Here is a 567,465-nt window from a genome sequence, read left to right on the forward strand (position 1 = left end):
CTCTCTCAACTCATAGTCTGCCCTGACGACAAGAAATGCTGGTGACTTCTAAGAATTGTTTGAGAGCCAGACAAGTCCCTGTCGTTAAGCTGCTTATGCCTGACAGACGAATCAGCAAATGCCCAGGGCTCAGCGTGATAGCTCCCAGGTAGCTGGACACGATAGAGAAGGCTCAGCAGGAAAATAGGACTTATCCTAACAAACCCCACCACAGACATGTGACCTTCTGGTTTTTGCTTGTTTATCGTACAGGAGGCCCTTTGCAAAGTGCTTTTACAATCATTATCTCATTGTACTCCTCCTAACAACCCTTTGGGATCAGAACACTTATCTCCATTTCACAGATGATGAAACAGAAGTTCAGAGAGGTTAAGTGTCTTAGCTTTGTTCAGTGAGTTTTTTTTTTTTTGTCTTTTGTCTTTTTAGGGGCACATCCACGGCATATGGAGTTTCCCAGGCTATGGGTCTAATTGGAGCTGTGGCTGCCAGCCTACACCACCGCCACAGCAACGCCAGATCCGAGCTGCGTCTGAGACCTACACCACAGCTCACGGCAACGCTAGTTCCTTAACCCACTGAGGGAGGCCAGGGATCGAACCCAAAACCTCATGGTCCCTAGTCCGATTCGTTTCCTCTGTGCCATGACGGGAGCTCCTGTTCAGTGAGTTTTGACCCGAAAAACTGTGTTCTTCATTTATTGTTTCACTGGAAGTTGAGCCACTGCTCATGAGACTGCAGGCCTAAGATTTCTGCCTAAGAATCCTGACAGAGGAGCATGTCCAACTTGGTTAAAACTCAGGGAGCTCTAGGGAAAAAAGAAGTTGAAAGGAAGAGGAGAGTGGTTGGAGGTTACCCCCTTATCTGAATGTCTTGTGAGAATGGAAGACTAGGAAGAGGCAGGGCATAAATTGTAGCGAGGCCGGGCTTCCACACTGGGAGATGACAGAGGGACTTTGATCCCAGCCAGGAAAAGGGATCATGCAGAGGTGAGCTCCTCTGTGCACAGGACGACCCTGGCAATGAGTGCATTCACAACAGAGAAAGGGCTATGATACCCCAATCTTCCGGAGTCTTGACTGACAAGGAAGGCATCGTACCCTTTGAACAGAGATTGCTCTTCAGGCGATGAGAGTGGGAGGCTGAGAGCAGATCAATTGAAGAGTTTTTCTCATCAAGTGGCCAGAGGCAAAGATTCCACCGAGCTAAGCTCCATGATGAAAGGGGAGCCGAGAATGACAGCATGTCAGGGGTTAGGGTAGGACAGGGAAGGTCCAGAGGAGGCTGGGGAGGGCGTGCGGAAGACAAAGCCAGGGTGCACCCGCACACTGCGCTGGCCTCTGCATTGCTGCCATAAGCTCAGTCCCTTCTCCGTGAACAGCTCCTACTGATTCAGCCCCCACTAAGTGCAAGCCCCTGAAGCCAGTCTATTTCTTTCTGTCACCTGGTGGGATTCCCATAGTCACCATCTGGGACAGGTGCACTCTGATCACACCCACTCTACAGGTGAGAAAACTAAGGTTCAGAGAGTCTGATTAATTTCCCCAGGGCCTCATGGTTTTTAGCAGGTGGCCCGTCTTGGAGAAAAAAAGCCAGTCCCGTTCTGGGCCAGAGATAGAGGACGGGACGACAGAGATGTGACCAGCTGAGGAGCAGATCCTGAAGGAGCCCAGCAGAAGAGGATGGATTAGAGAGCAAGGGCAGGTCCCCAGGCAGACCCCAGCTCAGTGTCAGCAGGGGAAGAAGACAGATTAAGGTCCCGAGGGAAGGGAAGGAAAGTTGCCATGAGCCCCTTCTCAGCCGGCAGCTGTGAGTACCCTCTGGTTTGATACAGAAGTAAGGTAAGAATTTCAAAGTCGCCTAAAACCCTGTCGTTGGGTGATATATTGTCTACCCTCCTTTCCCCTTCTCTGTTTGTTTTTTCCTTAGCCCTTCTCACCACCTAACATACTATATATTTTGTTAGTTTATGCCTCTTATTCCCTAACGGCATATGCTACAAGACAGAGGGTTTTTTTTTTTATTTTTCCCTTTGTCCACTGCTATATCCCCAGCACTTAGAGCAATGTTTGGGACTTAATTAGCCCTCAAAAACAATTTGTTGAATGAATAACTATGTAACAGGAATGTCATGACAGGGTCCCCCAGGCGTTGTGTGCCTGCCTCCACTGCCCCGCTGATCTCACCTCCTTTCGGTGTTCAGTCCTGCAGTCACTGATTTCTGCAGTGAGAGCAAGCAGGGCGAGGACACACAGGTGCCCTAGGAAACAGGAGCAAAAACCAGATGCTGAGCACTTTGTTTATGCTCAGCCAAGGTCATGGTGGCCGTTAACAACCGTACACATTGCCCAAAACGCAATCTCGGAGTTCCCGTCGTGGCACGGTGGTTAATGAATCCGACTAGGAACCATGAGGTTGCGGGTTCGGTCCCTGCCCTTGCTCAGTGGGTTAACGATCCAGTGTTGCCGTGAGCTGTGGTGTAGGTTGCAGATGCGGCTCGGATCCCGAGTTGCTGTGGCTCTGGCGTAGGCTGGCAGCTACAGCTCCAATTCGACCCCTAGCCTGGGAACCTCCATACGCTGCAGGAGCGGCCCAAGAAATAGCAAAAAGACAAAAAACAAACAAACAAACAAACAAAAAAAAAAAAACGCAATCTCCCTCCTGAAGCTTGATTAAAAGAAACAAAGATGGACATCCTCCTGCCTCCACAGTGTCCGGAGCCATCTCAGAGCCTCTGGGGGACACTGTGCCCAAAGGGCCCCCTCCATTCCGATTCTGTTGTAAGAAGGAAAGAAGAGAGTTTAAAGAGACACCCCCTCCCCAGACCCTCACATTCAAAATCTTCAGTGAAGCCGTCAAACAATCAGATGCCATGACTTTTATTTTTAAACAGCTTTCAACTCAAGAAGGTACTCAAGTCGTGTCTCGGGTCAGGGGAACTATTTGTTCTGGGGAATTTTACTGAAGGGAAAAGGTTCCATCTCCCCGGGCATCTTCTTTAGAGTCTGGGTCATCAAAGTCATCCTGCAAAGCCCTCTGACTTCTGAGCAGAGGCGGGCAATGCTTCTGGTCTCCTGTTTGATGGACAGGATGTCGGCTTTACATTAAACACACGAGGCGGCAAGAATGCTCTTCGCACGCAGCTTGCTCACTTCACTGAAATCCAGGGCGTGCCCGGCGGGTTTGTGTCTGGTTTGGAACACTTGGTGCATAGTCACCTTTTTAAACCAGGCTATGTCTTGGCAGATGTCTTCACTTGACTGATTTTGGTCAGACACTGACTATGAGAAAATGTGACCTGAGTTTTAACAGTTCACCTCAAGATAGAGCTTTCGAGAATGCCACTGATTCTGACATATGCTCTGGACTTTTTTTTTTTTTAAATGAGAGTTGCAACATTTATTTCAGGTTCAGTCTCTCTCTTTCTCTTTCTTTCTTTCTTTTTTTTTTTAGGGCCACATTCGCAGCACATGGAGATTCCCAGGCTAGGGGGTGAATCAGAGCTGTAGCTGCCGGCCTACACCACAGCCACAGCAACACCGGATCCTTAACCCACCAAGCGAGGCCAGGAATCGAACCCACATCCTCATGGTTCGTAGTTGGGTTTGTTAACCATAGAGCCATGAAAGGAATTCCCTGGGTTTTTTTGTATTTTTTTTTTCTTTTTTGCCACACAGGCAGTTTGTGGACATTCCTGGTCCAGGGATTGAACCTACACTACACAGCAGCAACCAGAGCCACAGCATCAAGAACGCAGGAGTTTCAACCCACTAGGCCATCAGAGAATTCCCTACTCTGGATTTATTGATGGAGTTTGGAGGGAAAAAACACAACCAGATTAAACATACTCATTGATTGTAAGATGTCTTCTGATACCAGGAGTGTTTAAATATGAACAAGAATGCATCCTTTGTTGGAGTTGCTGTTGTGGCTCAGTGGTTAACAAATCTGACTAGGAATCACGAGGTTGCAGGTTGGATCCCTGGCCTCGCTCAGCGGGTTAAGGATCCGGCGTTGCCGTCAGCTGTGGTGTAGGTTGCAGACGAGGCTTGGATCCGGGGTTGCTGTGGCTCTGGCGTAGGCCGGCGGCTACAGCTCTGATTAGACCCCTAGCCTGGGAACCTCCATATGCTGCAGGAGCAGCCCAAGAAATGGCAAAAAGACAAAAAAAAAAAAAAAAGAATGCATCCTTTGTTAAAAGAGGAAATTTGGGAATATTAGGCTTCACTTTCAGATGAGTGAGAAAGAGTAAAAAATATGAAACGATTCACCCAAAGAAACTCTAAAGTATCTTCTATTCTCTTGACCAGAATACAACACTGCCTACCATAGTTTGTGTGAGTGTGAGAAAGAAACTTTGCAGTTAATGGCTTCGATGAGAATTCGCAGGAGGAGTTCTTGCCGTGGCTCAGCGGAAATGAATCTGACTACCATCCATGAGGACACAGGTTCGATCCCTGGCCTCACTCGGTGGGTTAAGGATCCAGCATTTCTGTGAGCTGTGTCATAGGCTGGCCGCTATAGCTCTGATTTGACCCCTAGCCTGGGAACCTCCACACATGGCAGGTGCGGCCCTAAAAAGACAAAAGAAAATTGGCAGGAAACGACACTGGGTGAAAAATGGTTCTGTATGTATCTGTGTACCGTCTCCTGGAGAGTAGCCACCCTTTTTTTTTGGTCTTTTTTTTTTTCTTTTTGTCTTTTATGGCTGCAGCTGCAGCATATGGAGGTTCCCAGGCTAGAGGTCCAATTGGAGCTGTAGCCACCAGCTTACACCAGAGCCACACAGCAACATGAGATCTGAGCTGCATCTGTGACCTGCACCACAGCTCATGGCAACGCCGGATCTTTAACCCACTGAGCGAGGCCAGGGATCAAACCCGTGTCCTCATGAATGCTAGTCGAGTTCACTAACCGCTGAGTCATGACGGGAACTCCATCCACGCTTTTTGACAAGATAGGTGTGTCTTTTCCACAGAACTGAGGTAGATCTCCTAAAAACCTTATTTTTATTTTTGGCCGTACCCCGAGCATGAAGTTCCCAGGCCAGGGACTGAATCCCGACTGGGGATTGAACTACACCACAGCAGCAAGCCACAGAGCCACTGCAGTGTCAATGCTGGGCCCTTCACCCTCTGCACCAGAAGGGAACTCCCTGAAAACCATATTTTTCAAATGAGAACTCCCTGCAAATGAGGAAGACCTTTCTCTTCTCCCCTATCATCCTTAGGGGTTAAGAGAAGCTGCAAGATAAGAGCTGGTCATGACCTAGAGACCATCACACAGACAGGAGGACTAGGTCAGAAAACATGATGCAGAGAAAAGGGGAAGAGAAATACGGGTTCCGTCTCTCAGCTCATCCCTTCATTTACTCATGCTTTGTTTCCCTCAGCAAATATTTACTGCTGCTCATCCAGAACCAGGTTCTTTGCAGTGTGCAGAGGAAATGGATCAACGAAACAGCCCTACCCTCAAGGAACATAGACCTAGAAGCAAAAGCTGGTAACTGCTCATTATCTATGAATTCAACAAATATTGATTGAGTACCAAGCACTGGAGAAAGAGCAGGAAAGAAATAAAACAAGGTCCTATCCTTACGAAGTTTACAGGCTAGTGGCGGGGGGCGGGGTGGGGGGTGGGGTCGGACATATTAAACTCACAACTGTTCGGGTCACTGATTGCCACTGTGGCGACCACAAAGCAGAAGTAGAGGGCACCAGCAGAGTCTATCAGCAGGGGTGGTGTTGAAGAAGCAGCAGGAAACCGGGAGAGAGCAGATTGGGAAGAAAATGACAGCAAGGAAGGACTCCAGAGGCAGCACCTGGGCCCAGTGGGTGTCAGCAGGGCTCAGGTCAGAGGGAAGCCAGGACAGCTGAGATAGGAGGACAGGAGAGAGCAAGCCATCTCTCCAGGAAGTGAGAAAAGACTTCATGCAAATGGGTGGGGGTCCTTAATTTTTTTTTTCTCTTTGCGGCGGCACATGCGGCATATGGAAGTTTCCAGGCTAGGGATTGGATCAGAGCTGCAGCTGCTGATCTACACCACAGCCACAACAATGTGGGATCCAAACTGTGTCTGTGATCTACACCACAGCTCAGGGCAACACTGGATCCTTAACACACTGAGAGAGGCCAGGGATCAAACCAGCCACCTCATGGATACTAGTCGGGTTCTTTACTGCTGAGCCACAGCGGGAACTCCTGGGTGGGAGCTCTTGAAGCCATCCTTCCTCCCTTGCTTTCTTGCTGACCAAGAATAATGATTGTGTGCGCCATGCTGGAAGCGTTCTGTTATCTTAGTTACCCATTGAGGTCTGTATCATAACCCTCTCTATACAGACGAGCAGGCCAGAGCCCAGTGTGGTGAATGCCTTGACCCCCATCAGACCAGGGAGCTCTTGTGCGGCTGAGTGGGGATTGGGACCCCGATCCACCTCACTGTAGCCACTGCACTGTACCGCCCACTCTTGGCTGTGGGAGGGGAGGCTACAAACCACACCCTTCAGCCCCATTGTCATTTAACAGGTGAGGAGGGAGGCTCCCATCACACAGGCAGTGAGGCTCCCATCTCCCAGGGAGAGGGTTCTTCCCAGACAGGGTACAATGCTAAGCTACTCTGCAGAGTCGTCAAGGTGAAACTCTGACCCACTCGGATGTTCTAGAAGTCAGTGGATGGACCACTTGGGACTGTTTGGAGAGGCAGACACCCACTGCTGGTCCAGAACAACTCAGGTGGTGAGACAGGTGGAAGGGGCGCATCAGTGGATCCTGGAGTTCCCCTTGTGGCTCAGTGGTTAACGAACCCGACTAGGAACCATGGGGTTGCAGGTTCGATCCCTGGCCTCACTCAGTGGGTTAAGGATCTGGCATTGCTGTGAGCTGTGGTGTAGATCGCAGACATGGCTCGGATCTGGTGTTGCTGTGGCTGTGGCGTAGGCCGGTGGCTACAGCTCTGATTCGACCCCTAGCCTGGGAACCTCCATATGCCATGGGTTCGGCCCCAGAAAAGACAAAAAGACAAAAAAAAAAAAAGAAAGAAAGAAAGAGAAAAGACATCAGTGGATCCTGGTGAAGGGAGCAAGAGTGAGGAAATCTCAAATAATCCATATAATTTTGTTTAAGAGCTATTCATGACTTATGTGTGTCCTGTAAGATCTGACAGGTGCCAATAGACTATAATAAGCTTTGCCAAACTCTGGGGATTTCGGAGTGGGCCTGAGCTGTTTAGTTAGCGTAGCCTGACTTCTGGCAGAAGGGGTCTCCCTGTGGGAGCCAGAGGACAGCCTGGGATCAGGTAACCTGGCTCTCTTGACACTCCAAGTGCCCAGGAACCTGCAAGACATGAGAAGTGGCAATTTGGGCCCTATCTGTCCAAGGAAGGGAAGAAGAGAGAAGGAGGGAAGCGAAACTTTTACAAGCACTTTACACAGTCTCAAGTAACACGTGACGTGGAGGGGATGCTGGAAGATGTGTTTTAGCCCTGTGCCCTGGAAGAAGAGAAGGTGGAACACAGATATTGGCTAACTAACACCAGCTGCCACAATTGCCAAAGCTGACACCTCCATTATGGCAAAACCCCTCCTTGACTGGATTGAAGGTTAACCCCAGACTTTGACAAAATGTGAATTTTATCATTCTATAAATACTATTAGGGACACTGGGTAATGAGTATATTAAAATGACACCCACACATCACTCTCTAGATTCTGATTTCCAATCGGCAAATTAAATCATTTAGAAATGCCTCAAGGATCATGGGAAAACAGAAATGCATTTTCCCTAATTGTGAAGTGACAATTTGCTAACCAAAATAAGTTAGTAGAGATCATGACACATAATCAGCTAAACGGCAAGAGCAGGGCACTGGAAAAATATATGAGTTGCGTGACCCAGTTGGGTGGAGGAGCAGATACAAATCTCTGAGGGAAAAATACCCGGCATCCAATGGACAGCTGGTTAAGAACTTTGAGACACTGGGCACAAAGTTTAAATACTAAGGAACGTTTTAGCTTTTATAATCCTTAATGCCACACAAATACTTTATTACAGCCAAGACGACACCAATTGTTACCAACAGATTTAGCAAAAATCAGTTAAAATGATGAGCCCCACAGCTGGTCTGTGAAGAAACAGGAACTCACTCATGTGGGCTGTGAATCAGCCCAGGGGTCCTGCAGAAATCTGGCCTGACAAGATGATACCTTCCTTTGGCTTTGGATTCACAGAACTCACTCTTAGGGACAGATCTTAAGGAAATGGTGAGACTCTCTGCCCTGGTGCCTCCAGTTAAGAACTGGTTACCTAAAATACTGTTCAGCATATTCTATTGCCACCAAAAGTTCCTATTTGTATCAGAGAGACAAGGGTGCTCATCCCAAGTCTGCCATTTAGCTGTGTGACTTTTTTATTTTTATTTATTTATTTGTCTTTTTTGTCCTTTTAGGGCCGCGCCCACGGCACATGGAGGTTCCCAGACTAGGGGTCTAATCGGAGTTCTTGCTGCCGGCCTACGCCAGAACCACAGCAACACCAAATCCAAGCCGGGTCTGCGACCTACACCACAGCTCACGGCAATGCCGGATCCTTAACCCACTGAGCGAGGTCAGGGATCGAACCCGCAACCTCATGGTTCCTAGTCGGATTCGTTAACCACTGAGCCACGATGGGAACTCCTAGCTGGGTGACTTTAGATATGAAACTTAACTTCTCTGAACCTCAGTCCCCTCCTTAATTAATGGGAAGAGTAATAGATTGCTACCTCCTGGGGTTATGTCTTAAAGGAGGTCAGGCACATAAAGTGTCTACAGAGCGCCCTGAACATATTCAACAAGGGTAGCTGTGGCTAGTGGACCCAGCCTTTCCCATATGCAAAGGATGAAGTAGGCATCAAGAAGCCTCAGCTTTATAACTTGAAGAGGAGCTGGTATCTTTGACTCCTCGTTTATTTTTATCACAAAGTCAGAAAAAGGAAAATAAACCTCAGCCACAACTTCTCAGGAGTCCACCAAAATGGGAAGGGAAGGTCTTCAAAGGCTGTTAAATTCGCCTGACAGGGAGGAAAATGCTGAGCAAGGATCCCACTCCCTTGGGTATCTGGAAAGATCTGGACATGCACATTTTTTAGAGACCTGGTCTGTGACAGGAGTTTCCTACTGAAACCAAGCAGGGCCCTGAGGGGGGTCTTGGGCACAAAAGCCTTTGTGTGTCCCTCCTTTTTTGTTTTTAGGAAATAGGCCTCATTCAGCCTCCCTCTTCCCAGACTTCCAAAAAGTAGGTTCAAACAGTTGCTAATTAGAGAAAGGAAGGGATACAGGGAGGAGGGGGGAACAGTTAAAAAAAACAATGGTGCAGGCTGTAGGCAGGGTCCTGGTTCCTCCCCCAGGAATATACATAACAATACCTTCCAGCTCTTCTGCAGAACTAAGACCCCCAACGAATGAAATGTATTAACTACTTCATGAAGCATTCCTCATTCCAGAAAGAGGACCACCAGAACCCGTCCCACCGCCACTACGACACCCCTTTGAAAAATACAAACTTGCATCTAACTTTACCTTGGATCTGTTTTCCATTCCCCAAACTACAAAACCACCTCTTCCAAAGGAGGACACAATCTTTAAGGTATTAGCCTGCTGTGGCCGCCTTTGGCTGGCTAAAAGCTACTTTTTTTTTTCCTCCTCCACTAAAACAGGCCGTTTCGGCAACAGTATCCCCAAGTTTGGACTTTTCACATCCGTTTTGAGGGAAGAGGAAATCTGCCCAAGGTCCTCAGTTAGGACTGGGTCTGGTAGGTAGTAACCACCCCATGAGTAACCACTACAGGGTAGGGTGAGGAGCAGGCATCTAAAGGGCTGTGGGAGAGAGGGTCCCAGCGGAGGGCAGGCGCAGGCCCCGGGGTGATGGCGGGTCGACTGTGCTGCCTCTCACCCACCCCGTTCCCGGAGCGCCCGGGCGCGCCCCGCCGAGCAGCCCTCCTCCCACCAGCAGGAGGCGCCCAGGAGAAGGCGGGCGGGGAGGCCACGGTGCGCAGAGCTGCCGCCGCTCCTCCCCCCGTCGAAACCAAGGTTGCCGCTAGCCCATTTGTTTGCAGCGAGGCTCCTGGCCGTGGCCGGGACGGGAACCGGGATCCGGGATCCGGTGTCCCGGAGAGGGGCCAAGCCAGTGTGCCCCGCACCCTGGTCCGCGCCTGCCCGGAAGCGCCGGCGCCGAGGGGGCGGGGCCGGGAAGCGCTTCCGGGGGCGGGGGGCGCGGGCTGGGGCGGCAGCCGGAGCGGCGGGGACGGGCCTGGCGCCGGCGGCGGCGGAGGGGGCGCCGCGGGCGGGCGATGTGAGCGCGGCGCTCTCGGCAGGTGAGAAGCGCCTGCGGGGCTGGCGGGCGGCGGGCTAGGCGCGGGCGGAGCCGGCGGGGTGGGAGGCAGTCCCCGGCCGCTGTCCCGCTCCCTCTGGGCGCGGCGGGGCGGGAGCCTCAGCGCCTGGTCAGTCCGGCGGGCGGGCGGCGCGGGCAGAAGCCGAGGCCGGGTGGGGTCGGGAGGCCCCGGGCACCTGCTTGGGCCAGGCGCGCGCCCTGGAGGGGCCAACCCTACTCGGCCCTGGAGTCCGGACGCTGTTCGCGGGGCTGAGGGTCCCGCTCGACCAGCTGCCCCCGGGCTCCCCAGCCTCCGCCCCGGGCGTCTTGGGATCCCCTGCTTCCGGGCCCCTTGGCTCCAGGGGCGCTCTCTTTTTGTATGAGGAGGCCGAATAGTTAAATCCCCTGGAGACCTGGGCCGGGCCATGGGGTCGGCCCTGCTGGTGGCCTCCACTGAACCCCTGCCCCACGCCTCCGCCTTTCTCCAGGTAAACAGGCGGCGACGCGACGTGCTTGGCCCTGGACGACTCCATGGTCACTCTCACCCTCAGACGGTCCTGCTTTTACAGAGGGCTGGGCTGGCCTGGGGGTGTAAACAGTGTCCTTCTAGGCTAGATGGCTGTGCCTTAGGGCGTCCTTAGGCTGGGAGTCTCGGTCTTGAGGCTTTCAGCATGTCTCTTCCATGCTGGGCCTCAGTTTCCCCATCTGATCAGTAAGAGTTTTAGATTAGTTCTCTAAAGACTCCTTCAGCTCTGCCATTCTCCGTATGTCTGAAATTGGAAGGGCTGTCCCTGGTTCAAGATATTGGACCGTTTCACTGAAGACTTTTTGCAAATGTGGACTTTTTAGCCACTTAATACAATTGGTTTCACATAGGCTTTAAAATGAATCCAAGAATCTTCTCTAAACCTTTCCTTGTCGTAATTCTTCCTTTGCTTTTGTTCCTAGTAGTAGTCAGTCCCATCCTGCAGAGTTTTTGCATGTAAAAAATTTTTTGTTGTTTATATTTGCCTATTTTCTCTTTGTTCCCAGTCAGGCCCTCTTTGCTTCACATCTGGATTATTGCAACAGCTTCTTAGCTGGTCTCTGACTTCAGAAGTTCCCCCCCCCCACCTCCCCCATCCTTCCTTTATGCTAATGCCAAACTTAATATAGGAAGTCAAAAAAAGAGTTGAGTGTTTGCTTGCTTATTAAATGTCAAGATGCTGTTCCATGTGGTGGGGGGAAGAAGTAGAAGGCACACTTGCAGCCTCCAAGCGGTTTACCCTGGTGCTAAGACTTTACCTGGGAAAAGGTAATTGGTTGATAAGACAAGCCTGTGTGCTTTAGAATTAAGTGGGAGGCGAGATGGAGAGGTCACTGTAGGCCAAGTGGTCAGGGAGGGCTTAGTGACGGGGGTGGGGTTTGAGCTGGCTGCTAAAGGATGAGTAGGATTCAGATAGGAAAAGAAGAATCAGGCCCAGTGATCTTATGGAGTTAGTGAATAGACCAGTCTCCCGGTAGAGAAGGGTGCGTAAAGGAAGGGAACAAGAGGATAGATTGGTTGGGCTAGTTCCTGAAAGAACTTGAACACTAGGCCAAAGTTGAAACTGTTCTAAAGGCAGAGGTGAACGGCGGGAGACTAGGGGTGGTTCATGATCTTTTGCAGGAGGGGGAGGGAGAGAGGGCTAGGAGATCCGCTAAAAGGCCCTGCAGCATTTATACCACTCTTCAAAGCTGCGTAGGTCCTCGGCCTGCCACCTCGCCCACCCTGCCATTTTAGGGCTCCCCTTGGTTTGGCCTCTCCTCGCCTACCTGGACCTTATTCCCTGCTTCTCCTTCTCCCAGTCTGTCTCCTGCAGAAGTGAGTTTATGACTGCCTCTACGGCTTTGCTTCTCTTCCCCCTTCTGAAGTACTGGCCTCCTTTTTCTTCTCCTCTGTGTAAATTCTCCATTTCACTTCCTTCAAGCCCCTGCTGAAGATATACTTCCTCCAGAGGGTGTTCCTTGACTGCCCTACCCCCATGCCTTTGTGGCATTCAGAATCTGAAGCACAGGATTCAGCACTTGTTCTCTGGTTATTGAACTTGCTCTTGTTCCGACTGGAGTGGGCGTTTTTGAGGGCATTATGTCTTAATACTTCTCTCGAAACCCTTGTAATATCTAATACTGTAGCTGGACTTTTATAATAGATACTCAAATACTTCCTGATTTTTGTTGGTAAATGACTTCTTAAGAAAAAAAAGGAAATGCCTCCCCTTTTTAAAGGAGAATCTTTTATTACTAGTTTTCTCTGTCATATATCATTTATGTCTAATGCTGCCATTCAAGGTGGATGTGTTCAGCTTTCATTCTTAGCGTGCAGATAACGTAAAGCGAATCTTTGAAACATTAAAACGTTTATTTACTCTGGATTATGGGAAAAGAAAAAGTCGCAACTCTTCAGTTGGAGACTGTGGGGAAGGAACATCAGCTTCGGAATCAGACGCGTCTGGGTTTGAATCCCAGGAAGGCTGCTTACTAGCCAAGTGAACTTGAACCATTTATACAATGTCTCTGGGCCTCTGTTTTCTCATCTGTAGTGTGGGGGTAATATAATCCCTTTTGTAGGATGCTAGGAGTTTTAAAGTGAAGAAAAGTATATGAAGGAGGTAACAGAGTTTACAGCACCGAGTAACTGCTTAATCCATTTTCATCATCATCATGATTATTATTAGGTGTAAATTTATCAAGGCGGAGAAATGATAGGCTGCTGAACCTCATTGTAGCTCCCGAGACTTTTCTACGTGCCTCTGGATCCTGCTTCTACCTTCCACCTGTCAAAAATGTCAGTACCACAAACCTAGAACGCGTCATTATGTTTTCCCCATTAGTTTTCATCTTTCTTTAAATTCTGCTTAATGTTTTTCAGACTTCTTAATTGCGTCCATTTAATGTTTTGTAGTTGACAAACTGCTGAATGTAGCTTAGTGATGGACATCAACTGAAGGCAGTTTAATTTCGAATAGTTATTTTCTGGTTGTATTGATGGCGTGGAAAACCTCCTGGATGAAAGCAATTCAAGGTGAGCATTTCTAATCCTTTTATCATAAGAGGCGGGACTTAATATATTTTCCGGGTCCAGTGTCCCCTGAAATGCCAGCGATAAGCAGACACGATGCTACTCCTTGACATTTTTTTGAGTTCTTTGCCTTAAAGCTTATTCATTCATTCAACTGAAACACATCTTTCTATTTCATGATAGGATTTTAAACAGCTAATTGCCCACTTCTTAGAAGTAAAAAGAATGGACATTATGCGGAGAAATGGCCGTAAAGTACAAGAGATTGTAACCTCTTATTATTGCTATGTTGGTACAGTCGATAAATCCCTAAATGAGAAAATTTGTTTCCACTCAAAGGTGATCAGTAAGACTCCAGCTCCAGTGAAAACCCCACTGTAACTGGATTAAAATCTTATTCCTGTAGGAGATAAGAATTATGGTTCGGGAGACTGTCAAATCCAGGTTCAAATCTTGGCTCAGCTGATCATTGGTGATCTCAGGAAAAGTTCTGAGTCTCTCTGAGTGTGTTTTCTCATCTGTAGGATTGGGTAGCTACAGCATCTATCTCACTGTGGTCATGGATTCAGGGAGCAGGTAACGAGCTTACTTAGCATACAGTACACAGTTGGAGCTCAGTAACTCTTATTGCCAGTCGGGTTAAAGAGTCCATTCCCACCCTGCTGGGAAGCTCAGAAGAAGCGTCTAGTATTTTGTACTGACTGAAAGACAATCCCCACTGTCAAACCAAACCGCACTCTCAGAATTAGTGTATCTGAGCAGACTTGGAGAATGTTAACGCCTTGGTAGGAAATCTAACAGTTTGGATAAAAATGTTCTTTCAGGCTCACATGAATTAATGCAGTAAGAATTCTAGACTTGTTTTCTTTTAAATTAGGATGAGTGCTTCATGAATATCCATCACGGAATGCCATTTTATTTATTTTTTTCTTGCACTGGGTTTCAGCAGCACCAGAATGTTTCATGCAGCCCTGGTGTTATTCGGCTGCTGCTTTCTAAAGGATTAGATTATAATTTATGACAGCTCAGTTTTAGTTTCGATCTGGACCCAGGCAGAAATACCTAGGAAGGTTATTTTTATATAGTTGTTACTGCTGTTACCATGCCCGTTGTCCTCAGTGCTTCCATCTGTAGTCTTTTAATGACTTCTTGTATGAGAATGAAAATTAGGGATCTTCAGGTCTTCAGTGCCTGAGAGTCTAGCTTGAGTTGTGTCTCTGGTACAGCAAAAGACTGAAGCCAGCAGGTGCGAATCTGGGTTTGGAATCATGAGCATCGTGATTGAGAATAATGGGTACCTCCTGGTGCCTTAAACAACTTCCAAATTTGTAACCTTCCTTTCCTTTCTTGGAAGTGTCGCAGGGTATTTTTAAATGAAGTGGAGCGAATTAGAGTGTTTATGGGTTAGATGGGAATGAGCCACCTTGCTAAATTTTTTCCTGCTGGTGAGACAATCTTACCTCTTTTGGCTCCTCAGCAGGAAACATTGAAAGCTAAGTAAGTGTGCAGCTACGGTGGCAGTGGTAGATTTTGAGTCACCAGCTTGGTTTAGGTTGCATCCGCTGACACATGCTGGGAGCCTCTCTGCCAGACTCTGGGCACACAATCCCTGCCCTCAGAAAGCTCACCACCAGAGCTGTGAGCTTGGCAGCCCAGGAGGCTCAAACAGTACATCCCAGAGTTCCTGTTGTGGCTCAGTGGAAATGAATCTGACTAGCCTCTATGAGGGCGAAGGTTCCATCCCTGACCTCGCTCAGTGGATTAAGGATCCGGCATTGCCATGAGCTGTGGTGTAGGCCAGCTGCTACAGCTCTGAATCGACCCCTAGCCTGGAAACCTCCACATGCTGTGGGTGTGGCCCTAAAAAGAAAAAAAAAAAATCAGCACATCCTGACTGCTTAGGTTTTACACTTTTACTTTTGTTCTGGTTGTCATTACAGAGAAATGGTCCCAGGGCTTTACCCAGGGCTATCGTAGAGGGGATTTCAAGGCCCATGTGGTGTTTTGCCCAGATGATATGGAAATGTCCTTTCTTATCTTGAGGTTCTCTTTCAAATGGGTTAGCAGTGTGGGAAGATGTCACTAGTCCAGGTTCTTGTTTTCATTGTTTGTTTCCTTTCAGCTTAACAAAAGGCATGATGCAGAATTTGACTCCTCAGTGAAATGATGTGTTAAGGAGAGGGCTAGGTATGGATATTTAATCTTTCAGGAGATCCCGTCTTTCGGTGGGGGCAGATGACTGTTCTGTTCTCCAGTGTCTTGCCTGTTTGCTCTCCCTGAGTAACCTCCTCTTACCACATCGATCCTTGGTGTGGGCCAGTTTTTGGTTACTCCCTAATTGTGCTTATTGGACAGCTCTGCTCTCATCCTGGGGGGCAGCCTAAACTCAGCTTGTCTGAGGCGGAACGAGCTTGCCTTCCAGAATGGATAACATCCCTCAGTCTCCAAGCCCTGTGGAGTCCCTCCTTGGACATGCCACTAGAATTCAGTTTGCGTTTTCCACTCTAGCGTTTTCCTCTTTCCTTCGTCACTCCTTGTATCTTGGTCCTGGCCACTTCCCCAGGCACAATGCATCTTCACGCCACTGTTCTTTGCGTCTGCCATTCTTTCTGTCTGTTCCCTTTGAAATGCAAAGTCCTGTTCAAATATTATTTCCACCATGAAGTTTTTCTTTGTTCTGTTTTGATTTTTTAAAAAATCTCTTTGGTCAAAAGTAATTAGTCTTGTCATTTTTCTCATTGTTCTTTGTTTCTGCCTCTGTAATTAATTGTCTGCCTGATACAGTAATTATCCATTTCCAGCCCATCTTTCTCTAGTTTCTCTGGTTTTAGAAATTACATATTTTTAGGTAAAATCCTGTAACATATCTTGAAAAAGCTTTTAGTGAGAATAATATAGCTATATAATAAAACAACTCAAAAAGTATAAAAGTCTGTTTCCCATTCCTCTCTGGTCCTTAGTCCTCATTCCCGAAAGTCACCAGTATTAACAATTTCATGGTGTTCCTTCCAGAAAGGAAATAGCAGCGTATATTCATTTTTCTTAAAAAAATAGCATGAGGGGAATCCCTATATACATACATATTTTTCTTATCTTGCTGGTTTGGGCTAAATCTTAAAGCTCTTTCCATATTGAAGGATATAGATCTGTCCTTTTTAGTTAGTGGGTAGTATTTTTTTTTTTCTTTTTATTTGAACCAGTCTATCCTCTGGGTTTTGAGATTGTTTCCCACTTTTTTTTCTGCTATAGCAAATAAAAATGTGCAGTGCTTGTTATATATATCCTAACATGCTTTTGTAAGTACTGTGTATTAGTTTTTTCTGTTTTGTTTTGTCTTTTTAGGGCTGCACCTGCGGCATATGGAAGTTCCCAGGCTAGGGGTTGAATGGGAGCTGCAGCTGCTGTCCTACCCCAGAGCCATAGCAATACCAGATCCTAGCTGTGTCTGCGGCCTACACTGCAGTTTACAGCAACGCTGGATCCTTAACCCACTGATTGGGGCCAGGAATTGAACTCACATCCTCGAGGATCCTAGTCGGGTCCTTACCAATGAGCTGCAATGGGAACTCCCTGTAATTCATATGTTTTGACCATAAATAAAGCTAAACATCTTTTCATATGTTTTTTGGTCACTTTTCTTTTTCTTTGAACTATTGGTATTTTTTGCTCCTTCTTCCATAGGGTCTTCTATGTCAGCCCATTCTTTTTGAATTATAATATAAATTAGAGAATTTGGAAAGTAGCCTTGTGTTGAAGTTCCCGCTGTGGGTTAAGGATCCAGCAGTGCCATAGCTGTGGCATAGGTCGAAGCTCCAGCTGGAATTTGATTCCTGGCCTGGGAACTTTCATGTGCCACAAGTGTGGCCAAAAAGGAGAATTAAAAAAAAAAAAGGAGAGTAGCTCTTTGTCAAATGTGCATGTACTTTCCCTTAGTATGTCATTTATCTTTTGGCTGAATTGGGGAAGGGTTTTTTTTTTTCCGTTTTTTTGGCCACCTTCAGGCATGTGGAGTTCCCAGACCAGGGATCAGATCTGAGCTGCAGCTGCGTCAACGCCAGATTTTGAAGCCACTGTGCCAGGCTGGGGATTGAACCTGCATCCCAGTGCTCCAGCCGATCCTGTTGTGACACATCAGGAACTCCATTATCATATATTTCTATGTTGTCAGGTCTATTTATCTTTGTGGCTTCTGGGATTTATATTAGGCTTGCAAAGACCCCTGTGTGTTACTATAAATAAATTCACCCATGCTTTCTTTTAGCTTTTTTTTTTTTTTTTTGCTTTTTAGGGCTGCACTTGCCAGCATATAGAAATTCCCAGGCTAGGGGTCGAATTGGAGCTGCAGCTGCTGACCTACACCACAGCCACAGCAACTCAGGATCCGAGCTGAGTCTGTGACCTACACCACAGCTCATGACAATGCAGATCCTTAACCTACTGAGCGAGGCCAGCAATCGAACCTGCACCCTCATGGACCCTAGTTGGCTTTGTTTACTGCTGAGCCACGAAGGGAACTCCACTTCTAGTTATTTTTTGATGATAGTCACATCTTTTAAAAATACTGCCCTGAGACTTTAGTGACATCAGATGGAAAACAATAGGACCCTCCTTACTTCCCTGGTGCCTTATAAAAAATTAGTAAACATGCAGCACCTTTGAAAACTTAGGGAGCAGGCAGAGCCTCCTCACTTGCCCACTTGCATCTCTCACACGGATCCTATCTTAGTAAATCTATTTCTTGCTATCAAAAAAAAAAAAGAAAACTTGGGAGCTGTATTTTCCCACTGGGCGTTTTATTTTATGTGAACCTGTAGTGATCATACATAAGAGCACTCATTGCCTTTTGCCTCATTTGCTGGAGCTGAGTGGGAGGGTGGGGTGGAAGGAAGAGCAGAGCGTCCATGAACTACTCTCTGTTCACCCTTCCCGGGCTCAGTGTGTGTGGTAGACAGCTGGTTTCCCTGTCTTTGCAAAGTGGCTTTTTAAATGTATTTATTCTTAGCCTCGGAGTCTGGATTAGGGGTATCATTCCCTTGTTTGTAGCATTTCAAAATAGTGTCTTGTCCTGATGCCTGGGTGTGGTCCTATGTTCTGAAACTTTTTTGGGGTGGAAACGTGCAAAGATTTCAAGCAGCTCTACTTGCTAAGCCTTACTGGCATAAGGTCTTGCACCAGATCTTAGTTTGCAGAGCACGCGTGCATGTTTTTGCCGGGACCCCTCGCCTTCACGTTTTACTGCAAGTCTGTGGGTCGAGTATCCAGGCTGACTTGTATGGGGATTTACAGGACAGTGCCTCTCCCCCTCGGCTTGTACCCGCACTGCCTCCCTGGGTGATTGGCCTCCCTGCCCCCATTGCCCAGTCTGCCTTAACTCCCCGCATGTGTCCTGCTTGGTTCTGTCTTGCCCTAGCTTTGCTTCTGGCTTCGGTGCTTTCAGACTTGGCTTCCTCACTTCTCGGTCCATCCTGGAGAGCCCCTCACCTCACCGTCTACTCTTGCTTTTTGTTTATTTATTTATTTTTCTTTTTCAGCTGCACCCACGACACGTGGAATTCCTGGCCAGGGATCAAATCTGAACCACAGCTGCAGCACCTCTGGATCCTTAACACACTGTGCCACAGCGGGAACTCTTGAACTTGGGCTGAACCTGTGTTGTCTGCGCCGCATTTGCTCTCTGCGACTTTCACCTTCGAACACTGAAAGGACCACTTACTTGAGCCTTGTATCAGTGGTTTCTAATTAATGGATGCTATAGCAGATAAAGTTAGCTGTTTGTTTAAAGCAGGTAAAATCAGCCAGCCTACAGGGCTCTGATGAGGATGAGAGGATAAAGCTGTGAATAGGGGAGGCAGAATATGCTGCAGCTGGAGGGCCACCTGGGTCTTCTTTCTGCTAACAGCCCTTCTCTCCACTAGTGACTTTGATCTAGAGGAGAGGGAGAGCTTCGTCTTGAGAGAGGGTGCTGTCGTAAATTCCTAGAGCTGAGACTGCTCAGTCTCTCGTAAAGTTGACGTGTGTTACTAAAATGCCTCCTTTTGCCTTTTTTTTTGTCTTTTTGCCATTTCTTGGGCCGCTCCCGCGGCATATGGAGATTCCCAGGCTAGGGGTCCAATCGGAGCTGTAGCCACTGGCCTACGCCAGAGCCACAGCAACGCGGGATCCGAGCCGCGTCTGCAACCTACACCACAGCTCACGGCAACGCCGGATCCTTAACCCACTGAGCAAGGACAGGGACCGAACCCGCAACCTCATGGTTCCTAGTCGGACTCGTTAACCACTGCGCCACGACTGGAACTCCTCCTTTTGCCTTTCTTCTCTGCCTCTTTCCTCCTCACAGAGAGGAGGGAGTAGGAGCCTTGGGCAGCAATGGGAGGATGTTTGCCACCTGTCACTGTCCCTTTCCCTGGCCACCATCTACGGCAGGAGTGTAACCTGGAGCAAGTTTTCTTTTCCTGTCCTGCTTCCTCTGCTGATCCTGCTGTTCCACTTGGGCACATTAAACAAGAATAATGGGGAATTCCTGTTGCAGGTTGAACCCAAATAGTATTCATGGAAATGTGACCTCTCTCAGTGGGTTAAAGGATCCAGCGTTGCCGTGGGCTGTAGTGTAGGTTGCAGACACAGCTCAGATCTGGCATTGCTGTGGCTGTGGCATAGGTTGGCAGCTGCAGCTCCAATTTTACCCCTAGCCTGGGAACTTCCATATGCTGTGGGTGTGGCCCTGAAAAGCAAAAACAAAACAAAACAAACAAAAAAAAACCCCATCTAGAACAAACAACAAAACAAAACAAAAAAACAAGAATAAGGGGCTAATGTCTAGGGGGCCTGGATGGCCAGACAGTCCTGAAAATGTTAGCCTCTCAGAGCCTCAGTTTCCCCCCCTCTCAGGTAGGGGTAATAATAGCTGCCTTCTGGGGAAGGTCAAGAGGATTTATTTAGTGAAATAATGCATATAAGACCTTTAAGCCATGCCTAGCATAGAGTATTGAGTAAATGTTGTTTACTGGTGATAATGATGGACTTTCCCAAATAAGGCGGGGGAGGCTGAGGAGTGTGGGGGAAGGTGGCAGTGATCCTCCTGAGTTGCTGAGACCAGTGTAGGTGGCTGGACAAATGTTGGGACTGCCCACATCCGCGGTGGTTCTTCCCAGAACCTACTGTTGAGACCAGTGGTGGCAGTCTCAGCTGGCCGGGGCAGGGGCTGGGTGTCAGGTGAGAGCTGCTTCCGGAGGTGTGAAAGTACATTTAAGTTAAAGAAATGAAGAGCGGGAAGTTTGTGTGTCCATTGGTTGAATGAGCAGCAAAAAGCTATGACGAAATAAAAAAGTTGACAAGTTTGAATTTCCGAACAAACCATTTTCAACTGATATCCTTTCCATATGTGTTTTTTAAAAGAAATTACTTCTTTTTTTCTTTTTTCCTTCTTTTTTTTTTTTTTCCGTCTTTTTAGGGCCGCACCTGTGGCATTTGGAAGTTCCCAGGCTAGGGGTTGAATTGGAGCTGCAGCTGCCGGCCTGCACCACAGCCACGCCAAATGTGACCCATGTCTGCAACCTACACCATAGCTCACTGCAATGCCGGATCCTTAACTCACTGAGCGAGACCAGAGATCGAACCCGTGTCCTCATGGATACTCCTTGGGTTCTTTACTGCTGAGCCAACACAGGAGCTCCTCAGGATGTTTTTTGTTTACTATAATGGACAGAAATACCTGTGATTAATCTGTTGAACTGAAGAATACTGAGTCTGATGTACTTAGTGTTTTCTGATGTAGCTCCAAACTTAGTCTAAAAGAAAAACTAATATAAATCACTTCTATGCCTTATCAAAAAGCAGTTCCATTCCCATCTCTCTCTGAATTTGGACAAGTCTGCAGTAAGCCTGTATCAGACTGCAAGACTGGGACTCTTACTCATCTTTGAATTCCCTTTGGTTTTATGCATGTAGAAGATTGAAATTGAATATTTCCTATAAATGTAGAAAAATAATTTAAATTCCCAGTCAGCATGCCATTTAGTGATTGCAATTAAATCCAATACTGGCAGCACATTCGACAAAAGGCTAATTTTCTTAATTTGCAAAGAACTCTGACAGTTCAATAAAAAAGGCAGATGTGGGCAAAGGATGTGAGTAGGTAGTTCAAAGACAAACTTAGACAAATTGCCATTGAACATGAGAAAAGCTGATCAATCTCATTTATAATTAAATCACATCAAAACAATGAGATACCGTTTTTAACCTGTCAGTGTGGCAAAAGTGAAAAATTCAGTTGTCATTCTTTTTTTTTCTTTTTTTTTTTTGTCTTCTTAGGGCCACACCCGTGGCATACGGAGATTCCCAGGCTAGGGGTTGAATTGGGATCAGAGCCACAGATGCCAGCCTACGCCACAGCCACAGCAATGCCAGAGCCCAGCCGCGTCTGCCACCTACACCACAGCTCACAGCAACGCTGGATCCTTAACCGACTGAGCGAGGCCAGGGACTGAAACTGTGTTCTCATGGTTACTAGTCAGATTTGTTTCCACTGAGCCACGATGGGAACTCTTCGATAATCATTCTTGACCGTTATGGGGGGAACTGACACTTCATGGGCTGTCGGTGAAAGTACAGTTGCTGCCACCTTTGGGGAGGTGGGCTGGCATTACCCATTGATGTGAAAAACTAATGCAGCAGCTCCTCTGCCAGGAGGAATACTTTGACTGAATTGTCTCCTGCTCTTGGTGTCTCATGGGGACTGATGAAGTACATCGTGACACAGCCATGAGGGGAATACCAGGAAGTAGGTGAGTTTGTGCTGCTATGGAAAGGTGTATTAAATACATTTTTAAAAAGCAGAGTGCAGGAGTTCCCATTGTGGCTCAGTGGTTAACGAATCCGACTAGGAACCATGAGGTTGTGGGTTCGATCCCTGGCCTCGCTCAGTGGATTAAGGATCCGGTGTTGCTGTGAGCTGTGGTGTAGGTCGCAGATGTGGCTTGGATCTGGCATAGCCATGGCTCTGGCAAAGGCCTGTGGGAAGGCCAGCAGCTACAGCTCTGATCAGAACCCTAGCCTGGGAACCTCCATATGCCGTGCATGCAGCCCTAGAAAATACAAAAACAAACAAACAACAACAACAAAAACAGAGTGCAGAACAATTTATGCAGATTATGTTTACAGTTTTTGCTGAAAGAATACCAGACAACTTTTTGCCAGTGATTATCTTTGGGAAGAAAAGCTGAAGAAGAGTTTTGCTGTCCATTTTATATTTTTCTGTACTGTAGTTTGAAGTTTGACCACATGCATATGTTTCATTTTAAAGATGAAATTAAACACTAACTTAGGTATGGGCCCACTGACATTCTATGCAGGGAGAAATCAAGACCCCCAAGGAACCACTGAGAACCATGCTGGGGAATTGCTGATATGGAGGGTAGAAGGTTCTGGTCGACCTTGGTGTCTCTGTAGGAGGTTCTGGCTTTCCTCTACTTCCATTTATCGCTGGATCTGATAAATCTGGTCGATGGGTGTAGAATTGTGGTTCATTATGCCTTTTATTCCCTTTAGCCTAGTCATGTGCCTAGGACATAAATACTCTGTCAATCCTCCATATGTCAGCGTTGAGAAGCCTCTTACTCAAGGGTGTTGCTTGTTAGCAGCTTTAGGCAGGAGTCTGAATTTTGTTGTCACTGCCGAGAGGAAGTGGCAGTGTCAAGGAGAGGAGAGGAGAGCACTTCCTCTCTCGTTTTGCAGAAAAATGGAATTCCTCTCTTAGGTGTTAATCATGGTCTTTTTCTCGTCGGTGATTTTCTTTCCAAGTGTAGTTCTCTACTTTTCTTCTGAGAAGAAGATAAAAAGCCACACACAGAGAGGAAGGCTCATTGTGAAGCTATTTTCAGTTTGGCAGACTATTTCAGAAATGCTTTTTTGTTTTTATGTATTTATTTCTTGTTGGTTTTCGCCTGGGACTCCAAACCTTTAAAAAGCCTACGGAGTTCCCTTGTGGCACAGCAGCTTAAGGATCCAGTGTTGTCACTGCTATGGCTTAGGTGGCTGCTGTAGCCTGGGTTCGATCCCTGGCCCAGGAATTTCTGCATGCCTGGAAAAGAAAAAAAAAGCCTGAACCTACTTTCCTTTTGCCCTTTAATTCCAAAAGTCATGATTTACACACCTTTGTGTCCTGAAGATGCTGTAACAAAAAGGGAGCATTTGACCACTTGGTAGGTGCCAGTCTGTCCGTGTGTCTAGAAGGCAGTCTCTATAGCCATGAGTGTGATCTCTGGAGCCAGACTAAGTCCATGTGTTAGCTCCGGGACCTTTGGCAAGAGTCTTAACTTCTTTTCTTCAGTTTCTTCATCTGTAAAGAGGGAGCAATCATAGTATTCAAAGTGATATATGTAATTAATATATGTAAATTAATATATGTAAGAAGTTTAGCACAAGTTTGGTACTCATTACATGTAAGCTATTATACACATTCGTTGCATGAATTTCCCTCATTCAATTATCATAGCAGTCGTGTTGAGCAGTAGTTCTTTCAAGACCTTTTCTAGATACAGAGATCAAAGTTAACTGACTTGTTCAAGGCCACAGAGCTATTTAAATGTTCATTGTTATGATTTTCATTAGAAAGTGGCACAGAGGATTCCTATCCAAGTCCAGCTTCAAAGCCTGTTCTCTGTTACACCCTCCTGTTCCCCTAAAGAAAGTCTGTAATAGGTGACCTTGGTTGCCGCGTGCTAAGTGCTTCCATAACTCCTCATGAGGCAAAGAATCTTATTACTGCTACTACCGTCATAAAAGAAAACTGAGACTTGGCAAGTTTATAAAGTACCTTCCCCAAGGTTTTACAAGTGGAAAGCAGTTATCATTTGAATCTACATCTGACTCCAGATTCAGGCTTCTAATAGTTATATTATGATCTTCATGGTCTTTTATTATTTTAAAAAAACTGGATGAGATGCCTTAAGTTTTTTTTAAGAGTCTAATATGATTCACTGAAAGGCCTTCAGCCTGCCTCATCCCCCTCCCAAGAGGCCCTTTGTTTTTGTGCATCGTTCCAGAAATATTCTGCTCATAATCTGTATATGAAAATACTGATACAGTGAGGAGTATGAGTTTTCGTATCACTTTATACAAACAGCATACACACTGCTCTGCATCTCACCTTTTTCATTCAGCAAATCTTATAGTGATTGTATATTAGTATGAAAAGAGTTTCCTCATTCATTTTTTTCTGGTTGTCATTCCAAGTAATACAAGTTCTCTTACAGAAGTTCAGAAAATACAGACAGGAGTTCCCGTCGTGGCGCAGTGGTTAACGAATCCGACTAGGAACCATGAGGTTGCGGGTTCGGTCCCTGCCCTTGCTCAGTGGGTTAACGATCCGGCGTTGCCATGAGCTGTGGTGTAGGTCGCAGACGCGGCTCGGATCCCGCGTTGCTGTGGCTCTGGCGTAGGCCGGTGGCTACAGCTCCGATTCGACCCCTAGCCTGGGAATCTCCATATGCCGCGGGGAGCGGCCCAAGAAATAGCAACAACAACAAAAAGACAAAAAGACAAAAAAAAATTACAATAAACATATTAAAAAAAAAAAGAAAATACAGACAAATACAAAGAAGAAAGTTAAAACATCTTTACTCTTACATTAATGTAAATATTTTGTATACATTTTTAAGGTATGTATATTTAGTGTCATGTTTACATATATACTTTTAGAAATATCTTCCTCTCTATTTTATGGTTACCTGATTTTTTTAACAGCTTTTTTGAGGTATACCTTACATATAAAATTCATCCATCTTAGGTGTACAATTCAGTAACTTTTAGTAAACTTAAAAAGTTGTCAAACTTCAGAGAAAAACCTAAAAAAAAAAAAAGTTGTCAAACTGTCACCATAATTCAGTTTTAGACCATTTCCGTCACCCATAACCTCCTGTTGATTTATAGTTCATCTGCTACCTCATTTTTTTTAAACAGGTTTTTTGTTTTTGTTTTTTTTTGTCTTTTTGAGGGCCACACCCTCAAAAAGAAATGGAGGTTCCCAGGCTAGGGGTCTAATCGAAGCTACAGCCGCTGGACACAGCCACAGCAACGCCAGATCCGAGCCGCATCTGCGACCTACACCACAGCTCACGGCAACACCGGGTCCTTAACCCACTGAGTAAGGCCAGGGATCGAATCCGCAACCTCCTAGTTCCTAGTTGGATTCTTTTCCGCTGTGCCATGATGAGAACTCCTGCTACCTCCTTTTCTGCTATGTTATTAAATATGTATCCAGCAGATATTTATTGAGTATCCACCATGTGCCAGGCAGTCATCTGGCAGGTGGTTAATAAAGCAGATAGAAATTCCCACCCTCATGGTGCTCACCTCTTGGGGAGCTCACTTTGTATTCTTTGACATCGTTTTAATAATGACACGGTCTTCAGGGTGTGGGTGTGCCAGACTTGAATAAGTCCCTCGTTGGACATTTAGGTTGTTTCCATTGTTTGCTGTAGTAATTGAATATAGTTATGGATAAATTCTTGCGCTTATTTTCATGATTTTTTTAAATAATACAAAGTGCTGAGTCAAGAGAAATTACTACTTTAATTAAGGCTTTTGTTATATTTGCCTACCAGAAGTATATGAGAGCACCCCGTCCCTATTAACACTGTCAGAAGCCTTGCGTTTTTTAAGTCTGGGCAGTTCCAAAAAGAAAAGTTGTGTCTCATGTTAATTTTTATTTCTTTGTTTATTGATGATGTTGCTAACCATTTCATCCCTCTATTTAAAGGCTATTTTAAATGATTTTTTAGCATCTGTTCATATTCTTTGCCCATTTTTCAGTTATATTTGGCTTTTATTGATTTATAAAAGTTTGATACTTCTCTGCTGTAGAGGTTATATTTTTCATAATTTGTCTTTTTTTTTTTTTGGTAAAGGGTATACTTTTATTTATTTATTTATTTATGGTCTTCTTTAGGGCCGCTCCTGCGGCATATGGAGGTTCCCAGGCTAGGGGTCCAATCGGAGCTGTAGCCGCTGGCCTACGCCACAGGCACAGCGACAGCACATCTGAGCAGCGTTTGCGACCTACACCACAGCTCACGGCAATGCCAGCTCCTTAACCCACTGAGCAAGGCCAGAGATCGAACTGGCAACCTCATGGTTCCTAGTCGGATTCGCTAACCACTGAGCCATGACGGAAACTCCATGGTAAAGGGTATACTTTTAGATGTACAGAAGTATTTTGTTTGTTTTTTGGCCACGGCTGTGCTATGTGGAAGTTCCGGGGCCAGAGATGGAACCTGCACCAGAGCAGCCACCCAGGTTGCCACATTGACAGCACCCGAACCTTAACCCTCCACACCACAGAGGAACTCCTAAAAGTTTTTGCTTAAATAGTTAAATCTCCCTTTCTTCTGGTATCTATGTGTGTGTTTAGAAATGCCTTCTCTTGAAGTTATTTTCGGGTATGTTGTAAAGAAGGGATCTAACTCACTATTTATTATGTTATCCAAGCAGCATCTATTTCAAGAAGTCTTTCTTTTTCACTGGCTGAAAATAGCCCCGAAGGGCCCACCCTAGTCTGATTTCTACCTACCTGGATAGCCTCATGTGGCCTCTGCCCTTTCTCCTCATCCCAGCTGGGCCACAACGCTCTAATATTTCCTTCTTTCCCAACTCCAGCTCCCATCTCTGGGCATGTGATTCTTTCTATCTGGAAAACTGGAACATTTCCCTGCAGCACTCCCCCTGCCCCCAATATCTGGCTAGCCTTTACTCATCCTTGAGTTGAAATATCACTTGTTCACATGGCCTTGTCTGACCACTCCTCCATTGTGAAAGATCTCATAGCTCTTATCACAGTTTGTGAGAGAATTGTAGCTCGCTTGGATCCCTAATGCCAGGCATGCAGAAGACCCTTGATATATACTTAATGATATGAATGAAGTATAGCCTCCTTAAACATTTTGACATCTATATGTTTGGCTGTATTTTTCTTTTTTGAAAAATTTCTTCAGCATTTATTCTCGTAGATCTGTGCTGTTCAATGTGGTAGCCACTGGTCAGGTGTGACTATTGAGCACTTGAAATGTAGTTATTCCAAATTGAGATGTGCTATAAAAGTAAAATATACCTTACATTTCAAAGACTTGCTATGAAAAAAGAGTATAAAATATCTGGTTTGTAACTTTCTAATATTGATGTTGAAATGATAATGTTTTAGTTGTATTGGGTTAAATGTGTTAAAATTTATGTTTTGGAGTTCCCGTCGTGGCGCAGTGGTTAACGAATCCGACTAGGAACCATGAGGTTGCGAGTTCGGTCCCTGGCCTTGCTCAGTGGGTTAAGGATCCGGTGTTGCCATGAGCTGTGGTGTAGGTTGCAGACACGGCTCGGATCCCGCGTTGCCATGGCTTTGGTGTAGGCTGGCGGCTACAGCTCCAATTCGACCCCTAGCCTGGGAACCTCCATATGCCATGGGAGCGGCCCAAAGAAATAGCAAAAAGACAAAAAATAAATAAATAAAATTTATGTTTTTACTTTTAGGCAGTGTAACTGCTAGAAGACGTTATACGTGGCTTGCATTATCTTTCTGTTGGACAGCAGTGTTCTAGATGAGTTTTAAAGTCGTGTTGTCAAGTTTCTTTTTCTTTTTCTTTTTTTTTGTCTTTTTTGTTGTTGTTGTTGTTGTTGCTATTTCTTGGGCCGCTCCTGCGGCATATGGAGGTTCCCAGGCTAGGGGTCGAATCAGAGCTGTAGCCACCGGCCTACGCCAGAGCCACAGCAACGCGGGATCCGAGCCGCGCCTGCAACCTACACCACAGCTCACGGCAATGCCGGATCGTTAACCCACTGAGCAAGGGCAGGGACCGAACCCGCAACCTCATGGTTCCTAGTCGGATTCGTTAACCACTGTGCCACGACGGAAACTCCTGTCAAGTTTCTTTAAGAAAGTTCTCCATTGGGAGTACCAGTTGTGGCTCAGCAGTAACGAACCCAACTAGTACCTGTGAGGTTGTGGGTTTGATCCCTGGCCCTGCGCAGTAGGTTAAGTATCTGCTTAGTGGGGTTAAGGATCTGGCATTGCTATGAGGCTGTGGTGTAGGTCGCAGACATGGCTTGGATCTGGCATTGCTGTGGCTGTGGTGTTGGCCAGCAGCTGCAGCTCTGATTCAACCCCTAGCCTGGAGACTCCCATATGCCACAGGTGCGGCCCTTAAAAAAAAAAAAAAAAAGGTACTCCATTGGGCTGCATTATATTTATACATTAATATGGGGGAGAAAGTGCCTGTCTTTATAGTAATCACATACATCTTCCTGCCAGGAGCATGATATGTGTCTTCATTTATATATGTCTTTGTCCTTATTAAAGCGTTAGAGTTTTCTTATCGTAGGTCCTGTTTTTTATTTATTCCCCAGATGTTGTATAGTTTCTGTTACTATTGTTGGTTGTTACTTGTCATTAGCTTACCTAACTGGTTTTTTATGAATAATAGTTTTTGAAACTCTACACTTGTTAGATCCTGATTCTAACACATTTTTTTCAAGTGATTCTCTTGTGTTCCCCTTCCTTCCTTCCTTCCTTCCTTTTCTTTCCTTTTTTTCTTTCTTTCATTTTATGGCCACACCCAAGGCATGTAGAAGTTCCTGGGCCAGGGATTGAACCCGGGCTCTGTAGCGACCCAAGGTGCTGCAGTTGGATTCTTAACCTACTGCACCACAGCAGGAACTCCTTTCTTATATTTTCTATGTAAATAGCCATATTTCCCTTGAAAAGTCATTTCACTTCCCCTTCTCTAAAGGTTTTATGCCTTGATTTTCTTGTCTTGCTGCTTTGGCTGGAACTTAAAGAACAATGTTAAGTAAGAGCATTGGTGAACAGGCAACCTTGTATCCTTCCAGACACCCTAAAGGAAATTACAGAAGTGTTCACCAGAGTGTGAGTGAGAGAACACTAATTCCTCGGAATATTAATACTTGTACCTTGAGAGAGAGTTTCACAGTTAAATGAGTTCCAAACCGCTGAGTTAAACAGAATTCTTGTCTCCAGGACTTTTCAGATGGGTTATTATGCTAATAAGTTTTTTTTTTTTTTTAATTCCTGGGAGGTAAGGATATTGAGCTTGGGACTGGAGTTCTACTAAATACATTTTGGGAAATGTGGATATAATGTTTCCTTTTTAAGGGTGATGTTGCCATTGGTTTGCAGTAGATACTACTTATTATATTAAGAAAATGTTCTATCCCTAGCTTACTTTGAAAGGGCATTTAACTTTCCAAAATGCATTTTTTGGCATGTACTTGATTTGGCCATATGGTTTTTCTCCTTTGACTTATTGAGGTTGCAGATTATATTCGTGTATGTCCTAGCACATAGCCATCCTTACATTTGATCATAATACATATTCCTTTGGTAGATTATATATTTGCTAGTATTTCCTGTAGGATACTGAAGAAAGTGTTTAGTGAAGTCCCTTTACTTAGGTAAGGCTGGCGGTCTTCTCTATGCTATTCGCCATCTTTTGCTATCAGATTTATGCCATACAAACAGAGACACTTGAAGTGTTTTAACATGCATCTAGAGCAGTGTGAAGGGCCTGAAGATCATTTGTGCTTTGGAACTTCTGTTTCTTTTTAATTTATTTCTGCCCATTTATGTCACACTAAAAATATGTCCATTCTGTTCCGACTGCAAATTGATTTCAATCATAAGTGTAGGATAAATAAGGGCACAGGATTTCTCTTTGACGAAAATGTTTTAACAAATTGTCGTGATTAAAAAGAATTCTGTGAGATCTATCACACTGATTGATCTTTTTCTGCAGGAGTCTTAGGTTAAGTTGCACGTTGTGTTGTCTTAAAATTTAAAACTTTGTCATTAAATACTGTTTGGTATTAGTTACTTTTTTGTTTTCTTTGTTTTTTTTTTTTTCCTGTCTTTTTGCCATTTCTTGGACTGCTCCCACGGCATATGGAGGTTCCCAGGCTAGGGATTGAATTAGAGCAGTAGCCACCAGCCTACGCCAGAGCCACAGCAAAGTGGGATTCTGAGCCGCGTCTGCGACCTACACCACAGCTCACGGCAACGCCGGATCCCTAACCCACTGAGCAAGGCCAGGGATCGAACCCACAACCTCTTGGTTCCTAGTCGGATTCATTAACTACTGAGCCGTGATGGGAATTCCTGTTTTCCTTGGTTTTTAGTTTGTTGTTCCTTTTCTAACCTCTTAAGCCATTCCTTTTTTTTTTTTTTTTTTTTGTCTTTTTAGGGCCCCACCTGCGGCACATGGAAGTTCCTAGGCTAGGAAGCTAGGGGTCTAATAATCTGAGCCACAGCTGTTGGCCTACGCCATAGCCACAGCAACGCCAGATCCTAGCTGAATTTGCGAGCTACACTGTAGTTTAGGACAACTGTGGATCCTTAACCCACCAAGCCAGGTCAAGGATCAAATCCACATCCTCATGGATACTAGTTGGGTTCTTAACCCACTGAGCCACAATGGGAACTCCTCATTCCATTTATTTTTTTTCTTTGTTTAATGATTAAAAAAATTTTTAAGACACTGACTTTGCCTGTTAAAATTCATTATTTCAGGGAGTTCTTGTTGCTGTGGTGTAAGCTGGCACCTGTGGCTCCAATTATTAAACCCCCTGGCCTGGGAACTTCTATATGCCTCGGGCACTGCCCTAAAAAGCAAAAATTAAAAAAAATTAAAATTAATTTTCTGGCCTTATTTCAGAACTCCACCATTTTATTGTGAAAAATTTCAAGCACAGAAAAGTTGAATTTTACAATGAACACTTACATACTCAATCTAAACGCTACACTTATTCACTTTTTACTTTGCTGTATCGCATATCTTTCATCTCTTTCTTTTAATACGTTGTCAAATAAGTCGAAAATATAAGTAGACTTCATTCCTAAACCCTTCTTGCTACAGATTGATGTGAATTTTCTTATTTTCTAAATAATCTTATTCATGATTCATTTTCTCTTTGATTCAGTACTTATTGAGGAGATGTTTACATTTCTGTTGGTTGTTTTTTTTTTTTTCTTTTGTCTTTTTAGGGTTGTACCTGCGGCATATGGAGGTTCCCAGGCTAGGGGTCCAGTCGGAGCTGTAGCTGTCGGCCTACACCATTATACCACAGCCACAGCAGTGCAGGATCTGAGCGAGGCTAGTGATGGAACCTGTGTCCTCATGGATGCTAGTCAGATTCATTTCTGCTGAGCCATGATGGGAACTCCTGTTGGTTGGGTTTTAAAAACAAAAATGTAATTGTGATCTAATTTTGTTGTGTTTTGGTCAGAGAACGCAGCCTGGACTATACACCGTTCTGTAGTTTTGAGTGATTCAGTGCTGTGGATTCTAGGTAAGGGGCAGTCAGTCTGTCCTGAGCTCACCAACACTGTGAGCACTGGCAGGTGATGATAACGCTCGTGGTGTGTCTGTCATTCTTCTTGCTCCTGCTGTCTAAAAACTCTTCATTGGAAGAGACCAAGCTTTGCTCTATGAATTATCAGCCCAAAAGGATATAAAGGTGCATAGAGCTGAAGGGGAGAAAATGCACATTAGGATAACAACTCAGGGAGTTCCTGTCGTGGCTCAATGGTTAACGAACCCGACTAGCATCCATGAGGACGCAGTTTCAATCCCTGGCCTTGCTCAGTGGGTTAAGGATCTGGCATTGCCATGAGTTGTGATGTAGGTTTTTGTGGCTGTGGCTACAGCTCCGATTCTACCCCTAGCCTGGGACCCTCCATATGCTGCGAGTACAGCCCTAAAAAGACCAAAAAATAAAAAAATAATAATTAAAAAAAAATTAACAACTCAAATTCTAAACTGAAAGGGTTTTTATTTTTTAAGCTCCATTCAGTGTATCTGGTGTGCTGTATACTTGAAAAATACCAATTGGAAACATACAAATAAGATAGAACATTTTTTAAAATAAATTTACTTATTTTTTTACAGAGTACTTCAAATCCTCCAAGGTAGGCGAAATAGGGAAATCTGTTTCTTGAAAAGGATACCCATTCTCAGTTGGAGCTAAAATGACCCTGTGGCATAGAACATGTTTTACCTTGATCAAGGTGAATGTTAGGCCATTAGAACACTAAGTTAATTAATCATTAGGTTATTTAGCTTTAGGAGAATTAGCCAAGACATGAGAGACTGAAAATAAGCAAGAAGAAAAATGATTAGACAGACCCTGGTGGTGGTGGTGGTGGCAGTATTTTTGCAAGTTGTGTTTATGCCGCTTGTACTTGGCGAGGAGTCACTGGTGAATTATGAAACTCTCTGTTTCCTCAGATTGCACTTCATGTCAGTAGAAATGGACAGCAGCAGTTTTATTCAGTTTGATGTGCCCGAGTACAGCAGCACCGTTCTGAGCCAGCTAAACGAACTCCGCCTGCAAGGGAAACTATGCGACATCATTGTCCACATTCAGGGTCAGCCATTCCGAGCCCACAAAGCGGTCCTCGCGGCCAGCTCCCCCTATTTCCGGGACCATTCAGCACTAAGTACCATGAGTGGCTTGTCAATATCAGTGATTAAAAACCCCAATGTGTTTGAACAGTTGCTTTCATTTTGTTACACTGGAAGAATGTCCTTGCAGCTGAAGGATGTTGTCAGTTTTCTGACTGCAGCCAGCTTCCTTCAGATGCAGTGTGTCATTGACAAGTGCACGCAGATCCTAGAGAGCATCCATTCAAAAATCAGTGTTGGAGACGTGGACTCTGTGACCGTCGGTGCTGAAGAGACTCCAGAGAGTCGGAACGGAGTTAAAGACAGCAGCTTCTTTGCCAACCCGGTTGAGATCTCCCCTCCATACTGCTCTCAGGTACGGCAGCCCACCACAAGCAGTGACCTCCGGATGGAGACTACGCCCAGCAAAGCTTTGCGCAGCCGTTTGCAGGAGGAAGGGCACTCGGACCGAGGGAGCAGTGGGAGCGTCTCTGAGTACGAGATCCAGATAGAGGGGGACCACGAGCAAGGGGACCTGCTGGTGAGGGAGAGCCAGATCACCGAGGTCAAAGTGAAGATGGAGAAGTCCGACCGGCCCAGCTGTTCCGACAGCTCCTCCCTGGGAGACGATGGGTACCACACCGAGATGGTTGATGGGGAACAAGTCGTGGCGGTGAACGTGGGTTCCTATGGTTCTGTGCTCCAGCACGCGTATTCCTACTCCCAGGCAGCTTCGCAGCCAGCCAGCGTATCCGAAGCTTTTGGAGGATTGAGTAATTCCAGCCCATCCAGATCCATGCTGAGCTGTTTCCGAGGAGGCCGTGCCCGCCAGAAGCGGGCCCTATCTGTCCATCTGCACAGTGACCTGCAGGGCCTGGTCCAGGGTTCCGACAGCGAAGCTATGATGAATAACCCGGGCTTTGAGAGCAGTCCCCGGGAGAGGAGTGCAAGAGGTCACTGGTACCCGTACAACGAGAGGTTGATCTGTATTTACTGTGGAAAGTCCTTCAACCAGAAGGGAAGCCTTGACAGGCACATGCGACTCCATATGGGCATCACCCCCTTTGTGTGCAAGTTCTGCGGGAAGAAGTACACTCGGAAGGACCAGCTGGAGTACCACATCCGGGGCCATACCGACGACAAGCCGTTCCGCTGCGAGATCTGCGGGAAGTGCTTCCCGTTCCAAGGCACCCTCAACCAGCACCTGCGGAAAAACCACCCCGGCGTCGCCGAAGTCAGGAGTCGCATGGAGTCCCCTGAGAGAACAGATGTGTACGTGGAACAGAAACTAGAAAACGATGCATCGGCCTCAGAGATGGCCCTAGATTCCCGGATGGAAATTCACACGGTGTCGGATGCTCCTGACTAAGATGGTAAAGACGTGCACCCACACAAAGCACATTAGTCAATGCCTCTTTGTGATTTGCTTTGTTGTACCCTTTGGTTGTCCCAGCCGTCTGGAAATCTCCTGGTCTCTTGGCAGTTTTTCTGAGGTTTCTGGAAGGAACACCTCATTGTGCTTATCCTTTCCCCTGCCCTCCCTCCCCCAAGCAGTTCAAAGCATGAAGGGCAACGTATCCAGGGAAAACAGGGCTGACAGTATTCCTCTTTGGCTGAACTCTTCATCCAGAATCTGCCAGTGATTTAGCTATGCCAACTGGTTGACCCTCCGTTCTCTGCCAAGGGGCACACGCTCTCATTGTGCACTGGCAGCAGTGCGTTTCCATGGAGGGAGACGGGGGTACCGTCAGCTGATTCAAATGGGTAACCTTTTCTAATTTAAAGTTACTTTTAGGGGGTAGTTAGACGATTTATATATATATATAATAAAGCGATTATTATATATATAGTATATATACATTCTCAAATTTGATTTTATTCTGGTTGAGGTGAATGTAAGAAGAATATATAATTTAATACAATGTGAACAGGGCTTTTGACTCTGTCTCGTCCCTACCTATGTTAGGGTTTTACCCCTTTATTTCCCTTTCGAAAGAATGTTAGTAAGTTTTCATATATATTACTCATTGTGTCCAAAAGCAAGCAAAGCAAATCACAGTGTTCATAGCTCTGCTTCATGACAAACACATAAACCAAATGCCATAAAATGTACTCAACTCTGGTTGGAAACCATTTGGAATTTTTGTTAGTTGTCCAGTAGGGAAGCTGGACAAGCCGTGGTGCTGACCTTTTTACATATTGTAGTGTTATATTAGCCAACCCCAAAGGAGCAGTGGTTTTCAATGTTTTTACTGGGCCTACAAATAAATCTACCTTCATTCCGTACTGTAGAAACATACATACCAGGTAACTAAATCTGAATCACTCTCTACCGTGAGTTAGTGCTCACACTAAAGGAAAGGGATTTGTAGTTCTGTCTACAAAATTCTCCAAACAGTGTTGTGGGTTTTTTTGGGTTTTTCTTTCTTTCTTTCTTTCTCTTTTCACACAGCCAGTTCAGGTGCACAGCAACTTTTTCTACATGCAGTTCCCAGGGAAACTGCAGAACTTGGAATTTGTACTTTTTGTAAAGATATACTCTACGGGAATTGCAAGCAATATATCTATCTTAGTATTGTGTGTGCTGACGAGAGCCTCCGTGGCTCCCCCACTCTCAGTGTTTCCTGCTTCAAGAAACCAACAGTCAGAAAGCCCTCTAAGATACTCTGTGTGTCACCAAATCTCTGTGTGTCACCATTTTTTTGGTCACGTGGTGCTATTTTTTATGTTCTGTATCTCTTAGGTCAGTATAGTTGTAGAAAATGTGAAATCTAACGGTAAAAGTGAATTACAGCTTTTTTCCTCTCGAGTTTATAGCTTGAAAAAAGACCTCAAAAGCATGTGCTGGCAAACACATTACTGTATAAAAACATACTCCAGTCCTGTTTGGGGAAGGTTTTATTAGTACTTTAGGAAGTGTCTTCAGTTTTATATTTTGTTCACCCGTGTGCTTCTGGTATACAAAACGGGCTTTATAAGATTGCTTTGGTACTGTATACTCCGACAGAGTAGTTTTTAGAAGCAATTTGGTGGTGGGTTTGTGCTGCAGGCCGCGGGCGGGGGAGTTGTCTGCGCTCCAGACTCTTCTTCCGCTGGAGAACCTTGGTCCTAAAACTCAGAACCAGTGCGTCTCCACAGAACGGCACAGACCACCTGAGAGAAAGACAAAAGCAAAAAGCCCCACCTCAGGCTAGGCGTTAAAGAATACGAAAATAGATGTTTGCTGGTTTTCCACATGCTTTTTTGGCTCTTAAAATACCAAGAATGGAGTTGGGGTGGAGGGTGTTTGGGGATTTTTTGCTTTGTTTGTGTTTTGGGGGAAAAAATCATGCAGGCCCTCGTGCGGGATCACCCCCCACGCCACCCCCGCCCCGGGGCGGTAGCCGCGCAGCAGTAGCGTCTCGAGCACATGGGATCTGTCCACGCGTGGACTGCCGCGCTCCACGTCAGTGTTACTGCGTCCAGACACGCGAATTCTGCTGCTCCGAGGAGCGGCTTTTGCTAATCGGGTATAGAGTATGCCTTTTCCTGTCAGACTGCCTAAGTAAGGGGTCTGTTCTCTCCCTGAAGCACTTGCTCCACTCCTGTCAAAGCCGTGTGCCTCAGGGGGAGGCTGGACCCCAAGTGTTTACCCACTTAAATATGTTCGGGGGTTTCAGGTAAATGTTTGTGATGATTTTTTTTTTCTCCTTACATGAATAAGTTTGGTTTTGATTTTTTTTTTTTCAAAGAATTAAATGCAAAAAATTTGTATTGTGATACACATTAAGTTTGTGACAAGAAATGCCCAGATCAAGGACAGAAGAGGTCAGGCTCAGGGAAGGACCTCCTTTTCACTCAGGCTGAGGGCCTTCTGAGAGGTCTCCCAGAGCATCCTCTAATAAGTGAGACGAGTTCGGAGGGGAGGCCCTTGGGGCAAGCACCTTGAATGTCCTGGTTCTTGTCACTGTGTCAGTCTTAACCTTCCTTACATGGAGTTCTTTGTACTTGTAAATTTGTTTTAACTGGTTTGAGTTTACCAAAGAGTGACTTATCCAAAATTGTCTTTGACAAAAATAGACATTGCTTTGATTGTACAGTTCAGGTTCAGACATTGTAATGGGACTGTTATAAGGGGCAGACAATTGATTGAGTTTCTCTCTAACGATCATGATTCCACATCTTGCAAGTTCCACTTGCTCCCATTCATGTTGCTAACACTTTCCCCTTTCCACTGCTAGCAGTGTTAAGAAAGAATTCTCAAGCCATAACACAGTACTGTAAGGTTCCACAGGGCTTCGAGGGAGGCAGCACGCGAAGCAGCACAGGGCCGGGCGGCCTCTCTGAGCCCGCGCGCCGGCGTGCTTCTCCGTGTGCACGGCGAGCGAGAGGTTAACTCCATTCACATCAGGCAGCAGCACCTAATTGTGCCTTGTCACCTGAGGATGTGCCAGGATTCACGTGACCACAGAACAGAAACATTCTCTCCCCGAAGTTCACGTCTCCGCAGCCGAAGTCCGCTGTGTAACTCCTTAGAGCAACTCTTTTTGGAAAGCAAAGTCCCTATTTCTGTACAGTTTTAGGTGAGATGTTTCGTTTATAACAAATGCAAAAATCAGTTAAGATGAAAGTGATATGTGAAGAAATCTTTTACAGTAAAATATATCCTGAATTCAGAGAGGTTTGTTCATAATTGAGTCTCTTCTCGAGCTACCTTTTCAGCTACATAGACAATGTGAAGACAGTGACAGCGTCCTTTTCTCTAGGTGTCTAACCTGTTATTACAAACTGTGAAAGCAAAGAATTTTATACTTTTACTGATGTTTGTGGTTTTAAACAGTTACTTTCATTCTAATCAGTTCTCTCCCCTCTCATTTCTACTAAAGCTGTAAATACATTTAGAAGTTATATTTGTAAATACAGTATATGAAGCCGAGTTAATTTGGGGGTCCATGGAAAGCCTCCCAGTTGGCTTTGCCTTGGCAGTTTTTTTTTGTTTGTTCGGGTTTTTGTTTTTGTTTTGTTTTGTTTTGTTTTGAAATAAACAGAAAGGATACTGTCAGTTCACTGTTAAGCAGAATATACTGTAGAACCAAATTGGTAATTTCGGAATCTTCCAGAGCATGAATAGATGTCTTTTCTGATGATAGCAGTTAAAACCAAGTCTTTGTTTTTCCCTTAGCCCAGACCATAGGCCTGCATATTTTTGTGTGTGGTTTTGTTTTTACTTTTGTTTTTGCAGCCTAGATTCTAGGAAGAATTTGCAGGAACACAAAACAAGGGCTTGGGGGGGGGGCGGGGTGGCGAAAATCATCTATGTGAATGAGCTTTACTTTAAAGAATAATCCATGTATTTTATTTTAACAATGTTTTCCATTAGTTACTGTGATTTTGTTGTTGTCGTTGTCATCGTTATTGTTGAATTCTGTAATGGTTTCCTGTGAAGCCTCCACTGAAAGGGACTCAAATATGCAACACCTAAACTATTTTCCAAGGGCACATGCCCCTTGAATGGTGCTTCTAGACTGGTCAGGGTTATTTATTAAATTTTATATATGAAAGTATTGGGGAATTATGTAAATTCTTTATATGAAACTATCTAGTTCATAAATCATAGATTTCATATTACTCAGTGCAACTGAACTGAAAGTTCAGAAGAGTCATTCATATTGTTCCAAGTTTGTAATGGTTGTCACATGTCACATCTGTCTTTTCAGTAAGTGCCAGAGTGTTTTCCACTGTTTCTGCCCAGTGCTTGGCTTCCCGGCCCTCAAGAGAACCCCATTCCCTCTGGTTCCCCTCTGGGTCTGGCACAGACAGGGCTGTTGTAGTTCTCGATCAAGTCCTGGAGGAAGCCTTGCAGCAGATTCAGTAACCAGACCTCTTGCTTCCCCTCAGTGACAAGTATGCTGTGAATTCAACCTTTGGACTTGCTGCCCAAGCCTTTGGTTGCTGCCCTGACTATAGTAAGAGGTAAACTTAACCTGGTTTATCCGAGAATGACCATTTTCCTAATGTGAAAACCATCTCTCTCACCACTTTTATTAGTAGGGCTAACATTTTTTTCCGTTATAAATGGTTGAGCAATTTGAATGACTTAACACAGTGTCATTATCTTGCAATATAAACTGGTAACCTCACGACTCCACACTTCATCACCACATGAAGTAAATGAAGCTAGCTAAGCGGATGCTGTATCAACTAGTAACTTGCCATTAAGGATTATTTTATAGCATGAATTTTAAGACTATTTATTCAAATGATATTTTACTCTTGTATTCATTTTGTTTTAGATTTGTGACATGAATATTTCAGTGCTGCTTAATTTTGTTCTGAATTCTTGTTTCTTGCTTGTAAATGGCTTTTTTATGGTATAAAGTCAATGGAAATTGCTGTTTGTAAATAAAAATGCTGCTAGAGCAAATGTGCTGTGGTCGCCCTCTGTGTTTGCCCCTTTTGGCCTCCTGAGTTTCACAGCCACTAACAAACATCTGCAGTGTCATAGTTTCTGTAACCGTTGTTTTTGAAAGGTTAGGGTTTCATAAGAAGCTCTTGTGCCACTGTGGTGCTAGAGAGAGGAGAAAGCAGCAGATAAATGTCTGGTCATTCTCTTGTGCGGCAAAGACTAGCTCGTCACGGGTCAAGGTCTGCACCCAGCGTCGCTGGTGGATCCTTCCCTGCTTTCCTGCAGAAATACCCCTGGCTCCCTCGAATGTGCCCTTTCACCCCCACCACAGAGCCTGGAGGTGCAAGTGCCCTGTCTCCAGCTGTCGGAAACCCAGCAGCACCCAGGGTCCCTCCTGGGCACAGAAGCCTCTGTGTAACCCCCCACTTCTTGTTTGTAGGAAGAAGTCTTCATATATCTTAGCCCAGGCCTCCCTCAGGCAGGGAGCCTTTCCCTACAGCAGCCCTTCTAGGTCAGGCCCCTGCCCTTCGGTACACTTTGTTGCTCTGAGAAATGGGTAATTGTATATTGATTCATGAGATTATTCAATTAATGTCTCTCCCTCTAGCCTCTAAGTTCCATGACAGCTGGGATCTCCTGGGCCGTCTCCCTAACCTGCCTATCCTTAGCACAGGACCTGGCACCGCTGCAGGTGCACAGCAAGGATTGAATGAATGAGAAAATGCGGAGGTTCTGGGAGGGTCAAGCAGGGCTGGGGTTGGGAAACGGGTCAGGATTAATCTTGGTTCCTGTGCTGTTAGAGCTGACTTGCTCCTTGCTTGTCAAACGGGGTCTCACCAGGGCTCCTTTATAGTCGAGGGGGCAGCGCGAAGGTGCACAGTGTTAAGAACCAGCTCCGCTGCTAGCTGGGGGCCTGGGGGTGCCGCAGGTCCCAGGGACATGATGGAGAAGGTGCATTGACTTGTGAATCCGGAGGTCCCGCTTGTAACCATACCTTTGTCTGACACCTTCTTTAGTCCCGGTTGGCCTAAAATGATGGAGTTGTGCTCTTGTGACTCAAGTAAGTTGGAAGGCAGTGACTTCTGTAGGTTTGCTTTTCCCTAAGGCTGGAAAAGTAGCTCAGTGTCAAGAATCAGGGATGAGCCTCTCAGGCAGGGATGGAGGAGTAATGGCCAAGGAACGTGGTCCTGGAAATGGGAACACCACTTGAAGCAGACGAGCTGGGTTGGAGCAGATGTGTACCCCACCTTGAGCTGCACTGCCGGCAAAGCCATTGGCAGTAGCTGGCTCTTCACTTGTCCTGAAGTCACGATCTGCGCTCACTTTGGTTTCTTCTAATTATAATTCACACCACCGGCCAAGCCTGCCTGGCTTCTGGGTGTCTGTGATGTCCCTTAGATGTCAGCAGCCACCGTTCCCCTGATCATTTCCTCGAAAACCCCTCAAGCTTCAGTGACTCATAATTAAGTTTCTCCATGATGTTTTTTTTTTTTTTCCCTCTTGTTCTGCAAGGCAGGCCTAGCCTGCATAACTTTTGTCAGCAAATGGGGCTCAAAACTTTTCAGAACACAAAGTAAATGGCAGAGAGAGGCCACCTCCCTGGGAACCAGTGTTGCAGAACTGATCGACTTGGGCCAGTGCCTGTGGAGCCCTCACCGGGTGATGGCTGTGCTTGGCGAAAGGTGTACAGTAAAGCTTGCTGGTCCAGCCTTCATTGATGAAAAATGTGTGATTATTCTAAAATAGCATTGGAGGCAGGTATATGGGTTTTGTTTGTTTTTAAAATCTTTTTTGGCTGTCCCACGGCATATGGAGTTTTCCAGGCTGGGGATCAGATCTGAGCTGTGGTTGCCGAGTACACCGTGGCTGTGGCAATGCCGGATCCTTTAACCCACTGTGCCGGGCCAGGGATGGAACCTGTGTCCCAAGTGCTGCGGAGACTGCCAGTCCTGTTGTGCCACAGTGGGAACTCCAGGCAGTGTATGTTTAAATTAACTGGATTATAAGGCAGTCACCCCCGGGGCAACATGCCTGAGTCTGGACCGACAGAGCTGTCTCTTTCCAACTCAGACCTGGAACAGGTGCCGCGTCCCTCATCTCTGAAAGAGGGCCCTTAAACGGACCAGGGCTTCTCTTGTTCCTGCCTCTGCCCTAGTGGAGCTTGGATCGAATCAGTCTGGCTGGGCCTCTAGGGGGTAGTGACTTTGGGGCAGCTGGCTAGATGTCACTACTGGCCATGCTGCCACCTCGGGCTGTGCAGATAGGCCCACCTTGCTTTGCTGTGGAGGCAGGGAGGGCCAGGCAACTCAAAACCACATGCTCATCCCTACTGGCCTCAGCCATGGCACTCTTATCACCCCATGGGCACTCCTCTCTGAGTCCTGACAGAAGATTTGCCTTGTCCTTCCTCAGGTTCCCCTGGACCCCTTTTGTGGCTGTGCATAGCTCAGGACTCTTGAGCTAGAATAGATCCTGCAAGTTTGCTTGCAGCATCTTCAGGTGACATGTGTGCGTGTTCTTTAAAATGTGCAAATCAGAAGGGCAGTCTTTTTTTTTTTTTTTTTTCCTTTCTTTTTTTAAGGCCGCACCTGTGGCATATGGAAGTTCCCAGGCTAGGGGTTTAATCGGAGCTACAGGGGCTGACCTACACCAGAGCTCACGGCGACACCAGATCCTTAACCCACTGAGCGAGGCCAGGGATCGAACCCGTAACCTCATGGTTCCTAGTTGGATTCGTTTCCACTGCGCCACAACGGGAACTCTGGGTAAGTCGTGTGGCGTTCCAACCTCTTCCCCAGAATGTACACGTGGGAGGGAAAGACCCTTGCACTCCCCTAAGAGTGGGGAGGGCCCTCCCAGGCTATCTCCACCCCGCCTCCCGGTAGGAGGACTCCTACGCTCGACCGTATACGTAATCCCCAGTTTCTACTTGCTTGTGGACACTGGCTGCCTCCCAAGGGACTCCCCTTTGACAGCTTGCCATGATAGAAAGTCCCTCCTTATCCTGAGCCCCAAAACTTGCCTGGCTGGAGATGGAGCCTTGGCTCTCTGGTCTACACCACAGGACCTGGCATGATTTAAATACTCAAGGGCAGCATGCCGGCTCCCTCCAGCCCTCTCTTTGGGCCTCTCTGGGCTGAATGTGACTTGAGATATTTTCTCTAGATTTGAGTCCTGAGGATGTCTTTCCCCTCTCTGCCCACCTCTCTCCAGGGCTTTAGTAAATATTATTCTGAGACGTTTCTGACAGAATCGTGTTGGAGCAGAGGTAGTGGAATCCATAACTTGGAAGAACACATTTTTGGCAAAAAAAAAAAAAAAAAAAAAATTGCTTTTGTGTGACTGTTACTTCAACTAGTCTGTCTGCCAATGTTCCACTCATTACACATCTGGGTGGCTGGAGCGGTTTTCAGTTGTTTTTTGTTTTTGTGGTTTTTGACCCCTTAGCTCCTTCACTCTCTTTACTTTCCCAAATATTAATGTGAGAATCAAAAGCCATCTTTCATTGCAGAGATCGGGGCTCATAGGCTGGACTTCTGCGCCTGAAATTTCCCAGGAGGTCTCACTCCGTTCCCTTTGAGAGCGTCTTCTCCCTGTGACGGCTGACTCTCCGGGGTGCTCAGGCTTTCTGACCCTCCCAGGCACTGGTGCTACCTCAGCCCAGCAAAAGGGGTTCATGGCCTGCGTGCAGCATCCTCGCAGAGGGGAGGCATGGCACCAGTCCCTGGCTTTATACCACTTTGCCTTTGCTCTTTCAACACAACTGAGCCCCCCGCGGGGACCTTGCTCACTCCTTCCTACCTGTCGACCCCTGACCAGGCTGCTGGTAAAATGGGACTGCGAAACGTGCTCCCTAACTGGAGTGCTTGTTCCCTTCTTTCCGTCCATTCCTCGATCCCTCTTTCCCCAGAACAGACCTCCAGGGACCTCCAGCCACCACGCTCTGCTGAAGGGCCCCACTTCCAACTGCAGTCAGGGGATGACCAGCTGTAATCCCCGTGAGGACTGGAGACGTCCACCCTGAAGGTAAGGCCAGCACCTCCCTGCTTGCAATTTTACTTGTGCAAATGCTGTCCTTTATAAAGTGTCCTTTGCTATCTGGATTTAAGCCCAAATGGAGCAGTGTCCCTCTCAGGGGCTCTGTGTGGATAGTGGAGGCTTATAGCCTCATTGATTCCCATCAACCCCCTCCCCCAAGGGAGCCCGCAGCAGGGCCTGGTAACCCTGAGAACTCTGGAATCTCTCGAAGGGCAGAGGATCTTGAGTCTTTGTCCTGAGCACTAAGATGACCACTCAGACTCCAGACCATAGAACTAAGGTGGTTCCTGTTGTCTCTGAAAAAGGTTACATGGTCATGAGCCTTTGCCAGCCCTGGGGCACTGGGAGTGAAAAAGCACGAAATGCAGCTGGTTCTTCCCTGGAAATAAATTTCACTCACTGGCTGGAGCCAGTGGACACATCTTGTAAATAGAGGCCTCGGCTTTAGGGCTAAAACTGCCTGTGACTGGTTTTGAGTTCTCTAAAGAACCTATATCCTGCTGTAGGAAGGAGGACCAGGAGAGACCCCGTTTTAGGGAGGAGGCCCAGCTAAGTGAAGAGGGGGAGCAAGATCATGAAGCAAATTCAGGTGAATTACATAGTGAATGATAGAAAAATGAAACCATGAAAGAACTCGTTTAAAAAAAGGGCGGGGGTTCCCACTGTGGCTCAGTAGTAACGAACCCGATGAGGATCCATGAGGACTTGGGTTCGATCCCTGGCTTTGCTCGGTGGGTTAAGGATTTGGTGTTGCCGCGAGCTGTGTGGCTCAAGTCACAGATGTGGCTTGGATCCTGAGTTGCCGTGGCTGTGGCAAAGGCTCTAGCTGCAGCTCCAATCTGACCCCTTCCCTGGGACCTTTCATATGCCATGGGTTTGGCCATAAAAAGATTAAAAAAAAAAAAAAAAAAGATGAGGGAAGTTCCTGTCGTGGTGCAGTGGTCAACAAATCTGACTAGGAACCATGAGGTTGCGGGTTCGATCCCTGCCCTTGCTCAGTGGGTTAATGATCCAGCGTTGCTGTGAGCTGTGGTGTAGATGGCAGACATGGCTCGGATCTTGCATTGCTGTGGCTCTGGTGTAGGCTGGCGGCTACAGCTCCAATTAGACCCCTAGCCTGGGAACCTCCATATGCCGTGGGAGCGGCCCAAGAAATGGCAAAAAGACAAAAAAAAAAAAAAAGATGAGGTGATGGCTCATTTGCTTTTGCAGCAGGGAAGATCTTTTTAAGGATAGGACCAAAAAAAAAAAAAAAAAAGGAATTCTAGGGGGAAAAATAGGTTGATTACATTCAATGTAAAAAATATGTTTAGGAGTTCCCATCTTGGCGCAGTGGTTAATGAATCTGACTAGTTACCATGAGGTTGTGGGTTCGATCCCCAACCTCGCTCAGTGGGTTAAGTATCTGGCCTTGCCATGAGCTGTGGTGTAGGCCACAGATGCGGCTCAGATCCTGCGTTGCTGTGGCTGTGGCGTAGGCCATCAGCTACAGCTCTGATTCGACCCCTAGCCTGGACACCTCCATATGCCACAGGAGTAGCGCAAGAAATGGCAAAAAGACAAAAAAAAAAATGTTTAGCAAGGCAAAACAACAAAACAAAACGCTACACGTTTAGGATAAAACCTTTGCCACACATAGAACAAGATTTTTTTTAATTAATAAGAAAAAAATCTAATTTTAAAAAGGGAAAGGAGGAGTTCCTGTCATGGTGCAACAGAAAAGAATCTGACTAGTTACCATGAGGTTGCAGGTTCGATCCCTGGCCTTACTCAGTGGGTTAAGGATCTGGCATTGCCATGAGCTATGGTGTAGGTCACAGACGCGGCTTGGATCTGGCGTTGCTGTGACTGTGGTTTAGGCAGGTGGCTATAGCTCCAATTGGACCCCTAGCCTGGGAACCTCCATGTGCCACGGGTGCGGCCCTAAAAAGACAAAAAGACAATAACAGAACATAAAATAAAAAGGGAAAGACCTGAAGAAGCAATCCCCATAAGAAACACTCAAGGCTGATAAGTACAGAGTGAAGATGCTTTATCTCTGCAGAAAGCAATCAAAGCAATAATGAGGCCATTTTTCTTTCTTCTTCTTCCTTTTTTTTTTTTTTTGTCTTTTTGCCTTTTCTAGGGCTGCACCTGCAGCATATGGAGGTTCCCAGGCTGGGGGTCCAATCGGAGCTGTAGCTGCCGGCCTACGCCAGAGCCACAGCAACACGGGATCCGAGCTATGTCTGTGACCTACACCAAAGCTCACAGCAATGCTGAATCCTTAAGCCACTGAGCAAGGCCAGGGATTAAACCTGTGTCTTCATGGATGCCAGTCAGATTTGTTTCCTTTGAGCCCTAACAGGCACTCCCATTTTTCTATTTATTCAATTGACAATATCCAGCATTGATGATGGTGGGGGAGAAATGAACACTCACAGCCTGATGTTGAGAATGTAAGTCAGTGTAACATCTCTGGAAGGTAGATTGGCACCACGTTTCAAAAATTTAAATGCATATTTTCTTTGATAGCGTGGTACTACTTTTAAGAATTTAACCTACGAAGAGAGTCTAACAAGTAACAGAAGACATATAACTTTACTCATCCCAGTGTTGCTTCTAAAATGTAAAAGTCATAAGCCCTTATAATATCCAGCAGTAAATCTCATACATTCCTAATGTGCTATTGTAAGAATTCATTTAAAATGATAGTATCAATGTATAAAACCTTTAAGGCATGGAGAAATATCCACGACATATGTTGAATGTGGGAAAGCAGCTTACAAAAGAACATATGTTGTGTGAGACTACGTAGGTTAAAGTATACACATGTATATAAAACATATGATATTATGTTACATAATAACATGCACATAATGGCCTCTATATTTAATACCTATAGATCTCTATATTTATCGAATGAGATCATGCATTTAATGAGATGAAACAGAGTAAATGCTTTATGAATGCTAGCAATTAGGACATGAGGGTGGATAGGCAGCCACATGTTCAGGTATATTTTATTTCAAGCTAAGAAATTCGGATTTACCCTGTGTCCATGGGGAGGCAGTAGAACTCAGTTCAATGAATACTTATGGAGTGTCTACTGTAGAAATGCCAAAATCAAAAAGGCTTTTTCACAGAGAATATTGCTACAGAGAGTGAGGTTTGTGTTAAGGGAAGGTCAGCCAGTTAGCTCCAAGGGGGATTGCTGTGGGGACTTCATCAGGGTCTGGGGCCAGCTCTTAGCCTGGTCCCCCTAGAAACCTGACTTTGGAACATAGAGAAGTGGGTCCGCATCTACGACTGGCTTACTGACATTAAGGGTAAAGACTGATGTCTCGAATTAGGGTGCTGCTCTATTTCAATGAGACATAAGCAGTATGCTCAAATGTGACGTGTTCAGCACATTAGTTTTCAGCAGACCTCCGTGGGAAGCTCTCACTACTCTTGGTGGTACCAATCGATGAGGGCTGCCATTTATTAAACATTTACTAGGTGCCAGACAATATCTTAGGCACTATGCATGCATTATTTCCTTGAGGCCTCAAAACAACTCTGTGAGGTGGGTACTATTACTTATTATCTTCATTAAATTTTTTTTTTTCTTAAATCTCATTTTCCTAATACTGGAGCATTGAGTCACCATGGGCCTGAACTGCCCATGAAGAACTGGATATTATCTGATCCACTGAGCCCTAAGGTTGGGCATGGGCAGCAGAAACCCATTATCAAGTAGAAATGGTATACGAGAGGACTTCCTGTTGTGGCTCAGTGATAACGAACCCGACTAGGATCCATGAGGACGCGAGTTTGATCCCTGGCCCTCCTCAGTGGGTTAAGGATCCAGCGTTGCCGTGAACTGTGGTGTAGTCACAGACGCATCTCAGATCTGGCATTGCTGTGGCTGTGGTGTAGGCTGGCAGCTGCTGCTCTGATTCAGCTCCTAGCCTGGGATCTTCCATATGCCACAGGTGTGGCCTTAAAAGGATGAAAGAATGAAAGGAAGGAAGGAAGAAAGAAAAGAAAGAAATGGCATATGAAAGGTCAGATTTAAGAATGTCTAGAAGGTTCTTTTTGTATGTTGCATGAATAGGTAACTATATACCCATAGGAAGAAAGGAAGGAAGGAAGAAAGAACGAAAGAAAAGAAAAGAAAGAAGGAAAGAAATGGTATATGAAAGATCAGATTTAAGAATATCCAGGAGTTCCCGCTGTGGCTCAGTGGTTAACGAATCCGACTAGGAACCATGAGGTTGTGGGTTCGATCCCTGGCCTTGCTCAATGGGTTGAAGATCCGGCATTGCCGTGAGCTGTGGTGTAGGTTGAAGACGCAGCTTGGACCTGGTGTTGCTGTGGCTGTAGCGTAGGCCAGTAGCTATAGCTCCAATTTGACCCCTAGCCTGGGAACCTCCATATGCTGCGGGTCCAGCCCTAGAAAAAAGACAAAAAGACAAAAAAAAGAAAAAGAAAAAGAAAAAAAAGAATGTCCAGAAGATTCTCTTTGTATGTTGCATGAATAGGTGACTATATACCCATAGCATCTACTCCTGCTGCGTGGCCTTCTCTACCTTAATCTAAACTTAAAGCCTTAATCTCCACCTGTGTAGGCACCTTCTAGATATGGACTGCTGAAAAGTCTCAGTGCAATGCAAGAGTACCTTTGAGAGATGGTGCAAAGAGAAATCCTTCCAACTTCTTCGATGGTCAATTTTGCGTGGACTGAGAGATGACCAGAAGTGTGGGTATATACAGATTCATGGGCAATGGCTAATGGTTTGGCTAGATGGTCAGGGATTTGGAGGGGAAATATTACATCATTTCCTATGCATTTATGAAGCCCTCTGCTTCAGGGTCTCACAAGGCTGAAATCAATGTTTTGGCCAGGGCTGTAGACTCATGTGAGGCTTGACAGGGGAGGGATCGGCTTCTGAGCTCACATGGTTACTGGAAAAATTCAGTTCCTTGCAGGCTGCTGGACTCTGGGCCTCAGTTTCTTGCTGCCTGTTTCTCCTTCATAGGGAAACTCACAACATGGCAGTTTGTATCTTCAAAACTAGCAAGAGAGTCTCCTAGCCAGATGGTTTATGACTTATGTGAAATAATCACATACACCCTAAAACCTTTGCCTTATTCTACTGTTTCTTTTTTTTTTCTTTCTTTTTTTTTGTCTTTTTCTATGGCCACACTCACAGCATATAGAGGTTCCCAGACTAGGGGTCTAATCAGAGCTGTAGATGCTGGTCTACGCCAGAGCCACAGCAACGCAGGATCTGAGCTGTGTCTGCAACCTACACCACAGCTCACGGCAACACGGGATCCTTAACCCACTGAGCAAGGCCAGGCATCGAACCCGCAACCTCATGGTTCCTAGTCGGTTCGTTAACCACTGCGCCACGATGGGAACTCCCTTATTCTACTATTTCAAAGCAAGTCAGGTCCTGCCTATACTCAGGGAAGGGTATCACCCAAGCCCATAGACATCAGGAGGTAAGGATTATAGGGGCCTCCCTAGAGTCTGTCTTCCTCAGCTTCCTTGTTGATCAGCACCTCTAATGAAAATAGCTTCTTGCTGAGTTCCCGTGAAGTGCAGTGGGTTAAAGATCCAGCATTGTTACAGCAGTGGCCAAAAAAAAAAAAAAAAAAAAAAAACCCAAAACAAACCCAGCTCTTTGAACTGTCCCAAAGCTTGGCTCTCCACAAAGTACCATCCTATATGGAGGCATCGGGCCTGACCTTTATGACTTTTCAGCCCTCCTTTCCTACCATGGCTCAAAAATTCCTTCCCCTCATTTAGAGCTGGCCCACTCCACAAGCACATCCTACTGTCGCCGTGGTGACCCATGAGCTCTGGTAGATGATGCAGCTAAGATCCTCTCCACACTCTGTTACACAATGTTTGAGCATGAGGATGAGATGACTGATCAGACTTTCTGATACCTTTTTTTTTTCCCTTCCTCCCTCCCTCTCTTTCTCCCTTCCTTCCTTCCTTCCTCTCTCTCTCTCTCTCTTTCTTCTTTCTTTCTTTCCTCTTTTTCTTTCTTTCTTTTGTATTTTTTGAGCCATACCTGTGGTGTATGGACGTTCCCAGGCTAGGGATTGAATCAGAGCCTACATCACAGCCACAACAACTCAGGATCTGAGCCACATCTGCAACATACGCCACAGCTCACAGCAAAGCCAGATCCTTTTTTTTTTTCTGTTTTTTTTTAGGGCCGCACCCATGGCATATGGGGGTTCCCAGGCTAGGGGTTGAATCGGAGCTACAGCTGCCGGCCTCTGCCACAGCCACAGCAATACCAGATCCGAGCCGTGTCTGTGACCTACACCACAGCTCACAGCAACGCCGGATCCTTAACCCACTGAGCGAAGGCCAGGGATCGAACCCGAAACCTCATGGTTCCTAGTTGGATTCATTTACTTCTGAGCCACAACAGGAACTCCCAAAGTCAGATCCTTAACCCACTGATTGAGGCCAGGATCAAACCTGCATCCTCATGAATAGTAGCTGGGTTCATTACTGATGTGCCACAATGGGAACTCCTCTGACAACTTTTAAAAACAGCTCTTTATTGAGATAAATTCATATACTATATAATTCACCCACTGAAAGTATACAAGGCAATGGCTTTTAGTATATTCACAGAGTTGTGCAATTACCAATTTTGGAATATTTTCATTATCTTAAGAAAGTCCATATGCCTTAGCCATTACCCCCAATTCTTGCATCCTCCCACCCTTAGACAACCACGAATCTACTCTCTCTCCACATAGATTTGCCTGTTCTGGACATTTTATATAAATGGAGGCTATATCAAATTTTATTTATCCATTCATCTGTTGATGGATACTGGGTTTTATTTCCACTTTGTGGTTATTATGAATATTTGTGTGCCAGTTTTTATATGGACTATGCTTCAATTCTTTTGGGTATATACCTAGGAATTGTTGGGTTATATGGTAACTCTATGTTTAACTTTTCGGATACTACCAGACTGTTTTCCTAAATGGCCGCAGCATTTTACATTCCCATTAGCAGTATTTGAGGGTCCCAATTTCTTCACCTCCCCACCAACCTTTGTTATTGTCCATTTTATTTGTTGTAGCCATCCTAATGGTACAGGATGTGAAGTGGTATGCTATTGCGGTCTCGATTCGGATTTTCTTGATGGCTAAAGATATTGAGCATCTTTCCATGTGCTTGTTGGTCCTTTGTATATTTTCTTTGGATAACTAACTGTTCAGATCCTTTTCTCGTTTTAAGATTGGGTTTACAATAACTTTTTGATAAGTCGCAAAAGAATCCATGTTCACTGAGGAAAACCTAGACGCTATGCATGAGCATATTAAAAATAAGAGACGCTCTCCCAAAGCAATAGAAATAAAACCAAAAATAAACCAATGGGACCTAATCAAACTTAAAAGCTTTTTCACAGCAAAGGAAATCACACACACACACAAAAAAGACAACCCACGGAATGGGAGAAAATAGTTTCAAATGATGCAGCTGACAAGGGCTTAATCTCTAAAATATACAAACAACTCATACAACTGAACAGCAAAAACCTGAACAACCCAGTTGAAAAATGGGCAGAAGACCTAAACAGACATTTCTCCAAAGAAGACATATGGATGGTCAACGGGCACATGAAGAAATGCTCAGCATCACTAATTATCAGAGAAATGCAAATCAAAACTACAATGAGGTACCACCTAACATGGGTCAGAATGGCCATCATGAGTAAATCTACAAATAAATGCTGGGGAAGGTGTGGAGACAAGGAAACCCTCCCACACTGTTGGTGAGAATGTGGAAAACAGTATGGAGGTACTACAGAAAACTCAATATAGAACTACCATATGATTCAGCAATCCCACTCCTGGGCATATATCCAGACAAAGCTTTCATTGAAAAAGATACATGCACTCCTAAGTTCAATGCAGCACTGTTCACAGTAGCCAAGACATGGAAACAACCTAAATGTCCAATGACAGAGGGATGGATTAAGAAGATGTGGTATATATACAAAATGGAATACAATTCAGCCATAAAAAAGAACAAAATAATGCCATTTGCAGCAACATGGATGGAACTAGAGACTCTCATACTGAGTGAAGTAAGTCAGAAGGAGAAAGACAAATACCATATGATATCACTTATATCTGGAATCTAATATATGACACAAATGAACCTGCCTACAGAAAATAAACAAACTCATGGACATGGAGAACAGACTTGTAGCTGCCAAGAGGGTGGGGGAAGGAGTAGGAGGGAGTGGGAGCAACTGGGAGTTTGGGGTTAGTAGATGGAAACTAGTGCATTTGGAATGGATAAGCAACGAGATCCTGTTATAAAGCACAGGGAACTAGATCTAATCACTTGTGATGGAACCTGATGGGTAATGTGAAAAAAAATGTATATAAATGCATAACTGGGTCACGTTGCTATACAACAGAAATTGACAGAACACAGTAAATCAACAATATTAAAAAATTTAAAAATAATAACAATAAGAGATGCTATTTAGCATGCACATATTACAAGCACTGTGCTGAACTTCCATGCTCGCCCTAAGGCACACAGGTAGAAATAACAATAGCTAATGTTGGAGTTCCCATTGTGGTGCAGTGGAAATGAATCTGACCAGTATCCATGAGGATGCAGGTTCGATCCCCGGCCTTGCTCAGTGGGTTGGGGCTCTGGTATTGCTGTGAGCTGTGGTGTAGGTTGCAGATGTGGCGTGGATCCCACATTGCTGTGGCTGTGGTATATAGGCTGGCAGCTGTAGCTCTGATTTGACCCCTAGCCTGGGAACTTCCATACGCTGTGGGTGTGGCCCTAAAAAGCAAAACAAACAAAACAAAAAAGCTAATGTTTATTTATTGAGCTTCTGTTAGGTACTAGCCATTCTTTCTTCCATGTGTCATATCATTTAATCCTCCCAGCAGTTCTTCTGAAGAGATGCTATTTTCAGCATATTCATTTTTCAATAAAGAAATTGGGGGAATTCCTGCTGTGGTGTAGTTGGTTAAAGATCTGGCATTGCCACAGCTGTGGCTCAGATTTGATGCCTGGCCCAGGAACTTCTCTGCAGGTGCAGAGAAGAAAATGAAGGAAAAGAAACTGAGGCCCACAGATATTGAGTAACTTGCTCACCTGCACACAGCTTGCTGGTGGCAGGACCAGAGTTCGGAGTCAGGCAGTCAAAAGTTCCCAGCTTTTGCACTCAATCCCCACTCTGTGCATTTCTGAATCCAAAGGCTCTGAGCAGAATAAGCCATTGCATCACATTGCCTCTTGTTCTTTCTCTCTCTCTCTCTCTTTTTTTTTTTTGGTCTTTTTGTCCTTTTTAGGGCCTCACCCGCAGCTTATGGAGGTTCCCAGCCTAGGGGTCTAATCAGAGCTGTAGCTGCTGGCCTATGCCAAAGGCGCAGCAATGGCCAGATCTGAGCCGTATCTGCGACCTACACCACACAGCTCACGGTAACGCCAGATCCAGATCCTTAACCCACTGAGCGAAGCCAGGGAATGAACCTGCAACCTCATGGTTCCTAGTCAGATTTGTTTGCGACGGGCCGATGGGAACTCCCCTCTTGTTCTCTTTAAATAGCTAAGTGTTTTCTTTGATGATTATTTGTTTTTTAATGCAACATGGCAGAAATTTCTCTCAAAGATCCCTGAAGATTTAAAAGTGGTTTAATTTCCACTGGGTCTATTTCTTTTCATTTGTTTCTCTTTTTCTTCCATAAGTAGCCAAATCTTTTCATACCCTGATGTTACTGCAAAATGAATTTGAAAATTGTCGAAATGACGTTCTACTTCTCGGTGTGTCTAAGAATCATTTAGAATAACACAGGACATAAGGCCTCCTTTCTGTGGGAGGAGAACAGAGATTTTCTGTGGTTCTAATTTACAGGGCTTCACAGAACTGGCTTATACTGTCTTTGCAACTTATTATCTCTGAGACTTTAATCAAATGACTTAACTTTCCTGCTCACTTCGTCGTGCGCAGCACAGAGTAAAGGATCTGGAAGCAGAGCGACAAGGGACAACCTCATTTCCCAGCTTTCCATTTGTGTTATCTTGGGCAAGTCCCTTCACCTCGAGGGGCCTAATTTTGCCCAGCTGTCAAATAAATGGGTTGCATCCGAGGCTCTTGGAGGTTTCTTCTGGCTCTGACGTTCTGTGTTCTGTGCCTACCTCCGAGTTGTAAAGATTGGGCATTAAGGTGATGTTTCTCACGAAACCATTTTGTTGTTGTTGCTGAAAACACATAAATCCTAGGTAGGGGTTTCAAGGGGAAAATGTATGAGGCCTGGAAGGATGTTTGGGGATAAGATGCACTGCTATTTCTAGGAAGGGGATGGGCGTGACGCGGCGCTGAGGCGGTTGTGAAGGCAGCGGAGCATCCCTGCAGGCGCAGATCTCGTCTGAGGGCTGTAGCTGAGGCCGAGGCCGGGGAGGACCTGGGTTGCAGCGGCTGCGCACTGGCTCGCTCTAGCCGGCTGATTTGCGTGTCCCCGCCTCTGCGACGAGCTGGTTGGGGGGGTCTGGTCTGGTGACGCGCGCCTATTGGCGGGGCGGCCCGCCGCTCAAACCCAGGTGCGGACGGTTCCTACTGCGGCTGGGCACCGGCTCCGCTCCCGCGTCGGCCCGCGCTCCCGCTGCGCCCGGCCCGTCCCTGGCCCGGCTCGGCCCGGCCCCGGCTTCCTAGCGAAGGCATTGCTGCCGCCTGAGCCGCTCCCAGGGTCATGAGGAGGCGGCGGCAGCCACTGCGGCCCGCGTCAAGGTGACCGGCCGGGACTGCGGCGGCGGCGAAAGCGGGCGGTGAGAAGAGCGGCCGGCGGGGCGGGGCGGGGCGGGGCCGGGCCCTGAGGGCCGAGCCAGAGGGAGCTGCAGGTGCGGGGGGCGGGACCCCGACGGGCCTCTGGGGCGGGGAGGGGCCTCGGGAGGGAGGCGGGACCGGGGGGTTGTGTCTGGCAGGTCTGCGGGCACCGGCACCGGGCCGGGGGCTTTCGGTGCGTGGTGAGGGTGGGGGTTTTGGTAAGGAGGACAGCGAGTGTGGGGGCGAAGGTGAGGAAAGGCCTCAGGTGCGGGGGGCGGGCCTGGAGAAGGCAGTTGGGAGGGGCCGAGGGGCTGCAGGTGTGGGGGCGGGGCCAGGTGGGACCACAGGTTGGTCAGGGGGCGGGGCCTGCGAGGTGAGGCCCAAGCCGCTGGAGAGGGCCGCGCCTGAGGACAGCACAGGTGCAAGGGGCGGGGCTAGGGAGACCTGCAGGGGCCGGGGGCGGGGCTCCAAGTGGTTGCAGGTCCGGAAGCCGGGCCCCAGGTGAGGAGTCGGCAAAGGGTAAGTGGTCGCGGGTGAAGGGAATGCCGCCCTCTCTGCTGTCCCGGGAGTTTGAGCGGGAGCAGGCGCTTTGGGTTCTCCCAGGATTCTGGAGGCTTCGAGGGCTGCAGGTGGGCCAGAAGGGCCAGCTCGGCCTGCCCATGCCTCTCCTGAGCCGGACTTGGGTCTCAGCTGCCCTGGGTACTAGACCGGCGGCTTCCCCTGTGCCACGCTGTGTCCTTAAGGGCGGCGCACCTGTTTTCAGTCTTTGGGCCGGGGGTGGGGTGGGGGTGGGGGTAGGCCTAGATTGGGGCGGAGGCGCGGTTGGCTTTCATTTCATCAGCGGTGTGTGCTTCAAGAGTAGTTTAGTGTGAAGCTTGAAGGGCTTTAAGTTGCTGGCCCCTGGTACCAGATGCTGCTGCAAATCTTAACAGGAGTAGTCTCCAAAAGACTGAGATGGCAGCCTGGTGAGCGGGAAGAACAGGAAAGAGGGTGCAGAAGCATTTGCCTCTGTTTGTTACCGAAGACAGTCTTGCACTTCTCTGAGCTTTGTTTCTTCCCTTGTAAAGTGAGCACCATGGTCCCTGCCTTGTGTGCCTCTCGGGGGCCTTGTGAGGAGAGGATGGAGCACTGCTTACTGAGCACACCATTGGGTAAAGTTATGAGTTTCTGGCTTCTGTGCGGATGGGCAGGTGTGTTTGGAGACTGAGGGTCTAAAGAGGAGCGGATTTCTTATTGGTAGACCATTTTCTGGTTCAAGGTTGGGGTAAGGTTTGTGGTGGGACGCACTTATGTCACGATGACTGCTCTTCCGGTGAGGTCACGGAGGGAGCGGTGGCAGGGAGCAATGGCAGATGAAAAGCACAGGAACATTTCATTGTTTGCTGACCTTTAGACCCCAACCCCAGGGAGGACTCTGAACTGGAGCATGAAGCTTAGACTTGAGCCTTATGGAATTCTCCCTCCCCACCCAAGTATGAACACACATTTTACCACGTTCCCAAAGGAAGACACCCAAAAGAGGGGAATGCCAGAACTTCTTTAGGTTCCTACGGGGCAGAGAGAAGAAGGTGAGATGGTGGGGCTCCTTCCTGTTTAGAAGTGTCCCATATCCATGTGTGTGACCTTTGATTGTGCAGTGCCTCTGCTCACTAGCTGTGTCACCCGTTCCTCCTGCCTGTGTTGCATGGACAGAACAGAAGGCAGGAGGAGGCTTCTCCTTAACTGGCCTGCATTTTCTTCACTTTAGAAGCTTTGGGGGACCAACCTCCACACTGCTGGCCTCTCTCGCTACTGCATGGTGTGGCAGTGGCCCAGTGGCATTACCGGGGTGGCATCTCCGGGGTGGGTTCTTCCTGGGGCCTGTGTTTTGTGGCAGGCACCCAGAGGCTCTAAAAGCAGCACGGGGGAATTGTCCCATTCTGTCCCCGCAGAAACTATGTAAATGGCTCTCATCGATTGCTGCACTCTGGATAAGCCTCCTGCTCTGTGGGTTAAAAGGAAAGCCCAAACTTGGTGGTTCACAAGAGCTAGAAAATGTGTTGGGTAATGAAGGGGATGGATTTTTTTGACTGGTGTTATTGGAGCGACAACATCCAGGCTTGAGAGAGAAACTTTGCTAATGGCAAATATTGCATCCAGGGCTTTCTGTGTTATAGCTCCAGTATACCTTTTAAAATTGATTTTCCTTTTCAGCATGGAGAGTAAGAGCTCTGGCTTGGAAGTCAGATACGTCTGCTTTTGAAGCCTCACACACCAGTTTCTTAGCTTCTCAGAGCTTTGGTCTCCTTATTTGTAAAACAAGGATGATCTTGTCCACCTTGAGAGGCTGTTACAATGAATAAATGCAACAGGATAAGTGAAAGCACCAGCTGTATCAGGCTGTCCGTGTTAGGATCTGCTTCTGCCCCTCTCTGACTGAGTCTTTCGACTCAGCAAAACAGCATGGCGCGTGTAAGGAGAGCAGGACTGGTGATTTTGAGGCCTTTGCTTTTCATGTAACCTCCATCAGCGCCCATCCCCGTCCAGGCCTCGGTTTTCTTAGCAGAGTGAGGATGGTATTAGAATACGTGGACATCAAGAGTGATCCTAGGGAGTTCCCGTGGTGGCTCAGTGGAAACAAATCTGACTAGCATCCATGAGGGCGCAGGTTCAGTTCTTGGCCTCGCTCAGTGGGTTAAGGACCTGGCATTGCTGTGAGCTGTGGTCTAGGCCAGCAGCTGTGACTCCGTTTTGACCCCTGCCCTGGGAACCTCCATATGCCGTGAGTGTGGCCCTAAAAAGACCCCCCCCCCAAAAAAGAGTAATCCTAGCTCTGACACTCTGCTTAGCGTGCTGTTACGTTTTCCCAAAACATAGGAGGGGGGAAACTAATGATCTGTTTTTTTTAGTTCTTCTTTTAAAAGTACCTGTTGAGCTCTTTGCCTGGCATATAGTAGGTGCTCATTAAATACTTGTCTAAGGGACAGATGAAGGACTTTAAGAAGAAGGTGTGGCAAAGTGTCCCTGCTGCTGATACATATGTTGTATCTGTACCTTCAAAGTGAATCTTATTTATTGCAGGGAAAAAATCCTGCAGCACATCGTAGTGACGTTAGTAAATCTCAATAAGAAAGACAGAAGTTGTCCCACAGTCCTACTTCACCATAAATTAAGTTCACCTAGTTTTTCATAAACATACATATTTTTTTCATGATTGCAGTCATATGTATGTGAGCATTTGGGAAAGGCTTGGCAGTAAGTGGTTTCTTTAAATGGTGTTTTTATTTTATTTTTTTAAAAAGCCAAAAAAAAAAAATACATGGATTTTTTAAAGGCAAGTAGTTTTGGGGGGTGGGGGGGATAAATTGTAAAGTAAATGTCTTTCTTGCCTCAAGCTGCCAGTTCCCAGTTTTCTCCCTGGGGGCAACGACTATTACTGTTTTCTTTTTTTTTCTTTTTTTTTGTCTTTGTTGTTGTTGTTGTTGCTATTTCTTGGGCCGCTCCCGCGGCATATGGAGGTTCCCAGGCTAGGGGTCGAATCGGAGCTGTGGCCACCGGCCTACGCCAGAGCCACAGCAACGCGGGATCCGAGCCGTGTCTGCAACCTACACCACAGCTCATGGCAACGCCGGATCGTTAACCCACTGAGCAAGGGCAGGGACCGAACCCGCAACCTCATGGTTCCTAGTCGGATTCGTTAACCACCGCGCCACGACGGGAACTCCTGTTTTCTTGTTTCTTGTATATTCTTTCTCTTACACAAAGAATAGCATCCTATACATACTCTTGTCCTTCACTTATTTACAAGATCTATTTTGGAAATTGTTCCAACATTGGGAAATGTTCCAGTTGGCACATACAGTGCCTCCTTAATACATATTTTTGACTAACATTTTAAGCACTATTTTGTATGTCCACTCTCCCCCACCCCCATGGTGTTTACTCAGTAATGGTTACCAGTCCCTGTTGAGAAGACTTAACAAGAGACAGCCCTTGTTTTCCTCTAGGAAAGAAATGGCTTTGGTTCCAGAGAACAAAAGACTAAAGGGCAACAAGGCAGACGACAAAGAGAAAGGAAAAGGGATTTGTTCACTAGTAATTGAAAACTGATTTCCCTTCAGCCCCTGATTCAAAGTCCAGCACTGTCACTTAATGGCTGTATGACTTGGGGCGGTTTACCTAATCTTCCTGGGTTTCAGTTTCCTTATCTGTAAAATGGATGATGATAATAGGATCTGCCTTTTGGGGGTTTTGTGTAGAAGAAATGAGATCATGGATGCAAAGTACTTACAGTAATCAGTCCTAGTAGATGCTCAGATGGGGTGGCTGTTGTGTTATTATAATCTCAAGTAGACTCTTTCATTCTCTGCTATCAGATAGTTACTGGGCAGTTGAGGGTGAGCCCAAAGTCCTTGCCCTTGAGGTGCATGGAGACAGGCATTCAAGTCACTGATTGCAGAACAGGGCCGGTGGTGGGGAGGAGAGCAGTAGCCGGTCGTGGAGGCAGGAGGCAAGGACTTCTCCTTTGGTGATTTAACGGCCTCCCAGTTCAACTTTTCCCTCTTTTGTGAAACCTAGTCAGTTCTTCTGCAAGCGACCCCTCCTCTCTGTGCTCTCTTGACTTTTAGCGTGTGCATCCCTTGGTCGGAGCAGGCACCTCCCTGTTGCATGCATTGTTCTATGCCTCTGTTTCCTCCCTGCACAGGGAAAGTCTCCCGCTGTCTTTGCTTCTGAGTCTCTAGAGGAGGCTCTTGGTGGACATTGCGATGGACTTCTACTCAGACAAGTCATAGTACCAAACGTTGGCAAACTCTTACTGATAGGTCCTCAGATCTCTGGCGAAACCCAGACACTGGGCTCTGTTACTTCATTCCCCAAGTATCCGAGTGCTGTCTGAGACACACGTGTGCCAGGCCGTGTATGAGCCGTAGGCTTCGGGTCTGGCTGGTGATACTTGTCCTATGAAGTCTCCAGGATGGGAGACACAAAGAAGTGTTTGCTCCAGATGCTCCAGGACAAGCTGGGGAAACAGAAAGAAGGACGAGTCTGAAGATGAATATCCCATGCTTGTTGAAACCTTGCCTTTCCGCAGAAGTGTGGCTGCTGACCCTTCCCTTGAGGTGGGCTTGTGGGGGAGTAGGCCTCAGAAAGCTGAGTGGGTGGTCTGTAGATTCTGATCAGGGATGGGGGACAGTTTGTCGGGTTGGCTTATGCAAGGGGCATTTCTGGGGCCACTTTCTTATTTTTTTTTAAATATATTTTTTTACTTTTATTATTCAATGAATCTGAATATCTGTAGCTGTGTAATGATCATCACAATCCAGTTTCACAGGATTTCCATCCCACAACCCAAGCACATCCTCCCCACCCCCCAAACTGTCTCCTCTGGAGACCAAAAGTTTTTCAATGTCTGTGAGTCAGCCTCTGCTCTGCAAAGAAGTTCAGTCTGTCCTTTTTTCAGATTCCACATGTCAGTGAAAGCATTGGATGTTGGTGTCTCATTGGATGGCTGACTTGAAGCCACTTTCTTAAAAAGAGGAGGCTTCCCTTCCTTCCCATGGGCATTCATCCACTAACCTTGCTGAGCTCCTGCTCTGGGCTAAACTCTGTGCTGGGTCCTGGGCACATGGAATGAAGGAGCTCTGTCCTGTCCTCGGGGAGCTGATGGTGGGTGGAAGAGTCACACGCAAACAGAAGGTGACAGAGGACAGCGAGTGAAGTGGCCAAGCCGGGGAGACATGGGTTCCAGTCCTGGCTCCTCCACACACAACCTCTGTGCCCTTGGGCAAGTGTCTTCCCCCCTCTGAGTCTCAGGTAACTGATTTGTAAAATGGGCGTAGCAGCGTTACTCTGCTGGGGGCTGCTGTTGGCGATTCAGTGCCGTAGGCTGTTTAGTAGGCTGTTTAGTGCCTGCCTGGCAGTGATGCTTGCAGAGTACTCACTGTCCTTGAGCTCTCCTCCCTGCTGGGGAGCACCAGCAAGCACCTGCTTGGCTGTTTTCTCCATGTTCTAGTGTCGTGACGACGGTCCTCGTCGGTGGTGAAGGTGATGACCGAGGTGTCTGGGAAGCCAGCTCCGAAGTCAAGTCCTCAGGACAGTCCTTCCGGGCCCGCAGGTGTCCCCTCCCCCCTTTCTTGCACGAGCTCTTCTCACAGCCAGAACCACCGTGACCACCTGCATCCGTCAGTTCCATGGCTTTTCCCCGAAGGGAGGCGTGAGTCAGGGCTCGTCTATCCTGCACTTACTGAGGAGAGCAGAGACCCTGAAAACCCGGAGAGGCAAATCCTTCCCCAGTGTTTCTGCAGTACTTTCAGATCCATCGTGTTCTTTGGAGACTTCTCTCCTGAGCATCAGAGAGGCAGATAGGGCGGCACTAACAGCAGACTCTGGAGTCAGGCCCTGCAGGTTTGGGTCCCGACCCCACCTCTCACAAGCCGTGGTTTCGGGCAGGTGGCCACTCCTCCAGTTCCTCATCAGTACGGGAAGTGCGATGGTACTGCCTCCGCCTGGCTCTTACAGGACTTCAAGGAGATGGCAAGGAGCAGGGCTTAGCGTAGTGCTTGACCATCACAAGTACCGGTCGACAGGAACCAGAGTTGCGTTCTCTTAGCCCACTGTGAGAGGGCCTTCAGAATGCTCTTTTTTTTTTGGGGGGGGGGGGTGTTCATTTATTGCTTATGGGCATTGGGTGTTATTGCACAAGGAATGTATTAAAGCTCAGCCGTACTTGGTGACATGGGTGGTGATATGGGCTAGTAGGAGCACCCGGAGTGGCAGGCAGAAGTCTGCCTGCACACACGAGCCTTGACTCCCGCCAGAGCAGTGAGGGGGAGCATGGAGTCACCCAGAGGGTGGGCCCTGTCTCAGACCCATCCAGGAGCTGAAGGCTGGTTTCCCAAGTTCTTTCTGTTTCACTGTTTTTCTGTGATTCCATGCAAAAGATGGGTCTTTAATGTGAACTAATGCAACGTCCTATTTTCCCTCTTGAGGATTTAAATATTTTTATTACCAAATTTTATTTTAAGGTTAAGACAGTTTTCTTGAGTAATCAGAAGAAAATGGAAATGTTTGTCCTCAACCATCATGGGTTTCTCTGAAAATCATTTTATTAGAGACAAAAGAAAAAGTAATGAGTGTAATTAAATCAGTATTTATTGCATACAATATATTCTCACCCACTCTTGTAGAAGCTTGATAAGTAAGTCAAGGGAAATCTGTGCTTTTGATACATTTCTGACTAATTCAGTATTTATGGAAAAAGTGAATACATTCAGGATAATTTGCTGTGTCTTTTTGTAGCAGTAAAATTTGTTATGTGAAATTAGTGACGGTCACTATTTTAAGATATTTCTGATTTTGTGCCCTTTCTGTAGCTGTGTTGTGTTGTTTTTTTTTCTCCAGCATTCTCAGTCTGCCAGCATTTAGGATTGCTCCCCCGCTGGGCTCCCACAGCACCGTGTCCTAACACGTAGAACGCTGTGTGACCAGCCACGGCTTCCTGTGACTCCCCGACCGGACCTGGCAGAGACAGAGTCTGCTTTTGTTCTTCCCGCAATGTGCAGGCCTAGCTCAGGGCTGGTATAAGGCAGCCAGAACGAACCGAGTGTGTCATTGCCTCTGCTTAAGACCCTTCAGTGACTTCTGGTTTTTCTTAGAAAAAAGACCAGCTTGCTTGCATGGCCCTCGGATTGTAACACTGTGCCCTCGGGGTGACTGCTGGTTGCATCCTCCATCCCTGGTGCAGCGTGTACAGTCCCCTCGCATCATGGACCACGGCTGCTGTGTTCACCACCCTGACTCCAGTGCCTGGCAGAGCGTCTGGCACGTAGTAGGCCGTCCACCAATGTTTGTTCACTGGACACAGGAAGTCAAGGGGGAGTGCCCGGTGACTGATTTGAATCTATAAAATGAGGCGGTTGTTGGGTCTGAGGGCCCTTTGTTATAAAATGTCTCCACACTTTGCCGAGTCTGTTTTTTCAGCCTGTATCAGTTTTGCAGGGTAGGTGGGACAGGCCTTGGTGTGCAGAGGAGACAATAGAGGCAGAGGGAGGGTAAACAAATTGCCCACGATGGAGCTGATGGAGACGCTGAGGTCTCCTCCTCGCAGGGTGGTTTCTGACACACCCTGGAAGAGTGTCAGGTGAGATAGGGAAATAGGGATTCCCTGACAAAAGTTTCTCTTGGTTTTAGTTGTTTTTTTGTTTTTGCCTTTTTCTAGGGCTGCTTCCCACGGCATATGGAGGTTCCCAGGCTAGGGGCTAATCGGAGCTGTAGCCGCCGGCCTACACCAGAGCCACAGCAACGCTGTGCCGAGCCGCGTCTGCAACCCACACCACGCTCACGGCAACGCCGGATCCTTAACCCACTGAGCAAGGCCAGGGATTGAACCCACAACCTCATGGTTCCTAGTTGGATTCGTTAACCACTGCGCCATGATGGGAACTCCCGGTTTTAGTTGTTTTAATTTCCTGATAATTGAACTTGAGTTCAATTTGAAGCGATGGATTTAAGGTCTGGTTTCATTCTAGGGACCAGGAAACCCTGACGTATCAGATTGATGGATGCAGTGATTGATCAATAACTGAGATTAGGATCTTTTCTTTTTGGGAAGCTTTTTGATAAGATTAGAAGTTACTGGGAGTTCCCGTCATGGCGCAGTGGTTAACGAATCCGACTAGGAACCATGAGGTTGCGGGTTCGGTCCCTGCCCTTGCTCAGTGGGTTAACGATCCAGTGTTGCCGTGAGCTGTGGTGTAGGTCGCAGATGCGGCTCGGATTCCGCGTTGCTGTGGCTCTGGCGTAGGCCGGTGGCTACAGCTCCAATTCGACCCCTAACCTGGGAACCTCCATGTGCCGCAGGAGCGGCCCTAGAAGAGGCAAAAAACAAAGAAAAAGAAGTTCCTTGGTGTTTGATAGGTTGCGTCACTTTGCTGTTTTCCAAAGATGCTTGTTTTTGGTTAGCCTTTGTCTCTAATTTATCTCAGGGTGTACCTGCCATGGGGCTCTTTGGCGGTGAGCACGATTGTGGCCTCTCTGCGTCATCAGATGTAGTGTGTCAGTCTGTTCTGAAGGTGAGAGGTCATTGAGTCGTTCTTCCCACTCTCCACGAAGGTGGGGACTTTGCCAGGGTCTCGTCCTGATTCCCCACCCGCAAAGCCCATGGACGTCCACTTGTATGTTGCAGTTTCTCAGCAGCTGCTTGCAGGTCACGTGATGTTGCTCATAAACCAGGTCTGTGAAGAAGCATGTATCTCTGATGAAAACCTCAGCTTCGGGGTCCTCTCTTGAGTCTCTGGTGTGACTGAGGGGAGCTAAGACCTGACTTCATGCCCAGCTCCAGTGTTCGGTGATGGTGGCTGCCTGAGAGAAGGCAGCGCCTCTTGTGGTCTGTTAACAATACATGTGTTGATCTGAGGGAGCTTCGTTGTGATCTCAGCCTAAGAGGGGCTGAGAGATTCTTAGAACCTCCTTTTGTCAATACAGCTCGTATACTCGGGGTGGCCTGGTATTATAGGGAGGTCACTGGGTATGAAGTCCAAATGCGAAGTGTGTCAGTTTGCTCTGATGCCTGCTTTCCAAGTAAACAGGAACATCCCCAGTGTGGGTGTGTATCCTTTCTTCAGCAGGAGAGCCCTGGTTTGAAGACCTGAGATGGCTTTGTGAGCGTTGAGTAAAGAGAGCTGGATGTTATTGAAGTATTGAACCAGTTGCCAAAGGCGGCTTTATTCCTGCCTTCGGACCAACCTGCCGGCCAGTCCGTCCATCCATCCATCATCTACCCACTCACGCATGCAACCCTCCAGTTCTTGTTCAGGGCCTGCCGAGTGCTGGGACTGTGCTGAGTGTGGGGCACAGTAGAGGGAAAAGACAAGTCTTTTTACTTGCCTTTTGCTTAACGAAGTTAAGTAGGTGTAAAAATAAGTATGTGAAAGATTAGTCACAGCACTAACAGTGACGGCAGAAGAGGAGTATAAGGTGCTCAGAGGCCACACACTGGATGGTTTCACCTGACCAGGTGGTCAGGGACAGTGTCCCAGAGGAAAGCTGAGTTGGAGGTGGCCAGGTGAAGAGGTGGCGTCTGCATGTGTCCTGGCCTCAGTTGGGGCAGGGGCAGGGGCATGGCGAGTTGAGGAAGTCACAGAAAGCTAGGTGGCTGGAGCACTGAGCATGAGGGGGACTCTGCAGGGCTCACCCCTCAGGGGTCACAGCATTGCTTTCTGGACCTGGGCTGGAAACTCCTGACAGTACGGTTGCTAACTGTTCTTTTTCAGAACTCCCGTCTATCACCAAAAGCATCTGTTACTGGAACATTCCCTGCCGTGGTTTCAAAGATAGCAATTGGCCTTCTTTTTATTGCTTTAATGATTGGTTGCTTCCTTTGCTTCTGGAGGGGGTGGAAGAACACCTTGATCTCATTAGCAGCTTCACTCATGAAGTAAACATTTCCTGAGCACGTACCTGAGCCCGACACTGCAGTCCTTGCCCTCGGGAGCCCCCTGACCTGGCAGATGGGAGTAAACCAGTGACGATGATGCCGCGTCAGGGCTGCTAAGTAGTGGAAACAGAAGCGCAGGGCACAGAGTCGGACTCACAGGATCTCAAAGATAGACGTTCTGTTTCCTAGGCTGTAGGCAGAGGAAAAACAGTGACAGGGGTCCGGGAGCGGGACAGAGTGTGCTGTGTCTCAGACGTGGTGTGCTGTGTGGGGTTGCGGGAGTGCGAAGCTCCTGGTGAGGGGACCGGGGAGGAGCTGGCGGGAGGCGGGTGAGAAAGGTGGCTTGGGGTCAGTACCCAGAGGGACTCGCAGGCAGTGCCTAGGAGTTTGCATGTTATCCTGTGGCCAGTGGCGAACATTCCAGACTCATAGGAGGGGAGAAACCCTTTCAGTTATAATCCTGGTGGTGTGGAGGATGGATGGTGTGGGAGGAGACTGGCGTTGCGAGGTGGATGCGGGGCTCTTGCACCCGAACCTGGCCTTGGGGGTGGAGAGGAGAAAGCAGGTTTGAGGGAAACTGAGGTAGTGACTTCTCTCCTTGGAGATTTAGCAGATGGGAGGGTGAGCAGTGCCAGGGTTTCTCTCTGTCTCTCTCTTTTTTTTAATACAGCCGCATCTGTGGCATATGGAAGTTCCCAGACTAGGGGTTGAATCGGACCTGCAGCTGCCAGCCTACGCCTCAGCCACAGCAACACAGGATCTGAGCCCCATCTCTGATCTACACCACAGCTTGTCCACAAGGCTGGATCCTTAACCCACTGAATAAGGTCAGGGATCGAACCCATATCCTCACAGATACTGTGTTGGGTTCTTAACCTGCCGAGCCACAGCGGGCACTCCCAGGGTTTCTCTCTGTAGTGACGTGGGGCACTGGGCCGGGCACAGGATAAGGAACATGGAAGGCGTGTTGAGTGGGGCAGAGGAAGCAGTGAGTGTGGTTTTGGCTGTTTTAAGTGTGGGGGGCCTGTGGGACAGCGCTCGGCAGCGGGCTGCTGGCCCAGAGCTCCGGGAGAGTCCTCGGCCAGGGCGCTGGTTCTCCGTCCTGGGAGCAGCACCATCCTGTGTGGTGTTTGTGGGAGAGGATGGTCATTGGCGTGTGGGAGGGTTTTCACAGGTGCTCCTGATGTGCCACCGGTCTGGAGAGGGAGCCTGGGCCCCGAGGAGACAGAAGTGCTGGATTACTCAGGAAGGCTGTGTGAGGAGCAGAGCAGCCTGGCTGGACTGCCGGGTGCCAGCCTGCGGGGTGGGGCACAGTGCAGGTGTCTGGGAAGGAGCAGGAGGGGTGGTCAGTGAGCACAGAGTGACCTCGGGAGGGGCTGGTGTGGGGAGGGGTGAACCCCCAGCTCGCTCTCTGCAGGGCCTCTGCCCTGAAGCCGCGAGTGCCCTGGTGCCCCACCCCCATGGTCGCTCTATTTTCACTAATGTCAGAGCCATTCCCACGTGAGAGAGGTTGTTTTAGTTACCATCACCCCAGGGTACACAAGCCTCTGAGGGTGGCTCTTGGCTGCAGCCAGTCTTCTCCAGCCTCAGAACCTTTGAGAGCAGTCCACTCACAGCCTCTGTTGCTGGTTCTTTGGCTGAAATCCCTGGCTCCTGAAGCAGGAAAGTTGGGGCCCCATCCAGCATTCTGGGGTTTAGGGTGGGTCTGCAGCCTCAGTGGGAAGGGGAATGTGTCTACGTCCCAGGAGAGGCAGCTGCCAGACCTGTTGGAGGAAGTTCTGGGAAGATGATAAAACCATTCATACTGGACGAGTGTGCTGTGGGAGTCCTGTGACCTGGGAGTATATCCTTGGTTCCCCCATGTGTCTTGAGCTTGGGCAGCAGGGGAAAGCCTGCTGTGGAATTTCTAAGACGTACAGGTAAGGTCCCAGAGTTATTAGGGCACCTGAGATCTACTCAGACTGCTGGTGGAAGGAGGGTCCCACGTTGGCAAAAGTGAAATTCTATCCACCCGGTACACCAGCTGTCTGAGATCAGCTAACAGAACCTGGTGAGAGTCTCTAGTCTGAGAGAGCTAGTGGGAAACTGATCTGTGATCCAGCGTGTTCTGTAAGTATCACCCTGAACCCAAAGACCTAGGAGTGTAGCGTGGAGGCTGAGACCTGCTTGCCACTGACCCTGGTGCTGAAAGCCACAGCAGAGGAGCAGTGAGGCAGGATCAGGGGTAACTCGAGGGAAGCAGCTTCCTTGATCCCAGGGCCAACCACCCTGGTGTGAAGCCTTTCACCCACCAGGAAAGGAAAAAAAAGAGAGATTACCATTCGCTGAGTTGGGAAACCCCAGTGCTTAGGCAAAGAGGAGAAAACAGACCGATAGACAGGAGTGCATGTACTTACACAGAACATAACATGTTCAGCTCTTGTGGGATGGAACATAGAGAAATGGTTGAGAGTCGGGGGCAGACTGAGCTGAGTTCAGATCCCGCCTTTGCCCAAGGACTCACTGCTGTAGCCAGGTAGGATACTCTTATAAAAGTGTGTCTTTGGATAAGTTATCCAAACTCTTTGGGCCTCCGTTTTCTCACTTTAAATGGGTATTATAACAATACCCACCTTAGGGAATTATTGTCAGGACTAAGTGGTATATTACTATGGGTAAGGTGCTCAGCAAAGTACCTGTCACAGAGTATTGGTTCAATAAACGACAGTAATAACAGTGATGATGGTGGTATCGCCATCATCGCCTGAGTCCCTCGGCAGGTGTCTCCACCGGATTAAACCTCACCAGTACAGCAAGTGTATGAAATAAAGCCTTTCAGCCATAACAGTGTCGGCCATGTGAGTGGCACCACACTGGTGGGAACGCTGAGAGGACAAGCATGACGATGGAGAGTCACAGGAGGGTTTACCTGAGAGGAGGCGAAAAAGCACCAGGCCCAGGAACCTTGGTTAAGGGAGTTTTACTGGCTGTGAAGAAGAGAAGCAAGAGGCTTCTGGAGGCGATAAGACGGCGCAGCACGTCAGCCTTAGTCTTGAGTGATGGTAGAGATTATCACCGCCTCTTCCGTCTCCTTCAGGATTTGGTGGGCGCTGGCGGACGTGGCCTTAGAGATTATTTACCTGATGTCTCTTTGGCAACCCCAAAGTCTCATTTTTATGACTGGACTTATTACAGAATAGCCTCTTACTGAATGTGTTTTGAATTGATAGGATGAAAGTCAGTCAGTCAGTCAGTCAATTTCTGGCTCTTTCCAGGGGACTCTAAACATAGCAATAGTGACAATACTACATCCCCAAATGTTGGTAAAGATTTAGTGCAATTCCAATTATATATTTTATAAAACCTGGTAAAACAGTGATCTTTATCTGGAAAAATAAATTAGTTAAAAAAAGCAAAAAAATTAAGGCAGTGAAATGGCCTCATTCTTCCTGATTCTATTCATTTCAACAAGTGTTTGAGTTGCCTGCTCTTCGTAAAAGCAGTGCTTGACTCTTGGGAGGATATAAAAGTGCGTATCTATCATGATACATATTCTCATGTAACCTTTTATCATTTGCTTTATGAGGGAGCCACTTCTGTAGGTTGAGGTATACATGACAGAAGACTCAAAAGTAATGAAGACATAAATAAGATAGAAGTTTCTGCCTTATGTGTGAGAAATCAGGAGGGTATTCCGTTCAGAGTTTTGAGCCTACGTGGTCAGAGACCCGGTTCCTTCTGTCTTGTTGTTCCATCCTGAGGTCATCTTGGGAATGGCTTCCCAGACCTAGGTCCCTTCATGGCCTGAAATGGCTGCTGGAGCTCTAGCTCTTGCATCTACGTTCTAGCCCTCAAGGGCCACTTTGCAGAAATTGTGCATGACGCTTGGTCGTATGGCCACATCTGGCAGTAAGGGAAGCTGGGAAGTGTAATATATATTCAGGGAAACTGTCACCTACAAACCAGAAGTTCTATTACTGAAGAAGAAGGGAAGGATGGATGTTGGGGACCAGCCTCACAGTTACTGGCATTTAACACACGTGGAGCCTCTGAGTCATTGAGATTATTCCAGTGTTACATGGTCTAAAAATGGTTGAGCCTTCAAAACATTATATGATAGCAATTCATAAACCTCATGGTGCTTGGGTAAAAGCAGGAAAATAAATGATCGGAAAAGAAGTCACTTCATTGCTAACTTCCACAGGAGCTTAATGTATGAGACATCAGGAAATATACAGAAGCAAGGGAAGGAATGATTATTTTGTTGTTGGGGCATTTGGGTTTCAATGCTGAAAAGAATCAATTAAGTTTAACCACATACTGCCGTGGATTCTAAATGAGTTTAAGGACAAAAAATGGAATTAAAGATGGAAGATGAATCGTGTAGCAAGATCTGAGAGAGGCAGTTTACAGGATTTGGGTAGCAGGGGACACAGGAGGGAGAAATTTTCCTGTCTCCTTGCCATCTTTTTGGATGTATAACTCCAGAGTTGGAGGCAAAGGACTTTATTACGAGTGTAAGCATCAGTGCGTGTCAGTTTCCCTTCCCCTAAGTCCCATGGAGGTGACACTGAGGGCCAGATGGATGCTGTGCCTTGTGTCATAGCTGAGAAACACGGGCCTGGGGAACCTCTGTGGCAGGCCGTAGGCAAGCCTGCGCTTTGTCCCTGAGGGAGACATTACCACATCTCTCAAGGCTGCTTGCTGCAAACACAGCCCTGCGAAACGGCCTGGGCGAAGAGCGGTGGGGACCTTGCGTTCTTGGCACAGCCAGCAGGGCAGGTTGGAGTGCCAGAGGCCGCAGAGGACTGAGCCTCCCAACAGGTGGCCGTCAGGATTAAATGGGAAGCTGTGTGTAGACGCGTGCCGCCGCGTGTGTGGTGGGAAGCTCTTGGTCAGCGTCATCCCATAGAGCGTCTGTGGGCTGAGGAGAGGCAGGCCCAGCCCTGACGCTGCCAGCTGGCAGTCTTCCCACCCGGTGCTCAGTGTTGAGACAAGACTAAGGGTCCCGGGTTGATGGGCAGTGGGGAGGTGGAAGGGGAGAGAAAGGCTAATCTCAGTCGCTTGTTTAGCTTTTGCCTCTTGTACACGTTTTGTACCCAGTCCATCCCTGTGGTGTGCACTCTGGGTAAATTATCTATAATTCTCTTTTTTCTTATGTAAAATCAAATGAAGTCTCTCTTGAACTTAATGTTTGTGGTTTTCTTAATTAGAAATAAAGTATAGTGAGTCTTTCCTAAGAAATAGGGTATTATTGGGAAGTTCCCTGGTGGTCCAGTGGTTAGGATTTAGCACTTTCATTGCTGTGGTCTGGGTTCGGTCCCTTGGGATGCCACATCAAGCCGCTGCTACCATGGGGGTGTGTGTGGGGGTAATCCACTAAAAAATAGGATGTTTAGGAGTTCCTGTGTGGCTCAGCGGGTTAAGAACCCAACTTGTCTCTGTGAGGATGCGGGTTTGATCCCTGACCTTGCTTGGTGGGTTAAGTATCCAGCATTGCCGCTAGTTGTGGTGTAGGTTGCAGATGTGGTTCAGATGCAGTGTTGCTATGGCTGTCGTGTAGGATGGTAGCTGCAACTCCAATTCGACCCCTAGCTCAGGAACTTCCAGGTGCCGTAGGTATGCCTGAAAAAGAAAAAGAAAGAAGGAAAGAAAGGAATGAAGGATGAAAGGAAGAAGGAGAGGGATAAAGAAAGAGGATGTTATTTGTTTACACATATATTTAGCAAAATCCTTGATAACTGGTTCCAAGCTAATGAAACTTCAAATCTAGATGATGTGTAAAAGTGTTATAACCATGTGGAGCTAAAGGATGTCTGAAGGCGGCTCAACTTTCCAGTTTTATAGAAAAGGAAACTGAAGCGAGAGAAATGAAGACCCTTACTAAGGAGCGGCCACAGTTGATGGGTGAAGGAGGTGGTGCTGGACCTTAGCTTTGAATCCCCAGGGTAGATAGAGGGGCTATCAGGCCAGGTCTCATCTGTCCACATTCAAGAATGAACAAATAGAACAATTAGAGAAGACCCACTGAAAAGCTCTAGAAGTATAAAGGGAAATAAACAAGGCATGCAAAAAATGGAAAAATTCAGACTTTGGGGAAGAATTTCCAAACTTTTACTGGTAAACCAAGGTAAATTTCTTTTTTTTAAGATTTAAAAATTAAAAAAAATTAGAGTATAGTTAATTTGCAGTGTTGTGTCAATTTTTGCTGTACAGCATAGTGTCTCAGTCAGTCTTGTATAATTACATTCTTTTTTTTTTGGTCTTTTTAGGACCACACCCAAGGCATATGGAAGCTCACAGGCTAGGGGTCGAATTGGAGCTTTGGTGCTGGCCTACACCACAGCCACAGCAACTTGGGATCTGAGCCATGTCTGCGACCCGCACCACAGGTCATGGCAATGCTGGATCTTTAACCTGCTGAGCAAAGCCAGGAATCGAACTTGCATTCTCACGGATACCAGGCAGATTCATTTCTGCTGAGCCACGATGGAAACTCCTATAATTACATTCTTTTTCTCATGCCGCCTTCCATTATGTTCTACCTCGAGAGACTGGACATGGTTCCCTATGCTCTCACTAGGACCCCATTGCTCATCCATTCTAAATGTAATACTTCGCATCTACTAACCCCAAATGCCCCTTACATCCCACTCCTCGCCCACTCCCCCCGGCAACCACAGATCTGCTTTCCCTGTCCATGATCTGTTGAAATTTCAAACATCGGGAGTTCCTGTTGTAGCTCAGTGGTAATGAACCTGACTAGTATCCATGAGGATGTGTGTTTGATCCCTGGCCCCTCTCGGTAGGTTAAGCATCTGGTGTTGCCGTGAGCTGTGGCGTACGCCGGCAGCTATAGCTTCCATTGGACCCTTAGCCTGGGAACTTCCATTTGCCTTGGATGTGGCCCTAAAGAGACCAAAAAAAAAAAAAAAAAAATCAAACATCGTCTTCTTTGTCCTCTCAGAGAGGTTGTAGATGCTATGAAAGATGAAATGATGAGTCAACAGACCGAAATGCAAAAGGAGCTTGTGGACTTAAAGAACATAGGGAAATAAATCACATATACCAGTGTCGAAATTAGTGGTGCTGCAGAAATTCAAGGAGTCAGGAGGACGAACTGCTGATCCCGCAAGGAACAGGGAGGCAAGAGAGGAGCTCCCAGATGTGGATGGTGGACAGACTGGAGACCAGAGCAAATGGAACAGAGGAAATCCTCATTTTTCCTGAACTGAAGAAGGACCTGAACCTGCAAATGATAAGGACTCATCATGAAGCAGGCAAAATAAGCTTAAAATATCCAGGTGAAGGTTTTTGTTTTTGTTTTTTAATTTCAAGAATAAAGAAAAGAACCTTTAAATCACAGAAAAGAACCTGGGCTGGGCTCAGGCTTGTCTGCAGCACAGGTGCCATTGAGCCTTGAGGGAAAAGGGTTTGTGACTCAAGGATTTCATACTCAGCCAAGTTTTAGTTCACATTTGATGGTAACGGAAATTCATTTCAGTCGTGCAAGGATACATTGTGTGTGTGGCTTTTGCTGCACCCACACACATTCCTGGAGAAAAAAAAAAATTACTATAAGGCATGCTCCATGCTCCAGTAACTGAGAGATGAATCAAAATAAAAGACCGTGAATGGACAAGTCAGAGTAGGAAGGGATTGGCAGTGAGACTCAGGAACCATTCAAATATACTGTTATTTCTAAATAATTGTTGCAATTATGATTATAAAATAGAATATAAATGAAATGCCTACTAAAAGAAGATATAACATTAAACCATAATTCACAGAAAAAGCCAGAATAAAATGTCCACTGAAGCCAGAGGTCATGCACATGAACTCACTCTTACCTGAACTGTACAGATGTGGGGGATAAAAGATTTGAAAGCTCACTCCATTCTCTCCAGCATGTCATGTGCTTTGTCATAAACAAGTAAAATGCGGTGCAGGTATACAGCACCTGGGCCCACCTTTATGGTGCTTCCTGTGGGTACCATCTCGTCCAGCTGTCCTGGAGAGGTTTAGTTGGCACCTTCATTCTGCAGGATGGCGCATAGCTGGTGGGAATGTAAAATGGTGCAGCTTCTTTGGAAAACAGTTTGGCAGCTCCTTAAAAATTAAATGTCAAGGTACCGTGTGACCTTACAATTCTCCTCCTAGATACATGCCCAGGAGAGTTGAAAACATACATAAAACTTGTACCTGCATGTTCATAGCAATATTACTCATAATAGCTGAAAAATGGAAGCAACTCAGATGTCTATCAGTTGATGAGTAGGTAAACACGGTGTGGTATTTTCCATGCAGTGGAGAACTATTCAGCCATAAAAAAGAATGAAGTTCTGATTTGATCCCACAGCATGGAAGAAACTTGAGGACATTCTAAGTAGAAGAAACTAGACATAAAAGGCCACATGCTGCATGCATGGTCTCCAGAGACAGAAAGTAGATTGGTGGCTGCCAGGGGGATGGGGAGTACGAGTGAGTGCTCGTGGGTACAGGGTTTCTTTTGGGGGTAATGAAAATGTTCTGGGTTTAGATAGGGGTAGTGGTTGTACAACTTAGTGTGCTAAAAATTGATGAATTCTATAGTTTAAAAGGGTACACTTTATGGTATGTAAATTAATTTTAAAAATAGCTCTTTTCCTCATTATTAAATAAATAAATTAAATTGTACAAAAATGAGAAAAAGACCACAAAAGCAGCCATCATTTTATTGTTAATACTTGGGTATGTATATCTATATCTATAGGTGTATCTCCAGGCCTTTTCTTTTTCTTCTTCTTCTTTTTTTTTTTTTTGTCTTTTGAGGGCCACACCCATGGCATATGGAGGTTCCCAGGCCAGAGGTCCAATTGGAGCCGTGGCCGCTGGCCTACGCCACAGCCTCAGCCACACTCATGCCAGATCCTAGCTGTATTTCCCACCTACACTGGAGGTTAGCAACACTGTATCCGTAACCCACTGAGCAAGGCCAGGGATCCAGCCTGCGTCCTCATGGATGCTAGTCAGATTCATTTCCGCTGAGCCACGGGACCTCCTCCAGGCCTTTTCTATGTGTCTGTTTCAAAGTTGGGTTGATAGACCGTTTTATTCTTCCCTTCTTGTCATGAGTCAGGTGTTGGGATTGGCATGGTCCACAAACATGTTCTTTTTATTAGTATTTCAGCCTCTTGAGGTGTTTATGTTGGAAACAGTATTTTGCTGCAAATGGAAACAGTACGAAGGCCTGGGTTCCTGCTCTTACTCACCCTTCGGTTTGTGAGCTTGAGAGAGGCACTTAATTTTAGTCTCCTTTAAAAGTGATTGTAGTACTTATTTTGCAGTAAGTAAGTACTTATTGACCAGGATGGCTAAAAAGAAAAACAAAAAAAAAAAAGCAAAAAGAAGCCTATATCAAGAGCTGGCAAAGATATGGAGGAGCCAGAACTCTCATGCCCTGCTAATGGGCATGGAAATTGGTTTAGCCGCTTTGAAAGCCTATTTGGCATCATCTCTCAAGCTGAACATTTACTTACCGGTGACCAGAAATTCCACTCTTGGGTCTCAGCCCCACAGAAATACATTGGAATGTGTTAGCAGGTGGCACGCTCAGGAATGTTACAGCAGCACCACCTGTAATGGCCCAGACTGGAAACCCTCGCGGTGTCCGTCAGATGCAGGCATAAACCCCACAGTGGAAAACTAATCAGTCCGAGCTGGTGAACGTCTGTTCCGTGAACAATCAGGATGAATTTCACACACGTAATGTTGGTTCAGGCACAAAAGGTTATGTCCTGTGGTTCCATTCGTATAAAGTTTAAATGGACAGAAGTAATCTCTGCTGTCAGAAAGCAGAATGGGGACCACCCTTGGGAGGCAGGTGGTGATGGGGTGCGGGTATTGTGGGCTTTGGGGGTGGGGCTCATGATGTTTCTGCATCTAGGTGCTGTTGCATGGGTAGGTTCCCTTTTCGCAGTTGTATTGCCCTCATGCATTCTCTGTACCTGTGTTGCACGTCCCTGTAAAGTTTATTTACAACTGAAAGGAAAGGAAGCTTATCAGTCACAATGCTCCCCCTAAAATTATTATTAGTAATGAGAATGAAGATTTTTTTGTATTGATGAATAAAATCATTATGTTAACATATTTCATCTTTATCTCTTCCTTTGATCATTTGCGTTTGTTTTGTGATATTTGTGTATAATGTGTTGGTACCTTAGCACAGATATTTAATTTACAAATAAACAAATGTATTTGTTTGAGGTAGTTGCTTAACTTTTTTTCAACTCTTGGCAGTGAAGATTCAGAAAGTTTGATGAGCTGTGGCTCAAGGTCGTAACAAAAGGGGCAGCCTGCACAGAGGCCTGGCTGCGGGAAGCGCGGAGTGAGCTGGGATCCTCAAGCAGTTCTGCCAGTGGTCGGTGCTTGGGTTGGTTTCTTGCTGCAGGTGGTTTCTTGCTGCTGGAGCATGAAGGGGACAGTGGGGGAGAGGAGGTGGCCTGAAGCTGCTGGAGAGGGAGGCAGGGCCTGACCTCTGAGGGCCTTGGGCTCTTGGAGCCCGGGGGAGGGGCTGCAAGGAAGCTCTGGAAGGTGAGAGGACAGAGGGACGCGGCCCGCTGAAGAAAGGTGCCAGCAGGGGTGGCCCCAGAGGCCAAGGTGATGGGAGGAGGAGAACAACTGGGTGATTATTTGAGGCTGAAAGATGAGTTTCCGGAAAGAGGAACTGGTGAACTGTGCTGAAAGCTACCAGGAGGCCGGCCCCTGGCCTCAGCGATTAGGAGGCCCTGCTGGCCCTGGGTTGGGTGGGGTGTGGCCAGGAGGCTGGTGGGGAGGAAACCGCCTGGAGTTCAGGGGTCAAAGCTCTTTGGAAGACTGGGCAGAACTGCAGTTGTTCTCGGCAGAGGGAAGGACCGGCAGAGTGGAAGGGCCTGAGGGTGTGAGGGGGCCGCTGGTCCTGGGTCTCAGGCAGATGCCTCTAACTCCGAGGTGGGAGTGGAGGGCCAGGCGCCGACGCAGAAACATTCAAGTTGATGGAGGGAACTGAAGTCCACTTTGCTCCGCGAGGGAGTCATGAGGCTGCCCACCTGGGTGGGCGTGGGGGATGGTGGTGGAGAGGGGGTGCTTTGGAGGATGGGAGAAAACCAGCCACGGGCCCTCCACTGCTGCCTTGCCCTGCTCTGAGGGCAGGGGGTGTGTGCCCAGGCACCCTCGTGTGCTTCCTGAGGCCCAGCAGGGTGCGCCTGCCCACGGAGTCTGGGCTCCTCTCTGGGGCCGACCCCAGGCAGACCCTCGCATGCTGACAACAGTCTGTGTCCAGAGCGTGGTGGGAAAGGAGAGCTGTGACCAAAGAAGTTAATTTCAGGGATTTGGGACAGGCCTTGCTGCCTGATAGGCTACTGATATTGCATATTGATCTCTGGGGCAAGTTGTTAACATTTTAAAGATCACGTTCAGACCAGGTCTTGTGGCACTGTTGTGGGTCTGACCTGGCTGAGCTTTGAAAAACAGGTCTTAATATGGAACATGTGTAAAAATCAAGTTATTCCCCCGACTGTTACAGTGGCTACCATTGGGAAAGAGACGTGTGGGGATGGTTTATCCTCTTGGCCTGAGGTTTTGAAGCCCAGCGTGTGTTCCTGGTAAGTGGGTTCTCTGACCCTCATGGGCTATGCCGTCTTGAGCAGAAGGCCAGGCTGTGTGGGCACAGAGGAGCCTCGTCCCAGCCAAGCCTGGGTGCCGAGAAGCACACAGTGGCTTTTGGGACATCGAGCCGCAGCTGTGGAGGGGGTTTTAGGGGCTTCTTCTCGCCAGGTTAATTAAGCTCTGGCGTTTTCTCTGCTGGTTCTTGTATCAAGGGTTTTTCCCTTCCTTTCACTCTCTGCCTTCTCCTTGTGCAGACCCTCTTGTTGCCATCCTGCTTGCTGTCATCCTTTTGCTCCTGATGGTCGGAAGACAAACGTTCTGTATCTACCTCCCCAGTGCAGGTCACTTGGGGGCCTCCTTTCTGTCCTGATCCTTGTAACCTCCCCACAGACCCCTCCCCTCCCTCTCTCTCAGTTGGGCTCCCCCCACCTCGCTTTTGGCTGTCCTTGCTTCAGACCCTTCATCAGAAAGGGCCAGCTCATCGTGTGCGTTACACTTGGCCGTGGGCGGATGGGCGAAGGCACATGAAGGTGAATAGATGCGATCCCTGTCTTCAGGAGACTCTAATCTCCTGCTCACCCCTGCCTCCCTCCCCAGCCCTGCTGTCCTTGCCCCCTGAGACCTGGCACCTCTTCTAAGAATGCTCCCCTGCACTCCCCAGCTCACCGAGGCTGTCCTTCTTTTAAACTGTCATGACACTTGTGGGACCCCTGCCATGGCCCTGGCTGTCCACATTGCTTTGGACTTTTTTTGATGTCCCCTATACCGCCTGCCTTATCTCCTCTATCAGACTTTAAGCTCTTTTAAGGCAGGGCTGTGTCTTGCTCCTTGTTGTGTTCCGTGCAGTCCCTGCTCAGTGTCTTACACACAGTAGGTGCTCAGTAAGTGTTACCAGATTGGAACCATCACGGACTCTTCTGTGGCTCCCAGCATCCGTGCCTTTTGTGGCCGTGGTCCTCAAGTCTTGAGATGACAGAAAAGAATGGGGGGAGAGGCAGAGAGTATTTGCCCAGAAGAATCCTAGTGGGTTTTCTTCAGGTAGGAGCAAGTCACAAAAATGCTAAAAGCTGAAATATTACAGTATTTTTCAGATTCTCCTAGTAGCCTTACCCTTTTATCAACCTACTTTCATGAAGAGGCAGAAGGTAAGTTTTCCGATGCTTTCCTGCCAGGACCCCAGTCTTCCTTCCTTGGTTTTGCATGATTAACCACAGTGTAAATAATTCATATAATGTTTAGAAGAAGTAGTTCCGTAAAACTTATGTTATCAGAGGGATTGGTTCCCCTAAGGAGGATACTGGGAATAACCATTGCTTTAAAGATAAGAATCTCTGACGGAGTTCCCGTCGTGGTGCAGTGGTTAATGAATCCAACTGGGAACCATGAGGTTGTGGGTTCGATCCCTGGCCTTGCTCAGTGGATTAAGGATCCGGCATTGCCATGAGCTGTGGTGTAGGTTACAGACGCGGCTCGGATCCCGAGTTGCTGTGGCTCTGGCGTAGGCCGGCGGCTACAGCTCTGATTAGACCCCTAGCCTGAGAACCTCCATATGCCACAGGAGTGGCTCTAGAAAAGGCAAAAGACGAAAAAAAAAAAAAAAAAGAATCTATATGAAACCTGAGACTCAGAGTTAATTTCCCTGAGATCACACAGCGAGTAAGCGGCAGAGTAGAGATTTTGACTCCAAGTCACTCTAGTCCTAGAAATGGACTTCCTCTCCACTGTCTGGGCTGCTTTTTTTTTTTTTTTTTTTAAGGCCACATCTTCATCATATGGAAGTTCCCAGGCTAGGGGTCAAATCAGCTGCAACTGCTGGCCTGCACCATAACCACAGCAACTTGGGATCAGGGCCACGTCTGTGACCTGCACCACAACTCATGGCAATGCCGGATCCTTACCCACTGAGTGAGGCCAGGGATCGAGCCTGCATCTTCACGGAAACTAGACAGGTTCATTACTGCTGAGCCATGATGGGAACTCCTGTCTGTGCTTTTGAGTCTGATTAGAACTGGATTTCACAGGAGGGGCTGTAGCTGCCCACTTGCTGCCTTTGCCCTTGGAAGGACTGCCCTGTGTCGCTGATCCCAGGGGATCTGGCTGGACTTACTCCCAGTCCATGCAGCTGGGAAAGGACTGCCTCTCCCCTGTCCTCACCAGGGCACCAAAAGGCAGAGGGCCTTCTCCCCACTTCTCAGCAGGAGGATCAGAGTTTGCCAGCTCCTTTCTCTTGGGTCCCCTTGAACAGAGGCTGTCAGGTCGCCCAGGGCCTCAGGCTGGCGGCTGGCATGGAAGAGCGAGCAGTCTGCCGTGAACAGGGCTACATGAACCCGCACCTTCCAGCAGGCAGAGACACATGACAGCTATGCGGGGACTTGGCTGTAGAAGTCGGGAAGCCAAGCTTCCTGCTTGGAGCAGTGGCTCCTGTGAGGCAGGATGGAAGGAGAGGATGCGTAAGAACTTCAATTCGCGAGGAGAGAACTCCCAGGGGGCTGAGAGTCCCGTGTGCCACAGAGGCTCGCTGGAACTAAAAAAGATGGCTTTTGAATTTAAAAACCAGTAGAAGAACTGAAATTGGTGGTTTGGAAGGTCAAGTAGAAGAAATGCATCACAGCCCAAAAAGTGATAAAAAGAAATGGAGATAATGAGTTACAATGTAAGACGCTGTCCATGAGGGGAGTCCTCGGAGACCTTGTGCAGGGCCCTGGCAGGGGAGGCCTGGGCGTTCTGGAAGGACAGAAAGGAACAGACGGAGGTAATAGTAGAACAGTGGAAGAAAATGTCGCCGCATTGAAGAAAGAGTGGATTTTTCAGACGCCGTGGTTCCATGCATCCCACAGTAAGACCAGCGCCTGGACCTATTTTCTGATAAAATTCCTAAACTCCAAGAAGAAAGAGAAAAATCTTAAATGTTTCATAGGAAGAAAGAACAGGTTGTTTTCAAAGCAGAGAGAATTAGGCTCTCCATGGGCTTCCCATATGCAGCCCTGGAGGCTGGAGGATGGTGGCCCCGTGTCTCCAGACCATTGGAGGGAGGGGGCCACAGCCCTCCCCATACCAGCCAAGGTGTCACCATCACCGCGAAGAAGGACATTTCAAACATGTGAGGCCATAAAGCAGTCATTATCTGGTGAGTGTGCCTGAGGAAAATGCCCAGTGAGGTTCTCTCACCCAAAGACAGAGCAGAGACTCGGGGGTGGGGACGCCGAGAGGGCAGAAGACCCTCTAGTGCATGCAGTTTAATCTCGACCGACATTGCTGCTGTGAATTGGAATTTTTATTGTGTGTTTTTAAGCATATTGATTGATGGATTGATTTTGTCATTTTTGTCGATTTAGGGCCCCACGCATGGCATGTGGAGGTTCCCAGGCTAGGGGTCCAATCAGAGCCATAGCTGCTGGCCGCATCTTGCGACCTACACCACAGCTCATGGCAACCCTGGAGCTTAACCCACGGAGTGAGGCCAGGGATCAAACTCGCAACCTCATGGTTCCTAGTTGGATTTGTTTCCGTTGCACAATGGGAACTCCAAGCATTTTTAAAATCGAGGAAACTGTATAGGAAAACATAATAAGCTGAAAATAAAAATTGTAAACCGTCTCTGTGAAAACTAAGGCTTTGGGAGAAAGGATGGGTGAGTGGGGAAATAAGTGTTTCACTTTTAACAGACTTAAATAAACAGGTAAATAAAACATAAAGGCATAGTTTTTAATGTGTGTTACAAAAAGAGAAATAAAGGTTCAGTTTTGACCTTTGGGGATCAGAGAGTGTATTAGTTAGGACTAGATTTTGTTGCATGTAGTGGATAATCCCTGACTAACAGTGGCTTAAACACATAAAGGTTTATACCATTTCATGAAAAAGTAGAGAGGTTGGTACAGTGGAATCAGAGTCATCACAGAGCCAGGTTCCTTATATCTTGCTGCTCTTCCAGCCTTGCCAGATTGGCTTCTGACTCAAAATGGCTGCTTGAACGCTAGTCATCACATCTGCACTCCAGAAGCCAGAAGGGGAAAAGGGAGAAGGATGTGCCCCCTCCCTTTCAGACACTTCCTCAGACGGCTAACACAGCACTGAAGTTCACACCTCCCGGGGCAGGCCTTTGCCGCACCAGATGCAGGGGAGGCGGGGTGTGCTTAACTAAACGTAGGAGTTCTCTTGCTAAAGAAGAAAAGGAGAAAAAAGAAGTTGGAATCTCTGCCTCAAAAGATAATCACTAGCAGAATGTAAATGAAAACAGTAGGTTTTTTTTTTTTTTTATGTTTTTAAGTGGCAAAAGTTACAAAGATTGATAAAACCAGTGTTAGCAAGCAGAGGGGGGAACTGAGGGCTCCCTTACATTGCTGTTGGGAATATGAATTGTTCTAACTTTGGGGGTGTATAATCTGAAAATATTTACGAGTATTGAATATCCATATTTGGCTGCCCAGAAGCAACACCTGCAGAAATAAAGCACCAATGCAAACAGTAATACAAAGTTGTTTTCTTCCCCACTGTAGTGGCAAAAAGGTGGAAGGAATAGGAGGGGGAGCCCCCATCCACCATGTACTAGGCAGTTACTAAAAAGGAGCCCGCTCTCTCCACGTCGACACAAGCGAAGTCCATGGTACAGTGTTAGATTTTAAAAACAAGTTGCAGAATAACGTCCGTGGCAGTGGGTGCAAACTGGCGGCCAGTAACAGTGTGTGCCAGGCACGGTGCTAAGGCCTTACATCATTCTCTTCTCACAGTGAGGCTGCCAGGCAGGGACTGTTGGATTGCCTCTTTTCAGAGGCGAGTTTGAAACGCAGAGGCTCAATGACTTTCTTACGGTCATCTAGCCAGTAGACACTGGGCCCGGGATGTGACCTGGGCTTCAAAAGCTGAGCTTTTACCACCTCTGTTACCCTACCCAACGAGCGCTGTCTTATCTCCCTCTCGGGTGCTCTGTGTGGCCAGTTCAGTGCTTTCCAGATGTTCCAAACGGAAAACTTGAAGCGGCGTTGGTCAGCCACAGGCCCCATCTCTCCTTATTGGGTGTGATATCTGCAGCTTCGCCAGCGACGTGATCTGCTGGGCCCTGCAGGCGTTTGAGGATATGAGCCTGGTTCCTGGTCTGAGTCCCACTTGGTTGCATGTATTTATGTTGCTTGGCTCAAAGGCTGGGAGGATTACAGTCCTGGCTGCCTGCCGTGATTACCTTGGTGCGGGGGGTAGGGAGTCGGCATGGGGGAAGGTGGCTTCATGGCTTTTTATTTGGGTTTGGCTTATGGCCACAAAGATAAGTTGCTTTTGTAGCTTAAGCAGGAAGTCCAATAAAGTATAATTTAAAATGATGAAATCAAGAAGCAACCCAGATAAATTACTCTACTTTTTGGTCATTTCTTTTGAAATTGTCTTTGTAAACATCTGCCAGCAAGGAGACTTAAGTTTTCTTTTTTTTCTAAGACAGGGGTTTAGGCCATCAGTTGTGTTAGCATCTGACAGCTTCCGTTTTTGAACATCTCGTTCTTTTTTTTTTTTTTGTCTTTTTGCCTTTTCTAGGGCTGCGCCTGCGGCATTTGGAGGTTCCAGGCTGGGGGTCTAATTGGAGCTGTAGCCACCGGCCTGCACCAGAGGCACAGCAACGAGGGATCCGAGCCACATCTGCGACTTACGCCACAGCTCATGGCAACCCTGGAGCTTAACCCACGGAGCAAGGCCAGGGATCAACCCACAACCTCATGGTTCCTAGTTGGATTCGTTAACCACTGAGCCACGACAGAAACGCCCGAATGTCTCATTCTTGAGCTTAGGCAGCAGCACTGGTCCTCCCTGGTCATCGTAACCTCACAGGCAGAGATGGGAAGCCCGTGGAGTGAGGTTGCTCAGAAGAGGGTTTGTGGGCTGCTCCTGACGCCGTCTGCGTGACCCTCTTCTTGGAAATCTTGGGGAACCAGCCGAGCATGGCCACAGCTGTGACTGTCCAGGGGGGGATGAACGGGAATTCAGGACTAATGTGATGAGGGCTAAGGAGCGGTCTGGGTGATCTAAAAGCCTGTAGACACGACATAGTCGGGGGGGCGGGGGTCACAGAAGGGTTCCCAGAGGAAGCGACATTGAGAATGAGACTGGAAGAGAGTAGGAAGGAGTGGGGAGGAGAGGAGGGACATGGGTGGTTCTGGGGGAAGAACCAGCCCCTGAGCACACCTGGCTCACCTGAGCACACCTGAGAGACCGCCAGCCTGCTCTGGTGACCTTGTGGCACCTGTCCCAGTCTGCGCACCTCTCCTTCCTCGGCTGGAAGGGGTGGAGTGGGGAGGGGGTGGCAGAGGAGATGCACACTCCCAGGGCGGGGCCTGTCACTCTCAATGGCTTGGTTACCTCTCAGCTCCAGCTTCCCCCAGTGACCTTGCCTACCAACCCTCTGCTGTGAGGACTGAGGCCCTGACCACCTGGGGCCAGGGCTGCAGAGTGTTAAGGCACGTGTCACCCACTTTGAACTTAGGCCCCTCCTGGGTCCTGAACCTGAGCACAGAGTGTTGCTGCTTCCCCTGCTCCTCCCCCCGCCCCCCGGGTGTTTGCATCACTTCTCTGTGCCTCTCCCAGCCTCCCCAGTCCTGAAAGGGTGTTCTCCCTGAGCCTTCTTTTTGGGGGTCTGGAGGTACTGGTGGGTGGCTTAAGCTTAACAGTCTTGCCCTGATCTTGCCCCTTTCTCTGGTAGGCTGGGGGGCGTAGTTCATTTCTATTGAGAACACAGCTGGGTGTTATGCTGTGAGCTGGGGAAAAATAACAGTATTTGAGCACCTGCCCTGTGCCAGGCACTGTGATCAACACTCCACAGAGGTGGCTTCAGTTCGGGAACTTAATACATATAAAACGCCTAGACAGCTGCCTGGCTCCCACCACAACCCCTCGGTGCCAGCCGGTGCTGTTGGTTCTCCTCTTCACCGTCCTCACCACAGCCACGTATCCCACTTTGCAGAGGGGGAACCGAAGCCTAGAGAGGCACTTGCCTGCTGTCACCTGGGTTTCAAACCCGGAGCGCTCTGAGGATGAACGAGCATGTGTCACTCACCTTTTGGAGCTCGTGGTCAAGCAGGGAGAAGCCCGGAGAGAGCACCTCCTTGTCTGACTGACAGGTGCTACAGCCAAGGGCGCAGGGCATGCAGAGGGCCTGAGGGAGGGAGGGAGGGAAGACTGTTCAGGCAGAGTCCTCGCTGAGATCAGCATCCCTTCCGTGTCAGCCACGGGGTATGCCTCTTTCCTCCGGGCCTTGTCAAGGCGGCGCTAGTTTAGTGGTCTGTGCACGTGCTCAGTTAGTGGTTAATCATCTGAGGGCCCGGATGTGCTGCTCCTCCCAGCCAGACTCCTGGGACCAGTGCCCCAGGCTCTCCCACTGGGGAAGACGCTTCCGCCTCCAAGCATTGTGTGACTTGAGGTCTTGTCACTCTGTGAATCCCCCAGCCTTCCTGGGGACACATGTGCAGGGGGCCTTGGGTTATAGTTTGGTGTTGCCCACCCCACCTCTCCATTTCTGTCCTCAAGTGAGTACATTCGGCTGCCGCATTGGATGGTTCCACTGCGGTTAACACAAAGGAATGAAACATCTTCATAGAACGGTGATTGGAAATCCAATCTAAATAACTCCCTCCATGATCTCACCACTCCAACAGATCAGACTGTTTGTGTTTCCCATTTCCCTTGCAGTCCCTGTCTGCAGGGCAGGTGGGTTTTTAACGCAGTGGAGTATTTTCCTCTTTTTCTTTTGAGGGTGATTGGAAATGAGATTGAGCAGTTAGGCAATGGCCACCAGGTGGCGCCAGAGCACCAGACATCGTTGCCGCCCTCTGATCCCTGCCCACGGGAGCATCCTTGAAGTGCTTGTCTGTGCAAGTTCGCTTTTAGTTTTCCCTCCACATGCTGTGTTGCTCACACATGTTTTCCAAATTTGTTTTCAAGGAAATAGAACAATACCGAAGTATGCAAAAACTAGGACGTAAAAGTGCCATACGGGGACACCTGTAATAAGCTCTGGCATTGACTTAAGTATACATCCTTCTGCACTTTGTGTGTGGTCACAGATATGCATAAATATTTTGAAACATGCCCACATGTCATCTTCTCAGTGAGCACTTCTCAGACCACCGTCCCCATTTAAAATTGCAAGCCTGCCCCTCCCCACTCCGCCTGTACACTTGCCCTGCTTTTCTTTGTTCTCTTTTATCACCAGCTGATATGCCATATATTTTACCGAGTGCTTTATGCACCATGTGTTTCCTACACTAGAATGTACTGGGGGATTTCTGGCTTTTTCTTTACTGCTTTATGCCCAGCACCTAGAAGAGTACCTGCCACACACTAGACTTTCAGGAAATACTCGTTGCGTGAATAAGAGTCCTGAATAATGTTCTGAACCTGTGGGCATTTTTCTCTGTCCACAGAGAGTGAGTCAGAGCTCTTTGGGGGGCTTCCTTCTGTATTAAGAGAACTTCATCTCACGTGGCATTTCAGAACCTTGTCCTGTTTACTGACTGACTTTCATGATTATACAGAAGTTGTAATTTTTAAAAAATTTTATTTTTTGGGAGTGGGGTAGGGTGTGTGCCCATGGCAGGTGGAAGTTCCTAGGCCAGGGATTGAACCCACCACAGCAATGACAACGAACTAGACCCATAGCAGTGGTAATGCTGAATCCTTAACTCACTGTGCAATGAGGGAACTCCCAGAAGTTTTATTTTTATTTTTTATTTTTTTTTGCTTTTTCTTGGGGCTGTACTTGCAGCATATGGAAGTTGCTAGGCCAGGGGTTGAATCAGCTACAGCTGTCGGCCTACACCACAGCCATAGCAATGTGGGATCCGAGCCACGTCTGCGACCTACACCACAGCTCATGGCAGTGCCGGATCCTTAACCCACTGATGGAGGCCAGGGATCAAACCCAAATCCTCATGGATCCTAGTTGGAATCTTTAGCCTCTGACCCACGAAGGAAACTCCCCAGAAGTTTTAATTTTTAATGCAGTTAAATCTGCTAGTAGTTTCCTAACTTTTGTATAAACCTAGAGAGGACATCTTCACCCCAAGATAATATTAAAAAAAATAATGACTTGTGTTTCCGTTGGTATTGTTATGGCAATTTTTTGATTTGGTTAAATCTTTAATCTGTCAACATTTTATTCTGATAAATGATAGTGGTTAAAAATTTTAAATAACCCCCCCCCCAAATGAATAGCAGATTGTTTCATCAATGTTTATTAAATAATCCATCCCCCCCCCCCATTTGAAATCCCGTCTTGATGGGATGTTGGTTCTCACATATACTTCATCCCGTTTCCTGGACTGTGTTCCCTCCTGCTGACCATTCCTCTCTCTCTGTGCCTTTTATCCTCAGCTGTGCCTTCCTGGAAGGACAGGTCCCTTCTCATTATACTACTTCTTCTTCTTCTTTTTATTTTTTTTGAGAACTTCTTAGCTATTTTTAATTATTCTTCCAGGTGAAGTTTTAAATCAACTTGTTGCATTCCGCAACTCATCCCCTTAGCATTTAGAGTGAACTTGAATTTTATTTATAGATCCATTGGGAAGAATTGATGTCTTTACAATGTTGTCTCTTACTCAGAAGGCTCTGAAATATCTCTCCGTTAAGTCTTTTTTTCGTCTATTAGTAAAGTTTCGTAATATGCTTCCAGTGGTTTTTGCACGTTTCTTTTACAGTTTATTTCTCTCTATTTTCTTCTCTTCTTAGTAGGCCCTTGTGCCATTGCCTTTTGTAGCCAGATATTGTCTGGATAGAGGGGACAGTTGCTTTTATGGCCAGATGTCTGACACGTAGAGCTTTCTCCTCCGTGCGATCCCATTGGCTTCAGCCTTCTAGGAATTCCTAACTTGTGCTTCGTCCTCATCATCGTCATCGTTATCATTCCCTGTAGTCCAGCCGTGCGACAGATTTCTCGTTCTTGTTTTTTCATTTCAGCAAGAGTGGAAGGGGGATGGCAAGCGCGTGGGCCTAGTTCCTTGTCTTGAAGCCAAAATCTGCTCACGTAGTTTGATGTGAAGATGTCACCGTGTGGGGTTCTCCACGAGACGTGGGGTGACATTGGAAGACAACCTGAAACTAGGTGGTGTTTCCCTTAAACTCAGCCCACCCGGGGCGGCGGGCCCTTTGGGCCTCACGGGCTTTGTCCTGCTGCCCTCGCTGTTCCCACTCCTCTTCTCCAGCCTGGCCTTGCCCACCGTGCCTTCTCTCTGGAGACAGCGTCCTTCCTAATTTGGCGGGGAGCACCCGGCTGGACATGACGGGTCAGGACTCAGTGGTGCTTGTCAGGAAGGCCCAATGGTGTCCTGTTCCGCCGACCTACTCCTCCCCTCGAGGTTTCTGAAGCACCCGGTTGCAGGAGGAACAGCGGCAGAGAGAATGAAAGGACCCTCGCGAGGAGCTGGGCTGGTGCCTGCATCCAGCACGGGGTGCTCTGGGCCAGCTGGCTGAAGCAGGTGATGGCTCCCAGCCCAGTGGGGCCTTCCTTGGCCCCAGGCTTCCTCTGCATCGTAGGTCCTTGCCCTCTGGCGGCAGCAGCGCGCAGGCCATGCAGGCCAGGCGGCACACCCTGGGGTGCACGAGGGGGTTGGGGCGGGCTGAGCCCAAGAGGGGCCCTGTTCACTTAGTGGCTCTCAGAGCAGCACTGGGGAGGAAAGAGGGCCCTGAACAGGTGTGGGACCTGTGGCACCTGGTGATGCTTCCACCGGATGGGACCCAGTCAACGTCCCAGACCACCTTCCTCTGCCCTTGGCAGGGACCATGTGTGACGGGCAATAAAATGCCTGAAGCTCAGGATCCAGAGAAGCAACCCTTGAGTCCCAGTTTGTATGGGCAACGGCCAGTCCCCAGTGTTAGGCCTGGTGGTGGAGATTGTGTGTGTGTGTGTGTGTGTGTGTGTGTGTGTGTGTGTGTGTGTTGGGAGGTGGGCAGTGGGATGGGATGTGAGGGTGTAGAATCTCTTTTGAAATGTTAACTCTTTATTTTGGAATAATTTGAGACTCACAGAAGTTTGCAAAGCTGTGCAGAGTATTTGCACAGACTCCTCAGGCAGCTTCCACGTTAACCCCAGGTTAACCTGGGTCGGTTAGCTTAGAGACGACACTGTGAACTAAACCAGCAGCCTTTTCCAGTGTCACCAGTTTCCCCCCCAGTGTCCTTTTCCTGTTCCAGGCTTCAGTCCAGCACCCCTCTCGCTGCATTTCGTCGTCGAGTCTCGTGAGTGTCCTTCCGGCGGGACCCTCCCTAGTCCGCCCAGGTCACCTCAGTCTGCACCAGACGAGGCCCGTGGTCTGGCTTTGAGCTCCTGCTGCACCTCCCTGTGGAGTCAAGGCCAGAGACCTGGCCGGGCCCCCAGGTAGCGTCCCAGGTGCCTGCCGCCGGCTTTCCCCGTGGAGGTCAGGCTCCCCCGCCTCGCGGGCTGGCCTCCTCCAGCTCAGGCCTCCTTCCCGCAGGGCGGCGGGCGCAGCTCACACGGCCCCAGCCTCGCTGTCCTCGCTCAGACCTGCTCTGCCGGATGCCCTCCGCCCACTCCAGGTTTTGAGCCTGCGAACGTGCTCAGGAGCCCCTCAGGTCCCCAGAAGACCCCGGTCTCCACCTCCTGCTCGCGTGTCTTGGCCCCCCTTTCCTGCCCCGCAAGCACTGGAGAATCCGGAGTGCCTGGGCTCCTGGCCCGTCGGCCTTCCCCTGTGGTGGCGCCCAGGGCGCTCTTGCTGTCAGATCCCAGGGCCGTCCCCAGCTCCGGCTCGGAAGGTTCTGCCGTGACTCAGGCCAGTGGCCAATTCTATCTCCTCTCCCCGCTGCCGGCCTCGGTGTAATGAGGCCACTGTCGGGGTGTAGTGACTTGTCTTATCCGTCAGGGTGTTTCTCCAGCTTCTTTCTGGAGGAAGATCTGGGGTGCAGCTGTTTTCTTCCTGCTGGGTGTGCTCTGCACACAGGAGAATTCACTCTTTTTAGGGTATGTCCTCGAGTTCTCGATTTATGTTTTAAGGAGGTTACTCTGTGTGGAGAGTAAACCACGAGGGGGTGGGGGTGGGCAGGGATGCCGCCTAGGAGGCCGTCCTGTCGTGCAGAGGCGTGGTCAGCACGGAGGTGGTGAGGCGTGGCGTGCCCCCCACAGGGGTCATCCCTGCCCATGGCTGCCCAGGCAGTGCAGGGCACCCCTACTCTTCCTGTCCCACGTGACAATGCCTGCCTTTCCCCAGAGCAGAGCTTCCCTGGACCTTGATTAAGAGTAAGTGGGTGACTGATAAGGGCTGTGCGGAGTCGGGAGAGGGAGGGGCACTAGGTCCCTGGCCTGGCTCCTCGGATCCCTATTGTGCAAAAAGGGATGTGCCACCACCCAGGCTTCCTGAGCGGAGGGCACCCGTCCGGATGCCCCAGAGCTGTGGGTGCTGTGGGATGTCCCGGGGAGACCACCTGATCCCTTCAAGCCCTCCCCCGTGAGTATCCCTGGGCCTCCTGTTCTCCTAAGAGCTGCCTCCCCTCCCTAAGGAAAAGTGGCTGCAGGGGGGCTTCCTCCCCTCCCCAGTTTTCTGCAGGCTTGTGTTGGAAGGGAGGAGCCACTGGTTTCAAGAGTAATTACACGTCATGGGTGAGGGAGGGAGGCTCCAGCCAGCCTTTTCATGGCAAGTCTGAAACAAACCCACCTGCCAGCCAGAGGATGGGTTTTCTCTTGAGAACCTGCTCCTCGTGTTCGGAGAAAGGGATATTTTGCATCCATGTTGCTCCTTTTGCCTGAACCTTAAAGGCGGTTTCTTGGGGGCTCCTGCGGAGAGAGCCTGGCCCTTGCTCTCCCCTGCCCCAGGGAGGGTGAAAGTGGCGGCGAGGGGTGTTGACACAGATGGCAGCTACCCTTAACGACACACCGTGCCAGCCACCCTGTGAACCCTTCGGCCCTCTGTACCATTGGTGCCGCCGTTCTCCTATTTTACGGGGGGAGAAGCGAGGCTTGGCCAGGTCAAGCAACTCGCCCAGGGCACAAAGTCAGTGATAGGTGAGACCTCAAATCCTGATTTATCTGTTCTCCAAGGGTGCCTGCTCCTTCTGCCTCAGAGACTGCCCCGCAGCTGTCATGTTCTTAGCGCCTGCCAGGCCTGCGGTGGTAGCCTGTGAGCCGCTGAGGTGTGGGGGTGTTGAACCACAGCTGTCCTAAGCGCCCCCCCCCCCCCCCCCCCCCGCCACCACCACCGAGGCATAGCCTGAGTGCTGTCAGACTGAAGAAATTGTGCTATGAGTCCCTCTCACTGTTTCCACATGGACGTAAAGACGGCTGGGATTGTTGCATTCACTTAATAATGTTGGTAGTTTACAATAGCTTTTGCCTTTGATATCTCAATCAACAGATATCAAAAAGAGAACTAAATTTTTTTAAAAAAATTGGTTTACATTTATTGAATATTTCAGTTAAAACTCCTTTTTTTTTTTTTTAATACCTAACTTGCTTTTATTTTACTTTTCTGGCCATGTCCGTGGCATGTGCAACTTCCTAGGCTAGGGATCGAACTCCCACCACAGCAGTGACCTGAGCTGCTACAGTGACAACACCAGATTCTTAACCCATGGCCCCACAAGGGAACTTCCTTAACTTGTTTTTAGTGTTGGAAAGGAAGATCTCTAATATACATTCAGATGTGTGTGTGTGTGTGTGTGTGTGTGTGTGTATACATAATAGACACACACACCCTCATATCTGTTCAGAGGTGTCTGTGTGCGCAAATGCTGCCCTGTACTATGTGAACTTGTAACCTTGGGGACAGGGACTAGGGCTTGTGGGACTTTCCTTTTTTTTTTTTTTTGTCTTTTTAGGGCCACACCAGTGGCATATGGAAGTTCCCAGGCTAGGGGTTGAATCAGAGCTGCAGCTGCTATCCTACTCCACAGTCACAGCAACGCCAGATCCTTAACCCACTGAACAAGCCCAGGGATTGAACCCACATCCTCATGGGTACTAGTCAGGTTCTTTACTCCTGAGACACAGTGGGATCTCCCAGGGAGTTTCCTTTTTTTGTTTTATACCTAATAATTAAGTTTATGTAATTTTAGCATGTGCATGCATTGCTTTTAAATGAAAAATCCAGGAAGCCCTCCTCGGTTGGGCTTTCTGAGGACAGTGGGCCTTGCTGGTTTCTGCCTCCCCAGCCTCCGCACAGCACGGGAGTTGCAGGGGTGCTGGGTCAGCGCCTGTCACATGGATTCGTGGATGGCTGCGGTCTGTGCCAGCCCTGCTTCAGCTCCATAGATGTAGGTGCTTCCCTTCACCAGGAAGGTGCCCCTCCTTTGCTCCAAGTCTGCTCAGTCTCACAAGCTTTCTCTCTTCTTGATCCATCTGCAGACCCTCAGTCTCTAGACCCAGCCCTCTTTCCCAGCACCACTGCTTTCTCTCCCAGACGGGGGCGCAGCCACCGTGGGGGGGCCTCAGTGGTGCCTCCTCAGCTGTCCAGCCCGCCCAGCCCATTATCTGTCCCTCCGTGGGGAGGGGAGATGTTGGATGTTGCCCATCTGGTGGGGTGGCTTGCAAGGAGCGGGGAAGGCGGTGCGGGTAAGCGCGGTGCTGAGGGATGGCATTTCAGGTCTAGCGTGTGCTCACGTGGCCAGGGTCTGGCCTCGAAAGCCGCCAGAGGCGGCTGCTTGCCAGGAGGAGGGGCCGGTGTGGGGAGGGTCTGGAGGAGGTGGCCATAGCAGCCCCGCCAGCCTGCTCGAGGGGGCCCCTCCTGAGCTCCTGGCAGGTGGTCCAGCTCCAGAGCGATGGTGACCCTGGGGAAAGACAGCAGAACCAAACGGACAAGCCCTGGCTGTGGCGCGCACACATGCGCTCGCGCGCACACACACACACACACACACACACACACACGCGCGCGCGTGCACGCACGCACACACATGCACACACACGTACATTTACTGGCGGGGAGTGAACAATTGGTTGTGGGCAGAAACCCTCTGGTTTCGTTTTGTTTGGATGCAGAAAGGTGGAGCAGCTCTGAGCGAGCCCGTGGAGAGCAGCGAGCCCCTCATGAGGGCACAGGCTCGGCCCCATCTTTGGATTTGCCTGAAGACATTTGGAAGACTTGACTCTCTTGTAATTGAACATTCCTGGATGTGTGTATTTTCTTTGAAACAACCTCCATAAGCTTAGGAAAAAGTGGTTTGCCCCAGCCTGTCTCCTGTTATTTTCTTGGTTTCCTGAACTTGGAACGTTGTAGGAGAATTCTCGAAGTCTGGAAGGAAACCAACATCACACATGGGACTTTCCTTCCCCTCTTCAGGGGCCCACACATATGAGACTGGAGTCTGTCACACAGCAGCAGGAGGCGTGGGATTGTTCTGTGGTTCTGATACAAACGCCACGTTCCTGCAAGGTTACATCGTGAGAATCGCCTTTTCTCCTGCAGTGTTTTGGTTTCCAAGGAGGCGTTGGCACGAATGTGTGTGTGTGTGTGTAAGAGATGAGAGAGGCAGAGGGAGGGTGGAGTGATAGGATTTTGGTGTGGGACAGACCCTTCCCTTTTTGCCAGATGGCCTCCTGTCTGGCAGGGGCCACAGTCGGGCAGGTGTGTGAAGACGTATCCCTGACTCACAGTGTAGTTTCTCTCTCTGAGCCTCAGTTTTCTCATCTGTAAGTGTTTTCTTTTTTTCTTTTTTCTTTCTTTCTTTTTTTTTTTTTTAAATAAATACACGTAAGTCCTTAGCCAGAGACTGAAGGATTGTCACGACGGTAATGGGGGTCAGCCTGTGTGTGAGCTCCCTGAGGCCGAGGGCTGGCCTGATTCCTCTGCACAGAGCAGGCCTTGGGAAAAGGGTCGCCCAGTTTGCTGAATGGATGAGGGAATGATCAGGAGGTCATTTGTTCTCTGGCTGTAGTGTCAGGGCCATCTGTTAAAGCTACCTCCTTGGGGAGCCCTGCCTGGCTTACGAGCAACCGTATTGGTCTAGGGTACGGCCAGGTGAGGAGGGGAGCCCACTCCCTGTCTCCTGGCCCGCTGGCATCCTCCTGTGCCTCTGGCTTCTGCACAAGCTCAGAGTGCCTGCTGCCTGCCCTCGCCTTGAAACATTCCCACTTGTCCTTTTAAGACCCAGCTCAACGGCTCTGCTTAGTGATGTCTTTGACACTATGATCCAGGGTGAATGTGTGACCTGATCTGCCATATGTCCTGTGAGCATCCCGTGCCCCTGCTGCACTGCTTGACCCTGGAAGGCAGGACTCTGGGTCCCCACAATTGGTCCTCCAGGTCTCAGTGGGTGGATGTTGAGCCAACAAATGAATGGACTGCCGAGCAACAAGGCGGTTGGGCCTCCATCTACCCATTCATAACAGCCCCACACGTAGAAGGCATTCATCCTGGGCTCTTCTCTTTTCTTCTCCCCTCATGTGCAGTCAGCCCATCAGCAAGTCTTCTGTTTCAACTCCAAAACCCTTCCCAAGTCCACCTCTGTCCCCCACCCCCTCCTGGCCGCCATGGTCAGCAGTCTGGGCCGCCACCATCTCTTCCCCCCAGCTGGCTTCACAGCTCCCATTTTTGGCCCTGGCATCTAGTTCTCTGCACAGCAACCGCCGTGATCTTCAAAAACAGTGAGATTGGTCCTGACAGTCCCCTGCTCAGAACCCATTCCTGGGCATTCCAGGTAAAACCCCGCTCCCCCACGGCCCGCACGGCCCTTTGCGCTCTGTGGGCAGCCTGTCTGCCCACTGCCTCCCACTGACTAAGCTCCAGTGTGGCCAGCTTTCCCCATCACAGACCTGTTAAACTCCTGTGCCTCTCAGGGCCTTTGCACTTGCTGTAGTTTCTATAGAGACAGACGCTCCTGCTGGTTTTTATGGCAGCCTCCTTCCTAGGGCTTCGGCTCAAATATTGCATCTTCAGAGAGTCCTTCCTTGGCCACTCTGGGAAATACCGTTTTCCACCTTATTTTATTTTTCGAAGGCATGCCTCAGGATCTGAGTTACCCTCTTAGTTCATGTGTGTTTTCTGACTCCTGCACTGGTATCAAAGTTCTATGGCACCAGAGCCTGCTCACTTCGTGTCCCCAGTGCTTGGAGCAGGGTTCTTGACCAGCCATCTCTCTGAATTTGGATGGAAACACAGTGACACCTTTGTTTTCACTAACTTCTACCTGAAATTTAGCATTTCTCTCTCTGTTACTAATATAGACAAGAAATCACAGTCATGTTAACAGTACCTGAGACTTTGTCACCAGTGGAAATCATGGCTGTTTTCATATCACATAATAATTGTGGGCATGCACCTCACAGTGTCTTTGCTTATAACTCCTTTGAAGTTATGGTAGTTATTAGACCCCCCCCCAATCGATCTCACTCACTAGTTAATGCGATAAAAAGTGTATATTCTCTTATGTGAATACCCACAATGCGATATTACAAATAGTTTAAAAATAATTTAATAACTTATTTTAATAGAATCGTTTCCCGTAACGGGGCCCACAGGCTTCACCAGACTGCCAGAGGGTCCAGGGCCCGAGGATGGTGGGAACTCCTGGCTAGAACAATGTCCGCACAGAGCAGGAGCTCTAGAACTCGATGGCTGGTGCATGTCTTCTCCCATCAGGTTGAGCCCCCTGTGTTTCAGGGTCAAGTTTTGGTGGCTTGGCGTGAACTTGGTATTTAGGAAATAGCTCTGGTCAAGTTCTTTTGGAAATCTACAACTGAAAAAGAGGCGTTTATTATAGAGCCCCAGGGGTGGGAACCTTTTCTTTCAGACACAGGTTCTCCTGCAGCCTCTCCCTGTGCCTCTGCCTCCTCCCAGCTCTGAGCAGCCTCTCCCAGCACTGGGCAGGGCCTGGACGCCCTCTCCTCCTGAGGGCATAGCCTCAGTTCCGCTGACTGGCAGAAACCGGCACCTCAGGGTCCCGGGTTCCTGGAGAAGTGGGTGGCCACTCTGGTCCAATCAGGCCGGCTCAGGAGGCAACATCCACATCTTCAGGGACTTCCTCGCGGGGTGGGGGACGGGTTCCGAGGGAGGGGCCTGGGCAGCCTGACCCTCCTTTGTGGAAGTCTGGCCCCTGACAAGGAGCGGAGCTCGGCCAGGCCTTAGGGACTGCAGGTGGACCGACGAGGGTTCCTCAGGGCCCTGGGAAGGATGTTCTCTGCTGCTCAGTCCTCTTCTTTCTTAGCATGTGACATGTCACCTGTCTGAGAGTCACTGCCCACAAAAGGGGCTTTTCTGACAGTGGTGAGACAGGCAGAAATCAGGTTGGAACCAAGCACTTGTCTTTCCAGCTCAGGCCACCCGTAGGAAGCACCATGGGTACCATGTGTCAGCTGTCACACTGTCTCTGGGTGGGGAAGGGGGATGGGCCGAGGAGAAGCCCTGCACTCAGACCCCTGGACTCAGCCTCTGCTCCCCCGGGGGCCTGGAGCCCACAGTTGGAAATCTTCCCAGCAGAGGGGCCTGTGGTTTCACAAAGCACCATGCTGTCCTTTCTTCGGCATTTTAGGTTGTTTGTTTGTTTTCGAAAAAAAGAATAGGCATAAATGAGTGGAGTTGCAGGATTTGATTAACACTGCTGGTAACTAATGGCCTTCACGTGCGTTTTCTCATCCTGCCCTCACCTGTGTTCACTGACCGGGGTTTGGACTCCCTAGTCCTGCCACTTAATGGGCAGTAAGTTCCACCACCTCTCTGGGCCTCAGTTTCCCTGGAACCAGAATAGCCTCTATCTCATGGGTTTCTTCTGAAGATCAAGTGAGCTATTGAGGTTGTGAGGTTGCACCTCACACAGCATCAGCATTCCCTGGGACATCGTGGGCACATGGCGGAGTCAGGGGGGCCCTGAGCGCACCACCAAGGCTACTGCAGAGATGGGCAGAGTTGGCAGTGTCCTTCAGACGGGAAGTCGAGAGTGGGCAGATGCTGTCATGGAAGAGGGTCTGAGCACTATGGTGCCTGGGTTGAAGGGCTGCATGACCAGGGCAGTGGGGAGAGCCCGGCTGAGCAGATGGGGCTCCATGTCTGGCCTTCCCTTGGGGATTCCTGCAGAGTGCCGACCAGACCACCTCAGCCTGGAACTGGAGCACGTTGGATCCCCCCAAGGAGGTCAGGCTGGCTGTGTCCCACTCCGTCTCCCCGTGGAAACCCTGTCAGGCTTGGACTGCGTCACTTCGTTCAGATGGATGAACTGGTTCCATCCAGCCAGCCGGTGGGTTCTGGCACAGCACAGCCTGGCGGAGTTGGTCCCGACCCCTAGGCCAGGGAGCTACTTTGTCCAGTCTGAGACAGCCTGGCAGCTTCACCCCCTTATGTGCCTTGGAGCTGTTCAGTTTCTGCATTCCCCACTTGGAAGTCTCAGGGCTTTCTTGGGGGTTTCTGCTGGAGGGTCCCGCCCACTTGATTCCTAGGGGGCTTTGCCTCCGTCTCTTCTGCCCTGGAAATCCTAAAAGTTTGTTTACTTAGTAATAACTTGCCTTGAATGTCATTATGTGCTAATACAGTTTGGTTTTGGTATGTTGATATTTCTTTGATTATTTCAGAGGGACATGGAAATGGGGAGTTAAAACATGTGAGTTCAGGTCACCATCATGAGACAGAGCTGGTGGCTCTGCATTTACTGTGGTTAATTTACACCCTGGAAAATCCACCCATTCCAAGTATACAGTTCTGTGACTTAGTCAATTTGTGGGGCTGTGTAACTGTCACCACATCCACCTGTAGCATTTTCCCTTCGCGGAAAAGCCTTTGCGCTCTTCCACCCCCAGCTGCCCACTGATGTACTCTGTGTCTCTATGAATGTGTCTCTTCTGGACGTTTCACAAGAACGACCTCTTATAGTACAGTCCTTTGTGTCAGGCTTCTTTCACTGAGCATGATATTTTTTGAGGTTTATTCATGTTATACTTTGTATCAGGGTTTCATTTCTTTTTTATTGCTGAGTAGTATTCCACTGTATGGAATATCACATTGTGTATCCATTCTCCAGCTGGTGGGCACTCAGATTGTTTCCAGCTTTTTGGCCGTGATGACGAAATGCCCGTACACATCTTTGTGTGGACATATGTTTTCATTTTTTAATAGGTAGTTACCAGGAGTAGAATCACTGGGTCATTTGATAAGTTTATGGTTAACTTTTAGAGAAACTGCTAAACTATTTCCCAGAGTTGCTGTGCTTTTTGCCTTCCTGCTGTGTTTGACGGTTTCATTTCTCCACGTCCTTGCCAACCGGTCTTGTCCTTTTGATGCGAGCCATCCTAGTGGGTGTGAAGTGGCATCTCACTGTGGTTCTGATTTGTGTTCCCTCAGTGGCATTTCCCTTACTAGCCACTCATGTGTCTTCTTTTCTAAATGTTTCTTCTCATCTTTCCAGCAGCCGCTTCTCAAACCTGCCCCAGCCATGGATTCATGGCCCCTGGTGATGGCAAGCACGGCTTCTCCTGGGACAGGAATGACTAGTTTCTCAGCCTGCCCCCGTCCCCTACTCATGAAAGGGGATCTTGACCTTTCCTGCTCAGTTTTCACTTTGAGGAAAAATGGACCTGACCAGTTCTCTTCTTTCTTTCTTTTTTAGTGTGAAAACTACCAAGCATTCGGGAAAGTGGAGAGACTAGGACGATGAACTCCTGTCAGTGAACGTCGGTTGTTCACGTGTTGCCCTATCTGCATTTTACAGACTCATTTCAAAGTGTGTTGCAAACTTCCTTTGTCCCTAAATTGTCGCGTGCACCACTTAAGGATGAGGCCCTTCTCCTGAGCCTCCGCACTGTTATCATGCCCGGGAAGGTTATCGTCTGACAGCTGTATGCTGCTTCTCCGGGTTGACCCCCAAATGGCGTGTATAGCCCAGATTAGTTCTTTTGACTGTTTGGGGGAAGAAAGGAGGGAAGGTAGGAGGCTCGAAGACGATTGTTGAGACAGTTGAAGGGAAGAGAGCAGAGCCGTTTGGGACACGTGCAGGGACAGAGCCCGGGGGTGGGGCGTGACCTTGCTTTTTGGCCGCCCGACTTGTTTCTTGGCAGCACACTTGTGATGGGCCATGTGGCTGAGGGCTCTGGGAGGGTTGCAGAGTCCAGGTCAGGCCGGCACTTTCGTCTTTCCGAGCCACCTCTGTAACATCTTTCCCAGAGACGCCTGGGCCAGACCTTGTTCCCCAGGGTTGATTTTCTAGTGGGCAGCACAGATTCAGCATGTTCTAAATCGCCTTCATTGTCTTTCCCCGCAAATCTGCTACGCCGCCTCTGTTCTGATTCCCGATGGGGCACAGCAGCCTCGGGTACCTTGAGCCAGAAGCCGTGCCGCCTCAGCTGGTTCTCCATCACCCGTCATCAGTTTCCATTGCGTTTCTATCCTTGCTGTCTCTCTGCGTCCTTCTCTTTGACGTCACTGCTGCCACCTCGGCTCGGAGGACCCTTGTCTCTTGCCTGATAGCTGCAGTTGGCTTCCAACTGGTGCCTCTGTCTTCTTCCTTCCCCCATTACCTCCTGCTCCCTTTCCTGCTGAGAAGCTGGTGGTGCCTACAGTGCCGTGATGTTCGGTCATGTGATACATGCCCTACTAGATGTACATACACATCGGCGGAGAGCAGCGCAGCCGGTCCAGCTGTGATAACCAGGGGAGGTGACGTCTTCGCAGGGTCTTGAATAATGATGGTTTGGTGGGACAGCATGAGCAGAGACACCAAAGCACGAGTTCCTTAACCTCTCTGTGCCTCACATTCCACGCATGTAATTTGGTGTGATGACGGGACCTACCCGAGGACTGTTGTGCGGGTTGGATGAGTTAGTGTGTGTGAAGTGCATGGCCCATGGCAAGAACTCTGTGACTCTTAGCTGGTATCCGTATTATTATCGATGAAACAGTCTGCTGCGCAGTTTGTCTTCCTCACGCGCCTTCATTTTAAAACAAAGGTCAGGAGTTCCCGTCGTGGCGCAGTGGTTAACGAATCCGACTAGGAACCATGAGGTTGCGGGTTCGGTCCCTGCCCTTGCTCAGTGGGTTAACGATCCGGTGTTGCTGTGAGCTGTGGTGTAGGTTGCAGGCGCGGCTCGGATCCCGCGTTGCTGTGGCTCTGGCGTAGGCCGGTGGCTACAGCTCTGATTCAACCCCTAGCCTGGGAACCTCCATATGCCACGGGAGCGGCCCAAGAAATAGCAACAACAACAACAACAACAACAAAAAGACAAAAGACAAAAAAAAAATAAAAAAATGAAACAAAGGTCAAAGGACTTGGAGAATAGACCTGTGGCTGCCCAGGGCAGGGGGGTTGGGGGGGGAGAGGGAGGGAGTGGGAGGGTTCCGGAGCTTGGGGTTAACAGGTGCAAACTACTGCTCTTGGAATGGATTTACAATGAGATCCTGCTGTGTAGCATTGAGAACTACATCTAGATACTGGGAGGAAAAAGCATGTACACATGTATGTGTAACTTGGTCCCCATGCTGCACAGAGGGAAAATAAATGAATAAATAAAATTAAAAAAAATAAAACAAAGGTCATCAACTCTAGTGCCTACAAGGGCCAAGTGGCACAGGCCAGGTGGGGTCTGAAAGGCACTTGCTCCGGGTACAGGGCCAGGCGCTGCTCAGCCCGGCTGATGGTTGTCATGCAGGTCTGGGGGCCCAGTGCTGCCAAGAAAGTCAGACATCCAGAATTCTATGAGAAACCTTCCAATTTTTAAACGTTGGCGATTAATTAAAAAAACACTAAAATGTGTACAAGCCTACCAGACCACATCTGTGGGCCATGTCTGACCTGAAGGCCACCAGCCTGTAACCTTTCTTCGAGGGTCTCCTCTGAGGCCATGTGCTGGAGTCCAGCGCAGCCCTCTCGCAGGGTGGGAGTCCGTTGGTTTGACGCTGGTTTTTACGAGCCCCTTTGCCTTGCAGGACTTCTCCAGACAGGTTATGTCACCGACAGAGGCTGCGCTGAAGCTCCCTGCGGCCCAGAGACCATGTACAAGAGGGATGGTCTGATGGCTGGCGTGTTGGTCACCTCCGCCACTCCACAGGTACGGAGACGCGGGCCTGGGCCGTGGGGGCGGGGCGGGGCTCCTTCCCGCTGACCCGGGCCCCGCGTCGAGGCCTGCGGGGCCGCCGGGCTCCGTGAATACCGCCATTCTTCGCCCTCCCGAGGCCCCGGCCGCGCCAGGCGTGAGGTTTGGGAGGCAGGCAGCTCCGAGGATCAGTGTGTTTTCCGAAGTTGTTCTCTTCAAAGAAAAACAAACCCCTGCCCAGTCCAGTCGTAGCAAGTGCCACATTCCATCTTGGTGGCAAGAAGGGAGCAGACCTTCCCCAAGAAAAGCTGCGGCTGATTATAAATAAGTCACACATTCCGGAATGAAGTCAGACCGAAGTGATTCCAGCTGGCCCTGGGCACCTATTTACCTTGCTCAGTAGGAAACGGCCATAAGGACTGGTGGTCGGAGAGTGGCCTGGGCTCAGGCCCCTGCCCTGGGGGTTTGGGACTTTGCCTTCCAAGTTCTGTAATGGAACAGAGGCAGGCAGGAGAAGCGGGTGTCATCCGAGGCCCAGGGAAGCCACCACGTCAGCCGCATAACCCTCGCGCCTGTGACAAACCGGCCAGGGGGCGCTCTGTGTTCTGAGCTTACAAAGGCCCTCATGTTCAGGCTGCACTTTTGGATTCTGTGCACTCAGCTAGAATTCACGGGAACCAATTCATTTCTCATAACCCTTTAAAAAAATTCCTTAGTTCGATTTCTGGTTCTGAAAGCAGACTTGTGGGTACCTTTTAAAATTCCCCGATGGCGCCAGGATAGGTTTAAATAAAGTTACTGCATCATCATCCCCACCGCCCCTGAATATACTTGGGGCAACGTTTGATTAAATAAGGCCCCTTGTATGAGTGTGTGTGTTTGCGGCAGGTGCAATGGGGTGTTACAGGAAAGTTATAAATCCTGAAATTCCAGGAATGGCCTCTCTTTGGTAACAAGGGGAGCCAGACTCTATTTCCATTTACAATTTACACTCTGTCTCGAGTAAAACTCCTTTCTTTTCTGGCCCCTCTCTGTGTATATGTATGTGTACATCTGTATGTACATATATGTGTCTGTGTACAAACACACATGCACATGTGTATCCAGAACCCGGTGAGTACTCAATACACATTTGGTGCGTGAATAGACGGATGAACACATGTGTAACTGAAGTGCTCAGTGTATTTTGGTGACTGAATGACGTGTTCATGCAGACACCCACGCGTGATTCAGTGCTTACGGTAGACCGGGCAGCTTTTTTTGTACATTCCACGGCATGATCTCACTTAATCCTCACGACGACCCCATCAGGGATGTACTGTTGCTTCATTCCCGGTTTATAGATGAGGACACTAAGGCAGGGGGCAGTGAATGAACGGGCTTCAAACGACACAGCTGGTCCGCAGCGGGTGGGGGTTCACGGCCAGGCCTCCGTGACGCTGGAGCCGCTGGTCCTGACCGAGATGACGCTCGGCCTCCGCAGAAGACACTCCGTCCCGTGTCCCCTGATTCAGGCTGCTCCGTGGACAGGGAGCATGCAGGCGCAGTACCGTTTATTGGTAGTCGTTTGCTCAGGATGTGTAAGACTGAGGGATAGAATAGATGGCCAACTCCGGAAGCATTCCAGATTAGTCGTTATTGGGAGTTCCCGTGTGGTTCAGCAGGTTATGAACAAGACTAGTATCCATGAGGATGCAGGTTCGATCCCTGACCTCGCTCAGTGAGTTAAGGATCTGGCGTTGCTGTGAGCTGAGATGTAGGTCACAGGCACAGCTTGGATCCTGTGTTGTTGTGGCTGTGGTGTAGGCCGGCAGCTACAGCTCCGATTAGACCCCTATAGCCTGGGAACTTCCATATGCCATAAGTGCGGCCCTGAAAAGGAAAAAAAAAAAAAAAGGAAAGAAAGAAAGAAAAAGCAGAAAAAAAAAGATGACTCTTTATTACTTTTCAGAAATTTAACACAGCTTCTCCTCAGGGTAGGATGCCCCATTGCCCATGGAACTTGTAAAACAGCCAGGCCTGAGTCTGTCTCCCCCCACCTGCCCCTCCCCGGCTCCTGAGAGGGGATCCTGCCAGTTGCTTGTAAGCTTCCTTTTATGTGACCTGTGCTACGCCCCCTGGAGCAGGTTCTGATGATGCCGCTTTACAGGTGGCAGCTGAGGCTCATGGAGATGAAGCCGTCAGACAGCAGCTAGTGTGGAGCTGGCGCTCTAACCAGGCCTGTCCGACGGCAGAGCTCAGAGCCGCATAAGATCATCTTAAGAGTTTTCGGTATAGGGGACTCATTTGTAAAGCCTTTAAATGACACAGGCCTATTGAAATCTACAGGTTTTAAGTTTCTGTTCCTTCTTTTAACCTCCTATTTTCAGTTGTTGACTATTGGTTTCCCTCCCTGGCCTACAAACACTCTAGTTTCCAGTAAGACTGCAACGTTTTTCCAGATATAGCCATTTTGGAAAGAGTGAAATAAAGAGGAATTAATAAAAGCGTATTCTCTAAATCCTGGTCCAAGATGTTGAGGTTAATGGAAACCACAAAATCCCTCTTCATGGGTTGAGACGAATAAAACCATTTACGAACAGGGCACAGTTTTTGGGTGGTAAGTGTGACTGGTTCCCCAAAGTAGAATTTGATGAAATTAAATAAAATTGAAGAGAAGGTATATTCAACATTCTGGGATCCCCACAGCGTTGGGTTTCACGAAACTGGCCTCATTTGGGGAGTTTTAACTTCCCTTTTTACGGGAGACCCTTCCTTTACATGCAGGGCCAGTGGTGTTCTTTTTAACTCGGCCCTACTCAATAGAACTTTCTCACCATCTCCAAAGCCACTCAGTTACCTCTCACCTCATCAGCGAACAGGCTTTGGATTCCAAGTGGCTTGTACATGAAATAAGCCTCAAGATCCAGTTTAACGTTTTGTGTAATAATTTCCTGCAATGACTTCAGTTAGAAAAAAAAAAAAAAAGGTGAAACCAGGTAAAGTTTGAAAGACCCAACAAAACAAATGGTCTCCTCAGGCCTCCTAGGATGTGAGGGCTGGGAAGGGCCCTTTCCTCCGCCGTCCCCAGGCGGGGGAAGCAGCTGGGGTGTAGTGATGGAGGGTTTGCGTCCTGAGACCAGAAAGACACAAACGAGGTCTCCTTCTAGCTGAGATACCCCGGGAACTAGCACCGCCTCTGCTTCCTTCTCCGCAGAATGGGAATAACACTAGTGTCTGCTCTGTCTTGAGAATTACATCCCATGCATCTGCCGTGCTTCACACAGTGCCTGGGATAGAGTAAAGCCCTCACCAACTGAAGCCTTTGTCATTGTGTGGTTCTGTCGCTCTCGCATCCTCAGTGCTGAGGTTCGGGGGTCAGTGATTCTGGAGTTAGCCGGACTGCTCAGGCGGGCCCCTCTCTCCCTGTCCTCTGCAGGGTAGCAGCTCAGACTCTCTGGAGGGCCAGAGCTGCGACTATGCCAGCAAGAGCTACGATGCCGTTGTCTTCGATGTCCTGAAAGTAACTCCCGAGGAGTTTGCTGTAAGTAGCAGAACGGATGCGGGTGGCCGGGGACCACAGCGGGGTGCTGGGGGGGGGGGTCACTGCTCTGGGTGGAAACAACCCATATACCCAACAGCAGGGAAATTGCTGAATAAAGTAGTCTTTATGAAAGTCCATGAAGTGTTAAGAAAGGATGCTGCCTATCTAGAAACTTAACCGCCGTGGAAGAGGTACACAATATATATGACTCGCAAGTGAAAGGAGCAAATTCAGCACAAGTTATGGAGAATAACGCCGTTTTTGAGAAGTGTGTATAACACATTCATGTTGCTATTTGCATACAAAAAGGTCTAGATTTGCTATTTAGATATCTATAAATATCTGGAGCTATTTGAATAAATAGCCAAACATACTATTTATTGTAGTTTCTGATTATAAGAGTCTAGGTAATTGGAATTAAAGTTTTCTTCTTTTTGTGTATTTGCCCTTTTCAGTATTTTTAAATGACTGTTTTCTATACTGATAAACAGTATTGTTTGGACAATTTTTGTAATTCATTGTTTTTTAAAAAACTGTTTTTTCTTCGTCCAGTGTGCTGCTGCTGGCCTGACCCTGTGGTTCTTTGCTGGCTCTTTTTTTGCCATGACTTGATTTCATCCTTTTGTGCTTTGAGGGCAGAGGGAGGTTGTTGGCTTTGGGGTGACCTGGAGCCTGCGTGTAAGCAACGTCCCAGGGCTGCAATTCTCTTCAGAACCGCAGACGTGTTTCCCGCTGCGCCCACTTCTTCCTGGTCCTCTTGCTGTAACAGGTTTCGTGCCCCTCAGGGTCCTCTGGAGCTCAGTGGGCCCATCTCTTTGCTCTGCCATCGCTGACGCTCATGCTTACTCTGTGCCAGGCCATGAGAACCTGGCACATGCATCACCTCCCTGAGTGTATCAGAGGGATCCTTTTCAACCCTGTGGCAGACTCTCCAGGGCTCCCTCCTTGAAGAATGAGACCCAGAATTCCTTGTGAGGCCTCCAGTGCTTGGTTTGACCCAGCCTCCTGCCCCATCCCCTTGTCCCCCAGGTACCCGTGGCTGCCTCTTTCTTCCCTAGACTCACCTGGCATCCCCCTGCCTCAGGGCCCTGTGCGTGTTCTTCTTCAGTCCTGATGGCTCTTTCCCACGTGTCCCCCAGTCTCTGTTCAGATATCAGTCCTTGGAGAGGGATTTCACCGGCTAACACAGCATGTCTCTGTCACGCTCTCTTCCCTGACCCTGCTCCGTTTTCTTCACACCCCTTATTACTACTCGACATTGCATCTTCTCACAGTGTTTTGTAGGGTCTGTCTCCTCCACTAGAATGCAGACTCCCTAAGGACAGGAACTTAATCTGACTTGTTCAACTGCTCTTTCCTCATTGCCCAGAATAGTGCCCAGGTCACAGTAGGTGCTGAATAAATGCATGTTGGTGAAAAGAATTCAGTCCACAGAACAACCCGATGGGTCACATTAGTAAGCTCTCGATTTTCTAATAAACTAAAAAAAAAAGAAACCTGGGAGTTCCCATCATGGCTCCTCGGTAACGAACCCGACTAGTATCCATGAGGACGCAGGTTCCATCCCTGGCCTCGCTCAGCGGGTTAAGGATCTGGTGTTGCTGTGGCTGTGATGTGGGCCGGCAGCTACAGCTCCAATTTGACTTCTAGCCTGGGAACTTCCATATGCCGTGGGCATGGCCCTAAAAAGATAAAAAATAAAAATAAAAAATAAAAAACAAAAAAACACCTGGATTATATAGCCAGATGTGGGCAGAGTCAGGTCTGAAACCTTCATCCCCGATTATTCACCGAAGGCTGGATGGTAATGATAAGGGAAGCTCCCATTTTGAACACGTACTTTGTCCAGGTCTTGAACTAAATGTTTTACAGGCGTTAATTTACTATGCTTTTCACAGCAGCCTTATCAATTAGGTATACTTTTTATTCCAAGTATACTGATGAGCAAGTCAATGCTTAGAGAGGAAAGCCGCCTCTTCACACAGATGGTAAGTCTGGGCTTTAAAACCAGGGCTTCAGACATTTGAGTCTAGCAGAAATATAACCTGAGCCACGTATGCAATTTAAAATTTTCTAGGGAGTTCCCATGGTGGTGCAGTGGAAACGAATCCAACTAGGAACCATGAGGTTCCAGGTTCGATCCCTGGCCTTGCTCAGTGGGTTAAGGATCTGGCGTTGCCATGAGCTGTAGTGTACGTCGCAGACGTGGCTCAGGTCCCATGTTGCTGTGGCTCTGGTGTAGGCCGGTGGCTACAGTTCTGACTAGACCCCTAAGCCTGGGAACCTCCATATGCTGCAGGTGCGGCCCTAAAAAGACAAAGGACAAAAAAAAAATTTTTTTTCCCCTAGTAGCCACATTAAAAAAAAGAGATGATATTATTATTATTACTACTACTATTATTATTTGTCTTTTTCTAGGGCCGCACCCATGGCATATGGAGGTTCACAGGCTAGGGATCTAATCGGAGCTATTGCTGCTGGCCTAGAGCCAGAGCTACAGCAACGCCAGATCTGAGCCATGTCTGCGACCTACACCACAGCTCACGGCAACGCCAGATCCTTAACCCACTAAGCAAGGCCAGGGATCAAACCCGGAACCTCATGGTTCCTAGTCAGATTCGTTAACCACTGAGCCATGACGGGAACTCCGAGATGATATTATTTTTAAAAATATTTTTTATTAGAGTTCACATTGTTGCTCAGTGGGTTCCCGACATAGTGTCCATGAGGATGCCGGTTCGATCCCTGTCCTCTCTCAGTGAGTTAAGGATCCAGCGTTGCCACAAGCTGCAGCATAGGTCACGGATGTGGCGCAGATCCTGTGTTGCTGTGGTGGTGGTGTAGGCTGGCAGCTGCAGCTCCAATTTGATCCGTAGCCCAGGAACTTCCATATGCCGCAGGTGCGGCCCTAAAAAGGGAAAGAAAAAGAAAAATGTTTTTTACTTAGTACAGTATATCTTAGTATATCTAAAATATTATCATTTTGACCTATAAGCAACATAAAATTATTGAGATGCTTTGCATCCTTTTGTCAGACTGAGTCTTTGAAACTCATGTGTGTTCTAAACTTAGAGTGCTGGCCATGTTTCAAATGCTCAGTGGCCATATTTGGCCAGTGGCCACTGTATTGGACAGTGCAGTGCTAGTCTGTGCCCTTAGCACAAAACTGTACGGCCTCTCCTTTAGAAGACTTCATGGACCTTGCTGGCTGATGGCTTAGCGTCTACATCTGTTTGCTTTTGTTTGCTCATTGTGTCTTTGAGTTGTGTTTTTTAGCTTGGCGAAAGGAATGAGGGAATAATGAGGCTTTCAGTGGTCCCCCATGCCCCTAGAATACCGTTGTCCAGCAGGACCCCTTGGTGAGACTTTGGAGCTGGTTTTCTAGTCTTGGCCCTGGAGTGTTGCTCAGCCTGCCCCGGTCCATTTTCTGAGGCTGGGTAGACCGTGGGGAGGACGATGAGTGCTTGGAGGGTGCACTGCTGAAACTTTGCCATCCCGGCCAGAGCCAGTGTGTCTTCAGTTGAGATGTGAAGCCAGGTCCTCTGAAGTCTTTGGTCTTTGGGGAAGCATTAGAGTTGCCAGGTATTGGAATTGAACCAGACCACCTGGTATTTTAGTTTCCTGTGTAACAATATGAAAGGAAGAAAAAAGCCAGACACAAAAGTCCATTAAAAACTCATTTGGGAGTTCCTGTCGTAGTGCAGCGGAAATGAATCTGACTAGGAACCATGAGGTTTTGGGTTTGATCCCTGGCCTCGCTCAGTGGATTAAGGATCCGGCGTTGCCGTGAGCTGTGGTATAGGTTGCAGACGTGGCTTGGATCTGGCGTTGCTGTGGCTTTGGCGTAGGCCGGTGTCTACAGCTCCGATTAGACCCCTAACCTGGGAACCTCCATATACTGCAGGTGGGGCCCTAAAAAGACAAAAAAAAAATCATTTGGGTGATTTTGGGGAGATGGTAATGACAGCAGCATAGTTCTTTTTTTTTTAGGGCTACACCCAAGGCATATGGAGGTTCCCAGGCTAGGGGTCAAATTAGAGCTGTAGCTGCTGGCCTACACCACAGCCACAGCAATGCAGGGTCCGAGCTGTGTCTGTGACTCACACCACAGCTTATGGCAATGCCGGATCCTTAACCCACTGAGCAAGGCCGTGGATCGAACCTGCATCCTCACAGATGCTAGTCAGATTCATTTCCACTGAGCCACGACAGGAACTCCAGCAGCATAGTTCTTTCTTCTCTCTGAATCCCAGCATAAAAACATCCAGAACAACTAGAGAGCAACCCCCAAAACCCATGAACAATATTTACAATAAAATTAGGTAGCAGGTTTTCCCTCTCAAACCCAAAAATACAAGTGGCTGGGGATACACCACCACCCTCAACAAGACCTGTGGAGTATCAACTTTAGTATGAGAGAAAGCAGAAGGAAGTATTCGTGCATTCGAGAGAGTAGAGAATAGGAGAACCCCGAAATTGCCAATAGGAACTCACCAGAACGTTCAGCTGGTCAGTAATGAGAACAGTGACTGAAATTGAAAGGAATTCTCACCGCTCATTGATGGATGGGTGAAAGGGGTCTGTGGACTAGACCCTGTGAGCTCTTGAGGGCAGCCGGCAGGGCTCACTTTCAGAACAAGGCTCCATGACAAAGTGAAATTCAGTATGGGAGTGAAGTGCAAATGCTCAGCATAAAGTTAAGGAAAGAAAAGGTCTAAATAAAAGTGGGTGGGGGTGTGGAGAGGGAGGGAGAGAGAGAGGGAGAAGGAGATAAATCTCAAAAAACAACTGCATGCTGTTCACTACCCCATGAAGGTAACCAAAAGAAGAGCCATGTGGGGTCATACAAGCTACCTTGAACCCGGTTCCTCTCTAAAAAGTTTAGGAAAACTAATTTGGCATGAAATAAGGAATAGAAAATTAATTATTGATGTCAGATCTTTCAAAGTTATTAGAAGAACAAAAGACTAAGGAGAAATTCCTGTGGATAATGAAAGCATGCCAGAAAGACATGTCACAAAACAGATGAAAACTGTAACTTTCTATTTCAAAATCAGCTACACGAAGGTCACACTGTTATACATGAACAGTATAAATTGGAAATTGAAAAATCTCAGAGAAATGAGGTGGCAGAGTTAGGAACGCATTGAAGATAAAAGTTATTTTGGAAATGAGAGTTGAACGAGAAGGAACGCAAGAGCAGGAAGACATGATAGAAAATACCTTAAGGGAGGAAAAATTTTAAGATCAAAATAAATGAATAGACTTTGAAAAAAAGTGAAAAATATTGATGACAGGAAAAGACGATCCAACATACAGATAATAGAAATCCCTGAAAAAGGAGAATAAAAAGGCAAGGGAGGGAGTTCCTGCTGTGGCGCAGTGGGTTAAGGATCTGGCTTTGCCACAGGTGTGGTGTAGGTTTCAGCTGTGGCTCGAATTCCATCCCTGGCCCAGGAACTTCCATATGCTGCAGGTGCAGGCACCCCCCGCCCCCGCCGCCCCCACCCTGCCAAAAAAAAGGGCAAGGGCATTGATTAAATACTTAAAACTATAAGAAGATTTTCGCAAAATGAAAAAAGACTTACACCTACCTGTTAAAAGGATGTACTCCGAGGCAATCCAGAATGGCCAATATTAAGACATGCTATTGGTAAACTTGCTGGATATTAGAGGAAAAGTTAAAATCCTTTGGGCATCTAAGCAAAAACAGGACTTATAATAAGAGAAAATATTAGATTACCATCAATCTTTTTGAAAGGAACGTTTTTGGCTAAAAGAGAGTAGAATAACCTAGAAAAAAAAAGTGAGCCAAAGTTTTTCTATACAGAAAAAGCCCCTTTCGCGTGTGAAGGACGCAGGCAGACTGTTGCGAACATGCCAGGCCTCAGAGTATTACTCCTGTGAGCCCTTCCTGAGGAATCTGCTAGAGAACAAGCTTCGGACAATAAAAATGATTTACAGAAACATCACTATAAGATTAGTGGAGAGTGGTAAACATTTATTTCCTGCAGAATTAAGACCAAGTGAGAATTAAAAGGGGAGGGTGTGTAGAATGCAATGTAATGGCTGGATGTCCCTACATACAGTATGAGTCTTACAGTATAAACTGTAAAAAATGGGGAGAGTGGAGAGAATATACGCAAAAATTTCATCACTTTTCTCAGTAATTACATTGGTGGTGATAGCATTTGTTTTGCTATGCTGAGACTGTATTGCGTATAATGGAGGATAAAGTGAGTAATTATTGGATACAGTAACCCTTGAAACCTTGCGTCCCTGAGATGAAGATTTTTCTTTTTTTCTTTTTTTTTTCTTTTATGCCTGTACCCAGGGCATATGGAAGTTCCCAGACTAGGGGTCGAATCGGAGCTACAGCTGCCGGCCACAGCCACAGCAGTGCCAGATCCAAGCCGCATCTGCAACCTACACCACAGCTCACGGCAGCGCCAGAGCCTTAACCCAGTGCGTGAGGCCAGGGATTGAACCCTTGTCCTCATGGATCCTAGTCGGGTTTGTTAACGGCTGAGCCATGAAGGGAGCTCCAGATATTTATTTATTTATTTAATTTTATGGCTGCGGGTGTGGCATATGGAAGTTCCCAGGCCAGGAATTGAATCAGAGCCACAGCTATGACCCATGCTGCAGCTGGGGCAATGCTGGATCCTTTTACCCACTGTGCTGGGCCAGGGATCAAACTCCTGCTTTGGCAGCTACCTGAGCTGCTACGGTCGGATTCTTAACCCACCGTGCCCAGTGGGAACTCTGGGACTAAGGTTTTCTTTTTTAATGGCCACAGCTGTGGCATATGGATGTTCCTGGGCCAGGGATTGAATCCAAGCCACAGCTGTGACCTGTGCCACAGCTGCAGCAATGCTGGATCCTTAACCCACTGAGTCAGGACAGGGATTGAACCAGCACCTCCACAGCGACTCGAGCTGCTACAGTCGGGTTCTTAACCCTCTGCACCGCAGCAGGAACTCCCTAAGATTTTTGATATGGAAGAAAGGAGATGCAAAGAAGGTTAAGTAAGAAAAAAATGGTGTCTGGAATTTGAATAGGAATTATCAGTATGGATTATAGATTGTGGTCTTGAACTATCATTTATCACAAAACCAGGACTTCCCAGAAGAACTGGTTGATTCCAAGTCTGGGACAGGGAATGTTCAAGATGAGCCTGCTACATCTTTCCAGTATCAGTGAGGAAGCTGTCAGGAACGACTAGGGTCATGTAAAGAGGACTCCAGCAACAGCTAGAGGAAGCTCCCATTGCCTAATGATGGGATAGCTTGAGCCTCAAAAAGATAATAATTGCAGCTGAGTGAAACCCATCAAACAGTGGGTCATCTCTGGATGACAATGGGGACCAGTTCATTATCTTAAAAACTGAAAAATATAAGGAAAGAATCCAGTATTTGTTCTGCCTTTCATCCTCAAGCTGTACTGGTTAACCAAATAGGAGATGAGGGAGGGTATTTCTCTATTAAATTATTTCACTTTGTAAGTGATGGAATTGGACTGTCAGCGTTTTATAACTCCAGTGACTTCACCACTGTAAGCATTGAACGTCAATGACCACTGCCTCATAGCACGAGAGACACTATGCCTCCTGACGGAGCAGCACCACACCACCTCCCAGTACTTCCAGGGGGGCTGAACCTGTGTCTTGTCAGGTCTCTGGATCCAGCTGCCAATTTGCGGGAAATGCAAGGACAGAGAAACAAGCTGACCTGCACTGTGAGTGTGGGGAGCCTTGTAGGTCAAATGGCCTGGATTCTCCGGCATAGGTCCGTTATAAGGAAAGTAAAGGGATGGAGTGGTTAACCTGTAAATTAAAAGAAACAAAATATATTATACATCAGATTTTTAAAGAGCAGGCAAGATGTTACTGTGATGTCTTGGTATATGGTGGTAAAATTATAGAGAAACTTGGGGAAAGTCAAGGTGGCGGTTACTTTTGACAGGAGGGAGGGACTTGTGATTAGGACAAGGCACGTGGAGGAACTCCGGGGTGACTTTTTTTTTTTTCTTTATTGTGATAAACTACGTGTAACACAAAATTTACCATCTTAACCATTTTAAGTAGTAAGTACACTCACATTCTGAGCAACCGACCTCCAGAGCAGTTTTCTCTTGTAGACCCCAAACTCTGTACTGTACCCATTAAACAGCTCTCCACCCCCGCACCCCCGCTATTTACTTACTGTCTCTATGAATTTGTCTCCTCTGAGTAGTTCCTGTAAGTGGAACCATACAGTGTTTGTCTTTTTGTAACGGGCCCGTTTCACTCCGCTTAACGTCCTCCGGGTTCATCTGTGTTGTAGCATGTGTCACAATTTCCTTTCCTTTTAAAAAAGGTCAAATAATATTCTGTTGTGTGTATGTACCTTTTTTGGGGTCCACTCAGTTATCGATTGGGGTGGCTGTTTGTTGACCTGGGTGGTAGTTACAGGTGTTCACTTTATAATCATCAAAGTATGCATTTATTTAATGTGGTTTTCTGTAAATGTGTGTCATTTCATAATAAAAAGTGTTAGAATCATTTAAAAGGTCCTTATTTTTCTGGTGGGGAGCTTACGGCCAGGTCTCAGTCCTTCCCAATGGCCAAAAGCAAAGCAGAAAGTCCTGGAATTTGTCTTTATCACCAGTAGATCCTGGGCGTCCTTCCAGGTCAATATGTATAGATTTAATTCTGTTTTTAATGGCTGCATTAATATTCCAGAGATAATTTTTTTAACAACTTCCTTGTTGTGATGGCCTGTTAGATTACTTCCAGATTTTTACAATTACAAGTAATTGTTCAGTAAACATCCACAGTCATATCTTGTATCTAAATGTAGATCTTTCTCTATATCTTCCCATATGCCGGTGCTTCTCCTCTGTTGGTATTATGATTGCTGTGTCAACAGTATGCTCATTTCACTTTTTAGGAGATAATATCTAAATGCAGTGGATGACCCTGGATGCAGAAGAAAATTGCTGTAAAAAACATTGTTGGGATGATTAGCAAATTTGAACGTGGACTGTATATTAGATAATACTGTTGTACCAGCGATAAATTTCCTGGATGTAATGATGTTATCCTCATGTAATAGGATCATCTTGTTCTGGGGAAATAAAATGCTGAAGGATTTGGGGTGAAGAGTTATCATATCTGCATTTTGCTCACAAATGGACCAGAAAAAAAAATGTGTGTAGCTATATAATTATATACATAAAAATAAAGTGAATGAGGCCAAATGTTAACAATTAGTGAAGCTAGGTGAAAGGTTATAGAGTTTATCATAGTATTCTTGCACATTTTTTATAAGTTTGACATTGAAAAATAAAATGTCGAGAACTTTTTAATGGGTTACTACTGCCAGATTACTTTCCAAAAAGAACGGAGCCATTCATAACCCCGTTAGTTGAGATGGCACTGATGGATGACAAACGGTGTCCTCCTGTTTAATTTGGATCTTCTTGACGAAAATTGCCAGACCCGGCGGCTTGGGGAGCAGAAGCAGGAATGTATCTTCGGGGCTGATTGCTTTTTGTTCTGCAAACCCTTCTGGTCACACATTTGGATTGACCTAAACGCAAATTTGGGAGTTCTGGTCATGGCTCGGTGGTTAACGAACCCGACTGGTATCCATGAGGACGTGGGTTTGATCCCTGGCCTCTGTCAGTGGGTTAAGGATCTGGCATTGCCGTGAACTGTGGTGTAGGTCGCAGATGCCGCTCAGATCCCTCATTGCTGTAGGCCGGCAGCTACAGCTCAGATTCGACCCCTAGCCTGGGACCCTCCATATGCTGAGGGTATGGCCCTCAAAAGACAAAAAAAAAAAAAATCAAAACCAAATTTAAAGATATCTTCCATTTACTAAGACATAGGACCAATTTGCCAACAGTTTTTTTTAGTTTGGTTTAGTTGGACACTGGGAGAGCCTTGTATGAAGGTTGTAGCTGGGAAGAGGGGATTTAGTTGCTGTGAGAGGGAGGAAACACTACATTCAACAGATGTGAAAACCATTTGGCCACTTTGCTGTCATTTATGCCCCGAAAACCACCTTGTTCTTTTTCTCTCGGGCCACACTGTGCTGGGCTCCACTAGGCCTCTCATTCTGAAGGCTTCATCTCTGCAGAAACATCCCGTAACATGTGGAGATTGGCCACTTCTTTCAAAAGCCTGTATTTTTAGGGGGCCTAGGACTGACTAGGAGGTAGGAGATGGGAGAAGGGTTGGGAGGAAGGAAGGCATTGCCAGGTGCCTAGCTCTGTTGGACATCCTATTTTAAGGGCCTATTTCTGAAAATAGGGAGAAGCCGTTAAGAGACCAGCTCACAAGGGTCCGTCTCACAGATGCGGACTCCCACTTCAGCAGAAACAAGACAGCCTCGCCTGGTGTTTCTGTTGAGGGTGTGCCACCGCCCTAGGAAACGCCTTCCTCTCCAGGAAGCCAGGGCATCTCCCCGGGGGAGGGGCTGAGGGAGGGGCTGGCCTCCCGAGGCTGGGAGCCGGTGGGACGTGAAAAGGGACAGGCCCGGACCTTGCCCTTCAAGTGCCCACCCTACCCATACCCTCACTTTCGGTAGAACTGCCTGCCTTGAAGGGTTCCAGCTTCTGGGGAGGGAGAACTCATCAGCGACCTTTGTCACATGTGTTTGGCTTTTAGTAAAATGACACGAAAACCATGCATTGATGTATTCTTGCTCTGACACTGCATCTTTTTTGGCTAAAACTGAGAAGATAGAAATGGGAGAGATTCTTCCGAAAACCTTCTCTGATGGTGTTTGGGACCAGCCAGTCTGTTTTAAGTCTGGTGACCTCCGTTGTTGTTTATCTTGAATAAAATACCCGAACACATTTTCTGATTTATAGTCTGAACAGGGATCAGAATATTTGAAACTTGGACCATCCCCAAAAATATGCAATGTAGAGTCATTGTTTGAATACATCATTTGGAAATTCAATAGCAAACCCTAGAACTGATGGCGGGATGGAAAGGACGTTTTCTCATTTTTGCATTAGCAGGATTTGGGTTCTTTTCCTAAATGACATTGCAAACATCCTGCCGGTTTTTCCAGATTGGGAGTTAACTCTCACTGCGGGAGAGGTTTCCAAGGCCCTCTGAGATTTCGGCTCAGATCTCCTGTTTTCACAAGACCTCTCTGTTCCCTGGGATGGCAGAATTAATCCACATAGGAGGAGCACTTGGCTAACAATCTCCATGAGTCTGGCAGAGAAATGCCAGTCTGTTGGCATTGCTTAGAATGGCGCTCTAGGCCTTGGAGCTCTGGGCCAGATACACGCCCCCACGGGCTCTGGTGTGTAGTAGGCACTCCCATTGTGCTGACGTCCAGTGCCTGCTGGCCGTGGGTGAGTGGACCCAGAGGTGGAAGAGCTCAGACTCGCTGGTGTTGTCCATGTCTCTGCTCTGCTTCCATTAGTGGCAGCATTTCATCTCTGAGCCCATGGTGAGCACCAGCTCCTGGAGGGATGACGAGACTTCCCACTGAAGCCACCTGCTAATTTCCCTCCCTGCTCAGCCCTGGAGATGGTACCCTGGGGATGGTATGCTTTGGCCTGCATCTTGTACTTTCAGGAAATGCAGTCATCTTGGACCACCTTTACATGGTCACCCAGAGGCAGCTGCATTCTTCACCTAAGCCCTGGATTGTGGTTACAGTCGACAGACATACCATGAGTGTTGCCATTTTTCTCCAAGGTGTTCTTTTTTAAATTAAAGTGTAATTGATTTACAGTCTTGTGCCAATTTCTGCTCTACAGCAAAGTGACTCATTCTCTTTCTTATATTATCTTCCATCATGGTCTGTCCCAAGAGGTTGCTCCAATGTATTCTTTTAAAAAAAAAATCTATTTAGTAGTCATATCTTTTTAAATTTTTATTATTTAAATTTTAAATGATTTTTATTTCTTCCATTATAGCTGGTTTACAGTGTTCTCTCAATTTTCTACTATACAGCAAGGTGACCCAGTCGCACATGCATATATACATTCTTTTTCTCACATTATCCTCCATCATAAGTGACTAGACGTAGTTCCCAGTACTATACAGAAGGATCTCATTGCTTATCCATTCCAAAGGCAATAGTTTGCATCTGTTAATCCCAAATTCCCAGTCCATCCCACTCTCTCCCCCAGTGTATTTTTTTTTTGTCTTTTTTACCATTTCTTGGGCCGCTGCCATAGCATATGGAGGTTTCCAGGCTAGGGGTCTAATCGGAGCTGTAGCCACCAGCCTACGCCAGAGCCACAGCAATGGGGGATCTGAGCCACGTCTGCGACCTACACCACAGTTCACGGCAACGCCGGATCCTTAACCCACTGAGCAAGGGCAGGGATCGAACCCGCCACCTCATGGTTCCTAGTCAGATTCGTTAACCACTGCGCCACGACGGGAACTCCTCCCCCAGTGTATTCTTAACATGAATTAAGACATGACAGTATTTGCTGACTTGATATAATAGCCTCCTTTAAGTATTATTTATTTATTTAATTTTTTTTTTTTTTTTTTGCTTTTTAGGGTGGCACCTGTGGCATATGGAGGTTCCCAGGCTAGGGGTCTAATCGGAGCTACAGCTGCCGGCCTACACCATAGCCACAGCAACATCAGATCTGAGCCGTGTCTCCGACCTACGCCACAGCTCATAGCAATGCCAGATCCTCAGCCCACGGAGCAAGGCCAGGGATTGAACCTGCAACCACATGGTTCCTAGTTGTATTCGTTTCTTCTGCGCCACAATGGGAACTCCTAAGTATTTTTTTACTCAATGAATTTTATTATATTTATAGTTGTACAATGATCATCACAACCCAGTTTTATAGCATTTCCATCCCAAACACCCAGCCCATCCCTTCTCCAACCCCAACCTGTCTCCTTTGGTGATTGTAAGTTTTTCAAAATCTGTGAGTCAGTATCTGTTCTGTCAAGAAGTTCATTGTATCCTTTTTTTAGTTTCCACATGTAAGTGATAGCATGTGATGTTTGTATCTCATTGACTAACTTCACTTAGCGTGATAATTTCTAGTCCATCCGTGTTGTTGCAAATGCCATTATTTCATTCCTTTTTTATGGCTGAGTAATAGTCCACTGCATATATGTCCCACATCTTCTTTATCCATTCCTCTGTCCGTGGATGTTTAGGTTGCTTCCATGCTTGCCTGTTCTGTATAGTGCTGCAGTGAACATTGTAGTACATGTATCTTTTTGAGAGGTGGTTTTCTCTGAATAGATGCCCAGGAGTGGGATTTCTAGATCAAATGGTAATTCTATTTTTAGTTTTCTGAGGAATCTACATACTGCTTTCCAGAGTGGTTGCAGCAATTTACATTCCCACCAACAGTATAAGAGGGTGCCCTTTTCTCCACACTCTCTCCACCAGTTATTGTTTGTAGACTTTTTATTTCTTTTTTCTTTTTATTTATTTATTTTTCCACTGTACAGCATGGGGATCAAGTTACACATACATGTATACATACTTTTTCATTCCATTGTTGTGTTGTGATGTTTATAGACTTTTTAGTGATGACCTTTCTGGCTGGTGTAAAGTGGTACCTCATAGTAATTTTGTTTTTTGTTGCTCTGTCTCTTTTTTTTGTCTTTTTAGTTCCACACCCATGGCATTTGGAGGTTCCCAGGCTAGGTGTTGAATTGGAGCTAGAGCGTTTGGCCTACGCCACAGCCACAGCAATGCAGGATCTGAGCCTTGACTGTGACCTACACCACAGCTCATGGCAACACTGGATCCTTAACCCACTGAGCAAGGCCAGGGATTGAACCTGGATCCTTGTGGATACTAGTGGGGTTCGTTAACTGCTGAGCCACAATGGGAACTCCATTAGTTTTGATTTGCATTTCTTTAGTAATTAATTAGTGATATTGAACATCTTTTCTTGTGTTTTTTGGCCATCTGTATATCTTCTTTGGAGAATTGTCTGTTTATATCTTCTGCCCATTTTTTGATGGGGTTGTTTGTTTTTTTATATTAAGCTGCAGGAGGTGTTTATATATTTTGGAGATTAATCCCTTGTCAGTCATTTCATTTGCAAGTATTTTCTCCCATTCTGTGAGTTGTCTTTTCGTTTTGTTTAGGGTTTCCTTTGCTTTGCAAAAACTTTTAATTAAGTCCCATTTGTTTATTTTTGTTTTTCTTGTCATTACTGTAGGAGGTGGATCTAAGAAGATATTGCTGTGGTTTAGTCAGAGAGTGTTAGAGTGTTTAAGAGTTTTATAGTATCCAGTCTTATATTTAGGTCTTTAATCCGTTTTCTTTTCTCAATGAATTTATTACACTTATAGTTGTACAGTGATCATCACAATCCAATTTTATAGGATTTCCATCCCACAACCCCAGCAAATTTATTTTTGGGTATGGTGTTAGGAAGTGTTCTAATTTCATTCTTTTCCATGTAGCAGTCCAGTTTTCCCAGCACCCCTTATTGAAGGGGCTGTCTCTTCTCCATGGTATATTCTTGCCTCCTTTGTCATAGATGAGTTGACTGTAGGTGCGTGGGTTTAATTCCAGGCTTTCTGTTCCACTGATCTCTGTTTCTGTTTTTGTGCCAGTATGGTTTTGATGACTATAGCTTTGTAGTACAGTCTGAAGTCAGGGAGCCTGGTTCCTCCAGCTCCATATTTCTTTCTCAGGATGGCTTTGGCTATTCTGGGTCTTTTGTGCTTCTAAACAAACTTTAAAATATTTTGTTCTAGTTCTGTGAAAAATGTCCTTGGTAATTTGATAGGGATTGCATGGAATCCTTTAAGTATTTTTTAGAGCAACTTTGAAGCATGGATATTCAAACAAATTAATAGTCCCTTACTTACTAGCTCATGTATTGGGCAGGAACCATAAGTTCATACACCAATACATGAGCCCATCTATGGGACTTCCCTGTTGCCAAAAAAATTATGTTAGGTAGACATAAAGATATAAATATATAAACATATATATGGTCTTTGTGAAAGTTTAAGAGGTACAGAATGCCTGGCCCCTGTATATATACCCAAAGGTAAGTGCGCGTGCACGAGCACACACACACACACACACACACACACACACACACGTGCATATAGAGAGAGCATCTGTTAGGTGCCAGGTGTTCTGCACCTCTTGTCTTGAATTCTCACAAAGATCTTTTAAGATAGGGTTTATTGTCACAGTTTTCTAGATGTGGCACCTGAACCTGGGAGAGGTTAAAGTCACATGTCAAAGAGAATATTTTTGTTAAGTAATGGTGTCCAGACACATGCCCAATCTTGTAGATTCCAGAGCCCGCATCTGCTCACTGTGTCGTGTCCTCCTAGAGGCTATTGTGTATAGTGGACAGGTGTCCTCTCTCTTTACTGGGCATCTAGAGGCTCTCAGCTCTCCTTTTGCTGGCCTGTCACAGAGGCTTCTATTAGCTGTTACCTGGTTTCCTTTGTGACATGGAGATAGGTAGGTCATGTGAAGTCAGCCTTGACCACACATTGGCCTGCAAAATTGCCAGCAATGGTACCTTGTCTTACTGTCACTTAATGAGCTTCTAGTCATGGCAATAGCCTTTTAACTGGGTGTGTGTTTTCTGTATTAACAAAATTAGTGCTTCTCAAGCTAGCTGTGATAAAGGACCAGCTTTTTCATTTCCAATCTGTTAAGGACTGACATTTTTTAAATATGCAATAAAAATGTCATGAGGATCGCTATAAAAGTTTCCAAATGCTTGCTCTCAAATTCTGTAGTTATCTCATTGTGGGCTAGTGGAATAAGCACTTCGTAGTCCAACACTGGTCTGTGGGTGCATCTTGAATAACATTCTACCATATAATTTAGAGAAGGCTTAGCCCTCAGAAGAAATACACACTTTCTATAAGCCACAATTTAAAAAAATTTAAATTTAGAGTAACAGATAGTGTCTCTGTTTAGCATTGTAATTTTTAATACTGCGTCTACAAATTTTTTAAATTGTGAAAGCAATTGAGGCTTGAAACACAAACTCAAATAGAACAAAGATATCCAAAGTAAAAGTGTTCCCCTTACTCCCGGTCCCACCCTCTAAATGACTGCTATCAATTCCTAAATTGGAAGTTCACCTCACATTCATGAAAGAAGGGAGGATAGAGATTTATGAAGAGGGAAGGAATGGGCGAGGCATTTTCAACATCTGCCCCATTTTTTACTCTATTTTGATTTTTATTCCAAGGGGGGAAGTAAAATCTGTAAGAATGTGTTGTTGCTCCATATAGTTTCAAAGCCACATGACCCTATCTTTGATTTCCAGCTTTTTCTAACCCCGGTTCTCTTTTGTTGCAGAGCCAGATCACATTGATGGACATCCCTGTGTTTAAAGCCATCCAGCCGGAGGTCTGTACCTCATCCTTTACCCTGTACCGCTGCGCTGTGCCTGGGAGGGGAGGGTTTAGTTGGCCACCAGAGCGACTCAGTATCCTGGTTTCTCTCTAGAAGCCTCTGTAAATGCATGCGGTGGATTTAAGCCCCTTCTAAGGAGAACATCCAGGAATTTTCCATTCTCGAAGGTGTTCACTCTCTGAGCCAGGTGCTTGCGTTCTAGAGAGAAAGTCACTGCATCTGGCCCCCTCTGGCAGGGCTGGGGGCAGTTGGTGCCCATGACCTGCACACCTGAGTCAGGCCTGGCCACATGGATTCCTTTTCCCAGGAAGAAAAGGAATGCTCACTGTGGCGGCTGAGATGAAAGGGAACATTTTCCAGAGCTTTCTTTCTGTTGATCCCAAATTCTGGTGGTTGCCTTCTTTCTAATTTTGAAGCCAGTTGCCACAGCAAGGCACATATTTACATGAAAAGCATACATACATTTTTAGAAACAGCATATTCAATAAAGAGAAAAAAATTGATTTGGGTTTTGGGAAAAAAATTCCTGGAAATGTTTAGCAGCTGATAACGAGGCTGTAAAGTTATTTTTCTTAGGGTTCTTTTTTATTGTTGTTGTTTTTAGCAAGTAATAGAAAGCCATTTCAAGTAGCTGAATAGGCAGAAGAAGAATTTGTTACAAGGCTAAAAGGGCCCTTTTACTTATTTACTTATTTTTTAATGTAATGATTTTTATTTTTTTCCCATTATAGCTGGTTTACAGTGTTCTGTCAATTTTCTACTGTACAGCAGGGTGACCCAGTCACACATACACGTGCACATTCTTTTTTCGCACATTATCCTGCTCCATCATAAGTGACTAGACATAGTTCCCAGTGCTACACAGCAGGATCTCATTGCTTATCCACTCCAAAGGCCATAGTCTGCATCTATCAACCCCAAATTCCCAGTCCATCCCTCTCCCTCCCCCTCCCGCTTGGCAACCACCAGTCTGTTCTCCAAGTCCATGATTTTCTTTTCTGTGGGAAGGTTCATTTGTGCTATATATTAGATTCCAGATAAAAGTGATATCATATGGTATTTGTCTTTCTCCTTTGGACTTCACTTAGTGTGAGATTCTCTAGTTCCATCCATGTTGCTGCGAATGGCATTATTTTGTTCGTTTTTAACGGCTGAGTAGTATTCCATTGTGTGTGTATATCACATTGTCTTAATCCAATCATCTGTCACTGGATGTTTAGGTTGTTTCCATGTCTTGGCTATTGTAAATAGTGCTGCAATGAACATGAGGGTGCGTGTGTCTTTTTCAAGGAAAGTTTTGTCTGGATATATGCCCAAGAGTGGGATTGCTGGGTCATATGGTAGTTCTATGTATAGTTTTCTAAGGTACCTCCATACTGTTCTCCATAGTGGTTGTACCAGCTTACATTCCCACCACCAGTGCAGGAGGATTCCCTTTTCTCCACACCCTCTCCAGCATTTGTTATGTGTGGACTTATGAATGATGGCCATTCTCACTGGTGTGAGGTGGTATCTCATGGTAAAAAGGGCCCTTTTAGAATCTGTGGGCACGGAGTTGGGGCATCCCGAAGAACCACGCAGAATGCAGGCTGTTCCTCTGCCCCTCTCCTTGCCTCTGCTCTTCCCTCTCCTCTCTCCCCTGCCTCTGTTCTGTCTACCTTTGTGGTCCAACCCAGCCTCCCTGAAGGGCCCACATTTATGTGATGCCCAGGAAGCTATCTTCCAGACTGGGACCAGCAAGCAAGTCCATCCCCACTGAGTCCCGTGTCCTGCACTGGTTCAGAACTCAGGCCAGGACTATGTGGCCAAGACGAGTGAGCACAGCTAAGGGGGCCCAGCCTTGTGAGTGGGGTGCAGACTTCAGAGAAGAGGGGTGTGGGCGGTGGGGGGGGGGGATCCATGAAATTCATGATGTGAGTTCCAGAACATCCTTAGCGTGATGCATTCTTCTTACAGTGTGGTGGCTGTTAAGATGTTGAAAAAACAGTGTATTTTCTTGAAATCCATTCAAAGGATCCAGGCCTTCTGAGAGCAGGCGTCATCAGGGGAAACCTAGTAGTGCTAGCTTTGCTCAGCACTCCACGTGAAGATGTGGCAGTCGCGTGTATTGTGTTCATTAGCTTTGAGGGGCAGAGCTGTGCTAGCTTTTTTGCACTGGATGACTTCCAGTTTTTTTCTGTTTTCTTCTAATGTGGCATTACTTGTTCTTTCTAATTAAAAAAACAAAGCCAAAACCAACCAACCAAACAAAAAAAGCTTCAACCAACGCACTACCTCTTGGAGCCTGCTGGGGGAGTATTTGTGTGATGGTTGCCTAGTTCTCAGCAGAACCTAGTTCTGCTCCTGTTCTCCGCTTAGCTTTGGTCTGGAGCAGTTTAGCCCAGTTTAGCTGTATGGATCTTTCTCCTGAGCAAGGTGGGCAGCCTGGCCCGCTTGGAGCCCAGGGAGGCGGGGATGGCAGCTCCGGCTGATTGCAGGAGGGAAGGGTGGGGAATTCTTCAGAGGCACAGCTAAGGGCAGACCGAGACTTCCCACAGGGCAGAGGGCACTCACTGCATGTCGGAGGGGCCTCGTCCAGGGCATATCTTGTTTCAAGTCATGACAAGGTGTTAAGGTGGAGCTAGTTTGTTTCAAGAGGAGCTTGGAGCCATGGTTCTCAGTTGGGGCTGCACCAGAATCACCTGGGCCTTCGAAAGACTGGTGCCCAGACTCCACTCGAAACCATGGGATCTGAGCCTCTGGGTCAGAGTTTGGAACCCTGTCAGCCCCACTTTGTAGAGGTTTCCCAGGTGATTCTGATGCAGAGTGAGGGTTGAGGCTGGGTTGCTTCCAGGTACCTAGAGAAACCCGAGACTTTTAGGTCTTAGATCTATGATATGCTAGCTAAAAGCAGAAGAGTTTGTTCCTGATGGTCATTGTCAAAACTGTGGTTCAAAGAAGCACGCTGGGAGCTCTCCCAGCTTTCTTGCTATTGTTACTGTCGTTAGACTGAACACTGGAATTTTTCCCCTCGGTGATGCCTGCCACATTATGGCTGGACCACCCCAGAGCTGGAAGCACATGAGCACGGGATACTTGTAAGTTTGATGTAGTCGAGACTTTCCAGGAAGCAGAGGCCAGCATCTGAGAGCAAGACGGGCACAGCGAGTGGTCTGGACGCCCAGAAGATCAGGAAACCTGTGGGCTGGTGCTTTTCAGTCCTGGCTATGTGCCAGAGTCAGTGGAGGAGCTCCATAAAAATCCAGTTACCTAGGCTTTATCCTTGGAGATTCGGATTCCACAGGGATAGCGTGGGCCTGGGGGTCTGTTTCAGTCCATTACAGTTGCTATTCTTTTTTTTTTTTCTTGTCTTTTGTGCCATTTCTTGGGCCGGTCCCGAGGCATATGGAGGTTCCCGGGCTAGGGATCTAATCGGAGCCATAGCCACCGGCCTACGCCAGAGCCACAGCAACACGGGGTCCAAGCCGCATTGGCAACCTACACCACAGCTCACAGCAACACCGGATCCTCAACCCACTGAGCAAGGCCAGGGGTCGAACCCGCAACCTCATGGTTCCTAGTCGGATTCGCTAACCACTGAGCCACGACGGGAACTCCAGTTGCTATTCTTTTTGATGCATAGAATTATCCTGTTTTTAAACAATGGGATTCCTTTCATATCATCTCCTGTAGCCTTTGAACATGATCCCATTATTTTTTGATAACTTCCTTTCTTTTTGATACAGCAAGATATACCCATTTCCTGCTGAAGACCTGGAATCGGGCATTCCTTCAGAGGTCCTGGTTTCTTTTAGTGGAGAATGATACTGAGAAACCACAGTCTGCATGAGAAGATGTTCACTGCGCCCGGATTGCTCTTGCTTTTAGGCCTTTTTGGTGGCCAGGGCTAGGGAATACTTAGTTTTCAAAAGGAAAAGTCATGAGTTCATGATGGAGTAGGTGGTGGTGTTTCTTCCCCAGTTCTTCCTTCGCCCTCATCCTTGTCATGTCTCCCCTGTGGATGGGGGGAAATGCATGGACTTTGGGCTCGGTTCTGTGACCTGGGCACCCATGATGCTGCCAAGGGACTGAGCTGGTGAGAGGCGTGAAGCTCCCCCCAGCCCTCTTGGCACTCGCGCCCCTCCACGAGGGACCCGTAGCTCCTGCACATTTAGTCTGACTCCCCAAGTGAGGACGTTAAAGATGACCTGACCCCAACCCAGAGCCTGAATTCCAGCTTAGCTTGACTCCACCCAGGCGACCCCAGCAGAGATCGGCTGAACTGCAGTCCCTCGACTGACCTATGAAATAAATGTTGTTGCTGTGAGCCTGAGGTTTCAGGAATATTTGTGATAGCACACGATCAGCTGGAAACACGACCAAAACAGTGTTGATCTTTCCTGTTCAGATCTGACATCCAGGATTGTTAACTTAATTCCCTTGGTTTTTGCGTGTTCTCTTTTACACTGACACTTTTGGTTCCTGGCAACAATGAATAATTACCTTTTTGTATTATCTCATCATATGTATAAAGGAGTTTTAAAATGATAACATCAGTATTACAATGAACCAGCAGGTGACGTGTTAAAGTTGAACACTTCTTGGCACTTCTGTTTGTCTTCAGTCCCTTTTCTTCCTCTCTTCTCTCCCTCCTACCCCTCCCGCACCCAGATGGGCCTCCCTCCCTGGCTTCCCCCCATCGTCTTTGGCAACACCCAGGCAGAGGCGGTTCTGTTCACTGGGTTCTGGAGGGCTGCATCCTGGTGGAATCCCAGTGCCTGGAATGTGCTAGATGCGCAGTGGATGTTTGAATGGGTGGAGTGGGAGGGAGTGAGAGGAGAAGTGCTGTAGCAGAACATCCTCTGGCCCCGTTCAGACACACGGCCAAGGAGGGGGAACGTGATTGCTGGGGTGCCTGCTTTGCGGTATAACCACTTCCCCCAGAGCAAGGCTTTTGCCTGGTGAGCTCAGTCTTTGAAGATGCAGATTCCCAAACGCTGTTGATAACCGAGGGTAGAATGTGGCTTCAGCGAGTTTCTGCAGGGGGGACCGCAAGAGCATTGGCCCAAGACTTAGAGGAAGCCAGGCAGACAGTGAGTTCAGGATTGGCAGAGAGCAAGGAAAATGGAAGTTTGCAAACATGGAACTGTCATGGCCCTGTTCCCTGGTGACTCCAACAAGTGACCAAATTTATCAAAAGTTGGCCCGTTACTACAGATACAACGTCGTAGCGTAATAGCTCACAGCTGTGTTAGCTGTGTACGTAATAGCTCACACGTACCCGCTGTGGCCTAGAACCCCATCACCACCGCGGGGGATTGGGTTGCAGGCCTGGGGGGAGTCCTGGCTGCCAAGGCTCGGGGAGAGGGCTGTGTTGTGAAGGAGGCCTTTCTGAGGGGTCCTGGTGGCAGCAGCCTGTAAGAGGGTACATCTTTAGGGTGGCATTTTGTCCCCCCCGAGCCTTCCCTACAATCTGCTTGTCATCCTGCCCACCCCTCGGGGCTGTGGAATGGAAGGCCCAGCAGTTTCTCAGAGCCCGGTTGGAATGTCAGAGCTGTTTTTGTCATTAGTTTTAATGTGGAGCAGCATCGCGGGGGAACTGCTGTTCTTAGAATGTGCTGAAAACGCGCACGCTCTGTGCTTTCCTCAGCCCGGTTCTATCCAAGCCCGGCTGCCGGGCCCACCGAGCACGGACTCGGTCTGGCAAGGCTGGGAAGGAGTCCCAGCTTCACCCTTCCTGGCTCTTGGACTTTGGACAAATTACTCATTCTCTTTACGCGTCAATGTTCGCATGTGTGAAAGGAGGGAGACCATGGTTTTTACCCAACAGTGGGTGTGTAAGACCCCCGCACAGTGCCTGCGTGTGGCAAGTTCCCGAGAGCTTGTGGCTGGGATTTCTCACCCGTGCGTGGTTTGAGTAGGTCCTGTGCGTTGCGCACATGAGCACCGTGCTCCAGAGAACACGCAGTGATGCCTGCGAGGGAGCAGAGGCCCGGAGGAGTAGCGGGTTGGCTAAGAGCACTGTGCTTGGTCCCCTTCCGACCTGAGTCACATCTGGTCCCCGGGATGGGGGAGACTGAGGTCTAGGTTACACCATGGCGCCCTCGAGTGCAGGCGGGGGTGGACTCGCTCTGCCCTTGCAGTTGGGACTCTGGCGCTGAGCCTTGAAGGCCGTAAGGGATTGTATCTGATATGCGACTTGGGAAACAGAATGGGAATGGGGAAGGGCATGTCAGGCAGAGTGCATAACTCACCGAAGAGGCGGATAAGGTATTTAGTCAAGTTTAACATGACCTGTGGTTGTGGCATCTGGGGAGGAGAGAAGTCGAGCCTGCTGTTCTCCTGGGCCTGTGCTCCTCAGGGCATCGTTGCTGGGAATGTGGGCATGCCAAGCCTCACCAGAGGCCAGTGGGTCATTCTCTTGCCAACTGGCAGCCGAGGGTGAGCAGGGTCACAGAGGCATGTGGATGGGTGTCCAGCAGGCCCAAGTGTGATGGACACAAACTGCAGTGGTACTGCATTCAGGAGGTGGAAAGATTCTCCACGTGCCTATGTTTTTTCCATCTTCTTGCTGCCTCTGCCGACACTGCCGCAGCCCAGCTGCCAGATAGCCCGGTAGTGAGACTGACCTTCGCTCATTCGCTCATTCATCAGTCTGTGGTGCTGCCTGTTGGGGAGACAGGGGCAGGGGTGGGGGACGTGGACACAATTCTGAGAGAGCGACAGGCAGACTTGTAAACACACAGTGGACCAGAGTATCTGGGGCATCAAGGAGAAGGTGGTGGGTGGGGTGGGCAGGAGGCAGAGCTCTAGCTTGTTAGCCTTGGGGATTCACCGAGAGGTTGCAAAAGGGGAGTGTCCTGGATGGATTTGTACTTTAGAATGTTGGTTTGAATTGCCAAGACGGGGCTGACTGCAGGCAGCAGACTGGCTGGGGGGCGTGCAGCAGCCTGTGGGAGGCAAGGGCGGGGGCGATGGAGAGAAGGGGCCCGGCCTTAGACCCGTCAGGGGGCTGCCATGAGAGCCGAACCAAGAAGACCCAGGAGAAGAGGGGTGCGCTGTGCCATTGGGGAGCAGAAGGAAGAGCAGGGAGCAGGGAAGGAGGCAGAGGCAGTGGCCCTGGATGCAGGAGGCCCAGGCAGCCCGGTGTCCTGGAAGTCAGGCCGTGTGGTCGGCAGCGGTTCGTCCAGGGGAGGGAGGCCAGGAGGTCATGTGGGCGAAGGATTTCCTAGTTCAGGGTCAGAGGCGGGGTCGCTCTAGCAACCACGCTTTCGAGGGCGAGGGCTATGCCTTTGGGTAGCTGTGGTGGTGGGGGGGGCATGGAAGCCTTTCCGGGAGGAGGCTGAGGTGTGACCCAGTTTACCGATGTGCCCGGAGATGACGGCAGGAGAGTGGGAGGAGACTGTGAGCTAGAGTGGAATGTGAGAGAGCATCCTGGGGTCGGGAGCTGATGGCAATGTGGGGGGGACATGGAAGTGTCCAGAAAGGCTTGGGGCTCCCCAGAAGACAGTTGCGGGCCTAGACTGAGAGCATTATGAGGGAAGGGACCAGAGTGTCACCAGCACCTGCCGCCTGGGTTCAAGGCACAGGCCTGGTGCTGAGTGTCGGTGGAAGGCAGGCCAGGGGTGTTGGGTGGGCACACGTCCTCTGTCCTGACCCCTTCCTCACTGGGGCTCTGGAGGGAACCCGGGATTTAAAGGGAAAAGAATGAGGAGGTGGGATGTGCGTTAACAAATGTTTTGGGACAATGGAGGCCATATCCAGTTAGAACTCTTTTTTTTTTTCTTTTTCCTTTTTATTGTTGCACACATGGCATACGGAAGTTCCCAGGCCAGGGGTCGAATCAGGGCCACAGCTGATTCGGCACATCCACAGCAACACCAGATCCGAGCTGCATTTGCGGCAACACCAGACCCTTAACCCACTGAGCGAGGTCAGGGATCAAACCTGCCTCCTCATAGGGACAATGTCTGGTCCCTAACCCTCTGAGCCACAGCGGGAACTCCCCAGATAGAACTCTTGTCCCTGAGCGGAGGTGGGGGGGGGCACTCACTCTAGGGAGACTGGGTTTCACCCTTCCCTGAATCAGGGCTTGAGACCTTGGGCCATGGCTGGACTAGCCTCTGCTGGTCTGCAGAGAACTGACCTGCAGGAGTGGAAGACTCCCCGCTGACATACAGTTTCCTCTGGGCAGGCACATGACACGTTGCAGTTCAGGAAAACACTACTTGTGGGTTCAGGAACCTGACCCTCTGGCCTTTTGTCTGGATGCCGTTCGCTTGCTCTGAAGAAGCGGGCATTCCAGAAAGCAGAGGTCAGTGTTGGAAGTCGGACAAACCCTGTGTGTCTTCGCTGCTCCTTGGAATCACAGCGTTTGGCTTCGGGAGAAGGGAAGAGTGTTGCCAGCAAGGCAGTTATTTGTAAAGAGGAGATTGGTTTCGCTGACATCATTAAAACCCCTCTTTCAGGTCACATGCTGTTTTCTCAGACCGTTTCCCGCCCCTGCCCCAGCCCAGCCCAAGTCACTGCCGCCTCCTCTGATCCCATCTCCCCACATCCAATCCTGCCCCCAACCTCCTCTCTGCCTTGGGAGATGTCTTTCTAAAGCTAAAGCCTGACTGCGTTCCGTCCTGCTCCTAGGATGTAGACTCGTCTCCTCTCCCAGGCAGCCAAGGCTCCAAGGGATGGGCCAGCAGCAGACCTCCATTGTGTGCAAATGTCATGGCTGAAAAGGCAATAATTAGTGTTTCCAATCTGTCTCCCACCTGGATTATAAACTCCATGGCCGCAGGGGTCATCCAGTACAATTCACTGTGTCCTGCCATCTACCCAGTGCTTGAAGTTATTTGCTGAATATATTAGGGTGTAGTAATAAAAATAATAACAGTAAGATCCCATTGCGTCCTCTTGATGTAAACACTACACTGGCTCTCTCTGTAAAAAAAACAAACCCGAATTGGGTAGTGGGGGGGGCGGCGGTCCAGGTGCCCTCGGAGTGGGGCCACGGCATGGGGAGGACGGCTCTGGCACAGGGCTTTCCAGTACCTGAGCAGCTGTCTCTCTCCTTTGTCACTGCTCTGAGTTTGCATTTGTTATTTGCTTCTCGTTTCCTAGTAATTGCTCTACCCATTGCAATGATTTAGTGTCACAATCGAAACAAAGTGGAAAAGGGCTTTCCCCCAGCTCCATTCATGATGGAGACAGAGGCTGGAGTCCCTCTCTGGGCTCCCCAAAAAGGCCTGCTTGAAGGGTGGGGAGAGCCGGCTGGGAGTCAGATCTGACCACAGACATAGGCCAGCAGCACATTTGATCCGATGAAGCCAACACTTCGCAATTTCCAGACTCATTATTATTTTCTTCCTTCTTGAGTGTGGGTATGACATTTTAAATAAATTAATAACACAAAACAGAACCTTTGGTGAACAGCTGCTTTTATCCCCGGGGGCTTGGCGCCTGGTTGTGACTTTGTGAGGAAAATGGGCTTTGTTTAGACTCTTGCTGCAGGAGCAAGGGCCTGATCCTGATCACAGGCAGTTTGGGGTGTTGGGAGGCTCACACTTTGGAGGCAGGGAGATCTGCGTGTGGAACCTGGCTCTGCTGCTCTCCAGCTGCGTGAGCCTGGCAAGTTTCCGCACCTCCCGGGGCCCGTTTCCTCATCTGCAGCATGGACATGATGCCCACCTCATGGTGTTGTGATGCTTGAAGGAGATCATATAGGCAGATAGCCTGGCACAAGGCAGAAACTCGGCAAGTTATTTCTCCCCTCGTGAGACATGTCAGCAATGCAATAAGGAGAAAAGCAATGACAGGCTATTAAGTAAGCTTAGAAGGGACCTGGGCCCAGCAGAGTGTCAGCCCCTCCAAAGGAAGGATGTTTTGTCCTTGCTCTGTCCCTTACTCCAACCACGGTGGCACGTTATAGGACCGGTACTTGTTGAATGAGAGGCAGGGAGAAGAGCATTTCCTTCTGGGCTCTGGACTGAGGAGGATTAGGTATTATCTGTGTGACCAGGCTTAGGTCACTTAGTCAGTCTAAGGCTCAGTTTGCATATCTGCTAAATGGAGCTGATAATATGATACCTCCAAAAACTGGACCTGAGGACTGAGATTTTTCACCTTTCTTGAGGCATAATTGACATATAGTAAGCTATGCATGCATTAAGCCAGCAATTTGGTGAGCTTGGATGTATGTATATACCTGTGATGAAAGGCCAGTGGAAAGAAAATCCCCCTCTTGGAAGAGGCGACACCCCAAATCACTCACGAGAAGCGGTCTTGATGCAAACAGCAAGAGGATTTTTATTCCAAGCGCGCTGGGGCCCACAGTCATACGCCACGCAGGGGTAGAGGACTGCGGCCCCGAGTGTGGAGTCGGGACAGCTTTTATGGGGTTCACAACAAAGCCCGCGCTTTTACAAACTAATCATTTTAAAATATCACAAACCAGTCAATTCAAAACTTCGAGAGCCCGCGCTTTGTGGACCAATTAATTTTAAGTTGTTCTGGAGTTACGTGTTTGTGCCTGTCCCTGGGTGGGGGAGACATATTGTCACCAAGATATATTTATCAGGACTTTCAACAATTTGTGGTGCACCCGATCTTACTGGGGTCGGTTAGGCGATTAACTTCTCCTCTTTTTATCTTATGCAAGCAGCTTTACAGAAGCCAAACAAGCAGTTAGTAAGTTTTATGCATAGAGGCACATTCTCAGGGGCCTGTTTTTCCCCTTCCACATAGTTTTGTACAGAACAGAAAGCAAGCCCTAAAACAGCAAAAAGTATGAACTTTTACCTATAGGGAACAGGGTTAACTTCCTGGGTTCTGGGAGGGTCAGGTTGCATTTTCATCCTTTCAGTGAGACCATCATCAAATCAAGAGAATAAACATATCTAGCCCTCGTCCAGAAAGTTTCTTCATGATCCTTGTAATCCCTCCCTCCTCCCCACTCCCACAGCTCTTTTTTTTTCTCCATATTTTTCTTTTTTTTAATTACTCAAATGAATTTATCACATCTGTAGTTGTATAATGATCATCACAATCCAATTTCACAGGATTTCCATCCCATAACCCAAGCACATCCCCCCACCCCCCAAACTGTCTCTTCTGGAGACCAAAAGTTTTTCAATGTCTGTGAGTCAGCCTCTGTTCTGCAAACAAGTTCAGTCTGTCCTTTTTTCAGATTCCACATGTCAGTGAGCATTTGATGTTGGTGTCTCATTGTATGGCTGACTTCACTTGGCATGATAATTTCTAGGTCCATCCATGTTGCTAAAAATGCCGGTATTTCGTTCCTTTTAATGGCTGAGTAATATTCCATTGTGTATGTGTACCACATCTTCTTGATCCACTCCTCTGTCGATGGACATTTAGGTTGTTTCCATGTCTTGGCTACTGCAAATAGTGCTGCAATGAACATCGGAGTGCATGTGTCTTTGCGAGTTGTGGTTTTCTCTGGATAGATGCCCAGAAGTGGGATTGCTAGAACAAACGGTAGTTCTATGTTTAGTTTTCTGAGGAATCTCCATACTGTTTTCCACAGTGGTTGCACCAATTTACAATCCCACCAACAGTGTGCTAGTCTTCCTTTTTCTCCACACCCTCTCCAGCACTTCTTGTTTGTAGACTTTTGGATGATGGCCATTCTGGCTGGTGTAAGGTGGACCACTCTCGAAATCAGGTAGTAGAAGCCCTTAAACTGTGTTCTATTTCAGAATTATTTTGGCTGTTCTAGTCCTTTACATTTCTATAAAAATATTAAAATCCACTTGTTAGGCTTTTGAAAACCTGATAGGCTACTGATGATTGGGTTGGAGCTGTAGATTTGGGGAAAATTGGCATCTTAATGACATTGAGTCACCAGAACCATGAACACAATATATGGCTCCATGCACTTAGGTCATATTTAATTTATTTCAGTAATGCTATATACTTTTCCGTGTGTAGGTCTTATATATCTTTTGTCAGATTTATTCCTAAGTATTTCATTTTCTATGCTGTCATAAATGTTACATTATTTAAATTAAATTCTAATTACTTATTACTAGTTTATAGAAATACAAATGATTTTTGTGAATTGACCTGTATCCTACAACTTTGCTATACTCACTTATTCTCATGGCTTTTTTTTTTTTTTTTGGTGGATTCTACAGAATTTTCTATACAGATGATGTCTCTGTGAATAACAGTGGTCCAATTTCTTTCTTTCTAAACCAGATACTTTCATTTCTTGTCTTATGCACTGACTATAATCTCTAGTACCCTGTTGAGCAAAGTGGTGAGAGCAGATATTCTTGGCTCATTTCTAGTCTTAGAGGAAATGTGGTCTTCATTGTGAAGTATGATGTTAGCTGTAAGCTGTAGGTCTTTCATAGATGGCTTTTATCAGGTTGAAGATATTCCCTCCTAGTCCTAGTTTGCTGAGATTTTTTGGTCTGGAATGGATATTGGATTTTATCACATATTTTTCCTATATCTATTGAGTTAATCATATGGTTTTTCTTTTTCAGTCTGTTACAATGGAGAATTACATGATTGGTTTATTGAATATTAAACCAGCCTTGCATTCCTGTGATAAACCCCATTTGGCCATGGTATAGAATCCTCTTTGTATGTTGTTGGATTTGATTTGCTAAAATTTCATCAAGAGTTTTTGCACCTGGGTTTATGGTGAGGAATACTGATCTGTATTTTTCTTTCCTTGAAATGTCTTTTTCTGGTTTTAATATCAGTGTAACGCTGACCTCATAAAACAAGTTAGGAAGCATTCCTTCCTTTTCAATTTTCCAGAAGAGTTTATGTAGAATTGGTATGATTTCTTTTGTAAATATTTGGTAGATTTCACCCGTAGAGACACCTGGCCATGGAGTTTTCTTTGTGGAAAGGTTTTTGTTTTTGTCCCTTTTAAATAGACTATTTTAAGAGCAGTTTTAGCTCACAGCAAAATTGAGCAGAAAGTTCAGAATGTTCCCTTATGCCTCTTGCTTCTCCACAACAGTTTTCCCCACTGTCAACATCCCCATTAGAGCAGTGTATTTGTTTCAATTGATGAACCTACATTGACACATCATTCTTCTCCAAAGTCCATGGTTTACATTAGTGTTCGCCTCTTGGTGTTGTACATTTTATGGGTTTTGACCAATGCATAATGATGTGTGGCCACCATTATAGCATCATATTGAATAGTTTCACTGCTCTGAAACTCCTCGGTGCCCCACCTAGTCATCCCTCTCTCTACCCTTAATAACCCTTGGCAACCACTGATCTTTTTAGGGTCTCCCTAGCTTTGCCTTTTCCAGCCTGTCATAGATTTGGAATCATACAGTTTTATGGCCTTCTTTCACTCAGTGGTATGCATTTGAGGTTCTTCCATGTCTTTTCATGGCTTGATTGGCATTTCTTTTTAGCACTGAATAATAATGGTCTGGAAGTTCCATCATTTATCCATTCACTTGTCATACTGAGAGACATCTTGGTTGCTTCCAAGTTTTACCAATTATGAATAAACTGCTATAAACATCCAAATGCAGTCTTTTTTAAATGTGGACATAGGTTTTCATCTCCTTAGGGTAAGTACCAAGGAGCGTGATTGCTAGATTATTATGGAACATTTTTAACCTATGAATTCAATTTCTCTAATAGATAAGGGATTTTCAGGTAATCTGTTTGTCAGTGAGCTTTGGTTGTATTTTTCAATGAATTTGTTTATTTTATCTAAGTCATTAAATTTATTCCTCTGAATTTTTTCATAATAGTCCCTTGTCCTTTTAATATCTGTAGGATCTGTAATGATTTCCCCTCTCTCATTCTTGGTATTGATAATTTGTCTCCTTTCTTATTTTTCTGATTGGTCTGGCTAAGTGGATCAATTTTATTGATTTCAAAAAGAGAGCCATTGGTTTTATTAATTTTTTCTATTGCCTTCATGTTTTCTAATCTATTAATTTCTGTTCATATTTTAAAAAATAATTTTCTTTCTTCTGCTTACTTTGGGTTTTAATTGCTCTTCTAGCTTCTTCTTCTTCTTTTTTTTTTTTGCTTTTTAGGGCCGCACCTGGGGCATATGAAGGTTCCCAGGCTAGGGGTCTAATCAGAGCTACAGCTGCCAGCCTACACCACAGCCACAGCCACGCCAGATCTTCAACCTACTGAGTGAGGTTGAAGTGATTGAACCTGCAACCTTATGGTTCCTGGTCGGATTCTTTTCCGCTGCTCCACAATGGGAGCTCTTTTTCTAGCTTCTTAAAGTGGAGGCTGAGGTCGATGATTTGAGACCTTTCTTCATTTCTAATGTAGGCATCTAGCACTTGACATTTTCTTCTCAGCATTGCTGTAGCTTCATCTCACACATTTTAGTATTTTGGACTTACATTTCCATTCAGTTCAAAACATTTTCTGAATTTTCCTTTTGATTTCTTTTTGACTCATGAATTATTTAGAAATGTGTTAATTTATAAATATTGGGAGATTTTCTAGGGATTTTATGCTATTGATTTCTAATTCCATTCTGGTTAAAGAACATACTTTATTGGCTTTGGATTATTTTAAATTTATTGAGATTTATGTTAAGACCTAGAATGTGGTCAATGTTGATAAAGTGTTGAGTGAACTTGAAAAAATATGGGTTCTGCAGTTTTTGCATAGAGCATTCTATAAACGTAATTGAGGTCAAGTAGGTTCATAGTGTTATTGGAGTCATCTATATCCTAACCGATTTTCTACTTATTTGTTCTGTTAATTATTGAGAGAAGAGTATTGAAATCTCACATTATAATTATAGATTTGTTGATTTCTCTTTAAATGCTCTCAGTGTTTGCTTTATGTGTTTTGAAATTCTAGTATTAGCTGCAGAAACATTTACAATTTTTATGTCTTCCTATTGAATTTACCCTTTATCATTATGAAATGACCCCCTTTATCCCTGAAACTATTCTTTGCTCTGAAATCTACTTTGTTTGATAATATAACCATCTTTCTTTTTTTAATTTCCTTTTTTTTTTGGCCTTTTTAGGGCTGCACCCATGGCATATGGAGGTTCCCAGGCTAGGGGTCGAATCGGAGCTGTAGCTGCTAGCCTACGCCTCAGCCACAGCAATGCGGGATCTGACCTGCGTCTGTGACCTACGCCACAGCTCACAGCAACACCAGATCCTTAAGCCACTGAGCGAGGCCAGGGATTGAACCTGTGTCCTCATGCATACTAGTCAGATTCGTTTCCGCTGAGCCATGACAGGACCCCCATATAACCATCTTTCTTTTGATCAGTGTTAACATGTGCTGTGGTCTGAATGTACCTTCCAAAGCCGTATGTTGAAATCTAAATTCCCAAGGTGATAGAATTAGAACATGGGGTTTTTGGCAGAGCCCTCATTATTGGGATTAGTGCCCTTATTTATTTATTTATTTTTTGCCTTTTCTAGGCACGTGGAGGTTCCCAGGCTAGGGGTCTAATCGGAGCTGTAGCTGCCGGCCTACGCCAGAGCCACAGTAATGTGGGATCCAAGCTGCTCTGCAACCTACACCACAGCTCACGGCAACGCCGGATCCTTAACGCACTGAGGAAGGCCAGGGATCAAACCTGCAACCTCATGGTTCCTAGTCGGATTCGTTAACCACTGAGCCACAACGGGAACTCCGGGATTAGTGCCTTAGAAAGAGACCCTAGAGAGCCAGTTCATCCCCTCTACCATGTGAGGACACAGTGAAAAGATGGTGTCTACAAACCAGGAGGTGGGCCCTTGCCAGACACTGAGTCTTCCAGCATATCCTGGATTTCTCAGCTTCCAGAACTGTGAGAAATTAATTTCTATTGTTTATAAGTGACCCCATTTATGCTATTTTTGTTACAGCAGCATGAACAGAGTAAGACAACATGATATATAGTTTTCATCCTGTTACTTTCAGCCTATTTGTATCTTCATATATATATATATATATATATATATATATATATATATATATATTTTTTTTTTTTTTTTGCCATTTCTTGGGCCACTCCCGCAGCACATGGAGGTTCCCAGGCTAGGGGTTGATTAGGAGCTATAGCCACCGGCCTACACCAGAGCCACAGCAACGCAGGATCCGAGCCCCGTCCGTGACCTACACCACAGCTCACGGCAATGCCGGATCCTCAACCCACTGAGCGAGGCCAGGGACCGAACCCGCAACCCCATGGTTCCTAGTCGGATCCATTAACCACTGAGCCACGACAGGAACTCCTGTATCTTTATATTTAAAGTAGGTTTGTAGGAAGAAGCATATAGTTGAGTCCTGTTTCTTCTTCTTTTTTTTTTTAACCAACTTGACCACCCCATCCTTTAATTGGGGTGCTTTGACTATTTATATTAAATTTGATTATTGATATGGTTGGATTTAAATCTATTCTGTTTCCTCTTTTCTTGTCTTCTGATCTCTTTGTAAGTAACTGGGCATATTTTATGATTCTGTTTAATCTTGTTTATTGGCTAACTAGCTGTGATTTCTTTTAGTGGTTGGTTTAGGGTTATAATATATATCTTTAACATGTAACAGTTTATTTATTTTTAATTAAAAAATTAAAAAAAATTTTAAATTACTTAATGAATTTTATTACATTTATATGTGTACAACAATCATCACAACCAAATTTTAACATATAACAATTTACTTTCAAGTGATAATATACCATTTCATATAAAATATGAGCACTTTACAGCAGTGTACTTCTCTACCTCTCTCCCATTCTTTGTCATATTGTCATACATTTTACTTCTACGTATATAACAATGTCCACGAAACACTGTTTCTGCATTTGCATTAAGTAATTATCTATTAAGGTCTTTTATATTTTAAAGAGATTTAAAAAGTACTGCAGTAAAGTACACAAATCTTAAGGGTATACAGCTCAATGCATTTTTACAAAGTAACAAACCCAGTAGCTGCCACTGGATCAAGATATAAAACATTCCAACAGCCCAGAAGGCTCCAAGTCATTAACTGTCCCCAAATGTGATCACTATTCTAACTTCTACCACTAGTTTTTCTGTTTTTGAGTTTTATATAAATGGAATCATATTTCATGCACTTTTGGTCTATTTCCATTTAACATTATGTGCATGAGATTTATCATGTTGGTGTATAACAGGAGCTTTATCCTTTTTCATTTCTATATAGTATTCCATCCATTGTATAGCAGACCTCATTTAATTTATCCTTGCTAATGTTGATAGATATTTTGGCTGTTTCCATGTTGGGGCTATTATGGATAATGCTGCTACAGACATCCTTGAACACACACATATATATACATAATTTTTTTTTTTTTTAGCTACCCCATGGCATATAGAGTTCCTGGGCCAGGGATCCAAGCCACAGTTGCCATGGTGGATCCTTAACCCACTGTGCTGGGCTGGGGATCAAACCTGTGTCCCAGCGCTCCTGAGACTCCACTGAACCCATCGTGCCACAGTTGGAACTCCTGAACATGTCTTTTGTTGGATATAAACACCGTCTCTCTTGAGTATAATTTCCAGGGGTGGAATTGCTTGGTCATGAGGAATGTGTATGTTCACTTACTGGATATAACCAAACTGTTCCAAGAGTGTCTTCCATTCCCATCAGCCGTGGGGAGGGAGCAGTTGTTCTGCACCTTTGCCAGCACTTGGTATCGTTAGAGGATGGCGCAGCAGCCAACTTGGAGCTCCCCTCAGTGCATTTCCCCTCTTCTGGGGTCTTGGGCCCCCAAATCCTGAATGCTTTGGTTTCTCTCAGAGATCTTTCTCTCTCTCTCTTTTTTTTTTTTTTTTAGGGCCGTACCCAAGGCATATGGAGGTTCCCAGACTAGGGGTGAGCCTGAGCTACAGCTGCCAGCCTACGCCACAGCTAGAGCAACGCAGGATCCGAGCTGCGTCTGTGACCTACATCACAGCTCACGGCAACACTGGATCCTTAACCCACTGAGCGAGGCCAGGGATCAAACCCGCAACCTCGTGGTTACTAGTTAGATTCGTTTCTGCTGCACCACAACGGGAACTCCTCTCTCAGAGGTCTTTAAATAGCCAGGTTTTTGTTGTCGTTACCTTATCCAGTTTGTATGGTTAATCAGAAACTAATCAGAAGCCTCTTTATTTTGAAAACTGTCTTCTGCAGAAAGAAGTTATTTTTCTCAAATCACATTATGGTATCATTCTACTCCAAAAGTGTGTAGGTTGGCATTCTACTCCAAAAGTGTGTAGGTTGGTATATGTGACATACCACATATGTCTGGGTAATGACAGTTTTCATTGTCACTATGTTATGTTGTCTAATATCTTCCCTTTGAAAGGGATTCATGAAAGTGTTCCTTGCCTTTATGATTAGGTACCTCTGTTTGTGTTTGCAGTGATCCTAGTTAAAGTCATAGTATGTCAAATAAAAAGAACACAGTGAAGCTTACAGAGTCTCTAGTGTCACTTTCATAACCAGATGTAGAGGCTGCAGTGGTAGGACTCTTGTCAGTGATCACATGACACCTGCAAAGGGGAACAACCCCTCCCCCCCCCCAAAGGTTCCCAGGGAAGGGGAGATCTTATTGGGGAAGAGAAGGCTTGACTTGGAAAGGCTGGACATTTTCCAACACTTGCACTTTCCCAACACAAAAGCCTTGTTTTCAAATACCCTCCAGAGTTGCCTAGCGCACTGCCACGCAAGAGAAGTCAGTGCGACAGGAGAGAGCTTGGCGAAGCCACGTAGCCTGGGCCTGACTGAGCCGAGCGGTGGCCCGGAGTGGAGGAAGGAGATGGTTGTCTCCGCACACCAGCTCCTGTTGCTGCCTGCTACCTGCGTGTGCTCATCATCCTAGAAAGATTCTTATACCGCAACGCCCTTTGAGAAACTTGCAAGTCTTCGAGGATGGAGAACAGTTTCCTCGCCAAGCTCAAGTTTGACTGAAAGGAATGTCAGGGCTCTTCGTGCCTGGACGAAGCATCTGTTTCATCTGGCAACACATCTGGTCTTGTAGCCCGGATGAAGCAAGACGGTCCTCCTGCCCCTGTGGCTGGGCCTTGCTGTGCCACTGTCCTGAAATCCTGCTTGAAAGCCTGCAGTTTCATCGGCGCTGGGGCCTTGGGTTCCTGCCTCCTCAGGAGATTTTGCTATGAAATGGAGCGGAACATGGAGCTGCTTCGCCTACCCAGGAGTTTGTTCGCTGGCTCCCCGAAGGGCGAGCCTTGAAGTACTTGACTGAACTTCAGACTGAATGTTCTCCTCTTCTTTTCCTTTGAAAATAAAGGAAAACACACCAAACAGAGAAAGGGGAATTCATTCACGACTTGGCTTCCTTACGGGCTATTTTTGGCCATGTGAATGAGGTAACCTTTTCAATTCACCATTATAGATGTTTCTGGAAAATGGGCAGTTTTGGCCATGCTGCCCTCGAGGAGGCTTGGCTGGACAAGCCCGTGGACTTTCTACTGCTGGGAGAAATGTTTACGCAGTCCAGGCGGGCCAGAGTCCTGCCGAGCCCTCAGCAGCAGACGTCTAGAGATCCCTAGAAGCACTCTCTGCCCTTCTCTTTGGAAGGCTCTTTCTGCTCAGCAAAACACGCGGAGGGAGGCTGGATTCACTGTCCTTCCTTGCAGGCAACCCGTCAGTGAAGGGGACCGTCCTTGCTTTCCTCGGTGGGTCGAGAGAGAAGGAAGTGAGGCCGGTTCGAGTCACTTGGCCGCCAGCTCTTGGAGAACAGTGCCGGTCCTTGCTCCCCGACACTGGCTGACTCTCTGCAGTGGGCTCTGGGAGTGAGGACCTCCTGTGGCACGGCCTTCCTCTGGGGGTCAGGGATCCACACCTGTTGGCAAACAGAAAGGGCAGGTGGCCTGAGCATCAAGGTGTCTGTCAAGGTGTCAGGGAGCGTTGGGTATGTCGGATGTCAGGGGGGTTTCACAGTTGCAACTTTGTGTTCAGTCATAACATCTACAACTATACATATTGAATGCTGACTGTGTGTCCGTCGCTGTTCTAATAATTTTATGTGCATCAGACCACTGGATATTCACAACAGTTGTGTGAGGTGGGCACTTTTATTCTCTCCATTTTCAAATGAGAAGACTGAGGCCAGAGAGCTTAATCGCTCTGTCCAGGGTCAGAGTGCTGGTCAGTGGTAGGGCCAGATTTGAACTCGGCTCATCTGGCTGGAGGGACCAGACGTCACCCCCTCCCTGATAACCGCCTCTCTCATGCCAGACTGCAGCAGGCCCCCAGGACAGTTTATGTTTGCTTGTAGAGGCACAGTTTGGATTTCTTTTGATTCTTTTCAGGCAGTTGGTGTCTTTTTTTTTTTTTTTTTTGCTTGAAAAAATAAGAAAAATCGTCTCTGAAATGATTTTTCCTTAAATGTAGCAAAAAATAGTGTATAAAATTTCATACAATTTTGCTACTCACGTTTTACCGAGGAGGGAGCCCATAGCTTTCACTGGATTCTAAAGGACCCAGACACCCAAACCTAGCGTGTCTTTGTCACTCAAATGCTTGGCGTGGTGCTGGGCACATCGTATCTTTTCAGTAAATTTTCATTGACTCACTGAATGAAAAGTGTCCGTGCTTGAAGAGTTGAACCTCCACCATCTGGAAAACTCACTTTGTCAAGTCTACTTTAGTTCCCGTAGCTGACACAGGATCCCACTGACTGAGTCGGCAGCTAGTTACTCAGCCGCCGCTCTGGCCGGGAACTTCCTCAGGCGCCGCACGTGCCAGGCAAGCAGGTTCTTTGCGCTGTTCCTGGGCATTGCTCATGGTCCGGGGGGAAGACAGACAATCTGACAAGGGCCTCGTTAAGAACACTTAGGGCTGCTTTAGGGGGTGTTACCTGTGCCATAGGAGCCCCGGGAGGTGCGTCCAGCTTGGCCTGGGGTGGTGTGGGGGCTCAGGAAGGCTTGTCTGTGTGCGCCAGCGCCTGGGGTGGAGGTGGAGGTGGTCGGATGCCGGGGAGGGAAGAAGTGTTCCTGGCAGAGGGGCCGCTGAGAGACCGTGTGCAGAGTTGAAGGCACCCACGTGGCTGGCAGAGGATAGCAGACGATGGGAGGGTGTGAGGGGCCCTTGGGGAGTTTGGTGGGTGTTGAATTGGAGGTGCCGCGAGACACTGCAGGAGATCCCCAGCACCAGGAGCGTGGCGATGCAGCTAGAATGCTGCTTTCTCAGAAGGGTGAAATCGGGCGCTTCTGTGTGCCCTCTGGCAAGACCCCAGGAGCTGCTGATCCTGGCCCCGTCCAGAGGAGGACCCCGAGGCTTCTGAAGGGATCTTGAGGGAGACTCATTAGTGGTCAGAGTGTCCCTGGAAGTTGGGACATTTAGTGGGACCTGGGAGAATGTAACCCCTGAAGGGGCCACCTTGAGAGAAGTGGCCCTAGTGATAACCAGAGCAGCTGGGATGGGGTGACAATGAGAGGATCCCTCGTTGCCTAGAACCCTCCAGAAAGAAAGGGAAGGGTCAGGGCTCAAGCACCTTACCTTTAGGGGGGATTGCGGCGTGTAATGATTAGAGTGTGAGTTACATTTCAGACAGAGCTGGGTTCAGATCCTGATCCATCTCAAACTAGCTGTGTGAATTCGGGCAGGTTCTTAATGTCTTTAAACCTCTGTTATCTCATCTATAAATTAGGAGTATTTACTCAATGGGGTTGTTGGGAGGACTTGTGTGATGATGCATTTTGATCCTTACTTAGCCTTGTGGCTGGAGCATCACCCAGGCCCAGTAGATGGTTGCTGCTGCTGTTCCTTATTTTCCTCTTTTTCTTTTTCCCTAAATCATTGCTGTTATCATCATCCAGATGTCTCTCTGAGGTGGATGCACACTGGTCCTGAATCTTGAATCCCAATCCTATGGATTTAGGACGGCCAGATCTTTCCCTCCAGATCCGTGCAAGTCCTTGGAGGCTTACTTCTAGCACATGCATCATTCTACACTGAACCACAGGGATGCGACAACACCTCTGCAAGCTCCTCCCGGAGATTCTGCCGTGCCAAGTGCCAGGGAGCCACCACGGTTAGGCTTCTTGGAAGGGAAACCTCGGGAGCCATGCTGACAACTTTAACATTATTCCTAAAATACCCACTAGATGCACCATCACGGTGGGCCCCTTCGCTGATCCCAGCCTCTTCCAGCTTTCCTAGCTCTTTGTTCCCCTCTTAGGACCATCCATCTCCCTTCCCTGTGCAGAACAGTTCAGGCCGCTGGTGCCTGCAGCCCAGTATGCAGCCTCAGATCCATCAAGGTACTTAGCCAGACTGGACACCTCCATCTAACAGGACCGCCATACCTTGAGGACTGTGGGTATAAATAGCTCCTTTGGTGGGGTGAGGGGAAGAGGTTCAATTCCTTTTTTCTTTTTTTGCTGTTTAGGGCTGCGCCCACAGCATATGGAGGTTCCCAGGCTAGGGGTCAAATCAGAGCTACAGCTGCCAGCCTACGCCACAGACCCAGCAAGGCAAGATCCGAGCCATGTCTGCGACCTACAACACAGCTCACAGCAATGCCAGATCCTTAACCCACTGGTGGGGCCAGGGATCAAACCCATGTCCTCATGGATACTAGTTGGGTTCATGACCACTCAGCCACAATGCGAATTCCCTCATTATTATTTTTGTTGATGGTCGCAAATGCTTCTTTCTTTTTTTTTTTTTTTTGCTTTTTAGGGCTGCACCCGTGGCATATGGAAGTTCCTAGGCTGGGGGTCAAATCAGAGCTGCAGCTGCTGGCCTTTACCGCAGCCACGGCAATGCCTGATCAGAGTCGTGTCTGTGATCTACACCACAGCTCATGGCAACGCTGGATCCTTAGCCCACTGAGCAGGGCCAGGGATTGAACCTGTGTCCTCGTGGATACTAGTCGGGTTCATTACTGCTGAGCCACAACAGGAACTCCCACAAATGCTTCTTTGTTCTTGGCCCAGGGAAAGAACAGTTGGCAGGTGAAATCTACTCAAGGGTTGAGCCGAGAGCATAGCTTTTGGTGTATGGCCCACCTAGGTTGACGCAGCCTTGCCACTTGCTGCTGTGCAGCCTCAGGAAATTCACTCCACTTCTCTGAGTCCCAGAACCTCTGAGCCCAGGCTGGCTTTCCCTTCTTGAGAGCTCTATACCCTGGGACATACGGCCCCGGGGTGCCTGTGGGATGGATGCTCTCTGAACCTCCACCCTTCCCACTCCTGAAGGAGTAGCTCCCAGCCCTGATTTCATTGACATTTAGCCCCTCTGGAGAGAAGCAGGGAAGCAAAGCCGTGTATCGGGAATGTCCAGACTCCCTCAGAGTTGGAAGCCAGGTCCTGGGTCTATAGTTCCTGGCTCCTGACTCTTCCAGGGATGTTCCTGGATCTATGTTCTATTGGCTTCCCTGAGAAAGGGGCTCTCTAGGGCTCGGTCAGGCCTTCCCTCCCCTTCACTCTCTCCTCCGCTGAGGCCACCCAGGCTGCCGGGCTGTGAGAACAGAGCAGTGGGAGGCCAGGTGAGTCAGGATGTTTTTAGTTTCAAGTAACAGAAAACAGCTCAAGCCAGCTTCACAAAGGGAATTTGCCAATAAAAGGGGAATTTGTTGTAAGCCTTGGGGGCTGCCTCACAGAACCTGAAAGTGGAGAGAGGCTGGAATCCAGGTCCAGAAGCCTGGCCAGACTCTGGTCTTCCTTCTCTCTCCTCTGTCCTTCCTCATCTCCCTTTTCCGGGGCTTCCACTGGCTCCTCCTGGATCCCTGGGAGGCAAGGGGGGCGTGAGATGACAGCCCTGAGCCCTGAAGGCCGATTCTTTTCTCTCTCCCTCCATCTAGAGTCCGGATTCATACACAGGGAACTATTCATGGCCCAGTGGGGACCAGGTTCATGTCACTCAAGGTGCCTACCCCTGTGATGGGGCGGAGGGCCAGGTGCAGTTCCCAGAGAAGAGGGAATGGTTAAGAGCAGGGCAGACACCCCAGAGGGTCCCCTTACTCTAACATGCTGCCTGCCCCTTGGGGACCTTCTTTCTGGCTGTGGGACCCTGTCTGCTCCGCTCAGCGCCCTTCGTGTTGGTCCAGTGCTGGCCTCTGCATGGAGCCTGGGTGGGGAGGTGGCTGGGAGGACTTGGTTAGATGAGCGATGGCTTCTGCACATTAAACCCTCAATGGCCCATGTTTAGCCAGCCTTTATTTGCACATGGCTTAGGTCAGATGTGGGCCACCTGGCCATTAAGAGGCGAGCGCTGCATGGCTCTTTGGGGTTAAGAAAGCGCTCCTTATGCAGGAGCTCATTCTGCATGTTAGTAGCTCTTCCTGTGGTTTCCGATGTGCGCCTCCTTGGGGGATGAAAGCCCGCCTCTGGAGACCCAGACAGCCAGGGGCCAGTCTGGGCCATCTGGGCTCTGTGGAGGCTCCCGCAGACCTCCTCTGCCGTGGAAGGAGTCCCACAGGGCTGCAGTCCCTTCCCCCTGGGTGGTCGTGGCCGTGACGGGGCTCCGCCTTGGCTGGGCAATGAGGGGTCTGCCCTGGGGGCTGGGGATATGTGTGGTGGCCCCAGACCAACAGCCTGTTTTTTATGGAAGTACCTTTCCATCAGACACTTAGAATTCACTAGTGTGTATTAGACAAATTACATATCTATCTGGGAAAAAGCTGACTGCATTTTGAATCCATTATTTCTATCTGGCTGATGGTTAAAAAGCCATTTCTGTACCGTCTGACTAGGTTTGTAACCTGTATGCAATTGAGACATTTAGGTTGATGTGTAAGAAAATATATACAGTTTAATAGGATTTTTGCATGCCAAGATTGAGGCTGAATGTCAGAGCATAAATATGGGTTTGTATGTAATGGGGAAGTTCAAAGGCAGTCCCTCTACCCCAGCTCCCCTCTCACAGAGTGGTCCTGGCAGCCCCTTCCTGCCAGTAAATATTTGGGGTTGCTTCCCTGGCATGTCGACATGGGTGAGAAGAAGCCAGATGATTTTATGATCTATAAATGCAAGCACCAGACATGCTCTGAAATTCATTAGTGTTTGCTTGTCATTACAAATAGCCTGGGTTGTTTGCCTTCCGACTAGACGGGCGGACAGTCAGGGCCCAACTGCAGGGCGTGGAGGGCTCTGACGCTCTGACTCTCTCGGGAGATGAGCGTTTAAAGCAACTCTTAATTTATGGCTGGAGACTGCTTCTTGCTCTTGCATGTAGGCCTTGAAAGTTTGACTCTTCAGATGTAGAATGCCTTTTCCTTCAGTGGAAAATAAGCGATTCTTGGATAAAACCTACTTGTCAAATGAGTTCTCATCTCTTGGGTCCGCCCCCGCCCCCCTGCCCGGCACCCTTTCCTTCTTCTGCATCGTGGATAAGCTTTTGGGAGAGGGCGAGCCTCTCAAAACACTCCTCCCAGACACTTGTGTGTGCAGCAGAATTTGCAGGTCGTTCCCCAGCCCTGTCCACTTTACAGAGCACAGCGCTGCCCCTGGGCCCCCTTCCCTCCTCTTGGGCCTGAGGCCCTCGGGGTTCCGGCTATGGCCAGCCCCTGCGCACAGCCCCTGCGGTCCATTGCAGAGCCTTGAAGGTGACTGTGAAGCTGTGGGAGGCTTTGCGCTTCTGCCATCTGATGTGGAGTTGGGCAGAGCAGCCCTGAGCCGTCTCCACGGCGTGTTTGCTGAGGTCAAGTTATAGGCAGCCCTTGGAGTCTGAGAGGCTTCTGGAAGGCGGACGTGCGGGGAGGCCAGTGTCGAGGTCTCTGGGTGGATTCGAATGCGGCTCAAGGAGATGTTCTTCCCAGGGGCCTTGGCGCGGCGGCTCAGGCGTTCCTGGGCCCGCGGAGTCGGAGGCCCCATCCTTAGTGTTCCGTTGTCCACCACATAGTGCCTTGAGGATGAGTGAGGAATCCCTGGTCTGACGGGAAAAGTAAGAAATATATGTAAATATGACAAGGGCCACACCAGTGGGAACAGACTGAGCACTGTCTGGGAGCAGGGCCAGTGCTTGCAGCTGGGGCCACGGGCAGAACATCCTGGAAGGGGTCCTGTTTGTTCATAGCCTGGAGAGAGCAGTGCGATTTGGATACAAGATGAGGAGAAAGGGCATTCCAGGTAGAGGGGACAGCCTGAATCTGGTAGACAGTCGGGAAGAACGGGGCCATGTACCGAGACTGGCGAGCAGATTCGTTTGGTCAGAGCAAGGGGCACGTGAAGGGGCAGAGCCTGTGGGTAATTAGGCTAGAGAATAGGGGTTCTGTTGTGGAGGCCTTGAATGCCATGCCCAGGGCTCTGGGGACTGGGTTCTGTGGGCACTTCCTTCAAGAAGCCTGCTCCGGTCCCGTGACTGGCTCACCGCCAGTCCGCTGCTGCTCAGCGATGCCAGCCCCCCATTAAACGCTCTTGTTGCACCCTGAGCTTGTCCTTGGGCACTTAGCGGCATGCCCATAATTAGTGCCTGTCATCTCCTCTGGCAGGCAAATGCCACGTTCACTGCTCAGTCCCCCACGCCTTGCACCGTGCCGGAAGACTGGCTGGATGTTACTGGTTAGATGGGGGCTGCAGACAGAGTTGAGGGGCTGGGCAGCCTGAGCTGGGGATCAGAGCCATGGCCTCACCCTCTGTCCTACAAAAGGGGGTTCCACGCCATCAGAGGCTGATGGCTCTGGCGTCTAAAAGCTTCCTCACAGGGATATTTAAGTAAGAATCCCTGTATAGATCTGACACTTGAAAGGTGGCTTCTGTTTTAGCTTTTCAGGAGAGGAAACAGCTGCTCTGAAGGAGCCCTTCCTCCCGACCTGCTTGTGCCCCGGCCACCTCTGGTCACCATCAGAGGTCACGCAGCCTAGTCCCTGTAATAGGTCCTGCTGTGGCGCCGGGGCTGGAGTTTATCAAAAGTCTCGCTTTGTGTTCAGAAATCCAGGGGCCCCGAGTTGCCTGTGAGGGTTGGAGAGGAGACTCGCAGTGTCTTCTCCCTGAATGCACAGCTTTGTTTGATGAACGAGGACTTACTTCTGTGCCCTCTCCGGCAGCTCGGCCTTGCTCCACGCTGAAGTCAGGCCTGACACTTGGGGTGGGGGTGGGGGCATGTCCTCTCGGTGGGACAGCCTTAAGCCCCTGTGCAAAGTCCAGGCTCACCATTTCCTACAGCCCACCCCCGCTCCAGGTCAGCCTTTCCTGAGCGAAGTCTGTCCGCTCTCAGGTCCCCTCTCTGGTTCCCTCACCGCACACTTCAGTCTCACTCTGGGCCCTTTTTGTATTAAAAGTCCAGGCTCTGGTGTCTTCCATTTACTACCTAGATGAACTTGCATAAATGACTTCATCTCTGTGAGCCTCAGAGTTTTGCCATCTGTGAAATGGAATAGGAAAATCTACTTCATCGTCTGGCTTTAAGACTTAAGGAAAATAGGAGTTCCCGTCGTGGTGCAGTGGTTAACAAATCTGACTAGGAACCATGAGGTTGCAGGTTTGAGCCTGGCCTCGCTCAGCGGGTTAAGGATTCGGTGTTGCCATGAGCTGTGGTGTGGGTCACAGACATGGCTCGGATCCCACGTTGCTGTGGCTTTGGCATAGGCCGGCGGCTACAGCTCTGATTAGACCCCCTAGCCTGGGAACCTCCATATGCCACGGATGTGGCCCTAAAAAAGACAAAAAAAAAAAAGACTTAAGGAAAATAAAATAGTTGAAAGCACACTGTATGGTTTGAATCCCAGTTTTGCCTCTTTTTTGCTGTGTGACCTTGGCCAAGTGAAATGCCCTCTCTAAATCTCAGTTTTGCTTGTGTATAAACCAGGGGCAGAAATAGCCTTTGCTGGTGGATGCCGTTGTTGAAAGATCAAGCAAGAGGCGTAATGTAAGCAAAATATTTAACCAAGTGCCTGGCACACAGTAAGCAAGGGGTTAGCTGAGGTCGTTACTGTTTTATTACCACTGTTACTATTATTCTCAGCCTGCGATCAGGACTGGGTGCATCCGGAAGGACCCTGCTCACCTCTCAGAGTGAGGCGGAGCCGTGGGGCTGGCGGGGGGGTTATCGCAGTGGCTTCACACCGTGTTCTCTTGCTGTCTGGTGAAACATGGGTCCCGGGTGTAAGGTAGCCGGCGCTGCCTCTTTGGTGTCTGACCGGCTCATGGTGTCTGCTCTGGGCGTGTAGACCTTCAGAGGCTGCCTTTGTTGGGAACGTGGAGAGCCTGTGGGAGGCTCCGCCTGTGCAGGAGGAGACCCCCCTCCTGCCCTGGGCAGCGAGCACCACCCCGGGACCCTCCCAGCCTCCCTCCCTGCCCTGCTCCACCTGCGCCCACAGCTCCCCTCCCATCCCACCTGGAATTTCAGCCTGACCGCTTTTGGATACCTTTCTTTCTTCTCTCTTCCTCTTTCCTTTCTTCCTCTTTCTCCTCCCTTTATCTTCTCCCCTCCTTCCCCCCACCCCCTTTCATTCTCTCCCCTCTTTCTGGAACCTGGTTGGTGCTTTTTCTGCTTGTCTGCCTGCGGCCTGTTTCCTGTCTCCTGACCACCACCCCCCACCCCCGGCCATCCTGTCCACTCCATCCCTGGGGAACAGCGCAGTGCCCGGAAGCCCCCCCCCCCGGCCCTTCTTGACTGTGTTTCTCAGACTCGGCTGCCCCACACCCCCTCAAAACACTTGGAAAGAAAATACCGCAGCCCCGTAGTCTCCGGGGGCAGGTCTTCCTTAATAGTGTTTTATAAAGCTACACGTGTGACCTCGGCTTCTCACGGGCTCACGGAACCAGAGAACTTGGAGGATCTTAAAGACCGCTGAGGACTACCGTATCTTTTTTTTTTTTTTTTTTTAATGGCCGAACCCACATCATATGGAAGTTCCTCGGCCAGGGATTGAAGCCAGGCTGCAGCTGCAACCTGTGCTGCAGCTGAAGCCACTCTGGGTCCTTTAACCCACTGCGTAGTAGGGTGGGCATCCAGCCTGCCCATCTGCAGCGACCCAAGCCGCTGTAGCTGGATTCTTAACCCACTGCGGAGGGCCACTGTGTTTTACAGACAGGACACACAGCCACCCTAGTGGGAAAGACTGACCCAAAGTCTCAGAGGAGGTGCAGGGCACAGCTGAGCTTAGAACCCAGGACTCCTGACTTAGGAAGACCCCTTAAAACCATGAAATGTCACTGCGAGCTGTGTGTCTTTGGCCATCTTTTTCTGAATATATTTCATTCCGTCTGTAGCCCATGTCCCTCTGCAGCCGCAGTCGGAAGTACCTAATCCACTGGTGAGAAGCTTCACCCTCCTTTGAGGGAGCAGGGGAGTAGAGGTGGGGACAGACCTGGAGGAATAGGGATGCAAGGGACCCCTTATTTAGGTTCCGTCCTCCTCTCTCTGTCTCCCTGCTTGTCCCAGGCTAACCCTCCTCTCTGGTTCGTAGCTGGCTGCCTTGGTCCCCACCTCACCCCGGCCCCGCTAACGAGGCTTGCCTTTGGCTCTCCTGCCCGACCTCTCCTTTTCGATAATTACAGCTGGTGTTTGGGTGCCATGCCTTCATGCACCGGTTAAAGCTGTGTTGCCCAAGACGGCGGCCCGCAGGGGGCTACCAGGCCCTTGAAGAGCGGCTGGTTCAAATCGAGGTGTTTTGTTAAGTGTGAAAAATGGACCAGGAGTTCCCGGTGTGGTGCAGCGGAAACAGATCCAACTAGGAACCATGAGGATGTGGGTTTGATCCCTGGCCTCAAGCAGTGGGTTAAGGATCCGGCATTGCCATGAGCTGTGGTGTAGGCCGGCAGCTATAGCTCTGATTAGACCCCTAGTCTGGGAACCTCCATATGCTGTGGGCGCAGCCCTAAAAAGCAAAAAAAAAAAAAGAAAAATGGACCAGATTTCAAAGACTTAGTACCAAAAAAGAATGTAAACTATCTCATCAATAATTTTGCATATTTTATATTGATTACAGGTTGAAAAGATAATATGTGGATATACTGAGTTAAAATAAATTGTTAAAATTAATTTCATCTCTTTTTTTCAAAATGTGGCTATGAGAAAATACAAACTATGTGGCTTGCATTATGTTTCTCTTGGCTTGCACTGGGTTATAGCTTCTAGGCCTTTCTCAACCAGGGATTCACGAGAGGATTAGGCCGAATGCCTGAAGGTCCATGGTGTGTACAAATGTCCCATCTTAGGAGACTTGAGAAAAAGCACTCCAGTCATTTTCTGTGTTCAGTGGTTCAGATAAGGAACCTGGGTGAGAAAGGCTGCACCACCTGGTGTTTCTAATTTTAATTCAAATTCCTGTAGTGTTTCCCTTGTTATATAATGATGGCTCTTGGTTTGAGATAGACATTACTCAGCTTCTAAGAAGTTCTTTTTTTCTTTTTAAAATCCCAAAGGAATGGTGCATTTTGCTGATCGCCTTTTCAGTTTGTGAAAGGAACATCACACTGCTCTGAGGATTTATGGATGTACTGTTGTTATGTGACTAGTTTTCAGAATATTAGCTTATTCTCTCATTACTTAGACAAACCTGCTAGGCCGTGTAGAATGATTCTTTTTCCTCCTTATTCTGTATTCGTTAGGTGTTAGGGTTTGGGGCTTCTTTCCATCACTTTTTGTGCTCTGGAATAAAGTATTTAGCATAGGAATTAGGTGTTACTTAAACACCTAATTATGATGTCTGACAAGACGCACTGGTAAAACCCACGTGGCCCTGGAACTTGTGAGTTCACTTTTCCAGTTTCCGACGTGGTATTTAGCATACTCACCAGACATCGAAAAGTTTTGGTTGGCCAAAAGATGGAAGGCTGAGCAAGGACCAGGTCAGAGGCTGCCTCTCCCCAAGAAGCAGGTACTTCCAGAAACTTCATTTCGTGTTCCAGGCAGTGTTCTGGATGAGTGCAATTTGCAAAGATCAAGCTTAAGAAGGGTTGAATTGTGCTGGGAAAAAAAAGAAAAAAGCACCGTGATTACATAATTTAAATTGCAGTGGATACAGTGAGCAGCAAACTAGATACTGCAGAAAATCAAAGGGGAATTAAGAGACAAAAAAAATTTTTCTCCTAGAACTCAGAGGGAAAACAAAAGGAGATGGAGAAAATGTCTGTAACAACGTGGTGAGAACAGAACCACAGACACAGGGAGAGAGAGTGTGTGCACGTGTGGGGATGGCCCTGCACCTGTGCGTGGGGAAGGAGCTCTGTCCTGGAGACGGAGGTGCTCCAAGACCAGGGGGCCAGGCTTCCGAGACCCACAGACCCAGGTTTGAATCTTGGCTCTCATGTTGACCGCATATGTGGATTTGAGCAGATTGCTTAACTTCTCTAAGCTTTCACGTCTTCATCTGTAAATCGGGGCAATGATGGTATCTATCTGATAGGGTTGTTGGGAGATTGAGTGAGCAGTGGATGAAATGACTGACACTGTGCAGGATACTTCGTGTAAGTGCTCAGTAAAGCTAGCTGTTGTTTTTGTCATTTGTATTGACCAGATGGTAAATTCTGGTTCCTCTGGGTGTTTGGCTAATGCATGATCTAAATTCTCTTCTTTGGACTTTCTGTGTGAAGGTTTTTGTAAAGAGTATGTGCTAGGTCCCTGATCAAAAAAAAGTATTCTTTTTAAAAAGAGACTATCTGAATGATATGATTTGGAAAAGACATTTCCCAAGAACACAGAGCAAGGGGATGGAGCACAGTCCCCAGGGCGGGAGTGCGAAATGAACGTGTGGCCCCGCGGGCCTCGTGACCGGCTCGGGAAGCCAGGCGGGCTGCGCTGCCGGCCGCCCTCCGTTCCGGGGCCCTTCCTCTGTCACATGGACGGGAGGCTGTTTGCAGGGTTGCAGTTGGCCGCTGCCCTGCGTGGACAGCTGGTTCTAATTGTGCAGAGCTGCACAGCACTGGGGCTGGAAAAGGAACGTTTGAGGAAGTTTGCCTCATCTTCATGACCCTAAATGTACGTGTGGGCTAAGTGGATGGCGGTTTGAGGACTCGATGCACCAGGAGTGACTGTAAAGGAGCCGCTGGCTGGAGGCATCCACAGCCTGCACGTGGAGAAAGCCGAGCCCCTTCTCCTTGGGCAGCGATCCGCCACCTTATACATACACCCCGCATCTGCAGAAGGTGTCTGTTTGTCCCCAGCAATTCTTCCCTGCTCTGTGGCCTGTCAAGCCCGGGGTTCTGAGGCTTTACGGAGGCCCTGGCATTCATTTCTCTCCAGGCCCGCCTCCTCCCTGTCTCCACACACTCCCCCAAGGCTGTGTTTCTTCCAAATCACCAAAGCGAATGGCTCTGCAGGAGAACGCTGTATTGCCTGTGCGTGAGATTCTAGTACCAGCTGGATTGCAGTACAGCAGAGGGGCACGGGGTGGGGTTGGGTCCACTGTGCCACCTTTGTCCTGTTATCAGGGCAGTAAACCTGCCTCACACACAGCATGAGGCTCTTGGAGCTGCTCACTCCCTCGGCAGCCTTCCCATCCCAATCAGAATAAACTCCAGTCCTTACCTGCCTGGTAGGGGCTCCCACCCACTTCCTTCCCACCCTGTCCCCGCCACCACTCTCCCCAGGCTTAGGCAGCCCCAGCCGCAGTGCCCACCTTGTGCCATCAGAGATCCAGGGTCTTCACACTTGCACTCCTTTGGTCGCGAACCCTCTCCCTAGGTCTTGGTGGAGCTTACTGCTGACATCATTTGTGGTCTCCACTCCAGGGCCAGTTTATCCGCCAGGCCCCAGGGCATCCCCTCCAATATCCATTCCTTCATCCTGGTTAACATTTTCTCAAAGGACTTACCGTCATCTGACTTATCACAAATTTCTCGTCTCTTTCCCCTCCAGTAGAACGTAAAAAGCAAGAGCAAATGTGCCTTGTTCCTTGCTGTGTTTCACGAGACATGCTTTACTCTGTAGATGTCTTCCAGAAGCTGTCCACGACTGTCGCCCCTTTCCTTTTTCTCTTCCTTCTCCCCCTTCCCCCTCTTTCTTCTTCTTCCCCTCTTCTTTCTCCATCCTCTTCTTCTCCTTCTCCCAAGAAAGAGCTAAAGGCAGTCACCCCGAAGGCGTGGGTCTAGGAAATGTCTTTTTGGGCTTCAGTCTTTGGAAATGAAGCCGGAACGTGCAGCTGCCATTTGTTGCCTTGACTTACAGTGCTTTGTGTTCATGTCTGACCCCCCCACTGGCCATGCACTGGGCTCCTCAAGGCCTCGGCTGGGGGTCCTGGGACCCTCCAGCCCGGGGCCTGGCCCTCCGTCCCCCTGCCCCCTTCCTAGCCTTCTTCTCTGATCCTTCCCTTCCGCCTTCTCCCTTCTTTCCTTCTTCCATCCTTTGCCTCCTTTTGCCCTTCCTCCTTCCCTTTTCCCTCGCAGCTGGTTTTGTCCCCGTGGGGAGTCAAGGCAGCTGCTGGCAGGAGCCCCTCGGTGGCGCTTTCCGGCTCCCTCCTCGGTGCCTCAATTGAGTCAAGCCCTCGCGTTTCCGAGAGGACAGGCATGTTTCCTGAAGGCCCCGCTGGTCGTGGCTTTCACATGCTTCCTCCATCAGAAGTTACAGAGGCATCTCATGGTCATGTGAAAAATGCTAGGTATTTATGTTAAAAATGTTGATACCGACAGGTTGTAAACGGGTTGTGACTTTATAAAAATGTTATGTATTTCTGGATACTGACTCCACTGTAAATATTTAATTTTGGAAGTTTTGCAGTGTGTAATGCTGTAAGATGTCACCTATTAAGTTTTACTCCGAAGTGATCCTGTGCATGATATTCACATAGCGCAGAAGAGCTTGTAAAGGAAGCCTTTGATCCCTTACCCTGCGCTCCCCCCGACCCCAGAGGTTTTTTTTCCTTCTACTGGTTACTTTTGGAATGTTATTTGGTGTGCTGGAACCTCCTCAGCTTTGTACAGGGTCTCTTGACCGGGCTTTTCCTCTTCTGTCCACTCGCCACTTGCTGTCAGCTGTGCTTTTACATTGTGAGAGTAATTAAATTAACGTTCTGACATTTCGCAGCTACACCCCACCTTTTAGATGTGTTGACTCTCCAAGTTTCAAAGCAACAGACAGCACTCATCGTCCTGGCTCAGTGCCCGGCTGGGTGGTGCGCCGAGGTTGTATCTCATTCTCTAACGACCCCGGGCTGTTCAAGGACCCACAGTTTCCCTTTGCTTTCCGACCATCAACTGCCTAATATTGTGGGAAAGAATAAAATATTTAAATGTACACAACTAATAAAATATATATAACACTTAAACATTTTAATATATGCTATTTAAATATACCTATGCTGTTTAAACATACACACATATGCATAGCCTTTAAGCACAAACAGGAATTTCTTATTTTTTGTTGTTCCCGGAGGTTATAATTGCTTTTCTTCCATCATTTGCCCTCATCTCATGTCGTCGAACCTTTGCAGGTTTCTGTTATATTTTTATTTTCCTCATATTTCTAACCGCATGCCTTTTCCCCCCGAGACCTCCCTTCACAGCCCTTTGCCCGACGCCAGTTTGAAGTAGCTGCGCTTCAGTCCTTTTGCGCTGTTACTGCTGTACTTCCCTGCACCGCCTTGTGTGCTTGGTAAAAACTTCAGGGACGGAGATGAAAATTTTCTTTTTTTTTTTTTGGCTGCTCCCGCTGTATGTGGAAATTGCTAGGGATTGAACCCATTTCACAGCGGTGACCCAAGCTGCTGCAGTGACAGTGCCTGATCCTCAACCAGCTCCACCGCAAGAGAACTCTGGCTCCAGCAGTTTGAGATGTGACAGCAAAACCAGCATGAATTTCTTTTTTCTTCTTCACAATTTCATAGATAGAAGATCCTTACTGCAGATCCTAGCAACCTCAGCTAAGAGGTTTTTCTTTCCTTATTTTTAATTTTTTTGTTTTTACTATATGTATATATATATATATATTTTTTTTTTTTTTGGTGGTCTTTGTAGGGTCGCATTCATGGCACATGGAAGCTCCTGGACTAGGGGTTGAATTGGAGTTGCAGCTGCTGGCCTGTGCCACAGCCACAACAATGTGGGATCTGAGCAGGGTCTGCAACCTACACCACAGCTCATGGCAATGCCAGATCCTTAAGCCACTGAGCGGGGCCAGAGATCGAACCCACATCCTCCTGGATATTAGTCAGGTTCGTTACGGCTGAGCCACAAGGAAGACTTCTTCTTTCCTTATTAAGTTGAGAACTTTCTCCTTTTCATTTAAAGGAAGCACTTTGCAACTGCTCTTTGGCATATCCTAATTGCCAGCATCACTGGTCGTGTGCTTCGGGGCCATTTTAAGTATAAGGGTTACTTGAACAAAAGCACTGTGACACCACAACAGTCAATGTGATAACCAAGCTGGCCACTCAGTGACTAATGGGCAGGATATGCTGGACAAAGGGATGATTCACGTCCTGAGTTGGACAGAGCCGGAGGGCGTGAGCTTTCACAATGCTTCAGAATGGGGGTGCACGATTTAAAACGGTATGAATTGTTTATTTCTGGAATTTTCCATTTGATATGTTTGTACCTCAGTTGACTGCAGATAACACACTGCAGAAAGTGGAACTGCGGATAAAGCAGGCAGGACTCCTGCACTCTCACAGAACCATCAGGGTCCAGGGCCAGGGTAAGCACTCGCCTAGCCCGTTAGGACTTCCTGGTGCCCCGTTTCCTCTGCCCCTGGCAGCCACTGATCTAGTTTCTATCCCTAATCCCTATAGTTTTTGGGTTTTTTTTTTTTTTTGTCTTTTTAGGGCCACACCCATGGCATATGGAGGGTCCCAGGCTAAGGGTGGAATTGGAGCTGCAGCTGCTGGCCTACACCACGGCCACAGCAACACCTGATCCGAGCCTCATCTGTGACCTACACTACGGCTCACGGCAATGCTGGATCCTTAAGTGAGGCCAGGGACTGAACCTCTGTCCTCATGGACATGAGCCGTTTGTTACCACTGAGCCACAACAGGAACTCCAGTCCCTATAGTTTTTCTCTTTCTCAGAATGTCGTAATAATGAAATCCTATGATATTTTTGTGTCTGGTTCCTTTCACTTAGCATAAAGCTTTTGACATTCATCTGTGTTGCCGACCGGGTCAGTAATTCATTCTTTTTTATTGCCGGGTAGTGTTTGGTAATGCGGACAGATCACAGTTTGTTTGTCCCTTCACCAAAGGATGGAAGCCTGGATTGTTTCCAGTTTGGGGAAATCGAGAATGCAGCTGCCATCAACATGCACACATGGTTTTTGTGTGGACAAATGTTTGCATTAGTGAGATTGCCGGGCCCTTTGGTGAGTGTATGCTTAACATTCAAAGAAACTGCCAAACTGCTCTCCCAAATGGCTCCACCGTTTTGCGAACCCAGCAGTGAGGCCTGAGGGCTCTGAAATGCCTTGCTCCTTAGACCCCACTGCCAACCCCGGAACTGGCACTGTCTCCCCACGCTGCCTCCGTGGGTCGCCCACTCCCTGGGGTGTTTTTAGAACACCTTTGACTAAGCGTATGACTGTCCCAGCAGTTCTTCAGAAGATTGTTCCAGAGGGTAGGATGGGAGGGATGGGGAGAAACACGGAGGGAGGAGAAAGGAAAAATGGTTGCCACTGAGCAAGGTGCTAATGTGGTGTCATTGATGGTGCCAGCTGGGTGGTGGTCCCCGAGGTCAGATTCGGTGACCTTTCCTTGAGGTGGTGCATTTTCCATGGGGACCTGTTTTGGGAATATGAGTTGGAGGAGACTGCAGTTAGAATTAAGCATGTGTGTGGAAGGGCCACGTACAGCTGCCCGTGGCTCAGTGGCTTAGACCCTGCGGGGGTCTTCAGGGAGGACTCGTCCTGCTCCCAGGTCTCCTCTTCCAGGGCCTTGCCTCCTCGACCCCAGGCACAGTCAGGGTCAGGCCTTTCTCCGGCCACCTCAGGGCATCTGACTCCCCAAACCCTAAGCACGAAGCTGGCTGGCACTGCTGGTGACCAGAGAAGCTTCAAGTGAGCCGAAACCAGCGTGGACTCCTGCTGTCACCTAGGAGCGCTTGCACATGGGGCATTCAGACAAAGTGGTTTTTACGTCAGTGAGGGGTTTTTTCCGTGGACAGTTTCTTTGTGAGAAACAGTCTTCTTTGTCAGATGGAAAGCCCAAGTGGATCTCGTGCCATTAGTTGTTTTTGTTTAAGACAGCCTGTCGGACAGCCTTTTGCTTCAGGGCCTGCTGATTTTGAGGTGCTCATGGGAAACCAAGGAAGGTGTGGCCAGGGAGGCAGCTGAATGTCCTGAGAGAAACTCCGGCCGGACATGGGCACGTGGTTGAAGCCCTGGCAGTGTATGTGCTCTCCCAGGAAGGGACCAAGTCGTACAGAAGAGAGAAGACGCGCCTGTTCAGGTTCAGGGGGGACTTGAGTCGGGGGAGTGTCAGAAAAGAAAAAGCAGCTGGAAAATCCGACTGGGAATGGGGGCGGGGAGGGGCTTGAGAAGGGAGAGGACCAGCAGGAGAGCACAGGGCCGAAGGGCAAGGACGGAGAGAAGAAGCCACGCGGAGGCGTCGCCTAGCCAGGCAGCTGTCACTGGTAGAGAAAAGAGCAGTTTCCGTGGAGCCGGGGCCGGGAAGGAGGTGGCCAGGGAAGCGGGTTGGAGCAGAGAGAACCGACAACCCTCTCAAGACCTTCACCTGGAAGGGGAAGAGAGGGAGCAGGAGCTGCAGGGGGCAGGAGGTCTGGAAAAGATGACTCTTTATTATCACTGCCGTGGTCGTCATCGTCGTCGTCCTTCGTGGGAGAAGCTGATGCACATTAAAATGCTGGCAGGGAGAAGAGCGTGGGATGGAAGAGGTGGGAGATACAGGAAGGAGAGCGAGGCCTGTGAGCAGGGAGAGGGCAGGGAGCAGAGCCCGGGAGGAGCGCGGTCCTGGCCCCGAGGGCAAAGGGCCTCTTCCGCTAAAGCCCGGGGGCGGGGAAGCGGGTACATGGGGCTTCCGGGGGGGGGGGGGGGGGGGGAAGCTGGGTACATGGGGCTGTTTCGCGGCAGAACGCTTTCTTCTCACAGCTTCTGTTTTCGGCTTGATGAACCCGGGAAACGGCCACGTGACAGAGGAGAGATCCCGGAAGAAGCTGGCGAAAGACTGTCCTCCTACCGTCCTTTCACTCCCAGTTGACCTCCGCCGAGCGCTCAGAGCCAAGGCCAGCCTGCGTGAGGGCAGGGCCCCAGCGCAGCCCAGGGGCAGCTCCCTGGCGCTCCCGCAGGCAGGGCTACCAGGGCCTTTCCAGCCGCAGTCTGACCCCTTGTCTCCCTTCTAGAACCAGCCCTTTCTCCTCTGGTCCATTTTAACTTAATTGCACTCAAATCAGTTCCTCGGCCTGGACCTTTTTTAGGCATTAGCAACTGGAGGAGTGTTGTTGTATTACTTCACATTTTCCAAACCCACTTCACACAGATGGAATCTCTTGTGCTCCTATAAGGCCAAGCACAGAAGAGGAACAGTGCCAAGGAGGCTGGGCCCGGGCCTCGCTTTAGTGCAGTTAGAATGGTCTTATTTCTTTTGACATCTTGATAAATCTTTCTGTGCTGGATTTGGGAGATTTCAACCCTGAGGAATGCTCGTACCCCGTTTGTTCATTCAACAAACGCTGCCTGGCATCTGCTGTGAGCCAGCCTGTGCCCTGCGTGTCACCTTCTTTGTCAGGCTTTCTCTCTCTTGGTCTCCACCCCAATTCTACACGTTAGGTTCAGCATCCCTGTTCTCCTCAGCCGTGAAACTGATGCTAGGAGAGGGGTCACCCAGGAAATGAGTGACAGGGATTTGGAGCAAGGTGTTCTGGCTGTTAAGTCTTTTGCTCCTTTCCTTTTATCAAGATAACCTCTCAGTGTTTCACTCTGTTGAGGTTTTAGTTTTAAATGTTATATGTCTTCTAGTATGAAAGGGTCCTTGGAGAATTGTCAGAACCCAAGAATGGCACATACGGTTTTGAATCAGGGTCTTAGAAATGTTCAAAGCAAACAAATTTGGGGCAGGAGTGTAACGTCCTTGCTCTGGTTCCTGTCTGCCTGACATCCACAAAAGGAAAGAGAAGTAGTAATAGATTTTGTTAATATTTCCTGGCAACAAGGAGGGTTTGGTGGAGGAGAAAGGAGGGCGTGTTTGGCGGTAGGGCTGCGTCGGACACAGCGGGACCCTGGGAAGAGGAGGGGCGATTCCCTTTCCCAAGTAATTGTTATGTACCAGGTGCTCTGTGTGCGTGGGCTTGCATCTCGCTGGACTGTTCGAATGAGCTGTACACGTGCCCATTTTAAGATGAGAAAACTGAGGTTCTGAGAAGCTAAGTCTCAGGCAGCTTGTGTGTGGAGGGCGACGTCTGTCCCGGGTCTGTCTGTCTGTAAGGTCCACACTTGGTCCCTTTCCCGATGCCTTCCTGAGTGACCTGCAGTGTGGAAACAAGCCCCACACGCTGAGTTAAATGAACACTAACACACATGTGCACCCACCCACACACATACGGATATATATTAACTTCTGCTGTTCATTAAAGAATTTGAGAAAAAACAAAAGGAGTAACTATCAGCTAGAAATTGGGCAACGACCATGCCTCAGTCCTTGGGCATCCGCTCTTTTACACGGATTATAACCCCTTCAGTTCTGGGACCGGCCTTGGAATCCACAGGGGAGAGAGGCTCTTGTCCCCACAATTACAATTCGAAAGGGGATGATATCTCTGTGCAATCTGATTAAAGTGTGTGTTCTACAGGTGGGTGGGGTGCGAGGCGTCAGTGGAACCGAGGCCGGTCACATATACATTTCAGAACAAGGAGAATCGTGGTAAACCAAGCTTCATGTCCACCTGTGAAAAGAGGAGGAGTCAAAACATTCATTCAAGAGGGTGAATAGTACTGAGCCCTCTTCTTTATTAAAATGGATGTGAGGAGAATTACCTGCGAGAACAAGAGAGGCTCCTTGTCCCGCACCCACGTGTGGGGGATTCTTGGTGAATGGTACCAGGAGTGACCATTGTGGTCATTCCTGCCACTTGGGGTCTAAATTGTGAGGGTGAGAAGGACTTGGCGGGTCAAGGCTGGCTGCATCTTTTCATGGGGGTGACCAGGAGGATGGTGCCATTTGCAGAAGTGAGGCCACCAGGAAGAAGAGCTGTGTTTCTTGGCTCCTGGTTGGTTCCCACGTGTTCTCAAGTTATTCGTCTTGTATCCAGAGCTGTCCTTTGCCTGCAGTCGGCTTCCCAAAGGCCTGCCAGCAACTTCTACTTGGGTCCTGAGATGCACTTGAAGAGCCTGGCACTTCAGGCCTAGCTGCTCAGCCAACACGTTTGTCCTCAGCCATTCCCACAGCACCCCCTGACTCCCTAGCAGACGGCTCATCTGTGTTTATTACAGCTGGTGGGCAGCTGACTCACTAAAGTCCTTATAAAAGTTCCAGATGTGGGGCAAGAAACGCTGTTAATCACGTAGAGGCCTGATGTGAGTTAACAGGAGGCCTTGTAACTCAGAGGTAGAGAACTTTGGAATCTACCACCTCTCCTCCATTCTCTGCCAAGCACAAGCTGGGAGTATGGGGCATTTGGTTAATGGCGTTTCCTTGGTCCTTTTATACCCCCCCCCCACCCCAAGTGATCTCGATAGATTGCTCCTGTTATCTCACTGACAGGTACAGTTTAGGTCATGGGAGTCTTCAAATTATAATGCTAAACCTGCGGAAAAGAAGCGACAAGGCACCTGAAGAAGATATGAAGGGGACCTCTAGAGATGGGAGGGGCCGACCTCAGGAAGGCGCCTGAGGTCATCCTAGAAGCTCTGTAGATCATAGGGGGCTTGGACCAGGATGTTGCCTGATTCCAGGGATGGAGGATGTTATGTGGCCAATAAAATCTGAGAATCTTCAGCCAGATTTTAAGTTAGCCTAGGGGATGTGTCCTGCTTGTTAAAACATTATACCCTCTCTCAGGCAATTTGCATTAATAAGGGACGTCTGGTCCCAGGGAGCTGGCAGAGTGGCAGTGGTGGGGGTGAGAATATTTTGGCATCAGAGTCCTGGGAGATGTGGCCGGGGTTGTGAAGAAAAGTATACTGTTTCTCACCTTCACTTCTGGGGGTCCCAGGGCACCCCTCCACCAAGGAGGAGACTTGCTCCCTCCCTGGTGAGGACATGGCTGTTCCCCAGCTGTGTGACCGCATTCCAGTTAGATGCCCCACTGTATTTGCGTCCCCACTGGAATCACTGTTGAAATTGACTCTGTGCTTCGCAGGAACTCGCCAGCTGTGGATGGAGTAAGAAGGAGAAACATAGTCTTGCCCCCAACGTCGTGGCCTTTACCCGGAGGTTTAACCAGGTAAGAGCACCCTTGCATGTGCCCATCCAGATAGCAGTCTGTTATCCCCGGTAGGCTGGGAGCCCCTCCAGGCTTCAGTGCCAGGCGCCTGGCTCCAGGTCCAAGCTCACTTCCTGAACCCCCACCTTTGTCCATGCTCGTACCATCACGGTCTTTTTCACACAGCGGGTGGAACTGAATACACCTTTCCCGGGTTTAAGTCATTGCCCTGGCTTCCAGTGTCACTTAAGCTAAGGTTTGAGCCCCTTAATGTGCCCTGCAAGGTCGCGAGTGGTGGATCTGGCTTCTGTCCACCCCCCAGCCTCATCCCGTGTCCCTCTCCACGACTCTGTAGGCTCTGGCCGTTCTGACCTTCTGCCTCTTTCCAGCATCAGGCCCTGTCAGGCCACCATCGTGCTGTCCTCTCAGCTCAGAATTCTTCCTCCTTGTTCAGCTCCTAACCAGCTCTCAGGCTGAATGTCACTTTCTCTAAGAGTCTCAGGTGAACCCCCAGCCTGTGTAATAAGTTCTCCCCCTAATACGGTCCCTCATTGCACCCTGTGCTTCTCTGTGTGCGCCTTTCCCCATCTGTCCTCATTTCGTGAAACCCTTTCGTCTCCGTCTTCCCTGCCAGTCTGTGGGCTCCAGAGGGCACGAACCTCATCTGTCTTATTCATCCCTCTGTCCCCACCGCCTTGCACAGTGTCAGGCCTGTAGTAGACCTTCAGTGAATATACGTGGAAGGAATGGATGAGGTGCTCAGGAAACGCTTCATGTACTGAATTTCTTTGAATTCCTAGTGGCCCGGTCGCTGGCCCTGTGCGTGCTGCTGTAAACCGACCTAGGCCAGTCGGAGCCTTCGCTCCAGGTGTGAAGCTCTGCATCCCTGCTTAAAGGAGTGATATCGGGGACTTGGGCCCCCTGAGCAGGGTGGGCTTCCGATTGCACAGGCAGACCTGCCAGAACATGATCTTCAGTAGAAAGTCCCCTGCAAGACCCCTTTTGAATAGGCCAGGCCTCTAAATGGGGCTGTTGACAGCTTTTCCGCTTTCTTCTTCTTTTTCTGGTTTCAAATGAGGACAGTTGGCCTGGAGGTTGCATCGTGTGCGTGCCTGGGCCTCCGGGTGTTGGGCCTGGGTTCCCTTTGGGCCCTCCTTCCAGCTGGGCCGTCCCTCTCGGAAATGCCAGCTCGTGTGCCTCACCATACTCAGCTCTCCCCAGGCTTCTCTGGTCTCGGCTCCCACGCCGAGCCCAGCAGAGCCTCAGAGGGGCGCCCACTTGCAGACTGACCCTCAAGGCCGGGGTTCCCCTTACTGCTGTCTTATGAGGTACAGCAGGAATGAGGACGGCCTAGAGGCAGCTGCCGTAGGGACTGCACACAGTTTGTTTTGAAAAGAGAAATTCTGAAGCCTTTTTTTTTTGTTTCTTTCTTTCTTTTCAAAATCTTTTCCTTTTCAACTGAGCTTAATCTTTTAAAAAAAACCAGATGTGTACACACTATCAGGGGATTCATAGTTTCCTCAGCAAAATGATTTGACCGGGAGCCAGCCGAGTCCCACCTCTGCCCAGCCGCAGAGCTCCCGGCGGAGGGCCACTGGGGGCTCTGATGTAATCTGCTTTGCACGCGGAGGCCAGGTCAGCTTGGCGAAGGGGCAGCGCAGCTTGTTCTGCGAACAATTGTATTGTGTCCAGCTCAGACCAAGTGGGTGAAGCGAGCCAGAAGTAACGTCCCGTGTTCCCATGCTCTGAGAAATGGTCTCCCCGCTGGCCTGCCGGCCACGCGGAGAGCGGTTCCTGGACGCAGCTCTGGCCGCTCTGGTTTGAACACTGGCCAGCGGCCAGGCCGTCCGCCACGGGGGCCGCTTGCCCCCGAGATGAACGGACTGGCCTCCCTTCCTGGCAGAGAGTCGCAGGTGACCACAGCGCTGCTCCTTAGACTCCAGATAAAGGCAGGCAGGTCACTTACCTCTCTGAGTCTCAGTGTCCTTATCTGGAAATGAGAACAATAACAGTACTCGCCCTGCTCTGGTGTTAGGAAGAGTCAAAAGAGAAGATCCAGAGGAAGCACTTGGCATAGTGTCGGGTGTGTCGTGGGCATCCAGACGTTTTGGCGTTGGGGGAGCGGGGAGGAGAGTGTGAAGATGAACGGACTGGAAGGAGGTTGCAGGCGACAAGAGGCTCCTTGTGGCCGAACCAAAAACCCAGCAGCCAGGTTCTGGTTGGCCCCCGAGGACTTGCCTGCTCCTCCATGGGGCCCTAGTCCCCTGGGCTTTGTTTGTGGGGTAGCCAAGATGGAAGAGTTCGGCGAGTTCCTTAAGGTCTGTTATGGGCCAGGTGTGTATCTTGGCCCCAGAGAGCTTACCGTAAAGCCAGACATTCTCCACCTTTTGGGGATCATGGGTCCTTTTGAGAATCTGACCGTATCACCTACTGCCCCTAGATCAATATGCAGATACGTAAATTTGCATTTACTTTGAGTGAGTTTGCTGTCCCCCGGCCCTGAAGTTTGTGTGTGAATACTCAAGGGGTCTGTGGACAGCAGGCTGGGAAGTTGAGGTCACGTGGAATCAAACAGACCTGAGTTTGCACCTTAGCTGTACGGCTCACTGCCTGTGCGATCTCGGGTTGTCTTTCAGCCTCTGACTGTCCTCATTTATAAAACAGGAATCATTTCAAGTAGTTTTTGAAGCTGGCATGAGAATCATGGATGTACAGGCTTTAGCCCAGCACTTCACACATAGTAAACAAGTAATATTAGCTTTGAAAAAGGTAGCGGCGTAGTGGGAGCTACAAGCTGAAAGGAGGTTAGGGCTGGGCCTGAGCAATGGTGGTAGGGTTGGGACTGCATCCTAAAGAGGAAGAATCAGGAAGAGATGGAGAGAGAAATGGGAGAATTTGGTTCCGGTCCAGGCTCTGCTGCTAACCTGCTTGGAGGCCTGGGGCCAGTCCCTTCCTCCATCTGGGTCTCAGGACCCTTATACGTTAGAGGAGATTGGACAGGGCAGAGGCTCCCAACATTTTGCCCTGGAGGACTGCGTTAGCTTTTCTCCTGGACTCATTTGTGTATGTAGTTCTGATAACAAAACCCCAGCACAAACCACACCTTAATGGCTTATGCAACAAAGTCCAGGGAGAGATTGGACTTCACATATTACTCAGGGCCTCAGGCGGCACTGCAACCTCCATGCTGCTCTCTCCACCTGCAGGTCCTGCTTCCCTCTGCTCTGGCTTCCCCCAGACAGCCTGTTCCCCTGTGGCTGCATTCTGAGGACAGCCCTGCAGAAGGACCTGCCTGTTTTTCAGGAGCTCCATTCAATGTCCTAGAATAGAGATTCCCGAGTTGATGGCCCTGGCTTGTGCCCCATCCTGTTCATCCTGATCTCATCACCCTGACCAGGAAACAGGAGGCTCTGGCTGGCCGGGCCTCAGAAACAGGCCTTCCTGTGGAGGTAGAGGCAGGGGCCTAGGCCACAGGGACTCGCGATTCCTTGTGGAAAGTCAGGATGCTTGGCCAGGAAGAGGTGATGGCCAGAAAGGAAAACCCAAGGGCCCTCGCGGACCCTCTTCTCCCTGGCACTCTTCCGTCCTGCTCTGCCCTTTCTCTCATCAGTCTGGCGAGAGCCCATCACTCTCCCGTCCACCCTCTGGAGCCCCAGGTGTCACTAGCCTAATCATTGAATGTTCCTGCTCCTTCTTGGCTTTAATCGAGGCTATTTAAAGAATATTTATTGAGCACTTAGGCTCAACTTTCCTGAGTTAGATACCGTGCTGTCATTTAACTTGCATTGTCTAATTCTGTTTTCACCAAGCCCACTGAGGGAGGTATTTTTAACCCAGTTTATGGTTGAGGAAAGCTGAGGTTCTGGAAAGTGAAATAACTTGCTCAAAGTCACATAGTTGGTGAGTTTCTTCCCTCCCATTTTTTTCTGCTCACGACTCCAGTAGAGCCCCCTGTTCTTTCAGGCCTCATTTATCGCAGGGCTGGGAGACAATATTAGCGTTTTCCTTTCCAAATACTACCTCCAAATAATTGTTCTTTCCTCATTATGTAAATCCTCTTTTCTTTGAAGCTCATTGCTTTGGTTATATTCATTTATTTATTGAATAGATATTGATCGAACTTGTACTAGGCTCTGTGCTGGGTGCAGGGGGTCAGCGGTAAACTAGATGTAGCCCATGCCATCCTTACCTCATAGTCTAGCAGGGGAGACAGATGTGCTAGGGGAATTGGTGCTGGGATGGGGAGACCAGAGGAGAGGCTTGGGCAGTAGGAAGGGAGGCCAAGAGCCTGGATTGGAGTCCACCCCTTTAATCCAGGTGAAGTGGCTGGATCAGGAGACCGACTGAGCGCCCTCAGTGCTTGATTGGCTGTGGGGGGAGATGACGGGGAGGGGCAGAAGAGGGTCCTCGTTGGTCCTTGGCAGCACCACTCTGAGACAGTGAGCACAGAGGGAGGAGCAGTGGTAAGAGAAGAGACGAGTTGGGTTTGGACATGTGAGTTCAGCCATGCAGCAGGTATTTGAGTCTGGGAGCTGGGGAAAGATCCAGCCTGAAGATGCAGATACTGGAGGCGTCTGCCCTTGGAGCCACAGGAGTAGCTGAGATCAGCCGGGGAGAAGCAGAGGCCCAAGTGAGAACCTGAGGGCTCAAGGGGAGCGCAGAGGAAGGGGGGCCAAGTCAGAGCAGCCCAGAGATGAGAACACCCGAGGAGGCTGGCGAAATCAGTGTTTCAAGGATAAGGGGATGCTACGGGATGGGTCAGTTAAAAGGACGAAAAAGAGTGTTTTGCACTTAGCAGCACAGTGGTCGTAAGTCAGCAGGAGCAGTCTTGTGGGATGTGGAATGGAAGCTGGGCTGTAGCAGCTTGAGCGGTAGGAGATGAGCGGAAATGGAAAAAGCAGTGTACTTGATGCTTAGATCAGTGGCTCCCGAGGAGCAAGATGAGAAGAAAGGAGTGGCTGGAGGGGCTGAAGACATCCAAGGAAGTGGTTTTATATTTCTTGTTTCTTTTCAGTGGGCAGGGCCTTGAGGATGTTCATATTTTGAATGGAAGGAGCCAGTAGACCAGGAGAAGTCAAAGATGAGGACAGAGAGGGATTCTTAATGAAGTCCCAGCGAAGCTGGGAGAGGCCGAGACCTGGGGCCTCTTCACTGTAAAAGGCGAGTCTGCGGAAAGGAGAGACACAGACGTGGGTCTGCTTGTAGGTGTGGCGCAAGGAAGCTCAGGCTCCTCTTTCTCAGTGAAATAGGAGGTAAAGAAGGGGGAAGCAGAGGAAGCTTGAGGGGTTTGGGGAAAACTCGAAAGAGCCGTTCAGGGGAAAGAGAAAGCCGACTGTGGAAATGCAGAAAGACTCGTGGGCTGTGCCAGTGGCCTGGATGACATAGAGGTTGTGGCTTTTGCTGTGATCCCAGGGCATGAGGGTAGATAGTTTTACCTACTGAAGGACTTCCAGGGTTTTTTTGTTGTTGTTTTGTTTTTTGTCTTTTGTCTTTTTAGGCCCGTACCCGCAGCATATGGAGGTTCCCAGGCTAGGGGTCTAATCGGAGCTGTTGCCACCGGCCTATGCCACAGCCACAGCAACGCGAGATCCAAGCCAAGTCTATGACCTACACCTCAGCTCACGGCAATCCTGGATCCTTAACCCACTGAGTGAGGCCAGGGATCGAACCCATGACCTCATGGTTCCCAGTCGGATTCGTTTCCACTGCGCCACAACGGGAACGCCAGGACTTCCAGTTTTTGATGATTATGAGTAAAATTGCTATAAATATTTGCATGCTTATGTTTTCGTGTGGACTTAAGACTTCAAATAAACTGTGTAAATACCTAGGTGTACAGTTGCTGGATCATGTCTGTACCATTTTGCATCCCTACCAGCAATGAAGAAAAGTTTGTGTCATTTCAGGTCCTTGCCAGCAATCGGTATTGTCCGTTTTTAAAAGGTTAAAATTAAAAAAGTTTAAATTGAAATTAGAATGGCTAAATTCTCACAGGCGTGTGGTAGTTGTGCTTTCCTATGCTTTATCCCACCCCTGCCAGACACTTCTGTGTGGTCCTGGGTGCCTCGTGAAGAGCGGGGGTGGGGAATTGCCACCTAGGGTATCACAGTGCTCAGAGGGGGAGGGAAAGCCGGCGTGTTGCAAGGATCAGGCGAAGCGTGCTATGCGGGCTCTAGGCGTGAGAAGACTCAGGGAGGAGGTCGTCAAGATTTCCAAGTAATGGAGGGGTTCTTGCTGGGGAGCCGATGAAACAGAACCATGGGGCCTCGCTGGGCAGTGCAGAGGCCGGGGGATGGAAGTGGGGAGGCGGCTGCTTTCTCCTGGTACAAGGCGGTTCCCTACCGGTGGAGGCTCAGGCAGAGAGCAGACGGCAGTGGATCACAGTGCCAGTAGGACAGCACCCAGTGGATGTGTGTGTGGTGGGGGTGGGCAGGGGGAGGATGGGGCCTCTGAGTGCCCTTCTAGCACCAGGTTTCTAAGGAAACTGAGCACAGGCTTATGATAAATTTGTAGCAAAGTAGATTTCACGTAAGAAAAGATAGCATCCTTAAACCTGGATTTTTCTTTACTATATGCTTTGATCGTTTTAATTTGTGGTTGGTTAAATAAAGGTCTTAGTGTTCCTGACAATTCCGCTTTATTCATCTGCAGTACTGTGGCACAATTTCCCGGGAATTACCTCAGTCCCCAGTGGTTAAACTCCAGTGCTAGTTGTAGCACCAAAGCCATAATAGTGATCATAATAGCTTACGTGTTTTGTTTATTTATTATGGCCATGCCCTTGGCATGTGGAAGTTCTCAGACCAGGGATCAAATCCATGCCATAGCATGACCCAAGCTATAGCAGTGACAACACCAGATCCTTAACCACCAAGCCACCAGGGAACTCCTACCAGCACTGTGACCAAGTGGTATTTATTCCATATAGGAATGACTGATTTAACAGTTGAAAATCAATTCAGGAGTTCCCATTGTGACACGGCAGAAATGAATCCAGCTAGTATCCTTGAGGACGAGGGTTCAATCCCTGGCCTCACTCTGTGGCGTTGCCATGAACTGTGGTGTAGGTCGCAGATGCAGCTCGGATCCCGAGTTGCTGTGGCTGTGGTGTAGGCCAGTAGTCATAGCTCCGATTCTACCCCTGGCCTGGAAACTTCCATATCCGTGGGTGCAGCCCTAAAAAGAAGGGAAAAAAAAAAAAGGAAAGGAAAGAAAATCAATTCATGTAATCAATCCACTGTCTTAACAGGCTGAAGAAGAAAAATCATGTCATCCTGTCAATTGACTCAAAAACATTTGACAAAATTCAACGTGCATTCATAATAAAACCTCAACAGATTAGGTGTGGGGGGATCTTCCTCAACTTGATAAGGGACGTCTACGAAAATCCCGCATTGTACTTCCTATTGAGACACTGGGTGCTTTCCCCTTAAGACTGGGAACAAGGCAAGGATGTGGTCTCTCACCACTTCCGTTTAACACCGTACTGGAAGTCCTGGCTGTGCAAGAACACAAAGAAAAAAAGATACACAGATTGAAAAGGAAGAAATAAAACTGTCTTTATGGATGACATGATTGTCTACAGAAAGTCTCAAAGAAGTCTAATTTAGAAACTCCTCGAACTAATAAGTGAGTTTAGCAAGGTTGCAGGGCATAGGATCAATATATAAAGCTTTTCTATATACCAGCAGTGAAGAATTGGAATTTGAAATTTAAAAACCAACAGCATCATATGTCATAACACACACACAAGAAATACTTAAGTATAAATCTAAGAAAGTATGTATAGATCCCATATACAGAAAACTGTAAGACACTGATGAAAGAAAGAAAAATAGATGGAAATAGAGAGATAGTCCATCTTCATAGATTAGAAGACTCATTATTGGGAGTTCCCTGGTGGTCTGGTGGTTAGGACATGGCACTTTCACAGCCTCAGACCAAGTTCAGTCCCTGGCTTGGGAACTGAGATCCCATATCAAGGTGCTGCATGCCGCTGCCAAAAAAAAAAAAAAAAGACATGATTGAGATGTCACTTTTTCCCAACTTGATATATAGAATGAATTCAACCCCGATGGAAATCCCTGCAAGCTGTTTTATAAATATCAACAAATTGATTCTAAAGTTTATGTGGAAAGGCTAAAGACAGGATAATCAGAAAAAGAACAAAGTTGGAAGTCTCACTCTATCTGATTTCAGAACTGATTTTAAAGCTGCAGTAATCAAGATAGCATGGTGTTAGCAAAAGAATAGATACCTACAATGATAAAACAGAGAAACAGACCCACACAAATAGAGTCAACTGATTTTGACAAATGCGTGAGGGCATTCAGTGGAGAAAGGGTAATTTCTTCGACAAGTGGTGCTGGAACAATTGGAATATTTTTGTGTATGTGAAAAAAAGAATCAGATACAGGACTTTGGGCCTTCCATAAAAATTAACTCAAAATTGATCATACACCTAAATGTAAAAGACAAAACTATAAAACTTTTTAGAAGAAAACAAGGAGGAAAATCTATTTGACCTTTGGTGATGAGTTATAAGCTATAATACCAAAGCACAGTCCATGAAAGAAAAAATTGATCAGTTGGACTTTATTAAAATTAAAATCTTCTCTTCTGAAAAAGATACTGTTAAGAGAATTAAAAGACAAAGCAGGAGTTCCCGTCGTGGCGCAGTGGTTAACGAATCTGACTAGGAACCATGAGGTTGTGGGTTCGATCCCTGCCCTTGCTCAGCGGGTTAACGATACGGCGTTGCCGTGAGCTGTGGTGTAGATTGGAGACTCGGCTCGGATCCCGCGTTGCTGTGGCTCTGGCGTAGGCCAGTGGCTACGGCTCTGATTCGACCCCTAGCCTGGGAACCTCCATATGCCGCAGGAGCGGCCCAAAGAAATAGCAAAAAAAAAAAAAAAAGACAAAGCATAGACTGGGGAAAATATTTGCAAAACACATATCTGATAAGAGACTATATATATATATATATATATATATATTTTTTTTTTTTTTTGTCTTTTGTCTTTTTAGGGCCTCACCCGCAGCATATGGAGGTTCCCAGGCTAGGGGTCTAATCAGAACTGTTGCTGCTGGCCTACACCAGGGCCACAGCAGTGCCAGATCTGAGTCATGTCTGCGACCTACACCACAGCTCACCGCAACACCGGATCCTTAACCCACTGAGCAAGGCCAGGGATCGAACCCACAACCTCATGGTTCCTAGTCGGATTCGTTTCCGCTGCACCACGACGGGAACTCCCAAGAGACTATATTCTTAAAACTCAACAATAAGAAAAGAAAAAAAACCAAGCCAAAGATCTGAACAAATACTTCACCAAAGAAGATATACCAAGGGCAAATAAACATGTGAAAAGATGCTTGATATTATTTGCCACCGGGGTAATGCCAAACACTACACACCTATTAGAATGGCTAAAATACTGAAAAAAAAAAAATCCCCCAAACACCCCCCCCCCCAAATCTGACAATACCAATTGTTGGCAAGTATTTGGAACAACATAAACTCTCATTTGTTGTCAGTCGGAATGAAAAATGGTATGATCTGGCAATAACACCCCTCAATATTTATCCAGTTTATTTGAAATCTTGTGTGCACACACACAACACAGCACACAAATATTCATAGCAACTTTATTGACAGTGGTCAAATACTCAAAGTAAGATGTCCTTCAATACTGATAAATTCATACAATGGAACAGTATTCATCCAAAGGAAAAAAAAAAAAGAGAGAAGAAGCCATCAAGCCATGTAAAGACATGGATGAATCTTAAATACACATCGCTAAGTGAAAGAAGCCAGTCTGAAAAGGCAACACAATTGTGATTTCCTCCTTTACTTTTTTCTTTTTCACATTCTAGAAAATGTAGAAAAAATTCTGGAAAAGATAAAACCCTAAAGACGGTAAACAGATCAGTGGCTGCCAGGGGTGTGGGAAGGGGAGAGGGTTGAGTAGGTGAAGAACAGGCTATTTTTTAGGTGGTGAAACTATCCTGGATGATTCTGCCATGTTGGATACGGGCCACTGTGCACACGTGAAAACCCATAGAACGTCACAGCACTAAGAGGAGACCTCAGTATATGCAGATTTAAAAAAACTCATGGTGGAGACTAAGGGGTTCTAGAATGGAAGGCATTTATACGAAGTTAGGTTCATAACGAATGAACCTAACTGCGTTATAAATGTATATAGCAACCTCACTGAGAAGGGTGAGGGGAAAGGTGCTGGCTTAAGTAACTCTGGAAATGAGGGAGCCTGAGAGACGAAAGACGAAAGGCACGGTGTATAAGCAGTTGCTCTGATGAAGTTGTTTCCCGAGGGGCATGGGTCACAGTTCTGGAGCCGCTGTGCCTAAACACCGGAACTGGACAATTAAGGAAGTGGATGGCAGATGGTGGGAGCCAGCTTTCCCCCACCTGCTGGAGTGGGAAGTTAGAGAGGAGCAAGGAAAAGAAGGCTAGAATGCTCCATATGGCAAGTAAGGCCTTGCAGTTGGTGACATGGAGACATTAGCCTGAGCTCATATTTAGCTTAATATAGATACGGACGGTTACATATAGAAATATGTATAGATACATGTATATTCAAGAGTTAGCATGTACACACACACACACACACACACACACACACACACACTTCCTTGCTCTGTGATCTGAGAGGACCTGGAAGCAGTGATACTCCAGTAGCATAAGCACACCTAGCTCCCAGATCTGGGGTTCTAATATCACCATCTAATGAGAGGAGCCAGGGCTCCTTGGAGAAGTGGCTGGTGTCGGACTGGGGCAAGGAATGTACAGGATAAGCCTGTAGCATCTTGTAGTGGCAGAAAGCAAGAAAGTGCTCAAAAAACCAACCACAGCCATGCTGGGGTACGTCGAAGCTAGCGCTCAGCGGCCAAATCTGGAACAATTACAGCCACAAAATAAAGGACAGTATTGGGTTAAAACCCAAAATGTAAAATAAATATCCATGAGTTCATTCTGATATAAGTAAATAATAGAATAAATGAATTGGGGAGACGGGACAACCCTCCTGTGCAGAAAAATTCCAGAGTCTGTGTAGCTATTTTGCCCTCAAAAAGGTGGAGCACAGCTGCCTCCCTCCTTCCATAGTGACTTCCTCCCAAAGTTTGAGGTGATAGCATCATTTATGCAGCCAGTTCCCTACTGATGGGCATATTCTTTTGCTTTATAAACAGTGCTTCTGTGAACTCTTGTAAAATGTTAGAGAGAGAATATTACTTTAACCTTTTTTTTTTTTGGTCTTTTGTCTTTTTAGGACCGCATCTGTGGCATATGGAGGTTCCCAGGCTAGGGGTCAAATCAGAGCTGTAGCTGCTGGCCTACACTGTAGCCACAGCAACGCAGGATCCTTAACCCGCTGAGCAAGGCCAGGGATCGACCCCGAGTCCTCACGGATGCTAGCCGGGTTCGTTAACCCCTGAGCCACGACAGGAACTCTCACTTTAACATCTGGAACGATACAGTCAAGTGGTTCTTCAAAATGGTCCTGTGAATTGGTCCCCTAAACAGTGTATAGCGGTATCAGTCTCCCACTCTGGGCACAGTATATGACTCGCAAAGGGCTAATGTGTTCTCTTTCACGTAAAAGACCTCTCACTAATCAAGAGTTTGAGGACACGTGTCCAATAGAAAGGTGGGTGGAGGACCTGACCCAGGTAATTCACAAACAGATAGTACAAGCAGCCTGTTGATAATTTGAAACAAAAAACTGGGAAAAAAAAAAGTGCAAAAAATGTCACCTGCGTAGTCACGAAAGAATGCAAAAGAGCTACAGTGAGCCATCAGTTGTCCATTAGGTTAGTAAAGTGAAAAAGAGCTGTGATAACTGGTACTCGCCTGTGTGTGGGAACATGGATTGGCTCCAACTTATTGATGGCTCAGCAAATAGACCTTTGGAGGCCACGTTTTTAAATTTATGCTTTTGAAAGAAAGGAACACATACTTTTATTTACTCCACCTTACAGGAATTCATCCTCAGGGCTTAATTTAAAAATGCTTAAAGATATATGTATAAATATGTTCACCACAGCATTGGCTATCACAATAAGATAGTTAGGAATAATCTCTCCAACAGCAGGAGGTTCCTTAATGATGATATATCCCTAGGGTGAAACACTTGGCTGCTGCTAGAAAATATATTCATATTCTTATATATCTATAAAAATTCTTGTGATAGTATGATTTGTGTATACCAGTGTAATTGAAAAAGACAGACGTGTTCTATGGCTCAAAGGACTAGACAAACGTGTTTTCTTCTAAGACATAATAAATACATGTTTTGAGAAGGTCACATACCTTATCTTGGGGTCTGTATGTGAGAAGGAGTTCAGTCTTTTTTTTTTGTCTTTTTGTCTTTTCTAGGGTCGCACCCATGGCATATGGAGGTTCCCAGGCTAGGGGTCAAATCGGAGCTGTAGCCACCAGCCTATGCCACAGCCACAGCAACTCGGGATCCGAGCATTGCTCGATCTGCAACACAGCTCACGGCAATGCCGGATCCTTAGCCCACTAAGCAAGGCCAGGGATCAAACCCGCAACCTCATGGTTCCTAGTCGGATTCGTTACCCACTGCGCCACAGTGGGAACTCCAGGATTTCTGTCTTTTGTGCTTAACTCTGTTTCCCTTGTTTTCTTCATTAAGCGTCTCTTAATTTTGTAGTTAAAAAAACAGAATGAAAGATGCTCAAAACTATGCTGATTCTACTTTTATAATGTCTTTCTCTCCGGCCCCTTCCCTCCATCTCCTTTCACATGGCCCTAGCTCAGGCCTCCTGATGGGTCACTTAGCTTCCTGATGGGTGTCCCTGCCCACGTCCTGTGCTCAGAAGCCTCCGGAACTCTCCCTGTGCAGCAGCGGAGTGTCCCCTTGGTGCTCCAAACCCCGAAAGTCTGGCCCTCGCTTCCCTTTGCAGCATCAGGGTCCCTCCCCACCCCCACCCCACAGGGCACCTGCAGCACCTGCAGTCCTGTCGGCCTATTCAGCTTTCCCTGGTCTCTTGGCCTGTTGAAAGTCTCCTCCTCTTTGAGGCCTACCTCCTCTGTGAAGCCCCCTGCCTCTAGTTCCCTGGCTTTGAACTTCTTTGATGACCATGATTGCCGGCTGCCTTTCGGCGCAGTGACTTCTGGAGGGTCCTGCCTCCTCCTTTGGTCTCCTCCCTCTCAGGCGAGGACGGACATGTCTGGGCTCACAGTGTCGCGAGCACACAGTAAGCGCTTCATGAAAGTCTGCTGAATCGGGCTGATCCAGAATCGCCTCTGCAGGCCCTGGAGTCCACTCTGCCATGGTCCCTAATTATGCCTTAAATACGTGTGATTTGGGGGCACGTTAAGAATCTCTTAAATTTACGTATAAACTATCACACGAGATTTATGTGGCATGAACATGTGCATGTATTAAAATATAAGGTTTGTGGGCATCTCACTTGGTATCCAGAAAATCTTTCTTCCATCACTGGCTAGTAAGCATTTGAGTCTGAACTTAATTTTAGGCAGTTTCTTGGAAAAACCGATTCTGTGGAAACCCAGGCATGTCCTGCAGGCAACTACAGATAATTATACAGAGAAAACTTTTCTGTAATATTCCTGCTTAGTATAAAAAGCAAATTTTTGGTCCTTGGTTCATTTTCTCTTGTTTTCTCATTGGAAAGTGACAGTTTGTCAATAAGAAGAATTCATTTGGTTGCAGCAGTAAACTTACTTTGTGAACTCTGGGATATCCTTAACGATTTTATTCTTCGTAAAATTTAGAGGTTTTAGATGTCTGGGCTTTCATCCCACCCATGCCCCATGCTCTGCCCATCTCTCCTCCTTTCTTTGTGTGCTGTCATTGCACTCTTGGGCATCTGTGTTTCACAGAGCTCTGTTGTTATAGTAATGAAATGTAAACAGGAAAGCAAACCACTTCCCAGTGTTTCTTGGCACAAAGCCCCTTCTGTTTTATTGAGGAATCGTGCGAGCCCACCAGACACTGGTAGATGACTCTCTTGTCCCCACCAAAGGATGCAAAGGGCTCGGGAATGCTGATTTACGTGAGAGGTCAAGCATGAATGATATTCTGAATCCTGAGTACCAGTATATCCTTTTGGTATATACTGTCTCCAGAAGAATGTGCCCTTTAACCTGCATTGCTTCACGGAACTTTGAGAGATACTTATAAATTATTGGGCAAACCTCTCTTAGAAAATTAACTTTGTTATGGTTAGGCAAGTGTCAGTGAATCCTTCTTGTCTTGGGGCTGGCTGGGGACATGGATTGCATGGGGCCATTTGTCCATCCATCCATCCATCCATCCATCCATCGTCTCCCTACGACTGTGATCCTGCTGAGCAGGAATCTGGTCTGAATCATCTCAAAATTCCCTGAAGCACCTTCAGAGAGACCCATGTATCAGGGAGGCCCAGTAAGTCCCCTGGATGATGCCGGAAGTACTTATTTCTCTCAGCACCACTGTGTGTGTTGGAGAGTTGGTGCTGAGAGCAGGGGACCCACGTGCAGGGTTGGGTGTCATAAAGGAACCCTCAGCCTCGTGACCTCATGCAACCTTAGGGTGTGTTCTCCAGTCTCCCAACCTCTTGGAAAGCCTATGGAAGTGGTGGGCAGGACAACTTGGGTGGTCTGGCATTAAACAGCTTTTCTGGTGTGTGTGTGTGTGTATGTGTGTATTTGACTCTACAGGTCAGTTTTTGGGTTGTACGAGAAATTCTAACAGCACAGACTTTAAAAATAAGGGCAGAAATCCTGAGCCATTTTGTGAAAATAGCCAAGGTAAGCTGTTTTCTTATTATTTTTCCCCTTCCTTTCCTTTTTTTTTTTTTTTCTCAAAAATGTGTTTCCTCAGTACTTTGGGAGCTGATTTGCCCTGGTTTTGCTGGGCAGGGTTCCGACGGGGCTGTGACCTGACTTCCCCAGGCAGAGGCGGCTGTGGGACCAGCCTGGCCGCCCGCTCGTGCACACAGAGCCAGCTGCCCCTCCACCTGGTGGCTTTGGCAGCCGACCGTCCTTTTTAGCTGGCCTTTCACAGATGCTCCGCAGGCCCCGGGGGCCACCCCTGGGATCCATTCATCCTCCTCTTCGGGTTTAGCCAGTGCTGGGCCGTGATGGCTTGCAGTGAGCGTCAGTGTTTATGATACCGTCACATCCTGTACGTTTGGTCCCCAGGCAGCAGAGCTCACCCCACCCTATCCTCTGCTTAAGCCTGGGCCCTGCTGCCCCCGACTCCCACCTCCTGACCCTGGCCTGCCAGCTGCGGGGCACAGGCTCAGGTCTTTATCCCATCTTTCCCGTCATCTCTCCCAGCCCAGGCTGTGATCCCGCGGGCCTTCCTGGACCACTCCCATCTCTGACACGGTCCTGCCCGCTCCTCCCACTGCACTGCGCCCCGACCACAGGGCTTGCCTGGACCCAGCAGAGCCCTGTTCTGCCTGGTTCACCACCTGCTCATGCATCACGTTGTCTTTCCACCCGGGTCCCAGGCCAGCTGACCTTTACTGAGGCCCTGCTCAGACCAGGCGTCTGAGCAGCTGCTTTACAGGAAGGATTGCATTTGACACTCACATAATTCTTGTCCTGTTTCCGGAGGAGGAAGGGGAGGCTTAGAGAGGTGAGCATCTATGCCTGCGCCCCACAGCGAGTCAGATGGAGCACCTCTCTGTGCCCTTGTGGTGAGGGGCGTGGAGACTTTTATGTCCTATGTCCCGGGTATTCTGAAGTGCCTGGGGCTGCACCGGGCTTAAGGATACTTGTTGCTGTCCGTGAGTTCATCTGGGCCACGAGAGAAAGTGGGACAAAGTTCCAGCCCACCTGGTGCCTTCAGCTTGGAAATGAGCTTAGAGTCTCTGCCCAGAGGATCCGCGATGATTCCTCCTTAAGCCCCACCGTCTCCTGGTGGCAGATGAGCCCGCTGGCCCCGGGCCCTGGGTGTGTGTTCCTGTGCCAGCCCCTCTTTCCTCTGGGCCTTAGTCTCCATCTATGACCTGGAAGGGGTGGATTAGACGCTCTCCCAGAGAACCGTCCGCTCTAAAAGAAATTCTGTGACAGGCACAGCAATTCAGATTCAGTTCCCCCCAGAGAATCGATGACGACACACAGGAAACAGTTGGGGAGTGTTGCAGGATGTGTGAAAGGAAGTATTCACCTGCGCGGTAAGGCAGGCCTCCCCAGTGCGGACTCCACGAGGACTCGGCCTGAGGGCTTTTCAATTATTTGTTCATTTTACTGGGCCCTGCCCTGTGCTGTCCGGGGCCCTTGGGATATGATGGATACAGCTTCGCCCCTGCTGGCAGGGGGCACATAGTCCAGGGTGAGAGGGGCCACGTAAAAGCAAATACAGCCCAGCGTGCTGAGGAGAAGCACGGGCTACTGTGGGAGCACACGGGCGGGCCCCCAACCTTCCTAGATCTGGGAGCATGGTCAGGAGGGACATGTTAGGGGAAGTGGCATCTCAGTTTGGAAGGACCCAAGACGAGCGGTGGGGGTGGGGCGGGGGGCTTGGGGACCGGTCCTCCGGCCCAAGAACCAGCCAGGCCCTGGCCTGGGCAGTTCACGTGCCCCGTCCCGTGCGGCGGAGGCGCTGTGTGTCCTCCCCCCCTCCTAAACGGGAGGATGTCGAGGCCCAGGAGGCTTAGGTAACGTGCCAGAGGACTCGCGAGTGGTGGGAACCGGGCTGGGAAGCAGGCCTCTTGGTTCCATGGAGCCTGCCGGCTGCACAGACCTCCCTGCCTCCCGAGAGTGGGAAGCGGGCCCCGGGTCCTGTTAGCAGGTTTCCCTCAGCATAAAACCGAGAAGGGAGCAATTACATTTTTCTGCTCTTACTCTCGTCTGTGTCTCCTTCTGCTGCCGTCCACGGTCAGGAGCTTGTCTGAGACGGAATTACATCCAAATGTTCTCACTAACTCGGGGTCTGGTTCAGAGGTGCACAGTCAAGCAGCTGGGCAGCCGGGGCTCCGTCTTCCCAGCTGAGGGGGGATTATGCAGATGGATGCCATCTCTCCTCAGCCCCCCTCGCTCGGGTGTTAAGGTAACCACAGAAGACCCACAATGACATTGTTGGCACAGCTGGGGTTTCCGTTTGCAGTAGCCTGCTGGGACAGTTCAAATTCATCTCAAAAAAGAACAGAAAGGATATTATCCAACCTCATCCCGAACTGTGTTTCTGTCCAGCAGCCAGACTAGTCAGCTTATGAAATTTTGCAAATGTTCTAGATGCAGACTCACCTTTTGACAATTGGGAAGAAAAAGAGCATATGGTTTCTATGAACTTCCTAGAACTATATTTTTCTACATGGGATGTTTTTAAGTGTAATTGCATTTCTTAAATATGACAACATTTGGTAACACTTGAGCATGTTTTTGTTCTGTTGTTTATAGCAGCAAAATGATTTATTCCATATCTTTTTTTTGCAGAAACTTCTAGAACTCAACAACCTTCATTCTCTCATGTCTGTGGTGTCAGCATTACAAAGCGCACCCATCTTCAGGCTGACGAAAACCTGGGCTGTAAGTTCATCTTCCTAAGTCTGTTCCTTGGGTTTGGGCTGTCGTGTCCTTGAAGCCCTGCATCCCCCAGGCCCCAGAGGCCTTCCTCTGTCTGCCCTTTGCCGAGGACAGAGGATTACTGTGGGCTAGTGCAGTGTTCCCTGGGCGTCCTCTCTCTCCGCTTAGGGATAAGGACGTTGGGAGGACACTGACGGGGCTGGGGTCAGCAGGCCCCCCGAGCACTGCCTTTCCGGACCCGACAACCTCCTGTGGGATGGCGGGGTCTGTGGCATGACTTCTGCCCTCCGCTCCAAACTGCCCTTGGGAAGTTTTCTGGGCTGATGGTTTGCAGCTGCCCTGGGTTGCTGGCTGTACAGCTAAGCGTTTCTCTGGAGAAACCTGTGACCCTCGTGTAGGGAAAAATTATTATTTTTTTTTCCTGAAGGCCATGGATAATTTCAGCTCAGAGGTGGAGTCTGATAGTTATATAATTGAGTCTGTAGGAAAGTTTTTCTGCTGTAAAAATACTTTTAAAATATCTCAGACCTCTTTATCCTCCTTCGCTTGGCACCGTGCCTGACAGGGGGAAGTGACTGCTATTTCCATAGCTCATTAGCATTGGCCTCCTGGCCCGCCTGGTCCCGGGGTCTCTCGCAGCCACACAGCCCAAGCCTTTCAAGACCTGTTTATGTCCCACCGAACTGAAGGAAATTGTCAGCTGTGCCTCTGCAACTCATTTCCGAACTTCTTTCGGCCAGTCTGTGGGGCTGGCCTCTGTTTCAGACTTGGCTAGTTCAGGGGCCTTTAAAATACTTGGGATTATGTTGTGGGTGACCAGAAGTGAGCCCTGCTTCTTTAAATTGCAGTTTTCCATAGATCTAGCCTCAGCAAAGTGGAGAGGGAGGCGCTAGCCTGGAGTCAGGAAACTGGGTTTGCGTGCCGGCCCCGTCTGCGCAGAGCGATGCTGAGGGATTTGTCTCCTTGGATCTTCTCAGGGGCTGGCCTGGATCTGTGGTTCTCCCTCAGGGCCTCGTGGAGCCCCCGCAGGTTCCTTGGAGCTGCCTTGGGGCCAGCAGGGGCTGGGGGAGAGCAGGGAGGGCGCTCAGCCGACTGCCTGGGCACGGTTTCTGCCAGAGCAGCTCTGTTTTTATCAGTTTTATGTCCTAGGCTTCTGGGTGAACTTGAGTTGAGCAATGGCTTGGGAGGTCGAAAGCAAGTTGGAAGCCGCTGTCTCTGTGGCTGCTGCCAGCCCTGTGATTCCTTGAGTCCATCTGAGCTGTGAAGCTTTTTACAAAAGTTGCTTGGAGATTCTTTCTCAAATGAATTTTCCATCATTTAGATGCCGCTATGGTTTCTTGGCCTGCCAGGAGCTGTGTGTGTGCCGGAAGAAGGAATGGCGATTCTCACAGTGCGCAGACCTTACTGTCAGTCGCGCAGGGACTCTGGGCGGTCCCCATAAGCTGCACAGGCGGTGAGGGCCGCACAGCGATGCCCCCACTCAGGCATGGGCAGGGCCCATCCAGGAAGCTTTGGCCAGTGTTCTCCGCAGGGTGCTGGGCCCTGACCAGGACCTGGGGCAGCGTCAGGCCGGAACGACCCGCAGGACCACCCCGTGTGGCCTGACAGAGCACTGCTGCAGGGCGGCCAAGTCATCACTGTGATCGATGAGTCTTTGCTGCGATGACAATAAATCTCCCACGGCTCCCCAGAGAGCCTGGAGTGAGTTATCCACCCAGGACCCATTCGAAGGCATGGGCCTCCTATCTAACCCGCTTCCAGCCCATGCGGGTCAGCTGTTCTTCCCTGCAGACGGGCCAGGCGCTGCTCTCAAAGTTTTCCCCGTGGTAACGCATTTCCTCCTGACAGCTGCCCACAAAGGCAGGCACTGCTGTTCGTTATCCTCCTTACAGACGAGGAAGCGCCGGCCCGGAGCAGCGGGGGGCTTTGCAGGGTACCGGCTGAGAGGCAGAGCCGGCTTCGGCCCAGGCGGTCTGGTTGCAGAGGCGCCGGCTTAAACCACCTCACCCCACGGAGCTCAGCGAGAAGGACGATTCCAGTCCGTCTTGTCGCTCAAAACAAGAGGGCAGGGCCTGTTTAGTGTTTTAACTCCTCTATCCTAAGTCCTCTGATAGGAGCTTTGACGACGAGAGCAGTTCGCTATTGGTACTGTCCCAGGCGGCGGAGCCTCTGTCCTGGCCGTGGCTGCTGCTGGCCTGGCAACTGGTCTCTGGTAATTTCTGGTAATGAGATTAGCCCTAGAAGTGTTGCCAGAAAAGAACTCCTTTCCCTCTCCCCACTTGTCCCTTGATCTGGGAAAGGGAAGTCGGAGGAGGGCCCACCAGGGAGGGGACACACGGCCAGCGAGCCGGAGAGCTGCTGCCAGGCCCTGAAGGTTGCCTTTTGGCCACTCATTCCTTGGTTAGTTGTGGCGTCTGTTGCTCCCAGTCCCCTGGCGTTGGGCGCTGACTGTGACATCTCAGTGGGCATCTAGCAAGTGGGAGCCAGGCAGAGGCCGGGGAGCTGAGATGGTGTGTCACCAAAGGACAGGTGACCCCTGGCACCAACAGCTCTTCTTTTTTCTAAGAAATCTCCCCATGGTCCCCTAAAGGCTGAGAGCCAGGACCGTTTCCTTGGTTACAGAGGGCCACTTACCAGGGCAAAAGGGGTGGGGGAGGCAGCATCCCAGGAGATAAGACTAGAAACTGACAACAGTGGTGTGAGGGGGAGAGGAGGTGCTACATGCTGTGTGGATTACATGACATGACATTTCCAAGGTCGTGTGTTGGGAGCTGTGTGTTCTGGGCAAACCCACCTCTCAGTCTTTGTTTGTTTGTTTGTTTTGTTTTGTTTTTTGTCTTTTTGCCATTTCTTGGGCTGCTCCTGCGTCATGTGGAGGTTCCCAGGCTAGGGGTCTAATCAGAGCTGTGGCCCCCAGCCTATGCCAGAGCCACAGCAATGCCAGATCTGAGCCACGTCTGTGACCTACACCACAGCTCACGGCAACGCTGGATCCTTAACCCACTGAGCGAGGCCAGGGATCGAACCTGCAACCCCATGGTTCCTAGTTGGATTGCGCCATGACGGGAACTCCAGTCTTTGTTTTAGACCAGACTCTCCGCTTTTGCCCCCCGTCCTGTCAATCCGAGGAAAGTGGCTGGGCCAGAGCATTTGGGAAATAGTGGGGCCCAGACTCACCATCTTTCTCCCTCATTCTAATCACCCCCAGCACAGTGGAATCCACGGTGCCGTTGTGTTTCCGACACTCTCTCTGTACCTGTTGTGGCAAAGCGCACGGGGGTCTGCTCTGCAGTTTTTTTGTTTTTTAGCCGCATCTTTGCCATGCAGAAGTTCCCGGGCCTGGGATCGAACCTGCACCATAGCAGTAACCAGAGCCACAAGAGTGACCGGCCCCTTAACCTGCTGAGCCACTAGGAAACTCCTACAGTTTTGTTTACAGGTCTGCCTCTCTCTTTGATTGCTTTCTTCATGATGAAGTCAAGAGTTTTTCCCCATGTCCCTGGTGCCCAGCCAAGCATATGCTGGTTGTTTGAGTTGTGCTTATTGTGCATCCTTCTTTTGCTACTTCTTTTTCTGGTAATGAGATTAGCTGTAGAAACGTTACCAAAAAATTGCTCTTTCCCTTGTCCCCACTTGTCCCCTGATCTGAGACTGGTGAGATCTCATGGGCTCACAGGGCAGCGGGCGGCGGGAGCAGGCACACCAGCCATAGAAGCCCCAAAGGTCAGTGCTTTTATAGTCTTCATTTCTCAGAGAAAGAAACTGAGGTTCCAAGAGTTGCAGTGACCTGTCTGAGATCACAGAGCTAGGGAGCATCAGAGCCAGTGGGATATAGCTTTGTCTTGCTGGACACATGGTCCATGTTCTTGGCTGGTGTGCTGGATGCTTGTCTGTGATGGAACCTGATGTTGGAATCAGGTTGGACACAGGACAGGGGAAAATGCGCACATGCACTGCTTGAGATGTGGGGCTAGGGGGAGTTCCCTTCATGGCGCAGCAGAAACAAATCTGGCTAGCATCCATGAGGATGCAGGTTCGATCCCTGGCCTTGCTCGGTGGGTAAAGGATCCGGTGTGGCTGTGAGCTGTGGTGTAGGTCGCAGACGAGGCTCAGATCTCGTGTGGCTGTGGCTGTGGCCAGCAGCTGCAGCTTCGATTGGACCCCTAGCCTGGGAACATCCAGGTGCTGCGGGTGCAGCTCTAAAAAGACAAAAAAAAAAACAAAAAAAAAGAAGAAGAAGACGAAGAAGTGGGGCTGGGGAAATGAGTCTGGTACACAGCACCTGGGGACAGGGTGTGGCCAGCTCCCAGAGTGCTGTCCCTGGGGTCGCATTGAAACCCTGGTTATCTGGGAAACCTGGGTGGAAGAGGTCACAGGTGTGGAGGAGATCTGCCATTCGGTTTCAGCAAGGGCCAGTCGGTCATTAGCAGGCGGGCCAGGCATGTCATCGGCCTGTCCACGGCTGGCTGTTGGCCTGTCCATAGCTGGCTGTGGAGTACCAGCAGTGGGTGAGCTGGGACAGGACAGAGGCTGACATGGTGCTTAGGCCTGCTCATAAGAGGCCCCCAGTAAATGCTGGCTGGATGCACAAACAGAGCGGGAGTCACCTGCTCCTGCCTGGAAAAGCGCAGACAGGGTCTGATTTATCCTACGACTGGGCCACTTTGGAACATTGGCCACTTCAAAGCCATGAGACATACAAGAAGTCCTATCAGCAGTTCTGGTATCCTGAGCACACATATCATGCAGCTCTTATTCATTCTGCAAATCAAGCCTTTATCAAACACCCCCTCCATGCCAGGCTGTGAGGCTGTGGTCAAGGCCCCAGTCTTCATGGGCTTCTGTGTTATCCAGGTGAGACAGACACGTTTTTGAGGGAGAATAAACATATGCCTAGTCTGGCTGGTGCAATAAATGTTCATTGCATGCATGAAGGAATGAACCAAGGGCTGTCAGACGGCAATAAAAGGGATGCTAGAGACTAAAAGAGGAGGCTGCGAGGGGGACCGAGCCAGTGTTCAGGGGAGGCCTCTCTGAGGCCTGAGTGACAAGAAGGAGCCAGCCATGCCAAGAGGAGGGCACAGCCAGTGCAAAGGCCATAGTGAAAGAAACTCCAGGCTAGTGTGGCCAGAGCGTAGCAGGCCTCAGGGAGGTTGGTGATCGGGCAGCGGGGGCAACTGGGAAGGGCTCAGCTGGGGAGGAGTCGGGGGCTCTCCTAAGTGCATTGAAGGGTTTCAAACAGGAGACAGACATGATCTGGTGGCTTTTTGTTTTTTAAATTGCTGTTGCTACTATGCGAAAAACAAACTGAGTGAGGGGTGCAAGGGGGCCAGCACGGGAATGAGCCGGGCTGGGGGCTAGGGCAGAATCCAGGAGTGAGGTCGTGTTGCCCAGCGTCAGGGAGGTGGCAGTGGACGTGGAGAGACGAGAGCGATCGGGGCGGCATTCGGAAGACAGAGTTGGCAGGATTCACGACTGGTGGGCCCTCAGCGATGAAGTAAGGAAGGGACCAAAGGACGCTCCTAGGTTTGGGGCCTGAGCAGCTGGAAGTGGGTGAAACCTTTTCTCTGGTCAGGGCGCTCCCACCAGGAGACTGACTTAGACAGGAGTGACCTGGGGCCATGGGATTCAGTGTGGGCAAGTCACTCTGTAATTACAGCCCGTGCTGCACGTGCACGCGTTGTGCTTGCTCTGTGCACCTTCCTGCCCAACTGACCCAGAGAGCTGGACTCATCTGCAGCAGCAAAGTGAAAACCGAAGTGCTTGGAGGGGAGGGAATCACAGCCGATGGGTCCGGAGGCGGGTCGGAAGGGTGGTGACCTGGAAGGGGAACCTCCAGGGAGCAGGGCTCTCGCTTCACACATCCAGGGGCTCTGAGAATGGCCACAGAAAGGCAGGTGTGTGGCGTTCATGCAGGAGGTGCCTCTCCTCCCGGTGGCTCAGGTAGTGCCTCTGGGCCCCTCTGATGTTGGTGACTCGTTGCTTCCCGGCCTGGGCTGCCTGGCTCAGGTGGGAGGCAGGATGTGGGGAGGGGGGGAGGCTGAGGAAAGTGACCTGTGCAGCCTCCGATCACCCCTCCCTCGGTAGCCCTGCCCGAGCTGCTTCTCAGAACTGTGAATTCTGCCAGTGTTTGCACCTTCATCTTCCTTGACTTTGCCACAACATCTGTCCCCCTCTTCTTGAAAAATCTCTCTTCACCAGGCTGGGTTTTCTTCCCGCGTTCTGATGGCTGACTCTCCCTGCCTGCTTTCATCCCTCTCACCCACTGGACCTAAGTGTCCTGCGAGGCTCTGACCCGGCTCTCATCTTCCCCAGTCTGACAGCTGTCCCTTGGGGATCTCCCCGATTGCTGCCACCTCTGCTCCCCGGGGGGCTGCCCCTTTGCTCTCTCCCTGCAGCCCTAGACCCACGTGCCCATGCCTGCTCCACGGAGCCGTCTGCCCGCACGTTCCTTTGACAGCTCACCCTTGGCACGTCTGAGATCAGAGTTTGGTTTCAGGAAGTGAACGTGAGCGCCAGGAGACCCTGAGCCGACTTTGAGGCGATGCCATAGACGGCGCTGACGAGGAGTAAGCCCCGCTCCCCCAGCTGCCCGCTCCAAACGCCCCAACACAGATTAGCCAAATGAAAGACCAAGCAGCAAAGCTGAACCGGAAGCCAAGAAAGGGAAGTCACCACGTGCCAGAAATAATGTTCTCAGGGTCGGCCCAGTGAGCAGGGTTCACAGAGGGCGCTGTGCGGAGACCTTTGCTGCCGGGGGCTGGGGTTCTCGTGCTTGCACGTGGTGGCGGGGGGTGGTGGGTGGTGGTGGAATTCAGCTCCTCTCAGGAATCAGAGAGCCAGCAAGTGCCCCCCACCCCACCCTGTCAGAAAATCTCTGTCCAGCCTGGGGGACCCCAAAGTACAGAAGTGGAAAAAGTCCCTGTGGGAAACTGTCACCCCAGGCCGTACCTCAGGTAGCTGTTGGGTCTCAGGACACATGACCTGAATTGGTATGGGGCCACAGGCCAAGAAAGGAGTGCCAGCGTCCCATAGAGAGAAGGAGGGTGGACCCTTGAATCAGAATCTAGGGCTCAGCCTTGGACCTGCCTTTTCTGATAAGGATTGGAAGACTGAATATATGAACAAAATGTTTAGAACTATGCCCGGCATGTGGTAAGGGCTAGATAAGTGTTGGCTGTGGCTGTTGTTGTTGTTATTGTTTTCAGCTCTTCTTAACGCTCCTCAGATGGGCTGGCAGAGTCCCCCGCCCCTGTAAGCCAGGCCCTCTGATCTATGACCGGAAAGCCTCGCCATCTCCTACCTGGTTTCCTTGCTTCCAGTCTTACTCTCTCCCTCACACCACCTCCGGAGTGATGACCCTAAAACGTAGCTCTGGTGTTTTCACGTCCCAGATTAAAGACAGTTTTTAGCACTCCCAACCCTTTGCTCAGTCAGGGGGTCTGTATTCATCACTCTTCCAGAGCAGGGCGCCCTGATGCAACCATGTTTTTCTTGTTAAAAAATTGTTGCAATTTTATTATATGCAATTTTATTATATGCTTAGTGAATAAGTTAACATGAAATTTTACCACGAAGTTTTTTTTCGTCTTTCTTTTTTCTCTCCCACTTTTTCCTCTTTGGTAACCATAATTTTTTTTTTTTATGTCTGTGAGTCTCTTTTTATGTCTGTGAGTCTGTTTTATAAGTAAATTCATTTGCATCATATTTTAGATTCCACATATGAGTGATAGTATATGGTAGTATGTCTCTCTCCTTCTGACTTACATCACTTAGTATGAGAATCTCTAATTCTATCCATGTTGCTGCAGATGGCATTATTTCATTCTTATTTATGGCTGAGTAGTATTCCATGGTGTATAGATGTACCACATCTTCTTTATCCATTCCTCTGTCACTTAGGTTGCTTCCATGTCTTAGCTATTGTAAGTAGTGCTACAGTGAACCCTGGGGTGCACATGTTTCTTCAAATTAGAGTTTTCTCTGGATAGATGCCCAAACGTGGGTTTGCAGGATCATACGGTAACTCTTAGTTTTTTAAGGAAGCTCCATAATCTTTTCCATAGTAGCTGTACTACTTTATGTTCCCACCAACAGTGTAAGAGTGTTCCCTTTTCTCCACACTCTCTCCAGCATTTATTATTTGTAGACTTTTTAATGATGGCCATTCTGACTGGCATGAAAGTGATACCCATCGTAGTTTTGATTTGCATTTCTCTAGTAATTAGCGATATCGAGCTTCTTTTCATGTACCTGCTGGCCATCTGTATGTCTTCTTTGAGAAATGTCTGTTTAGGTCTTCTGCCCATTTTTTTGAATGGGTTGTTTGTTTGCCTTTTTTTTTTTTTTTATTTTTTTGGATATTAAGCTGTATAAGCTGTTTGCATATTTTAGAAGTCAGTCCTTTGTTGGTAACATTGTTTGCAAAGGTTTTTTCCAGTCTGTAGGTTGTCTTTTCATTTTGTTTATGGTTTCCTTTGCTGTGCAAAAGTATTTAAGTTTAATTGGGCCCCATTTGTTTGTTTTTGTTTTTATTTCCATTACTCTAGAAGAGTGATCCAAGAAAACATTGCTGCGACTTATGTCAAAGGGTGTTCTGCCTACATTGTCCTCTAGGAGTTTTATAGTATCTGGTTGTACATTTAGGCCTTTAATCCATTTTGATTTTATTTTTGTGTATGGTATTAGAGAATGCTCTGATTTCATTCTTTTCCTTGTAGCTGTCCAGTTTTTCCAGCACCGCTTATTGAAGAGACTGTTTTTTCTCCATTGTGTATTCTCGCTTCCTTCGTCATAGATTAATTGACCATAAATGTGTGGCTTTATTTCTGGAATTTCTATCCTGTTCCATTGATCTGTATGTCTGTTTTTGTGCCAATACCACACACTATTTTGATGACTGTAGCTTTGCAGTATGGTCTGAAGTCAGAGAGCATGATTCTTCCTGTTCTGTTCTTCTTTCTCAAGATCGTTTTGGCTATTCAGGGTCTTTCGTATTTCCACATAAAAGTAAAATTTTTTCGTTCTAGTTCTGTGAAAAATGCCATTGGTCATTTGATAGGGATTGCATTGAATCTATAGGTTGCCTTGCCGTAGTATGGTCATTTTAACAATTCTGTGGGTTTTTTTGGCTTCTTAGGGCTGCACTTGTGGCATGTGGAGGTGCCCAGGCTAGGGGTCTAATCAGAGCTACAGCTGCCAGCCTGCATCACAGCTATAGCACTGCCAGATCCGAGCCGCGTCTGCAACCTACACCACAGCTCACGGCAATGCTGGATCCTTAACCCACTCAGCGAGGCCAGGGATCAGACGTGCAACCTCATGGTTCCTAGTCGGATTCATTTCCACTGTGCCACAATGGGAACTTCTCATTTTAACAATACTGATTCTCCTAATCCAAGGACATGGTATATCTTTCCCTCTGTTTGTGTCATCTTTAATTTCTTTCATCAGCCTCTTATAATTTCTGGAGTACAGGCCTTTTGCCTCCTTAGGTGGGTTTATTCCTAGGTATTTTATTCTTTTTGATGTGTGATGTCATCATTTTGATGCTGCTCTTTTTAATCTATCATTTTAACATTCATTGCACTATGTCTAGTTTTATAATAATGAATATCTTGCCGGTCAATTTTTAACCATCGTTTGAATTTATAACCCTGGATTTCACCAATCCCTTAGATTTAGGGGAGATACTGAGCTTGGGTGAGAGAGAGGGTTGGTGTGTCTTGATGGGTGTTTTGCATTTGGGAACGTGGCACTTGATGAAAGCCCGTGGGTAGGGAGAATCTTGGAGAGTACAGAGGACAGAGTAGAGCATTTTGGGCAATAGCAGCAAATATCAAAAGGTTTCGTACCTCCTTCACCCCTACTTCCTGACCCTAAAAAACACAAGCCATAAACCCTTCAGCTGTGGCCAGTGGAGCATCTGCTGCCACCAGCAACATAGCAACCCGGTGCCCCAGGTCACGTGCGGAAGAGACGCAAGAGCTGGCCAGAGGAATTTCCTGTTCAAACACGGCCACAATCAACTCATTCTTCCGCCTTTGATTAGTATTCACTGTTCATGCTTAGCCACTTGTGATTGGCACCCTGTTGGCAAGTTGAGTTGAAGAACCCGGAAAAGTAGAAGAAGCAGTCAAATTGGTCATCACATGTCCACAGTATCCAAAATGGCCAAGTCAAGGGCATACTTGGCCAAACGGCGCGCTTCCATTTCTCTGACCTTCCCAGGCTTGTCCAAGGCAACACTTGCCTGCATTTCTGCCAAGCTGATGCTCCCTTGAGCATCCCTGTGTGTTCCTGCCTCTAGGCCACTGCTCAGCATTCTTTGGCCTCTGGGGTCCCTCCAGCCCCACCTCTGCTGGTTGACATTCTTCAAGAGTCATTTCCAGGCCCGCCTCTTCCTGGTTCCTCCTTTCCGCAACGGAGCTTGTTCTCGCCTCCTAGAGCCCTCTGGTAGTGTTTCTGACCCTTCCTCACCTTAACCCGTCCTTTTCATGGCTCGGTGACCTAGTCAAACAAATGAGGGTGCACATCGGGTGCCCGACGCCTCCCTCACACAGCCACCTCTGGACCCAGGATGGGACCTTGGCAAACCTCTGTTCAAGGACCAATCTCATCCTCCCAGCCCTGCTCTTGGGACTTAGTGTGAATGTCTCCCAGGGTGGCCATGAGCAGAATTTTTTTTTAAAACAAGAGCAAAATTGTTGGAAACATGATTAAAATTGTCCTACAAGATTATACATTATGTCTGTATGTATGTGTTTATGTGTCTGTGCATATAAACTGTTGAAGGATAATTTTTTAGAAAGATAAACATCATGACTCACATAAGTATAAAATGAATACTTGTCAAAGATTTTGTTTAACCCGTTAACCGGTGGAGAACCAGTAAGATATTATAACCGTGTCACATGCGGACCAAGAGCACTACCCTTTTATAGTCAGGTAAAGAATGTTGAAATAACTTTTCAAATGGATAGAAAATGAGTCAGCATTCCCCCGATGACAATCAGTGGGATTCCTTGAAGACATAACTTGCCTTTCTATGGAGTGGAATTATTCGCCTAAATTTTCTACAGGTTAACATCTATCTGTATGGAGTGCCTTAGTCCAAGACAGATGTGGATAGCAAGCCAGGATGTTTACTAACTGACAAAGTCAAAATTTTCCCTTGTGTCACTTACAACAGACTCCACTGCAGGTAATATTTTACACTAGGTATACGACTCTGTAGTTTATTTTTCAGAAACCAATGGTTTGTATCTAAAGAGGTAAAAATTACTTTTTTTAAGTGCCCTAGTTTCATTCCGTACTCATTCCATACTCAATCTGTTGAATCCATTGGTCCATAGATTATCCACAGCACTAAAAATTCTTTCCATACCGACAGTAGACACTGGAATTGAAATAGAATTTTGAGCCACTTTTAGCATAGTTGAAGCTCAGGCTCTTTATTAAAAAGCATTTCCACGTATCAAGAAATGTTACTTTGTTGAAAAACATTTCCACGTATCAAGAAATGTTATTCTCTCAAGGCAAGGGAACAAGATACCAACATCCTCATAAAGAGGATTTGGAGGGACTTTTTTTGTTGTTTGTTTCTTCCATGGAGACAGCTTCCAGATTTGAACTGTTCACCAGAAGAGGGGAATTTTTCATCGTTAGTCAAATATGAGTGCCACATACAGCCTCTCGGAGCATGATAAGGGAAATTTCCAAAAGCATCCCACTTCATCAGGTATTTGAGCAAGATTTGTGATCTTCCTGGCTTTTGACACTGTGGTTTATGAGTCCCTTTTATCCTTTTCCCCATGAGAATGATTTAAAATCAATATGTAGGGACTTGACTTTTACCTTGTAATTTTAGCTCACTTTGCGTACATGGTTATGCCCCTTTCTCACTTCTAATGTGTGTTTTTGCATTTTGCCTGACTTGTTTTACTTGTTTTATTGCTATTTTTACAAAATTTGGTTCTTGGGTTTAGTTATCATGTCTATAGGTTTGGTGTTTAGTTTTACCTTTTTAAAAATCAGTTCCTAATTTTACCTGGTAATCAATTTCTCCTATTTCCCGCCCCCCATTCTCCTAGCTTCTTAAGTTGAATGTTAACTTCATTTATATTCTTATTGTTTGAAAGAGTTAACAGGTAAGAGCCATGCATTTTCCTCTCAGTACAGTTTTGGCCTCATCACATTGTTTAATATAGTGATCCATACATTCTATATATTCGTGGTTTGTAAATAGTCTATAACCTTGCTCTTAAAATACTTATTACAGTCTACCCTTATTTTTATTTATTTTTAAATGATCTTTTTTGTTATAGTTGGTCTACAGTGTTCTGTCAATTTTCTACTGTATAGCAAATTGACCTAGTCACACATACATATATACATTCTTTTTCTCACGTTATCCTCCATTATGCTCCATCATAAGTGACTAGATTAACCTTGCTTTTTATTTCTTCTTTTACCCCGAAATTATTGGGGTGTTCAGAAATTTCCAAGGAGTTGAAATTTTTCAGTTGTCATTATTAGTTTTCTCGTTCTTTTCTTCAGCAAATCTTTAGGCAGTGTTTTCTCTGGGTCAGGAGCTAGATGGGGGGCGCAGGGAATAGTGGCATGAATACAGCCAGCATGGTCACCGCCTTCATGGGATTAATCATTTGCTGAGTGAAACACAGACGTAATCACACAATTACTCACAACTGTAATGAATATTATGGAAGAAAACCTCAGGGTGGCCCAGTACTTCTAAACTCAACTAGAAATAAAGTTGCCTGTTGTATTTAGTGAACTTTTCCTTAATCTTATTTCCTTACCTCTTTTCCTGAACACGAATACTTTAAGTATCTGTTTGACTCAAGTAGGCAGATAATTTGTTTTCTTGCATGTAGTTCTAATGGTTTCTTCCCGAGGCTTCCTGTAAGCACTAAAATCTAAAGGACTCTCAATTCGTATGAGGTTTTCAGTTTATGGCTCTACTCGTAATAAAAGTTTAAAACATATATAAGTAGATGCTGTTATTTTTCGAATAAACAAGCCCTCCATTTAAAAAATTAAACCTCTGAAGGATTTATTCAGCATAATACATGCACATTAATTTTAAAACTCACTAAGTACTGAAAGGCTTAGTGAAACATCTAATACTCATTGCTGTCTCTCTTTCCTTACCCCATTCATTGCCCAGAGGCAAACACTCAGAGTTACTGAGTGCGTTTCTTCTGGTAGTTTCTGATACACTTCCACCAATGTATTTTTGCTACAACTTCTCAACATTCACTTTAGACAGTATTCGGTGACTTCTTTGTATGACGGATGCTGGTTTATTTTTCCTGAAGCACCTTCCCTCATTCTTCAGACGCACTCATGTCACTGTAGTTAAATCACTTTTGTTAAAGGAGGCGTCATGTTTTAATTGTTGGGGGTGTGTAGACACGGTCCTCTGTAATGGTCACGTGGTTAACTATGGATGACGCGGCCTTTCTGGAGTCCTCTTTGATTTCCCTGGCATTTCTAATTCCCTCTTCAGGAAAAATCCTTAGCCTAGCTACTGTTATCTACTGGGTCTTTTATATGTATACACAACCTACGCATGTAAACATATCCCATGTTGTGCAGGATCTTACTAGATTTTGTATGTATCCATTCTCCCCCAACACAGGTGCGGTCCTATCAGGTTTCCTATGGAGCCTTCTCTTTCTCTGGAGACATATCTTCTGGGGTTGATAGGATGTAGACCAGTCACTCTTAGGTCTTGCTGCTCATCTGTCATCCCAGAACCTCCCTTTACTTCTGCTAGATGGGATCCACTGTTTCCTATATCCCATATCTTCCTGTACTTGGTTTATTTTTTTTGTTTTGCTAGGGGAAGGTCTCAAGTAGTATTCAAATACATGCATGAAGGACAGATGTCCTGATTTTTTCATGTCTTCTAGCATCCTGTGTATTTCTATTGAGAAATCAGATGCCATCCTGAATCTCATTTGTGGGCACAGCATGACAGGCTAGGCAGATAGGCTAAACATGCCAGGGGGCACGGGCAATCCCTCAGCTGGGCCCCCTAGACCCAGTGGAGGGAGCATTGGGCACCAGTTTGGCTTAGCTGCGGTATGGGGATAACAGGATTTATTTGACTGCTGGATGAGCATGAGTGACTGCCCAGGAATTCAGTGGGATTTTAGGATGCATTAAGAAAGAGATGACCTCCCAGCCAAAGGGTGAGGAGCCTGCTCAACTTTACAGTGGGGCAGTTCACAGCTAAAGGATCTGGTTCCGATCTGGGTAAATATGTTCATTCAGTGAATTTCTCATCCTTAGATACTCATTTCAAATACTTCTCTCTACATAGCTTTCCTCGACGCTTCCCTCCTGCATAATTTGCTTGTCGTTTTGTCTGGGTTCTTAGTCTCTATGTACTCATTTTCCATGTTGCTATATTATACATTTCTTTCCTTTATTGAATCGAGTTCCCGAAGGATACTCTGACAAGTCACTTAATCCTTGTGATTATGAACCTGAAATAGTTCTGGCTGCACTTTGTCCCTGGGCTATGTAAAGATCAGATGAGTTGTATATTACGGTGCTTTAAAAACAGCAAATGGGAGTTGGTGCTACTTCCTGTCCACTTGTTAACGTGATGAATAACAGCCTTAAATTAGCAAGCCAGTTACGCGGCCAGCATCCCTAGCATCTGTGCAGCATCTCCACCCTGATGTGTCCCGAATTTCTCAATTGGGAAAAAAAAAAAAAAAAAAAAAAGCTTGCTATTAATTCTCTAACCTCTTCATCATTGGGGCCTTCTTTTCAGCTTTTTCTTTTACCTCTCTCTCCTCTCTGAAGTTCTCAAGCTGTCACTGCTCTGCCGGGCTATTGCACAGCTGCATCCTCTGTGACTCCAGAGGCTCAGGATCAAGAAATTGGCCAAGGCAGCCTGGGTTTCCTGATGCACCAGACATGGCCTCAGTGTGGGATTTGCAGACCTGGGTCCCAGCAACCCAAAGGGGCTACTTGTACAAAAGGCCAGCTTCCCCTGGTTCTGGACTGTCACTGTTCCACTTCTCTCCGCTGTATGATGGAGCTCTTGACCCCTGGCCTACTTCAGTGTGATGGATGCGGCAAGTCTGCTGGTCCTGGTCCTTGAACCGACCCCTGGGGTCTCAATACCAAGCTTGACCAAGGTCGCTCCTGGCCTAGTGTCCCTCTCCATTTATACTCCTTGGCTCAGCCATGGACCTCAAATCCCAGAGACACTGGCCCTAGAAACTAAGCTGGGGGGGGGGGGAGGGTCTCCGCATTAGCCACATGGTGTGCCAAAGCCAGCCCTCTTTGATGACCCTCCCCCAGTTCTCTTTTCAAGCCTGCTCTCCTGGCCTAGCCTCCTTTCATCAAAGCCACTTTATTCAAAGACCCTTATTGCCATTTCCCGGCACTGGGCCTTGACTTGGGTCATGCAGCATTACTTCAGTGTAAATCCTTAGCATCGAGTCTGGAGAACCAGGGTTCAGTTTCTGTTCCTTCCTTCCAAGAAGCCTCCTTATGAACACTGAGCCATCCCTTTCCCAGTGACCAGTTATACATACCACAGGTCTCAGTCACAAAGGGTTTCCTTCTCTCATCCCTAGGCTGTGCATACCTGCTTATCCTGTGTTTGCATAACTAAATCACCCCTTAGATGACTGCATCCAGAAAAGAAGTTTGGCTTATTTTGACTAAAACACCATCCCCAGCGTAAATATGACACAGCCGTCTGCCATAGGGAATCTGGGAGAGAGAGCCCAGATTGGAGCTGTGACCTGGCTCTACAAAGGCTCAGCGTGTGCAGCTGGGAGCATGTGAAATTTCCCGGGGCCTTCAGCAATGGCAAAAATGTTGAGCAGAGAGCAAGAAGCTGTGGACTCAGAAAGAGACCTGATGTGGCTGTGAAATAGCTCTGGGAGACCTTGAACAATTTGCTTTGCTCTCTGAGGTCCTTGCTGTTGCAGGGTGTACGCACCCATGGAGGTGGGTGCTCTGCTGGACAGTCTGTCCTTCAGAACAGTAGATGTTTGGGAAGTTCTCTTCCAAGTGTGACATTCTTGATAACATGATAAAGTCGAGGCTATGAGCCTTTTCATCTCTACATGAAAGAGCCTCTTAAAATTCTTGATTGTACCCAGGATTCTGCACAGCGTAGACGTGTCATTTAGGACAGTTCCTGTCAGTCTTCATCCACAGTTACTCCTCCTTTTTTCAGGCTCCTTCTCTCTCATGGTCTGTGTGTTTGTTTTCTCACTCCAGCTTTTGAATCGAAAAGACAAGACCACCTTTGAGAAACTGGACTACCTGATGTCTAAAGAAGATAATTACAAGCGGACTCGGGAATATATCCGAAGCCTGAAGATGGTCCCCAGTATTCCCTATCTAGGTAGGAGTCTGAATTGGATTATTATTTTTTAAGAAACCTGCTCAGTGCCAGATAAGATGGTTTTTACAGTTTCTAGTTGAGGAAGGTCTGGGAAGCAGCATGGGCTGTGGATAAAGAGGTGACTGGTTGATGGGCCGTGGATAAAGAGGGGACAGGTTGGCGTCTTGGGTTGGAACATGTCGTTGGTCCTTCCCGAGGAGGGGAACTTCCTGATGAGGGCTTTGAAATAAGGGATATGCTGCTGCTTTTACAAATGACCTGTGAATTCCAAGCCTCCCCAGCCTGCAGCTTGGGGTCACAAGACTCTTACTGGTTTATCCACATCCTCCTGCACTGGGGGAACTCAAGCCCGAACCCCTCTATTCTGGTTCTCTGGGCATTATTAGTATATTATATAAGATTTGTTCCAACACAGGGTTATAATGGTTATTGATTTTTCTGTTTCGAAAACAGTACGTGTTCACTGTGAGGAATTAGGAAGAGAGGAAAATTAATATCATTTGTTCTCCTACCAAGAGATAAACTCTATTTTGCTTTGTATCTTTTCATTTGTTTGAATGCCTATAATACCTGTGTATTTACTCTCTCGTGCATGTTTCGTGTTACTAGCTACGTATCTGTACCACGGCTCAATCCCATCGCATAGATTTGTCCAGCTGAAATCTGCTTTCTAATATGGACAGTGAAGTTGTCTCCACATTTTTGCTTTTCAGATTTTGCAATGGACATCCCTGTTGCAAAACTTCCTGTGTGTAGTTCTGATTATTACCTTGTAATACATTCCTGGAAGTGGGATTATTGGCTCAAAACTTACGCAAAATTGTATGCCTTTTCATGTGTATTTTCAAAACGCTCTCCAGAGAGGTTATAACAACTTCTGTCTTCATTGGAAGGGGACAAAATTGCCTTTTTCCCCCATGTACACAAATACTGTGTATTTTCATGTGCTTTTTTTCTTCTCCTTTGCCAGTTTGACAGGTGAAAAATACGTCTTGTGGTTTGGTTTTCACGGTTCTGCTAACTTTATGAAAATTTTCTATCTCTTTATGATATAAAATAGTATTGATAACAAGGGAAATTAAGGTTTTATGAAAGTGACCCCTAATATTTTCAGAAACCTCGTGCAATTTTTGGGACACTAAAAACTTTTGACAACTTGTAAATGTCCTCTGTGAGCGCTGTTTATTTAATTTTCTAACTCTTTTAAAGCTAATTTGGAAAATTAATTTTAGTACAAAATTGCCCATTAGATCCAAATTTTCAAGTTTCAGGTTTTTTTCTTCAGTTAAGTTTTTTGGCCATTGGGTTTTATATAATCTCTTATAAATTTTAACCTCCTACGTATGTGTGGTTATATTTGCTTTACATTCCTAATAGTCTGCATTTCTCTTTCTTTTTTTTAAATTTGCTTTGCCAGAGGTATGTCTGTTAGCTTTACAAAGAATTAGATCTTGTCTTCGTTTGCCAGTCACATTGTCTTTCTGCTTTTTAATTCACTATATTCCATCAGTCTAGGATGTGCTTTTTCTCTCCACATTTTTAAACCTCTGAAGTTGGGATGCATCTTTCAACTGACGGTAACAAAACATGGTGACACTGTTTAATTGGCAGCAGTTTTTCTTAGTGCTATATAAAATAATGGTGATTCTTAAGTTTATAATAGGTGGCATCCTAAATTTGATGAAATATGGAATTTACTCTTTCGCCTTTTATAATTCATTTCTTCTGCTTTCCTGAAGCTGCTTTTGTTGCTTCCTATATGTTTTAATGTATAGTGTGCTTGATAGTATTCTTGAAATGTTCTGTACTTATAGCTTCAAATTTTCTTTTAACCAGGCATTGTTTAAGGTAGTGGTTTTTTTTTAATTTTCAAGGGCTTTCGTTTCGGGTTTTTTTTTCAAATGGCTCTATTGCGTTATAATTCAGTGTCATCCATTTAAAGTGTCCAAGTCAGTGGTTTTTAGTGTATTTACAGAGTCGTGCAGCCATCAGCACCAGCACAATCAGTTTTATAACACTTATTTCACCCTAAAGAGAAACCCCATACATGGCACTATTCATTCCCTTTTTCTTCTAGCCACTTCTGTCCCCCCTCCCACCCCCGACAACTGCTGATCTACTTTCTGTCTTCATAAATTTGCTTATTTGAGCCATTTCATATAAATGGAATTGTACACTGTAATCTTTTATGACTGGCTTCTTTCCCTTAGCATCATGTTTTCAAGGTTCATTCACATTAGAGCATGCTCAGTATTTCATGCCTGTTTATGCCAAATAATGTATTTCATTGAATGGATGCACCACACTTTATTCATCCATTCATCGTTTGATGGACATGGGAGTTGTGTTCACTTTTTGGCTATTATATGTAGCATCACTAGGAAAGACTTTGGTTTTTTAAAACAGTCTTCTAATTTTTTTAACATTGGTTTAAAATATGTGACACACATGCTTTCTAGATTTTTAAAAAAGTGTTTGATATTTGTCTTGTGGTTTCAGATCAGTTTGTGCAAATGTTTCATGGGTGCTGGAAAAGATGTAATCTCTCAAGTTACTCTTATAACACTTAAATTATTCATTTCTGACAACCTGGTCTGTCAAGGACAGAAGTAAATGTTAGAGACCCCTTGCATTTCTAAGAGTTTCTGCCTTAAATTATTGAGTATACAATTGGCCCTCCTTATCCCTGGGATCTGCATCTGTGGATTCAGCCAACCCTGGACCAGAAACATTCAGAAAAAAATCGATAACGTTCCAAAAAGCAAAGCTTGAATTTGCCATGTGCTGGCAACTATTTACATAGCATTTACATCGTATTAGGCATTGTAAGGAGTCTGGGGATGGTTTAAAGTATAGGGGAGGATGTGCGTAGGTTACATGCAAATACTATGCCATGTTATATATGGGGCTTGGCATCCCCAGACTGTGGTACCCACAGGGGTCCTGGAGCCAGTCCCGCGTGGATACCGAGGACTGACCTCTGGGAGTTTATAACAGCTCTGGATTCACTATGAAGTATGTCCCGTACAAAACGACCTTGATTCCACTTATTCCTTTCTTTCATTTCTTTGATGTTAATTCGGTGAAATCTGATTTATTTTTCCTTTGCATTCATTTTATAAATCTTTGACTATATTTTGGATTTTTAACATTTTGTTTTGTCTTAGGTGCGATCTTTTTTTAAAATGAATTTTATTACATTTATAGTTGTACAATATCATCACAACCCAATTTTATAGCATTTCCATCCCAACCCCCCCCCCCCCAAGCCCATCCCACCCCCACCCCAATCTGGGCATGATCCTTGAACACCTCATTTAGTTGGGCCCAATGAGAGAGACCTTGCCTTTTAGTGGGGGGGTAAAAGTCTTTCCCATTTGTTTGGACTTGAGCCACGTTATTGAATTATCATCCTTCTTAATGCTTCGTATCCTTTCCTTGCTCTCATCTTAAGACTTGCTGTAAACGGCAGTGTCTTTCCACTGGGCGAGGGTGAGGGCAAAGCCCCATCTCAGATCTGCAGATGGAGGGCATGTTGGTTTGCCCAGCTCCCGAGCCCGTTCCACCTCGCCTGAGGCTGATCCGGGGGAGGATGGGTTGACGGATGAGGGTGAGGGAAGCCTCGAGCGGCCCATTGCTGCAAGATGGCAGACATGCTCTTCTAGCATTGTTCAGGATGGCCTCTTCTCTCTCACAGAATGGTCACAGGAGCTGGGCTTATCGTCTGCTTTCTCTGTGCCTGGCACTTTGCTAGATATTTTAATGCATCATCTCAATGAATGCTCACCACGGCCCAGCAAAGAAGCAGGTGCTGAGAGGTTGTCTAGGGTCACAGAACTGGAGAGTGGCAGAGCCAGGACTTGGCCCAGATGGTCTGGCTCTAAGCCCTAGGCTCTTGACACTGCCCTCTCCTGACTCCTCACCTCCGCGTTCAGGTCATTATTTTCCTACTCCTCCCTTTCACTTGCCACCTGTATGTCCTCTGCCATTTATGACTTGTGGGTGGCCTCCGTAGGGCACTAAATGAAGTGGGATGAATTGCCTTGGCTCTTTCTTGTGACACTTTGTTCCTGGACTACAAAGCAGCGCTATCTTGGGCTTCTGAGGGAGTGGTTAGCGGGCTTCAGCCAAGGGCAGACTGGACCAGCACCATCTCCCCTTGCTGCCCGGTGTCCCTTCTCATTAGACCAGGAGGTCCCAGACCCCTCCCCTTTGGATGAGTCCCCTGCTCAGGCCGCTGGCCAGAGGTCCCTTGCGCATAACCACGGTGGCTCAGGACACAGGACAGGTCCACACTGGCAGCAGACACATGGTCTGGGCCAGGGCCCCTTGCCACTGAGTTTCCGGACAGAAACACCCTCCTTGTCCTTGCTCACCTCATCTCAGCTGCCTGTTCCTGTCGGGTACTTCCCAAGAAGCTCCGTGTGGACCTCTGTTCTCCTGCGAGACCCTCCTGCTTGCCTCCGTGGGAGCCCAGCCTCACCTCGTGCTCCTCTCCCTTCAGCCCCGAGGATCTCGCCCCCACCCCCGGCCCCCTGCACGCCCCGTACACCAATCAGACTTCCTTTCCCATCCTTGCATCAGAAAGACTCCTGACATACAGGCGTCAGATGGGAAGAACGGGAGGAGACGCCAAGGTGCTTTCTGCCCTCAGGACAGCACGTGAGGGTTTTTACCATGGGGGCACCGCGATCCCACCCTGAGGCTCAGCAGGGCCACCTGTCGTCCCGAGGGCAGCTAGGGCCCTGCCTGCCCCTCTGATTGCCATAGACAGACCCTGCCCACGTCCAGGTTGTGGTTTTAGTGCTGGATTCCTCTTGAAAACCCAACCTGTCCTGGGGCCGGATTTGTTTATCAGAAGAGGAAGAGTTACATAATTCCTGGAAAGTACAATATAGGAAAAAATGTCTGAAGCCGTTTCTTTTTCCCCTGGCAACGTCCTCACCGTAGGTCTTTCCCTGGGGGAGAGGGAGTTATTCTGGGGGCGGGACTTGATATTTTCAGCTGCTTTGGTAAAGCTTAGTTCCTGCTCGGGACCTTGAATGCTGCTTTAGCCGTTACGTGTGTAACTGCTAAAAAAACTATGGGTTTTACGTTTGTTAACAGTTCTTCTAAACGCCTGTGGAAGGTTCTACACTCACTAGTTTCCCGGGACCATTCATGCGTGTGTCCCCCACTCCTTGTAAAGATACCCTGATGTAGTACTAGCCATTGTCATTCACCATGTGGTGTGTATTCCAGCTCCTTTCGATGCAAATTTTAGAGCCAGTTGGCTGAACTTTAGTGCACTGTTTCTCATGAAACATAATTTAAAAAACACTGAGGGAAAAACTTACTACATTTAAAAAATAAGACTCTGTCTCAAAATGTCATTCCCATTTACTTCAAAGAGCAAAAACAGTGGTAGGAAATAGGCCATTTACTTGCAGCTTAATTTGATCTGATAGCAACTCCTTGTAAGTACCCAGTTCGGGTCAAAATGGTAACAAAAGCAGGCAAAGGGCTGTGGCGAGTGGCTACAGCATTTATTTCTAAGTAGCTTTATTAGCTTTGAGAGTGTTTGGTTTTCACTAGCTATAGTTCCCTCCAGGAAACAGCTAAATAAAATTTGGAATATAATGGATTTTAAAAGGTATAGAGCCTGATTCTAAAAGTAACTATAGGAGTTCCCTAGTGGTTCAGTGGGTTAAGGATCTGGCATTGTCACTGCCGTGGCTTGGGTTCCATCCTTCTTCCGGGAACGTCTATGTACTGAGAATGCGACCAATAAATAAATAAATAAATAAATAAAACTATAGGCAGTGTGGAAAACTGTGATCTCTCAAGGAACAAAAACTAGACATTCTGACAGTTCTGAATAGTAAGAGAACATTTACTTTTTTTTTTAGGGCCACACCCGCAGCATGTGGCAGGTCCCAGGCCAGGGGTCAAATAGGAGCTACAGCTGCCAGCCTATGCTACAGCCACAGCAACTCCAGATCCAAGCCGCATCTGCCACCTACATGACAGCTCACAGCAATGCCAGATCCTTAACCCACTGAGCAGGGCCAGGGATTGAACCTGTGTCCTCATGGGTGCTAGTCAGATTCGCTAACCGCTGAGCCATGAGTAAGAGAACATTTAGATTCTTAGTAAGTTTTCCCAGACTTCTAATATGTGAAGTAAATTTCTAGAACTGAAGCTATTCTTTCAAACAAACAAACCCTTCCATTTTTAAAAAGTAAGGCTCTATTTTCAAATATGGACTCTAAAGTTTAAAATGAAGGCAAACTGTTTCTAAATTCTGAGTATAAAATTAACAGACCTAAGCTGTGGGATAGCTAAAGGGTTTTCAAAAGGAAGCGGTCATTGGTAAAAAAAGAAGTGTTTATGCTGATGACCCAAAGCCCCCAGAACAGCCAGGGGAGTGAGGGCTCATACGCTGAGCCTACCGGCAGCCTGCAGCAGGCCTTCTGCAAGGTGGGTGTGTTCTCACTGCCAAACATCAGACTCCATTTCTGCTCAGGAGGAGCTCACAGCCCAGATCTGGTCCCCAGCAGTGAGCCAAAGACCAGATGAGAGCTGAGCACTGTGGAAGGAGAAGCAAAGGAGCAAATGAAGGGAGACCCATCTTTGGCCGGGAGACTGGGGAGGGTTTTCTGCAAGAAAGCCCTAAAAGATACGTTGGGTGAAGAGGTGGGATGTGAGCATCCCAGACAAAGACGGCAGCTTGTGCAAGAGCCTAAAGTGGAGAAAAACATGTTTGTTGGAAAAACTGACTGGAGAGTAGAGAATGAGGGGGAGGGTGCCATGAGAAGCGGCTGGGGTGGGAGGAGGGGTGAGATCACTTAGCGCCTGGACACTGGGAGTAGGGAGCTCGGTCTTCAACCCCCATGAATAGTAGGGGACCAGGAGGGTTTCAGAGGGTGTGGCCGGCTTGGGTCTGCAATGAACATGGGTCTCCTGGCCTACAGCATGTGCGTGCTTAGAAGAAGGCAGGCTGAGAGAGGGGAGACCAGGCAGGGGACCATACAGAGAACTGTGCCTCACTGTGTTTCAGAAGTTCCTGGGTGGGGGAGGGAAAGCCCTTTAGCAAACAGTTCATTTTAGAGCAAAGCCTTGGGAAGACCTAAAACAGGCATCAGTGAGCATATTCCTCTTATCTGAATGGTATCTCCCTGTGCCTGGGCTTTGAGAATTAAGGTGTGTGAGCCCTTGAGCAGAGAGGAAGGGGCACGCCCCTGTGCCCTCTTGATCTACCTCCAGAAGGCGGGGGGGATTGAACCGATGGATGCCAGCAGAACTTCCGAGTCCCAGAACTGAATCAGAGTGGCTGTTGCTCCTTTGGTGGGGGCCACTGCCACCCAGGACCAGAGTCCGATGGCTCCCACGTCACAGCTAACACAGTGTTATCCAGCAGTCCCCAAGTTCGCCAGCATTAAAGGTAATCCTTTCCTTTAATGCCCAACTGAAAAAAAAATTCCATTCCACAAGCAGGAAATCCAGCCTTTTTTGCTTCAGTTCCCCACCCCACGTGTTTCCAAGACTTCCCCCAGGAATACTCATTTGTTCCACAGATCCATCCTGGTTGTTGCACGGAGCCTCAGCCGGCTGCCTGGCCACAGACGTCTAATCCCTACCTCCAGTCATCCTCCACTTTCCTAACCAGTCTCTCCAGCTGGACCAGTGTGGAGCCAGGCTCCTCCTTCCTTAGCCGGGAAGCACAGCGAGGGGATGGATGAGGAGAGATGTCAGGGCCACAAAGCCAAGCTCCAGCCTGCGTTCTGGAATGCCCACTCCCGCAGCCCCGGGCCATGCCCTTTCTCCTCGGTGCCTGATGGCCATGTGCTGCAGGGCCTGCCCCGCTGCCTGGGAGAGCCCTTGATCAAGTTCTCCCTTCCCCACATCGAGGCATCCACCCATCCTGGGGCCCAGCGAGCAGGGAAGAGCTGCCTCCTGACCCATCGCAGTCATGCTTCTCCATCAACAGGATTGTCACCAAGACACCACCCAGCCCAGATGAAGGAAGCCATTTCCGTTATTTTGCCTAGTGGTCAGCTGCATATGGTCTTAAAACTCTTCCTGCCTGAGAGAATTGTGCCTTTACTTTGCAATCTCAGGACTTGTTACCTTAAAGCCTACATTTCTCTGGGACTTCACAGTCTTGCTCAGTTTTTGCAAAAAGCCAGTGGATGTTTTGAAAATCGCCATTTTGTGAATGGAAAACAAAACAAAACAAAAAAAACAACCCTGCAATTTGACTTGTGACTTATCAAAGTCGTATGCCAGGCGGATACCCAGTTTTACTGAAGACCTCATGCTCGCAGCGGGGTTCCACCCTGCCTTAACTTATGCATCCTCCCTTTAATATTTCTGTCTCCATGGAGAGAAACAGCATGGAAGGAAAACATGCTGCAGGAGAGATTTGTTTCCTTCCTGCTTTGCTGCCCAGAGCTGAGCGCCTTGTTGCATTCGTCCCTCCTGGGGCACAGGGAGGACCTGTAGTCAGCTTTCCTCCGGGTCAAGAAGTTTTGTCTGATCCCCTAAAAGGAGGCGAGAGCGTGAGCCCATTTTGTGTAGGTGAAGGTGTGTTCTCCCAGCAGGAACCTGTCTGGTTCTCAGGCTGAGTTCTCTTTGCCCTTCGGTTGCTGGATTTCTGATTAGAAGCTGACAGCAGTCATGACGAGCACTCAGGTTTACTCTTTTACCACACGACAGGAGCCACGCAGGCCCTTCACCCACATCATCTCCTTTGATCCTCCCAACGCCCCTTCCCTCTGAGGGAGCCACTATTTTAAACTGATTTTGCAGCTACAGAAGCTAAAGGAGACTCATTAAAAGTTTCACCACTTTTTAGTGCTGCTTTCTTCGAGTGGTAAGACCAGCTCAAGCCCAGATCCGACCCCAGTGCCCCAACCACTAACCTGGGAATATGCCACCCGTCCCCTGTAACCAGCCTTTACCCTCTGGGGAGACCAGAGAGTGACCTGAGAGAGGAATGTCTTTAGGGACCTCCTGTGTGCAACAGGGGCTCGAGATGGGACACTGAGGGCCCTCCCAGGTTCAGCCCATCCTAAAGAAGCGAAGAGTTGGGGAGGGAGGGGGGACTCTAGTTCCTCCATCCTCAGGACTAACCCGGGCCAGTGGGATGTCTCTTTGCACTGTTTTGGAGAGAGAGGACCATGGCCCTGAGACTCTGAAAGATTCGCTGTTTCGGAGATGGTCCCTGGTGGTCCCTGATTTGCATAATGCCTTCTCCTGCAGCATGGGCGGAATGTATGGACTTGCTTCTAACAAACAGAATGTGGCACGCGTACTAGGACGGCACTCTGGGATTCCATGCTGAAAAAGACTGCCTTCTCTCTCGGGCGTTGCTCTCTTCTTACTCTCTCGGCTCACGCATCCTGGGGATCCAGCTGCCGGTGCGTGGCGGTCCTGTGGAGAGGCCTGCCGGGAGCCAGGCGAATGAGTCTGGAAGTAGATTCCGCCTGAGTGCAGACTTCAGAGCGGACTGGAGCCCCGGCCACCTCTTCGGAAACACCGTGAGCTGAGACTCCCAGTCAAGACACGCCAAGTTCCCCATTTTTGAAACTGCAAGATGGCAAATGTTTATTGTTGTAAGTGGCTAAAGCTGGGAGTAATTCGTCACACAGCCATCATCGGCTGCCAGCCACTGCCTCACCTCTGTTACTTTGTTGCCCCACCTGTAGGGGAACCAAATCAGCAGTAAAACTCAACACACAGAAGACTGTCAGAGTCTGGATGTTAAAAAATAGGATTGAGCTACATTAAATTTACTCGTTCCGGGGAGTTCCCGTCGTGGCACAGTGGTTAACGAATCCGACTAGGAACCATGAGGTTGCGGGTTCGGTCCCTGCCCTTGCTCAGTGGGTTAACGATCCGGCGTTGCCGTGAGCTGTGGTGTAGGTTGCAGACGTGGCTCGGATCCCGCGTTGCTGTGGCTCTGGCGTAGGCCGGTGGCTGCAGCTCCCATTCAACCCCTAGCCTGGGAACCTCCATATGCTGCGGGAGCGGCCCAAAGAAATAGCAACAACAACAACAACAACAAAAAAAGACAAAAGCCAAAAAAATAAAAATAAATTTACTCGTTCCCTCATTCATCCATTGCACACGTATTTGTACAGACCCACCGCGGGAGAGCAAGAGTTGCTACAGAAACACAGGGCACATCCCTGTCATCAGGGGGCCACGGACTAGCCACGCAGCCACCGTGACTGGATCAGGAGCAGGTCCGAGTCGGGCCAGAGAGGGAGAGGCAGGTTCTATCTAGAGGAATCAGGAACCCCCCCCCCTCCCCCCCCGCCCCAGAGCAAGCTACACACTGGTGGGACAAGTGGGCGAGGCCTGCATGGATTTGGGGTGTGATAGAAATCCAGAGCTGAGAGCAGCTCCCTTGTTTTGTGGAGGGAGGGCCAGCACAGAAAAAGGACGGAATTGCTGTTGCCAATCTCTCCCAGGCTGGGCAAATGCCTTAGATTGAACTTGAGACTCAAGAAAGCAGGCTTCGGAGAGGAAAGGGCTCCTTTTCTCTCCCTCCCTGGTCTTCAGCCTCCTGGGCCTGGGCGTCTAGTGGCAGAGCTAGAGGTCTGTACCCCGGCAGTGAGTGCTGAGCTGATGTCTGGAACTAGTCTAGGGGCAAAGAGGGAGGAGCCACTTCCTACCTGACCTTGACTATTATGGAGAGAACTCCATGATCCCATTAATCCAGGACAGGCAGCCTCCCCAAGATTCCTGAGATGTGTGTTCTTTTCTGTTTACTTCTCAGAGACAACATACCAGAGTAGTTAAGGGCGAAAGCCCTGGAGGTGGACTCTCTCCTTCATAAACTAATTAATTCCACCACTGATTAGCTGAGTCATCTTGGAAATGTCCTGTATTCTCCCTCTGCCTCCTTTTATTATCTGTAAAACGGAAATAATCACAGGATATGCCTCATGGGGTTGTTGTGAAGAGCAAATAAATGATTGCATGCAGTGCACTCCAGGTAACTCCTCGCATGGAGTAAACACTCAATGATTTTTTTGCTGCAGAATATTTATCATTTTAAAAAAACAAAAAAACTCCAACTGGTATCCATGGGGATGCCGGTTCAATCCCTGGTCTTGCTCAGTGGGTTGGGGATCCTTCCTTGCCATGAGCTGTGGTGTAGGTTGCAGATGCAGCTTGGATCCTGCATTGCTGTGGCTGTGGTGTAAGCTGGCAGCTGTAGCTCCAATTCAACCCCTAGCCTGGGAACCTCCATATGCCGTGGGTCTGGCCCTTAAAAAGCAAATAAAAATTAAAATTAAAAAAAACCCTTAATTAAAAAAAACAACTGCGGGATTGTTCTCTAGGGTTCCTCTCAGAAGCTAGCTTTGAGTGGAGGCAGTCCTCTGGGGCAGTGGGGGCAGAGGCCACGTTGAGAGGGGATGAGTTCTCTGCATCCTGTGAGGAAGAAAGGTGCCTGGGGACCGCGGACTAGGGTCTCAGATGTCCTAGAAAGCTACCCTTGGAAAGGCGGTGGTTCCCTAGCCAGGCCTACGCTGGGCTCTGGGGTGCCAGGCATCCAGACCCAGGGGCCCAGGAGTGCCTGTTGGTGGTGGAGGGACGGGGCAAGATGGCTCATTCTTTTAAAAACCTTTGAACTAACAGAAGTAAGACGTTGTTGAAAAACCTGCTCACACTAGAACGTCTGTGAGGTAAGAAGAGACTACCCCCTTCCTTCCCTCCCCCTTGGCAGAGGTGCCAGTGCTGACAGGTGGGGTGTATCCTTGCGCTCAAGTCCACAAAGACAAGCGTCTCTGCCCTGGGGATGTGCGAAGAATCTTGTGCTTTTTAGCCCAAATGGGGATATTTGAGTTGACAGTTGGCTTTGCCCCTTGCTTTCTGTCCTGCCCAAAACGTCGAGGGTATTGTTCAGTGGCAGCGGTACAGAAGCCCGCCATTCTTCTCCATGGCTCCGTGGCTCCCACAGTCACATGGTGCTTTGCTGGACGGGGCCTGGATGTGCGCCAGTTTGTTTAGCCCCAACTGATAACGCTTGGGTTGTTCTTGCATTTTCCCTTGGACAGAGGCTGCGGTGGAGAACATCTTTGTACATGTCTCTTTACTCACCTGTCGGCGTATTTCTGAAACCAAGAGCCGAAGTGGAACTGCTGGGCAAAGACGGCGTGTGACTTTATTTTTGGTTGCCGCTGCTAGGGTACCTTCTGCCAAGTTGGCAGTTCCCCTCGCACCCCCGGCCCATGAGCCGGCCTGTCTTCTGCACGCTCACTGTTGTGTTATGGTCCCAGGGCTCTCGGCCTTCTTGATCAGTGGAAATTGACAAGGGGCCAGACAGGAAAATTCAGGCAAGGCTTTTGCAGCAGGGGAAAACGATAGCAAACCTCAGGTTCCCTTGCTTACTCGCTCGATGCACTGGGGGCGGGGGGAGCTGGTTCCTTTTATGGGACAGGGTAGGGGTGAGTCCAGGGGTCTGGCCAGAGGAGTGGCTTAGGCGGTCTGCCCAACCCTTCGGTGGTGCTGTGTGTGGCGGGCTCTGCTTTTGCTCCCAACACCCTGCTTTGACTCCGGGTTCTTCTTTAGAAGTGGCAGTCGGGTTTTTAGATTTTCAGGTATGCTTTTGCCTGTATCTAGCCCCCACTGCTACCCAGCTAATTTTTTTAGTCCCATATAGTTTCTTTGTATTTTATTGCTTGAGATGTTTGTCTAGGTGCAAGCATTGCAGCTGCTGTAGCAAAGGCTCCTAGGCCTCAGATCCCAGGTCCCGGCCTGTCTCATCACCAAAGCTAGATGTTAGCAACCATTTACTTAGGGTGAAAGATGGCCTCTTGTTTTAACACACATGTCTCTCCCCCACTAGTTCTTTGTGCAAAGAAGCTGCTTCCTGCTTCGAGCCCATGCTCCCTGGGCCTGGGTTAGGCAGCAGGCCTTCAGGCCTTCCCCCCCCCGCCCCCCAGCTGCTCAGCCACCCCTGCTTCTGCCCCTGCACCCTGAATGTCTATCCTTACTCCCCCTCCTCACGTGCCCAGCTCAGCTCTGCACTGCCCTCATCAGTGAGGAAAGAGTGGCTGGCTGTCGAGTTCCCCTGGAGAGGAGCTGACGAAAATCCACGTCCCCATCCTTGCCTCGGGCTGGGTCAGCGTTCCAGGCTCCGAGGAGGCTGCCTGCTTCTTCTAACTCTTTCCCTGCTTTGAGATGACTAGGGTGGGGCCTCTGTCATCACATGGCTCCCGAAGGCAGTTGTAATTCCATTCCCTCTCCTTTAGCTGCCACTCTAGGCTCTGGGCCATGCCCAGCTCTGCCATGGGTCAGGGCAAATGTGGCCTGTCCATCCTTGCCCAAGGAGCTCGGCTCCTGACATGAGATGTCCCTCCACTTTAGGGGGACACGTGGGCTGCAGCAGCTGGAAGGAAGCACCCTTGGCCAGCCTGCGGAGTCAGATTTATCCTGACCATGGGCGAGACAGTCACAGGGCCGCCCCCTCGGGAGGGGCCGCATGTGGAAGTGCTTTGGGAAGGCTGCACACACGGGAGGGATTATCTGTGTCTGGGCTCCCATGTGTGGGCTGAGCTGGCTCAGGAGGCCCCAGGTCAGGAGAGTGGGGATACTTGAGTGTCCCAGTGATGGTAGGTACCCAGGCATGTGTCCAAAGGGTCGGAATCCCAAACCAGGGCTGCTTCATGAGAAGCTGTGGGTATGAGAGAGACAGGGTAAGCGAGTCCCAGTCTTGAGGGCTCAGAGATGGGAGAGGAGCCGAAACAAGAGGGACCCAGTTACAAGAGAGTAAGCAGACCAAGGCTTGGACGAGATAGAATTGGTACACAAGTGGCCCTCTTGTCCCACAAGAGGAAGGGAGAAAGGCAGGGCCCAGCCACTTTAGCCCTGGCAAAGAACTGGAAGCCCCAAGAAGCTGAGAAGTATTCTCCATCACTGTCCCCTATTAGTCTGTGCATCTGCTCTGAGATAAATTGGGCAAACAGCCCTGAGCTGGCTTTCTGATATCTGGGACTTACTGTCCATCCAGCTGCTTCTGCACAGGCAGGCCGGCCAGCTACCGCGCACACCTGCTTCTGTGGGCAGCAGGCTCCATGCCGCCATGGTTCTCAGACGACTAGGAAGTGATGACGAGGTGAGAGAGGAGCCTTTGGGGTTTCATTTTATCCTTGGGGACAGTGATCTAATACTGCAGAGGCAGGAGCTCAGGAATCAGACAGACTCGAGCTCAAATCCCAAGTGTCCCAGGCTGCATGTTCTTGGGCAAAGTCACAACTCTGAGCCTTAATTTCTGTAATGTCAAAGGGAGGGTAATTGAGGAACCCACCTCATAGGGTTGTTGCGCGAGTTTAGAGAGACACACAAGGGTACCTGGCACGTGGGAAGCGCCCGCAGATGGTGTGCCTCTTCTCCAGAGCACATACTGCCCAGAGGAGCCCAGCAGCGGGGAACTCCACAGGGACTGTTGAGAAACTGCGTATCCAGGAAGGGCAGGAAGAGCCCTCTCTGGGCACAGCCACGTGTCATGTGTAGTGACTCAGCTGAGCCTGGAAGGGTTGGGTGTGCTTTCGGGGGTAGGGCAGGGGTCGGGCGGTGGGGGCAGAGCTGGGAAATAGGACACGATCTAACGAGAAATGAGCAGACTCCGTGGCCGAACACGGTCTCTGGAGAGGATGGGGACCAGCAACAGCTGGACTATGTAGTCTAGATGCCTTTTTGGACATAGACCCAGGCCTTGACCCCTCTTCTCTGGGACCCTGGGAATGCCCCCCCACCCCTTCCACAGCACTGAGTGCCGGCAGCCGTGTTCCTTCCACCCAGCTCTGCTTGGACTGCAGTGGATACCTAACCCGGACGGGCCAGTCGGGTCGTCCGGCTGGGAGTTAGCCGGGAAGGAGAGGGGCTTCAGGTCTTTGCTGGCACTCAGACCAGGAGGGCACGTGAGCTCGGAAATTCCGGGCTGGGGAAAGCAGACTGATGCACGACGAGAAACAGAGCGAGCCCCTGCAGGCCAGGAAAGAAAAGGCGAGAAGCTGAGAGGCTGCCTTGCCTCTTGAAGGCTTTCCAGGCAGTCTCTGGTTCCTGGCCCTCGTGAGGCCCAGCTGCGTCCCTGCTCATGGGCTCTGGGAGATACCTCGTGTCCTTATGTAACCAGCTTATTAAATGAACTGGACTCAATCAGGTGTAAGAAGAAACCGACTTTATTTTTTCCCCAGTGTCCTTTCCAGCCTACTCTGCAGATTAGCTCTTTTCCCAGTCGATGCTGACGACTTAGCAGGCCCCTGAAGTCTTTTTGCTGTTAACAATCACGTCACTCCAGACCGTCCAGATCAGAAGTCTGGACTCCACCATCCCGGTCAGGCTGGAGGCCTGGGGCGTGGGAGGGCCCACAGTCAGCGTCTCCTCTAGACCCCCCAGCCCTGCTGCCTCCCCGCCTTGTCCACTGAGCTTTGTGGCCCGTGGGGTTGGAATAGGGGAGAGGGTAGGGCCCATCTGATGTGGCCGGGTCCACTGGAACCCAGAGCTGACGCCCCATGGGGGTTCCAGTTGTCCAAAGCACTCACGCTCTGTCTTCTTCCCCTTTCCCGTCTTCTCTCCCTCTTTGATGCTGCTTCTTCCGAATTTCCCTTCTGGGCATCTCTGACTCAGCTCCCCTCATGGGGTAGCTTCTCCTCCAGCCAACCACTTATGCCCCTCCCTTGGTTCTCAGGCCTCCTGCACTGCCCCCACCCCACATCCAGGCCACCCTCTGGCTCCTAGGAATCTGTGTCCTGGCCTCCCCCCCTGGCCTCTGGCATCGGCAGGCTGGCCATTTGCTCCCAGTGCTGTACCGTTTCTCATTGCTCTCTGCCTCCAGCCCACAGACTCGAGGCGTGAGTCAGATGGTAGTGCTTATGCTCGTTCATGCCAGGCTCTTTGGATGCTTCCTTGAAGTTCCTCTCACTTGATTTAGGGAGGTGGGACACCCACCTTCCCTGCGGTGGTGGCAGTGATTCATCCGCCCCGCCCTAGGACACTTTCTCTGCACTTCTTAGGCAGGGTGCAGTCGGGGCACCCCCTTGCAGGAATGGTCTTGCACTTGCTCCAGAAGGTGGGAGCTCTTGGCAGCTATTAATTCCTTAGCCTTTTGCATCTCAGATAAAAGTGAGGTAGAGAGAGTGCCTGTTTAACATTTAGTGACACTTAAAATGTTTAATCCATGGAGTTCCCATCGTGGCGCAGCGGAAACAAATCTGACTAGGAACAGTGAGGTTGCTGGTTCGATCCCTGGCTTCTCTCAGTGGGTTAAAGATCTGGCATTGCCGTGAGCGGAGGTGTAGGTCCCAGATGCGGCTTGGACCTGACGTTGCTGCGGCTGTGGCATAGGCTGGCAACGGTAGCTCTGATTCGACCCCTAGCCTTGGAACCTCCATGTGCTGCAGGTGCGGCCCTAAAAAGCAAAAATAAAATAAAGTGTTTAATCCAGTTCTCTAGCTTTCTTTCTCTTACTATACCCGAGAGTCGTTACCAGACTGTATAAAACATATGAGGTGCTCTTAGAAGATCAGGGAGGGCCCTTGAAAAGCTCCCAGAGAGCCTCTGTGGATTATGAGCATCCTGGATTCCCATTCCCCATGTTTTCAGTAGTTCAGAGGTTTCTCTTTCAATCTTGTTCAGATTAGCTAGATTTGGGAAGGGGTCACGTCCAGGGTCACTTGCTTGGGGAATATCTCTGTGCTATTGCCATGCTCCTCACGTGAGCCCAACAGGTGCGTGCCCTCCATCGACCAAGGTATTAGCCCAAACCAGGCCATGGAGAGTTGGCTGGGGCAGGGGCAAGTCCAGGTTCACTGACTTCCTTCTGGGTCTGCAGAGGCACTCACGTGGAGACCTTAGTGATAGGAAGACCCCAACGACTGTGGCCCTTAGCCGTCGCTGGGTGGGATGGGAGAGGAGGAGGAGTGCTTTTGTGGGCTGGGGGCCCAGCGCTGCCGGGCTCTTTGCTGGCAGGTGGAGCAACTCCCTGGGCACCAGGCTCAGGGTCCTGAGCACAGCTCTCTCGTCTCCCTGTTCTCGCCTTTGATGCTATTGGTTTGGTAAACTGCTCCCCTTCCCCCATTTTACTCCAGAGAGAGTGGGTTCCACAGCTCTGGTGGGTTATTCCTTCCTCTCCTTCCATATAGCCAGGGTATGGTTTGACCAAGACTTAGGTTAGGGTGTTGGGTGAGCAGAGGTTTGAGAAGCAGGGGTGCCATGCCCTGATTTTGTTTGGTTCCCAACCAGTTTAGGAAGAGGCTTGCTTCCTCCCTGTCCAGGTGACTTTCCAGAGCTCTGTGCTTTGGGGTTTGGACACAAGACCAGTGACCGGTAAGGTTGGGCTCTGCTGTCCTTTGCCATTAATCCTCGCGTCCAGCGCACCCCACTCCAGGTGTGTGGGGAGTGGGGGGTGGCTATGGTCTGGGCCAGGATTGAGATGTTCTCACCTAACAGTATCCAGATTCCACCGTGAACCCCAAAACTGACTAGGGGTTTGGGAGAGAGGAGTCAAGAGCTCATACGTAGTGCCTGACACCTAGAACCTTCTGGATTAACTCCTGCTGAGGCGTTTTTATCAGCACTCTGGCGGTGAGCCTCATTTTCTCCCGTTCTGTGAAGTGAGACCAGCCCCTCCTGCACAGACCGCTGCGAGGTCCCCTAAGGAGGCCTAGGTCCGGTTCCCAGCACACAGCAGGCTTCAGTGAACACCAATCTCTCCACACTACAGCTTTGCTAGAAAAAGCTCTCGTACGGTAGCATTGCTTGATCGTTTGCAAGAGAGAGCGGGGAATCCAAAGGTTTAAGTGCATTTAAAATTTTGATACATACATTGACAAATTTCTCTTCAAAAATATTGAATCAATTTATACTTTCATCCAGAGTAAACAGAGCACATATTTCTCCATTCCCTCGTCCATGTGGAGATTGGCTTCTTTCGTCTTTGCCAATCCACCAGCCATCATGTGATGGTTTATGCTTGATTTAATGTACTTCTTTGGTGATTGCTAGGGTTGGCATCTTTTCTTGTTTACTGACAATTTGTGAGTGTTTGTGTGCTTGACCAAGTTTTCTATAACAATGTTTGTTTGTTTCTTTCTTTCTTGGGCCACACTCTCGACATATGGAAGTTCCCAGGCTAGGGGTCGAATTGGAGCTGGAGCTGCCGGCCTGCATTCACCACAGCCACAGTAATGCAGGATCCAAGCCGCATCTGCAGCCTATACCACAGCTCACAGAAACGCTGGATCCTTAACCGACTGAGCGAGGCCAGGGATTGAACCTGCATCCTCATGGATACTAGTTGCATTTGTTACCACTGAGCCACAACGGGAACTTCTTATATCTTTCTTAGTTTGAAAGAGTTCTTGCTGTATCATGAATATTAATCCTGTATTTTTCTCTTGTTTAATATTTGCTTTTCAATCTCGGTCATGTTTTATTTTGTTTTGTTTTTCAGAGGGCAAAAAATTGGGGATTTTCTTTACTCCTACCCCTTGGTCTTTTCCTTTACGGTTTGGGGGCGTCCCATCAGGCCTTCCTTACCCACAGATTTGTTTTACAGGAAGGTGGTACTGGCAGCTAGTGTGGAAGTCAGATCGGAAAGAGGGGGATGAAGGCATGGGCTCCTGCCCTGGTGGAGGCGCCTGCTGTCGTGGTTGAGGGAGAAGGGAGGAGAGTCTGTGCCAGGCAGAGATGAGGGCTTGCAGGGAGGGGGCAGGTTGATCTTGGCAGGGGGAAGGGGGAGTCCTTGTTTTTGACCTGAGCAATTGAGTAGGTGGTGCCGTGTGAAGAAATGGGACCCGACCTGGGGAAAGATGTCTGTGGCGTTGACTGCACTGCCTGTGTCCAGCGGAGATGTTCAGGACACGGCTGGACATGAGGAGATGGGGCTCCAGAGAGCCATCTTGGCCTGAGGTGCTGCTGGGGTACTCCTGGGGGCACAGGTGGGCACCAGAGGCAGGGAGAGTGTGAGTTCAGTGCCGTGGTGCATGTCCCCGGTGCTGAATCTCCTGGCTCTACTCTGAGAGGCTCTGGCATTGGAGGTCCCAGGAGAGCATTCTAAAGCAACAAAACGCAGTGTGGCTACATCCAAACAGCACGGATGGCTTTTATTGCAGATTTGTGTCATTACAAGGATAATCTGGGAATATATTAAAAAACAAACAAACAAACAAACCCTCCCTTTTATGTACACAAAACGTGCTACATGGTACACTTTGTGAGACTGCTGAGGTAATAGGCACACAGCCAGACGCGGACAGTACCAAACGTTCCAACATCTCGCACGCCCCGACCCACGCGCCCTCCGGGAGGGTCTCGCCTTCTCATTCATCCCTCGCTCCCTGCTTGGCAAGAGTTCCAGCAGCACTGAGCCTGACGCTTCGTGGCCAAGAGGATTCAGAAAGCCACTGTGCTGCTGTGGACCGAAGGGGTCCGTGGCCCCTGGTTATTCAGTAACTCACACAAGGGGGCCGCTTCTCATTTCCTGGCACCTGTTCTCCGGGGAAGTGTAGTTTGGAGACGGGATGTGGACTCTAGTCGGCCTGAGAGCACAGGGCCTTTGGTCGGTAGCCTCTTGGGGCCCCAGTAATTGGATGATGACTTCTTTTCACTTGAATATCTGCTGGCAAGGGAGGTTATCATTTCTCTGAAAGTTAAAATGACAGGTAGGCTAAGGTGTGACTAGAAGAAACAAGACTGCAGATACCATTATCTGCGGGACCGATAGCTTTGGGGCCTGAGTTTCCCTTTCCTGGCCACATGGAGTCCAGACTATTTCCTACTCAGAGGCTAAGGAATTTTGCCTGGAGAGGAAGCACACGGGGATAGAAAAGGTAAGGGGTACGTAGGCAAGACGTAGAGCGAGCAGAAGAGGTGCCTGGAATACGAGTGGCCAAAGACCGGGGCACGGAAGGCACTTCACGAGTGGCGTTGAATGAACGGGCAGGTGGATGGATGGATGGATGGATGGATGGACGCATGGATGGATGGATGGGTGATGAAAAGTCCTGAGAACGAGGAAAGGTGTAGAAATGGAGAGGGACGGGGATTTTGAAATTGGATTAGATGCCAAAAGGAGATGTTAAGAGTGGAAGTTGGGAACCCCTAAGCGAGAGGACAGCCCTTAGACATTCCTGGAAGAATCCAGGCTTGTGATGCCAAGGATTTCTCTTTGAATTGGAGTTACTACAGTCCACGGTCTGTTCTTAGGCTCAAGGAACACAGCATGAATGAAATGCCCTTCTCCTAAGAGCAGAGCTGTTGTTAACAGCCTCAACATCTGGGAGTTGAATATATGTGTATTTAGGCAGGTAAGGCAAACCTGTATATGTATCTAGATATATGACACGTGTATATATCTAAATGCATATATGGAGGACACACAAGTGCACAAGGTTGGCCCACACACCGTGTCTATTATGAAGGTATTTTGCAGTTGTGTTTTTATTGTAAGGACTTAATTTATTTAAGGAAAGACTTGTCTGCCATCCTGTCCTGTCTGGAAACGTGAGGGGCTGTCTGACGTGGAGAAAAGTAGCAGGGACCGAGAATACCGAATCGATTCAGTTCCATTATCTGCTGCAGTGACTTGGGAGAACAGTCCAGCGTCCCGGTCCTCCTGGCCCCGAGGTGCTCTCTGCGCTGGGGTCAGCAGGCCGGCCGGTAGGCTCCTGATGGCCACGAGAGGTCAGGAGGGGAGCCGGCCTAGTGGAAGGTGTTGGGGTTGGGCCGTATCATCATCACCACTTTCTTGAGCGAGTAGGAGCCTCCTCGGAACTCAGCCCAGTACACTCCATCCTGGTAGCGGCTCCGGTAGTGACCCCCGCGGTACCAGACCCCGTTGAGGTTGGAGTGGGCACAGGCGTTATACCACCAGCCGCCCTTCTGGTAGTGGGCACAGTTTCCTGCAGGAGAGAGAGGATGAGACCGTCTCAGGGAGCAGGTTTGACCTGTGTCCGCTGCTCGCTGGGGGCTTCGGCGGGACCCCTCTGGGGGCATTTGGCACGAGAATGCTTGAGAGGTAATGGGGTTTCAGAGCTGCTCAGACCTTCCTTCTGACACATGAGCCATGAGATCTTGGGCAAGCACTTAACCTTGTCCAGCTGCCCAGTTCTCATAGTGAAAGAAGGATGAAGGCCATGCCCCACGCAACATAGGACCATTGTGGGAAATGAGTGAGGCCACGTCCTCGCCCCGGGCCCCCTGTGAGGCCGCGTCCTCGCCGTGGCTTGCTGTGGGCTGTGGAGGAAGCATCCAGAGAGGCCTCCACAGCCCGGGTTTGAATAGAAGGCGGAAATGACCTGAGGCGGGCGGGGGAGAGGGCCAAAAGGTTTTCTTAGGACTTTTTTGAGTTTAAACTATTAGGTGGAGAGTCTTTATAGAACGACAAAGGAAGTATTCCTCCCCAGCCTGTATTCCAGCCCCCCAAAATTTTTTTTCACAAAAGCAAGATATTTTCATAAATTTGTTGGCACCATCCTATCATGCTGGATTTTGCTGCCAAGGACAAGCAGTTCGGAACAACAGTAAATGTGTGGGCAAGGTATGAGCAGGCGTGCAGGGCTTTGCCCGGCCCAGGAAGGAGAGGAGGGACCCCCATCGGGGGGTGGGCCGCCCAATCAAGTGTTGGGGTTTGGGGCCCGATGGCCTAGGCAGTTCTGCTCCAGAAGAGGCCCTGGGCTGAGGTGAGGAGGGGGCCAGCTGAGGCAGAGAGCCGGGGGGAGGCTCAGCCCGAGGCACCCCAGAGTCCCTGCAGCCCAGGTTTTCCCAGAGTTTTTCTCTGGCTCCTCCGGGTCCTGATGGGAGGCTGCAGGGTCTAAAAGGCAGCGCTGGATTTGGAGGGCAGGGCCCCCCCACCCCCGCACAGCACGGCCAGCTTGCCCTGCATGCCACCTCGCCGTCCACCAACTGTGCTGCCAGGCAGCCCTGATGGTTGGGGTCACAGAGCAGTCTTCTCCCTGCGCCCCATAATGGCCCTCAAGAGGTGCTGTGACCAGCCCCTCTGTCCCCAGTCTGACCAGCTCTGAGGGTCACCTTCCTGCCCCGCTCTTCCTGAAACCTGGGCAGCCCTGGCCTAAGAAGCCACACCGTGTCCTCGGCAGGAAGGCCTACTCCTTGAGCAGGAAGTAGACAGGGGTGTGGGTGTTTCCCCCAGTGCTGTGTGAACAGCCTGCGCCCCGGAACCTAGAGTGGGGACCCCTCCCCTCTTAGTAGGCGGGCAGCCGGGCTTGCCTCAAGGTCAGGGACAGTCCTCAACGGGGAGGGGTGGCCTTGAGATTGGGACTGAATGGGGGCCTATGAGAACAGAGAGCCTGGGCCCAGAGGCGCAGCGAGGCCTCACTGACTTTGCCAGCCAGCGAGGGTCCACAGTTAATGGGCTGCATTAACTGTAGGGGGTTGATGTCTGGATGCAGGGCTGGGCTGTCTGTGCCTCTTACAGTTTTCTGTTTTCTCCCTGTCTTTTATTTCATAAGGACCTGGGTTTGAGGCTTGTAATCTTGCACAAATGGCTTCATCTCTCCACCTGCTTCCTCTCAGTAGCTCCCTGCAGCCCCGCAGTTACAGTCCATGCTGGGGATGGACCCACACGGAGCCCTCACCCTGCCAAGTCCCAGGCGGAGCCCTTGAGTGCATTCTCCCCACCTTCTCACGCCCTGCTGGGCAGGGAGCGGCCTTCCCTCCAGGTGTGGCAACAGGCCCAGAGAGATTGAGCGGCATGGGCACAGGCACGCTGGAGGTTGGGCAGCACAGTTACCCAGGGAGCCCAGGGGGACAGGGAGCGAGGCAGAGCACAGCCCAGCACCATGTCCAGCTTGGCCCAGGGCGGCCCTCAAATGTGATTTGCGCACCATTTTACCTTCCCCTTTTGTAAATGTCACTCTGACCCAGTCTTGCAAAGGGGATCTCTGGGCCGTGGGCAGAGGCGTGGACCCTCAGGGGACAGGGACTGTGTTGGTCGGCCGGGCTCTGGGATCTTCCCGTTCCCAGGCCTGGGAGTCAGAGGCTCACTTTGATTGGTCTCTTTCCCCCGCCCTGCACCTGACCTTGACTCCATGGGTCCTACCTGTGTAGACATCATGGTCTCTGTCCAGGGTGGTGAATTGCTTGCCGTTATGCCAGGTGAAGGAGTCACCAGCGTTGCCGTGGTAGCGCCCCAGCCGAAGTTTATAATACTCGCTCTCAGGCTCCAGGCGGAAGCTGGCATATTCGGCAAAGACCTTGCGGCCAGACCAGTCCTCCATGGTGACCAGCAGTTTGTAGTTGCCTTGGTTCGTCAGCCAGTAAATGTTCTCCAGGCCCAGCCAGTACTCGCCGTCAATGTTCCCAAACCCTTGCTGGGGGAAACAGAGGCGCGCATCAGTGAGGACGGTGCTGTGCGCTCAGCCAGCAGGGCCCCGCTGTCAGCTGCTCGGCGCTGGACGCAGGGGCCCGGATGCCACTTGATGAGTCACTTTGCCTGTCTGAGCCTCAATCATGCATCACCCAAGACTATTTAGAGAGTGCCTGCTGCATGCTAGGCATTGTGTGACCATGGGGGATGCTGTGTCACCTTCCCCCTGACCCAGGGTTGCTGGAAGAACATGTAATATGGTAACCTGAGAGCCCGGCATACAGTAGGCATGCACCATGGGTTCCTTGGACAAATCCTTTACCTTCCTTCTCTGAGATTCTGTTCCCTTCTCTGGGGAAGGGCTGTGTATGAGGGTCCCATGTAAACCAAGCACCAGACAGGTGTGAGCTGTGACAAACGCATGCCACATCCACCAGGGCTCTCTCCTAAGTCTAAAATCTAGTAAATTTGTTATTGTTCTTACATGTAGTTTTGGACATCATCAGCCAAGTGCTGACCACTTGAAATCTTAAAAATAGATGGAGTCATTAACGATAATAATAGCTAGTATTTAGTGAGTACTTAGGATGAACTAGCGCTGGTATCAGAACTTTCCATAGATTCTTTCAGGAACCCTTATGCCAGCTCTGTGAGCTACGTACGTAGAGTCACAGGGTCACAGAGCAGGTGAGGGTGAGCCAGGATTTGAACCAAGAACCCAGACTTAATCACTCTGCCTACTGTTCTGAGGAAGAGAATGCGGAAAGGAGGCGGACGTGCTAAGAAGTGAGTCTCAGGAACCCCTCGGTGAGAGGGCCGAGGAGGGAGAGAAGAAAGCAAAGGCACAGGCTGGTCAGGAGGTGGCCTGGGGGGCAGGCAGGCCAGGAACGGGGCACAGAGAGCCACACGTGGGTGTCCTGGTGCAGGCCGTTTGCAGGCTTTGCAGGTGTCAGAGGCATAGGCTGTATTCAGTGCTCTGCCCCTTCCTGTCTGCAACCTTTTCCTCTGCAAACTGCGTCCATGCCGTCTCTCCCTCCTGGGGCTGACGGGAGAGCAAAGGCGGTGACGGGTGGAAGCGCCCAGGGCGGTGCCTGGCGTGTGGCAGTAGCAGTGAGCTGAGCTGTCCTCGCCGTCCTTGGTACCACTTCTTTGTCCCAGGAGGGAGGTGGGTGTGGGGCCGAGCCCTGGAGCCTTTCCTTCTACCAGATGAGCATTCAGCTCCCTGGGAGCTGGGGCCCAGATGACCCTGGAATCAGGACCTACGCATTCCCGCTGTTCCCCCCAACAGGCCGAGGGGGAGATCCTCCCAGGGACTTGGCCCTTCTGGGCTGAGAACAGGTCTTCCCCTTGGAACCCCCGGCTGCGAGTAAGGTGCTCCCCATACCTGGGCTGGGGTGAGGGGCGATTGCACCCCAGACGTTCTGAACTCCCGCCCTGTCCCTGGGACATTTGCGGGCTGGACCCCCTGCTCTATCCTGCCACCGTTGCCGGGGGCGGGGGGTGGGGGGAGGGAGGGAGCTGCTGGTCCTCACCGCCCCTGGTGGGCTGGCCGAAATGGCCCTGTTGGTGTCCTCCTCTCTCAGGCCACACGGGCCCTGACAGGTGGCCCGTACCTGCCCTCCGAGGGCCCTGGCACTGGCTGCTCAGGCCTCTCGGGGTGGGCGGTCCTTACCTTGTACGTCTCCCAGTTCCTAAAGAAGTTGACGGAGCCATCCAGGCGCCTCTGGATGACGGTCCAGCCCCCGGGGTCGTGTCTCTGGTCGCACCACACCTGCATGAGGCGGTTGGTGTTCTCTGGCTTCACCAGGTAGATGGAGCTGGTGTCGTGGCCGTCCTCCAGGGCCTGCAGGCAGTCTCTCCAGGGGCCTGGGGACACAGGTGTGCATGCGTCACAGACCCCCCCAATGCCTGACCTCCCAGCCACTTCCTCCCTACCCCCGCCCCCATGCACCCCAGGCTGCGCAGTCTCAGGCAGGGCTCCGGCTGCAAGCCCCAGGCCTGCAGGGTGAGGGGACCGATTTCGGTTTGCAAGCTTGAGAAGTAATGTGAGATAAAAACCAGAGCCCAGAACCGGGGGTCAGGACACCCAGATTCTGAGTGCGCATCACCCCTGACTCCTGCACAGTGTGATTGGGCGAGCGTCTTACGTCTCCAAGCCCAGGTTGGAAGATCGTATTTACCTCCTAGGGGTCGTGCGGATTGCTGCGATCGCACGTGCGCAGTTCCTGGGGTGGTTTTTAAGTTGGTTATATTGGCATAGAGAGAAGTGCGCCTGCTAAGAGGCAGCAGCGTGAGGCGGCAGCGTGCGGGCTCCAGCCGGTCAGCTGGCGGCTGTGCTGCCCTTCCCGAGCACCTCCGCTGACCCCACGCCTGCCTTTCTAGTCACTGTGCTCAGTGACAGGTTTTTGTAAGTGAACTTCCATGGAGTCATAGGAGCCCAAGCAGTGCCCAGAATGTGTAGCCAGAGATTTCGAGATATTTCTGGGTTTCAGACACTGGCCTCCAAATACCTTTCAGGGGGAGCAAGTTCCCGTTCAGCTCCATCTGTATTTTCCAAAGGAAGCTCACCAAGGACCAGGTGCCCAGAGCTCGTGTGCCAAGGTCCATGAGCTTCAAGGACGCTGTCCAGGGCACGTCCCAACCCTCTCTTCTAAATCTGAGACCAGATGAGTTCTGTGGTGGGTGAGCTCCCTGAGCCTGGGCAGCCGGGTCGGAAGGGATGGGTATCTCTGGGAGTCTGAAAAGTACCCCTCCCCCACTTCCCCTGGCGGTTTCCTGTGTGCAGACATTGGTCACATCATAAGGAAGGTACAAACCAGAGTCACAGAGGGCCAGATAAGCTGGATTCTTCCTTATTGATTTGAGGAAACTTCGGAAGTTTTTCAGGACTTAACCATTGCACTATGTATCTTAAAATAAAATAAATCGCCACACATAGCTTCATTCTCTTCAAAGCAGTCCTAAACTGAGAATGGTTAAGCCCAAAAGGCCTAAGAAAATTCCGCCTTGTTCTGCTAATGGGTATGTTTATTCAACAATTATGGAGTCCCAGTCTGGCAGGTACCATGCTGGGTCACAGAAGCCGAGGGCAGGGTGGAGGCGGCTCTGATGCCCAGCCTGGGAGAGCTGACCTCACCAGCCTTCTCTTGACCTGAAATCCTGTGGAACCCTGTCCCTTCCCTTCTGTGTGTGTGTGTGTGTGTGTGTGTGTGTGTGTGTGTGTGTGTTGTTGTTGTGGCAGGGAGGGGGGGGGAGAGACTGGGGGGATGGGCAGGCATCAGCAGCAGATGTATTTAGCTTTTCCTGTGTAGATCAAACTTCACATTCCTTCCTGGCTGGGACTGGGCTTGAGTAGTCCACAGGTGATGGTTAAACAGGCAAAGGCTGGGTTTGGTCTTTGTTGAGACATCTCAAGTGGGCCTTTCCTGAGACCATACGGCTGTGTGTGAGCAGCCCCACCGGGACCCTGATGGCAGGGCGGGAGCTGTCTTGCTCGACCCCTTGCCTCCAGTGCCCACTGTAGCAGTGAGAGTGGTGGACGTGGGTGCTCACCGCTGACAGCTAACCCAGCTCCTTCCCTCATCGTCCAGGGCAAGGCTTCTCACAACTCACCTGCTGGCCAGCCCTCTTTCCCCCAAGGGATGGCTCAGGGCCCCAGGCACCCCCCAGCAGTGACCTAAGCCACTGCTTCCTTCTATGCCTTGTGCCTCTTCTGTCCTGGGAGGGGGAGCCAGACCTCCAGAAAGAACACTGACGAAGGAGAAAAAGGTTTTGGTTGTGTTCAGCCCACCGCCCCAAGGGACCAAGGCAGAGAATGGGCGTCTGTCCCTGACAGCTGGAGCAGAGCACGGGGTGGGCGTGGGGGCCTCCGGCTCGTTACCAAGTCAGAAGCACAGGAGAGGCCGCTCGATGCAAAGACTGGTGACAGAAGATCCGGCAAAAGCCCGCAGAATAACGCCCACTGCACACAGCAGCCAGACCTCTTGCTGCGGAGCCGCGGAAAGGCTCTGAGGATGGCAGGTCAGCCTCACAGCTCCCAGCCTGCGCTGCTGGTGTGGGTTCCACGCGTTGTGCCAGCTTTACATTCGACATTTCTACAAAGGGCTGTTTTTAAAGGACGAGTGTTTATAAATATTTGGGGACCACTAGTCCCTCTAAGAATTTGGAAACGCTCCAGGCCGTCTATCCAGAAGACACACAGACACACAGTTTTGCTTATAATCAGATGGTAAATGGACCTCCCAACCCCTGATTATGAAACCCCATCTCGAGGAGCGGCTTGACTGGAGTGGGGCCAGTCATAAAATGTTACTAGCCAATGTGCTGGGCGTTGACCGTGTGCCCCATCTGTGCATCTATAAACGAGGTCTTCCTGACACATCTGCCAGGTAGCCAGTAGTCTCTGCACTTTACAGATGAGTAACCTGGAACATGGGGACGTTAGGTGACACTGTTGAGGCCCCGTGGCCGGTAAGGGCAGGTACGGTATCTGAGCCCAGGTCATGGAACAGAGCCTGGACTCTAAAGCTCTCTTCTTTTTCCCCAAACAGAGTGAACTCCAGAGTAGCAGGCTTCTCTCTTTGTCCCTACAACTATTTTTTATCTTTGCCAGTCAGCCAGGTTAAAAAAAAAAAAAAAAGAATTTATAATTTTTTTCTTTGCCAAGCTGTTGTGCCTTTTTAAATCTTATTTTTTTTTTTCGATTCTTACCTTTCAGTGTACTTTGCCCATTTTACAACTATTTTAGTGTCTCTTATAATGTAGAAGTTTTCCTTTGCTTTTCTCAATCATGGAGTAAGCGCAAAATAGTGTAGGCATGTTTAGTATTTTCTGCTATTTCTGAAAAGAGTCTCCCTGTGTCTCCCGCAACGTGCACATCTCATGGCCCTGAGGGCCCATTACCTCCCATCGAGAACACCTCCAGGCAGTTACCCCTCAGATACCCTTGTAGAGACTCCAGAAGATCTCCCGCGTTCAAACACTTTGCCTTCCCTCGCATAAAAGGCACCAGTGGCAAAGGTCAGAAAATTAAGCGATGGGTCAAAACTAATCGGAAAAAGACATCGCGTTGAAAAGTTGGCATCAATAAGATGATAACGTAGCAGGAAGTGGCAGCAGTAAGATTTCCATGTAGCTCCATTGAAGCGGCTGAGTCGAAACATCCTGCTTTGATGAGAAACCTCTGTCACATATACGTGATGCCATTGTGGGGGCCGGGCGAGGTGTCGGCCTTTGACTAAGGAATCTATGGAGAACGTGTGTGCGAGGGACAGGACCCCAACCTTGGAGCCAGGAGCCCTCGGCTCAAAGCTTGGTGGCCGTATCACTTGGAAGTGTGACTTAGGTGGGTCCCCACTGAGTCTCAATCCCTTCTGGAAACCGAGGGAAAGATCCCCACCTGTTCGGAGGGTCTCTCGAACACAGCACCCAGCACGAGGCCGACCAGGGTGGGTGCCAGTGAGGGTGCTTTCTTCCTTGCCTCTGACAGATGAAAGATGATAGTTTTGAAGCTGTGGCTCCCGCCATCCCCCATCTTTACACCAGGGGCCGTGTTTGCTTTTGGATTTCGAAGTCGAAGATTATTTACTGATAGATGTTTTCCATAAAGGCATATTTGAAAGTCCGAAGTTCAGTGGAGAGGGCCACGGAGACGTATCGGAGTGAAGAACGGAAAGCTTTTTTGTCAATGAAACTGCACCTTCGGTGCGCCATGGGTAGGGCCCCCCCCTTGAAGCAGTGCGGAGTCCCTGCGCCTGTTTCACTTGGCACTCCTTCTGAAAGGGCGGCCGTGCCCAGAGCGCCAGGCCAACACTCACTCGGCGGCACCAAGGCTCTGAGTGCAGCGAGCGCCCCGACCTCGTCTCTGTAAAGACGGTATTTCCCCTCTCGGTGGAGCTGTAGCCAGCACGTTCCACGTGAAGGGAAGTGCAGCGGCCTCGGCCCAGCCGCGTGTGCGTGGCTCCCCAGGGGAGCAGCAAAGGCTGTGGAAGTCACATGCAACCTGGAGTCCAGAGGCCTTGGGGAGGCGGGATGGTGACGATGGGAGCAGTCTACGGGTCTCGGTCCCCAAACCCCAGTGTCTGGTGAGCATTGGAAGTGATGGGTTTGGGTACCCAAGTCCTCTCCTTATTCTCTTCCTTCTTGCTGGGGTTCTTGGCTGAGGGATCAAGCACCCAGGCCACCTTGCCTCCCAGGAAGCCAGGAGCCACTCCTGCTGGTTGATCTGGGGCTCAGCACCCCTAGTGCAGACCTTTCTGGTAAAGCTGAGTTACCAGCTTCAGTCTGACTCACCGCCGAGGCCCCAGAGGAGAAGTGGGCTCACCAACTGCATCAGTATTCAATGCAGTCACCCCTCTACTAGGGAGACACAGCCCCGTGAGCGTCTGACCAGGCTGACTGGCTGTGAGGTCAGGAGCTGAGAAATCCACTGGGGCCTGTGTGGGCCCAAGTGACACCTCTGCTCCCTGCTGCGCCTGAGGCTCAGGGAGAGGGACAGAGCCCTTCCAGGCTGCAAGCTGGCCTAGACCATGCAGCTGGCCAGCTCTCCAACAGGCCTCTCTACCTGCTAGGCCCACGTCTCCAGACGTGACCACCTGAGGCCACACGGAGGACCCTGAGGCCTGTGGGAAATGTTCTGGGAAGTTTGGGTCCAGACGAGGGCACTGGGGAGAGGCTTCTGTGATACCGTCCAGAAGCACTGCTTTTGTGTGGGGACCAGACGCTGTTTCCACTTATTCTCACTGATGGTCTGCCTCCAGCAAGGCTTCTGGCCACTCCCTGAAACACTTTGCTACCAGGGGAAATGAGTAGTTGTTAACTGGATCTGAATCGCTGACTCGAATCAATCATCTGAACACCCGGGCACGTGGACTGCTCAGGTGTGAGCCTTGCTCCGGCAGCATCAGGACCCGCTGGGCGATCCTGGTGAGGGCAGGAGGGCAGACACCCAGGCGTGGGGATGGAGGCGCAACCCTGTGAGCTGCTCAAGTCTCATTGATCCAGGAGTCTGGGGAAATCATATTTCGGTTATGAACATGTCTGTTCTAGATCAGTCACTGCTTTTCAGTGAACCACAGCACAAAATAGTAAAACCTAACACAGGAACAGCTGGTATGTCCCCAGAGCCGTCCCAGGCAAGTTCCTGCAGCCTCAGAGCTGATGTTCTGAGTATCACTGCTGGCCCTTTCGGTGAAAGGGTCCAGATGCTTATGCCTGCTGTTCAGGCCCTTTAGGTCCTCAGACAATGGGCATGCTGCCTGGGGCTGACGAGCTTTGTAGGAATTTATGACAAGTGTTTGAGGCCTAAAGCAATGTGATGGCTCTAAAATATGAAAAGAAAACTGAAAAAATATAAATTTAGAAGTACATATAATTAAATTTCTATAAATTGTAACATCTTGTCAATTTCACTAATTGTTAAATTTAGTCTTTGTAAAAGTTATTACTTTTGAAAACAATTTGTGGGTTAGGTTTTTCTCACTTCCCAAGAATTCCTGAATATGCCTGATGTTTGTCAAGAAATCAAAGCCAACCATAAATTGTGTTGCTCTTGGCCAAATAATTTCAAACACAAAATTATTAAAAACCCTTTCAAAATTTTTAACCACAAAAGTTATATTAGATGTGTGAGCTGGGTGTCTTCAGTGCACTTGGTACATTCTGAGGCCTCCCCAAATAAAAGCCCCATGAAGAGCCTGAAATGACCCTGTTTCGCTGGTTTGACCTCAGGATAAACAGAGAGTGCATTATGGCTTCCCAAAGAACACTTTCAAAAGCACTGTGCCCATCCTGGGTTTCCGCCCATACCCTCGGGCAGGGGGAGAGACGGGGACCTTAACGTGATTTTTAAAAAGGGGCTGTGGGGGCTCCCTGTGCGCAGAGGCCAGCAGCTCCCCGAGGCTCCGGGGCTCCCGGGACCCGGGGCGGGGGACACCCTGAGCTCCCAGCTGCAGTGATGAGACCGAGTTGTCCTGCTCGGGGGCCGAGACCCGCAGATCCCGGATGCAGGTGTTGCTGGGCTCCACCCAGCCGGCCAGCCTTCTTTCCGAGGAAGGAGCGGCGTGTGGGCTTGTTCTTGGGGAGCTGGTGTTGGCTTTGCTGATCACCTTTGACTTTTCCAAATGCTCACACACCCCTTTTCATAATCTTTTCTATAATTTCACTGGGGTTTGACCACAAGCCAACTGGTATGGAACTTCTAGTATTTCCTTCTTTTTCTGGAAACAGGACATTTGCCCAGCACCAAGCCTGATCTTCCTGATTTCATGATGCTGCTGGCAGTGGTTCTGGGAGTGCATCTGCCTGCCCCCCTCCTTCCCTCCTCAAGGAAACCTTCCTCAGCCTCAGGAGTGCTGCTCAATCCTCCCCGGGGCCCCTGTGATGCCTCATGTATCTGTCTCTACCTGCAGGTAGTAAGAACGATGACGGCCACGGATCTAGCCTTTCACCTGCCCGGGGCTTTACATGCTCTTTTATTTCAGCCGCACAGGCCCCTGCAGCAGTCGGGAAATGAAGGCTCAGAGAGATGCCACGACTGGCGCTGGGGGATGTGGGTTAGACCGTGGCCCTGCCTTCCTCACCCTCGTTCTCTCGCCTGCACGCCGCCGTGGCTGTCATTCTGTGGTAGGGTCGCTGGGGGGGGGGCGGGGGCGGGGGGAGTCTGTCTCCGCCCGAGACCGTGGGCTCCTCTGGGGCAGGAGCCTTCTCAGGGGCGTGATCACGTGTTGACCTTCGTGGTCTAGGCCGCCTCGTGCCTTCCTCCGTCTGCTGTCGCCTCACCCTGCGAGCTGCAGCCCCTTCGTCATCTTCCCTCTGCCCTCTCCAGTTCCAGGGCCAATAATAACAAATCCATCAGGAGACAGGGACCCCACCACAAAGGGTAACTAACATCCAGACCAAAGCTTAGGAAAGGAAACCCGTCCCACGGGCAAGTCTGGACGTCTGTGGAAGAAAGCCTGCCAGCTCCGTCCGTCCAGGGTGGTGTCTGACGAGTGGATTTCCTGTCCTTTTCAGCGTTCCTCTAGCACGCCGCCTACGCTACCTTGATTTCAACAGTGGGAAGCTTTAAAAAAGCTAGTACATGTGTCACCAGCACAGTGTCTTTCTGTAGGTACAGTAATTTGGACTTCAGTTATTATATTCAAAAAATCTATTAAGGGAAAACCACTTGTTCATGTCTCAAAAAGGAGGCTCTAGAACACTCCGGGCCTGCAGCTCCACTGGCTCACCTCGAGGTGCAGGGCTGGGATCCTCGGGCTCAGGTCCAGCGTGCTTTTCTCCCAGAGTCATCACGGGGGCGGCCGGAGCGCTGCAGGGGCCGCAGGGGGACTGTCGCCCTCTTCCTGGGGAAGACCCCGCTGCCGCCGTCCTTCCTTGCGGCCGACAAGGACCACCGGGAAGCGCTCAGGGTTATGTTGACAGGAGTGCACAGCCCCCTACGCTCAACAAACCTAACCAGCCTCGCCGTAGACACCATGGTATGACGCTAACTGAATTCTGCTTTCTTCGTCATCTTTTCTGGGGGAGCGTCTCAGGGTTATGGTACAACCCACTTCATAAATTCACCGCAACCATCCATCTGTGTGACGAGGGAGCTGGCCACAGAGGCCGAAGCTCCAGGATTTTCTAGATTACGTCCCTTTTGCCAAGCGCCAAACTGTTGGGATTTCCAGGCCGCAAAATGCCAGCTCACCACTTGTAACAATAACAAGTTGACGGTTTATCTCCCGGGGCTGCAAATAGCCTGAGAATTTAGCCGAAATGTCCTCCCTGGAAAACGCCTGAGTAATAGAGGCGCGCCTGCCATCACCTGCTCCGAGGAGCCCCAGGAAGGCGCGGGAGAAAGTGCAGCTAGAAGGAAGATGACCCAACTCGACCTGAAGTGGCTTTTGTTTATGAAGAAGCTAGCAAGGAATGCTCTTTGAAATATCACTGGATTACATAGTTCCCAATGAATGTGGGAGTCTTATTTTGTTCAGTGATAACATTTGAGAAACAAGACAGCATAGCGCAGTGAAAGCAGCACAGGCCCTCAAAGCAAGAGACCTCGGGTGGGTTTTCCTACAGCCTCTGTGACCCTCAAGGCCAAGTGCTTGGTGGCTGCAGTCACCCTCACATCCCCACGGCGCCCTTCTCCAACCCCCTGCCAGGCCTCAGGCTTGGACCCCCGGTTGCTGGAGCTGATCTGCCCGGGGCCCAGCAGCTCTTACCCGGACAGACGATTGCTTGACCTCCAGAAGGTCAAGGTGGCCTCTATTTCAGACCACAGTCTAATGTGCGTATTTCCTACCTCATGAGGGGAAATAAAACACAAAGGAGAGAAGTCCATCCAGGAAAACAGTCTTGTTCAAGTTGCTCGTGCCTCCCTGGCCGTGGACCATCTGTTGGGAGGGCGGGTGCTTTCTACGTGATGTCTGTAAAGCAGCGTGGTGGCCACCGAGCATGGCCCCAAGAGCAGATGATGGTTAGTGACTTTTATATGTTTAGGGTTCACTTATTTAAGGAAATCAGGATTTCAGACTTCGTTACATGTTAGAATGCGGAGTAGAAGTTATCCCAGAGAATCTGTCTGGATTTGATGCAAATTAAATATCACATTTATCTGCAGCTTCAGTCGGGTCCATTTGGCGGAAGTGAGGTGCGGGTCACGCTTTCTGTGGCAGAGCTCTGTCGTTTGAGACACTCTGTAGTACACGCCTAACTTAATCCTGCTTTCTTCATCTCATGTTCACAGTGGTGATGCCTTCATTATCAGAACCATGAGAGTTTAATACAAAATCTGCCAAATCTACCAAATCTTTTACATGGAGCTGCCTGGAACCTGGTACAGGAAAGAGTGATAGACTCAAGTCCCAGGCAGCTGGCGCCTGGCATCAAGTCAAGCATTTATAGAGTGACTTTTACACCAGTTTCCCCTTAGCCTTTCCCTGGGAATGTGCAGTATCCTAGACTGGTTAAGACAGACGTGGGTTTGAGTCTTGGCTGAACCACTTGCTGTGTAGTCTCGGCCAAGTTGCTTAACCTCTCTGAACTTTAATATCCTGGAAGTTACAAGTCTGGAGACCAGTGTTGGCTGTGCTGCTGCCAGGCTCTGAGACAGAAAGGCTATACCAGGGGATCCAAGACGCCCCTAGAAAGCTCTAATAATTTATGATTTTATGTCCCCTCCTTTATCCATTGAGAGACCAAACTGAACTGATTTTGTTTCTCCCAGGAGAGGAAACAGCTAGAAATGCCTACTCCTTTTGGTTTTTAAAGATTTGTTTCAGACAGGGCCTCGCTATGGCCGCTGGTGATCATCCTACCGTTTCTTCTCTGACCAGCCCCTAGGATGGGTGCATGGCAGGAGGGCCAGCATGCACATGGCAGTGCCCGGGCTGGGCTGGGGAGGCCCCAGGCCTCCCGGAACCACCTTGAGAGAAGGCTAGAGCTGAGGCTCCATGCCTCCTTTCCTTTGCCTCTTAGAGGGACCCCTGCAGCCTTCGTCTTTAACAGGCCTGAGACGTGTGTGCACAGGGCACATCTGCATAGGAGAAAGGGTGCAGAGGAGGAGGGAGGGCGGCAGTTGCCGGAGAGAGGGCCGCAGGTGGGGCCATTCGGCCCAGGCCTCCTCACAAGCATCATCCTATTGGAAATGCCCTTAGGTCTGGCCAGACCTGGGAGAGACAGGACACAACCCAAGGGAAGCCAGGAGCTGCCTGGGCCTCCGGCGCTCAGGCTCCCAGCAGCCTAGGCCTGGCCTGGGGCCAGCCTGTTACCATCTGGCTGGAAACACGCTGGTGAGTGCAGCTTTAGATAAGTGACCATGGCTCCCTTGGTCCCCTGGGGAGGGTGTGTGGTGGGCTGAGCAGCCCCGACAGCAAGGAAGAGAGTGGATGGCTCCGAGGCTGTGGAATGAAAGGTTTAGAAGCTGCCAAAGCTTGAGTGCAGAGGTGTTTAATTGCAGAAGTGTTTCTGGCTGAGTGACGTCCCCAGAACAAAGAGTCTGTTGGGCCAGAGCACAGAGGAAGGTTTTGTCTCCTAAGACCAGAACCTGCCCCCAAGCTCTCAGAACAGGCCTGATAAGAGATCTCTGCTGATTGGCTGCGAGGGACCATCTGCTGTTTCCTCCAGCTTAGTCTGACACTAGAAAGGGCAGGCCCTTCAAGTCCTCCCTCCAGGCTCTGCCTGCCTGCCTCCCCTTGCCCCCAAAGCTTCTGCAGCCAGGTGCTCTGTCTCGTGGGGTAAAGCCTTGTGTGGGAGCTCAGGGGTCAGATGAGTCACAAAGATTCTGCTACTAACAATGAGTGCCAACATTTGGAAGGGCTTTGCTTTAAAAAAAAAAAAAGTTAAATTCTAGTACATTCAAGTTACCTCCATGATAAAATCACTGCTGTTCCTTCCCACGCAGGTGTGCTTCCTTAAGTGGGAGAGAAAGGGGCTGGTTGCATGCAGGAGCCCTGGAATGCACTTGGTCCCTGCTGAACCTTGAACGTGAAGAAGCAGAGGAGCTGAACCACTCAAGGTGCCAGGATAGGGCCACGCCCCTGGGTCTTTGCCTGGACTCATCTCCACCAGGGACCCACTAGTAACTCAACTTCCCAACTCCCAAGTCCACCTGGAAGCTCTTACAAATCCTTCAAGACTCAATACCAAAGTCTTTCCTCAGGCCAACTTGTCCCTTCTCCTCCACAACAGGCTCAGTCACACTACTTTAGTAGACTTCATGGACCAAATGCCCACAGGCCCTGGCAGGCCCCTCTGCAGGCACTTGCCACACTGCGGTATGACCACAGTGCCTGCACGGCCCCCCGCGTTCCCGATTTGGGGTACTTTGTTGTGTTGGTCCCATAAATTCTAACACTGTACTGGAAATTTTGGCTTTGAGAGGTGCTTTCAGAGAAATCCTTTGTCAGAACTGATGTGTTGATTTTAGGGTCTAGAACTGATGGGCCCTGGGTGGGTCCCAGTGCATTCATTACTCTGCCATCTCCCCCAGACTGAGTTCCCGGAGGTGAGGATGTCGTTTTCACCTGCCCCAAGGCCAGCACCGTGACGGGCAGAGAGTAGGGGCTCAGCGATTGTTGGCAGCTCCACGAGGTGTAAAATCACACGCCTGATTGCACTGAGTTCCCTCAGGAATCCTGGGATGTGACTCTTACCCCCATTTTACAGAGAAAATTGAGCTCCGAAGAGTTAAGTAACTTCCTCATGAGCAAACAGCTAACCAGGGGTAGAGGCTGGATGCACACTTAGGCCTTTATTCCTGTGTTATGTAGCTACCAGCTTAGTTCAAGCTCAGGAATGTTCTGAGATTGTTGCGTCAGATACCAGAGATGCTTAGGCAAGAAGGGATCTATTGGGTAACCATCGCCTGCCTCACATCAGAATCATCATATCCTTCAGCTGAGCCTTCCTTTTCTTTTTTTTTTTTTTTAACATGGGCGCATTTTATCAAGACGTATTAGCACACTCTGCCCTCTCTTTTGGAACTTCTGATTTAAAACAGACACGTGTACAGATGAACTAGTCGTCAGCTGTAGAATGCCAGAACTGAAAACGGACTGTTTTTTTAATTACAATCTCCCATTTCTTTCTTTTCTTTCTGTCTTTCTTTCTTTCTTTTTCTCTCTTTCTTTTCTTTTCTTTTTTTTTTTTTTTTTTTTTGCTTTTTAGGGCCGCACTTGAGGCATGTGGACGTTCCCAGGCTAGGGGTCCAATTGGAGCCGCAGCTTCTGGCCTATGCTACAGCCACAGCCACAGCAACATGGGATCCAAGCTGCATCTGTGACCTACACCACGGCTAGCGACAACGCCAAATTCTTAACCCACCGAGCTAGGCCAGGGATCGAACCAGCAAACTCATGGTTCCTAGTCAGATTCGTTTCCGCTGCGCCACAACAAGAACTCCCAATCTCCCACTTCAGGATTAAGAAACCAAGACCAAAGAAAACTCCTAGCTCCATGTGTTGAAGCTTACTGTGGGCCCAGAACTATACTAACCACCTGTTTCGCAGTATTTTGTTAAATCCTCAGGTAGGCACGATTTCAATCCATCCCTAAGTGACAGATGGGGAAACTGAGGCTCTGAGTGGAAAGTGACCGGCCTGATGTCCCAGAGGGAGAATCAGAATTTGAATCCAGGTCAGTCAGTCTGCTCCAGAGCACAAGCCCTCAACCTGCACACCCAGGAGAGAGCTTTCCAGTGAGGTGCTGTGGGCAGATGCTCTGCCCCCGCCGCCCTGCAGACAGTGCACCCTCCTGCACTCAGGTTCAGCCCCTCTCTCAAATTAGCAAGAAACTACTCTTCCCAGTACGGGTGGTTATTTTCAGAAGTGTGGAATAAGTGTAAAACAAGATATTTTTGGTAAAACTATCTCCCTGCTTAAATAACGAAGTGTCTGACTTGGAGCAGATGCGAGGTTCGTTTTCGCAGAGACGAATCCAGGCCTCATCCGATAGCCCGTTGGGAGGGCTCGTGAGGTCCTGGATGAATGAGAGGCTGAGCTTCCGGGGGTTGGGCTCATGCTCCCCCTGGAGTGGGGATTCCCAGAGTGGAGAGTGCAGAGGGGCGTGTCCCAGCTTTCGAGTGAAAAGGCCTGAATGCAGCCCCAGCCTGAGGATGCTACGCCTGTGAGCAAGTCACTCATCCTCTCTGTTAAGCTTCCCTAAGGAACTGCAGGGGTTAATGGCGTCCTACACACAGAAGTGCCTAGCGCCGGGGTCTTGGTCAGGATTCAGAACCTCCCAGCAGCCCCATCACTCCTCTGTAATGATGTGCCGAGAACTACCATATTTAAGAGGGTGTGGAACCCTCATCGGACATTCTAGGCAGAAGCCTCTAAGGAAACGTGTGGGCCTTCCTATCCCGCAGCCCCTACAGCGTGGGCATCCTACTTTTGCTGTGAGCACACTTTCTTTTCCTCTCATCTGTCCTTTCTTGGGTGAGCACTTACGGGAGGCCAGTTCTGTGCCAGGCAAAGTACGGGAGCTTGCAGGCCAACACTGGGCACCTTGTGCAGAGCCCAGAACTTAGGCCTGGGGTTTTTCCTATGAGAAGCCAGAAAGCATTGCTTCTCTTCCGAGTCTCCCCCCCGTTTCCTGGCTCTACCTCGGTGCATCCATCTGAGGAATGTGGTCCCCTCACACCCCGCCCTCTCCAGTGCCTTGGCCCCAGGGACTGCTGGGGGATTGCACAAGCCTTTGGCCCGGCTTCAGTTTGCTGTCGCTCTTCCCCTGCTTGTGGCCACGGCCAAGGGAAGCCTGGCACACGGCTCTGGGGCCCAGATGGAGCCGGCTCCCGGCAGGACTTACCCGACGGCTTGTCCGTGGAGGACGGGAGGCTGGTGAGGGTGGGCATAGTGGGCAGAGGGGGCGGCAGCACCTTCAGGTTCTGGTCACTCTGGATCTCGTTGGTGGAGATCTGGTTGATGATGCGGTTGTAGGGGGGCGGCTGGTAGACGCGGGGAGGGACGGCGGGGGGCGGCTGGGGCATGGGCCGGGCAGCAGGCACCCGCTGGCAGTGCTCCTCCAGCTGCGCGATGATCTCCGACTGGTTGTGGGCCAGCGTGGCCAGGTGCTGGTACTTGTGCTCCAGGTCCTTGTACTTGCTGGCCAGCTGCAGCATGTCGGCCGTCTGGTTGAGGATCCTGTTCTCCAGCTGGGAGAGCTCCAGCGCGTTGTCCCGCTTGCGGATGATCTCATGCAGGAGCTGCATGTAGAGCTGCGTGACCCGCGAGTTCATGTTGCGGCTCTCCTTGCGCAGCAGCTTCACCTCGCTCACGATGCCGCCGTCCACCTCCACCAGCTGCTGCAGCGTCTCAATCTGCCGCTTCTGTTTGAGTAGCTCATTGTTGAGCAGCTCCAGCTCCTGCTTGTGCACCCGGTTCTCCAGGAGCACCTCGGGCTCCTTGGAGTTGACGCAGATTGCGCCCGTGACCCGCTGCTGGGGCACGATGAAGGTGTAGGTGCACTTGTCCGAGGACTCGCCAGCCCTCTTGTACCGGTTCAGGTAGATGAACTCGCTGGGCGAGCCCTCCTCCGTGCCCTCCAAGCCATCCTTCGGGCCCGCAGCAGCTCCCAGGGTGGCCAGCAGTCCCAGCCACCAGCACGTCACGCACAGCGGCCGCATGGTCCTTGCACAATGATGGTTCTTCTTGGTGAACAGAGCCTATGAAAACCTGAAAGTAAACACAAGGGGAGACTCAGTGATGGCCCTCTCACTGCCAACGGCCTGTGCCGCAAATGAGCTCATCAGGCTTCTTGTCGGGCAGATCTTTCCGAAAACGAAGCTTCAAGGGGACAGCCCTTCCAGGAGCCACAGCAGGAGACAGGCAGGCCCCGGCAGAGGTAGAAAGGAACCAGGAGGGGCCCGGAGCATCTGAAGGCCGAAGGCCACTGCCCTGCCGCTCCTGGAGCCTGCTCCAGTGCCGCAGCCGTCTCACTGAGCGCCTGGCCTGGAACTTGAGAACCATGCCACGGTAGCCTGAAGCAGGGAAGGGAGACTGATCTCCCCTCACCTCTGCCTCCCATCCCTCAGCCATTACCTTCTCCCCGGACGCGGCCTTTGTAACACCCATCACAGTTATGACGAATCTGAATTCTGCGTGACCTCTCCATGGATCTACGCTCCTTGAGGGCCAGCGCCGTGCCTGTTTCCATCCTGAATCCCCAGGATGCTGCACGAAGCAAGCTTTTTGCAAATATTTGTTAAACGAATGAATTGCTAGACATAGCATGGCATGCTTCCGTGTGTAGCAGACAGGCATCAGGGGAAGGATGCGTCTGGTCACGTGGCTTTGCTTTGTGTGTGAGCCAAGCTGCAGAGCCCAAACAGAAGCGAACAACCGAGTTCTTCTAGACGCTCGCATTTCCAACAGCCAGCAACCGCACGGTCCCCCTCACTGCAACATGACTAAGCCAGGTGGGAGCAGGAACCAGACATGTGCCGCCGATGGGTTTCTATTCTTAGACCAGTCCTTCCTTCCCAGATATCTGTCGACCGTCTGGGGCATGCCAGGTGGCATGCCGGCTGCTGGAAACGCTGCCGCAAACAGGGCAGAGCCAGCCCCTGCCCTCATGGGGCTTACCCGTCATCACACAGCCCCGAGTGTTGTGAAGCAGAAGCAGTGTACGCTTTGAAAGGGTAGAACAGGGAACTGACCTAACCAGAGGGGTCAGGAAAGCTTCCCTGAGAAAGTGGCCTTTCTGCTGACCCTGGAGGGAGTTAGCCAGGCCGAGAGGGAGGGGACGGACGCGCTCAGATCCCTCCTCTCTCCTGCTCAAGGACACGGCTCCGGCAGCTCTCCTCCAGCTCCCCGCCATCATCACATTTTCCTACAATCATACTCTCCTTTCTTTCAACTTAAGGAAAATCCTCTCTTGACCTCACACCTCTTCTCCAGCTACTGTTCCATTTCTCTGCTTCCCTCTTTAGCAAAACCCTCTGAAGAGTTGCCCACACCCACTGTTTCCAGAGAGTCCCTTTCTTCCTGCTCCGTCTTAAGCCCATTCACATCAGGCCGGGCTCCCTCCCCTCCCCTCCAGGCGTCCCAGACAGAACCCCCTGTGCCCTCACTTGCCAGACCAGATGGCCAGTCCTTGTCAATCCAGGCTCGTCTGTCCAACTGCCCCCTTGACGTTTCTGCTCAGCTCCTCTCACTGCTGTTGGGCATCTCCAACTTAACTGACTCAGGGGTCAGCTCCGGCGTTCCCCACATCTCCATCCCAACCTGTTCACCCCCGTTTTTCCTATGTTGGCAAGTGGCACCTCTGCTCTTGTGGTTGCTCCGGCCAACGGACTTGCAGTCATCCTTGATTCCTTTTGGTCCTAGCCTACATTTAATTCATCACCAAATCGTGATAGCAATAGTCTGGGAATAGTCCCAGAATCCTACGGCTTCTCCCCACCTCCCGCCGTACCGCCCACCTTCACCTCTCGCCTGGACCTGACTGGTCTCTCTGCTCCCGCCTCTGGCCATTACAGTCTGTCCTCAACCCAGCAGCCAGAGCGAGCCTTTTGAAAAGTCAATTCGGGTCACTCTTCTACTCGGAATCCTCTGGTGGCTCCTCATCGTGGAGAAGACGCTGATGGGTCTCTCGGCGCCGCCCCCCCCCCTCCGCCCCCATCTGGCCCTGCTTCCTCCCTGACCTCATCGCCACCTCCTCTCCTCCTCGCCAGTGCTGCTGCAGCCGCGATGGCCTCCTGGGCCTTCCTCAAGCTCACTGACTGCACGGGGCCTTTGCACGTGCTGCCCCCCCTGCCCCACTCTCACCTCCTTCCTTGCTGTGCAAGCCCTCTCTGCTTCCAGGGCTTTGCTGAAATATCGCTTCCCCGTGAGGCCTTCCTTATTTAACATTTATAATTGGGACCTCACCACCTTCCGCCTCCAGAATCCTTCTCACCATCAGATGTGCGCTGTCTCCCTACCCACCCCCATGAATGGAACTCCGCGAGGGCAGGGGCTTGTCTCTTGTCTTTTTGGTCCCTTGCCACTCGCTGTGCCTAGCACATGGCCTGGACTATGTAGGAGCTCAGCGAACATTTGTAGACTGGTGTGAAAAGACACAGCCACCATCCGTTGCCACACAGTAGGGAGGGCTACAAAGCAGAGTGCAGCAAGCGGGGCCAGGGGAGCCCATGATAGGTGACGGCCTGCAGGGCAGGGGGGAGTGGCACCGAAGGAGACCGTTTCTTGTATTTATTATAAACACCCGTTAACGTCCACTCACTGAGTGCCTCCTATGTCCCTGGCCCTGCACCCAACATGTGGAAGTTCCCAGGCCAGGGATCGACCCTGGGCTACAGCAGCCACCTGAACTGCTGCAGTGACAGTGCCAGATCCTTATCCTGCTGGGCCAGGTCCTTAACCTACTGCGAACTCCCTGCACTCAACATTTTGCAAGGGTTTTCCACTTGACTGGTTTCTCACAGTATCTTTGTGGTAGATCCTCTTGTTATTTCCTTTTTACGAATGAGGAAACAGAGACTCAGCGAGGCTGTGTGCCTTGACTGAGATCACACGACTGGAAGGTGGCAGAACCAGGACTCAGCCCTGGTCTGATGTACTCAAACCTTCCAACTCTTAGTGACCACACAGAAACGCACTTGCTCTGGTTTCTAGCAGTGACAGGTTAGCATCACGACTTTCTGCCTCCACGTTAAGTTATGCTGAAACAACAACCACGACACCGAACCTGGAAGGTGTTGTCTTCCCCAGACCGCTCTGGGGGCTCCTTTGGTGGGCAGCCTGGGTCCCGGCTCCCCCTTGAGCTGGACATGGGCAGTTATAAAAGGACCGCTCCGAGCTCTTTTCCGCTTGAATGCGGACGCCCAAGCCGGGTGCCGAAAGCCAGCCGGGGCCCCTCAGGCCAGGCAGAGAAAGGTGCTTGGAGCCTCCCTGCTGGGCTGGGCCGTGAGCTGGGGCTGCAGTGACGGTAGTGGAAACCGAGCTGAGTTTGTGTTTGCCTAGTTTCCAGCTCACTTCAGCCGCGCCTGTGCCTGCGGCCACACCCAACCACAGTGATGGGGAGGAGCCTGCTGGTACTGCTCCCCCACAGGCCCATGGCCTGCCTCTCTGTGCCCGGGGGCGGGGGGCGGGGGGGATGCTGGCCCAATGAGGGTGCCACCTAGGCCAAGAAACTGCCATGGGCCGGAGGAGGCAACTCGGCCCCAGGCCTCATCACCTGGCAGGGTGGCGCTGTTTACCACTGAGTCCTGTCCCCTCCCAAGTGTGGGCTTTCTCAGCCACCTGGGCAAAGCTTTGCCCCCTGGACTTGAGATCCCGAAGGCTGAGCCTCTTCTGTGAAGTGGGGTGACCCAACCCACCTTGCACAGCAGGTAAGGAACGGGGACGTGTTTCCAAAACCAGAGACGGGAAGAGCACGATAGCAGCACCGCAGCACCACAAGAGCTGACTGACGGCGGGGCTCTCTGAGCACGTGCGCGGGCAGTGGGTCGGGCACTCGCTCCACCCCCTTGGGTCCTCCCCCCACCCCCCAGGGGGTGCCATGACTAAGGACCCCCTTTCTCAGAGGAGGTCCTTGTTCCATATCACAGAGCTGGGCCTCCCCAGGAGGTCTTTCGGCGTGTCCTCCCGGCCCTGAAGGGGCCCGCTAGTCAGACAGGTCCTAGTGTCATGCTGTCCCCAGGATCTCACACAGCGCTGGGCACAAACTGGGGAGGCAGCAGACGTGCACACGCAGGCAGAGACCGTGCCATCTTTAGAGAGCGTTTCTCGTGTCTGTTCGATGAAGAAGAGAACCAGGCTTGGCGGTTAACACTCGTACGGGTTTTCAGGTTCATACGCTCCGCCTTCTCCCCGGTAATCGGTGATCGGTGATCGTCACGACGTTCCCGAGTGGTTAGTAGTGTCCCACCGTTTTGAGGTTGAGGAAACAGAAGTCAGGAAGGCGTCAGGTATCTCGCTCAAGGCTGCACTGCTGGTGGTGGGACCAGTCGTGAAGTCCCAGGATTCTGGGTCTCTCGGTCCCATTTCCGTGGGGTCTGAGCTTGGCAGGAGTCACGTGGATCCGACCGGGTCCCAGGGAGGCTGGGAAGGAACAGGGGCCTGTGCTGTGGGTCCCAGTGAGGTTGGTATTCCCCTCCCTTTGTAAGTGGGGACACTGCAACAGTCTAAGTGACATGACTCAGTCTAGAGCTGGGGTCGGCCTGACACCCAGGCCTGTGATCTCTGTGCAGCCCTCCGTCTTGGAGTAATTTATTTTCCTTAAAGATTCCAACCCCCCTCCTCAGGTTTTTGCAAGTTTGGCAGTTCTTAATGGGCAGGAATGAGTTTGTTTACTTTTGCTCTCTTGATATTTATTCAACTAATTGCATCCCAAGAGAAATAACCCCCAGCATTCCAGCCATCCTAGGCCTGGAGAAGAACTCAACTCCAATCAAAGAGATGCTCCTCAGTTTCTTCCTATGACCAACAAAGAAAAGCAAATCCAACTGTTTTCCTTGGCTTTGAAATGAAAATAAAAATGATTCTTGAAATTGCTTTTCCACATTGTGTTGTAAGGAGTTTCCATTATGCACGGGTTTCCCTCCGCACAAGTGGGGCTGGTGTGACCAAGCCACGTGACAGCCTTTGCACACTGGGAGGCTACCTCCCTGGGGCTTGGGTCCCACCCAGCCTCCGGTGGGCAGCTCTGAGTGTCCCTGTTTGGCCTGCTGTGGTGGGGCTGCACCCTGTGTGTCCAGGGCCCCGCTCAGCACCCCAGCACTGCAACCCCAAGTAAGGGGCCACTTGGTGGGAAGAATTGTTTTCCTGAGATGGAGCTGTGCATCCCACCCTGTAGCAGAAGCTGCTTTCCTGGGGTCGTCTTGTGAGTTCTCACCCCAAAGGTTAGGAATAAGACCATTTCAAATCCTGAAAATAATAACTACAGCTAATTAGCACTATGACCCAAGCACTTTATATACATTATCTCACTTCCTCCTTCCACCAACCCTGGGAGGGAACACTGCTGTTTCAGGATTGCCATGCCTGGTGGCCCAGGTTGTGCACTATGCAACTCTAGAGAGCACAGCTCACATTTGAAGTCGTAGTAGTTTTGCGTATTTAAATCACAGCAATTTTTTAATTCCCACAAAGGTGCTTTTGAGGCTAACAGAAGAGCTGACAATTATCCCCACTGCAGGTGGAAAACTATTGAGAGTCATAGTCCATGAGTCATTTTGCCTAACATCACCAACTTAACTAAGTAACAGAGTCAGTAACACAACCCCCAGGTATATACTATGCTGAATGTGTAGAAACGAAAGGTCTGAAGTGGCAGAAAAGTCGAAAGAGATTGTTCTCTGACACCCGCCCCCCCCCCAAGGAAGGGGGAGAATGGGAGAGTTCCTGGGGCCCCCAGGACTGCTGACCCCAAATTAAATCCAGCTCTCATGATGGTGCTTCACCATCAGTCCACCTTGTAGTCTTGTGGGGGACTCACAGAACCCATCCTCCCTCCCCAGCCAGCCCTGGCCCATCATCCTGTGATCACACATGAAAGCCAGGTATGAGTCCAGCCCAGAGGCAGTGCAGGGGGCCTGAGAGGTGGGCCTCTGCCAAGGCACTAAGGGAATCTGGAACGGCCACCTGGCCCCCAGCGTGGCCCCACCTGGCCCCGACAGGAAGCTGGGAACCTGGGCTGTGCTTGGGTGAGTATGAGGGACCCGGGCACCAGTCCTGGTGTTGAACCAACATCAGGACAGGAAAGAAAAAGCCACAAAGTTGCAAAGTTACAAAGCTTTTCCTACTAAAGCCAGTTAGGATGTATACTGTGACAGTCAGATGGTACCAACCAATGGGAAGTCCGGGGTGAGGGAGGGATCCTGATAAAGGGAGATTCCGGAAGAAAAGGCCCTAGAGGGCCCAGATGACCGCATGACCGGCAAGATCGATAATAATAGCTGTCATCTGCTTGTTGTGAGCTTACTGTGTGCCCATCTATACTCTCTCTCACGGGTGCTGACAACCCTGTGAACAGGGGACCGGGCGTGCTGGTTGGCCCCGGTCGAGGCTTGTTGTCTTACTCTTAATAGCACCCTTTTTATCCTCAAAAGTGTCCCGATTACAAACAAACTGTGTGGTCCCCTTACCTAGGAGAGAGACATTGCTATCTGCGTTTGCAGTAGAGGGAACCCAGGCCCAGGAAGCTTAGGTCACTTGCCTAAAGTCCCTTGGAGCGAACGTGGGGACTGGGATTTAGCGGTGAATGGCATGGTCCATGCCCGCATTTCCATCAAGATTGTCTCTCCAAGCAGCATGAATAAAAGGTGCCTGTGTTTGCTTAATGGCCAGGATGCAGACTACTTCTCAGTCACTCTCGACTGAAAAAGTAGAAATGGCTTTCAGGTCAGCACAAGGGTGAGTCTTGTTGAATGTTAGAAACAGTTTTTTAGTCATCCAAGTGGTGAGACCCCGAAATGGGCAGCTAGGATGGGCAGTGGCATCCTCGCCGTAGAGAACCAGGAGAAGGAACTGTGCATCGCTGGTCCTGGTGATTCACCACCAGCCTGGAGGCCAGGGAGGGCATAGCCACATCGCCAGCTGCCGTCCCCTCCCAGCCCAGGATCCTGTGAATCACGCCCCGCTAGAAGGCACTGTGGGCACCCGGGGGTCTGGAGCCGATTCCCAGTCTCTGCCAGTTTAGCTCTCGTGAGGTGACCTTCCAGTGAGCTATGCGTCCAGCCAGCCAGCCGTCCATCCATTTCACCTTCCCAGCCAGCCAGCCAGTGCTTTATTTTAGCCTGGATCTAGCCCTGTCGTGGGTGATGGGAACACAGGCAAAGAGAAGCGGATAGTGTAGGATTAGACGGATTTGCCCCAAGGAGTGGCAGCAGATGGTTGAATGTACCCGATGCCCGGCTCTGGTCCTCCTGCCACTGGTGCGGGGCTGGCTCCAGGGCAGGGCCGAGTTCGTGGAGGAGGCTGGTTGTGGGCATACTGTGAGATCATCGGGTGAGAGGGGATGTGGTTAGGCAGTGGGGAGCCGGGTGCCTTTGCCAGGGGGGACAAGGATGCTGCTGTTCCTTTCTCACGGTGCATTATTTGGGAACCATTTTGAGATTCCCCCAAAGCCTGCACACTGAGCCCCCTGTGCCAGGAGCCTCAGCCAACAGAGCAGAGGCGGGAGAGTCTGCAGAAGCCATTTCAGAGCCCGGCTCCTGAGTTGGCTGCTTCCTTTCCGGCAGTGCCTGGTGGGCTCTAGAGCCTGGAACTAGGGGAGCCTCAGACGAGAGGGAGAGCCAGGACCTGGGTGGACAGTGGGAAATCCAGGCCTTGCCTGGAGCTGCTCTCCTGGGCCAGGCCGAGGGGTTGGCACCACGGCCGCCTCAGCCTATTGGCAGGGCTCATCCTTGAGCACTGATCCTGGCAGCTCAGTGAGGCAGGGGCGACGATGATTCCCCATGTCACAGATGAGGAAACAGGTGGCGCCCTGCCCAGGCCCCAAAGCCACCAAGTGGAGGGCACGGGGCTTAGAACCTGGTTTGTCGACTCCAGAGCCAGCTTTCTAAGCCGCACCGTCATTCCCGGCCTCCCTGCTCCCCGGCATCCACGTTGCATGCAGCGCCAGGCCTGTCTTTCTAAGACTCACATCTGGTGTCAGTGTCCTGCTTAAAAACCGAGCCCATGCGGTTGTGTCTTCCTGCCTCGGCGCGCACCGCCCCTTCTGCCTCAGCACCTTCCCCGGGTCCTGGCTGCCTTCCCTTCCCGGCCCACCTTCTCGGTGAAGCCGGCCTCTCGCACTGAAGCCCCCTCCCTCCCCCAGCTCCTGGGAGCCGCCACACAGCCTGGACTCATCTGGTTCTCTTCCCCCAGACCACGAGCTTCTTAAAAGTAGGGTCAGGGCGGTTCCCCTTTGGATACCCAAGAGCCAGGATGGCACCTGGGTTACCAAGTAGGAATTCAAGGATTTCATTCATCAAACACGTTTCCTAGGCCTTTCCCTTGTGCCAGTCTCTGTGCCTGGGGCTGGAGGTGGAACGGGAGCAGGTAGGTCCTTGCCCTCAAGGGGCCACGGTGGTAGGTAGACAGAGCGGGCACTGGTAACGCAGGTGTCAGTGCCCTGATGGGCGGCTCTGGGGCTGGAGGCCACCTCGTCCAGCTGGGGTGAAGTGAGTGGTGTGTCACCGGGTTTGTTGGGCGGCTCGTTTTTCTCTGGGTCGGAGGCTCCCCTCCTCCTCCCGCCCTTCCTTCCCTTCTTCCATTCAGACCCCTTCTCTGCCTGTCCCTGGGTGGGCATCAGAGGTCCGGCAGCAACTGAGAGGTGCCACCTTCCCTGCATGGAGGTGGGAGTGGGACCATCTCGGGCAGGACTTGGGTGGCTCCTGGAGCCGGACGGGTCCTCAGGCCTCTCTCAGAGATAAGCACAGAGTCCTTTCTGGGCTTCTCTACGGTGGTCCTGGGCGTGCCTTTCTGGAGGACTACCTGCAGGGGGAGGCTGGGGCCCTGGGGCCACGGGCCCCAAGACAGGCTGGTTTCGGCAGAGAATTGCCCTAACACAATAGCTTGATTGAGAGAGGCCTGGCTCCCCTACCCCGCGTGTTAACATTTCTGCGATCGGAATATGTCTTATAATTGACTGTACGTGTAATGGGACATGGTACCTTTTTAACTCCCCGCTCCCCCAAGGCTGTTATTAAGTCGGTCATACGGCTTAGAGTCGTTGTGAGGAATGTGGTTTTGTCAGAGAAACTGCCCTAGAATGAGGTTCCGCTGTGACCCAGCTACCACCACAAACTCCTAGCTGCCACTGGCTGAATGACCCTTCTATTTGGGGCGTTTTATATAAATTCACAGAAAAGAAATGCTATTCAATGAATTGATTCATTCTTGAGATTCCCGCAGTGTGTTTGTCCAGGGTGGCAGGGGCTGGGGTAGAGTAAGCCCAGATCTGCATCTGAATCCTTGCTTTTTGGCCTGCTAGTGGAGAGGCCTGGGCAGAGGGTCTGTACCCTCCGACCCTCCGTTTCCTTTTCTGTGAAATGGGGAGAGCGTCACGCGTCTCCTAGGCCCTTCTTAGTGCCTCACGCCTCCTCCTTACGAGTCTCCCATTGCTGTGTGTTTGTGTGACTCTGAGAGTCACCTTCTGCCTCCTCCCACTGGGCTGTGGGTGCCTTGAAGCAGAGCCCTTCCCCCGTCAATTGCGACGGTTCGGGTGAAGTGGACTATGACTCAGAGAGAGGCCAGAAATTGAATGTACTTGCCTTGGGCGGGGCTGCCGCCTGTTCTGTTTGTTTTGCTGTAGCTGCCCATCGAGGCTCCCCGAGCTCCTCGCTACCAGTACCTTAGGCACAGAGGGGAAGGTCGGCCCCAGGCCCTGCCCCACGGAGCTGGTGCCAGAGTTCGTGCTGCTGCCGTGGGACAGCGGCACAGAGCCCCTGGCGCATGGGTTTTGTGTTAAGACAGCCTGGCTTGGAATCCCACCCCACCTCCCCCAGACGTGCCAGGCAGCTGTGGTGGGGACTCCTCTGTAGGAAGGGTGGCGAAGCCTACTGTCTTATTAGAGGTCGGCTTCTCTGACCAGCATGTGATGCATGGGGATCAGGTAAGCACATGGTTTTCAGATAGGACGCTGTTGTAGCATCTCTAGGACAGCAACCAAAATAGACTTGGCAGCGTGACACCTTGAACAGGGCAGTGGAGTGAGGCAAGAAAAGGCATGGATGTTGGAGCCGTACTGATGACTGTTCCCCTCCCACAGAATTGCCAGTCATGTGACATTGGGCAGCTTGCTTCTCTTCTCTGAGCCTTAGTTTTCTCATCTGTACAATGGGATGCTCAAACGAGACTCTACCTCCTAAGGTGGTAGTGAGGATGAATTGAGATAGCGCTGTGCCTTACTTAGCCCAGGGGTCCTTAATAAACCACTGTGGGATGGAGGAGTGGACACACAAACGGCTTAGTTGCTCTGCCCATGAGTTTGCAGCAATACCATGCAGTCCCCTCCTATGCCATGTGCTTCACACATTTTCATCTGCCTTTCCTGAGTAATAATTAATCTTATTTTTGTTAGGGCTTTGTGGTCACTCAGAGCCTCTGCACTCCAAGCCTCTCCAAATGCTTCCAAGACCTTGTTTAGAAACCACTGAAACGTCTGGGGCCACAGGAGTGAAGCTACTGTCCTGGACACCAGTGTCGATGCACCAGTGTTGGCTGGTGTAAGATCCACTGGACTTGGCCGTCTTGTGGCCAGAGTTGGTGATGGGGGTGAAGTTTAGGGAAGGGGTCCCTGCCTCACCCTCTGCAATCCCAGGACTGGCCTGGCACTGGTCCTCCTGCTTTGTGGACCTCCTGCAGCACAGCAGTGGCTCACTTTCCTTGCCTCCTGGTTCTGGGGAGGGGACCAGCAGGCAGGGGAGAAGCACTGATGTTGGGGTAGGATGCTCTCACGGTAAGGTTGGTATCAGGTGCACCCGAGGGTCCTCTTGTTGGGGTATCCACACTCTTCCTTTGTGTGGACTTCTAGGACCTGGACATGCTGGGGTTGCCCCAAACGTAAAGCCCCCTCCCTGGGCTCCTGGGAGGACCCCCAGTGTGGGTGGCGATAGTGGCCATAGCATTCACTGGCTCAGCCTTGCGGGATTTCTTGACCACCCCAGCGGGATGTGTCCAGGACAGGCAGAGAAGCCGGGTCTCTGCTCGTCCCCCTCTGCCAATCCTGATTTGGCTGCGGCTCATTATACTCTGTAACGGATGTTTTCTGAGGCTTTGCCACACACCAGGCACTGTGCTAAGGGCTTCCAGGCCATGATCCCGTGTGCGCCTCCTAGAAGGCAGTGCTGCAGTGTGGTTCAAAGTGCTGGGTTCAAGTGCTGGCGCTGGCACTGAGGAAGCACTTGCCCTCACCACCTGTGCCCCAGTTGCCTCACCTGTGGAATGTTGATGACTAACAGGACCCGTGTTTTAGGGTGGTCGTGAGGACTCCACCGTCTGGTAAGTGCCTGGCTCAGGGTAAGTGCCATGTAGGTGTTAGCTGTGACTAAGAGATGGGCACTGCCGTTGTCCCATTTTCCAGATGAGGAAACAGAGGCTTGGAGAGGCTAACTGTCCTGCCAGCGTTACTTGGCTCCTAAGTAGAAGAGCTAGGATTTGAACCTAGCTCCGGAGCACCACCTTACTCTGCCTCAATTTGGGAAAATGCACATGGGGAGCGTTTGGCCAGCTTCGGAAGTGGCATTCTCAACTTTCGGCAGAGCCCCGGTGAAAGGAGATCCTTTGCTAAGTAACCGAACTGGCCTCTGGGAGCTCTCATAATCCCACAGCAGAGGCAATAGCTGACCCGTGACACACATATCACAGGAGGAGAAGGGAGGGATCAGCGAAGAATTTCTGTTTGGAAATGTTATCTAACGAGCACTTTCAAGGGACTCGGAATGCGGAGCCCGTGCTGTCCCCCTGCCGGGTGCCCGGGAAGCCCGGTCCTCCCCTGCTTCCCGGCCAGGCCACGTCCAGCCTGCTGGAGACCTGGGGCTCCGTCCAGTGCGAGGAGGGATCAGACATCTCGGGGCTGCCGGGAAACCAGCAGCACTGTGCCCCGGAGGCCCGGCGGCAGGAGCCTCTGGAGGAGGTGGCCCTCCCCCCGGACCTCTCTGCTCCTCTCCTCCCGGCTGACGGTGTGAGCAGAAGCAGCTCCAGGCGACCCCTGAACAAGGGCACCCGCCCGGCTCCCCTCGCGCAGGACAGCGCTTGCTCTTGCTCCTGCCTGGGCACGGTCTCCAGCCAGGGTGCGTGGAACCCAAAGCTGAAAAACAACTTCCCAGCTCCGCCGTCCGTCCGCGACTCCCTCGGTCCGCTGGTCCCTCAAGCACACCCTCCATGCAAGCTCTCCCTTGCGTACACGCCCCAGCTGCCGGCCGAGCCCAGGAGCCGCCTGCCTTCACCCCAAAGGCTCTTTGTCTGAGCGAGAGTGGGGCTCTCTGGTGAAGCCCTGCAAACCCCAGCCCGTGACCTCTGGCCCCTAGAACGCCACCCTCTGCCCAGGTGGCCACAGGTCCTGTCCTGGCAGATGCCTCGTTTGGCTCCAAGTGAAAGCAGAGGTGCCCGCTCTGGGGTCCAGCTGCACGCGTCCCCCTCCCCAGCTGCAGGGTCAGGGTTCTTGAACCCAGAGACCCAGGGCCAGCTGCTGCCTCTCGCCCTGCTCCTTTGGCGCCCCACGGCCGGCCCCTTACCTCTTCCCTCCTGCCTGGCTCCCGGGCAGCTCCTCACATGCTTCACCTCGGCCGTCAGCAGGGCAGCCTGGCCATGGCCTCCCAGAGGGGTCCCCGCGTCGCAGGCCGGCCCGGCCGCCGAGCAGCCCTGCCTCACTGGCCTCTGCTCGCTCTGCTCTGTCCCCACCTCGGGGCTGCAGCCAGCCGGACGGGGACGGGGCGGGGGGCTGGCCGGGGGTCCTGCCGGCGGCTCACGGCCTGCCTTCTCCGCCGGGGGCCGGCAGCTGCCTCAGTGCCATGCTCTGCAGGTCCAGAACTCAGGCAGCACTGCTCAGGGCTCGGGGACCAGCCTCAGGCCGACTGCAGCAGCCTCATTTGAACTCCCAACTCCTTTGTGGAGCCTTTACATGCCGCCGGAGGAAACTGTGAGCGCAGCCTGACCCTGGTTGGCTGCAGGCACTTCTCTCCACCCACCAGTGCAAGAGGATCCCCCAGGCCCCAGAAAGGCTCCGGGCCTCCCCTCAGCCCCAGACAGAGGCGGGCCGCCCGGTGATGTCACTCTAGCTCCGGCCCCAGCTGGCCCGGCCCCTCCCGCCCCAGCCCGCTTTGGCGGCTTCCGCGGCCCCCTCCTTCCCTGGCACGAGCAGCCTGGCCAGCTCCGCTCCCTGGCCCAGCTGCTCCCCGAAGCCCGGGCAGCCCGCGGTGCGCTCTGCTGAGGCCGAGCGCTTCCCCTCTGACTCAGGTCTGCTGCAGCTGTGCGGGCTCAGGGCGGGTGTGTGGGCAGCGGGGAGCCGGGGCCTCCCCCCAGATCTGGATCTGATGGCTTCGTCACCCAGCATGTCACCCAGCACCGCCGCACTTAGCCCCAGGTGGGCTGCCTGGGCCGCCCCGCACAGGCCGCCTCTCCCCCTCAGCTGCCCTTCTTGGAGGGGACAGCCCTCACCTCTAAACCCTGGAGGGGGAGCCCAGGGCGGTCTGCGCAGAAGTGAGTAGGATCTGAGTTGTGAAAGTTACTGAGACCCAGTGGCTTCTTGGGACAGTGGAAATGCCAGAGGTGGGGGCCGGGGCAGCCCTGGGGAGGGGCTCCCTCACTCCCCACCTGAGAGGCCTTGATCAAGTCACCTCATCTCTCTGGGCACCAGTGTCATGCATCAGCAGTGAATGAGCTAAGCCAGTAATCCACCCCCATGGGCTGCGGCAAGGATTCCGTGAGGTCACGCAGGAAGGGGCTTGGCACAGGGCGAGGCTGCCTTAGTGGATTGAACTCAGGACTCGTGTTGAGCGGGCCAGGCTCGAGTTCCCAGAACTTCCACTGTGACCTCCGTCCAGTTCTTCGAGGAACACATAACGGGAGTCCTTCAAGGCCCTCAGCACAGAGCCTTTCACCCAGATGGAGCCCATGCATGTAGAGTCAGAGCAGGAGAGGAGGCAGCGCTGGAGCCCACATAGTGGGCCGTCCCAGCCACTCATCAGCACAGGCAGGCGGAGGAGGGAGGCCAGGCCTGCAGGGTGAGAGGAGGCGAGGCCTTCGAAGGGAGAGCCAGGAGCAGGCCTGTCCCTCTGCCTGGACAACAGCCGTGTGGAATATTGCCGGTGACTCATCTTTCCTTTTTATTTTTTATGTTTGTTTTATTTTTTTGTTTTTGGGATGCACCCTCGGCCTATGGAGGTTCCCAGGCCAGGGGTCTAATCAGCCCTGTTGCTGCCGGCCTCCTCCAAAGCCACAGCAACGCCAGATCCGAGCCGTGCCTGCGATCTACACCACAGTTCATGGCAACGCCAGATCCTTAACCCACTGAGCGAGGCCAGGGATCAAACCCGCAACCTCACGGTTCCTAGTCGGATTGCTTCCACTGCACCACGAGGGTAACTCCTCATTTTTCCTTTTTAAAAAAGTTTTTTAATGATGGCGACGGTGGTGATGATGATATTTGGGTACAGATTGGGAGAGAAACTTTAACGGGGTTCTCTCCACTCCAGCCACCGAGGATCGCGTTCATGGTCCCTGGAAAACAGGTTCACCATGGCCCCCCCTCCTCAGGATGGCCACTTCCGTCTCTGCCGGGAGAGAACTTTCCTTCCTGCTTCAGCGGCTCCCATCCTGCCCAGTCCTTCTCCCTTTTCCATCTGTCCGTTCCATCCCATTTAGAAGGGGACTCTGCCCCAAGAGACCCCTGTGTCGTATAGGGTACCACATGAGCCAGACGGCTGGATGCTGCAGAAACCCTCCCCACATCCACTGTGGGGTGGGGGGGTGAACATACCACCTGCTCTGTGGATTTTCCAAAGGGCCTGGAGGGGCCGTGGGGATGCTGTGGTGGTGGCGCCGTGGCAGGCTGGGGGTGCAAGATCAGCAGAAGCATGTGCAATGGGACCAAATTCTCCCTGAGCTGCATCCTTGACAGCCTGGACGCAGGCATATTCCCTTTCCTGGCTCCCTCCTCCCACCCCTCTCTCCATCTCTTTTCTCCAGGATGTGTTTTTTGGGAAACTGCTCTGAGCCCATACCAGGAAGCCAAAGTCCCTGTCCTCACAGAGCTTGCTGGCAGGAGGGGAGACAGACAGACAGACAGACTGGGGTACACGAGGTGTGCTGGGCACAGGGAATACCTAAACAGGAGGCCCGACTAAGCCTGACAAATCGGTGCTTCAGCTGAAACCCGAGGATGCACGAGAGTTAGTAGGTTCTGAGGCTGGCGGGAGGGTGGCCTGGACAGAGAAAGAAGAGTGTGTAAAGTTCAAAGATGACCCTAGTGGCATCTCCCTGTCCACAGTGAGGCCTGGACGCTCCTGCCATTGGGAGGTAGGGTCCCTGCCCCCTCCCCTGGAATCTGGGTGTGTGTGTGACTTGCTTGTAACCACTACAGTGGGAGTGACACTACCTGACTTCCAAGGCTGGGCGGGATGGCTTCTCCCTTGTTGGCTCTCACCCTCTGTGCTGGACCCTGAGAAGTCCAGCTTCCCAGGAGGTGCCTCTGAAAGATCACGCGTGCCAGAGGTCCCAGCCGGCAGCTGGCATCAACCTCCAGACGTGGGAGGAAAGAGGCCCCTCTTCACTGAGTCATCCCCAGCTAGAGGGTCTTTCTCGCGGAGGCCCCGGGCGTCAGGGAGCAGAGATAAGCCATCCCAGTGTTCCATATCTGGATTCCTGACCCACAGAACCCACGAGGATAAGAAAATAGTTATTTTAGGCTGAAAGTTTTGGTGGTAATTTGTTTATACTGCAGTAGCAACAGGAGCAGACCCTGAGGCCAGAGCAGTTGTGAAGAGTTCTTCTGAGGGGCTGGGGGAGCGCAGTTTGGAGGTGAGAAGGTGAGCATGGCGAGCATGGCGGAGGAGGAGGCCTTGCTGGAGGTGGAACTGCACCCCAAGGACGGTCAGGAACCACTGGAAGGTTCTGCGCAGGACAGGGTTCCACCTTGCTTTTATTTTGAAAAGGCCACACTGGTGCCCAGTGCAGCCTAGATTGACAGGCAGTGCTGCCTCGGAGGCATCAGAGCTGCTGGGAGCAGCCCTCCTGGTGAGAGAGGCAGTTGGCCATGGGAAACTGCTCCCCCACCCCGCCCCACCACCGGGCCGGGGAAGTTTCCCCGACTCTCCCTCCTTCTGAGAATAGGCAGCCCAAGCCCCTTGTTACTGAAACACATCTGCTTCCACAATTCAGAGTTCCTAGGATCCCATCAAGTGGAAGAGGAGCATCAGAGTGGCCTGGCGCTGTCCGTCTTGGCTCAGCCCCTGCCCTGTTGTGGCCTTGGGCAGTCGAGCACGCTGCTGGGGAGCGTGCACTGGGGAGTCAAGTTCTGGCTCTAGCACCCAGGAGCTCTGAGCCTCGCTTTCCTTGTGTGTAAAATGAAGACGCTATGAAGGATTTACCTCGTGGGGCTGATGTGAAAACTAAATAAGATGTGTCACATTAAGTGTAACACACACTGGCTAGTACATGGGAAGTGCTCAGTGAAGGCTGGCTGTGGTCATTTCAATTACCTGTGAGCTCCCCGAGCCCTGGGGCGTGTGTGGCGTGAGCCGCGTAGAGCTCTCCTTTGGTCCAGCCCAGGAGAGCAGAGCGAATAAACAGATGGCTGACGGGAAGGTAAAGAGCACAGAAACTAAGGAACCTGGGCTCAAATCCCAGCTCTGCTGCTAAATTGGCTAACTTTCTCTTTTTAAAAAAATTTTATTAAAAAAATTTTTTTTTGCAATCATGGGCCACAGTTGTGGCATATGGAAGTTCCTAGGCTAGGGGTTGAATTGGAGCTGCAGCTGCTGGCCAGAGCAATGCCAGATCCAAGCTGTATCTGTGACCCCACGCCGAAGCTTGTGGCAGTGCAAGCTGAGCGAGGCCAGGGATCAAACCCCAATCCTTATGGATACGTGTCAGGTTCTTAACCGACTATGCCATAGCGGGAACTCCCAGTCACAGTTTTTGTTTTGTTTTGTTTTGTTTTTTGTTTTTTCTCTCGGAATATTGGGATGTTTGGCCGAGATAACTGAGTGTGTCGGGGGAGGGTTGGGGTGGGAGGACACGGGTAATGTGTATTACGTGGACAGGAGTACTTGGAAGGGGGGCTCTGCTGTATCTCAAAACGTCCGTCTTATCAGCATTTCAGGCTTCCCAGATCCCAAACTGATGTTTCCTTTTCAGCACGTTTAAAACGCCTTTCCATTGTCAGCTGGCTTTCACTGTTTCTGACACACAGTTGGCTCTCTTCCTTGCTGTGGTTCCTGTGTATGTGGTGCGGTTCTCCCCTCCGCCCTCTTTTAAGATTTTTCTTTAGGTTTGGTTGTTAGCAATTGGACTATGATGTGACTAGGTGTAGTTTTCTTTGTGTTTATTCTGTTTGGGATTCATTCATTTTTAGATTTGTGGGTTGATGTTTTTCACTAAATCTGGCAATGTGTGGGGGAGCATCGGGGGCCATTGTCCCTTTCAATATTTCTTCTGCACAATTCTCCCCCCCCCCACTTCTAGAACTCCACTTACACACTTAGTGTTGTCCCACGGGTGACTGAAACTCCACTTATGTATGCATGTATGTATATATGTATATCTTTTTTTAAAAAAATCACTGTGCCTCAGTTTGGATCATTTCTCTTACCTGGCTGCAAGTTTCTGATCCTTGATAGTATCTAACCTGCTGTTAACTTTATCCAAGTTATGTTTTATGTCAGGTGCTATATTTTTTTTTTTTGTCTTAGAGAGAGTTGCCACTTGGTTTATTTTTATGAATCCCATCTCTCCCCTGAGATTCTCTATCCACTCATTCCTTCTCTCCTTCCTTTCCTAAAAAGAAAACCCTGTACATATTTATAATAGCCATTTTAAAGCCCTAGTTTACTAATTCCAACATTTATTTAGGTCATTATTTCTCTTGATCATGAGCCACGTTTCCTTGCTTCTTTGCATGCCTATAATTTTTAAATTGTACCCTAAACGCTTTGGATGATACACCAGAAAGACTCAGTGTTTTATTGTCTTCCTCTCAAGAGTGTTGTGTTTTGGTCTTGCGGGCAGTTGAATTACTGGCATATTCCCTTCATCTTGTAGAGGCTTGGTTTTTAGGTTTTTGTCCAGGTAGGTTTATTTTGGTTTTGTCCATAATCCCAAGTAGAACCCTTAATCCTGGGTTTACTTGTAAGGCATGGATGGCCTTTCTGGGATTAAATTGAGAGCCTGAGATGTTTGCTAAGTCCCTTCAACTTGGCAGGACTTGAACTCCAAACTGCATCTTCCAGGCAGCTGCTGAACTTTCTGCCTCTCAGCTACTGCTTTCCTTTGGGCTCCTAAGAGTCTCTTTCTCTCCCCATATGCAATTTAGGGCTTAACTAAGGATTCATGGGGAATTTGTGTAGTAATTTGGGAGCTCCTCCTTCCTTCTGCGGCTGTCTCCTTTCTAGCATTTTCCCCTTCCATTTCCATCCTTGAGGTCCAACCTCTTTCTCTACTTCCCAGCTGATAGCACTGCTGCATTCTGTTTTATCATTCTCTGTATCACCATGGATAGGGAAGTACCTTGGCGATTGCCCCATCATTCAGGAATCACATCTCCTCCAGCTTCTGTTGCTTTGGGTTGCTGTCAAGTGCTTTCAAGCAGTTGTCTTTTGTATGTTGTCCAACTTTTATCATTATTACTAACCAGAGGGTTGTTTCAATACAATCTACCCCTCCTTTTCAGGAACTGGATCTCCCCACGTCCCAGTTGAATTTATCTTCTCTCCCAAACCTTCTGTACTCCTACTTTTATTTGGTGCCCTACCATAAACCTAGCCAGCGGTTGGTGGTTCTTATTTCAGCTCTCTGCCCTCCATGTTCTTGGTCCTAGTCTGTTGGGAAATATCAGCCCCAATAATTCATAGGTCGGTTCAGCTCAGTGTACCCACTAGAAGATGAAAGAAACGTCCTCACAAGTCTTGTTAGAACACCGTAAGGTAGCTACCTGGGATGTGCTGGGCATCAGGCTTAACATTTTATAGGTATCTTTTTTCCCTTCTCCTCCCAGAACCCTATGAGAGAAGTATTACTAGTTCATTCTACGAACAAGAAGAGTGAGCTTATTAGCAACGTGCAGTCCCTTGCATCAGGCCACACTGCTAGGAAGTAATGGGACTGTGACAAAGATTTACATTAAAGATGGGAACTCTTGTGTGTTGTCCTGGAAACAAACTATTTCTTCGCTTCTAACTTTTTAACACTCTTTTTCTTGTTTTAAGATCTCTGAAGTCAGGATGCATCTTGAAGTTAAGAGCAAATCAGAGCTAAGTTGGCAGCACTTCTTTTTTACTAGAACTTTTAATGGTAGACCCATTCAACGGTTGATGACTTCTCGGATTCGAGGAAGGGTGGCAGTTCTTAGGGACCAAGGCTGCAGTGAGGTTGACCCACGGGTGCAAAAAGGCAGGGCCCTCCTTCTCCTGGTCAGCTGATCTTGGCAGGACCTGGGAGAGTGTCAGAGCCTCAGGAAGGCTGTGGAGCTTCCAAAAGCCTCCACCCATCCACACTTAACGAAACAGCTGCCTCCGAGCCGAGAGTGACAGCTGGTCCCCTCCTCTCCTGGAGGTGTTGTAGTCAGGTCCTATGACTTGCTGCCTCGTGCCTGGCAGGGGCCCCATGTTTCCTAGTGAGAAGTTAGGAGATTTCATTTATGGGGAGATTGTAAGGCAGTGCTACTAGTTACCCCGTACTGCCCAGCGTCACAGAGGATGTCCAGGCACACGGAAAGCCCTTCGAGGACATTGTGTCTGGTAGTTCTTGCCAAACGGGTGTATCCACAGGGTGCTCACTCAGTTGCAAAGCAGCTTGGGGGAGCCTGTTGTCAGCTTGTGTATGTCCCATTTCATCCCCAGCTTCCCAGGCTGACTGCCGGGGGACGGGGTCAGGGCAGCACCTCACCTCAAGCCTGGACACCACCTGACAGTCAAATACATTTTCAGTCAGCAGGTACTTATTAAATAAGCCCCATCTGAACACCGAGTGTGGGCTCCAGGTCAGCTTGCCCAAAGCCAATTTAACTGAGACTTTAGTTGACTGGTTTTCATTTTGTCTTCATCCCAGTATTTTAAAGAATGTTCATCACCGCCCTCTCACGCAGCAGCTGACGTGAGGGCTCATCCCCAAGAGGGGAGACCAGGGGGCAGGGAGAAGAGAGATTTAATTTTAGTTTGCTGGCTTTCTTTGTAGCTTCATAACAAAACCTTGACAGAAAATTTCCAAAGCTGTTTAAAATCATCCCTATCCATTTAAAAAAATTTTAGACAGCTGCTTCTGGAACATGTTGTCTGTGTCAGACAGGACCTTTGTCCCAAACGGGAGGTGAGGGACTGGAGGCAGCTTTGTGGTCAGTGGGGACGGACCCCAGCCCCTGTACCGAGCGGCACCTGTGGAAATTCTCATCCTGAGGATCAGCCAAGCTGTGCTGACCTTGCTTGTCTGTCCCGGGGCCCAGAGAGGCAGCCGAGCAGATAAAAGAGGGCCTCTGGTAAGAGACTGTTGGAGGGAGCCTCCTGGCATGAGGCCCAGGTGGCATCACCAAGCAGAGGTGCTGGTACCTGCGGGGAGATGGGCTGGTGTCATGGGCTGAGCCTGGGGCCGCCTTGGTCCGGGCTCTGTCCTGAGCATCTTACTTGAGGCCTAGAGCACAGAAACACGTGACAGATGTCTGTCGAATGACTCCATGGGAACACGAGCCTTCTGAAGGTCTGTGGCACAGCCAGGGTTTCTTTCTCAGGGTCTCCCGGGTGAGGACATCAAGGAGTGTCATTTGGGAGTCTGGCTAGCAGGAGGTGGGAGGAGGCCAAGAAGAGAAAGACAGGTGCCCTGACACGGCCAGGCTGTGTCTAAAGCGTGACAGGCTGCCCAGCCCCGCCCCAAGCTGGCTCTGGGGGTCCTGAGTAACTCTCTCCTCCTCTGATCTGGCGCCCAGGTGCCCCCGCCCCAGCCTTGCCCTCCCCCTCCGCTCCGCTCCGCCCTCTGCCAGGCAGGTGCAGGAAGGAAGGCAGCACGTGATGGGCCTTCCAGCCCCGTCCTGCCAGGTGTGGGTGGGGCAGCAGAGGGATGTGGGCTGGCATTCCTGGGCAGGGGCACGATGGTGGTGGTCCCAGTATCAGCCCCTCTCCTCTGCACGGCAGGGCCGGTTCCCAGAGCGCTTCGGCGTCTGTCATCTCCCTCGAGTCTCTCAGGACGCCTGGGCGTGGGAGGGCAGGAGTTACTCCATTTTATAGGAGGGAAAAGGAGACTGCAGACCTTATGGTTGTTATTATCGTCATCGTGTATTAAGTGTTTACTACGTGTTGGGCATCATGCCTCTTCTTTCACTGGCCTTGGCCCTGCAGCTCCTCCACTGTCTCTGCAAGGGCAGCGCTGCAGCAGGCCCATGACTTGCTCCCACCCCGGGGCACTTGGTCTTTGTAAGCTCCTTCCTCCATTAAAAATATTAAAAACCATCTTCTGGGACTATAGCTCTGTAAAGACATATATATTAACATTATACATTAAAGCATTTTCGGACCAAAAATTTCACTTTCCATTTTTTATTTTTATTTTTATTTTTGCTTTTTAGGGCCACACCCACAGCACATGGAGGTTCCCAGGCAAAGGGGTCCAATTGCAGCTGGGTAGCCACCAGCCTACACCACAGCCACAACCATGCCAGATCTGAGCCGGGTCTGTGACCTACACCACAGCTCACGGCAACACCGGATCCTTAACCCACGGAGCGGGGCCAGGGATCGAACCCTCAACCTCATGGTTCCTAGTCGGATTTTTTTCCACTGCGCCGCGACAGGAACTCCTCACTTTCCACTCTTGTTTTAAAAGTAGCTAGGATATTTCTGTGAGCCCCTGCTAGTGTCGTGAGCCCCCACACCGTGCCTACTGATGACTCGGCCCCAAATGTGAGTCTACACACCTTTCTCCACAAACTCAGAACCCAAAATCACTAAAAAATACTAAAACCAAAAACCAGCAAGCTTTTTTTTTTTTTAAAAAAAAAAATTTGGAACAAGTTCACGTGACGGTAAAATCCGACTTGAATTGACATGAGGTTCTGAGTAGCGTCTGGGCTGCTTAATGTCACCGTCCACGTGTGTGCAGGGGCCGTGCCCTGCAGGGCTGACCTCGCCTCCTCCACCCGCACCCCCACCCCGCCCCTGAGGACTGGCTGGCCTGCAGATCTGCTCTCCTCGCCTGGACTGCGAGTTCCTTGAGTCCAGGGCCATGTTGTGCTCATCTCCATGGATACAGATATTAATCACTTCCCTTTAAACCCATGATTTCCTCCTTCTCAATGAACCCACGGGGAGCTGCTGTCTACAAATTTATCTATAACTGAGATCCAAACTGATGAGCCAGTGCCTGGCGGGGGCGGGGTCTCTGGATTTGCTTTGCATGAGCAGATCCTCGGAGGGCGTTTGCACTCGGGTGCCCAGAAAAAGCCCTGAGGGATGATCGCTCATGGCGAGTGGTAATGGAGACAAGACCGGCTGGGCATTTATTGGGTGCCAGGCACCGTGCTAAAGGTTAATGCGAATGATCTTATCTTACTCCCTGTGGGAAGAACCTCCACCTTCCTCCTTTCAGAGCTGAGGAAAGTGAGGTTTAGACAGGTAACGCAGCTTGCCTGAGGACACACGGCTCTGTGAGGTGGTAGAGCAGAGACCGGGACCCGGCACGTGGACTTCCGGGCGTGATCTCACCCCTGGTGCCACCAGGATGGTGCTTGAATCCGGCCTGGCCCCCAGGGAGCAGCCTGAGCTCAGGACACTGCGGGCTCTCAGCAGAGGCCGGAGGAGCTCTTTTTCATTACACTCGTGGTGGGATCAGGGGCTCAAGCCGTGCCGAGCTGTGAGACTCGGGGCCAGGTGATGAATTGCCACAGAGCTCAACCAAGGGCCAGGCTGCCACTCCTGTGGGGGACATCCACTCAGCTATTCCACACATGCCTACAGTGCCAGGCGCTGAGGACACAGCAATGAACAGAGCAGACACAGCCCTGGGCCTTTTGGAGTGTGTGTCCCTTCCAGGAGGCAGGCAATGAAGGGAGAATTTCTAAGACTGAAGAAACCAGTTAATGGGAAAGGGAAAGGGGGGGTGGGGTGGGCGGAGGTGGAAAGGAGGCTGGTTTAAACAGGGTGCGCAGGGAAGGCTTCTGGGAGAGAGGGTTATGTGAACAAGGCCCAAAGACTGGAAGGGGGCAGCTGTGCAAAGGAACAGCATGTGCAAAGGCTGGGGGATGGGAAGGAGCTTGGCCTGGCCGAGGAATGAAAGGTGAGCGTGGCCAAGCCGAGGGGACAAGCAGGAGAGTGGAGGGAGGAGAAGTGAGAGAGGCGGACTGGGCTAGGTCCTGTAGCCCAGGTGACGCCTTAGGCTTGGATTCAGAGTATAGTGGAGGCTTCTGGAAGGTTCCAAGCAGAAACATGATATGCACTGTTTTGCATTTTCTCATTGTCTCTCTTGGTGCCGGGTGGAGAGTGGTCCAAGGGGAATAAGAATGGAACTGAGAGCAGCAGTGGGAGACTTGAGGGGGGCTGTTCAGGTGAGAAGCAAGGGGACTGGCACCAGGGCAGTGTCAAGGAGGCAGGGACCAGTGGTTGGACTCAGGTTAGGTTTTGGAGGAAGCGCTGACAAAAACCCAAACCGACTCTGACCTGGTGAGGCTCAAGCTGCACTGCTTAGCACCTTGAAGATTTGCCACTTGGGAGCCCTAGAAATGGAGTTCTGGGAATGAGAAAGTGGCCCACAGGTGGGAGTGCCCTGACCAGTTGGGCAGTGCACACCCCGCACAGCTGTACATGGCAGCCCTGACCATAGCCAGCACTGGCGGTTGGGTGGTGTTGGGGCCCATCCCCTAGGAGTGTGGGGAAACAGGCACCAACAGGGAGCTCGAGTGAGGAGACCCCACCCCAGAGGCTACCAGAAATAACTGGGGGAAACTTGGGAATGGAGTTGAGATGCAGCAGAAGTGCTGGTGAGATCTACAAAACCTTTTTGAATTGCTGTCAATGTGAACCTGTGTGTCCCCTTGGGCTGGAGGGGACTGGAAAAGCCCACTGACTTACCCCACTCCTGAACTAGCTTGCTTTCACCCTCGGAGGAGCTCCTAAGACGGGTACTCGTGAAGTTACTATCTGGAGAGACATGGACAGCTCAGGGGCTCCTTGGGTTCTCACCAGAAATTATTTTCAGCAAAGATTCGTGGCTCTGCTGCTCCAAACCTGGAAGGGGGAGCTTTGCAGTAGGCCCTGTCCGGAGAGACAAGAACTTGCAGCCGTGGCCCTTGTAAATCAGGATGGGTCGTTTCTGCATCTTGCCAGGCTTAAGGCTCTCAGATCTGCCTTGGGTTCTCTGAATAGCAGGTCTGGGGTGGGGCATCTCGGGGGCCCCACAGAGGCCCTGCAGGGAGTGGGGACAGCTGGTGCAGGAGGCTTGTTGCAGCCCCACTAGCCTCCAGGCCACTCCACTGCTCTCCCTCCCATCTGCCTTGTGCTGGGCCAGGGAAATCTCGGCTCTGAGGCTGAAACCCTGGCAGGCAGGGGACAGGTTTTCCCTCTGCTGGATGTTCCCCAGTTGCTGCCCTGCTTCTGCCCCTTGGCACGCTGCCCTGTGCCCAGGGGTTGACCTGTATGGATTGCCTCAGTGGGCTCCCTTGCCTTCTGGCTTCAGGTTGGGTTTGGCCGGTGGCAGGTGCCAGCCGGAGGTGAGAGGATGGAAGGAAGTGAGGACAGTGTGCTGCCAGCCCCCTCCCTGCTGGACCATGCTTGTCTTGGGGGTGTAAGGGGAGTCAGCCAGGCCTGCGCTTGAATTCTACCTCCCCTTCCTGTTAACCACGTGATGTCTACAATTGACCTCTCCTCTCTGCATCTCGGTATCCTCATTTAAAGCCCGTGGCTGGTAATGCCAGCTTCCCGGGATGGCTGGGAGGAATAATCGCATCCACGTGAGTGCAGATACCCTAGAGCAATTCCTGGTACACCATAGGTGCTCAGTCAGTGCTGCCTCTCTTCCTTTAGTAATTGCAAGCTCCATTATCCGGGCTTTCAACACGCTGGTTCCTCTGAAGATCCCCAGTGGTTCTGATTCTCTCCAGACAGCATCCTTTCGTTTTCCCTCTTTGGTCTGTGTACCTGTCTGTCCCCGAGCGCTCCTGCAGCCTCACTGCCAACAGTCCTTGAGTCGTGCGGGTGCTCCCCGGCCCCCGCCTTGCTCTGCAGCCTGGATGTGACGTCTGCTTGACCAGAGAAAACAATCCTCTGAACACGGTGGGAGCAGGCATGTGGAAAGTTCACATGGATACATCCAAACAGGGTTGGTGACATTTATCGCGTGCTTGCTGGTTCTCACAGAAACCCCCTGAGATAGGTTCCTGTATTATTGGTCAGTTTTCACACGCAGAAACTTAGGCTTAAGAAATTGCTTGACTTGTCCGGGGTCAGATGTGGGTAAGTGGGGGGCCAGTGTTGAACTCGGGTCGGGGGTGGGGGGATCTGGCAATAGGACCCTGCCTCGCTGATGCTGGTTACCAATGGGGAGCCTCAGCTCTCCAGACCTACACCACAGCTCACAGCAACACTGCATCCCCAACCCACTGAGCAAGGCCACGGATCAAACCCCAGTCCTCATGGATGCTAGTTGGGTTCATGACCGCTGAGCCACAATGGGGATTCCTGCCCTGGTCTTAAAGGGCCCGCCTGTGAGTCGAGCACGTGAGAGTCAGTGCCGGGACCAGGTCATTTTAGATAATCACAGGGACCAGAAAACGACGAGGTCATCTCTCAGAACATCCAGCGCTTTAAAATAAAACTTATATCCATTCTCATTAAACCTCTCTCTCTCTCTCTCACACACACACACACACATATGCGCGCGCGCACACGCCTCTGAAAATCTTGGCTAATCACACTGCTGACTTCTCCTTGGTGACTCAGTCGACTTGAATAGACTACTTTACTGCCTTTAAGCTCCACGCAGCTGTGTTTGTTGTTACTTTTCTAGCTCTTCTTTCCATGGCAGCATCACCTTCCCTTCCCAGCCTCCCATCCTTCTCCTGATTTGTTGCTTTTCACCAGCTGAGCTTCCAGAAATCTGATAGAACTATTTCTAAAAAACAATAGCTGGACACTGCGCTAGGGTTTGTTTTTTTTTTCTTTTTTCTTTTTTCTTTTTAGGGCCACACTCGTGGCGTATGGGAGTTCCTAGGCTAGGGGTCCAATAGGAGCTACAGCTGCCAGCCTACACCACAGCCATAGCCACACAAGATCCAAGCTGCATCTGTGACCTACACCATAGCTCACAGCAATGCTGGATCCTCAACCCACTGAGCGAGGCCAGGGGTCAAACCCCAGTCCTCGTGGATGCTAGTTGAGTTCATGACGGCTGAGCCACAATGGGGACTCCTGCACTAGTCTTAAAGGGCACGCCTGTGAGTCAGGTATGTGAGAGTCAGTGCCTGCACTTGGTCACCTCAATTTTGGGTGCTCAGAGAGTCTGTGTTCTTACAAAATATCCGCCATCTACTGCATACTCACTGTGTGCCTGGCATGGTGGGAAACCTTTTATATGGGTTATTTCATTGAATCCTCAAAAACAGAAACTTTCAGGAGAGATTCTATTTACTACCTTCCATTTTAAGTGATGAAATAACTCAGGCACAGAGAGGTCAAGGATTCTATCCACTGCTGAACAGCCAGTATGTGACAAAGCCAGGATTTGGATCTGGGCCTGTCTGAATCCAAAGTCCACAACCGTGACAGGTTTCAAGGTCTCAGCTTCCCAGCGGCATGAGGGTAGGCAGGTTAGGGAAGCCTCACCCTCATTTTTTCACTTGTGGTGCAACACAGTGTATCCCAGAGTCATTAGGAAGGTTGAGGTTTCAAGTGCTTGACACATAGCAGGCACTCAACCCGTGCTGGGTTTCTTGCGCTCACTGCTTCTGCTCACCCTAGCTCTAGCAACTTCAGAATGACCTGAGGACTTGTTAAAACAGCCAGGCCTCACCTCAGAGTTTCTGATTCTGTAGATCTAGGTCTGGGACGGGGCCTGAGGATTTGCTTTTTTTTTTTTTTTTTTTTGCTTTGTTAGGGCCGCACCCACAGCATATGCAAGTTCCCAGGCTAAAGGTAGAATTGGAGCTGCAGTTGCCGGCCTACACCAGAGCCACAGCAACGAGGGATCCGAGCCTCTTCTGCAACCTACACCACAGCTCACAGAAATGCCGGATCCTTAACTTACTGATCAAGGCCAGGGATCGAACCCGCATCCTAATGGATCCTAGTCCTGGGATTGTTAACTACTAAGCCATGAAGGGAACTCCGAGAATTTGCCTTTTTAAAACCATCCCAGGAGGACCAAGCTGTGGGAACCACTGCTCAAGAGAGATGCGTTTGTTAAGAGAGTCTGGTGGGAGTTCCCGTTGTGGTGCAGCAGAAACGAATCTGGCTAGGAACTATAAGGTTGCAGGTTTGATCTCTGGCCTCACTCAGTGGGTTAAGGATCCGTGCGTTGCCGTGAGCTGTGGTGTAAGTTGCAGATGCGGCTCAGATCTGGCATTGCTGTGGCTCTGGCATAGGCCAGCAGCTGCAGCTCCGAATAGACCCCTAGTCTGGGAATCTCCATGTGCCACAGGTACAGCCCTCAAAAGACAAAAAAAAAAAAAAAAAAAGAGAGAGAGAGAGAGTCTGGGTGGCCCGGGAGTGACCCTTCCTTCTTCTGAGGCTATTGCACATGTGCAGGTGCATCAAGCAGGGGAAGTGGGGTCTGGCTTTTCGCAGCCATTCCCCGGGAGCTGGCTTGATGCTTTCAGCCTCACCCTTTCCCTCTCCTCCACCAAATGGCACGCGGGTCACTGACCTGGGCAAGCACTGTTTCAGCAGCATGGTGATGTTGAGACTGTGAAACAAAGTACATTCGACCCGCTTGATCATGTTCCTGATTTCCGGTTGCTTTCCTGGTACCAATTAGGAAATAAAAGCTGCCTGAAAAGATAATCAATCATCTTGCAGAAATTACTTCTATGAATTATCAAACACCCCTCCCCCCCCAAAAAAAAAAACCTTCTGAAGCATCACCCAGGCCAGATACACTTTCCTTTGCAATTGGAATTTTAGGTTTATTTATATGCCGGTATGATTAGTGTTCTCCCCTCCCTCCGCAGGCCGTCGGGGTGGGGCAGTCACCTCATCTCCCCTGAGTCCCCAGTGCCCAGCACAGCCTGACACACAGCAGTGGGTGCTCGTTGGCATTGCCCTTGGGTGGATAAGTGAAGGGCGTGGTGGCACGGTTGTGGGTGCTGGAGTCAGAGGGACATGGCCTTGAGCCCAAGGCCCACCCTTCCTTGCTGAACGGCCTTGGGCAAGTAACTTGTCTTTTGTGTCTTCATGTAAATTAGGAGTAATGACAATAATACCTTGTTTCCAAGAGTTGGCATGAGAATGAAACAACATGAGGTATTCAAAGTGCCTGTCACATAACAAGTGCTTCATTTTTTCTTCAACGCCGTCATCATCACCGGGCCAGGCAGGCCAGTGCACTGCTATAGAGCGTGGGCTCTGAAACCAGACTTCCCACACTTACTAGCTGTGTGGCCTTGAGCAATTCATGTCACCTCTCTGTGCTTCAGTGTCCTTATCAGCAAAGCGGGCGTGAAGAGGCGCGGACCTTGCAGTGTTTTTGTCACCAGTGAGGATGTTTGTACGGAAGGTGCTTCCACATGGCAGAGCCTTTAAAAGAGCAGACAGCTAGGCCACAGGAGGAGATGGTGGGCACAGGAGGCACAAGGCACCTGGGGGCTGCCCTTCTCTCTCCCGGATGCCCACCCTCAGCCCAGGAGAGAGAGCAGCGTGGCAGGGGAGCGCTCCCGGGTAGAGAAAGATGCCCAGGCTTCGGCAGCTGGAAACCCCCTCTTGCTGGCAGCCCTGGATGAGCTGCTCCGACATCAGCTGCTTCCCATTACGCTCAAGGGCCCCAGAGCATGCTGCCGTGGCGTCCCCCTCCGCAGAGCCGCCTGTGCCTGTAGACGTCACCCTCTTCCCGCTACCTGCCAGGCTGGGGCTGCGCGGGGCGGGCGCACCCGGCGGGAGGGACCAGCCCCCGCCCGCCCCGCGGGCCTGCCATCGCCTTTCTTCGTCTGCCAGGCTCGTTATGGGCAGCCGGGGGCCTGGCCCTCCTCCCCGGCATTGTCAGAGAAGCTTTCAACACCTCGCAATGCACCCCAGGGGGACCCTCCCCCGTCCCCTCAAACGTGGAACCCGGACCGGCCCGGTTTCTATGTGTGCAGAGCGTTTGGTAAACAGAATGCTTGAGCCCTGACTTGCTGGAAGGGGCGAATCCCAGCTGCCGCCGCCGACGCTCAGCCTATTTTGGGCCTTGTCTCTCCCCCCACCCCACCCCCCCGCCCCCCACCGAGGTCTGTGGTCCCAGTGTTCATCCGGGCCCCCACCCGCACCCGAGCACCCATGTGGGGGTTGGAGGGACGGCCAGAAGAGCCGGTTTCAGGTTCCTTTCCTGCTAGAGCGTCGGCCCAGCCCGATCACCAGCCCACCCCCTTCCGCCCCCGGGCTGCACCCGCGGATGCCTGGTATCCACTTAGTAAATGCTCTTGTCCCCGCTCCCCCGTGAATGCTGTGATTCAGCACACGGAGGGGAGCTTCACTAAGAAAGAAAGTATTCACGGCGGCCATCCAGCTCCAGCAGGCGCCGGGAGACAGCTGCGGCTCCTGCCCCGCCGGGAGGGGAGGGGAGGGCCGCCCACCCTCCACACACAGAGGGGTCTCTCCTCCTTTTTTTTTTTTTTTTTTTATGACCCACAGTCTTCTTTGGTTGCTGGACCAAGTGCAGTTTAAATCTGTGTTCCGAACACCTCATTAATAAGTAGCAGATTAATAGTCTACTGGACTTAAGAGAACACCACCCATCAACAAAGTATGTGTTACAGGCCTGCGTGTGCCCGGTGCTGGGCTAGGCTCCTCTGCCAGAGCTGGCGCAGCCTGGAGGACACTGAGTCCTTGGGCTGTGGTCCTTTCCCTACCCAGGACCCCTCTCAGGTCTCTTTCTAACTCTTCGAAAACTCGTATAAATAAAAGCAGCTGGGAGTTCCCGTCGTGGCTCAGTGGTTAACGAATCCGACTAGGAATCATGAGGTTGTGGGTTCGATCCCTGGCCTTGCTTAGTGGGTTAAGGATCTGGCATTGCCGTGGGCTGTGGTGTAAGTCACAGATGCAGCTCGGATCCCACGTTGCTGTGGCTCTGGCGTAGGCCGGTGGCTACAGCTCCGATTCGACCCCTAGCCTGGGAACCTCCATATGCCGCGGGAGCGGACCTAGAAAAGGCAAAGAGACAACCCCTCCCCCCCAAAAAAACCCAGCAGCTGCCATGTATACCATGAAGTTCAGGTGCAATGTGAAGCATCTCAGGGAGTCTATGGATCCTTATTGTAGGTACAGTGATTCTGATCTCCATGGTGTAGATGAGGAAACCGAGCCTTGAAGAGTTGATTGTCTTGCCCAGGGTCACTGGGAGTGAGGTCTTGCCCCCAGAACTGACATAGAGCTGTTTTTGTTTTTGTTTTGCTTTTTAGGGTTACACCCTCAACGTATGGAGGTTCTCAGGCTAGGGAGCTGCGAGCTGCAGCTGCTGGCTACACCACAGCCACAGCAATGCCAGATCCAAGCCGAGTCTATAACCTACACCACAGATCAGGGCAACACCAGATCCTTAACCCACTGAGCGAGGCTAGGGATCGAACCTGTAACCTCTTGGTTCCTAGTCAGATTCATTTCCGCTGTGCCAGGACGGGAACTCCGAACTGTTTCTTTACTGTAGCAATAGAAACCTTCTCTGTGAAACATGCTCCTTGTGTTGAGTAAAAATAAATGCCTCACCCCCTTGTTCCCAAACATAGCTAACCAGAGCTTCTGACCCGTGGCACTAACTATATAATGCTTGTCTGACAGAACTGGTGATGGTTTCCGGCCCCACCTCCAGTGCTGGGCCGCTTCCTCACATTCACCCCTGGGAATCTGAGAGGACATCGTGGAGGAGAGAGGGTCCCGGGCTTGCAGGAAGGGTAGTTTGAGATGAGACAGGTGCTACGCCTCCCCAGAGCCAAACGAGCGCCTGGGAGGATTGGGTGATTGGGTGCCTGCTGCAGGAGAGGGAACCAGGGACGTGATGAACTGTGGAAGCCTCAGCCCCCTGCGGGGCACAGGCGCGCCCCCTGAAGCACCACCTGCAGCTGTGTCCTTTACGGCACCCCCTCTCTCCGGGGAAGGAGAGGGAGAGGGTGATTGACACACAGCCCCTGAAGTTGGGGTCATGCCAAACACAGAAACTGGCGCCTATTTCTGGTGTAAAGACTTCTGAAGGGGGCATCTGTGGAATCACCAGGACTTAAAAGGATGTGGGTGTCTGGGAAGAGGTGGCTTCCACCTCGCATTCCTGTTTGCAAACCCTCAGCATCGCAAGTGCTGAGCTCAGTCCTGGCCTCCGGAAGCATGCACACCTGTGAACACTCACCTTCATCTCTCTGTAGGAAGCTGGGCTCATCCCATTGTTATGGGTCGGTTCATCCAGGGGTTCAAGGGTCAGGGTCACAGGTGGCGTCAGGTTGCCTTATTCCACACCCAAGCCATTTTTCTGTAGCTTGTCAGAGTCAGTGGATGTCAACACTGCCACTGGCCTTTCACCATAATGAAGTTTCTGTGTCTTTTGCCTCCTCCCAGAAGAGAAGAAGCAAGGACTTTAGAAATTGAAACCTGTAGACCCCATAGGGTAGACGAAAGACATGGCTCAGGGATAATCCACGGTCAGGGGCGTTTTATCCCAGCCTTGGGAAGTGGGCTGCTGTAATAAGATACTGTAACCTGGAGTTCCCGGTGTGGCTCAGCAGTTAACAAATCTGACTAGCATCCATGAGGACGCAGGTTGGATCCCCGACCTCGCTTAGTGGGTTAAGGATCTGGCATTGCTGTGAGCTGTGGTGTGGATCACAGATGCAGCTCATATCCTGCATTGCTGTGGCTATGGTGTAGGTCGGCAGCTAGAGCTCCAGTTTGCCTCCCAGCCTGGGAAATTCCGTATGCCAAGGGTGCGGCCCTAAAAAGCAAAAAAAAAAAAAAAAAAAAAAAAGATATGGTAACCTGAGTGGCTTAAAAACAGCAAGCATTTATTTCTCCAAGTTTTGGAGTCTGGGAAGTCCAAGATAAAGACACTGGCAGAGTCCAAGTTTGGTGAGAGCCCACTTGCTGGTTCACAGAGGACATCTTCGGGCATCCCAGGAGGTCTCTGGGGTCTCTTAGAAGGGCGCTAATCCCATGTGTGGGGGCTCCACCCTCATGACCTAGTCGCCTTTCAAAGGCCTAAATTCCTAATGCCATCACCTTGGGACGTCCACCAGGTACTCAGCCAGTGTCCCTTACTAGTTTATCATCAGTGCACCAGGGTCACGGTTCCTGGTGGGTAGACAGCACTCTCATTGGCCATAAGTTTTAGCTCAACTTTCCTCTGAATTCTTCACTCTCGCTCTGGTCCTGGCAGAGCTAAGGAGCCTTAACTCCAGTCCCTCAGGATCACGCTGCCTCTCCCTGTTATCTGCTCCTGTGCCTCGCCCTGCGCCTCCGTGGTCTGTCCTTACGAGGGATGGAAGATGATCCTTCCCTGGGAGATGTGTCCAGACCTCAGGGCCAACAGTACGTTGTCTGGGCTTGCCTGCCTCAGGGGAAGGTCTGGCCAGAAGGTGGGTCACGCTGTCCTGTGCTGACCTGTGGCCAGCTGGCAAGGCAAGAGTCCACAGGCCACCCTGTGACCTCGACCCCAGGAGGCTGCTGGTGCAGCCTGTGGCTGGGAAAAATGTCCAGACCTGCCATTGCTGGGTCCCTCTAACCAGGGAGGCCCCAGGCAGTTGTGGCTGCCGGGGCCGTGGCAGCCTCGCCCTTCCACGCCACCTAGTCCATGCCCCCCAGTCTTCTTGGAAAGGGCCACCCTACTCAGGGCTGCACAAACACTCCCCAACCCCACCCACTGTGTGCCCAGCTGTGCTGGCCACAGAGGCCCCAGTGGACAGGACTAGGAACAGACCTGTGGGGAGACGGGTGCCAGACAGCCAGTGATGTGACCCAGAACTCAGAGAATCCACCCTGGGCCACGTGGGAGGAGCAGGTAGGTCAGCAGAATGAGGGCGGAGGGGAAGAGAAGTGGAGGCTTCCTCAGCAGGGACTAGGGTGCGGGAGGCTCAGCCTCCAGGATTAGACAAGCCCTAACCCCGGTCACCATTCCCCGGGTCCCACGGAACCTCCCCCCTCCCCACGCCTTGTCATCCACGGAACAGCCGCTGTGAGGGTCCAGTAAGACTGCAGCGATTCCCCAGACTTTGGGCACTTGGGACCATCTTCACCGATCCCGCTAACTTTCTGGCTTGGTTTTTCTCTTTACATCCGCTTTATCCTTATTTGTGACGCTGAGGGTTTGCTGTGCTGCCGTTTTTCTGATACATGCTGGAATAGATACCCATGTCCATCCCTGGACCAACACGCTCCTCTCAGTGGAGTGTGTTGGAGAACACGGTTGACATATGTTGATCCCTTGTCCTGATGCTTTGTGTGTGGTGAGCTCTGAACATGGGTCGGCTTCTGTGCTGTTATGATTATGCATGTTGCCATTGCCATGGCAACGAGCTTGTAGGAGGGAAGGGGGAGAAGGCTTGGGCTCTCGCATCAGAAGCTGCCCCGCTTCTCCACCCCCAGGAGGTCCGTCCTCCTCCTTGTCCTGCTTTTCCTCCCACCTGGAGAATCAGCTCCAGGGCTCTGGGCGAAGCGGTGGGCCCGGGAAGTGCCTGACCACCAGGATCAGATGTGCGCCTGTCCACTCCCAGGCCTGGGAGCCAGCTGGCACCTGTGTAAGGTGATAGCTCTGATTATGTGCGATCAAGACAGGCCACACCCTGGCCTGGCAGCAGGGCCTGTGGCAGCCCCCGCCCACCTCCCGGGCCTTCACAGAAGGCTCCTGGATCGTCCGGCTCTTAAGACACTGCCTACCCGAGTTGGGACCTTTGGCCTTCCCCTGAAGAATGAGTCCCCAGGGGCCTTCCACCAACAGAACCGCCCCCCAGAACCAGGCAGCAGCCTGCACTCGGCTTGTGCAGAGTAGTGTGTTTATGTGAAGGACACACCTAAGTCCCGAGAGTGCTTATTTTACAGCAGCGGGATCACAGGCAGTGATTTTTCTCCTCGTGCTTTTCTCTTAATCAGAAATGTTCTTTTAAACCTTAAAGAAATAAGATGACGTAGACAGGGAGACGTAACGTAGACAACGTAGACAGACGGGCACAGGGTCAGCCAGGGAGTCCGTGCTGGAGGAGGTAGAGGGAGGGTGGGGACCCTGGAGGGTGGGCATGGGAATGGGTACAAGTAGATGGGGGCAGGGCAGCAGGGTGCCTCCAGGGAGGGACCGCTGGCAGGGGGTGGGGGCAGCTGTTGGGGAAGAGCAACCACCAAAGGGACTAGGAGAGGCTCCAGGGAGGGCAGGGCTGTGGAATGGGCAGAGGGCCCTGCTGAGGTTCAAAAGGGCATTTGGAGGGATGGCCTTTCTGCAGTGTCGGGTGGCTGCCTCCCGCAGCACTGGGCAGCCTGTGCAGAGGCTGGGAGCTCCTGAGATGCATAAGAGCTGGGGCTTCCCTGGCTTGCACCCGGCCAAGGAGAGGGGCCGGGGGTCAAGGGCCTGGGTGAAATTGGGGTTCAGGTGATCGAACCTACAAGGGTGTGCCAGGAGTTCCCTTTGTGGCTCAGCGGTTAACGAACCCGACTAAGATCCATGAGGATGTGGGTTTGATCCCTGGCCTCGCTCGGTGGGTTAAGGATCCGGTGTTGCCATGAGCTGTGGTGTAGGTCACAGATGCAGCTTGGATCCTGTGTTGCTGTGGCTGTAGTATAGGCTGGCAGCTGTAGCTCTGATTCCACCCCTAGCCTGGGAACTTCCATATGCTAAAGGCATGGCCCTCAGAAGTTTAAAAAAAAAAAAAAGTATGTAAACTGAGCAACAGAAAAAGGGAAGAGGTGAACTCAAGCTTAAGATTTTTGCGCCAAACTGAAATTCCTACTTACTCAACCTTCAACTATTTTTTAATTTTTCGAGATCCTGCAGCAACGCAACGCAAAGCTGCCTCCCTGCCTGGCCATCTCACTTCCCTTGCTCCCAAGCCACCCTTGGGTGTTTCCAGCTCTGGCACCTTCCCCACCAACCACCTGACTGCTGCCAGAGGGCCAAGAGTGAGCTCAGGCTAGTGGGTCCCACATTTCAGATTTCATGGGCAAGATGAAAGTTTGGAGATTCTCATAAGACTGCCACCCCCCCCCCCTTAATGGCAATGAAAGAAACTATAAACTATCATCATTGTCTCCCAGGGAAGAATATTTTAACACCAACAATGTACGCAGGCCGTAATCTTAGAATAATGGGTATTTTTTCCCAAGTAAGGATAATTGCTAGCCTTCTGCTGACATGGGTTTTTTAAGTTTTTAAAAAAGGCATTCTTTATTTAAAACGTTTTGAATATGGAAAATTACAACATAAATTTTATCGCATGTTTTTACCTTATATGTAAAGGCATCTTTGGCACAGATCTGTCATTTTGGAGCATGTGTGCAATAGCCCATTCAGTGCTTGGCGTTTTTCACAGTTGTTTGTGAAAACCCAGCCTCACATGGGTCTCTCGGTGAAAATGCGCGCAATGCTCTAAAATGCTAGTTTCTCTTGTCTGGAACATTCTGGGAGAACAGAGGCCTCATTCCTTTCCTCCTGCCTTCTCTTTAAGTGCTGGGAAGTAAATCGGGGTGGCCACGTCTGCAGCTCTCAGCCCAGCAGGCCTGAGCGTCAGAGCCCTGGTCACCTTGTAGGGAGCAGGGGATGCGTCCAAGAGAGGCTCAGGGCCCAGTGAGGACACTGTCCTTACAGACAGTGTACAGGAAGCCCTGGTCCCAGGCTCCCAGAGTAGGGATGGAGTGTCCGATGGACTGTGCAGCAAGTTCACGGGCAAGTGCCACCCTCCACTGTGAGTGCATGTGAGACGGTCCATACCCCGAGGGCCTGGATGCCAGGCCCCGTGGTCCCCACCTGCCTGCGTGGGTGGAGGCCAGTGGGGCAGCCACTCTGGAGGCGATGGTGGGGAGCAGGGCGCGGGCGAGGCTGGAGAGAAGCAGGCACTGTCCTGGTGGGTCAAGTGAAGTCAGCAGGTCCACGTGACACTGACCCCAGGGAGGGGCTCCGACTTCTGTGCTCTTGGCTGTGAATAAGACCCTGGGTGTCAGGTGGGCTCACCAGCACTTCCCACCCTGGATGCGATGGTGAACCAGTTAAATAACTGGGGAAAGGCAGGACACGAAGTTTCCTGGTATCTGGGGAGGAAACCTCTCTTCTTTGGGGGCTTGTTGACTATTTATATTTACATGTGTAATATACCAAATACATCTACTTGTTGCTTCTTTGGTGAGAAACATAATTCTGATAGTAAATACCGACAATTAGAATCAAGTTTGATCTTACTTAAAGATGAATACATTGTTTTTTAAGAGGCACTACACTGCTCTAAATTTTTAAAGCACTTAAAACCCCCATCAGTTCCAGCTCGTGTGTTTCCGTATTTTTTCATGTAGTTCATTTTATTTTATTTATTTATTTATTTATTTTGTCTTTTTTGTCTTTTTGTTGTTGTTGTTGCTATTTCTTGGGCCGCTCCCGTGGCATATGGAGGTTCCCAGGCCAGGGGTTGAATCGGAGCTGTAGCCACCGGCCTACGCCAGAGCCACAGCAACGCGGGATCCGAGCCACGTCTGCAACCTACACCACAGCTCATGGCAACGCCGGATCGTTAACCCACTGAGCAAGGGCAGGGACCGAACCTGCAACCTCATGGTTCCTAGTCGGATTCGTTAACCACTGCGCCACGACGGGAACGCCTCATGTAGTTCATTTTAATGTTCTTACTGGGTTTCCTGTTGTTGGACATTAGAACGTTTCTCATTTTTGTTGTTTTGTTTTCCTTTTAACCCCTGTAGATTTCCCCGCAATGACTACCTTTGTGCGTTCCCCTTATTTTAAAATTATTTCATTAGAATAAATTCCTACAAGTGGGATGACTGAGTCAGAGGATATCAATATTTTTCTGGCTTTGGAATCCCTAACGCTTCCTGAAAAGATTGTACCAACTTACCTTGCTGCCAGCAATGTATGGGATTTCCTGTTTCACCCCCGCCTTGCTAGCTTTCTGCGTTCATCTTATTTTAAATTTAATGGTGTCATGGATTTTAAATGGCAGCTTTTATTGATTAATTTACACTGGTCTGTCCACTCTGTCTCTGCTCAGAGCTGCTGTGTTTTTCCTCCACGTTTCCCTACCCCGACTTGATTGCCGTCAACCCCCAAACACGAAGCCTGAACGAAGGCGTGATTGTGGGAGTGGATACTCTTCGTTGTTTGTATGGGAACGACCTCAACAGGTTTTAAGGGAAAGACAGTGGAAAGATGTTTAAACTATAAATAGACTTGGTGACACCTCTTATTTGGTCAAGGTGGTCCGGGTGATGAATGCAGACTCTGTGCTCCTGGGAGTATGTTTATGTCTCATCTGAATTCCAGAAGACATCAGAGGTAAAACGTTAGTGCACGATGTGTAATTTAAGCCAGAGATGAAAGGGTCCCCATCAGAAACAACCCCTTCTTTCTAGGTGTCCCGTAATTATCAAGCAGAGGTCTCCAAGTGGGGGCGGGACTCCCAGATGGAGACTATTCTGAAGGAAACTGGAAGCTCAGCGCCTGTGCTGTGGCCTCATCCTCTCATCCTGGCACCTGGAGTGTCAGCCTCAAGAGCAATGAAGTTGAGACAGCCTGAGACTAGCCCCAGACCCCTCTGGGGCCTCTGCCCTGCAGTCACCTCTGTTATAGCAAAGCCCTGGGCTCTGTACCCCGTCCCTCCAGGCCTTCTCTCCTCTATGGCCTGTGTTCCCCCAGCTGCGGGGGCTGGAGGCTTACCTCTCAGGCCTGATAACAGATGCTGCCTCTCTGGCTCTGACCCTTGGCTGGCCCCCTCCAGCTGTGCTTTGGACCCATCAGTAAGCACTGCACCCAACCTAGGCTCAGCTCCCGGGACCCCACTCCATAGCGGCCATGCTGGTAGCCCCATGGATGGCTAGCTCTGAGCTCCCCAGAGTGTGGACATGCATCATTGTGAGCCTCCTGATGTTGGATGGCACATAGATAACCCCTCTTACTTTGAAAGCTAAGTAGCTCTCTTAATGTGATTAGCACATTAAATGCATGATTTCAGGAGTTCCCGTCGTGGCACAGTGGTTAACGAATCCGACTAGGAACCATGGGGTTGTAGGTTCGATCCCTGGCCTCGCTCAGTGGGTTAAGGATCTGGCATTGCTGTGGCTGTGGTGTAGGCCAGCGGCTACAGCTCCGATTAGACCCCTAGCCTGGGAACCTCCATATGCCGTGGGAAGCAGCCCTAGAGAGGGCAAAAAAACAACAGCAAAAAAATTAAATTAAAAAAATTAATTAATTCATGATTTCACTAAAGAAAAAAAAAGGTTTTTAAAAATTTAGTAACCCAGCAATTATACTTCTTGGTATAGACCCAAAAGAACTGAAATCAAGTGTTTGCACAAAAACTTATACGTGAATGTTCATTGCAGTTGTATCATAATAGCCAAAGGGTAGGAACAACCCAAACATCCACCAACTGATGAATAGATAAGCAAAATGTGGTCTGTGCACACAATGAAATATTACACACCCATCAAAAGGAATGAATATACGCTATAACACAGATGACCCTTGAGAACGCACGCTATGCTAAATGAAAGAAGCCATACACAAAAGGCTGCATATGGCATGATTCCACTTGTATGAAATGTCCAGAGTTGACAACTCCATAGAGACAGAAAGTAGATGGATAGTTGCCTGGATTGGAAGGAGGGTGGGCTGGGGAGTCAATCCATACAGGATTTCCTTTGGCTTGATGAATATGTGCTGGTGATGATAACAAATACGTACTAAAAGTCACGAATGGTACATTTTGTGTTATGTATATTTAGCACAATTAAAAAAATCATACTATGTGGAGTCTGGCCAAAAAAAAAAAATTATACTGTAAGTGCTGTGTTAGCAAAAATCACAAAGGTAATATGTACATGAGTGAAGTTAAAATAATGTGACAGTAAATAAAGCAAACCAAGAGCCAGAGCTACACGCCCTCCTGCTCCAGGCGGTCTGTTTTTACTGAAGCTGCTGGAGGGAGGGGTGGCCTTATCCTCGTGTCTACTTGAGGACAGCCCTCTGCCTGGCGTCCCAGAAAGCACTGGTCTGTCTGATCTCTTGGAAGAGCAGCCTTCCAAGGAGGTGCTCTTATTCTGCCCATTTTGCAGAAGAGGAACCAGGGCTTCAGAGTTGGCCAGTGGCAGAGCCTGGCAGGCGCACCTACCCACCAGGCCTGCAGAGACCTGCATCTTCTCACCTGAGGTTCCTCGGAAGCATCTCAGGTGGCTTGTCACCCATGGGTGATACCCACTACCCTGAGTTTTCAACAACAGGGCCGTTAATTTTCCTAAACTCACTTTTTAGCTCTAGATTTCCTCCCCCTGATACCTTCCGAGGAGTGAGGGTCCCCAGAGACAAGCCCTCCAGCTTTCTGACTCAGGTCGGGAAGGGCTGCAGGTCATGCCTATGCATGGGGTCGGGGAGGGGTCAGCTAAGTCATTTTGTTCTGAGGCAGCCTTTGGTTCCACCTTTGCTCTGAGACTAGAAGGAGGAACCCTGGGAGAGCCCACAATCTCTGTAGATGATCTGGAACCACTGATGCTATTTTTGACATAATTCCATTTAATGAGATTTGGGGCCCCGCTCTGCCTCTTACCAGGCGAACAACCTCAGACCAGTTGCCTAACCTATCTGACCCCTAATTTCCCCATCTCGGAAGTGTCTGTAGTGGATTTACTCTGAGGGCTGTACTTCCCCTTCGCTTGTTCTCATCATTACCTTTTTAGGTTAAATAATTATTTGCGCAGTTACTTGTTTCCTGTCTGATCCCTCCTGTAGGTGGTCAACTCTACAGAAACAGAGGCTGTATTGCTTGTATTCCTTGCAGTGTCTCTAGCACCTAATCTAGAATCTCAATAAGTACTTGCTGAATAAAAGAAGAAGTGAATTCCTGAAAGCACTTGGCACAATGCTTGGCCCATAATAAGTGCTAATAGTGTTGTAATTATCATTATTATTGTTCCAGGTGGTATAGTAAAGCCTTTCATACAATAGCTCTGATTCTCAAAACAGCCTTGCAAGATTGGACTAAGCTCCTCTTGCAAAAATGGAAATTGAGACTCAGATAAATTAAATAATTTGCCCACATCCCATGTAACTGCTGCCCACAAAGCCCATAAGCTGTCATTGCCCCAAATTCCCTGAGACCTTTGGTACAAACTGGGAACACGGCATCTGATGTAAAATTGTACCTGTTTGAGCACACCTGTCTTAGAAATAAATAAAGCACGCTTTGTGGGAGGCGGTGCAGTCCTTACGGGTTTAGTGCATGAGAAGTTATGGTTGCCCAGAAGACGAGCAGCCTTCCCAGGTGCTGCCCGCCGAGGACAGCAGGACTCCCCCGCCTGGGGCGCTCTCTGCACTGAGCAGCGGCCCGCCCCCTGCTGGACTCTGGGTCTCCACGGAAGAGAGGGCGCTCCTGGCACCCGTTCAGCGCTTGGTCATCAGGCCCAGGAGGGTGGGCAGGGAGCACGTCTGCTTTCTCTCACTGTGGTTCCCCCAGAGCCCAGGGCCGCGCTGGTAGAAACAGTGCTCAGTAACTGTTTGGTGAATGAAAAAACGAAGGTGTAACTGATCAAATGAATGACGGGACAAGTGAACGGACCTGCCGGCCAGGCCCCGCATCGGCTCGCTTGCGTGATCTCATGTGACGCTCAGAGTGGACACGCGAGGTGGGAGTAGATGAGATGCTGTCCAGAGGGGCCAGGCGGCTTACCAGCCTCACCTGGTGGAATGGGTGTTCAAACCGTGGACTCCCTGCCCCGGGTGCTGCCCTGAAGAGTAGACAGGGTTCCCCTTTCCCAAACAAGAGTGCCCCTTACAGCTCCAGGGCGGAGGCCAGAGAGGAAGCAGAAGTAAAGAACGAGACGGTCTCCGGGGGTCCCATCCTTGTTCAGCCCTTGCTGTGGATGTAACCAGATGTAGGGGCTGGAAGACGGAGAAGACGGGCCGGTGGGGTGGGGGGGTGGAGTGGAAGATGCAGCCTGGGTCCTCCGTTCTCTATAGACTGGGCCTGCTAGAGACATCTGCTAATGTCGTCATGTCACTCCAGCCTTTTGGGCAGTGGCCTTCTTCAGGGGCCACCCTACCTCACCTGAGTCCATCTCACCTGCACATGAGGGAGGTACCACGAGTGCCTGACCCCTGCCATCAAGGCCAGAACTCAGGGGCTGAGGAGCTTTACAGAGGCCACTGTGAGCACGTCAGTGGCAGAGTTGGCCCTCCCTCCAGACTGCCTGGCTCCAGAGTCCCCACCCTACATGGCACCACAGGACCAGCTTCCCAGGCTGGCTCCCAGAGGCCTGCTTAATCCCTGGAGTCTGGGCCCATGTGCCATTTGGAGTGAGTGTTGGTGGGCCGTAAATCAACTCTCCTCCTTCAGCTCTTGGTAATCTGCTTGGAGCTAAGTCCTGTTCTGGCCTGGAGATGTTTCCATCCCCCAGAAGGACATCTGCTCCCCGCCGCCCTGAGGACAGGGCCTGTGACTCAGCCCTCCAGGTCTGGCTGAGGATCTTGGAGGGCAGGGACCACAGGACTCAGCTCCTGGCACGAAGCAAAACGAGGGTCCCCACAGTCCTGCTGTTGAACAGAGCACAGATGGGGACCAGCCAGACCCGGATTCAAATCTTGGCTTCTCCAGCTACTGGCCAAGAGACCGCTGGGCAGTTGTCCTCCCTTTTGGTTGTCAGTTTCCCATGCGGCCGAAGTGGGGAATGAAGCTTTCCTAGGAGCCCTGTTGGTGGATGAACCAAGGAAATGGTCTAAAGCCCAGAGCACAAGATCTGGCTCAGGGTCACCCTGCAAATGGTAGTGTCCCTGCCCCCCCTCCTTGGCAGGCTTCCACATTCATGTGCTGTCCTGCGGGGCCAGGATGAGAAAGGGCGAATGTCAGAGCCAGACTCCAAAGTGAGGCCTGGGGTGCATTCACGGCCCTGCTGTGTGATCTCAGACAAACAACTTAGCCTCTCTGAGCCTCACTGTAAGAAAAGGGCACCATGAGATTATGTAGATGCAGCTCTTGGCCCAGAGTCTGGCACACAGTAGGAGCTCAGTGAGCTTGGTGGTTCCCAGCATTGCCTGCCTGAGACTCCCGTTCTCCTACCCCATGCTCTGAGGCAGCTGCCTTGTTCCAGGAGCCTGTTGGAGCTCCCTTCCCACACCCCGGGTCCCTGTGCACCAGAGGGTCACCAGATGGTCTTGCTGAGAGCAAGATCCAGGCCAGATTGCTGTCAGCAAACCCTGATGGAGGGAGAGGAGCAGGCCTTCACCCAGAGCCGGGCCCTCTGCAGCCCAGGAAGTGGGACCTTTGCAGGATATTCTTCCTTCACCACTGCCCTGAGGCAGACTTTTCACTTTGGCCGAGGTGAGCTACCTCAGCCTCCGAATAGACCTCACTGGTGTCCCCAGGCCACCTCACCCCCATCCTCACCGCCCAGCTCACCTCTAAGGTGAGCACAAGCCCCTGCTTCCTGGGTGCCGGCTGCTCAGGGAGTTGGCAGGAAGACCCTACCCGCATCCACACTGGACTTGGCAGAGGTGCCCCTTCCTGAGCTGTCACAGCCCGTGGCCTGGTGGCTTCTCCCCTGGCCCCGCAGAAAGACATCCTCAGAGCTTGCCAGCATCCTCCAGCTCTGACACAAGCCGCACAAGCCACCCCACAGGAGACCGCGTGCTTTCGGTCTCAGCTGCAGGGGCAGTGTCTGCAGGGGGGTTTCTGGGCTTCACGGGCCACGGACAAGGGAGCGCAGTTAGAGCACGTGCGATCCTTATTGGCGCAACCAGCAGTTGAGGTCTTCTGCTGCCCTCCATCTGTGATGGTGAAACAGTCCCATAAACTTATGGACAAAATGTGCATTGACCAAATCTTATGGCATCCAAAATCATTTATCGCCTCTTTGGGTCTTTATAACCAGGAGAAAATATTTTTCTTCTTAAAAAAATGAAAGCAATTGAAACATCACCAGAGGTCCTAACATGTCATGAAAAAACAGTCCCTCCTGCTTCGAGAAACTTCTCCTCCCACTGGGAAGCAGTTGGGCAGGCAGTTACCCTATGTCATCAGAGTCATTCTGGTGGAGGGTCAGGTTCAATTAGAGCGTAGCAAAAGGCACCCCTACGACTCACTTGGAGGGTCAGGGTCACTTCTGTGGGTTGTCTTTTGCGGGGGGGGGGGGGGGGAGGTTCGGTTTGGGGAGTTTTTTTGCTTTCGTTTTTTGCAAGGTTTTATTTTTATTTTTTTCATTTTTTTTATTTTTTGCAGTTCAGACATCTATCCAAGGTGTGCCTAGGGGTTCACCTCTTTCCTGGGAGCTGGGAGCTGGTACACACTCTTGGGAAGATGCCCTTCCCTGGGTCAACTCTGTTCTTAGGCCCCCACCTCCCACATGTTCCTGCTCCCCTTGCCCTTTTCCTTGACCTTTGACCTTGTCCGACTGGCCCTCAACATCATCGAGGCAGGTACCCAAAATGCCCCTTTTGCTCCTTGCTGCCTCTGATGGTAATTTTTAAAATTCTCCTGTTGTGTTTTTTAGGCTCCTTTTCTTCTTTCTTATCACGTGCATCTTTCTTTCCAACTAACCCTCTTGCAGTTTCACCCCTGACTGTTCTCTCCCATCGCAGAAGCCTTGCACTGCATTGAAAAGAAAATGTGTCTTGACACTTTCTTTCAGACCCTGGACGAGACCATGGACGTGCTGTCACGTCTCAGCCCCTTCTAATGTGCAGTTCGGGCCCTGTCACTTGGCAGTCTTTCCCCACGCGTCCCTTGTTGGATTTTCTTTCTTCTGAATGTTTCTTTGAACAAAGTGAAATCTAGTCATCTTCGGGGTTTATCAGTAGGCATTTGGGTTTCCCTCTGGACACGCTCCAGTTCAGTCTGCAAATGGATGTGAGACGAGGAGGGGGGAAGTCCCAGAGTCCCACATCGGCCCCTCCTGGGCAGTGTGCCCGTCACCGACCCAAGTTTCTAGTTTTTGCATCCCTGGGTCTCCGAGTCTGGGGACAGGCCCTGGAAGGCACAAACCGGCAAGGTCTCCATTTGTTCAGCTTCCGTCCTTTGCATCTGCCTATAGTGTATTGTTTCTTCCTAGGTTCTAGCACTAAAGCTCTCCATCAGTCTTAGCTGGTGAGGGGTTTTCCTCCTTTTTTCTACTCACAAAAATTTTAGTGATAAGTCAGGGGAGGCTCTATGAGGGGCTGTCTTGTCTCTTCTAGAAAGTTTCCAGAAACAGGTAAGGACCCCCATCACCTCTTAAAGTTTTTTTTTTTTTTTAATTGCACGTCACTTCCTTGAGTGCCTGCTTTATCTCAATACTCTGCTCGCCCCTCTCCTGTGCATTAGCTCCCTGAGTCTTCACCTTCGTCCCATGAGAAAGTTACAGTGCTGTCTCCCTTTCCCAGGTGAAGAGCTCACCCAGGGTCACGCTGGACAGATAGGTGACGATGCAGGATCTGAGCACAGAGGCCTCGGGTTTCAGTATTGTTCCTCTATGTATTGAGCTATAAATATCCCTGAGAGTGTGGACCCTAGCGCCGAAGGACCCGGGCTCAAAGCCTACCTGTGTCTGTGCTGAGTGACCTCAGGCAGGTTACATAGCATCTCTGGAGTTGAGGAGAATGGCTAAGACATGGACCAACTCATTTCTGTCTCACATACCACCGGTTTCTCTAGGGTCTCCTGAGCACCTGCCAGTCATTCCCCAAAGCAAAGATGTCCTAGAGTATTAATTTTTAGCAGTTTTGTGCCCTTCATTATTCGTGTAATGAGTACCTCTGTTGACTGCTTCTGCCAGCTGGTACGCTTCTTGGGGTCAGGGACTGTGGCTGTCTATACCCCTGTGTCTAGAATGCGGGAAGCAGTCCGTAAGTGTTTGCAGCCCTAACACCTTTCAGGATGGACATCACCGAGTGGGCGACCCCCAAGCACAGCGCCCTGGCCCTTGCAGCTGCCCCTCCCCAAGTGACTCCCACCTTCCTTCCTGTTCCCCACCACTTCCAGACGGTCAGCAGACACGCTTCCCTGCCACTTCGGCCTCGCTCTTCCCTGCCAGTCATCCTCCAATGGTGTAGCCAGGAATGAAGGTCCTAACAAGGGTAGTGTTGGCCCCAAAGCCCGTTGGGAGGCCAGGGTGCTGTGACAAAGGGCGGGGGGGCAAGACTGAGAAAAGTTGGTGCCGCAGAACCATCCGGAGCAGAGGTCTTGGTCTGGAGGAGTCCAGGAGCCTCGAGTCACAGAGGTCAAGTGTTTTGAATCCTTTCCCAATGGGGAGCTGAGTCTGGTGGGCAGGGGACAGGCAGCACAAGGAGAGTGGGTGTGGGTGGTGGGCCCTCTAGTCAGACACAGACCTCAGCCAGTGACAGCTCCATTCCCTCCACGCTCCCGTCCTACCCAACAGAGTCCCAGGCCAGCAACAGCTTGACTACGCCCAGCGCCCCCTGCTGGTGGGGCCGAGGGCTTCTCCTGCCCTGATGAGCTTGGCTCAAGGCTCTGTGGGAGTAGCACCCCCTGCAGACCCAGACCATGGGACAGGGCTGGAAAGACTGGGCTGGCCCTGGGCCAGCTGGATCTGGCTGGGTGGGAGTGGGTCTTGTACACAGTGTGATCTAGAGAAGGGCAGAGCCTAGAGAGATGACCCCCGCCGTGGGGCCGCAGGAGCCCCTGCTCTCTGCAAACGGTTTCCTAGGACACTCCCACGGGAGCAAATCCTCTCATCTCCCTCAGGAAAGGCAGGGCGAGATCAAAACACATGAGCTTGAAAACCATAAATAAGGAGTTCCCGTCGTGGCTCAGTGGTTAACGAATCCGACTAGGAACCACGAGGTTGTGGGTTCCATCCCTGGCCTCGCTCAGTGGGTTAAGGATCCAGTGTTGCCGTGAGCTGTGGTGTAGGTCGCAGATGTGGCTCGGATCCTGCATTGCTGTGGCTGTGGCGCAGGCCAGTGGCTACAGCTCCGATTAGACCCCTAGCTTGGGAACCTCCATGTGCTGCAGGTGTGGCCCTAGAAAAGACAAAAAAAAAGTAAAGAAAACCACAAATACATTAGTAGTCAGATGCCCTCTTCCTTCCCAAGGGGCCCAAGGAGTTTTTCAGTATTTCATTTCAGGAAAATCAGAAAATAATGTGTGTGTGTGTGTGTGTGTGTGTGTGTATGTGTGTGTGTCTCTCTCTCTCTCTTGGCCATTTCTTGGGCCGATCCTACGGCACATGGAGGTTCCCAGGTTAGGGGTTGAATTGGAGCTGTGGCCGCCAGCCTACACCAGAGCCACAGCAACGCTGGATCCAAACCACGTCTGCAACCTACACCACAGCTCACGGCAACGCTGGAACCTTAACCCACTGAGCAAGGCCAGGGATCGAACCTGCAACCTCGTGGTTCCTAGTCGGATTCGTTAACCACTGAGCCACGACGGGAACTCCCAGAAAACAATTTGCTTTCAGAAAGTGAAAATCAGTTTGGATCTAGCTAACCCTCTACAGATCTGTTGCAAGTTTCCCAGAGAATGGGAGGATTGGTGATTGAGGTTTAGAATGTCGTGGTTTATTACACAGTTTCCATTGAGTAATGAATAAATCTGACACTTTTGCCTTTGCCTCCATTATTTTTTTGGTTATACTTAAAGACTAGGTGAAGTGTGGTCACAAATACGTGAGCACATTAGTGGAAAATACTTCAGCGATTGAAGCAGCCGTCCGTGAGCTCACTCTCTGGCTGGGATCCTGGTGGCCTCGGACGTCCAGGGAGCCTTTCTGCGCACAGTAGCGAATCCCTGAGCCAGGGTTGGAAAGACAAGCTGGGGAGTGTTTTCCTTGGCACGTGGGCAGCCCCGGCTCTACCCAACATGAGGCAGGTTTCCGAGGCTTTCACTGGGAGAATCATCTTGCATTTCCTTTTGGTGACGTTAGCTGCTCTGGAAGCCCTGTATAGCATTGAGAAATATGGGTATTTCGCCTGGAGATACCAGAACACAAGGCTGACCCTAACTGGGTGGCTGTGGAATGGGGTGCTTGGCAGCTGAGCTGCGGAATTTCAGCAGCCAGAGTGAAGAGTCGTGTATGTGCAAATAAAGACTTGACAGCCACTTTGGTCGTCCCTTCCTCTGTGCCGGGCCCATGAAAATGCAGGGGAGGAAAAGACACGGCCCTGGCCCTCAAAGAGTGTGCAATAGATGCCGTCATCGAGGGACAGGCACCATGCTCTGGGAGCCCAGGAGGAGCCCGCTAGCAGCCAGAAAAGGAGGCCGAGTGGGCAAGGGGACGACGCGCCTCTGCCAAGCTCTGAGGCATGTAGCAGAGGGCTGGTCAGGGAGCTCCCGGGGGCTTGCACACAGCTGGAGCGCCATGTGATGGGGGGTGGGAGGAGCCAGAGATGCAGGCTTGGGACGGAACCCTGGAGCCGTGAACACTTGCCCGTTGCGAGGGAGTCATTGGTAATTTTAAGCTGGGGGAGGGCACGGTCTGATTGGATTTTAGAAAGATCACAGGGTGCAGGTCGGACCATTGGAGGGGCACACCCGAGGTGATAATGAAACATTAGCAATGGCCTAGAGACAGGTCACAGACAGTAAAGGTAGGTGACCTTTACATCTAAAGCTAAAGACCAGGTCTTCCATAGGAGCTGAGAATGCTCAGAAAGTCATTTGCATAAACTATTATGTTCCTTCTTCCTGCTACTAAAGTGTTTGCTTTTTTGAAGAGAGAGACAGATCTTCCTCTTTTGTGCTTCTAAAAGTAGTACATGTTTATAGCTAAAGGCTGAAAAAAATAAAATTAAATAAAACAAAAAATAATCCTAAAATTCTATCCCTGAAAATGACTACCATTAACAGATGGGACAGTATATTCTCCCACTCTCTTTCCTGTGTGTGTGTGTGTGTGTGTGTGTGTGTGTATGTGTTTGTAGTCATACCATATTTTTTCACTTAAAAACACATCATGGATGCAAACTATTACATTTAGAATCAATAAGCAATGAGGTCCTACTGTATAGCACAGGGAACTATACTCAGTCTCTTGGGATAGGATAGACTATGATGGAAGATAATATAAAAAAGGGAATGTGACTGAGTCACTTTGCTTTACAGCAGAAATGGGCACAACATTGTAACTCAACTATTATTCAATAAAAAAAATTAAAAAAAACCAAAAAACACATCATGGATAACTTTCCATGTCAGGTCTTAGAAACAGATATTTTATCTTTTTAATAGCTGCATAATATTCCACTCTTTGGACTATACTATTTATCTAAACCATGTAGGTTTTTTTTATAATTAAGAGTTACAAATAATGATGCAGTGACTACTCCTTGTTTATACTTGCCAATTTGTAGGAGTATTGCTCTAGAATACATTTCTAACGATGGAATTGCTAGATCCTGGAAAATATATATTTGAAATTCTTGATAAATACTGCCAATTCTCCTCCCAAAAGTTTCTATCACTTTATACTACAGTCAGCTTTGTATAAGAGTGAAACTTTCCATACACTGTGGTCAACATTAAGTATTATTAACATTTTTGACCTAAGCCAAGATAAATGTCAAAAAATTCTTGTTTTAATATATACTCCCTTGATTACTAGCAAGGCTTGGGCATCTTTTGCATCTTTACTAACCATCCTCTGTAACATTATTTGCCTTTATTGTGGGAGCTCTTTATATATTGACTATTAACTGTCTTATACATTGAAAATATTTTATCCAGGGAGTTCCCATTGTGGCTCAGTAGATTAAGTTTACAGCATTGCTACAAACTGGTCACAGATGCAGCTCCAATTTGACCCCTAGCCCAGGAGCTTCCATATGCTGCAGGTGCTGCTGTAAAAAGGAAAAAGAAAAAGAAAAAAGAAAAAGATTTTACCCACTTTGCGTATGTGGGGGTTTTTTGGCTCATGCAGAAGTGTGTATGTGTGTGTGTGTGTGTGTGTGTGTGTGTGTGTGTGTGTGTGTATTTAATGTAGTCCAATATGTCGGTCTTTTGTGGCTTTTGCGTTTCATGTCACATTTAAGCCTTTGCATATCCCAAGATAATAAAAAGATTTTCCTATATTTTATTCTAGCACTCTTCTTAACTATTCAGATTTCGATCCTAATTCATCTGGGAATTTATTCTTCTTTAAGGAATGAAGTAGACAGCCAGCTTTATATTTACCTAAATATTTGTCCCAGTACCATTTATTCAAGGACCCATCCTTTCCCTATTGACTTAAAAATATACCTTTATCTTTTGCTAAATTTCCACATCTGCATGCATCTGTTGCTATTTGTCTAATTCTGTAGCAGAACTACACTGTTCAATGACTGTAACTTCACAACACATTTTATTTATAAGAAGCCCACCTTTTCATTCTCCTTTTCAAAAATGTTCTGTTTTCATTCCAAGTGAACTTGGGAATCAATTTTGGAATCATATTAAATCTGTATATTACTTATGTGACAATCAGTGCCCTTACATTGTTGAGTTTTCCCATCTAGGAGTATTAGGAAATAAGGAAAATAAAATATTTCCTCATTTATTTACATCTTTCATATCCTTAAGGAAATGAATTTTATTAGTTGTCATCTTCATTTCCAAAGTGCTACATTCTCCTTGTGACAAATAAAATCCAGAGCGGTATAGAAAAAATGTTCATGCTTGTATGAATTGTGCTTTTATTTCAGCAAATTATTCAAAGGATTAATAAGCCCAAGAAATATGCATATTTAATTGAAATGTTAATGTATAAATGTTCTATAATTTTTCTACTACATAAGTTTTATTCATGTAGGTCTTACATATTCCTTTTAGGTTTTCTCTGGGTGTGTTTGATTTTTTTTAATTTAAGTATAGTTGATTCACGATGTTGTACCACTTTCTGCTATAATGCATCTTTTGTTTACTTTTTTTTTAACTTTTTATTAAAGTATGGTTGATGTACACTGTTGTGCCATCTCGGGGGTTTTATAGTTTTGTTTTTACTGTATGTAACGTCTTTATTTTTTCCCATTTTCCAGCTGACGATTGCTGATATAGGAATGCTAGTGATTTATAAATATTTACTTTGAACCTAACTCTGCTACTTAGTTTTAAAAGTTTTTAGGTTGATTATCTACACTACCGAATTATACAGCTAATAGAGTAACTAATCATATCACCTGAAAATGATGGCAGTGTTATGTGTGTCTTTCATATTTATACCCCATTTCTGTCTTACCTCATTGGTTGTGCATCCAGAATAGGGTTAAATTGTAGCAGAATTGGCAAGTATTCTCGACTTGTTCCTTTCAACAGGACTTCAATGGTAATGAGAATATTGTATTAGTATTTCTACCATGCATTCTTTATCATATAAGGAAGTCTGTTATTAGTCGGTGCTCTATCAGGAATAGATATTAAAGTTATCAGTGACTTTTCAGCATCTCTCAAAATCATCTGTTGAAATAGCATTACAATCCTGTAATAAACCTATTCATTTTATTATTCTTCAATATGTTGATAATTTAATTTACCAATATTATTATTTTAAAGCACTGGTGAGTTTTATTTGCTAATGTTATATTTGGACTCTGTGGATCTTTATTAATTAATGAGACAGGTCTCTTTTTTATGTCATCTCTGTCAGGTTTGGTATAATGGTTATGCTAGAGTCATAAAAAGAGTGGCAAATGTTTCTGACTTTTCCTGTGCTCTGGAAGAGTTTTTAAATAACATTCAGTTTTTCTGTTAAAGTTTAATGAGTAGGTTTCCTAAAACCATTCGGATATTGTAGTATTTAATCATAGCATCGTTCTTAATATTCTTAAGATTTTTCTCTTTATTTTATAAGTTGAAGGGTTTTGCCTCTTCTGGAGACAGTTTTGGAAAGATATATTTTTCCTAATAAGCATCCATTTCATCCACATTTTCGCAGATATTGGCATAAAATTGTACATCCTGCTATTTCAACATCTCTGTTATTTGAAATTATATTCCCTCTCTCATCCCTAACGTTGCTCATCTGTTTTTCCCTCTTTTTTTTTTTTTTTTGGCCCTCATGCATACCAAAGGATTTTCTACTTTATTGGCTTTTTCAAAGAACCAACTTTCAGTTTTTTTATCACGCTATAGGACTTTTTATGTTTTAATTCATTATTTCTGATTGTATATTTTCATTGTTTTCTCCTACTTTCTTTTGCTTTGTTTTATTCTTTTTTTTTTTAGTTCTCTGTAATGAACACTAAGTTCATTTCTTTTTTTCTTAATTATTAATATAAGCATTTGAGATGATGAAATTTTTTCTGTGTAGAGTTATGTGGTTTTGACTGCATCCTGTATGTAGATAGTCTGTGATTTTAATTTTAAGTCTTCATCTCTGAATTATTCAGAGTGTTTCATGTTTTTTGTTTGTTTGTTTGTTTGTTTTTTTCTTTCCCAAATGGTGTGTTTTAAAAATTTGTTTCTACCCCTGGGGCAGGGGATGGAATGAAATTGCTCCAGACCTACCAAAACCACATGGGTTATGAGTATGGGTGGGAGCTATGGTTTTCCCCAAAGGAAAAGTGAAGGCTGTTTCCAAAAGAATTGGGAATAGATGTCAGGCAGACAGACGTGCCAGCTTCTTCTCTGCTGCCAATAGAGCTACTGAAGGATTAAATTAGATAGCACAGGTAATGTCTTTAGCACAATGTCCAGCACAAAACAAGCCAAACAATAATAATGATACCCAAATTAAGCCCTCTTCTCACGCCTGTTCTCACTGCTGGTCAGAACGCCAGCACATGCTCTCCAACCCCACGACCCCACGACCCCACGGCTCCAGGAGAACCTTTGCAAACAGTAGGTCATCCCAGGTCAGCCATCCCCAGGGCGAAGAGGGGGTGGGGAGGGGGGCGGTGGGGGGCAGTGGTGTCCGTGGTTGGGCCCTCCCTTCACCACGTGGAGCAAGGCTCTGCTCACGTGCCTTTGTGATTCATGAGCCCCAAACACCAAGAAAAGCGTGGGGCCATGTGCTCCTGCAAGAAACGTGGTCTCTGACCACCTGACACGTGACTGCCCGGCCCCGCCCCCCTCTCCGCCGACCGGAAAACCTGTGTCTCCATGTCGGTCTGCTTCCAACACATTTCACACGAGGAGTATTTCTCTAGATGAGACTTTGCTCTCAGGTCCGTGTTTTACATGATTGATACTAATTAGCAGGCACTAATTAACACTCAGTCTTGTGCATCCGACGGGGAGTCTGAGCCGCCCGCTGAGATCTCCTTCTGCGGTAGATGGAACAGCTCTGTGCTCTCTTAAAAAAAAAAAAAGAAAAGAAAAGAAAGAAAGAAACAAAACAAAACAAAAAAAACCCTAATGAGCTACTGCTCTGTTATTTCATTTGGACTTTATCGGGACAGTTTATGTGATCAAACCACACAAGTATACTTTTGGGTGCCAGCACCTCTTATTTCTGAAGTTTGAAAGTGATCTTTTCAAAGCAGAGCAGGAGAACATGGAAAAAAGTCTTTCATCTCAAACTTTAAAAGAGAGAGAGAGAGAAAATGGAAAGCAGAAGATGGAAATGTGGCATATTTTTATGCTGTGGCAGGTTTTTTTCCTCTCAACACAGCAGAATTTTCCTTATTAAATAGATAGCTGTGTGAGAAAAACCAAAACCAGACTCGGGATGGAATCGAGACGGGTGGCGATGGGAGGAACAAGAGAGCAGTGAGTTTCTGGGCTGGTGGTGAAGCCCGGTGCCAGCCGCGGGCTCTGGCTCTGGGAGGCTGGGAGCGCCCAGCTTCAAGCAGGCCCCGCGCCACGAGAGCCTGCTGTCTCTCAGCCTAAGAGAAGGTGTCTGTTCAGGAGAGCACCTCCCTGGTCAGCCTGGCGCTCCCTCCTCGGGGCCGGGGCGTCTTGTGGACACCCCTGGTGGGGGGCCTGGATTTGCCGTCAGGAAGAAGGGTTGGCCACATGCCCCTGGGGCCGGGGCCGGCCCAGCCAGGGAGGCACCCACAGCAGAGCGAGCTGAGGGCTGCTCATCCCGGCCCCAGGGCTCTTTGCCCCACCATGGCAGTCTGCTTGGCACCTCTGCTGCAGCCACAGCAGTGTCACCAGGCCGGGTGGGGGGGTGTGGAAGGAGGGAACAGAACATGTTCTGGGTAGCTGTCCATCTCAGAGGAGGTCTAGTCTGCAGACAGTTAAGCCGCAGGGTGGACGCCAGCTGCCAGCAGTGTCCTCGGCTGGGTGGCAAGCCACAGTGTCCTTGCAGCCCTGACTCTGACTCTGGGACCCTTGTCCCTGTGCCAGCCGATGACTGATAGCCCGCAGCTTTCAGCACTCCTCTCCATCCCAAAGCTTTGGAGGCAGGCAGGACTGCATTCCCATCCCGGGTCCCCTGCCCGTAAGCTGTGTGTTCTTGGACAAGTCACTTTTGCTCTCTCAGCTTCCGTTTCCTAATCTGTAAAATGAAGAATCGAGAATACCTGCTGTGCCGGTTGCTGTGAGGACGTCACAGACAGTGGCTCTTACTCTTACGGTTGTTTCCTCCAATGTGTCTGCACCTCCCAGTCTTGCTCCAGCCCCTGGCACCGCTCAGGCTCACGTCAGCCCGGTCAGTCACTGTCCATCTTAACAAGGCCAACACAGTGTCTTCGGCTGAAGTAACTCTGGGTAAATAGGAAAGGAGCTGAACTGTCCCAGCTGTGTTGTCCCAGTCCAGAGGGAGGCTGCCAGCGCTGCCCCATCTGAGGTGGGTGGCCACCACGTGGTCAGCATCTGGGCGCCATCCATGGTTATGGCAAGCCGGGCTGGGTGTGTCTCTCCCATTGGTGTCCCGATTCCGCTGCAAGTGGGGCCTGGCCATGGAGCCAGGCTTGGGGTCAGCTCAGCTTCTTGGGCACCTCAGTGGTCCAGGTCCTGGGCCGGGAGACTTGTCACAACCACCATCGTCACCCCCCATCCCAGTCAAGGAAACTCAGGCACCGGGAGGTGAAAAGGCTTGCCTGAGGCCACCCAGCTTGTAGGCGGCAGAGCCACGGTTCCAGGTCTCCTGGCTCCAAGTGCCACACCGTCCCACTTACACCACAGCTGCCAGTCACGTGGCAGAGCTGGCAGGGCCCCCTGGCTGCAGTGGGCCCGCTGACGTTGGGACCTGGGACAGATGTGCCATGATGGGTGCCAGGGAGGCTGGAGGTGTCGTAGGGGAGGTGGTCTTCGGCCCCTTGGAGACTGTTGACCCCGAGGGGGACGTCAGGCAGGGAGAGCCATAGCTTGAACCTCTGGGTCCAGCTGTGCTCCATCCTGTCTCACCCTCTGCCTGGCTCCAGAGGACCCAGCTGGGGCAAAAGAAGGACTGACAGTATGGCAGCCTGGGCCGACCCGTGTTCAAATCCTGCCTCGGCCCCTTCCCAGCCGTGTGACCTCAAACAAGCGGCGCAGCTCTCAGCCTCAGTTTCTTTCTCTGTAGAATAGAGATGAAGCCTCTCTGATAATGGCGTTGCTTTTGCAAATCAACAAACTGGGCCAAGCTCTTAGCTTGGGACCGGGCGGGTAGTAAGGGCTCAGTCTATGGCTGTCACCATCATCTGGATTCTCCGCGTCTGCTTCTTGAACTCCCAAACGAGGGTAATGATGTACTTTACAGGATTACTTTCTTTCAAAGGCTCCTTCCTTCAGCTGATGTTTGCCCAGCAGCTCCTGTGTGCCCTGTTTCGGCCGCTGGGGACGGAGCTCACGGAGTGAGACACCCTTCCTCCTCACAGGGGTTTTCAGTCTCATGGGGGAATCAGACACGAAACACGTGGCTGATGCCCACAAGCATCGCACTGCAGCCGCGGCGAGGGCTAACCCTGCGCCAGCTTCGCCCAGCACCAGCACAGGTGGGAGGTGACTCGTCTTACGATTTCATTACGGCTTCGGCTTTTAAACGTTTCCAGTTATGGGCTAATGACAATGCAGAGAAGATTCCCCTGGCTTTGTGCACCATTAGCTGTACAAGATTTGCTGCTATGGGAGCGGTTTTTGTTGTGGGAGTGAAAGGTCAGTCATATGGAGATTCCCTCCGGTTGCCAAGCCTGGAGGGGAGGGGGAGCGAGGGGTCCCCTCAGCCCTCAGCACCTGGTGGCCTTGGCCTGTGCTCTCAGGCGGCAGGAGCAGGTGGGAGTGAGGAACACTCTACTGGTGGCGTTTGCTCATCCAAAGTGGTGAGCTCCCCATGCCCCAGGAGACAAGCAGAGGCTGGGGTGGAAATGACGTGCGGCCCCTTTGAAGGCAAGCTTCTCCTGCAGAGCCAGGACCTGCGAGGAAGCAGAGGGGCTGACACTGGTTCTCCCAGGGTGATGGTGGGTGAGCCTTCCAGGCCAAGAGTGGGGTTTTTTTGTTTGTTTGTTTTGGGAGTTTTTTGGTTTTTGTTTTTGTTTTTTTGTCTTTTTTTAGGGCCGCATCTGTGGCATATGGAGGTTCCCAGGCTAGGTTCCCAGAGCTACAGCTGCCAGCCTACGCCAGAGCCACAGCAACATGGGATCCGAGCCGTGTCTGCGACCTACACCACAGCTCACAGCAACGGCAGATCCTTAACCCACTGAGCGAGGCCAGGGATCGAGCTGGTCAGGTTCCCTAACTGTTGAGCCGACGGGAACTCCCAAGAGTGTTCTTTGAGAAAGGGTGACTGAGTCCTCATGTTTCTGATGACCGGTGAGTGGGTCGGAGCAGGACCTGCAGTTAAACAGGCCTCTAGCACACTCACTGTGAGGCCTCGGGTGGGTTTCCCATCCTCTCTGAACTTTAGTTTTCTCCTGAGCCCTCACCACGGGGACCATGGAGGCTCACATGAAATAAGGAGGTTCCTGTCTTGCAGCAAATCCCCGGGAAGCATCGGTTTCCTCCCTTTTCCCACCTTCTGCTCCTCAGTGAGCTGAGCATTCACCCTGCCACTCACAGGCAGCCGGATTCAGGTCTGCGCAACGTTTGCATCTGGAACAAAGCTGCCTCGTGTCCCTTAGCCTGTCACCTCCTGCTCAGTACGAAGGGATACTTTTTGTTGTGGTTGAAGCTTTAATGGGATTTTCAGGATTGCCATTGCTGAATCCTTGGGGAGGTAACTGAGTTACATTTCTAAGAGGGGAGAGGAAAAACAAGGTCGAGAGAAAGAATAAATCTGTGGATCTAAACCGTCCAAGCTTGGCTCTTCTATAGAAGGGAAATGATTTCTAATTTTTAAAATTTTGGAAACGTGGTGCCATTAGAAAGAAAGGAAGTGGAAATGACTCCTAAGAGAAGTGCTAGCATATGTTTCTGTGATTTAATGGTTTCCCGTAAAAATGTGTAGCTATTTTAAAAGCAGACGAATGACTCATGGTATCCAGCAGCAGCAGTCCACTGCGACGGCAGGAAGCATGTACTCTGGGGAGGCAGGCTTGGGTTCAGCTCTCGTCCCCATTGTTTACCAGCTCTGTGACAGAAGCGAGTTACACATCCTCTCTGCATTTCCTTTTCCTCCTCTGTAAAATGGGTTTTATAAGGACAAATAACCTAATGACTGTATAAGTCCATTCAGGGCTTGTCCAGCTATGTGACTTTTATGTTAAGTATCTGGTTAATTACATTCGTAATAACTCTTAGTAGTTTAATAGTAAATTTTTAAGGCTATAAATTTTCCTCTGATTACCACTTTGGTCTGATACCATAAATTTTTTATATGTACTGTTCTTATTGTCAATATCTTTGAATAGATTTTTTTATTTTAGATTTTTTGGGGTTTTTGTTTGTCTTTCACCTGAGAGTGGCTTAGGAGTGTGTATGCATGTGTGTGTGTGTTTAACCAATGGTTAGACTTTTTCTGTGTTTATTGTTAAATCCTAGATGTAAGGTAAGATCAAAGAGTGGCGTTTACCTTTTGGAACTTACTGAGGTTTTTTTTTTTATAGTCTAGTATACAATCAGTTTTTGTAAGCATTCCATGTGTATTCAAAAAAGAATTATATTTTTATTTACATAACAGCAAGCTTCTTAATTTTGTGACTTAAATACTATCTGCATATGTGGACATATTCACGTATATATCTGTAGATGCATGTATGTGTGACATTTTAGTATGTGCATACATATGTGCACATACACAAACTCTAGGAGACATGCTAAAGGCTCATTCTATGGTTGTGACTTTATTGAATCCACTTTTCGTTTTCAGCTCTTTCTTGCTTTGTATATTTTGGTGCCATGTTGCTTTGTATATACAACTTTGTAATCATTCATTCTTCTCCATCAACTGTGCCTTTCATTAACCTCAATCACTCTGCTTTCCATCGCTCAGTGTTTTCTGCCTTGCATTCTGCTCTCCATCCCTACTGCTGCTGAGCCCCACCAACATTATGGGCATAGTGGCAGTACTCACGGGGGCAGGGCTGCTGGAATGACATACCGTCCACTGTCCGTGCACATTTCCAGAGAGACTCAAGTGTGACCCTGCAGCAAGCCAGGGAGCTGAGAGCTGTGCAGTGGCCTGATGGCTTGTCCTGAAATCCCTCATGGCTTGGGGTGATGCCACGAGGCCATGCTGAGGCTCCACAGAGCCTATCATGGCAGCGATGTTTTTACATTACATATTATTTTCTTATTAAGCACTCTCAGCCTAAGACTCCTCTCCTTAGATGGGAGAATTCTCTATCTAGCCTTAGTCCTTTGTAGCAAAGCTGTTGCCTTTTTTTATTTCTTCTTTTGTTCCTTAATTTATGATTTGGGGTGTGTGTGTGTGTGTGTGTGTGTGTGTGTGTGTGCACACACGCGCCCCGCGCATGTGCATATGTATGGACAGATAGGTAAATAGACACACAGCTAAATGAATAAATGAAAAACTGAATTTAAACAGTGTCCTCCTGGATATGACACCTTAGACCTATTAAGCTGCAGTGGTTGGTAAAAACACAAGTATTCATTCATCCCTTTCATGTCCTGTTATTTTCCAGCTGGGTTACACGTAAAAACCCTTATTGCTGGAGAGTGAATGGACTAGAAATGCTAAAATCTTGCCAGCGTTCATTTTGGCTGTTGCTCAGATGTTTGATTAGCAGTTGAGCGGTCCATGTGAGAAGTCAGTGGCCGTGATTGGAACTGAAGTCCAAGCAGTATCTCATTTTTCCATAAGTCACCCTGTACCTTCTAGCAGAGCAGTTGGGTTGTGTGCCGTTTGTTCTGCTTAATGGTGAACACCTCCCATCATTAAGTATCTTCTTTAATTTTAGGCATCTATCTTCTGGATTTAATCTACATTGATTCTGCATATCCTGCCTCAGGCAGCATCATGGAAAACGAACAAAGATCCAATCAGATGAACAATATTCTCCGGATAATTGCTGATTTGCAAGTTTCCTGCAGTTATGGTTGGTACCCCTGGTTGATGGAACTGTGAAATCTCCCAATGATGAAATTTGAGTCCAGCACCTTAACAGGGAAAAAGCTCTAGAAACCGGGTAGTCCCCACAAAACTCTTCATTTTGGTTTCTTGAGCATCAAACATGTGCATGCGATCCTTTACATGCGTGTTTGATCTTCAGAGACTGTGCGAACTGGATGTTACCATCTCTGCATCACAGATGAGGAAACGGAGGCTGAAAAAAGTGTATCGATCACTTGTTTAAGATCGGACATCTAGTGAGTGGCAGAGCCGGGGCCCTTCATTCATGAAGAACTTTGTGGGCTGCTCCTGGGCAGTTTCAGGGACTTGGGCTCCTTTGCCTTGTGGCTCTGCCATGTCCCACGGCCCAGAGCCCTCCCCTGAACTCTGCATCCAGCCGGAAGATGCAGAAGGAGAGAGAATCACGGAAGAGGGGGCTCTGGGGGCCAGACTTGCATGTGGCGCTCACACATCTGTGGGGGGAGGCTAGGAATGTAGCTTGAGCCTAGAGGGAAAAGGGAGATGACTCAGTAAACACCTCTCTGTCATACGTGCACAGATCCAAAGGGCCATCCTGACGTGGGCTCAGAGACGGGTGGAGGAGGGGTTGTGGGAGATGAGGTCGGGAAACTGGGAAGTCGGATGCTGGCTGGGTCATCATGGACACTGGGGGATGGGGCTCAACGGTGAGCCAGGTGCCCAGGCCTCTGGGAATGGGCCTGAACGTCCAGGGGGCCAGTGTGTGGGGGGGGGTGCAAGTGGGGGGTCAGCTGCAAGGAGAGGAAGAGCTGCTGAGCTGCAGGAATGTGCCTCCGTGGAGCAGGAGTTTCACAAGTGGGGTGGCTTAAAAGTCTGGAAGCAGCAGGGCGGGACAAGAAGGAGACCAGCTGCCCCCCTGGCCCAGCACACAGGGTGTGAGAAGCCAACAGCTTCCATGTGAAGCCACTGCGAGGCCAGGGTGTGGCTCCTGCCGCAGAAGCAAGGGTCCACTCTCTCGCCCCCCACAGGTACCTCGGGGTGGGGTGAGGCCCACACCTACAGACCAGCTGTCCTTCTGACGGCGGAGCAGGGAGGAGTCTGTGTTCTTGGTGCCCTTTCCACTCTAAGTACCTCCTGCAGGCCAGCAGGGCGAGTACAGACACACGGGGGCTCAAGTCTCACCTCTGCCTCTTAAAAAGCCGCTCTCTCCTAAGTCCGAGGTTTTCTTCTCAGTAAAGACGGGACTGTGACATGTGCAGAAGCCTTAGCGAGTCCGTGTCTGTTAGAGCTCAGTAAACGCCCACTCTTACTGCCGTTTTGTTCACCTGCAGCTTCCACCTCCATCAGCCTCATAAAGCAGGTGTCATTATCCCCATTTCAGAGAGGAGAACACTGAGGCTCTCGAGAAACAGAATGACCTGCTGAGAATCTCGCAGTTACAGGGCAGAGCCATCAGGGGCTCCTCGGAGGCCAGGCTCTGCCGCCCTTTCCTGCACTGCCTCCACCTCCCTTCTTAACTGGTTCTGTCCCACCCTGTGGAGGGTGGCAGAGAAGATCGGGCAGGGTTTTTGGTCCTCTCAGATGGAATGCAGTGACCGTGATGGTCTGGGGAGAGCACCTGACCCCAGCCACCCAGGGACAGAGGGACAGTTTAGTGTGGCAGAGGCTGCAGGTGACATAGAGTCAAAACCTGGCTCTGCCACTTCCCAGTGATGTGACCTTGCAAGTTGCCGTGGCTTCTTCCTCTGTGCAGTGGACATCTCAGTCCCCCAAATGGGCAGGTGCAAAGGTTGAAGCAGATGGCTTCTAGAAATCATCTGGTACAGGGTCTGGCACAGAACAGGTGCTCAGGCATCTAGGCCCTTCCCTTTCTTCTCAGGAAGCAGCACCTCTAGGCTGGGGGCCAGACCCTCAAGCTGTGCCAGGATCTGGGTTGGGCCCACACACCAGGCTTGCCCAGTCACTCCAGTAGAAACCTGTTGTAGGGAAGACACACCTGGTTCTGGTCTGTTTTGGAGGGCATCTTTTCCCAGCCAGGGAACTGTAGTGGCCTCAGGGCATGGTGTCCGTGGCCCAGGCATCTGGGGAGCACTCCTCGAGGGACCCCTCTGTGCCTGGCACCCAGCAAAGGCCTGGCCCAAGGGACCATCAGCAACTGGGTTTGGTGTGTTTTTTTTTTGGTCTTTTTTTTTTTTTGCCTTTTAGGGCCGCACCTGCAGCACACGGATGTTCCCAGGCTAGGGGTCCAATCAGAGCTGTAGCCGCCGGCCTATGCCACAGCCACAGCAATGCAGGATCCGAGCCGTGTCTGCGACCCACACCACAGCTCACTGCAATGCCGGATCCTTACCCCACTGAGCGAGGCCAGGGATCGAACCCGCATCCTCATGGATCCCCGTCGGGTTCGCTGACCGCTGAGCCAGGAAGGGAACTCCTCCATCAGCAGCTGTTGACTGATCATGTGCCTCAGTGTCTAAGGAGCATCTGGTGCCCAAGTCAGCAACTCCTACACTTCTCAGGTGGGGCCCAGAGATGGGGAGAGACTGAAGCCTCTGGCTTTGTCTGCCCCCTGCAGATCACCTCACCACCCTGCCCCATGTGCAGAAGTACCTGAAGTCCGTGCGCTACATCGAAGAGCTCCAGAAGTTTGTGGAAGACGACAACTACAAGTAAGTGCCCGCCTGCCCCCTGGTCACCTACAGGGCTTGTGGGAGGTCACTGCAGCAGCACCCATGCCCCCTACGCACAGGCACATGCGCATAAGGTGACCTCTGACCCCATAGAGCCCACAGCAGCTGCTGGGCGTCTCCTCCCACCTGCCGCAGCCCCTCTGTACCAGGAAGGCTGTTCTGCAACCTTCTCAGTGTGCCTCTCCACGTGGGCCTTCCAGCATGGCTTTTTTTTTTTTAATGTCTTTTTGCTATTTCTTGGGCTGCTCCCGCGGCACATGGAGGTTCCCAGGCTAGGAGTCTAATCGGAGCTGTAGCCACCAGCCTATGCCAGAGCCACAGCAACACAGGATCCGAGCCGCGTCTGCAACCTACACCACAGCTTCATGGCAACGCCGGATCGTTAACCCACTGAGCAAGGGCAGGGACCGAACCCACAACCTCATGGTTCCTAGTCGGATTCGTTAACCACTGTGCCACGACGGGAACTCCCCCAGCATGGCTTTTTTAAGTGGGCAGTGTGAATTTTGGACTCCCTGGCTGTGCGTCTTGCAGGCCTGGTGTTCCGGTTTCTCGCAAGCGACTCTCCTGCTCACAGCGCCGAGCGGAAGGGCAGCTTTCAGCCCTATCTCCAGGCTGCCAAACAGAGTTCTCCAAGAGCCTGCTTCACGCATGAGGCAGCTCCCCGGGGGCCTCAGCCTCCTGCTGGACTCTGGCCATCTGGCACCGGCTGAGGCCCCCTCTCCATCCCGTGCAGCCTGTGGAGAACAGACCCAGTTCCCGTGAACGCCCTTGTGGGCCCTTTGGCCTCATCTTCCACTCACCTGCTCTGGCTTTCCGTTCTTTCTTCTTTTGCAGCACCTGGGAATTTATTCAGCATTTCAGTGTATTTAGAGGGAAAGGGGAGATTTTTCATATTGAGTCTGTCTGCCATATTGATTGGATGTCTTCTTGGCTCATTTTGAGCTTGAGGTCAACTAAGAGTCTCAGGACTTTTCATATAACCTGATATATCAGGGCAAGTCTCAGCCGTCTTGTAAGTGATCCTTTTCCCCCAAATGCCAACATAGCAGGTATTCTTTTAGACCCAGCCTGTTGGTTGCTTCCAGTGAGCCATGCATGTTGCCTTTGAATCCCGTTATCCAATATATATTTTTTTATCTCTTCCAGTTTTATGTCTAAACATTTGATCAGTTAGATGATTTGGTCTTCATCTAAGGTATTGAAAACTGTAGAGAACTGTGGCCACTAGAGACACCCCCGGGTCACCCCTTCTCCCTCGCCAGGACCTTGGGAATGGTTATTCAAGCAGCCCCACATCTGCCAGCTCTATAGTAGTGGATCTCAGCCCTGGCTGTGAATCAGAGACACATAGGGAGCTTTCTGGCCCTCAAGATTTCTGGGGTGGGGCCTGGAAATTTCTGGTTTTTTCAAAGCTCCCTACATGGTTCTAATTATTGGCTATCTTTTTTTTTTTTTCCTTGTCTTTTTGCCATTTCTTGGGCCGCTCCCGCAGCATATGGAGGTTCCCAGGCTAGGGGTCCAATCGGAGCTCTAGCTGCTGGCCCACGCCAGAGCCACAGCAACGCTGGATCCGAGCCACGTCTGCGACCTACACCGCAGCTCACGGCAATGCCGGATCCTTAACCCACTGAGCAAGTCCAGGGATCGAACCCGAAACCTCATGGTTCCTAGTCAGATTCATTAACCACTGAGCCACGACGGGAACTCCTAATTATTGGCTATCTTTAGAAACATAAACAATATCTTTAGTTGTTATTGTACAATATTTTGTTAAAATAGAATATAATAATTTTTGATCTATTACATAATCACAACAGCATAAATGAAGGCCAGAGAGGATCATTAAAACTATGTTTGCCATAAATTGCTAATTTTTACTTACAAAGCATTTGCTGTTCCTGAAAAGAGTACCCTAGAGTGTGAAATTATTCCCACTTAGGTCCTGGGATAACATTTTCCACTAGTGTGCCAACAATGCGATTAAAAAGACAGTAGTTTTTCATTAACACTAATATCCTTTAAGGAGAAAAATGGTCTATAAATACTTCTGACCATGAGATAATCCTTGGACCGGCTGCAGATCATGAGTAATTACTCCTTCTATTCCCAAGGCCCTTGAACACCCCCAGCACTTAATGCTAAACAACAGTCAGCCCGGGTTTTACAAAGGCCCTTTGTTGAGGTCCGAGCAGACAAACCCAGGGAGGAAGGCTGCCTTCTCACCCCAGAGCCCGGACCCCTGAGGGGTCCCTTCCCAGGAAGGCCCTGGCTCTGAGTGACATGGGACACAGGGGGCTTGTGACTCTGCTTGGGGACCCCACACTCCACGGCCCAAGTCACGCCCGGAGGTCCCCACCCTAAAGGACGCAGGCTTAGCTCTTACCTTGATGGCATCGTCCCCGCCGACTTTAGAGGCCTTGTGCCCAGGAGCCCAGTCAGTGCTTTGTCCTTCTCAGTCTGTAGCCTATTTTATTTTATTCAAGAAAAATTACCCCAATTCCTACCATTTGGAAAGCATGACCGTTGGCATTAAATGAACATTATTATTTCAGGCATTTTCTCTGCACAGAAAGTGTGTATGCGTACGTGGAGAAGGATGGATAGATGGATTCACGCAAAAAAAGAATTTATTAAAGTTGGATTGTACTGCGTTGCACTTTAATTGTACTTAAGCTAGAAAAGGGCACTGAAATAAAACATAAGGTATTGCTGCTCTTCAAATAAAATATTTCTCCACCACAAGAGATGCTCTTGCCTAAAAGAGCCTTCTAAGATTAATTGAAGAGGTCAGAGAAAACACAAAGAGGTTGGAGTCGCCAAGTTCTGTTTTCACTCAGTTTCTGTGGTGAACAGGGTGTCCATTAGAGATGAGATCATTAGGCGTTCTTGTCGTGGCACAGCAGAAACGAATCTGACCGGGAGCCAAGAGGTTGCGGGTTCGATCCCTGACCTTGCTCAGTGGGTTAAGGATCCGGCGTTGCCGTGAGCTGTGGTGTGGGTCACAGATGCAGCTCCAATCTGGCGTTGCTGTGGCTGCGGTGTAGGCTGGCAGCTGTAGCTCCGATTCAACCCCTAGCCTGGGAACCTCCATATGCCGCGGGTGTGGCCCTGAAAAGCAAAAAACAAAACAAAACAAAACAACACAAAACAAAAACAAAGATGAGATCATTAGCACGCTCCCCGCTTGGTCTCTCGTTCGCCGTCTTCCCGTTCCTCCTTATCTTATTTCTACATAGTCCAATTTTATAACATACACGTCATGTTCAGGAATCGTAGTTCCTACTGTTTAGTGTTTGTAGACGTTTTCCAGTCTTACCACCTGCTGCTTCTCCATCCCTGGAGTCTTTACTTTAAATCAGTCCCTTATTTAGCCGGCTCTCATCGCGAGGCAGGGTTTCACAAGTCCCGCGTGTGCTGCGTTCTCCTTCGTGAAAACATCTGCATCTGACTTGCCGGGCTCCTTCGCTTCCCTCCCTCGGGACGGGCAGAGCCCGCTGCACTGCCTTCTGGCACTGCGTGGTGCTGTAGACACGTCTCAAGCCAGTCTGGGTCTCTCCTCTTGTAAGCGACCTCTTTTGTCTACCTGGTGGGTGAAGAATCCTTGAAGTTCCAAAGTTTGCAGGGGGAGCGCGCCCGGTCTCCCTGGAGCATGGATGCTCTTGCTTCACTGCAGAGGAATTCTTTGGGTTTCTGTCTTTGACTCCTTCTGTGCCACTTGGTGGCTTTTCTCTTTCCGGCATCCGAGGGATCCATATGTTGGATGCTGTCTGCCTTCCAACTCCATCAGCCTCTTTCTTTCTCGTGGCGGCACCTCCGTCTTTGTCGCCTACGGGCACTGGGCCGATCTTTCTGCTCTGGGACACCTGTCCTCCCCCAGTTTAGTCCTACATCTGCTCCCGGGCTTCTCCAGGCTCCCCCCTCCTCTTACTCTTCTGCGTTACCATCTCATCTTGCAGGTTTTGTTTTATTCAACCCATGTTCTAAAGCACTTGGGGCACTTCCTTGTGTCCCTCAGGGCTGCCTTCCGGGCTGAGCAACCTGGCAGTGCTCTCTTCCGTCCTCTTCCCCTTGTTTCTGAGAGGATGGTTGCTAGTTTGCCCGACCGCTTCTTTTCGCCCGGCTCCCACGTGAGAGGCCTCATCTGGATCTTTCACGGCTCTGAAGGAGGGAGGCAACCTCTGACCTTGCTCCCTGTGTGAGATGGGCTGGTTTCCCCCCTGCTGTGCCCTGAGCCCCAGGGCTTCTTGTCTCTGCCCTCTCGTGCAGTCTGGGGGTGCGCAGGGCTCAGGCTCCAGGGAGGTAGGGAGCCAGCTGTCTGTTTTAGAGGTCGAGGGGTCTTCCCCCATTGTCAGGGGCTCTGTCCCATTCCAGAAATCCTCAGGTTTCCAATCACCCCCCCAACCCCCACCATGGAACCTTCATTTCCGTCCGGGTTTCCACCCCCACCCCATCCTCTCCTCTCCAGAATCTGGGGCCAGTCAGAAGAGGGAAAGGGCGGGACTCCCACTGAGACAATCACCCCCCACCCCCCCACCCCCCCGCCCCACCGCCCGAAGCCTCAGAGGGCAGGTTAGGAGCCGTGCCACACTGCAACTCTTGGTCAGACTGCAGAACCTTCCTTTTCTTTCCTCGGCTGCAGGTTTCTAAAGTTCATGGCTTCCGTTTATGCCCCCTCCCTTGTTGAGTAGCAACTACTGAGTCCTTTTACTCTGAAGCCTCTGTAGTTGTTTGTGGGTTTTATTGGGAGAGGGGGAGTCTGGCATCTGGCTTCACTCTGTCATTTCACCCACAAGTTCTCAATTAATGCTTTTAAAAAAGAATCATCCTCTTGTGATACCAGTCCTCAGAATGCATCTGTGGCACCATGCCTCTCTGGGGACATCGGAGAGAGAGGGCGCGGTCACGACTGAACACCCTGGCTTGGGTCAGATGGCCTGATCCCCTGCCGGGCCACTGGTCAGCCCCGGGGATCTTGGGGAAGCTACGTAACCTCGCCGCTGCTGCTCAGATTCTTCACCCCTAAGGCAGGGCTGGTGTTCCTAGTTCACAGCGTTGTCTTGAGAATGACCACATTTGTGCCCGGCAGATGATGGGCTGTGGTCACACTGTGTCCTCCTCACCCACTGTTTCTTGGTCATGGAAATTCCCAGGGGACCTTGGACGGACAGGGCTGTGACCTGGAGCAGAACTCAGAGGGTTCCCGAGTCCTGTGACCAGAAGAGCCCTTAACAGCAGTCCAGCTTCTCCAGTCCAGACACGTGCATGTTCTTTTCTCCCTCGGCCACGCCAGACCCCCTCTAATCTTTGGGAAATCTTTGTTTCCAGACTGTCGCTCAGAATTGAACCAGGAAGCAGCTCCCCGAGACTCGTCTCTTCCAAGGAAGATCTCGCAGGTACCGTAACCGAAGTCGCCAATAGCCCAGACGTGCCTGCCAGGGTTGGCTTTGCCTGTGAAGCCAAAGAACAGAGTCGAATTTGCAGGTTGGCCGACTCAGCCATCCCTGCCCCCAGCCCCCCGACAGCAAGCTGCCTGGGCTCTGACCACACGGGGCCCTGTTGGGTAACACCGCTGGGCTGGGTCTCTTGGAAGAGCCTGGGACCCAGAGAGGCAAGGTCAGGACCCCAGGCTGGGAGCGTGTACAAGGTCAAGAGGACCCCAGGGTCTCCTCCAGGTCACCTGGACCCTTCTTATCAGGGTGGCTGCTCACGGGGTGCTGAGGTGTTTAGAAGCACCATGCACAGACGGCTGTCCTTCCTGGGGCATCAGTTTTATTCCCATATTTGGGACATGCAGTGTCCCTTAGAGATTAAGGGCCCAGGCTGTGAAGTCAGATCCAAGCTGTGCCGTTTGTTTCCTGGCTTGGCTATTTTACCGCTCAGATGCCCATTGCTCTCATCCACAAAACAGAAATAATACTAGCACCCACCTTTCGAGGCTGTGCCACCTGGACAAGGTCACACTTTAAAGCGCTCTGCCCGCCTCTGTGTACAGTATTAGCTGCTTCAGGGCCATTTCCGTGACAGTTTCCTTTTATGGGTATTCTAACCAACTCTCGTCCCTGGGACTGACCCATCTCTGCTCTTGCCAGGGGAGGGACCAACCTGGGGGTGGCGGCCCAACTCTACTTCTTCCTCCTGCTTTGCACTTGGGTGACACCAGCCTGGGTTCTAGGCCACCATGATTTTGGACAAGCAACTTTATACCCTCTGGGCCTCGGTTTCCTTACCCGTGAGATGGGCGTAATAAGTCTTCTATCCCAGAGTCGGCGGAATGTGAACACTGAAATGATATTAAGGCACAGTGTGGAGTCTGACAGGCAGTGTCGGTGAGAGGGTGGCTGCTGCAGGCTGCCGCCTGGTCTCGTGCCACCTCCAGCCTGTTGACCTGCTCGGGCCACTGTCTCCACCCTCTGGAGCCAGGCCGTTGCAGCAGTACCTCTGCTGCTGGGCTCAGGACCACAGAACCTGCTAGAGGCAGTGCTGCAGCTTCCCACCACCCTACCAAGCAAGGCTTGACTTCTAGGGTTTGTTCCAGCCTCTCCTGGCTCCATTGTGCAAGGTCGGACCCTGCCCCTAGCACCTGCCTCCCCCCCCGGGGGGGGGGGGGTCCCACATTAACTTAGCAGAGGGAGACTCTGGTTGAGCCTCTCAGAGACAGTCTCCAGAGACTGTCAGAGTCCTGGCCTACGCTTGATTTTCCCAGGGTTCCAGGAGCCCGATACGAAAATATCTAAGGCTGTCTCCTCCCACATGCACTGCTTTCATACCTGCCAGGTGACCCACCAGCAGAGGTGACCAGAAGGAAAGCTCTCGGCACTGGTCTTGTCTCTACCTTCTCAGCTCTGCCCCTGCTCTAGGTCACCTTCCCCACCCAGTCAGCTGTGTTCCTTCCAGATGCTCAGACACCTGCACCTGACCTCTGGGTGGGGGAGGACGGGGGCACGGAGCCCATCAGAGGGATGTAGGAAGTAGCAGCAGGATTCTAAAGCAATGGTTTCGGCCATAGAAGGAGCAATAGGAAACGCTAGCCATGCAAGACTCCTTCCTCAGGAGAGCGTGCCAGAATTCTGGTGCCGAGAGTCGGCTCAAAACAAACGCCTTTCTGCATCTCGTCCACGTGAGTCTGTGGAAGAGCCCTCTGCACCCAATCTGGCTAATACACCTTAACAGGATGACCACACCTCTGGGGACGTGCCAACAAGTCCCCACAGCCACACTTTCTTTCTGCCCTGGGCAGACGTGCTGCGGGATTCAGCTCCCAGGCTCCCTTCCTGCCCCAGCCCAGGTCTGCACCGGCGCCACCAGCTCCCCCCGCCAGGCCGGAGGTCATAAACAGGAGTCAGGCTCAGAAAGCTAACCCTGCTCGTGGGAGGCCACTCACTGAGCCCCAGGGCAGGAAAGGAGGAGCTACCTTCACTTTCGGCTCCTGTCTGTGACGGAAACCAGTACCGGAGCCAAGACCCAGCCTGTGGTTCAGCCGGACTCGCCTTCCATCCCATCCGCCGTCATCTCCCCAGCTCCCTTGTTTATGAGCTGTGTGAAACCAGAACCCAGCAAGTGAACGGACCTCCTCCAGCAGAATCCTGGCAGGAAACGGAATTGCCCCCAGATGGCTCCCAGGAAGAGACTTCATGAAGGTGAAATGGGAGAGGAATGAATACTTCACACACAGGACAGCGAAGCACCCGGCACCTCCAGGGTGAAGGACCTGGGGAAGGAAGAAGGTCACAACTCCGGCAGTTGCAAAGCGACAGAGGACAGTCAGCTTGGCAGGAGCTGTGGAAGCGGAGGGTGAAGCGGGAGGGAGGGAGAAGAGGTACCCGGGCCCCTCTCGCCTCTGCCCTCCCTCCCCACCCACCGCCCGAGCCTCCCATCGGCCCAAGCCGATTGGAAGCCTAGGGTGAGGAGCTTCTCGGGGAGTGGGCCTCCCAAGGGCTCCAAGCTGGGCACAGAGCGCATCCAAAGGGTGAGCAGAACACCCTGTGTACCTGCCAAGCCTCAGTTTCTTCATCCATAAAATGGGCACAATAATTTATTGAGATCACGTGTGTAGAATGCTTAGCAGGTGCCCAGCACGTACAGCACCCTCATTAAGGGTGACGGCATCAGGATGACAGTGTCAGTTGTCATACTGACCATGTTATGATTCTACCTCTGTCACCAAATCATTCTTCTGGTTTTAGCAAAACATCACTGCTTCAGGGAAGCCTCTCCTCCCCCGGGGTCAGCCTCCCTGTTACAGCAGCAGGGGTCGGGCTGTGGCCCCAGGGTAGCACGTTGGCTGCCCGCACGCCGCGATGGCAGAGTTGAGGTTGGGACAAAGACCCTGGGCCTGCAATGCCCAGAACTTTACCCCCGGCCTTTCATAGAGTTTGCCCCCTGGCCTCACAAGCCTCTTGCCGCTCAGCGCACCTCCCCTGCGGAAAGTGACAGTTATCTGTGCGTCTTTGTCCGGTGTCTGCGTCCCCACCTGAAAGCCTGAAAGTGGCCAGAGCTAAGGACCCAGCCCAGCACCGGTAAAGGCCCGTGGTGGCTGCGCCCGCCCTCCAGCGCCGGCCTCTGGGCTCCCGGCTGGGCCCCGCGGGCACCTGGTTCCCGGAGGCGGCTCCGGAGTGGGCTGACTGCTGACTCCGCACTCCTTCCAGAGAAGTGCTGAGGTCGCATTTTCACACAGCGCGCAGGCTCCCGGGAGTGTCTGCCACGGGCTTTCCAAATCCCTGGCCCCAGCCTGGAAGCAGGATGTTAAGGTTTTCATTGATCACCAGAGGCCCAGGGGCGTCTGGAAGGCTTTGGATGCACTCAGCGGTCCCGGCCACCCCCCTCGGCCTCTGGCCGACAGAGGGGACAGGCACGGGGTCCCGTGGAGGGCGGGCCCTGGGGAGCAGCTCCAGGGAAGCCTCCCCCCACCCCCAGCAATTAGACCGGCTGCGTGGCAGGAGCCGGACCAGACCCAGGGACAGGAATGTGCCTCTTGCGGTCCCAGGAATGGGAGGAACGCAGCCTCCCTCAGCTCCGCGGGAGGGAGCTGGAGCTGGAGCTTCAGCTCTGGGCCCTTTCCAGCCACAGGCACCCCCACACCTGCCGAGCAAAGGCCCTAAGATGCATTTGTTCACTTGAGGCTTCACCTGCAGACTGTGAGCCAGGCACCCGGTGGAACCAGGCAAAGACCTGCCCTCGTGGGCGTCATGCTTTAGTAGGGGAGGCTGGCAGCGGAAGGCATGAGGGGCGGGGGGCACACAAGAGCCCTAGGGGGCCAGTGTGAGCTGCGTGACCCCTCTCTGCAGCCGCGTGCACTTTCCCCCAGCTCCCCTGCCCCAGCATGGAAGCTGCTGGCTCTAGTGTCGGGAGCAGCCCTGGTCTTGGGCCTCTGGGACCTTGGTTAGTGTCAGAATGGTCCCCGAGCTGCAGCTGTGCCCTTCATCCCCGTGATGCCCCTGCACCCCTCTCTCCACCCCTGGGGAGTGGCTGTGCCAGCAGCTCTGTACCAGCAGATGGACAGACTGTGAGAAAGGAAGTGGGGAGACGTTCTCAGTTTCTGGTCTGGAGAGAAAAAAGGCCAGGAATGCCACGTGCTCCATTTTCCCCATGTATGTAATGTTTAGTTTATATAATGAACTAATATTTTCCTGGAGAGCAAAAATCATAAAGAACGTTGACCCCAAGAGAGGGCAAGTGATGTTTGTATGTGCCCTGGAACCGGTGAAGACATTTCCAGAGCGCGTCCGCCCCCGCCTCCACGCGCTGGACCAACTGGCAGGTTTTCTCTGAAGGGTCCTTGGCAGCAAAGCAAGTCCATGGAAAAATCTCGCCTGGGCCGCAGGTTTCTGCTCCTTCGGGACTGCTCTCGACACACCTTTCCGTCTTCCTTGTTTTATTGCCTGTGGGTAAAAGCCCGGCTTCAGAGTCTGGCAGACCTGAGTTCAAGGCCCAGCTCTAGCACGTCCCAGCTGTGGGACCTTGGGCGATTGGCGTGATCCCGCCGAGCCTCAGTTTTCTTATTGGTGAAATGGGAAGAGGAAGAAATACCTCACATAGGCCTACTTCGCAGGGCGGAGGCTGGGCCTGGCACGCGCTCCCACTCAGGAACGTTAGCTCCAGGCGCTGACGCTGTGCAATGGAGGGACTCTGACGCAGGCAACAGAGCTCTGGATGGGGGGCTCAGAGGGCCCTCACCTCAGTTCCAGGTCACCACGCACCAGCGTGCCAGCCACTGCAGCCACATAACCAGCCACCTCAGGAGCCAGTAGCACAAAGCGACCATTTTACTGTATGCATTGATTTGAGGGCCAGGAATTTGGACAGGGCACAGCTGGGTGGCCGGCCTGTCTCTGCTCCGCAACAACTGAGGCCTCAACTGGAAAGGTTTGACAGCCGAGAGGGACTTGATCCTGGGGCCGGAACCACCTAGACGTGCTTGGTGCTGGCTGGCAGCTGGGGCAGAACGGAAGCGAACCTGTGGCCTCCATGTGGCCTGGATTTCCCTGCCACATGACAGCCTCGGGGCCATCAAACTCCTACATGGCCTTCCTTCCCCTGAGTGGATGTCTCCAGAGCATCAGGGCATCTCCGTGACCCGCCTCGGAAGACACATAGCCTCGCTTGTGCCACACTCTGCAGGCCAAGGCCTCCCCAGATCCAGGGAGAGGGGAGGTTGACCAGCCCCTCAACAGGAGTGTCAGAGAATTTATGGACCTGTGTCAAAACCTACCGCACCAGCTGGTTGATGGTCGGGAAACAGAGGAGCAAAGATAGTGGTAATACCAGCAATGGCAGCTAACACGGATTGAGTGTGCACGCTTGGCCAGGCGCTGCTTGGAGCTGTGCCATGTTTGGCCTGGTGAGCCTCACACCCACTCTGCGGGGCCGGGGGTGATACATCCTGTCCTACAGGTGAAGGAGCTGGGGTACCCGCCCCCCTCATCTCATGCCTAGAAGAAGGGGCACAGCCAGTTCCTGAACCCCAGGGTCTGGACCAGTTGGCACCTGTATCCAACCCGTGGAAGAAGCGGGATGCACCTGAAGGCCCAGAGTGCCCTGGGCACTGCCCCATCCTCTGTGCCGTGCAGGAAGTGGCTGCCCCAGGAAACAACCTCGACAGAGCCGTGACTTGCCTGCACTCACTTGGAGTCACAGGCTGTCCCAGTGTGGTCCTTGGAAGGCTGGTTCCGTGCGGTTCTGGAACTCCAAACCTGATTTGGCGTTCATTCCCCTTCCCTGGCACCCTGCCCCCGGGGCCCGGCTGCCGGTGATCAGAGAGCAGGGGTGTTGGCCCTCACCCTCTCCAGTGTTCTCCGCCTTCCTTGGCTTGCTGACTGCCAGGTCCAGGTGCCAAGAGTGGTGTGGGCACAGTGCTGATCCAGGTGGCAGTTGATAACACTGATGCTCCCTCTCTGGGCACTTTCGTCGGGTTTTTTCCAGAGATTCCACGGGTCCTTTGACCCGCCACACCTGTCCTGGTACCGTGTGTGCAAGGGCAGCTAAGCCCAGTGTGGCCACCACTGACCTCCATGTTGGCTCCAGGCCTGAGTGGGGCACGGCCAGTCCCCTGGGCCTCCCAGCTGCGGGGGACACGTACCGGGCTCCTCAAGTGGCCCAGAGACCCCCTCGCTGTGGTCGAGGAGAAGAAGAGATCACCCCATGGATGAGGGGAGGGCACCCCCTCTCTACCCTCGTACCTTCTCAGAAGGCACCGGGTCCCTGGGTGAGGGACTCAAGGGCTGGAGAGCTGGGTTTTGCCCATAAACTCTGGGGTTCCCCTCCGCTCTGTCCTGGGAGTCTCCATCTTACATCAAGGTCAAGCGCAGGGGCCAAGACTCTAACCTGCTGCCATTTTTCAGAAAGAAATGAACCGGGGCAAACTGATGTGTGAGGTAGAGCCTGGCTCACCCTGAGGACCCGGAAGAGCCACAAGTCTGAGAAACAAAGAGCACGTGTGAATGCGAAAGTCTCCAGCTCCGGGTTGCACCGTGAAAGCTGGCCAGAGCAGGCTTTCAACACAGACGGACTTTCAGGGCAGAGGGGCCCGGGGCCCGGAGAGCCGCGAGGTGCTGGCGGACCCACAGAGGACCCCTCTCTGGGAACAGGGCTCTCAGCCCCTGCAGGAAAGCAACCGAGAGCCACGGAATCCCCAGGTCCAGGGTGGAAGGGGGCCCCATGCCCCAGACCCTCAGAGAGGTGCTCTCCACAGCCGGGGTGGCAGGGGTCCCCCTCTTATCCAGTGACGAAGAGGAGGCTCAGAGCCGAGGAGCCTGGGCAGCAGGCTCCCAGCTCAGCCCCAGCAGAGGCGGGACTGGAACGCAAGTCTTGTGACTCCAGTTGAGTCGTTTCCCTGCAACACAGCTGCCTCCCATTAATCTCCCACGTGCGAGACTTGGAAGGCACCCCGCGAGCGGAGCGGGGCTGCCAGGCTGCTTCAGTGGGCAGCGCTGACCCAGGGCAGGGCCGCACGGGTGCTGCTGGAACCCGTGGGAACAAGGCTCCCATCCCAGCCACGTGTCCTCCGCGGCAGAGCCGGCGTCTCTGCAGCCGCGGGCACCGCGCCAGCCCCCTCGGCACACTGGGCCGGTGCTCCAGCTGCTCACCCAGCCCTGCCCTGGGCCCCAGGACATAGCCTGGGCGTCCGGAGCCAGTGTCACTGGGGGAGAGGGAACTCACACACAATGCCGTAGCTTCCCGGGACGGGCACTGTGAAGGCACGGTGCAGGCCGCACGCAACCAAGAGGACGGGGTCGCGGCCCTCTTTATGAGAGCTCGGGGACACGGGTTCTGGGCCCTGCAGCTCAGTGAAAGGCCTCGCTGTCTCATTTAACCGCCGAGGGCAGGAGCAGACCAGCGGTTCTTTCGCTCTGTTTCTCCCTCTTCTCCCAAGAGAAACACCCAGGATGAACAGGTCATGTCTGCGGTGTTCCAGGCTTGTCTGCTGTGGTCCGCGTGAGAGAGTAGAAGGGGACCATGGCTCCTGGCAGTGTCCCGGCACAGGCTGGCGGTCCAAGGCCGCCTCCAGAGGAGGAACTGACTGCTGAGACCAGGGGCTGCCGAGGTCACAAGAGTACACTGTTACTGAGCCGCCTTCCTCTAAAATTACACAAATCTAAAATGATGCTTTTCTCAAATATTTGCTCTGTTGACCCTAGTTGTATACCACTAGTTCCTTCCTAGCCTTCCTCTTCTTCTCATCCCACAAACACTGGTTTCCCCTCCTGTCTCCGGGCTTCCCTCTTGCACTGAGATTACAACCTGGATTATCTCGTCCGCTCCTGGGGCTCCATAGCCCTGTGCTGACAAGTCCTGCGCACCTGTCCCCAGTCGTCACCTGTTTCCCAAGCGACGCATCCATCTGCCCAGAGGCCACCAGACATCAGTCCCAAACTGAGCTTCTCGTTGGCCCCCCAATCCTGCTCCCTCCTAACTGAAGGGCACCAGCTCCCACTGAGGGTTACCCCGAATCGGCCTCGTGGTCCACACCCCTGCTGGTCTACCCTCTAGACACCTCTGGCTCACATCTCCCCTTCCCAGCCTGCGGTCTTGACCAGAGTGAGCTTTCTAGGGTACAAGTCTCAGCATGATTTGCTCTCCTAGAATCTAAATAAAATAATCTCCTCTCCTGAAGGTCTCCGTGTCCTCCCCTCGTTGAACCTCAGGCCCCCCACGCAGCCCTGCAGCCCCAGTCTGGCTCCCAACGTACACACACTCCCCATGCTCAGCTCGTCGCCAGGTTGGCTCTTTGCAGTTTCTGGAGTAGGTCCTGGGTCTGCCGTTTTTGAGGCTTTGCACGAGCTGCTCCTTCCGCCTCTGCCACCGCCTCTGCTGGGACTCCTGCATCAGTCTGGGGGTCACACCCCCCCCTCAGGGCCCCTCTGACATGCCTGTGTGCTCAGGTGCACTGCTTACCAGCCCCCTGCCCAGGGAAGCTCCTTAACCTTCTGACTGCACATCCACAGAGTAACGCCGAGATGCCCGGGAGGCAGCGGTACTGTGAAACTTACATCAGATCCTGCGTACTGAGCGTTTTGCACAGTATCTGGCACCTTGTAGGTGCCTGATGAATGTCACCTGTTGCCATTGCCACCATCATTATTGTCATGGTAGCTACACGATTGGTGTGGTCATGGCTATTACTGTATTTATTTGTTCCTATCAAAGCAGTTATCTGCTTACTTGTCTCTGTCCCCCCTCGACTGTGAACTGCACAGAGACAGAACCCCATCTCTCTAATTCAGTGTGACTGTGTGGCGTCTGGCCCGGGGTGTTGTTGCAGGAAGGAGGGAGAGCTGCTGTATCATTTCCTCCTCGAGGGGAGGCTGCCAGGCCAGCGCACTGTCCCCGTGTTGAAGATTCAGGCTCAGAAGGGGCCGGGTGACTTGCGCAAGGTCACTCAGCCTGCAGGTGGCAGCGGCCGGTGGGAGCCCAGGCCCGTCTGCCTCTGGGTCCTGTGCGCTCTGCTGTGGCCATTCATCATCCTTACTCCTGTCCACTCCAAAGCCATGGTTCGAAGGCCCTGTGCTCTTTTCTCTTCCAATCAATGAGTGGTCTGTTGGGCAGCATGTTGGTTTCTGGAGAGAAATGTAATGAAAACCAGATTTTTTTCATGATATCTCATTCCCCAGTGACTGTCAGTTCTCATATGTTCCAATAAAACTGCTAAAGAAACAGCCACTTAAAGATTATTCATGGAAAAATTATGCTGAGGAAAAATAGAGCAATCCTCTGAGATAGTCAAGCTGCGTGGTCAGTTTTTCCAGCTGTCCGTGCCATATCAGGCCGGGCAGCGGGGACCACACTCTGTTAAGCCAGGCCAGAGCCCCAGCTCATGAGCACTGCCCCCACCCCTGCCCCTGCCCCGAGACATGGAGAAACACAGCTTGCCAGCTGCCCAGCTCAGAAACCATCCCAGAAGACACGTGTTCCTGACGCTGTCACATGGTACCCCCCACCCCCAGGCCTGATGGGGCAGGAACGTGAGGCCTTTCAGTAGCAGAGTGTCACTTACTGGCAGGGAGGCCACCCCACCCCTCGGTCCCAGCTGAATGGAAATTCTTCTGCTTCAACGGCAAACCCCGGCTGTTGGTCCACAGAGCAGCATCAGCTTTGACCCAGGGAGATCCCCGCTTCTGCTGCTTGCAGCCCCTTGAAGGGGCATCTGAGGCCAGGTAGGCCTCCAACACAGCGAGAAGAAGGGGGTGGATCTGGGCCTCCGCCTGGAGGGGGAGTCAAGAGCTGAGCAGAAAGGACCAAGGGTGAGCCCGGAACCAGGGATCCGAGCCAGGACGCGCAACCACATGGAGATAGGTGGGGAAGGCAGTGGATCAGGAGTGAGCAGAGGGTAAGGAAGCTCCCGGAAGAGCCTCGGCGCGTCCAGCTCTCACTGCACATGGGGCGACTGAAGGAACAAGCCCAGCGCCCCACCACCACGTGACTGGAGTGCCTCCGAACATCCTTTTATTTTTATTTTTTAAAAAGCTTTATTGACGTATAGTTGATTTACCATATTTGAGCGTTCCTTTAACGTGGCTTTGGTAAAAGCATCAGCTGCACAGGAGTCAATGATCTTAGACGTGGAAGTGTTTAGCCTGGTGCGCGGTCGGTGCCTAATAGATGTTAGCGTCCTTCACCGTCCCCTCCTCGAGGAGTAGCAGTTGGCCTTTATCCATCACGTGTTTCCTGCAGGAAGTGCCTCCTGCTTGTCATGTCAGATCACCTCAGATGGGGCACCGTGTTCTTCCTTCCTCAGGTCTTCGTTAATGCCTGACCTTTGACCTGTTAGAGCTCCTCCTCCACCCCACGGCCCCCCGACCCCCCCGCCACCACCAGGACGGTGGTGTACCCCTGGGTCCCGGTCCTGTGTGTGATAGAAGCCCTGGCTCCCTTACCTGCAAAACAGGGCTCTGAAGATCCCCGCCTCCTGGATGGCAGCCCAGCACACAGTTCTGGGCACAGAACATTCGGCTTTCCCCGTTACTCAGGCTGCGACACCACCGGCTCAAGCCACGAGGAGGAGCGAGGCGATTTGACCTTTACAAAATACTTTCTGAACCCAGGGTGGGAGCCAGAGTGACTCAGGCAGTGAGACTGCAATCCTGCGTACATGCGGCTGATAAACAAGGCACACTCTCCCCTCCACATGGATCCATCTATTGAGCAAGACGTGCAAAACAGAAACCAAGCCGACGGCTTCCACGCTTGCCTTCCCCCTCTGCAGCAGCTCCACGAGACATTTCCCCCAGGACAAAACTCGCTCTCATTCCAGCCTTTGGAGCAGAAAGTCTTCACCAACTGCACATCTGAATCCCCTGGAAGGCGCCCCTGTCTAGGTCTCATTTCTCATCCCAAAGAGAGGTTGTCCTCAGACCTGTTCCTCCAACGCCCGGGGAAGGTGCCTTTCCCCAGCCGGGGCCAGGGCAGGGCCGCAGAGGTCCGGAATTGGCTCCCCTGTGACCCCATCAGGAGGAGGGGCGATTCCTGGCCAAGGTGCTGGGCAAGGTGGCCCCAGGTGCCCCCTCCATGGATTCACAAGGCCTAGACTTGAACCGGGCTCCATGCCAGCTCCCTGTCCTGGAGGCTTAACCTCCTGAGCTTCTGCTTCTTCCCCATTGGTGAACCAAGGCTGATAACACGGACCTCAGAGGGGCGTCGTGGGGGTTACAAGTGTGGGCACTGCAGGGCCCGAGGCAGGACACAGATGGCACTCAACTGGGGTGACCAGAGGAGAGTTTCAGAAGGCGGGTAAAGTGGAACCCCAGGTCGCAGCACAGCACTCCAGGCCAGAGACAGTGGGGCTCTGTAACCACCAAGCCTGCAGGGGTGCAGGGAGGCACCAGTTACCAAAACCAGAGCACAGGGGGCCCGGAGACTGTGCCTCTCAGTAGTGACCATGGGGACAGCAGGCGGGAGCGGTGCCCAGCCTCACTGTCTTCCCTTCCTCCGTCTCTGGCCAGGGCCCCCATCCTCTGACATAACCAGGAGCCTGCTGACCTAGGTCCCGTGGTACAGCCCCAGTTCATGGCACAGGGTGAGGAAAGATGGAGCTGGAGGGCAGAGCCTGGCACAGAGGCATCCACTCAGTTTAAAGGATGCTCATTTTATTTTATTTTATTTTATTTTATTTTATTTTATTTATTTATTTTTTGTCTTTTTCCAGGGCCGCACCCACGGCATATGGAGGTTCTCAGGCGAGGGGTCCAACAGGAGCTGTAGCCGCCAGCCTACGCCACAGCCACAGCAATGCTGGATCCGAGCCGAATCTGCGACCTACACCACAGCTCATGGCAACGCTGGATCCTTAACCCACTGAGCAAGGCCAGGGATCAAACCCACAACCTCATGGTTCCTAGTCAGATTCATTAACCACTGAGCCACGACAAGAACTCCAGGATGCTCATTTTATGTATTTTTTATTCAATGAATCTATCACATCTGTAGTTATATAATGATCATAACAATCCAATTTCACAGGATTTCCATCCCACAACCCAAGCACATCCCCCCACCCCCCAAACTGTCTCCTCTGGAGACCAGAAGTTTTTCAATGACTGTGAGTCAGCTTCTGTTCTGCAAAGTTCAGTCTGTCCTTTTTTCAGATTCCACATGTCAGTGAAAGCATTTGATGTTGGTGTCTCATTGTATGACTGACTTCACTTGGCATGATAATTTCTAGGTCCATCCATGTTGCTAAAAATGCCGGTATTTCGTTCCTTTTAATGGCTGAGCAATATTCCATTGTGTATATGTACCACCTCTTCTTGATCCACTCCTCTGTCGATGGACATTTAGGTTGTTTCCATGTCTTGGCTATTGAAGTGCTGCAGTGAACATCGGAGTACATGTGTCTTTGTGAGTCATGGTTTTCTCTGAGTAGATGCCCAGGAGTGGGATTGCTGGGTCAAATGGTAGTTCTATGTTTAGTTTTTTTTTTTCTTTTTTTTTTTCCCACTGTACAGCAAGGGAGTCAGGTTATCCTTACATGTATACATTACAATTACATTTTCCCCCCAGCCTTTCTTCTGTTGCAACATGAGTATCGAGACAAAGTTCTCAATGCTATTCAGCAGGATCTCCTTGTAAATCTATTCTAAGTTGTGTTTGATAAGCCCAAGCTCCCGATCCCTCCCACTCCCTCCCCCTCCCATCAGGCAGCCACAAGTCTCTTCTCCAAGTCCATGATTTTCTTTTCTGAGGAGATGTTCGTTTGTGCTGGATATTAGATTCCAGTTATAAGTGATATCATATGGTATTTGTCTTTGTCTTTCTGGCTCATTTCACTCAGGATGAGATTCTCTAGTTCCATCCATGTTGCTGCAAATGGCATTATGTCATTCTTTTTTATGGCTGAGTAGTATTCCATTGTGTATATATACCACAGCTTCCTAATCCAGTCTTCTGTCGATGGACATTTGGGTTGTTTCCATGTCCTGGCTATTGTGAATAGGGCTGCAATGAACATGCGGGTGCATGTGTCTCTTTTAAGTAGAGTTTTGTCCGGATAGATGCCCAAGAGTGGGATTGCGGGGTCATATGGAAGTTCTATGAATAGATTTCTAAGGTATCTCCAAACTGTTCTCCATAGTGGCTGTACCAGTTTACATTCCCACCAACAGTGCAGGAGGGTTCCCTTTTCTCCACAGCCCCTCCAGCACTTGTTATTTGTGGATTTATTAATGATGGCCATTCTGACTGGTGTGAGGTGATATCTCATGGTAGTTTTGATTTGCATTTCTCTTATAATCAGCGATGTTGAGCATTTTTTCATGTGTTTGTTGGCCATCTGTATATCTTCTTTGGAGAACAGTCTATTCAGGTCTTTTGCCCATTTTTCCATTGATTGGCGTTTTTGCTGTTGGGTTGTATAAGTTGCTTATATATTCTAGAGATTAAGCCCTTGTCAGTTGCATCATTTGAAACTGTTTTCTCCCATTCTGTAAGTTGTCTTTTTGTTTTCTTTTGGGTTTCCTTTGCTGTGCAAAAGCTTTTCAGTTTGATGAGGTCCCATGGGTTTATTTTTGCTCTAATTTCTATTGCTTTGGGAGACTGACCTGAGAAAATATTCATGATGTTGATGTCAGAGAGTGTTTTGCCTATGTTCTCTTCTAGGAGTTTGATGGTGTCCTGTCGTATATTTAAGTCTTTCAGCCATTTAGAGTTTATTTTTGTGCATGGTGTGAGGGTGTGTTCTAGTTTCATTGCTTTGCATGCAGCTGTCCAGGTTTCCCAGCAATGCTTGCTGAATAGACTTTCTTTTTCCCATTTTCTGTTCTTGCCTCCCTTGTCAAAGATTAATTGACCATAGGTGTCAGGGTTTATTTCTGGGTTCTCTATTCTGTTCCATTGGTCTGTCTGTCTGTTTTGATACCAGTACCACACTGTTTTGATGACTGTGGCTTTGTCGTATTTCTTGAAGTCTGGGAGAGTTATGCCTCCTGCTTGGTTTTTGTTTCTCAGGATTGCTTGGGCGATTCTGGGTCTTTTGTTGTTCCATATAAATGTTTGGATTGTTTGTTCTAGTTCTGTGAAAAATGTCCTGGGTAATTTGATAGGGATTGCATTGAATCTGTAGATTGCTTTGGGTAGTATGGCCATTTTTACAATATTGATTTTCCCAATCCAGGAGCATGGAATATCTTTCCATTTCTTTACATCTTCTTTGATTTCTTTGATTAAAGTTTTATAGTTCTCGGCATATAGGTCCTTTACCTCCTTGATCAGGTGTATTCCGAGGTATTTGATTTTGTGAGGTGCAATTTTAAAAGGCATCGTATTTTTGTATTCCTTTTCTAATATTTCATTGCTGGTATACAGAAATGCAACTGACTTCTGAATGTTAATCTTATATCCTGCTACTTTGCTGAATTTATTAATCAGTTCAAGGAGTTTTGGGGTTGAGTCCTCAGGGTTTTCTATGTATAGTATCATGTCATCTGGATACAGTGACAGTTTTATCTCTTCTCTTCCTATTTCTTTTGTTTGTCTAATTGCTGTGGCTAGGACTTCCAAAACTATGTTGAAGAGCAGTGGTGAGAGTGGGCATCCCTGTCTTGTTCCAGATTTGAGTGAGAAGGCTTTCAGTTTTTCCCCATTGAGTATTATATTTGCTGTGGGTTTATCATAAATGGCTTTGATTATATTCAGGAATGTTCCCTCTATACCCAGTTTGGCGAGGGTCTTGATCATGAATGGATGTTGGACTTTGTCCAATGCTTTTTCTGCGTCTATTGAGATGATCATATGATTTTTGACTTTTTTTTTGTTAATGTGGTGTATGATGCTGAATGATTTGCGTATGTTGAACCATCCTTGTGAACCTGGGATGAACCCAACCTGGTCATGGTGTATAATTTTTTTGGTATGTTGTTGGATTCGGTTGGCTAAGATTTTGTTGAGAATTTTTGCATCTATATTCATCAATGATATTGGGCGATAGTTTTCTTTTTTGGTGGTATCTCTGTCTGGTTTTGGAATGAGGGTGATGGTGGCATCATAGAATGTCTTTGGGAGTATTCCTTCTTCTTCAACCTTTTGAAAGAGTTTAAGGAGGATGGGCACCAATTCCTCTTTATATGTTTGATAAAATTCGCCTGTGAAGCCATCTGGTCCTGGACTTTTATTTGTAGGGAGTGATATTATGACCTCTTCAACTTCATTTCTAGTGATCGGTCTGTTCAGTTGGTCTGTTTCTACTTGATTCAGTTTTGGCAGGCTGTAAGATTCTAGAAAATTGTCCATTTCTTCCAGATTGTCAAACTTGTTGCCCTATAGTTGTTCATAGTATTCTCTTATGGTTTTTATGTTTAGTTTTCTGAGGAATCTCTATACTGTTTTCCACAGTGGTTGCACCAATTTCCAATCCCACCAACAGTGTACTAGGGTTCCTTTTTCTCCACACCCTCTCCAGCACTTCTTGTTTGTAGACTTTCTGATGATGGCCCTTCTGGCTGGTGTAAGGTGGTACCTCAGAGTGGTTTTGATTTGCATTTCTCCAATAATGAGTGATGTTGAACATCTTTTCATGTGTTTTTTGGCCATCTGTATATCTTCTTTGGAGAACTGTCTGTTTAGATCTTCTGCCCATTTTTTGATGGGGTTGTTTGTTTTTTTTTTGGTATGGAGCTGCAGAAGGTGTTTATGAATTTTGGAGATGAATCCCTAGTCAGTTGACTCATTTGCAAAGATTTTTTCCCATTCTGTGGGTTGTCTTTTCATTTTGTTTAGGGTTTCCTTTGCTGTGCAGAAACTTTTAAGTTTGATTAGGTCCCATTTGTTTGTTTTTGTTTTTATTGTCAATACTCTAAGAGGTGGATCTGAGAAGATGTTGCTGTCGTTTATGTCAGAGGGTGTTTGGCCTATGTTTTCCTCTAAGAGTTTTATAGTGTCTGGTCTTGTATCTAGGTCTTTAATCCATTTGGAGTTTATTTTTGTGATGGTGTTAGGGAGTGTTCTAATTTCATTCTTTTCCATGTGGCTGTCCAGCTTTCCCAGCACCACTTATTGAACAAGCTGTCTTTTCTCCATTGTACGTTCTTGCCTCCTTTGTCATAGTTGAGTTGGCTGTAGGTGCATGGGTTTAATTCTGGGCTTTCTATAGGATGCTCATTTTAAATAACGAAATATTTATATAGAGAAAATACCCATTGTACCTCCCACCCAAATTTAACAGAAGTTGACATATTTGCTTTATATTTTCTTAATTATTATTAATTAGGATTATTAACTAGAAGTCCCTCTCACTCCATCTATCTTCCCTGTGGATGTATCTACCCTTCTGGTACCATTCTGTGTAATTCCTGCTTTGATTTTTGTATTTTACTGCATGAGTCCCTATGTACAAACATATACACTACTGCTTTGCATGTTTTAAATGGCATCCCGCCATCCACAGAAACGTTCTTTTGCAAGTGCTCGTTCCACTCAGCCTATGTTTCTGTGATTTTATCTGTATCGATACCTGTAGATCCAGCTTCCTTTTTTTTTTTTTTTTTTTTTTCCTGTTCTGTAGAATGTGTTGATGCATAGACCGCAGCTCACTTACCCATTTTCCCACGAAGGGGCAGGCCGTTTGTTTCCACAGCAAACATCCTCACGAACGCGTCCCTGTGCACCTGTGCCACAGTTCCCTGAGGGCAGACGCCCAGAACAGGAACCCCAGGGTTGCAGTGATGCCAGAAAGGCATGATCTTTACTCAGCATGGCTAATGCCTCCCACATCGTCTGCCCTATTGGACTGAGCCCCAGACTAGCCTTCCTGTCCCTCCACGCCTAGCCCACACTTGATACTGTCAAGCTCATTACTTTCTTCAATCTAATGAAGCGAAACTGTACCTCATTTCTACTATAATTTGCATTCTCATTATTACCAGTGAGGTAAAGACATCTTTCCTTATGCTTGCTGGTCCCTGGAGTCCTTTCCTCTTTTGTGAATTTCCCATATGTTTCCTTTGCCCGTTTCTCAGGGTGTGATTTGTCTTTTTCTTACTGATACTTGCAGCTCTCTATGTATCTGAACATGAACCTTATTGGTGACAGATACTGGTCTCTTCTCCCAGACCCCAGGTTGCCTTTCAGCATTGCGTTTGCTGTCTTTTGTTTGTTTTAACGCAGAAATGTTTATTTATTTATTTTTTTTTTTCTTTTTAGGGCTGCACCCATGGCATATGGAGGTTCCCAGGCTAGGGGTCCAATCGGAGCTACAGCTGCCAGCCTACACCACAGCCACAGCTACAGCAATGCAGGATCCGAGCCACATCTGTGACCTACACCACAGCTTATGGCAATGCCAGATCCTTTAACCTATTGAGCGAAGCTAGGGATCAAACCCACAACCTCATGGTTCCTAGTCAGGTTCATTTCCGCTGTGCCACAATGGGAACTCCCAGAAATGTTTAACTTTGAATGCAATCAAATTTATTCTTTTTTTCCTTTAGGGTTTATGCCTTTTGTTCCTTTCTTTTCCCCAAGGTCATAAGGATTGTCAGTCTTTTTTTTCCCCCAGTTGTTTTGCATTTTTGCTTTTCACATTTGTGGCATTAATCCTCTTGTATAATTTGAGGTAGGAGGACTCTCATTTCACCTTTTTCTACATGGAGCCCAATGGTTCTGGCCTCATGTACTGAAAAGACCCTCCCTTCCCACTGACCTGTGGTGCCACCCCCACTGTGAAATGGGTCCAGGCTCTCACTTCTGATTCACTGAACAGTTTCTCTACCCAGTCCCAACACCACACCGTTTGAATCCCTATGGTTTTGTGCTTTGGTCTGATACCTGATAGAGCAAGTCTTGGACTATTCTTAAGATTTGTCCTGGCTATCTTGTCCCTTTGTTCTTCCATCAGGATTTTAAGATCAGCTTTCATGAGCAGGTGTGGCAGGGTCTGAGCATCCTGCCGCTGACAGTTTCAAGCAAGGAAATAACATGGTTAGCTCTTCGTTTATCAGACACTCATGAATCTGTGTGGTGTTCAGAGTTGAGAGGGTTGGACTGGTGGGGACTCAGACCAGTCAGAGCCAAGAGAGACGGGCACCAAGGGAGTGTGCAAAATCTGGGGGCCTTGGCCGTCGTGTACAGCCTGTGCGAAGAGAACGTGATGGAGGATAATGTGAGAAAAAGACTGTGTGTATACACACACACACACACATATATGGGTTAAAGTGACTGGGTCACTTTGCTGTACAGTAGGAACTGACAGACCATTGTAAATTGACTATAATAGAAAAAATAACTATCTTAAAAAAAACAAGTCACATTCTAGGAGAAGAAGCCTTCCAGGCCAGCGATGCCTCCATCCCAGGCTGGAACTGCAGGAGGCGAGGTCAGGGTCCTCCTTGGCTGAGCTGAACTCGTGGTACCTTAGGCAAGTTCGCCTGGAGGTTTCACACCAACAAACAGATATGCAGGTCTCAGCTCAGAAAAGGGGGTAGCAGGGGAGCAGGAAAGATTTAAGTGCCACCAGCCTCTCTGTTGAGTTAAAATCAAAACAAAGTGGGGAGCCAAAGAGGGAGGCCCCTGTAGACAACACCGGCATGAGGCCGGTGGCAGATATCCGGAGCCCACGGGGCAGGCAGGGTGACACGCGGGGAGAGGCAGGGGAGCGCGATGTCACAGACACCCAGGAAGTCAAGCCTTGCGAGGAGTGATCGCCAGCATCCGGCGGGAAGGCCGATGAGGGGGTCATTGGCTCGGCGAAAAGGAGGTCGGGTTCATTTCCATTGGGAATGGAAACCGGATTCAGAGGCTGGAGGAGTGAGGGGTGGAGCAGAGGAAGGAGAGCACAGGCCTCTGTCCGAGGGAGCGTGGCTGCCTGGAGGAGATCCGGGGCCCGGGACTTCTTTTCCAGAAAATGAGAGAAGGGTCCAAAGCCGGGAGAAGGGGCACGTGGCGGCGCGAGCCCTCAGAGGGACCAGGCAGGGCTGGGAGGAGGGGTGAGCCTCAGACAGAGGAGGAGGAGGTGGTCCCAGTTCCCCAAGGCCTGGCAGGAAGGCTGGCGTGACGGAGGTGCCCGTGGAGGATCAGACCTGACAAGCACCGTTTCCTCGCGGCAGAAAATAGTGGCATCATTTGGGAGCGAGGGGGGTCCGTGAGATGAGAAGGGGGCTGAGAGCCAAGCCGGACACTCTGCATGATGCCCGCACACAGCACCACCAAGGGGTGGGCAGACCATCTGAGCCACCCCTCTGAGCCTGACCCACTGGTCCACCCCTGCCCTCTCCCCGTTTAAGGGGCCAGCTCGGCCTGTCTCGGGCAGCAAGCAGGGGAAACTGTTACTTGTTTTCCCTTCCTCGTGCTGCCGCATGAGCCCTGATAAAGCCTTGCCTGAATTCCTTGTCTGGCCTCTTAGTGATTTCTGTGGATTAGACTCCAAGAACTTGATGGGAAACACCTTAAAGACCTTGTTTCCCAAGCCACAGAAACTAGAGAGAACAACAGTGGTCGGGACCACACCGCTCACAGTAGAGCTGGGGACACGACCAGAATGAAGGGTCTCTGTGTTGCTGCTCAGTAGGGTTTGAAGCCCTAACCCCGGCTCTGGTCCCTGGAGCTGAGGAGGACATGGTAACATTATCATAATAAAAGCAGAGTGAACGCTAACTATGAGGTTATTTCATGACCTCTCCCAAGCACCTGCCAAGTGAGTAAATCGTTCCCACCTTTCAGATGAGGAAACGGAGGCTCAGGGAGCAAGTAACCCATCCAAGGTCCCCCTGGCAGAAACCGACAGGCCTGGGGTCTGAACCCTTGCCTGCCTAGCTTGCTCACACTCAGTAAGCCTGCTGCACCCCTAAGCCCTCCACACATTCTCTCTTTGTTGGACGCGTGGTTGACAGCAGGTGGTGGCTGTGGAAGGACACGGGGTAAGTGCCCTGGACCCGGACTCAGAAGTCACACGGTTAAGCCCCGCCATGTGGCCGGGGACGAGTCCCACCACGGGGAAATGGGCCAGGCCGCCGCCCCTCGTGTCTCTCCCCAGGTTCATCCACGTGGTCTCCTCCGTATCGAGCAGGGCCGCCGAGTCAGGGGGCGCTGAGCGCAGCAGCACACTGGCTACCCGGACTGCTGGTTTTCAGCCTGGAGGCAGGGAGTGAGGGGTCAGCGTCTTGTGACCTTGGCCCACTAAGACGGCCAGGCCACATGCCTTCCCCCAAACCCAGACCCACCTCCTCTGAGCCCCCGCAGCCCCCACCATCACTCTCTCTCTGCTCTGTTCACAGGCCCCTCTGCCGGCTCCAGTTCTGCGAGGTTCAGCCGGCGGCCCACCTGTCCTGATGCATCCGTTGCGGGCAGCCTCCCCACACCCCCGGTCCCAAGACACAGGAAGAGCCACAGCCTGGGCAACAAGTGGGTGACTGAGCAACACCCCCTCTGGGTCTGGACTGAGCTGAATCTGGGGCTCAGTGGCAGGGCTGCTGGGAATGCCAGCTCCCCAGGGCCCTCCCCGCCCCGTCTGGGCGTGGGGGTGGCCACGGCAGCACGGCCTGTGTACTGGTGACAGATTCACTGGCTCAGCAGCCGTCAGAGGAAGCGCACAGGGAAGGGTGGGGAAACAAACCTGGGATTCCGGGAGGTTCGACCCGGCTCAGTGAGCGCCTCCCTTGTGGAAAAGCCCAGAGTCCGGTGGACCCAGGACTGTCATCTGGGGAGCACAGGTGTCGCGGGTGCTGCGTGTTGGGGCTCAGAACCTCTGTGTGCCAGCTGTCACAGGAAGCCTGCAGAGCAGCGAGCCTGCCACGGGTTCACCCAGCCCTGCGGGGCTGATAGCTGGGGACACGTGTGGCCCTCAGCATGGCTGGGGGCAGCCGCCCGTGTCCTCGGGGTCTTGGGCACAGAATCCTGAAAGGTTGGGTCCCTTCCTCCCTCTCTCCCTCCCTCTGCTTCTTCCCATCTTCCCACCTTCCTTCCACTGCTAAGACACAAGCCTCAACCGGCCCAGGCTAGTCCTAGCGTCACTCACAGGCTGGAGGAGAAGACAGTTGCTCTCTGAGTGTTGGGGGCTTGCTGGGTGCTGGCGACTCTGCTGCGTGCCGGTCCAGCTCTGTCTCCCTGAGCCCCTGCAGGCCTCTGCGGCAGGGGCTCCCTGGTTCCCACTGTAGGAGTGAGTCTGGTGAGGCTCGACAGGTGATGTACCTTGCAAGGGTGAGCAGGGCTGGAGCAAGGATTTGGGCCAGGTGCGTGACTCTAGAACCTGAGGTGCTGACCGCAGGGTCACGCTGTCCTTTCGCTTGTGTGGCCCCGTCACTCATAAGCACCGTCTGTTCTCTTGAGCCTCATCCTCATCCTGGGAGGAGCAGGGCACGTGTCCTTAGCCCCCATTTGATAGATGGAGAAACTGAGGCTCAGAAAAAGGATGTGACTTGCCCAAGGTCACCTGGGGAGATAGGGCAGAGCCAGGACTTGGGTGGAGGTCCTTCTCCTGCAGCTCTCACCATCTGCTCAGGACCCCCCGGGCAGGTGTGGCTACTGTCACTCCATAGATAAGGAGGTTTGCCTCTCTCTTCCTTTCCATTTTCCAGTATGATGTGTCAGTTGAGTGTAGTTGAGAGTAAAAGTGCGACATTCCCATCGGAGAAAGCGAGGCACCTGCTGGACGACAGTGTCCTAGAGTCCCGCAGCCCCCGCAGGGGCCTCGCCCTCACCTCCTCCTCTGCCGTCACCAATGGACTCTCCCTCGGTAAGCGTCTCTGGCCTGCGCACGGCAGCGGGTGGGCCACAGCCCGGCATGTGTCTACGTCTGTCTCTGTCACTGTGCAGCGCCCAGCCCCTCACCCCCTGCAGAGAGGGCTCCCGCGCAGGCATCACCAGAGCTGGCAGGCCTTTGTCTCCGGGGCTTCACCAAGGGTCCTGGGTTTGTCCTCACCCTGCTGGTGGCCCTGAGGGTGGCCAGCAGGTGGAAGGAGCAGCCAAACATGTGCCTGAGACACATCGTCATTGGCCAGCCACTGCCAAGGCCTGGCTGCTGCCCCTGTGGGGCTCTGTGCCTGGGGGGGGGGGGAGCACGTAGGGCATAGGCGGAGGTGCCGCCTGGGGACAGCAGCTGGGTGGCCACCGGGTGCTCCCTCGTGAGACGCCACGAGAGTGAGAGAGCCGATGTTCTGGGACGAAACTGCATGTCTGGATGTCGGCCAGAAATGGTGCTCGTGGCGGCGGAAGGACAGAAACTGAGCTGCTGGGGCCGGGAGGCGGGGAGGCGGGAGTCAGAGCTAAGGACGACTTTGAGCTCTGGCCACAGGTCCGTCCCCCTGCGGTGTCCAGGTCACCTGACGAGGCACTCAGGTCATTACTGTCGTCAGACAAGCGTCCTCGCCTCTGGCTGTGTCCTGGCAGCGTGCTGTGCTTCTGTAGTCTGTGTGTCTGTGTGTCTGTCTGCTTCCCCTAACGTGGAGCCCTCCCAGGACTGGTGGCAGGTTAGACAGTTGCCAGGCTCAGGGTTTGACCTGGTGAGACCTGTAGGGCGGAGGGCTCGTGAGCACGGGTGGGGGTGGGGGTGGGGGTGGAAATCGGGCAGGCGTCTCACATCCGCGTCCGTGTCCTCGTGAAAAGAGGCCAGTCTCTGAGGCGGTGTCACTGCAGGGGGCAGCTGGAAGTCCTCTGGAAAGTCTGTGTCAAGCGAGGCCCACGTCTGCCTTCTGTCCAGGGAGGAGGTCATCCGACTTGCACCCGGTCAGGGCTTTACACCAGCTCAGGGCAGTGTGGCCTGAGCTCACAGGTGCCTCGAGGGACGAGCTCAGGGTCGGTGTGTTGGGGAAAGGCGAGGCTGACGCAGGAAAGCAGGCCTCATCTCAGAGACCCGCACGTGCTGCTGGAAGCCCGCAGCGCCCACATTGTCTGGGCCTGGAACCCCTTTCCTTGGAGGGGCTTGTGGGCGGGGCTTCTGAGCAACCAGTCTGGAAAATGCCAGCCCCAGAGCATCCCGCTGGGCGGCAGAGCAGCTGTTTTACATCCAGGAAACTTTCCGAGCCGTGCCTGAGCCCAGGCCTTGCTATTCCTGAGACAGAAAACTGAGTCAAACGCAGCTCTGTCCCGTGTCCAGGCAGGAGCTCACCAGGCGGTCTCTTTCTCAGCTCCTCTGCTCCGGCAAAGGCACATGTTGTTCTGTTTGGAGCTGAAAGCCTGGGAGCGCGTGGCCGTGTGTGCATGCGCTCTGCTTGGAGCTGGGCTGGTCCCCCCCATCCCGTCACCCAAAGGGGCCTGAGACCTCTCCCCTCTCCCACTGCCCAGCCATGGGCCCCACAGCCGCCCGGGCCACGGGTGTGGAACCCGGGCACCTCCGAGGAAGATCGCGAGCCCCTGAGAAACGGGGAGTCCCAGTGAGCCCCAAGGGGCAGGCCTGGGGGAGGCTGGGGACGTGAAGGGCACTCCCTCAGAGCCTCTGTCCAGTGCTGGGCAGCTGCTCTGTAACCAGTGTCTAGTCAGGCCCTGACCTTTGGAGGGAAAAGGGCTCATTCGGCCCCTGTCCTCACCCGGTGAGGCCTGTTTATCACCTGTGTCACGTGGGCCGGAAGCGAGGCAGTGGTGGAGCCAGGCCAGGCCAAGGCAGAGGCCTGAAGACCCAGCCCCCAGAGACGGTGAGCAGGCAGCTCCTGCATTCGGGGGCAGGGGGAGGGCGTGGAGGACCCACCTGGGGACAGTGGGACAGGATGAGCAGAGAGTCCAAAATGCAGCAGCAAAGCAAAACTCCGAGTCACACGGATGCCCACGGGGTCAGGAAGCTGTTTCTCTGGCATGTCGGTGGCGCTCGGGGCCTGGACCCAGTGACCCAGGAGGACAGGCCGCTCTGGGGCTGCCCCTCTCCTGCGAGGCCGTGGCGCTCACTATCTGTGTTCCTTTTCCAGGCAGTAGTGAGAGCTCAGAGTTTAGTGAAGAGATGTCTTCAGGGCTGGAAAGGTGAGTGTGGCCCAGCTCGGCCTCCCTCCCAGGGGAGCGGCTCAGGGCCCAAGAGAGCTGAGACCAGCCCCGCCCTGCCGACCCCGCGGCCCCATCTGTGAGGCCACTCTATGGCTCTGCAGGGTCAGCACGGCCCAGGAGCAGGGCCAACCAGGCAGGGAGGCAGCGGAGCTGGATGGGCGTGGGGTCGGGGTCCCAGTCCCTGCTCGGAGCAGCCGCACTCATCACCTGGTCCAGGGCTAGCCTGGGAGCCTGGGGCCAGCACGTCTTCCTCAGGCCCAGCTGCCCAGGAGGCCTGGGCACAGATTTGCTCTGAAATGTGGGTTTTTAAAAGCAGAAGCCTGAGGATGGGCCTTGTCTGGAGATGGGCGTGTGGCTCCGCCTGGTGGGGCCTGAGAGCATTGCACCCCTATGGCCTCAGGCCTGGGGCTGACACCCACCCTGCTGGGCACTGCTGAGGGCCAAGGCCATCCCTCCCTCCCCACGTTTGACTCCCTGCGAGCCCGGCTGCCCCAATTTACCCCCTGCCCCTGCTCCACGTGCTGGGGCCTGGCACTGTCTCTGTGCCAGGCCCCAGGTGGGCTCCAGGAAGATGGGGACTCTCAGCAGGGACCTCCCATGGCCTTGGTGCCCCCAAAGGTGAAGGGCATGGTGGCACCTGTGGGGCGGCAGGTTTGCACCATCCTTCAGAGTAGCCCCTCCACTAGTGTGTGCACACAGGCAGGTGCGCGCACACACTCACACACACACGGACACACACATACTAGTGGGTGTACACACTCATATATATGCACGTACACGTACACAAATCTGGGTGTATGTCTACCCACGTGCATTGACACAAGCAGACACACACGTACCTCTCCCTCTCCCCCGTTTGCACACCTCATCCATGCATGTCTGTGCAGAACCACACACACTCCTCCTCTGGTGCTGAAGCCTCCTGTGCCCTCAGTCCCCACAGCCAAAAATGGCCAGAGGAGGTGAGTCCCACCCAGCCAGTCCCTGCAAGGCAGAGGGATGCAAAGTGGTGATAAGTGGTCTTTGCTGAGCTCCCTGTGTGCCGGGTGCTGGCTTGGGCTCAGCCAGTCCTCAGGCCCTCCTACACATAAAATGTCCCTGTTTTGAAACATGTATGAATGAACATGCGGGCGGAAAGGCACAGAGAGGTGAAGTGACCACTCCTGTCTCTTACTCCCCCTGTGGGCAGAGCTGACCCACCTCCACCTTGCCCCAACCATGGAGCCCACCTCGTCACCACTGTGCCTCGTCCAGGGTCGCTGGGACACTGCAGGGACTGGTCCCATGGGGGTCAGCCAGCCTCTCTGTCCTGGTGGAACCCCGGGTGGGGGGCTGGGGAGGGAGAGGGGCAGTGCCCGAGCTCTCAGATCTCTTCCCTCTGTCCCGCTCCAGGACTCCTGGAGGGTCGTTTGTTCTCACCGGGGAGCACTGGCAAATGGGCCACCCCAGGCAGGCACTGGGTAGACTGCAGATCTGAGGAGCAGAAGTTTGACGCTTCTCAGCACCAGTCAGGGCACTCCTGGGGCCACTCTGAGGAAGGTGGCTTGAAGGGCAACCCAGCATCTCCCTGACCACAGGCCAGTGGGGTGGGGAGCATTGCGTGGGTTCGCAGGCACGGTGCCAGGATCCCGAGTAGCATCCAGACCTGGCCCTGCTCACTGGCTCCTTCCTTCCTTCCTTCACTCATTCCTTCCTTCATTGGCTCATTCATTCTTTGGTTCACTCATCATTCATCCATTCAAAGCTGTCGCTTAAGCAGTGGCTCCTGCCAGACACCTCGCTTGCCACTGAGGGTAGCAGTACGGTTCCTGCTCAGCACCCAGCCTGAGATTGGAGCTCCCAGGAGGATGGTGAGAGAGTTCCCACCTCAGGGAGATGGGGTTCGGCTCCACTAGGGGAACACGGCACGCTGTAGCGTTTCCCTCCACTCTCTTTCACTTAGAACTTAGCATGAGAGCCCCAGCCCTCTGAATGGACAGGTGCATCGGGGCCGGGATCTCTTAGGAGCACTGGCCTCAGATGGCTCACCTGTGCAGGTGGCAGCCCCGCCTCCAGCAGCTTGCGCGACGGTCCTGCAGGGAGGATGGCCTCTTCCTCATTTTCTTGGGACCTGGTTCTGGGCCCGGCCCCTCCTCACTGAGGGGAGCAGACCACCTGCTTTGGAAGATGCCAGTGGGAAGGGTGTCCCTTCAGGACCACAGGCAATTCTGATGGCCCCGTGCCGGCTGCCCCTTGGCCTGCAGCTCCTGTGGCCCAGCCTCCCGCCTCGAGTTCCATCTGCCCCAGCCTCTTCTTGTGTCCCCCAGAAAGAGGCCACTCCCTTTGCACATTGCAGACTTTCCTGAAGACCCCACGGGGGAGTTGGAGAGGCTTCCCCTCACAGGCTTTGAAGTCTTTGCCAAGCATTGTTCAGTGCCCGCAGTTCATGTTGCCCCCAGGCCTCCCTGTTTCCTTACCTGTGCCCACCCAGTGCCCAGGCCCATGGGGTCCTCCTTCCACCCCAGCTTCCCCCAGGCCACATCGCTGCTGCTCATTAAAGGGGAGCAGATTCCCTCTTCCCCAGAAGCTGGGGCCTCACCCTGCCTGGGCCCAGAGGCCCGCAGCTGCCCCCAAAGAGCCTCCCCTCCCGGAGACCCGGTCCGCTGTTCGCCACAGATGCTGTAGGAACACAGCGCTCTCAGCATCTCCAAGCCTGTGTGGGCAGACAGTGGCCTTGAACAGACTAAGGGTGTGGGAGAGGGACCCATAGGGAGAGGTCTCAGCTTCTCCCTCCCCAGAGGCCAGGTGGCGGCGGGCGGGGGGGGGGCAGCTCCTTCCTCCACAACCCTGAGGTTTATGGACCACAACCTGCAGCTGACTTGCCTACCAGCCCCTTGGCCCTGGCAGCAAACTTGGCCTTGGCCAGGTAAAGAAATGGAGCCAGGAGTTCCCATCATGGCTCAGCAGTTAATGAATCTGACCAGTATCCATGAGGATGCGGGTTCAATTCCTGGCCTCGCTCAGTGTAAGGATCCGCTGTTGCCATGAGCTGTGGTGTAGGTCGCAGGCGCAGCTTGGATCCTGAGTGGCTGTGGCTGTGGCTGCAGCTGCGGCATAGAATGGCAGCTACAGCTCCTATTGGACCCTTAGTCTGGGAGCCTCCATATGCCGCAGGTGTGGCCCTAAAAAAAAAAAAAAAAATGGAGCCAGATACCAGCATACAGGACAGGGAGGCCCCGGGCCAGTGACCCCCCCACCCCCGGCACACGCCCCTCCGCTGGGGGCAGGCCCAGCTTGGCGGGCCAGCCTTAATGCTACCGTGAACAGGCCGGCAGAAGGGTCTTGTCATCTGGCCAAGGGTGGGAGCCCATGGCCCGGGCTTGCGAGTGTGCCTTCCCTAGTCCACAGCGGGGGCCTTTCGGCCCTGTGGTCAAAGGCGTCCTCGGGTGGCAGCCCAAGCCCAGGCCGTGCCCAGTGCTTCCCCGAAGCGGCCGGCCCAGCAAGCGCCCACGCTGGAGCCCCCAGAGTCCCGGGGCCCCACCGGCCTGTTTTCTGTGGGAGTGGGCCGGCTGCGGCCACGGCCACCAAGCCCTGTTCTTGCTGGGACCGTGGAGTGAGGGTTCAAGGAGCCGAGGGGACCTTCTGCTGCTGTGCTCACCCTCCTGTCCCCACAGCCAGCTCAGCCTCAGCAAGGTCACAGCCCGTGGGGAGGGTCAGGAACAGACTGGAGCCGCAAGGCGGCCAGACCCAGGGAGGTGTTGTCCCTCCTCGGCCCCCGGGGCTGCCCTAAAGACCCTCCCCTTCTTCAGGGCCCACAATGGAGACAGAGTGGTGGTCCTGGGTCGGGGCCCTTGGGAACCAGAGGCTGGAGTCCCCGGAGAGGGGGCAAGGGTGGGACTTCCCTCCGGTCCCAACCTGCCCTTCTCTCATCTTGGTGTCCTGGGGGTGGGGACAAAGGAGGGCCCTGCGTCACATCTACTTTCCCGAGGAGGGAGGGAGGGAGAGGCATCTTCAGCGTGTCCTTGATGAGCTGGAAAGCAGAGACCACTGAGCTGCCCGAGGCCGGCCTCCCGTGAACCTCAGGCTCCTCAGAAACTGCGCGGGGAGCCGGGGTCGTCAGACCTGCGGGCCAGGGGCAGAGCTGCTTCTTTATGCCTGAGTTGGTGCTCAGGTGAGATGGAGACTATCAGCCTAGGAGGTAAACTTTTCAGGTGAAGTTTTTAGCAAGAGCCAAGCGGAAGCTAGGCGCGAACACCCGTGTGTGTATGTGTGTGTGTGTGTGTATGTATGAAAGCACCGTTCGTCTGGGTTATCTCTGCGGGTAGAGCTATTTTGTGAGTTTCTTTTCTTTTTCCATTTTATCTGCGTTTTCTACAGTGGGTAAATGTTTCTTTTATACCCCGGGAAAAAGTAGCATGTAGCTTTTTAAGAGAGGATGTAATCAGAAACGTTTGCCGGTCAACTTTTAAGAGGCAAAATACGAAAGCACGTCCCAGAGCTCAGTGCAAAGGACTCAGCCATCCGTCCTTTCTAGTTTGATGTGGCCAGGCTGCGCGGAAGGGCCTTCTCACCAAGACACGGGTGCTGGAGAGACGAGGAGGCAGAGGGGTCCTTGGAGGAAGCCCCTCTGGTGGGAGAGGGAGCGGGAGCTGGAGAAGAGAGAGCGCCAGCCTCCACCCCACCCCACAGAGCTGTTCTTTGTCCTTCCGGGAAGGGGAGGCTGCAGAGGAGGTTGATCACAGCTCACTGCTGAGGTGGCGGATTCCATCAATGACACCAGGTGCCCTGTGGTTGCGAAGAGGATGCGAGCATGTGACAGGAGAGTCCAGCAGGGTGACTTGAGTCAGACACAGGGCCAGGGGTGGCTTCTGGTAGAAGCGATGGTTCTGCAGAAGCCAGGGTCATGTGGTGAAGAGCACCCCGAGGGGCCCTCGAGGGCATCCTGGGACCTGAGGAGGCTGAGGCCCGAGTCTTGTCCCAGGATGGGAGAGGTGGCCCAGGAATGCTGGGTGTCCCTCAGTCTCTGCAGGAGAGGTAAACTCCGTGATGGGCCCTGGTCTCTGAGGTTCTGAGCGTGCCTCTGTAGGGAGAGGCCATGGTGGCTTCCAGACACTGGCAGCTGTGCTGGGAGGGACCTGAGGTCAGGCTGCTTGTCTCGCAGTGACCTTGGGCATGTCTCTCAACCTCTCTGAGCCTCAGGTCCCCCACCTCCCCAGGGAGGATGCTATGGGAAATACTTGGCACACAGGTGGAGTAGCTACGGTCAGGAACTTACCTTGGGATGCGTATGGATCTCACTCAGTGGGACCCTCTTGCCAGCAAGCAGGTGATCCAGGAGTCTAAGGCTGGGTGGGGTGAAGAGAAAATTGCCCACATGGCAGCTCGGTCATCATGGGATGGGTGGACTGCCGTGAAGGCAAGCGTCCACCAGCCCTGCTGGCCTCCAGGGTGACACTGAACCTAGGGGAAGGGCCCCTTTAGGAGGTAGCTGGCCCCGCATGTGCTCTAGGGTATAGAGGAGGCTGGGTGACACCATTTCTGTGCTGTGCGAGGTTGGCTTGGTCTCTTTAGCCCACGGCATCTTCCATATCCTTAGGGAGACCCCAGGAAAGTAGAGTCAGGACAGTAGCGCCCCGAGCCCACTACCCCCAAGTCAGAGCCTTTAGAACACTCTTGCCTCCCTGGAAAGATCAGAGGACTCTGGCAGATGCCTGGGATTGCCAGGGGGCACGGGGCGTCTTGAGCCCCAAACTCTGCCGCCTGTTGGGAGAGAGAGGCAACATTCTGCCATGATCCTGAAGGCGAGGGGTCCACTTGGCCGTGGAAGTGCATCCATGAGGGTGGCTGTTTTCAGGGTGAGGGGCCTCACTGCCCCTCCCCCAGCCCTGGGGTCAGGTCCCTCACCTGCCCACCCCTCGCTCTGGTCCCCCGGGTCCATCCCACTCTGTGCCTCCATTCTGTTGCCCTACCTCGGATGGCAGCCCGGCTGGGTGATGTGCCAAGATTCTGATTTCGGTTTCTCCCAAGAGTCCATCTCTCCCCTCACCTTCAGCAACAGACACTGAAGTCTGGCAGGTGAGGCTCCATCCAGGAGCTCAGGCCACGCTGGGAGAGAAGAGTGGGCCGCAGCCTCTGGCCCTTTGCTTGAGCCTGTCCTTGGATCCTGACAGACAAGGGATGGGCCCTGCCCGCTAGATGCTGTGTCCTCACAAGTGGCTGAGAACTCTCTGCCCACAACCTCTTTGTCCAGCACCTGCAGCCCCTCAGATCAGGTGGCAGGACCCTCCTCCTAGCTCATGTTGACCCTTTTCTATGCATATCTGCTGTGCTGCCCCCTCTCTGCAGCGGGGACTCCTAGACCTCTCGGCTCACGCAGGGAGTATGGACGCCTCACAGCTCCCAAGTTTATATGTTAGAGCCTCACCTCGCCTCAGAGCCTGACTCTCAGCCTCTCAAATCTGGCTCCTAATCGCCAAGAGAGAAAAGCTGACCTGGCTTGGATCAGAGGTAGCTAAGCAGGCAGGCCAAATATGGCTCCTGGGGACCCACTCAGTGGATTGGAGACACTGCCCAGAGAAGAATGGGACTCCAGGGCAGCAAAAGTCCTTTAGCAAGTACTGCAGGAAGGGACATCCCGGGCCCAGCAGAAATCGGGGAGGGGGTCAGCTTCCGGGCTGCAGATGAGGGTGCATCACCAGGAAGTGGCTGGGACCAAGCCTGGTCCCATGGGATGTGTCTCATCAAGGATGTGCTGGTGCAGGTGACACTGCTGACGGCCAGTGTCCCCTGGGCCCTTCCACAGGGACACCCCTACCAGGAGACAGAAGAATGGGGGGATGTCACTTCCACTAAGACAAAATGACCGAGGCTTGAGTGTAATTCTTAACCAAGAATCCTCCTTGCTCCCCACTCCTGGACCAGCAACCGGGACACGGGGCTTTATGAAATCTAGCCCCCAAGGTACCGGGCACCCAGTGAGCATGCAGAAAACTGCTGAGGGGACCAGGTCCCTTCAGACTGCCTCAGCGAGTCCGAATCTCGTGATGCTTTTGCCCCGGGCAGGACCCTCGTCTCTGCTCCCTCAGCAGCACCCATCTTCCCCTTCCCAGTGTTGTGACCTTGGGCAAGTTACTCCACTCGCTAAGCCTCAGACTCCTTATCTGTAAGGTGAGGGTAAGAACAGCACCTGCCCCGGTGTCGGATGAGTAAACAGGCTAATGGACGAGTACTGCTTTGCTCGTTGCCCAGTGCCCATCATCCCCTCCGCCCGTCATGCCATCCTCTCCACCCATCATGCCATCATCTGATCGTCCCCATCCCACCCTCATCCTCCTCATCACGGGCATCTCCTCCTCATCATCACCTTTATCCTCCTCCTCCTCACCTGGAACACCTTTTGGGACTGAGGTGTTCCACTTGGTTACCAGCCAACATCTTCCCAAGACCAGACTTCCCACGAGGAGCGTTGCCTGCAGCTTGCCCCCACCCCGCCCCAAGAGCTGTCCCTGAGAGGGACTGCCCCTTGTTCCCAGCATGTTGCTGGGCAGGTGTCTGTGATTCTGGAGTTGGGAGTCCCCCAGTCTGTTGGGGAAATCTCATGATTTCTGGACTTCACCAGATACCACTGCCCATTCTTTCTGCATTTCCCGCCCCTGAACTTTCAAATAACACGTCTTCTCAAAGCAGGGAAGTGTTCAGAGGATCTGGTTCGGCTGGCTGAACCTCCTGGCTTCCCTGTGCTGATGCCTGGGCCCAGCTAGAGCCACCCGCCCGTCCCAGCCCTCGTCCAAGCCTGCAGCGCTTGCCTTGGGAGGGAAGGGCCCACCTCTAATCTCTGAAAAGCTGGCCTTGGGGAAAAGTCACCATGACACTACCCTTGCTCTGACCTCCCCCCCCTCAGGCATCTTGATCCACATGGGCCCTCTGCTCACGTGGGAAAATTGTTCCTGCCTTTGTGGGGAACTTGTGTCTCCATTGCTAATGACAGGCTGCTGGGGTGGAACGAGTGGCGTTGCCTCCTCGAGCCCCAGTTTCCTCATCCATGACTGAGAACAGCGTCCCTCACAGGCTCGGGAGGAAGGGTGGGTGCAGCACCTTCCCAACTCGTGGTAAGCGGGTGATAAAGGCAGCTTCTCTTAAGTGCCAGGCAGCCAGAACCACCAGGAGAAGACTCCACAGGAAGCCAAGGCACCGGCCACCTGGGAGGGGCCCCATCCCAGGAGATCCAGGGCCTGAGAATTTGTGGCCATCCAGCTTTCAGACGCTGACAAAGCCCGTCCGGTGTGAGCTGCGACAGAAACCTACCAGTAGTGGTGCCTTTGAGAGCAGAACGCCAGGAAGCCACAAGATGCTGGCTCCAAACGAGGACCCCATCCCCACAGCAGCCACCTCTGTGTGAAACAGCTCAACCTCCCTCCTGCCCTGAAAAGTGCAGGAAGAGCTTGGAGAGTCGGACAGACCCAGGTGACAGTCCCGGCTCACGCTGCAGTTAAATGTCTTCACAAGACCGAGCCTCAGCTCCCTGTTCTGGGGAGGTTAATGGTGCCGAAACAAAGCTGCGGTGAGATAACCGACAGCCTGATGGGACGCATCTGAGCCGCCCCGTGACCCCGGGGTCCCCGCACGCCCCCAGCAGTCACTGCCCCCGGAAGCACCTCACTTCTTTAGGAAGAATGTGAGGAAAGCCTGCTTAAGGTGTTAGGCTGGATGGAGGATGCTGGTTTCTTGCGTTTTTAGTTTGTTTGTTTTTTCCTTTTTAGAGCTGCACCCGCGGCACATGGAGGTTCCCAAGCTAGGTGTCTAATCGGAGCTGTCTGCCGGCTACACCACAACCACGGCAATGGGATCTGAGCCACGTCTGCGACCTGCACCACAGCTCACGGCAACGCTGGATCCTTAACCCACTGAGCGAGGCCAGGGATCGAACCCTCAACCTCCTGGTTCCTAGTTGGATTCATTTCCCGCAACGGGAACTCCAAAGATGCTGATTTGAAGCTCTCCATCAACGCATGTCAGTCCTGCCGAACATCTGCTAAGTGTGCAGCCGTGAGCGTCTCCCAAAAGTGGGGAGAATGACGGAGAGAAGGCAGCAGTGCGGGTCACATCGCCCTGCTGTGGACGCCCGCTGTCAGCACACGTTTCCCAGGGACACCAGGAGCAAAGATTCAGGAGAAGAAAGGTGGGGAACGGCGCAGGGGTCCCACTCTGCGAAGGGAGACTCCATCCTCTGGGTGCAGGGAAGTCACGGCAGAAGAGTTCACTGTCGGGCCCTGCCCAGACTCGTGGGGGATCCTGGTAGCGGCTGGGGAGGAGTGCATTCCTGGGACCCGTCTGCTAGCCTTCTGCATGGGGCTGTGATGGCCCTGGAGCCACACCCCAGTGCGAGGAGAGGATGGAAGGGAGCACGCCAGGGCCTCTGAGCCTTGGCTCATGGTGGGGGCGGGGGTGGGGTGGGCTTATGCCCATCACCTGTCACGAGGATGTGGGAGAGGGAAAGGCGGAGACCCATTACTTTGAGGACCTGGGGAGCCAAGCACATGCTGCAGCTCTTTGTCGCCGAAAGAGGACAGGGTCCCAGGGCAGTGGACCTGGATGACCATCAGGCCCCTCCCAGCCCTGAACTTGGGCCTCCGGACAACGAACCCAAGATGGTCATCAAGAACCAGTGGAGTTCTTGATGGAAGGGCAGGGAGCAACGCAGCCCCCTCTCGGAGGCACCCGAGGTCAGTTCTGCCACGAACGAGGATGTCCCCACACACCGCCCCCAGGGGTCCGGTGCTGCAGGGCAACGCGAGGCAACCTGCACCTGGCAGTGGACACAGCGGGAATGTTTGGAAAGGAAGTCTCGACCTTCTCTGGCTTTATTCGTTGGACTGCGTCGTCGTTTGGCCAATGGAAAGCCATAGTGCGGGGATGGAGCATGCGCGGGGGTGGGAGAAGACCAAGCAGACACAGGACATCATTCTGCTAAGAGAGGACAGGGTAGGAAAGAGAGGAGAGGAAGATGGAAGGCTTCTCCCCAAACAGGCTAAGCTCCTGCTAACCCTGGGAGCTATCCTCCCCCCTGGGAGGGCTCACTGCTGGGGGCTGCGGATGAGAGAGACCCCACGGGCCCCACCCAAAGGTCCTGGGGCACCAACTCTTGGATGCTACAGGAGGTCACAGAGCAGGTTTGGGCCAGCAAAGGAGCCTGAGTGTGCAACAGAGAAGATGCAGCAAACGGAGGAATTGCACGGTGCCCTGGTGAACATGTGCCCCACGCCCACCCCAGGCCAGCATGCCAGACAGCCCACAATTCTGTGTGTGCTTCTCATCGGATCGGCCATGGAATATCTGGGCTATATGGCATTTTTTTCTTTAACATCTCAACCTCACCTTGGGATAAGTGGGTGTGCCCTGCTTTTGGTTATTCCCTTGATGCTGGAAGAAGGGAGAACATTTAATTCAAAAGTTAAGGAAACACCTTCCTGGAGCCTCGGGGACTTGCCCGGATGGAGGCTCCAGGTGTTGTGTTCACTGCCCTAGCAGCTCTAGATGCGCCCCCAGATGTGTTTGCAGTGTGACCGAGGAGGTGGCGGGGGGAGAGGGGGAGGCTTCCTGAGCTGATGACCATGCAGTCCAAGCCCTCACCTCCTTTAGAAGTAGCTGGTCTTTCCAGGCTGCTGCTAAAACTCAACCCTTTTCTTCTGAAGCAGGGGACGTCTCTACGCCACGCTGGGGCCCAACTGGCGAGTTCCAGTTCGGAATTCTCCCAGAACCCGGAGCTGCGTCTACAGGTATTCGTGTATTGACGTGTTCACTTGTTCGGAAGGCAGCTCCAGGGGCTTGTTGGATGCCAAGCGCTGTACCAGACAGACAGTCTGGTACAGCCTCAATCCGTGGGGCTGTTGCTTCAAGAAAGACAGAAATGGAACAAAATCACAGATGCCAGTGGTCCAGAGAGGAGGCCCTCCTGGGGAAAAGACTGGAAGAGTGATAGGAATTAATCAAATAGAGGGTAGGAGGTGTAGGGGTCAGAAGAGTCCCCGCAGCTCGGGGGACAGCCCGGGGGACCACGAAATAGGAAGCGTGGGGTGGTTCGGGGAGTGAAGGCACGTCGAGCTGTAAGAAATGAGAGAGGGAGAGGGCCCGGGTGGGGCCAGGGCTGTGGGTTGAGCAGGACCAGGTCATCCTGGCCATGGTGTGGAGAGCGCCCCAGAGGAAGGCAGGAGTGAACTCAGGGAGGCAAGGCCAGGGTACGGGGGCGGTTGTTTAAAGGGATGTGAAGTTCTGGCCTAAGGTTGGGAGTGGGATGCGAGATGGGCAGTCAGACACATTCAAGATGATGGGTCTTTGGCATTGATGAGGTTTCAGGGCTGGACAAGTGAGAGAAGAAAACCCCCAGGTTTCTGGTTCGTACAGCCAGTGGATGGTGGGGCCTTTCACTGGGATGCAGAGGGAGAGCAGCTGGGCTTGGGCACAGGGCAGAGGAAGGTGAGGAAGGGGCCTCTCCAAGGATCCAGGCGCAGAAGCCACCTGGTGCTTAGGAGAGGGGCTGGGCTGCTGCACTTGGACTCTTCACCTGTAGGTGTCGCCCAAACCCCCATGGCAGAGGGGGAGAGAGGCGCCCTGGGGAAAGGCACAGAGCTCAGGGGGCCCCCTACCCTCTTCTCACTCCACCCCCACCTATCCCACCTCCTCACTGCTCCCCCGAGGCCCCTGCCAAGAAGGAGGGGTGCTGCGCAAGCCCCAAGCTCCCCAGGTGAAGAGGAAGCCAGCACTGAGGTCAGGATAGGGTGCAGGTGCTGCTAGGGGCCTGGTCACCCAGCCTAGAGCTTTGCCGTGCTCAGAAAGATGAGGGAGATGCGACTTCTCAGCTGTGAGTGAGCCCAGGGACGCCTTCCTTCAGGCTTCTCGCGCCCTCCGGCCCATCCCCTCCCCAGCCTTGCCCAGCACTGTTGAGTCCTCAGCCTATGGCAGCATCGTGGACCCGCAGTGGGAGACCCATGGGTCCCAGTGGGTGACATAGGGGTGACATGGTGGTCTCCCCCGCAGCCCCACCGGCCCGTGCATCTGTACCCTGGGGAGTTCGGCCACAGTCCCCACCATGGAGGGGCCTCTGAGAAGGAAAACTCTGCTCAAGGAAGGACGGAAGCCTGCGGTGAGTGCACGTACACGGCTGCTGTCAGGAGGGCCTGGGCTCCAGAGACCCACTGACCAGGGTTCCAGCCCTGGCTGTGCCACTGAGCGGGCAGGGCCTCAGTTTCCATATCTGTACATGGGATCAAATAGTCCCTACATCCTGGAGGACTTAGCAAGAAGGTCACATGTGCCGTGCTGCACACAGCGAGCAGGCAGTGACAGGCTGTGTGATTTTCTCGAAGGCAAGGGCAGGCCTGGACCCCTGGGGTCAGGGTGGACATTGCGCCCGAGACGTCAGTATGGCTGGGGCCGTGGCCCTGATGCAGATTCCCGCCCTCTCGCAGCAGCCTCATGAAACCCGTTGTTTGGAAGGACGGGGCAAGGGGCAGGAGGGCTCTTAGGCTCCATCACTAGTCACCGGGCCACCCCGTGCTGAACCCAGATGTCCCAGCCCCATGACCCCTCAGCCCCTCGCAAAGGCCTCTTTGTTGATTCTGCGGAGCTGTCTGCTCTGGCCTTCCTCTCCCGCTTCTTGCCCCTGTCCACTGTCCGAAGCCGCTCAGAGATGCCCCTCCAGCCAACGCCCAGCAGGAAGATGCCAGGCCCTGGGCCCGGGTGCTGCTCTAGAAGCTCCCCTGTCTTCAGGTGCCAGGGGTTTCTTCACCCCAGCCCCAGACCCCACTCTGTCCCTTGGACCCAGAGTGTCACAGAGCATCCTGCGATGTGAGGCCCCATGTCCAGCTGGCTGTACAGATCTGCTCGTCGCCCTCTCGTTCCCAGAGTCCAGGCCTCAGTCATTCTGAGGCCAGAGCAAGAGAGTGTCCTAAAAACAGTGGTTTCCAAATGCTGGTTGGCCCCCTGGTGAGTGATGAGGTCAGCCCGAGGGGTCATGACCCATATTTGTGGTAGAATAGAATAGACTGGAAAACATCAGAGTTCCACAGAAAAGGTGAGTGTTGCTTCACGAAGCTTCTCGTAGTGCAATATACATAATGCACATAATACATGCATCTATGGGTGTTGTCAAAAAGCTCTGAAAGCCACTGCCTTCACCATCCCTGGTGACAGTGACACAGCTCCCCTCCCCACCCCCAGCCCTGCTCCATCCCCCCTCCATCCCGGTCCACCCCCGCCACTGTCAAGAGGAGCCGGAGCCGGAGCCCTCTGCTCTGTACCCTCAATCCCTTCCAGGGTGGGCTATTTGCTTCGTCTTTGCAGAACTTTTTTTTCCAAACCAAGGAGCAGAGCCCCAAATGGGGGTTCCAGCCTTCATGCCTAGAGAAACCAAAGCCACACCCAGAGCTTGGTCCTGCCCGGCCTCCCCACTTCTAGCCATAAACGCGTTCAAAATGCTGCCACTAGCGCTCAGCCGAAGCACCCCATCACAGACATTATGGTTCTTCTAGGCTATGCTTTAGCATGTCCGGGTTTTCAAGCTGTTTTTCCCCGGGACATTCTCGGGTTCAGGTCACCTGAGCCCATAGAAGTTATGCCTTGGCACCGCCCTAGACGGGGTGGGAAAAGGACAAGTTCTCGGGGCACAGGAGCCCGAGAGGGGAGGGAGGGCTTACGGCTGCTGGGCTCAGAGGCACCGGTGGGGAGCATCCTCCTCTGGCCTGGGTGGAGCAGCCTGGCGGGATGCAGGGAAGAGCTGAGGCCATCGCTGGCCCCGATGGGGAAGAAGGGGCACCCTTCCACCCACGCGGCTAGGTGGTCAAGCAGGGAATCAGGCAGCTGGGGGGGGGGGGCGGTACTCTGCCCTTTCCACTTGCAACATTGTTCCTCTGCCTCCCCTTCCTCTGTAGCTGTCCTCCTGGACCAGGTACTGGGTCATACTCTCAGGATCCACCCTCCTGTACTACGGAGCCAAGTCCTTGCGGGGCACAGACAGAAAACACGTATGTTCCCTGGAAGGGTGCTCTCTGCTGGGACTTCACTCAGTGGGAGCTGCAGGGCCGAGGGTGGAGGCGGGGAGGGGAGGCGGGGGGGAGGAAGCCCATGTGGCCAGGTGGGCCTCCTGGCTATGCCGTGGTTCTTCTGCAGTATAAATCCACACCTGGCAAGAAGGTCAACGTCGTGGGCTGGATGGTGCAGCTGCCCGATGACCCCGAGCACCCGGACATCTTCCAGCTGAATAACCCCGACAAAGGTAGACAGCAGGCCCAGCTCGGGCTTCCTCTGCTGCTAAACGTGCATTTTGAAACAGTAGGAACTTTTGAGGCTTTTGCTTTAGGTTCTGATGCTCACTGGGTCCCCTCATCAGTCCACAAAAGCTGCTTAGAGGATGGGGGTGTCTGCTGAGCAGTGTGCATGGCACATGGCTGCAGGAGTCCTTTTCGCCTGTGGCTATTGGGGCGCATCATCCTGGAACAGTGGCCTCAGGGCCTTGGAATAAATAGCATGCTGGATGAGGCGGTGCCATGTGGCTGAAAGAGTCTTGGGAATCTTGGGTCTTGGGAGATTTCAGGGGCATCCCTGAGACCCTGAGACTCTGGCAGGGTCCTGCTCCAAGGCCAGATCAGAGAAGAACACTTTTATGGAAGCTCCACCTTTCGCTTGCCCAGTCATCTCCCAGTTCCTGCTGGCTTTATCCTTCCCCCTTGACCATGCTGAGAAGAGGCAGAGGTTCTGGTGCCAGCTCGTCCAAGAACCCCGTCTGCACTGACATTCCAGAATAGTTCAGGCGAAGCTCCTTGGTAGCCCCCATCACATGACAAACCCCCCAGTTTTCCAGGGTCTCCCAGTGAGCAAGTTCGCTGGAGCTGCCAAGTCCCTGGGCAGCTTCACACCTTCGCAGGAATGTTCTAGTGCAGGGTGCATGCACATCCAAACGGCCCGGGGATCTTGTTAACATTCAGATTTGGATTCAGTGGATCTGAGGTGGAGACCAAGCCTCTGTATTTCTAACAAGCACCCAGGGAACGAACGCAGATGCTGCTGCCACCTGAGTGTCAGGGTTTGAATGTTGTTAGCTGCACATTGAAGAATCGAGAGCCTCAAGGAGCCCAGGGAACGGAGAGGAGCCAAGTCCTCTGCTCAGCCTCTGAGTGACTGAACCGCGTACGGCCACACACGCGTGGCGGTGTGTCCTCAGGCTGGTTACCGCTGGAGTGCCTTGCCGCGAGGCTCTGGGACCAGATTAGAGGCGGTTTCTTTAGGAAGCAGAGGTTGTACTGACACAAACTTGACCTAAAGACTGTATGACCAAGGGGACCACAGGCCATGCTCAGGGTCGAACCCAGAGGAGAACACTGTCCCCAAGCCGAGGGAAATGTGACAGGGCTTATGGCCAGGGCCTATGGACAGAATTCAAGGGGTCTGCGAACTTGGGTGGGAAAGAAAATTACATCTGTGTTTTCTGTGACCTCTAACTGCTTTAATTATACGTGTTAAACTACTAACCAGAACGTTGACAACGCCTGTGATTTTTACCTACAAGAGAAACCGCTGCTATTTTCATATCACATCTTATTGCAGATATCTCAGCATATCATTTTTGCTCTTGGCAGTTACAGGATCAGACCTGCCCCCAGGTCTCATTAGCACATTCATGAATAAGCTCATAGAGAACAGAATCACTCCTGTATTTGTTAGTAGTTTGGTAACTGTATTTCGGTATCGTTGATTTTCTTTGTATTTTATTTTACGCATTTGGAACATTGTTCTGAGAAGGGTCCACAGGCTTCCTCAGAGCCAAAGGCGCTGTGGCCGGAAGAGTGGTTAAGAGGCCTGGTCCAAAGGAGCAGGTGGGGAGCCCCGAGGCTCCTCCTCTGCATCCCCAGGCTTGCCCCGGGGCTGCTCCCGACTTTCCCTAGTTCAGCTACCCAGGTTCACATTTGTCTTCATGCCACAGTCTCAGGCAGACCCTCCCACGTGACCTTCCTCTTAACCCATGGTTTTTCTACCCACCAGGCAATGTTTACAAGTTCCAGACCGGTTCCCGATTTCACGCGATACTGTGGCACAAGCATTTGGACGATGCGTGTAAAAGCAACAGGCCTCAGGTAAAGCCTCCCAAGTCCTGCTTATCACCCAAAATTCCCTCTCCCACCCCCGTGACTAAGGGTCCACAGAAAACAAGGCTCCCTCATGCCCGCAGAGCCCATCGCTGGGCTCCCGGGGCCCCTCTTTTGATTAGCCTTTTCCCGTGCCGTGGGGGACCCCCTGCTGAGCTTGGACCTAAGCCCAGCTTCAGATTAGAACTTCAAATCGGGCCCCTGTGTCTTTCCCACTCAAGGAAATGCCACGGAAACATCCATCAGAGACAGGTGGCAGGTGGGATGGCGTTCCCAGGAGCAGGCTCCCGCATCTGTTGAAGTCATCCCCCCCCACCCCAAGAGTGCATTCCTGGGCATATTCCAACCCATTCCACCCACCCCCCCATTCCCTTAGGAGTAGTAATAATAGTAATAACAATAATAGCTAGTTTGTTGAGCGCCAACAACAGCTGCTGATGAATGGAGCTCTCCAGCTCCTCAGCATGTCTGAACCCATGGCACCTCTGCTCTGCCTGGCCTGGCTGGAGGCTCGGCTCCCTCTCCCATCACCACTCCTCCCAGAACCAGGCTTTAGGCAAAATGCTTTCAGTGAGGGCATTGGCCGAATCCTCCCGACATCCCTGTGAGGCAGGTTCTTCCTGTCCCCGTTCTATGCTGAGGACACTGAGGCTCAGAAAGTGGCAGGCCCTTGTGGAAGGCCCCGTGGTTAGTGAGCGCTCACTGAGGTCTGCCTGACACTAATGTCTGTACCTGCTGCTCCAGCTCTGCCCACTGCACACCTCCAGGGAGCCTCTGACTTGCTCAGCCTCCTGCCGTCCAGCCAAAGGCCTGGAAGCAGCCTCGCTGTCCAGGCCTGTGAGAGGAGGGGCCGCCCAGCCTTCACACCGTGGGGGACAGGCTGGAGCTTGCTGCCCACTGCGGCTCAGGTGGGCAGCATGTGAGCTGCTGGTTCCAGGACAGGTCCTCCTGTCCCTAAGCTTCCCTGACCCGTTCCCCAGGGGTCAGCCGGAAGAAGGGGCCGGGGGACCTGGGTCCCTCTCTTCAGTCGGGGAGGCAGCTGCTCCGAGGTCTCAGCAAAGGCGAGTTCCCATCAGGCATGTGGGCCAGGAGGGCAGGGGCTGCAGCTGCGCCGGTCACAGCACAGTCACAGACTTGGCCCCTCAGAGCGGTTCTCCAGGGGGAAGGTATTCCATGATTCTGTACTCAGTTTGGGCCCATGCACGATTTTCGTCTGTAACATAGATGAGGATATAGCTGACAAGCTAATCAAACTGTGAAACTATGATCCAATCATGGTAAGAAGCTAGATGGCAGAATTAGCAGAATGTTCTTGATAAACTAAAATGGTAGCACAAGCCCGATACAGAGGTAAACCTAAGTTCCACAGGGAAGCTCAAAATAAATTGCATCTGAGTCCCTCCACGCACTTGCTAGGGATTTCTCCAAGGCAAACGCTCATATGTGCACACGCAGGTGCGTGCTTGAGAATGTTCACTGCAGCAGTGTCCTTGACAGAAAGGAGAAAACACCTGGAAACCTCGGTGACGCTCAGCGAATCCCTGCTGTGCCAGCCCTGATTAGAAAGGTGAAGGCGGGTCTGTGCGGGATGACCTGAAAGGTGCCCCAAGACATAAGTCAAAACGCAAAGCAGAAAAACACACATCAGGGCGACCTCGTGTGTATTAAAATGCACATGCACGTGTATTGTCTGCATGTTGGTGCCCATAATATTTTTGAAATGAATGATGTACAAGAAACTACAATTCAGGAGTTCCCGTTATGCCTCAGCGGGTTATGAACCCGACCAGTATCCATGAGGACACGGGTTCGATCCCTGGCCTTGCCCAGTGGGTTAAGGATCTGGCGTTGCTGTGGCTGTGGTGTAGGCTGGCAGCTACAGATCTGATTCGACCCCTAGTCTGGGAACTTGCATATGCTGTGGGTATGGCCCTAAAAAGCAGAAACAAACAAACAAAAGCAAAAGAAAACAAAAAAACAACCTACAATTCTAGAGTGTATTTTGTGCATTAAACAAATATAATTGCCCGTGTCCATGAAGGGGAGACCAGGGTCTTTGGTTGACGGTCACCTCAAGGTGATGTACATGGTACCACCTCAGGTCACATTAAAAGAAGACCAGCCCTCTGACCTTCTCCGCTCAGGTGTTGCCTTGCCTGCCTGAGGCCCTCCTTAGCTCTGAGGGCCACTCTGAGAGCACAGCTCACAGGAGTTCCCCTGCCACACACAGGTGGCTCTGCTGAGTGACAGGGCTGGAAGCCCTGAGATGAGCCATACAGATGGTGGGGTGGAAAGAGAGGCAGGGTGTTGGTATCTGCCCCATGGTGACAGCAGGGCCGGGGGAGCTGGGGAGCAGGCACGGTTGCCCTGAGCGGGAGTCCATTGTCCCTCTTGAGGGTAGCAGCAGGTTGCGGGGAACTGGGTCAGACCCACTGGGCAGAGGTGCTTGGTCAGAAGGACAAATGGCCTGAATTTCACGTATGGCAAATGTGGGGTACCATGGCGAGGTTTTGCAACATTTAAGTATTTTTGTCTAGTTTTTAGACCTACGGGAAAGGATCTTCTATTTTTTTTCCTACTCTTTTCCCTTTTTATTTCTAAGTTGCCTTCAACCAAATACTCCAACTCTGTGCTGTATGTAGCAGCAAAAAGTTGTCAACAACCAAATAGAGGAGTATTTAAACAAGGCCTGTACATGCCTGTGATGGCCCCGACGGCATACAAGGCGGTGCAATGAAGGGCGTTACAGAAATGCATCTCCTCCCGTAGAAAATCTCAGTGACTAGGATTTTTCTTCTTTTGTGGAATTGCATGTCCTAAAATTGTATGTACTGACACTGAATACACTTAAGCCTTATTTATAGCACACCCATAAGGTGTGAGCCAGAGCAATAAAACAAACACCCGTGTACCCCCTGCCAGGCCTGAAGGCATCTCCCCAGGCCTGGGAAAACCCTCTCCCAGGGGCCTTCTTCCTACTTCTGTCTCCGTCCTGCCCACCTGGGCCCCCTAACCACTCTCCTGATTTGTTGTTTACTGCTCCTTTAAAATGTTTACACATCTGTTTGACTCCTTAATGTATTGTCTGGGGTAGCTTTTTAAAAACTTTTTTTATAAATAGAACCATAATGATAGATTCTCTTCTGTGACTTGCTTTTCTCCTATGGTATATTCCTAAGATTCATCTGTGTCAATGTGTGCAGCTGTCATTCATCTATTCGTAATGATTTTTTAAAATCAATTCTTCTGTCCCCATGATCCCAAGAATGACTTCCGGCTTTTTGCTATTTTGAACAGTGCTACTGTGACCGTTCGTATAACTGTCTCCTGGTGCAAGGAGATGCTTTTTTTTTTTTTTCCAGTTCAACATTTTGACCAAATTGACAGCAAGATGGATTTGTTTTTGATGAAATTGCTTCTTAACAAATTTCCTGGAACCCCATGGCAGGACTGGAGGAGGAGGCCTGGGCCTGGGGGCGTATTAGCAGCTTTGAGGGGAAGGAGAAACACCCTGATCTTGGGGCTGGTGGTCCCTCCAGGAAAGGGAGCTGAGATCTGGTCCTGAGGACACAGCTCTGGGAAGGTCTTGGGGTTCCCCATAACCCCAAACTTCCTCCTTCTCCTGGAGCTGCCATCTGCCACCTGCTGCCATCTTCCAGCCACCACCTTCTCCCAATGGTTTCCCCTCCAGAGGCACATGCTTGTCCTGCAGGGTTGGTTAACTCTTCACTCCAAATGCGCTGGTACTTTGACCCAAGGATAGTGGTTGAGAGCGTGGGCTCTGGTGTCTTAGCCCTGTCACTTACCCGCTGTGGCCTTCGCCTCTCTAAGCCTCAGTTTCCTCATCTTTCTGATGGGGACAATTCCAAAACCTGCCTCTTGGGGTTGTAGTGAGGACCCAATGCAGAGGAAGCGCTCAGAGCCCTGCCTGGCCCATAGCAGCCCCTTAACCAATGGTGGCTGTTGCTGTTGGCCCGCCCCCCCGACCTTGACCCACGCTCACCCATAGGCTGACTGGGAAAGGCCTGAGCCCTCCTTCCCTTAGGGACCCTCCCTTCCCTCGGAAAAAGGTCGGAACCTTGACAAGAGGCTGAGCTTTCTCTCCTAGGTACCTGCAAACCTTATGTCGTTCGAGTAAGTCTCTGCGGGACTTCGCGTGACTTCAGAGGCTTCTGGGAGCCCGGCCTGGGACTGGTGGCCGAGCGCAGGTCCCGGACACAAGGCTGTTGGCGGGGTGCTGGGAGACTCACAGCCGGACTGGAGGGCACGCGGCTGCGGCCTCACAGTCCAGAGGGCTCCGCCTGCTGACCCCCAGCAACCCTCCTGACCCCCATCCTGCAGCGCCACCTCACGGGGCCGTGGTCCCCAAACTCTACACCCCGCCCTCCCTCTCTGGGCCTTCATCTGTCCACCAGCTGCTGCTGCGACCAGAGAGCATCTGGCCCACGTTGGGTCCCCAGTGCTTTCTCCTGCACAAAAGAGTGGACGGCGTGCCCCCGCGAGGGGCCGGAGGGAAGGGACAGGCTGGGGAACTGGCTTTTTACACCCCCCCGTGTGTGGGGTCGCTCGCCCCCAGGGCTGCCTCAGATTTTGTATAACCCCGGAAGCGTCCTCTGTGTGTGCGTGCTGTGTCTGTATGCGTGCGAGCCAGAGTGACCTCTCCGAGAAACATGCATTTTGGCACAAGACTTGTGACTTCACACACTTCATCCTCTTTGAGGCAGGCGCTGCTTTAACCTAACGCAACCGACTCGTCCGCCAAGGAAGGTCAGAGTGAGCCCAGATGCCTCCTGTGTTAAGGGTCCCTCGCGTTCTTTTACTGTAAACAAACAATGCCTTAAATTGTGTCTTGTTTTCTGTTCCTATGGGTGCTATTCATCTGGAAGGCTTGCTCCCTGAGCCCCCGGGGCCCTTCCAGGCCTTGTTGATCTCGGCTCTTCTGAGACAGAACCTGGCTTCCGGACTGTGGACTGGGCGGGCGGCTGGCCTGCTAGCTTCCTCCCAGCCCCTCCCCGACAGGGCTTGAAGGCCCTGCTCCCCCCCCACCCCCCCACCCCCACGCCCTGTGCCAGAATGGAAAGTTGTGATGCTTTTTCCCAGCTTCTAGAGGCGGCACCTGCACCTGGTGACGTGACCGGCTGCACCGGCCCCCCCCCACCCCCCACCCCTTTGCCTCCACTGCCAGGGCGGGGCTGCTAGGATTCCCGATTACACTGGGGAGCTGAGTGACACTGAGGCCTTAAGCTCCCCCACTCTTGCCCCAAACACAGTCACCAGCAAGTTCTCCATCGTCCAAGTCTAAGGGCACAGTTGTTGATGACTGCGGTGACGAGAGAGCAAAGCCCTGGGGAGTGACCCGCCACCTGAGTTCTGCTTTCAGCTAAAAGAGCTCTTGATGTGAACAGTGTCCTTCATGTGTCACTCTGTCATATTTTTAAGTGACTTTTATTTTGCACAAATACATTTTCTTGGAAATCATGAATAAACATTAGCTTTATTGCAGGTAGCTTTATCACCATAGCATCTCCCCCCAGCCCTTCCCCCTTTCCGTCCCTCCCTCGCTCTCCCTCCTCCATCCTCCTCCCACCTCTTTTGAATCTGGGTGTCCTAATTCTCAGAAAGAAACCCTTAATGGCTTTCTGAAAGAGACTGAATTCCTGGGTCCTTGTCGCTATCATGGTTTCAGAGCTCACACTGATCAGACACCAAACTATTCTTAAGAGTTGCTGGACATGATGTTTTGAAACAACGTCTTAACCCATAAACTGTAATAGGTCAACTTAAAAACTCCCAAAGGACCCACCACTGTCTTTTGATCTAGTGGCAGTTTTTCTGAAAATTCAAGGATTGGTGAGAAAAGTAGTTGTCATCAGGATCTTATTTTGTGGTTGAGCCTTGCTGTGCTCAGTAACTTTGGAGCAACGTCTAGAATACTTTCGTGCCAGGAGAAACTCCAGATGGTAAAAGTTGATGCATCAAACTTGGGCCATCGGTGCTTTGCACACCCTGTCGCAGTTGGGGTCACACGCACGCACGCATGCACCCAAGTCATACCTACAGCTGCTGCAGAGGCATTTAGAGGCTGAGGGAATACACCAAACACCCCAGCACCTCTCCCAGAACCACGCAGTGTTAACCTTTTAATCTACACTGAATCCAATTCTACCTGTTAACTTTTTTTTTAAGTCCTAAGTTTGAATGAAAGTGCGAGACTGGAAGATGCGCTACTTCTTTTCCTTGAGTTTCTCTACTCTTTAAACTGTCCTGGTTTTTCTGACATGAAATTTTATAGAAGCCCATCCAAAAAATTTCAGGCTCCACTAAGTCAGTTCATTTCCTGCCCTGTCCAGAGTTTCCTCATCTTTCACAGAGGTGTCCCTCTGAGCCTCTTTTTGAAATAGCACAATTGCAATTCTTTTCAAAGTGTTTAGTCTTCTCAACTAATTGAGATTGATCCCACCTCCCCTCCCAGAAACATTTTTAGCTCAGACTCTTGTAGAACCAGTAAGAACCTTAAACTTATCACAAGAGTCCCCCAGACGAGGCTCTAAGGCACTTGGCTCTCCCAGCAGGGGCTCAAGGCCAAGCATTGTGAGTTAAGTGCTAAGTGTGGGTTTGTCCCTCAAGCTGCAGGTGAGGGGGCTTGCAAGGCTGGGACACCGGGGCCGGGGCCGGGGGATGGGGGTGGGGGTGGGGGGGTAGGGGTGGGTAGGCACAAACCTCAAGGGGGAGGGTTCCCAGGTGGACTCTCACCCTGGAAGGAAGTATTTCTGGGTCTTTGCTCGTTGACTCTCCATAGTGCACAAGTGTCTATGTAAGCATTGAAGGTGATGTGTCTCGTATGCATATGTTGTACCTTTTTAAGTAAAGAGATTGTGGCACCCCAGAGTGAACATTACCGAAGGCAGTCTGCAAATTGGAGTAGGGAGCTGCTCTGCTCCCAGTGCCCCAAGAGCAGCCCATGCTCTGCCCGGGAGGAATCTTCACCCCTCTCAGTCAAACACGTGTGTAACTCCGAGTCAGCCAAGTGCATTCTGACAACTGAAACTCTGTGGAGCAAGGATTTGTTGGAAAGCAGTAAAAACATTGCTCTGAGTGTGCGGAGTGGGAGACTGTGATCTCCCTCCCCCACCGAAGAAGCCCGTTCGCCACCCTGTCCCCCGTGGACCCCAAAGAGGAGACGCTTGAAGGGATTCTGCTGACGAAAGACCTCTTGCCAACTGAATTTATAAAGTGTTTTTTGTTTTCTTACCACTATGGCCAGTATTTCCTGCATCGTCTTTGTCCCACCGCCCAGGCCCAAGACGTGTATCTTCCAGGATGTCATTTTACAGGTGGAAAAATGGTCTGTGAAAACGGGAAGCTATTTGCAAGCAGGGTCCATTTTCCTTCCACAGGTAGTGTCTCGAGCTCTGGCCCCAGATTTCTGATGCTTCGAACCAGATGAACCCTGTTAAAAACACAAGCTCTTATTTTTCGTGACTTCATACATCACTTTAACCCGCCCCACGTCATCTCTGACCTGTTGGGCGATGTCATGCTTTAAAAAGAAGAAAACAAAACACCTGCGAGAGTCCCTTGAAATAACAGATCCTCTGTATAAGACCACCTACGCGTCCACCCCTTATCTCTCGTGAGAGCTTCCTGTGTGCCAGGCTCTGCCCAGGATAGAAATGGCTGAGAACAAGACCAATTCCCTGCCCTCGTGGAGCTGACCCCGCAACGACTAGATAGCCCTCGCCACGCCATTTCCTCTCTCCTAGCAAGACCCGCTTCTCTTCTAGTGCTGGGTAGAAACCCTATGCAGATGCTTCCAGAAAGGCTTCAAAAGGCTCAGCAGAGGGACCAGCTCCTGATCTGCGAGTTCAGTTGCTGGGCGAGTGGCTGGTTGGCAGAGAACAGCCAGGCCCAGAGCTATGGCTGGGCGTGTTGAGACCTCCACTGTGGGATGAGAGAGTGAGGTCGCACTGTTCCCAGAGTGACTTCAGAGGCTTTGTTGGTGCCAATCCCAATATTAAAAGACAAGTACCGCGTGAACCAGAGCTGCGTTTTCTTGGGTGTTGAGAACTCGTACCGTGGACCCCCTCGCAGCCCCCAAACCCCTGCTCACAGCGGCAGCGTTGGAGACCTGTGATCCTATCCCCATTTGTCTCTCTGTCCGTTTCTGAACGACTGTGACCAATCGGCAATGAAACAATAGTGATTGAGTCATTAGTAAGGTATCATTTTTCATACGTTTTGTGCCAAAATGCATGGTATTCCACTTAGCCTTCAAAATGTGGCATAGAGTAGTTTTCAATTCCTTATGTATTCTCCAAAGGAAGTTGAAAATCAGTTTTTACATTTTAATTCGTTTCTTGTTCAATCTGTTGCACTCTCCCAGGCTGTTTTGTTTTTTGTTTTTTTTCCCAGCAGAACCCCCTGCATGCAGTTGTATAAGGACATTCCCTAATTCTTGTGAATTGTCTCATTCGCAGTAACCACTGACCATCCATCCTCTGTGGGATTATTTAGATTTTCGGTGAAATATTTTGTTACCTCAGTCTTGTATCAAGTTGCTGTATTTTTCAGCTTGTTACACTGATAATACTTGTTTCACTAATTAAATACTTTAGTGTATAAACATTTTTGTTTACTTTGCAATTAAATGTTTTCCAATGAATATTGCTTAATTTATTAAAGTCAGGTGCATCCACATAGCCAACAGTTGCTGTGCCAGACACAGACGTGAAGGAGGTGTGGGCACCCAGCTAAGACGCTACTAGAACGTAAATAGAATGCAGGAGCAGTGCCTTTAGGAAGGGGCAGAGGCAGTGCTGTGGGCACTCAGGAGGGACGTGGGGGATTTGGGGAAGCTTTAGCAGGCAGGGCCATTTGGAGATTTATTTTAGAGATGGCTAAACACGTGGTGGGGGGTGGGGGGGGAAGACACAAAGGAGGAGCAGGATGAGGCTGGGGAAGCAGGCAATCCAGTCTCACTGAGTAAAGGATTTGGGGGAGTAATGGGATCCCAGTCTGAAAAGATGGGTTGGAGGGAGTTGGTGATGCCAGGCAAAACTCAGAAACCCACTCTAGCTTGCTTGAAAGAAAAGTGGGCACTTACAAGGACTGTCTCACAGAAGCCCAAGGGGAAAACCGAGGTGGAGTCTCAAGGGATGGGAAGGAGAAATGGAAAGCCCCCTCCATTTTTTCCTCTCCCCTGCCTTCTCTCTCCAGAGTGGCCTCTCTGCTGGAATGTGTGGCAGCTAAAGATTCCAGGCCTTCTGGGAAAGCACCTTGAAGTTACTAAGGGATTATGCACCGGGCCTTGGCCCCCGGCCCTGCCTGCCTCACTTTCCCAGCTAGTGTCTTCCAAAGCTGTAGTGGGCGATTCTCTAAGCTCAGGCTTCTGAACACACACACACCTGACTCTCTGCTCCACCAGCCCATCCAGGACTCCATGGCCACACCTTCCTAGCCAGCTAGGACAGGACCTGCTGGCTGAGGCGCCCTAGCTCGCCAGCTCCTCACGATTTATATGGTACAGTGACCCCCAGCTTTACCCAGATGGGGCTGCTGCCCTCAGCTCCAGGGCAGTGTCCAGGGACTCTGGGATGGATGCATCTGACTTGGGAGGAGGTGAGGACAGTGTGGTTCAGAAAAGTGATGAAGTCAAGACCTGAGCCCACAACGGGTAGCCTGCAAAGCTCCAGCCCTTCAGCCTCGCAGCGACAGGCACCCCAAACGCCATCTGGAGACAGTAATACCTCCTCATCTGCGAGCTAACGCAGACTGTACGGTAGTATCCCTATTTTGTCTTGAAGACCGCCGCAGTACTGGGGCACCGGCTGGAGTACCCTCGAAGAGGCGGAATGGGTGGGGCCATCTGCGGGGCGGGGCTGTGGGCGGGGCCCTGTCTCGGAGGGGTGGAGGAGGGCGGGGAGCTTGAGAGGGACCCCCCCACACAGTCTAGGGAGCTTCGGAAAGAAAAGGCTGGGCAATGCCTCTGGGTGGGACACGAGAAAGGGCGGCCCCCAGAGAGAGGAGGTGTCGCGTTAGAAAGGGCCGAGAGGTACTGAGATGGGGAGGGGCGACTCTCGAAGAAGCCGATGCTTGGTGTGAGGGCGGAGGCCGCGCGGGAGCTCAGTGGTGGGAGGGCAGGTGGATGAGGCCTGGATCTGTGCAGAGGACCGAGGAGTGGGAGGGGCGGGGCCGTGGGCCGTACAGAGGAGAGGACAAGGTGGGCCTTTGGGCTTGCGCGTCTACCAGAGGCGCTGACAGCCAGCGCCGGGAACCCCACGGGGCAGGTGCAGGAGGGGCGTGGCTGGAGCGCGGGGGCGGAGCCGAGGTGGGGCCCGGACCCTGCGGAGGGGCGCGGAGTGGGCGGGGCTGCAGTTCGAGGCGGGGGCTCGGGGCGGGGCCTAGGTCCGGCGGAGCTGCAAGGAGTGGTCTGCGCGGCAGCTCAAGGTGGAACCGGGGCGGGGTCTGGACCCGGCTGAGGAGCACAGAGTGGGCTGGACTGAGTCTCAGGGCGGGGTCGCGGTGGGGCCTAGACCCAACTGAGGGGCGCGGAGCCGGCCGGACTGAACTTCGGGGCGGAGCCGGGGCGGGGCCTGGGCCGGGCGGAGGCGCGCGGGGCGGGGCGAGGGCTGCGGCGCGCGAGCTGAGCGGCCCGCCGAGCCCCGCCGAGGCCCGAGCCCACCCGAGTGCACCCGAGCCCGCGGCCCCCGCCCGGGGCGATGGAGCCGGAGCCCGGCGGGGCGGCCGCTGCGCTCCTGCGGCAGAGGAGGGCGGCGCTGCGGCGCAGGGGGTGCAGCTTCGAGAGCCCCAGGTACTGCGGCCCGGGAGGGCAGCGGCGGGGAGGGACGGAAGTGGAGAGCAGGCCACGTGGGGGGTGGTGGTCTGAGGGGGACTGAGGGCTGTGAGGCCGCGGCGCGGGCTAGGGTCTCTGCCGGGGTTTGGGGGTGCTCTGAGGGGATCCGGCTAGGAGCTTGAGCGCAGCGGCGGGGAATCGAAGGGGGCTGGGCCGCCCGAGCGGCAGGTGCGGTGGCGGGGGAGGGGGGAGGTCGCCCCAGAGAAGCAGCTGGCGAGGGCTGGGAATCCAGACCCTTCGAGACGCCCCCGAAGCGTCGGTCACTCGGCAGGCCCCTAGCAAAGACGTGGCTCTAGGCGGTCCTTCTAAGTGCCCGCCGCTTCTAAGTGCTCAAGGACAAGGTCGGGAAATAGCCCCTCTAAAGTCAAGGGGAGGTAGGTCTCCCGCCTCCGGGGCGTCTCTCTGCGCCGCTCCCCAAGACCCAGGCCGGCTTCAGCCTCCCCGTCCTCGCTGGGCAGGTAACGCACACCTGCTGCCTCACGGCCCCGCCCGTCCTGGCCTTTGGCCGCCAGCATGCCCAGCCCCTCTTGCCCCTCTGACCCGACGACGCCTCTCCTCTGCCAGGAGTGCCGGTGCCCTCCTGCCCGCTTCCTTTGGCCTGAGGGACTCGCCTGAGGTGCTCGGGTCTGCTCTTCCCTGGAACCTTGCCCCGCAGACACGCCCTCCCCCGGCGGCTCGGTGGCGCTCCCTCTGCTCGGCCAGATTCCTTCCCTCGGAGGGCATTTTCTTAACTTGGAGGGCCTGCTCCCGCACCAGCGTCGCCGAAGTGGGCCCTCCCAGTTTTCAGTTCCTTGCCTCTTCTGGAATAGTCCAGCAGCCCCCCAAGTGCACTTCCCTGCCTTATGCTTCCACCTCTCAAATTCACAACCTCACCGGCCCGCTGGAAGGGTCTTAGGACACAGTCCACTGTGCCCTTCCCATGCCTGACCCCCCTCCCCGCTCCCAGGAGCTGCCATCTCCCAGGGCTGAGCTGGGGACTGGGGCAGGGGAAGGGGAGAGAGATAGGAAGTGGCACTCTGGCCCTCCTTGAGGCAGAAAAGAGGGTTCAGTTGCTAGGATAAAAAAAACAAACAGGACCCTGAATTTGAGGTGCCAGGCCCCTGGGCACCTCCCCTCACCCTTGGTGCTCCAGCAGTACTCAGTCACAGACAGTTACTATCTGTTGAATGAATAAATGCCTGACCAGCTGGTAATTCTTCCCTTATGCTCCATTTCTCATCTGTGCCATTACTCATACCACGCTCTTTTCTCTACTTAGAATAGTCTTTTTTTTGACTCTTTGAGTATATGCCTACCCCCTTCTGGGAAGTCTTCCCTGAACCCCAGGCTGAGCTCTGTGCTGTATTGAGTCTATATATTGATCTGCTGTTCCATATACCACTGTGTGTAATTACCCGGGTAACACTCTCCCCTGCTAGACCGGAGCACCAGGTAGATACCATCTCTGCCCTTCTGATGCTTACAACCCTGTTGCTGGAGCATGAAGGTTGGGAAGTGTACCAAGAAATGAGGCTGAAAGATGAGTCAAAAGCTGCATCCAGGAGTTCCTGTCGTGGCACAGTGGTTAACGAATCCGACTAGGAACCATGAGGTTGCGGGTTCGGTCCCTGCCCTTGCTCAGTGGGTTAACGATCCGGCGTTGTCGTGAGCTATGGTGTAGGTTGCAGATGCGGCTCGGATCCCGCGTTGCTGTGGCTCTGGCGTAGGCCAGTGCCTGCAGCTCCGATTCAACCCCTAGCCTGGGAACCTCCATATGCTGCGGGAGCGGCCCAAAGAAATAGCAAAAAGACAAAAAAAAAAAAAAAAAAAGCTGCATCCAGGCCTGAGGTAGTATGTTTAGAGCAGCACTGTCTAATAGCACTTTCTGCAGGGAGGGAGGCATCTGTGCTGTCTGATACCGAAGCCACTAACCACCTGTGGCTTTTGAGCCCTTGAAATATGGCTAATCAGATGGCCAACAAGCACAAGAAAAAATGCTCACCATCACTGATTATTAGAGAAATGCAAATCAAAACTACTATGAGGTACCACTTTACCCTGGTCAGAATGGCCATCATTAACAAGTCAACAGATAACAAGTGCTGGAGAGGGTGTGGAGAAAAGGGAACCCTCCTGCACTGTTAGTGGGAATGTAAATTGGTACAACCACTGTGGAAAACAGTATCGAGGTACTTTAGAAAACTAAATATAGAACTACCATATGACCCAGCAATTCCACTCTTAGACATATCCAGACAAAACTTTCCTTGAAAAAGATACGTGCACCTGTATGTTCACTGCAGCACTATTCTCAAAAGCCAAGATATGGAAGCAACTTAAATGTCCATTGACAGATGAATAGATTAAGAAGATGTGGTGTGTGTACGCAATGGAATACTACTTAGCCACAAAAAGAACAAAACAATGCCGTTTGCAGCAACATGGATGGAACTAGAGACACTTATACTAAGTAAAGTAAGCCAGAAAGAGAAAGGCAAACCATATGATATCACCTGTATCTGGAATCTAATATACGGCACAAATGAACTTTTCCACAGAAAAGAAACTCATGGACTTGGAGAATAGACTTATGGTTGCCAAGGGGGAGAGAGTGGGATGGACTGGGAGTCTGGGGTTAATAGATGCACACTATTGCATTTGGAGTGGATAAGCAATGAGATCCTGCTGTGTAGCACTGGGAACTACATCTAGTCACTTGTGATGGAACATGATGGAGGATAATGACTGGGTCACTTTGCTGAACAGCAGAAATTGACAGAACACTATAAATCAACTATCATGGAAAAAATAAAAATCATTAAAGAACCGAAAAATATGACTAATGCAACTAAGGAAATGAATTTTAAATTTTATTTAACTTTAGTTTGCATTTATATAGCCACATAGTGACTAATGTTTACAGTATTGGACAGCACTGGTTTAGAAAATTTCTTTCCCTCCGAAGTCGCACTTTTGCCACCCCCTCCCTTGTCTTCATGGCCTTACATCTGAAAGACTGCATGACTTCTTGGTTTCCAGAGGGGTTTCCCCCCCCCCTCTATTTTAGCACACTGTGATATTATATAAACCTTAGAAATAATGATGACCATTTTTCTGATTAAGAAAATAATTTATACATCTTGGAAAACCATGCATTTAACCCATCCTTTACTGTTGTACAGTTAATTACCAGTTTTTTCCTTGTCCTAAAGACACATAGAATCCATGTGCATTAGTCTCTGTGTGAGTCTCTGAGGGGTAATCGTCTTCTTAAGGTAAATTCATAGAAGTGATGGAAATTATTGGGTCCAAGAAAACAAACATTTTAAAGGCTTTTGACGCATAATGCCAAATTGCCCACAAGAAAATTAGACCAGTTTACAGTCCTCCCAAGAGCATATAAATGCACCTGTTTTTTTCTCATCCTTGGTCCTAGGCATTATCATTTATAAATATTTGCCAACATGGTATCTTGTTTTAATTTGATTTTCTATGTTTAGTAGTGAGGTGAAACTTTTTTCTCACATTTACATTTTATTTTTTCAATTTTTTAATTAAAGTATAGTTGATCTATAGTGTTATGACAATTTCTGCTGTATAGCAAAGTGACTCAGTCATTTTATATATATATATATATATCTTCTTTTTAAAATATTTTTTCCATCATGGTCTATCCAGGAGATTGGATATAGTTCCCTGTGCTATACAATAGAACCTCATTGCTTATCCATTCTAATTTATATTTTTTATTTTTTTGCTTATCCATTCTAAATGCAATAGTTTGCGTCTACTAATCCCAGACTCCCAGTCCATCCCATTCCTTCCCCCACCCCACCCCTGGCAACCACAAGTCTGTTCTCTGTGTCTGTGAATCTGTTTCTGTTTTGTAAATAAATTCATTTGTATCATATTTTAGATTCCACATATAAGTGATATCATATGGTACTTGTCTTTCTGACTTCACTTAGTGTGAGAACTTCTAGTTCCATCTATGTTGCTGCAAATGATATTCTTTCATTCTTTTTTATGGCTGTGTAGTATTCCTATATATATATATATATATATATATATATATATATATATATATATATATATATATATATAAAATACACCCACACACCCACACCCTACATCTTCTTAATTCATTCATCTATTGATGGACACTTAGGTTGTTTCCATGTCTTGGCTGTTGCGAACAGTGCTGCTATGAAAACATTCATGCATGTATCTTCTTGAATTATAGCTTTGTCCAGATACATACCCAGGAGTGGGATTGCTGGATCATATGGTAATTTTATTTTTAGTTTTCGGAGGAACCTCCGTAGTGTTTTCCATCGTGGCTGTACCAATTTACATTCCCACTAACAGGGTAGGAGGGTACCCTTTTCTCCACATCCTCTCAAGCATTTGTTATTTGTAGACTTACTAATGACGGCCATTCCGACCAGTGTGAGGTGGTACCTTGTTATAGTGTTGATTTGCATTTCTCTAATAATTAGTGATGTTGAGCATTTTTTCATGTGCCTACTGGCCAAAGTATGTCATCTTTGGAGAAATGTCCATTTAGGTCTTCTGCCCATTTTTCAGTTAGGTTGTTTGGTTTTCTGTTGGGTTGTATGAGTTACTTGTATATTTTGGAAATTAGCCCTCGGTAGTTGCATCGTTTGCAACTATTTTCTCCCATTACATATGTTGTTGTTTTGTTTGTGGTTTCCTTTGCTGTGCAAAAAGCTTGTAAGTTTTGTAAGGTCCCATTTGTTTATTTTTGTTTTTATTTCTTTTTAAAATGAAACACATATACATGCACTTTGTTCATTTTTCCTTTGGAATGTTTATCTTTTCCTTATTGAACTAAATCACTTTTATTTACTAAGGGAATTAATTTTTATCATAATGTAGCAAATTTTTGTAGTTCATTATTTGCTTTTTAACTTTCTTTGCAGTGTTTTTGATAGATTTTTATTATCACTTTCTAAGTTTAGTCAAATCTGATGTATTTGTCCTGTTTATGCTTAGTTAGAAAAGGCTTCTCTAACTTAAAACAAATAAATGTTCACCTACAATTTCTCCTATTGTTTTTATTGCTTTAAGAACTTACCTCTTTAATCCATTGATCCAAACCATGTCACTTTGAAGGAAGACTGTCAGGAGCTGTTTTGTACTGAGCTGGCATCATGAACTCTTAGCCCTCGGCCTCATTTGTGGGCCTGTTGCCAGGTGAGCCTCCTTTACTCCGAAATGCTCGACTATTTCTCATTTCCTGTTGTGTCAAGTTTAAATGCCACTGCCTTGTGTGTAGGGCCTTTCAGAATCTGGTTGAACCAGCCGTCTTGGTGACATCAAAGAAAAAAAGGCATGACCTTCAGGAGGGCAACCCTCTTGGCCGACTGTCCTGTGTCAGCTCTGATCACTGGCGGGGCAGACAGAGCACATAATGAATATCAAGGGGCCAGAAGGGGCCCAGGCCGTGAGGCCTCCCCGCAGGCAGGTGGCAGTGAGGAGGACTAGCTGAGAATCCTGGGGGCCCCGGGTAGGGTGCTGTAGCCATGAAGCCACTTGCCCTAGATGTGTTTGCCCTCGTTTTGTAGGAAGGCATATCAGGTAGTATTCGAGAACAAGGGCTTTGGAGGGGCAGAGACCTGGGTTCAAGTTTCTGACCTTTCACTTGCTGCATGTGTGGCCTTGGACACAGTGCTTAATCCCTCTGAGCCTTGGTTAACTCGTTTGTAAAATGACAGTAATACTGCTCTCACCGTATTGATATATGAAGTGGACTGATTTATTCAGAGCGCTAAAAACAGGGTCTGGCACAAAGCATTACAAAATCATAACTGTTATGGACAAAAATGATTAACATTCACGTGGAAGTTCTCAACCTCTCCCTTCCTGTGCCTTGTTAAAATTCTAGCTTTGCTCATTCAATTTTTTCTCCTCCCCTGCCCTCAGAGCAAGGTCCTGCCTTGCTCTTTTTAGTTAGTTTTTTTTTTTTTTTGAGCTGTAGATTTAGGAAGAGGGATTGAGAAGGACAGTAGGTCCACAGGGCACTGCTTAGGACCGGCTGAATAAAAGCCTTTAGGGGGTGTTGACCAGTGAGAGAAATAAGACTGGCTACTAGGTCTCCCTATTATTTTTGTTGCTCTAAGATATATTTTAAGAACTCTGTTTTCTTTTGTGACTTTGTGGTGATCAAGAAATACAGTGAGTGAGCCTGAGTTGTATTAAAGTACTCCCCTGTCACTGAGCTGTGTCATTTTGGCTACAACACTTTCTGGAGCCACCTGTGAACCAAAGCATTAACAGGGTTACACAGTAGGATTGGGTTTGCAGCATAAATCCTAAAGATGAAAGAATCTCAACATCGAACGGCACTTTAGACATCTCTTAGGCCCGCCTCTCAGATGGTGGTTCTCAACGTGCGATCCCTGGACCAGCAGCAGCATCATTACCTGGGAACTTGTTAGAAATGCACATTCTCAAGCCCCAACCCCAAATTTACTCAGTCAGAATCTCTGGGGATGGGAGCTCTGGAAACTGTTTGAGAACCAGTGCTCTCAAGTCTAGTACAGTGGTTCTCAAACCTAACATATATGAGAATCACCAGGAAGGCTTCTTTTTGTTTGTTTGGTTTGGTTTGGTTTGGTTTGGTTTGGTTTTTCTAGGGCCGCACCTGTGGCATATGGCAATTCCCCGGGGGTATTGGAGCTACGGTTGCCAGCCTACGCCACAGCTCATGGCAATGCTGGATCCTTAATCCACTGGGCGAGGTCAGGGATCAAACCTGCATCCTCATGGATACTAGTTGGGTTCATCACCCCTGAGCCAAGACGGGAACTCCCAGGAAGGCTTCTTAAAGCATTTTCTGTCCCTCTTCCCCTCTCCCAGATTCTGATTCTCTAGGTCAGGGTGGGTCTATGAATTGTATTTCTAACAAGCTCACATGTAATGTTGGTACTGCTGGCCCAGGGAGCAGTGAAAACCACTCCTCTAGGACAATGCAGGAATCTTGTTTACAACAACCCTTGCAGCTGGTCATCCAACTTCTGCTTATTACATCTGAGGTCGGGGAGCCCACTACTGCCAGCCTTTTTGCTATTATCTTTAACTCTGTTATCTTTCCCTAATAGAGAAGTCAAAGCTGGCCTCATTATACTTACCAGCCATCATTCATAATCCTGCTTTCATAGCCACTTGAGTAACAAGGCCTATGGTTCTGATTCCAGGTGAAAAGTGGTGGCTTGCATTGAGGTTAAGTGATTCTTCCTCCTGGCTACCCATCACCAGTGAATAGTTCTCCTTCAGCTATAAGCAGGACTAGTGACTCATCACACCTTTTCTGATTAGTGCCTTACCAGTTGTTAAATTTTAAGATTATCAGAAGCTATGAATGGCCAGCAGAGGAGAATCATCAGTTTGTGCAACTGCAGAAGGCTGGGGTAGACCAAGCTTTAGGAGAGGATAGAGCCAGATGCCCAAATAACGTCATCAGTAGTCTTTCTTCATTCGCTGGGTTGACTTTATTCTTCAAGTCTTCCCTCCCGGAGGCAAAGAAAATGAACTATTCCAGGCTTACTTTCCATCCAGGGGCAATCCCAGCAAAAAGACAGCACCTCTTTCTCCATGGTTCTAGAGCACATCCCAAGCTTGACATTCACTGGATCTCTGGGTTCTATGCTTATCCTTGAACCAATCGTTTTGGCCAGAAGTGGATAAAATGTGCTGATTGGTCATGTGGTCCAACCCGGAACTGAAGGACTAGATCACTTGAGGGAGTCCAAGAGGTAGTGATTACCCAAAGGGAAAGTCACAGTGATCTTACCAGAAGAAGGGAAATGAATACTGGTTTGGCAAAAAAAAAAAAAAAGAGCCATTACATTTGGGGTGCTTTCCAAATGACAGATACCCAGATGCCACCCCAGAGTCACAGAATTGGAATTTCTGCCTTTTTTAGTACTTATTGTAAAAGACTACCTTAGTTGAATGGTTAAATTATGCTAAGTTTAGCCACAGTGGGGAAAGAGCCCTACATAGACAGAAGATTTTGAATTACAAATGGAAAACACATTTTCCACTTTCCCAAATATTGCTTCCTACATAGCAGCGTCCTTATTAGTAATGCATATAACCCACGCCTTGTGAGAACAAATTTGATGCCAAGACAAATGTTTTCTTGTTCCTAAAGACGGCTTTCCAGGCCAAGACAGATTCGGAAAAGAACAATTATCCATAATGCATTTGGTTGCCTCCTTCTCTTCTTGCTTATGTTTTTCTCGACTCTTAGATTCTTAAATTAAAAAAATTTTTTTTCCAGGAGACCTTTTTTTTTTTTTTCCAGGTGGTTTTGTGAATAAGCATTTTCATATGAACAGTTTTCACAGTCTTTGTTCCTCTATATTATGTCGTTATTCTTTTTGTTTATGTCAGGCCCTTAAGTATTTAATCACAAATAAATCTGCTGCTGTCAGTTTTCTTTTAGAAAAGCAGCAGTCTTCCTGGGAAAGACTATTAAGAGCTGTCTTGCATCGGGCTGACATAATGGGCTCTTAGGGCCAACAGAAGAAAATTAATTTTCATATTATGTCTGTTCTCCTAAGAGAAGGGGGAAAAACAACTTTTATTATTCACTAAGAGTTTAAGTTAATACAAACCAGCTTCCTTTCTTGGAGGAAGACAATAGTCAAATTAGTTTTGCTTTAGAAGGTTAATATGAGAAATTATGTTTGGTTGTCTGGTTGTTTCCAGAGCTGAAGATCTGAACAGAGATGAAATCTGACAGACACTGCTGTAGGAAAATCATGCGACTTGGCCTGTGTAGGGAGACTCACTGCTGGTTTTCCTGGGGAAAAAAAAAAAAAAAATTCTAAAGCAGCATGCAAGTGTAAAGATGTTGGAAAATATGATCCGCATGTCTGGTCATCTTTCGAGCGAGAATCTTAGAGGACAGTAAGCAAATATGAGTGAGCAACGAAGTGTGACTGTCTAGGGAGCGTGTAGAGAAGGCTGTTCACTGCAGGCCTGCGTGTGAAAGCGTTTGGGGTGGGGGCAGGTCCATCAGGATTGTGTCAGTACAGTACGAATCATCTGGCAAAACGATGGAATCCAGTCTGTATTCTGACTTGAAAAGTGGTCTAGGATATTCAGGTATGTTTAGGGAAAAGACACAAGTGGCTTCTTCTGGTAATAGCAAGTGTGTAGAAATACACATGGACTTTAAGATTTTCTAGTAGCCATATTTTATTTTATTTAAAAAAAATTTTTTATATAATGATTTTTATCTTTTTCCATTATAGCTGGTTGACAATTTTTTTTTAATGATAGTAGCATATTTTAAAAAGTAGAAAGAGGTGTTCCCGTGGTGGCTCAGTGGTAATGAACCCAACTAGTATCCATGAGGACGAGGGTTCAATCCCTGGCCCCGGTCAGTGCATTAATGATCCGGTGTTGCTGTGCTCTGTGGTATAGATCTCAGACACAGCTCAGGTCCCGCGTTGCTGTGGCTGTGGTTTAGGCCGACGGCTACAGCTCTGATTCGACCCCTAGCCCCGGGAACTTCTGTATGCTACAGGTGCGGCCCTAAAAAGACAAATAAAATAATAAAAAGTAAAAAGAAACAAGTGAAGTTAATTTTAAGAGTTCATTTTATTTAATTCAGTATATCCAAAATATTATCATTTTAACATGTGATCAATATTAACAATGATTAAGTAATTTCCTTTTCCTTTCGGTACTATCTCTGAAATCTGGTGTGTATCTTCAGCATCTCAATTCAGAGGAGCCACATTTTCAGTGCTTAGTCCGTGTGTGTCTTGTGGCTACCTTATTGGACAGTGTAGATATGGACCCTCAGGAAATGTTTGAAAGAATGCATCAAGGTTTTTGGTTTGTTCTTTAATGAATCATAGTGAAATAGGGAAAGGTGAAAAAATGTGTGGGAAAAAATGTATGGGATACCAGGAGACTTTAGGAAAAGGGATTCCATAAATAAATTTAGGCAGTTCTCCCCATTGCGGCTCAGTGGAAACGAATCTGACTAGGATCTATGAGGACGCAGGTTCCATCCCTGGCCTCACTCAGTGGGTTAAGGATCCGGCGTTGCTGTGAGCTGGTGGTGTAGGTTGCAGACGCTGCTCGGATCCCATGTTGCTGTGGCTGTGGCGTAGGCTGGCAGCTACAACTCTGATTTGACCCCTAGCCTGGCAACCTCCATATGCCTTGGGTACATCCCTAAAAAGCCAAAATAAATAAATAAATTTAATTACTGGGAAGGGTGACTATGATTTGATGGACTTGAGTTAACTGTTTATATAAATCCCAAGTATAGAGTTTGAGACTTAAGGGTAAAACAACTGTGTCACGGATACATGATGTAATTTAATTTTTTTTCATGGGTGGGGGGGAGCTAGTGCAAGTAAACAATTTTAAAATACAGAAAGGGGGAGATCCCGTCATGGCTCAGTGGAAGCGAATCAGACTAGCATCCATCCATGAAGACACAGATTCGATCCCTAGCCTTGCTCAGTGAATTAAGGATCTGGCATTGCCGTGAGCTGTGGTGTAGGTCGCAGCAGAGACTCGGATCTGGTGTTGCTGTGGTTGCGGTGTAGGCCGGTGGCTACAGCTCTGATTTGACCCCTAGCCTGGGAACCTCCATATGCTGTGGGTGTGGCCCTAAAAAGACCAAAAAAAAAAAAAAAGAGGGAATGATTTTCTGTGTCAGATGTTGCTGCTTGGTCACCCAATGAGGAGCCAAGAATTGACACCCGGTTTAGCATCTCGTGGACCGTAGGTGGCCTTTGGCAAAAGTGGTTTCTTTGAAACCGTGAGGATGAAAGTCTCACTGGACTGGCTTCAAGAACTACTGCAAGGACAGGAGCTGGAAACAATGAATCCAGTCAGCTCTTTGCCGGGTGGAGGGGACGTGAGTTGAAAAAACTGTTGTTTGTTTTCCTTGGCTTTGGTTTGGTGTTTGGCTTTTGTTTTATAAAGATGTTTACGCCTGATGGGAATGATCCAGTAAAGAAAAAAGATCTCAGGGGCGATGCTTTACTTGAAATAGAGAAAATTCAAAGGATATAATAGCTGCCCTCCCGCGTTTGAAAGGGCGTCATGTGAAAAAGGAATGAGGGCCACTCTGTGCACGGCCCCAGGCTCAACCTAAAATCACAGTGGGTGTGAGGGATAATCAAACAAATTGGACTCAGTACACAAAAGTACATTCCAGCACTCGATGTGCCCCCAAGCTAACATGGCTACTTCGAGACGCGGCAAAATGTTTATTGCTGGAGATGTGAAGCCACCTATAGGTTAGACCAGTATTTCTCAAGTTTTCTGTGTTTCCAGTGCACTTTTGGATAAAGCAATTTTTGATGGCACACTTGAAAAGACCTCAAGGCAACCTGGAGCAGGTCAGAGGTGGTAATTGCACAGTCACTGCTCCAGGAAAGCGGTGACCTTAGAAGCATCTGCAGTTGGTATGTGTTCTCTTGGTTGCCTGTCAGCGGTTCTTTGCTGATTGGAGCAGAAAGGCCCAGTGCTTTGAGCGAGCTCTCTTTTAAACTCACAAGGCACAATTCCTGCGTCTTGCCATAAAAGTACAGTCCCTTTTGCTTGCCCGCTGAAGGTTATACCACTGCTTCCGCCAGAAGAAACGTGCGTGTACCCTGTACTCTGCACAGGGTCACACCAACTGCTAAGCCCCAAACCCAGTCTGAGCGACATCACTCTATCAGGCCTAACCGCCGTGATCTGTTGCACACAACAGAATCCACTCTGCCTGGTGTCAGCAGAATGAGATTTGATAGTGACACAAGGAATTGAGTGCTTACAATGTCGTCGGCAGGGCCGGAAGGCAGACTCTAGTCTGAGCTCCCAGGCACAACCCCTGCCTCAGAAACTGTGCTCTGCCGTGATGAGGGAGGCTGCCACTGCATAGCAAGAAGCCGGCCCATCAAGAAGCAGCTGCCCCTTTAGCCCGGCGCAGAGCCACACTACCAACTCTGCTTTGATCCCCAAAGCTGGCACCGTGCCCTCAGAAGCCCAGAGAATCAAGAAGCTGCTGCCTGCGGGACCACAGCAGCTCTGTCATGATCTACAAAAGCAAGCCCATGCCCTCTCGCTTTTTCTGCCTTGCTCCGCTCCACATCTGTCTCTCATGAGAGCATCTGATTTCGAGTGTGGACAATAAACCACATCCAGAACTCTAAAACTGCCAAGGAGGTTAGGACATTATGTCTTAGCTTTCCGGCTTGTGCAAGTTGCTCCCAAATATCTGCCCCACACCACGGATTTCTTTAATCACAGCAAAACTAAATAAGACGCATTGATCCAGAGTTGATAGCACACACTGACATGCTGCTGCCTACCTGGCACGCCAATGGTGGGGCCGTTTTAGTAAAATGGAAAATCAAGCCTCAGACGGCAGCTTGCGGTGGACTTTCCAACCCTTAAGTGTCATCGATTCCATAGTTTTAACACAGGGAAAGGGGGTCACCAATGCCTGTCTCACATTTTATGACCAGAGAGGAAAGTGTCTTTAGGAGAGCTGTCAGCCATTAAGTCTTTTCTAGTGGCAGTGCCATATATCAGGCCTGGATTGATGCTGGCAGATGGATTGCCTTTGCTCCATGCACGTGTCACAGGCCTCACAGAGCAGCTGCCTGTCAGATTGATAAAGAAATAGAGCAGGTCACACAGTGGTCTGACTGGGGCCACCAGTGACCTTGTTCAAGAAGGACTGAAACAGCCTGACTGAGTGTTTCTATTCCAAGTGAGCGCTCTCCTGGTATTTCTGTGACATTTATCCAACACGTATTTATTGAGCACTTCTATATGCCAGGCCCTGGGGATACACCATCAACACCATGGGGGGGGGTGTCCCCTGCTTTCATAGAGCTAACACGCTAGAGGGGGAGGTCTGGAGGCAGACGGCGTACTGGTGAACAGGTGCATGAGCGGTGGCTCCACTGGTGGCCAGGACCCGGAGGAAGAAGCTTGCAGGTTAGGGAGTGGCTGTGTATGGGAGGGGCCCGTGTCCACTTGGGAACAGAAGGAACTGCTCTTCCCTCCACCCCCAGCTCTACAGGGGGTACCACTCCCTTGGCTGCTGAGCCAGCTCAGGCCCCCAAAACTGATCTTGGTTTGCAGGAAAGTGAGAATAAGGATTTGTGCTTGGTTTAGCTTGTTTTCCACCAACAGAAGGAAGAATAAGATGCGAGAGACTCATGATACACACACCCAAGGTGCACAGAGGGCCTGGAAGTCACAGGAGGAGAAAACTGTGAACTTTGTGCTTCTGAGGGCCATCCCCAGTCCAGTGAGAAACCACACACACACACACACACACACACACACAGCGCCTGCTCAGGAGATTCGCTCACATCTGCTCTCTTTTCCGCCCCTCCAGGCCCACTGCCCTCTCAGAAAGCACCTTCATCAGTGAACCAACCCTTTTCCTGCCCCACTCGGGGCCTTGTATCCAAGAGCCTTGAGAAGTCTGTCTGTTGAATTATTTGATCTTTTGTTTTGAGAGAGTTCTTATTCTCTCATTTTCTTGAGACAGCAAAGCTATTATATGTTTCATCTGATCCTTGTTAAAAATCTCATCTCTCAGAGTTCTTGTCATGGCGCAGCAGAAACGAATCCGACTGGGAACCATGAAGTTTCGGGTTTGATCCGTGGCCTCGCTCAGTGGGTCAAGGATCCAGCGTGGCCGTGGGCTGTGGTGTGGCTCAGATCTGGCATTGCTGTGGCTCTGGCATAGGCTGGCGGCCGTAGCTCTGATTGGATCCCTAGCCTGGGAATCTCCATATGCCGCAGGTGCAGCCCTAGAAGAGGCAAAAAGACCAAAAAAGAAAAACTCTCATCTCTCCTCCTCATCTGCCTTTTGCAAACCTCTTTTCGTACGTCCCGAACAGGTTCCTGCCTGTTCAACTTGGAAGGAAGCAGCTCTGTCTAGGTCTGTGTTTCCCCACTAATAATTTGGGCAGATGCACTTTGACTCCCTTCCCTGCTTCTCTGAGCAGCAATGAGGCTCCTCTTTCCGAGTGAAGGTGGAGGTCTGGCCTTGATGCTCCTTGGGAGGTGGGAGGGGTCCAGGGGCAGTGGGAACGTGCCGCCTGTCTTACTCTCTCCGCCCACTTTCCCTCCTGTCCTCAGAGTCCCCTGTACCTGTGGTGGACGGGACCCCGTGGCAGGGCTCCCCTTGACGTTCCAGCTCCGGCCCCCAACTTCAGGGCGAACAGGCTCCTGCAAAGAGGGTCTCAGTCGGTGGGATTTCCCGTGACTCATTTGGTGGGTTCCAGTGTCCTGGGTTAAGAGCTTTCAAGAGGTTCAAATGGCTCTTCAGATATACTTTTCCTTCTCTCCTTCAGCCTTCCCTCAGTTTAGGCCACCCCTTATTTGAAAGCTTGGGCAGTGGGAAAAAAAAAAAAAGAAACAGTTGCGCCCAGTGCTGTCCCTGCTTCCTGCTGGCCGCATCCCTCCAGATCAGGCGCTCTCCGCCTTCAGAACATTCTTGCCCCGTTGCTTCACCTTACACAGCCAGGTAGACCTCGGTGTGCACTTTCCGTCTGTCCGCAATTTATTGCAGACAGCAGATCTTAAGAATTAGAGCCTGGAGGTGGGCCATTCTCCTGTTTCAGTAAGTCTTCTTTTATATATTGGGCTATTTTTGCTTACATCCATGGGTTCCAAGGAGTTATGCAAATAGGCACTTACTCTGCCATCTTTCCAAGAAGTTCTTCCTCTGCTGAATATTTTAAAGAGTGAGTCAAGAAAGATAAAATATGGCAGAAGATTAAGAGGAACGTACATTTTTTAAATTGGAACGTTAAGACGAGCAAAGATAACAGAAATGAGGAAAAGGATTAAAATTAACGGTGATGAGACAGCATCTGAACATCGGAAAATGAAGCAAAAGAGTTAGATGAAAGTATGAAAAAAGAACCCAGAAACTCTAAGACTAAAGTTATGGCAAAAAAGATAAAATTAAATGGTGGGAAAGGTTGACAAGAAGTAGCATTTGTTTCTAAGCAAAAATGTAAAGATTAAAGGACTAGACAATAACCTGCTAAAACAATGCAATAATCTTAGTATTTAAAGATTAAAATAAACTAAAAGCATTTAAGCAGCATATGAGGTTATCTTATTCCATAATGTTCCATATTAACACGTACCTATATTTATAAATTTATGAAGATGTCTGAGACTGAGGTTTAGGTAGAAAAGCAAGTTACAGAACATTGTATAATCTCCGTATGTATGTGACATAAAGGTTTGCAAATACGCAGAGAGAGGAGTGGCGGGAATCCTACCAAACCATTAGCCGGGAGAGGAAAGGAGGTGGGTGTGGCAATGCCGTGCATGCTACCCCATCCCCTCACCAGTTCTGGAATTTTCTCCCCTCCCCTCTTCAGTGAACTTTTGGTCCAACATCCACATCTGGGTGGAGACCCTTTCTATGTGGGCTGCCCTCATGCACTGCAGCTATTTTGCCCACCTGTGCAGACAGCGCCCAGTACCTGGGAGTTTACAGCCCCCACCCGACCCTTGGCCCTCAGCTCCTTGTTGCAGATAGGACACCTCTGGGATGTATCTATCTCGAGCAAAAAAGCAAAAAAGCAAAAAAAAAAAAAAAGTATAGACTTTTTTTCTGGAATTCCCATTGTGGCACAGTGGTTAATAAACCTGACTAGGATCCATGAGGACGAAGTTTCGATCCCTGGCCTCCTCAGTGGGTTAAGGATCTGGCGTTGCCATGAACTGTGGTGCAGGTTGTAGACACGGCTCGGATCCTGTGTTGCTGTGGCTGCAGTGTAGGCCGGCAGCTACAGCTCTGATTCGACCCCTAGCCTGGGAACCTCCATATGCCGCAGGTGCGGCCCTAAAAAGCAAAAAAAAAAAAAAAAAAAAAAAAAGTGCCTTGAGCAGGTTATAAAGCAAGCTGCAGATGTTGATTTTATACTTTCTAGTAGCCACATTAAAACTTATTCTAATACGTTTTATCTTCAACATGTAATCGGCATGAAAACAACTCATGAGATGGTCTGCATCCTCTCTTATTTGTACCAAGTCTTCGAAGTTCGGTGTGTGTTTTACACGCGCATGTCTGGCTTTGCCTGCCCACGTTTCACTGCTCAGTCATCACATGTGGCCCGTGGCTACCACGTGGGACAGCCCCCATCCACCCAAGTTGAACTTGTACCTTCATGGGACTTTGCCTGAAAATGAAACCTCATCTTCCTGTCCTGCTCCCTCCACTCCCTTATCAGTTTATTTTAGGAGCACTTTCTTTTTTTCTTAAACTTGCATGATTAAGAAAGGAACACTTTCTTAATAAACCTTTTACATACGAGTATTATTTTTATAATTGAAAGAAAAATCTAGAGGGTTCAAAGACCATATCATCTAGAAGCCCTGCTTTGTTATTTATTTTTGTATTTATTGCTAGAGCAATAAACCCTCGTGACACTGGGTTTCAGAAGCCTTGAGGTTCCAATGAGCAAAGAACAACTGACGACGTACCAGAATCTTCTCTTCTTGCTCTTTGTCATTCGTGGAAGGCTTGAGCCTTTCATGTCTGTCTTGTTGCTGCCAAGATAAGTGGCCTGAAGCCAGCTTAGGATAAGATTATCCAGAAGTCTGGGTCAGATGTGCAGCTGTGGCTTCTTAGGCTCAGGTAAGCTGGGTCATATAAAGGAAGCCTACCCGGGGGACCTGGCAAGAGTGACCTGTTTTTCTTTTGCAACATGCCTGCAGCCTATAATTGGTACTACTGTAGCAGCTTGGGAGTGGGCAGTGCCCATCTGGCTCCAAATACCCAGGCTGTCTGGAGTCACTTCTCTTGGCATCCAAGCCTGCAGCAGGATGGTGGTTCCCTGAGCAGAGGCCTCTTCCTCACTCATAAGACCACTAGATCTTCTGTATTTTGTCTTGTCACAGCCTTTATTAAGAAGACAGCATAGAGTCCCTTTTGACTTACATGTTATCTAAGATGGCTTTTTATTTTTATTTTTCCATTTCCAAGTAATTGGATTTTCTTTGCTTTTTTGTGTGTGTCCTCTGAGGTAGAGGTGAGGGAAGAATGCTGCTGATTGGCTCAGAAAATAATTCCAATTGGAGAGAGCAGGGATGCCTACATTTCCCTAATAAAGCCGCCCTCCTTCATCTTAGAACCGTCTCCCTCCCACCTCCCTTGCTGTGTCATCAGAGAAAGAAGTGGGCATGTTTCAGGAGTGCATCCCGCAGTATATTCCCCTTGAACAGTCCGGTTGATAATTCAGCAGGCGTTCACTGCTTGCTTGCTTCCTCTGCCATGACCTTGAAATGTGGGTTTGGTCCTTTTGTCTACTGTGTTGCTGTCAGTATAGGCCCTTTTTGTGGCTTTTCTTGGCTATTTTAATTGGAAATTGGGAGATAAACCAGGCACTCCCGGACTCTACACCAGTGGCCACGAGGTCCCACCACTAGTCGTCCTCTGCAGGTGCCCCACCCAGAGCTTTCCCTTCCCGAATGGATGTTGTCTTTTTCTAAATAAGTCTGTGATGGTTCACATGCTCACGGTCCTTTACCTTTGGCCCTGCTGACTTGAGAGTGTGGCGGTCTCCACTTGTTGCTGAGGGGTGGGACAGGATTTGGACGATTCCAGGGCCGTGACGCTGCAGGGTGCAGGAGGGGCACATGCAGTCTTGGTGGGGCACCTGGGTCTTGGGGGTGGCTTCACGTCACCCCCTCTTGGTTACTGACAGGGTGGCCTCCCTGTAGGAGTGGCCCCCGGGGAGGAGTGCCAGAATGGGCCGGCGATGGACCTACGTTCTTCTCCGTTCTCAGTGCCTTTCCCGACTCCTTCTGCTTCAGTACAGCGCTGCAGCCTCCAGGCCCACTGATGGATCCGCTGACTAAAGGGTCCTGCGGGAGTCAGATGGCCCAGACCCTTCTTGGGAAAGCCAAGTCTTCGCTCTCCTTTGGCATCCAGCCCCTGCAGACGTGGCCGACAAAAGACCCTGAAGTAGAGTCCCAGGTCAACCTGTAAGTAAGTAGAAGAAGCAATCCTGTCGGTTGGGGCTCATGCTCACTCTAACGCGAAATGCCTTCACGCCCAGGAAGGAAATTACATTTTAGGGGGAGCATAACGAGGGCAAAGGAAGTGGATGTTAGGCTGGGAGACTTCATTTCTGGTCTTAGTGCTGTCTTATGTGTATTTCTTTATTTACATAGCAGTGTTTGTTGAGTGCCTATTCTGGCCAGGCCTGGTGTCGGGCATGGCAGGCAAAATAGATTCAGTTCCTGTCTCCAAGGGATTTATAGCTCATGGAGCAGATAGCCATTCATCAAATAATCACGCAAATAAATACAAATTGTGACAAGTGCTATGAAATGTAGTGGCTTGACTCAAGCAAACCTTTACAGAATAGCTTCAATGTGCCAGCAAGATACGGGGGATATAAGAGAATAAGATATCTCCTTACCTGAGACTATCAAATAGCATCTAGCAGGGGGGAAATGCCTCTTCTTATTATTATTCAGAAGAAATGAGGATAATAACTATACTATAACTAATATATGAATAGACTCTAAGTCCCATAGGGTGGTAACTATGTTCTCCTGTTTACTCCTGAATCCCTGGGCTTGCTATGATGTACCGTATTTGTTGGATGAATGAATGCGTAATGAATGAAGAAGATACTACAGAATAGAGGTGCTTAGATTTCTAGGGGAATCAAAGGCCACTAGGTGCATGATATGATTGCTTTAAAAACAAACGAGATGCTTCATTGACTCAATGCAGCAAATACTTACTGATATTGTTTTTGTGCTTTTATGAAGCTGATTCCTAGCAAGGGGCATGGATCAGAATCATCTGTGGGGTTTCAGACACAACTCATGCTTGAGGCCCACCCAGAGATCCTGATTCAGTGGCTCTGGAGTGGGTGAAAGAGGACTCTTCAAGGACAGCCTTTCCAGAGAGGCAGAGAAGTAACCAAATACCTCCAATGCTGCTAGAAAAGAAGCATGTATAAAGTGCTAGAGGAGGAAGGAATCTGATGGAGAATAGAGAGGAAAAGGGGGAGCAGTTGATCTTAGCCAGGCCACTAAGCTAAGCTGGCCTGGCCACCCACCAGACAGAAGAGGGGAAGAATCCACTTTAAACAGAGGACAGCGCAGAGCCAAAGCTTAGATCCACTGTGTCCCAGCAGCCTTGACAGGCATGAAACCAGTGGTTCTCAACCATGGCTGCACAGGAGAAGCACCTGGGGAGTTTAAAAACATATGAAAACCTGCATCATCACCCAAGATTCTGAGGTCTAGGGTGGGACACCTACCAGTGGTTTACAAACCTCCGCAGGTGATTCTCAACGTGCAGCAAATGTTGAGAAACGCGGCTTTTAAAAATGGAACCACACATTATTAAATACAAAATAATTATGAGGCACCTCATACGTCTAGGTAAGGGATATGAATTTTTATATCTTGGGCAATGGAGAGCCATCGATAGCTTGTATGATCTCAAGGGAGCATGCAGCTGGTAATAGACAAGGTTCCCATGGTTTGGATAAAGTCGTGACTACTGGTTCTGCAGTGGGTTCTTCCAGGAAACTAGAGGATGTCTGGAATCACTGCTGGCTTTTCAGAGATGACACCACACCTCCCTCAGTGGCCCCGTGGGTCCATTCATGAGGATGGGAATCGAATGTCACCTTGGCGTGATACTCAAAGCTAAAATTTCAATGAATGCTGAATTATCTGAGCAAAATGCTCCTGTTTCATGGAGGCCGCGGGCAGCCCCATTGCTCTACAGGGTAGGGCAGGAGAGCCTGGGCTTCATCTACCAAAGGGGTCGGGGAGGCGGGGTGAAGGGCCAGCTCTTCCCTCCTCAGGCTCTGCAGGCGCAGTCACAGCCCTACAGGCGGAGCCGGCGGCCGCTGCTGCTTTCTGGACTACAAGCCCCACAATGCGCCGCGATCAAGGGGGGTGGGCAGGACTTCCGGACAGCCTATGAGATGCAGCGGAGGTAGCCAGAGGTGGGCGCCGTCCGGGTCCTATTGGTGAACCTGGTTAGGGATGGGACCAGGCCCTGGTGATTGGCGGCCCCAGGGCTAGAGAAGCAGCCTGGAGAGAAGGGAGGGCGGGGTCCGGCCAAGGGCTGCGCCCAGTCTCAGGGACTTCAGGGGTTGGGCTTGAAACTGTTCCTACCGGGAGCCAGATGTTGAATTTTCTGGAAAACGGGCAAGATGTGTCTTTAAGAACTTCTGCTATTCTGTGGGCTGCTCATTCATTAACTCATTCATCCAACAAACTTACTGATTACTTGTGTACCAGGCAATTGCACAAATATCCCAAATGTGTTTTCTCATTTAGTCTTCACAAAAAAACCCGACAAGGTAACTACTGCTGGCTCCTTTTTACAGATAAGGAAGCTAAGGTCCAGGAGAGTTGAAAGACTTGTCCAGGACACACATCTTGTAAGTGACAGAGCAGGGATTTGAACTTAGGTCTGTCTAGCACCAGTGCCCATTTCCTAATCTCAGTGTGCTCAGCTTTACAGTCAGGAACAACGTGTTTATGGGATGTCGGTGTTCACAGGGTGTCTGGGTACCATTCGGTGAAGAATACAGCTGGACCTGATTGGATACCAGGAAAATTGACCAAGGCCAGAGTTGGGCTTTGTGTGAGTACCATGGTAATACAAGGCCCACTCTCACCAGAAAAGGCTTCTGGTATCTATGCAACAATTTACCAAACCCCTGTGTGTTGTGCTGGGCCTTGTGCTAGGCACTGGGAATACAAAGAAACATCTTCCAGATTCAGCTGGGGTTTATGAAAGCGCTGTTACCTAGGGCAGTCCAAGAAGACTTCTCAGCAGAGGGACTGCTTGAACAATGAGAACTTTACCAGGCAGAGTTAAGGGAGGCCTTTCCAGACAGAGGGGATCAGCAGCATTAAAGCACTCTGGGTTTGAGGGGAACTGAAAACAGTCTGGCCGGGCTGGTGCTTCTCTGGGAGAGATGAGCAGTGCGCCTGGAGTGGCAGACCGAGACCAAGTCACCGAGGAGTGGGAGGGCTTAACTGCCCTGCTAGGAAGTTTGGTCTTGACTCTGTCAGCCAGGGCATAGCACGATCAGATTTGCGTACTGGAAAGATAACTCGTGTCAGTGGGCAGCTAGATTGCAGAAGGATCAGGCTGGTGGCCGCAAACCCTGTTAGAGTGGCCAGGTGGAAGATGAGTGGCAGGAACAATGGGATTGAGTTAAATATTTAAGAGGAAGGTTAGAGTGGACCTGGTAAATGCATGGGTGGTAGGGTGAGGAAGTGACCCTCAGAGCTTTGAGTCTGGCAACTGAGTGATTGGGTCTTGCTCTTAAAGAAAGGGCCCAGAAATGAGACAGCACAAAATCCAACGCAGAATCAGAGATCATTAGATAAGTGCCATCCGGGCTGAAGAGGGTACAGTTACATCTTTGGAGGCACAAAGTTCTTTGAAAAGTCTTCTTAGAGTAATGTGCCAGAGAGTAATGTGCCAGAAAGTAATGTGAAGTGGATCTTGAAAAAGGAGTAGAACCTTCCTTCCTTCTTTTCTTCTTTTTTTGAGTAGATTTTACTTGGCGGAGATGGGGAGGACGTTCCGGATGTCTGGATCCTGGTGCCTCTTATATGCTGAAATAGTAGGAAGTCTGGAAATGCAGATCAGGGGACATACTGGGAAAGGTGTTGTACTTAATCCCAGGATGTTGGGACTCTGAATGAATGGTTTTCGAGGCCGATAGGTAATGATTTTTAAGTTAATTTCACTTATGTGTAAAGTGAGGAAGCCAGGAAACCAATTAAGACTAGGGAGGGGCTTTTTGGTTGTAAGTGACAGAAACCCAACTCAAAAGAGTTTCGGTCCAAAAGGAGAAGGTAGTTGGTTCATGTAACCAACTAGGGAAAAAGTTCTTCAGGGATGACTGGATCCAGGGACTCAAGTGGTGTCAAGCAGTCCATTTTTCTCTTACTCCTGCCGCTTCCCACCTCTTAGCCCTGCTTCCCTCTGCCTGTTGGCCTCATTGTCTCCTGCCATCCATGAGTTTTCACAGCACAGCAGTGGGTTTGCTCTCAGGCCGTGTGGGGTACGTTCTTACAGACTTGCAACTTGAGAGGAATAATCTTCCTGTCAATTAGAAGAACCTGGGGAAGGGCTCTGGTTGCCCAGGGGCAGAGGGAAAGTTCTTGCTCACCCTGGCGCCCTGGCGAACAGAGCAGGAGTGGGCAGGAGGCAGGAGAGTAGAACTGGAAGGGTCAGAGAAGCCAGTGGAGGAGGTTCAAGAAGAAGGAAAGCACTCTGTGGCGGATCACAAAAATAACTTAGGACGTTTATTTCAAAAACATGGATCAGGGAGTTCCCGTCGTGGCTCAGCAGAAATGAATCTGACTAGTATCCACGAGGACGCAGGTTCGATCCCTGGCCTTGCTCAGTGGGTTAAGGATCCGGCGTTGCTGTGAGCAGTGGTGTAGGTCACAGACACAGGTTGGATCTGGCGTGGCTGTGGCGTGGGCCGGCCGCTATGGCTCCAATTCGACCCCTAGCCTGGGAACCTCCATATGCCTTGAGTGCAGCCCTAAAATGACAAAAAAAAAAAAAGAATCATGGAACCTATTTAATTGGAAGCCTTAGTAGTGGGGACCCAGGGGTCTGGCTGATGTAACTGATCAGTCAGATGTCATTACGTTACATTTCTGTCAAATGTAACAGAAAGTTTGAAGATCAAAATGAAAATCTGACAGTGGGGTGATGTTTGGGAAGCCACAGAGCTCCCCTGAGAATGCAGTTTCAGTTGGGAAGGGAGAATGGGGGCAGAGGGCGAGCCTCTGCATCCTCACTTCTCCTTCATAACCTCGCTTCAGGGCTGTGTCTGACCCTGCGAGAGGCAGCCCTTCTTCATTAGCTCAATCCACTAGGAAAAATCAAAGGAGAGCTATTGGAAAGACGGTTATTCAGGGCCATTCTGCCTTAAAGTGATGTCAGCCAGGAGCAGAGGGAAGAAAGTTTTAAAAGTTTTTAATCTCCCCAAATTATCTTCCCATTCTTTTTTTTTTTAAAATCATCAATCCTTCCTATGATTAATTACCATGTACTACCAACAAGTTGGATTTCTTAAAAAATATAATTCAGACTTAATTTCCCTCACTTGGTTGAATTAACATTGGTTTACTTTTTGATCTTTTGGAGAAAGTTGTCATGTATTTGAAAGAGTGTATCATCAAGGCATTATACAAATATTAGGCAATTTTGTATTTAGACATTTTTCCATAGCTTCCAAAAGCCTCAGCTGACCTATCTGCTCCTTCGTAAAGGACTGCTTGATTTTTAAAACAACAGAGCCAGAGAGGGAGCCTATGGGTTTACCGTTAAGGAAAACTGTCCCTTTCCTCTTTTCCTCTTTTGCCTTTGGCATCTGGTTGCCACCGAGCTGTGTGTTAGCTCCTCTCCTGTTTCACGTGGAAAAACACACCTGCGTCTTCTAGAGACAGGTGTGGGGCCCATCTGCCTCGGTCTCCCCTGCTGGAGCTGCATGGTCGTGAGACCTTGTTTCCCCAGCTGCCATCCAGGCCAGCGTCTGCCTCTCTGCAGTCCACACTTTCCCATGAGTGGGCTGCTGCAGGTCTCAGCTTAGCGGGAGTCCTGGGAAGCTCATGAGGCTGTCAGGCTCAGCCACATTTGCCCATGAAACTCTGACAGTGAGGAGACTGATGTTTTGATTTCCAGTTGCCTGACTCCTGTCACTCACTATTCTCTGCCGACTCCCAACGCAGGGAAGAGAGCAGTTTGATTTATGAATAGGCTCCCGAAGCTCAAATACGTGTGAGATGGACAAGGATTTGTTTGTGTGGGTCTGGGTAGAAGGGGGTTTGTTCATTTATATTCTCTTGTTCTTTCCTGTCTCGGCAGCGTATCTGGCACATAGAAAGTGCTCACTAGATATTTGCTGGGTAATTTAAAGGTCGCAAAGCAGAGATACCATTTAGGGGAGGCTTCTGCCACGCTGAAGGTCCAAGCTAAAACAGAAAGTGGAAATGGAAAGAGGAGATGTGGCAAGGGACTAAAAGATATTGTGGATTCTAGAAACAGCCTCACCTGCAAAATGCAATATACAAGGTTATGCACTGCAGTTTATTAGTAGTAGAGAAAGACCGAAAACCATTGACCTAGGGAACTGGTTAAATAAAATATGGTACATCTACTCAGTGGAATGCAGTGCAGCCATAAGAAAGAATACAGGACCTCTTTTGGTACTGGTTTGGAAAGCTTGTCAAGATATATTACATGAAAAAATAACAAAAGCAAGGAGTGGAATTGTGTATAGTAGCTACCATTTACCAAAGGCAGGAGGGAATATGTATTTCTCCTTCTTTGTAAATGCATGCAGCATCTCTGGAAGACACACAAAGAGCAATATAGGTTTCTGGTAGACAGAAGAAATGGGGGGCCAAGGAGAGAGGAGAGGAGAGACTCCCCTTCTGCCCGGTATGGTCGTTTGGACTCTGTGAGGTTTAAACCAAATGAGCATATTATCTCCTTAAAGAATGAAATACAAATAAGCACATACAAACTCACAACTTTGCAAAGCAATACTGTGTGGGACCTACACCAGGGCCTGGAGACAGACTAGGTGTTGGATATGGGAGAAGAGGTGGGTGATGACTCTGAACTTGGACCTCGAGTGACTCGGAAGAAGCTGGCAGCTCTGCTGCCTGAGACTTGAGTGAGGAGTGGGAGCGAGGGTGCCTCAGGGCATGTCATGGTTTAGGGGCTACCAAGGTGTCCACGGAGCCTCGTCCAGCAGCTGGAAGTCTGAACTGGAAGCTGGAGGGAGAGATCGAGGTTGGAGCTTTGGTCTGGGGAGTTGTTAGCGTGGAGGTCGTGTCCTGAGCAGCAGAGAGAGGGTGTCACCCGGTCACACACTGCGTTGCTGCTCTGTGTGATCTAAGTCGGGGGGGGGGGGGGGGGCGTAGGTGTCACTGCACCAGGACATCCGGGTCCTTTGCTGGGAACAGAAGCTGCAAACGCCCCGCTCACCGCTGAGCTCCTCGTCCTTGGAGGAATAACCACCAACCGCAGTCCTTTTTCCTCAAGGAGGTTAAGCTGTTACTAAGAACTCCATTCCTTTGCCTCTTTGCGTTTTCTGTTCTCTCAAACTTTATATCCTCAGGGGCCAGCAACCCATTTTGGTGCTCAGCTCATCTCAAAGTACAGTCAGAACACCGTGAGGACACTCTATAAATAGTGATAGACAGGAGGACTCTTTTTAATCATTGCGTTTAAGAGGCAAAAGGGAAGAGTTTAGGCTGCCCTGCCCTAAATTCACCCAAGCCAGCCCTCATTCGGATAAATCCTGTTTGGCCTTGGATGCAGGCTGCTTGTTTTCTTGTCATCTCCTATAGCAGTGGATATGCTTGGTTACAGTGCCTTTCCTTACGTATCTCGAGAGGTTGGGTTTCTGTAGCCTTTTGTTTTCTTTGAAGAGCTGGCCCCCTTCCCCCACTGCTCTCTCTTCCCCTCCTCGGTCTCACAGTCTCATTCTTTTGGACCCTCTCAGGCTCAGAGGACCTTGGTGAAGTAAACATTTTCGGAAAATCTTTCACAAATATAGTTTGACCTTAAACGCACAGAGTAAGCGGCTTTTCTTCCATTTCGTGGTCTGGATGTACCCGGAGAAAAACCGAGCATGGACAAGCATGGAGTGGGTCTCAGCTGGTCCAGAAAGTCGGAGAACAATACAGAGGTCATTTAAAAAGCAGCCAGGGCCTTCCCCGACTCCTCAGTTACCTCAGGGCAAACTTCAGAGTCAGTTCCACAAGCATTTACTTCTCTGCTTGAGACTGAGACTAAGGCTATGTCACATATTGGTATTGACTCTAGAGGGGGTCAGAATATACTACCCCAAAATATGCCACTTTCGCGTAAGGAGGATGATTATTTGGTGTTTTTAGAGCTGCGCCTGTGGCATTTGGAGGCTCCCAGGCTAGGGGGTCTAATCAGAGCTGTAGTTGCCGGACTGCACCACAGCCACACAATGCCAGATCCGAGCCACATCTTCGACCTACACTGCAGCTCATGGCAACGCCGGCTCCTCAACCCACTGAGCGAGGCCAGGGATCGAACCCGCCTCTTCATGGATCCTAGTCAAATTTGTTTCTGCTGAGCCACGACGGGAACTCCGCATAGGGATTATCGTGAGCTGAAGGCAACTGGGAAAAGGCAGACACAGGAAGACCTCCTGGCCCTTCTCCATCTGCCTAAATGCAGAGCGTGAATGTCTTTTTCTAAAGGTGCCCCGCTCCCCTCTCTCATACCAGGAGGAGGCGAGGAGCCCTTATCACCACACACAGAGAAGGCCCCCGGGTGAGTCTGTGCCCACAAACCTTCCTAATAACCCAGTCCGCCATGGCCTCCCGCCGTGTATCCCCCTTCCTGGAAAGCCCAGAACCCTCTTCTCTGGTCTGGTCACTTCTCCGCAATTCATTGCCCTTGGGAAACATCATATTTAAACCCTTCAGTCTCATGGCTGCTTTGGATTTTCTTTTCCGTGCAGCCCTTGTGCATGTAAAATTAGATATAAAATTTGTATGCCTTTTCTCCTGTCCATCTGTCTTTGCCAGCTTTTAATTCCCAGGCACCAGTTACAGAACAGAAGAGGGTAAAGGAAAAAAAAGCTTTTCTTTCTCAGCAGCTCAGTTCCTAAAGAGAGAACATTTTGGATGACAGGAAAATCCTGCTCGTCCCTAGATTTCCCGCAGACTTTTTTTCTTCTCTACGTTGCTCTTCAAGCTCACACGCCTTCTTTCTAATGAAGGTTGTGGATGCAGAGCCTCTGTTTCTTCAAATAGTTATTGTGCTCAGATTATTTACCATGCCAGGTGCTTCCTATGTATTTTCGCATTAAATCCAACAGGAAGGCACCGTGGTTATCAGTATTTATTGAATTAATTCATTAATCAAGCCCCATTTCACAGTTGCAGAACTGAGGGCCCATGAAAGGCCGCTTCTTGCCTAAGATCAGGCAGTGAATTAGTGGTGGGTTAGAGAGAGCTAAGTCAATATCAGGCCACACTTACGCAACACTAATTTCTCTGTACGTATAGATGTTAAGTTTAGGATCAGAGTTTCTGTTTTTTCTCTGCGAGACATTTTAAAATAATTTTTTAATTGTCCTGTAAGTTACATCCAATAAAACGCAAGAACCTTAAGTTTACAATTGGATGAGTTTGACACTTGCAGCTGATCTACTTTTTTAATATTATAGCATCAATCGGTTGTACCTAATTGTGTTATCTATGCGTTGAAAGACGCCAATCACTCGACATAGGAAATGCAAGCTTCATCGTGCGCTGACCGCTAGTGCGTGATGTCACGCTTTGTTCACTTCCAGGGCTCCCACAGCTTTTTCTTTGTTTGCTTATATCACTGGTATTGTCTCAACCTCTGAAGTGAATTTTTTGAGATTAATATGAGGCAGCCTTTACAGGATTTTAGGTCTGACTCGAAAACAAATTCCCTGAATATGCTGTGTGATCCAGCTCACGTGCCGCAGCCACCAACCGTGGGTTGTGATGTGAGCACGTGGGGTGTCTCTCGGGGCCTGACCCTAGAGAAAGTTAGCAAGTGGTCTCTGTGTATGCCTCGGCCCTTGTCTCGGTACCTACCTGGTACAGGTGGCCTCACCCTCCTGTGTTACTCCCAGCCCCTGTCGAGAGGAAAAGCCCCAGGGCACAAGATGGTTCTCCGCAGGTATTTGAAGCTTCTCTCAGAGACGTGAAAGGGTTGGCTCCTTGCTTCCATTCATTCACGCACCCACCCATTATGCACAGTATTTAATAAAAGCCACCAAGAGCTAACTCTGTGCCAGGGGTTGTGTTACGCTAAGGATTTTGCCTTGAACAAAACCAACCGAGAACCTGCCATGGCGAGGCTCATCTTCTACCCGGGGAGATAGACGTCAATCCAGTAGCCTCGTTGTAATTTCTAGCCTGGGGTGGGGTGAGGGCAGGAAGAAGAAGGAGCCTGGAGAGAGCATTCCAGGTCCTGAGACGACAAGATGCTCAGCAAGTTGGAGGAAAGGAAGAAAGGCGTGTGGCTGGAGTGCCGAGACGGGGAGAGCCGGCCAGACGGGACAGCTGGCCGGGGGTGTGTAAGCGACGGTGAGGAAACTCGGAAGTGAACCGGTGACGATGTCGGACCAGCTGGTGGAAGTTGAAGTGTGATAGATTTCAATTCAGGATAGAAGAAAAGCTGTTTGACAGGAAGAACGCAGGGCCCGGGGCACACCGTGCCTCTTTATCCCTCACTGCGTGTGAGTAGAGACTGGGTAGCTGTGTTTCGAGTATCTGGCAGAGGATGCGCTATCACAGATAACAGGTTGGCCACTACTGGTCCTCCAAGCTCTGGACCTGGAAGTCTCTGGACATCGCTGGATGTCTCTTCCACCCTCAGATCCTACGGTGAGGCGGCGGCGGGAAGACGGGCTAGGCTCTTGGAGGAAACGGGGTGTCAAATAGTAAGGACCTCGGTGGACTAGGCTGACTAAATGTGGGAGATGATTGATAACTGATGATATTTGCTGATTGATCCTAGAGCTTGAAACCGTGGGAGAGGTCAAAGGTGACTCTGTAGCGTGGAGATTGTGAAACTAATCAGGTACCAACAGAAGTGAGAGACCAAGCCATTGGATCAGTTTTGGAAAAGCATACCGAGCGGCAGCAGGCGCTTCTGGGAAAATCAGGAAAGATAACTGAGCATAAATTAAGCCCAGAGGTGTAAATTTGAGACATGTCGGCAATACCCGTGCTGTGTGAGTGGATATATCCTTTAAAGGACAGATTTAGGGAGCACTTGGAGTTTGGGGACAAGAAGAGAAAGGATGAGCCAGTGAAGAAGACAGAAATGAGATGGTTTCCTGGGATTTCGATGGGGGAGATGCCTTCCCTTGGCGTCTGTGAGCATTTCTCAGAGTCACCTATGGAATTTATTTTGGTTTAAAATACAAAATAAAATACCGATGTTTAGCTCTCACTCCTGATGAGTCTGACTGAGGAAGTCTGGGGTGGGACCTGGGCCTTTATGTGTTTAGATGAAATGTATAAAGCAAAAATGTGAGCAGAGAACAATAGGAGACTATATGACATTCATGGTGGTGAAGAATTTCTTTCTTTCTTTCTTTCTTTTTTTTTTTTTTGTCTTTTTAGGGCCACACCCACAGCATATGGAGGTTCCCAGGCTAGGGGTCCAATCGGAGCTGTAGCCGCTGGCCTACACCACAGCCACAGCAACTGGGGATCCGAGCCACATCTGTGACCTACACCACAGCTCACGGCAACACCAGATCCTTAACCCACTGAGCGAGGCCAGGGATCAAACCCACAACCTCATGGATGCTAGGCAGATTCACTTCTGTCGCACCACAACAGGAACTCCTGAAGGATTTCCTACGGCAGAAAAACAAAGACCACAAAGAAAAAGATTGAAAATGTCTACATTAGAATTTTTAAAGTTCTGCATAATAAAAGAGATCAGGAACAAAGTTAAAATAGAAAAACCACCACCTAGAAGAAGACATTTGTATTTTTGAGTATTTAGAATATTCAGAAATTCCTACAATTCAATTAGGAAAAGAGCAACATCCTATAAAAAGATAGTAGGCACAGGCAAATCACAGAAAAGTAGCCCCAAAACCAACTTCTGACAATACCAAGCATTGGCTAGGATATGAAGCAAATAAAAACTCACATGTTGCCTGTGGGGGAATAAATTGGTACATTCACTCTGAAAAGCAAATTTGAGAGAGTTCCCATTATGGCTCAGCGGAAACAAACCTGACTAGCATCCACGAGGATGAAGGTTCAGTCCCTGGCCTTGCTCAGTGGGTTAAGGATCTGGCGTTGTCCTGAGCTGCGGTGTAGTTCACAGACACGGCTCGGATCCCATGTTGCTGTGGCTTTGATGTAGGCCAGCGGCTACAGTTCCAATTCAACCCCTAGCCTGGGAACCTCCATATGCCATGGGTGCAGCCCTAAAAAGACAAAAAAATATAAAAAAAAGAGCAAATTTGATAATATGTAGGGAAGAAACAAAGACACACCACGCATAGCATGACCCAGTAATTCTACCCCTGAGTATGTAATCTGAGGTTGAGATTGTGCTTGTATTCAAGGAGGCATGTACACAGATGTTCATTACAGCATTGTTTAGAAACTGGAAACAAATGAAAGGTCCAACAACAGGAGAATGAAGGAACCAGGAGGGCATTGGCCCAGCAGCAGAAGATACAGCACTACGTGAATGATTAGAGTGACAGGTAGCAGCTTGTACACATCTGAAAAACAAATTGTTCTCTCAGAGAAGCTAGTTGCAGGGAGGTAGTCACAGTATGGTACATATTTGTGTAAAGTTTTAGAACATGCTAAACAAGACTGCATTTTATTTATGAATAAGTACCCAGTACCAATATAAGAAATAAGCAGAAAATATAAACCAAATTATTTCGTGATTGTTTCAAGGGAAAGAGGTGCAAGTGGGATCAAGGAAAGGTATTTCAAGGAAAGGGGTTTCCAAGTGTATCTTTGGTATTCATTACATTACTCTTTACTTTTCTGCATCTTGATATGTTTCCTAATAAAGCAAATTAGAGAAGAGATCGGGTGATTCCCAAATAGTTGGGTTTGAGAACCAGAATCAGTGCTTCAAAGTTCCATGTGCATATGAATCCTCAGGGAATCCTGTTAAGATGCAGATTGTCGGCGTTCCTGTTGTGGCACAGTGGAAAAGAATCTGACTAGTGTCCATGGGTATGAGGGTTCGATCCCTGGCCTCACTCAGTGGGTTAAGGATCCGGTGTTGCCGTGAGCTGTGGTGTAGGTCGCAGACGCGGCTTGGATCCTGCATTGCTGTGGCTGTGGTGTAAGCTGGCAGCTGTAGCTCTGATTCCACCCCTAGCCTGGGAACTTCCATAGGCCATGGGTGTGGCCCTAAAAGCAACAAATCAAACCAAACACACACACACAAAAAGATAGGGATTGTCTCAATAGGTCTGGTTGGGGCCTGGGAATCTGCATTTCTAACTAGCTCCGGGAAAAGGGCTGCCCGGAGTGGCAAGGGTAGAGAAGACCTGGTGTCTCGAGGATTCTCTCTGCCCATAGGACCATTGAGAAGTGCCCACTCTGGGTAGCACCCCTCCCTTCAGGGGCTGGGCATAGATGGCAGATTCTCGGAATCTCAGCAGAGAAACCTTGAGAACCTGGGGAGACAAACATTGGAGGGATTTCCCCAAAGAAGTGAAATCTGCAGGTGACCAAGGGAGCTATGCAGCAACATATGTTGTCTGCTGATTTTTTTTTTTTTTTTTGCTTAAATCAGTTTCTGTGTATCACTTTGTGGTCATGCCTGCATAGGTATCCTGGGGAGTGGTATGTCTCAAGCCAAATTACACGCTGAGCTGGAAATCCCTCGCCTTGGCCTTTAAGGCAAGGAGAAGCCAGGGTCACTAAAGAGTGGGGAGGGAGGGAGCCGCTGTGCAGACGTTACACTTTGCAGGCATCCAAGGTAGCAGTTCCCAGGTTTCTGGATGGTGGGGTCTTGAGCTGAGCAGAGTGACGGGCTTCTCACGCTCCTGCTAAGGGCACCCGCCTCTGAAGACGGCAGCATATGCTACTCATGAAAGGGATGAAAGTTGTCCAATTCACCAGCGTTGCCATACATGGGTATGATTTGCTCAAACAATATTTTTGTTCCTGTGAAGTCCTTTGTGCTTTATATTTCCCCGTTGCACTGAAGTGCTGTGACTGCAGGGACCACACATCTCAGGCTGAGCACCTGGCCCGGTACCTGGTTCCTCGTAGACGCTCAGTAACTGTTTATGGAGCGAGTGAAACAAGTTCAACTCAGATACAGTTTTTTGAATTAACCTTTTTATTTTGAGAGCATCCTAGATTCACTATGCGGTCATAAGAAATAACACAGAGAGGTCCCAGGAACCCTTTGCCCAGTTTCCCCCAATGGTAACATTGGGCAGAGCTCTAGTTAAGTATCTGTCACAGCCAGGAAATTGTCATCAAGACCATCCACTAGTCTTAGATTTCCCCTGTGCCACCTGCACTTGTAGGTAGGTTCATTCATCCAGCCCACGGATAAGACACAGAATGGCTCCCTCACCACAGAGCCCTTTAAGTTGCCCTTTTTATAACCATATCTCCCTCCCTCCATGGTTTTGTCATTTCAAGAATATTATATAATGGAATCACAGTGTCTAACCTTTTAGGGTTGGCCTTTTCCACCCTGCACCATTCCCAGGACATTCACCCAAGTCGTTGCATCTCTCGAGAGTGTGTCCTTCCCATGCGGAGGGATAGCCCGTGGTGTGCCTGCAACCACAGATGGTTTATCCATCTGCCCTTCCAAGGAGTTCTAGGCTTTTTCCAGTCGGGGCTATTATGCATAAAGCCACCATGAACATGTGTATGCAGGTATTGGTGAATATATGTTAGCATTTCTCTGGGATAAATGCCCACGAATGCAAGTGCTGGCTCATACGGTAACTGTGTGTTTAATGTTACAAGGAACTACCAGCAGGTTTCCTAAGAGGCTTAGCTTGCCTCGTACTCCCCCCCACCCCCACCACCCCCCAGCGTGTGCGTGGTCCATTTGCTCCGCATCCTCGACAGCGCTTGGTGTGGTTGCTGTTTTGTATTTAGAGGTCGAATTTCAAGGGCACTGGCAGAGATGATTGCTGAAAGGAACCTTGCAGTGAAGTTCCACGAGACTTTCGTAACAGCAGAGACCCTGGTAAGCTCCAGGGACACCAGTATGTCCAGAAACTTGGTGGACACATAAGCAAGCATCCAGGGGCTTGGATTTCCTGGGAGCCTTCCATCCTAGACATCCTCCTGCTTGCCTGCTTCCTGGTTCTGACTGAACTCGCTGCAAAAGAGGACAGGATTCTTCCATTTCATCGTTAGAAGTTACTGTATAATTGCAGTTCTGCTTCTTTGTGTCACTTCAGAAGGAGAGACAACTGTTCCCTTCTGTGCAATAAGCTATTCTAGTACCTGTTGTTAGGAGGCCTGGGCTCCCTCCAAGCCTAAAGCTGTAGTCTGGCACATTTGTCAGCTTCCCTGTCCCTCAAATAGGGGTATCCCTTCCATCTGTCTGTTACTCTCTGCTTATCAAGGGGGTGGAGGTGGTGTCTTGGCGCTCCTGACATTGAACTCCGCTGTTGGTAAGCCTGTTGCTTTTCACGGATGCAGAAAGCATCCTGTCCTTTTCTTGGCCTTAACTCTCCCAGCAGGTCTGGAGATGACCGAGGCCTGGATAGGTGGGGTCTGGCCAGTTGTTAGGGTCAGTCCCTACTCTCTGGGCCAGCTGAAGAAGGACCCGTATCGCTCCTTTTTTTCCTTACTCAGGTGCCATAACTTTGACTCCTTGGAGGGGGTTGTCCTGCTTTCCGGGATCCTGACTTACATAATGGTAATTTTTCTAGCCTCTGTGTGCAGCTGGAAATCTTTGCTCTCCTCCCAGGCCTTCTTTAGCGATTTAACATGAAGGTGCTCGGCTCTGCTCATGCTTGCAAAGCATCCTCACACGTTAACTTGCTAAAACAGAAAGTGTTTCTATTTAGAGCCTAGACCACACTGCGTGTGAGGCACTCTGGTTCTCTTTTGCACCTGCCTGTTTTGGTGACATGCTCCTGGGCCCCAAGTATTTTCTTGGTGAAGTGGCACAGCCAGGCCAACACTTTAAGGGAGGAGCTGCTGTGCTGAGCTGTGATGCTGCCGTTAGCCGCCCCCCCCCCCCCCGCCCCCGCCCGCCTCAGTGAGGCCTGCTGCTTGGCCCCAGGTCTCCCTTTCAGGAAGGAAAAAAAAAAATCTTATTTAAAATTCCTTTTAGAAGTTAGTGATGATGGGTGCTGCATGCCCCTTCCCAGGGCTCTAACAACCTGAGAAGTATTTCTCCTAATCATCAGAGCAATAGAAATAGCTCACTTTGATTGAGTAGTTTTCACATAATAGACACTGTGCTTAGAATAAACTTTTATTTGTTCTTTTGAGTGTATTCGTTCACCCTGTTAAGTAGGTGATACTATCAACCCCGTTTTATACATGCAGGAACTGAGGCTGGGCAAGGCTAAGAACCCTTGTCTGTGACCGGAGCACTTGCCCTCAAGGACTGCGTGACACCTCCTCCCATTCACAGAGACCTTGCTCAAGGCCTTGTCCTATCTTGTAAAAGGGCCGCAGAATGGCTGACAGGTTTCCTAGGGATTCCACAGTCATCTGGAAGCGCAATATTTTTTCAAAACATTGTCTGTGAACCACCTGCCTCAGAATTCTTACCATTGCCTATTAATGTCACAGTCAGGCTGAATCTGGGACGAGGGCAAGAGAATCTGCATTTTTAGAAAGCTCCCCCAGGGATTCTAATGGAACCTAAAGTCTACTAAATGCTATTTTCTTTCGGGGTCGGGGGGCCACACCCAAGACATATGGAAGTTCCCTGGCTAGGGGTGGAATCGGAGCTACAGCTGCCAGCTACACCACAGCCACAGCCACGCCAGATGCCAGCCGCGTCTGCAACCTACACCACAGCTCATGGCAACGCTGGATCCTTAACCCACTGAGCAAGACCAGGGATCAAACCTGCATCCTCATGGATGCTAGTCAGATTTGTTTCCCCTGAGCCACGTCGGGAACTCCAAATGCTGTTTCCAATGGCATACCAATCACAGTTTATGGGTACACCTAAAACCAACAAAAGGGATTCACGAGGCTATTGGGCAGGGGTTGGGCAAACTTTCTATAAAGGTCCAGAGAGTAAAAAGTTTGAGCTTTTTTGACCCTGCATTTCTCTGTTGCAACCACTCAGCTCTGCACTGTAACACCAAAGCAGCCGCCACAGCCTACAGCCAGAGGGTGCGGCTCTATTCCAGTAAAACTTCATGCTTATAAACATGCGGGCGGAGGCTGTCGCTTGCTGACCCTGAGGGTCATCCTGGACCACTGGCCCCCGAGAACCCCTTTTTTGTTGGAATTATTCTTACACTACTTCCTCTTACTTTCAGAGAGCTGTATCAATGAAGATAAAACTGCCTATGGTAACAGATAACCCCTGAATCTTAATGACTTAAATAAAGCAACAGAAGTTACTTCTCTCTTATCTCACAGCCCAATGAGGGTACTCCTGCTTGGGAGCTTCTGTGTGGTCATTTGGGGACCAGGGTTCCCCTCACGGTGTGGCTTCACCACTCTTGGTCCTCACAGCCATCGGATGAGGAAAGAGAACCAGGAACAGCCACGGGAAGTCTGTGTGGGCGTGGTCTGGAAGAGGGACCCATCATTCTACCCACATTTCATTGGCCAGCATCCTCCTGGGTCGGGGTCCAGAAACAGCGGTTTCTCAAGCCTGTGAGATCCTTGGTCTCTAGACTCTCTCTAGTCTCTCTGTCTTTGCTTGAAACCTATCCAGGTCCTGCCTGGGCCCGTCTCTTCCTTGTTAAAAAAAAAAAAAAAAAAAGCCTTGTTAAGGTCAGCCAGCAGGAGTTAATGCATGGCCTCACTCTGACATTGGGCGCAGGTCTGACCACCTATTTTGCTGCTCTGTAACCTAGATCTCCACCTCTCCAGCCTCTGAGATCACTTTCCTCACTGGCTGCTGCCGGCCTAAGAAGCCTGTGCTACGTATTTTAGGTTGTTGCCATGGTAGCGCCCCACGGCAAGATTCCAACCTCTGTACTAGTTCAGGTAGCACAGAGGCTTTTACAGGTAAGCCCAAACTCTGTGGGATTAACACACTAAATGTTTATTTGTGGCTCACATCAGCTTCTAAGACAGATGTTTTTGGAGGTCCGACCTTCCCCTGGGTCATTCAGAGACCTGGGTTTTTTCCATCTCAAAGCTCTTCCATTCTCCTTATGCTCCTCTCCACCCTGCTGGCCACGGGGAAGGAGGGATCCCACGGGCACATCCCTGCTGTCTGTGTTCTCTTAGCTGGAAATCCGTCACGGCAAGAGGAGCTAGGAAATGTAGTCTAGCGACAAGCCCCAGAGGAACCAAAGATGGGTTTTTGGCTTGCATGTGGCATTATCTGCCTCTTGGGCCAGGACTGTCTGGTCTGATGGAGTGATGTCCAGAGGCTCATCAGAGAGAAGGTCAGTCAGCAGGCGGCCTGCCTTGTGCTCACGAGAGGCGCCGTCAGGCGGTCGCCGGCGAGATGCGAAAGGCGTGCACACGTCTTCACGAAGGCAACAAGCATGTACTGTGTGTCCGCTCTGAGCCTGGCGGAGGGCCAGGCCCCGGGGGCCTGAAGAACAAGCTCCTCTTGGAGTTCTGGGTGGTCCCCTCTAAACACAGCTCTTGTGCTGGGTGCCAAGGGGCCAGAGCGCCTGGGGAGGGCGGAGGGGAGTTGAGGGTAGGTTCTAACACGGCCGGTTTGAGCGCCTCCTGCAGCCCTAGCGCTGTCATCCAGCCTGACTCCCACCATTAGCAAGGGCTGTCTCCGCAGAGGTTTGGAGGAAATGTAATTAGAGGGGGAAAGGGCATCGGAGAGCAGGGGGTCCTGTTTCTCTCCCCCTTGGTTGTTTTCCTGGGACGTTGTTTTCCCTCCCTGAGGCTTCTAAGGAGCTGGTTGCTCCAGGATGCAGGGTCGTCATCTTTTTGTGTTTGTTTCTGGCTGTTGGCAAAGCTAGGGAGCCGGCACTGTGTCTTCGAACCCCCTCTGTGGTGCTGAGGGCAGCACAGTGAGGGGGCCCAAAGCCCGGCATCCTTGCTCTGTCCGTGCTGTTGCCGTTTGGGTTAGAAGCGGCTGCTGCTGTTGCCGACTGCGTCATGGGCCCAGCTACCACCGAGGAGGCGGGCAGAGGTCTGGGCAGACAGCGCTCGGTCCACAGCCCCCAGGCATCAGCTCTGTGCCCCGTCTCTGTCCAAGTGCGGAGACGCTGCCCTCCCTGGAGCCCACTCTCTTGGTAGCTGAGGGCCGCTGGGGAAGAATTTTGAAATGTTATGTAAGGCAATGACAACATCCTCCAGGAGGGTTTTCCAAAAGGGCTGAGAAAATGAGCACGGAGGACATAGCCAACCTGGAGCAGGCCACGGAGGGAAGCTTTGCATCTCTTTCAGAGATTTTTTGGGGAGAAAATCATGCCACGAGAAGCAGGAAGGTAGCCTGGGTGATGTCTAGGACACCCTTCCAAGCTGCTTTCATTCATTTGTGGCCCCGTTTCAGCTAAAGCAGTGAGGACTGCGAAAGGTTAAATCTCTCCCATAAGATGAATTCAGCCATCTCTGTGAAATGGTGAAGCAGAATACCCTTAGACTCTAATCTCATTTCTCTCCTGCTGTCCTTCTTGGAGCCTATCAAATAGTGTCCTGGCAGAGAGTCAGTTCTGTGGATGCGAAACATCAGAGTCAGTCTCTTTCTGAACGTGCCAAGAGCGCGGTAGCATAGAAAATGTAGCCTCCCTTTTAAGGAAGGATGAAAAGGTACCAAATGCACCTTTCTTTGCATGTTAGATGCCAAATATTTTGGATATATTGAACACATAATCCCCGGGAAATTTTATTTTCTATGTTTTATTAGAGTTATTTGCATGACATATTAGAACAAAAACTTATAAAAACTGTTTGTATTTGTGGATCTTCGGTGGTTTCATGACTACTCTTGGGGTCCTATATCTTACTAACTCCTCAGTAAGATATGTGGCTTTGGAGGGTGTAACTATGCATTCAAGATGCAAATGCAGGAGCAATTTTGCCCTTGTTTTAACTGCTCTTCTTCCACAATACATGTGATTTTTCTTATCTGATTTAAGCGTTTTTTTATGTGTGTGTAGGGGGGAGGAGTAGGAAAATATTAGTTGCTATTTTGTAAAAAAACAAAACCAAAAAAAACCCCAAACCTAAATGTGCTGGGAACTTAGATCTTCTGTTAGTCCTAGTCTTTTTTTCATATTGTCATGTTGTCATAAATTCAAGGGGAGGGGTGGGGCCTACCAGGATTTTGAAGGGTTTTTTTCCCTTCCGTTTAAAGTTTATGTCTCCCATATAGCCTCACATAATGTTGGTTGTTTTTTAATGTTGAGTATTTGGGATAAAGAGGCTCTCTTAAACGAATGATAATTGCAAGCTTTGTCCCTTGCTTCAAGTTTACTGCAGGGCTTCTATTCCCTTGGTTATACAGAAATGAAATTATAAACCACCAGTAGCCTGGGAAATTTCAATCGATTCCAAATGACTAAATATTTAATTCAATCATTGCCTATCCTTCCAGGGATGACTCGGGTGTTTTTCTTCTTACTGAGGGCTCCAGGAAAGCCCGGCTCTGCAATGGCTGCTGAGGACTGTGTCTGTTGCAAGGAGGCTCCCCTGCAGTGAGGAGCTGGGCAAGCCTGTTCCATAGCAGCCCTTTTTGCAAATGGTAGTTGATTTTTGCAGAAGGTTTGTGGCCAGATCGCTATGTATAATACTGATGAAGCATTTTTGTTCCAGCTCTGTCTCGGAAGACCTAGGCTGTAGACGTGGGGATTTCAGTAGGAAACATTATGGATCTGTGGAGCTGGTAAGTTTACACTGTCTGTTCAGTGGTAGTACATTGATTTCGATTTAGAGAGGCTCGCCAAGCTCTTTTGTTGCATATTTGCTGTTAGCCCATGAGAGTACGGTATGAGGATTGGATGGGAATGAATGACTATTGAAAGGCTCTAATAATTTGGTCTTCTTTATCTGTGTGTTTTTTTGTTACGCACTTTTAATCTGTGTCTTTCGGTTTGTTAAAAATATGTTGCGGCTTGGTATTTGTCTCTGTTAATAGTGCATATCATTAAATAAAATGAATTATGAATTTATGAATTAAGAAAGGTAGCATATGGCATTTATGTTATCTTGTCCTTAAAAGTTTATAAACCTAGTTTTGAGGTTTAAATATTATTGTAATCATATTCTGATTTTTCTGTACCTTTGCTCTCTGGGTATGTGATAGGAGTTACAATATTTATGAGCTCTTTTTTTTTTTCCTGTGAAAAGTATATGTGTTGGATCAGATAAATAACTGCAATAGATAATAGGTATCTGGAATGGAAATAGCCACGTTTTTCTTAATGAGAGACATCAGGGTTTGTGTTACGATTTTTTTTTTAAATAGTATGCTTTCGCTTTAAAAGAGGCATAATGAAGGCATAGCATAGCCTCAATTTTTCAAAAGACAGAATTGTGAGGGTTTTTTTCCCCAATGGCATGGAAATTTGAACAAAATTTTCAGGAAAATATGTTCATAAAATTCTTTTGATTACCACATCACTTTTAAAAACATTACATTTATTTTTCTATTTATAAAAACTGAGTTGTTGGGATCCATTCGTTCAGTACCCAGTTATCCCCGGTTAATGTATGCTGCATTCTTGCTGGGTTTTAAAGGTAGAAAAATTTGTTCCAGAACTGTGTGCCAATAGCATTCTACTTGAATTCAAACATATTTTTATTACAGGTTTGATTGTATACCCTGGTTCAGGTATACTCTTGAAAATATACATTAAATAAAAGATTTGGTCCTTGTTCTTAAGGCACTTGCTGTCCTCCAGCTGGACAGATAAGATACGTAATGCATCTAAAGAATGAATTTAGTCACATAAAAGACACATTGATTGACTCAATCAATGCCTATTCTGTGTCAGTCACTGGTAGCATAACTCAGACACTGCCTCTCCTGAAAGAGCAGGTGCATAACTATAATTTGGGGTGGGAATTGGTAAATATTATGAGACGCATACAGAGAGGGCATGGTGGGGGTTGGGAAAAGGAACAATCCAGGCTAGCCAGGAAGCTCAGGGAAGCAGCCTGGAAGGCCGTATGGAGGCTGTGGGATGTGGGTTGGTGGCAAGAAAGAGAGACAGGAGGTATTTGCAAACAGCATCACTCTTGGCAGTGATGTATTCGAAGGGCAGTGAGCAAATTGTCCTGCCCAGAAGAGAGTGTCAGACGGCAGAGCTTAGTGATTACAGAGCAGCTGGGCTTTGGAATCAGACAGGCCCGGGTTCGTGTACCAGCTCCATCTCTTATTATCTCTGTGAACTTCTCTCAACCTCAGCGGTGCTTAAGAGCTTGTGCTCAGAAGTCATTCTTGTTTCATCACTTACTAGTCGTATGATCTAGAATTTTTTGGCCTCCGTTTACTCATCTGTGAAAAGGGGGTGTACATAAGATCTCCCTTAGGGTTGTCAGGAGGATTAAATGAGATAATGCACATAAGCACCATCCCCATTAACTGGCTGTAGTAGTGAAGATGAGATTTGGTAGCAAAAGTAGAACCTTGACTCTCAGGTGAAGACTTTGAACCTGATCTGATAAGTTTACTCTTGTAAACAGGGAGAGTGGTGTGTAAGGGAGATAACCTAGGTATGTAGGGTGGACCCTTTATAGCCTTGAATATCAGACTGGAAACTTGGGAGCAGCAGTTTAAAGCTTGAGCAGGCGTCGGAATCCCCCGGAGATTTTATTTGAACAAATTATGGGACCCCCATCCCCAGAGTTTCAAGTTTGGTAGGTCGGGTTAGCCCAGAATATGCATTTCTAACACGTTCCCAAATGAGGTTGATGCCTCTGGTCCCAGAACCACACTTGAGGAAACCCTGCCTTAGAGAATCCCAGACAGGACATCATACCAGCGTGACAAGGCATCACTGAGCCAAAGTTCTTCAATCCATTTGTTCAAGTTTTTACTCTGGGGCCATGACTGAGTGTGTGTGTGTTTGTGTGTGTGTTTATAATTGACTTTTAAAATGTTATTAAGTAAATTTTAAACATATTTGAGTTCCATTTCCCCACCTTGCAGCACGTGTTTTCATCTCCTTTTGGTACCTTCCAATGTTTATAGCTACAAATGCCAATTTCTCCATGGTTGGAATCAAATTACATATTTACTCCTGGACTCCTATATTTTTGGTTAACTGTCTTTTGAAAGTATCTTCTTGTTATATAAGGCTCCAAGTTACCATGTTAATTGGCACATGATAGTCCAACAAGGAGATAAGCCATTACCGGTGGAGCAGTTTCCCTCCTTTGGCATAACCGGGTTGTTCCTAGTTTTCCCATGTTAGAAGTGGCATGTGCTGGAGGTTAGGGTGGTTGGGAAAGACACAGTGAGCAAGTTCCAGTTTTGCCCTCTGAGGCGTCTCCTGAAATTCTGACTCTGGTGTTTTAATGGTTAAGACATTATCTCTCACCAAGAATGACAAATGATGGAGTATTATTAAATTAAAAACCATTTTATGTGTTCTGGTTCAGGAGGAAGTAAATTTTTCTTTTCTTTTCTTTCTTTCTTTCTTTCCTTTTGCTTTTTAGGGCCACACTTGCTGCATATGAAAGTTCCCAGGCTAGGGGCTGAATTGGAGCTGCAGCTGCTGGCCTACATCACAGCCATAGCAACCCTGGATCCTTTAACCCACCGTGTGAGGCCAGGGATTGAACCCACGTTCCCGTGGATACTAGTCAGGTTCTTAACCTGCTGAGCCATGATGGGAACTCAGAGTTTGATTTCTCCTACACCTGGTTTTAATGGATATTGTTGGGAACCCAGTTGATCTTGAGCCTCCTGGGACTCAAACTTTGTAGAGGGGTCCTCAGGGTTCTGTAAAATTGAAACTTTAGCTTACACTTCTCCTGAGCTTCAGCGAATTGGGTAGAAGTCCTTGTGAAGAATGAACGTGGCCATTCAAATCAGTAATGAGGGCAGTCGAGAAGCTTGGTTCCCTAGGTTTCCGTTGGCTATCAGTTTGGTGAGTGAAGACATGAAACTCAGATCTCTGCAGACTCGCGGGCAGAGCTCCTCGCCCTGATTCAATGGCTGTGTGTCGAAGGCTCCCACCATGGGGCAGGCACAGCGCCAGGTGCTGAGGGGGAAGGAGAAACCAGTTGTTCCGCTGTAGATGGTCTAGAGTCAGGAACCAACTGCCTCAAACTTTGAGTCTCCAGGCTGCCCCTTGGCTCGCTCCCAGCTGTGTCCCCACCTTAATCAGGGATGGTTTCGTTGCGAGGAACGGAGATCCAGCTCAAGTGGAAAGTGCTTCAAGGGAAGGATGCGGGTGAGCCTCCCGGGGATGCCGTGCAGGAAGCCCAGCTGGGCCCCATGTGACCGGGAAGCCATCAAGCACCTATTCTCTATTTCTCTCTGGTCCCCGTGATTTCTCAGCTTGGCTTTTCTCCGCGTGAGGGTACCAGTCTCCTGTCTGCACGCCAGCTTCCACGAGAGCACCGGGGCCTCTCTCCAGTCCGTTTTTCCCCAGCCGCGATGGGTTTTTTAATATTTCTTTTTATCGTGGTAAAATACAAACAACATAAAATTTGCCATTTTTAAGTGTACAATTCAGGGCCATTATGTGGACATCCTGTGTTATGCAACGATTGCCACTATCTACTTTCGGAACATTTTTTATCATCCCAAATAGACACTGTACCCCCTAAACAGTGACTCCCTCATTGTCCCCTCTCCCCAGCCCCTCATAACCTCTAGTCTGTCCTCTGTCTCTATGAGTTTGCCTCGTCTGCATATACATAGAAGAGGAATTATACGGCTTTTGTCCTTTCATGTCTGGTTTATTTCACTTAGCATAATGTTTTCAAGGTTCATCCATGTGAGAGCATGTATCGGAACTTCATTCCTTTTTTGGCTGAATAATATTCCATCGTGTGTGTACCGCGTTGCGTTTTTCTGTTCACCTATTGATGGATGTTTTGGCTGTTTCCACTTTTTAGCTGCTGTGGATAACGTTGCTGTGAGCATTGGTGTACAAGTATGTGCTCAAGCCCCTGCTTTTAATTCTTTGGAGTATCTTAGCTAGGAATGGAGTGGCTGGATCATATGGTAATTCTGTTTTTAACTTTTCGAGGCCCTCTCAAATCCGTTTCACGGTGTCGTCACTATTTGATGTCTTTCTCCCAGCAGTGCCCCAGGGCTGCCGTTTGTCCATGGGCTCACCAACACTTATTATTTTCTTTGTTTCCCACATCCACGGCATGTGGAAGTTCTTGGACCAGGGCTCGGATCTATACCACAACCGTGACCCAAGCCTCAGCAGTGACAACACTGGATCCTTAACCCACCTGAGCCACCAGGGAACTCCTATTTTTCTTTTCTTTTTTTTTTTTTTAATAGCCATCCTAATGGTTTGGAAGTGGTATCCTCTTGTTGTCTTGATTTGGCTTTCATTAATGATGAGTAATATTGACTATCTTGTCATGTGCTTGTTGGCCATTTGTATATCTTCTTTGGAGAAATGATATTCACGTCCTTTGCCCATTTTTAAATTGGGTCGTTTGCTTTGTCTTTGTTGAGTTTGAGGTGTTCTTAATATATTCTGGATATTAATCCTTTATCAGATATCTGATTTGCAAATATTTTCTCCTGTTGTGTGTATTGTCCTTTTATTCTCTTGACAATGCCCTTTGATACACAAAAGTCTTTCATTTTCATGAAGTCCAGTTTATCTATTTTTTTCTCTTGTGTTTTGGGGGTTTTATCCAGGAAATTGTTGCCAAATCCGGTGTCATGAAGATTCCCGCTTATGTTTTCCTCTAAGCATTTTATAGTTGCAGCTTTTACATTTATGTCTTTGATCTATTTTGAGTTAATTTTTGTATATGGTATAAGGTAAGGGTCCAGCTTCATTCTTTTGCATGCAACATTGTTTGTTGAAAGGACTGTCCCTTTTCCACTGAATGGTCTTGGCATCCTCATCACAAGTCACTTGACCATGTATGCAAGGGTTAATTTCTGGGATTTCTCTTCAGCTTCATTGGTTTATATGTCTGTCTTTAATGCCAGAATGATTTTTTTTTTTTTTGGCTTTTAGGGCCACACTTGCAGCATATGGAAGTTTCCAGGCTAGGGGTCAAATCAGAGCTGCAGCTGCCAGCCCATGCCACAGTCGTAGCAATGCCAGATCTGATCCGCATCTGCAACCTACATCACAGCTCACAGCAACGCCAGATCCTTAACCCACTGAGTGAGGCCAGGGATCGAACCTGCATCCTCGTGGATCCTAGACGGATTCATTAACCGCTGAGCCATGAAGGGAACTCCCCAGAGTGATGTTTTAACCCGATAAGTTTTCTTTCTTTACACTCTTCTGTGGCTCATCGCACTGCACGATCCTGCTCCATCCTGGTTGTGCCTTCCTCTCCCACCTCTCTCCTGCCTCTCACTCACCGGCCTCACCCCTCTGGCCAGGTTTTTGTCTCTAGAACAATTGGTGCTCCTCCTTGTCGGCCTTCGCTCTTCCTGGATTGGGCTCCCCCAGTGCTGCTCACAGCTGGTCTCAGACAATGATGTATCAGAAAGAAACATATAAATGTGTCTCTGTGAGGATAGCTCGGTTTGGGTGCTAGGAACTCAGGGTGGCCTCAAAGGATGTCTGACTGTACTGCGTACATCCAAAAAAGAAAGGTTTATCATGAGCTGGGGTCGGTGTCTGCAGATTTTAACATTTGGGCCTGTGACTGCGAGAAGATTTTTGGAGCCTGATGTGTAGTCACTTGTATCAAATGCCACCTCCCCAACCACCCTCCGTGACGTGGCCTCCTCCTCTGTGCTCTTCTCTAGCTCAGCATCCTCTTCATTTTCTCAGTGGTGTTCATTCCTTTCCTTTATTTGTTTCCTCACTGCCCTCTCATCCACTAGGATTGAGGGTGAGAACTTTGTCTGTCTCGTTCATTTTTGTATTTCTAGGCCCTGGCAAAGGGTCCGGCCCATGCTAAGTTTTCACTCACTTTTTTAATTACTAAATTGATTTCCAGCCCCCAGTCTCCCTGGTTTTGCAGCCCCTTTGCCCATCATGGTCTGTTCCTTCTTGAACCCCAATTTCAAATTCCAGTTAGAATGTTACAGACTGGTTCCTCTGGCACAGGTACCTATCCCCGATTCCAAGGGTTGTGTTCAGGGTGGCGGAGTCCTGGGGGATAAGTGTGGCCTCCTAGACCCACATCCTCAGCAAAGTTTGTAGGTAGGGCAGATTCCTTCTGAAAAGAATAGAGACAAAAGTCAGTTTCGAAGAACACGACCTGGGCAGGAAGCTCATGTTTAAAAGTACAAACTGAAAACCCCTGGTTAAAATGTCTTCTTCTGCTAGTGGACCGTTAGCTCTGGCACTTTTTAAAAAATCTCCTAAGCAATGATATGGACTACAGACTGTAAAAATAGGAATCACGGCTCTTCATCTACCACTGTGTCCCTAGTACCAAGCACGAGGCTTAGCATTAGTTACTCGGTAAATACGAATTGAATGAGTGAGGGTTCAGTTTGGGTGAAATGAGAGAGTAGCCTCACCCCTCAAAAATAAAGGAAAGGAAGAACAAGCTTCTTTGATTCCTCCCTCCCCAGTACAGTTAGACTCATTAGCCTGCAGTGTATTCCATCCGAAACGTATGCCATTTTTCTTCTTGACGAATTGAAAGTCTGGTCTCTCAGGGCAGCGTTCTAAGCAAGGCACAGCTATTACCCCATCGACCATTCTTCATCGCTTGATATCGAAATCTGTCAGGAGAAGCATAAGATTGTAGCTTTTATCGATCTCTTCTTGGCCTTTGACTCAGTGGATGTGTTACGAATGACAAATGATTGGGCACCCCATGGACCTCTCCCCTGCCCAGCCCAGCTGCTACCTGCTCCTCATATAACCCACATCTGGGGACGTCACGATCCGCAGGCCGTTTCAAGCGGGGATAAAACAGGGTCGTGTATTGTCTGTTCCTTTTCAAACTTGTGCCCTAATGACTCAAGCCGGCATTTGGACCCGCCGCGTGCTCCCCGGATGTATCAGAAAGAAACGTATAAATGTGTCTCTGTGAGGATAGCACGGTTTTGTTGTTATGAACTCAGGACAGCCTCAAAGGATGTCCGACTGTCCTAATACAACCAAAAGAAAGGTTTATCGTGAACTGGGGTTGGCGTCTGCAGGCTTCACCCTTTGGGGTTGTGACGGTGTGAAGATTTTTGGAGTCTGATAGGTAGTAATTTGTATTTTTGCTCAGGCACGGATTTGAATGATGCCCGTGGGACTGTTGTGCAGAAAGACGACTCTTGGCTAATGAGTGATTTAGCTGCCTGCCCAGCACCCCGACCAGGCGCAGTTTTCTTCTCTGTTCAGGGTCGAGTCGGCTTTGTGTTTTCAGAGGCATTTTATGGGAGAATTATATTCTAAGCAGTATCACCAGATTGGGAGGTGAATGAAGGTACCAGCATGGTTCCCTCAGGAGCATCAAAACATCAAGACTTCAACATTCTACAGCTAGACTCATAATTTTGGCAGATGTTCCCTAATATTTAACTCGCTTGTATCTAAGGCTTTTATAGCAGGTTGACTCATGTAGGTACCGCAAGGCACAACATTTGTCTTGGAGTTATCAGTTATCCAAACTGTGGGGCTCTTTTTGATTTTTTTTTTTTGGCTGCACCTGCAGCATGCCGAAGTTCCTGGGCCCAGAGATCAAACCACAGGGACAATGCCAAATCCTTAGCCACCAGGCCACCAAATATCTTTTTGATAGTTTTTGATGCTTTGGGGGGCAACTGGTAATGCTGACACTGAACATTTTCCCGGGTAAAATTATTGCAACCATTTTCAGTAATGAACTTGTGAAACCTTAATCATGTAATTGTTTATGCATTAGAATGGAACCAGAAATCTTTTATGGTGATGATGATTTTATTTGTAGTGGTAGTTTCAACATTTACGCAGTGCTAACTATGTACCTGCCCCCTGAGCTAAATACTTTAGAGGCGTTTACCTGTTCACTCCTCGCCAACAGCCATCATTGATGTTACGTGGTTACCCCACACACGTGGATGCTCAGAAGACGTTTGTGGACATTGAATGGATTCCCCCTTATCAGATCATCTCAGAGAGATCCCGCAGACCTTAACCCGGGTCTGTCTGTCTGCCTCCAAGAGGCCCTTCGCCAAATTTCTTAGTCTGCAAGCCCAGGCTCCTGTAGCCCTGAAGCTTATAGGCTGTTTCCTAAGGAAATCAGGTTGTTGGAGCAAACACCCCTGCCCTTTGGCAACAGCGTAGCGTAGCTCTGCTTTCGGTTTTAGGACAGAAAGGAAAGGCGCCGTATGGCTCTGGATGATGTGTCTCTTGCAGGAAGTTCTTAAGGATTTTTCTCTGTCATACAGTGTCTCTTTTAAGAGAACCTATGAGAAAAGTTTTCCTGAGACCAAAAAGCTGCTTTGTTGTTAGCCGTATAGGCAGTGGGGAATCTTCCAAACAGCTAGGGTTTTTCCCTCTTTGCGGTGGCTTCTAGGAAACTCAGGCCCATATTTACGGCTGGCCTCTAACAGCTTTAAAGGACTTTGTAACATGCAGCCTAATCTTATTCTGTTGTTTTCAGTTTATTTATCCATACCTAATTTTCCCTTGTTCTGAATTTGTTCTCTAATTTTCTCCTTCAAGTGAGATATATTTCTGTAAGCTGCTTTAGATCTTTCCTGAAAAAAAAATAGAGCATACATTTTAAAAAGATTTCTCTATTCAGCTTCTAGCCCTTAGCAGTATATCCTCTGTCCCACATTGATGGTTATCTAGTTCATAGAATGCTTTTAACCCTTGTCTCCTCCCTTCCCTACTTTTTTTTTTTTTTGTATTTTTAGGGCCTCACCTGTGGCATATGAAAGTTCCCAGGCTAGGGGTCAAATCCAAGCTGCAGCTGCTGGCCTGCGCCACAGCCACAGCAACACAGGATCCGAGCCACGTCTGCAACCTACACCACAGCTCACAGCAACACCGAATGCTTAACCCGCCGACCGAGGCCAGGGATGGAACCAGCATCCTCATGCATACTAGTTGGGTTTGTTGGTGCTGAACCATAGTGGGAACACCCCTAGTCTTTGATTTGTGTGATTTTATGACCTGTTTTCCTTGGATCAACCACACCTGGGGAGAATTAGCATCACCTGACCAGCCGTGGGGTGACCGTCTTGAGCTCGGAGCCCGGCGTTAATGGTCTGTATAGCGGATGCCCCAGAGTCTTCCAGATCCACTAGTTACACACACCCCATAATAAGAATACCAGACAAGTCCAAATTTTCCCAGGCAAAATCAACCCCGGAAACAGCCACCTCCATGATACCCGGCACCAGGACGCGCTCTAGTTTCAGAACCAGAACTGCAGATGCTCCACTCCCTCCATCCTCAGGCCTCTTCCTGGTGGCCGCACGAGTCTCCCATCCCTGTGCTGCCACCTGTCCTCCCCAGAGTGACCCTCCCCGCTGCTGCCACGCCCTCCGCTCCGCTCACGATCTCTGACTCCGGCGCCTCCGGCTGGTCCCCTGGGGTGGTGGTTCTGTGACTGCAGTGGTCTCCAGCTGGTGGGATGTGGTACCCTGGTGTCCATACAGATACTGTCACGTGATGATCAATGTACAACAGTTTGCATTTTGTGTAACCAGAGATGCAAACTGTTACCACATTGCTTACAAGTCCATTCTTCGCAGCAAATCAAGTTTTCTACCTTGACCGTGGTCTCTTACAGACTCTGGAGGTGAAATTCTCATGTGTGTCTCAAACACACAGTCTGCCTTGGTGCCAGCTTGCTAATATCCATTGCCTCTTACATCTTACTGGTGCCAAAGTGACCTCTGCCCTCACCAGGTCCTGTCACGTGCCCACCTTAACTTTCAATAAGACGGGCTCAGCGATGTGTGTTATCATGGAGTTGTAGCAAAAATAAATGTTAAGCTTGATCAAAAATGTATAATGTTAGGAGTTCCCTTGTGGTGCCGCAGGTTAAGGATCCGGCATTGCCACTGCAGGAGCTCGGGTCACTGCTGTGGCACGGGTTTGATCCCTTGCTCAGGAACTTCTACATGCCATGGGTGTGACCAATATATATGTATTATATTGTAAAAATATATATATATAGAGAGAGTTATACACCTTTTATACTGTTCTGATGAATAGAAAATATTTTCAGTTTTCTGAAAGGTGCTTAAGAAACTGTTTACTTCTGAATTTAGGCAAGACAACTATCAAAATTGTGCTTTTGCATATCCGTGAACACACACTCAAGAATTTGGAAGCCGCTTTTTTACTTCTTTTGGCGCGTCACTTTTAAAAAGAATTTCCTTTTTGCCAACCTTTCACATTTTCATATTCGTAGCTCTTTGTTAGGCCCTCAGAAAAAAGTCTAATGCCTTTAACTTATCAGCTGCCCCCAGACAGGCAACTTGGGACAGACGTCCCCGGGGCTTCGGGACCCAGATCATTTGAGGCTTCTTTCAGATCGCTCTCAGCAACCACCCCCCTCCCCAAGCTGACCCAAAGACAAGGTCCTTTGTCTTTCTCCTGTTTCTAGTTAAGTCCCTATGCCCCTGGGGTACACATGCATTCACTTGGGAGCAGCCTCACCCTCTTTGTAAGAAAGAATATCTGTGGGTTCTAAAGTTGGCTCCTCCCCTTTCCCCCCACTGGGCGAATTTAAGGGAAGTCAGGCCCCAAACCCGAGTGTTGCCTGCTGAGATTGACTTACCAGAAAGGGCTCCCAGTCTCACGGCACAGCTAATATTCTTATTTTTATATGGAACTATTTTAATTAAAGCAGTTACTCTGGACTCCTTTATGTGTAAGGATGGTATGCTCTTTGTCCTCAGCTTTTTAATTGGGCTATTGCAGTTATCACTGTGTTGCAGTCTTTTAAAATATAATCTCAGGCTGTGTTTGCTTAATAGATGCGAAGGCTTTTTAATGACTGTGGGAGTACATTTCAGCCACTCTAAGTGTTTTTTCTGAGCCCTGCGATAGTTCCACAATTTCCCTCCAAATTCGCCTTCTTGCTCTTCACTGAGCCTGCTCTTGCCGAGGTCACCTGGGACCTCCCTGCCACCAGATCCAGCGGAGCCCTCTCGCCTTTAGCTCACAGGCCCACATTGCACGTGGATCGTCTGAAAACGTTCTCCTGCCTCAGCGTCTGCACCTCTGCTCTCATCGTGGTCCTCCCGTCTCCCTTTTCCACCTTCCCAGCTTCTTTGAGGGAGTCCTCCTCTTCCCCTGGCCCTTAAGTTTGGATGCCCCTCGGGCTTCTGTCTCACACTCTTCTCACTCTTCGTGCTTTTCCTCATGATCTTTCCTGCCCCCGTGGCTTCAAGTACCGTCTTTAGTCTGGTGACTCACAGATCCATATATTCTTCCCAGGTCTCTGCCCATAGCATATAGGACCATCTGCCCAAATGCCCACTGGACGTGGCCATGGGCCACGGAACCTTAAAGTGCCCACCACTGACTCATCATCGACCCTCTTCACCCATGCAAACCACTGGGTAAATGGCTCTATCTTCCTTTCAGTTGCTCATTTCAGAAACCAGGAAATCACCCATTGCCCACATCCAATCTCTTACCACATCTTGTTGGGTATATGCTCTAAGTAGTTTTTATGGCTAAGTTGCTCTTTTTCACATTGATGTGCACATATAATGCCAGACAGACAGCTTTTTGAGGATAGATAGATAGAAAGGTAGGTAGGTAGGTAGATAGATAGAGAAATAGGCATGGACATATATATGTATGTATTATGTAAGTATGGAAATACGTATAGGTACTAATTTAAATTTCACAACCATCCGATGAGCTATAGATACTTTTGTTACCCTTGTTTTATAGATGAGGTAACTGAAGTTCAAAAAGATTAATTAGCTTGTCCAAAGTCACACAACTAGAGGGTTGTAGAGCTGGTCCCCCCATCTCATGCACAGCAGGTTGTAATTTTTTAAAAGTTCTGTGATCTCACCATTGTTATCGGCTATTTCAATACCCCTGAGACCTTCCATGCACAAAAATCTTGAGAGGTTTGTTTAAAATTCAGGCTGTGTGGAGTTTCCATTGTGGCTCAGTGGTAACACACCTGACTAGTATCCACGACGACGCAGGTTTGATCCCTGGCCTCGCTCAGTGGGTTAAGGATCCGGTGTTGCCATGAGCTGTGGTGTAGGTCGCAGGTACGGTCGGGATCTAGTGTTGTTGTGACTGTGGTGTAGGCCGGCAGCTGCAGCTCCGATTCGACCCCTAGCCTGGGAATTTCCATATGCCACTGGTGTGGCCCCAAAAAGCAAAAAATTAAAAAATTAAAAATTAATAAATTCAGGTTGTTATTTGGCAAGTTTGGAGTGAGCCAAATAGCAGGTGTTTTTTACATGCTCCCATTGTAAAAATGATTCGTATGTGTTCTTCATTTGATCTCTTGAGGGGACAGGAATAGGAAAAGAGCAAGCATTTTGCTTCTGTGAACCCCCTCGTCGGTGTGACGTTTGTGTCATTTCTTCTTTCTCTGAGCTTCAGGCACATTCTCTTGCTCTACCTGACTTCTCAAAGATTTCATTCATCAAGTTTCGGTAAGATTACATCCAGTTTGTCAGAATCCTCAGCTGTTGTTAACCTGACTCTGGGGCCTGATTTCCTTAATGTTGTAAAGAGTACTTTTCTCAAATGTCCCACTCTGCCCACAGCATCTTTCTGTTTTCAAACAAGCAAAATAACAAAAACGAAACAACAAAAAGCCTTCATATCTCTCCTTTACTTGCGAAATAGAGTAGGTGCTTTTTTTTTTTTTTTTTGTCTTTTGTGCCATTTCTTGGGCCACTCCCACGGCATATGGAGGTTCCCAGGCTAGGGGTCTAATTGGAGCTGTAGCCACCGGCCTACACCAGAGCCACAGCAATGCGGGATTCGAGCTGAATTCCTAGTCGGATTCATTGACCACTGCGCCACGACGGGAACTCCAATTTTTTTTTTTTTAATTAAAAAAATTTTTTTGGTCTTTTATGGCCATACTTAGGGCTTATGGAAATTCCCAGGCCAGGGGTCAAATCAGAGCTGCAGCTGCTGGCCTACACCACAGCCACAGCAACACCAGATCCAAGCCAAGTCTGCCACCTCCACCACAGCTCATGGCAATATGCCAGATCCTTAACCCACTGTGCGAGACCAGGGATCAAACCCGAATCCTCATAGATTCTAGTCAGGTCCTTAACCTGCTGAGGCACAATGGCAATTCCAGGGTAGGTACTCTTTCGCTGGTCAGTTAAGAGTTTCCACGGTCCTGCCACAATCAGTCTTTGGAGCTTTTGCTCCTGTGGCCCACGGTCCAGCCAAATGGCCTTTCCTCACCATCACCTGGGCTTCGGGGGCTTCTCTGTGCCTCTTCATCCTCCTGGATGCCTTCCTCAACTATGCCTCTGCCTTACCTGAGTCCCCTATGGGAAAGTCATCTTTTACTCCAAAAATTCTTCACCTTTCTCTATGGCATCTGTCGTACTTCACAGTATGAGAATTATTTGTTGCACATTTCTTACCTTTTCTAGTGGGCAGGACTCATGGTTCTTTTTTGTTGTATCCCCAGTGGCACCAAGCTCACTAACAAATGTCTACATATTGGCTAAAAGATCAACTTTGGTAAAAATCTGGTATCCGATCCATTCTTTTTCCTTTTCTTAAATTTTTTTTTTGGCTGCACCTGTGGCATGCAGAAGTTCCCAGGCCAGGGATCGAACCCACGCCGCAGCAGTGACAACACTGGGTCCTTTTCTTTTCTTTTGATGGCTGAACCCCTGGCATATTCAAGCTCCCAGGCCAGGGATTAAATCTGAGCTGCAACTGCAGCCCATGTCACAGCTGCAGCAACACTGGATCCTTTAGCCCACTGTGTTGGACTGGAAAACAAACCTGCACCTCAGCAGCGACCCAAGCTGCTGCAGTCAGATTCTTAACCCACTGCACCACAGTGGGAAATCCTAAACATACTTTTCTGATGATAAAAAGAATACATGCTCATTGTAAAAAATTTGAGATATATTGGAAAAGCCCTGGAAAATTAAATTCATCTGTAATCCTACCACCTAGGGATAATCACTATTAAGATTTAGTGTATGTCCTTTTTCTAACTCAATTTATATACAAAATGGGTTTATATATTTTACTGTGCTTCTTTACTTAAACACAAAGTATACTCTTTTTGAAGACTTGGTTACTCTTCCACAAACAGCTTTGTCTCCTTCCATCTAAATCTCTTAATCTCTTCGGGGTGTCTGACTCCACAACAGCAGTAAATATCATGGCTGCAGACATCCTTATCCTGCAGTTCCAGGTAAGTTTTTTAGGCGGTATATGAGGGTTATATTTTTCTTTCTTTTTTTTAAATGAGAGTTGCAACGTTTATTTCAGGTTCTCTCTCTCTCTCTCTTTTTTTTTTTTTGTATTTTTCTTCTTTTTTGCCACCCAGGCAGTATGTGGGACTTCCTGGGCCAAGGATTGAACCTCCGCCGCACAGCAGCAACCAGAGCCACAACAGTGAGAACGCAGGAGCCTCAGCCCGCTAGGCCATCAGCGAACTCCCGGGTTATCTTTTTTCAATCAATGTGTGTCTAAGAATATCTCAAACTGTGTCTCCCCTACACACAGCTAGGCTGGTTTTTAAATTTCTCAGTCATCACCTCTCTCTCCTAAAACTTCACACATTTTGATCTGTTTTATATTATTTTCCTAGGCCTGATGTAAGAAATTACCACAAACTGAATGACTTCAAACAGCAGAAACTTCGTCTCTCTTCGTTCTGGAGGCTAAAAGTCTGACGTCAAGATGTCGGCAGGGCCAGGGCCTCCCTCTCTGAAGGTTCAAGGGGAAAGTCCTTCCTCGGCTCTGGGCTTCTGAGGCTGCCAGTGATGGCTGGCATCCTCTGGCTTGTAGCTGCTTCCCTCTGCTCCTGCATTACAGGGCCTCCTGACCCGCATGTCTGTATCTGCATCTCCCTCTCTCTTATCTTCTAAGGACACCAGCCCTTGGGCTCGTAAAGATCCTCTTTGCAAATAAGGGCACATTCTGGCTCCAGGTGGGTGTCGATGTGGGGAGGGGAAAGAGGAAACACCCTTCAACCGGTGTAGTTACCTGCTGGCCTCTTGTGTTCAGGAAGACACCTGAGGCAGTTTATTTTCTTTCGTGGTAACTGGCCCTCCCCGCCTGGATCTTTCTCAAGTCTCCTTTATTCTTTGATGTTACACACGTTCCCATAGTTTCTCTGCGTGTGTCTAGTCTCATCAGTTTTGCTTACAACATTTCGTGATGCTTAGACCCAGGTCTTATGTTTCGAATGAATGTTTTCTTCAACTCTATCTTTGATGATTGCTCATTTTCTCCCCTTGCAACAAGAAAGGGCTTTTTCTCCGTCCTCTCTGTCTTTTCTTTCTCATTATTTTCATTTTGTCTCTTTTTATTCTGGGAAAGCATCTCAAATGATAAACCCATTACTCTTTCTGTATTCTGCAATAAACATCTTGCTTTCTGCCTCCAAAGAGGATGTTAATCCTACATCTGCATTTTTTGGTCCTCTTTTATCTTGCCCACTTCCACAAGCTTTATACGCTTGTTGCCAAAATCGTGGCTTCTGGCCGATTGAGGACAACTGCTTCTCTAAAATTTTCTTTTGGTTTATTGTAAAAAAAAAAAATTAGTGTGCTTCCTTTTTTAGTTTTAGGGTCATATGTAGCATTATTTTCATAACTCCCATGTTGTTGTTTTTTTCTTTTTGCACAATCTTCAGACAAAAACAAAGAGCTACTCAGACCTTGCATTTTCCAACAGACAGAATGTTCATCTGGCCCTCAGCTCTCCTTACTGAACTATTGCAGCTTCTCTGAACTGAACATCTGGATGACTGGTGGTTGTGGGAAGCTCCCTGACCAATATCTAGGGTCTGGTTGGTATTTATCTTATAAAACTCTGCCAGAGATAGGCTGTTCTCCGTGCTTGGCTTTTTGCTATTCTGAACCAGTGGCTCTAGAATTGACAGGTATATCTGGGGTTTAGGGGGCTGCAGGGAGCAGTCTGGTTGGAAGAGGAAGTGTTCAAGTAATGCTTGCTTAGCTTTTTACAGAACCTTGAGAAATATCATCTGTGTAGATTAAAAAGTGGGATGGAGATTATGAAGTTTAAATCTTCCCCCACCCCCAACCACACTTAGGGGCAGCCAACAGCTTGGCGTATTGGCAAACCTGCATGCCCCAGGATGCTCTGCCACCAGGACCCTTCCAGCTCCCTCCCGATCCATGGTACTTTGCTTCTGAAGGCTGCATGTTTTGAGGTGCACTTGGTCTCCCTCCCTCCCCACATCTCGCCCAATGTTTTCTTGGAGAGAAAAAGAGGTGCTAGAAAGGCTGGGGCTATCTTAAAATGCAGTGCTCATGCAGTAAAATGATGACCCCCGATGTTTTATTGTTGCTTCTCATATAGACCCAGTGTTTCTTAGCCAAAAGCAGATGGAGGAGAGGAGAATAAAGTACCTCCCAGCTCTGTGATGACCACAGGTTTGCTCTGTTTCAGGCCACCAAGTGCGTTTCCCAGTTCTTCTCCGCTGGTCATGTACGAAGTAAAAAATGCCCTGATATTTTGGCCATAAGACAGGCAGTCCGTCTTCAGACTCAGGAACTGTCTGTCATCTTTTGCGCTGAATCCTCACAAATATTTTACTGGGAATTTGCGTATCAGGAGCTGCCTGTCAGATATCATTTTCATGAGGAAACTAAGACAGATATATGTTGAGATGGAGGCTGAGATGACAGTACTCATTCTGCCTTCCCTCCGATTTCTCAAGAGACCAGGCGGAAAGATCATTGCTTAGAAGAAAAGGTGTTCCCACAGCGGTGACTTGGTGACGGACAAATCAGGGGCAAAGTGGGAGAGGTATTGGGACGTGAAAAGGAATGGGTGAAAGAACTGGGGTGGTAGTGACAGTCTAGCCAGGCTCACGGGGCAGGAGCTTGTGTGGACTTGGTCTTATGGAGACTTGTTACTCTGAACACAGAATGGAAGAGTGAGCGTTTACTAGGTAGAGGGTGATTGGGAGCTGGGATCGACTTGGTGGGATTAAGTAGAAGTCAACAGTACGAAGGTCTGGGTGTTGGTAAGGGCAGTGTTGAGATTACCTGCAGATCCCCAGCTAGAACGTGTACCAGCAGAGCCAGGTGGGTTATCAGTTAGAGACTGTGATGACAAAGCTGAACCAGGGTGGGTGGGAACAGGTTTAAGATTTTAGCAGTGGATGGCAAAGCCATGAAGTCAAGGGAGGGCATTAGATTTGAGAAAGCAGAAGGATGCAAGCTCAAGACAGTGGATAAATCACTGTGATGGACGTTGAGTTTGCCGAGGATGGTGGCCAGAGGTGAGGGTGCTGAGAAAAGCCTGAGCCCAGATCCGAGACGTTGGTGGTTCTTCAGCCAACCTTTATCTTCATTGCTGGAGAATCTTCTAACCAACCTGGGTGTTCTGATATGCACCCTGGTGCTCAGCCCTCCAGCTGCCCAACCTCCCAGATCTATTCCCTGCCCTTTGGCCAAAGCCGAATAGGATGGAGGTGAAGAGTGGGAGAAAGAGAACATCTCTCCTGGTCCCCGTTCCCCACGTCTCTCCCTGCAGGTGGCACAAGTGAACCAGAGTGACCCGGAGAAAGGGCCCCGGAGCAGCACCCACCAGGCAGGGAAGGGCTCATTCCACCCATATTTAGGCCTTTTTTGGTGGAAACATTTTAACTTTCTTCCCTTCTGCGCAGTCCTCTATAAGTCCGGGGTATGTATATTTCTATGTGTTTGCGTGTCTGTGATTTGCATATTCAGTGGTCTGACCACTGTTTGTGGTTTTTAAAAATCTGCTTATGTTGGGCATCATTTCTCAAAGGTCCTATGCATCTTGCAGAGTAAACTGCATTATAGCAATGAAACCTTCAGCTCCCCCAGGCGGAGTCGCCCCTCCAGCCTCTGAGCTCCCTCTGTGCCCCATCCTCACTTCTGTGCTGCGGCATTTAACCAGGTTGTGTGGTGATTTATCTGTTTATACGTGTGTGTGTGTGTCTCTCCCACTAGGCTCTGTGCTCCTCCAGGGCAGAGATCATGTTGCATTTGTCTTTATAAATCCAGTGGTTAGTACAGACCCTGAGAAATTGGTTCTCAATAATGTTGGAAGAGAAGCAGATATTTAAACAGGCCTTCCAGGAGTTTACCTGCAGCATTAAAATGGCTTAATCATACTAATAATGATCAGGACATTTTATATGAATCATTACTGTATTAGTGTTATTATTGTGATGGCGTCGCTGTTGTTATAACAGGATTGAGTGCTTCCTATGTCCAGGCACTAGCCTAGGCGCAGCCCGTGTTTTATATTATTGAATCCTCTCCACAAGCCTAGAAGTGGCTGCACTCATTGTCCTCATTTTAGAGATAAGGAAAATGAAATTTGGAGAGGAAAGAACTAACTGATTTGCCCAAGGTCGCACAGCTAATACATGTGGAACTGAGATTTGAACCTAATCAGTTGAGTGCCAGAACACACTAGTAACCCTTCATTTTAAAGAAAGGAGATGGGAGGGAGGGACGGAAATCTGAACTATTACTTTTTTTTTTGTCTTTTTTGTCTTTTGTTGTTGTTGCTATTTCCTGGGCCGCTCCCGCGGCACATGGAGGCTCCCAGGCTAGGGGTCCAATCGGACCTGCAGCCACCAGCCTACGCCAGAGCCACAGCAACTCGGGATCCGAGCCGAGTCTGCAATCTACACCACAGCTCACGGCAACGCCGGATCGCCAACCCACTGAGCAAGGGCAGGGACCGAACCCGAAACCTCATGATTCCTAGTCGGATTCGTCAACCACTGCGCCACGACGGGAACTCCTGAACTATTACTTTTAAAGATATAATTTACATACATTTTTTTCAGCTGTGCCCACTACACGTGAAAGTTCCCAGGCCAGGGATTGAACCCGTGCCACAGCAGTGACTCGAGCTGCTGCAGTGACCATACTGGATCCTTAACCCCCTGTGCCACAGAGAGCTCCCTAGTTTACATACATTTTTAAGGAATTTTTTCCCCTAGGTTAAAATCCTGTTCCTGTAATTTAGGATACCTGAATGCCAAGTACACAGGGCATGACAAACAGACTGCAGGGAATCTGAGCATTGCTTTAGGTATGAAACCGACATCTGCCTAAAGAAACAAAGCAATGCAGTGCAGAGGAAAAGAGCCTTTTGTTTTTGAAAATGCATGTATTTGTATTCATTTAGGAGATAGCCTCTTCTAATTGCTGCTAAGACGAAACTAAGAATGCATTTATTTATAGTAATTAATGAATACTGTATTCTTCCTGTTTTTAATTTTTCTTGCATTAATTTGCTAAATCATGGATATCATTGCTGGGATATCACTTTTTTTTTTTTTTCCAAAAATGAAACATCTAATACATTGAACACTGTTTCGTGTTCAGTGAATCCATCACAGTGTGGCTGAGACTGGACCAAAACCTTTTCTCCAGCTATTAAATTATATGAATTTCCACCGTTTCTAGGGGATATAACTAACTGGTGGAGATTTAGCCTGAGAAACTGCAGGGATCTTGGCCACCCAGACCTGCGCCAAACTCCAGCGTGTCAGAGCCTCCTCCAGTAGAACTTTCTGGGACTGTGGAAATGTGTCATTTGTACTGTCCAGCGTAGCGGCCACCTGCTACTGAACACTTGCAAGACGCACGGTGCAACAGAGGAACTGAGTGTTTTTTATTTTAGTAGTTTAATTCATTTAAAATTAGATTTAAGTGGGGCTAGTGGTTTCAGTATTGGCCAAGGCAGAAGCTCACAGGGCCTGGCAGAGCCTAACCTGGTGACGATTTGATCTGCTTTTTCCGTTTTCTCTCTCATCGGGCACATCCCTCCTCAGCACTGCTCCTTTGGTGTAGGACTAAATTAGAGACATTCGACAAAGTACAGTAAAATAACGTAAAAATCTGGTCCTTTGTTCTGAGCTTCACTGAGGCCCAATGTGTGTTAATAGCCTTTCCCTAAATTTCTGCAGCAAAACAAATGCCAAAGAATTCTGCTATTTGCATCTTCTAAAGGGAAGCTCCCTGCTTTCCCGGGCAGTGAGGGTGACTGGCAGGTGGGGTGGGGCCCTTCCCCTCCTCCTGAGGCCCTCAGAGCTGGGACTGCCTCTGTGGGGCGTGTTCTGACATCCTCCCCAGTCCTACAAGCAGTTCTTGGTGTATGCAGATTTCTTAATAAATAATCTTCGTCATGTATATTTTGCTAGAAAATTGCCATTTCACTAAAATTTTGGGGAGTATTTGCCTAGTCTCATGTGGTAGTCTCCCACACTTTTTAAAATCTCTTCTTAGCAGTTACACTTTCTTCATCACTGTGTATTTGTGCTTTTTCTCTGCTTTTTATTTATTTATTTTATTGAAATATAATTGAGGCACATTATTGTGTTAGTTTCAGGTGTACAGCAAAGTGATACCGAGTCACTTTGTGTAGATATGTATACAAATACGTATATATTCTTTTACAGATTCTTTTCCACTCTGGGTTATTACAGGATTTTTGAATATAGTTCCTCGTGCTGGGTAGTACACCCTTGTTGTTTCTCTCTTTTATATATAGTTGTGTGTATTGGTTAATCCCAAACTCCTAATTTATAAAAATATGGACCACTTCATGAATTTGCACGGCATCCTTCTGCAGTGACCATGCTAATCTCCGTGTCTTTCCGCATTTAGCGCACATGCTGCCAAAGCTGGCCCTCGCCTTTTTAGAATCAGACTTGCTGGTGATCTCTTGGATGTGTTTATTGATTCTACTGCCTTTCTAAATCTGTAACCTCTGCTCTGATCGTCTATTGATTCCTTGCCCCTGTTTTCCTTGGGCTTATTTCATTGTTCTTTTTATATCTTCTAAAAGTTAATGCCTTAGTTCATCATTTTTATTCCTTCTTGGTTAATAACGAAGTCATTTAAGATTATGAATTTTCCTGTAAATATGGCATCTGTCCCATTATCTGTTTTGATAGGTACTTTTCTCGTTGTTGAATAGTGTCCAGTTTTAGTTTTCCTACTTGATCCAAGAGTTTTTTCCGATATATGTTTTTAATTACTCCATGAATTTTATGACATTCATAGTTGTACAGTGACCATCACAACCCAGTTTTATAGCATTTCCATCCCAAACCCCCAGCCCATCCCCCACCTCCTAACCTGTCTCCCTTGGAAACCATAAGTTTTCCAAAGTCTGTGAGTCAGTATCTGTTCTGCAAAGAAGTTCATTGGTGTCCTTTTTTTAGATTCCATGTGTAAGTGATAGCATATGATGTTGGTGTCTCACAGTCTGACTAACCTCGCTTAGCATGATGACCTCCAAGTCCATCCATGTTGCTTCAAGTGCTGCCATTTCTTTCCTTTTAATGGCTGAGTAATGCTCCATTGTGTATGTGTACCACATCTGCGTTATCCACTCCTCTGTCAATGGACATTTAGGTTGTTTCCATGTCTTGGCTACTGTATATAGTGCTGGAATGAACATTGGAGAACATGTATCTTTTCGAGTCATGGTTTTCTCTGGGTAGATGCCCAGGAGTAGGACTGCTGGATCAAATGGTAATTCTGTTTTTAGTTTTCTGAGGAATCTCCATCCTGTTCTCCACAGTGGTTGCAGCAATTTACATTCCCACCAATCCTCTCCAGCATTTATTGTTCATAGACTTTTTGATGATGGCCATTCTAGCTGGTGTAAGGTGGTATCTCGTAGCGGTTTTGATTTGCATCTCTCTAATAATGAGTGATGTTGAACATCTTTTCATGTGTTTTTGTTTTTGTTTTTGTTTTTTGGCCATCTGTATGTCTTCTTTGGAGAATTATCTGGTTAGATCTTCTGCCAATTTTATTATTTATTTATTTATTTTGTTTTTTAGGGGTGCGCCTGAAGTATATGGAGGTTCCCAGGCTAGAGGTCAAATCCAAGCTGCCGATCTATACCACAGCCACAGCAATGCTGGATCCAAGCCTCATCTGCTACCTACACCATAGCTCATGCCAACGCCTGATCCTTAACCTACTGAAGCAAGGCCAGGGATGGAAGCTGAATCCTCAAAGATACTGGTCAGATTCATTTCTGCTGAGCCACAATGGGAACTCCATCTTCCGCCCATTTTCTGATGGGGTAGTTTGTTTTTTTGGTATTGAGCTGCAGAAGGTGTGTATAAATTTTGGAGATTAATCCCTTGTCAGTTGCTTCATTTGCAAAGATTTTCTCCCATTCTGTGGGTTGTCTTTTCATTTTCTTTAGGGTTTCCTTTGCTGTGCAGAGACTTTTAAGTTTAATTAAGTCCCATTTGTTTATTTTTGTTTTTATTGTCATTACTCCAGGAGGTGAATGTGAGAAGATATTGCTGTGGTTTATATCGGAGAGTGTTTGGCCTATGTTTTCCTCGCAGAGTTTTATAGTATCCGGTCCTATATTTAGGTCTTTAATCCATTTTGAGTTTACTTGTGTGTGTGGTGTTCGGAAGTGTTCTAATTTCATTCTTTTCCATGTGGCTGTCCAGTTTTCCCAGCACCACTTATTGAAGGGACTGTCTTTTCTCCATTGTATCAGATGTATATTTTTAAAGTCCCCATCTTTTATCCTTTAACACTAATTTCTCATTCAATTGCACTATACTAAAAAGTCATCTATACAGTTTCCATTTTGATTTAGAATATTTATCCATGCTTGCTTTCTATCTAATATTGGATCAGTTTTTAAAACTTTAAAGATGTTCTTAAAAGGTGTGTGTTCTCTGTTTGTACCTTGATAAATTCAGTATATGTCTGTTAAATCATGCCTATTAATTTTATTTTATTTATTTATTTTGCTTTTTGGGGCCGCTCCTGCAGCGTATGGAAGCTCCCAGGCTGGGGTGAATTGGAGCTGTAGCTGCAGGCCAGAGCCACAGCAGCTTGGGACCCCAGCCACATCTGTGAACTACATCACAGCTCATGGCCATGCCAGATACCTAACCCACTGAGCGAGGCCAGGGATTGAACCTGTGTCCTTGTGGACACTCGTCAGACTCGTAACCCACTGAGCCATGGTGGAAAATCCCTAATTTGATTATTTGATTCTTCTGTAATTCCTTAATAGTTTTTTGCCTTGGCATATCAGAGAACACTTTACTAAAATCCCTCACTATACTTATAATTTTAGAAACTCCATCTATTTATACTAGTTGTGTTTTATAATGAGTGTCTATACTTATATTTTGGGAGTGAGTGGATCTATTTGTTTATGTACCATAACTTTTTAAATTTGATATTTTCCCCTAAGTTTTACCTTCTGATTTTATTGTCCCTCACCATTTTCCCCCAACTTACCATGAATGTTTTTACTTTGCCCTTTTTGTTTATTTGTTTGTTTGTTTGTTTTAGGGCCGAACCTGTGGCATATGGAAGTTTCCAGGCTAGACTGGGGGTCTAATAGCCATGGCAATGCCGGATTTTTTTTTTTTTCCCGCTGTACAGCATGGGGACCAAGTTACTCTTACATGTATACATTTTTTTTCCCACCCTTTGTTCTGTTGCAATATGAGTATCCAGACATAGTTCTCAATGCTACTCAGCAGGATCTCCTTGTAAATCTATTCCAAGTTGTATCCGTTAACCCCAAACTCCCGATACTTCCCACTCCCTCCCTCTCCCATCGAACAGCCACAAGTCTATTCTCCAAGTCCATGATTTTCTTTTCTGTGGAAATGTTCATTTGTGCTGTATATTAGATTCTAGTTATAAGTGATATCATGTGGTATTTGTCATTGTCTTTCTGACTCATTTCACTCAGTATGAGAGTCTCTAGTTCCATTCATGTTGCTGCAAATGGCATTATGTCATTTTTTATGGCTGAGTAGTATTCCATTGTGTATATATACCACATCTTCCTAATCCAATCATCTGTTGATGGACATTTGGGTTGTTTCCACGTCTTGGCTATTGTGAATAGTGCTGCAATGAATAGCACTGCAATGAACTCTTTTAAGTAGAGTTTTGTTCAGATATATGCCCAAGAGTGGGATTGCGGGGTCATATGGAAGTTCTATGTATAGATTTCTAAGGTACCTCCAAACTGTTCTCCATAGTGGCTGCACCAGTTTACATTCCCACCAACAGTGCAGGAGGGTTCCCTTTTCTCCACAGCCCCTCCAGCACTTGTTATTTGTGGATTTATTAATGATGGCCATTCTGACTGGTATGAGATGGTATCTCATGGTAGTTTTGATTTGCATTTCTCTTATAATCAGCGATGTTGAGCATTTTTTTATGTGTTTGCTGGCCATCTGTGTATCTTCCTTGAAGAACAGTCTATTCAGGTCTTTTGCCCATTTTTCCATTGGTTGATTGGCTTTTTTGCTGTTGAGTTGTATAAGTTGCTTGTATATTCTGGAGATTAAGCCCTTGTCCATTGCATTGTTTGAAACTATTTTCTCCCATTCTGTAAGTTGTCTTTTTGTTTTCTTTTGGGTTTCCTTTGCTGTGCAAAAGCTTTTCAATTTGATTAGATCCCATGGGTTTATTTTTGCTCTTATTTCTATTGCTTTGGGAGGCTGACCTGAGAAAATATTCATGAGGTTGATGTCAGAGAGTGTTCTGCCTATGTTCTCTTCCCGGAGTTTGATGGTGTCTTGTCTTATATTTAAGTCTTTCAGCCATTTGGAGTTTATTTTTGTGCATGGTGTGAGGGTGTGTTCTAGTTTCATTGCTTTGCATGCAGCTGTCCAAGTTTCCCAGCAATGCTTGCTGAATAGACTTTCTTTTTCCCATTTTCTGTTCTTGCCTCCCTTGTCAAAGATTAATTGACCATAGGTGTCAGGGTTTATTTCCGGGTTCTCTATTCTGTTCCATTGGTCTGTCTGTCTGTTTTGATACCAGTACCGCACTGTTTTGATGACTGTGGCTTTGTCGTATTTCTTGAAGTCTGGGAGAGTTATGCCCCCTGCTTGGTTTTTGTTTCTCAGGATTGCAATGCCAGATCTTTAACTCACTGAGAGAGGCCAGGGATCAAACCCACGTCCTCATGGATACAAGTCGTATTGTGTTTATTGTATTGTTTTGTTTGATTGTCTTTGGCAGCTGGTTGGCTGAATTGCATTTGTGTTCCCAGTCCTTAAGTCTTTTTTCCTTTGATAGAGGAATATAACCCACTGATATTTACTGTAGTGTCTGTGCTGTTCTCCCTATTGACCTCTGGTGGGGGGGGGGGTTCCAGGCTCCCCATCATCCCCTTCCTCATTTTACCCCTCTCCCTCACTTCGTCCTTCAGGAGTGCAGATCAAGATTGATCCGATTAAAAAACATCCTACTGGTCCCTGAACCCCTGGGTAGGCAGAACACCTAAAAAGCTCAGAGCACATGTGGGCCTGTCCTTTTTGGATATTTCTCTCGAAAAATAACAAAGGGCCAGATATACTCCTGTTGTGAGGAGACTGACCAGCTCCTTCCTCTCTGCTGGCTTTGGGGTGGGGAGATCTCAGACTGCCTTGCTCTCTCCTTTGTATCTAAGCCTTTCAGGCTGGTCTGCAGTACATAAAACCATCTTTTAGTCGTGGTCCCTCTCATTAGTCGGGGACCTCACCAGAGGATGCTTGGTTTAGGGAATGATCTGGTTCGTCTCAGGTTCTCTGCGCAAAGACCATCTTAGTAACACCCCAGTCCATTATTCCTTGCATTCTTCTGCTGGGTATGTTCTCTGTGTTTCTGATCATCGTTTCCTCTATTTATCCCAAACTGATATTCTAATTCAGTCTCTTGGGGACATTTTCTTCTCAGTATCACATTTGGAGGCCGGTGTGGTCGCTGTGAAATGTGGTCTGCATTTCAAAATTCAGAAACTGTGCTTTCTCTCTGAAAGCTGATCACAGAGCGTTCCATTTTCATAGATCCAGTGTCTGCCCAAATTATTACAATTAGCAATTGCCTAACATTTCCTTATGCTTTTTGTAGTAAATCTAGTTCCTAAAACATTTGCTTATATATTTCAGAACAATCTCCACATTTTGAATTTTGGATTTGTCGTAGGTTCCATTTTTTTTTTCTTTGTTCTTTCTTATAGGATACAAGGTATATAATTTGCTTAGCGCAGCAACATGCAATTGAAAACAAGCCGATTTCTCTGTCACATCCAGCCAAGCATGTTAAGTTGTTGGGGGGCTCTGCCCCATACATTCAGGCTCAAGATGAAACCACCGTCTTCAAGGTCTCTCTGGTCATTGAGGTTGAGCCAGGGGAGAGGGGAAGCACACGTGAGGGAGGCACCTCCCCTCTGTAAAGGGCGGAGATCCCTACATGCCATCTGGGACTTTGACCCTCCTTCAAGAGGGGAGAACTAAGTCAGTGGCCACCTTGAGGGAAATGCGTGGGCTCGCCATGTGTCCAGCTGCAGTTCTGTTACTGTGAAGTTGGGGAGAGTGGATTTTGGCAACAGCCAGAGCTCTGTACCCTGTAGACAGAGTCGGGGGAGAGGGCTTCTATGCTGTGCCGGATGCTACATTTTGCTGGGTTCCGGTAGACATTCCTGAGTCAACTCTCCTTTCAGCAAAGGGGTGAGTGGATAGATTTTGCTAATTTTAATTGGCCAGATCAGAGGCTTGTGAGGAACTACTGCTGGAAACAGCTTCTCTGCCGTGTTAAAAGGATTTGTTTTTCTGCCCCTCATCTGCTGGAGCACTGTCCCCTTTCGCATCAGCTGGTGTCCCAGGCCCCATCAGTACCAGCCTCCCCATCACCCTCTGCTTTGTTAGCCTGCTGTCCCGGCCAGCTGGGAGCAGGGTGGGTTGGGGCAGGGAGCTCTGGCGTTGCCCTTCTGCTGCCACTGAGAACCACTTCCCCAGTGTGACTGGGAGGTCACCTTCCCACCTGCTTCCCTGACACCCACCCTCACCTAGCACTGGCCCTGCCGGCGAGAGCTCAGTGGCTTTGGTTTGACCTGCCAGGTTGGATTAAGTTGCTCCTTAGGCTGCCTTTCCCTTGCCGATGGGAAGGTGGTTTGATCTGTCCTTCACCTTGGCCTTTCCTTTATGGTGGACTTGGTGGGATTTCTTTGAAATCTCTTGTGTAATGAACCTTCTCTGGTTTCCGGGACTGGACGAGCTCTGACCCCCAGTCCTTTGGTCTTTTCCCTAGGGATTTGGCGGTCATTTGGCGTTCATGGATGTCTTATGTACTATTTAGTGAATATTGATACTGTCAGGCAGTGAGCATAGCATTGGGGATGCAGTGGTGAGAAAAATATAGCCTTCCTGGAGTTTCTCAGTGGGAATAGAGAGGGGTGCGTGGGGAGAGTCAAGCATGAATCAGATAATGACACAAAGAAACGCCAGTCAGAGCCCTGAGAACCTCTCTGAGGCTTGCAGAGGGGGCGTTTTCCCAGGCAGTGAGGTCAGGGGAGGTATCTTCACACAGTGGGGACTGGGGTGAAACTGAGTGATGAGCAGGAGTTCCCGAGAGGAAGATGGGAGAGGAGGGCCCTCCAGGCAAGGGAGCTCGCGTGTGCCCTCTGGTGGGCAGGAGTGGGGTGGGGCTGGGATAGAGCGAAGCAGCGGCAGGTGGCTGCACAGCCCAGGTGGGAGGCACTGCAGTCGCTGTCAGGGGAGAGATGACAGTGACCTGGATGGAGGTGGGGGGGGGGCTGGTGATGGGGTTAAAACATGTTAGACTGAAGGTTCAGGGTCTTCACGGATCTTGTGACTGTAGTTCAGAGGGAGCTGAATTCTTTCTAACCATCAAATCTTTAAACATGTCCTTCCTTTCTTCTTCTTGAACCTTTTAATCAAGGTAAGCAACATGTTTCTTGTTTGAATCTCAGCAAAGGAGAGGGGCATTGTAGCCGGTGCCTGGCAGTGTCTGGAATTTAGGCCACCACTATTCACATTTGTTATGCGAATGAATGGGTGGGTCAGTGAATGACCATCGGCTCTTCACGCAAACCTTTGAGTCCTGGATGAGACTGACTACACTGAGGACAGTATCTACCAACCTCGAATTCAGGGGGGTGTGCGTCGCCCCCTGTCTTTACACACCCATGGCCGACCTTAGTAATTGCAATGGGGTTTTTGTTTGTCTGTCTGTTTGTTTGTTTGTTTTGTCTTTTCTAGGGCTGCGCCTGCAGCATTTTAAATATTGGAGTGGTTTTTTTTTTCTTTTTTTTTTTTTGGTCTGACCTTAGTAATTGATTGCAGCTCTCTTTCCTTTCCAAGTCCTGGTGTGACCTCAGAATGCTTCTCCCAAAGCCCTTTAGGCAGCCTGTACCAGTAATGCCTCACTTGAAACCGATTTGTTATTCTCTGGATTTTAACAGTCACTAGAAGCTCACAAGCAAAGAATCCCCTATACTCCCCTGTGCAAATGGCAGTGGAGGGATGGTCAGGGAGGGTAGTAATTAGGTGAGGATAACAGGGTTCTACAGTTGGGCTGCCTGTGTTCACATCCCAAGCCTACTGAGGACGGGATGCAACCTCGGCTGGTTATTTTCATCTTTCTCTGCCTCAGTTTCCTCATGTGTAAATGAGAATAAGGAGAACACTTGCTTTGTTGTTGTTTTTATTAGACTTAAATGAGATAATATCTTTTAAGGCCAGAGGAGTACGTGGCATGTAGAGGCACTCAATAAATATTAGATAATATTCTTTTTATATTTATTGTGGGGGAAGTTTATCAATCCTTTTTAAATAATTTTCCTTGGAAAAAGGTGTAGCGTTTTTTCCTCCTGAAATTTTTCCACTTATTTTCATATCTCTCAAACACAAGTGAAAATGTAAGGTAATGTTTCTTAAGAAATCGGGTGTCTTTTTCCTGGGTAAGCCTTGAGTTAAGAGTGGGGAGCTGTGCCTCTGGGCAAGTGTGTTCTAATGAGCCTGGGATATGGAAATTGCTGGCAGATCTTTACTGTGGATTGTGGGCAGATTTAAGAGACATGTCATTTTCCCAAGTTGCCGCTGAGGAATCTAGAAGATTTAGGAGAAAGCGAATTGCATCTTGAGTCAGTAATTTTAGGACTGATGCATCAAGCCCTGATTTCCTTTTGACTCAGCACCAGGCTCCTTGAATGAAGACCATCTATTTGCAAGCACAGCGTTGCTGGAGCTAAAATACAGCCTGCCTGCCTTGGAAGGGACTAATCAGCCTTTTGGAAACTGTTTAAAACTGAAGCATAAGAAGAAGAGCTTTCTGTGATGGTAGTAGAGCCTTGAGTTTCTGCCAACCATTAATTGTTTTTTAGGCTTTCCTGGGAGGGCAGCTGAACTTGCGACTTGGCCGTTGGTTTGGCCATCTGGGAACTGCACTTGGCTGCGCGTGACATGTATTAAGGTTGTTGTTCGGGGAGCATCACTTCCGTGCTTCCGAGCATTGGGATCTGTTCGAAGTTAGATGTGATACTTTGGTCCCCTCCTCGAGCGGGTTAGGCGTTCCTCGCTCTGCAGCTTCCTAAAGGCCGTGGGGCCCTCACTGTGTGAGGGTGGGGCTGACGGAGCTTAGGCTGGGCCCTCCAGCTCACCTTGGGTTTGACAGATCTAGACGGAAGGAAGGAAGGGGTGTTGCAACCGGTGTCCCAGCTTCCTCACTGAGTGCTCTTTTGTCCCCCAGCTTATTTCCAGCGATGCCGATGGAGCCATCCAGAGGGCCGGAAGATTCAGGGTGGAAAACGGCTCTTCAGATGAGGTAAGGAAGCGTCCCAGTTCCTGTTTCATCCCCAGGCGCATGATTCTGGTGCCTGTGAAACAGCCCTGAGCAGCCTGTGACCCTCGTTCCCGCAGAAGACCCGCCTAAATGGAGCCCAGGAGGGGGCGATGGATGGAGCCCTTCAGAGCTTAGCTTGAGGAGACCAGAGGGGGACGTGCGCTTCCTTGTGTGCAAGGCGCTCTTCACAGGGTGACGCAAACCCTCAGAAAGATCCACGATAAAGCCAGGTAGACCCAGAAGGCGGTCTGCCAGCAAAGGGACCAAAGGCAAGCGTGCAGCCACAACACCCTTGTGAGTGGCCCCCGGGCCCCAGCTCTTCCCCTTCGCCGAGCCGGTCCCCCTGGCGCTGCTGTGCGAGCGATGTCAGGGTCTGGGAGAGAGATGCAGAAAACCCCTGCGACTACTAGTCAGAGGGGGCCCCAGGAGAGGAGGCCAATCTCATCTGCCACCGCTTGGGCCCAAGCCTCCTTTCTGGGTTCTGTTGGCTGTCCTTGCGGTAGCCACAGGGACTCGCGGCCCCGGCCTGTCTTCCTCGCAGCGTCCACCGCCCACTTCCTCCCTTGGGATGTGCCCCCTAAACAGCAGAGTGCCCCCTCAGCCCCCCAGCTGTGGTCTCTGCTGTTTCCCTGAGAGGTAGCCCGTCAGAGTGCTTTAGCACCCCCCAGCTTTGGAATTGGGCAGCCCTGGGTTCAGTCCCCCCTGCTCCTAGGGGTGTGACCCTAGGCAAGTAACCAGCCAGCCTTTCGGAAGCCCAGATTCTTCATGTGTAAGAAGGAAACTGCCTTGGACTTATTAAGAGGATTCAGTGAGCTGAGCTTGTAAGAAAGCTCTTAGCGCTACGCCCAGCGTACGGTGAGAAGTCAGTGAGAGCCGCAGCAGTAATAAGGGTTGTTGGTGCGATGCAGCCAGCCTTGCCCTCCTGACCGCCTCCGTGACCGTGTTCTTGGTGATGGGCTGTGGATTTCACCTGAAAGCCACGGCCTTCGGGAAGCCGTTGCTCACCTTCACCTTTGCCATAACTTAGCATTCCCCTTCACTCAGATGTGGTACCCTCGCCACCGCTCTGTGAGGCAGAGGGGGCAGTCCCATCTTGGACTGGACCCCTGAATAGGTGCCCCCATACTTGTTGTCCAGAACGATGTCAACTGATCTGCATAGAAGAAGCATCGAGTCCTCCTCCTCCAGCGGTTAGAAAGCATCTACTTTGAAATGTAACACCACGTACCAAGACCCCAGAGGTTGCTGTACCTCAACACATTTTTTTTCTGCTTTCAGAATTTTGCAGAACTTCAGGTCACCCTGAAATGAATAAACTGCACTGGCTCTCCCCACCCCACATAAGCACAGCGCTGGCCCCTGCCAGGACCAGTGTCTAGAGGAAATCCATGCCTCCCGGAAACACATAAATGGAACCTTCACATGGTCCTGAAATCACCGCACCCTTTGGTTACCAAACACTCCTCACCTGGCCCTGTCCCCTGGCCATGCCATTTGCCAGAGGACAAGGTCAGGAACTGGAAATCACCTGAGGAGGATCCAGGGCAGCAGGGGCTACAGAGTTGGGCTGCTTGGGTTCTAATCATAGCCCTACAATTCACCAGCAGTGTGGCCACGAACAGGTCACCAAATATCTTTGGAACCTTTTGCTGGAGTTACAGATTTAACAAATCTTTTGCGTTCCAAGCACAGTCCTGTCTCGGATTGCGACTGTGGGAAATATGATATCAAGGCTCAAATACTGTTTTCAATTTTGTTTCCACCAAAGCCACTGAGCATGAGCGCACCATTGGGGCACCTTGGCTGGGTTTTCTATTGATGGCCCTCGGTTAAAAGCTCTGGCTGGTGCCAGTGCACAGCCTAATAAAAGACCACCAGAGGAACCTGAGACTCAGAGGGGAAAAGCGAGGCTCGCTCCAAGTTTGTTAAAACAGTTAGTGCTTTAGAAGGCTCAGTCCAGTGCTTAAAGCTTTTGAAACCCATGAACAAACAAATTGCAAAGCAGTTTCATTACTGAGTTACTTTTCCTTTTACTATTACATTTTTTTTTGATACAGTATGGATCCTAGGCCCTGTCAGATATATGATTTGCCAAAATTTTCTCCCAGTCTGTAAGTTGTTTTTTTCACTTTCTTTTTTTTTTCTTTTTGGCTGGGCCCGCAGCATGTGGAAATTCCCAGGCCAGGAATCAAACCCACACCACAACAGCGACCCAGGCAGCTGCAGTGCCAACACCAGATCCTTAATCCACTGCGCCACAAACGAACTCCTTTTCACGTTCTTGAGTGTGTCCTTTGAAGCGTAAAAGTTTCTTAATTTGATGCTATCTAGTTCATCTCATTTTTTCTTTTTTCGTGTGTGTCGTATCTAAGAAACCATTGTTTAATCTGAGGTTGCTTGGTCACTTTTTATAGTTTACTCCTCCCTTCGGATAATGTCAGATTTGTCTTTCATTTCTTTAAACATGGTATCCTGGTTTTATTATCTGTAACTGATGATGATTCCAACATGTGAGGTTTTTGTGGTCCTCTGCTGTTTGGTGGTTCTCCCGGCATATGTTCATGGTACATACTGTGTTTGTGTGCTTGGCTGCCTGACTGTGTGCTATTCATTGCTCTTGAAGATGAATTTTTAGGAATAACATAAGGCTTAAGATGAGTTGCCTTTTGGTAGAGAGTGCAATACTGTGGTTTATAAAAAGAAATATATCCTTTGGCCTTTGTACCTGTTCCTGGCACAGGACTCCTAAAACTCTTGGAGTTTTCTAAGTGATGAGAATGATAATGGTGTCTTCTGTTATGTTAACAAGTGACTTTTGGAAAGCCCCTAAGTTTCCTAAGAGGTGGGCTGGTCACCAGAGGAACCAACTACATGATTGGTGGGGTTAGAGCTTGTGTCCAGCTGCAACCTCCTGGGAGGGGAGAAGGGCTGGACATTGAGTTTGGTCACCAAGGGCCAGTGATTTAATCAGTCATAGCTGTCTCCATAAAAACTGAAAGGACAGGGTTTGGAGGGCTTTCAGATGGGTGAACACGGGGTGGTTCCAGAAGAATAGCAGGCTCCACCCACCTCCCCAGATCACATACCTTGCTCCACCAATCTGTTCCATCCGGCTATTCCCAAGTTATATCCTTTTATAATAAACTAATGATCTAGGCAGTAAAATGTTTCTCTGAGTTCTATGCTCTGGCTGGTTAATCAAACCCAAGGAGACGGTCATTGGAACCTTCCGTCTCTGGCCACTTGGTCAGAAGCACAGTTGACAACCTGGATTTGCAATTTGCATCTGAAGTTGCAGGTGGGAGAAGCAGTCTTGTAAGGTTAAATCACCTGTCCCTGCCTGAACGTGTCCCCAGAAATGTTTGGAAATTTGCTACCCCCTTGATAGGTTTTCCCCTCTGGATGTCAACTGATTCTTCTTCTTTTTTTTTTTTTCGTAGGGTCGCACCTGCAGCATATGGAGGTTTCCAGGCTAGGGGTCAAATCGGAGCTGCAGCTGCCAGCCTACACCACAGCCACAGCAACACGGGATCCAATCCTCGTCTGTGACCTACACCAACCACAGCTCACGGCAACACCGGATGCTTAACCCACCGAGCACAGTCAGGAATCGAACCTGCATCCTCATGGATGCTAGTCAGATTTGTTTCCACTGAGCCACGACGGGAGCCCCCAGGATGTCATCTAATTCTGACACCAACCGACTGTCTTACAATTCAGTTCGATTCTGACCCTGACTACTTGGAGCTTGTGTCAGACTCCAAAGGTTTCAGGGCTCTGCTCCACATACTGCCCTCACTTTAGACTCCGCGGCAAGTGTCAGGTTCCCAGGGTACTGACACATCCATCTACTTGGCTACAAAGTCCAGAGGTTCCCACAACTCTCCTCCTGAGGTTGAGTAATTCACTGAAATGACACAGAACTCAGAAAAGCACTTTCCTCACCATACCCATTTATTACGAAGAATACGACTCGGGAACAGCCAAATGGAAGCGATGCGGAGGGCGGGGATGGGCGGTGGGGCCAAGGGACTCCCGGGCGCCATTGGGTGCCCCACCTTCCCCGCTCTTTGATGGATTCACCAGCCTGGAAGCTCCCCAAACCCCATCCTGTAGGGGTTTTGCGGCCACTCCGTAGGTATGCTTGATTAAGTCATTGGCATTGACAGTTAATTCCATCTCCAGCCTCTCTTCCTGTCCCAGAGGTTGCAGGGTGAGGCTGAACGTTCCAAGCTTCTAATCCAGCCTGGTCTCTCTAGCTCCCAGCCCCATCCTGAAGCCAGCTAGGGGCCACAAGTTGTCTCATTGGATCAAAAGATGCTCCTGTCACCCTTATGACTCAAGGGCTCAGGAGCTCTGTGCCGGGAGCCACAGACAAAGACCAAATATATATTTCCCATTATACCACAAGCCTAGAGCAGTTCATTCCGTTTTTCAGCATCTCTAATTGCTGAAAAGTTCTTCTTATTGAGCCGAATTCATCTGTCTATATTTTCCGCTCAAGAGTTTCTATTTATGGTTCCTGGAGCCCAGCGTGTAAGGCTGCGCCGTCTTTAACATGACGGGCCTTCGAACCTTCCAAGACATCTGCCGCTTTTCCTCTGAGACGTGAGCTCAGTCCCACTCATCATCACCCTCACTGCGGCAGCCCGGGCGCATGTGAGGCCCTTAATGAACCTCGTAGGTGGAGGCGCTCGGACGTGAACGCGTGGCTCCAGGTACGCCCCACGCAGCCAGAGGGAAGCAGGCTGCCCCCTTCCTGGCTGCACCCAGGCTCCTTTCTTCATGAAGCCTGATGACTCACTGTGAACCAACCTGCCGTGTGTATCCCTCCCCAACCCCAGCCTCTGCCTTTATCACGTGTGCTGTTATTTCGCTGTGAGGCAACCTCAGGGTGTAGTGGAGACCGTTTTGGAGTCAAACAAACCTGGGTTCAGACCTCAGGTCCCTGAGCCTCAGTCTCCTGCTGGGTTTTTAAAAAAAAAAGAGGGAATTGCTACTTTGTAGCCCCTGGCCTTCTCCCTTCGGTGCTTGGGCAGGCCTATGTGTACCTAAGAGCTGGGCTTTGCCTTGTCCACAGCGAACTTAACCTCAACAGCGTGCCCCGTAATTGCTAATTGTCAAGAAGTTTTTTTTTTTTTGACATCTTGATTCTGTCACCTGTCATATTAGCTTACCCACTGAGAATCTTTGTTACCTTGGGATGTGCTTCCCCTGCCATCTGTGTGCTCATTCAGATTAGTAATTAAACTGAATGTGACCCTCGGGTAGATCACCGGAGACCTCCCTCACAGCTCACTTGTGTGTGTCGGTTAGTATGTGCTGCAGCGGAGGGGACGGTCATGCAGCTTTCACAGATCTCTTCCCTAGCATGGGGAGGGGTTTGGAAATGAGTACAAGGCCATCAGCAGTCATTAAAAATGCGTGCACCCCTTGGCCAGCAGTTCTACTGCCATGATGTGCAGCGTAGCATTATTTTAAGATAGGAAAAAAGAAAAAAAAAGAAAACCTGGAAACAAACTCAGTTTCCATCCGTGGAGGAATGATTATGAAAATTATGATACTTTTATACAATGGCATCCTTAGCAGCCGGTAGAAAGAGTGAGTAGAGGTATACGAAAGAGCATAGGAAAATATTTACGATACACTTTCATTCAAGCAAGTTAGACATAAAAGCAAGTTCCAGTATGATTTGTATGATATCATCCCTTTTCCAGAAAGAAAGGAAAAAAAGAAAGAAAGAGGAAGGAAAGAAAGAAGGAGAAAGAAGGAAGGAAGGAAGGAAGGAGCTTGTCAATAGGCAAGAAAACTTCTTACTGTTGGCCTACGATGTTAATAGCCATTTCTTCTGCAGTGGAAATGGGAAATCAGGAAAGAGGTTAAAGGACCTTAACTTTCCACTTGAAGTCCTTTTATGTTACACACCTGTGCTCAACTGAAGTGTTGAATTAAAAAAAAAAAAAATCTATGTCGTTGTTTAAAAGAACAAGATAGATCTGTAATGACAAATATTTCTAAGACTTTTTTAGCGAAAAAAATAAGTTTCAGGCGTTCCCCTGTGGCTCAGCGGTTAACAAACCTAACTAGTATCCGTGAGGACGTGGGTTCGATCCCTGGCCTCACCCAGTGGGTTAAGGATCCGGCGTTGCCATGAGCTGTGGTGTAGGTCGTAGGCACGGCTCGGATCTGGCGTTGCTGTGACTGTGGTGTAGGCCAGAAGCTACAGCTCAGATTTGATCCCCAGCCTGGAAACTTCTGTATGCCTCGGGTGAGGCCCTAAAAAGCAAAGAAAGTCTCACCGTGATATCTATAGTACTCTCATTTGTGAAAACAAATTATATGTGTGTGTATGTATATATGTCCGTAGATAAATACATGTATGTGTATGTGAATGTGTGACGTGTGTGCATGTGTGTTACCACATTTTTGTAAATGCATAAGATCTGGGACTATTCAATCTGGTAACAAGGTTATTACAGGGGAAGGAAGTGGATTAGAGCAGGGAATGTGGGGGAAGGAAAGGATTTTAATTTTTTTGTGATTTCACTTTTTTCAACCAGCATATGTATACGCTCGCAAGTCAAAATTTTTTACTTTATTTTTTTCAAATCCATCTTCTTTATGGCCAGTATTCCTTCAGCAATCTAACCTAGGAAGTGAAGGAAAGTCAGATTTAATGCATTCACTCATTAATTGAACTCACTCTAGAAGAGACTGAAAAATCGCAGGCATCGTATAAAACGATGGATCTCATTTGTAGTCTGAGTGCTTGTGTTGTGTGGGTTCCCTGCTCAAACATTAGAGAACATTCAGATAAAAGGAGGATATTATATGTGGATTTTGACTAAAATTCTCCTCAAAATATCCTGGCCATATATAAGCTTCATCCTTCACATCCCACAAGTATAAATGTGGTTTTAAAAAAACAAATAATTTCTTTCTTTTTTATGGCTGAGTAGTATTCCATTGGGTATATATACCACATCTTCCTAATCCAATCATCTGTCAATGGACATTTGGGTTGTTTCCCTGTCTTGGCTGTTGTGAATAGAGCTGCCATTTGCAGCAACACGGATGGAGCTAGAGACTCTCATGCTGCGTGAAATAAGTCAGAAAAAGAAAGGCAAATACCATATGATATCACTCATTATCTGGTATCTAGTATACAGCACAAATGAACCTTTCCACAGAAAAGAAAATCGTGGACTTGGAGAGTTAGACTTGAGGTTGCCCGGGGGGAGTGGGAGAGAGTGGGAGCTTGGGATTAAGGGATGCCAACTATTGCTCCCGGAATGGAATGGGATCCTGCTGTGTAGCACTGAGAACTATGTCTAGATACTTACATCGCAGCACGACAATGGGAGAAAAAAACTATGTATACGTGTTATGTGTAACTGGGTCGCCATGCTGTACAGTGGGAAAAAGAAAAAGGAAAAAAGAAAGAAAGAAAGAAGGTAGGCAGTAAGAGGTTTTGTGGGCCTTGGAATTTGATGCAGAAGCGATTCAGGATTTCTCGGTTTCAGGACTTGTTCAATCCTGCGGGTGTGGTCAGGCATGTCTGCAGCATAGAAGAATTACAATGTCTTTTAGCGAATCATTATCTAAAAGGGCTCAAATTAGTGTGGACGTTTGCAGTGTTCAGCTTTGCTCATCAGAATATTTCCTCCTCACTTTCTTATTGATGTCAAGTAAATGGTGTGGTCCTGTGTCATTGTCACCTTAAAGTGCCGTCAGAAGCTTCTGTATCTTTGCAATCCTCTGTAAAATAGGTCATACTTAAAATAGGTAAGATTTATTGCTAAATTAAAACCACCATTGGGTACTACTCCACCCACTCCAGAACTGCTAAAATTAAAAGGACTGAAACGTGAAGAGCTGGTCAGAGGATGCGGAGCCACGGAAATCCTATTTATTGCTAAGAGCGTACGTTGATGCCTTCCCTCTGGGCAGCTGTTGGCAGCATCTGCTCCAACTGAACACCTGCATCCTCTGGGTCCCAGGATGTACACCCAAAAGAGATGGCTGCTCACATCCACCAAGGGACAGGCACGGTGTGTGCATCGTGGCTTTATTCTTAATAACGAAAACTGGAAACATTTCATATGTCCATCAACTAAGCGTGAATACATACACCTTGGAGTTCATACGTGGACTGCTCGTGTGGCCTCGGGACAGAGGGAACTACGGCATCCCCCGGATGAATGTCACAGACATAATGTTGAAGGTCAAAGAGCCTGACTCAAGTGACTACACATGATATGATTTGATTTCTCTGAAGTTCAAGAACAGGTAAAACTAGTCTATGGGGCCGGCCGTCAGGATGACGGTGACCTTTCGCAGGGTGGGTGAGCGTTGATGGGAAAGGCCCGGAGAAGCCCTCTGGGGTCCCAGGGAGCCTTTCTGTCTTGGTCAGGTAGTGGTTACCAGGGTGAATAGCTATTTGAAAACCATTTCACCGGACACTTAAGACTTGTGCCCTGTACCGTCTATTTCTACTCCGTGGCGTCAGAAATTGGAGCTCGTTTTCAGAGTCCTTCCTCTGGGGTCCTGGGCAGAGGGATTTTTTTTTTTTTTTTTTTCGTGCTTAGTCTCCATTTCTTCTGTCAGTTCCTGCGTATATTCTTGTCTTGACACCTCATCACATGTGCTTTTAACAAGGGACGAGAAGTGTCTTTCTCTGCGAGACTCACAACTTTTTTGGTGTTGGGTTTTTTTTTTTCCCCCCCAGGTGAAGGTGAAAGTTTAAAAAGTAACTTTTTGATCCTTAGGAAAAGATAAGTGAAAAAAAAGGGGGGGGGAAGAAAAGTGACGGTTTGTGCTCAATGGCGGTTTGGGGCATGCCCCTGGCGGGAGGCCCATCTCTCCCTGCAGGGTGCTGTGCTGCATCTTGCCCTGCCCTGTGCTATTCTGTTCTGCGCTTGTGAGTGTCCAGAGCTCTGCAAGGGGAGTCAGCCGACTCAAGGGCTTCAGCAGGTCCACAGTGTGGGGGGAGTCGTTCCCTATGCCTTTGAAACCCCTTCTCAGAATAGTATTTTTAAATGCATAAAGCAAAATAAGTTGAATTACAAGGAAAACGGTTGTATTGAAACAGTTATCAAAATGATTTTTAAGGAGCTCCCTTCGTGACTTGGCAGAAACAAATCTGGCTAGTATCCATGAGGACACAGGTTCGATCCTGGGCCTCTCTCAGTGGGTTAAGGATCCGGCGTTCCCATGAACTGTGGTGTAGATCGGAGATGCAGCTCGGATCTGGTGTGACTGTGGTTGTGGCGTAGACCAGCGGCTACAGCTCCCACCTGTAGCCTGGGAACCTCCATATGCCATGGGTACGGCCCTAAAAAGCCAAAAATATATATATATTTTTAAACCTAAATTATGATACTGTAATATACATTCTTTTCATTTACTGCATTAAATAATAAATCCAGCAGCAGGTCTCATTAACTGTTGTAATTTTGAGCAGTGAAGGGTGTAAACAGTATTTCGAGGTATCAAAAATCGCTATCATGAGTTAAAGTATCTGTGACTCTTTTTTTATGGTAACATGGTTATCAAGGCTGTTCATTGTAATGTAGTTTTTGGCATGTATTCATAATTTAGTGAAATACTAAATTTTAGTTAGAAGCTAAGGAAAATGAGGATTTTTTTTCCTCATCCAAGTCCCTCTGGATTCTTTTAGAACCCTTGGTCTAAAGCATGGATTCTCAAAGTTCAGTGTCCATCAGAAAGCACCAGAATGCTAATACAGAAAGCTCTCTGAGCCATGCAGGTGTTGTAAGCTCGAGAGGCTTAAATGTCCTGGTGGTGACTTGAGGCTCCTCTGCTGATGCTTCCTAGGATCCAGGGCCTTGGGACCATGACACCATCCACTGTGGGGCTGACTGCGTAAGGCCAGCTGTCTTGGCTGGGACCCTGCCAATGTCTGATCAGATGATACCTGAGGCCACCTGCTGGACACCTGCCACATGGTGGCCCAGTGGAAAGAACGGCGGACCAGGAGTACTGTCCATGGTTTATGGTTATAAAACAAATAGCTGTTGACAATGCATCAGCCAGAAACTCTACGAGGAACAAAGTCCAATTATATGCTCTCCTCGAATCCCACCAGAAGATCAAAACTAAGAGGCCACATCTTGAATGACCATCAGCAGTGAGGAGCAGATGGGCATCTTAAATATGATCCCCTGAACAGGAGGGTCCTCACTTACGTGGTCTCCCAACCAAGCATAACCTGAATCTCATCAAGAAATAGCAGACAAACCCCAGATGAGGAGTGCTTTTGAAAAAGGGGGGGGGAGTGTGCTCTGTTCTTCAGAAATACCGGAAATGTTCCAGATTAAAGGAGTCGACAAAGACATGACAACTAAATGATCCTGTAATGAAAGGGGAAAATGCTTGAAGCACTTTGTTGAGTCCGTTGACAAAATTGGAAGACAGATGGTAGATTAAAGTATCGTACCAAGGTTACATTTACAAATGCTTTTAAAGCTGTATTGTGGTTAAAGTAGGAAGATATTCCTGGGCTTGGGAAATACACACTGAAGTATTTAGAAACAAAGGACTACTATTTATGCAATTTAGTCTGAAGTGATTCAGAAAAAAATGTGTGTGAGTGTGTGTGTGTGTAAAGGGAGAGAGAGTAGTGAACAAATGGCAATGGGATAAAATATTAACAGGAGGTGAGTCTGGTAAAAGGCATAAAGAATGGACTGGGAATTTGGGGTTAACAGATGCAAACTCTTGCCTTTGGAGTGGATAAGCAATGAGATCCTGCTGTGTAGCACTGGGAACTATATCTAGTCACTTGTGATGGAGCAGGATAATGTGAGAAAAAGAATGTATACGTGTATGTGTGACCGGGTCACCTTGCTGTACAGTAGAAAACTGACAGAACACTGTAAACCAGCTATAATGGAAAAAATAAAAATTGTTATTGAAAAGATTTTTTTTAAAAAAAAGGAAAGAAAATTCACACAAATATCTTTGGATGGCATTTGCTTTTAGATTAAGAATAATTTTGGAGCTTTTAAAATAGAATTTATGTTTGAGGAGAAAGGCATAAAGGTTCTTTTTGCACTCTGCTTATTCTTGCCATATAGCTGATTTTTTTAAGTCAAGAAAACCTGATGAAAACACAATAATACTATGAAATTTTAATCCACTTTTTAACCCTTTGATAGATTAAAAAGACAACATTCAGTACAGGATGCAGAAGATTATATAATGGTTAAGATTTTTTTAAAGTGGGAAAAAAAAACTGACCTTGGAACTGATTTCAGCTTCAGCTCCAGTGCTTGTTATCTCTGCAACCTTAGGCAACATACCTGTACTCTCTAAGCTGCAATTTCCTCATCTGAACGTACAGGGCTAGAATCGACTCTACTGCATGAGTCAGTCAGTGGAGATGCTAGAGAGATGATGCATGTAAAATACTTGGCCTGGTACTTGGCACTGAGAGCTTTTCAGTGAAGGTCAGTATTTCCAGGGCAATGAGAAAGACAGCATTCAAATTCGCTTTACAAAGTAATACAGCCCTGAAAGCATGACAGAATCATACAGAAAAGAAACCTATGGCTTCATTGCAATGAATAAATATGATACCTAAGTCACTGTTTAAAATCCAGCAGTATATCAAAGAATACCTAGTAGGGTACATCCCAGAAATCTGAGAACCATTCAGCATCAGAAGAGCCATTAGTCTAATTCATTACACATTACTATGACTTTCCCCATTGAATCTATTGGTTCAGTAGTTGCCAAAAAAAAAAAAAAAAAAAAGCTTTTAGGAAAATTCAATATTCATTTCTTCATAAACTCAGAATTGAAGGGAACTTCTTCAGTGTGATAAAGAAACTGACCACCATCGTCTAGCAAATCACTAGAGGCATGGCGGAATCAGAAAGGAACGTTCCAGTAGTCTGTCTTACACACATGGCACAATGTAGATGCCAGTGGAGTTTCAAACTGTGTTCAATATGATTCCATTTTGGTAGGAAAAGTACATATGTACATGTAGGGGAAAAAATTAGAGGAAGCCTTACCAGATCATTAATAATGATGATCTTTGTTCTTTTTTTCTTTTTACAGATGCACCTGCAGCGTATGGAAGTTCCTTGGCCAGGGCTGGAGTTGGAGCTGGAGCTACCAGCCTATGCCACGCCCACGACAACACAGGATCCTAACTGCGTCTGCAGCCTACACCACAGCTTGCAGCAATGCTGGATCCTTAACCTACTGAGGGAGACTAGGGATCAAACCCACATCCTCACGGACACTATGTCAAGTTCTTAACCTGCTGAGCCACAGTGGAAACTCCCAATGATTATCTTTGAATAGGGAATTTAGAATATTCACTATGTTTATCTGTATTTTTCCATAATAATTGAATTACTTATGATAACTTTTTTAAATTCTAGAAAGAATATGAACTCATAAATAAGATGCTGCCAAGGAGTTCCCATCATGGCTCAGTGGTTAGCGAATCTGACTAGGAATGATGAGGTTGCAGGTTTGATCCCTAGCCTTGCTCAGTGGGTTAAGGATCTGGCATTGCCATGAGCTGTGTTGTAGGTTGCAGATGTGGCTCCAATCCCGAGTTGCTGTGGCTCTGGCAGAGGCCGGCGGCCACAGCTCCAATTAGACCCCTAGCCTGGGAACTTCCATATGCCGCAGGCACAGACCTAAAAAGACAAAAAAAAAAAAAAAAAAAAGATGATGCCAAATGTATTCCAGGTAAAACATGCCTGTTACCAGGGTAACAGAAGGGTGTGCCTCTAGAGGGCACCAACTCCCACATATTGTGGAAGCTATGACCTAGAAAGGAGAAAAACTTTAAACTCAGGTTATACTCAGGTTAGACATAGCTTAACTTACTGGTTCATTTAGTTCTTTTTCCTGCTCCGAGGACCTTCAGAATTTCTGTGATGTGAACTTAGACTGGGTATCTTTTCTAATGAGAACATGAGGGTACAGCCTTGTTGGTATGCTTTGACAGTGACGTTTCTGGTTCTTTGGCATCTGGTTCACTGCCATCTTGTTTACTTTTTAAATAAGCCTCTTAATGGCATTACTTTTTTCCATTACAGAATGCAACGGCTCTGCCAGGTACTTGGCGAAGGACAGACGTGCACTTAGAGAACCCAGAATACCACACCAGATGGTATTTCAAGTATTTTTTAGGACAAGGTAATTATGCCATTACAGTGGTTGGGAAGAAAGGATATTCAACATGAAAATTCGTGTTGGTGTTCATTCCGGTACCCTATCTGCGCGAAACTTACCGGTTTGGGGACACTGAGTTTGGGGCATTTTATTCCAATGTCAGTTGTAAGCATTGGAGATTTGAAGATTTAATTGAGTCTCAGCCCTAGCAGTTTTTCTCATGGTTTTAATTTTTGAATGTTGTTTATTTAGTTTTTGCCCATTGTTTTTGTCCCTGGGGAGTTAGAGGACATTAGATAGTCTGAATGAGTGATTTGCGAGTTAAGAAGAATTAGGTACAAAACAGCTGTAGACTGGGCGAGGCCATACCCTGTCTATAGTGGGTCTTGAACACTTCGTTCAAGGCAATGCAGGGGAGAAATGATTCCTCACTCTAGGGCCAATAAGGAGCAAAGAGGTGTGACACTGTAGCCTCTGGTGACCAGTCTTTGTTTATCCCCTGCTGTGTTCCAGCCAGTGTGTCCTGGCAAGGGCAGTTGTGATCCCTGCCCTCCTAGAGGCTACAGACAGGGTTTGAATTGTTCTGTTATCAACATAGGGCATTGCACTAGTTGCTCCCCCTTCTCTGAGTCTTAATTTCCTTATCTGTAAAGTAGGGAGGGGTATTACTAGTACATACCCAGGAGGCTTGAACAGACGTGTCCCGGAGATATGCAAGAGAAACACGAAGCCTGGTGCCTGGTACATACCAGGAGTTCTGTCATGAATAGTGATGTGTATCTGAAGTGAAGGGTTCACGTGAACATATACAGAGAGGTGGAAGACAGGTGTAACAGAAGGTATCAGAACTGGAAGAATCATCACTATAGCGGGATTAGAAACGAGTCCGATACATTGCTTGCTGGCTAATGCATTTATTTATTTGTAGAAGAGGTACTACTTGAGCTAGAAAATGAGAGTGATCGGACCCAAATGATATCTTTTTAAAAATCTGATACTGTATTATTCTAAGAAGCTCCCTTATTTGGCAAGGCGTATCTCTTTTATAAAGAACGAAATCAGGGAAAGTTGCCATCTTCCCAAATGCTTGAAAGCATAGCGCCTGGAGTAATGAATGATGCCTTCAGCTGCCTCAACTGGCTTACACAATAAAGGATACAAGAGACCCAGAGGGAGGGCAGGCTCGGGGTTGGTGGAGTCAGAGGCTCAGTGATATCATCCATGCCGGCCCTCCTCGGGGTCACAGGGTGGTTGCAGCCGATCCAGGCATCGCTTCTAGACATCACCACGTGCAGGGAAAAAAAGAAGACCATTTTCAGCAATGAGATAGCCTTTCCAGAAACCCCTTGTCACACTCCTCCTCCTGTCTCATTGGCCAGAATTGGGTTCATTCCCAAGCCCATCCGCTAGGGCAGCAAGAGAGCATGATTAGTATAGAGTCACTGGGTTCTGTCCCGAGCTGGGCTGGAGAGGACTGGTCCCTGATCCTGTGGGAAGGGCTGCCTCCCCCCTGCAGTGCCTCCCGCTCCCGGGGCCTGGAAGAGCCCGCTGCGCGTTCTCGCTTCTGACCCCGCCTCTCTTCCAGTCCATCAGAACTACATCGGAAACGATGCAGAGAAGAGCCCTTTCTTCCTGTCGGTGACCCTGTCTGACCAGAACAATCAGCGCGTCCCCCAGTACCGTGCCATCCTTTGGAGGAAAACAGTGAGTATCTGACCTGCACCTGGCGTTTCATCACCACACCCGAGGTGAGCCAGTGTCATTGTCAGCCTTTTTCTGTGAGGGTTTTAGCGTTTGGATGTTGAGCATGAGCCTGGTCACCAGGGAGACCCCCCCACAGCAACTTCTCCTACACGAGCCACGAAGCAGACGTGGCCATTCCCGTCATCTCTGCCCCCTGGGAATCTGTGACTATGTCCACGTTCCCTGTCCCTCCTACGGAAAGCGATGAACTGACTCACCATCTACTAAAACAAACAAAATTTAGTGGAGGAATATAATACTGTCACGTGGGTACAGCCCCTGCGGGTCTCCTCTTTCCGGGAGCCATCAGGCAGCCGCTGAATCAGCTGTGCTTCTAGGATTTCTTGGAGGCTTGGCTCCTTCCATCGATCTCACGAGGTAGAAAAGCAACTCTAGATTTGACAAGTACCTCCTGCCCATGGTGGGCTCTGAACTCTTAGTTGGGGGCAGCCGGCTGAAAGCGAGCCCTTTCAACTCAAGAACATGGGTCTTTAGCTCAGGAAAGGTTTTTTTTTTTTTTTTTTTTTAATGTTATGTTCTTTCGTGTTACTTTTCCTAGTAATTCTTGTATTTGATCTCTTTCATCTTTTACTTTTTTAGTGTCTTTTTCTCTTCATTTTCTTCTTTGCTTTTCAGAGCGTTGTTTTAGAGATAATATCGACCCTGGAAAGAGCAAAGGGTTTGGAGTTAAACCAACTAGGATCAAATCACCTCAGTAACAATCTCACTTTGTATGAATTTGAGAAAACTGCTCATGCCCTCTGAGCCTCTCTAGTCTTCTTTGTAAAATGGAGAATGTTCTGGGCTGTGGCTCACAGGGTGAGGAGTGCCAACAAGACTGCACTAACCAAGATCTTGCTTGAAAATTTACCCATAAAACATTTTATTCTTGAATTGGTGAGTACAGTGTATAATTAAACAAGCACTAAAAAATGGGGCTCCCTGATGGCCTAATGGTTAAGGATTCAGCATGGTCACTGCTGTGGCTCAGTTTTGATCCCTGGCCTGAGAACTGCACGCCATGGGCGCAGCCAAGAAATAAAGTAATAAAAAGCAGTAGAACAGACCACAGTTTGAAAATGTTCGTCCTGCTATTTAGTGGTCCCCTTTGTTGGGTACATTTGTCAAAATCCAATTATTTAAATAATTGTATGCTGATTTTTATCTCAGCCATATACTATATCAAAATTCCTATGTAGATCTTTTTGGAAAAGAGATAATACAGACGCTTAAAAGAACAGAAATTTTTTTTATACACGCACATACACATTAGCCTGCATGCACACATATATAGCAACAACGGAGCAACTTCAAGAGGCCCCGAAAAAAATTCCAGGAGCCCCTGCAGGTGGTTAGGAACATTTTGTGTTGATTAACACTAGTAACAGTAATAACAATAAAATCAAACATTTATTGAGCATTACTGCACGCCAGGTAAGTCGTCCAAAGGCATGTGTTACTACAGTGTAGGGAGCTTAAATGACATGGCCAGGGCCACATGCCAGTAGGTGGCAGATCAGGCAGAACCCAAGACTGCATGCTGAGCTGACGCCACTGTGCATAATTAACTCTATATGTACTTCAACTCACACTGTCCCTCTCCCTGTACCATGAGCTCCATGAACATAGGGGACATAACTGCTTTATTCTCAGTGTCCCCACCATCCAGCCCAGTGCCTGGCACATAGAAGAAGCTCGATAAAGATCTGTTGAATGAATTAATTATATGATTAATAATTAATGAACTGAAGTCCAGCTTAACCAGTGCGCTCTGCTACCTCTATTTATATAAACTGCTATCTTATGTTTCAGAAAATTTTCTTTCTTTAAGCAGGTTTGAGGTAAAAGTCTGCTATAAAATAAAGTTAGATCTTCCTCGTGAATTATTTCCCACAGAAAAGTTTGGACCTTACCCCTAACCGCCCCCCTGGCACCCCACCCCGATGCCACTGCAGTTAGGATCCGTCTTGCCTGCAGTATAGCTGTTCTGGAAGCAGAGATTACGCTTCGGTGTTAGAAGATAGTGCTGGAGAACGGGGGCCAGTTTTCCCCGAGCGCAGGCGTGAGAGTCCCTTCCCCTTATTCACCACTGAGAAGTGATAGCGCCTTCATCCAAAGCCTCTTATCTTCTGCACCAGGAAGATTGTTTTCAGCTCCCTCCATTTTTTTTTTTTTTAAACTTACTTATTTTATGTTCGCCTGTTACAGTATTCCGGTCTCTTCTGGCTGGCGTATTCTCTTTGGATGACTCTGTCTCTTTGGGGCAAATAATCAGCCTCTCTGACGTCTGTCCCCTAACGCTGTTCCTCCTAAAGTTGCTACTCGGGTGCATGAAGAGGGTGTTGATGAGACCTTACGGGGCGGGAGAAGAGGACCTGGGATCCACCTGGGCCCTCTGGCTTCTCTCTGGTCTATCACAGAGGAGGGACCATTAGGTGTAACTGGAGTCCTGCGGCTTTTGGGGGGCGGGGGCGTTGGAAAGCACCTGTGCCTGAAGTCCATGGCCCCAGCCGTGAGGTCACTGCAGTGTGAACTCTCTGACCTGGTGCCAGGTCTCTGCCGGTTGCCGGGCCTCTTGGAAGCGCTGTACTTTCCCACTGGTTTATCAGCTGCCAGCAATGGGTCAGACAGGAGGAGGCGGGAGCATTGCCTGACATTCAGGTCTAATCTTGCTGACCAACCATGCTTGAAGCTTCCGAGTTACTGCCCCTCGAAGTGTCCAAACAAGTTCTACCTGGACTTCAGGATTCCTGTGGAGGCCCTGCCTGGGAAGTGAGCCTCTAGTCCATATGCCTGCAGCTTCCCCACCCCGACCCTTATCAAGTCGCACCCTCGGAGGACTCAAGGGCCCCAGCATCTAACCCCTTAGCTTTCCTGTCTTCCCTTTCCTTCCTTCCTTCCTTCCACCAAGGTAGGGTCGGTGTCCCATTTCTGCTACCTTGCTGGAGTAGATTTTCTCAGTCCTATCTTCTCCCTTCAGAAAATAATAGTTGCGTCACCTCCTCACCGAGGAGGGTTACCAGGTATTGGAGGAGGAAGAGTGGAGCAAATGCAAGGGAAATTTTTGCTTACTTTAATTTCCAAAGATAGCACCTATATTGCATTATAAATTGTGATAAGCACGCTGAAGGAAACAAAGGCAGAACAGCACAGGAGACCTGCCGCAGTAAGATAGTCCAGGGACAGCTTCCTGAGGAGGTGACATTTAGAGAGACCTGCAGAGAGTTCGCTGGTGGTGCGAAGGTGTCACTGCTGTGGCTTGGGTGGCTGCTGTGGCATGGGTTCAATCCCTGGCCCAGGAACTTCCACATGCTTCTAGGATGGCCAAAGAATAAAAAAAAAAGAAAAATAGGAGTTCTTCAGGGTGAAAGGGAACCAGCCACATAAAGAGTGGAGAAAGGGGCAGGGGGCATCCAGACAGAAGGCACGAGAAATACCAGAGAAACAGGAGTGCTGGGGGGATGACCCTTGGATAGTAGGAGAGAAGTCAAGGAGGTGGGAGTTAGATCCAGGACCACCGTGGAGGCAGCATGGGGTGGGCAGAAGGAGCACTAGTCCCCTTCTACTGAGACGTGCCAGTGCCTCTTCTCTAGGTCCTAGATTATGTGCTACGGCTGGACAAGTGTTTGCTGCCAGCTGAAGGGCAGTGAGGAGCTGAACACATCAAAGCAGAACATTGGCCTAAGGGGTCAGTTGTCGCTCCACTGTTGGCCCAAAACCAGTGCCGAAGGCTGCAGGAAACCCAAGGACACGGGCTCCTCAGCCCTCCCTCACTCCTGCCGTGAGCACACATCTGTTGTTAGACAGTAACATAGCTCAGTTACTGCTTGAAAATGTCTTGCACGTCTCTGGCTGCGTTTCTTCTAAACCCAAAGAAAAAGGCATTTAAAGAAATGATTCACGCAGCCACTGTGGAGAACAGTGTGGAGGCTCCTTGAAAAACTAAATACAGAATATGATCCAGCAATCCCACTCCTGGGCATATATCTGGAGAAAACCATAATTTGAAAAGATGTATGCACCCCAGTGTTCACTGCAGCATTATTTACTGTAGCCAAGACTGGGAAGCACCCTAAATGCCCATAAACAGGTTTGGATAAAGATGATGTGGTACATATATACAGGAATATTACTCAGCCATAAAAAGCATAAAATGTTGTCATTTGCAGCAACATAAATGGACCTGGAAATTAGCACACTAAGTGACATAAGTCAGAGGAAGATATCACATGAGATCACTAATGTGTGGACTCTTATAAACGTGATACAAAAGAACTTACAAAACAGAAACAGACCCAAAGATTTAGAAACCAAACTAATGGCTACCAAAGGGGGAACATGGGGGAAGGGATAAATTGGGAGGTTGGAATTAACATGTAAAATGACTCTATGTAATACAGATACATAACAAGCACCCGCTGTGTAGCACAGAGCAATCTGCTCAGTATTCTGTAATAACCTATGTGGGAAAAGAATCTGAAAAAGAATGGATGTATGTACACCTATAACTGGTTCACTTTGCTGTTCACCTGAAACTAACACAACATTGTATATCAACTGCACTCCACTAAAATTTTAAAAACGAAAATAAATTTAAAAATAAATAAGGGACTTCCCATCGTGGCACAGTAGAAATGAGTCTGACTAGGAACCATGAGGTTGTGGGTTCGATCCCTGCCCTCGATCAGTGGGTTAAGGATCCGGTGTTGCTATGAGCTGTGGTGTAGGTTGCAGATGCAGCTTGGATCGTGTGTTGCTGTGGCTGTGGCTGGCGGCTACAGCTCCAATTGGACCCCTAGCCTGGGAACCTCCATATGCCGCGGGTGCATAGACAAAAATAAAGTAAAAATAAATAAGTGATTCATGCTTGTGAAAATTCCATCCAGAAAATACAGTAAGTAAAAAAGATGAGGCTCAAAATCCAACTCCTCAGAGATAATCACTGCAGCATCCTTCTAGACCTCTGTCTGTAAGCACACGCACACACCTGCTGCGTGAGTGGGCTAACAGTGCTGTGCTCTTCTGCATCCTGCTCTGCTCACTTAGCCTTGCTGTCTATGCACATGTCCCTGACTCTCCCTGTGCATTCGTTGAGTCCACTGAAAACATAGAACTGGGAGACGTTTTTCTTGGATAGTGAGTCTGGAAAGCCGCAGTAGAAAGAGGATGGGGTGGAAGAGCTTTACCCCTCTATGATAAAAAAAAAAAAAAAAAAAAAGGAAGAAGAAGAAGAAGAAAAAAAATCCACAATCGCACAAGCTCTGGGTTTCACATCTGTGTCGGCAGCACCCAGGCCGGGATGGATCCCTCTCCCATTCCATACGTTCCCCCTCAAGCTGCCCTGGGCTTCTCTTGAAAACTGCCTTTGGTGTGTTTGGTGAGAGGAAAAGGTAGACAAGGTTGACGTTGAGGAAGAAGGTCAGATTCAAGACCTTTCTTCTAGATGGGCTGACGTCCCACACAGGGGACCCTGTGGGAGGTAAGCTGCGGCCAGTGAAAAAGCAAGGCCACAGGAAAAACTCAGCTTTCAGTGGGTGAGTTATGTGAAAATGCATGTTCCTATCATAATATTTGGCTGTAATTGGAAAAGTTTTTTTAACATCTGTAATGCAAACTACAAACAAGACAAAACCCTCCACCTAATGTCCTTGGCTGGTAGAGAATCCATAAGGGCTCCACCTAGTGCAACTTAGCGGGAAGAGTTCGGCTTAGTGACCCTTAGCTGGAAAGGCATCCTCGTCCCCAGCCTGGAGTGGGAGGTGAGAATACCAGGTTCTCCAGAGTTTTACCAAAGGAGATCCTGGGCTTAAAGAGTTGAGGGACTCCACTCCTGTGCCATCACTCAGGGCTCATCAGCTGGATTTGCAGACGTGTCCTCAAAACAGGAACTTGTATTTATTTCTTTGCCTCTTTGCCCATTTCCTGCAAGGAATGTCCTTACCCTTCTCTAGCTGCTTGTGCTGCCAATTTTATTATTAGTCAAAGTTAGAAAGGAAGTTTGTTTTTTGTTTTGGTGGGGGTTTTTTTTGGGGGGGGGGGTTGGCTACACCCACGGCATATGGAAGTTCCCAGGCTAGGGGTCAAATTGGAGCTACAGCCACCAGCCTATGCCACAGCCACAGCCACAGCCACAGCCACAGCAACAGCAACGCTGGATCCAAGCCGTGTCTGCAACCTATGCCGCAGCTCATGGCAACGCCAGATCCTCAGCCCACTGAGCAAGGCCAGGGATGGAACCCACAACCTCATGGTTCCCAGTCAGATTCGTTTCTACTGCGCCACGACAGGTATTCCTGTATCAGCTCTTTTCTGGACCAGCACTCGTCTGTCCTGGGTGCTTTGGATCAGGGACCGAACCATTCAGGCAACCCTTCATTCAGTCCCTTTCACTCAGCCAGCATTGACTGAGAACTTCCTATGAGCTACTCACAGAAGGTACTCATTCAGAGAGGAAGAAACAGACTTTATATAAGTGAGCACAGGTAAATATAAAAGTACACATCATGAAAACTCTGAAAGATCGAGGTGACTTTTGGTTAAAACGTCTTCGACCTGGAGATATAGCACTTTTGGGTCCCATTGAACTTGTGGAGACTGTTTTCTTCTTATGACCTTTTTTTTTTTTTGTCTTTTTGTCTTTTCTAAGGGCTGCACCCACGGCACATGGAGGTTCCCAGGTTAGGGGTCGAATCAGAGCTGTAGCCGCCGGCCTACAGCACAGCCACAGCCACACAGGATCCGAGCCACGTCTGTGACCCACAGCTCACAGCAATGCCAGATCCTTAACCCACTGAGTGAGGCCAGGGATCGAACCCAAAACCTCATGGTTCCTAGTCGGATTTGTTAACCACTGCGCCACGACGGGAACTCCTCTTCTTATGATCTTTGAGGCTGATCCAGTTATTGGCTCAGAGACCAGACCCCCTCCCCATCGGGTTCATGTGGCTCCTCTGCTCATCACAACAGCCAAGACACAGGGGACCTGGCATCCACACGTCGAAGGGTAAAGCTGTAAATGCCACAGATGCAGGGTGGGGGGATGGTGGAGGATGCCGTCAGGTCTGAGTTTTTCCAGCATAGAATGCTTTTATTCATGCATGTGTCCCTGAAGAAAAACAAGAAAGACTGGACATGAATTTCTTTTAAATAACCCGGAAAGACTCTTTCAGAGATAGAAATTGCCAAATTTCTCACTGTTTTGCTGTTTTGACTTTCCAGGGGACCCAGAAAATATGCCTTCCCTACAGCCCCACGAAAACTCTCTCGGTGAAGTCCATCTTAAGGTGAGTTAATGAACAGACACCCAACACCAGGCACCCACGAATGGATTTCTTGCGGGCATCATTCTGGTGCGGGCTTTCTGATTTCCTTGGGCCTTGGCTAAAAGCACGTCTTGCTGTGGTGCTTGACATGCATGACCTCATTTAATCCTCACAGCAACCCCGAGAGGCAGGTACGGTTAGTGCCCCCATCTTATAGGTGAGGAAATGGAGACTCGGAGGAGAAAGCCAAGGTCACGCAGCTTGTGCCGTAGAACTGAGGCCCCAGTGCCACTCTGGCGGATGCCGAGCTTTGCTCTTAAGCAGCTCCATCCTGCGTGTGTTGCCTGCTTCTTTTTCCCTGCACGTGTGCAGATACTTTGATTTTGCAAAGAAAATCAAGAAATAGTTTTCCTTTCGTTTTTCTGGTTGGAAATAGAAACTCAAATGTCAGCACATGCTTCTCAGAGAAAAACGTGCTTATTCTTCAGCACGCAGAAAGTTAAATGACTAGAAGGAAAAGCTAGCTGCTTGGCCCTCAGCTGCCTCTTAAGGTCCCCCCATCTTTCCGCAGCCCCCTCATCTCTGTCTCACATAGAGGGGCAGCCTCCCCTTGAGAATGCCAGGGCCTGGATGGGCCTGTTGCTTTGTCGCCAGCTACAATGTCACATCATAGTAGCAGTAGCTTCTGTTTGTAGGTGCTGTGCTAAATGCTTGACAGGCATTCTCTTGGGAAATCTTTAAACCAGCTCCATAAAGTAGATCTGTTGTTATTGCCACTCCGCATAGGAGGAATCAGAGCCTCTGAGAAGTGAAGGGATTTGACAGAGACCTCAGAGCTGGTAAACCACAGAGCTGAGATTTAAACTGAGGTCCAGGTCGTGCAAGTCCCAAGCTTGGGCTGTTAACCGCTAATGCCATTCTGTGTGAGTCTGAAAGCTTATCCCAGTGCCCTGGTGATTTGTTCTGGTCTCGTCTGCAACTAGGTGGTGGTAGGAAATGGTGTTTTCAGTGTTCCCACCTACGACTTGCCAGAGTGAATCTCAGAGAGTGACAAACTTGGCTGTCAGCTAGGGATTGCAGCTGGCTGATGAAAGGGGCTTGGGATTAATAAGTAAAGAATTTTAGGAGTTCCTGTCGGGGCTCAGAGGAAACAGATCTAACTAGACTCCATGAGGCACAGGTTCAATCCCTGGCCTCAGTCAGCGGGTTGAGGGTCTGGTGTTGCCGTGAATTGTGGTATAGTCACAGACCCGGCTTGGATCCTGCATTGCTGTGGCTGTGGCGCAGGTCAGCAGTTACAGCTCTGATTCAACCTCTAGCCTGGGAACCTCCATATGCCGTAGGTGCGGCCCTAAAAAGACAAAATAAAAAAGAATTTTCTATCTCATTTTCAAGCTTGACTTGCTCTCCAAATTGCAGACTTTCTCCTCTCTGCTCTAGGCATCCGATTTTTCTCCTGGGAAGTCTGAAGCCTGAGCTAAGAGAGTGTCAATGAAGAGGTTAACGTTTTAGTTAAGCATAGAAGTAGCTTGCTGCTTCTGAAGCTTCACTTGCTTTGAGTGTCATATTTTGAATTATATTGGCTGACATGTCTGTGAATCCTTTTTTTTTCCTTCTTCTAAAAAAAGTTTCTCTAGCTCCTTTCTTCTGTATATTTGAAGACTAGGGCTTTCATTGAGTTGTAATTTTATTTGGTTATCTGAGTCACTTTTCAGCCCAGCACTTGTAGCCAGAGCAACTGCGGCAAGAAGGTATTTTTAAGGCTCTCTCTTGTGGTGCAGTGGGTTAAGGATCCAGTGTGGTCACTGCAGTGGTTTTAGTCACTGTTGTGTTGCAGGTTTGATCCTTGGCCTGGGAACATCCATGTGCTGTAGGTGCAGCCAAAAAAAAAAAAAAGAGAGAGAGAGAGAGAAAGAAAAAAGAAAGTGTTTTAAAGATGCAGAAGATTAAAACCTCTACAGTTGCTGCCAATAGAAGAAAAGATTTTATCTCTGTTATAATCATGAACTTGAAAAATTAAAAATTAAAATATACTACAGAGTTAGATAAGCCTGAGTTCAAATCTCTGCTCTACTGGAGTTCCCGTCGTGGTTCGGGGATTAATGAATCCGACTGGGAACCATGAGGTGGCAGGTTCGATCCCTGGCCGTGCTCAGTGGGTTAAGGATCCAGCGTTGCTGTGAGCTGTGGTGTAGGTCGCAGACACGGCTCGGATCTGGCGTTGCTGTGGCTGTGGCATAGGCCAGCAGTTATAGCTCCCTGGCGTTGCTGTGGCGTAGGCCAGCAGCTACAGCTCCAATTAGACCCCTAGCCTGCGAACCTCCGTATGCCGCAAGTGAGGCTCTAGAATATACAAAAAGACAAAAAAAAAAATCTTGGCTCTACTACTTAACAGCTTTGTTATCTTGGACTTGCTTTTTAACTTCTGAGCCTCAATTGCCTCATTCTTGAATTAGGGATGAAATAGTGCTTGCCTCATGGAGACTAAATGAGCTAATCCATGGAAAGCATTTAGCAGCATGCCTGGCACATGGTAAATACTCTGTCAACATTAGCTATTATTGTTACCTTTCCTTTATAGATATGAGGATTCTTGCTGAAAGGGGCCTTAGGGATCACCCAGTCCAGCTTCCTTGTTTTGTCTCTAAAGGAGCGGAGGCTCAAGGAAATTCACATTGCTTGACCAGAGCCCAACATAAAAGAGCATGCTGTTAAGAAACGGCCTTTGGCCCTAAGTGCCCGAGGAATTGTCAAAGGGAGAAAGACATGTCAGGTCATCTTAATGACGTTTCATTTTATCATTAATTGCTATGCAAATGTCAATGAATCACTTTTTCTAGTAAATAAAGTAAGCGTCATGGAGACTAGTCAAGGTTGCCTGAAACAGATGCTCTCATTCCTCCCTTCCTCCGGGACGGCTCCGGGCACAGCCAGCGTGCTGTGTTCCTTCACTGATCACTCCTCTGTTGGTTGGTACCTCCTGTGGCCCTCCAGGGAGTCCACCTGCAATTTATTTTCTGGGAAATAGTCCTCAGCTTTTCTGAAGACGTGAGACTGGCTGCACGTTATTTAAGGTTCTGCCACACTGTGGCTCACTCTGTCCATTCTATTTCAGTGCCATGAATCTGGACAAATTCGAGAAAGGCCCCAGGGAAATTTTTCATCCCGAGATACAAAAGGTAACAGAATTTTATGCTTCGTAATTGCATAAATTTGGTCACAGCGTTAGAATTGGCAGATCATCGGTGAGTCTTAGCCTAGGATACCTACCAGGACCACGGGTGGAGTTTTGAATCCATTATCATGGAGAACCTCCCGGTGGAGATTCTGAAACTGTCAGTCTAAGAGAGTCTGTTGTTTTCGGAAATTCCAAGGATAGGAGGTGTCCAGAAAGCCATCCTGGTTTCTTAGGACTTACTGTTAAGGGAAAACAATCTGCCTTGGGAGAAAAAAGGGTCAGAGTCATAATCTAGGGGATGGTCCATCAGAAAAACATCAACCACACTTTGGTTTTGCAGTTGCAATCAATTTCGCTTTGAAAGTCTCCCCTCGAAACTTATAAACGCAGCGGTCACTAATGGTGTGACAGTTAATGTGTCAGACCGGAGCCTCGAGGATTTGGTTCACCAGGGCAGGGTGACTCGGGAAGAGGCTGGGGAGGCAGGTTGGATTCTATCCGGGATGCAGCAGGGAGCCAGAAGCACCTCTCAGTGGAGGAGTGTCATCTTAAACCTGCTCTTTAGGGGAATAACTCAGGCCGTGTGCAAAGGAAGGAAGCGTGAGCCCTCGTCGTGTGCTCAGCTTCACCATCTGCTCAGCTGTTACAGTGAAGTTATCGGCTCTCGACTCAGCTTACCCCAAATACAGAGAATTGCGAATTCCCGTTATCTTTCATTTTAATTTTTAAAATAGTATTTGTACCTTGGCTCAACCCCAGAAGGAACTGAGGCAGAAATGGATGTGTCAGGTTAAACTTTAAGCAACTTTAAGCCATTCTGTGCCTAAATGTAATTCCTTGTGGCAAACTTAAAGACAAATTAGAATTATAACTATGCCAGTACCAGTGTGCCCTTCTAGTGCTTCATCTGCTTAGGTTGTAATTCTCAACCCTTTCCTCCTCGGAGCCTGGATGTGACCCCCAGACACTGCGTCCCCAAACCCATGGAGCTTCTCTGCTTCTTCCTTCCGCATCTTGCTGCTGAGCAGACTTCCTCCGCCCAGGGTTCACCCCTGCTCAGTCATCCTTACCTGCCCTCTCTCTCCCACAAAATAAGAGGACAAGAAAACGAGAAGCCTTCTACCTATTTATATCATAACTTTATGCCTGTTTTCCCCAAGCAAAAGACACTCTCACACTCTCTCTACTTTTGTGTTTTGACTTTCTTTCCCTTAACAAGGAACTTGTTAATGAGCTTTCCCTGTATCCTCTATGTGTGCATGAGCGTGCAAGAGTGTGTGTGCACCCGCCTGCACACACGCATGCAGCTTACAAGCAGTAGTTCCACTGCTGTCATCAGCTGTCTGTAGATTTCCCTCAGGAAGCCCTGAACAACAGGCTTCCAGTATAAGGAAAAGAGCTCTTACGAGTCTAAAAGTAAACAGAAAATAAGCCTATTACATTCTAGAGAAGGCAGATTTCCACCAAGTAGGAAGGTGGCTGATGCTCTTTTTAAATGTTATTTGTCTGTTTCTGGCTGCTGTAGTGTAGGAACATTTTTCTCAGGCAAAATCTAGAAGCAGCGTGTGATGAGCTAGCTTCGAGTGGATAGAGAAACCTGGGTATGTGTGTGTCTTCCCAGTGCCACGCATCATCTTTGCTTCCCTGTAGTCGTGGTGTAATATAACTAGGTATTTTATAAAAATCTGTAGAGCTAAATTTGAATGTTTTAAGCACTTTGAGGCAGAGAAAAGTGGTGTCAAGGTCAGTAGGCTGGAGCTTGGCTTTCACAGAAAGTCAACGTAAAATGATCACCATTCAGCATGGATGTAACTTTTTGAACTTCATTTGACAGGACTTGCTCGTCCTTGAAGAACAAGAGGTAAGTAGTCTCTCGAGATGCCCGATCCTGCTGTGCTGCCCCCGTGTTTGTAAATGAGCTCCTGCTTCACCAGGAACACAGCCTTTTTTTCCCAGGCACAGCTCTGTGGTTTTGCACAGCAAATCTCTCCTCACTGAACGACTTCCCTGATGTATTTTCTCAGGTGTATTTCAGAATCTTCTATGCCGTTAGCCGTAAAGGTGTAAAGACAACCACGCTGCTTACATCTGCTTAGAAATATTCAAATTTGACCCTCCTGATCAGGGCGAAGAATGAGGTTTTCATTCAAGTAAAGATAGGCCACTGTATTATTTATCAGCACACTAACCTTACAGAATACAAAGTATTTGCATGTTCCCATTTCCTATTGTCCCATTTTTTTAAAAAACATACAGAGCTTTCGAAGTCCTTAACTAACATAGAGAAATATCCAAAATATTATCATGGACAGCTGAACAGATAGAGAATGTACGTACATGGTGCCTCCCGTCCAAGCTTGGGAACATCCTCCGCACCTCTCCCCCCCCACACCCGACCTCGAACCCATCAGCCACAGTCCATTGACACGTCTTTAAGACTTACCCCTAATTCAAACGCTCCTCAATGCTTGTGATCACTGTCGTCCTTCCCAACTGCTCAAAACCCTCAACACCGGCCATCTCCTGCCTGGACTCTGCAAAGCCTGCAGCTCGTCTCCCTGCTTCCTCTCTTGCCCTTTCTTCTGGTTTTCAGAGGGGATCCAAACCTGCTAAACTAGGTCCTCCCTGGGCTCGGAACTCGGTGGCTTCCCACTCGGTGAAGCCCAGGACCCTCGGCGAGGATGCCACCTCTCCATCCTCTGCCCCGCATGAACCACAGGGACTTCCTTCTCCTTCCACCTGCTCAGGAGCTGCTCTTCCCACCGCAGGGCTGCCCCTCCCCAGCTGTCTTGTGGGCCACACACTCGCTTGAGTAGCACCTGCGCTCAGAGAGGCTTTCCCTGGTCCCCTGTCTAAAATTGCAGCCCCTGCCTCTCATCCATGGCTCTTTCACATGGCCTTGTGTATCTTCCTAAACGTACATCTTCACTTAGTTAGTTTTATCTGTAAGCACCGTGAAAGTAGGTGCCTATTCGAAAGCAGTCCTTATTCGATTACGGTGACTAGACTGTAGGCACCAAATTCTCCTGGAATCCTTGGGACCTTAGTTTCCCTTCATACGTCCCTTTCCTCTGAAGAAGTATAATTCCTGGCATCCTCTTGATTCCCAAGAATATGGCTGTATTGTGGTTTATAATCATGTTGAGTTTTGTCTCATAAAATTTAGAATTTAAAATTTTAAGTCCCATACAAGTGGGAATTACCAGTATGACTTTCTCTCTATGGTGAGTGTCTGATCAGGACTGAATTCCTGAGAAAACCAGTTCCCATGGATTCCCACCACCTGTCACCTCCCCCAGGGGCCCAGGTATGGTCTGTAGCCTTTGAGCACTCCCTCCCATCCATCCCCCAAGGCCCCCCGGCTGCAAGTGGCAGCCTCGCGAAGTACTGATGACCTTAGGATCAACACTTTGTTAAAATACGACCTGTGATGGTCAGGTAGCCCCAGATCAAATGCTTAGCCCCTCTAAAATAGCCGCTCCGAAAAACCATCTCCTCCAAAACATATAATGCATTGTATTCAGCGACGTCTTGATTTCTGGAGATAGGAGAAAACTCTGTTAGTCATTGTCATCTTTTGGGAAGCCCCAGAAGCAAAATTACCTAAATGAGACCCTATCAGTAATTTTGGGTTTGTAACAAAGCCGTGCAGCACCCGTCTTTCTGGGGCATCCATCTGAAGTGGGCAGATCTTCAGCAAAGCTTTGGCCAGTGATTGGGCAGCAGTGGGTCCCACTGCGGCTTGTAACTCTCAGCTTTGTTCAACTCAAAACCATCCTGAGACGGCGATGCCACTGTATTGGAAAGAACACTGGATGGAAAGTCAGGAGACCTGGACCCCAGCTCCAGTCCTGCCATCCTCCCAGCACCAACCAGCCTTGGGCGAGTGTCCTCTTCCCTGGGCCTCAGTGGTCCTGTCTGTGAAATCAAAGTGCCGACTCACTGGACCAGAGGGTCCCTTCTGGTTCTAACAGGCTGTTTGTTCATGGCTCACTGCTCCGGACATTGACCCAGTCCTTCTGCCCTTGGCTTCCTTAGCTGTCAGCTCAGCTGGACCTGACTCTGGGCATCCCGCCAGTCTGCTGCTTGGTTCCTCAGAGTGGTTCTTCAGTGGTTCTCGGAGTTGGGTCCCTGAGCCAGCAGCACCAGTGTTACCTGGGAACTTATCAGAAATACAGTTTTTTGGACCTGTGGACCCCAGACCTGTGGACTAGGCGACCCTGGGAGTGCGGCCAGCAGTCTTTATTTTAACAAGCCTTCCTTGTGATGCTGATGGCTGGTCGAGTTTGAGAACCGAGGCTTTAGTCCCTGCACTGTAATTCTAAGAGGGTCCTCTGTCAGACCCCGAACTACTGTAGGTGCTTCTTAAGGGACCACTGAGAATGGAAGAGGCGTCCCCGAGTCTTTTCTGACAGGTGATCACTGTCATCATTCCCAAAAGAGAGAGAGGAAAGCTACAAAGTATAGAGCCTTCAAGTGGGGCGAGGTCCTTGACAAAACCCTAAGAAATTTACCAAAAATGGGTTTGTGAGGGAGAGGTGGTCGTTTGGACGCAGCTTGTGAAAAATAAGTTGTATCTGACCACTTGTTTTTCTTTTCTCCTTTATTCCCACACTTATGCCATGATGTGTATTAATCCTCTCCAGCACTGTAGTGGGCCCTGGACATTGATGGAAAGTAATACGTGTACCATCCCCCCTTCCAAAGACTTAAGTTCTAGTGGTGGAAACAGACAAGGATGCGAGCTCCATCAAAAGCTTAGAGAGTTCGTTAACCGCTGAGCTGTGACAGAACGAGTATCCGTGAGGACGCAGGTTGCATCCCTGGCCTCGCTCAGGGGCTTAAGGATCTGGCGTTGCTGTGAGCTGTGGTGTAGGTCACAGATGCAGCTTGGATCCCGCATTGCTGTGGCTCTGGCGTAGGCTGGCGGCTACGGCTCTGATTGGACCCCTAGCCTGGGAACCTCCATAGGCTGCAGGTGCGGCCCCCAAAAAAAGACCAAAAAAAAAAAAAGCGTAGAGAGTGTGAATAGTGCTATTAAAATAAACAAGGCGACTTGGCGGAGAATAACAATGCAGGGTGGTGACTGTGTTGGGAGAGCTGGGAAGGCCTCTCTGGAAATTGGCATTTGAGCTGAGACCTGTTCAATGGGCAGAAGCTTCTGCAGAAGGAGCTGTGGAGGAGCCCCAGGGGGTGGAGGGGCCAGCCTGGGAGCTGCCTCGCTTTTCCTCAGTCTGTAGAGAAAACTGCTAGATAGAAAATTACTATCACTGATGGCTATGCCTCTGTCCCTCAGGTGTTTTGGGGGCTGAAAAACATTTAGAAGTATAGCCTTAGACCCTTGGATTTTCAGAGTCTCAACTCTCCCAGATCCAGCTGTTCCAAAGTCTGGCAGTCTGCCTCGACTCCCCGCCTCTGACCCAGTGGCAATGCTTTAATTACGTTGGTCCTTGTCTGCTCTTTAACTGACCACCAAGAATTTCCCCATCAAATAGCCTTGTAAAGGTTGATTCCTTTTCAACCTCAGATTTTTTTTATTATTAAATACTGCATGCACACCAGAAAAAAAGTGTAGATGATAAAATAAAGACCTATAAACCTGTTACCCAGTTTAAGAGAAAATATACTAGGGCGTTCCCGTTGTGGCTCAGTGGTTAACGAATCTGACTAGAAACCATGAGGTTGCGGGTTTGATCCCTGGCCTTGCTCAGTGGGGTTAAGGATCCAGCGTTGCTGTGAGCTGTGGTGTAGGTCACAGACTTGGCTTGGATTCCGCGTTGCTGTGGCCCTGGCGTAGGCCAGCAGCTGCAGCTCCGATTAGACCCCTAGCTTAGGAACCTCCACATGCTGAGGGTGCGGCCCTAGAAAAGACAAAAGACAAATATATATAAAATACAGTCGAGTGCCCTGACCCCTTTCCTGTCTCTTCCCTGTAAAAGCTGTTATCTTGCATTTGGTATTTATCGTTCCCACAGGATCCAGTTTTAATCCAGTGCTCAAAGATAGTAGGTTGAACATTTCTGCTAGCTACTTCTTGATTGCCTTTTTCTCCCCACATCTGTTTTGTGACTTCTTGAGACTAAGTTGCTTTAGGAATTGGGGCAAATGAGCATTTGAATTCATTGTCTACAGTTTCCATCTGTTTCTAAAAGCATCCACGCGATATTAGCCTAAGATCGTTGGGTTGCATTTTGAATTACACTGAGCGCTCCTTTGCTGAGTTCCAGACTCTCTGCTGATCAAAAAAATGATGCCAACCCTGTGAAGTCCTGTGGGCTATTTCCTCTGAGCACTGTTTTTGCCCCAGAATGGACCTGGCATCATGCAGAAGACCCCATGAGTAATGAAATTTCAAATGTACTCATGGGACAGCACAACGTTTCCTCTGTAAACTATAAAAATCTATAAAAATAAAGGGATGATTGTTGTTAATATTGGTCCAAATTGAGATGGAGGGGAGGAAGTAATCCCCCCACCCAGCCATTCAGCTCACTGTAGTTTTCCTAAATAAGAAACAGCACGTCTAATAACCATGCATGCTTCGATGATAAAATTAAATTCAACACCTTTTGTTGTCTTATTGTAAGGGCTCTGTGAATTTCAAGTTTGGGGTTCTTTTTGCCAAAGATGGGCAGCTCACTGATGATGACATGTTCAGCAATGGTGAGTGTCTCCTTTCCTCTAACCGAAACCCCCTCCTGTCTTGTTGCAGTCTTGACCACCCAACCTGAACTTGCCTGTTGAGTTGGAGTCTTTAATGCAAAGAAACAGCCAATTGTTTTAATGACGTTGAAGAGGGTAAATTTCAAAGGGCAGATGATGTTGCCCAGTTTCGTTCATTTGACACATATTTATTGATCACCGAATCTGTGCCAAGCCCTGGCCCCAGGGGTGCGGTCTTCCTGGAAAATTCCATGGGCTTTGGAGAATTTGACTCTATGTAATCTCAGCAGCAGAGGAAGATTTTTCCCTGTGATTTTTACGCATGAGAGAATTAAAAAATGGTCCTAGTTTCCTGTTAGTAACACTTTTCATATTAAGGACCTGTTTCTTCTTCATGGAAGCAGAAGCTTGCAGTGCCAGATCCTTGTCATCCCCGTCTGGCAGGGCTCAGGTTGGTCAGTCTGATGCTGTAATTTTCCTTTCTCGGATCTGGGAACTTGGCCCTCCTGCACGGTCTCCAAGAAGAGGGGAACAGACTTATTCTGTTAACTGCTGTGCCTAGTTAATTTCCAAGTGATTTCAGTGCGTAGGTAGAAAACAGGGACTTTTCAACAGTGTGCTTTCTTCACCCTTTTCCTCTTCTTACAGAAATCGGAAGTGACGCTTTTCAGAAATTTTTAAATCTCCTGGGTGACACAATCACGCTCAAGGGCTGGACAGGCTACCGTGGCGGTCTGGACACCAAAAGTAAGCTTGCCTCTTGGCCTGTTCTGTTGTGATTTGTGTAAAACTCGCCTTAGCCAGCCTAAGCTGGATTCGAATCCATGCCCAGGATGAGGTGTGTGCTCTTATAACTGCAGCACACCTGGTTGTGCCCTGTGCTTTTCCTTCTGTCATTCTGTTTGCTCTTCGCAGCCAATTCTTGAGCTAAGCCAGGCAGGTGATGTGAGGCTCATTTGGCCTGAATTTGATGGGCTTCTGTTGGGGTACCTTTCCCTCAGGGGGGCCTTATCTCTCTACCAGCCCACACTAGAGTCAGTTCACAGGTTCTGAATACCAGGTTAGGTGATGTGTGAGGGCTGCCGTGTGAGTAACTAGCTAGCAGGTCCAGGGATGAAGTATTTGGTCCCCGTTGTCAGGCCCAGCTTCACCCCAATGAACTACATGTGCCTGTGGTGACTCCTGGAGTGCCTGCAAGTTCACGTTCACCACCCTCATGGCCCTTTCCCGGTGTAACCTGACAGACTTCCCTAGGTGTTAGATCCCCGTGGTCAAATTAAGAAACCGAGGCTCCAAGAAAGGCGAGGTAACTTGTCAAAAGGAACAGACTAATGAGAACTTGAATCCACATCTGTCTACCTCCAAAGCCCATGCTGTCAATCACTACAGTTCTGCCAGGGATATAGTTCCCTTTGTTTTATGGAAATGATAGCTATTGTATGTCATCTTGTGCGGGTCCCCAGCAATAACTAGAAAGCAAGGAATTATAACATACTCCCCCACCCTCCCCCTTTTTTTTAATGGCTGTACCCATGGCCTATGGAAGTTCCCAGGCCAAGAGGCCAAGGATTGAATCTGAGCCACAGCTGCAACAAATGCCAAATCCTTTAACCCTCTGAACAGGGCTAAAGATCAAACCTGCATCGACCAGAACCACTGCAGTCGGATTCTTTTTTGTTTTTCTGTGGTTTTTTTTTTTTTTTTTTTGGTCTTTTTGTCTTTTCTATGGCCATACCCGCAGCATATGGAGGTTCTCAGGCTAGAGGTCTAATCAGAGCTATAGCTGCCGGCCTACACCACAGCTTATGGCAATGCCAGATCCTTAATGCACTGAGCGAGGCCAGGGATCGAACCCGCAACCTCATGGTTCCTAGTCGGATTCGTTTTTGCTGCGCCACTACAGGAACTCTATGCAGTCGGATTCTTAACCTACTGTGCCACAGTGGGAACTCCAACATCCTCCCCCTTTTGATCCAGACTTCTCATGACCTCCTCTGCTTGGAGGCAAGGCATGAATCAGGCAGCAAGCAAGCTGAAAGGAGGACAGAGAGGCCCCCCCCATGCGGGCCGAGGCCTTGCATCAGTTGGAGAGGGACCCATAGCACTTCTTCCCCTCAGGTGGGTGGTCGTACGATCTCTGGGGTGTACTAACGGAACTGTAGTGCTCTGGTCTGCAAATAAACTCTGTCCCCCTCTGGCCTCGGGGTTCTCTGTGACCACTAAATGCACGTTGTGTTTTGCAGACGACACCACGGGGATTCATTCCGTTTATACCATATACCAAGGCCATGAGATCATGTTTCATGTTTCCACCATGTTGCCGTATTCCAAAGAGAACAAACAGCAGGTACGTGGGACCACAGACCATCTGACCTCAGCGTGGAGAAGGCATTGCTGAGACTTCATAGGATTGGAGAGTAGATGTGTTGCTATACAAGCCAAACTTCAGGTACCAGTGCGGGGAGGTCGTTTATAGTCTGTTTGCACTTTCAACAAGCCTTGGGAAGGAGTTCCCGTCGTGGCGCAGTAGTTAACGAATCTGACTAGGAACCATGAGGTTGCAGGTTTGATCCCTGGCCTTGCTCAGTGGGTTAAGGATCCGGCGTTGCCGTGAGCTGTGGTGTAGGTTGCAGACGTGGCTCGGATCCCGCGTTGCTGTGGCTCTGGCGTAGACCGGTGGCTGCAGCTCCAATTAGGCCCCTAGCCTGGGAACCTCCATATGCCGAGGGAGCAGCCCTAGAAGAGGCAAAAAGACAAACAAATAAATAAATAAATAAAAACAAGGTTTGGGAAGAACTACCCTCCCTGATGCTCCCTCCCTGAGGAAAGAGGGATCAGAGGCATGTGGGCCGGGGGTGGGGGAGGGAGCATGTGTGGGCGTGTGTGCCTGTGTGTGAGTGTGGTTTTCTAGACTCCCGGGGGACCGTTCTGCATATATGTGGCCTTTTCTCTGTGACTTTTCTCAATGGGTCTTGTGTCTTCTTGGCATGAGATTATCCAAGACACAGCACGGTAATGGTTGGCAGGTGTTTTTTCAGGTCAGCACAGGAGGTTAAATTAACACTGAGGGTCCCGCGTGGCCTGTGCCCTGCTGGGAAAAAAAACTACCTGAGAACCCTCCTCATCCACCCCAGAGATTAGCCCTTTCCAGGAGAAAGCTTTCCAATGTGTTGAAATTTCGATATAACAAAGATACATGTTACTGGTTTTTGAAGGATTTGGGGGGTTCCATTAACTTTTTATTATATTCTTACCCCTTTTTTTAACATATTGAAGGCATCTGTATAAATAAATATCACAAACATGAATGGACAGTCGTTCAGCAAAGATTTTCGAGAAATATGAACCCAGAGAGGGTATGTGATCGGCTAAAAGGGCTTTTTTTCTGAACACTTGTAATCCTTATTTCAGTAAGACTTCAGTAAGGAGGAAAGTCACAAAGCAGATCACTGGGCTGCAATGTGGAGTTACAGTCATTAGACATAGAGGGATTTGGGGGACATGGCAGGGGGTGTGCGGGTCAGGAAGAGCTAGTTCTGTTTGATGGTTTGGGCGCTGGAATAAGGAGTTGGTGGCTTGTCTAATAGGCAGTGGAGACCCTCGGGAGGTCTGAAGCTTGTTCTGCTTTTAGACGGCTCCTTGGAAAAGGACAGGTGGAAGCAGGAAGTGCTTCAGCCCCGGAAGCCTGCTTAAGTGGCAAAGAGTTACCTTCTGCCAAGCATCTTCCCGCCCATGGCCGCGGCTCCCCCTCTTAGGAGCTAAAGCTCTTAGCATCTTGGGATCACGTTGAGAAGAAAGACCCCAGCTGGCCTTCTCAGTCATCGTGAATCGTGTTGACTTCTTTCATCTCAGACATAGCGAAACACTTCCATTGAAATGTTTTACCGTCCTTCTGCTCTCCCAGCTCCAACCTTTTCAGCCTTGAACACTCACCGAAATGGTCCATGTTCTGTGACAGATAAAAGCATAAGCTAGAGAGACAGGAGGAACAAATGTGACAGCTCACCCTTTGCCCGGTGCAAGTCTTTAACCTTATCTTTCTGAGGGGACTGTTGGCGCGTTAAGATGTAACACACTCCGAGATTCTGAAACCAGGTTTATGGTTCCCAAGGGGGAAACATGGGGTGGGAGAGGGGTAAATTAGGGATAAATTAGGAAAAATTATTACTCACTAATCTGTGTACTAAGGACCTATTGTATAGAAACACGGCTATATGGGAAATGTATCTGAAAAAGGAAGGGCTATATCTATGCGTATTTACTGTGCTGTACCCTGAAACTAACACAACTTTGTAAGTCAACTAACTCCAAAATAATTTATAGAAAAAAAAAAGATGTAATGCACTTACCAGGAACACTGAGCTATTCCCAGGTGGACTCAGGGGTTCTCAACCTCTTGGCTGGCTCCCTGAGTAATGCTTGGGTCCTCCACTTATCCAGCATCCGTAGATATGCAGAAAATCAAAACTATGAAACTTACCTGAGTTCCCTTGTGGTGCAATGGGTTAATGATCTGACATTGCACTGCAGCGGCCCAGGTCACTGCTGTGGTGCAGGTTGGATCCCTGGCCCAGGAACTTCCCCATGCAGTGGGCACAGCCCCCACCCCCCCAAAAAAATATACCTTGTCTCTATTACCAGGAAGATAAAGCAGCGGTAAGAGAGACAAAGAAATGCACAATGCGAGTGAACCTTATCAGTGTCTGATCATAGGAGGGCAGAGAAGGACACTCTGAGCCTCCCAGACCTCTCCTGGTCTCTTGGGGGCTTAAGATCACAGTCAAGAAGTCAGAGGCCAGCCCGGATCATAAAATCTTGGTGGCTTTTGCACCTCCTGACATCTAGAACACTAGCGGGCAATCTGAGCCACTTCCCAAACCTGATGTAAAGAAGCAAACTTGCACAAGAAGATGTCGGTTCTGATGTTACAGCGACTCCTTCCACCCCCCACCCCTTCACTGCTCCAAACCACAGCAAGGGCAGGGCAGGGGATGCTGGTATTTGGTTCTCTGGGGCTCTCCTCTCCCCAATATCCTGTGATACCCAAACCCCTAGCAGCCAGTCTCAGCGCTCCAGGGCCCGAGGGCAGCAGCCAGGACCGGAAGGAGGCACAGGCTCTGTGATCAGCCGGCGGGGGGCCAGACCCCAGCCCTGCCTCGAGCAAGCTCTGTGATCTTGGGCACTGCCAGCCCCAGGGCTCAGTTCTTGGTCCCCTTCTCTTCTGTTCCTACACGCTTCCATCCCTTGCTGAGCTCATCCAGTCTTGTGGCTCTGGATAGCTTTTATATGCCCCTGGCACCCAAACTTACATCCCCGGCCAGTCTGCAGAACTCCAGCCCTGGATGCGCACAGCCCTCCCGACGGCTCTCCTGGGCTAGACGCCTCCGACCAAGTATGTCCAAAACTCAACGCGAACTCTCCTCCAGACCTGCTCCTCCCACAGTCTTTCTCATCTCTGCTGATAGCTATTCCATTTTCCCAGTTTGGGCAAAATAACCTTGGAGTGATTCGACTCCTCTCTCTGTCTTATCCTGTATTCAGTTTGTCAGGAAATCCTGTTGGCTCGACCTTCAGGTGGCACCTAAAATCTTCTCCTGGTGCCACGCTGCTCTGTGTCACTGTCATCTCTTGTGGACCATTGCAGTAGCTGCCTTTCTTCCTCCCTGCTTTTACCCTGATGCCCTGACAGGCTGTTTCTCAATCCATCAGCCAGAGTGATCCTTTAAGGGCAGTCATGTTGCTTCTCTTCCCACACCCTCCACTGGCTCCCACTTCACTCACAGTCAAAGCCAGATCCTTAGCGTGGCCTCTGTTCCTTCTCTGGTCTCATCCCCCACTGCTCTTCCTATTTCCTCCCTTCCAGTGGCACTGACTTCCCTTCCTGTCCCCCAGAGTCACCAGATACTGTCCCAGCTCATAGTCTGTGTGGACCTTCCTTCTACCCGCTGTCCTCTGGCTGACTCACCCACCACCTTCAGATCCACCCAGATGTCAGCTGTGAAACTGACCCCGTGGCTGCATTTAAAGCAGCAACCCACCTGCCCCCAGCACCCCCAGGCCCCACGCGGCTCTCTTTCCTCCATGGCACTTACTGCCACCCGATGTTTCCGTGTTACTTTGTACACTTGTTTCTTATGTTTACTGTGTAATTGGTATGCCCCCTGCTAGAGTGTATGCCCTGTGAGGGCAGGGATTTTTGTCTGCTTTGTTCCTGGCATAGAGTAGGAACTCAATGATTACTTTTAAAAAATAGGGAGATCCTGTTGTGGCTTAGCCGGTTACGAACCCAACTAGTATCCATGAAGATGCGGGTTTGATCCCTGGCCTCACCCAGCAGGTTAAGGATCGGGTGTTGCCATGAGCTGTGGTGTAGGTCACAGACGAGGCTCGGATCCTGCATCACTGTGGCTGTGGTGTGGGCCGGCAGCTGCAGCTCTGATTTGATCCCTAGCCTGGGAACTTCTGTATGCCACAGGTGTGGCCCTAAAAAGCAAAATATATATATTTATCTATTTAAAAGCTTTATTGAGATATATTTCATATACCATACAACACACCCACTTAAGTATGTTCTCAAGGTTATTCAACTATCACCACAATCACTTTAGAACACTTTATTACCCCCAAGAGAAACCCCTCTCCCTTTAGCCGTCACTCCCCATTCCACCCCACCAAGCCTCTGGCAACTCCTAATCTGCCTTCTCTCTCCGGCTCATTCTAGACACGTCATACACACGAAAGCACATACTATGTGGCCTTTTGTAACTAGCTCCTTGCACTTGGCGTGTTTTCAAGGTTCATGCAGGTTGTAGCCTGTATCAGTATTTCATTCCTTTTTACTGCTGAATAATTTTCCATTTTATAGATACGCACCACATTTTCTTTATCCATTCATCAACTGATGGATCAACAATTACCTATTTTCATTGTAACCTAAAATTCGCCATTTTAGCCGCCTTTCGGTGAACAGTTCCGTGGTGGGAGGTGCACTAAGCACACTGCTGTGTCGTCGTCTCCACCATCCCTCTCCACAACTTCATCATCTCCCCACCCAAGCTGGCCCTTAGCCAGTAAACCCGCATTTCTCCCTCCCCAGCCCCTGGCAACCACCCTTCTCCCCTCTGTCTTTATGAATCTGACCATTCTAGGAACCTCTTACAGGTAGATTCATACATCTGTTCTTTGTGTCTGGCTCATTTCCCTGAGCAGTGTCCTCAAAGTTCCTCCCGGCTGTCGCATGCATCAGAATTTCCTGCCTTTTTAAAACCGAATACTATTCCATTGTGTGTTTATACCACGCTTTCCTTATCCATCCATTTATTGGTGGACCTTTGGGTGTATTTCCTCCTCTCAGCTACTGTGAATGCTGCTGCTAAGAACGTTGGTGCACAAATATTTGTTTGAACCCCTGATTTCAATTTTTGATTATGTACCCAGGATTGGAATTGCCGAATCATTTGGTAACTCAATGTCTGATGTTTTGAGGGGCCACTGTAACATTTTCTGTAGCGTTTACCAGCCGTGCACGTGTTCCAGGTTCTCCGCATTCCTAAGAACACTTATTCCTGGCTCCTGTTTTTTGGATAGCTATCCCAACGGGCATGAAATGGTATCTCATTGTGCTTTTGATTTGCATTTCCCTAATAATTAGTGATTTTGAGCATCTCATGTGTTTATTATCCATTTGTATTATCTTCTTTGACGAAGTGTGTCTTCTTTTGTCTTCTTAGGGCCGCACCCAAGGCATATGGCGGTTCCCAGACTAGGGGTCTAATCAGAGCTGTAGCCGCCGGCCTACGCCAGAGCCACAGCAACACGGGATCCGAGCCACGTCTGTGACCTACACCACAGCTCACGGCAACGCCGGATCCTTAACCCACTGAGCGAGGCCAGGGATCAAACCCTCAGCCTCATGCTCCTAGTCAGATTGGTTTCCGCAGAGCCAAGACGGGAACTCTTGTGTGCATTCTTTAATCAAGTTATTTGGTTTTTTGTTGTTGTTGTTGAGTTGTAGGAGTTCTTAATATATTATTGGATATATGATTTGCAGCTACTTCTCCCATTCTCTGAGCTACCTTTTCACTTTGTTGAAGAGTGTCCTTTCATGTACAAAATTTGAAATTTTTATGTAGTCAACTTTATGTCTTTTGTTGTTGTTGTTGGGGGTGCCTTTAGCATCCAAGAAATAATTGCCGAAACTACTTAGAACATCTCCACACCTTAGTTTCCTTGTTTGCAAGGTGAGAATAATACCGAACACAAATTGGGGAGCCTCTTCTCCAGGAGCTCACAGTATAGCATGGGAATTCACGGGAGACCCCAGGAGAACAGAGAGTCGTGTTTGGCCAGTTACGCAGAGGCCCCAGACAGGGGCTGGAGAACTGTGACCCATGGGCCAAATCCGGTAGATGGCTTGTTTGTTTAAATAAAGTACTCTTGGAGCATGGCCGTGCCCATGGATTTACGTATTATTTGGAGTTGCTTTTGCACCATGACGGCAGAGCTGCCTGGTTGTGAAGAGACCATACAGTCTACCAACCCCAAAATATTCACTGTCCAGGCATTTGCAGAAAAGATTCACTGACCACAAGTCTAGGAGATTATTTTGGAAAGGTTCCCTGGGGTCAGATTCGGTAGGGCCGTTGTTTCCACCAAGTATATGTTTCAGAACTAGCAAAGGCATTTATAAAAATATACACATTTGAGCCCTGTCCCCAGGGAGTTCTGATGCAGTGCCTCTTGTCTGGGGGCCTTGGGTGCCAGGCTGAGGAGAAGAAGTGGGAGCGAAGGTGAACCTGATCAGAGCAGCAACGTGGGAGAGAAGGGAGGCAAGGAGGCTGTTAGGAGGCTCCTGGAGGAGGCCAGTCCAGAGGAGTGCTGTGGCTCAGCAGAAACGAATCTGACTGGCATCCATGAGGACTCGGGTTCGATCCCTGGTCTCGAGCAGTGGGTTAAGGATCCAGCGTTGCCATGAGCTGTGGTGTAGGTGGCAGATGCGGCTCGGATCTGGTGTTGCTGTGGCTGTGGTGCAGGCCGGCAGCTGCAGCTCCAATCTGACCCCTAGCCTGGGAACCTCCTTATGCTGAGGGTGTGGCCCTAAAACGAAGAAAAGAAAAGAAGAACTCAATGACTAATCAAAAAAAAGCAAGAGGAGTGTGGCCTGAATTGGGAGAGGAGAGGAGGTGATGGCTGGGGAGCCGGAAGAGGGGCAGGAGTAGAGGGCGACTGGCGCTCCGGGCTCCGTGAGCCATGGGGTTTGCCTGCTGGCTTCGTGTTTTAACCCTGAACGTGCCGCGTGTGAGCCACCCTCTCGGTGACGGTGTTTGTGTTTGCCTCCAGGTGGAAAGGAAGCGCCACATTGGAAACGACATCGTCACCATTGTGTTCCAGGAAGGCGAGGAGCCCTCTCCGGCCTTTAAGCCTTCCATGATCCGCTCCCACTTCACCCGTATCCTGGGCCTGTGTGGACGCTCCAGTTTGGCAGCTGCTGGCCGGCATCTCTGGGCTCTAAGTGACCCTCAAACCAAATGTTGCAGTGACCGGCGTGGTGGGATTGGTTTGCGTTGCGGGATTCTTAGACCCGCTGTGTTGAGTTTTTCCCTCAATATTGGACTTTCCCCTTCTTCCCTCTCCATCCACGGCCGTGGTGGATGGACTCATTCTCAGAGAATTCCCGACTTGCGAATCGTCTCCCCTTTCCTCAGGTAGCCTCTGAAATGAGGGAAACGTCCTACCACCCACTGGTACGAAAGGAAATAAAAGAACCAGAGGTAGTGAGTCCTCCTAGAAACCTGCTTTAGACATAAAAACTTGCAAGTTAAGATAAAAAGCCAAAATAATGCGTCTTTGTTGATTCTAAGCCCTAGGAATAGCTGCTGCGTTACCTGTCTCTTGACTTTTGAGAAATGATACAGTTAATCTTGTTTTTTAACTTTCTTTCCCTCGGCTTCCATTCCTCCCTCTTTAGCTGGTATTGACAAAGTCTTGCTGACGTTCTTGGTAGGGTCCAGGCTCAGCTCCATCAGGCAGGCTGGGGGCGTGAGCATGCCCCTCACCCACACTGCTGGCCATGGCACTGTTGCCCTGGGTCCCTGGCTGTGACAGTGAACCCCAGCGGTAGTGCCTCTACAGATTTTACGTAGTACGTAAAAGGCAACTAATAGGCAGTTTTCCGAATAAATTCTCGTCTAGTTCTTCGTGTCCCCTGGAGAACACGTTGGGAGATGGGACCATCATGACCCATTGCGTCTGGAAGCAGACTGCTCTGCACACTTTGGTCGCGGTAACCTCACACGACAGCATGTCAGCTTTTAAAAGCTGAAAATTGCCCTGAGGGCGGGAAAGAAACCAGATATGCACCTACACGTTAATAATAAGTGATATCCTACTCTGCTCACGGAGATTTAGGAGGAATCTTGCCCCCTTCCTGCAACAGCTCTTCTCAGAAAACAGAAAGCAAGCTTCTCCGGGGGAGTGGGGGAGGGGACAGAGTGATGGAGAGGAAGTCGTTATTTTTAGAATTACCTCTCATCATGGGTTTTAGATTTGGGTTCTGGCACATTTGCGTCTGGAAAGGCACGAGCAGATAGTTAATGCAGACTCTGCCCTGAGTCTAGGAGTGGAGACGCGCTGAGGGGTTGACGACGGTGTTTCAGCCTTTGCTGAGGAAAGCTGGGCTTGGGAGATGGTGCGGGAGGAGGAAGAACGGGAGAAGGAAAAAAGCTGGATGGAGGTGGTACTATTTTAGACTCCACGTGCCCCACACAAGCAAAGTAGACTCTCTGAGAGGCTGCCACCAGCAACCTTGGTTTGTTTTGGTTTGTTTTGTCTACCAAAGCCAGAAGGAGAGAGAGAGGGAAGGTGTACAGTGGAAGCATTTAAATCGCTTTTCTTTCCAAAATGTGTGAGATGAAATACATGACTAATTTCATTCTGGGATCTTGTTTATATTTCCAGGCAAGCAAACTGCTCTTTTTGCTTTGTTGGCTGCATAGCTCCTTAGTACCATTATTTGCATTGCTTTCCTGATGGGTTTGGAGAGAGGGCTCTTTCCCAGAAGGATGAGCATGCAGAGGCTGAGCTGTGTCTTCCTGGGCCGTCTCGTTTGAAGGAGTCAAGGTTCCATCTCAGCCTGAGCGTGACAGGTGCCCTGACCCCAAGGGCGCAGATCTAGGATGATTCTGCACTTGGGGTTGCAAAGCACAAGCCATCGACCACTGAGCATTGGGGTTGTTGATTAATTTCCTTAATCATCACCACAGATATTTTTGCCTTAGTGAGGTATGATCAACAAAATGACAATTACAGGTCAGTAATGACTTTATCTTAATTGCTTGCTGTAATTCTCATGTTTCCATGTTGATTTAGCATTCATTTTATGACCCTCTTGATATACAGATTTCTTGGCTTATCTGAGATAAGTGTTCTCCCTAAAGAACTTCCTTCAAGGCCACCATCTCTTTGGGAAAAGCTTGTTTCATATAGCGTTGCCCTGTGTGGGGCCCAAGGGTCAGGATTAGCTCAGAATTTTTCTGTACTCAACAGAGGCACACATTTGATGTTTGATCTTGACCAGAGTATTGTCCTTCCTAGGCTGCGTTCTTGCTCATTTATCCCTTTCTTCTCAAAAATTAATCTGTTAGAAGGTATCATAATATTGTTGGAGTTCCCATTGTGGCTCAGCGGGTTAAGAACCCAACATAGTCTCCATGAGGACACGGGTTCAATCCCTGGCCTCATTCAGTGGGTTAAGGATCCAGCATTGCCATAAGCTATGGTGTAGATCACAGATGTGGCTCGGATCCAGTGTGGCTGTGGCGTTGGCCAGCAGCTGCAGCTTCAATTCGACCTCTAGTCTGAGAACTTCCACTATGCCACAGGTGTGGCCGTAAAAAGAAAAAAAAAAATTTTTTTTCAATTAAAAAAAAAAAAGGTATCACAGTATTGTAAAAAAGGACATGAACTTTGAACCAAATCGATTTGGGTTGGAATCCCAGCTCTGTCACTTATTAACTGTGAGGTTTTGAAAAAAGTATTATCGGAGTTCTCTCTGGTGGCCCAGTGGGTGATGGATCTGGCATTGTCACTACTGTGGCTCAGGTTGCTGCTGTGGTGTGGGTTCAATACCTGGCCCAGGAACTTCCACATGCCACAGTCTCTGCCAGAAAAGAAAAAGTGTTTATCTTCTTGGAGCCTCTGGCCTCATCTGTAGGATGAAGGTAATGATTCTGCTTTGCCAGGTTGGTGAGAAGCGGCCGGTGCTGTGTCTTAAGACACCAAGTATGCTGCCTCGCGTGCCGTGGGTGCTCAGTGGTGGTTTTGCTATTATTCCCGGCACGTGACCTCGCCCGCAGCTTGGTGGGTTGGACCACGAAGGATCCTAAGGCGTAGAATGGCAGCATGTTGGCCGAGGCATTGCGGGCAAGGCCTTCCCCCTGTGGAAGGGGTATTGCTGTCACATCTCATAGGCAGCTGGACAGGGTTAAGGTCCAAATGTTGATGATCTTTGAAAAAACAAACAAACAGGTAATTCTGCGATGTTCTCTGTGCAGGCTGAAAATATTTTCGGAAGAGAGCGTGCCACTCTTCGGCCCACCCCTGCCCTCCCCACCGGTGTTTACAGACCACCAGGAATTCAGGGACTTTTTGCTAGTGAAATGTAAGTTTCTATTTTGCCATGTTTCTGCCACTTGTTCTACATCTGGTTGCACTTCTTCCAGTCCCCCCAGGATGCTCCAAAGACAATATCATTGTTAAAGCATTGATGGTGTTCCATGCTCTGTTAATCCTTCACAAGAAGGGTATTCAGGTTGCTGGTAGTGTTGGGAAAGGCTCTCCTGGTCCTTCCCTGTACCTGCCATCCCGCCCACCTGAGGTGAGGTCTGTCGGCACTCACCTGCTCGCCACCCTTGGGGCCTCGCCTTTACCTCTCTGCCCAGGGGTCTGATACGGCCGCTTCCAAATCTCTGCTTGTACCTGTGTCCGTGTGCTTGTCAGGGAGGGAGGTGGGCACAGGGTGGTTATGGACATGTGGTTAGCGACACAGAGAGTTGTTGGGGGGGGTGTGTCTGGTGTGAGTATGTGAAAGAGACAGACAGAGACAGAATATGTATGTGACGTGTGTAGAACCTGACCCTGGGCTTCACTAGCTGGTGAGGGTACATTTTAGCTCCACTCATAAGACCAAGATGCCCCACTCTGAGCTCCATCTTCTGAGCCACAAGAGCTTGCTGCGACCCGCCCCTGAATGTCCCTTGATCGTTAGAGCTGGGAGTCCAGCTTGCAGGCGGCCGGAGCCCTGGCAGTGCCTTGCATCCGTGCCCTCCGTGATGCTGCTGCTTTCCCAGCTGCCTCCCCAACCCCACGCCCCAGCCCTGCTCAAGGCTGTCGCTGTTCCTGTGCAGTTTGGAGTGTTTTTGCTCCTCTCTGAGCCCATCTTGGTCACTTGGCCCCAGGGCAGCAGTGACTGAGCCTCCCAGAGCCCTTCTGAGCTGCTCCTTCGGCTTCGGTCTTAACCCTACTCTCGCGGTGGCGAAAACCAGCCCCTCAGGCCAGGGCAGGGGACTGACACATGTCCTCCCTCCACTGTCTTCTCATCGGGTCTCTCCCTCGGAGCCCTGAACGTGAGTCCTCCCTCAGCAGCCACACGGAGGTGCCTACACGTCCACACATCCGTGCAGCTGACCCTGGAGTCACCACACTCCAGTCACCAGAGCCTCCCAGTCCCAGCCAAGCCACTCGATAGCCTCTCTCCCCCCTGCAAATCCTTCCAGTCTCTTGCAAAGATCTCCCCAAGCTTCTAAAACTTTTGGAGAGTGGAGCAATGAAAGTCCCCTCCCTGGGGCTTCCTCCGCTTCCAGCTGGGCCTCCAGAGTTGGTTACACATTTAACCGACGCCAGGGTCCCTGCAGGAAGTCTGATGCTGACTTTAGAAGCAGCAAACATTGCAAGTCACTTGCCTAAGAGGATGATTTTGTCTCTTCCTTTCCAGTATCTCAACCCCTAATTTCTTTCTTTCTTTTTTGGTCTTTTTGTCTTTTTAGGGCCATCCCCTCCCCCGGCATATGGAGGTTCCCAGGCTAGGGGCCTACCCACAGCTCACGGCAATGCCGGATCCTTAACCCACTGAGCAAGGCCAGGGATCCAACCTGCAACCTCATGGTTCCTAGTCGGATTCGTTTCCACTGCGCCACGACGGGAACTCCAGGAAATGGTGTTTCAACAAAAACTTTGACCTTTTTCAGCAGAAACAAGTAATTTAAAATGGATTTCTCTATGGATACTAAGGAGAAAATATCCTCAAACAAAAATTTCCCAATCACAGATTTAGAGAAAATAATAGACAGGTATAGTTCCAGTTCCTTAAGAATGTCTTGCCAGGAGTTCCCATCGTGGCTCAGAGGAAACGAACCTGACTCGTATCCATGAGGATGCCACTTTGACCCCTGGTCTCGCTCAGTGGGTTAAGGATCCGGTGTTGCCACAAGCTGCAGCATAGGTTGCAGACAAGGCATTGCTGTGGCTGTGGCGTGGGCCAGCAGCTGCAGCTCAGATTCGACTCCTAGCTGGGGAACTTCCATATGCTGCAGATGTGGCCAGAAAGAAAGAAAGAAAGAAAGAAAGAGAAAGAAAGAAAGAAAGAAAGAAAGAAAGAAAGAAAGAAAGAAAGAAAGAAAGAAAGAAAGAAAGAAAGAAAGAAAAAAGAATGTCTTGCCACAAACAAGCCCACCTTGCCCCCAGCACACAGCTCCCATCTAGGAAATGCTCGTCCCCAGGAAATTTACTTTTCGGTCTGTGAACACTGCCCTTCCTTACAGTAGTTGACATGTATTCAGTTTGATGTATCTGGCTCCATGCTCTTTTATATGTATTACATCACTTAAATTCTTACAACCCTATAAGAAATATAGTTATATCCATTTTACGAGATAGAAAATTAGGCCCCCCAAAATCTAGATAATTTGCTCAAGCATGCTCACATAGCAGCCCAGCTGGGATTCAACCCATCTTGGTCTTGACCTCAAGCTCCTAATTCTGTGCTTTCTATTCTGTGTGGTGATGTGTCACTGGACACCCTGGTCTTTGTGCCAGACTCTTGGTGTCTGTGGTCCACTGAACTGCCAGCTTTTTCTTCCAGAATAAACTTTCATTAGGCTAAGAATTCCAGGACTCTGCTTAGGCAATTGCTAATCTTTCTAACAAAAATGCAACAGATACATATATTTAATTCTGTTTGTATGGCATCCTGGTGCTTTGGCCCATGTGTTGGGTGGGCGGGTAGATGGATAGAATGGATGGATGGGTGGATGGGTGGATGGGTGGATGGATATGTGGATGGATGGGTGGGTGGATGGATGGATGGATGAATGGAATGGATGGATGGGTGGGTTGATGGATGGGATGGATGGATGGGTAGATGGATAGAATGAGTGGATGGATATATGGATGGATGGGTGGGTGGGTGGATGGATGGATGGATGGATAGATGGGTGGGTTAATGGATGGATGGATATATGGATGGATGGATGGATGGGTGGGTGGATGGATGGATGGATGAATGGAATGGATGGATGGGTGGGTTGATGGATGGGATGGATGGATGGGTAGATGGATAGAATGGGTAGAATGGTGGATGAGGGCAGGTTGGGTATGTGCTAGTTGTTCAAGGAATTAGATAGACCTTCTGCTCAGGAAGCTTGTCCAGCAGAAAAGGTAAAACAGATAAACCTATAGACTGTGGATTTGTTCAGAGAAATTTAGAGAGTTTTAAATTATTTTTCCATGAAAGAAGGGTAATACCAGCATTAGGAAAGTGGGTGGCATATACTTTGAGGAGTTTCCCTGAGAAGGAAATTCTTCCATATAGCCTGTTAACATTTGTAACTCCTTTATAATTTGATTTATTTTAGTAATTAATGGTGAAAAAGCCACTTTGGAAACCCCGACATTCGCCCAGAAACGTCGACGAACTCTGGATATGTTGATTCGATCTTTATACCAGGACTTGATGCCAGATTTGCATAAGGTACCCTGGGTCTGTGGTCTTCTTTCCTTCTTTCGGAGTCTGAGCTGAGGACACAAGCTTCCTTGCGGTACTGATCACCCTTACCTGTGCCATGAGATGGTAGATGGGTAAAGTGAGGGTTTGGGAGAGAGGCCGGGTGTTTTTTTAAGGTCTTCTGGAGCCCTATTGGCTGGCTTCACATCCGGGCACTGAAACAAGCATTTACACTTACTGAAAATTCACTTTGCGCCAGACACTTCGTAGGCAGAAAGTGTATCCACGCTGATGAGACCACGTTCCTCCTTTGGGGAACTCAGGGCCTCGAGGGGCACCATGCTCTTTGGAGGCCCCCAGACTCGGTGTGAGATCACTGCATATCAAGGAGAGTAACAAGTATTAATGCAGAATGAAATCATCATTGTTCAGAAGCATTTCCCGCATTTGACAAGGAAGCACAGACCAAGCAGGGAGACTCCCCTAGAACCAGTATATCCACAAACTCCAGCAAAAGGCATTGCTACTGACGTGTGTACATAAATGCAGCATCTGGTATCAGGTGCCCCTCGGGGACATGAAGAACGTCAAAACGAGCTGGTGCCCACGTGTGGTCCTTCCCCTTCAGCACAGTGACCTCCAACATCCTATAGGTGCCCTTGACCTCTGGCTGGGCAGTGCACCCCAATGACTCCCAGGGGTTGAGCACGCCTAAGCCCAGGGTCCTAAAGAGCAAGCCACGATTGGTCATCTCTCCATGCCTTTCTTCCCCTAAGGGCAGAGGAGGGTGCAGAGAGGGTACCAAGAATATGTGAGGTCCTTCGGGTCTCAGCTGAAACATCACTGAGCAGGCCTTCCCCATCCCCAGCTGAAGCCAGGTGCCCCTGTTAAAAGCCCCCAGATGCTACCTCCCCTTCATAGAGAAGACCCCGTGTTCCCATCATGTAATCAGTTACTTAATCTGTCCCCCCATAGACTGGGCTCCACCAGGATGGAGACTGTACGTCACATCCCCAAATCCGGCAGAGGGCTAGGCACTCAGCCAATACTTGCCGATTGCATGAGTGTGCCCAGTTCTCTGACAATGGTCTAGAAGAAAACTAACATTTTCTGAGTATACGCCCAAGCACCTTCCATGCAGTCCTCATTACACACCTCAGAGCAGGTATTAGCCACACAGACACCGAGACTCAGAACTCAACTCACTTGCCCAGAGTTACCCAGAAGGCCACAGAATGCACAACTCCAGAGGGTACCATTCACACAGACTTGAGCATGCCATGTTCCAGGGGTCCCCTCTGTGAGAATGGCCTCCTTGGAGCTGTGCAGCGTGGCAGCCGATCACGCTGTTAGGCGGTCAGTAAGGGGGAGCTGCTGGTTTGCCCGATTTTGGAGCCCACGCTCTCAGCCTTTACACGGGCCTGCCATCCCTGTTGGCTTCTTAATCCCTTGCATCTGGCACAGACCCAGCCACTTAAGCGATGCTCCGTAAATGCTTACGAGCGAATGAGTAGAGAAGGAAGAAGGAGGACGATTGGGACAAATAGTTTTGTGCATGAAGAGAAGCTAGAGGATGAGATGCCACAGCCATTTTTGGAGTTCATAACTTCTCTCTCTTTTCCAGAACATGCTGAACAGACGATCTTTCAGTGACGTCCTACCGGAATCCCCCAAGTCAGCGCGGAAGAAAGAGGAGGCCCGCCAGGCAGAGTTTGTTAGAATTGGGCAGGTGGGTTTTATTCTGAAACCTATTTTGCAAGACGTGTAGTTGTGAGTCCCATCCAGACCAGATGGGCCACCTGCGAGGGACACTAGGTTTGCACGCTCCTGGAGGACCTCTGTGACGTCTCTTAGGATTATTGTGGGACCACGTGGGAGATTGCTGATAACCAGGTAGGCGTCGTTCTCCGCAGGCGTGAGTGAGAGGAAAGCCCTCTGCAGCGGAGGGGGTGACCCCGGGAGCAAGAGGCTGCAGGGCCCAGGCTGGGCTCCCTCCTGTCAAGGGAGCACATGCCACTTGCCTGCCTCCTGGGAATTTTCTGGCGAGCGGGGAACCAATTTAGGAAAAGCTCCCTGGCGGAAGTAAGCGCGGAGGGCGGTGTCCTTGCAGGATTCCCGAATTTCTGCCCTACTGCTTGGAAGCCGTGGCCACAGTGAGGTGGCTCCCAGGCTTCCCCTCACTCTGGATTGAGGAGAAAACGCTCTGCCTTTGCCTTGCTCACACATGGCACTAATATGTTTCAGTTCCGGAGGTGACACAGCTTAGCTGCTTCCCAAAAGTAGAAGCCAAGCCAGGGGATCAGGACATCCTAGCAGCAAAGATAATCTTTCCCCCAAACAGGTGCACTGTTACTGGGGCTCTTGATTTTTGGTCCGTATCTAAAGATAACCTTGACTCTACTTTCAGAAATTCTAATTCATCAAGTTTGAGGAAGGACCCAAGGGTTTTTTGTTGTTGTTGTTTTTTTAAATACTGATAGTTTGGAAATCTCTGTACTGATCAATTGATTCGTTGAAATGACAGGATGTATTTGGGGTCATTAGGGCTTCACCCTACCCAGCTGACTCCATTCCTTCAATGTTAGGGCAGCAAGGGAACCGGGAACTTTAGTCTGAAATGACTCCTGTTTCATTTAAAAAAAAATTTTTTTTCTCAAATCGTAATTGTTGATCCTGCTGGTTTTTTACTGCCTGATAACAAACTTTCAAAGAGACCTCTGTTTTGTAAGGCACTAAAACTGAAATCCATTGTGAGAGGAGATGCACCATCAAGCTTGGTGGCTTCAGGGATCTGTAAAAAAGAGGTAAGTTGATGATGCATTTAACTGTGAATGTCCTTTGTCTTCAGAGCTGTTATTGAGATTCTTACAGAGAGGTTTGTGGGGGCAGGAGGACGAAGAGCTCGCCTCTGCAGAGTCCCCAGGGGAAGCCCCAGATGAAGCTGGGCAGCTTTTCGGGAGGGCCTGTTTCCATGGTTGCACGGGGTTTGCATGCTTAAAGGAGCAGAGCTGCTGGACCAGGCCTGGACGGGCAGCCTGGGGTTAGCAGTGCTCCGGAAGCCTCGTGTACATACTGACCGTCTGGCCACTGTGACCAAGCGCACGTCCTCATGACCAGCGGGGCCAAGATTCTGCATTTCTAACAAGCTCTCATTTGGTACCTGGGCTGCTGACCATGGACGCACTCTCCACGGCAAGGCTCTAGGGTGGCGTGTTTCAAGCTCTAGTGTGTGTGAGAATTATCCCCAGTTTCTGATTCAGTAGGTCTGAGGGGGCCCTGAGAATCTGCATTTCTAACACGTCGATGCCGATGCTGTTGGTCCGAGGACCCGAGGGGAGCACCCCCTTCTTAGGCTCTAGTTCCTTCAGCCAAACAGAAAACTCTGTGACCTGTGTATCTACGTCTCATGTCCGCTGCCCAAGGAAAAAGAACTAGGTGGTAACCAAGGACAGAAGAGGGAAAAACAGTCACAGTATGAACTTACGGTCTGTATGATTTCGTGTTGTAAAGCACCACCCTATTTATGTCCATGTTCAGAATATGTAAAGGGAGGAAAATGGAACAAATCCACGGACAGTGCATCACGGGAGAAGCGTCCATATAAAAGCAACAGGATTATGAACACCTGTACCTTAACAATGAAGGCATAGATGGTTTATACCTGAATTGCAGGACCTACACGTTTTCAAGTCCCATTTCAGGAAAACGATAAGCTCAAAATACAACCGATGCTAAAAAAAACCACCGTCAATTTAAGGCAAGACTGATGGCAAAGCATTTGTTCCATTTGGTTTGGGATCCATTCAAAACCTGCCAGCGGGCCACGGGCCATCCTTGGAGAAACGCTGCTCGACAGGCCCTCTTGGATTGCTGGAAAGCCGGCTCGGCAGAGGCCGGAGGCCCACAGGCTTCTCCCAAGAGTGTTCGTTCCGTTTCCAGAGAATGGGCTTTGTCAGCCTCCTAGGCACCCATCGCTTTGTGAGCCCTGCTCCTGTTCTGAGGCAGAAGCAGGAATGAGTCCTCCACTTAGGCCGACGCCAGCCCTGCAGAATCTGCACCTAGCCCCTCACGTGGCGGGAAGGAATCTGGTGCCACGGCACACGACCTCCGTCCTCGGAGCAGGGCCTCTGTGGAGCCGGGGCTGAGGTCACATCCCTGACACAGCAGACGTGACATCCTCAGGCTGGTGGAGCCCCTGGCCCCTTTGAGGACCTGTAAGCGCGGAGCCCCAAATCCCATACACATCAGCCCAGGACGATGACGAATAGCCCATATACAACACTTTGAATACAATTTCAGGATTTCACAGACCTCCTTAAGCCCTCCGTGCATCCTCCAGGGCCCCTAGATCTTCTGGTTCTAACCTCGTATCCTCCAGTGAAAGAACATTTTGTCATTCAGAAGTAGTTTTCTGTCTTGGTGTCACCTAATATTACGATGTCTACGTCTGTCCCCCAGCTGGCATTTATATGGGCTTTGCTTCTCCATGTCCTCCTGCTCTAAGTCACAAACTCAGAATTTCCAAAAGTCTTAGGAAAATCCCATTCCACGTCATGACCTGCACCTGTGCAGCCCTCCTCCCGTTCATAAAATATCTTCACATTTTTCCACAACAGCCCAAGCCTCAGCGTAACAATCAGAATATTCCTTTTGAGGCGTGTGGGTTTCGTAAAGGGAAATGGTACGTTTCTACGACAGCAATAATTCCCACAGTGTTTGCCTTCATCCCACATGACACCCTCGCAGGCAACCTCAGAGCCATCGCTTCTGTTTTGAGTGTGCGAGCCTGTGCTCACGCGGCACGTACGAACACAGCTACACACCCGCAGGCTCGAGTGCAGCCCCTGGGAAGCAGAGATGGAGGACTTCAGCTTGTCCCTCAGAATCCCCACACCCTTCCTCGTCCTTTTAGGCCAAGCCACGTGCTTTGGAGGGAAGTTAAGGGTTCTGCTGAAAAATGTCCCCGATCCCACTGCAGCTCAGAAGCCACTAACAATGTCTGCAGACCCCAGGCATTGGCCGCAGCTCCCAGGCAGTGGTGAGGGAGGGCTGGCTCGGCAAGAAAGGGAATGAAACGAAGGATACGAGTTGGCCGATGTGAACGTGTCACATTAAGGGAACACGAGTAGGTTCCGTCAGCAGCACTTGCCATGTTCCTACAAAGAGACACTTTTTTTTTTTTTTTTGAAGATTCTATAGCCTTCAATGGGTCAAGGCTAATATCAATTTCCTGTTAAGCCAATATCAATTTCTTGCATTGTGTACGGTTTAATAATTTTGCCGAATCAGCAACGCAGGAATCTGACTTTTTAAAATACAGTTAGGTGGGACTTCCTTTTCTCATGAACTGATGTGAAACCTCCCCCCAAAAATAGGCGCCAATTGGTGCAGCTTCTAGGTGTGAAAGAGAAACGTTTGCTTAGAAAACGTCACCAGTGCTTCCCCCCCCGCCCCCAAGGAACGTCAGGACGATACAGACACAGGTCACGGTGCCAGAAACGTGTGGCTTCAGCCTTTTCCTACTGCGTGCGTTTCTGAAAGGAGACGTTTCCGCTTAAGAAAGGTAGCTGAGCCAGAGCCCGGCCAGCTCCCAGGGTTCGAGGATATCTGTGTTGCTGTTTCAGGGGCGGCGTGCGGCGCGTTCCCCTTTGATGGGCTGGTATGTTCTTTCCGGTGCACTTACCTTCCGATGCTTGTGTTGCCTCGCAGCCTTGGGAGCCCCAGTGTTTCTGCAGTAATTTCCCCCACGAAGCCGTGTGTGCAGATCCTTGGGGCCAGGCCTTGCTGGTTTCCACTGATGCTGGCGTCTTGCTAGTGGATGGTTAGTGAGTAGCTGCTCCTTCAAACGTCTCTCTTTGTGTAACTTCTCAGATGGGTGACCCCTTCGTCAGCTCCCTTTACGGAAATGTGTCCTCCGCGGTGAGGTTAGCAGAGTTTCATTTCCTGACAAGCCCACCCCTGTGTTTTCAGGACAGTCAGTGGGAACACACGTTAAACCAGCAAGCCAGAGGGGGGCACGCAGAACAGTTCCAGCCCTTCCCCAAACCCCTGATTAGTCTGTGGATATCAAATGACCTACAAGGAGAATCTCCTTTTCAGCCAGCACTTATCATGATTCGAGCATTTTATTTTAAATTGACAAGGGCACACTGTTACGTAGAGCCACTGTCTCAGGGACATGCTCTCTCTCAAAGGGCTTTTATTTTTTATTTCTTTTTTGAGAAAAAAAAAAAGCTTTCTAATTCGGAGAGTACTTGGTGTCCAAAACAAACGATGAGAATCTTAGATAACCTTTGCTTGATGGATAGAGAAACAAAAAGATTTTGACAGGAAGACAGATCTCAACTCAATATAAAATCAAATTTTGTGCAGCCGGGTGGGGCTGTCCCTGCCCGACCAGGGAGGTGGTCAGCTCCCTGTCCCTACCCATCAGTCACCAATCAGACATGACCTTGGCCAGGATGCATAGAGGGAATTCAGCTTCTGATGGGAATTTAATTTAGACGCAGGGACTCTGTGGTCCCATAGATTTTTCCAGATGCCTGACAAATGATAAAGAGGCTAAATACTAGTAGCCAGTCACGTCCTGGGGCTTCAGCAGGAGTCTTGGGCACAGAGACAGTGTCTAACAAGGGCACATTCCCCGTGCACAGGAGCAGGCTGCCTGGGCTCTGGTTATGAGCATCTGGAAGGCCAACCCTGTGAGGGTGACCTAATGGCCTGAAACTGCCGCATTTTCCCACCTTTGGCCTCAACCTGTGCTCTCTCCTCGGACCCTGAGTCTGCATATTTAAAAGTATGTCCTGTGTTTTGAGCCCCGGTCTAGGGGCCTTTCTGCAGGAAGACAAGACAGACTTATTTCTGATCTTATCTATTATTTTCGATAGATCTTTTCATTGTCCATAACATAATTTCTAAACTTTATATATATATACACACATATGTAATCGCATATATAATGAATTTACTAAAAGGTCAATAACTTAAAATTCAGAAGTTCAGAATTTAAATATTTAATTTTAGAAACATTTGTGAAATAGAAGATCTTTGTGATTGCAAAGAAAACTGAACCTCTCTGAGCTTCACGTTTTTCTAAAAGTGGGGGTAATTTTTTAAGTGGCTAAAAAAAATAGCTTATAATAATGAAAAATGATGAACTTAACAAAAAGGGGATGGTGATTTTAACTGGGGGGAAGGTTTAGAGAGAACATGAGGTTACCTATGGTGACAGCTTAAAGAAGCATCTGGCACAGAGCAGCAGCTATTATCTACGCTCTACCCCTACGAACATGCCAGAAGGTAACGAAATCTGTAGATTTCGCCCAAATTGCAACCAAACAAAAGAGTTTACTTTAAGAAACAAAACAAAAACAGACCTTCGAGGTTTAGTCTCGTCTCTTAGTTTAACAGATGAAGAAGCGGAGGCCGAAAGAAATGATGTGCCTTGCCCAAGCTCACACAGCTGGTTAACGGCACATCTGGAACCAGAGCCCAGAGGCGATCCTGGTCCAGTGCGCGCTCCTCCAGGCCAGCTGCTTTTCATTAAAATAAAATTAAACTCTACCAGTGGTACCGTCGTTCCCTTCACGCAGATTTCCACAGCGAGAGTCGTAGGGCCAAGAATTACGAAACTTTTTGTGATTGGAGAAAATGTCCGATTCTACCTGTTTGCCTTTTTAGGAAAGAGAAAAACCGTGTTTCATGGTGACTATGTTGAAGCCTTGCCTGAAAACAGAAAACGGTTCTGTTTGCATTGCTTCTGTTTTTGTAAATGGAAAATCCAAATTAAGATGCCCAGGTCCCTTTCTGGATCCAGACTGTACCAGCAGTGTCAGATGGCAGGCTTATTGTGATTTCCAGGAAACTCTTTTCTTTCAAACTTGAGGGCTGTCATCTTACCCCGGTGGTAGCCTGTATGCTCACCACCAGCTTAGAGGTATTACTCAGATTATTATTTCATGTCCAGGTTATGCAGCAGCCGTTTTCCTTGTCTGCTTTTGCGAAAAAGAGAATAACCTTTAAAGCTTTCTCTGTATTCCTTGGTGTGCTTTTAAGCCATAATTCTTTGTTTATCTTTTTCTTGTCTACCCTTAATCATATTACAAATTACTTCCCCGAGGAATTTCTCCATTTCATTTCAGGCCAAGTTCCACTCTATCCCATTAGCCCCTGCTTAATTTCATTAGACGTACCCCCTTGAAAGTCTGCTGCTTTCAAGGTCATGGTTAAAAATCAAGACTCTTTGTCTTCTAAGTGTAGCAAAACCTACTTTGAAGGGAAACAAAATACTGATTAAATATGGTATTGCCATTTGTTTTGGTTTTGCAGTAATAGAAAAACCAGCTCTAAAAGATTGTTTCTTCAGAGAGATGATAAGAAGGAAACCACGCTTATGAAACCGTCATTAAATCCACATCACTTTCTCATATCCTTGCCTCCTCTTCTTTCCTGTGCTGTATTTAAACCTGTCTGGGCACGTGCGAAAGATTGGATGGAGAATAAATGCTCATTTAGTATCCACCCAGCATCCCTGTTTTAACTATGAGGTGAAGCGCTTCTGTCATTTATCAGTTCCTTACAGCACAGTTGTTTCCGTGCTCGTGCCATCAATCCACGGGGATGTGGTGCTGTTTTTAGGCTACCGCACCCCCTAAGAGCCCAGACGTTGTCCGTGCACAGACTTGGGTTCCAGAAGCTCGAGACATGAGCTTGGATAAGGTATTAGCACCTCTGAGCCTCAGGTTCCTCATTTGCTCAGTGAGAGGATTAGAAGTTCCTGCCTTGGAGGGTCACAAGGCATTTACATCAAGTGACATGCAAAACACTTAGCATTGAGGCCTGGCCTGTAGGAAGCCCTCAGTGTATGTGAACTGCCATTCATAAAGTGAAAAAACCGGAGTCATTTAGTCAAATATGGAGACGACTGGAATGACCATCATCTCATAGTTTGAAAACTTGAGTCAGCCCCCGCAGAAGCACAAAAAAGCCCGAGAATCCATTCCTGTCCAGAAGGCTTGGGGTGGAGGGAGAAGGAAGGTGCTTTGATGGGCTGTCACAACATCTATCCATTTGGCCTGGTCATTAAGGCCAACGAGCGGCAACCCTCTGTCTAATAAGAGCTTGGCAGGCTCCGAGCTCTGACAGATCCAGAGCCCTCACAGGTACAGGACAGGAGACCCCTCCCCTGCAGGGGGTCACTAATCCTGATGACGAAAGTGTGCTTCCAAGCCCCATCCAAGCCCCCCCACCCCCCCCCCCCCCAGATTCCTGGAAGAGCCAAGATCCTCAGGGCCTCTTGCACCTAAATTACAATTAAAGAGACACCCAAACCCACAGAGAGCCCTTGAAGACCTAAAGGCAGGTAAAGAATAAGCTGGACACTTTTGCCTCAAATGCCCACACCATCCTGGGACGTCTTTGCCTTGCCCTCATTCTCCAACAAGCTAAGAACAGACCCTTTGCTTATGGAACAGCCCTCTTTGTCCAAGGGACCTCCCAGGAGCAAAGGAATTGCTAGTGATTTAAGATCCCAGTAAGTAAGCTTAAAAACAAATGCTACGTATAATTGCACTGTCTTTAGTCATCCACTTACCTACCACCTTCCCGCATGTTTCCATTCAAATTAGGGGGTTTTTTCCCTGTGATTTGGGGAAATTGCTACTTCTTGCTTATTTTTATCTAAAAGGACGATTTCATATTCCTCTATGAAGAAAGACTGAAAAATTATAGGTAAACTGCTCTTGCCACAGACATAGGGCATGTTGGAAGAGGGTGTTTGTATTTACTTTAAATACAAGAGGACCGTCTAAGTTTGCTCTCTTGAGACATAGGCAAAACCTCCTAAGATGCAGTGTGTTCGCAAACGTGACCCCCAAATCAGAAGTTTCTTAGGAGAAGTGGCTAAGCTTCTTAGCACCTTTGAAAACCTGTGTTCAGCCCTTTGGAGCAGCCCCAGCCAAAGCTGGGATTGAGAGGTGCTGCCTTCTCTTTGACGAACAGTGTGGAGAAGAATACAGCTTAGGGGCCCTGCTGTTACGCTCCCCGTGAGGAGTTGTGAGCACCTTTGGGAAAGAAATCTGTCCTTCTCCCTGAGCTGAGAGGAGACCGGTGCTTGAACTTTCTGTGGAGCCCTCACAAAAGCTCCAGAAGCCGACCACCTTCCTCGCCTAGGGAGAATCGGGGTCCAAAACTACCCGCAGGCACGGTTTAGAGGTCCTGGGAAAGGTGGGCTGGGTTGCAGGCTTGGGTAACCAGACTTTTTTCTTCCAGATGACCTTCCATCGGTGCCTGTGTTTGACAGAACTCTGCCCGTGAAGCAGATGCACGTGCTGGAGGTGCTGGACCTTCTGATTCTCAGAGCAGACAAAGGTGGTACCCCTCTGATATTCTCTGGGAGGAAGGAAACCGGGTAGCCTCTGGCCAGCATGCGGGTGGCAAGGTTCTGACTGCATCGGTGGCGCCAGCTGTCTCTCCTGGTGCCCGGGGCTCAGGGTCCTTGGTGGCCCGTTTGTTCTCTGAGAAGGGGACGGTGAGGGAGAGGAGGGGTGGATATCCTTGATGGCATCGTTAGGTAAAGGCAGTGCGCGGTTTCTCCTGAACTCTGGGCCCTCTCGACCCTGATTCCTCGAGCGGTAGTGTTCGAACCCAGTCCGCCCTTTCGGTTCTCCCGGGTCGTCTTACTTGTCCATCCGTCTCCCCCGTCGGCTTTATCCCACCAGGGAAGGACGCCCGCCTCTTTGTCTTCAGGCTCAGCGCCGTGCAGAGGGGCGTCGAGGGCAAGGCTGTGAGGGGCAAGTGTGACTGCAGAGAAAACAAACTCGAGAAAACCAAAGGTGATTTCTGGCGGTTTCTGTCCAATTCATCTCTTTTCTCAGCCTGCCCAGATTTTATCAAAAATAAAAATGCGTGGGAATTTGATTGTAGTGGTTTGTTCTTTACTTGGAAACATCACTAAGGGAGCCTCATAGGTTCCCTAAGAGACCCTTGAGTGGTAGAAAGACAGGTAGAGAGGGAGTTCCCATTGTGGCTCAGTGGTTAACGAATCCGACTAGGAACCATGAGGTTGCAGGTTCAATCTCTGGCCTTGCTCAGTGGGTTGAGGTTCCAGCATTGCCGTGAGCTGTGGTGTAGGTTGCAGACGTGGCTTGGACCCAAGTTGCTGTGGCTCTGATCTAGGCCAGCGGCTACAGCTCCGATTAGACCCCCAGCCTGGGAACCTCCATACGCTGAAGAAGTGGCCCCAGAAAAGACAAAAAAAAAAGAAGAAAGAAAGAAAGACAAATGGAGGCCTCGAAGAAACTGGAGGCCTTGTGGGGCAAGTTTGGGAGGTGAGGGAAGCTCCGTGAGCAAAACTGGGAAAAGAGACTTTTAGACTTTGATTCCTGGACCTCCGATCACCCTTCACTTTAACTCCTGTCATGTAGTGGGTGTGACACTAAGTCCACAAACTCTAGACTAGAGGGAATAGGACTTCCTTAATCTTCCTGTGACTCAATCTCATTTTTATCTCTTTTTTTGTTTTGGTTTGGTTTGGTTTGGTTTGGTTTTTTGTTTGTTTGTTTTGTCTTTTTGCCTTTCCTAGGGCCACACCCGCAACATATGGAGATTCCCAGGCTAGGGGTCTAATCGGAGCTGTAGCCACTGGCCTATGCTGGAGCCACAGCAACATGGGATCCGAGCCACATCTGCAACCTACACCACAGCTCATGGCAACTCCGGACCCTTGACCCACTGAGCAAGGCCAGGGATCAAACCTGCAACCTTATAGTTCCTAGTCAGATTCGTTAACCACTGTGCCACGACGGGAACTCCTCATGTTTATTTCAAGTCCCACATTTGCCTGGTGGAGGAACAGTCTAGTCATTTCACCGGGTTATGCTTAATTTGCAGGGTTCTTGGGTGTGGCCAAACCACCGAGGCCTGGGGCTCCCCACCTCGTGCCATGTGCTCAGCATCACTTATTTCCCTTGCCAGGCTGCCACTTGTATGCCATTAACACTCACCACAGCAGGGAGCTGCGGGTCGTTGTTGCCATTCGGAATAAACTGCTTCTGATCACGAGGAAACACAGCAAGCCAAGCGGGGTGACCAGCGCCCCACTGTTATCTCCCCTGTCGGAGTCACCCGTGGAAGAATTCCAGTACATCAGGGTAGGTTTCCTCTTCACGTCGCTCTGCTCCTGCCTACGGTGTCCTCCTGGCCGAGCCAGACCCCCGCCCCCCTTGCACCCAGAGTCTGTCGGCCCCTGGAGTTGCCCCATGGTTCCATAACCAAATGGGGGTGCTCTCGCCGGTTGCCCTGGTTTCCCCAGAAGACTAAGAGGAGCTGGGCTTTTCCACCTCCATCCCCTGCATTCGTGCCATCCACCCGGAAGAGGCTGCTCCAGTGGGGACCACGTTGAAATGGGTGGAAACATAGAATCACTAGGTTGTGTACCAGATACCAACATCGTTTTAAAGGCGGTTATGCTTCAAAAACAAATTCATGGAAAAAGAGACCAGATTTGTGGTTACCCGAGGCAGGGGTGGCGGGGGTGGGGTGTGGGGGGAGGTGATCCAGAGGTAAAACTTCCCGTTATAATAAATCCCAGTGTCACATACAACATGGTGAAAGTAATTAACACGGCTCTGTGTTATGAATAAAAGGTAAGAGAGTAAATCCTAAGAGCTCTCATCACAAGGAAAAACTTTTTTTTTTCACTTTTAAGGGCTGCCCCCGAGACATATGGAGGTTCCCAGGCTAGAGGTGGAATCGGAGCTGTAGCTGCCGGCCTACACAACAACCACAGAAACGCGGGATCCGAGCCACGTCTTGCCACCTACACTGCAGCTCACGACAGCCCTGGATCCTTAACCCACTGAGCGAGGCTAGGAATGGAATCCGCATCCTCATAGAAAGTAATTGGGCTTCTTACTGCTGAGCCACAACAGGAACTCCCGACCAGGAAAAACTTTTTTTTTTCTTTTTCTCTTGTTTTGTATCTATATGAGATGATGAATATTCACTAAACTATGGCTGCAGCTGAGGGGACAGGCAAGGGTTGGTGGACGGGGTCCAGGTTCTCCTGAGCCCTGAAGACCATGGCAAGGATGTTGGGTTTTTTTGTTTTTTTTTTTTTTTTACTCAAATGAATTTATCACATTTGTAAGGGGATGTTGGTTTTGACACAGAAGAACGAATGGGGGAAACTGCTGGAAGGTTTGAAACAAAGAAATGGCAGGTTTTTAAAAAGTCATTCTGGCTGCTGTCCAGAAGAGAGCTCAGGGGGCCAAGAGAGGGATAAGGAGTCCAGCTAAGAGGCTGGTGCAGGATCCTGGCGAGAGATGACGGCCGCTTTGGTCCTGGACAGGTGGGAAGGCACGGTGGGCAAAGCTGCCCCCAGCCTTAGTTAGTAGGATTTGCTGTGGGGTTGAGGGCAGAGCCTGTGAGAGGAGCTTCCTGGAGGGTCAAGACACTTTGATCCTATCATTCTAGCTTTCTAAAACTATGGTACCTTAAGGTGTGAAGCATGTTGATCATTGGCTCCTAAGGCAGCATATGCCCACAGGTGAGATGAGAAGTTATTTTTGTCTAGAGTTAAAGGCTCCTGAATTATGCATGTCATTTAGTACTAAAGTTCCACTCCAAGGTCACAACAGCGTCAGTTAAGTTAAACGGTTTGCACTCTTGCTCCAAGTTCGGTGTTCGTCTCATACTGTAAGTAATTAGTAACCTTAATTAGCATTTATGTAGAGCTGGAATGCCCATTGTGGCTCAACGGAAAAACAAATCTGACTAGGAACCAGGAGGACACAGGTTCGATCCCTGGCCTCGTTCAGTGGGTTAAGGATCTGGCGTTGCCACGAGCTGTGGTGTAGGTCGCAGATGCTGCTTGGATCTGGCATTGCTGTGGCTGTGGCGTAGGCTAGAGGCTACAGCTCCAATTCAGCCCCTGGCCTGGGAACTTCCATATGCCACGGGTGCGGCCCTAAAAAGACACACACACAAAAAAGTGTATGTAGGGTGTCTGCATTTATATGGAGAATGAGCTCTGAGGTCAGATTTCTTGAGTTTAGTTCTTGGCTCTACCACATAAATTATGTGCCTGTAGGCAGGTCAGATGACCATTGAGCCTCAGTTTCCTCAGCTGTAAAATAGAAGACTAGCCCACCTACTTCACTGGGTTGTAGGACGATTTGGTGAGAACAGTGCCTGGTGCCATGTGAAGTGCTCAACGGGGTTGGCAATGATTGTCACTGCTACTATTCTTATTATTACTGTAGCACAGGACGGGGCCGGGCTACCTGAGGGCTCACCTGCTGGGTCAGTTTTGTAAAATTGTTTCCTGGCTTCTCCCCTGTGCAGTGGACAGAGGTCTGAGCCTGGAGCACAGCTTGTGGGAGGGGATGTCTGAGACCCTCCCTGCCTCTTCTCCTGCCCCCGCCCTCCCCACGGGCACAGGGCTCTGCCCCCCCCCATCTGGGGCACCCTCTCCTGGAGGGGCGGGCGGTGGGGGTTGAGACGAAGACGGCTGCTCTGTCCTCACCCCTTTCTCCTCTGTCGTCGTCGACCACACAGGAGATCTGTCTGTCCGACTCTCCCGTGGTGATGACCTTGGTGGATGGGCCCACGGAAGAGAGTGACAACCTCATCTGCGTGGCTTACCGGCACCAGTTCGATGTGGTGAACGAGAGCACCGGGGAGGCCTTCAGGCTGCACCACGTGGAGGCCAACAGGGTGAGCTGACAGATGCGGGGCCGGCGGGGACCTAGGCGCTGGGTCTTCTAACTTGGTGATGCCAGGGTGAGGACTTCCTTTAAATTGTTGACGACTCAGTCTATCAGTATCACATGCTCTACTCCTTAGGCTGAGCCATACGGTGCTGCCCTTTGTGGAGGTAAAGTGGTTCAGTGTAAGATAACTAACTGCCCACCGTCCTGTTCCACCTTAGCACGCCTCCCCCTGCCATTCTGGTCTTCCCAGTAAAGGAGAAACGAACAGATTTCCCGTCCTGGCTTAGCGGTAATGAACCCAACTAGTATCCATGAGGATGCAGGTTCAATCCCTGGCCTTGCTCAGTGGGTTAAGGATCCGGCGTTGCCATAAGCTGCAGTGTAGGTCTCAGAGCGGCTTGGATCTAGCTGCTGTGGCTCTGGCATAGGCCAGCAGCTACAACTCTGATTCGACCCCTAGCCTGGGAACCTCCATATGCCGTGGGTGTGGCTTGAAAAAGACAAAAAATAAAAAAGAGAGTGAGAAATGAACAATCAAAAAGCTAAATGCAAATAACAGAGTAAGTGAGAACATGTGTTTGGTGATTCATATGCGAGGGCCTTTTGAGAGTCTCCAAAGGCTCTCGGAGGCCCTGCAGACTCACAGCTTGGGGCCTGGGTGGCAGGGGAGGGTACAGGCTGTGTCTCCAGCTCCTAGAAGCCACTAGGAAAGGAAGATGGGATGGGACAACATTAGGGGAGAGAGGAAAAGCGGATCAACTCTGGGGGTCTACACCTCCTGGCCTGAGCTGCACAGAAGACAGCCATGTCCCGGTGGTCAAAATCTAGGGCCCACCCGAAGCCGCACTGAAGCACCAATGGAACCCCTAATGAGAACCCCGTGGGGTCTGAACATCAGGCCCTGGAGGGCCCGTCCCTGAGCTGCTCCACGCTGCAGGGCAAATCACAGGGCTTTTCATCCCACTTCTTGTCATGAAGCAGGGTGAGGCCTGGGAACACTCGAGCCACTTGAGGTCTGCACAGAGCAGGGCTGGCACTCGGGCTTAGGGACCTGGCAGAATGGGGACATTGCCTGGGGAGAAGGTAGTTCCTGATGAGAGCTTCCAAACCCACAGGCTTCCCCCAGTCCTGTCCGGCTAGGTCAGAGACTGAGGAATTTAATTATGATTTACAGAAAATAAAAAATACAACTTATATTTGCACAAGCCCTGAATAAATAGTCACTAAAATTGCTGATTACTGTCTTAAGAAGACTTAACACCTAATGAGAGCAAGATTTTAAGAACCAGAAAAATCAAAGAAACTTCTAGGTATAATTAGGTCTTATCTTCAACTGTTACAATCACAGCTCAGTCCATCCTTTCACAAATATATACCGGTGGTGCCCAAACTTATCTGCAGTTGGAGTCATCTGAGGATTTTTAAAAGCTTCCGATGCCAGGCATTCCCATTGTGGCTCATGGGTTAAGAAGGCAACTAGTATCCATGATGTGGGTTTAATCCCTGGCCTTGCTCAGTGGGTTAAGGATCTGGTGTTGCCATGAGCTGCGGTGTAGGTCGCAGATGTGGTTCGGATCTGGGGTTGCTGTGGCTGTGATGTAGGCCAGCAGCTACAGCTCTGATTCATCCCCTAGTCTGGAAACTTCCGTATGCTGTGGGTATAGCCATTTAAAAAAAGTTCTTACCCTAATGTTTTTCAAAACTCTGTGGGGGGGTCCCCTTGTGGTGTGGTGGTTTAAGGATCCGATGTTGTCCCTGCAGTGGTTTGGGTTGCAACTGTGGCATGGGTTCAATCCCTGGCCTTCCACATGCCAAGGGTGTGGCCAAAACAATTTTTTTTTTTTTTGTCTTTTTGCTATTTCTTTGGGCCGCTCCCGCAGCATATGGAGGTTCCCAGGCTAGGGGTCGAATCAGAGCTGTAGCCATCGGCCTACGGCAGAGCCACAGCAACTCGGGATCCGAGCCATGTCTGCGACCTACACCACAGCTCACGGCAACGCCGGATCCTTAACCCACTGAGCAAGGCCAGGGACCGAACCCGCAACTTCATGATTCCTAGTCGGATTCGTTAACCACTGCGCCACGACGGGAACTCCAATTTTTTTTTTTTTAATAAAAACAAAACTCTGGGAGTTCCTATCGTGGCTCAGTGGTTAATGAATCCAACTAGGAACCATGAGGTTGCGGGTTTGATCCCTGGCCTTACTCAGTGGGTTAAGGATCCGGCGTTGCCATGAGCTGTGGTATAGGCCCCTAGCCTGGGAACCTCCATATGCTGCGAGTGCAGCCCTAAAAAGACAAAAGACAAAACGAAAAAAACAAAAACAAAAAAAACCTCTGTACAACCAGCTAAACGAGGCAGAAAAACAACAGCCTAGCAGGTCTTTGTTGACTCTATCCTTCCCTGGCAACTAGTTTTCTAAGACTTAACCTACTTTTTCAGGTGGTTATGATTATTAACCTTTATTTACTACCCTGATAATTCATTAGAGTGATTGTGGATTTTTTTTTTCTTTTTCTTAAGATTCATGAGGATCAGGGTGGAGGTTGGGGGGGCAGAATGGGTTAAAAACAGCTTTCTTCGATGATTTCTGTGCTTTGTTCTTCTGAAAGCTGTGAGAAACAGCCCTAAGCTTTTCTGTCTTTTCATCGATCTGCTTTTTAAAACAAAGATACAAAGCTTCTCTCTAAGAGAACACGTTAAAAAAAAAAATGTTTAGTTGTTGTGAAGCCCTTCCCTGGATCTGAGCGGGTCAGTATGCGCACCCCTTCCTATTAAATCAGCAGCTGCTGGGTGTCTGCTGAGCAAGCACAGGCACCGAGACAGTGGCTGGTCTTTGCCAGGAATTTACCGTCGGGTTGGGAAGATAAGCCTAGAGACATGCGGAAGGCAAAGAGCCCGCTTTCTCGTAGCTGCTCAGAAGCCGCCTGCAGGGTCAGGCTTGCTTCTCACCAGCACGTCCCTGCAGCACAGGCCTGTGCAGCTGAGGCGGGAGAAGGAGGTTGACCTCCTCGAGCTGTCGGAGCTTTAGTGCCTCAAGTTGCCCTCGCTGCCTGCCTGCTCCGTGCACGGCCATGTGGGCTCAGCTGGCCTGGTTTCCTGCCCCTGTTCCTCCTCTCTTCTCGGCCCCAACACCACCTTGGGGCCGAAGACAATCCCAGCTCCGGAGAACAACTGTTTCAGAAGCAGCAGAGCAGCCTTCTGAAAATCAGCGTCAAGTTCATTTTATCAGCAGGCCGACTGTGACCTACTGCCCCAGCTCCAGACTGTGACCTACTGCCCCAGTTCCAAATGGCCTCCTTCCCAAGACAGAGGCCTTCTCTGGAGGGAACTGAGACCTGGTCGTGGGATCCGGGTCTCTGCCTTATTCGCCAGGCCCAAGTCCCTGTCCTGACTGACTGCCCAGACCCCGGCCAGTCTCCACTGGGAGCTCTCCCCAAAAGCACATGGGAAGGCTGGACCCAGACCTCAGAGTGGTGACCTCTTTCACTGGTTACAAGGCTGTGTTCTGACTTCATAACTGCCATAGATTACTTGCATCATTTTAAAATGCCAATAAGATGAACTAAGGAAAGGGAAAAATAAAAAGCCAATATGCCATGTCCTACTGTAGTCCTATGATGTCAGGATCTCTAGGAGCAAGAACCTAGAATATGGGTCTTTTGAAAGCTCCCTAGTTGATTCTCATGTCCTCACCTGGGCGAGAAACAGGGCTGCAGGGACAGCTCCTGCCCGGCCCCTTAACCTGGGGAGCTGACGTTATGCATCAAAGCATTACACGCACCGCGCTAAGTGTGAATGAAGCTCTGATGAAATATGATGGGGGGCCCCAGGAGGAAGCGATGAAGTCCATGCGGTGGTCGCTGCGCCTGACTTTCAGCCCCGTGGCCCTGACAGGAAAGCGCTGTTCCCTTCCCCGTTTCTGCAGGAAAGGAAACTGAGGCTCAGGAAAGAGGAGTCACATATTTACCCAAAACCACACAGCTAATAAGTAGCAGAGGCAGGACTTGAACCCAGGTTGCCTGGCCCAGCATTCTGCAGCATCCAGGGGCTCACAGAGCGTGATGGGGAGAGCAGGTCCTGGCTACAAAGCTGGCAGCACCTGCCCTCCCCTCAGGAAGGTCACAGTCCGGCAGAGCAGACACAGTCACACCCCCTGGGGCTCGACGCCTCTGGCTGAGATAGGCGTCATCGAACTGACAAGCGCTGGGACACCTGAGAAATGACTGTAAGTCAGAGTGCCGGGGACAGGAAGCGTCCCTCCCTGGGCACGAGGGGGCCCGAGGGGGCCCAAGGGCTGTTCCCTCGCGTGAAATACCCTCTTGATGCGGGTTCCATAGCTAAACGATGCTTCGCTGGCACTTGTGGAGCATGGACGCCAGGTGCTTATGTGAGTGACCTCCCAGCGTCCCCAGCCCCGTAGGAGGAGGTGTTCTTATCTCCCGTTTTACACATGAAGACACAGGTTCCGAGAGGTTACACCACTGGCTCAGTGCACACTCCTCTCAGGTGGCGGAGCTGGGCTTTCAGGTGCTCAGTCGTGCGTTCAGTAAGCATGTATTTGACAGGCCCTGATCTAGGTGCTGAGAAAGCCACAGTGATGAGGCCAGCGGGGCCTCTGCCCCACGAAGCTGAGATACCAGTGGGGCGGGGGGAGAAGAGCAGCAGGAAGCAGACGAGCTTGCGTGCCAGGCAGATCACTGAAATGGAGGGCTGGTACCAAGCAGCAGAGGAATTACTTGGAATTTGACCCCATGTCTTCCTGATCCCAGAATCAGCACTCTTGACCCCTGGGCCTCGCCGTCTCCCAGCCCTGCAAAGCCCCCACCACTCTGGTTATGCCCTTCGCCCCCTTGTATCCTGCTTTATGAACTTGCAGGCTTTTCTGGCTTTTTCTTGAGGGGCAAGACCTTGCCTTTTCATTTCTGCCTGTTTAATGGCACCTAGTGCAATGCCAGGTGAGAATGGGTGGGGGGGGGCAGGGGTTCCATGGCAGAGGCCCTGGCGGAGGGTGGCCAGAGGGGGCTTCCGCACAGCCATGAGACCTTTGTGTTTGGGTGACAGCAGTGAGGAGGAGGGCCCGGGGGTGACGGTGCAGAGACTGGAGGGGCTGGAAAGAGAGGAGCCAGAGGGAGGTCCAGCCTAGCCCGGGGCACAGCAGGGCACGCAGAGGGCATCCGAGAGACACGGGGGGAGGATGCTGCTGGACTTGGGTGGAAAGGGGAGTCCCTGAGACTCTGGGGCTAGATCTGCTAACAGAAGGGAGGAAGTTTAGAAGGGAAATAGCCGCGTGTGATGCAGAGATGAGAGCCCCCATGGAGTGCTGATCCCATGTCAGGCCCTGGGCTCCTGGAATCGTCCTGACAGTGAGCAGAGTCCGGATCATCGGTCCGTCAGTTCACGGGAGAAGACCTGGGGCCAGAGGTGCAGCATTTGCTGCAGACCATGAGGCAGCAGGTGGTCAGGCAGGATGGCAGCTCGGGTCTGTCTGACCAGGGTCGTCTCCTGTCTGCTCCCCACACGGCCTCCTGTGTCCCTGGGTGAGGAATTTATTGCACTGGGGGAAACAAAAGGCAGGATTATGGGCTGGAGCGCTGAGGAGTATGTGTGTCTGAGGTTGCAGATTCAGAGCAGAATAGGAGTTCCCGTCGTGGCTCAGTGGTTAACAAATCCGACTAGGAACAATGAGGCTGCGGGTTTGATCCCTGACCTCGCTCAGTGGGTTAAGGATCCAGCATTGCCGTGAACTGTGGTGTAGGTCGCAGACGTGGCTCGGATCCCACGTTGCTGTGGCTCTGGCGTAGGCCGGCAGCTATAGCTCTGATTAGACCCCTAGCCTGGGAACCTCCATATGCTGTGGGAGTGGCCCAAGAAATGGCAAAAAAAAGACAAAAAAAAATAGAGCGGAGTAAAAATCTAAGCCATAAAGGTGGCGATCTTGATAAATGAGAGAATTACCTGCAGTGGGAGAGAGAGCAGGAGGGAGATGCTCATGTCCCATGTCCCAGGTCCAAGGCTGCGGAGAACCGGACGGAGGGGTGAGCTGTCTGGGGAGAAGGGCGTCTTCTCGGAGCTTAGAGAGGGCAGTGTCCCTGACGGCAAGGGAGGCCGGACTGCAAGGGCTGAGGAGACCCTGAGGCAGTGGAAAAGCAGATTTTTCGAGGGCGAGAGTCTTCCACCTCAAGAGGTTCCAAGGACACCATCAGATTAAGGACCGTCTTCTCAAACACAGAAATAGACGCCCTGGAAGAAGGCTCCCCCAGGCCACAGCGAGGGCTTCTAACACCTTCCGCGCCACGTCGTGCTGCCTCCCTGGAAGTGCGGGAGGAAGGGTAGACGTGCAGGCCTCCTCATCTTGGGGCTCCAAGACCACATCCGGGGCCCTGGGGAAGCTTGGCTGAAGTCCGGGGGTGTTGAGGAAGGAAAAGAAGCAGAGAGCCAGCTGGGATCTTGGCTGGGGCACTTACTAGCCGAGGGACAGAGCGACTCCAGCCCTCTGAGCCTCACGTCCCTCATCTGTAAAGTGGGAGCAATGCCACCTGCTATCTGGGGTTGGCATGCAAGTGAAACAAGTAACCCACGTGAAAAGCCCTGTGGCCTGGAGCACACCATACACATAGGAGGCAGTTCAGTAGAGCCGGTGGAGCTGTCCGCCTGGGGAGCATCCCAAAGGCTGAGAAAAGACCTGAGGAAGCCCGGTGCCATCGCGACCGCCCGCGCGGCAGTGTGGGAGCTGGTGCGGTGGGAATGACCCCCGGCGCCCGAGGTTACGGAGAGCCCTAACTTGAGAACATCTTTTCATAGTGCCAGTGTCCAGCCTGCCCACTACCGTTGCCCATTATCATTGCAGGTTCATTTCGTTGCAGCTATTGATGTGTACGAAGATGGAGAAGCCGGCCTGCTCCTGTGTTACAACTGTAAGTAAATGATGTGCTTTTGTATCTCTGTGTGCCGGAATCGACTGGCTTTTGTTTGGCTGGGTCTTGTTGTTGTTGTTGTTCTGGACAATTTAAAGGGACTTGGCTTCAGATTTACATGACGTCTGACCTTAACTGCACCCCAGAGAGCATCTAAAATTTCGGTCCTGCCTAGATCTCCCAGGGGGCCAGAGATCCCGGGGAGGTGCCGTGCAGGCACCGCCCACTGGGGGGTGTCCCAGGACATGGGAGTGATGGCAGTGGCTTCCGCCCAGGGACCTGGGCTCAGTCTGCCCCATCGCTGTTCCAGGGACTCCTCAGTGTCCGTTACTCTCTGTCGTCTGGAGATAAGGCTCCTGAGGCCTGGAGCGGGGAACTGCCTTTCTCAAGATTGTGCAGCGACAAGCAGCAGAGCCTGGGTTCACGTTTGGGGCCCTCCTGAGTCCAGTGCCCAAAAGTTTAACGACAGCTTCTCTTCCACCTTTTGCCATTTCTCAGGTGTTAATGAAATCCGCCTCAACCTGGCATACCCGGCCTCAGCTGCCTTAGTTTGCATCAGGTGGCAGAGTGGGCGTCATGCAGACCAAAAATATCAAATGGAGTCTTTAAGGACTTCCGGCATTTCAAAAGCTAATATGAGGAGTTCCCGATGTTGCTCAGTGGTTAGGGAACCAGACTAGCATCCATGAGGACGTGGGTTTGATCCCTGGCCTTGCTCAGTGGGTTAAGGATCTGGCATTGCCGTGAGCTGTGGTGTAGGTTACAGACGAGGCTCAGGTCCTGCGTTGCTGTGGCTGTGGTGCGGGCCAGCGGCTACAGCTCCGATTGGATCCCTAGCCTGGGAACCTCCATATGCCGCTCATATGATAAAAGCTAATCTGATACTACAACAAAAAGGATCTTTTTAAAGCTAGGAGTTCCCGTCGTGGCACAGTGGTTAACGAATCCGACTAGGAACCATGAGGTTGCGGGTTCGGTCCCTGCCCTTGCTCAGTGGGTTCAGGATCCGGCGTTGCCGTGAGCTGTGGTGTAGGTTGCAGACGTGGCTCGGATCCTGCGTTGCTGTGGCTCTGGTGTAGGCCAGTGGCTACAGCTCTGATTCAACCCCTAGCCTGGGAACCTCCATATGCCGCGGGAGCGGCCCAAGAAATGGCAAAAAGACAAAAAAAAAAAAAGGATTTTTTTAAAGCTAAAGGCGGTGGTAGTAAGGTATTTTCCTGGATAAGGCTACCCAGTCTAACTGAAACAATAACACGTTTTTCTCAGCTAAGATGTGGATTGATTGAGAGCAGTGATGCTAGTTATATCACACAGGGTAATTTTTTTTTTTTCGGTCTTTTCTAGGGCCGCTCCGCGGCATATGAAGGTTCCCAGGCTAGGGATCTAATCAGAGCTATAGCCACTGGCCACGGCCACAGCCACAGCAACTCGGGATCTGAGCTTCGTCTGTGACCTACACCACAGCTCACGGCAATGCCGGATCCTTAACCCACTGAGAGAGGCCAGGGATCGAACCCGCAACCCCATGGTTCCTAGTTGGATTTGTTTCCTCTGCACCGCGACAGAAACGCCAGTAAAGCTGTTTTTTAAAATAATGTAAAATAAGACTGTACGGCTAAAACCTGATGGGCTTCGGGAGTAAAAGGGGCCTTTGTTTCCATGTGAACTTTCTTACTCCAGAAGGGTCTAAACCGCCTGGACTTGTGTTTGGGGCTCAGAGCAGGCCAGGAACAGTGTAATTGAACTAACCAGGCCTTAATCTCATGCTGGCTCAGGTTTACCAAGGTGATTCAGGCATGTGGCTTCACGTTTTCATAACAAAATGGTGGGGGGCAGGGTGTGAACAGCTCCCGTCACACACGTGCTGCCGAGTGAGGCTCAGAGCGTGCCCCCCCACCCCCGTGGGAGGGCTGCCCTCAAGTGCCCCTTCCTCTCTGCAGTCAAGCCAACTTGTGCCCCCCGCCGGGTAGGATTCCTGAGACTGCGGACAAGCTCCTTCACCGTTCCTGCCTCAATGTGCTCATCTGTAAAATGAGCATAATAATAGCATCTGCTTCGTAAGGTTACGTAGATTAAACAGGAGAATGTTGTAAAGCTCGGTGCCTGACCCACAGTAAATCCTCCAGAAATGGCAGCCGTGACGACTGGCAGCAGCAATAGTGCTCTGCCCTTGACTGCACCCCACCCCCGAGAACCTCGTCCTGGCAGCCTTCGCACCGGCTTTCGTAAAGAACGAGCAGATAGGATGCTTTTCCTGTTGTCTGTTTCTCATTGGTCTCATGACAGCTACCTGCGTGTTTAACAAAAATGAGTCGCTGTTGTTTCATTGCAGACAGTTGCATCTATAAAAAGGTTTGCCCGTTTAATGGTGGCTCTTTTTTGGTTCAACCCTCTGCGTCAGATTTCCAGTTCTGTTGGAACCAGGCTCCCTGTGCGATTGGTAAGAAGACCCTTTATCATCATTCTTTCCCCCTAGACAGAGACATTTGAATTCTCCCACCCTGCATAAGCAGACTCACCAGCTTACCGCTAAATGGCCATGAATTATGTGAGTCCAATGACTATTCAGAGTCGTCTTCTTTAATTGTTTTCATCTTGTTCCCCTTTGGAGACTGTTGGCCCCCACTGCTCCTGCCAGGTCTCTCGGGGCCTGAGCCTGTAACCATTTGGGAGCAATGAGATATGTTTCCAGTGCTTGGGTATCTCCTGGTGCCCTTTTGTTTCTGGGTCTTGATTTCCTGTTCGAGAGCAAGACCTCCAGCTGTGAAACTCTGACTGACTTGGGGGAGAAGCACAACGCATTCAGCGTCTCTCTTATATCTTTTGAAGCTGGGGAGGCTGGAGGCACAGAAACTCAGGTACTTGGCTTACCACTGAAATGTCAGGATGTGAGCGGTGGAGCCTCGTTTCTGTGGTTCAAGAGCCACAGCTGGGCATCTGCCTGACGAGAGTCAGATCAGAGCCAAGAATGTCAGTACTTTTTTCCTCAAAGTAATACATTTGTTGACAGGTAAACGTGTAGAGTTTTGAGAGGAGAGCAGAGGAACCATCTAGATACTGGGAGGACCAGTCTGGTTTTGATGCAGATTCATTAGGGTATCTGCGGGGGGTGGGCTGGAAATGGCTCAGGTCTGAGCCCCAGCGCTTGAGGCCCACGTGAGAGATCCAGGCGAGAGGCGTGCAGGTGGCAGGAAGAGTCGGGGTGAAGACAGGAGAGTGATGCGTTTGCCAAGGAGCGTGCCAAGTGGCCAGTGAGGAAGACAAAGGTGGGCTCACAGGGCACCTGGGCAGCTATGGTACCTGAAAGTCACCAAAACCCTCTCAAGAAGAGGGGCCAACCTTTAGCCAATAACTCAGCAAACCCACCGAAGCCCAGGGATGCTGAGAGGGACAGTGGGGAACAGGAGGCAGCCCTGCCCAGACACACAGGAGGAGCGCAGGGGAGGGCGGCTCGGGGACGGAGTGGAGGAGGAGCAAAGGCAGGTTCCCAGGCGGGAGGCTCGGGAAGGAGAGGGCGCGGCGACCAGCCGCGGTGTGGACCGTGGCACAGTGCGGGTGGGGGTGGGGGGAGGACCTCCAGGACCTGGGTGGGCAGTGCGCCCCCGGAAGATGGGGTCCGGATACCAGTGGGAGGAGCCCAGACACCTCACTGAGCAGCAGCTTGGCGACTAAGGGAGGCGCCCCCAGAACTGGGAGGCATGCAGCCGTGAAAGAAGAAGAGAAGCAGCCAGAGGAACAGGAGAGATGGGAGTTGCTGGAGAAGCGAGGGGGTGTGAGAGGGTCCCGGCAGCTCCGCACGCAGCCCGGGCTGGGCGCTGACGCTGGTTGCCTTGCAGTCTGCGCCTTTCCGTACCTGCTGGCCTTCACCACCGACTCCATGGAGATCCGCCTGGTGGTGAACGGGAACCTGGTCCACACAGCCGTCGTGCCTCAGCTGCAGCTCGTGGCCTCCAGGGTGAGTAGAACTGGGGTCTTGTTCCTGGCTGAGGGGCTTTGGGTGCCCCCAGCGCCACGAGGTTTCAGGGCATGATGACAATACCACGTCATCATGGTGGGGGTGGGGGGGACACGCCACCCGGAGATGAGAAAGCTGATCACAGACACGAGGGTTGGGTTTTCCTGTGTGGCCTCCTGGGCTCCCCGGGCGACTGCATACTGTCCCCACTGTACTGACAGTTCTGGGAGAGCAGGGACCTCACCAACAGTGCCAGTGGGATGCTGGTAAGTGTTTAACCACCAACCCTCTGGAAAACGGGTGTGGATGTGTCCGTACATACATGTATGTGGACATTAGTTGATGATAAATTTTCCTGATATAAAACATCAATAGCTTACGATTTACAAATAATTGTAAATAGCTTACAGTTTATACATAATAATAAAATGTATAATACTTGTAAAGTCCATTCAGCCAGTTGGCTCTCACGAAATGTTTTTGTTCATTTTTGGTGGACTCCTTCCTCACGCGATGGCTGCAGTTCAACTACGATTTTACAGTTGGACTTATATCTCAATCCCTTCATTCTTCTTCCAAGTTTGTTGTCACTAAATCTGATAGGTGATCCCTTAAGCTATTTGTCACCCTCCTAGAAATCATAGTCATTAAACCAAATGACTGGTGGAAATTAAACCAAATGGTGGGGGAAATAGTCCCACCGCGATTGATCCAAGCTGCCCGCGTGAACACAGAACGGAGTTAGGAAGTGACACCCGGGAGCTGCTATCACAGGGTGCCCCCCGCCCCCCACCCCAACACTGTTCATGCAAATTGCCTCAAGAGCATAGATGACAGTCAGTGCAGTAAAATATTAGGAATGGTTGAACTTTGGTATTTAATACTTTGTTTTTAATATAATTTGAGTTTAATAATGACTGTGCTTAGCAGCCAGGTGGCAAAATCCCTGAAACTCAGTACTCCTGACCGAGTAGGAGCTGCCCCCCTGCACACACGCCCACACACCACTGCCGTTACCCCAAAGCCAGCATCATGGGTGTGCTTGAGGGTCTGCAGAAGCCTGCATGAGGACGCGTTTCCCCACCTGAGAAATGGACCCGACTGAATCCCAAACCCTCTCCAGTTCTAACCCCCAGGTGCCTGAGATCCCTGTTCGGGAAGTGTGTGTGTCTGTGTTCGCAGAAGGTGTGTGGGAAATCGCCTCCTTTCCACTGTGTAGCAACCACAGATAAGAAGTGGGGAGAGTGAGCGCGCAACGCTGTGCCACAGGCCCCGAGACGCAGCTGCCCAGCACGGGGGCGGGTGGGGCTCTGCGGGGACGACAGGAGGGCCGGCGGGTGCAGGGCCTCGAGCGCCCGTGGCTCAGTAACGCCTTCTCTTTCTCTCTAGTCGGATATATACTTCACTGCGACCGCATCGGTGAGTGAGGTCTCGTCTGGAGGCAGCTCCAAGGGGGCCAGTGCCCACAATTCTCCTCAGACACCCCCAGGCCGAGATGCTCCAGTGTTTCCTTCTTCCCTGGGGGAAGGTGAAGTCCATTTTACTGTCTTATGATATTTTTGATCCATTCTCCTTTCTCCTGTTCGTGGTCCGATACTGACATGTGACTACTGCCTAAGGGACTTACTGTTTGAAGCCATTAAAAAAAATTTGCAGTCTGGAGTTCCCATCGGGGCTCAGCGGTAACAAATCCGACTGGCATCCATGAGAATGGGGGTTCAAGCCCTGGCCTCACTCAGTGGCTTAAGGATCCGGCGTTGCCCTGAGCTGTGATGTAGGTTGCAGACGCGGCTCGGATCCCCAGTTGCTGTGGCTGTGGTATAGACCGGCAGCTGTAGCTGCTATTCCACGCCTAGCCAGGAACTTCCATATGCCTCAGGTGAGGCCCTAAAAAGACCAAAAAAAAAAAAAATCGCAGTCTAGTTGTATTCCCAAACCTTGTGAGAACCCCCTAAACACACCCATTATGAAGACAGTTGTTTCAATGGGGAAATGGGGGTTGAGGGCCAGAGAGATTCCAGCTGGCCCCACCCAGCAAGCTGTCTTTCTTCAGGAATGTTAACGATGTGGCAGGATTTTTGAGCTAAAAGGATATCGCCATGAAACCCGCATTACTCTGCACACCCAGCTTTTGCTCTGTCTGGCTTTGCCCTCGAGCCCTGCAGGCCTTCGCTGGGGTCGCTGCCTCACCCTTTTCCTAGCTTCTCACCTCATGAGTCATCTTTAGGAGCCCCCGTCCCCCAGCAGGACAGCCCTGCTTTTCTTGTCAACTCCTGCCTCCTGTGCACGCGTAACCAGCCCTGGGTGCCTTTTATTCCCATTTTACTCCACCTTCCCATGAACACGATGGCCTCAGAAGACAGAGTGGTCGGGCGCCATCACTTTATTGCCCTCGCAAGACCTGGGAGGTCCGCCTGCGACACGAAATCTTCCTTCATGCTCATCACGTGGAGGAGCCAGAAGATATCCTCTCACAAATAATATGCACTTCTCTCCAAGTGCTGATATTCTTTTCCAACTCTTATTTCAGGTGAAATTCAGTCCAAAAATCTGTACAAGATTCCACTCAGAAACCTTGTGGGCAGAAGCATCGAGCGGCCTCTGAAGTCGCCCTTGGTCTCCAAGGTCATCCCCCCGCCCACCTCCATCGGCGTCGGCATCGCAGCCATTCCGGTCACTCACTCCTTGTCCCTGTCCCGCATGGAGATCAAAGAAATAGCCAGCAGGACCCGCAGGGAGCTGCTGGGTAACGGCCCTTGATTCTCGTATCTTCGCTGTTTATAAAGACACCTGCTGGTGTTATCTGTGGATGTTCACGATCCTCAAAAGCAAAGAGTTAAAAAAGGAACGGGCCCTTTTATCAGGGCACATGTTCACTCTAATTAAAACAAAGAAAAACCCTCCACCAATACGACAAGAAAAGCAATTATTTTAAAATACAGACTCTGGGAGTTCCTGTCACGGCTCAGTGGTAACGAATCTGACTAGTATCCATGAGGACATGGGTTCAATCCCTGGCCTCGCTCAGTGGGTTAAGGGTCCCGCATTGCTGTGAGCTGTGGTGTAGGTCACAGATGTGGCTCAGATCTGGCGCTGCTGTGGCTGTGGTAGAGGTCGGCAGCTACAGCTCCAACTTGACCCCTAGCCTGGGAACTTGCCATATGCCGCAGGTGTAGCACTAAAAAAATAACAACAATCAAAAAAATGTAGACGTTATCATCGTTCTTCTTGATTTGATCCCAATAATGTACCGGTACCCAACTGAGAGAGAAAAAGAGCATTTTCTGTCTCTCTGGCGCACTGTGGGAGTGACCCTCGGACCTGTGATTCTCCCCTGCAACCAGGCCTCTCCGATGAAAGTGGACCCAGGTCAGAAGGAGCACCTAAGCCCAAGGCAAAAGCCCGGAAGCGCTTGGAAGAAAACCAAGGAGGCCCTAAGCCAGGGACAGTGAGGTCAACGAGCAGCGACAGGTAAAGAGGGAACAAACAGCCCCTGCTCAGGGCGGGGGGCCCCTCAAGTCACAGGACAGCCGCAGGGCCCTTCCTGCTGACTATTGATGCCGTGGGGCCAGCCACAGCAGAGGGCCCGGGTCCAGCTCCTCTGAGGATCCCCAGGGAGCACACAGCCTGCTGGGGAGGGGCCCGCACCGCAGTCCAGCAAATGCACATTAAAATAGGAGACATTTTTCCACTCACCCAGATTGACAGAGGTTTTTTGAAGCAAAAAAGTTCAGTAGGAGCGACAGGAAATAGACTCTTTCCTGTCCTTCTGGTGGGTCTAGGAACGGGCACCGCCTTCCTGATGGCAGCTCAGTCTCACAGGTCCGTGAATGTTTGTCGAATCCCACTGGCTTGTCCTCTAAGCATCTCTCTGTCCCTCCAGCAGCATCCCGCCCCTGAGGCCAGGTCCTCTTCCTTCATTCCACACACAGTCTGCGCACAGAGGGCACTGAGCTGGGCTGTGCAGCTCAACTTCAAGGGCTTCACAGGCGGCGGGGAGGCCAGCAAGGACATACTAGGAATTACACCGTTCCAAGCTGGCAGGCGATGCCGAAGAAAGAGGGGTGCCATTCAGGCCACCCCGGGGGCAGGGGGCCCTCAAACTTCAGGGAAGGCTGAGCCAAGTCTTCATAGATCAAGCAGGCATTAGCTTGATCGCTTGACTCACTCGCGCTGTCACCCGACACACGTTTTTGAGCCCCCACTAAGTAGCCAGGCCCCCGCCCTCATGGACTTCACCTTCTAGTGCAGAGAAACAGAGAGGCAACCTGTGAACAGTTAAGCAAACTCGGTCGTTTCCATTAATGACAAGCGCGGCAAGGAAATTGAAAAGAAGCTAAGTGATGGGGTGGAGGGGTGGAGAGTCCCCTGAGGTGGAGGTGGGGGTCAAGGAAGGCTTCTTGGAGGAAGTGGCCCTGAGCTGAGCTTCGAATGCGAAGGAGCTGGGGGAACAGCCCCTCTGAGCTGGGACCAGCAGGGGCAAAGCCTCTGAGGAGAGAGAGTAAGAGAAGGAAGAGTAGATCAGCTTGAGCACAAAGAAGGGTGCAAAGTCAAGAGCGGCCGGAGGCTGGGCTGGGGGGTTTTGTAGGCTACCCGGCTACTTGTTGAATGAATGACCTCCCTGAATTGGTACTGCAGGTTTCAAGAGAGTGAGTGTCCTGTAAGCAGGAGAAAAAAAGAGAGCATTCAGGTGGGCTGGGAGGAGGCTGGAGGGGTCAGTTGGGCCAGTCTAGTGGCCTCTGGGCCTGTACTCAGGCCAAAGTTTCAGCATTGTCCTCCGGCCATGTGGAGCCAGGGGAGGGGTTTAGACAGAGTGACATTTTCTGAATTTGCCTCAAACACTTATGTGTCAGCCCTAGCTTTTTTTTTTTTTTTTTTTTTTTTTTTGCTTTTAAAGGCTGCACCTGAGGCATATGGAAGTTCCTAGGCTAGGAGTGGAATCAGAGCTGCAGCTGCTGGCCTACACCACAGCCACAGCAACGTGGGATCTGAGCTGCATCTGCAACCTACACCACAGCTCATGTCTACAGCAGATCCTTAAGCCACTGAGCGAGGCCAGGGATTGAACCCAAGTCCTCATGGATACTAGTTGGGTTTGTGACCACTGAGCCACGATGGGAACTCCATCACTGGCTTTTAAAACCCACAAAAACGGGAGTTCCCATCATGGAACTAAAAAGACAAAAAAAAAAAAAAAAAACAAACTCCACCACAACCCATGAGGTAGGGCTGTCTGCCTGCTGAACCCCACTCTGTTGGGGAGGGGGTGACCCCTGCCCTTCCTCGCCTCCCCCCATAATGGCGGGGGGCTGGGGAGACAGGCTCCTGAGTTTGGAGGAGCAGGAAGCGGAGCAGCCAGCTTAGCGGGGCCCCCAGGATCTGTTCACAATGACTCTTCTCCCCTAGGATCGCGTCGGGCTCCTTGGAAAGTCCTTCCACTTGTGAACCCAGTGCCGAGGGGCGTTACCAGCCGCCGCGCTCTGACCAGGACCCCGTGGCAGAGCGAGCGGGCAGCCCAGTCTGGGCCAGGAGCCCCTTTCGGCTCACCGCTTCCTCGGACGAAGACATCATCGACTTGAAGTGAACCGTCTCTGTCGAGGCTGCCATCACTCATTTTCCTATGGAGGTTTATACTCGTTAACCAGTTCTGACATCCTTTCTCAACAAAACGTGGCTTTCAGCCTGTCTGCGATCTATTGGACCAAACCCTCCGCACACTCGGCCAGTTTGGGTCACTCTCCCATGTCCGGTGCCATCTGTCTGACCTTTGTTTCATTCTGTTCAGGAATCATCAGTCCCCTTGTAATAAAGGTGGTAGATTTCATTGAGGTTTTAGATTGAAACTTTGAATAAATCAAAAATGTTCATTCTTAATGTACGGCAACCTTCTCTTATATTTTATATACGTGGATGGAAAAATTATTTTTTCACTATAGTTTTGATTTGTCACGTAAGATTGATTTTATAAAGAAAAGCCATTGCCTTTAAAATTTATTACAGATAAGTTTTCTTTCCGCATCTTTGGCCCCTGTTGCTGTTTCCGTTCACTGTGCTTGGAACCAGCTGCGTTCCTACCTAGAGACTTTTGAGAAAAGATGAATTTTTAGATCTTAGGAGCTCCTGCTTCTTTCTCCTTGTGTCTTGTGAAAAATAATAAGTTGTAGGAGCCTGTTAAGAGTCTTAAGATTATTTTTTTGATTTTATTGTTCCTGTGAAATCATATAACCAAGAAACAGCTACTCTTTGTCCTCGAAATCATCATTCTCAAGTTCCCTCTCCTTGTTCCTGTCTGCTTCGCTCGTTCATATGAACCAAGTGACGCTCCTTCCTCTTACCATGTTTCTACCTTCCGTTGCTCCCGCCTCAGAGTATGAAGAAAATGTGCGTTTGGCCAGATACGAGTGAAAACAGTGACGTGTCAGCCTCTAGCCAGGGGCGATCAAAGGAGGAAAACCTCATTTCACTGACACTGTAACAGTTTGAATGTGCAAAGAAGATACCTTACCTCTGGCACTGGTCTGACCGATTCCATTTTATTATAGCTTGTCTTGCCCAAATTATCATCAAAAGAAGCCGGACATTGTTTCCCCTGTTAAAGCGGCTCAGAGGAGTCCCTCTGCAGGTCTTCCCTGTAAGTGCAGAGGCCTGTGCTTGATGTGGCCTGGATCTTGACAGACAGACCTCACGGAAGTCTGGATCCTACCTCCTTGAGGGCCTCGCACCCTGTGGGGAGAGCTCCCGTCTCTGCCTCTTGCCCAAATGGTCCAACCTGATGGATCCAAGGTGAAGGCTGTCTGGTCCCCTTCAGCAGAAGGCAAGCAGGGAGAGGATTAAAGACAGGGCTTTCTGGGGTGCCGTTGGGGTGTCCGTGACAGAAGGAGTGTCCTCATCATCTTTGCAGCGCTCAGCGTTCCCCTTCTCCCATGTTATGCCCCTTTCACATGGAGGATGGAAACACAAGATCAACTACATACTCTATCTTGACCTCACCCCGAGTTTTGTGAATCAGGTTTTATTATTCTTATTTTTCAAATAAGGAAACTGAGGCTCAGAAAAAGGCAGTGATTTGAACCTGAGTTCTCTGACTCCAGAGCTGTGCGCTCTCTCCCCTGTCCACCCTGTGTCAGTTGGAGCCAGCTGGTGTTTTTTATGTTAAAATAATTTGTAAGCTTCATGAGCTTGTATGTGTTTTTCCTGTTGTCTCCCCCCCTCTCCTCCCCCACCCTGAAGTTTCTTGCTTCTCAGCCTGGAGTAGAAAAACCAAGGGCTGTTTAGACCATTCTTCCAAAAAGACTGACTGCATCAGAGCGTCACTTACAAAAAGGAGCGGGAGGCAGTTCTAGCAGCATTGTCTGCTTCTACGAAGGCCAAGTGAACACTGCATACTCATGGGGAAGGCAATGACCAGCCAGAGGGCAGGAGCAGATTTGCAGGGGTCTGTGGCTCAGCGGGCGGGCTGGCTGTAGCTGGGCTCACTGAATCACCCTGTCTAGGGAAGCCTCTCTGCGTACCCCACAGGCTGAATTGCAGAGTAAACCATCTAACTGCAGCAGTTTGCCATTGAAGTCTGAGGCATCCATCCCCTCTGCAAACACCAAGTTCCCACTGTCTGGAGGTGATCATGTCCAGTAGGGGAGGGAGAGAACTAGACAGGTGATCGCAAGCAGTGATAAGTGCTATGATAAGAATTTATCACTGGAGCACAGGATGCTGAGGAAACACAGAGGCGAGGTTGCCTAAGTCTTGAAAGATAGTACAATCAGGTGACTGCAGGTCAAACAACCATCTAGTGACACCAGCTAGCGTTCGAGTACCTTGCATGTGCTTGGTCTTCTTACATTGCTCCTACTCAAAACCCTCCTGCAAGATAGATACTGTCATCTCCACTTAGAGGTGAGGAAACAGAAGCCCAGAGAGGGAATAGAAGCTAAGCCTCTTACTTTCTTAGCCCTGGTTCTTGCCAGAATTACACAGCATTCCACCACAGCTGCTTGCACCCTGAGAGTGTTGCACACAAATGGCGAGATTCTACAGAGCCCTGACTTCATCATCCTCACCTCTAGCAGTGACCTGGGTGCACACAGGTAGAGAGATTGGCTATTAACAGCGGACTTAAAGTTGGAAGGTATTGACATGACGATTCCAATCAGGACTACCTGTGGAGAGAAATTTAACAGGGAGCGTGGAGCTCACCATTTAAGCCCAGATCAGTCACACCTAAATGGCATGGGGGACCCCGCCCAACACAGGTCCTCTGCACCCTGAAAGTCCTGGTGGTCGTCGGCTCCGTAGCCGTGAGCCCCTTGGGAACCCAGAGTCGTGAGGAGCACTGAGGTGGGCTTCGGCTCCCAAGGCCACGCCTCCAGCCCAGCAACCGAGCTGGAGGGCCGGACCAGGGTCGGCATCCGAGAGGATGGCTGCCCAGGTCGCTTGTTAGGAGATCTTCCACCCTGTGGCTCTCAGTGGGGAGTGCCAGGCCCCAGTAAAGCGGTTAACGCCGAGCAGGAACCGCAGACCTGACCCGAGGACAGTTGCAGCGGCCCAAGGTAGGGGCGGGAAGTGCTGGGGACATCCCACGTGCTCCGCCTTCGTCCGGCTCCTAGCCTCATTGGTTGAAGCTAGATTGAGAGGCGGCGCCAGGCGCCAGTGTACGCTCCTCCTTCCATCCTCATTGGCCTGTTCCATTTGGAGCAACTTATATGACCCCACCTCCAGGCTCGCATCACACTCCTATTGGATGGTTATGTGCTCCGGCCCTAACACAAACCCCGCCCCACCTATGCATTGGATAGCTCTGTCCTAGGGGCGGCTCCAGTGTGCGTCACCTACCGGTTCTTTGCTTCCATTGGTCTGCTTTGACTTGAGGGGCGGCTTCTAGAGAGAAGACGCGAACCCCGCCTTGCGTTCCCATTGGCTGCTTCCACATCTGCGGCCGCTCGGACCCCGCCCCAGGGCCTCCCCCCACTGTCCATTGGCTGCCTCTGGCCAGTCGGGCCGGTGCCGGCAGCACTCGCGGATTCCGCGGCAGTTCAGGCGGCTGAGCGGACCTGGTAAGCGTTGGTTGCGGACATGACGCCTGAGTTCCCAGAGGACTCCCAGCCGCTCTTGCGGCCGCTGGGCGAGAGGTGAGCGGGCTGGGGGAGCCGGGCCCGGGAGCGCGGCTTCGCCCCTTCCTCTGCGCCGAGGACCGGTCGCTCAACCACCTCTCTGTCCCCGCAGCGCTCCTCGCAGCCGCCGCGTCTTCCTTGCCGCCTTCGCCGCTGCCCTGGGCCCGCTCAGCTTCGGCTTCGTTCTCGGCTACAGCTCCCCAGCTATCCCGAGCCTGCGGCGGGCCGCGCCCCCAGCCCCACGCCTCGACAACGACGCCACCTCCTGGTTCGGGGTGAGGCTTTGGGTTCACTCCCCAGCCCTCCCGGGACCCTCCTCCGCCCACCGAGAAAACGGGAGCCGGACCTTCCCCCTGTTTGGCTTTGGCGGCTACTGGCATCTTCTGCCCAGCACATCCCGGCTCCGCTGCCAAGGACCGCCCATCCCCTTCCTCCGAGACCGCTGAGGGTGGGGTGGAAGGCGAGGTTGGGCCGCGGCCCTCGATGCCCGCTCCTGAGCCGGTGGTCGCCCCCGCCCGCAGGCCATCGTGACCTTGGGCGCCGCTGTGGGGGGCGTGCTGGGCGGCTGGCTCGTGGATCGTGCCGGGCGCAAGCTGAGCCTCCTGCTCTGTACCGTGCCCTTCGTGGCCGGCTTTGCCATCATCACCGCGGCTCAGAACGTGTGGATGCTGCTCGGAGGCCGCCTCCTCACCGGCCTGGCCTGCGGCGTTGCCTCGCTAGTGGCTCCGGTGAGTGTGTGTCCCAGCCTGGACCCCTGGGCTCCAGGAGAAGAAGCAGACCCGGGGGCCTGGTTCTCCCGAGGCTGCCGCCTCCTAGGTGCCTGGCACCGTGCCCCTTCCCTCCTTACAACCCAACGGGCCTTGGAAAGAGCTGCAGTTACTGTCCCCATTTGCAAATGAAGTGAGCTTAAGAAATATGAAGGCCTTTATTTAGGCACAGCTAGTCAGCAGTGAAGCTATTACTCCAACCCAGAACCGTGCCACTTAACAGGGCCTCTCTTTTGCTTTACAAATAAGGCGGCATCTGTGGATGGTCACAGAAGTCTCACAGTATGGCTTAGATTCATCCCTCATTGTCACGCCGACCCGCTGACTGCAGTTCAGCAGGAAAATCCTGTTCTGGTTTGTCCCCAGGGGCAAAGGCTGCAGGGACCTGCCGCTCCCCTTCACTGCTCACCAACTGGTCCTCCAGCCACTTCCCCTGCTTCTCTCGCACCATCTCCTGACCCAGCACTGCCCAGGCTGCCTTTGGAGCTGTGCACATCTGGGTGGAATCTTGGTGTGCCACTTACCAGGGCATAACACCTCTCTGCACCTGAAGGATGGGAATGTGGCATTACCTCGTGCTGTGCTTGTGAGGATTCAGTGAGACCCTGCACACACAGCCCTGGCCCTGGCATGGCCTGTGGAAGGACTTGGACCCTGGAGAATGGGATTGCTGGGTGACCTGCTGGTTGTGGGCTTGGATGATCAACCACCAACCCTAACCTGGTCAAGATTGAAAGCAGTAGCTCAGAGTCCAGCCCTTTGCATCCTCCACTCATTTCACCTGCATTTGCTGGGCAACAGGGAGCAGCTAGGTTGGATTTTACATTTGTTTTGTTTGTTTGTTGGTTGGTTGGTTTTTTGGTTTGTCTATTTGCTTGTTTTTTGTCTTTTTGCCTTTTCTAGGGCCGCTTCCCGTGGCATATGGAGGTTCCCAGGCTAGGGGTCTAATCAGAGCTGTAGCCACCAGCCTACACCACAGCCACAGCAATGCATGATCCAAGCTGAGTCTGTGACCTACATCACAGCTCATGGCAACGCTGGATCCTTAACCCACTGAGCAAGGCCAGGGATCAAACCCGCAACCTCATGGTTCCTAGTCGGATCCGTTAACCACTGCGCCATTTACGTTTTTGTTGTTGTTGCTGTTGTTTTGTTTTTTACTGGGCAAATACACATCTGTCCTGGTCATGGGCATAAAGAATGGAATAACCTAGAAGTGTGGGCAAGGGCTTTCTGGCTCCTGAGCCCAAAGGAAGTCGTGGCAGTCACTGGGTGTCACCTGGAGCTAGTTAGAAAGGCAGACTCCTGGGCCCCCCTGCACACCAGCTGCTTCAGAATCTGCCTCTTGTTAAGGGCAGGCATACAACTCCATGAAAGTTTGAGAAGCCCTGTGCTGCCACCTCCACCCTTACACACAGCAGCCTCCAGCAGCCTCGTGTATACCTTTTCATCGCCTGCTGCAGATCCCTTGGTGGGAGGCAGGGAGGCATGGGGACGGCTCTCCTCAGCTCTGAATGGCTGAGGCTCTTCAGTTTTAATAACCCTTGGGCCCCAAGTAATGTCTCATCTTAATTCCCAACAGGTCTATATTTCGGAAATTGCCTACCCCGAAGTGCGGGGCCTGCTCGGCTCCTGTGTGCAGCTGATGGTTGTCACAGGCATCCTCCTAGCCTACCTGGCGGGTACAGTTTTGGGGTTATCTCTATAGATGCCTGTTATCGGCTGCATGACCATGACCATGACCAAGTTCAGAGAAGTCAAGGGACTTGCCCAAGGTCACATGGCCACTGCCCTGGATGCCAGGTTCCCAGACCATCTCCCTTAGAGCCTGGGTTGTGTGGGTCTTAGGACTAAGGTCTGGGGCGAGCTGAAGGTGACGGCCTCATCTTCCCAGAGCAGAAGCCCATTCCGGGGGGCGGGGGGGGTTGCTGAGTGATGAGGTCAGTACCACCTCACATGCAGGGACAAACTTAAGATTCCAGGGGTGGGTGGGGCACCCCCACTCGGAGGGCCTAAGCGTGTCTCCCTCCCAGTCAGTACTGGATTTGCAGCCTGAAGGAGGCAAGTTCCTGGGCACCTGAGGGTCAGAGCTGGGGCCAGCATGAGGAAGCTTCCAGAGGCACACATGCTTTCACCAGGACAAGGGTAGAAAGAGGGCAGACTTCACATCCCCCATCCCAGGTTAGGGGAATCTGCCACTTACACTCTGCGTGACCTTGGCCTAGTCACACTGCTTCTGGGAACCTCAAATTCCCTACCTAGGCCCAGGCTGCCAAGGGATTAAGTGACACTGCGAACAGTGCCTGGCAGTAGGCCCCAGGTGAGCACTGTCAAGGGATAGCCTGAGAACCGTGGCGGGGCTGGGGATTCAGGGGTCTGGTGGGCCATGGCAGGGGCTGGGGCATGTGCCCTCTGCTTCTTCAGAGTGGACAACATTCGGGTCCATGGCCTTTCTTTTTTTTTTTTTTTTCTGTCTTTTTGCCTTTTCTAGGGTCGCTCCCCGTAGCATATGGAGGTTCCCAGGCTAGGGGTCCAATCAGAGCTGTAGCCACTGGCCTACTCCACAGCCGCAGCAACACGGGATCCGAGCCACATCTGCGACCCACACCACAGCTCACGGCAACGCCAGATCCTCAACCCACTGAGCGAGGCCAGGGATCGAACCCACAACCTCATGGTTCCTAGTGGGATTCATTAACCACTGCACCACAACAGGAACTCCTGGTCTTTCATTTTTCAACCCCTTACCATCCTGACTCCAATTCAGAGTCCTGCCAGCCGTCGAGCTGCCTTGCGAGGCCAGCCACAGGGCAGAGCCCCTGCCACGTTCTGACACTGATGTTCTGGACAGACACGTGGGTGTGGTCACACCCACAGAATTGCCTCCAGGTCATCATCATCTCACTTTCACTGATGAATTTCTGTGAGTTTGGGTTGACTGGTCTGCAATGAAAAGTCTCCCCACCTCTGTCCCCCTTCCTCTCGGAAGGAGCCAGTCTTGCCTTGCAGAGAGTCTGCGGGCCGGAGGACCGCATGTAGGTAGCCCCCCACCGCCTCCTTTCAGATGGGTGGTGCCACATACCACATCAGTACCGAGCCAGCACCCCATTCCTTGTGTAATGGCTACATCAGTACTCACTGACAGCCCCCCACCGGCTCTGCACCTAACAACAACGACGACGGTATCAGTAACAAACCTGAGGGTAGTCACGCAGGGGTAGTGAGGGCCCCAGCTTGATGCTGAGCCACTAGGGGTGGCGAGGGGGCAGGTGCTCCCCAGAAGGTCCAGGCTGGCTCACCCCGGCCCTGATGTCTGATCGAACCTCCCCCCCACCACCACCACCAGGCTGGGTCCTCGAGTGGCGCTGGCTGGCCGTGCTGGGCAGCGTGCCCCCCACCTTCATGCTGCTGCTCATGGGCTGCATGCCTGAGACCCCGCGCTTCTTGCTGACCCAGCACAAGCACCAGGAAGCCATGGCCGCCATGCAGTTCCTGTGGGGCTCCGAGCAGCGCTGGGAAGAGCCCCCAGTTGGGGCTGAGCACCAGGTGAGGGACTGGGAGCCAGAGCTGAGGGGAGGGGACAGTGAGGACTCACCCCTGTGCGGCCAGGAGAGGTGAGCACAGCCTGTGGCCAAGGTGGCAGGTGGGATTGGGGACGTGGACCTCTGTCCGGCGAGCGAAGGCCTGCTCCAGCCCCACTGCCTGGCTGGGCCCCCACCTTGGACATGACCGGGAAGCCTGAGCCTGGATCTTCCTGTCCCAGAAAGAGAAAGACGGGGTCACGTCAGAGGGAAATGCGGTCGCAGACTTGGGGACTTGGAGTTTTTACACAGAGAGCTGTAGGGTGGGGAGAAGAGCCAGTCTCTGCCCCTTACCTGCTGTGTGGCCTTGCCATCTTCAAGCCTTTGTTTCTGCATCTGTAAAGTGGGAGTCATAGCAGGTGCCTGGTGGTGGCAGGGATCTCTGGAGCCAGGGAGGCACTCGGCCCAGGCTCAGGCCCAGACCCAAGGCTGGTGGGATTCTGGAACCCCAGGCTCTGTCCATCCTCCCAGCAAATCGGGAAGGGACCTGAGGAGGGGAGCATCTTGTCACCTTACAAACCGGTGGCTAAAGTGACGGCGGGGTGCTGCCTGTGGACCCGAGGCCCAGGTGGGGCTAGAAGCAGAGGTGCTCTCGCTCCCCCAGGCCTTAGGGCAGTGGGCGCAGAGGCGGGCGCCCCTCGGGAGAGCGTAGAGAGCAGCTCTGAAGCCCAGTTCCCCCCGAGCAGGGCTTCCGCCTGGCCCAGCTGCGGCGTCCTGGGGTCTACAAGCCCTTCGTCATCGGCGTCTCGCTGATGGTCTTCCAGCAGCTGTCGGGCATCAACGCCGTCATGTTCTATGCAGAGACCATCTTTGAGGAGGCCAAGTTCAAGGTAAAGAGGCCCCTGCCCCTCCTGGACATCCTGTGGGTGGGTGGGGCCTAGTCCCGGGGTCTTTGTCTTAACACCCTTGGCCCGTCCCCCCAGGAGAGCAGCCTGGCCTCGGTCATCGTGGGTGTCATCCAGGTGCTGTTCACGGCCGTGGCGGCCCTCGTCATGGACAGAGCTGGCCGGAGGGTGCTCCTGACCCTGTCAGGTGAGGCTGTGGACACGGGCTGAGTATCCCCGAGGACAAGGCTAAGACTTGAGGCGAGGCCCCCGCCGAGCACTCGGTGCGGCTGGGGACGTGGGTCTTCCCGCTGTGGCTGGTCCTGCTTCCTCGGGCCAGGAGTTTGCTGAGGTTTGAGGTGGGGCTGGCAGGGCCGGCCTGGCAGGAGCGCTGCCCGGTCAGGCTCTGCCCACCGCCCGTCTCAGAGACGCCCAGGCCACGGTGCACAGCCATGCCACCCTGGGACTCCCGCCCCAACTGCCAAATGCTCGGGCTGCAGCCACTCCCCCGCCCACCGGCACCCTCCCCCTGCAGGTGTGGTCATGGTGTTCAGTACCAGCGCCTTTGGCACCTACTTCAAGCTGACCCAGGACGGCCCCAGCAACTCCTCGCACGTGCACCTCTTGGCACCCGTCTCCATGGAGCCCGCCGACGCCAGCGTGGGGCTGGCCTGGCTGGCGGTGGGCAGCGTGTGCCTCTTCATCGCTGGTGAGGGGGCCCGTGGGGAGGCTGAGTGGGGCTTGATGGGGCTGCCCTGTCGCTGCCAAGTTCCTGCGGCTTCCAGCGCGTCCAGGCTTACCTGGCTCACATCTGCGTCTGTACCTCTAACCGGGTACCAGGCACCAAGCTATGCCCTTCTCTGCTCTGTTCACTCACCCCGGACCACAACCCTCCAAGCAGGGCCCCATCTTTGTCCCATTCTATAGAGCAAAGGTCTGATGCATACGAAGTAAGGGGAATGGTCTATGACCCCACGGCGGGAAGACGCTGAGCTGGGGGGCGCCCAGCCCGGATTCCAGGCCCCTGAGCCCAGGGCCCGGCAGCTCGCCCAGACCTCAGCCGGGGCTCCAGCCCCTGGGCCCTGATGCCTGCCTTGCTCCCACAGGCTTCGCCCTGGGCTGGGGGCCCATCCCCTGGCTCCTCATGTCTGAGATCTTCCCTCTGCACGTCAAGGGCGTGGCCACCGGCGTCTGTGTCCTCACCAACTGGCTCATGGCCTTTCTGGTGACAAAGGAGTTCAGCAGCCTCATGGTGAGTGCAGGCCCTGATGGCCTCCCCGTCACAAAGCCAGCAGGGAAGCGCTTTTTAGGATTGCTCTTGTTGCAGGAGACTTGGGGTCCGTGGCCTTGCATGCAGGCTGAGGCCCCAGCAGCCTGCGACACCTGCCCTCTTGGTCAGGGTGTGGGGTGGGCAGGCGAGAAACCAGGCTGTGACCGCTCGGGAGCCTCCAGGCTGTCTAGGTGGAAGGACAGCCAGCTGACCTCCCCCACTGGACACTGGGGACACAGGTGGGGAAGCAGAGCTGTGCGAGAACTCAGGCTTTGGGGTTGCCAGGCCTGGGCTCCTACCCCGGCTTGGCCACTTCCCTGCTGTGTGACCTTGAGTGCGCTGCTCACCTTCTCTGAACCAGTTTCCTTGGCTGAAAATGGAGGAGAATGACAGTAACGTTCCTCTTAGGGTTGATGGGAGCAGAGGTCAGTTCCAACGTTTTGTCACCTTCTTGTGGATGGGCCGACACAGACATGGTCCCGCCTCAGGGCCTCCCATCCAACCGGAGGGACAGTTCGGGGGCAGACAGTCAAGCCTTTCTTTTAGCCACTCACCGCCCCCAGGTCTCCTGGCACGTTCCACATCCAGGCCTGTTCAAGGTGCCAGAGTAGCAGTGAATGAGGGGGCCAGGGTCCCCGTTATGGCAGGGGCCGGTGTGACAGTGGACAGTGGACAGTGGAGGGAGGATGAACAACCAGGGGCCGGGCTGGGCAGGCAGGTGATGAGAGGCGTGGGTGCTGGGGCTGCCCCGGACTCCGCAGGGCCCAGGTCCCCTCAGGCAGGGCTGCCCCGGGGAGCACGTCAGGAAGACCAGAGCAGGAGGTCCTGTCATGGCTCAGCAGTAACGAAACCCAACTAGTATTCATGAGGACGCAGGTTCGATCCCTGGCCTCACTCAGGAGGTTAAGGGTCCGGCATTGCTGCTTTTTGCGGTCTAGGTTGCGGAAGCGGCTCGGATCCCATGTTGCTGTGGCTGTAGTGTAGGTTGGCAGCTGCAGCTCCGACTTGACCCCTAGCCTGGGAGCTTCCATATGCAATGGGTGTGGCCCTAAAAAAAAAAAAAAAAAAGGAAGACCAGAGCAGAGGCCGCTGGATCAAATTACTGGCTAGGAGCTTGGGTGGGAGTGAGAGTAAAGGAGGGGGACAGTGGCAAAGGACCGAAGAGGGACAGTGTCTGAGAGGCCAGGAGAAGGGCTTCAAGGAGGAAAGGCGGAGTCACCAGGTCCCAGAGGAGGAGGAGCTGAGAAACGAGTAGCCTTTGGTTTCAGCAGCTGGGAGGTCACTGGGGCGGGGCTGGGAGGGCGGACAGGCTCTGACCCAAGGGCCCGCTCATGCTCCCCTCCATGCTGTGGCCCCGAGTGTCCCCATGTGCTCACGTGGCCCCATTTCCAGCTGCCGACAGCTCACCCATTTCCTCCGGCACCAAGAAGAGACCCCTGATGGGGCAGGACCATAGAGGGCAGGGCAGGGCTGGAACTGAGTGTAAAGGGAAGCTCTGCAGGCCCTGGAGTAAGGCCCTGAGTCTCTCTCTGACTGGGGGGCAGTCACTTTGTCACAGTGAGCCTCAGTGACCCCGGCCACACAGCATCCAGGCTTTGCACAGTGCTCAGCCTAAGCTCCTGGACGCCTGTGCCAGACCCTCCTGCACTGTCCCCAGCCTGGGCGGGGCAGGCCCTGACTAGCACCTCGGCTTCTGATCCGTGAGGGCCCCTGACCTGCCACATCCACACTCGGCCTCTCCCCACTCTTTGCAGGAGGTGCTCAGGCCCTACGGCGCCTTCTGGCTCGCCTCCGCCTTCTGCATCTTCAGTGTCCTTTTCACTCTGGCCTGTGTCCCTGAAACCAAAGGGAAGACTCTGGAGCAGATCACAGCCCATTTTGAGGGGCGATGACAGCCTCTCCCCGAGAGTGGCCACCCCTCTTAGCTGGACTTGGCTTTGGGCGGAGGGGATAGAGCCTGCCTGTGACTCCGAACTGAGCCTCAGCTGGAGCCTGGAATGCCTGCCCGTCTGCAGGGAGCCAGGACTGCAGCCCCTTGGAGCCTTGGCCTCTGGGGTCCCTCCTTCCTGCCCCCATCTCCACAGCCCAGGGGAGCACGGGGACGAGGCTTCCAGCCCTGGCGTCCAGTTCCCGCTGCTGCTCTGTGACTCGGGAGGAGGGGACATCTTGGAGGTGCTTTGCCGCCCTGTGGTCAGCCCCCCACGCGCTGGCTCCATCGTGACACAAAAGTGACAATGGAAAAGGGGAACTCTTGGTTCCTGGTTTTCTGGAGAAAATGCTTTGGGAGGCTGGGTAACAGCCCACTGTTTCTCCTCTCACGTGGCTGAGTTCTCAGGAAGGAACTTTGCCAAATAAAGATTTGACTTAGAGAACCAGGTCATGGCCTCTTTGTGGGGGCCACAGTCAAGAAGGGCCCTGTCCTGTCCCTCCCAGAAAACCAAAACATACGGCATGGACTGGGCCCTGCCGAGAGCTTCTGCGGGTCTGCTTTCTTTCGTCAGCCAGGCTGGCCTTTGGCACGTGGAGGTCACTGCCGGCATCTTCAGGTTGAGTCCCCTGAGTCATGAGTCATCAAATCTTCAATACCTCCTGCAAAAAAGAAGCCTCTCTTTATATTCACCTCAATGGAGCCAGAAGTCTTCTACAAATTACTTCTATTATCTCCTGTGTAAATAATACATGTTTATTGTAGGAAAATTGGAAAATGCAGGTTTATTTAACGTAAGTATTTTTATAGCAGTTAACCCTCTGCTAGGCACTGTCGTAAGCACTTTGCAAATACTTATTTATTTATGTTCGGCCACTCCCGCAGCCTGCAGAAGCTCCCAGGCTACGCCACAGCAGCGACAATGCTGGATCCTTAACTGCTAGGCCACCAGGGAACTCCCTTAACTCTTTTATTTAGATAAATCATAAAATATGCACACCTGCACCTTTCTAGATGGAACCTCTCATGAGAATTTGGTTTCTGTCTTAAAAGATCCCTCCCCCCAACATACACATTTTCCAGCAACACAGCAGGGAAGTGGGACTCCATAGTTCCCATCGGTAATCTGATCTCTTTCTTGGATTGTGCAGCCCCAGCATGTGCCTGCCTTGGCATGTTAAATATATAATATGCCACATAAAAAAATATTAGAGAGTTCCCGTCGTGGCGCAGCAGAAACAAATCTGACTAGTGTCCACGAGGATGCAGGTTCAATCCCTGTCTTTGCTCAGGGAGTTAAGGATCCGGCGTTGCCGTGAGCTGTGGTGTTGGTTGCAGATGCAGCTCGGATCTGGTGTGGCTGTGGTGTAGGCCGGCAGCTGCAGTTCTGAATTGACCTCTAGCCTGGGAACCTCCATATGCTGCAGGTATGGCTTTAAAAAGCAACAATAAAATAAAATAAGCTTTGTAATGAGCCTAGAGAGAAGGGAATGGAAGTGCAGAGTAGTCCAGCACAGAGCAGTGAGGCGAGCAGGACCCCAGGTTCCTGCTGCTCTGATGTCAGTAAAATGTGCTCAGGAACACACAGGACAGCTTCCAGCTTTAGCAAAATCCAACTGCCTTGGTGCCTTCCGGCAGCGCAAGCGCGGTCACATCCGCAGGCAGGCATGTCTTCCTTTCCGTAACCATATACCTACAATCTCGGTGAGAGCCCGCGCAGTGGTCTGTGTCGGGTTGAGCGGCAAATTCTACTCTTAGGTGGACTGTTCCACAAATGGCACTGAGGTCAAGTCATCTAATGGGGCTCAGGTCTTCCACATCCTTGGTGGTTTCTGTCCACCTGTTCTCTCCGTACAGAGCAGTGTTGAAAGGCACTGTCTCCATCTCTGCAGTTCTTTTTTTTTTTTTTTTTTTTGTTGTTGTTGCTATTTCTTGGGCCGCTCCCGCGGCATATGGGGGTTCCCAGGCTAGGGGTTGAATCAGAGCTGTAGCCACCGGCCTACGCCAGAGCCGCCAGAGCAACGCTGGATCCGAGCCGCGTCTGCAACCTACACCACAGCTCACGGCAACGCCGGATCCTTAACCCACTGAGCAAGGGCAGGGACCGAACCCGCAACCTCATGGTTCCTAGTCAGATTCGTTAACCACTGCGCCACGACGGGAACTCCCCATCTCTGCAGTTCTGTCCGGTTTGCTTTGTGCACCTTGAGGCACATTAGGGTCGTTAGAGCCTCCTGAGTGTTGTTGGCCTTTGTCACGATGAGATAACCTACTTCATCCTTGGTAGGATTCCTGGTCCTGAGGTCTTCCCGGTCTGATATGAATATAACCACTCCAGCTTTCTTCTGCTTGCTGCTTTGAGAACCATTTCATTTTTTATTTACTTTTTATGTATTTATTTGTTTGTTTTGTCTTTTTGCCTTTGTTAGGGCCACTCCCACGGCACATGAAGGTTCCCAGGCTGGGGGTCCAATTGGAGCTGCAGCCGCCGGCCTACGCCAGAGCCACAGCAACGCAAGATCCGAGCCGCGTCCCCAACCTACACCACAGCTCAAGGCAACGCCAGGTCCTTAACCCACTGCGCAAGGCCAGAGATCGAACCCACACCAGTTCTCTAACCCACACCAGTTTGGAGACTTTTGTGTCTGGCTTCTTCAACTTAGCAGAATTCTTTTTAGGCTTATCCATGTCGTACGCATGAGTAGTTCATTTCCTTTCACGGATGAGTATGTCCCACTGGACAGTGGGCTAGTTCTGACTTTTAGCTCTTATGAATAAAGCTGCTATAAACATGCACACAAGTTTTTATGTTGGAGTGGAATAACTGAGCCCTATGGTAAGTTGATGTTTCGCTGTTTCACGAAGCTGCCCAGTTGTTTTCCAAAGTGGCTGTACCTTTGTGCCTCGTCTCATCAGCAGCGTATGAGAGTTCTGGTTGCCCCACATCCTCAAAAATACTTCGTAGTCCCTATGACAAATAAAACTACTCATATAGTTTAACTTTTTGGTATTTGTCTTCTCTGATTTCCTCTGAAATCGGTGAGTCTGGTCGTTTCTCTCGGTCCTCCTCTCTTATGGGGCTGGCTTAGCTCAACTATCTGTAGGCTTGGATTGTCCACATTTAGAATGAAGAGCTAGAGGGTTAATTGCAGTAGCTTCTATACAACCCCCGCCCCCCAATTCTGCTACAGACTCGTCTGTCCCCTTCTATACATTTTCACTGTCCTTTCAGTAGGAATGAGAGGAGAAGAGAGCGTGAATGCCTACGTTGAGTCCACCAGCTTGACATGGAAGCTTTCTGCATTCTTTTAATGACTGTGAAGTATTTGTTTGCCAGTGGCATCACAGTGTGGGGCAAAGAGTAGGTGCTCAAATATTTGCTGAATTTAGAATTATTTTGGTGTCTAAATATATCAGAACTTAAACCAGCCCTATGTTTTTCCACATATAGATGGATTCCAGTTTGGTGTACTGGTAATTCTGCTGTAACATAGATTAGATTTTGAGGAAGAGGAGAGACAGAGGGGAGAGGACGGATAAAATACAGGCGAGATGAGAGGGTCGAGCGGGAGAACCACGATTGTGAGGGAGACGAGAGAAGACAGAGATGGAGGTGACGGTGGTGATGGAAATGGAGCTGAGCACGTAGCTTATTGCCGGGGTCCAGCCCCAGCAGCCCGGGCGTGTCGAAGGGGAGGACGGGCTGCAAACGGCGTGGAAAGAATTGGAGCCAACCCCTCAGCGGCATGCTGCAGATGACCCGATTTAGTAAATGAAAGGCATCAGCTTTGATACCATTTCACAATCAAGTTTTGTGTAAGATTTGACATTAACATCTGAGTTAAAGCCCTTTCTGTTCCCTCTACCTGAGATACAAAAAAAAAGGTTAGTTAAAACATGTTCCTTGCAACTTTAGATTTTTCTTCAAGATTACAAACTTAAAGTTTCACACTGTATTTTTCTTAAAAGGTCAATAACAGTAGCTATTCTATTCTATATTAAGAACAAAGCTTTAATAAGTAATAAACTATGATACCTAACATTCTTTAACTAAAGGCGTATGTAGTTAACAAAGACGCATGAATGCCTTAGGCTCATGACATTCTTGAGGCTGCGGTTTATTTGGCACCAGCAAGCTAAGCACATAACCTATTGTCCTGACTTACGTAAGCCACCAATTTCAATAGAAAGGAGTATTATACCCCCAAATTATCAAGTGCCCCCACAAGGGATGAAAGTTACAGGTGACACTGTTATTTAATAAAAAATATACCTATTGTAAAAAATAGCAATTTGTAGGCCATACAACACTTTTCCCAGCCCCAAACTTCTTTTCATGTGAAGGGACTGAAATCACAAGTTTCCCCTGTATACTCTTACAAAATAGGTGCCATAAATTGTTACTCCAAAACAAAGGCTTTTTCCATTACATTGTTTAAATGACTTCACTCTGTTCTGGTTCAAGTGTTTTACGTACCCAGGGCAAATCCTTAGCTGTAAGAAAGTTGTGAATCAAAGACAGAAAAAGAAGGATAAACACAGAAAAATAGATTAACATATTTTTTAGGGGATATCATTTTTATTTTCCGGGAAACCGATGTTTTTCAAGGAATTGCTCTGCAATCCTTCTTCTTTCTTCAGCTTGTCCGTAGCTCTACTAACCAGACAAGCCTCATGCAGGTGCCGACTGTGGCTTTGTGTTCTTTACTGGAGCAGCCTTATGGCTCCCGACAGGTTATTATGGGCTGGACTGTGTCCTCCCCAAATTCCTATGTTGGAGGCTTAACCCCTTTATCTTAGAACATGACTAGATTTGAAGATAGAAACTTCGAAGAGGTGATGAAAGTAAAATGAGGTTGTAAAGGCAGGCCCTCGTCCAGTGTGATGGGTGTCCTAGAAAAAAAAAAAAAAGTTTAGGACACAGACTCACACAGAGGAAAGACCATGTGAAGACACAGGGAGGGAGTTCCCGTCGTGGCTCAAGAGGTTAACGAATCCGACTAGGAACCATGAGGTTGCGGGTTCGGTCCCTGCCCTTGCTCAGTGGGTTAAGTGAGCTGTGGTGTCGGTCGCAGACACGGCTGGGATCCCGCGTTGCTGTGGCTCTGGCGTAGGCTGGTGGCTACAGCTCGGATTAGACCCCTAGCCTGGGAACCTCCATATGCTGCAGGAGCGGCCCTAGAAAAGGCAAAAAGACCAAAAAAAAAAAAAAGACACAGGAAGAAGATGGCCACTTACAGGTAAGGAGAGAGGCTTTGTTATATTCATTAGGTTTGCCCTAGAAAACTGCTACAGAGGTGGAGATGATGGAGATGGAGGGGCCGGCTGAGTTGGGGAGAGAGTGAGTGAGAGGGAGACCTATGCGTAGATAGGCAAACACATTTCTTAGGATGGTTGAAGGGGTTGTGCATTATTAAAGCTACCGTTCCATCCTCTCAGACAACACCCCAGAAGGTTATACACTGGCTGTATCTCAGAGGGGCCCATTCCCCACTGTGCCAGAGTCTGTTCTGAGTCAGCACCAAAGACCAGGGAACAAAACCTTCAGACAGGTTCAGACACACATTAGGTGTCAAATGACTGGGACAGCCTCTGCACTTGGGCTGCTCGCGTGCACATCTGATTCCATGAGACAGGCCACAGGGGGCTCGGGCATGTGGCTGCCCCTGCCCGAAGCCCAGTCTCTGCCCAGGCCGCCCACTCTCAGCCACCTGGCAGACGACTGGACCTGGCACTGGATAACTTCTCAACATGGAGTTTCAAGCTCCTCAGCTGCTTAGCCATCTCCAGCTTCTGCAAATGGGGGCTGACGAAGGAGCAGATGGAAGGCAGGGGGATGGGCTAAGCCCCCAGGCTTCAAGGGCCATGGTTAAACATGTGGGCAAAGAACACTGTTGTGGCTTCAGCCCTACTTTGGCCACTTTCCGCTGTAATCCAGAGGCTGGGAGCCAGTGCAGCACAGTGGGTCAGAACCAGTGGATATGGTTCAAAATCCTGACTGTACTACGCACTGCCTGTGTGACCGGGACAAGTCACTTAACCTCCCCAAGCCTCAGTTTACTCGCCTGTAAAGTGGCCTTAATGATGCTGTCTTCCTCATGGGGTTGTTTTGAGGATGAAAGGAGCTGATTATGTAAAGCACTTAGATCTGAGACTAGTACTGAGTAAGTGCCCAATCACCGTAGCTGCGATGGTGGGAAGGCTGTGCAACTGAGGGTGAGAGGCTGCGGTGGAGGTGGGGAGCTGCATTCAAGGCTGGAGTGAGGCTGGACGGGTGCTCCATAAGGGGATATTTGAAACTGTTGCATCAGCAACTCCTACCCATACCAACCTCTGACTGCTACCAGCACCTACTTATAGATACCAAGGACCGCGGACACACAGTCTTCAGAGGTCCCCTTACACGCTCGTGGGGGCTTCCCATCAGAGCAACAGATGCTTCAGCGACCAAGAGCCAGCCCCATCTGGCACTCCCGTATTTACCCTAGAAGCCCCGCCTGCCACCATCAGGCGTAGGACGAAGAAGTGGGGCAGGATGAAACATTCCCAGAGGACCGGTGCAGCAGAAACTGTGCTTTACCCAGCCAAGGATAAAAATGTGCCCTGCCGGCCGACATCCACCCTATCTTCCACTCCCAAGAACAGCTAACTTCCAGGAGAATCCTGGCTTCTGAGAACTTGAGGCAAGGCATTTCCTAACGCCACCTAGTGTCCATGAGGGAGAATTGCATCAGCTGAAGCATGAATCTCTCTGCTGCCTCCCAGTGGCAATGGGTGGGTTCACAAGACTAAGGCGGGAAACTCCCCTGGTACCTCCTAATGGTCACTATGCGCTTAGCACCTGCTGGGCCTGGGGTGCGGGCAGAACACAGCTGGAAGAGGCCTCTAACTAAGGAATGCAGGAAGCCTCCAGAAGCTGGAAAAAGCAAGGAAACAGATTCTCCCTCTAGGAGGAAGGTAGCCCAGCAGACACCTTGATTTTAGCCCAATGAGATCCATCTCAGATTTCTGACCTCTAAAATTGTAAGCCCCAAATTACACAAGCCCAAAGCAGGGAAGGGCTTATCCCAAACAGATCTGTGGGTGCGGACTGCCTAATGGGGTGAATCCCCCTAAGATTCATACAAGACCTACCCACGAACCTACAATTATATTGGCAAAAACACTACCAGCTCTAACTGAAAAGGACAGAGGCAGTACAAAATGACGAGGCCTATGGCCCCCAAACTCATTTCTGCTTCCCAGGTAACACATTCTTATCTCCTTAACGTCAAAATGCCTCTAAAAAACTAAACCGGTCTTCAGAACATTTCTTGAGTAGTGAAGAATTGTCAACAGGCTTATGGGGAAATTTCATCAATGATCTGAGGAAGTCCACTAAAATATCCCCTGGTGCAGGAAAGAAGCCTCCAAAGACAGAATATTCGTTGTCTCCTCTCGCAAGAGTTCTGATCGAACACTATTAAAGTGTGTTTCTGCCCCTGAAATTACTGAAGACAGCTCCTTCCTGCTGATAGGTTTTTATACTTTGAGCATTCCAAGACTGCTTCACACCAAGGGGCCCCCACTTCCTTTACTCCTCCTAAACTCTCAGGGGGGAATCAAGAGGTGGAGGTGGGGAGGTGGCTGGGCTTGAGCCCTGAGCTGAAGAACAAGGGAGAGGACCTCAGCGAGCCACAGCTCCGCGGACCACAAATCACTAAGGGAAAATCAGGCGATTAGCGCTAGCGTCTGTCTGCGCCTGCGCTAAAAGCACCGCTCCCAGGATCCTTCGCGGCTAACTCGCGTGTTGTTTCAGAGGACCCCGGCCATTGGTTCAGTGGACCCGAAAGGCATGTGGACCAAAGTATGATGGGAAATAGAGTCTGGGAGTAAGAACGGGCGGAAGCCTCTCTGGGAAATACGGTGCACGATGGTGTGCGGGAACCGAGAGAGGAAAAAAAAACGTTTTGGCCAAAAACGGAACCCAGAGATTCCTGGGAAATGAAGTCCGGTGGGGGCAGGGAGGCCTATGCGCATGACCGGAAGTGGCGCTATTCAAGCGCGCCCCCTTTGGCGCGAGAGCCAGGCCCGCGACCGCAGTTTTCTGAGCTCACTGAAGCCGGGGGCACTCTCTCGCGCGTATCCAGCGGCAGCTTTTTCATGCTGTGATGTGCTTGAGATCCAGTCGACAGTGAGAGACCCGGCTGGAAAGGTCCGACCTTGCTCAGCATCACAGGCTCAGACCTGGCCTGTGAGGGGAGAAGCCTGAGAGAAGAGCCCAGAGCGGGGTTGGGGCTGCAGTGAAGCGACGCTGACGCTCAGAGAACTGCTGGGAGGCGGTGGCGCGAGGTGGGACCCAGATGCTGGAGGAAGGAGGTGAGAAGGAGTGGTGGAGCGGTTTGTGGCTTCCAGCTTGCCCACTAACACAGCTGCGTGGCTCGGATCAGAACTCGGTAGTTATCCTTTCCACAGGTGGTTGGGGACGATCCTTTTTTGAATAAAGAATTCCAGGGTCGAAAAAGTTTGAGGAGCTCAGCCTTGGATCATCTCTGAGTATCCTGTCCTTTACTCCGATCTGTTGATGGACCCATGGCATCGCAAAGTAGAGAGAAATAGACTATAGGAAGGACAATGGGACGTACCCAGGGCCTCTCTATTGCTGCTGAATTTCCAGCCCTCTTGAAGTAGCCAGGGATGCTCGGAATGGGAGCCTATTGGCTTCACCTGATATTGAGGGTGGGTTCAACCCATTTGGATTGTGAAACCGTGGAGGATACTCTGTATTTAGAATCAGAAGGCTGGGATTCCTGTTTAAGCTGTAGGGTATCAGTTAGGTCTCTTGACCTGTGTTTCTTCATGGAGGAAAAGGTAAAATAACATTAACTACCTCCTTCACCTCTAAGAACTGTAAGCATCAAATAAAATAACATTTTTGAAAGCACCTTGAACGCTTTACTGAACAGAACTGTTGTGTATGTAATTTAACCACTGAGGCAATGCCATCTTCCCCTAGACCAAAGGGTCCCTGAATTGTTCTATCATTCAAGTGCAATTTCACATCCAGTATTTCACGCTGTCTTTCCTGAGAGACCTGGGAACACAAGCAGGGTGGTTACCTGTCTCCCCGTACTACCAAAGAGGGAAATAAGCACAGTGGATAGGTACAGATAGACACAACTCAGTAACATGAAGTCTGTACTAAAACCAGTATTTGGACCTCTTTACTTTTTTTGAGCTATTTCTGAGGACTGCTTTACCTCTGCTATTTTTTTGAGTTGAGATATAATTTACATCCATAATGTTCACTTTTATAGTATACAATTCAGGAGTTCCCATTGTGGCTCAGTGGGTTAAGAACCTGACACAGTGTCTGTCCATGAGGATACAGGTTCAATCCCTGGCCTTGCTCAGTGGATTAAGGATCTGCTGTTGCCCCAAACTGTGGCCTAGGTCACCAGTGAGGCTCAGATTTGGCCTGGCTGTGGTGTAGGTCAGCAGCTACAGCTCCAATTCAACCCCTGGCCTGGGAGCTTCCATGTGCCCCGGGTGTGGTATTAAAAAATAAAGTATAGGAGTTCCCGTCGTGGCGCAGTGGTTAATGAATCCGACTAGGAACCATGAGGTTGCGGGTTCGGTCCCTGCCCTTGCTCAGTGGGTTAACGATCCGGCGTTGCCGTGAGCCGTGGTGTAGGTTGCAGACGCGGCTCGGATCCTGTGTTGCTGTGGCTCTGGCATAGGCTGGTGGCTACAGCTCCGATTAGACCCCTAGCCTGGGAATCTCCATATGCCGCGGGAGCGGCCCAAGAAATAGCAAAAAGACCAATAAATAAATAAATAAATAAATAAATGTATACAACTCTGCAGGTCTTTTTCTTTTTTTTTCTTTTTGGCTATACCAGTGACATATGGAAGTTGCCAGGCCAGAAATCAAACCTGTGCTGCCATAGAGACAACGCCAGATCTTTAACCCGCTACACAACAGCAGGAACTCTGAGTGGCTTTTAGTATATTTGCAAAGTTAAGCAACCATCACCACTATTTAATTCCAGAACATTTTCATCACCCCCAAAAGAAGCTGGTACTTCTACTCCCCATTCTGCCTTCTCCCTTGTCCCTGGCAACCATTAATCTACTTTCTGTCCCTGTGAATTTGCCTCTTCTGGACATTTCATGAAAATAGGATCATACAATATATGTATCTGGCTTCTCTCATTAAGCATAATGTTTCAAGGATCATCCAGATTGTAACATGAAGTGGGTTTTTTTCTTTTTTTTGGCTGAATAATATTCCATTACATAGAATACACCATGTTTTATTTATCGGTTTCTCACTTGATGGACATTTAGGTGGTTTCCAATTTGAGCTATTATGGATAATGCTGTGAACATGCATGCACAAGTTTTTGTGTGGCCGTGTTTTCATTTCTCTAATGTATTTGCCAAAGAGAGAAATTACTGTATTACTCCGGAAACTTTGGTAACTAACTTTCTGAGGAACTGCTAGACTGTTTTCTACTGTGGCTTCACTGTTTTACATTCCCAGTAGCAATCAATGTATGAGGGCTTCAGTTTCTCAGCATCCTAATCAACACTTGTTTTTCTCCATCTTTCTTATTTTAGCCATCTTAGTTTGAAGCAGTATGTCATAATGGTTGGTAGGCATTTCTCCAATGACTAATGATGTTGAGCTGCTTTTCATATACTTATTGGCTGTTTGCATCTTACTTAGAGAAATACCTATTCAAGTCCATTGCCCATTTTTAAGTTGGGTTATTCATTTTTCTTTGGTGTGTTTTTAATATAAAGAACTCTTTATATATTCTGGACACTAGACCCTTAGATGATACATTATTTGCAGATCTTTTCACTTCCTTAATAGTGTCCTCTGAAGCACAAAGTTTTTAATTTTGGTGAAATCCAATTTAGTTTTTCTTTTGTTGTTCGTCCTTTTGGTATCATGTCTAAGAAACACATTGCCTAAGAACTGATTGTTCTTAAATATTTATATGTTTATTTTCTTCTAGAAGCTTTAGCTTTTACATTTAGGTCTTTGATCCACTTTGAGTTTTTATATATATTGCAAGGTAGGAGTCCAGCTTCCTTCTTTTGGGTTTTGTTTTGTTGTGGTGGTGGTGGTATTAGGGCTGCACCCGAGGCATGTGGAAGTTCCCAGACTAAGGGTTGAATCAGAGCTACAGCAGCCCGCCTACACCACAGCCACAGCAACGCCAGATGTGAGCTTCATCTGTGATCTACACCACAGCTCATGGCAATGCCGGATCCTTAACCCACTGAGCTAGGCCAGGGATCGAACCCACATCTTCATGGATCCTAGTCACGTTCATTAACTGCTGAGCCAAGATGGGAACTCCCCCAGCTTCATTGTTTTGCATACGGATATCCAGTTGCCCATCTCTATTTTTTTGAAAAGAAATTTAATTTCTTGACACTCTTCTTGAAAATCATTTGTCCATAAATATATGGATTTATTTCTGGACTCTCTTCTCCATTGATTTATTTATCTATCCTTAGAGCAGTACCATACTATTTTACTAACTGTTGCTTTATAGAAAGTTTTGATATTGTAAATATGAGCCCCCTGGCTTTTGTTTTTCTTTTTCCAGATTGTTTGTCTATTCTGTGTCCCTTGCATTTCCATATGAATATTAGTATCAGTTTATAAATTTTTGTTTTAAAAGCCAGCTGTGGAGTTCCTGTCATGGCGCAACAGAAACAAATCCGACTAGGAACCATGAGGTCGCAGGTTCAATCCCTAGCCTTGCTCAGTGGGTTAAGGATCTGGCATTGCCATGAGCTGTAGTGTAGGTCGCAGACGCAGCTTGGATTTGGCATTGCTATGGCTCTGGCATAGGCTGGCAGCTATAGCTCTGATTAGACCCCCCCAAAAAAAGAAAAAAAAAAAAAGCCAGCTGTGGTTGTGGTAGGGATTGCATTGACTCTGTAAATTAATTTGGAAAGTTTTGCCATCCCAAGATGATTGTCTTCCAATCCATGAACATGGGATGTCTTTCCATTTATTTAGGTCTTCTGTCATTTCTTTCAACAATGTTTGGTTACATGAAGTTTTCAGTGTAATATCTTGCACTTCGTTTGTTTAATTTATTCCTAAGTGTTTTATTCTTTTAATGCCATTTGTAAATGGGATTTTTTAAAATTTCACTTTTCAATTTTCATTGCTGGTGTATAGAAATACAGTTGGAGACCTGTTTATTCAATCCTTTATCTTTTTTGTTTTTTTTGCCTTTTCTAGGGCCATTCCCGTGGCATGTGGAGGTTCCCAGGCTAGAGGTCTAATCGGAGCTGTAGCCACAAGCCTACACCAGAGCCACAGCAACACAGGATCCGAGCCGTGTCTGTGACCTACACCACAGCTCATGGCAACGCCGGATCCCTAACCCACTGAGAAAGGCCAGGGATCGAACCTGCAACCTCATGGTTCCTGGTTGGATTCGTTAACCACTGCGCCACGACGGAAACTCCCTCCTTTGTCCATTTTTAATTGAGTTGTCATATTATTTTATATTCATGCTGTATCCTAGAACCTTACTGAACTTGTTTAGCTGTTATTGTTTTTCTGTGCATTCCTTAGGATTTTCTATATACAAAATCATGCCATTCACAAATAGAGATTGTTTAAATTCTTCCTTTCCAATCTGGATGTCTTTTGTTTGTTTGTTTGCTTACTTGCTTTTTCCTATTTGCTCTGGCTAGAACTCCCAGTATACTGAATAGAAGTGGCAAGAGCAGACATCCTTGTCATGTTCCTGATCTTAGGGGGAAAACATCAATCTTTAACTCTGGGTTTTTTGTAAATGCCTCTTATCAAGTTGAGCAGGTTCCCTTCTGTTTCTGGTTTTATCCATCATGAAAGGTATCAGAGTTTGTAAAATGGCCTTCTTGGTATTTAATGAGATGATCTTGTGGCTTTTTTTTCCTCCTTTGTATCAATATAATGTGTTATATAGATTGATTTTCGTGTGTTGAACCAATCTTGTGATCCTGGGATGAATCCCACTTAGTCATTACCTCTTCTTTTGATTAAGCAAATGTCTTAAATTTGCAGAACCACTTTTTCCGAAGAAATAAGCAATCCGATAATAGTTGTAAGATGTGTATTTACACACTAGGCATTGTATTGCCTGCTCTGTCTGCGTTTAAATCTTTACAGCGACTTTACAAGGGATTATTATCCTTATTTTACAGATGAGAAAAAGGAGACTTGGGTTATGTAATTTGCAAACTGCTGTTAAGTGGTGGACCTGGAATACTTCACAGTCTGTTACACTGTAATGCCCTCCAATGTCTGAGTGAATTGATGGAACTTCCAAGGCAGGAAGGGGAATGGGAAAACTTATGCCTCATTGCAGGTCAGCAGATTGAGCCCCAGGGAACCCTGGAACCTGTGATGTCATCTGAACACCTCTTCAGGGTGAGAATGTGAGACTTTCTGGCTTGCTGAGCTGTAAACTTTTATGCCTAACTGGCTTCTTTCTCTTCCTCCAGAGCCACCTTCTCCAGACCCTATGCTTCCCCAGGAGGAAGGCACGGAAGAGGAAGGAATGGCAGCTGGTCTCCTCACAGCTGGGCCCCAAGTGAGTTGGAATTTGCTCTACGAGGCGGCCTCTTTTTTTTTTTTTTTTAATATTAGGGATATTTTGGGGTTTTAATTACTAAAGGAATTCATGTTTTTATATAAAAAAAAAATCTGAAAAAAATAGACAACAGCTCCTCCCCATCCACCCTTAATCACAAAAAGAAATAACGCTCAGCATTTTGATTTGTGTCCTTTTAGTCATATCCTTCTTATTTTCTCTTTTCGTTTGGGGTTTTTTTAGTCATACCTTTTTTTTCTCTGTTTTCCCAAAATGGGTTTGTCCTGCTTTGTATCCCTTTTATTTCCACTTAGTAGAATTTAATGTTTTTCACATTTCATTAAGAATATTCTACATGGAGTTCCTGTCATGGCTCAGTGGTAATGAACCCAACTAGTATCCATGAGGACGTGGGTTTGATCCCCGGCCTTGTTCCGTGGGTTGAGAATCCAGCAGATTCATCTCTGATTCCACGTGGCTGTGGGTGCAGCTGCAGCTCCAATTCAACCTATAGCATGGGAAGTTCCATGTGCTGTGGGTGCAGCCCTAAAAAACAAACAAACAAACAAAAAAACCCCAAAAAACTCCACAGAATTATTTCTAATAAATTCCATTGCATACTCTTTCCATGAGGGCAAGAATTGTCTTATCCCTTTCTTTTTCTTAACTAGACTATGTGTTGGTCTATTTTTATTTTTAAAAAGTCTGCTCTTGGATTTCCTCATCAGTTACATTCTTTTTTTTTTTTTTCTTTTTTAGGGCCTCACCTGCAGCATATGGAAGTTCCCAGGCTAGGGGTCCAATTGGAGCTGTAGCCACCGGCCTAGGCCAGAGCCACAGCAATGCCAGATCCCAGCCGCATCTTTGACCTACACCATAGCTCATGGCAATGCTGGATACCTAACCCACTGAGTGAGGCCAGGGATCAAATCTGCATCCTCATGGATACCAGTCAGATTCAATACTGCTGAGCCACAATGGGAACTCTAAGTTACATTTTTCTTTTCTTTCTTTTTTTTTATTTTTTAATTTTTATTTTTATTTTTATTTTTTTTGCTTTTTAGGGCCACACACACAGCATGTGGAAGTTCCCAGGCTAGGGGGTGAATTGGAGCTGCAGCTGCCAGTCTATGTCACAGCCACAGCGATGCCAGATCCAAGCTGCATCTGTGACCTACACCACTGCTTATGTCAATACTGGATCCTTAACCCACTGAGCAAGGCCAGGGATCCAACCTGCATCCTCATGGATACTAGTCAGGTTCATTACCACTGAGCCATACCTGGAACTCCCCCAATTTTTTAAATTTGTGTGGAAATGTAAAAGATGCTGATTAGCCAAAGCAATCTTGAGAAAGAAAAACAGAGCTGGAGGAATCAGGCTCTCTGTCTTCAGACTATGCTACAAAGCTGCAGTAATCAAAACAGTGTGGTACTGGCACAGAAACAGGCATATCAATCAATGGAACATATAGAAAGCCCAGAAATAGACTCACACAACTATGGTCAGTTAATCTACAAAAAAGGAGACAAGAATATACAATGGAGAAAAGATACTCCCTTCAGTAAGTAGGGTTGGGAAAACTAGTTCTTTTACAACTACGTGTAAAAGAATGAAATGAGAACATTCTCTAGTACCGTATAGAAAAATAAACCCAAATGGATTAAAGACTTAAATGTAAGTCCAGATACTATAAAACTTCTAGAGGAAAACATAGGTGAAATATGCTTTCACATGAATCACAGCAGTATCTCTGGATCCATCTCCTAGGGAAATGGAAGTAAAAATAAACAAATGGGACCTAATTAAACTTAAAAGCTTTTGCACAGCAAAGGAAACCATAAGTAATATGAGATAACCTACAGAATGGGAGAAGATATTTGCAAACAAAATTTTCTTTATTAGCTTTTTGCTTCTTCTTTCCTTAGATTTATTTTAAAATGTATTTTCTTAAATCTCTTTAGTTGAGATTTTTTTTCTTCATATATGTTGAAAGTTTTTGGCTGTGGGTCTTTATTTTTTTAGATATGCCAAAATTGTGACTTTGGTTTCTTACCTGTATATTCAGCTGGGCTGTGCTCCATGGAGACAAACTTTGGGTCTCTTCTCAACACAAAACATCCAAGTATAGTGTGATTGCAGGATATAGGTTTTATGGCTCAACATTATTAAATTACCCATTTTTTCGATACCTTTATATTTGTTTATTTTTGTTATTAACTCTGTCAACAGCTGAGTTAACATCTCTCATAGCTATAATGTTTAAAATTTCCCCTTGTGTTTCCTACAGTTTTTTTCTTTATGAATTATATATTTGTTATTTGGCTCCTGACATATCTTCATGGTGGATTTTACTCTCTTGATGACTGTAAAATGACCCAAATGTTTTAAATATTTCATTTTTGAAAAAACCCTCTTTGTCCTAGTTAATGCATTTCTCAGTGTTGAAGGATGGATTGCAAGGACAGGTAAAGTTAGAAGGAGGAGTTCCCATGTGGCACATTGGGTTAAGGATCTGGTGTTGTCACTGCAGCAGCCTGGGTTGCTGCTGTTGCCCAGGTTTGATCCCTGGCCTGGAAACCTCCACATGCTGTGGGCACAGCCAAAAAAAAAAAAAAATAGAGGTTGAGAGAGTAGCTATAATTTAGGAAAGGATACTGGCTTAAAACAAGGCAGTGGCAGTGACATGGAGAGAAATACATGAATTCTAGTGATAATGAGGAGACTGAGTGAATGTGCAGTTGACTTGTGGGGAGATAACACCCAGGGGTCTGACATGGCCAGCTAGGTGAGTGGAGGTTTCGTTTCCTAAGCCGAAAATAGACAAAGGCTTTCTTACCTCCCTGCCTGCCTCCCCTGCCTCTGATATCCTTCTCTTTCTCCATCTGAGGAGACGTCTCCTTCGAGGCCAGCTTGGTGATTGCCTTCTCTGTGTGGCCCGACCCCTGCTGTTCCATCTAGGATTCCTCTCTGTTAGCCTAGCAGCTAGCAGTCCATCTCTCTCCCTCTCTCTTTTTAAATAGCTGCACCCAGGGCATATGGAAGTTCTCAGGCTGAGGATTGAACTGCAGCTGTGGCAACATTGAATCCTTTAACCCACTGTGCTGGGTCAGGGATCAATCCCATAACTGCAGCGACCCGAGCTGCTGCCCTTGGACTCTTAACCCACTGTACCACAGCGGGACGTCCACTTGTCACCCATCTCGTCGACACACTATTACAGGTGGCTGCATACGGGCTTGGCTCTTCCTGCTGTACCGTGTGGTACCTGAGTTCATGGGAAGATTTATTAAATATTCCCAAAACATTCATCATTCCCATTTCTTTGCTAATTTGCAGCTGACTCCTTGTTGCATAAACCCACACATTCTAATTTTGTTTTTTATATATTATCTCATTTAATTTTCAAGTTAGTTTCTACCCAATTGCTGCTCATAGTGGACATATTTCCTTCTACTTCTATGTAAAGTCCATCAGAATTAGAAACATGTGAAGACAAGAGAGATTGTATTTTTATTTATTTTTGTGTCAATATCCAGGATAGTGTTAGGCACATAGGAAGTGATCCATAAATGCTTTTTTCGGAACTACCCTGAGTCCTTTCAAAGACCCTTTGCAGGCCTGCTCGCCAGCATACCCAGAGCACCCAGTCTCCTCACTCCCTTATATTCTAAGGCCACTGGGCAAGAAGGAATATGTTTGTTGTTTCAGGGATCCACCCCTTTCAGCAGTGTGACTGTAGCTTTTACCCAGGAGGGATGGAGGCAGTTGGTCCCTGCTCCGAGGGACAGGTTCAAGGAAGGGATACCAGAAAAGTCCAGAAACTTGGTCCTACTGGGTAAGGAAACCATTGAAAATTCAGTATCTGCGCAGTTCTGAAAACCTGTGGCACTTCCCAATGTCGAGTTATCCCCAGTTGCTCTGATGCACCAGGGGGACAGTGTTTATTCCTCTTTGTTCCCCCCGAGGCTGCACCTCCCCATTTCCTTATTTCCCAGGAAGGGTGGGGAGACCTTCCAGTCAGTTCCTCCATATTCAGTAAGTTTTTATCTTCCTAAATTGCGGGCTTCGGGGGCTTGCTTAACTCTCTGGCTTGACCCCCTCATTGAAGCTGGTTTGTTTTTTTTCCTTTTCCTTTTTTTTTTTTTTTTAGGGCTGCACCTGCAGCATATGGAGGTTCCCAGCCTAGGGGGCAAATCAGAGATACAGCTCCCAGCCTACACCACAACCACAGCAATGCCAGATCCGAGCCACCTCTTCGACCTACACCACAGCTCACAGGCAACGCCGGATTCTTAACCCACTGAGCAGTGAGGCCAGGGATTGAACCTGGGTCCTCAGGTTCAATTACCACTTGAGGTTCATTACCACTCAGCCACAACGGGAACTTCCGAGGCTGTTTAGCTCCTTTCAGAAATGCTCTACCAAGACCTTGGCATCATGTCTGTTTTATGTACTCCTTGTCCCCTAGTGCCCAGCACCAGGTCATTGCTCAGTAAATATTTGTTGAATGAATGAAATGAATGACCTGTTTCCACTCCCCTGAATTCCAGGTGGCTATTTATACTTAGTACAAATCTCTAAAGCCCATTTTTTCCCCTTAAATAGGACTTCCAGTCTCGGAACCTGGCGTGAACGCCCAGTTGGAACAAAGGGAAAGCTCCTGGATGCTGGAGAGAGAAGGCCTAAGGGCTGCCTGCCCAGGTAAGTAACGGGGCACCGAGCCAGCCAGATCTCGAGGGCAAAAGCCCTTTTGAAACATGCATTAGTGCATTTGATTTTTTTAACAACCAGTGAGGTAGATGTTATTGTCCCCATTTTATAGATGAGGAAAATAAAGCTGAGAGAGGCTAACTCACTGGTTCAGAGCCTCACAGCTAGAACGTGGCGAGGCTGGGCTTTGAAGCAAGGTCCGTGGGACTCCAAAGCCCTCCCTTCCACACTCGGTCTCCCCAGGCCGGAGGGGGTTTGGGAGCACGGGTGGTATTGCTGGCCTTTAGGAGACTGAGCATCATTGCTGCTGGCCGAGCACATTCCCTGCTCTGAGTTCACCTCACCGAGCATCTCAGGTTGCTTCCCCCACTCCCCGCGCCCCCCGTTACCCATACCTCCAGGCGTGACACCCACTGCTTGTCCCCTCTCTGACTGCCCCTTTGTCAGATTCTGCATCTCCCCCGCCACCCCCACCCCTTCTCTCCCTCTTCATGGCAATGCCTGCATTTTCTGTAGGACGGATACTAAGAAACTCAGCAAAAACAAAAGCCAGGGAAACCATCGTTTCTGGGTTTATCTCTTCTGTTCCCCTCTGGTTGCTCACTTCAGTCCCGCTTTGGTATTTCAGCCCTTGCAGATGCGTGACCTCTGGCAGGGCCTGTGGTCCTAGCCCCTTGTGATATTTTGAAACTTAAAGCATCAGAGGTACAAAGGAACTTCACAACTTTAATGTGACAAAATTTTAAGTTTTTCTAAAAATGCAGCCTGATGTTTTATAACTTTAGTGGCTGGTTATTGCTACTATAGAACAATGAAAACAAAGCCTCTGGCTTACTCTCTGCATGGTTGTCTGAACCCTTCTTCCCACCTCACCCTCTGTCTAAGCAGCCTGCCACGGCACCTCGGCCCTTGTAACTCCAAGCCCTGCTCATACTTGCTGTAGTCCTTCCCCTTACAGGGAGCCTCACTCGGCCTGCTGCTTTGTTCTCCAAACCCTCCCCTTCCCAGCACACCGTCTTTGTCACGCAGGCCCTGTTAGCCTGGATCTGGAGACCCTGTGTCTGTGGAACTTGAGAAATTGAATGCGGTGTTTTGTGGCAATAACTGCCTATTTCTGGAAAAGGTTTCATAACAGTTTCAGAGGGGTTCAAAATCCCCAAAAAGGTTACTGAAAAAGATTCACATCACCATGTTATTGGAAACAGAAGTTGGGAAAAGGTGTTACCACACAGGATTGTGTTCTGAGCTATTAGTGTAGAATATTAGTGTGGAAGCAGCCTTGGATATGGACCCATGAAAGACACATCCAGGTCCTGACTTGCTACATTCTAACTACACGGATTCAGAGTAAACCACTAATTATGTAGTCATCTGTTTCCATAGCTGAAAAATGTGGATAACAAAATCCGTCTTTTTTATTTGATGGGAGTTCCTGCCGTGGCTTGGCTTAGCAGTTAACGAACCCTACTAGCACCCATGAGGACTCGGGTTTGCTTCCCAGCCTCGCTCAATGGGTTAAGGATCTGGTGTTGCCATGAGCTGTGGTGTAGATCTCAAACGCGGCTTGGATCCCACATTGCTGTGGCTGTGGTGCAAGCCAGCAGCTGCAGCTCCAACTGGACTCTTGGCCTGGAAACCTCCATGTGCAACACGTGTGGCCCTAAAAAGACCAAAAAAAAAACCACACAAAAAAACAAAAAAACCAGCAACAACCAGAAACAAAATCTATCTTACTTATTTGACAAATATATATATGAAAAAACAGTTTTAGTTGGAGGAAAGTTTTGTTTGTTTGTTTGTTTGTTTTTTCTAGTCAGACTTGTTTCCACTGAGCCACGACAGGAACTCCTGGAGGAAAGTTTTAAATCAGGCTATTAGAGTAACTAAAACACGCTCCTGTGTTGTTGCACCTCTGCTGTAGGACCCACAGAGCATCCTGGTCATTGCTGTGCCTCATGGACTGGTTTTGCAACCCACTGTTATTCCATCCACCCTTTCCACAGTGACAGACCAGGTCTCCAAGGTACCTTTGCCTCACTGGTTGATACTCACCTGGTGTGGTTTTAGGTACTGGAGGTGCAGCAGAGAACAAGATGTGGTCCCTGCTTATGTCCTGATGAGGAACATGAATGAATAAAATAACCAGTATAATACTGGATGATGAGTACTGTGCAAATGGAAATACGGATGTGGGTGGAGGCCGTTCTAGATCAGATGAATAGAGAAGACCACTTTGAGGAGTTGACATTGGAGCTGAGATCTGAAGGAAGAGAATGAGCCAGCCGTGTAATATCTGGAGGAGGAACATATCTGGAATATCTGGACTTTGAGTTGGGAATGAGTTTGACTTGTGTTAGGATCACAAGGTCCTAGGACTAATAAACAAGAGGGAGAGTGGGAGGCAGGGAGCAGATCATTAAGGTTAAGAGGCTGTGGGGAAGCATTCAGATTTTATTCAGATGGAAGAATAGGAAGCCATTGAGGGTTTTGAGCAAAGAGAGGGACAGTATTCGATCTGTGTTTGGAAAGATAACATGTGCAGAGACTAGACTTTCAGGGCTCAAGACTAGAAGCAGGGAGATCAGTTAGGAAGTTCCAGTGAGTTGAAGGTGGCTGGTAAGGAGGAGGCTTCAGGACACACTTGGGTGTTAAAGCCAAGGGGACACACTAGTGGGCTGGGCGTGAGGGACAGAGGGTTAGGCTGACCCTGGCCTGAGCCAGTGAGTAAATGGGAAGACTGCCAAAGACACTGGCCTGAAAGGGAAAATCAGCGGTTCTGTTCTGGGTATATTCGGTTTGGGTTATTATTAGACCATCTGATACAGGAGCCAGCACGCAGGGGACAGGTCAGCTGAGGCAGGACGGCTCGTGAGCGTCACATCTTCTTAATTGCTCCTTTCTCCCACTGCTGCTTTTGTTGTCATTTTTCTTCTTTCCATCTTTTACTTGGAGAGGGGCAGTTTTTGAGAGCTGTCAAGGCCATGTAAGACCAAATACTGAGTGACATAGAGCTACCCTCAACCTGAAAGGGACTTCTGTGCTCTCTGTAGATCGGACTTCAAATGCACGTGCAACTCAGAGGGAAACCTGCTTATTGGAAACCATTTAAGATGACTTACAGGGAGAGGCCCAAGATAGTAACAAGCACTCATGTAACACGTGCTTTTCCTCAGGTACTGTTCTGGGTCCTTTGTGTCTTAGCTCTTTTAGTCCTCATAATAATTCTTAAAGAGAGCTCTGTTCACAAATAATAAATCCAAGGCATAGCAGTTTGCCCAAAATCACTGGCTAGTAAGAGGTAGAGCCAAGATTTGAACCCAGGCAATCTGGGTGAAGATTCTGTACAGAAATTAGAATAAAAGGCACCTAAAACTAACCTGCTGTTTCCCTAAGTAAGGCAGGAATGGAAAGAATCTCTTCAGGAAAATTGACGCTTGTGAAAAGAAGCTCCATAGACCTCCCGAAAACTCCCTAACCTGCAAGCCTCTGTGAAGGAGACAGAGAGGTGTCTGGGACCACAGGGTTCACTTAGTTTTAACATTTTCCAAATATTAGACATTAATTTACACATTAGGCTTTCTCTTATTATGAATGGCAGCTCAAAGAATTTTAAGAATCATTAACTCTGGGAGTTCCCATCTTGGCTCAGTGGTTAACAAATCCGACTAGGAACCGTGAGGTTTCGGTTCGATCCCTGCCCTTGCTCAGTGGGTTAAGGATCCGGTGTTGCCATGAGCTGTGGTGTAGATCGCAGGTGTGGCTCAGATCCAGCGTTGCTGTGGCTCTGGCATAGGTCGGCGGCTACAGCTCCGATTAGACCCCTAGCCTGGGAACCTCCATATGCCAGGAGTGGCCCTAGAAAAGGTAAAAAAATGAAAAAATTAAAATTAAAAAAAAAAAGAATCATTAACTTTTTTTTTTTTTTTGAGCGGCATGTGGAGGTTCCCAGGCTAGGGGTTGAATAGGAGCTGTAGCCGCCGGACAATGCCAGAGCCACAGCAACTCGGGATCCGAGCCACGTCTGCGACCTACACCACAGCTCATGGCAACGCCGGATCGTTAACCCACTGAGCAAGGGCAGGGATCGAACCGAAACCTCATGGTTCCTAGTCAGATTCGTTAACCACTTCGCCACGACGGGAACTGCAAGAATCATTAACTCTTTTAAAAAGTATCACCCACAGTCATCCATATTATAAAAGCAATGTTTTAATAACTTTTTTCTAGTAAAAATATCACAGGTTCATTTATTTATTTATTTTTATTATTTATTTATTTATATATTTATCTTTGTCTTTTTGCCTTTTCTTGGGCCTCTCCCGTGGCATATGGAGGTTCCCAGGCTAGGGGTCCAATTAGAGCTGTAGCCACTGGCCTACGCCAGAGCCACAGCAACGCAGGATCCAAGCTGCGTCTGCTACCCACACCACAGCTCACGGCAATGCCAGATCCTTAACCCACTGAGAAAGGGCAGGGATCGAACCCGCAACCTCATGGTTCCCAGTCAGATTTGTTAACCACCACGCCATAACGGGAACTCCCACAGGTTCATTTAAAGTTTAGAAAAGGGAGTTCCCGTCGTGGCGCAGTGGTTAACAAATCCGACTAGGAACCATAAGGTTGCGGGTTCGATCCCTGCCCCTGCTCAGTGGGTTAACGATCCGGCGTTGCCGTGAGCTGTGGTGTAGGTTGCAGATGCGGCTCGGATCCCGCGTTGCTGAGGCTCTGGTGTAGGCCAGTGGCTACAGCTCCGATTCGACCCTTAGCCTGGGAATCTCCATGTGCCTCGGGAGCAGCCCAAAGAAATAGCAAAAAAATAATAATAATAATAAAGTTTAGAAAAGAATAAAAAAGAAAACCGAGATCTCCTGTCATCCCATCAGAGGTAACCTTCAGTCTTTCTTTAATTTTTATTTTATTCTGGAGTATCGCTGATTTACAGTTATGTCAGTTTCAGATGTACAGCAGAGTGATTCAGTTATACATATATCCATTCTTTTTCAGATTCTTTTCCCATAACCTGTCTTATTACAGAGTATTAAGTAGAGTTCCCTGTGCTATACAGTAAGTCCTTGTGGATTATCTCTTTTATATATAGCAGTGTGTACACCTTGAGTCTTTTTCATGTAACAAGATACTTTTTTCTAAGATAACTGTAATTTTTACATATTCTTTTTTTCACCTAACAGCATACTGTTTATTTTTATCACTGCATATTCTCTGAAAACAAGATTTTTATAACTTATTTTATTACTTTTATTGTAAAAATAATACTGTCTTTGGAGAACATGAAAAAATATAGATAAGCACAGTTCCCTCTGTGGTGCAATGGGTTAAGGATCTGGCATTGCCAAAGCTATATGCCACAGGTGTGGCAAAAAAAAAAAAAAATACAGATAAGCATTGAAGAACATAAAAATTACCCCTTGCCTAATCCTTCACAAGCCCATGAAAATATAGTTTACCTTCACACTGTATATCTTTCCATTGTTTTTTGTTTGTTTTTGATAAATGCCTTTCTACAAGAAGAATTAGAGTGTACAGACTTCAGATATGCTTTATAACTGCTGGGTAGTGTCCCTTGGTTGGCGATAGTATAGTCATTTCTTGCTATTAAACGTTTAGGTGTTCGCTTTTCATTTGACAAATGATGCTGTGATGAGTACCCTGGTCAACACAGCTCCGTGTCATTTCTCATTGGTTCCTTGGGATAGATTCTTACAAGTGGAATTCTGATGTCAACATTTTAAAGACTCTTGATCTGTACAGCCAGGTTGCTCTGCAGAAGCTCGTCCCTGGTGATGTAGCCATGTCAGTGTGTGAGATATCCCAAATGCTGCACCCTTACCAGCACTCTTGAATTTTTTGAAATCTTGCTGATTTGATAGGTGAAAACATTCATCCTGCTGGCATCAGTCTTCAGCTTTTTAAAGTGAATTATTTCAAACCCAGTGAGCAGGTTGCCTAAAACCACACCAAGAATTGCGAGACTAAGAAAGCAGCTTGAAACAACCCAGTACTTAGCAAAAGTGCAGGAGAGAAGTGTCAGAAATAAGAAAGGCAAGTGCACCTGAGGCAGAGGTGCAGGCTCCACCTCATCCCTTTGCTGTTTAGGAAAGGGAGCAGAGGATGCTTATCTCTGAAAAGCTGTCTGGTCATTTCAGGTTAGAATGGAAGCGCTCTGGGTGAAGGGGTGACACCTCGAACCTTAGAGCTCAGCCAGACTCCCTCAGCCATTTGTATTTCAGTGCCTTTTCTTCCTTTTTCTTTTAAAAAGGAATTCTTTAAATTGCTTTTCGAAATTTTTTTCAGACTGGAAGATTGTATCTGAATCACCACCTGAGCAAGACATTTCTGAAGACTCATTCCAAGACCCAAGTGTAGACTCTGGGGAGTCAGATCACAGGAGCAGTGAACTGGGGAAGGGCTTCAGTCTGCGACCAGTGCTTTCGCCACAGCAGAGAGTTCCTACAGAAGTGAGACCCCGTAAATGTGAAACACACACAGAGAGCTTCAGGAAGAATTCAGATATAATTACATCTCACAGAGCAAAGCCGTACACGTGTAATGAATGTGGCAAAGCCTTCAGTTACTGTTCTTCCCTTTCTCAGCATCAGAAAAGCCACACTGGGGAGAAGCCATACGAGTGCAATGAATGCGGGAAGGCCTTCAGCCAGAGCTCATCTCTTATTCAGCATCAGAGGATTCACACAGGAGAGAAACCTTATAAATGCAGCGAATGTGGAAGAGCCTTCAGCCAGAATGCAAACCTCACAAAACACCAGCGAACTCACACCGGAGAAAAGCCCTACAAATGTAGTGAGTGTGAGAAAGCCTTCAGTGACTGTTCAGCCCTTGTTCAGCATCAGAGAATTCACACTGGAGAGAAGCCTTATGAATGCAGTGACTGTGGGAAGGCCTTCCGTCACAGTGCAAACCTTACAAACCACCAGAGGACTCACACAGGGGAGAAACCCTACAAGTGCAGCGAGTGCGGGAAGGCTTTCAGCTACTGTGCAGCATTTATTCAGCACCAGAGAATCCATACAGGGGAGAAACCCTACAAATGCAGCGCATGTGGGAAGGCCTTCAGCCAGAGCGCAAACCTCACAAACCATCAGAGGACTCACACTGGAGAGAAACCCTACAAGTGCAGCGAGTGTGGGAAGGCCTTTAGCCAAAGTACAAACCTTATAATCCACCAAAAGACCCACACTGGGGAGAAGCCTTATAAATGTAATGAATGTGGGAAATTCTTCAGTGAGAGTTCAGCCCTTATTCGACATCATATAATTCACACAGGAGAAAAACCCTATGAGTGCAATGAGTGTGGAAAGGCATTTAACCAGAGCTCATCCCTTAGTCAGCATCAGAGAATTCACACTGGTGTGAAACCTTATGAATGTAGTGAGTGTGGGAAGGCCTTCAGGTGTAGCTCAGCTTTCATTAGACATCAGAGGCTCCATGCTGGAGAGTAACTGGGAACATAATCGGGACCTGACAAGTAATTTGAAAGAATCTGGGGACATCTGACTTTTAAGACTTAGCATGGAGCCACATGCAAAAAGCACCTTTAATAAAGTCACTGTTTTACATGTTGCATGTGGAAAGTCTCAGGTGCTCTCTCTCAGTTTAGCCAGAGACACCCCAAGTCCAATTACACCATTTTAGAGCCCTACCTTTAATTCAGCGGTTTACTTTTAAGTGCTTTGTTTAACAAGCATTCCAGAAACCTTGGTTTATGAGACTTGGCTCCTACCTACTTAAAAGGCCTGGTATTTTGGCAATGTCTTGTCATAGTAATCTCTGCTTAAAAGACTGTTGCAAAAGGACATTGGCCAGAAAGGAGTATTCCCCATAATGGGGCCACTAAGGGAAGTAAATTCAAATGGGGAAAGGGGTTCTAGGGTAAATTGTTACTAGAATGGGGAAGGGATGTTCACTTCCTAATGCTGAATCTAGACCCAGCTGCATGCAGTCTGTACTTTGGTGAGCCATTCTAGTACTCTGTTGTGGTTATTGCTATCAAGAATAAGGGAGATTGAGGGTGCAAGAGGAAGCTAATGGAATTCCATGGAGTCCATGAGGGAGGGCTAACAAGATTGGGGTAATCTGATGGCAGCCAGGCTTTCATTTTTATTTTCCCCTGTTCCCAACAGCTGAGCCTTTTAGATCAAGCTCTTTAGCTGTCTCTTCGGTGTGTGCAGCTGGTATAGATCTCATCTCTGCACTCGTAAACGTCTGTGAGCTAACCTAATTTTGGGTGAGGTAAGCTTGACTTTAGACTCCATTACTGGTCTACTTTAAAGGCAGATTGGTTGTACAACCATCACCCAAGGCCTTGGATTCCTTGGTCCTGGAATGTTCCTTACTCCAGAGATCTCAAGTAGTCCTTTCCACTAACAGCAGGGAAATTAAGTTCTTGGGGCCACGATTCCTAACCCCCTTTAGGCTAGTGCCCAGAAGACCTTCCAGGTGGTACGTCAAGATACAGCTTTTGTCCCAGTGCCCAAATGTTTGTGGTTTACTCATTGCACATAAAATAAGGTGAAAGCCAGTGATGAGCTCTAGAAAATCAAAAGGAACCTAAGGGAAGGGCAAAAGCATTCATGAGAAGCCTGATGGTGAAGTTTAAAGCAAACCACAGTGGGGCTAGGAGCTGCTATTAGCTACAGAAGACTTGAACCTTGTTTCACATTAACCTGGGATCGAAGTCTCATATGAAAGTTATGTTCCTTGGTTGTCCCATTAGTGGTTCTGAACCCCAGCTGTAAACCGGAATGGGTAGCAAAGCCTGGGTATGGGCCTCCCACCAACTGGTTTGGGATTTAGAGCTTCTTGCTGAACAAGTGTTTATTTTTACTGCACCCCTCACATGATATATAGAAGTCTCTGAGCCAGGGTCTGAATCTGAGCTGCAGCAATACCAGATTCTTCAACCTACTGCACAGCGACAGGGATTGAAGCCACTGCAGTTGGATTCTTAACCCATTGGCCACAGTAGGCACTCCCCAAGCTTTCTGACCAAGAATTTTTTTTTGAGGTGCTTCATGAATGTGTCTACAAGGCCTTCCTTTATAAGCATTTTCTGAGCTAGTCCCATAGTAAAGGACAGAAATCTGTTGTCCCCAAGGAACTTGTTACCCAGACAGCTACTTCATCAACAGGGCCCATCACCTTGCCCCAAAGGCTTCCCTCCCCCAACTCCCCACAAAGGAAGAGGCCACAACAAAAAGCCCATTAGTTGTCAAATAATCTTTATTTTTCTTTGCAGTTCTTAGCTCTGTGGAAAGAGAAAAAGAAAACCTCTCAGTAATAGGACAAAATAAGTATCACTCAACCCCATTATCAAGCATTGCTACAATTTTCTACCTTACCTCCAGACAATTTTAGCTTCCCCCTCCAACTCCCCTGGTTTTAAGCAAGTGAAACCAATGCAGAAGTCACTTACAGCTGGGCATTCCACTGCACCACTGTTGATGTCATCTATGATGTCATGAGGGTGGCGGCCATCAACATTGCATCCCACAGACTGAGCGGTCCCCAGGATCTCTTTAATGGTTCCTGTGATTAAGAAAAGGCAGCTTCAGAGGCTGTATCAGTCGCTCACAATCCTCAGATACCAGTGGGGAAATATGGGCAAGGAAAGGAATAACTATTTTGTGGAATAGAGGAACAGTATCACTGCTACTCCAAAATTCATAACTCCATAATATTTAAAGGCTCATAATCCAAGGTGTTCACCGTCCCTTGATGCCCAAATTAAATAAATATACCCATCATTTTAAACTATATAATATAATCCATAATTTTAAATCTATTCCTTCAAACCCAGAAGATCCTATACCCCAATTTCAGGTCTTAAACGTCCCAAACAATTAAGGTGGCTCCATTTGTCCTGCTCTTACCAGAAAGCTCTCTAGCTAAAGAGCGGTGCCGCATCTGCCGGGCAATGTTGACAATCTCATCAAAAGTGATGTTTCCACTGTGCTTAACTGCAGGAAAGACAAAACAGCAAAAGCTCTTACCACCTGAGGCCAGAGCAGACCAGCTAGTCCCCCCTCACCCATTCCCAAGCTGTCCCCATGCTTTCGGCACAGAGTCATCCACATGAAGAACAACCCTGTTTCCTAAGCTGGGGTTTAATATCAGCTCACCACTGGATTGCACCAGCCAACAGAAAACTGGTCAGGTGCAGTGGCGGGTGGCTAGGAACAAAGTCAAGTCTTTGCTAGCCTTATAAGAAAGGGACTATGTTTTGAGGTGGAAGAAAGACAAGGTGAAGTGACTGAGGCTGGTTAAAGCTGTCCATAGTGTCTGTCATCCAGGTGGACAGCTGGTTTTTCCTGTTTACTGGTTATCTTCTTCACTTTGCATACTGACACTTCCCTCCTGCAAGGGCTGAACAAGTTCTATTCCATCCAAGGGACTGGGGAGCCACATGGCACTTCTTGCCTGCCTCTGAGACAGCTTAACATCAAACACCCGTACCTTCCCTGGAGTTCACTCAAGGGAGCACGTGCAGCTGTCAGGCACAGACAAAGATACACAAGATACCACCCACAAATTACCAGGGAAAAAGCCACTCACTGTTTTTCTGCTTCTTTCTGTCTCTTGGCGGTTCCTTTAGAGCTTTGATGATCAGGGCAGAGGCAGAAGGTACCACCTCTATCTGCAGGAGAGATTCACAATGTGAATAAGCCCTGTGCAACCCTCCAGCGAGAACCACTACTACCATGCACCTTGGCTCTCAGAGGCCATGAGCCTGACACCAGATTTACTGTATGTTCAGGTAACTTGCACAACCTGAAGGGAGACGTTGTATGATTTGCCCAATGTCTCAAGTTAACGTGACCCACACCCTCAAAAAGGCCGTCCCAGAGTTTCCGTCGTGGCTCAGAGGAAACGAATCATTGAGGATGCAGGTTCAATCCCTGGCCTCCCTCAATGGGTTAAGGATCTAGCATTGCTGTGGCGTAAGCCAGAAGCTACAGCTCAGATTTACTTGGAAATCTCCACACGCCTCAAATGCCTCCCCCACAGATTAAATGCAATTAGTTTACCACTGGTGGCAGGCGATCATACCGCAAAACCCTTCCACCCAGGAACCCCTGCCTCCACCCTCCCTCAAACCAAGTACCTGGGCTTGTCTGTTCTGAATGGTCAGTTTCACTGTAATTCTCAGACCCTTCCAATCACCAGTTGCCTTGGCGATGTCATCACCAACCTTTTTTGGAGACTGCAGAAAGAAAAGTGTATACTCACACTGTGCCCTAAATCTACCCAGTCTGAAAACCTGCCTAGTCCTTCTCGTGTGGCAGGACCCAAGAATGCTGCATGCTTGACCAGGCAGGCAAAAGTCAGGTTTGTTTAATTGTGCTTACCCAGTCAAGGCATGGCTCATCACAATACAGATTGGTAAAAATTGAGGCTGGGGTGAAATATCTCCAGGGCTGTAAACTGCAGGCTCAAGGCCGCAACTGGGCCAGGTCCCTCACCTAACTGCCCTCTCCTAAGGACCAATGTGGTAATGCGGGCATTTTAAACTAATACATTTTAATCACCAGGAGACCTTGAGTTCCCGCTGTGGCAGTGTGTTAAGAATATGCAATGGCAGCGGTTCCATCCTCAGCCCCCTGGGGGAGGTCCCAGCTGCGGCTCAGATTCAAGCTCTGGCCCAGGGGCTTCCCTATCCCCATTCCTCAGGTGCTCTAAGGTCGGCAGTTAGGAGACCCTGAGAAGTTACCAGTTCAGGGTACTAGGTTCCATTTTCACACAGAGCCTTTCTAGAGCAGCTAGTGCCAGTTTAGCGGCTCCCAGGCCTAGTCGGGGATGGCAATCTCTCAACGTCAATGGCACCTCAGACACAAATGCGTTTGCACAAGCCAGAGGCTAACTCTGTTCTCCTGAGAACCGCCCGTCTACGGGGATGACTCACCAGACCCAGGGGGCCGATCTTGGGGGCCAGGGCAGATGTAGCCCCGACTTCTCCACCGGTGCATCTCAGATACACTGAGAGAAAGAACGTGTTAGTGCCTGCGGAGGGGGCGCCCGAAGCCACAGCCTTCTCCCCGCATCTTTCCGGGCCTGGCCTCGCCACCCTCTGCCTCTTCTCAGAAGAGCACCGAGAACCTCAGCGAGGACCGAGGCAGGACACACCTCCCCCCAGGCGTGGACCGGCCCAAGCGCCACGTGGGGCAGCAGCCTTCGGTCCTGGCTGCCGCTACCGCGGCCCACACCGGGCTTGGGTGGAGGCCACCCCGGCGTCCGGCCATCCCAGCCTAGAGGGAAGCACCCAGAGACAAAACCTTACCCTAAGGCGTGTGGGCTGTCTCAAAGCCGCCATAGGTCGTCCGGGCCTCCCTCCCCATTTACACGTGGGGAAGCTGAGGCCCAGAGTAAGACTCGGCCAGGACCGCACAGCGCCCTGAACGAAACACCAGAGGGCGGGCCCCTAAGAGGCAGCGGCTCTTAAGCCCGACACGGGAAAGGCAATTGCGGCGGGGGCCGCAGGTCGGACGGTAAGCGGGGACGGATGCTCCATCCCGCAGTCCCGGCCACATCTAAAGCACGCACCGACTTTGATCTCGTTGGGGTCGAACTTAGGCGGCATGGTGGAGGCGGCTGGTGTCGGATGAACCCGGATTCGGGACGACCGAAGAAAGTTGCACCGTGGCCTCCTCCGAGCCGAAAGCCGAAAGACCGGAAGCCTGGCCGATTACGCCGGATATAGGCCTGAAAGCGCGGCTCTCGCGAGAACTCCTGTCTCCGCCCAGCCTTCCAGCGACGCCCTTGCAGCCATATTGCTTGTGGGCAGGAACCTGAGACTGACGGCTAGAGAACCAGGCACCGCGGTGAGCTGCAGCTAGGGGGTCGGAAGCGGGGCAGTTCTCCTGGGGGAGGTAGACAACAGAGGGCTGCTCTCGAGACTCCAGCCCCCGCTATTCCCCATTCTTCCTTATCGTGAGGGTCACCCCAGAGTCCCTGTCACCCAGCCCCAGAGCCCCGCCCCTCTCTTGAAGGTCCGCACTCTCATTCCCAGAGCCCACGGCTACAGTGATCCCAGACCCCCTTCAGTGTCCTTCATTGTGTATGTATTTTAGCTATCAAAACAGTTTTATTCCGAGTCTAAATCCGGTCCAGCTCTTGATTCTAGGACTCTGCGGTCTTGGTCTCTGACTTCGTCATCCTGGTCTGCATGACTTTCTGAGATTCTGCCCCAGTTCTTGCTTTTGGAGGAGACCAGACTCCGATCCTGTCGGCCCGTACCGGGTGGTCTGCCACCCCACGTCCATGACTAAGCCCTAGGAAGGAGCGCCCTGCTTGCAGATCCACCCGAGGGAACGAACGTCGGGGACCTGTCTACCCGCAAAGCAAGGTTGGGCACTGCCCACTCCAGCCAGGAAGGATGGGTGTGGCTCTTCCCATCTGGGTTGGACGTCGGGGGAGGGGATGGATGAGAGGTGGACATGGGGAGCAGATCTGGAAGAGCTGATCTTTTAGGAGGGATGGAGGAGAGATGGCCATTGGGGAGGATGTGGGAAGAGCAGGAGGGAAGGGAGGCTTAGTCGCTGGGGAGCAGACGGTCAGAGCTGGTCATCTGGGGGAGGTGGGGAGGGCTCTTAGAGTATTCTCCATCCCTGAAGACAGGTGGGGTGAAGGGCCTGAGCCAGCTCTGCAAGCTTGGCCGGCTCCCCAGATAGCCCAGGCCAGGGGCGGAGACCTATGGTCCCCGCCCTCCTGCTGAGAACTGGGTGTATGTCTTCTTCAACTGCATCTCATTCCTAGCCCCTGTCTCCCTAGCTCCTTAAACTAGAGTAGGCCCTGAATAAATGTTAGATGTGTGGTGCTATGCGGCACTGATTATGTGCCAGGTACTGTGCTGTGGGCTTTACATATCTGAAATCGCTGCATCCATATAGGACCAGGTGTGGGTGACGTTATTATTCACACTTTACAGATGAGGAAATTGAGGCTCAGAGAGGTAAACCAAGGGAACATGATGATGGGTAACAGATCTGGGGTTCAAAACCAGTTTTAAAAAAGAAAGAAAAAAAACAATTATATTTCATCCCAAAGCCCATACTGTTAACCATAAGCTTCCCTGGATGATCACTTCCTGGCCCATCCATTTCCCATGTCAAGTGCACTGTTTTCTCTCTCTTTTTTTTTTTCTTTGTTGGCCGCCTCATAGCATATGGAGTTCCTGGGCCAGGGATCAGATCCAAGCCGAGCCAGATCCTTTAACCCACTGCACCAGGGCCAGGGATTGAACCTGCCTCCTGGTGCTGCAGAGACTGCCACCACTCCCATAGTGCCACAGCAGGAACTCCAGGTGCTGTTATTTTCTGATACTGGGCAGCCAGTGAGCACCTGGCTTCTGAATTTAGGGCAGTGCACTTAGTGTATGCTAAGTCATTTAAGCATCAAGGAGTTGAGCAAACTCCACATGATCAGGATTTGAAAGAACAGAGTTTCAGACCGGTTTCGCTGCAGTCTGGGCTATATAACCAGACCACTGAACTTGATGAGCAGCAGTTTCATTGCTCTGAAGAAAGCTGTGGTGAAAATCAAATGGAATAATAACTGCAAGAGTGGTCAGGTGCTCGAAGATTGCTTTTGAAGTGTGTGTGGGGTTTTTTTGTTTGTTTGTTTTCGTTTTTGCTTTTTTTTAGGGCTGCATGTGCGGCATATGGAAGTTCCCAGACCAGGGGTCAAATTGGAGCTGCAGCTGCTAGCCTACACCACAGCCACAGCAACGCCAGATCCCTGACCCACTGAGCCATACTAGTTGAATTCGTTTCTGCTGTGCCACAATGGGAACTCCTTGCTTTTGAGGTTTTTTTTTAGCTTAGAAATCTCTTTGGTTAGGCTGTAGGCCAAGGTCAAGGTTAGGGATGGCTAAAGCCATGCCATCTCTGATTTGCTGATGCTACTCTGATACTCTTTGAGGGCTAGAAATGATTCATCAGCAGAGTCTGTTAGAGCCATCAAAGAGCATCGTTGGAAAGGACCTGAGGAAACTTCTTCAGGTCAACCCCCTTGTCTAACATGAAAAAGAGATGGGGGCTCAGAATGGGGAGAGGGTATGCCAGGGTCTCACAGTGGGTCAGGGGCAAATGGGGGCTTGAACCTACGTCTCCTGGCTTGCCTTTGTGCTCTTTCCCCCTCCTGCTGCTTATTGTTTTGTTAACAAAGAACCAGGGGAACAAGAGGTATTGAAGCCCTCTGTGCCAGGCTCTGGGCCCAGATGGATGGTCGACAAGGACACAGCCCTGCCCTCAGGGAACTTAGACTCCAGCAGATCAGCTAATGCTCTGTGTTACTGTGCTGCCTGGCCTGAGTGTTGGGTGGCTGTGACAGATTCCCCAGGCCCTACCTTCTCTCCTATGCCCTAGTGCTGTGAAGATTGCTCTGGGAAAAAAGGAAGGATGCCACTCTTTTTCCGGAAGCGGAAACCCAGTGAGGAGGCTCGGAAACGCCTGGAGTATCAGATGTGTCTGGTGAGGGAAAGCAGGTGTCCTCTGAGTCCATCCCCACCTCCACCTCTGCCCCAAGAAACAGGGCTCCACACTGCCCTCCCCTCCGTGGATGGATCACACTTGTCATTACTGGTTCATCGGCTCTTCCCTGCTGGACCTCAAGGCCCGTTAAAGCAGGGGTCATTGGTCCACTTGCAAAATGGACCACTTGAACCAGATGACTTCCATGATTCCTGCAAGCCAATTAATCCTGTGTTTCTTTGCCTGGTTTGTCCCCTTGGCAAGGATGTTTTGTTTGAACACTTTTTGTAAATTCTTTTCTCTTTAGGCAAAAGAAGCTGGGGCAGATGACATTCTTGACATCTCTAACTGTGAGCTCTCAGAGGTAACTAGGGTGGTGTTCTGGCTGAGAATTTGTATCTGCCCTTCTCTCTTGGATCACTTTGCCCAAAAAGGACAGATGTGGACTGGGGCTTTTAAAAAGCCAGAAGCAGAGTTCCCTGGGACCTAGTGGTTAAGAACTCGGAGTTGTCACTGCTCTGGCTCGGGTTTGATCCCTGGCCGGGGAACTTCTGCATGCCAAGGTCAAGCCCCCACCCCCCCCAAAAAAGCCAGAAGCAATAATCAAGAGATGTTTCCTCAGATTTTTTTCTTGTCTGAAAGAATTGAGATGATCTTTTGGCCTCAACATAGTCTTTAAGAGTCAAGGAGTCTAGAAAATGTACCCACAGGTTGCTCGGGTTCAGGGAGAGCCTGAGGTTCTCTGCAAAGCACCAGAGAGCTTTCTCTTGCCCCTCAAAGAGGTCATGATGGGCATGGGGATGGGGTGTGTGGGCGGGGCAGTCACCCGATAGCTGATTGGAAGGGAGACAACCACTCAGAGCAGCCTCCTCCCCAGCCTCCCCTGGGCTTAGCACTTGTTCACCTCCCACCCCACCTCTCCCTCCCCCTAGCCCCACTCGGAAAACAAGTTAAAAACTGGCAGGAGATGGTTGCCAAGAGGGAGCGGGAGGGAGTGGGGTGGATGGGGAGCTTGGGGTTGATAGACGCAGACTACTCTCTTTGGGATTGGGAACTATGTCTAGTCACTCATGATGGAGCATGCTAATGTGCGAAAATAGTAGGTGTACTTTATGTGTAACCGGGTCACCATGCTGTACAGTAGAAAAAAAAATTATATTCGGGAAATAATTTTTTAAAAAAGGAAAGAAAATTAATCACATGAATAAAATAAAACAAATTCCTAAAAAAAACCCAACGCAGGCAGGAGGGGAGACACTGATTCTTCTTTGTCTTATCTTAGATTCCATCTGGGGCTTTTGCAACATGCAAAGTTCTGCAGAAGAAGGTGAGACGGGTCTTCATTTTCAGAGAATTGTTTCTTGCGGGTTTGCTTATTTGAAATCGGGTGGGAATTTTAGGAGTTGTTTTCCTGGCGTAGATGCTCCCGCTTCTCCCCGCATTGCACACCTTCAGCCTGCAGCAGGTGTGTTCACAGGAGAGTAAGCTCTGGCCCTGGGCGGGTGTGGGTGCCATCCTGGCTTTGCCCCCTCCTGCCTTAGGCAATTTCCTCAGACTCTTACCTCTCAGTTTCTTCATCTGCGAAACGACTTTCCTTTTCTACTCTCACAAAGCTTTTGTGAGAATTAAATGAGAGATGGTAGGTAGGTAGGTGGTTAGAGATAAAAATACACCGAGTATAATGCCTGCTACACGGTAGCCTCTGAGTATCGTCATTGTTAGGAGTAATGAAACCCACACTCATCTCCTTCTGGTCATTCAGGGAAGATTAAAGATTTTTCAGAAAGATATTGCAGCCTTGAGTGCAGATGGGTAAGAGTGTTCTAAGTGAAGTATCTACATGAAGGAGGTAAAATGCATCCCACACCCACAGACTAGGGAGCTCCTTGATGCTGGAAATCTCCATGCAAGGGTCGGTGCCTGACAAAAACAGCAGCTGATGACTGAGCCCCGGCCCACGCGGCCGGCTGGGCTGCGTGCTTTTGTCCGCTAGCTTGTTAACCAGCAGTGGCAGCCCTCGGAGGCAGGAGTTTATTAGTCTCTATTTTCCACGAGAAGACACTGCAGCTGAGGGAGGTTAAGATCGGGACAGCCGCACGGGTTCTGTTCTTGGGACGGAAGGTAGAATTAGACTTTTAAATTCCCCTTCACCCTTGAAGTTGCAGATTTTAAGGTCATCTGGTTCCACAGTTGGAGACCCCGTGCTTCTGCACCACATCCCCTTTGTGATGTCTGGAAGAGCGGAGAGCTGGGCCGGGTGGGCAGGACCACCCGCGTCCTGTGCTGACCTGGCTGCCTGGCCTCCAGCCCTCCTACCTGCCGCCCTTCCTCAGCCTAATGCGTCGAAAATCTTTTCCGCACAGGTGTTGATTGTCCACACAAATCACCTCACTTCCCTGCTTCCTAAATCCTGCAGCCTCCTGAGTCTCGCAACCATCAAGGTACGGCAGCCCTTGGCCCAGGCGTCGGGGCCTCTGCATGGCATTCCAGGTGGCGGCCAAGCATCCCCACTCCCCTCCCACCTCGTCTGTCGAGGTTCATGCCAGACGTGCCTAATGTCACAGCGACTGTGGGGTGTGACTGGCATGGTTTAGGGGGCACCTCGTCGGTGCGTTGTGTGGGGCAGGGTCGCAAAGAGAGCCAGCCGCAGGCCTGACCTCAGGGAGCCTGCTCGCTAGGTCGAAAGGCAAACGGAAAGCCCATGGCAAGCAAGCCCGCAGAGAACAGGGAGACCGATGAGCCCAAACAGGAAGGACAGGAGGGATGCCGGGCATTGTGTGTGAAAGCTCGGTGAGGGGGTGCTGCTCCCTCCTGACTGTCGGCTCCCTAGGACTGGGTCTGGGCCGGATTCACAGTACACGTGAGGCATAGACAACCCCAGGATTGTTCCATGTGAGCACGTGGAGAAAAGACTGGGAGCGTAGGCATCAAAGTTTTTGTGGTTAACGCTGGAGCACAGGGATTTGGGTAGTTTTTACTCCTCTTTATTGTTCTCGTTCAATGTGTATTATCTTTATAATCAGAAAAAAGATAACTTTAAAAATGCTCATACTGAAGTTCCCGTCATGGTGCAGAGGAAAGGAATCCAACTAGGAACCGTGAGATTGCAGGTTCAATCCCTGGCCTCGCTCAGTGGGTTAAGGATCCGGCGTTGCCATGAGCTGTGGTGTAGGTCGCAGATGCGGCTCAGATCTGGTGTTGCTGTGGCTCCGGTGTAGGCTTGGCAGCTACAGCTCCAATTAGACCCCTAGCCTGGGAACCTCCATGTGCCGGGGGTGTGGCCCTAGAAAAAGGCAAAAAAGACAAAAAAAGTTTATATTCACATATATTCATATTTCACATACGTGCCTATTATATGTGTCCCTACATATGGACACATATAACATATTCTTTGCCTTTCTTGTTCATTTTCATTGTTAAAAATGTTAGCGAATTCAGTTAAGCACAGAGAAAAACGTAATTTCACGCTTTAGGGAACCACTATCAATATTTTATAGCATATTTGGTAGTCTTACTGTGCAAGTCTGTATTTACACTAGAAGGAATTTTTTCTTTTGACATGAATATCTGTGCATACCATTTTATATTTTTTTCACTCAACAGTAAAAATACATATTTGATGACTAAATGTATGAAATGGTATAAGATTTTTTTAAAAGGAAATGAGATGGGAGTTCCTGTTGTGGCTCAGAGGGTTAAAACCCCAACTAGTATCCATGAGGACTTGGGTTCAATCCCTGGCCTTGTTCAATGGTATTGCCATGAACTGTGGCATAGATTGCAGATGTGGCTCGGATCCCACTTTGCTGTAACTATGGTAATAGACAGGCACCTGCAGCTCTGATTAGACCCTTAGCCTGGAAAGCGCCATGTGCTGTGAGTGCAGCCTTTTTGGGGTTTTTTTTTGTTGTTTTTTGGTTTTCGTCTTTTTTAGGGCCGAACCCACGGCCTAGGGAGGTTCCCAGTCTAGGGGTCTAATCGGAGTTGTAGCCACTGGCTTACACCACAGCCACAGCCACGCCAGATCCGAGCCGCATCTGTGAGCTACACCACAGCTCATGGCAATGCCGGATCCTTAACCCACGGAGCAAGGCCAGGGATCGAACCTGCAACCTCATGGTTCATAGTTGGATTCCTTTCTGCTGTGCCACGACGGGAACTCCCAGGTGCAGCCTTAAGAAAAAAAAAAAAAAGCAGAAAAGTAAAAGATGAGATGGAATGACCAGCTGTTTGAGGCTGAGGGTTGAGTGCTCCCATTTTCAACACGAGAGCTGTGAGGGCGCCCCACCCCCACCACTGAACGCAGAGGGGCTTTCTCAGTTGATGGCATTTGGGTATTAAACTTGATTCCTTCCCGCAGGTTCTGGACCTTCATGATAACCAGCTGACAGCCCTTCCTGACGATATAGGGCAGCTGACAGCCCTCCAGGTATGGCTGCAGGAACCAGAAAACTCACCTCTGACCACCTGAGTAAGACATTGCAGCCACCCAGACTTGGAATGTTCGGGTCGAGCCCTAGTCAGGGCTGCCCTTGGTGCCGGCTCCTCCCCCTTTGCTGCTGAGATGTCAGTGACGGTGTCAGCAGCGCCGTCAGGGCTGCGGGCATCTCTCTGCCATATTTCTGGCATGTGCTTTTGGGATTTCGTCATGAGCGTCCACAACTTGACAGAAGAAGCACTCAGCCAGTGAGTCTACCTTTGCAGAACGATGGCTTCCGCCCTCTGACTCGCTGTCCCACTTCTGCTCCTTGTCAGTGGCAGCTCCTGCATTGTGGAGGCTGCCTGCGCCCCAGGCCAGCGAGCTAAGAGCTAAGCTTTTCGCTTGCATTGTCAGCCGAGTCCTCCCAGCTGCTCTGTGAGGCGGGTCTTAGCTTCATCTGCGTTTCCCGGAGGAAGACACGCTTTTCTTCGCACTCGGACGGAAATCTCTTCTCTTCCCTGGGCCCCATCAGGCCCTGTACACTGGGCCCAGCTGTCTCCCCAGCCTCCTCCCTGCCCTCTCCTTTGGCTGCCTGCCCTCAGCTCCTAAGACCCTCTGGCTCTCTGCACCCCACCTGCAGCAAGGCCCCTCCATGCAGCTCTTCTCTCTGCCCAGATGGCTTATCCTCCATGGCAGCCCACATGTCCCCGAATCTGCTCGTCCCCTTCTTTTCTCCCTTCCGATCACGGGCCATTACTGGCTATTTTGTGGTCAGCATAAATGATACAACTTCAGCAAGACCCAGGTTCAAATTCTGGCTTTGCTCTCTTGGACCCATGACTTCACCGCCCTGAGCCTCAGTTTCCCCATCTCTCAAATGGAATCGTAATAATCCATATCTTCCTCACAGGGATGTCGGGAGATAAAGACGTGTGTGTGGTGCCTGAGATAACACCTGGCCTGAAGCAGGGTAGATGCTGCTGTCTGTGTGTGGGGTTCTCATGTCACATTTTCCTCTTTCTTAGGTCTTAAATGTGGAAAGGAATCAACTGACGTCCCTCCCACGTTCCATCGGGAACCTGATCCAGCTCCAGACCCTCAACCTGAAAGGTAGGGGTTCAGGAAGCCCTGTCTGCGGGACCCTCGGTTGGCTCTGGGCTGACTTGCCTGGCAGCCACAGGGGCACGAGGGCAGCCAACCCCCAAGTGTCACTCTAAACCCTCTGATCTCCTGTTGGCCCATGGTCAGAGACAGGACATCTGGAGGGCCCCGGCCAGGGCCTTACAGGGAGGAGGGCAGGCCATGCAGAACATGACAGCGAGGCCCCGAGACCCCCTCATTTGCGTCAGGACAGTGGGTGGCCATGAGAGTGGTTCTCAGGAGCGCTCCCCACCCAGTAAAGAGCCTACACTAAGCGACGCAGTCTTGTGACAAGTTTGTGACATAGGAGAGGGAGACGGTCTCACCCCCAGTTTACAGGTGAGGAAAACAGGGCCCAGAGAGCAGTGACTTGCTCAGGACCCGCCCAGTGCCATGCTGGTAGGTCAGGCCAGTGTTCTAATGCCTGCCCCCTCCAACCCTCCCCCCCGGCTCTTTCGTTTCTTCTTCTTGTCCTTTAGCCCTTCTGCACAGAAGGCCTGGCCTCAAGAGTACCCATTTTTAATGTGCAAATGATGCAGATGACAGCGCCCGTTTCCCGGGCACTTAGTGTGTCTCGGCACTGTGCAGAGCACCGCAAGGGCGTGAGCGCATGGACTCCCTCAGTATTCCCATCCAGTGATGTTATCGTCCCCCTTTTACAGACGAGGAAACTGGGGCCCAGGGAGCCCCAGTCAGTCTTCCTGTCACTCACCAGTCAGGGGTGGAGTGGGAACTTGCGGCCAGGTCACTGCACCCTCACTGCCGTGTTCTTCCTCTGGGAGCCTCGGGTTCCAGGACCTGGCACACGCCCCAGGCTCAGAGTGAGGCGCCCACCTCCCCCACGTCCTGGCGGGTGTCAGGAGGGAAGCTGGGGAAAGGGCATTGGGGTGCTGAGCTGCACCACTGGGGTCTCTCCAGACAACAAGCTGAAGGAGCTTCCAGACACCCTGGGGGAGCTTCGGAGCTTACGCACCCTCGACATCAGTGACAACAAGGTCCAGAGGTTGCCACAGATGCTGGCGCACGTTCGAACCCTGGAGGTAGGTGGGGAGCCTTCTCGCCTGGGTCCTCTCCGGCCTGCCCACCACTCCTCCCCACGTTCCTGGAGGCTTGTCCTGGTCCCTGGGTGCCGGGGTCTCAGAGCTCTAGGTCCTCAGGGGCTCAGAGCGACTCAAGTGTGAACAGTGGTAATTATGTGACTTGTGCTGCCATATTGGAGGCAAAAAAGCATCTTACTTTTCTGAGATAATGCCACATCCTGGGGGGGTTAACTGACACATGGTGAAAGACGTGCTATTTGAGCCAGACCTTGAAAGAGGAGTGTTTGAGAGACGCAGACCTGGGTCACGGGAGCATTCCAGGTGGAGGGAACAGTTCAGGAGAAGGCAGGCGTGGGAAAGGCCAGGAGGTGTTAAAGGGAAGATCAGAGATGGTGCTGTGCCCGGAGGTCCAGCACATGAAGAGCCCAGGCGCCCTCGAGAGGGGTGGCCTCTGCTCGGAGCTGCAGAAACCGGTTTCATCAGAGCAGGGCATGGTGGTGAGGGGGAGGCAACACTTCCTGAGACACTGGGTTAGTTTGCCAGGGCTGCTGAAACAAAGCGCCACAGGCTGGGGAGCCAGCTTAACCAGAGAAATTTATCTTCTCATGGTTCTGGAGGCCGAAGTCCAAGATCAAGGTCTCGGCAGGCTTGGTGTCTCCCGAGGCCGCTCTCTGGCTTGTAGGTGACCGTCTTCTCCTGGTGTCCTCACGTCATCCCTCAGTGTGTGTCTGTGCCCTAACTTCCACTTTATAAGGTTACACCAGTTCATCCTGGCTTAGGGCCCAGACTGGCGACTTCCTTTTGAACCAGATTTCCTCTTTAAAGACCTTATATCCCAATGCAGTGGCATTCTGGAGCACTGGAGGTGAGGACTTCAATATATGTGCTTTGGGGGGGGGCACACAGCTCAGCCCCTAACAGATGCTGACACCAGGCAGCTCATCCAGGGACGTCAGAATGGCAGGACGGCTCCCATTTGCCTGCTGCTCACTGAGGCTGGGAGCTTCACCTGCCTGAGTTCCCTGTATCCTCACAGAAACCCCGTGAGCCAAACACCGCTGCACCCTTTGCAGATGTAGAAACTGTGGCACAGAAAGTTTAAGGAGCTCCCCTGTGGGCCACACAGATAGTAATGGCATAGATGGGATTGAAAACCAGGTAGTCTGGATCCAGGGCCTGTGCTTTGTGTCCCTTGGCCTCTGGCAAGGGGACTTTCCATTCAGGGTGATACACAGTCTGGCCAAGCATCCCAAATCCTCTGACGACGAGCCGTCAGTGAATTACCTGTCCAGCCAGACTGCTGGGCTTCAGCGTCTGTGCCAGGAGTGGGTTGGTGGGTAGGGATAGCAAAGGCAGGTGGCTGACCCCCGTGGCTGGCCCCTCCTGCTGTGAAGGCCAGCCTGAGAAAGGACAGGATGGTCAGCTCCTCTCCCTAAGCAGGCTGGAGAGACAGACCAAGACATACTTATTCTCTGTGCTGTCCAATAGAACTTTCTGGATGGTGGAAATGTCCAGTGACTGTGCTGTCCCAATCAGTAACCACAGCCACACGGGGCTTTCGGGGACCTGAAATGTGACTGGTGTGACCATCCAGCTGTGTGCTTATTTAATTTATTTATTTATTGTCTTTTTAGGGCTGCACCTGCAGCATATGGAGGTTCCCAGGTTAGGGGTCAAATCGGAGCTACAGCTGCCGACCGACACCACGGCCACAGCAGTGCTGGATCTGAGCCGCGTTTGCGACCCACACCACAGCTCACAGCAACACCGGATCCTTAACCCACTGAGTGAGGCCAGGGACCGAACCCTCACCTCCATGGATACTAGTGGGGTTCGTAACCCACTGCCAAGGACTCCCTGTTCCCGTTTATTTAATTTTAATGAGTTTGTATTTAAATAGGCACACGTGCTTAGTGGCTCCCATAACAGGCAGCACAGCTCAGAGCCGCGTTCCTCATTCCGAAAGTATTTTGACAGCTAGTAAGAGCTCAGAGAGTGATTCCTTTTATCTTTTCTTGTAAAGAAACCTTTTAAGCTTCTTTGTGATGCCTTGGACAAACCTCTCTTTCAGGATGAGACAAAACCAGCAGCCATTCTTGGTTAAGGCCAAGGTCTCTTGCAACATCTTATAGTACCCATCACACAGCCTCCCAGGTGGGTGATGTTGTGCCTGTCTGAGTCTGAGGGGGCTGCAGCTTGGGGAAGGCAGGGGACCTGTTCGGGGTCCACAGCCTGCACACGACGAGCAGGAGTTTGGACCCAGGGCCCTCTGACCTAGTGTAGTGCTGGCCAGTAGCTGCTCTTCCTGCTGGCAGTGGACGTGCTCTGTGATCTGTGCCATCACACAGTAACCACTGGCCTCCTCCGGTTATTGAGCACTTGAAATGTGACTGGTGCAGTTGAGGAACTGAATTTAAATTCCCTTTAGTTTTAACCAGTTACAATTTTAAAATTGGCCGCAGTACCAGATGTGCCTCAGTCCCAGAGGCACCCCTTCAACTGTGCTTTGAAGCCACTGCACTTGACTGTTGGTGACCGACGTTAACCCATGTGGGCTTTATTTTCTTTAGACTTGGCCCCTCTAGGGTGGGATGTTCTGTTCTTGGACTCCCCACCCCCAGGCTGTCAGGGTCTCTGCTCCCGAGCAGGCTCCCCCATCAGTGTGTGTGCACTCAGCACCCAGCAGCTGCAAGGGCTGCACAGCCGTGGCTGGGGAGGGATGTCTGCCTGCTCTTCCCACTTGGCGGCTTCCCGGGCCTTGTCCTTGTTCTAGGCATAGAGGAAACCAGTTCCTAAAGGGGCCTTAAGTCACTCGTGCCAGCACTCAGTGGGATCAGAAGGGCCTAGGGAAGTGACGTGATGGCAGAAGAGGGATAGTTAAAACACTCACACGATGGCTGTGGACAGCTTGTGGCATTAGCGTGACCCTGCTTCCTGGGCTCCATGTAAACACATGCAGGTGTGCTGGTGTAAACGTTTGGTTTTTCTTTTCTTTTCTTTCTTTTTTTTTTTTTGTCTTTTTGTCTTTTGAGGGCTGCACCCGCGGCATATGGATGTTCCCAGGCTAGGGGTCTAATCAGAGCTGTAGCCACCGGCCTACGCCAGAGCCACAACAACTCGGGATCCGAGCCATGTCTGTGACATACACCACAGCTCACGGCAACCCGGATCCTTAACCCGCTGAGCAAGGCCGAGGATTGAACCTGCAACCTCATGGTTCCTAGTCGGATTAGTTTCTGCTGTGCCACGACAGGAATTTCTGTTTTTTTCTTACTTTAAAAACTACTCTATATGGAGTTCCCATTGTGGCTCAGCAGAAACGAATCTGACCAGTATCCATGAGGACACAGGTTGGTTCCCTGGCCTTGCTCCGCGGGTTAAGGATCTGGTGTTGCTGGGAGCTGTGGTGTAGGTCGCAGATGCGGCTCAGATCCCACATTGCTGTGGCCGTGGCGCAGGCTGGCAGCTACAGCTCTGATTTGACCCCTAACCTTGGAATCTCCATATGCATGAGTATGGCCCTAAAAAAAAACCCCCAAAAAACAAAAAATAAAAATAAAATAAAAACTATACGGTAGAGTTCCCATTATGGCTTAGTGGGTTAAGAACCTGACATAGTTTCCATGAGGACGAAGGTCAATACCTGGTTTCGCTCATTGGGTTAAGGATCCAGCATAGGTTGCAGATACAGCACAGACCCCCTGTTGCTGTAGCTGTGGCATAGGTGGCAGCTGCAGCTCTGATTCAACCCCTACCCCTGTAGTTTCCATATGCCACAGGTTCAGCTGTAAAAAGAAAAAAAATTAAATAATAAAAACCAGATTGCCTTTTTATTTGCATTTTATTTTTAAAAATTCCAAAGTTAAAAAATATTTCATGTAGAGAGCACCCCAGAATCTACCCTTCAGAGGAAACTGCTTTGAGTCTGATGTATAATTCCTCCAAATCTTTTTCTATAAATGCACTGATATGAATGTGTGTATATATATATATATATATATATTTTTTTTTTTTTTGGCTACCTGCAGCATATGGAGTTCCCAGGTCAGGGATCAGATCCAAGCCACAGATGTGACCGCAGCTCTGGCAACACTGGATCCTTAACCCACTATGCTGGGCAGGAGATTGAACCTGGGTCCCGGTGCTTCAGAGATACTACCAGTCCCATTGTGCCACAGCGGGAACTCCAGAGTATACATTTTTTTTTTTAACAGAAATGGAATCTTGTTCTACATGTTGCCCTATAGCTTCCTTTTCCCCCCATTCATTCATATATTAATCCCAAAACGTGAATCGACTGCTTGCTGCATGCTGCTGACTGTCCTAGGTGTAGAGAAGGCAGCAGGAACAGGACAGGTGAGCTTCCCCTGCTTGGCAGAGGAGGCAGTGAACGCACAACGTAATGACTGAGCCAGGTGGGTTTATTGTGTGGGGCAGTGAAGTGAATGACGTGTGAAGATGGGTGTCCTTGTATCTGCAGACTCTGAGCCTCGACGCGTCGTCCATGGTTTACCCCCCTCAGGAGGTGTGCAGCGCTGGCACCGAGGCCATTCAGCAGTTCCTCTGCAAAGGTAAAGCCCAGCAGCCCACCTCCTTTGCTCAGCGACCCTTGCAGCTTACTCTGCGCCAGCCAGGACGGGGGTGGGGGGGGGTGGGAGGGGGGGACGGCACAACTGAGGAGGCCTGTGGTCAAGCTAGACCCAACCCTTTATCTAGAAAGACTTTTAAATGGTGCAATACTAGGTAGACAAAAGGCAGAAGGAATAGAACAGTGAACGGATGTGTACCTACCACACAGCCTAATTGTCCTGCAACTGAGTTAAACTGTGTAGTGTGTACATATATGTATGTGAAATGTGAGGGTTTGCTCTTTTAAAAATGTGAAAGAAATAGACCCCACAAAAGCAACCACCCTGTGTGATTCCACGCCCTGCTCTTTTCACTCAAGACTCGGTCCTGGGCCTTTTCCTATCCCGTAATGCATGGCTCTGCCTGGCAAACTGCTGGTGAGCATTCCACATGGCAGAGCCCCATCGCTTGCTCACGTGTGGAGGCTGTTTGCCAGCTTTCCCCTGGGGTGGACATTTTAGCCCTGAGACAGAGATGGGGTGTGTGGTTTAAGCTGAGGCCTCGAGGAAGGTCTCTCTGAGAAGGTGCCTCGGCTGAAACTTAGGGGTGATTAGGAGAGAGAAAGTTGGTCCTGGCAGAAGGAGGTGCATGACGAAGGGGCTGGCTGGGAGGTGGGGGGAGACGCATGATGGGGAGGCCGAGCGACTGGGCGAAAAGGCAAAGGCAAGAGAAACAATTGGGATTGATGGAATTTGCTTTTTGCAGAGATCACTCCAGCTGCAGTTAAGGAAGAGGGCCTGGGGGAAGCAATGGTGGAGGACCAGTTAGTTAGGAGGTCACTGGCATGACCAGGAGAAAGGCTGTAGGGGATTGGACTTGAAGGAGTGGCAGGGTAGCAGAAGGAGCTAGAATCCAGGGCCAGGAGGGGAAAGCAGTACCCCCAGCCGCCTTCTGTCAGCCTGGATGTTCTTAACTAGAGGCTAGGACATGGCTGAGACTCACTTGCATGTGGTCATCTGGCTTATGACAGAGGTGCCATTGCAGAGCAATGAGAAAGAAAAGCAAAGGTCCTGTCAATTCTGGATCGGTTGGATATCTACGTGGGGGAAAAACAACCTTGCCCTTTCCCTTAGACAGGCAGCACTAACCGTAAAAGATTGGTAGATTAGACTTCATTAAAATCAAAAACTTCTCCCCTTCAAAAAACCCCATTCAGGGAAGGAAAAGGCAAGCCATAAGGCTGGAGGTGGTATTTGCGATGTACACATCCAATAAAGCACTTATTCCTGGGAGATAAAAAGAACTCCTACAGGTCGACTAGGAGAGTCATTGTGAAAAGACTTGAATTGGAATTTCATAGAATAGCCATAGGGCCAATAGTATCTGAAAAAAGTGCTCAACGTCACTTCAGACAACAAGAAAACACTTAAAACTGCAAGGAAAAAGACTGCAGTGTCTTAAACCCTGAGACACTTATTAACGTGACCAAAGTTCATACCAAGAATTAGGAAGACGTGGCACAGCTGGAGCGCCCACACTCTGCAGGAGGCAGGGGTGGATGGAAATTACTCTAGAAAACTGTGTTAATGTCTACTCAAGCTGAACATCCACCCCCTCTGACCCATCGGTTCCACACCTCGTATAGACACTGGAGAGAGGTGCATATGAACAAAGGCCCAGGAGTTCCCGTCGTGGCGCAGCGGAAACGAATCCGACTAGAAACCGTGAGGTTGTGGGTTCGACCCCTGGCTCGCTCAGTGTGCTAAGGATCCAGCATCGCCACGAGCTGTGGTGTAGCTCACAGACATGGCTCGGATCTGGCATTGCTGTGGCTCTGGCGTAGGCTGGCAGCTGTAGCTCGGATTAGACCCCTAGCCTGGGAGCCTCCATGTTGCTGCGGGTGCAGCCCTAAAAAAGAAAGCAAAAAAACAAACAAAAACAGAACAAATGCCCAAAGCCAAGTACAGAGATGTTCACAGCAGGGCAACGACAGCAGCCCAAACCGGAAACAACACAAATGCCCATCAGTGGTAGGGTGATAGTCTGTTTTATGCTCGCGTATGTGGCACACCACAGGCAGAAAGAGCAGTCAGCTGCGCTCAACAACCTGGATGAGCCCTGGACACACGTGGAGTGAGAGAAGCCAGATGCAGAGGAATATGCTCCTTTATCAGCACCTGAGATCGGAACCAGCCCCGATTCCTGCTGATGAGGATGTGTTCACTTTTGAACACTCACGGAGCTCTTCATGAAGATATGATGCTCTTTTCTGTGCGTATGTCATCCTTCAGTTAAAGAAAAAAGGTCCACGTGCATCACACAGCAGCTAACCAGGCCACGTAGCTACCGGATCAACCTTTGAGCACAGGTGGTGGTAGTGAGTAACGGGGCCAGTGGTCAAGCTAGCCCCAGACCTCACCTAGAAAGACTTTAAAATGACGCAACACTAGGTAGACAAAAGGCAGGAGGAATAGAGCAGTGAACCCACGTGTACCTACTACGCCGCCTGAGAAATGTCCTGTGATTGAGGTAAATTGTATAGTAGGTGTGTATATGTATGTGAAATATCCGGTTTTGCTCTTTAAAATGTGAAAGAAAAAGACCCCACAAAAGAGATCATCCTGTGTGATTCCGTGCCCTGCTCTTTCCACTCAAGACTCGGTCCTGGGCCTTCTCCTATCCCGTAACGTGTGGATCTGCCGTAAACGTGTGGAAACTGCTGGAGAGTATTGCATGTGGCAGAGCCCCGTCGCTTGCTCACATGTGGAGGCTCTTGCCAGCTTTCCCCTGGAGTGGAGGTGTAGCCCACACCTCACGTAGGCGTCTCCCACGGGGCAGGCGGTAGCGGGATGGCAGGTGAAAGGGTACAGGTGGTCCGTGTTGCCTCTGAAGAGGTTACATCAGTTTACCTTCTGGAAGGAGTACCCGAGGGGACTCTTCCCATACCTGGCTGACGCTTGGTGTGATCTTCAAAAGTCTTTAATGTGGAGTTCCCATTGTGGCTCAGTGAAAATGAATCTTACTAGTATCCATGAGGACACAGGTTCCATCCCTGGCCTCGCTCAGTGGGTTAAGGATTCAGCATTGCTGTGGTGTGGGTCACAGATGCAGAGCGGATCCTGTGTGGCGTAGGCTGGCAGCTGCAACTCCAGTTTGACTCCTACCCTCGCAGGTGTAGCCCCCCCCCAAAAAAAAGACAAAAAAATTTAAAGTCTTTAATCTGATGAATAAGCAAGAGAGCCAATTATTTTAATGTAATTTCTCTGATTATTTGGCTATTTTTTTCCTAGGTCTACTGCCCATTTTTACCATTTCTTATGAATTGGCTATTTATATCCTTTGAGGGGGGATAAAAGATGAATTTGACTACATTAAAATCTAAACGTCTTTACCTCGAAAGGGTACCATCAAAGTTGAAAAGACCAGTTACCACCTGGAAGAAGATAGTTGCAACATGTACTATAGACCCGAGGTGATTAACCGCAGGTTATTAACTATAAAGAGCACGTACAAATTAGCAAGAATAAGGCAAAACGAGAAAAGGGTGTGCATCCTTTCCAGTCAGACGGGAGGAAACCACACCAGGCCAGAGGAGGCGAGCGTCTTGTCTCACCTGGGGGCTCACATATGCAGGAAATTTGGCTGAAGCTGGGTCTTGGACCCAGGCTTCTCTACTAAGCTCAGTCTTTTTCCATCACCTGTTCTCACTTGGCTGGGAAAGAGGCAGCTGGGAGAGTGGTATTTATTCACTCAGCTGATGCTCCCGGAGCGTTTGCCACCTTTCAGGCCCAGGCATTGGGACGGCGAGCAGCACAGGAGGGCCCTGTGGGCAGCAGGCAGCGGAGGGGATGCTGGGGAGGAAGGGAGGGGGTGGCGGGGCCAGGAGCTGATGGCTCTGCATGCTGAGGCTGTCTCCTCCGTCCTGGTCAGCTTGTGTCCATCTCTTGCAGCGTTGGGGCTGGAATACTACCCCCCTTCTCAGTACCTGCTGCCTGTTCTGGAGCAAGATGGAACCAAGACCTCCCAAGACAGCCCTGATGGGCCTTCAGACAGATTCTGCAGGGAGGAGGTGGAGTGGCAGGTAAGGCCCAGCTGCCTGCTGGCGTGTGGAGTGGGGGTGTGCGCAGGGGCTCCAGGCCTTGGCGGGAGGGGCGGGGGGGGGGCATCAGAGCTTCAGCCTTGGGTTCCTCTATCAAACTGGAATTCACCTCCCTTCAAACTGACACGTTTAGAAGCTTTCCTAAGGCCTCTGAGGCCACCTCACCCCACTAGCTTACCAGCACCAGCTGCACCACCTTCCTCTTTATCCCTGAACCCCTTGGGGCCTTTGAACATGGGTTCCCTCGGTCTGGAGTTCTCCCCACTCACCTTCTCTGGATAATTCGGTCTCATCCTTCAATTCCCAGTTTTTGTGCATGTAGAAGTTCCTGGGCCAGGGATTGAACCCACACCCCAGCTGTAATCAGAGCCACAGCAGTGACAACACCAGATCCTTAGCCCACTGAGCACCAGGGAACCCCCTTCAGTTCCCAATTTAAACATCACATCGTCTGAGAAGCCCAGGTCAGGTCTCCTGTGTGTTCTCAGGGAGCCCCGAGCATTTCCTTGGGAGCACTTGTCATGTTACTGACCTCAGGTTCAGCTGCTCTTTGTTGAAGGTTCCAGTACTGAGAGAGCGCTGGTAAAGGGAAAGGTAGCGTTACTGAGGAAGCTGGCCATCCCGGGGAGGAGGTGGACTCATGTACCAAAGAACCAACTCCCTGCTGTCCGTCAGGGGGCAAGAGCTTTTAAAGGGGTGTTTCAGGGGTATGCAGGTGGAGGGAGGGGGCTACGTGCAGAGCAGTCATCGTGCAGCTGGTCCTGTGGTGGGTGGTCTGATCAGCAGCATCTTGATTGTTTTAGGTATGGCTCATCTTCAACTCCAGGGTCAATTTGTTCCCGTTTCCTTGAGGCCGGTTCTGGAATCATGTGAGACGGAGCAGCTTGTATCATGGCTGTGGTCTGGTTATCCTGTAGTTAACGTCTTCCTCCTATTTCAGTATCTGCAAAAGAGGATATGATCCATGGCCTTTCGGGAGAAACTAAAGGTCCTTGACTTCACTTCATGGCGAAACAGTTACTTTGTCTTGCTTGATTGTTTTCTTTTGTCTCTCTGTTTTCTCATTTCTCACTCTTTGACTAAAGTTTCTCTACAAACAAGAGACAGATGGTTGGGGGAGGGGGTCTGTCCTGGGAACAGGCTCCTGCTGTGTTGCAGTCACAGCTCTAAATTACATGGAGAGTAAATGTTTGTCTCCCCGCTGGGTGGAGCTTCAGGAGAGTGGGCATCGTGTCTGTATCGGTCAGGCTGTCTCCCATTAAATCCTTCCTGCCTCCTTGCAGCTCGTATAGGTTGCCTGCCCTGCTGTGCTCACGTGTCAGGAACCAGCCACAGGCTGGCCCTCCCTGGTCCCTTGGGGTGACCTAGCTTAGGTCAGGGATGGAGGAGGAAGCTCAGCAAGGGTTCGCCGCAGAGGCCGGGGTGCAGCTGATAGAGGAGCCGGACGGAAACCACCTCTGGCCCACCCCCCTCAATCCCAGCCCCTCCCCCTACCGTCTGCTCCCACACTGGAGGCCCACCGGCCAGGGCCTCTGATGGCAGGGGGGCGGTGGGGGGAGGGGCACCAGCCGCAGTGGGTTTGAATTTGTATCCTCCAGTGATTTTTTTTTTGTTGTTGTTGTTGTTGTTGTTGTTGTTGCTATTTCTTGGGCCGCTCCTGCGGCATATGGAGGTTCCCAGGCTAGGGGTCTAATCGGAGCTGCAGCCACCGGCCTACACCAGAGCCACAGCAACTCGGGATCCGAGCCACGTCTGCAACCTACACCACAGCTCACGGCAACGCCGGATCGTTAACCCACTGAGCAAGGGCAGGGACCGAACCTGCAACCTCGTGGTTCCTAGTCGGATTCGTTAACCACTGCGCCACGACGGGAACTCCGATTTTTTTTTTTTTTAATTATTCTTTGATTTCCTGCTGCCACCCTTCCCTGTATTCCAGTGGTGCTGTGAATGCTTTTATAGTTTTATATTTCCTTGGACAATTCCATGAGAATGCCAGAGGGAGATTGCTATCCGGGAAAATTGTGTCAATTGATAGTCTCAAAGTACTTGCAACAATTGTAATGAAGGGTTAGCAGACTGAACATACAGAGAACTCTTTCAAATCAATATGAAGCAGAAAACCATCCTAAGGGGGGAAAAAAAAGGAGGAAAGATATATCAATAGATGTCTTACAGAGTAAGATAGTACAGATGATCAATAAACGTGGAAAACTGCCCAACTTCACTAGTAATTAGGAACAGGTAAATTAAAACAATGAAATGCCATTTTCTGCCTCAGGTTGGCACAGATTTAATGGTGGTCATTTCTCTTGGCCGGAGAGTGGGGAAACAACGGCCTCATAAATTGCTCTTGGGGATGGAAATCCGTATCCTCACAGTGGATGATAACTTGACAGTGTATGTCAAACACGTCAGTGGGCATAGGCCATTATGCAGAAGTCCCACTTCTCAGCACATGCCCCAGAGAAGCACTTGCACAGGGAGACATTTACAGGAGGGTTCGTTGCAGCCTTATTTGTAGAGTGAAATGTTATTGGCCGCCCTAGATGTCTGTCAGTGAGAAGAGGCTGAACTAGCAGGTCCTATCCATACCATGAGATAGAGCTGTTCAGACCTGGGTTACTGGACAGATGGATAAACGGAACACAATGAAAGTATCTCCATTTTTATGTTTACAAAGTAGGTTCAGGAGTTCCCAATGTGGCGCAACAATAATAAACCCGAGGAGTTCCCATCGTGGCGCAGTGGTTAACGAACCCGACTAGAGACCATGAGGTTGTGGGTTCGATCCCTGGCCTTGCTCAGTGGGTTAAGGAGCCAACATTGCTGTGAGCTGTGGTGTAGGTGGCAGACGCGGCTCGGATCCTGTGTTGCTGTGGCTCTGGCGTAGGCCAGCGGCTACAGCTCTGATTAGACCCCTAGCCTGGGAACCTCCATGTGTCGTGGGAGTGGCCCTAGAATGGCAAAAAGGCAAAAAAAAAAAAAATAAGAAACCCGATTGTTATCCATGATGCTGCCTCACTCAGTGAGTCAGATGCTGCCATGAACTAGTGTAGGTCCCAGACACAGCTCAGATCTGGTATGGCTGTGGCTGTGGTGTAGACCAGCAGCTGCAGCTCCAATTCAACCCCTAGCCTGGAAGCTTCCATATGCTGCAACTTTGGCCCTTAAAAAAACAAGTTCATATATATGAGAAAAGATATGAGTAATTTCCAGTGACAGAGAGTGGGAGGGGGGTTGATGCCAGAGCGACACAGGGAGCTTAGGGGCTCTGGGGCTCTTCTCTATCTTGACTAGAGTGGTAGTTACATAACTGCATGCACCTGTCAAAACTGGAATTCCGGTTGTGGCTCAGCAAGTAAAGGACCCAGTGTTGTCTCTGTGAGGATGTGGGTTCGATCCTTGGCCTTGCTCAGTGGGTTAAAGGATCTGGTATTGCCGTGGCTGTGGTGTAGGTCCTAGCTGCAGCTCCAGTTCGACCCCTGGCCTGGGAACTTCTATGTGCTGCAGGTGCAGTTGTGAAAAAAGAAAAACTGGAGTTCCCGTCATGGCTCAGCAGAAATGAATCTGACTTGCATCCATGAGGATGCAGGTTCAATCCCTGGCCTTGCTCAGTGGGTTAAGCATCTGGCATTGCTGTGAGCTGTGGTGTAGGTCACGGACGTGGCCCAGATCTGATGTTGCTGTGGCTGTGGCATAGGCCAGTGGCTATAGCTCTGATTCAATTCCTAGCCTGGGAACCTCCATATGCTGTGAGTGTGGCCCTAAAAAGATGAAAAAAAAAATTTATAGAATTATACACTAAAAAAGGATGTTTTTACATTATGTAAATTATACTTTTATTTAAAAATTTTTAGGGAGTTCCCTGGTGGCCTAGTAGGTTAAGGATCCGACATTGTCACTGCTGTGGCTTGGGTTCAGTCCCTGGCCCCGGAATTTCTATATGCCACACACGCAGCAAAAAAATTTAATGCACACACACACAAATGCATATAATTTATGTAAGTAGGTTTGTGGATTTGAGTCTGATAATGATATTTACATTGCATGGGGGAGGGGGACAGGATTAGGCCTGGGAGTGGTCAGTGGGTTCTTTTATGTGCCATGCTTAGTTTTTACAAAACTATATTCAGATATCTGAATAATTAAAGATTAATTTAAAAATTTTTATTGCGTTCTCGTCGTGGCTCAGCAGTAACGAATCCGACTAGTATCTATGAGGACTCAGGTTCAATCCCTGGCCTCGCTTGGTGGGTTAAGGATCTGGCATTACCGTGAGCTGTGATATAGGTCGCAGACGCAGTTCGGATCTGGGGTTACTGTAGTATAGGGAGGCAGCTACAGCTCCGACTAGAGCCCTAGCCTGGGAACTTCCATATGCTGCAGGTGTGGCCCTAAAAAAAAAAAGACCAAAAAAAGGAAAAAAAAATTGACTATTGCCTCAGCATAGGAAAAATCTTTATTTCCTTAATAGAATGCTGCTTTTTCAGCTCAGGCAAAGACTGATTCTGGCCTCAGAGCCAGGTAACTAAATAGAAGGGCAACTAAAAAATGTGAGGGAGTTCATGCTGCAGTGAAGTGGGTTAATAATCTGGCTTGTCTCTGTGGAGGAGCTGGTTCGATCCCCAGACCAGTGCAGTGGGTTGAGGGTCTGGCATTGCCATGGCAGTCGCAGCTCCGGTTCGGCTTTGATCCCTGGCCAGGGGAACTGCCATATGCCACAGATGCAGTTGAAAAAGGAAAAAAAAGTATGTGGGTGTTGGTAAACTGCTAAAGCAATTCATGCTCCTTGTTGTAAATCTAAGCAATACAGAAATGCATTAACTGAAATGACACCCCCCCTCCCCCGCAGTCCCACCTCCTGGAGGCACCCATCATGAACCATCATGATTAATGACTTTTTTTTTTTTTTTTAGGGCTGCACCCACAGCATATGGAAGTTCCCAGGCTAGGGGTCGAATTGGAGCTGCAGCTGCTGGCCTGCACCACAGCCACGGTCACGCCGGATCCTCAACCCGCTGAGTGAGGCCAGGGACCAAACCTGCATCCTCAAGGATCCTGGTAGTGTTTGTTACCTTTGAGCCACAATGGGGACTCCATGATGAATGACTCTCCTTCCTGGCTTTTGTCTCAACAACCGCAAAGCTCAGAGTTGAGTCTTGCTGGTGGTGTTTTTACACCCAGAGTGAAAGATGGCAGCCGTCCTTCTCTGGGGCCGCCTCCACATTCCCCCCATCATATATTTTTTTTTGTCTTTTGTCTTTTTTGTTCTTGCTATTTCTCGGGCTGCTCCCGCGGCATATGGAGATTCCCAGGCTAGGGGTCTAATCGGAGCTGTAGCCACCGGCCTACGCCAGAGCCACAGCAACGCGGGATCCGAGCTGCGTCTGCAACCTACACCACAGCTCACGGCAACGCCAGATCGTTAACCCACTGAGCAAGGGCAGGGACCGAACCCGCAACCTCATGGTTCCTAGTCGGATTCGTTAACCACTGCGCCACGACGGGAACTCCTCCCCCCATCATTTGACAGGTGTGCAATAATCCACTGTAAGGCTGCACCTCGACTTATTGAAGTAATTACATGTTGATGGATGTTTGAGTTGTTTCCAGTGTTTTCCCTCTTTGAACCATTGTGTGGGAACTTGTGCCCACACCTCTGTGCATGTGTAAGTGTCTGGGTGTGTGCAGGTGTGGGGTGTGCAAACAGGCACACGCAAACATGTGCAGGCATGTGATGCAGACGTGCAAGGGAGTCAGCCATCTCTTGGTCTCCTGTTTGGAGCACCACGCCTCCTCAGTACTGTGTCGCCAGACCCGTCTTGAAGACCTTCGTGCCGTGTGCCAGGCCCAGTGGTTCTCAGCCCTGGTGCCATACTCTAGATGGCCTGGGAGTCTGAGCAGTGTCAGGCTGCCCCAGGGATTCTGGTCCAGTGAGGACCACTGCCACCCACCTTCTCTTGACCACTGTCTTTTATCTCCCCTCAGAACAGGTTCTCGGACTATGAGAAGAGAAAGGTAAGACTATGCCTTTTGTCCCGTCCCTTTGCTTCTCCTTAACCCTCTCAACTGTTATAAAATACCTGAGGAAACAAGGTCTTCCTGCCTCGAATCAGAGGGTACAGTCTCCTTTTCCCCTTGCACACGCCACCTCGCCGCATCCTCACGCAGCCTCGGTGGGTGGGAGCGTGTCTCCAAGTGACAGATGAGAACACTGAGGCTCAGAGAGGTCGAGCCCAACCCCAGGCTGTAAACCTCTGCCTGTGCCAGCGAACAGCCCTCTTCTTCCCCTTGGGCCCTGAGGGCGGTTGCTCAGTGCTCAGACCTGTAGCCCGTACTGTTCAGAGCTGAGGTGTAGATTCACCCTGCCCCCACGTCCTGACGCCCGCAGAGCCTGTGCCCGTAGTCACCAGGATCTACATTCCTGCAGGAGCAGAAGATGCTGGAGAAACTTGAGTTTGAACGGCGCCTGGAACTTGGGCAGAGAGAGCATGCCCAGCTCCTTCAGCAGAGCAACAGTCAGAAGGACGAGATCCTCCAGACGGTCAAGGAGGTTCGTGAGTGGCCAGGTTGGGGGCCTTGGCCAGGGGCCCCTGACGCAGGCTGAGCTCCCTCTGGTGTGGGAAGGCACTTCCCTCCTCCAGGACATGGAGGTGGGCGGGTCGTCCTCGTCCATCACCTATAGCACAGGCTTCTCCCATGCCCTGGACACCCAGCAGCCTGGCGGGGGGGCGAGGTCCGGGGTCCCATAGCCTCCTCATCCCAGGCCAGGGCCCCTCGCTGCTCTACGGCTTCTGAGGGGTTCCAGGCACCTCTGGACCTCTGCCTGTCCCACCGCAGGAGCAGTCCCGGCTGGAGCAGGGCCTGAGTGAGCGCCAGTGCTACCTGGATGCAGAGCGTCAGCGGTTGCAGGAGCAGCTGAAGCAGACGGAGCAGAGCATCTCCAGCAGGATCCAGAAGCTCCTGCAGGAGAATCAGAGGTCAACTCCCGTCCACCCCGCCCCCGACCCAGAATCACCCCCCACGTGATTCCACCCTTTGAGGAGCCCAGGATGGGGGTCCATTTCTCCCTCAGCCTCTGAGCCTGCCCCGGGGGGGCCTTGCTTAGAATCCAGTCTCTGTGCTGCAGTTCACACCAGCTTAAAAAGAATCTGATCCAGGCATGGCCACGTGCGCTTCTTGCCTTGGGTTTGCTACTGACTGGACCTTTGCCCCCCACGTTTCCCGTCCTGTAAAGTGAGTGGGTTTAACAAGTCAAGATCAAGTTCTGCTCCAGTATTTGGGGATCCAAGTCACCTGACACAGTGAAGCCAGCCATTGGCCCTATGGTGAGAGTTGCCTGGACAGATCCTGGCAGGAGCCACTGGGAGCAGGTGCGGGAGGAGCTTGGGAGAAAGCAGGTCAGAGAGGGATCTCGGGAAGCCTGAGAAGGTGTGGTTGGGGGCCCCTTGGAGAAAGAATCCCGAAACAGGACCCCTCTCACATCCAGCCTTCTTTCCACTGGCCTCTGAGTCTCGTACTCCCTTGCCCACGGTTACGCAGAACTGAGGGAGTCAGCCTGCCTGCCTGGGCAGTGTGCCTGCCACTGAGGGCACCCAGGAAAGCTGCCCTCTGCTGCGTGCTTCTTACCTGCAAGCACAGATGTCTGTTTTCTCATGCACTCTTTACCAGCACTCCATGAAGTTTCAGAAAATTACAATTCCCATTTCACAGATGAGCTGGGGTTTGGAGTGCTTGAGGAATTGGCCTGAGAACACAGAGCCCCGAGGC

The 567,465-nt window shown here is 49.6% G+C and overlaps 8 protein-coding genes, 1 long non-coding RNA gene, 1 other non-coding gene and 1 pseudogene across 37 annotated transcripts in view; 7 read left to right on the forward strand and 4 right to left on the reverse strand.

Moving 5' to 3' along the window:
- The first annotated feature begins 10,296 nt into the window (after nt 1–10,296).
- ZBTB34 (zinc finger and BTB domain containing 34) lies at nt 10,297–39,222 on the forward strand. 4 transcript variants are annotated; one of them, XM_047768425.1, is made up of 3 exons: nt 10,297–10,344; nt 13,264–13,383; nt 32,664–39,222. In XM_047768425.1, exon 3 carries the CDS (start codon nt 32,674–32,676, stop codon nt 34,186–34,188), a length of 1,515 nt encoding a protein of 504 aa, XP_047624381.1. In that variant the 5' UTR covers nt 10,297–10,344; nt 13,264–13,383; nt 32,664–32,673; the 3' UTR covers nt 34,189–39,222. The 4 variants fall into 4 exon arrangements, 3 of the variants coding, with proteins under 3 accessions (XP_047624381.1, XP_047624383.1, XP_047624380.1); XM_047768424.1 differs by lacking the exon at nt 10,297–10,344 and adding an exon at nt 10,426–13,146; XM_047768427.1 differs by lacking the exon at nt 13,264–13,383 and having other exon boundaries at nt 10,298–10,344.
- Nucleotides 39,223–53,821: 14,599 nt separating this feature from the next.
- RALGPS1 (Ral GEF with PH domain and SH3 binding motif 1) lies at nt 53,822–345,668 on the forward strand. Of its 9 annotated transcripts, none has more exons than XM_047768428.1 (20): nt 53,822–54,052; nt 98,886–99,007; nt 102,411–102,515; nt 118,811–118,861; nt 159,931–160,014; nt 174,707–174,796; nt 177,434–177,526; nt 193,802–193,928; nt 291,846–291,983; nt 294,552–294,645; nt 299,995–300,062; nt 320,361–320,487; nt 321,660–321,817; nt 323,979–324,030; nt 334,722–334,805; nt 336,064–336,169; nt 337,956–338,048; nt 338,194–338,299; nt 340,063–340,154; nt 344,275–345,668. In XM_047768428.1, the coding sequence occupies exons 2-20, from the start codon at nt 98,951–98,953 to the stop codon at nt 344,302–344,304; spliced, it is 1,755 nt and encodes a 584-aa protein (XP_047624384.1). In that variant the 5' UTR covers nt 53,822–54,052; nt 98,886–98,950; the 3' UTR covers nt 344,305–345,668. The 9 variants fall into 9 exon arrangements, with proteins under 9 accessions (XP_047624384.1, XP_047624388.1, XP_047624389.1 ...); XM_047768431.1 differs by lacking the exon at nt 53,822–54,052 and adding an exon at nt 54,062–54,124; XM_047768430.1 differs by lacking the exon at nt 53,822–54,052 and adding an exon at nt 54,528–54,569.
- LOC125120367 (uncharacterized) lies at nt 156,213–157,738 on the forward strand. The gene is made up of 2 exons (XR_007133308.1): nt 156,213–156,510; nt 156,725–157,738. It is a non-coding gene; the product is annotated as an uncharacterized LOC125120367 (long non-coding RNA).
- On the reverse strand, nt 213,004–246,401 carry ANGPTL2 (angiopoietin like 2). Its single transcript, XM_047768438.1, has 5 exons — nt 245,900–246,401; nt 232,543–233,408; nt 218,924–219,117; nt 216,985–217,255; nt 213,004–214,825 (listed from the first exon to the last, which is right to left on the reverse strand). Exons 2-5 carry the CDS (start codon nt 233,357–233,359, stop codon nt 214,626–214,628), a joined length of 1,482 nt encoding a protein of 493 aa, XP_047624394.1. The 5' UTR covers nt 233,360–233,408; nt 245,900–246,401; the 3' UTR covers nt 213,004–214,625.
- A 5,181-nt stretch (nt 345,669–350,849) lies between the features above and the next one.
- Nucleotides 350,850–499,010, forward strand: GARNL3 (GTPase activating Rap/RanGAP domain like 3). 2 transcript variants are annotated; one of them, XM_047768439.1, is made up of 30 exons: nt 350,850–350,976; nt 368,848–369,018; nt 389,497–389,566; nt 419,456–419,530; nt 432,634–432,733; nt 434,295–434,413; nt 441,671–441,735; nt 444,830–444,893; nt 446,727–446,753; nt 451,480–451,555; nt 452,204–452,302; nt 453,799–453,902; nt 460,895–461,003; nt 462,817–462,862; nt 464,107–464,213; nt 467,464–467,579; nt 469,177–469,281; nt 470,282–470,356; nt 473,262–473,373; nt 477,822–477,920; nt 478,271–478,384; nt 479,526–479,701; nt 482,109–482,267; nt 489,115–489,181; nt 491,514–491,621; nt 493,018–493,136; nt 494,526–494,664; nt 495,667–495,882; nt 496,481–496,607; nt 498,543–499,010. In XM_047768439.1, exons 1-30 carry the CDS (start codon nt 350,885–350,887, stop codon nt 498,718–498,720), a joined length of 3,234 nt encoding a protein of 1,077 aa, XP_047624395.1. In that variant the 5' UTR covers nt 350,850–350,884; the 3' UTR covers nt 498,721–499,010. The 2 variants fall into 2 exon arrangements, with proteins under 2 accessions (XP_047624395.1, XP_047624396.1); XM_047768440.1 differs by lacking the exons at nt 494,526–494,664; nt 495,667–495,882; nt 496,481–496,607; nt 498,543–499,010 and adding an exon at nt 494,067–494,177.
- Nucleotides 410,490–410,589, reverse strand: LOC125121696 (uncharacterized; annotated as a pseudogene).
- A 3,111-nt stretch (nt 499,011–502,121) lies between the features above and the next one.
- On the forward strand, nt 502,122–511,057 carry SLC2A8 (solute carrier family 2 member 8). 6 transcript variants are annotated; one of them, XM_047768441.1, is made up of 11 exons: nt 502,122–502,261; nt 502,356–502,518; nt 502,765–502,971; nt 503,260–503,364; nt 504,593–504,692; nt 506,357–506,556; nt 507,278–507,421; nt 507,515–507,623; nt 507,951–508,124; nt 508,522–508,667; nt 510,440–511,057. In XM_047768441.1, exons 1-11 carry the CDS (start codon nt 502,206–502,208, stop codon nt 510,575–510,577), a joined length of 1,542 nt encoding a protein of 513 aa, XP_047624397.1. In that variant the 5' UTR covers nt 502,122–502,205; the 3' UTR covers nt 510,578–511,057. The 6 variants fall into 6 exon arrangements, with proteins under 6 accessions (XP_047624397.1, XP_047624398.1, XP_047624399.1 ...); XM_047768445.1 differs by having other exon boundaries at nt 502,133–502,186; XM_047768442.1 differs by lacking the exon at nt 503,260–503,364.
- A 7,533-nt stretch (nt 511,058–518,590) lies between these two features.
- Nucleotides 518,591–536,520, forward strand: ZNF79 (zinc finger protein 79). Of its 2 annotated transcripts, none has more exons than XM_047768460.1 (5): nt 518,591–518,970; nt 524,119–524,207; nt 527,920–528,046; nt 528,817–528,912; nt 535,234–536,520. In XM_047768460.1, the coding sequence occupies exons 1-5, from the start codon at nt 518,955–518,957 to the stop codon at nt 536,397–536,399; spliced, it is 1,494 nt and encodes a 497-aa protein (XP_047624416.1). In that variant the 5' UTR covers nt 518,591–518,954; the 3' UTR covers nt 536,400–536,520. The 2 variants fall into 2 exon arrangements, with proteins under 2 accessions (XP_047624416.1, XP_047624417.1); XM_047768461.1 differs by having other exon boundaries at nt 518,961–519,047.
- Nucleotides 536,521–538,161: 1,641 nt separating this feature from the next.
- RPL12 (ribosomal protein L12) lies at nt 538,162–541,656 on the reverse strand. Its single transcript, XM_047768462.1, has 7 exons — nt 541,498–541,656; nt 540,860–540,933; nt 540,062–540,160; nt 539,512–539,593; nt 538,830–538,916; nt 538,373–538,485; nt 538,162–538,204 (listed from the first exon to the last, which is right to left on the reverse strand). The coding sequence occupies exons 1-7, from the start codon at nt 541,532–541,534 to the stop codon at nt 538,199–538,201; spliced, it is 498 nt and encodes a 165-aa protein (XP_047624418.1). The 5' UTR covers nt 541,535–541,656; the 3' UTR covers nt 538,162–538,198.
- LOC125121752 (small nucleolar RNA SNORA65) lies at nt 538,997–539,126 on the reverse strand. The gene has a single exon (XR_007133616.1). It is a non-coding gene; the product is annotated as a small nucleolar RNA SNORA65 (small nucleolar RNA).
- Nucleotides 541,635–567,465, forward strand: part of LRSAM1 (leucine rich repeat and sterile alpha motif containing 1) — a 44,284-nt gene continuing 18,453 nt past the window's right edge. For 7 of the 10 annotated variants that reach the window (XM_047768451.1, XM_047768453.1, XM_047768454.1 and 4 more), the window contains exons 1-14: nt 541,635–541,775; nt 542,078–542,299; nt 544,320–544,424; nt 544,732–544,788; nt 545,707–545,751; nt 546,788–546,865; nt 548,785–548,853; nt 549,870–549,954; nt 550,903–551,024; nt 555,505–555,595; nt 559,544–559,674; nt 565,684–565,713; nt 566,126–566,248; nt 566,536–566,675. In XM_047768451.1, coding sequence (XP_047624407.1) covers nt 544,353–544,424; nt 544,732–544,788; nt 545,707–545,751; nt 546,788–546,865; nt 548,785–548,853; nt 549,870–549,954; nt 550,903–551,024; nt 555,505–555,595; nt 559,544–559,674; nt 565,684–565,713; nt 566,126–566,248; nt 566,536–566,675 — 1,043 coding nt within the window. In that variant the 5' untranslated portion in view covers nt 541,635–541,775; nt 542,078–542,299; nt 544,320–544,352. The other 3 variants (XM_047768448.1, XM_047768456.1, XM_047768457.1) reach the window with 3 other exon arrangements.

The sequence above is a fragment of the Phacochoerus africanus genome, chromosome 2 (assembly GCF_016906955.1).
Source record: "Phacochoerus africanus isolate WHEZ1 chromosome 2, ROS_Pafr_v1, whole genome shotgun sequence".
In the NCBI taxonomy this organism is placed as follows: domain Eukaryota; kingdom Metazoa; phylum Chordata; class Mammalia; order Artiodactyla; family Suidae; genus Phacochoerus; species Phacochoerus africanus.

Excerpts from the sequence above, each read along its gene's own strand:
- ZBTB34 (XM_047768425.1), top strand. The coding sequence starts at position 32,674 with ATGTCAGTAGAAATGGACAGCAGCAGTTTTATTCAGTTTGATGTGCCC.
- RALGPS1 (XM_047768428.1), top strand. The coding sequence starts at position 98,951 with ATGTACAAGAGGGATGGTCTGATGGCTGGCGTGTTGGTCACCTCCGCC. Across the intron at positions 177,527-193,801 it reads GGCTGACGAAAACCTGGGCT|CTTTTGAATCGAAAAGACAA; the intron begins GTAAGTTCATCT and ends TTCTCACTCCAG. Across the intron at positions 334,806-336,063 it reads ACCCGGAGCTGCGTCTACAG|CCCCACCGGCCCGTGCATCT; the intron begins GTATTCGTGTAT and ends TCTCCCCCGCAG.
- ANGPTL2 (XM_047768438.1), bottom strand. The coding sequence starts at position 233,359 with ATGCGGCCGCTGTGCGTGACGTGCTGGTGGCTGGGACTGCTGGCCACC. Across the intron at positions 219,118-232,542 it reads CTCCACGGACAAGCCGTCGG|GCCCCTGGAGAGACTGCCTG; the intron begins GTAAGTCCTGCC and ends CTGTGTCCCCAG. Across the intron at positions 217,256-218,923 it reads GGAACTGGGAGACGTACAAG|CAAGGGTTTGGGAACATTGA; the intron begins GTAAGGACCGCC and ends TGTTTCCCCCAG.
- GARNL3 (XM_047768439.1), top strand. The coding sequence starts at position 350,885 with ATGGAGCCGGAGCCCGGCGGGGCGGCCGCTGCGCTCCTGCGGCAGAGG. Across the intron at positions 419,531-432,633 it reads AAAACGGCTCTTCAGATGAG|AATGCAACGGCTCTGCCAGG; the intron begins GTAAGGAAGCGT and ends TTTCCATTACAG. Across the intron at positions 441,736-444,829 it reads TCGGTGAAGTCCATCTTAAG|TGCCATGAATCTGGACAAAT; the intron begins GTGAGTTAATGA and ends ATTCTATTTCAG.
- SLC2A8 (XM_047768441.1), top strand. The coding sequence starts at position 502,206 with ATGACGCCTGAGTTCCCAGAGGACTCCCAGCCGCTCTTGCGGCCGCTG. Across the intron at positions 502,262-502,355 it reads TTGCGGCCGCTGGGCGAGAG|CGCTCCTCGCAGCCGCCGCG; the intron begins GTGAGCGGGCTG and ends CTGTCCCCGCAG. Across the intron at positions 506,557-507,277 it reads CAGTTGGGGCTGAGCACCAG|GGCTTCCGCCTGGCCCAGCT; the intron begins GTGAGGGACTGG and ends CCCCCCGAGCAG.
- ZNF79 (XM_047768460.1), top strand. Across the intron at positions 524,208-527,919 it reads TCCTCACAGCTGGGCCCCAA|GGATCCACCCCTTTCAGCAG; the intron begins GTGAGTTGGAAT and ends TTGTTGTTTCAG. Across the intron at positions 528,913-535,233 it reads CCTAAGGGCTGCCTGCCCAG|ACTGGAAGATTGTATCTGAA; the intron begins GTAAGTAACGGG and ends AATTTTTTTCAG.
- RPL12 (XM_047768462.1), bottom strand. The coding sequence starts at position 541,534 with ATGCCGCCTAAGTTCGACCCCAACGAGATCAAAGTCG. Across the intron at positions 538,917-539,511 it reads CAGAAAGAAGCAGAAAAACA|TTAAGCACAGTGGAAACATC; the intron begins GTGAGTGGCTTT and ends TCTTTCCTGCAG. Across the intron at positions 538,486-538,829 it reads TTTAGCTAGAGAGCTTTCTG|GAACCATTAAAGAGATCCTG; the intron begins GTAAGAGCAGGA and ends TCTTAATCACAG.